The 569617-nt window shown below is 38.1% G+C and overlaps 47 protein-coding genes, 4 long non-coding RNA genes and 1 other non-coding gene across 66 annotated transcripts; 25 read left to right on the top strand and 27 right to left on the bottom strand.

The window, feature by feature from the left end:
• Window positions 1-5573: 5573 nt before the first annotated feature.
• On the bottom strand, window positions 5574-8192 carry LOC123870608 (ubiquitin domain-containing protein 1). Its single transcript, XM_045913973.1, has 4 exons — window positions 8019-8192; window positions 7648-7928; window positions 6098-6295; window positions 5574-5742 (listed from the first exon to the last, which is right to left on the bottom strand). Exons 1-4 carry the CDS (start codon window positions 8098-8100, stop codon window positions 5593-5595), a joined length of 711 nt encoding a protein of 236 aa, XP_045769929.1. The 5' UTR covers window positions 8101-8192; the 3' UTR covers window positions 5574-5592.
• Window positions 8193-8731: 539 nt separating this feature from the next.
• On the top strand, window positions 8732-9975 carry LOC123870476 (alpha-ketoglutarate-dependent dioxygenase alkB homolog 6). The gene is made up of 2 exons (XM_045913801.1): window positions 8732-8887; window positions 9129-9975. Exons 1-2 carry the CDS (start codon window positions 8843-8845, stop codon window positions 9768-9770), a joined length of 687 nt encoding a protein of 228 aa, XP_045769757.1. The 5' UTR covers window positions 8732-8842; the 3' UTR covers window positions 9771-9975.
• A 33-nt stretch (window positions 9976-10008) lies between these two features.
• Window positions 10009-18191, top strand: LOC123870475 (cytosol aminopeptidase-like). Its single transcript, XM_045913800.1, has 12 exons — window positions 10009-10584; window positions 11225-11334; window positions 11704-11839; window positions 12127-12254; window positions 12812-12986; window positions 13412-13611; window positions 14174-14279; window positions 14501-14608; window positions 15194-15299; window positions 16037-16186; window positions 16551-16624; window positions 16982-18191. Exons 1-12 carry the CDS (start codon window positions 10411-10413, stop codon window positions 17198-17200), a joined length of 1686 nt encoding a protein of 561 aa, XP_045769756.1. The 5' UTR covers window positions 10009-10410; the 3' UTR covers window positions 17201-18191.
• A 2238-nt stretch (window positions 18192-20429) lies between these two features.
• Window positions 20430-59716, bottom strand: LOC123870477 (calmodulin-like). The gene is given in 7 exon segments (XM_045913802.1): window positions 20430-21207; window positions 25774-26016; window positions 51848-52022; window positions 54229-54242; window positions 54503-54517; window positions 59381-59488; window positions 59491-59716. Coding segments are annotated over 7 exon segments (795 nt in total). The 5' UTR covers window positions 59702-59716; the 3' UTR covers window positions 20430-21178.
• A 5961-nt stretch (window positions 59717-65677) lies between these two features.
• On the top strand, window positions 65678-66589 carry LOC123870465. The gene has a single exon (XM_045913791.1). The coding sequence runs from the start codon at window positions 65840-65842 to the stop codon at window positions 66587-66589; it is 750 nt and encodes a 249-aa protein (XP_045769747.1). The 5' UTR covers window positions 65678-65839.
• Window positions 66590-96568: 29979 nt separating this feature from the next.
• On the top strand, window positions 96569-99439 carry LOC123870068 (acetylcholinesterase-like). Of its 4 annotated transcripts, none has more exons than XM_045913234.1 (4): window positions 96569-96648; window positions 96746-96922; window positions 97387-98708; window positions 99250-99439. In XM_045913234.1, exons 2-4 carry the CDS (start codon window positions 96749-96751, stop codon window positions 99419-99421), a joined length of 1668 nt encoding a protein of 555 aa, XP_045769190.1. In that variant the 5' UTR covers window positions 96569-96648; window positions 96746-96748; the 3' UTR covers window positions 99422-99439. The 4 variants fall into 4 exon arrangements, with proteins under 4 accessions (XP_045769190.1, XP_045769189.1, XP_045769192.1 ...); XM_045913236.1 differs by having other exon boundaries at window positions 96606-96922; window positions 97387-97822; window positions 98114-98708; XM_045913235.1 differs by having other exon boundaries at window positions 96606-96922; window positions 97387-97864; window positions 98114-98708.
• Window positions 99440-100893: 1454 nt separating this feature from the next.
• On the bottom strand, window positions 100894-105072 carry LOC123870067 (juvenile hormone esterase-like). The gene is made up of 4 exons (XM_045913232.1): window positions 104993-105072; window positions 103809-103986; window positions 101670-103012; window positions 100894-101095 (listed from the first exon to the last, which is right to left on the bottom strand). Exons 2-4 carry the CDS (start codon window positions 103980-103982, stop codon window positions 100924-100926), a joined length of 1689 nt encoding a protein of 562 aa, XP_045769188.1. The 5' UTR covers window positions 103983-103986; window positions 104993-105072; the 3' UTR covers window positions 100894-100923.
• Window positions 105073-124666: 19594 nt separating this feature from the next.
• LOC123870049 (tetratricopeptide repeat protein 7B) lies at window positions 124667-138652 on the top strand. 2 transcript variants are annotated; one of them, XM_045913212.1, is made up of 18 exons: window positions 124667-124935; window positions 127269-127548; window positions 129351-129465; window positions 129978-130135; window positions 130771-130876; window positions 131173-131295; window positions 131606-131803; window positions 132093-132231; window positions 132741-132862; window positions 133614-133730; window positions 134233-134382; window positions 134798-135001; window positions 135594-135726; window positions 136050-136197; window positions 136669-136750; window positions 137153-137258; window positions 137528-137735; window positions 138221-138652. In XM_045913212.1, exons 1-17 carry the CDS (start codon window positions 124809-124811, stop codon window positions 137728-137730), a joined length of 2511 nt encoding a protein of 836 aa, XP_045769168.1. In that variant the 5' UTR covers window positions 124667-124808; the 3' UTR covers window positions 137731-137735; window positions 138221-138652. The 2 variants fall into 2 exon arrangements, 1 of the variants encoding a protein (XP_045769168.1); XR_006796994.1 differs by lacking the exons at window positions 137528-137735; window positions 138221-138652 and having other exon boundaries at window positions 135610-135726; window positions 137153-137208.
• On the bottom strand, window positions 128759-143230 carry LOC123870050. The gene is made up of 3 exons (XR_006796995.1): window positions 139986-143230; window positions 134656-134658; window positions 128759-128770 (listed from the first exon to the last, which is right to left on the bottom strand). It is a non-coding gene; the product is annotated as an uncharacterized LOC123870050 (long non-coding RNA).
• A 3135-nt stretch (window positions 143231-146365) lies between these two features.
• LOC123870279 (organic cation transporter protein-like) lies at window positions 146366-180309 on the top strand. The gene is made up of 8 exons (XM_045913512.1): window positions 146366-146377; window positions 146983-147199; window positions 173376-173577; window positions 174517-174617; window positions 175096-175250; window positions 177131-177772; window positions 178136-178317; window positions 179915-180309. Exons 2-8 carry the CDS (start codon window positions 147039-147041, stop codon window positions 180092-180094), a joined length of 1623 nt encoding a protein of 540 aa, XP_045769468.1. The 5' UTR covers window positions 146366-146377; window positions 146983-147038; the 3' UTR covers window positions 180095-180309.
• A 1276-nt stretch (window positions 180310-181585) lies between these two features.
• On the bottom strand, window positions 181586-186253 carry LOC123870280 (organic cation transporter protein-like). Its single transcript, XM_045913513.1, has 8 exons — window positions 185846-186253; window positions 184889-185081; window positions 184350-184450; window positions 184074-184237; window positions 183225-183609; window positions 182712-182950; window positions 182051-182232; window positions 181586-181723 (listed from the first exon to the last, which is right to left on the bottom strand). Exons 1-8 carry the CDS (start codon window positions 186022-186024, stop codon window positions 181586-181588), a joined length of 1581 nt encoding a protein of 526 aa, XP_045769469.1. The 5' UTR covers window positions 186025-186253.
• Window positions 186254-187201: 948 nt separating this feature from the next.
• On the top strand, window positions 187202-200725 carry LOC123870464. Its single transcript, XM_045913790.1, has 15 exons — window positions 187202-187414; window positions 188119-188353; window positions 188721-188976; window positions 189283-189608; window positions 190493-190787; window positions 191580-191761; window positions 192386-192534; window positions 193239-193293; window positions 194575-194801; window positions 195261-195495; window positions 195723-195978; window positions 196472-196800; window positions 197433-197727; window positions 198198-198379; window positions 200486-200725. Exons 1-15 carry the CDS (start codon window positions 187203-187205, stop codon window positions 200651-200653), a joined length of 3402 nt encoding a protein of 1133 aa, XP_045769746.1. The 5' UTR covers window position 187202; the 3' UTR covers window positions 200654-200725.
• A 2835-nt stretch (window positions 200726-203560) lies between these two features.
• On the top strand, window positions 203561-209192 carry LOC123870463 (organic cation transporter protein-like). The gene is made up of 7 exons (XM_045913789.1): window positions 203561-203803; window positions 204288-204522; window positions 204596-204851; window positions 205385-205713; window positions 206279-206573; window positions 207660-207841; window positions 209016-209192. The coding sequence occupies exons 1-7, from the start codon at window positions 203565-203567 to the stop codon at window positions 209190-209192; spliced, it is 1713 nt and encodes a 570-aa protein (XP_045769745.1). The 5' UTR covers window positions 203561-203564.
• An 837-nt stretch (window positions 209193-210029) lies between these two features.
• On the top strand, window positions 210030-220145 carry LOC123870266 (organic cation transporter protein-like). Its single transcript, XM_045913495.1, has 8 exons — window positions 210030-210256; window positions 211661-212013; window positions 212810-213047; window positions 216228-216483; window positions 216603-216931; window positions 218517-218811; window positions 219026-219207; window positions 219652-220145. Exons 2-8 carry the CDS (start codon window positions 211745-211747, stop codon window positions 219823-219825), a joined length of 1743 nt encoding a protein of 580 aa, XP_045769451.1. The 5' UTR covers window positions 210030-210256; window positions 211661-211744; the 3' UTR covers window positions 219826-220145.
• Window positions 220146-220927: 782 nt separating this feature from the next.
• Window positions 220928-226644, top strand: LOC123870269 (organic cation transporter protein-like). The gene is made up of 7 exons (XM_045913499.1): window positions 220928-221175; window positions 221517-221751; window positions 222723-222978; window positions 223747-224075; window positions 224763-225057; window positions 225879-226060; window positions 226448-226644. The coding sequence occupies exons 1-7, from the start codon at window positions 220943-220945 to the stop codon at window positions 226622-226624; spliced, it is 1707 nt and encodes a 568-aa protein (XP_045769455.1). The 5' UTR covers window positions 220928-220942; the 3' UTR covers window positions 226625-226644.
• Window positions 226645-227260: 616 nt separating this feature from the next.
• On the top strand, window positions 227261-230349 carry LOC123870277 (organic cation transporter protein-like). Its single transcript, XM_045913506.1, has 7 exons — window positions 227261-227506; window positions 227762-227990; window positions 228226-228481; window positions 228563-228891; window positions 229054-229348; window positions 229713-229894; window positions 230168-230349. Exons 1-7 carry the CDS (start codon window positions 227268-227270, stop codon window positions 230342-230344), a joined length of 1707 nt encoding a protein of 568 aa, XP_045769462.1. The 5' UTR covers window positions 227261-227267; the 3' UTR covers window positions 230345-230349.
• LOC123870281 lies at window positions 229609-238364 on the bottom strand. Its single transcript, XR_006797045.1, has 3 exons — window positions 238355-238364; window positions 232237-232240; window positions 229609-229672 (listed from the first exon to the last, which is right to left on the bottom strand). It is a non-coding gene; the product is annotated as an uncharacterized LOC123870281 (long non-coding RNA).
• On the top strand, window positions 232988-237244 carry LOC123870271 (organic cation transporter protein-like). The gene is made up of 7 exons (XM_045913501.1): window positions 232988-233287; window positions 234157-234385; window positions 234559-234814; window positions 234898-235226; window positions 235449-235743; window positions 236344-236525; window positions 237027-237244. Exons 1-7 carry the CDS (start codon window positions 233052-233054, stop codon window positions 237201-237203), a joined length of 1704 nt encoding a protein of 567 aa, XP_045769457.1. The 5' UTR covers window positions 232988-233051; the 3' UTR covers window positions 237204-237244.
• Window positions 238365-239408: 1044 nt separating the features above from the next.
• On the top strand, window positions 239409-243509 carry LOC123870462 (solute carrier family 22 member 7-like). The gene is made up of 7 exons (XM_045913787.1): window positions 239409-239620; window positions 239891-240119; window positions 240559-240814; window positions 240891-241219; window positions 241376-241670; window positions 242359-242540; window positions 243294-243509. The coding sequence occupies exons 1-7, from the start codon at window positions 239409-239411 to the stop codon at window positions 243468-243470; spliced, it is 1680 nt and encodes a 559-aa protein (XP_045769743.1). The 3' UTR covers window positions 243471-243509.
• A 1068-nt stretch (window positions 243510-244577) lies between these two features.
• LOC123870265 (organic cation transporter protein-like) lies at window positions 244578-250228 on the top strand. 2 transcript variants are annotated; one of them, XM_045913494.1, is made up of 7 exons: window positions 244578-245061; window positions 245980-246208; window positions 246981-247236; window positions 247318-247646; window positions 247792-248086; window positions 248645-248826; window positions 249382-250228. In XM_045913494.1, exons 1-7 carry the CDS (start codon window positions 244781-244783, stop codon window positions 249556-249558), a joined length of 1749 nt encoding a protein of 582 aa, XP_045769450.1. In that variant the 5' UTR covers window positions 244578-244780; the 3' UTR covers window positions 249559-250228. The 2 variants fall into 2 exon arrangements, with proteins under 2 accessions (XP_045769450.1, XP_045769449.1); XM_045913493.1 differs by having other exon boundaries at window positions 247318-247649; window positions 249382-250227.
• A 1117-nt stretch (window positions 250229-251345) lies between these two features.
• On the top strand, window positions 251346-256146 carry LOC123870267 (solute carrier family 22 member 7-like). Its single transcript, XM_045913496.1, has 7 exons — window positions 251346-251873; window positions 252300-252528; window positions 253159-253414; window positions 253494-253822; window positions 253959-254253; window positions 254843-255024; window positions 255966-256146. Exons 1-7 carry the CDS (start codon window positions 251593-251595, stop codon window positions 256128-256130), a joined length of 1737 nt encoding a protein of 578 aa, XP_045769452.1. The 5' UTR covers window positions 251346-251592; the 3' UTR covers window positions 256131-256146.
• Window positions 256147-259102: 2956 nt separating this feature from the next.
• LOC123870275 (organic cation transporter protein-like) lies at window positions 259103-287217 on the top strand. The gene is made up of 7 exons (XM_045913505.1): window positions 259103-260144; window positions 268431-268665; window positions 268748-269003; window positions 269084-269406; window positions 269605-269899; window positions 285583-285764; window positions 286328-287217. Exons 1-7 carry the CDS (start codon window positions 259933-259935, stop codon window positions 286499-286501), a joined length of 1677 nt encoding a protein of 558 aa, XP_045769461.1. The 5' UTR covers window positions 259103-259932; the 3' UTR covers window positions 286502-287217.
• A 363-nt stretch (window positions 287218-287580) lies between these two features.
• On the top strand, window positions 287581-291845 carry LOC123870268 (organic cation transporter protein-like). The gene is made up of 7 exons (XM_045913497.1): window positions 287581-287917; window positions 288636-288870; window positions 288962-289217; window positions 289299-289627; window positions 289798-290092; window positions 290445-290626; window positions 290699-291845. Exons 1-7 carry the CDS (start codon window positions 287685-287687, stop codon window positions 290891-290893), a joined length of 1725 nt encoding a protein of 574 aa, XP_045769453.1. The 5' UTR covers window positions 287581-287684; the 3' UTR covers window positions 290894-291845.
• Window positions 291846-292992: 1147 nt separating this feature from the next.
• LOC123870270 (organic cation transporter protein-like) lies at window positions 292993-297097 on the top strand. Its single transcript, XM_045913500.1, has 7 exons — window positions 292993-293347; window positions 293761-293995; window positions 294194-294449; window positions 294524-294849; window positions 294923-295217; window positions 295630-295811; window positions 296660-297097. Exons 1-7 carry the CDS (start codon window positions 293112-293114, stop codon window positions 296831-296833), a joined length of 1704 nt encoding a protein of 567 aa, XP_045769456.1. The 5' UTR covers window positions 292993-293111; the 3' UTR covers window positions 296834-297097.
• A 1219-nt stretch (window positions 297098-298316) lies between these two features.
• On the top strand, window positions 298317-308342 carry LOC123870274 (solute carrier family 22 member 7-like). Its single transcript, XM_045913504.1, has 9 exons — window positions 298317-298485; window positions 298558-298755; window positions 299182-299416; window positions 299790-300045; window positions 300130-300455; window positions 300527-300806; window positions 301029-301213; window positions 302486-302658; window positions 308331-308342. Exons 1-8 carry the CDS (start codon window positions 298454-298456, stop codon window positions 302651-302653), a joined length of 1680 nt encoding a protein of 559 aa, XP_045769460.1. The 5' UTR covers window positions 298317-298453; the 3' UTR covers window positions 302654-302658; window positions 308331-308342.
• Window positions 308343-308559: 217 nt separating this feature from the next.
• On the top strand, window positions 308560-315185 carry LOC123870272 (solute carrier family 22 member 3-like). Its single transcript, XM_045913502.1, has 8 exons — window positions 308560-308975; window positions 310455-310753; window positions 311694-311928; window positions 312170-312425; window positions 312499-312824; window positions 312898-313192; window positions 314292-314473; window positions 314971-315185. The coding sequence occupies exons 2-8, from the start codon at window positions 310518-310520 to the stop codon at window positions 315136-315138; spliced, it is 1698 nt and encodes a 565-aa protein (XP_045769458.1). The 5' UTR covers window positions 308560-308975; window positions 310455-310517; the 3' UTR covers window positions 315139-315185.
• A 493-nt stretch (window positions 315186-315678) lies between these two features.
• On the top strand, window positions 315679-329401 carry LOC123870273 (organic cation transporter protein-like). The gene is made up of 7 exons (XM_045913503.1): window positions 315679-316152; window positions 316565-316799; window positions 317549-317804; window positions 318188-318516; window positions 319187-319481; window positions 319910-320091; window positions 328989-329401. The coding sequence occupies exons 1-7, from the start codon at window positions 315935-315937 to the stop codon at window positions 329157-329159; spliced, it is 1686 nt and encodes a 561-aa protein (XP_045769459.1). The 5' UTR covers window positions 315679-315934; the 3' UTR covers window positions 329160-329401.
• LOC123870278 (organic cation transporter protein-like) lies at window positions 328793-370091 on the bottom strand. Of its 4 annotated transcripts, none has more exons than XM_045913507.1 (12): window positions 369715-370091; window positions 353345-353408; window positions 352432-352613; window positions 350963-351176; window positions 348486-348586; window positions 347994-348142; window positions 347221-347375; window positions 346674-346847; window positions 346063-346372; window positions 345403-345584; window positions 344739-344921; window positions 328793-328803 (listed from the first exon to the last, which is right to left on the bottom strand). In XM_045913507.1, the coding sequence occupies exons 2-11, from the start codon at window positions 353351-353353 to the stop codon at window positions 344745-344747; spliced, it is 1653 nt and encodes a 550-aa protein (XP_045769463.1). In that variant the 5' UTR covers window positions 353354-353408; window positions 369715-370091; the 3' UTR covers window positions 328793-328803; window positions 344739-344744. The 4 variants fall into 4 exon arrangements, with proteins under 4 accessions (XP_045769463.1, XP_045769464.1, XP_045769467.1 ...); XM_045913508.1 differs by lacking the exon at window positions 328793-328803 and having other exon boundaries at window positions 344543-344921; window positions 369715-369907; window positions 370005-370084; XM_045913511.1 differs by lacking the exon at window positions 328793-328803 and having other exon boundaries at window positions 344543-344921; window positions 353332-353408.
• Window positions 329917-342726, top strand: LOC123870461. Its single transcript, XM_045913786.1, has 14 exons — window positions 329917-330662; window positions 331450-331684; window positions 332393-332648; window positions 333003-333331; window positions 333931-334225; window positions 335553-335734; window positions 336271-336433; window positions 337082-337373; window positions 338163-338397; window positions 338782-339037; window positions 339393-339718; window positions 340119-340413; window positions 341031-341212; window positions 341605-342726. Exons 1-14 carry the CDS (start codon window positions 330427-330429, stop codon window positions 341770-341772), a joined length of 3450 nt encoding a protein of 1149 aa, XP_045769742.1. The 5' UTR covers window positions 329917-330426; the 3' UTR covers window positions 341773-342726.
• Window positions 370092-371679: 1588 nt separating the features above from the next.
• Window positions 371680-376234, bottom strand: LOC123870460 (organic cation transporter protein-like). Its single transcript, XM_045913785.1, has 6 exons — window positions 376023-376234; window positions 374546-374774; window positions 373956-374211; window positions 372925-373566; window positions 372342-372523; window positions 371680-372171 (listed from the first exon to the last, which is right to left on the bottom strand). Exons 1-6 carry the CDS (start codon window positions 376232-376234, stop codon window positions 372007-372009), a joined length of 1686 nt encoding a protein of 561 aa, XP_045769741.1. The 3' UTR covers window positions 371680-372006.
• Window positions 376235-378751: 2517 nt separating this feature from the next.
• On the bottom strand, window positions 378752-384947 carry LOC123870459 (organic cation transporter protein-like). Its single transcript, XM_045913784.1, has 7 exons — window positions 384918-384947; window positions 383801-384012; window positions 382449-382674; window positions 381517-381772; window positions 379893-380534; window positions 379506-379687; window positions 378752-378954 (listed from the first exon to the last, which is right to left on the bottom strand). Exons 1-7 carry the CDS (start codon window positions 384945-384947, stop codon window positions 378790-378792), a joined length of 1713 nt encoding a protein of 570 aa, XP_045769740.1. The 3' UTR covers window positions 378752-378789.
• A 2659-nt stretch (window positions 384948-387606) lies between these two features.
• Window positions 387607-389292, bottom strand: LOC123870283. The gene is made up of 2 exons (XR_006797046.1): window positions 389251-389292; window positions 387607-387792 (listed from the first exon to the last, which is right to left on the bottom strand). It is a non-coding gene; the product is annotated as an uncharacterized LOC123870283 (long non-coding RNA).
• A 991-nt stretch (window positions 389293-390283) lies between these two features.
• LOC123870264 lies at window positions 390284-391969 on the top strand. Its single transcript, XR_006797044.1, has 2 exons — window positions 390284-390325; window positions 391784-391969. It is a non-coding gene; the product is annotated as an uncharacterized LOC123870264 (long non-coding RNA).
• A 3522-nt stretch (window positions 391970-395491) lies between these two features.
• Window positions 395492-398788, bottom strand: LOC123870458 (organic cation transporter protein-like). Its single transcript, XM_045913783.1, has 6 exons — window positions 398589-398788; window positions 397972-398194; window positions 397178-397433; window positions 396201-396842; window positions 395816-395997; window positions 395492-395641 (listed from the first exon to the last, which is right to left on the bottom strand). The coding sequence occupies exons 1-6, from the start codon at window positions 398786-398788 to the stop codon at window positions 395492-395494; spliced, it is 1653 nt and encodes a 550-aa protein (XP_045769739.1).
• A 713-nt stretch (window positions 398789-399501) lies between these two features.
• On the bottom strand, window positions 399502-404122 carry LOC123870262 (organic cation transporter protein-like). Its single transcript, XM_045913490.1, has 6 exons — window positions 403180-404122; window positions 402565-402790; window positions 401901-402156; window positions 400934-401575; window positions 400275-400456; window positions 399502-399685 (listed from the first exon to the last, which is right to left on the bottom strand). The coding sequence occupies exons 1-6, from the start codon at window positions 403386-403388 to the stop codon at window positions 399530-399532; spliced, it is 1671 nt and encodes a 556-aa protein (XP_045769446.1). The 5' UTR covers window positions 403389-404122; the 3' UTR covers window positions 399502-399529.
• A 666-nt stretch (window positions 404123-404788) lies between these two features.
• Window positions 404789-408973, bottom strand: LOC123870260 (organic cation transporter protein-like). Of its 3 annotated transcripts, none has more exons than XM_045913488.1 (6): window positions 408529-408973; window positions 407671-407896; window positions 406967-407222; window positions 406033-406674; window positions 405717-405898; window positions 404789-404999 (listed from the first exon to the last, which is right to left on the bottom strand). In XM_045913488.1, the coding sequence occupies exons 1-6, from the start codon at window positions 408573-408575 to the stop codon at window positions 404844-404846; spliced, it is 1509 nt and encodes a 502-aa protein (XP_045769444.1). In that variant the 5' UTR covers window positions 408576-408973; the 3' UTR covers window positions 404789-404843. The 3 variants fall into 3 exon arrangements, with proteins under 3 accessions (XP_045769444.1, XP_045769442.1, XP_045769443.1); XM_045913486.1 differs by having other exon boundaries at window positions 408383-408782; XM_045913487.1 differs by lacking the exon at window positions 404789-404999 and adding an exon at window positions 405015-405403 and having other exon boundaries at window positions 408383-408973.
• A 1137-nt stretch (window positions 408974-410110) lies between these two features.
• Window positions 410111-419774, bottom strand: LOC123870261 (organic cation transporter protein-like). Its single transcript, XM_045913489.1, has 6 exons — window positions 419449-419774; window positions 418227-418452; window positions 417635-417890; window positions 411776-412417; window positions 411113-411294; window positions 410111-410405 (listed from the first exon to the last, which is right to left on the bottom strand). Exons 1-6 carry the CDS (start codon window positions 419655-419657, stop codon window positions 410250-410252), a joined length of 1671 nt encoding a protein of 556 aa, XP_045769445.1. The 5' UTR covers window positions 419658-419774; the 3' UTR covers window positions 410111-410249.
• Window positions 419775-420726: 952 nt separating this feature from the next.
• Window positions 420727-430394, bottom strand: LOC123870263 (organic cation transporter protein-like). Its single transcript, XM_045913492.1, has 6 exons — window positions 429951-430394; window positions 428538-428763; window positions 424254-424509; window positions 422636-423277; window positions 421967-422148; window positions 420727-421049 (listed from the first exon to the last, which is right to left on the bottom strand). Exons 1-6 carry the CDS (start codon window positions 430154-430156, stop codon window positions 420894-420896), a joined length of 1668 nt encoding a protein of 555 aa, XP_045769448.1. The 5' UTR covers window positions 430157-430394; the 3' UTR covers window positions 420727-420893.
• Window positions 430395-431924: 1530 nt separating this feature from the next.
• On the bottom strand, window positions 431925-438568 carry LOC123870008 (organic cation transporter protein-like). Its single transcript, XM_045913162.1, has 6 exons — window positions 438325-438568; window positions 437693-437927; window positions 437149-437401; window positions 436434-437075; window positions 432921-433102; window positions 431925-432235 (listed from the first exon to the last, which is right to left on the bottom strand). The coding sequence occupies exons 1-6, from the start codon at window positions 438528-438530 to the stop codon at window positions 432077-432079; spliced, it is 1677 nt and encodes a 558-aa protein (XP_045769118.1). The 5' UTR covers window positions 438531-438568; the 3' UTR covers window positions 431925-432076.
• Window positions 438569-439031: 463 nt separating this feature from the next.
• On the bottom strand, window positions 439032-443485 carry LOC123870056 (organic cation transporter protein-like). Its single transcript, XM_045913220.1, has 6 exons — window positions 443010-443485; window positions 441976-442204; window positions 441071-441326; window positions 440227-440850; window positions 439962-440143; window positions 439032-439222 (listed from the first exon to the last, which is right to left on the bottom strand). The coding sequence occupies exons 1-6, from the start codon at window positions 443210-443212 to the stop codon at window positions 439067-439069; spliced, it is 1650 nt and encodes a 549-aa protein (XP_045769176.1). The 5' UTR covers window positions 443213-443485; the 3' UTR covers window positions 439032-439066.
• Window positions 443486-444095: 610 nt separating this feature from the next.
• Window positions 444096-451570, bottom strand: LOC123870054 (solute carrier family 22 member 3-like). Of its 2 annotated transcripts, none has more exons than XM_045913216.1 (6): window positions 451440-451570; window positions 446556-446735; window positions 445837-446092; window positions 445091-445720; window positions 444810-444991; window positions 444096-444419 (listed from the first exon to the last, which is right to left on the bottom strand). In XM_045913216.1, exons 2-6 carry the CDS (start codon window positions 446706-446708, stop codon window positions 444246-444248), a joined length of 1395 nt encoding a protein of 464 aa, XP_045769172.1. In that variant the 5' UTR covers window positions 446709-446735; window positions 451440-451570; the 3' UTR covers window positions 444096-444245. The 2 variants fall into 2 exon arrangements, with proteins under 2 accessions (XP_045769172.1, XP_045769171.1); XM_045913215.1 differs by lacking the exon at window positions 451440-451570 and adding an exon at window positions 447157-447410 and having other exon boundaries at window positions 446556-446787.
• Window positions 448749-452503, bottom strand: LOC123870055 (organic cation transporter protein-like). Its single transcript, XM_045913219.1, has 6 exons — window positions 452180-452503; window positions 451444-451672; window positions 450908-451163; window positions 450100-450723; window positions 449792-449973; window positions 448749-449195 (listed from the first exon to the last, which is right to left on the bottom strand). The coding sequence occupies exons 1-6, from the start codon at window positions 452377-452379 to the stop codon at window positions 449025-449027; spliced, it is 1662 nt and encodes a 553-aa protein (XP_045769175.1). The 5' UTR covers window positions 452380-452503; the 3' UTR covers window positions 448749-449024.
• Window positions 452504-455651: 3148 nt separating this feature from the next.
• Window positions 455652-463617, bottom strand: LOC123870457 (organic cation transporter protein-like). Its single transcript, XM_045913782.1, has 6 exons — window positions 463418-463617; window positions 459118-459346; window positions 457736-457991; window positions 456926-457549; window positions 456605-456786; window positions 455652-455925 (listed from the first exon to the last, which is right to left on the bottom strand). Exons 1-6 carry the CDS (start codon window positions 463615-463617, stop codon window positions 455770-455772), a joined length of 1647 nt encoding a protein of 548 aa, XP_045769738.1. The 3' UTR covers window positions 455652-455769.
• Window positions 463618-464854: 1237 nt separating this feature from the next.
• Window positions 464855-468727, bottom strand: LOC123870060 (organic cation transporter protein-like). Its single transcript, XM_045913224.1, has 6 exons — window positions 468426-468727; window positions 467492-467720; window positions 466904-467159; window positions 466116-466739; window positions 465819-466000; window positions 464855-465052 (listed from the first exon to the last, which is right to left on the bottom strand). The coding sequence occupies exons 1-6, from the start codon at window positions 468623-468625 to the stop codon at window positions 464897-464899; spliced, it is 1647 nt and encodes a 548-aa protein (XP_045769180.1). The 5' UTR covers window positions 468626-468727; the 3' UTR covers window positions 464855-464896.
• A 3015-nt stretch (window positions 468728-471742) lies between these two features.
• On the bottom strand, window positions 471743-476152 carry LOC123870059 (organic cation transporter protein-like). Its single transcript, XM_045913223.1, has 6 exons — window positions 475953-476152; window positions 474658-474886; window positions 474051-474306; window positions 473264-473887; window positions 472661-472842; window positions 471743-471898 (listed from the first exon to the last, which is right to left on the bottom strand). The coding sequence occupies exons 1-6, from the start codon at window positions 476150-476152 to the stop codon at window positions 471743-471745; spliced, it is 1647 nt and encodes a 548-aa protein (XP_045769179.1).
• Window positions 476153-487139: 10987 nt separating this feature from the next.
• LOC123870058 (solute carrier family 22 member 21-like) lies at window positions 487140-491541 on the bottom strand. Its single transcript, XM_045913222.1, has 6 exons — window positions 491311-491541; window positions 490034-490262; window positions 489427-489682; window positions 488640-489263; window positions 488105-488286; window positions 487140-487341 (listed from the first exon to the last, which is right to left on the bottom strand). The coding sequence occupies exons 1-6, from the start codon at window positions 491508-491510 to the stop codon at window positions 487186-487188; spliced, it is 1647 nt and encodes a 548-aa protein (XP_045769178.1). The 5' UTR covers window positions 491511-491541; the 3' UTR covers window positions 487140-487185.
• Window positions 491542-496495: 4954 nt separating this feature from the next.
• On the bottom strand, window positions 496496-500810 carry LOC123870057 (organic cation transporter protein-like). The gene is made up of 6 exons (XM_045913221.1): window positions 500611-500810; window positions 499349-499577; window positions 498742-498997; window positions 497955-498578; window positions 497424-497605; window positions 496496-496660 (listed from the first exon to the last, which is right to left on the bottom strand). Exons 1-6 carry the CDS (start codon window positions 500808-500810, stop codon window positions 496505-496507), a joined length of 1647 nt encoding a protein of 548 aa, XP_045769177.1. The 3' UTR covers window positions 496496-496504.
• Window positions 500811-502864: 2054 nt separating this feature from the next.
• Window positions 502865-506075, bottom strand: LOC123870456. Its single transcript, XM_045913781.1, has 3 exons — window positions 506003-506075; window positions 505439-505665; window positions 502865-502977 (listed from the first exon to the last, which is right to left on the bottom strand). Exons 1-3 carry the CDS (start codon window positions 506044-506046, stop codon window positions 502865-502867), a joined length of 384 nt encoding a protein of 127 aa, XP_045769737.1. The 5' UTR covers window positions 506047-506075.
• Window positions 506076-508337: 2262 nt separating this feature from the next.
• Window positions 508338-548362, bottom strand: LOC123870017. Of its 2 annotated transcripts, none has more exons than XM_045913170.1 (15): window positions 547850-548362; window positions 547141-547269; window positions 546214-546333; window positions 545704-545830; window positions 525897-526023; window positions 514003-514071; window positions 513826-513909; window positions 513572-513699; window positions 513281-513361; window positions 512828-513203; window positions 512309-512522; window positions 510401-510467; window positions 509923-509978; window positions 509512-509676; window positions 508338-508961 (listed from the first exon to the last, which is right to left on the bottom strand). In XM_045913170.1, the coding sequence occupies exons 1-15, from the start codon at window positions 547916-547918 to the stop codon at window positions 508779-508781; spliced, it is 1995 nt and encodes a 664-aa protein (XP_045769126.1). In that variant the 5' UTR covers window positions 547919-548362; the 3' UTR covers window positions 508338-508778. The 2 variants fall into 2 exon arrangements, with proteins under 2 accessions (XP_045769126.1, XP_045769127.1); XM_045913171.1 differs by having other exon boundaries at window positions 508339-508961; window positions 513581-513699.
• On the top strand, window positions 526734-526804 carry Trnag-gcc. Its single transcript has one exon. It is a non-coding gene; the product is annotated as a tRNA-Gly (tRNA).
• LOC123870020 (collagen alpha-2(I) chain-like) lies at window positions 528542-544823 on the top strand. Its single transcript, XM_045913176.1, has 8 exons — window positions 528542-528742; window positions 532401-532548; window positions 537215-537311; window positions 537490-537557; window positions 542034-542124; window positions 542896-542956; window positions 543234-544127; window positions 544645-544823. Exons 1-8 carry the CDS (start codon window positions 528733-528735, stop codon window positions 544746-544748), a joined length of 1473 nt encoding a protein of 490 aa, XP_045769132.1. The 5' UTR covers window positions 528542-528732; the 3' UTR covers window positions 544749-544823.
• Window positions 548363-549062: 700 nt separating the features above from the next.
• LOC123870018 (organic cation transporter protein-like) lies at window positions 549063-560650 on the bottom strand. 3 transcript variants are annotated; one of them, XM_045913173.1, is made up of 8 exons: window positions 560618-560650; window positions 560072-560361; window positions 555490-555700; window positions 552547-552647; window positions 551959-552113; window positions 550964-551596; window positions 550238-550419; window positions 549063-549692 (listed from the first exon to the last, which is right to left on the bottom strand). In XM_045913173.1, the coding sequence occupies exons 2-8, from the start codon at window positions 560254-560256 to the stop codon at window positions 549483-549485; spliced, it is 1677 nt and encodes a 558-aa protein (XP_045769129.1). In that variant the 5' UTR covers window positions 560257-560361; window positions 560618-560650; the 3' UTR covers window positions 549063-549482. The 3 variants fall into 3 exon arrangements, with proteins under 3 accessions (XP_045769129.1, XP_045769128.1, XP_045769130.1); XM_045913172.1 differs by having other exon boundaries at window positions 560072-560644; XM_045913174.1 differs by lacking the exons at window positions 555490-555700; window positions 560072-560361; window positions 560618-560650 and adding an exon at window positions 554838-555242.
• Between the last annotated feature and the right edge of the window lie 8967 nt (window positions 560651-569617).

Here is a 569617-nt window from a genome sequence, read left to right as displayed (position 1 = left end):
TTTTTTTCTATTCATCGAGTAGACCTTGGGATCCTGATCATCTCTTGCCAAGAAACCTCACTTCCATCTTTTATACCCTCCGAGCTGGACACCAGCGAAATTTGTATGGCGGCCATCTTTTCTTCGCCATTTTGAATTTTTTTTCAGCTTTTTGGCAATTGGATGACGTCATGAATGACATTTGCTCGAGCACCCCCCACCTATCTTCAATACCTTAAGCGGACCCTTCACCCGTCTCCGATATCCTCAATCATCAGCTTTCTCCATAATTTTGGCTTACTAAGTTTTTGTTTTCTATATAACACCATCAGTGAAAAAAAAATTTTTCATACAAAATTTTACAGGAGTTTCTTAGTTGAAAATCTCGAAAATCTCCCCAAAACTGGCAACACCGGTTGCACATCTCCATACTGCCAGCCGAGATACACAATCGATTCATACATACTGACTTTCCAAAATGTTGCCAACTGCCTCAAAAACGTGATCAAAATTTCGAAAAATTAAAAAAAATACAAAATGGCCGCCAACTCGTTTCACAGAAAGATTTTACACGGTTTCATAATTTTCCTATTAACTACAGGATATACCGCGCCCGATGACGTTTCAATCTTTCCTCTCGCTCGCACCCACGCGAAAGGGGATACCGTGAAAAAGACCGTGTCGAAAATCACTTTTACTTTGATAAATTCCAGTGTTGCCAGTCTCCGGTGACAAAAATACCCAAATGTCATTTGTTCGAGCAAAACACGTAATCACTCATACTCGGATTTTGCTAAAAGTGCGTATTTCGATTTTTTACAATTTCCCGAAAATCTTGAAATTTCCCTAAAAATGGGGTAATTTTTTCCCACCAATCTATACCTCGAGCCTATACGTACAACCGCTTCATAGAAGCCGAACCGCTCCGATGTTGCCAACTTTGAGATATTTAACTTTTAAAATTGCGTTTTTTCGTACCTCGAACAAAACGGCCGCCATGACAGCCGCCATCTTGAATTTTTAAAAACCACTCCCGTTCTGTGAAAATACAGGATAATCGTGGGAGAAACCAAGAAAAATAATTATCCTCGATTACCCCGTTTCGGATCTGTGGCGCCGCGGTTCGGGGTCGAAAAATGAAAATTTTGAAAACGCTACGGCTCGGCCGCCATCTTGTTTTTCCAATTTTTTCGACATTTCCCATTAATCGTTTACTACTTTCTTTAAAGATTGTAAAATTCGACGAAATCGGTTGGAAAACAACGGAGCTGCAAAAATCACGTCGGCCGCCATCTTGTTTTTCCGAAATGTCATAATTTTTCCCCAGTAGACTCCCCCATCCGAACACAACTCCCCTACATCACTATATCATTTTCCTTCTCTTTCTAGGAGAACAATTATGTCAATGAGTCAGTCAGTCAGTGGTAATCGAGCTATATATAGTATAATATATTTATGGTAAATTGAATAGTTGAGTGTGTCGATGTTTTTGGGTATGCTGAGGTTTTGTATAGTGAATGGGGTTGTATAACTAGGCTTTTTAGTTTCAATATATTAGCATTATTGTTTCAATTATATCTTATTACAGAAACTATTTATTATAATGGAATTACGGATGAATTTATTAATTATATATATGTCGGATCTAAGTTAATAACATAAATGATTATTATAAAAAAAAAACAATAAGCAAAAATATATATTATATTTTTTCTCTTTGTGATAAAAATAAAAGCATTTAAGGCTCCTACAAGTTGTAATACAAGGAACTTGCGCTGATGCAAAGATAACAAAAAATATAGTTTATCTATGGTAACTAACTATAATTTAAAATTATTTTAAATACACAATATATATAGATATATATAAATTAAGCCTCAAGTTTTCTGTAAACACAAAGATTTTCCATACTAGCCAGTTGGTTACTTATGATAATTATTATTATTATTATGTAATATTGTTACGTTAAACTTGCCTAAATAATATTTTTTATATTAGTATTAAATTAACCTAAAATTTACAATATTGTTTACGAAAAGGAAAATGGCCGTCAATAATGTATTTATTTTTATTATTAAATTACTTTTATGATCATCAATTTTTGAAAGGTCAAAAAAGTAGCTAATGTAAATTTAAAGAAAAATATAAAGTCCGAACTCAATTTATATGATCATTAATGATAATTATTATTATAATATTCTCGCATAGACTGCCTTTCTTACTGATTTTCGAGACATGCATTCAAAAAGAGATAAGTAGGGTATTTTTATAAAAATAATAATTTCATTAAACATTTTATATAATTTAAAAATTACAACGAAATCTCGAATTTTGCTTAAATTTTAAACACACTGGGTAACAAGTAAAATACTCTTCTACAAAGCATGAAGAAACAGTCTCTCTTAAACATAACACAGTATGCAAAATTCCGGTAGAAATTGCCGTAATTTGTTCCTGATATATTTTGTAAGATACTAAGGCTGAGATCTATAGAACGCACTTTCACTTTGCTGTGACTTAAGACACTGTTAAAACGAGACGGCGTTATACGGCTGGCATAAGTATGTCTCGTTTTAACTGAAACTTAAGTCTAAGCAAAGTCAAAGTGCGCTCTATAGATTTCAACTTTAGTTTGCTCACACATCAAAAGTGGCATTTCAATGGAAACTATAATTTATACTCTATCCGCGGAAAGAAGTTAGTATAACGCTTTTTCTGTTACGTAATCCCATACAAATGATAGAGACAAAAGATCTCAGTGGCCGTTAAGCATTTTGAGTCACCAACCAATCACAAACATGTTTTCAAAAATATTCGAAATTCAATTAGAAAACAATCATTTTGATTGGTTGGTGCCTCAAAATGGTTAGCGCCCACTGAGATTTTTGCCTCTATCATTTGTATGGAATTACGTAAAAAAGAGCGCTATACTAACTTATTCCCGCAGGTAGAGTATAGTACAGATAACAGAACTTCTGTTACCGATATTTTGCATATATTTGGGAGAGTGGGAACATAAAATTATCAAGTCATAAATATGGCAGTGAAACAAACAATATCGAACACAACTATCAGATTAAAGAGTTAAGTTTTTCACATTTGCTTGTGAAAGTCATCTGCCATTTGCCTACCTTTTTAATGGTTGAAAACACCATAACACATTAATTCAGAACTTACAAGTGTACAGCCAGACAAATGCAAATACACCAAAGTAGACTGAGAGACCTTGCTTTGCACAGTTAATTATACATGCACATATAAAATGGGGCATGTATACAAGAATTTAATAATTATAATACCTACATATAACAACTTTATATTATACAAAGAAAATTACATACACTACTATGTGACCCAAACTATAAGAATTTATTAGTTGACTAATTCGTAAATAACTTCTATTTTGAACATTTGAATGTATTTTTGTTTAAACTTTCATATCACCTTTTGCACCGTTTTAGATGAGAATTCAAGTTGAAAATCGATTTTATGTATAGATAAGTAATTTTCTTTTCTCAAATATAAAATAAAGAAATTTAGGTACCTACCTGTTAAAAAGTGATGCAAAAAGGAATAAATATAATTTTGAAACTTATATCGAAGCCAAAATCAAAGAGAAGCATATATATAATAAACTTTATACTATACACCCACGGAAAGAAGTTACTAGAGCGCTCTTTCTGTTACGTAATTCCATACAAATGATAGAGCCGAAAAAGTCAGTGGGCGTCAACCATTTTGAGCCACCAACCAATCACAAACGAAACTATGTTTTCTAATTGAATTTCGAACATTTAAAAAAAAAAAACATTTTTGTGATTGGTTAGTGAATCAAAATGATTAACGCGTGTGCTCCTAGAGTGCACGGGCGTAGCAGAACAACGAGAGCGCCATTTGAAATCCGCAACCTCACTCCATGAAGCCCTCGGCAACCTGGGCGGTCTACTCGGCTTCTGGAGCGAGCTTGGATGGCTGGAGTGAAGACTTCGACGGGGAGGGGCAACGCACGCACAACAGACGGAAACGTTTAACTTTTTGAATTTTACATTATGTATCACACTATCACACTTCACACTAATATTATAAAGGCGAAAGTTTGTATGTGTGTGTATGTTTGTTACTCCTTCACGCATAATCTACTGGATGGATTTGGCTGAAATTTGGAATGGAGATAGATAATATCCTGGATTAGCACATAGGTTACTTTTTATCCCGGAAAATCGAAGAGATCCCACGGGGTTTCGAAAAACCTGAATCCACGCGGGCGAAGTCGCGGGCATCGGCTAGTATAACATATTATGTGGGTGATAAGTGATATTACTACAGTGGACCCCAGGTAATCTGACAAAAGTTTAGCGAACTATCAAATCTATCGGATTATAGAGTACTGCCTAAGACCCCCTATGGTCGGATTTTTTTTACAAAAGATTACCTTGAAATCCGACAAATTACAAATCCAATGATAAGATTCTATATGTTACACACTGAAGAACAAATCATGTATGTCAAATTTAGTAAATTAACACAAAAGTGTGCACAAGTTGTAATCTGTTCAATCATACATTATCTACATTAGCGAAGCTTGTCAATAAAATATTCAATAATTATTCATGTATGTAATGTAATAGACATGTCGGATTACAGGGGGTGCCGGAATATCAGGGGTCCACCACTGTATTGTGCTTTTTGTAAAATATGTAGCTGTGGTTGTGGCTGTCTAGACACATCCTAAACGAAACAATATAAAAGAGAATAATTATGACTAAAATTTAACTTATATTAGCGGTTACTGGAGCAGTCCGTTCGGTACAGTCTAGTATGATACAGTTTAGAATATGTGTGAAGCCAGACTCGCGCGCATCGCTTCGGCCGGCGCTGGTACTCCTTCTGTGATGGGTTTCTCCTGGAAAATATTGGTTATGAATGAATGAATGAATGAATTGAGATCCCTTGACTGCAATTTCGCCTGGTGGCAAGTGATGATGGCAGGATAGGCAGTCTAAAATGGAAGCGGACTAACCTGGAATGGGTATTTCAGTTATGGTATAGATATAAAAAATTAGCTGATGCCCACAGCAAAAAGAAAATATTCTAATTTGGTAGACAAATAAAATCATTGGGAATGCAGTCAATCAAGGATAAGAAATACGCTGTCAACAACGCACGACCACGGCATTCGTATTGAATCTTACTCAAGACGATGAAGACGATGATAGCACTAAGCACCTAACTTGTTTCTTTCTTTTTAGTTTATTTTACTTGTACCAAGTCGGGTTCAAGTTGTCTCATTTTTCCGTAGTCGGGTTATAGTTTTTTCAACTTTTTTTTTTGATAGTTATTTTTCCTCGTTAGCTCATAATAGAATTCTTCGCTCCTTTGGGATTCAAACTAGGCAATCGTAAACAAACTTTGCTATCTTGTTCAACAAAGATTTATTGTTACCACTGGTATTTTTTCATTAGTGACCAGAAAAATTGTATGGGTAACAAGTGATTTGTTTGTTGTGCCTTTTGAGGGATTCTAAACCCTCACTTCGCTAAGGATTCTAACTTAGAATCACTCGCTACACCAGTGAGAGTACAGCATAGGTCTACCTGTCAGTCTGTGATGCGACTAGCTGGGCGGCCGAGGCTCGGCGTCCGCCACGATGACCTGCACGACATATCCAGGAGTGATGCGAGCCTCCTCTACCACCAGTTTGTCGCCCAGCAGCTTGCCGCCGTAGAACCAGCGCTGCCGCCACGGCGATATGTTCTCCTGCGCCTGACCACACAACACTAGCAGTTACTACAAGTTTATACAATAACAGCAGCCTTTTGAAAAAGGACCCCAGGCAGTTATGTGAGTTTACGGCAATTAAATATCACTGGCTTTCACAGTAAAGGAAAACATTGTGAGGAAACCTGCCTGTCTGAGAGCTTACCTGATGTTCTCAAAAAGGTGTGCTAATCTGCACTTGGCCAGCATGGTAGACTATGGCCAAGACCCTTCTCATACTGACAGGAGACCCGTGCTCTGTAGTGAGCCGGCGATGGTTGATCATGATGATGATGACAAATAGATGAAATTGCAACAGATGCTACAGCATAAGTAGCATACCACGTCTCACTGTACTCACGTGCAACTTGGCCTTGCAGTGTGCGATGGTATGCCTCGCACACACGGGCAGATCCAGGTCAGGGCCTCCGGTGGACAGCCGCAGGCGCAGCGCCAGCGCCGCGCCTCCGTCCACGGGCTCCGAGCACTCCGCCGGCGAGTCGCGCCCGCTGGCTTCCTTCACCATGTTTATCGGGGCTGATAAACAGTATATTGGTACCTAAAACAAATACAAAACAAATAATTGTACATAAGTAAGAAAAAATTCTCATTTGAGATACAATAATTATCTTAATATACAGTAATTTACATTTAGACACTAAAACAAATAATACATTTTTCATCTTGCAAGCTCCAATAATCCTTTGTTGTGTGCAAGTCACTGCGCCTTGAACTGACTGAGCAAAAATCAAAGCTCAGTAGTTATGAGTTTCATTATCACATGAAGGTTTTATAAATACTGTAATATATCATGTTTATCCATGACATTATTAGTATAATATAAATATGGTATTAAAATATATTTATCTAGAAATAATAGAAAATCACAATTCACAAATAACTTTTTCCACTTAGCATTCAATGAAAGCAATAAATAGGTATACATTACTTAATAAATTATACCAATATTAAAATAAGTTTTTAGGTAAGTAAATAAGTGTTCAATTAAAACTGAATCATTGAAAGAACCAGTTACAGTGAAAGGAGTTAAAATGGAGGTCATAATATAAGCACAAGCTCATTAATGATAATTTTCATTGTATTGAACGGACAGTTAATTTAAAAATACCTGACCCAAGTGGTGATGTCCTAGTGGTTAAAAAGTTGGCCTCCTAGTCAGGTGTTACAATACAATAATCTTTATTGCAAATTTGGGTTAGTTTACAGATCTTAAAACTATTATTGTTAGGTGCTGCCAAATTCTACCTTTCCGTATGCAATAATACAATAACTTAGTCATGAATACAATCTTGTCATACCATTATAAATATATAATATCCTAATTATTATTACAATTCATTCAAGTTCGATTCCGGGCATGCATCTCTAACTTTTCAGAGTTTTAAGCAAATATTTAATATCATTTGTTTTAATAGTAAAAGAAAACACTGTTAGGAATGAATGTTAGGAAACCTGCATGCCTGAGAGTTCTCCATAATGTTCTCAAAGGTGTGTGATGTCTCCCAATCTGTACTTATACAGTGTGATAGTCTATGCCCTTCTCATTCTGAGGGGAGATCCATGCTGAGTAGTGATCGGGCGATGGGTTGATTATGATAATAGTGATGATCTGCTCATCACTATTATCATAATTTTACTTAATAATACTCTGTTGCTGAATTTCTGCATATGTTTCTTTATCTATGTTATGTTTCTTTATCGCTGTCTATGTTATGTAAAGACCTACCTACATACAAAATATCAAGTTTCTTTTGAACAGTAGCAGTAAGCAGCTTTTATGCCTCTATGATCGGCATGCCACTGGTTGTATCTACTCCTAACTTTTAAACTTCTTAATTGTTGGAAGTTGGAAAGGAAATATTCCCCATATCATATTCATAAAAAAAATACCTGGTATCTGGTCCCCCATTCATCATAGCACTCAGTGAGGTATCCATTAGGCACTGACACACTGGCTCCATCCAGAATCGCCTGCGCGAGCTGAAAGTCCGTAGCCTCGGCCGCCACCGCCGCCGCCCGCAGCGCGTCCCAGATCTCCTTCCGACCTTCGAACGCGGGAGCCGTGTCCCAAAACTCATCGCGTTTACTCCGCAACTGACCCTCGGTCAAAGGCACGTCGGATTTCCACCGTATTGTCTCGTGGCACAGCGATTGGTTCTTCCGTAGACCGCCTAAAACAAGGGCCGATATTTATGTAAGTTTAAGGCGAATCTCCACGGCGACAGAAAGGCCGAAATGGTCAAAATGATCGAATGACCTACCCGAATTAGGCCGTGACACAGTACCCGATGAATCCTCGATGGGCCCGCTTCTACTCCTAGTTATTCCGATGCAGCCACCCATATTATTCACATTCTACATTCACCCATCTATACGATATTTACAAAAATATATTTTTTAACAAATAACATTTTTATCGCCTGTCCACTCCTGTCAAAAAGATAGCTGTACATGTTTTGTTATTGCAAATTGATAGAAATGTATAGCTAGCCAAACGTCATTGTTAGAATTTTAGTAAAATATTTTTCTTACTCGTAGAATAATTGTACAGTAGCTGAAATTCATTTTTTTTAAAGATTTTAACTATATAATAACAATTCTAAATCATGCGTGAAGTAATAGAGCCTCAATAATAATTTTAGATAAACCTTTTGTCACTTTTAATGATTAAACAAAACGCTTTTTATTAGTTGATAGTGTGTATTTGTCTTATTGTAGGTTCAATGTTGTACCTAGTTATTTTTAGCATATTATCACCAAAATATTTTCTACTCAATACCTACGTATCCATCTCTCTACTCACGAAATGTTTCCAACAATCCAGGAATTGCTTTATTAGATACTTAATTAATAATTACAAATTTTTGAATAGCTAGCTGATAGTGCATAATTACTCTTATATCTAAAAAGGTTGGCATAGTGCATTTTTTGCAAATAGTTAGCAACACTATTTGGATGTCAAATTGTCAATTTATGTCAATTGTCAAAACAAAAAATATATTTTGTATTTTTATTTTAAATATCAAAATTTCAACAAATCGAACTGAATAATTAACGTATTTTTATAGGTAATAGGCATTTCAAGATGTTAAATGATTCTTTTATTATTGAAAATTACAGAGTTACTCATGTAAGTGTGTGTGTTACTTTAAGTTTAAAGGTTATGATTAACCCAAAAACCAATAAAGTGCCTTTTAGTAGTGCTTCTTAGATAAGGGATTGATTGAAGACCAATCTTTAATCTAAGAATGCTATAAATTGGGTAAAAAGTGCTATGTAATTTGGATATTACAATCTATTTACCTATGATTACTTAGATATATTAATCTATGTAAAATTTTACCTAAGGTAAATATATGTTTTCGTTGTAGGCTGAGCCGACAGCATACTATGTCTCGGAATTCATATCACAAGAAGACGAAAAGTACATCTTATCAAACATCTATGCTTCACCAAAACCAAAATGGACGCAACTATCCAACAGAAGATTACAGAATTGGGGTGGAATCCCTCACAATAAAGGCATGATAGCTGAGGAAATACCTCAGTGGCTGCAAAAATACCTAAACAGTATACATTCCTTGAATCTTATGTCTGGAAATAAGCCTAACCATGTTCTAGTGAATGAATACTTACCCGGGCAAGGAATCTTACCGCATTTAGATGGATCTTTATTCTACCCAACCATAACTACTATATCTGTTGCTTCACACACAGTTCTTAAGTTTCTAGAACCTATATCTACTGAAAATGCTGTGTTGAACCCTGTTTTCTCATTCTTATTGGAACCAAGAAGTCTATTAGTTCTAAAAGATAAACTATTTGATTATTATTTACATAGTATTGAAGAGACAAAAGAGGATATTCTAGATGATTCTATAGTCAACTTAAACATGTGTTCTAATAAATATGTTAAGGGTGTAACAGTGCCTCGGGAAACAAGGGTTTCTTTAACAATAAGGCATGTGCCTAAAACTACAAGTTTTAAGATTAATATTGGCAATAAAAGATGATGAATTGTAACATTGATTGTGACAAATACCATAAATGATATGTGGACCTAAGGGTTCAAATCCTGATCAAGGATTTTTAAAATTTCTTTTTTTTATTTGGGGTCACTAAATTGAAAAATCTCTAACAGAGAAAATTAGCCAAAGATTACATGCAAATGATAGAAGCCTACTTGAAATGACAGCAGGCGTAAAAAAAAAGCTAAAACTACTCTACCTACATATGTACTCAATGCTACTCTCTCTCTAGATTTCTTTGATTTTCGGGAATAAAAAGGAGACTTGCTCCTTGCTTAGTCCCTACTCCCTTTCCCTTTCACTGCCCATTCAGTCAACTAGATGTTTAGTAAAAAGCTAACAGACAGACACACTTTCATATTTATAATTAGTATAGTTTAATTTTTAATTAACTATTGTACAAAATACTGAGAATATTTAATAAATACTGTGAAAAAATGTACAACAATATTTTTATAGGTAGGTAACTTTTTGTAAATATATTTATGCACTTATGTATAAACTTTATGTACAATGAAATTCTACATTCAAAATGTTTTTTTAATAAAACAAATCTAGTAGGCATAGTTTTTTTATTACAAACCACATTTTTACATCCTTTTTTGAATTTAATATTATTTTTATAATGTTTTTTAGTAAATTATTTCCATGTGTGAATACATTTCCTAGCAGAATAAATTCTGGTAGAATCCTCTTAAGAGTGAGGAACTGCAGCGGCGATCCTGGGAGTGATGGTAAAACAACTGGACAGGAGGAAAAATTGAATGAGGGACAGGCAACTGGTGGAGAAGGGAATAAGGTACTTAATTTTATTATTTAATATTGTATTGTACCAAAGTTCCATATTAATAAATGTATATTTGTATGTGAACAGTGTACTGAAATTAAGACAAAGTAAAAGTACATACCTAGTTATATTAAAAATACAATTCTAATGACAACCTTTTTGCGCAGTGGTAAGTACTGTCTTATAAGTAGAAGGTCCTGGGGATTTGTTTCGTTGGAGATTGGGCTATGACTTATCATTTTTCATTTTACCTTTAGGCATAATTTACATAATCCACCTATTGGGTAAATTATTTTTAGGGTTTTGCACTTTAAAAGGAAAAACGGAACCCTATATAGGATCACTTTATTGTCTGTCATGTTTGTCAAGGAAACCTATAGGGTACTTTCCATTGACCTAGAATCATGAAATTTGGTAAGTAGGTAGGTCTTATAGGACAAGAAAAAGAATAAATACGAAAACAGTGAATTAGGGTAAATTAAAATGTGTTCACGAAAAAATTAATTTACTAAATCACATATAGAGGACGCTGTTGCCATTAACTTACAGTGTTGTGTAAAAATGTTAAAATATTTTGCACAATGGTTTATGGTGCGGAACCCTTCGTATGTGAGTCCAACTCACACTTGACCTATTTTTGAAATTATTTCAGAGTGGTCTCGTTCTCGGCGTGTACGAGTCTGGAGATAAATTCGAGCTGACCGCCGCTGCTGAAGAAGTCAACCAGAAGAGTGGCGGCAAGCTATGCAGATATTTGAATGAGTATGTCTTTGGGATTCTCCTAATTGTGAAGTATGTGGTAATGATGATGTGTTACACCTGCTATTGGCAAGTGTTCACAATCACAAAGTGAGAGAAACACCAACGTGTGAACTTTTAGAAATATTAGTATTTTCAACTGTTATTCTAAGCAAAACTTTGGTAATCTCGGCAAAGAAATATAGTTATGAATACTATACCTAGTTTGATTTTAATCAAAGAAATAGTTGATGGGGCTGGCATAGGTTACCTATACACCTCCCTCACCATTATCCGTCAATGTCGTCAAAATTGGTTAAATGATTGGTCTTTGAAAATTTAGCAGACAGACGATACTTACACCTTTGAAATATAAGTATGGATTGTGTTCAGGATATCGTGTCAGTTAAGGCTGGGCAAGGCGTTCGTGGTGACGGATGTGGTGCCGGAGTTTGGCCCGGTAGCGCTGTCGTCGCTGGGCAAGAAGGATCCCGGGTACAACACCCTGGAACACCTGGACGAGACCCGGGTAAGATGCTGCTTGATTCTTATAGGACAATAGAATGGATTTTTATTCAAATAAACTTTACAAGTGCTTTTGAATCGTCAAAATAATTTACCACTGGTTCGGAATGCCGTTCCTACCGAAAACAACTAGCAAGAAACACGGCGGTTGCTCTTTTCAATTTACAATAATATTCCATACTATACAAGCAACAGTAGGTACATTACAGAAACGTACATTACAGTAAAGTATTAGGGAAACAGTCCATATACTCAGGTTGAAGATGGTTTAGCGTATTGAGTGTATTCCAGGAGAACGTGCGTGTGATGGTGGGCGCGGGGGTGCAGGCGCTGTCGGAGCGCGGCTGTGAGCGCATCGCGGTGGAGGGCGCGGCCGCCGCGGACGCCGCCGCCGAGGCCGCTCACCTGGCGGCCTGGAGGTTAGCACCATGATCACAATCCACGACAGTCCTAACAAACTAGAAACCGTAATAAGCTTGCGACTCCTACGATCCGCCTCGGAAAATTCCAAAAGTCATTTGTGGGAATCGGTATAACCTTCTAGAACAAACTTCTGGTTTGAGACATTTATTGTTCTATAAAGGAATTTCCATTTAAATGAACTTACAGGCTATGTTATAAAAAGTAGTACGTACAAAATTACATCTTAGAACGCACAATAAATACAAGCTTAGTAATTTATATACTTAGGTTAAGTAGGTGTATGTCTTATATAAATCTACTTTATATAAACTTCCGCAATCTATTGATAATTAAGTTTTCTATCTACCTATTAGGTAGGCACCTACTTAGATTTATATGAAATTTGGTACAGAGGTAGCTTGCGTCCCGGAATTTTTAGATGGGCAAATTTTTATCCCGGAAAATCAAATAGTTCCCACGGGATTTTTAAAAAACCTGAATCCACGCGGACATCATCCAGTTTATAATATTACGATATTAGAATTTGGATTTATTAAATTGTTGTATGTGTCAGGTTTGAAGAGTTCAAGTCCTTCACCCCCCGGAGCCCAACGCCTCAGCTGTCGCTGTACGGCGGCGAGGGACAGGAGTCGTGGGACTCGGGTGCGGTGCTCGGGCGCGCACAGAACTGGGCGCGATTCCTCTCCGACATGCCCGCTAATAAGATGACGCCGGTGGACCTTGCGCAGGTGACTCAGCTATTGAACTAAATTAGTACCTATTTTTTTATCAAGTTAGCCCTTGACTGCAATCTCACCTGGTGGTCAGTGATGACGCAGTCTAAAATGGAAGCGGGCTACCTGGAACCTGAAAGGGGTATGGCAGTTTTCATTAAACCCATACCCCTTTCGTTTCTACACGCTATCGTACCGGAACTCTAAATCGCTCGGCGGCACGGCTTTGCCGGTAGGGTGGTAACTAGCCACGGCCGTACCCTCCCAACAGACAAAATCAGAAATTTAGAAATTATAAAATTCCAAACCCCGGTCGAAAATCGAACCCGGGACCTCCCACTAATAAGACAACAGTGCTTACCACTGCCCCAGGGAGGCCGCTAAGTGCTATAAACTTGCCGTCATGTAATCAATATTTTTCATTTAATATCAATTTCTAGGCGGCTTTAGACGTGCTCTGTCCCTTGGGCGTCCGTGTGACAGCGTACGAGCAGAGCTGGATCGAGGCGCAGCGCATGGAGGCGTTCCTAGCGGTCGCGCGAGGCTCGTGCGAGCCGCCCGTGTTCCTGCAGTGCGAGTACACCCCCGCGGGGGACACGCCGCCTGTCCTCATCGCCGCTAAAGGAATCACTTTTGACAGGTAACGGCTTTTGACAAGTATCCAATTACTTTTGACAGGTTTTGCCAAACAAAACGCAGCAACCCCAGGGCGGCCCAGGGTTATTTGATCATAATATCATATCGGTAAATCAATAGTGCGATGCAACGGTGCATAGCGCCATCTACTTACTTAGGATTTCGGAATCATGCACAATACATAAATACAATACATACATGCACAATACGAAAACAAAGCATATTTCGTGTGCTCAGGAGCTATTCTATCACGTCCTCCCTTCAACTTTTTGCCAACGTACCGCAAGACGTCGGGCGTGTAATATGTAAACCCTTTTTCGTCGACATTCAAATCGCTTTGCGTCATCATTCCTTATACGCATGGCTATGGTTTGGAATACTGTTCAGAGATCAGTGTTTCTTACCAATTATAATCCGAATATCTTTAAGACAAAAGTAAATAGGCAACTTCTAGGCAAACGTGCCCCATCTTAGGCCACATCATCACTTCCCCTCAAGCGTGTGCCTATTAGTGAATAAAAAGACTAGCAGAGAAAGTTACAGGAGTAACTTGGATGTTGTTGTAGCGGCGGGATGTGCCTGAAGAAGCCGGAGCTGATGCAGGAGATGCGCGGCAGCATGGCGGGCGCCGCCGTCACACTCGCCGCGCTCCGAGCCTTGGCTGAACTGAAGGTTATCTAATCCATGATATCCATAATTAATATTTTAAATGCGAAAGTTTGTCTGTCCATCTGTCTGCTAGCTTTTCACAGCGCAACAGTTTAATCGATTTTGATGTAATTTGGTTCAGAGTTAGCTTACATCTCAGGGACGGATGTCAGACGGAGTTCCCACGGGATTCTTTCCTATTTATAATATTAATACGAAATTGTATATGAATAATATGGTTACAGGTGCCAATAAACGTGTGTGCAGTAATCCCTTTGTGTGAGAACATGGTGAGCGGGCAGTGCATGAAGGTGGGAGATGTGGTGCGCGCGCTCAATGGCCTCTCACTACATGTTAGTTTGTACTGCATTTTGTTTCTGAGTAGGTTCATCATCATCAACCGATAAGGATTTCCACACATTGCGCAATACACGTACGTGTATGGGATTACGTAATAGTGGTATAGTATTGTAGGAGAGAAGAGCGTAATAGCAACAGAATACAACCGAAAACAGTTTCGGGAGATTCCCCGTTTCATTTGATATACGTGCACACGGTTTAATTGATTTCAGGGTTGCAATTTTTTTGACGTGACAACGTCTTATAATTCGATAGAGCCGGCTGCACGCACGAAAAAACATGACTCATGCGGCGTTACCTCGCTCTGAGGCGTTCCATGTAAGGCTTGAAGTGCAAGCGAGAGCTCGGAACGAGCGACAAAGAAGCACAATCGGCCTTTGTTGTCACGATCAACTATCGTCAGTAAACCGACTTTACAGACAACCAATTTTTTTTTATTCACTATATTTTCCATTTTATCTAACAGGGCCCTGTATGGTTACGGGGCTTTGGAATACTGCCCAAAAAGCCTATATAATATAGTTATAGTTATATCCATGAGTATAGTTACTTATATGCAAATATTCTATAAATTTCAGATCGAGGACACGGATATGGAAGGTCGCTTGGCGCTGGCCGACGCCCTGGTGTACGGACAGGTTCTGTACAAGCCCTCGCTGGTGATCGACGTCGCTACACTCACACGTGAGTGACACAGCAGCTCGATTACGGTAGATTGACAGCTACAATGTCACGACCGCAATTACCTCTGATTGGTTGACGCTCGCTCACTATTGGCTACAATGCATTGTTGCAACAAGAATACCATTAATTCAGCCAAATACCTACTTACAACAAATGCGATTGTAATAATGATTGATGCAGGTTTGCAATCGAGCAGCTGGCTGAGGGTCTGAAGGACAATGAGAATCGAATACGGCCTGTTATTTGAATAAAGCTTTACTGGTTTAACTAAAGTATTGATGTTCTATTTCACGATGACCACTCAGCTTAGTAGTAGTGAGTGTAAACTGCTTTGCGGTCGACACTGAGCGCCACGCACACTATAACAATGTGTATGTGCACTCTGATATATAAACGGTCATGAAATAGAACATCTATACCTAATTAATGGAGTACCCACTCCTGGCACAAGCTTTACGCTTAATTTGAGGGGAAAGGGGATTATTAGACATCATTAGCGTGCCTAATATTCTTTGTTAAAAAAAAATTATAATAGAATAAGATTCGGAAGGTCTAAAAATATCGAACTACGTGGTGGCCAGCAACTTTTCCCGCGTGGGTTTTAGTTTATTAAATATCTCGTGGGAACTAAGTTATCTCTGCACCAAAAAGATGATGTCCGGCTTCTTCGTCTATAATATCAGTATAGTATTTTGGGTATTTTAATGTCTTTCTTCGTCTGCATCTGTTGTCGCCAGGCGGCGTGTTGCTGGCGACGGGCGGCGGCGCGTTCGGCTGCTTCTCCAACTCCGAGAGCGCGTGGCGCGCGATGCGCGACGCGGGCGCGCTCACCGGCGACCGGCCGTGGCGCTTCCCGCTGTGGGACTACTACCAGAAGCAGATCGACAGTTAGTGTTCTCTCGGAGATCCGTAGGAGAATCTAGTAACTGACATAGCTCAAGGTGGGCAGCGCACATAGTTCGAAAAACCGATAGTCTTTGGGGTCCCGAGGCGCTAGAATGGCGACCTCGCATCGGAAAGAGCAGCATTAGAAGGCCCCAAAGGATTCAAAAGCACTTGTAAAAGTTTACTTGAGTAAAAACATATTCTATTCTATTCTTGAGTTCTATAGGGCTCATGTAACTCCATTTACGGATAGTTACAAAACGAAAGTCGTACAATAAATACATTAGGTACAATTTACCTACATACAATAAATATATGCTATTAGTGTAAACTTAGTGATACACCGATGAGTTTGTCCAATTTCAGATGACCCTGCAGTGGATCTGAGAAACAAAGGTTCGGGAACTGCTACGCCGTGCATCGGAGCTGCTTTTCTCAAGGTATAGTTTGACGAGCCAACAAAACGATGTATAAGTAATTTCACGTCTGATCGAAACGCATTACTATTTTTTTGTTCATTTAATTCAAACCTTTTTGGCCCACTAAATACATGTACATGAACATATTTCAAGCTAAACGACTTAAATCTGTGCCAAAATTGAATCCAAAGTTCATGATTTCTATCAATGAGTGCAAACTTGATTTCATTTCGAAGTAAAACGGTACAATTATATTACTTTCAGAAGCTTTCATTCGGTTTTGGCTCCTAATGTAAAATTTCATTTTGTGCAATTACGTTTTGTTTGCCAACTTTACCTATTAACATTCCTCTATATTTTATTTTGTTACCGTTACAGAACTTCATATGCGGCGAGTGGCTGCACATAGACATGACGGGCGTGGGTCGCGTCACGCTTGCCTCCAGCTCTCCCCACACCTACCTGCGCCCGCGCCGCATGTCGGGCCGACCGACACGCACTCTCACTGCCTTCCTTACGGCCGCTGCACACGCAAAGACCGGCCAAGATGATATGGCCACCATGGCGAGTCTGTGCCCCACACCAGCTAATGTGTAACCTTCAAAACAAGACCTAACCGTGGATGCCCCCACCTACATCAGTTTTCTAATCTACTTATAGTTTTGTATTATTGAAACAAAGTTATTCTTCAATCCTCAAGGATAATACATATAATATATCTTGTAAATTATGAGTGAATAGACATTTAGGCAAGCACGTAGGCCGTACCCTAAACCAGGTTCAATTCAAGTATAAAAAACGCAGTCTAACTGTTTAGCTGTCTACACACTGTCTATATCTGATAGTTTAGCTGATTTGTCAGCAAATATATTTATGCATTATGCATGCGTTTCACACTCCTAAACTATTCGCACGCCAGTTATTTCACGGCAAAATTTTCTCTTCCCGAAAAAACATTCATTACAATTCTATTGTCTATGGAACGACTTTGCTCGTGACGAACTTCATATGCGGCGAATGACCACAGACAGACATGACGCGCGTGGGTCGCGTCACACTTGCCCCCGGGTCCCCACACACAACTCTACTCCGCTACTCCACTGTAAAGGTGTACGTTGGATTTTAGACATTATTTTTCACCTGTACCCTCTATCACGTCCTAGCGTAATTAGTACGTCGCTTACGCATTTTGCAAAAAGGTGTTTGCAGCTTATCTAAATTTATTATCACACTACTTACTTCTTGCCTAAACTTTAAAAGCAACGCATTATCAATATTGATATTGGGATTTATGAATGCGTGCTAATGATATTGTTATCAGCTGTTATCGTTTATTTGCCAGATAGTACTTACCTATTAGTTGTTATCTAATCTAGGTAAAATTGGTGCTACAATGGACGTGCCACATCCGCATTTCTTTGGCGAATTTTAGTCGATACTGAAAAATTTGTTGCGTGCAAACTATACGGAACGAATCTCTAGAGGTCAAACCTATTAGTGCGCCAAACTTGGTAGGTACAAACATTGTTTGAAATTGTGCTAGTCAATTGTCTCGTACCTACTATTTAAATAAATATATTTTCTTCAATCTATTCTTTATTTTCTCAACCTTATTTAAGATCAGAAACATACTTTTAACACTCGAGGAGAGACGACAAAAACGCGGGGCACAAACCCTGTGCGTGATAGCGCGTGTCCCCCTGCCTCATACCCTGATTGCCATCTCATCCTGTCGCGTACAATAGGTATAGATTGGTTCTCACTAAACACGTCATCAAACTTAAATTGCCTTACCATTTGCTAATCTGAGTCTGCTCAGGCCGTAAGCTAGGGCAGACCAACTATCTGCAGAGGACAAAAATGGATCACTAAGAACAGCACATCGCATATGAATAGTAGTGAAAAACCGAAGTAAAGCACAAGGGAGTTTTGTCCTCTGCGGACACGTCTCTTGTCCGCGCATGTCCTTAGCCTTAGGGCTGTTTTTCAATTCTAAACACTTCAGTTCCTCAGTTAAAACGTATTTGGCGATTGAAAAATAGTCAAAATAGCAAGTTTGCTTTATCAGAAGTTGTCGAAAATGGTAAAGCAATTATTTTTCGTCATAATTGTTTGAACATAGACCTCTCTTTTTTACGTAATCCCATACAAATGACGGAGCCGAAAAACTCAGTGGGCTTTAACCATGTTTTCATAACATCAACTTGAAAATGTTTGAAATTCAATTCGAAAATAGTTTCGTTTGTGATTGGTATTGTAACTCAAAATGGTTAACGCCCACCGAGTGTTTTGGCTCGTCATTTGCATGGGATTACGTAGATATTATATGCCATAATATGTTCTTTCCCTGGATAGAGTATAATATTATATGCTTATTTATTACTATGCAGGTTTCGTGCGTAAAAAAAAGGATGTTTAATATCTTGCTACCTGCTGGATATTCCCTGATGAGTTTAAATGTCGCACTTTATTTTCGGGCTTGAAGAAAGTCAGACAGGACTGTATGTTTTCAATAACAAAACGAGAATTTATTATTCAACTTAAAATATTATAAGAAAACTAATTATTATTTTAATTACATTAAATTTCTTGCTATGCAAAGCTCAAGTTTACCCCTTTAACGGTCTCTGTTAAAAGGGGTGCGGCGACAATCATTGCCTTAAGGGTGAGGCCAAACGAGCGTAATTTTGTGAGTTGTCAGTCGCGTAATTTCTGCTGCATTCGGTTTCATACAAAAGTCCAGTTCGTGCCACACGGCGACGCAAAATGAGTTGAACTTTTGTACTAAAATGAATGCAGCAGAAATTACGTAACCGAAATTACGCGACTTACAACTCAAAAAATTACGTCCGTTTGGCCTCACCCTAACAGGTAAAGTTAGTAAAGATTTCAGATAGGTAAATGTTTCTGCTGAATTCACAATAGATCAGAACTGCAAAACGACTTTGAGAACACCTCAAATGTTATATAATTTATTATAGCAATGGTTTTTTGATGTTTGTTGGTTTAGTAACAAAATACAAAAACCTTTCCAATTCAAATTGAAGGTATCCTGAAATATTGTGTATGTGCATTGAAAATCTGTTCAGTCCAGTTAATCATTGTATTGTTATTCTAAGATGAAGACATTGCAGTTTATATAGCCCCATAACCAATTTATGGATAACGTATGCCCACAATTTCATCCACATGACCTACATAACTACTAAACCCCTTCATATTTGCCATACATTGTTTTTACTTTTAGCATTCACAACAGTTAGGGAACTTTTAACAAAACGTCGTCGAGAGGCTTCTACGTCACTGGCAGGCGTCAAATGTTAGTACATTTTGACGCAGGTAGCCCTATTTTTCTTTGATTTTACTTCACCATAGCCTAATATTTGACATACCGTCGATTCAGGATCAAATCGAGAGTTCTCTCACTCTGGCCTGTTTCACAACCGCCAGATAAACGTATAAATTTGACATTTTGATAGATCCCCAATACAAAAACTGTCATAACGTCAAATTTATTCATAAGATAAAGTTTATAGGACAGTTGTGAAACAGACCCTAGGAATTTGTAGCACAAAGTTAGGTATATTGCTTGGCGGTACGGTTTCAGTTGTTAGACATAACAATGAAACAATGTGCTTTAAATAATGAGGCACAAGTAATGAGTTGGAATTAATTTAATTTACAGATACAACTTAATTTATAATAAATTATTATCAAACATACAAATACAAGCACAATAGTTGACGAAAGAATCCTACGGTAATGCTACCATGCCGTGCTGCGACCGAGTCGACACGACAGGAGGGGGGGAAATGAAACACCGATGCTTATTGACCTAAAAATGAAGAAACATTTATTTTCAGTATGTCTTTTGTATAATTTAATAAAAGAATGAATCAAACGTGAAATAACAGAGCGGAGCAGTTCACCGTCAATAGAAATATAATATTATATTTATCAAGTCATTTACAGATACAATTAATTAATTAATGCAGTACCAATTAATCTAATTTATTCGTTTACTGAGTCAGTTAGATTGAAACATTCAATAAGTAATGTACAGCGGCTACGGCTGCGGTATGTTGTTTTTAGGATTTTTAAATTTTTAATCTTCACGTACTTTATAAATAAGTATCTCATACTTGAAAAAAATTTACATTAAAATGTATCGGAAAGATTCTAGATGTGCAGGCCGCAGACCGCACACACGCACGCAGTCGGCCGGCGCGGGCCGGGCCGGGCCGGGGCCGGGTCGAGGCCGGGCCGGGGCCGGGCGCACGCACACACACACACCGACCGATATCACACAACGCGACGCACACCTATTCGTTTCGCCTTTGTACCGCTACACTTGAAGTTTTCTTCCTTACATAGTAAAATTAACGGAATACTTTAAAGTCTAAATAGGGAGGGAGCGCGCGCGCGCCTCCGATATACCTTAACTGAAACGATGACAATAGTAATTTATCGCAAACACTAGAGAAATGCAGGTCCAATACGATGGTAATATTGTGTGTCATGAAACAAAATGTATATTAAAATTCTCTGCTTTATACACACACACTAGCCGGCGGCTCACTTCGACGTCATCATGGTGACGAATTCTGCAAGCAAACAAAGGCACAGCGTTACTCGGCGATCAACACACGACACGAGACAAGGATAAAACACAGAACAGGAACCGACAGAGAGAGATGCAACTATTGAAACGAACGCGTTAGATAAAAATACCACTATAATATAGTTTTATTGTGAAACGAAACAAAATCCGCACCGGGCACGCGCCGCGCACGCGTCGCGCTCGGGGCGTGCCCGGCGCGTGCGCCGTGGAGCATAATAAATAAACCACAAGAAACGGGCGTACCTGTCATGCCACTACAAAGGGATTATGAAATACCACCCTCTGGATATATCGTCAATCAAACGTCATAGGACGGCGACAGTAATGTAACAGTATAAGTGTTGTGTGCGGCTCGGTTCGGTTCGCTCATGTTTGCTGCTCGTTTTACGGAAGGCGTCAAGTGAAAGCTACGGTGCAAAGCGCGGAAGCGGGGACGATCTATCGGCGGTGGGGATCGCCAGGTGGTATTTCTAAAAGAAAGATTCTATACAGATATTAGACACATGCACCAGAGGCCGCCCGACGTCCCTAGCACCGAACTTAACCGTGGCGATTCTTTGTCACTGCGTATAATTGGTTTCAGGTAAAAAGAGCTCTGGAAGGCAGAGAAGGGATTGTCTGCGCATAGGAAGTTGACTAGCAAAGCAATCAGCGTCTTCAGAGACCTCCAATGTCACGTCTCACTTCGAGTCACCAAATAGATCAATCACCCACTGCGCAAGTTCAAGAGCTTTTTTTTTCATGCCTGTACCAGGAGTTTAGCCAGCAACAAGGTAGTGCCGATCGCATAGCCACAAGTTTTTTTTATTGCGAGATAGGCTTGCGCTGGACGACAATCATGCTTAATGAAAAGCAATGATGCCTAGAAGTTCGGTGCTGGAAGCGGTATCGGCCGGAGAGTTAGAGAGGCACAACAGAGTGAGGTCCCAGAGGGCGGACGAGGGAGCTACCGTGTCAGAGGGAACAACGTTAAGAACGAGCAGCAAACCACAGCAGGTACCTAGACGACAGTTTCGCGGTCGGCGTCGGTACCGGTTAGTATCGCTAGCGGCTGCCGTCGCCGCGCGCGAATATCATTTGCGCGAGCGCGTGGAAGTCTGCAAGAAGAAACGCTCGCTTGCTCACACTGCCCACACGTTCCACGGCGCCTCGCACACTCGCGGGAGGAAAGTGACAAGTCACTGACGTATAGATGCCCTATTTCACGATGACCGCTCAGCCTACGTTGTAGTACTAAGTTAACGTATTTGTGTGCGTAATGTAAGCCGCGTCGCGATCGAAACCGAGCACCACGCACACTAACAATGTGTGTAATGTGTGCACTCAGACAGACAGCCAAACGGTCTTCGTGAAATACACTACGTGCCAGTACTGAAGACCATTTGTAAACACCCTATATAGAGTATTTGTCTGTGTCATTCAACCGTTATAAAACAATCACGTTAATTTTACTGACCAGAAACAAGAGTTACTTTTGCAAGTCCATGATACACAAGGATTAAATTAATAATGATAATCCGATTAACTACTATTATTATTAATAGTAACATTAGCTTCTTATTCCTTGAGTTTTATTTTAATTCCCAAGCATCAGAGTTGCATTAATAGAACTCTGATAAATCTAACAAAATCAATTTGTTATTTAAGTACTGCTCATGAAATTGATGACTTCGCTTATAAAGTTAAAAAGTTTAGCAAAGTTAAGCAGCTTATTTTAAATGAATAACGCTAAAAAGCAGGTTTTATGATATTATTATTTATGATTATCAGTATTCTCATATATAATTTATGAGAATAATTAATCGCCGAAGAGTAGCGTTCCACCCGGTATAACAATATGTATTTACCAAATGCACCCAGTCAAATACTCTTTCTCATGAACTTCATAATATCGCTTTCCTCCCGTTTTTTTGTTGGGGACTCGTTTTTTTATCTTTATTTTGTGTGAAGGAACCATCACAATTCATTCGTGTGTTGCATTAGACTATACAAAGGATTTCAGTTGCCCGAGGTCCACATTACAGGATACTTCACATACATGCATTGTCACTAGATATCCCAACCACCTTAGATTGTTTTCGTGAGAATGTTTTTCTTGTATTACATTATTGCCTTGATCCATCAATGACAATTGATTGAAATATAACCAATAGAATATCACTAATATATAAAAGAAATAGCAGCGAAGCCAGTACTCTACCTTGGGCTACTCCAAATTGTAATTTTTTGTGTAATAGACATAGTTGTCACTTTTCGAGGGTGGTATTCTATAACATAGACATATCTAAATACCTATTTGCATTGGATAGGGATCTTTGAATCGGCTCACAATTTGTTATTTTAACTGCTTCAACATTTACTTAGAATAACCTCAGTCAATGCATTATTGAAAGAATCATTTAAAAGAAAATTAAAGCCTGAAAATCATTACATAATTTTTCAATTCTAAGAGCTAGCCAATTAGAAATGTTTAGCCACGTAAACTGCGGTGTCTTAGGACTGTTCTATTTTGGTTAAGCTTTTTCAAAGATTTCATTTGAATGGTAGCTTCTTGTTCTTCTTGTGTTGAAAGTTCTGTTGACATAGTTAAACATTTCTAAACATTTTTTTATGGTTAGTGATTTCACTAGCAGTAAAAACGATAATTTTAATAAAGTTAATAATAATAAAGCGGACCCAGTTTAATTAGAACAAAAAGAACTTGCAAGTCTCATTCTCTGAATATTTTGGATGTAAACAAAAGTAGCGGTCGCCCACGATTGTTGGTTCCGTGTAACTAGGTATAGTGGGTTGCGTTTGGCACACTACCAACACTACCGACACTACCAATAGTGGTTTTCATACTTATACTGTACAGGACAAATGGTTACAATCATTGAACTCTGAACTACCAATGTTTGTAAATATTTTTCTTATCAACTCTTGATAACATTGTATTTCAAAGCTAAGATTAAAATAACAGTAGAAAAACAGATTTGTTATAATCATTTGTTTGAATTTTCTGTAAACTGTATATTTTTGTACTTTCTTTAATGAAGTTCCAACTCAAGGATTTTAAATTCAGGTACCACAAATCTTTCAAGATTAAAAATTTATAAGAATATTAGTATTTGTTAAACAGAAAATTTAATGAACGAATCACTTCAAATACAAATTATTATCATTAATTAGTAATATTATGTACTATTCTAATGACATTGCACTAAAATTCTAAAAATATCTTGTCTCTTTTAAATGCATACTAATTAGGTTGTAATCAAAGCAAACTAAACAGTATTTATTGAGACTGATTAAGATATGTCGGCTGCCGTTCTTTTCACAACATTCAGAGCAAAAAACACTGTGGTTAATGGTCCTGTTTTCATTCAGTTAAAGTTACAGTTAAACATTAAAGCACTAATCTCATTTATTAGTGATAGTGTAGCGATTAGCGACGTTGTAGTGTGTACACAAAATAAATCAAGTGTACGTAAACACGCCGTTTATTTTGCAACTAGTTGTTATAAACAGTAAACAGCTTTGGACGACGAAAAATCCTATGTGAGTCATAATTAAAATGAGCCCATCGAGTATGTTACCATATTTGGTACAGTGACATAATCCATGACTAAACTAAAACCTAATAACTAAATTAACAGTACGTCAACGGTCCAGGTCTGTTGTCATGTGGAATGGAGAAACCGTCGCCTGTCTGATGACGGCTCATACCTTATAAGTCCAGGGACTAATCTAGCGAAATAATTTCACTCGAATGTGTTATATATGGCAAAGTTAGGAAAGCGCCAGATCCGCGCAGTCAAAATGCTGAATAAAGTTTCCGCTAGATTTGTGCCTGACCTAAGACGTAACGTTGAAACAGGCCACGTCTATATAAATGTAGTTGCTCAGCGCGCTACGTTGGGGTCTCTCTGAAGTGCGAATCCGCTACCAGAAAATCTAAAGAACCAAAGTACTTACTAGAAAATTGAACGGCATCAGCAGTGGGAAAGGATAAGCCTATCGTTGAACACCGTTAGCCGCTGAGGTAGACATATTATAGAGTTGAAATCGCATACCAGTTTGCACAGTATGGACAACGATGCAGGCAAATGAGGCAAGCTGATAATATAATTGGATTTATTCCCTCGCCCTCATTCATGTATTCGTCATTATTGCGCTTTGTGATCCCGATGTGACGCAGCTGCGTGTCGTCGTCAGTCACAAACCCAAAGCTTTGGACTATGTTACTCTTGCCATCCGAATTCACGGCCCACCCCAGAATCGGCAACTTGAACATTAATTAGACGATTACAAACCTTATCATTCATTGTACGTAGAAATACATCCAGCTGGGTCAGCTCAATTCCCCGGGGTTTCAGTTCACGCAAGGCTGTGGTGTAGACAATGGGGAAATGTTTGTCGTACTCACCCTCGTAATTAACCTGGCCGTCGCCGTCGACCTCGCAAATCTACATAAGAACCTCAATTCACAATTCGTTGTACGCAGGCCATTGATACATCCTCCATCACGCAAGGCTATAGACAATGGACACGTGTGTGTCGTACTCACCCTCGTAATTGACCTGGCCGTCGCCGTCGATGTCGGCCTCGCGGATCATCTCGTCGACCTCCTCGTCGGTGAGCTTCTCCCCCAGGTTGGTCATGACGTGGCGCAGCTCGGCCGCGGATATGAACCCGTTGCCGTCCTTGTCGAACACGCGGAACGCTTCGCGGATTTCCTCCTCGCTGTCCGTGTCCTTCATTTTGCGCGCCATCATCGTGAGGAACTCGGGGAAGTCTATCGTGCCGTTGCCTGGAATCGGAAACGGGGCATTGCTTTACTTACGAATCGACAAAAATAAAGTGAGTTTTTAAAACTAGTTTTAGGGCTCTGGTTGTTAGCCCTTTTGAGTCTCGTGAGTCTTTTGTCTTCACCAATTTTAGGCAATGTCATGTTAGACTTTGCGCTATGCGGCCGTTACACGCGACATTTGAAAGGCGAAACTTGCGCACTGCTTTGTATAGCACTGTATGGAGAGCATTTGAGTTAAAGCGACGCAACATGCTTCACTTTGGATAGCTACAATGGCGCGAGGCGCAACATGCAGTTTCGCGTGTCGCCGGCGCGGGTCCCGTAAGTCAGAGGCTTAAGGTAGATTTAGACATAGACAATAGACTTTATAGACAATAGACTTTAGTAGTCTTGATGCGGAAATTAGTTCCAAATAACAAAAACCATTAGGTTCAGGTAACTTTTCAAAGAAACTAGTAATAGTCCAGACATCCAGATAGATTTTTCGATTACCTTTCCTATTGGACAGAGGTAAAAACAAATAAAAATTTTATCTAAAGAAATCGGTACAAAAACAAACACTGTAGGATAATCTGTGAAAGGTTAAAACGGAAGAGATTCCCAGGTGCTGCATGTATTATTATTTCCGAGATTAATGAGCCCGATCAAAAGAAGCGCCAAATGTTTACACAAGCGCCGAAGCTATTTCGATATAAGCTCGTGCGCACACATACATGACTTAATCTGTCGACTATTAACACACGTATTGTTTGTAGTTCTTAAGTGTAGTTAAGTTAGTAGTAAACTGGTGTGTGTACAACTGATAAAAGTGTCGGTAACCTCATCGCATGTCATCCTAAGAACATTTTTTTAAAATCATATAACTTGTACCTAAAGGCTGGTTGGCCAAACCGCATAAAATTCATTATATCTACAGACTATCACACTGCTCCGGTGCAAGATGACGATCATCAACATCTTTACAAGTTCAAGAACAAGAATTTTTTTACAAGTTCATTCCCACAATCAGCTAATTGTAGGTGTTTTAAGCAAATTCTTTCCTCAGTTCAGTCCTCATATCTCCCAGGGATATCACACTATGAGGCTTATTTTTTTAATACATCTAGACTTCGGTCCTAACCTCAGTTTACCGGAAAGTTTCGGGCATTATCTAACACCTTGTATAAGACATCTTATGCATAATTCGTTGCAAAATTCGCAAAGTATACAGCTTGTTTACAGCGCTGTCCCTCACATTAGTGAATTAGTGTGGAACGTCAGAACAAAGGATTATGTAGATTTACGGATAAATGTAAAACGAAGGCGTGTTAATACGAATTGGTTGTAAATGTTACTCTAATTGTTTATAATGTGGCGTATAAGAATATCTGTAGGTCTGTAGGTACTCTAATTTGGACTGTAGTTTGTGGTAATCTAGACATCAGGAGAGGAAAATAAGTTAATTACTCAGTCTTATATAAAAACAAGCCCAAAAGGCCAACCCACATAAATATCAGCGTAGTATTAATCATTTTTGACGGCCATGACATCTTCCATTAATTAAAAATTAGAAAATCTTTATCCGTGAAACTCCGTACAGTACATAGGAATCCTGACCCCTAAACTAGGAAATCCCGTATCAAGGGTCAGGCCTCCTCAAACATTGATAATAATTCATAAAATAGTAGGGAATTCTATACGATAATCATGCACTTGGTTCCCAGACGACTCAGACTCAATCATTTCAAACGATTTTGACTCGAGATTAATATCAGATGTTAGTAATTATAAAATCGAGACCGAGACGGATTAACGTGCTCTCCGAGACAATGAGGAAAAAGAAAGAGTCGATCACACATTGCTCAACTTTGCACCATCACAATCGGTTGATATATGCTGTTACAAACAGTGTGACCTGTTTGTAACAGCATATATCAACCGATTGAAATGATGACGACCGAATCGACGATGAACGACCTGCATCCAAAACCTACCCACAAAAAAACCGCGCTTGTACTTCAGTCTTCTAAATACGCCTAGACAGACATATGGTAATGAGAAGGTATGCTGTGCAGTAAACATTTAAGGGAAGAGCAAGATGGTGTTTATATCGCGTCAGACATCCAGATGTGTCCTAGAAGCCAGAGGACGGAGCGCGAACGCGGCCTGCATTCCCGCACGCTCTACACGGAGTATAAATATATCTGCGGAAAGGTTACCCCGGAATTAGCAGCTCCAAACTTAACCCGCACTTATTTTTGCAACGGCGGAACGTTCACCCTCATTGTTAATGATTGACGAGACGATGTGTCTGGACATTTCGGCGCATGCGGTTACCACTGGGTCAGTTTGGAAAGTGATATTTTCTAAAGCGCAGTGGGGCTGCTATGCGTCTTGCCAACGTACGACCGCGTAATTTATGAGTATGACATGTTGCTATGCTTTGAATTTCTTTTAGGGGTAAAGTCCGGAACAAAGTAATGCTCCAAAGAAAAACTTAGTTCTAAAGCTAGCATGTTGAAGTAAGATGTTAGTACAACGACCGATGGATGTTAGAAACTTAGGTTGAAATCCATAGAGCGCACTTTGACTTTACTAAGAGTTAAAACGAGAAAGATGAATAAGCTCAGACAAACAGTCTCGTATAAAATAGTCTTAAGTATGAGTAAAATCAAAGCATGCTATATAATCGGCCTCAGAAAGGCCGAATACAGATAGATTTTTCCTTAATAGCGCTTATCGTAAGGTCTCTATGTCCAACAGTAGATGCAAAGATGATTAATAGATTTGAAAAATCCTTCAAAACAATACAACTTGACTGACAAATTGATCTGTAACTGTATTGTCACAATACACCTATAAGTGTCAAAAAAACGCTGAAGAATTTCTCAGCACCACGATTAGTCACAAATTCAATCAAAAGGAATGATGAGTTATTATTATGCGTTATATCACTTATAATAGTCAAATTGGTGACTTCCTTTGGGATTGCGAGTCGCAATGAATTATGGCCGCCACATCAGCCTAACAACTGATCTCGTGATTGTAAGTAGCAATTTAAGAAGTGAATGGTTTTCGGCCGGGTGGGCAGGCATTGTTCAAGGAGCAACAATAGGCTGCCTTGCCTTGCAATAGGGCACCGCCCGATTTGTTTTTGTAACTACACAATATTTGTGTATGGCTGATGGATTGAATTGGAATAAGTATTCGAACGCAACGCTTCGGCGCGGTGCGGCGGTTCCTCTGGTGCTGCAAATGTTCATGGGCGGCTATAATCACTTAGCATCGGGTGACCCGCCTGCTCGCTATTTTCCACCAAGGTGAGGTCCACTTTCCTACAATTTGCCGGTCCGGTTTTAAGCATCCGATTTACTGAGTCTATTGGCATTTGTCACTCAGGTCTGCATTAACGACGTCCAGTCAGAAAACAAACTCCTGCTTTACTAATGAGAATATAATGCCGCAAGGTATAGGGTATAGCGTATAGGTATTGTAAATGTCAGCTGTCTTGCACAGAACCGCTCGTGCGGTTTGCGGTAAAGCGGTCTACTCTAGTTTCGCTCGTGCGGCGAGCTTGAAATACGACACTACTACAGAATAAGAGAGACTGTAAATTATAATGCATTATAATACGCCTCGATAATCGATATAAGATACTTCTAGGTCCTAGGATATTTAGCAAGAGGCTATAAAATAACAAAAATGCTTGAAACTGAACTTTTTCGAATGCCTTGCAGTATAGAAGCCAAATTGTAGAATATTTTTCTAAAATTTGTTGAATCAATATAGTCGAGGAAGATTTAGCTTACGGAGTTAGTAATATAAACGTCATTGTTTTATCAAGGAGGTTATTAAAACCAATTTCGATGAAACTTTATAAACAAATTCCACTTTTCGTAAATAGCTTAGGAATAATAGCAATTGAAAGGTTATTGGTGATGATGATGTACCCATTCGTCTCATAATAAATCGGTACACTCAATTGGTAAACAACGAGTATCTTTATGTTGGCTGATTTATTTTATGGCGGGGCCAGGAGGGGAATGTACATTAAATCTTTTGTTTTCGACCTACTTAGGCTCGTATTAGACGATAGCTTCAGTCAGTCTGAATCAGTAAATTCCGTCAATCAAGAGTGATGAATTGATGGAGCAGAGAATTATCCAGATATTTGTCAATCAAACTTTTATCTAAGATACAATATTATGGCATATTGTATACATAGTTGAAGCACGATGCAAAGCTCGTAAACTCATTAAAATGGGTGAGATCATAGTCATTGCTATAAATGATCATTTCGGAATTTCTAGGTATAAAAATGTGTCACCACATTTCCAGCGTTTTCAACAATAGCAACACTAACGTTAGAAATATTTCCTTTCCGTCTGTCGTGTCTGTCAAGAAAACCTATAGGGTACTTCCCATATGAAATTTGGCGGGTAGGTAGGTCTTATAGCACAAGTGAAGCAATCCATCTGAAAACCGTGAATTTGTGGTTACATCATTTAAAAAAATTAAAATGCATTTCAATTTTCAAAGTAAGATAACTATACCAAGCGGGGAATCATATGAAAGTGCTTTACTTGTACATTCTAAAACAGATCGATTTATTTTTATGCATAAAAGTTTTTGATTTATCGTGAAAAATGTCGGAAAAAATACCCGAGTACGGAACCCTCGGTGCGCGAATCTGACTAGCACTTAGCCGGTTTTATTTTTATTTTACAAAGTAAGTTTTCTAATGAAGGTATTTAAAACTAATTGAATGAACGTAGTAGCATACCATCACTATACAAGCGTAATATACAATGTGGATACAATGCAAATTGCGAAAAATCCAAAAATAGGACAGCAATTACTCATACCGGCCGCGGCGTGCGGAACCTTGGTAGATAATAAGATTAATTTGTATGCTGATACAGTATCGCGAGCATAAGAAGAAGCCTTAGCAAGCGGCAAGGACGTATGACGTCACTACTTATGGCGTCAGCTTAGCGTCAGCCTTTGCTACCAGCTACCTAGTCCAGCGCATTCCTTTTATATTGCGTAATCCTTAGATCGCAAACACATTTAAGAAATTTTGCTTTATATAATTTTTCTTTACCGTACCCTCTCACTCTATTCCATTCTATTCCATCAGCCTGTATGCGTCCACAGCTGGATATAGGCCTTTCCAAGAACGCGCCACCAAACACGGTCATCCGCCTTCCTCATCCACACGCTCCCCGTCACCTTCTTCAGTCGGTCCAGCGGGCTGGAGGTCATTCCACTCTACGTTTACTGGTCTTCACTCCAGAACACGTCTGTCCCATCGGCCGTCGGTTCTGCGACAGACATGACCTGCCCATTGCCACTTCAGCTTTTAGCTATGTTATTCGCTTTTGTTTTTCTGCGAATTTCCTCGTTCCACATTTTATCCCCGAGATATTTTTATATCATTCTTTATTTATTACCGGGGATACCTTTTTTCTATTAGCCATATAGGTTTTCGTGGGATAATATTGTGATTTCCTGATCCTTCATCTAACCACAATATGCAGATTCCTCTTGTACACAAATGAGTAAAGCAGCACAAGACATGTTGCCAATGCGTTACCGACTAAGGAATTTGTTTATCCGCGCCTTGAATAGTTCCACATTGTTTGTGGAAGCTGGTTTCTCAATTTGTAAGAACGTGGCAGAAAATATCTGGCGTAACGGGTTGGGGAAGAGTTCCAGATGAAACCGCTGAAAATACCGACTTTTTTCTAAAAATATGAAAATCGAAACTCCGGTTATGTTCACGATAGCTCCGGTTGTACAAATAGACCTGTTATCTTTCGAAGCGCCGGAGTTACACCAAAACCGGAATTCCGGAGCTCAAGTCCTAGTTTCAGCCATTCAGGCGATGGCATATTTTCGAATCATGCCTATGGTTTCTACTTCATCTTTTCATATACACTTTTTTCTACATAATGTCCAAATAGACAAAGTTAATGGTTATCGAGCCCCATCCCTTGCAAGGTGATGCGAATGTGACAAGGTACATTTGACGTCAGTACCTAGTACCTAGGGCCTACATACCTTTTGTTACTGACTACCGCATAATCAATAGTAGGCTCACGAGACCTAGACAGTCTTACGCACTAGTGAATACAATTACTGTGATTATTAATACTAGTTAAACTAGTAATTAAATGACGAAATCCATTACAAAGTTTCTTAGTCATCGAGGAAGTATAAATAGGTCTGTACTCTGTGGCATTGAGGAAAATGTCTTATTCGACTAAATTGTTCTAGTAGTTTGGGTTTAAATATCGCGGCTACTAAGGTTGTCACTTCTCATGTTAAAGTTTGAACATGACTCACAAACTATACCTCCATTTTTAGGATTACGTACCTCTAAAGGAAAAAAAGGAACCCTTATTGGATCATTTTGTTGTCTGTCTGTTCGTCGTGTCTGTCAAGAAAACCTACACGTACTAGCGTACTTCCCGTTGACCTAGAATCATGAAATTTGGCAGGTAGGTCTTATAGCACAAGTAAAGGAAAAATCTGAAAACCATGAATTTGTGGTTACATCAGAAAAAAATATTTAAATGTGTTCGCAAGAAAATTAACTACGGGAATCAAACCTAGAATCTTCGAAAATCAGAGCGCTCAGCACTGTAAAATCGTCAAAGATAAAAACAAATCATAAAATGGTCTATTGCGCACTGTTCAAACTTTAATAACACGGGCTGTCTCCTATGATACACCAATAGATATCGATCTCCTCCATAATAAATTATTCTAAATATGGTAGCACAATAATAAATTGCTAAAAAATTTGAGCCAAAACGAATCGAAAAGGCATCATATGATCAAACCTCGATTACGGAACTCGCGTTTAATGCAATGCAAGTATCATCTTGCTGTGCCAATAAGACGCATCAGCCAATAGAATATGGGAAAGCGACTGTCGCATAGATCGCATGAGTTTTGTAATGCAGATGCAGACCGGTGTGCCGGCGACGTACCGTGATGCTAATGAATATTAATTGTCAGTTGTAATGAAACAATAGAAATGGCGAGAGGCACGCGGAAGTTGCCAATTATCACGCGGATGGCATACGTATAGCTATCGATACTGACTTTACGACTATAATATAATAATAATAATTGTTGGAATGCCAAGAGCAATAGGTATTGCAGGTAAACATCGTATTTTATCTCTCAAAAAAAAAAAAGAGAAAAAGACAAACGTAGATGCTACTCGTCTTGTGAAACTCTTCGATAGGTGCAGTAATGTGAAAAAACGAAAGTCGCTTTTATTGTAGACATACAACATACAATTTAAACTAAAATGGCAGGTCTAAATGTATTGCTATCCCTTTCATAATGCTCCATAAACAAAAGGATAGCACTACATTTAGATGTCGATTTCAATGTAAAGATTATCTACAACATAATTTGCTTGCAAAGGCACTAAAAATGTTACCCAACTCAAACCAACCCCCCTCGCGTGAATCCAAATCAACTCGAACCTACATCGTGAAACAGAATAAGGACGGGAACAATAAAACGTCACAGGAAACAATAAAAGATTAGGGACACATTTCAACGCTTATATACAAAAGACGGTGCAAAAAGAAAATGAGAGGTACAAACAATCCTCCAAACACAATCAAAGGGAGATAGATCATATAGCAAAGTCTCCAGTCTCCACCAAATGAAAAGACATGTCCAATTTACTTTGGAACATTTACTCCGGAAGGTTAAGCGTAAATGCCCAAAACATTTTGTAAAGTGTCGGTGAATTAGCGATACTATCATTGCAATTTTGTCAGTCTGCCAGCGTTTGTGGAAGGCAGCTCCGTGTAATATTTAGGGTAAAAGTAGTCGTTCGGGCGTCGGGCGATGCTCCTAACGGCGCGGGAGTCGACGCGACAGGCGTTGCTGGCTCGGCGCCAAGAGAATATGCAGATTCATTTGCAATCCCCGTCGGCTCCAGACGCCCGCCGTACTGGAGGAGCGTTGTCAACACGTTCCGGATACGGGTCTGCTGATGCAAAACAATGACATTTCTCTACACTGAATTTAGAGTAGACGTATTTGCATCTTTAGCCGTGCTGATGCAGAGCAATGGCACTTTCTTTAAACCGAAAACTTCAATCAATCAACCTGTTTACGTTCATTGCTGTACATAGACCTTTCCCAGAGGGCGCCACCACACACGACCCTCCGCCTTCCTCATCCACCCACTTCCTACTTACTGACTGTTTCCAAACTGAAAACTTATTTTAGTCATATCTTATTTCTATTAAGATTCAGCTCTTTTTTAATAATCGAGAATCCGGTTACCTCCAGCTCATTTTTTCGCAGTCGTTCACCAATCTGCAGTCAAGTCATAATTTATTATGGATTCACTCGTATCTTCACGTAAACAGATGATATTTAAGTACGTAATTCAAATTAATCAACACCTTAATTTGCAGTGTGCACGAGCAAATAAATAGCTGTGAAGTAATTTTAATGTTGATTACATTCGAGTGCGCCGCACTGGATTTAGACCCTGACTAATGAAACAGTAGCAGATATAAATGAGAGCAGTTGTACTATCTTCGTCCGTGAATCAGAATCGCAAAGGGCACCCGGTGACCAGCCTGAGGACGACTCACGACAATGGGTCAGCTATTCGAGCTGCGTATGAGAGTAATGTCGCCTAAGCATCTTCAGATGTAACGACAAATCTGCTGACCAACATATTTCGCGGCCTGCTGGATCGACTTGCAAATGTCGCGTCGTGTAAACCTAAATACACGACGTGGCAGCAATAAGGCTGAAATATGTAGAGCGTACTTACACTTTACTCAGACTTAAGACGAGGCAGGCTTATATCTCTGCATAAATCTGTTTCGTTTAAGGTCCAGTATCCACCTAAGCGGAGCGAAGCTCGAAGGGGATATATGTGTACAGTCAACCCAATCAGATATTTAAAAGATGACGTGACAACTTTCCCGTCATTTATTAAGAATCTGATCGGTCGACTAAACACTTCTCTTCTCCTCCGCTTCGGTGGATACTGGATACCGTCTCAGCAAAGTCAAAGTACGCTCTATAGATCTCACCCTTTAGTCTAATTCCTATTGCTTAGCGTTTCTGTACGTGGATTTTGGCCTTTCCACAAACATAAAAAAAACATTTATTTCCATAAACATATTTGCTTACTATTCCAAGCCATACTATTTTATTATTCAAACAAATAAAAGCATCTGACACGGTAATTTCTTAGATAATGCTAGGATATGTGAGCACATAAAGCCAAAGTTCAACCACTAATAATGATGGGATATTCAGTTATTTTCTTTCATTACAAGATAGGCTTGCAATTGACGACAATCATGCTTACCAGAAGCAATGATGAGGTCTACAAGATGCCTATATTAACTCTTGCCTTGAAGATATTTAGGTTATACGTGGTCAATTTGCAAACCAACCGGACTACATAACTTGAAGTTTGAAATCGGCACGTGTATAAAATACTATCAGCGGAGACTGACGAGTCGGCCGATTGCCTGGCACTAGTCCAACGGGTGAGGATTTTCCTCCGCATCAGTTTCCATCCGTATTCAATATTTTGTCCGCGTGTATGGTAAACACGTGATTTATGCGCTTCGCGGTTTATGTGCTGTGACACGGCGCCCGTTGCCAATGGATTGTGCAGGCCGATCCGATAGCGAATCCAAACACGCAAAACTGTTTTATTGAAAGCCATAACTTCATAATATGCCTATTACGTTTTTCATCATACGAGTAAGGACGATTCCATCCGAACCAGAGTAGCCGCCATAACTCAACGCATTGCGAAACTGAAGTGGCAGGGCACATAGTTCGAAACGACAGACGTTTGGTGTCCCAAGGTGCTAGAATGACAACCTAGTATCGGAAAGCGCAGCGTTGGAAGACCTACTAGGTAAACAGACGACATCAAACGAGTCGCAGAGAACCGCTGAATTCAGCTAGTGCAAGACTGTGGATGCCTTTCAAGAGGCCTATGTCCAACGGTGGGTGTCCATCGGTTGATAATGATGATGATATACAAGTAGTAACGTGACACAATAAATCTCTGAAGTCAACGAGACAACGTCACCAAGATTTCATTGTCAATTACGCTTCATTGGTTGTGATTATTTCGCAATCAACTATGATCTTGAACGATTATGAGCTCCAATAATATGTTACTGCCCTCTTTTATTGCATCATCTTTGACTGACAAGACTTTACCACAGTTCACGACAGTTAGGGAAGTTGTGAAAAAACTTCGAGGCTTCGACGGCACACTTTCTCTCTATAGTCGTTATTCCTCATTACTGAGGGTCGTGAGCCCTTTCCATTAATCCTATTATGGTAGGAGTTCTATTGGGATAATACTTGGTTGGTACCGCATACAACTCGACTAAGAGACGCTTAGGTTAATTAACAGTTATTATCAGATGTTAGTGGTTTAACGTGCTTTTCGAGGCATGGAGGGCACGAAAAGGCCAAATTCGGACCTCTAAAGTTGGTCACCTATTCAGTTACCGACTTGGGTCAACGTTCGTTAACAATGACAATCGATTGATATGCGTTGTTCAAATATTACCTACATTTGACGCTATAGGTAGCCTATAAAACGAGTCTTTTTTTTAACCCCCGACCCAAAAAGAGGGGTATAAGTTTGACGTGTGTATCTGTCTGTGGCATCGTTGCTCCTAAACTAATGAACCGATTTTAATTTAGTTTTTATGTTTGATCGAGAGAGTTCTTAGGTCCCTATAATCCAAGAAAATCGGTTCAGCCGTTAGAAAGTTATCAGCTCTTTTCTAGTTACTGTAACCTTCACTTGTCGGGGTGCTATAAATTTTTAATTTACACTTGTTTTTGATTTCGCTTCACCCTTAACGTAATATATGACAATAGTCGATTCAGGAACAAACACCGAGTTTTCTCCACTCTAGTTCACTCTGCTCAGGCCCGCAGGAAGTCTAGCAAGGTTTGACAACTACAATTTGACAATCACAATGGCAATCACGTCCGACTACTAGGATAGTTCATAGTGAACTAGAGTGAGGGAACTTTCGGTTTGATCCTGAATCGACGATATGTCGAATATTAGGTAGGCTACCTAGCGTCAAATGTAGAAGCATTTGACGCCTGCCAGTGACATCGAAGCCTCGGCGCTTTGTTGCAAGTTTCATAACTGCCATGAACTGTGGTAGGAACGGAAATTCGACCAATAATAATAGATTAATCGCAAAGTGGTAACCACAAGTCCAGTGCTATGGCCACAGATGAATCAATAAGGTCGCCATTACGTTGCCGCTCGAGGTTGAATGGGGTCAATCGAGTCGAGAGCCGCGGACGGGCGTGAGGTAGCACAACGGTTAATTGGTCGCTCGCCTACAATCCACGCCGCGCTGTCCTCGGATGACAAAACGCGGTAAACCAAAATTTGTGATATTGAGAAAAACACGGTTGAATTTTGTCATCAATACTACTATCACACTAATATTATAAATGAGAAAGTTTATGTGTGTTTGTTACTCTTTCACGCAAAAACTACTCGACGGATTTGGCTGTTTGGAATGGAGATAGATTATACCCTGGATTATCACATAGGGCTACTTTTTATCTCGGAAAATAAAAAGTTCCCACGGGATTTTACAAAAACCTATATCCACGCGAAGCCGCGAGCATCATCTATTGTTAAATATCACCTCAATGGTGAGGTGGAATCAAAGAAAAATAAGACTACTTTAGGGCTACCTCCGACAGATGTACTAACATATTTTGACGCCTTCCAGTGACGTCGAAGCCTCGACGTTTGGCTAGACGTTCCCTGACGTTGACTAAACGAGGTAACCTGAGTTACGGCGTTTTGTCTTCCGAGGGCATCGCTGCTCCGCGCTAATAGATTACCTGCGTCCACATTAATATTGGCTCATTAAAACCTTGTTCTACATCATGCTTAATGACAGCATTTATCATGAAGCTACTTTGTCCCACAAATAGAAGACCTTGCCCATTACCATTTCTCGATTCTTGTTATTTAGGTTGTTTCAGAGTTTATTTATGAGCCGCTAACTGTTTTTCACGACTTTGTGGTTTCTGAATTTCTGTTCTCGATGGCACTACGATGTTTTACATAAACATAAAACATAGCCTGTATCAATCTCCAAAATGAAAGATCATTTATCGGAATTTACATTACGAAATTAGTTTCACCACATTAATTTCACTATCAATTGCAAGTGTAAACTAATTCGTAGTGAAACTAAATTCGTGCCACTAATTCAGGTAAGATCTCAATCAAGGTATCAGAATTTGAAAAAAAATTGAAAATTCGTATCCAACGAATGCTATCCGATGAAACGTTATCCACTATCATCGATTTGCCCCTAGTTAGTGTACTAAAAAGATTTGAGCGCTCAATACGGCCGGAAGTCAGCTGTCGCCGGGGATGGGGGTCGTAGGGGCGAGGGGGCGCATCGGGGCGCGGATCAATACCCGATGTGGGGCAGGGGTAATGTGAGGCAGGGGTAATGTGGAGCAGGGGTAATTGGACGACCAGCTTCGCGCTCGAGCCGGCGCTACGTGGAATCTTTCACACATTTCATAATCCGAGTACCCAAGCAGATTTTCTGGGTCACAAGTCACAACTCGGTTTACTTAGGACGCTATTTGAAATGAGGTTGATGAATTCAATTTAGAGTTAAAATCAAGCCAGCTGTGAAAATTTAGTTCCTCCGATTAAATTGAGCTTAACCAGTTCTTGTACCTCTTGGTTATTTCTGTCTCCGGCCACCACACTTGCGGGTTCCTGGATAATCTTTTCTTTTAGCCACTAAGAACTTATTCTTCCGTAGAACAAGATTGACCCGTAATGTCGAAAGACAGGTAGGTAGAGTATGCGACAGGTTTAAATGGCAATAGGGGTATGAGGCGGGGGAAGCTCCGCACACCAGCACATCACCTGCGCTATTCCGCACCGGGTCAGCGCGGGGGCTGTACGGGTGTCCCCATCCCGATTGCCATCTCCACCTGTCGCGTAGGTACTATTGGACATTATGTAAAAACCCTAATGACTATATTATGTTCAACTCCGAAATATCGTCCGTGCCCGGGATCAAACCCCCGACTCCCCGAATAGGAGGCCGACGTCTTAACCGCTGGGCTATCAACATTTTTAGGGTTCCGTATCTCAAAAGAAAAAGGAACCCTTATAGGATTACTTCGTTATTTGTCTGTCCGTCTGGCCTTTTATCGTGTTTGTCAAGAAACTTATAGGGTACTTCCCGTTGGCCTAGAATCATGAAATTTGGCAGGTAGGTAGGTCTTGTAGCACAAGTAAAGGAAAAAATCCGTAAACCGTGAATTTGTTAGTTATTAAAAAATTGTTTTTTTGTACGATGGTACGGAACCCTTCGTGTGCGAGTACAATTCGCACTTGGCCGGCTTTTATGTTAGACTACCATACCTCAGTTACTCAAAAGCAAAACAAAAACGTAATTCCCATGACAACGCTCGCGAGTTTATTTTCATCCAAGAACCCTGAACTTAGTCCGCAATCGGTGGGGAAGCTGTGAAACTCGTCTGTGTTGCGAGATGCGTGGGCTTAGCGCCATCTCCTCGGGCCAACCTGCAGCGACCGTTTCATTGACCCCACCGCCTTTGAAGAATATATTTTACGAGCTTTTGATAGCTATTTTATACGTTATGAAATTTGTGATTGATATATTGCGAGCATAGGAATACCAATACAAATAACATTTCTTTCTATTCGATCCAATTATATTCGCAAAGACACCATAAAATCAGGCAATAACAAAGTTGGATGCGTGGAAGCAATGCGCGTGGTTCTGCATCCAGCTGCATCCAATAATTGTATTTATAAAATATTAACACCTGGACCTTCTGCTCAATACAATCTGCTCTCTAACAAACATTTGACATTTTTAATGAGCTTATGGAGCCCGCGCATGCCATATCTTCGTTATTTTATAAAAACTGAAAGTTTACCTGCGTCCCCAACACATTGTGTTACATCTAGGCAAGCATGTCCCACCTTAATCCACATCATCACTTTACATCAGGTGTGATTGTGGTCAAGCGTGTGTCTATACTCTATAGTGAATTTAAAAAGTCGGTCAAGTGCGAGTTAGACTCGCATACGAAGGGTTTCCGTACCCACTGTACAAGAAATAAAATTCTTATTATTTGTTGTTATAGCGACAATTGAAATACACATTCTGTGAAAATTTCAACTATCTAGGTACTTATTACGGTTCACGAGATGCAGCCAGCTGACAGACAGACCGACGGACGGACGGAGTCTTAGTAATAGGGTCCCTTTGGCACCCTTCGGGTATGGAACCCTAAAAACTATCAAATATCCAGCGGACTATTAAGCTGTGCTTTGATATGTCAGTCAATTATTATCAGTTGAGTCTTCCAATGAGGGCGATAGTGACTGTATCAAAGATTCGCAATAGTCGAGAGATCGCTGAACCCAGGCCGCTGTGCCATTAGAGATCCCCGCGGATTGGCCAAGCGGCGGCCATAACACTCGAGTGGCCAGGAAGTGCAGTGGTCCGCTTAATTGCGCATAAATTCCCTCATATAACGTATTTTATGGCACCTAAAACGTTATGGCTTTCACCAGAATAGTTTCGTGTTATTGCCTTTTATACTGGAACACAAACAACTACAGTGTCAGAAGTCATTACAATTTCCTATATTCAAATGGGCTCGCAAGTTCCTTTGATCAATAGTAGCTGTATGTCTACCGAATGTAAGGCTGAGATCTATTATAGAGCGCACTTTACTTAGACTTAAGTCACTGCTAAAAGTAGACAGCGTTATACCGCCGGCACAAATCTGTCTCGTTTCAACTGAAACTTAAGTCTAAGCAAAGTCAAAGTGCGCTCTATATATTTCAACCTAAGAAATGGTTGTGGTTAGGCTTACCAAGAAAACAGTCAGCAGTCGCCCTTTTCAGAAATAAAAAAGCGGTTGAATTTCTGTTCACTATCTTCGGGATGCATCATCAACATCATCATCAACCCAATGCCGTCTCACTACTGAGCACGGGTTTCCTCTCAGAATGAGATGGATTTGGTATTTGCCCACCACGCGGGCCAAGTGCGGAACTTCACACACTTTTGAGAACAATAAGTAGAACTCTCAGGCATGCGGGTTTCCTCACGATATTTTCCTTCACCGACAAAGCAAGTGATATTTAATTGCTTAAAACGCACATAGCTCCGAAAAGTTAGAGGTGCGTGCCCGTGAATGAGTGATAGAACCCACGCCCTCCAAACGGCAGACCGACGTTTTAACTACTAGGCCATCACCACCGGATGCTTGCATTCAGTGAATAGCATTCTAAGCAAGGAAAATTTAACTTTCGAGTGCTCCAGAGGTGCATGTCCGAGAGGTTACTAATTTATCTATTTTACACGATTCCTAACGCGTCAATTGTTATAGCACGTCACGTGTTAACCAGGGGCTATAAATACAGCGGTTTTAACCCGAACGTCCAAAATAAGCCAATTGTTTACAGGTCTCTCGTTTTAATGGTGATGTCAAAATTCGGGCAATGATAAAGTTAGAAACACATTATTAAGACACACTACCTCACGCTACGCGCGTTCAGATAAATCAAACAGTTTTTCATTGAAAACGTTCAATGGATTTAAAATAAATATTAAATTGAACTCTGTGGCTATCATTCAATATTGATCACTGAGTTGCAGTCTAAGATGGAAGCGGTCTAAACTGGAAGGAGTATGACAGTTTGTATTAAACCCATATCCCCTAATCTGTTTCTACGTGGCAGTTTAATTTGACCAATTGATCCATTCAGATTACGTTACGCGTGGCGGGTTATAAGTGTAAATCCGGCATAATGGTGATGTCACAAGTCTAAAGCTACGATAAGCAGTCGTTCACTTGTCGGACAGAGACCGACGACGCCCGCGCTGCTCTTGCTATTTGCGGAACAGAACAATGCTACTAAATGGAAATGCTCCTTGGCTTTTGCATTTATCGCTAGCTGACCAGGAACCTAATAGCCTAGTGGTTAAGACATCGGCTTTCAATGCTGGAGGTCGGAGGTTTGATTCCGGGCACGCATTTCTAACTTTCAGTATAATGTGCGTTTTAAGTAATTTAATATCACTTGCTTTAACGGTGAAGAAAAACCGCGAGGAAACCTACATACCTGACAGCTCTCCAGAATGTTCTCAAAAGACGTGAAAAGTTAAGTCTGCCAATCCGTACTGGGCCAGCGTGGCAGACTATGACCTAAAACCTTCTCATTCTGAGAGGAGATCCCGTGGTCAGCAGTGACCTAATTACCAAATCTCATGATTCTAGACAGGAAGTATCCTACAGGTTTTTATTCCTTTGACGGGTATTGAGTCTTGACAAACAGATAGACAATAAAGTGATCCTATAAGGGTTCCTTTTCCTCTCTGGAGATACGGAACCCTAAAAAGTGCTCTGTTGCCATGCAACACTCCACAGCGCTGCGGCTATCGTGGCAGGATAAGCTGTTTACAGGAAAATGGCCGTCTGTTTATCGGACCACTCTTTCCTGCTGTTGGCGACAAATTCATTTGCAGCGGTGACGCCGCCGGATGTCACTCAGTGCCTATTGTACTCCTCAAACGGTGTTAAAGGCGTTTACAGACTAGTGGGTGTAAACGGCGCGTTTAATATACTTTTGGGAGACGGCAGTGAAGCGAATGGTATTACGATGGGTGCCTTCTGCTTTGAATATCCTGTGGTCCTGCTCCAAAAATTCTATCCTAAAATCAAGGGAAGTCCGTTTGAAGGCTTCGGCTTCGGAAACAAGGAGGCAAATCGCTTCGTATGTGTCCTTGGAATTTCAACTATGTACGGTGCTAGAGTTGTGTCCGTTGATTGAAACTATTAGGCACGACAAAGAGATTAATTAGGGCTTATCTTAGAGCGGTTCGTGAAAATATGGATATAAAGAACTCGGACCGAATTCGGATATTGCTTACGCACTTATCCGATTTCTGATCCAAATCCAAGCTATTTAGCATCAGCATTCGTGAGGTCAAATTTTTTCGTATAAAATGTAGTCTAAGTCACCCGAACTATAGTTACGAATCAATTGACACCTCATTCATCAAAATTGGCTCAGTTGTTTGGGCGCTACAATGGAACAAACATGAATATAAACCTACATACATAGACTGCTAAAATCATAACCCTTCCTTTTGGCTTTGCCATAAAAAGTCTGTCGGGTAAAAAGCAACTATACCAACCTGCATTTACTAATATGACGAGCGCTTTATTGCGGTTCTGCAATGAACCGTTATGAGTTGACAGTTAGGTATTTAACTAATACGGCCGGAATACACAATTTTGTAGGTGACTTCCACCAGTTATACGTAGTTCTAGTTGGCTTTGTTAGACGGTCTCATTTAGATAATACGAGGTAAAACACATTAACGAGTTCAAAAATATATGAAAACAACATAATAATATTTAAATAAGTTAATTACTTATGTTTTAAGTTTTAGCATGGGAAAATGCCTCGTTAGAGGCCCTAGGTACCGTAGTATCTTGTAAGTTGTAACGGACTGCAATACATATTTAGATGTAAAAAAACCGGTCAAGTGCGAGTCGGACCCGCAAACGATGGGTTCCGTACCATCATACAAGAAATAAAACTTATTTTCGTATTTTGAAATTTTTATTATTTGTAATACGGCAATAGAAATACACATTCTGTGCAAAATTTCAACTATCTACCTATTACGGTTCACGAGATACAGGCCTCTGTCAAGACAAAAAAAAGGCTTAGTAATAAATAGGGTCTCGTTGGCACCTTTCAAATCCTGCACAATTTTTTTTAAATATTTGCACTATTAGGTACCTATTTTTGTAAACTATCGTTTAAGTAGGTACGTACTATTTAGAGAGAATTAAAGACTCCCACGCAACGGCTTAAAGTTGTTCGATTGTACATAAAAGCCGTAAGATGACGTACCTATGTATAAAGTATATGGCACCATGGCACTGAGATTGCCAATCTATAACATTTTAGCAGCATGCTGTAGCTATAATAACAATTTATGCTAAAATCGTGCAGTAACATAACGCGTTGAAAATGTTCCAATCGTGAACTTGGTTTTCCTCGTTGATAAGGAAATGATAATGAAACATTGAAACGGAATGATGATAATGAAACATTTCGTATTCGTTAATCATTACCAGTTTTTAGCTACCTTAATTAGCATTCAATCTTTTTATATAAACCTTTTTATACGAATTATCTAAATAAGATTTTAGATAGTATGTATGTGGACAGAACAGCAACAAAAATGGCTTATTTTATAGATTTCTTACACATATTTAATAAAAATTACAGTAAAAAAATATGTTTATGTTTTAGTATCTACTAGCGGACTATATGGTTGCGCAACCAAACGGACACCAGGCGAGGTACTCTCCGTAGAACTGTTATACTTTTGTTGGTTTTGCGATTGGTTGCGCCGCCACTGGTGTCCTAGTAAGATAGTGCCCTATTTTCGGAATTATAGTCCATCAACAAAAACCATACTTTGCGTATAACATAAACAGGTTACAGGATCACACAGATGGTGCCTAGATGCCATTGTTTGTTTATGTGCGACGCAGTACGCTTGCATGGCGTGAGACCGCCAATCACCATAACAATTGACGTCGTATGTCGGTTGTGTAACGCGATACTCATTAACATCGCATGGCGGTTAGCCCGATGTTGATACCTGTCCGTCATCATTCACTTTGCGGTATTGATGTCCTTTACGTCACAACGGTTAGTTAGGTGATTTTAAGGACCTGTATGAAGCAGCAATAAGCGCTGTGGGTTTATTAGTGGATTTGCTTCCAGATGAGTCGAATCATCATCATGATTTTCTCCCTTAGGGATTGAGTTTTCAAAAATCCTTTCTTAGCGGGTCTACGTCATAATAGCCTATCTGCCTGCCTTTCAAAGTTTCAACCCGATCCGTACAAAAGTTTGAGCTATGCGTTGATATATCAGTCAGTTAGTCAGCTTTTCCTTTTATATGTATAGATTAGTTTTTGAGTTTGTCTTCCTAGGGTTCCTGTATCCATCAAAATGGATATTATATCGAAATATCATGTCGAAACATGTGAAGGGCTTGCGACAAAATTGTCGGCAGTGTGCGCATGATAATAAAGTATGAATTCCTGTTTGACGCCACGGTGATAACATGTAATGTCAAGGTCGTCTGCGGCGCTCGCACCCGCTCACACTCACATTGTAAACAAACCAAACTGACTGAAACGCCTATAAATCAGTCAAGGGAGTTTTAATTTGTAATGGTAACATTATGGTAAGTGAGGGCTCCTATTCATTATATGAACTTATAAACATCACTTGACTAATAACCAACAACATGCTTTATACCGCTGGCATAAATCTGTCTCGTTTTAACTGAAACTTAAGTGTAAGTCTAAGCAAAGTCAAAGTACGCTCTATGGATTTCAACCAAAAGGACCGAGCATTCCAAACTAAAATTTTTGATGTCCAGAACACGATTTTTGTTTGAAATAACTCCTTTATAGGTAATAATTTAATTCAAAATTTTGGAACAACTTCTGCCACTATTCTTCTATATGGTTTACGTGAAAATACTTTGCCGTCTAGCCGGGCGTCTTTGGGCATCGCATAAACAAATTATAATTTGGCACATACTTCTTTCATAGTGCAACGATTAAATCGATGTAGGACAGTATGAAACGCGGCGCCTGGGTGCTAATAATACACGTAACGACATATTGGCAGCTAAATTATGTGGAAATTACTACGTTGTTCAGCGACTGGCGTGGCGATATCGCGCGTAGTACAAGGGATTGTGGGAGACCACTCTATCCACGGAGAGAAGTTAGTATAGCGCTCTCTGTAATCCCATGACAATGACAAAAATCTCAGTGGGCGATGGCGTTAACCATTTTGAGCCACTAACCATTTACACACAAAATTGAATTTCGAATGTTTTTAGAGAACAAGTTCGTGATTGGTTTTTGACTCAAAATGGTTAACGCCAACTGAAATTTTAGTCTCCATTGTACTTGTGTTTAGTTAAAAATCTTAGCGTTAAGCAATAAGGTCTGTATTCCGTTGGTGTAGATTCGGTTTTTTGTTGGTGTTAGGTTGTGCTTTTCTGCAAGTTTTACCCATGCGACTTATGAAGATACTGTAAGCTTTTATAAGTACCTGCGGGCTCGATTGCGGAAAGCTGCATCAATCATTATTATAATCGCAATGGTTGTGATTGGCTGAATTTATAGTATTCTTTTTGCAACAATACATTGTAGCCAATAGTAAGCGAGCATCAACCAATCAGAGATGATTGCGATCGTGACGTTGTGGCTGTCATTCTATCGCATTCGAGCCGCTGATCAAAAAACACCAGTTCTCAGACTATCGCGGGTAGTATGAAAAATATTTACAATAGAGATAAAATATGATGTAAACCGCAGCCTACGTTATTGTAGAATGTAGACAATACATCAGAACGCCCACGTAAAGTCGCGCGTGGATGCTACATAAATTCTTGTACGGGATGGTACGATGGTACGGGGATACAGGTTGAATTGAAGATTGTTGCTAGTTTTATCAACAGATTTTAAATCATTCTTGTTTAGTACAGAAGTTTTGATTTATGGTTCATAAAATGAATGTAAAGTTTGATACAGTCTGCAAAATGCAGGCAATAGAATAGAATAATTTTTCTAAATATAGAAAAGGAAAAGGCAACTGACTGATTTTTCTATCAACTAAACTCAAACCACTGGGCAGATTGGGCTGGGAATATAGATAGCTATTATGACGTATACATAACGCTAAGAGAAAAGATTTTTGAAAATCAACCCCTAAGGGGCTACATAAGCTAGTGTTCATAATATAAACTTTTATAAGTACTTTCGAATCGTCAAAATAAAGCGTATAAAAAGCAAAGATTTCCCTTGGTGATTTTTGGGGAAAATCTAAATCCACGCGGACGAAGTAGCAAACCTCATATTATAGTTATTAGTAGTTAAAATTTCATGTCGAAAAGCGATAGTATTTGCTGTGGTACATTACAGCACAGCCGATAATGCTCGATGCTGATAGCCGCCATTGATCGATCGACTGTATGTAGCCTGCAGGCACTATTATGTGTGTGCGATAACATTACTGATAATACTTCAGCTTATATGCCTGTGTGTATTGTGTGGATATGGATTGCTTTACAGCCCATTGAATATTTACTAGTTTTTGAGGGGTTGCCTTATCATGCGATCAGTCGGTGGACTATGAGCAGATTGGTTGGAGGAAGTTGGCGTTCATTAGGAGAAAACTTCCCCAGCGGGAAAACTCCATAAGTCTCAGCTATATGTCTAGTATATGCTTTCTCTTTAGACGACGGATTGCCTGTGGCATTGTCAGCTGCACTGCCAGGCGATTTGGGTGGTTAGTAAGCCTTGTTTTGTAGTTGCAACTATAAGTTAGAATTTCTTCCTTTACTGTGTTAATGTTTAAGTGCTCATGAATTTCCGATATTTGTATGAACCATGGCGCGTTGGACAGTTGTTTCAAAATATAATTTTGAGCTCTTTGTATAATTTGAATATTGGAGTTGCATGCTGATCCCCAAAGTTGTATGCCATATGACCATATTGGCTTTATTATTGCTTTGTATATCAGTAACTTGTTGTCTAGAGAGAGTCTGGAGTTCCTTGAGAGCATCCAGTACAGTCCTCTATATCTATGATAGATCTCATCCCTCTTTATTTGGACATGTTTCTTCCAGGTTAGCCTTCTATCTAAGTGCATTCCCAGGTACCTAACGTTGTCGCTTTGTGGTAGCTGATTGTTACGCAGCGAGACCGGAGGACAGTTTCCTCGACGAAGAGTAAATGTTATATGGACTGATTTTGAAGCGCTCGTTTTTATCCTCCATTTTGACAGCCATTTGTCGATCTCATTTAGTCCACGTTGCAGAATAGCTGAAGCTTCTTCAGGAGATTTACTGCGAGCAAGAACAGCTGTATCATCCGCAAATGTAGCCACAGTGACATCGTCAATTTGAGGTAGGTCACTTGTATAGATTGTGTAAAGCACAGGACCTAGCACTGAGCCTTGTGGCACGCCAGCTGTGATTGGGTGAAACGGTGAAGTGTATTCACCTTCTTTGACTTGAAATATTCTATCAGTCAGGTAGGATTTCAATAGACCGAAGAATGTATGAGGTAGTAGCGATTTAATTTTGAAAAGTAGTCCCGTATGCCACACTTTATCAAATGCTTGCTGCACATCGAGGAAAGCAGAAGAGCAGTATTCTTTGTGTTCCAGTGCATCTCTTATTGTTCTGCATACCCTATGTACTTGCTCAACAGTTCCATGATGCTGCCGGAAGCCAAATTGATGGTCTGGGATGATACATCTTGAGCAGAGTTCTTTCATAAGCCTTTGCAACACAACTTTTTCACAAATTTTTGATATCACCGGTAATAAACTGATTGGTCTGTATGAGGTTATTTCTTGAACGGGTTTACCAGGCTTTGCTATCATTATAATTTGCGAGACCTTCCACAGAGCTGGGAAGTAACCAACACGAATGATGCCATTAAATAAAATGGTGAGGAACATAATACCTTTTCGCGGTAGTTCCGATAGGACTCTTTTATCAATTAGGTCAAAACCAGGCGCTTTCTTGCCATCCATACGTTTTATTATGTTAATAATCTCCTTTGGGTTGGTTGGCGTGATGGGCAGATCCAACTGGAAAGGCTGACCAAGGACGTCTTCTATATCTGTCTCGTCACTGTCTGGATCAGTTTCATTTGGTGTGAATATTTGGGCCAAGTGGTTTCCAAAAGCATCAGCTTTTTGTTGCTGGCTTCTGGCCCATGTGTTGCCCTCCAATCTAAGTGGTGGCTTGGGGTCTGTAGGCTTATTTAAGTTTTTACACGCACGATAAAGGGAGTAATTAGTAACACTTGTTGCTGTCAACGATTCCAGATATGATTCTGTTAGAGTATCCTTTGATTTAGCTATGGCGTCTTTAAGGTCCTTAATTGCTTTGTTGAGTACTGTTTTGTCTTCTGGGTGTCTACTAATGTGCCATACTCTTCGTAGTCTTCTTTTTTCCATTATTTGAAGTTTAATTTCGGATGGAACTGATTTATGTCTCGGTGAAGAATTGGATATTTCTGGTGTACACTTCCAACAAGCTGACTGAACAGTAGTCATAAACTTAGTAGTAGCATTATCAATGTCTTCCTCAGATTTAAGCGCTATTTGTAGTTGAAGCTCATCATTTACTATACCACGAAACGCCTCCCAGTCAATTCTTTTGTTATAAAGTTGTAGCCTTTTCATACTGTTTGTTACTTGGGCACTCATGGTCAGTATCACTGGGATATGATTTGAGGAACCATCTAAGGTTGAACTGATTGTGAAGAAGAGTTGAGACAATCCCTTATAAATGAAGAAGTCTAGAACATCAGGCAGTCTATTTGGGTCTGTAGGCCAGTGCGTGGGTTCTGGTGTTGCAATAGTAGTAAGGACGTTTTTATCCACACTCTTCTTTAGTTCCCTTCCTCGAGTGGTTATTAGCCTGGAGCCCCAATGGAGATGCTTGGAATTCCAGTCACCACCAACAACAAAGCGGTTACCAAGGCTACCAAAGAACTTTGAAAATTGTTCCTCAGATATCCTGTGTTTTGGTGGACAGTAAACAGCTGAGATATTAAAAGGGCCATTTTTGTCCGAAATAGATACTGAAGTTGCTTGGATTTGTTCAGTGCTGTATTGGGGTAGTTCATAGTGCTCTATTGTTGCTTTTATGATGACTGCAGTTCCTCCATGTGCAGTTCCATCTGGGTGATTAGTGTGATAGATATTATACCCTTTTATCTTTATCAGACTTTTACTAACAAAATGAGTTTCTGATATGAGGAAAATATCAAGTTTGTGCATATGAAGTAGTATTTCTACTTCATCTTTGTTGGGAGATAATCCATTAATGTTCCAAGTACCTATTTTTAAACCTATTTTGGTGCCTTGGAAATTAACGTTGTTATGAGTTGAAGCAAGGTACTCATTTGTTGTAGGAGAAAATCAATTTTTTCAGATTGCTTGATAAACATGTGTTCTAATGTTTTATATGCATTTGATTCTGTATCTGACTCTTGTGGCTTTGAGTTGGTAGCTTCAGCATATGTTTTCTTTTCTTTTGGGTTTCGATTGGCTGGTGGTCTGCTATTGACGGAATTTAAATTAATTGGATGAGATATTTTATCACTGTCTTTGAATGTTTGGTGGTCTTGCCCTTGTTTTTTAGGGTATTGTTTTTTGGTTTTCCTGTTGAGGATTTCTTTGTACACCTCACACCCTTTGTAGTTAGCTGGATGAGGACCCAGGCATAGAGCGCACATGGCTGGTGTATTGCGATCAGTTTTCGTGCATGTTGAGGTTTTGTGAGCTCCTGCACATTTAACACAGCGGTAAGGTTTCATGCAGTAGTTTTTTGTATGTCCATACTGTTGGCATCTTTGACACTGAACTACTGTTTTTCGTTTTCTCGGATCTTCTATGATTACCGTCTGGTGGTATATGACCTTTAACTCTTTAACTTTTTTATTATTAGGGCCAGGTAGAAGATTTGCAAAGAAAGTAGTGGTAGGTTTCTTTTCAGAGCCAAACTTCGCATTTATTATTTCTCCTGTCACTGTATTACCTGTTTCCTCAATGGCTTCCTTAATAGCATGAAAAGGAGTTGTATAATGCAAGTTTCTAATAACTATTCGGTAATTTCTATTATCCTTTCTATTAAAGGTGTGTCCAATCAAACCATTTTCTCGTATTACAGATATTAACATCTTATATATATCAACATCAAAGGTCAAAATTTTTAATTGATTTCTGTTGATAACTTTGTAGTTAAACTGTGATTTCTCTGCAACAGATTCTAGGAGTTCAGTTAGTTTATTGAGGTCTTCAACACCATATAAGATAATAGGTGGAGGTTTGCTGGGCTTCTTTGCCTTTGGTTCATTTGACTGTTCTTCTGTTTGGTCAACCACTAGTCCACTAAAGCTGTTGCTTGTTTCAATTCTGTCTGGTGAAGGTGAGCTTTCCATTTTTTTTCTTTTTGGGTTTCTAATCAGGGGCACTCTTTGCCAGTCAGGAGGCTGTGCAGATGTATCTTTGCATGGTTCTGCATCATTACAGGGGATCTGTTGGGGAGCTTTGGTAGATGGCTCCTCACTACTAGAGCAGGGTAGACTGCTCATAGACATGCTCCTTGCTCTCGATATAAACAAGCTAGGATGGAATGCTTGCTGCACTAGTCTTTTATTTTGAATTGATTGAATATTTAACCAGAGAAACTATTGTAACTGTTAAGTTAAAAACATAGTAAATAAGCAACTGTTGAAGACTCATAGGTACTAGTCGGGCTCAGAGTTTCGCTAAACTATTGCATCAAAACATATAGCACTTATGACCTTTTTCTATAAACACGCAACACACATGTAACGCATCACGCGAATATGATCATTAAGGTGCTAAACGACTTACGGCCTTTGACTGTACATGACTGTGCAGTTACTGACTCCAATAGAAGATTTGGCAAGATCGAGGGTAGGTTTGCCCAACCATAGGATAATCCGGGGAGCGTAACCACATATGCCATATCGCTGGCCATACATCGTCAAATTTACTGAACGCAGTTTCAAGTATGCTGCAAGCTTGACAGTTAACTTGCTCATGTATGGCCAAAGATCAGCTAAGTAAAAGATAAAGGTGGCGACTCACCGTCCGCGTCGACCTCGTTGATCATGTCTTGCAGTTCTGCTTCCGTGGGGTTCTGTCCTAGCGAGCGCATGACGGTGCCCAGCTCTTTGGTGGTGATGGTGCCATCGCCGTCTTTGTCGAACAGTGAGAACGCCTCTTTGAACTCCGCGATCTGTTCCTCTGTTAGCTGATCCGCCTGGAACACAACACAAACATAACCATTAAACACTGAGCTATCTGCATCATCGTGATCAACCCATTGCCGGCCCACTACTCAATACGGGTCTCTTCTCAAAGTGAGAAGGGTTAGGCCATAGTCTGCCACGCTGGCCCAATGCGGATAGGCAGACTTCACACACCTTTGAGTGCACAGAGAACTCTCAGGCATGCAGGTTTCCTCACAATGTTTTCCTTCAGCGTTAAAGCAAGTGATACTTAATTGCTCAAAACGCAAATAACTAAAAAGTCAGAGGTGCGTGCCCGGGGAAAAAAAAAGCTTTGCAACAGTGCAAACGAGGAATTAGGAGTGGAGACGTAAAGTTAAGCATGCCACCAACACTCAACTGACTTCCACGACTGAGAAAGTCGAAAGTGAGTTTGTTGTTTTGTCCTTCAATCACGCCGGAACGGAGCAACGAATCGACGTGAATTTTGCATGGGTGTAGTTAAAGACCGAGAGTGACATAGGCATACTTTTTATCCCGGAAATTCAAGGAGTTCCCATGAGATTTTTAAAAACCTCAAACCACGCGGACGAAGTCGCGAACATCAGGCTTCAGCTGGAGGTACGGAATAACGAGATTTTATATTTTCTTTTTTATTTAGATTTTAGAAGCTGGCGGATTGTCGCTTAGTACTAAATAAATATTTCTTCACTTTCAAATCCTCATATATACAACTTTGTACGTCACTGGGTTACTATCACATCGGGGCACCTTCCTAACCTCCGCTATCGTTCGCATCTTTATCGGGAGCTTACTTCTGTTATCTATATAAATCTCTATACTACTGCTACTTATCGCGATTTTTTCGAACCATGAGTTTCGCTGCGATATTTTAGTAAATACCTACGAGATTATTAGCTGGATAATATTTATCCAACGATAATATAAGTCGGCTCGATCGCATTTTCCGGAATCAACCAGTAGGTGAAGATATGGGAGGACAAACATTTTTATTATACGTTATAGGTTTTTAAAAATTCCAGGGGAACTCTTTGATTTTTCGAAAAAAAAAAAAACTAGCCTGTGTCTAGCACTTCTTTAATTTACCCAAGCAAAAAATCACTGCCATCCGTAACTCTGTTGCTGCGTTATTGAAGAGCAAGCCAACAAACAAACGCCGTCTTTTGTTCCTAGGTCTACCTACTGGTGGATTCCACTCTTTTAACTGACTGCGCCAAATACTAATATGTCTTATAAATGCAAAAGTAGTATGTCTGTCTGCTAGCTTTTCACGGCCCAACAGTTTATCCGATTATGATTTTGGTACAGAGTTAGCTTACATCACGAGGGCGGACATAAACTTATTTTTTATCCCGAAAAATCAAAGAGTTTCCACGTGATTCTTAAATACCTATCCGTTAAACCTATTTATATGGATGTAAAAGTAGCTTGCATCCCGAAAATCGGCATAAGCTACTTTTATCATGGAAAATGAAAGAGTTTCCACGGGATTTTTAAAAACCTAAATCCATGTGGACGAAATCTAATTTTTAAAATATTTAAACATAGGAAAGATTAACATACCGCAGAAACCACCATTTTCCTTGATAACTACCTAAATAAAAATGTAATAGAACAATCTAAGACTGCGTCCTGGCAATTAATGAGAGATTCAGATATGTTTGGCTGATAAGGAGTGATAAGATACTGGCAAAGATTACAATGTAATTACTGTTTGGTTTTCCACGTCACACTGCGGACCCTCTAAAGATAACCAGAGATATCAAATACTGCAGCGCTGTATTATCAATACATAGATAGGTATTATCAATTTATATGATCTAATTATCTTTAATTATGTGTAACAATTACTATCCAATATGTGTGTCAGACTTGCAGAAAAACTTATTTTTTCTTACCCTAGCATATGGGGTATCATTGTCTAGAGTTCATTGTGATATTACGAATATATACCTTTTATTCTTTTTATCGTAAAAAAAAAAAAAAAAAGAAATGGGGAGCCTAAGAAAGAAAGAAGAAAGAAAAGAAGAAAGAAGTTGTCAGTTTTTTTATCTGAAAAACTGACAACTTGGCAGGTAGGTAGGTCTTATAGCACAAGTAAAGGAATAAATCTGAAAACCGTGAATTTGTGTTTCCGTCAAAGGAAAAAAATATAAAAATGTGTTTCAATTTTCAAAGTAAGATAACCATACCAAGTGGAGTATCATATAAAAGGACTTTACTTGTACATTCTAAAACAGATTTTTATTTATTTTTATGCATAAAAGTTATTGATTTATCGAGCAAAATGTCAGAAAAAATATCAAAGTACGAACCCTTTGACTGAGTCTGACTCGCACTTGGCCGGTTTTTTAAGGTATATAGGAAAGTACCTAACAGCTATTATGTGCTTTAAGATGTGTTTAGTCACTAACTAGTTATTACTAAGCACTAACGATAACGTTTACGATTATGACGCAATTCATACTACAAAGTAAAAGTAGCTATCTACTATTCAACTTTGACACTATTTCTTAGTAGTTGAGGTGCATGCCCAGGATAGAACCTCTGACCTGCGCTATAAGATGTCTTAAGCACTAAGCTATAACAGTTAGCTATATATATTTTTAAAGAATAGAATACATTTTATTCAAGTAAACTTTTACAAGTGCTTATAAATCATTGAAATAATTTACCACTGGTTCGGAATGCCCTGGGGTATTAAAGGTAAAACTTCCTAACTGATTATCTAAAGAATGCAAGGCCATTTTTCAATAGGCTGCTTGATAAATAAGAGGTTACAGCAATCAGGATATGAATATGGGCCTGTATAGTAAGCACTTCAGAATATCTAGTACTTTAATTGACTCATTTTCAAGTGTTTAACTATACAAATGGGTTTTTTGCTATGAGGAAGTTTTAATAGTTAAGTAGTAGTAAACAGTATTAGCACCACATTTTTTTTAATATAGAAATACAATGCGTGCAAATGAGCAGGCAGGTCACCTGTTGTTAGATGATTACCGCCGCCCATGAACATTTGCAGCACCAGAGGAACCACCAATGTGTTGCCGGCTTTTCAAGAATTTGGCGAATCTTCTAACCTTTCAGGAAATATAATATTGAAATGGAGACTAACTAACTATTCAAGAGAAACTATAGTGTTTAAGTGTGTGTACAAATAATAGAATATTCCCACTTTCAGTAATGTGCAAGTCATAGAAGCATAAAAAACTGCCTACTCAAATTGAAATAGCTTAATGCAAAATTCTTGTTGATCTCCAGTAAATAGGAAGACCTAACTAATACCTACCCTATACACACCACACTCACTTGTCCAGTCTATTCCCTCATTCACATAGACAGTGACACACGGACAAGACAGAAACTCAATCACATATACCAATCAGAGAGAGAGAAATAAGGCATAGGATAAACAGCTTTAAATGGTCTAGATGGCACAAATCAATTGAATGAGCTACTAGACTAACAAGAAATGTTTTTTTTTTGAAAAATATGCTTTACGTTTAGATCAAAATCACATAGCTAAGATTATCTTAAACTAGCACACATGCTAAAGAACGGGTTTCTACATGTACCTTTTAAAAGCAAACAAAATGAAAATCATAAAAAACAGATTTTGCATGCAGGAAAGAAATATACCTATTTCATGGTTCAAACATTGCACTTTTGTTGCATCTACACACAAGTACAAGTGTTACAGTTAGGTGGTCCTGTTAAACATACCTACTTAATATTCTTTAAAATATTAAACCTTAAGGCATGGAAAATGTCATGTACTTTGCAAGAAATAAATATTCTAATCCTAAATTTCCTAATTCTGATTCTGATTTCAAGATCTGTTTGGCTGTACACATCTCCACTCCGCTTAGGTGGATAATAGGCCCTACTATGCTTGACATGGAAAGCCAGCTGAAAATAATTGTTTATATTGAATGCTGGTTTATTTTGTAGTTACTCCACTACAAAATAAACCAGAATTAGTTGTTCAGATTTATACAAACTGACAAAGATTCAATTAAGTACATAATTTAAATAGTTTTTTTTTGGTAAATGGAAATAATTGACACTTTATTTAAAGTAGTTAATTTATACAATGTATTGCACTTTTTGAAAATATTTTGTTATTTTCCTTATTAGTTATGTATATTTACTATATTTACTTAATTAGTCCATATCAATATGGTTCTAAAATAGCTAATGATTATTCTAGAACTAACATAAAATTTTAAGTTTAGATACCTATTTGAATTTTGCTTTTTATTATTAAAGGGTCATCTATTTTAAGTACTTAAAATACTTACAGTAAATTAAAAGCTCTAGAATAATTTTAAAACTACTTGATGCCACCTGTGACAAGTCTGTGCTAATTTAGGTTTCTAATAATCCTGTGGGAACACTTCAGTTAATCTAGGAGTCTAACTCTACAGGTCTAACTATATTATCTATGCAAAACACTTGGTTTGTTGCATATTAGTTGCTTTGTTGTGGCATGATAGAGGGACAAACAAATGCATAATTCTTTAGTCAAATATTGCAACAGGTAAGTTTAGGTACTTATATAATAATCATTGTAATGAACTTTAAGTCTGAGATTCATGGAATGCACTTTGGCTTGCTCAGACTTAAGCCACTGTTAAAACGAGACAGTGTTATACCACTGGCATACTACATCTGTCTCATTTTAACTGAAACTTAAGTCTAAGCAAAGTCAAAGTGCGCTCTATTGATTTTGACCTAAAATTGCTAAACACTTACCCCAATAGCGCACTAGCAGCCTAGCCGCTAGTGCGCTATTGGGCTTAGGCTTCTTTAGTGTTACTAGTTATTTAGCTTTGTTCCAAATGTCTTAGCGACAGCTGTTTGAATACCCTTAATATTGAATTAATATTATATTTACAGTGGCTACTTCTGTTGTACACAATCTCTAAATTGCAGGTAAAAATCTTGTGCCATCCTTTTCTGCAGAGAGCATTAAGACAGGGATAGAAATGCATAGTTTTGTTTAGAGATTTGGCCACAATGATCGCAATGCAATATGCACACATTTTGTACTTAATATAAGAACTACTAAAGGTTCAGAATAATTTTTTTTATCATAAGCGCCAATGCTTGAATGAGGTAATGCAAACTATGATAACTTTTTATTGTAATTTGAATGCACTAATGCACATCTTAATAAGCACATCTTATAATAATATGAAAACTACTTTCTAAATTATAAATAACTGTGAAGTACGAGATACATTTCACAATTCAGAAGCACTTGTAACAGTTTATTTGCAAGCAGACAACTATTCTATTCTACAAAATTACAATAACCTAAAGTAGGAGTTTTCCAGTTATTGCTGTTTGAAAAACTTTGCCAAACTGCTTTGCATGACTTTATAGCAGTCACAAAATACTGATCTGTCAAGTGTTATCAATATTCCTACCATTTTGTAACATTGCTACTGAATCTGAGTGGAATTAAATTTTATAGTACTAACATCTTTTTCATACCAAGGTAATAAGGAAAAGGCAGACAATCCTAATTTAATTAAGAACTGTCAAACCTTGTGAGCCTATTGTAATAATATTATATGTTTTTTAGACTGGCAACGTGACATAATCAAATTACCAACCGGAAATAAACCGGAACTAAATAATTAATGGATTAAAATACTTAATAAATAAACATTTTATCAGTTTATATTGATACAACTGAAAATCACAAATAATCATGATTTAATTTATGATAATTTTTGGTATAATTGTTTTTTTGTATGAATTCTGTCCACGCCAAGCCAATATTGGACAGTTCCCTTTGTAGACTACTATTTAGTCTTTAAATTTAAAATTCATATTCTGTACCTTTTTTAGCATAATTAAAGAGAAATTTAGAGAAACACATTACTCAATTACTCCACATACATCTACACCATTATTAAGTACATTACTCAATTACTCTACTCAATTTTCTCTCTGAAATTATGCTTAATCACTTTAATAAGTATTTAGCAAATTCAAGCTACATTGAAAAGGATTTACTTAAAGGATATTTAAAAAAAACACTAGATACTGTCTCCATCACAGCAATTTTTTAGGACAAGCCACATATAATAGAATAAAAGAGAAATTGTGTATTGGATTTGGTTTGGACGGGATAAAAAATGTTGCAGCTGTCACAGAAGCATAGAATGTTGGCTCAATAACAATAAAATGTTCAACATTGTATAATCAGAGTAAGGACAATAAAAACATCAATTTATTACTGGTTTCATGCTGATAGTTATTTTCCACTAGCACTGACACCTTTTTGCCATAATCTAGTTAGAATTAGTGCAGTTTGATGTTCAAATCAGGAGTAGGATGATAAATTCATGCTATACTTACCATTGTTTACATGTAGTGTAAAGATTATTTTATATTTCGCTTAGTTTTTATCTCACTAACATTGCGAAGTGTCTAATGGAAAGCTGTAGAAGACGGTATATAAATACACCGTAGTACCGGCTCGGAATGCCGGAACGATACCGGCTTTTCACGACAGACATTCTAAACCGACCTAGCTCCCGACACTCCCATGGCTTTTCCTTTTCGAATCTAGGCGAAGAAAGCTAACGGAACCCGTTTAATGAATTGCGTATGAAAATTATAAGCTCGCGATGCGATGAGTCAACCCAACGGGCGTTTGACAGGTGCGCCCGGCCGATCGATCGCCGTCCACCGCCTCGCTGAGCCTCGGGCACCCTCTCCGCCCCATCAAAACACTGAACCCACTCGCGACGCACAGTATAGCTCCCGAGGACTCCTCCGACAGTTGGTTGCATCCGCGGCGACGTCATTCGGCGGTACACCTAGCGAACTATGGCGACGGATGTTTCTCGACACCTCGCAACCGCCGCTCCCCGACACCGGCCTCTCTACGCGGCGCGCCACTCGCTTCCAAATTCCACAACGACTTCGACGGCGGTGACGATCCGCATTGCGGTAAAAAACGGCCATCACAATAATAATGGAGGCCGTCATCACTATAAACACCGATGCACCACAACCCAAAAATATAACCGGGATACGGCTCGCAACGATCCCCCGAATGCACTTGTGGCTTCATTTCGACGAAAAAACACTCACCATTGTAGATTAACTTGGATTATCTGGAGCTACACTAAAAAATCACAGACTACGCCGCAAAAGCGACCACTCGGACCGACGGTTGAAACGATACTGCCGCCCTCTCTCGCGCGAGCGGTCGCGCCGGGAAACTAGCGACCGCGATTCGCTCCGTGCGCCGCGCGAATCGTTCGGAATCGTTCAATCGAATCGTCGCACTATCATGACCGACTCGATTCTCACTCGGTCGCGTCTCGGTCTCGATTCAATGCACGTTTCGAACGTCCAAGTCCATTTCTCGGGACGCACGGCACGGGATTAGATTTGATCCGCAAAGGATAGTCGGTTTTATATCGGGCGGGTGCGGCGGCGTGGAGCGGCGGGCGGCGCGCGCCGATTGGCCACCGCGCACCTGCAATGCGTCACTGCGGCCCGCGGGGCGCTCGGGTGACGGGGTCCCGGCTCGGGCGCGCGAGTCGAGCGCCGCGGCGACACCCGGCCGGCGCGCCGCTCGCCGCTGCCAGCGCCCGCTGCCCCAGTTCGCCGCCGCAGCGCCGCCGCGCGCCGCCCACTGCGCAGGCCTGGCGACGCTCATGCTGACACGACAATGCGTCTAATGTAAACTACGCAGTAGAGAGTAAACTCCCGGAGATAATAACTTTACTTTGCTAGATTCGAGTACCTACCTACCATCGCTACTCCGCTCGTATGGGTGCCAGTATAGTACCTACAGGATACTATAGTGCCGCTACCTTCGAGCGTAGTATTCGACTTAAGATTGTTGCGTAAAGGGCATTGAAACCTTAGCAAAGTCAAAACTCAATCTTTATCTTCACCAGTCAATTAATTTTATTAGTAGGTCCAAGGTCTTATTATCAATACCTGTAAGTATAGGTCTTTACTTTGATTAATTTGATTCAACGACACGCGTTTAAGTTTAAAAAAATATTAGACAGTTCCTGTTAAGACTTCATGTAAAAGTAGCCTTCAAGATATTATAAATCAATAGCTAGTATATTATTTTAAATGCATAATTTAGACTGGCGCCCAACTTGGGGCTCCAGTGTAATTATTGGGCTTTAGCCTAGGTTGAAAATAAAATGAGTCTTTAAGATACGATAAACAACTGACGCGTGCGTGCTCATTTTCCCGCGATTTTACGCAAGTCTCTTTTGTTTTTAAATTTACAGATTAAAGTGAATTTTTATTCTATTCAACTCGTATCATTTCATTTCGTTATCATTCAAAACCAGCCTAAAGCCACAATGTGCTATTTGATCGTTAATCTAAACTCTTGTAAAAAATATAGAACCATGATACATCTTTCGATGGAAAAAATTTAGAAAACTGTTCCCACTATCTATTTTTTTATTTTAAATCTTTTCTTAACTTTTTATTGTTATTTTTCTGTTATCTATTTTCGCATTTTACAATTAACGCATCTATTACCTACCTAGTTTATTTTTAAAACGATATTTTGACTTTTTGCCTCCATCGCAGTCTAGTGTCCTCATTGCTATAGTGTCATCTATGTAAGTAATATGGATTACTTATAGATCTAGAACAACAAAGAATGAAATAATAGGCGTAATACGTTTGTATGGAGAAGCGCGTAAGAAGCGTACACGTCTTAAGAATAAGCCGTACAACTTTATGGGAAACGACCCGTGCACGGTGCACCCACCGGCTTGTCCCACCAGCTGTGGGTGCAAGGGGAATTCGTATTTACCCATACACCCACTGCGTTATGGTTGGAATTACATTTGAGAATATGTCGATACATCGTATCGATAAATACAAAATGGATACTGTATAATTTTATTTTAGTATTTATTTATAAAATAAATCGATAATAGGAATCGATATTGATTACTCGATATAAATGTTATCTGTGATTCAACTGTCATTATCGAGCAATAATTGTCAAAAAATGCTCAAAGCCAAAACTAGATGGCGTTGTAAACGTTTATAGAAAGTATAGACTATGATGGACGAAACATAGACGACTAAAATTATTTTAGAATGGCGGGATATTTAAATGTAGACAAATAACTACAAACTTGACATTGGCTAATCTTTGTGAAGCCAGACGAGAGAGGAAAAAAAATATTTAAATGTAAACAAACAAGGTCTAAACTAAAAAACTGAAAAATTATGAGAGGCGGTGAACCATACATACAAAACCAATGGTAAGTAGTTAACAAGTCAACCAATGCAACTACCTATTTGGCATTAAATTATTAGGACGTAACTACAAAAAAAAAAAAAGTATAAAAATCCTAGGTCCCTAACTTAATATTAAACTTGTTGTGGGCCAGGGATATGACGAACTCGTAATTTTACCGAAATTCTAAACGTAAGTACTACCAACTGTACGCAACTTTGGAAAATAACGAAAAGAACCAACCAATGTTATAATAATTTTCATATAATAACGGTATTGTTAGGGTTTCGTACTATAGGAAAAAGGAACTCTTATAGGATCACTTTTTGTTTGTCTGTCTGTCTGTCTGTCCGACTATCCGTCTATCCGTCGTGTCTGTCATGAAAACCTATAGGGTACTTTCCGTTGACTTAGAATCATGCCAGGTAGGACTTAGGAGGTAGGTAGGTTTTATAGCACAAGTAAAGGAAAATATCTGAAAACTGGATTTGTGGTTATGTAACCACAATAAAAAAAAATGTGTCTATGAAAAAATAATTAGTATTTTCAAAGTGAGATAAATATACCAAGTGAGGTATGAATCATAATATGAAAGAGCTTTATCTATACACTCTAGAACAAATTTTTATTTATTTTCATACATAATAGTTTTTGATTTATCGTGCAATACCCGAGTACGGAATCCTCAGTGCGCGAGTCTGACTCGCAATTGACCGTTTTTTTAACCGACTTCCAAAAAAGGAGGAGGTTCTCAATTCGTCGGGATCTTTTTTTATTTTTTTTTATTTTTTATGTATGTTCCCCGAGTACTCAAAGACCCCTGGACCGATTTGGAATTTTTTTTTTTGTTTGAAAGGGTATACTGTGCAGGTGGTCCCATATAAATTTGGTGAAGATCTGATGAATATCTTCGGAGATGGAGAACAGAACTCCTCAATGGATAGGAGCAAATTGCTCGCGATCAGTGTAATAGCTTAGTAAACAGTAGGGTTTTAACTGGGCACAGCATATTATAGTACAGTGGGGCCACTAAAAATTGTGAAATAAAAAAATTTCAAAAGAAAATTAAAACCGACTTCAAAAACGACAAACACTAAAAAGTAAAAAATAACTTTTGTTTAGCTACACGTGTAATGCACCTAGGTATGAAGTCGGGCGAGCTTCACTCTTGGATTTCTAATTTTGTTTTAATAATATGCTCGCTCGACTTCATACCTAGGTGCATTACACGTGTAGCTAAACAAAAGTTATTTTTTACTTTTTAGTGTTTGTCGTTTTTGAAGTCGGTTTTATTTTTTTTTTGTTTTAATATTTTGATAACACATCCATAAGACTAGCCCTTGAAGAATGACGGAGTTTTATATGGAGGTAGGTACTATAGATAATACACAAATATTATAATAATACGTTAAATAAATAATAGCTACTTAATTAGTCGTCTCCGCTTGAGAGGTCCATTGAAGTAGAAATGGAGAGATCTCTTAGTTTTACAAATGAGGCAATATCCAATACGAGTCCCTCATTGCTATTCAGAGCTGCCGCTAATAAGTTAACTCTGCGACTAATTTGCCTTTGTGTTTAGTTCATTATCACTTCAAATTTCACACAAAAAATAAAATGTATTTCTACGAAGTTAAGTAATTACAGGTTTTTAGGCTAACAGTATAATAAAACAAAAGAATCGTTATGTTAGAATGTTCGGACAGATTAATAAAATAACGAATTCATTTTATTCAGGACCTTTTCAGGGTCTGGATGAAAAAACAGATCCATCTATTGGACCAGTCTGTTTGTTTGTCTGTATGTCCAAATTGCTCCAAATCTACAGGACTGATAAGTTTATTTTTTATTGAAAGTGAATTCAACCCTTGAGACTGAGTTGAATTAAAAACATACCCCTTTGGTTTCTACACTGCATATCGTAGGAACACTAAATCGCTTGGCGGTGCGGTTTTGACGGTAGGGTGGTAACTAACCATAGCCGAAGCCATCCACCAGACCAACAAGTTGTTTGATACCTACACCTTATATGAATAGGGTATGTGACCCAAACACGGAAGTGTAACGGGGACATTTTTTGGGGACAAATAATAATTAATAGACGTGACTGCAAGCGATGGGCAGCTTGCGCCGCCCACGCAGCCTCCAATCATCTCTCGAGGGTTCTGCAGGTTTTCGTCGCTGGCAAGTGGCACCGTCACAGTAGCACGCATGCAGCATTACTAATGGTGTCCTGTCCCAAGAATGATGGCGTTGTTTTAAAAACCGTTTCTACACTGAAGGCAACATCCATGTATTGTCACGATTGAAAATTATTGTGTCATAAATATTTATATAACCAATGTAGTTGTAACATGTCGCCGGAAATTACCGCCGGACGTGATTGTAGCGACGCGTCATTTCCTCAAAGCTACGAGCTACTGGCTCCACGCTACGCCGTAGCGCGCTACGGGCGGTGGGTCGACTTGCAAAGGGAATAACAAATTGATTGGAGGCTACGGTTAGACAATGAATCACACTAATATTATAAAGGCGAAAGTTTTGTGTGTATGTGTGTATGTTTGTTACTCTTTCACGTAACAACTATTGGGTAGATTTGGCTGTAGATTATATCCTGGATTAACACAAAAGGCTACTTTTTATCCCAGAAAATCAACGAGTTCCCACGGGATTTTTAAACAATCTATATCCACGCGAACGAAGTCACGGGCATCAGCTAGTAAAAATAATAAGGAAAGACTGAACTTTTTAATTTTTATTACATAAAGCACTACATATTTCCATCATATCACATTTCCACCACACGCCACGGTCTTACACCGCCCGAATCCAGTGTTTCCCTTCCCTATCGTATCTTCAAGACAATAGTGAATCGGCATTTTCTAGTCAAGCGCGCTCCAATTTAGACCTCATTATTGCTTTCCTTGTTGTCAAACAAATCTACTCTGCAATTAAATAATCTTTGTTTTAACCACTTGGCGAAAACGGCTTTTTAGAGTATCAGGGGTCTATTAAATTGCTGTAGTGTTTATGGTCTTGGCAGCCAGTCGGCCAAGCGCAGTCATTTGGCAACAGATCTGACTGGCCACTCTGCATGCAGAGTGATTTCAAAATGCGACCGCCCACTGCCTGCTATCCTACTTAATTTTATAAATGTAATTTATTAAATATCATATAGTTGGCGCTTTAGTAATAGAACACATTTTTAATTATTTTTTGTGTGATGTAACCATAAAATCACGGTTTTCGAATTTTTTCCTTTACCTGTGCTATAAGATCTACTTACCTGCCTTTAATGATTCTAAGGTCAACGGAAAGAACCCTATAGGTTTTCTTGAAAGCCACACGGATATAGACAGGCAAACAACAAAGTGATCCTATAAGGATTCCGTTTTTCCTTTTGAGGTACAGAACCCTAAAAAAGATTATATTAAATCAATTAATATCAGTAGAACATCTTTTGAAATCAGTGCGGATTAAACGCCTTACGCCCGATATTCGTTATACCTCCGAACGTCGGGACTCGGGAGTAAAGTAAATGTCGTCGGTAAGGCTTTGCGGATCAAATTGCGGACTCGGATTCAGACAGGTTACGAAGGTAAGCCTAATGCAGGCTTGTTACTGGTTAGCTTTATACCGTTAAGGTGAACTTCACCGTGGAAAATCTCTACTAGGGATGTTTTTGATTTATGATTTACGATCTTACCTAATAGATTAGACGTGATTTAAACTGAGGTTAAATCGTGTGTTGTGTGGAATAAACGAGCTCCAACTTTTAACCCAAGGTCAAAACCGGTTAAAGGATGTCAAAAAATAATGCGCAGTAAGTAACTCATCCCTACTTCACACATTACTTGTAGGGATGAGTTTCATCAAATTAAATTGCATGTACAGATTTCCGCCAGTGTTACAGAGTAAAAGTAACTATCATATTATTGGACTACACAAATTCCAAACCCTATTTCACCCCTTAGGGAATTTCTAAAAATTCCTTAGATTTAGATTTTTATAGATCCCGTGGGAACTGTTTGAATTTTCGGGATAAAAAGTAGCCTATGTCCGTCCCCGGGATATAAGCTAACCCTGTACCAAATTTCGTCAGAATCGGTTAAACTGTAAAAGGAAAAGGTAGCAGACAGACAGATAGACAGACACACTTTCGCATTTATAATATTACTAGCTGATGCCCGCGACTTCGTTCGCGTGGATGTAGGTTTTTTAAAATTCCCGTGGGAACTCTTTGATTTTCCGGGATAAAATATAGCCTATACGGATTCGGAAGAATCCCTCTAAGTAATGGTAAAAGAAATTTTGAAATCGGTCCAGTAGTTTTTGAGCCTATTCAATACAAACATACAAAAATACAAAAATACAAAGGTTTCCTCTTTATAATATTAGATAGAAAGAGAGTTACATTTACAACAAAAAAATATACATACGAATAAAGAGATTAAGGACGCAATAATAAAAAGACACAATGAAGCATGGCGAAGTAAACAGTTACATGGCCAATTTCCTAAGAAAGTACTAGATCAGGCTAATGTATACAAGGAACTTTCATTTAAATGGATGAAAAGGCAACAGATATCTCCAAGCATTGAGGCCTCAATATTTGCCATACAGGATCAAGCCGTCATGACGCGACAACATCAACGCGACATACTAAAAGAACCAGTAGATGGAAAATGTCGCCTATGTGCAACCAAAGATGAAACCACGCAGCACATTATTTCAGGGTGTGAAAAATTGGCAGGGACCTATTATGTCAAAAGGCATAATAACCTTGTACAATACGTCTACTGGTGTCTGGCCAAAAAACACAACTTTGAAGTCTCCAACCTGTGGTGGAAAGAAATTCTCACCCAACCGCAAGTTATAGAAAACGCAACCGCAAAAATCTTATGGGAAATGCCAGTTCAAACTGATGTCACCGTAACTCATAACAGACCCGATTTAATTTACATAGATAAGAATAAAAACCGAACATTTTTAATAGATATAACAGTTCCATCAGATTATAATATAGGGCCTAAAGAAATAGAGAAGTTAAGTAAGTACCATCTCTTAAAAACCGAAGTCAGTCGTTTGTGGGATACACAAGCGACAGTAATTCCAATTGTAATAGGTGCGACGGGTGTAGTAGCTAGAAGCATTAAAAAATATATAGATACATTAGATACCAACATCGACATAAGTATTCTTCAAAAACAAGCAGCAATACACACTTCAATTATGATATCCAAAGTGCTAGGAGATACTGTTTTTGTTCACCACACACAGCCGGAACAACATACGCTACGTGATAATATCGCAAATTAAGAATATGTATGTGTATGTATGTATGTGAATGAGTATATAAATAGTAAAAAAAAAAAAAAAAAAAAGTTGTAGTAGTAGCGTAGGTTTTATAATTTAAACATGGGGACATAAGTACCTTTTTTCCTGCGTGTGGCGGGACGGGGTATTTATTTGAACCGACCAAGATAGTCGAGAGAAGAAAACATGTATAGATAAGTATAAATTTAATAGCAAACTTTCCAAATCGCGATAGTAACTAGGTACACGCTCGTGACACCTCGCACCTCCGCTACAAGCCGCCTCAAGTATGCCAAGGTCGTCCTATACATAAGGTATAAATTATAATACATTATCTCACTGCATCTGCATAAAACGCGATTATTCGCCCGAGCGAGCGCGCCACTCACAAGGCCGAAACTGGAATGCTCTTTGTTACATTTGACTTTATTTAGGCCTTTAAATTTCGTTCTCTTAGTGAGTTGTATGTGGAAGGATCTGGGAACCCACCGCAATATTATCCCAAGAGAACTTCTGCCATCGTGTGATTAATGGAAGGAGTCAAGACCCTCAGTAATGAAGGAATACGACTATAAAGAAGGCCTTTAGGGTAAATGAAAAGATCGTGAGGAAATCTGCATGCCTAAGAGTTCTCCATAATGTTCTCAAAGGTGTGTGAAGTCTGCCGATCCGCACTTGGCCAGAGTGGTAGACTATGGCCAAATCCCTTCTCACTCTGAGAGGAGTCAGTAGTACTCTGTACTGAAGTGTGTACTCTGTAGTGAACTGGTGATGGGTTGACCATGATGAGGTTTTTAGGGTAAAAAAGAACCGTAACAGCTTAGTGGTTAACGTCCGCCTTCTATACGGGAGGTCGGGGGTTGAGATCCCGGTCAATGCATGTGCGTTTTATGCAACCTGGAGTCACAGTTTACTCCATACAATCGTAGCCCCAATTTCATTTGAATATTAAGCAACCAAAGTCCATGAAATTTTACACACATATTCTAGAAACTAATATCCGTGTGCCTGTGGTGTTTTAGATTTTTCTAAAAATATGTAGTTTTAAAATTACAGGGGCTCAAAAATTTGTATGTGAATTTTTAAGACCGCGTAACTTTGAAACCGAATATTTTAACGGGAATCTGGAAAACCACAGGCATAGATATTAGTTCCCGGAACGTTTCTACAAAATTCCATTGAGTATGATTGGTTAGTATTCCAATGAGAGACGAGCGTTTGTATGGAGCGAGTGACGGAGAAACCCCTCTTATTTGGGTGCTCGGGGGCTTCAGCACTCACGAGAGGTAAAAATGGGTGTAGAAAACCCATAAACATATGCATAAAATCGGCTCCGATCGTTATCTCTGTACATTATAACGTTTTGTATTTTTTTTATTGCTAAACTTCATTTAGTATCTAGGTACCTAGTACCTACTTATACGACAGTAATACTTAAATGTGTTTGTACATATTCCTTTTTGTGTAATGGCAAATCTAAAAATTCTTTTGGAACCATAAATTACTACGATACGGAACCCTTCGCGGGTGAGTCCGACTCGCACTTGGCCGGTATTCTTCATTACACTAATTACTTAACACCTGTAGTGAATACGGTGAGTCACGCACTATTTCCCGACTGTCACCACGAGGGGTGTGGTAAACGCCATACACGAAATACATACAGCCTATATGTCTATATGAGGTGCGCATTTGAAAATGGGACGGACACCTGTTATCAATAGGTACGTTTTGACGTTTGACAAGTTAAAATTAAAAATTTATAACACCCCCGACAAGTAAAGGTTACAGCAACAGAAAAGAACTGATAACTTTCAAACGGCTGAACCGATTTTCTTAGATTATAGCTAAGAACACTCTCGATCAAGCCACCTTTCAAATAAAAAAACTTAATTAAAATCGGTTCTTTAGTTTCGGAGCTACGATGCCACAGACAGATACACAGATACACACGTCAAACTTATAAGTAACACACCTCTTTTTGGGTCAGGGGTTATTAAAAAGTCACTGATTTGACTAGTAGGTGCTGGTAGTCATCATCCCTATTACGTAGCGCCGGTAAAATAATAATTAAATGACTCTTAAACTCTTTGTTAGGACTATGAAATATTATGTCGAAAGTTTCCAACCACCGAGCAATATAATTTATGCAAATTCGCTCATACGACGGGCATAAACTAAGTAACAATTGATTAAAGTGTACAACACCGTTGCTCTACGTCACCGGTATATAAGCCGGGCTACTACTTGATTATGTACACAAGGCTTAACAACGACATTAAATTTTGTACGTAGCTTACCAAGTGAGTATTATTTCCAGTCTTCCTCGCTATTAATAGGGGCTAGATACTTTATTTTTCAACGTTTTGCGGCCGAACTGCTATAATCACGACTAGCTAATGCCCGCGACTTCATCCACGTGGACTACACAAACAAATCCCTATTTTACCCCTTTAGGGTTTGAATTTTCAAAAATACTTTCTTAGCGAATGTCTACGTCATAATAGCTAACTGCATGCCTTTACGCCCGATCCGTCTAATAGTTTGAGCTGTGCGTCGATAGATATCAGTCAGTCAGTCAGTCTGCTTTTCTGACTTTGTCTGTTTCAGCGGATTATAGCAAATTAAGTTTTTGCTTCCTTGTAAATATAAAAGAGTGGTAATTTTTGGCGGCGTCTTTTTCTCAGTGAACCAAGCCAGTGCATTCAGTCCTAATCTTCATTACTTTATCATTACCTAGATGAGATAATCAAGCTCAAAGCATGAAAGAAAAACAAAAAGAAAATCCAAGTCAAAGTGAAGGTTGCCCGCCGCCTATCACTAATGTTGACTCACACAGTGACTGTAACGAAACGAAAGCTTTTTGTTCCGTTCGCTTCATATTTGATACTGTCTAAAGTCTACACTCTACACGTGTAAATATTCTGATCGAGTTGCAGCGTTTTTTCTTTAAAATCTTTGGTATGATTTAAAAGTAGATATTTTTTATTCAATTATACTATTACAAGAATGAGTAATTTTGAATCGTCAAATGCATCTACCACTGGTTCGGAATGTTTTCCTACCGAGAAGAACTAGCAAGACACTTAAGTTTTCAACCGACTTTAAAGGAGGAGGTTCTCAATTCGATTGTATTCTAAGTAAAAGTAACTATTTATTACTTTTTACTTTATTTTATTTATATTACTTTTTACTTTTTTATTTATTACATTTTATTATCAGATTAAAAACAGGCGTATTTTACGAACTTTGATGCTGTTTTCAAACTAAAAAACTACAAAAATAAGAAAACAGAGAATGTCAAAGTAAAAAGTCTTTTAATCAGTATGTAGAATCGCGCCCTGCATTGTGACGGCGACGGAACGAGAGCTTTTGTTGTGTTTCATACACGTGTAGAGGTGACTGAGTTGCAACTGTATTTTCGAGCACTGCAGTGAAAATTAAATGCTTTAAAACGTATACTTAAAATACACTTTTTTAATAAGAACCCGCTGCAGTATTTATGCCTTTTTCTGTAGTGCTCCACATTATTTTTCTGAAGGCTGTTCTATAAGTAAAAAGGTCTGGTTTTTTGTGCCTGTATCAACTCAGATGAGGGCTCAGCTTATTTTGCGATAAAGACTTACTAAAAAATCATTTATTGTTCTTTCAAAAGCGCATGATTGACATGAATGCGGACACCATGATCATGTATTAATAGTTACTATAAAACCCCGTATCTAATGGCACAATTTTATATCGTTGGATGCTTAAGATAACTTTTGAACTCTTGAAATTATTAAAAGACATCTTTCAGTCTCATTAAAATACATATAATGTCGCTGTATGCGCCAGAGTTACACCTTAGGTAAGGTTCTCAGAGTTTACTCTTCAAGTTTGAACTTTATTCTACCTATTTTACTTTATTGAACGAGTAAAACTAATTAGGTACAAGTACTTGTTTTTAATATCTTATATATCTTTAATGATAAGTAAGTAGATACGACTCTATATATTTCAAACACTTAGGCATTATTTTCTTCACTACACCTAACAATAAAAGCATCTAGAAATGTTTTTTTTTTAAATTTACATAAAAGTTAGCATAAAATTAACATATTTTCTAGCCTAATTGCGTGTTTGTTAATGACGCACGGGTATTGCTACATGACTCACCCACCACATTTATGTAGGTAATACTTACTCAAACCATGATAGCCTAGTGGTTAACACGTCCGTCTCTTGTTAGGGGTTCGGGGGTTCGATCCCGGGCACGCACTTCTAACTTTGCGGGGGTACGTTTTAACAAATATTTGATTTTACAGTGAAGCAAATCATCTTGAGGAAACTTGCATGTCCTTCACAATGTTCTCAATCGTCAAATCCTACGAATATCGATATTGTTACAAAAAGCCTACTTTTCAGGAGGAACGTTTTGTATTTTATTTTAATAAATACGTTTAATCAACATTTAATCTTCTTACAAAATAGTCAAACTTGTATATACAAGTATAAAATTCAAACTACTTATACTTAAGTATAATCAAAGAAACAACAAAAAGAGAAAGAAGGAACATAAAAATTACATTCGCCCGAAAACGTTCCAACTTTTATATTGCTATTCAGTTAAAAGTTCCTCAAACAGCAGTTCCATATTCATCTGGCCGAGATTCGAGTCTCGGCGGTCGGAGCTAATTTCCATACATTAGCCGAAGTCGGAGCGCGGGACGAACGCCGAACTTTTAAGAGTCGGCTAAAATTAACCGAAACGCCTTTGCTATGGAGTTAGCCGAAAAGCTTTTGATTCTGTTAACTTGCGGTGTATGGCATAAGCCTACGCGGTTACAGATAAGTAAGTCATTTAGGTAATATTTTGTCTAAGCAATTCTTTAGAAATAGGTAATTATTTTGACGATTCAGAAGCACAGTTTGAGAATTACCGGTGTGAAATGTGAAATGTAAAATCTCGTTCGCACCACCCAAAAATAAGGTTTCTCCGTAGGTTTGGGTACGTTGGCGTAACTTATAAAAGTGACTAGCTGATGTCCGCGATATCACGTCGTCCGCGTAGATTTAGCTTTTCAAAAAATCCCGTGGGAACTCTTTGATATTTCAGGGCTAAAAGTACACTATGTCACTCCCCAGGTCTTTAACTATATTATACCCATGTGAAAAAATCCTGGCTTAAGTACTTTCGCCGGTGGTTCGAAATGTACTTATACTGCGGTGGCTTGGGGCACGGGTGAACAAAATCCAGATAGCCTTAATGATTGACAACCTCCGGTAGGAGATGGAGAAAGTAACGTCAATCCGTTGCAGCGTTGCGACGTAATTAAAGGACAAACCAATAAACCAAAAAACAAACACATTTACGCATTTATAAAATGGATAGTGATATAGTACTGTATACTTTAATCGCAGTAGTTCATCCTTTAAGCCATTCCAAATGAAACAGCTTTGGAAGCTCCGTCCCTCGGAGGAATATTAAATTTGACGCCGATGCGCGACGCCGGGCGACGCTGGCGCGACTACTAATGCCGGCATGGCGACCGACTTACATCCAGTACTCCACTCACATACAAATATCTAAACCAAGATTCGGGTAAGTAAATACGTTGTTAGTCATATCAGAGCCGTGATAGCCCAGTGGTTAAAACGTCCGCCGCTATTCGGGAGTCGGGGTTCGAACCTCAAACTATTCGGAATTATGCTCGTATTTTTTTCAATTAAATATCACATGTTTTAACAGTGAAGGAAAACGTGAGAAAACAATTCAGGTTCCCGCGGAAGTTTGAAAAACCTAAATTCACATAGATGAGATGAGATGATGAGATGACTACAGTCTATATGTACTTAGTTTCTTTAATGTAATTTCCTTGAAATTAGGTTTATATTTTGGGAAAAGAAGAGAGAATGGAAACAAATAATCCACGCGGACGGAGTCGTGGGCATCAACTAGTTTCATCATAAAGGGCGTCTTTTATTACTCTAATACATTGCATCTAAAAAGTAAACACAAAGGAATATAACATAAAGAGAGCTCGCTAAAAGACGGACGCAACAAAAAGTGATGTAACTGAATTAAAAGTTAATTACCCAGAAGCAACAGAAAAATAAGGAATATGGCTGGTATTCTACAGATGTCGGAGGACGCATGCGCGGAAAGAGACGGGGGTGCACTAATAAAATAAGGAAATAAACCTCCCTGCGATGAATACAGTGGGACTTTACACAAACATAGAGCTATTGGAAGTGAGTTTGTTAAGGGCTTCTTCTCGGATCAGGGAGCGTATCGAACCTTCGTAGTAGGCGTTAGGTTTAACTTGTGGATACAGAGAGAACGTGTAAGATGGCAGGTAATGCCTTGTTGAAGAATGAAACGCGAAAATAGGTTTTCGCGTGGGAACTATTCGATTTTCTGGTATAAAATGGCTATGTCAATTACACTGACGCAAGCTATCTCGGTACCAGATTTCATACAAATCGGTTAAGCGGATGGGTTTTTAGGAATCCCGTGGGAACTCTTTGATTTTTCGGGATAAAAAGTAGCCTATATCCGTCCCCGGGATATAAGCTAACCCTGTACCATATTTCGTCAGAATCGGTTAAACTGTTGGGCCGTGAAAAGGTAGCAGACAGACAGACAGACACACTTTTGCATTTATAATAATTAGTATTAACTAGAAGATGCCCGCGGCTTCGCCCGCGTGGATTTCGGTTTTTTAAAATCCCGTAGGAACTCTTTGATTTTCCGGGATAAAAAGTAGCTTATGTGCTAATCCAGGATATTATCTATCTCCATTCCAAATTTCAGCCAAATCCATTCAGTAGTTATTGCGTGAAAGAGTAACAAACATACACACACACACACACATACAAACTTTCGCCTTTATAATATTAGTGTGATAGCATGGATATGGATTATATTGTACTACCATGCGGTTTTGTGGCATGTCGGAAAAGGTCCAACACTATACTTTTTTTATAGATAAGACTAGCGGCGTGAGTATTCTTACTATCACACTAATATTATAAAGGAGAAAGTTTGTATGTGTGTGTGTGTGTGTGTATGTTTGTTACTTTTTCACGCAAAAACTACTGGACGGATTGGGCTGAAATTTAGAATGGAGATAGGTTAAACCCTGGATTAGCACATAGGCTACTTTTATCCCGGAAAATCAAAGAGTTCCCACGGGAATTTTAAAAACCTACATCCACGCGAACGAAGTCGCGGGCATCAGCTAGTTCTTACTAAAGATAAGTAAATGTGTACTAATATATATCTTCAGGAGTCAATTTGCAAGTTAAATATGCGAATAACTTCCTAAGACTACAGTACGAGACTATTATTGTATTCTGAGACGGAGTAACAACGATATTTTATTGAAAACCTACCTAGCTTCAAAAGCGAAACCTATTCATAAAATATCGGTCGCTATTTGTTAATAGTACTTTATTTTGCATTCCCTCGCTCTAGGTACCACAAGAGCGACGTCGAGCGAGATTTTATATTCATCCAATTTGCATATTTCAAACTTGTTGTAGCTACTAGCTGGTAGTTTTATTGGACTTTCAGTCACTCAGGTACACCATTTGAATAACGGGGACAACGTTTTAAATAAACGCGGCCAAAACTGCAAGCGCAAGGCTTGTTTGAGATTTCAACAGAAAAATCACTATCCATATCACTATTCATAATATTATAGGTAATAATATAGATTTATATGCGAAAGTGTGTTTGTTAGTTGGTTTATTGGTTTGTCAGTTTGTGGGTTTGTTTTAGTTTGTCCCTTAGTTTTAAGTTAACGTAGTTAATTATGACCACTACATAATTGTTTGACAATCAGAAAGTGTACAATAGTACCCAATTTGAATAAATGACTTTGACTTCAATCACGTCGCAACGGAGCAACGGATCGACGTGAATTTTTACATGGGTAGTTATAGTTAAAATCCTGGAAAGTGACGTAGGCTTCTTTTTATCCCGGAAAATCAAAGAGTTCCCACTAGATTTTTAGAAACCTAAATCCACGCGGACGAAGTCTTGGGCATCAGCTAGTGCAGCATATATCGATGGTGCCCACGGCAACCACCAACCACGTGGATTTAAATCGAATCGCGTCGCAATCTCGTTCTCTTGAGGACATGTTAAGGACATAATCTCTTGTATGCATAAGGATCTGGGGACCCACCGCATTATTATCTCGCGAAAAATCCTAGTAGTATGTGGTTAATGGAAACGGGTCACGACTTTCAGCAATGAGGACTATAAACAAAAATGATACGATTGAATTTCTCACATTAATTAACATTGTACCTACCTATTCCAATTTCCAACGAATAAGGTATACTAGGTTTGTAGCAAGAGTTAGTGTGATAATGTTAGGCTTCACAATATTGTAGATAGGCTGGATATCGATATTCTTAATACCACAACAAACCGGTCAAGTAAGAGTCAGACACACACGCAAAGGGTTCTGTACCATCGTACAATAGAAATGGTAGAATCGTAGAAAGTATACTGAATAAATATTTTTATTGTTCCAATAGCTGTACTACACAATAAATTAATGACGGATAGCACCATCTTGATGAGATTTAGTAAACTAATTATTTTATCCTGAACCCAAATTTTTTTTTTGTGATGCATCCACAAATTCTTGGTTAATTCAGATTTTTTCCTTTGCGTTGCTACTTGCCAAACAAGACTATGTTAGCTGGAAGTAGTTTTGATTCCCCCGAATTGACAGACATGACAGATAGACAACGAAGTGATCCTATGAGGGTTCCTGTTTTCCTTTTCAGGTACGGAACCCAAAAAAATAATGAAAAAGCACCAAAAATATGAATGTAATTGGAGCGACGAGTAATAACTGAAAGCGCTTAGCCGCCAGGGGGGGTAGGGGTAGTAATTGGTATAATGTTGTCTGTAATTCCCAGGCGGCACTTAGGCATATTAAACGTCAACCGACATGACCGACAGTCACACATTTCATTTTGTATGTAAATACTAGATGATGCCCGCGACTTTGTCCGCGTGGATTTAGGCTCTTTAAAAATCACGTAGGAACTCTTTGATTTTCCGGCATAAAAAGTTGTCTGTATAAGTTTATGGGTAGCAAGCTACCTCTGATACGAAATTTCATACAAATCAGTTGGCATGGCTCTTTAAGAATCCCGTGAGAACTCTTTGATTTTCCAGGATAAAAAGTAGCCTATGTCATACCCTGGAATGTAAGCTGACTCCGTACCAAACATCAAAATCGGTTAAACTGTTGAGCCGTGAAAAGCTATTAGACAGACAGACAGACACACTTACGCATTTATAATAATATTAGTATGGATTATGTGATATAGGCACAATTCACGACAGTTATGAAGCTTGTAACGAGCTCGAGGCTTCACCTTGGTTGCTTTAACGGTGAAGGAAAATATCGTGAAGAAACCTACATTTGCATTCCTGAGAGTTTTCCATAATGTTTTCTAAGGTGAGAAATCTGCCAATCTGCCAGCGCGTGACAGACTGTGGCCTAAAGCTCATTTTGAAGGAGACCCATGCTTAGTAGTGGACGATAATAGGTCGGTGATGATGACTGGACCATCTTGAAACGAAATTCGTGTGGGAACTTAATCAATCTACAAATAGTAGAACAAATTAATCCTATTTAATATTATAATCGCGATATAATATGTACGGATGGATTGATGTTTGTTACTCTTTCACGCAAAAACTACTGGACGGATTTGGCTGAAATTTTAAATAGAGATAAGTTGTAACCTGGATTAACACATTAGGCTACTTTTTATCCCGGAAAATCAATGAATTCCCACGGGATTTTTAAAAACCTATTTCCACGGGAACGAAGTCGCGGGCACCAGCAAGTAAATCATAGAGGCATATTTACTTGATTCGTAAATACTTTTCAAAAGACCTTTTTGATTCTATTCTATACCTACAATATATTTCCAAAGCCACACATCTGTTAGAGACCGATAAAAATATGGAGCTAAATTGTTTGAATACCCTTTGGTGCTGAAATCCCTTCTGGTGCCTTTATTGAATTGAGGAGGGTCTACGTATAAACGAGTCACGTTTGGGGAATTCTGTTAAATCACACCAAATGCCATTTTCTGTTGAAAGAAATCGGTAATGAATAGTTATAAAGCTGTACACGATAATTTATTAAAATTGACTAGGTACTTTTATGGTGTAGACTGTAGGTGATTGTATAAATTCAAAATATTTCAAAATTCAAAATATTTTTATACAATTAGACTTTTACAAGTTCTTTTAAATCGTCAAAAGCATCTACCACTGGTTTGGAATGCCTTTCCTACCGAGAAGAACCAGCAAGAAACTCGGCGGTTGCTCTTTTAAAAGATTTGATGTACAATACTATGCCATGTATAAAAGCAATTGAAGTCCCGCGCATTGCTGGAGCGAATTGTAGGTCAAATCCACGCTCTTCTACCATTTACATAATCTTCGATATGCTTTTCTCAGGAGCATATTATTATAGTCTTATACGAGGGCAGGTCCGAATTTGTATCTGGTCTGGTCTGGTCTGGTTTGTATTTGTATCTGTCAGCTGTGGCTAGTTACCGCCCTACCGGCAAAGTCATCCGACACGATACCGCGTTGAAACCAATCAAGGGTTGTGCAGTGGGTTGTGAGCAGGGTGATCCTCTTGGTCCCGCAATGTTCAATATACGAGTAGCAATAATAAAACATTAATTTTGGAAGCGCCATTTATTAGAGTGTTCTGTGTATATAACAGTCTGTCTTGTGTTTTAATTCACAGAAGGAGTTATTATGCTAGAAGCAGACAGACTATACTTTATGTAATCGGTTGTTTTATAGTAGGTTTATCAAGTATGAACTCGATTTTCCCTAATAAAAAAGAAACGTGGAAAATCGTTTAAATTATTTGTAAAGGAAAACAAAAATAAAATCGTCAGTTGCTTGGCCTCCATTAATTCTTACATAGGATTTGAAGAATTAAAAAAAGTTAACACATAAATGCGTAATAGTTGTAGAGTATAGTAGAAATATATCTTTTGACTTGAGGAGTCCTTATATATTGAAGACGAGCTCGACGGAGAACACTGGTTTAAATAGAATGGGACTGGTGTTGGCTCTGGTTCAATCAGCCCATGCCAAACGTTCTCGCCAATTGTCAGTCCTCCGTCTCATGGACTAGCTCTTTTGTATCCTTTGATTTACATTTATTGAGGATGTCAAGGATAATAACAGCCTAAGGCTGAAGCAAACAGTACGCGACATGTATCAAACACTTCTAGGAGTTATACAATAGAAAATGAGTAAAATAGACTTTGAGTTTAAGCAAAGCAATGTAAAGGGAGTTTATTACAGTTATGTGTTTACTATATGGACTCGTTCTCATGAAAGCGAGCGTAACACGACACAGCGAGTGCGGGGAATGTTATTCGACCGCTAGTATCAGAGGCAAACTGAACTAGAGTGAGGAAGCTCTCGTTTTGATCCTGAATCGACATCCGCCTCGGCAGATAGCACGGTTATACACATGCGTTAGGTGTGTGTGTGTGGTGTGTTAATAGAAAAAGGTCAGAAGTGCGACAGGTTTTTGATGGAATAGTTTCGCAGAACTGCTACTCGAATTATGAGGCCGACCGTACATGTGACAGTGCTATGCAGTGAGCTACATGTATGTGAAAAGGCCCTAAGATACCCGTCACCCTTCCCACACCGCGCAGCTACCCAGGAACTGTCTCAATTAAACAGTAGTTGTTAAGTTGTGTGTCTTATTAAAACAATTACAGCCAGACCAAAGACAAACATCCGAGAAAGCGGAGCGCATTGCGGACTGGTTGGCAGGTGGCACTTGGCAGTTGGCAGGGTGGCTGGCAGTTGGCACGCTCGCCACTCGACCGCGCCAAAATGTTCGCACTAATTGCCAACCCTCACAGCATCTAGACTTTCAATAGAGATTAATTTTGTTCAGACAATTTAGAGCCTGAACTGACAAAGCAAGACTGATGCAACAGCACAGAACCTTTAACCACAGAAAGTCATTGACCACAGATTACCTATTTAATAATTTCTTTTATTTCTTTTTAGGGCTCCTTACCCTAAAGGTACTAACGGGACCCTATTACTAAGACTAATAATAACAATTTCAAAATGACCGCCTTGTAAATTAAAAACACCGGTCAAGCGCGAGTTGGAGTCACACACGAAGGGGTCCGTATCATCATTAAAAAAAATGTTTTTGTTATGTAAGCACAAACTCCCGGCCGCCTGCCAAATTTCATGATTCTAGGTCAACGGGTAGTACATGGGTAGTACCCAATAGGTTTCTTGACAAACATGAAAGAAAGACCAACAAAGTGACCCTATAAGGATTCCTTTTTTTCCGTTTGAGGTACCGAACCCTTAAAAACTAGTAAGTATTTGCTCATAACTCGGCACGTGTGATATTGTAGTATATTCGATACGAAATTCGCAAACCCGTAACACTACACCTTACCCTACCCTACTTATCTCTTACGTAATAATATGAAGGGACCAACAACAAAAGAGAATAGTAAGAGAGCTCGTAACCCGAGAGGATCGATAAGGATCAACGGTCGGGTAAGCCAAGAGCCATTGACCGCGTTCAACACATTCACAACTCTATGTTGTTGCAAATAGGGTACATTTTCGTTGGCTTAGAGCAGAAGGTTCTCGATTAATACGGACATTAAGTCGTTGTGGATTGAATGAGTGGCTGTGGACCGATGTCGTCATCAATTAGGTACGGAACATCTTTTGCTGTAGAAAGCTATCGAGTTTAACTCGTCGAACGTTTGCATACTCTATTTTAATTAGGTGCTTTAACTTTGTATTTTTACCCGACTGTACGAGAAGGAGGATAATGTCTTTTGAGATTATATCCAAAAAAATGTGTTTACATCGCTAGTAGTGTAAACGGCGCGGCGGCGGTTAGATTGCGGTAGAATAACAGCTACAACGTCACGATCGCAATCATCTCTGATTGGTTGATGCTCGCTTACTATTGGCTACAATGTATTGTTGCAACCAGAATACCATAAATTCAGCTAACTCTGTGCTATCAAGACATTGCTACCTGTCTTTCATGATTCAAGACATTGCTACCAACCCTAAAAGTATCTAAAATCCGTCTTTAAGATGCAAATTATCTTTGTGTAGTCGTTTATATATTGTTAAGTATAAATTAATGTAATTAGTTTTAAGGCTCATTGTTGGTATAATAAAAAATAAAGTGTTCTTTGTTTCTTTCTTTATATAACAGTGTAGTGTAGTAGTTTGGTAAATTATAAGTAGTTGTTGTCACAAAAGCCTATAATATCGTCACGTGCGGCTGCACGTGTAAACCGGCTAATGGAAACGTGAGAGCACCGCAGAAATTCAGAATACACACAGAACACACAGAATAGTGGCAAAGTGCCTTGAAATTAAAGGCAAAAAATAAATAATTATTAAATCTATCACTCATAATAATCGATAGAAGTTCTGTGTCTTCTGACTGATGCAGACAGAACCCATGCTACAGAGGTGACGCTTTACCAAGCTCAATAAAAATGTAGAGCGCTTACGTTGTAGTTAGTACGCTACGCGGTTGCTACGAGAGCTACGAGATTTAATTACGTATTCATTATATTTCGTAGAGCCATAATTATAAAATATACTGAAAATCATAGACAAAATTATTATTCTTGTATGTTATTTTTGTAACTAGGTTTTACCTTTGGCTGACTGATTTTAATCAAGGTTGAATTCTAAAACCGACAGACAAATGGGTCAAACTTGAAAAACCTTTGTCGTTTGGCAGTTAAAAACATTTTTCTTTTATTTTTTACTAAAAAAACCGCTAAACAAGACGTCGGCCTCCCATTCGGAAGTACGGAGGTTCACTCCTCGCACTTTTCAGAGTTATGTGGTGTTTTAAGGAATTAAATATCGCTTGCTTCAACGGTGAGGGAAGACATCGTGGGAAAACCTGTATGCCTGAGAGTTCTCCATAATGTTCTCAAACGTGTGTGGCCGATTCACAGTCGCACTGGACCAGCATGGCGGACTATGGTCTAAGCCCTTAATATTCTGAGAGGAGATCCGTGCTTAGTAGTGGGCTGGTAATAGGCTTATCATGATCATGATGATTACTTGAATTGTGGTTCTTTTTGGTTTATAACATTAAATAAATACTTAGTAGATAGGTTGTTAAAATACTCGTTAGAAAAGACTCCTACTTTTATAGTGAAACTTGTTAAAAGGATTTCATCTAAAAATCCACCCCCGTTATAAAACTTGCTTCATTTCAGCTGATGTATATTTAAATAGTAATTTATTTTCATGTGCTAAGTAATTGGCTAGACTACGTTATATTTTTATAGGTTACATATTTGCTTCGCTAAATTAACAATGGTTCGTAGGGTTCCATAACCAACGGCTAACGGAGCCCTATTATTGTCACTCTGCTGTCTGTCTGTCTGTCCGAATGTTACGGGTCACTAGGTCGTAGATGAAATGAGTAACAAACCCGAAATTTTGATATTTGGTGACCCAAAATCCTAGCCTAAAAGCCTAGTGGCTAACTCGTCAGCCACCTATTTGGAAGGTTATGATGATATTATAGATTTATTTTATTCAGTTACAAGTTACACACTTGACTGCATATTCATCTGGTAGTAAGTGACGATGCAGCCTAAGATAGAAGAGGGCTAACCTGGAGGGGTATGGCCATTTTTATTAAACCCATACTCCTTTGGTTTCTACACGGCATCGTACCGGAACGCTAAATCGCTTGGCGGCACGGCTTTGCCGGTACGATGGTAACTAGCCACGGCCGAAGCCTGCCACCAAATGCGCCAGATGATGTTAAATATGGATAAGTAATATTCTTTTTTTTTAATATGGCTTAAAATATAAGTGGTGAAAGGTCGCCAGTACGGCAGTACATCTGCATGTGAGTCAGGCGGGAAGCCTGCCAAATGCCCACATTTACTACTTCTCACCGCGTCGCTTCTATGCTACGAATAACAATATTCTGTCTATTCTATACTAGGCACATCTATAAAATGACTGACTGAAATATCAAGGCTTGGTCTAGAAACTAAGAATTTGAGCTATTTCAACACAGACTTCAACAAGTGTAAATTAAAAATTTATAACACCCCCGACAAGTGAAGGTTACAGTAACTAGAAAAGAGCTGATATAACTTTCAAACGGCTGAACCGATTTTCTTGGATTATAGCTAAGAACACTCTCGATCACGCCCACCTTCCGAACAAAAAAAAAATTAAAAGCGGTTCATTAGTTTAGGAGCTACGATGCCACAGACAGATACACAGATACACACGTCAAACTTATAACACCCTTCTTTTTGGGTCGGGGGTTAAAAAAGGAGGAGATTCTCATTTAGTCGAGATCTTTTTATTTTTATTTTTTATGTATGTTGTTTGGATTTTTTTCATCAATATACAATCATATTTTTCAAATTCAAATTCAAATATCTTTATTGCAAATTTGGGTTACTTTGTAACAGATCTTAATACTAGTTACTGTTAGGTTCTACCAAATTCTACCTTACGGCGTGCAATTTTTCAACCTTTTGCACGATAAATGCCAAACTACATATTATGCATACAAATAAACGAAAATCTGTTTTTAACCCCCGACCCAAAAAGAGGGGTGTTATAAGTTTGACGTGTGTATCTGTGTATCTGTGTATCTGTGTATCTGTGTATCTGTGTATCTGTGTATCTGTGTATCTGTGTATCTGTGTATCTGTCTGTGGCCTCGTAGCGCCTAAACGAATGGACCGATTTTAATTTAGTTTTTTTTGTTTGAAAGGTGGCTTGATCGAGAGTGTTCTTAGCTATAATCCAAAAAAATTGGTTCAGCCGTTTGGAAGTTATCAGCTCTTTTCTGGTTTTCTTATTACTTTTATCCCAGGACCACCAGAGGTTACGTATTTTCTGACACAGGAAATATGTACGATTGAGTAGTGTTAGTAAGTACTAAGAAAGCATGCCTAGCCTACGTGCTAGCTTGCTTAGACGGCCAATTTTCAGGTATCTGATAATCAAGGTACATAAAACCATTACTTACCTCACGTAAATTGTCCAAACTGATTTTTACGTATATTTTAGGCAATATCCTTAAAAATATGTCGCCAATACTCCCAGACACTTCCCGCGTCGGCCGTATTGCTTTGCAGACGCTTTAAAGCTCCCAGAATAAGTAATTACTTAACTGCACGTAAATTCTGATGCTCCATTTTTATATATGTCCACCAGACAACTATTTTAAAACCTTTTACAAGAAGACAGACCGATCCAGAGGGCCAATCATCCCCTAAATTCAATTTTAATGCCTCTGTGGGTTTGAGCGCGAGGGCATCATTATCTACGCGCATGAGACTGAGTAAGACATGTATTAGGATATATTGACTTCTCTCTCACTCTCTTATAGTTTACTTATGTCAATTAATTATTAATATTAAAAAAAACAGCTAAAAATTAAAAAAATTGGAGAACTCACGTGAGGTAAGTAATGTTTTTATGTACTTTGATTACCTGATACCTGAAAATTGGCCGTCTAAGCAAGCTAGCAGGTCTGTAGGCATGCGTTCTTAGTATATACTAACACTACTCAATCGTCCACATTTCGTTCGTCAGAAAATACGTGACGGCTGGTGGCCCTGGGATCTTTCACTATTGTAACAGAGGTTCATAATATTATGTCAATTGGCAAATGTCAAGCTGTCAAGATGGACGTTGCTTAGGTACATAATTATTTATTTGAAAATAATGTTTTGGAAAACTCCGATACTTTGGATCGTAGGCGCGGAGTTTCTAATTTATAAAATATTATAATCACAGTTAAACGAGAAAACATCAATTCAATTATAATATCCAACAGTCAACCAAAGGCCACGAACAATCAACCCAAACCCAAACCATAGTCAAACTATTTTTAGGGTTCAGTAGGTATCTGTAGAAAAAAAAAAGATGTAGCCTCGACTGTTTTAGTAATATCGTAATATCGTATAGTAATATCGTAGGAGGCGATGACCCTCCGCGCGGCTGAGGTTCCCGCATCATAGTCGCTTTGTCGCGCAGGTTTGGATGATGCATTAGGCGCACCTTCTTTATATTATATCTGCTTGAACTCAGCTTATTTATTTTGACAAAATACGTTAAAAATTCATCATCATCAGGATCAACCCATCGCCGGCTTACTACTGAGCACAAGTCTCCTCTCAGAATGAGAAGCTACCAAACTGGCCAATCACGTATTGGCACACCTCATGCACCTTTGAAGGAGCATTATGGCCAACTCTTAAGCATGCAGGTTTCCTGACGATGTTTTCCTTCACCACTTCGTTGTCTGTCTGTGTGTCATCTTTCAAGAGAATCAAAACTTATAAATTGGGTACTTCCCGTTTACGTAGAATCATGAAAGGCAGGTAGCAATATGTTATAGGCCAAGCACTCTACTCCTCTGGCCCAAGTAAACAGAAAAATCCGACAACTGAATTGTCATTACATAAAAAAAAACTTGTACGGAACTCTTCATGTGTGAGGCAGACTCGCACTTGACCGGTTTTTGAAAGTTATGTCAAATAAAAATTTTACATGCAATAACAAACAAAATGAAATACAAGCCACTTTATTTCTTATTTCATCGGGTGAAAGTCGATTTCAATTTAATCGTAGGTATATCTTGAAAAGCGAACTATTATACGACTACGTAAAATGGGTACATTTTTAAAGCAACGACATGTTAGAAACAGATATTTCGTTTTGGTCATGTTAAACTATGTGAGTCATTCAGATAATTCTTGAGATAGTGATGTTCGGTCAAAAATATTTCATGGAACGTATAATTAACATAACATTGATGTTACTTTTGAAGAGATATTAGCTGCCTTATTGGATTTATATTATTATAGAAATTGGGTTTTAGAATGGCACAAATAAACGGTAATTTATGAATAAAAGTTTAAAAAGCGTGAAATAAAAATTAAATTAAAAATTTAAAAAACCCCCGACACATAAACCTCTAAAAAGTAAAAAAATAATAGGTAAGTATGTATGGGCCCTTTAAGAATAGTATAAATAGTAAAGTTTTTATCCAAGCGTTCGTTGCGTCGGGGGACCGCTAAAGTTAACAAAAACTATTCTTTCTACAACAGATGACTTTCATAGTTTACGATAGGTAGCGGTCCCTTGGCGCAACGAGCGCTTGGATAAAAACTTTACTATTTATACTATTCTTAAAGGGCCCATACATACTTACCTATTATTTTTTTACTTTTTAGAGGTTTATGTGTCGGGGGTTTTTTAAATTTTTAATTTAATTTTTATAAAAAGTTTAAAGCCCTTTCATATGATACCCCACTTGGTATAGTGTTATCTTACTTTGAATATTGAAAATACTGTTTCTTCATGAACACATTTTTTTTGTGCTGTAACCACAAATTCACTGTTTTAGGATGTTTCCTTTACTTGTGCTATAAAATCTACCTATCTGAAAAATTTTATGATTCTAGGTCAAATGGGACCCTGTAGGTTTTCTTGACAGACAGACAGGCAGAAAACAAAGTGATCTTATAAGTTTTCCATTTTTATGGAAACGGAAGGAGGTACGGAACTCTAAAAATCAATATGGCGGATGTAAAGCGGCATTTTTAAATGTGAAAAGTCTTTATAGTTCGTTTTTTCGCAGGGCAGTTTTTAATTACGACTTTTTGAGGTTAATATTCAAATGAAAACCAAACTTTTTTTTTGTTTGTATAAAAAGCGCTGGGAAGAGAGCGGGTTACTCCCTTAATGTCATTTTAGGCTCGTTTACCGAAGGACAAAGATCGTTCATGTAATTCCCACTAAAGCAAAGGCTGTGTTGTAAAGTCCCTCAGTTCGATAAGGACATCACTCCCGCAGTCCGCATTGTTATTCATCGCGACCTCTTTCGTGGCGTGCCAGAGCCGTGCCGCATCTACCGGCTCTATCCAACCCCCTGAAAACCACATAAGCATGAAAGGGATAGAGTTTGGGATGCGTGGAATTCGTGCCATGCGCTCGTAGTAGAATCCTTTTCAGCATCTCATTCATACAGTTTCAGATCGTTATAAGTGTGAAAGGGATGTCGTTATAGCGCAACAGTTGTCGTATACGGAGCTATCGATCGTAGGACCACGTGAGGCGCTACTGCCTTTACACTGTGAAAATATTTGTAACTATTTTCATTTTCCGCCTAACCATTGCTCTTTTTCTTTTACATATCTTTTCAAAAGCTCGTATGAAGTGATCAATGTAGTGCGCTTATAGGAAGTCCTGTGAAGGTTAGGAAGGTTAAGCCTGTTGCAATAATTGCTCTCTTCCGATAAAATGGTGAAATAAAATAGAAATGAATTGCTGACAGAATACTACGACGCAGTATCTACGAGTTAGATAAGAGGTATTCAAAGTTTAACAGGACTCTCTCCGTCACTTACTCCATACAATCGTAGTTCCCATTTCATTTGAATATTAAGCAACCAAAGTCCATGAAATTTTGCAGACATAGTCTAGAAACTAATATCTGTGTCTGTGATGTTTTAGATTTTTCTAATAATATGTAGTTTTAAAATTACAGGGGCTCAAAGATTTGTATTTTTCTTTAAAAAAAGGCCCAACTTTGTGCTCGTTTTTCTAGACAATGGAGCAATTTAATGAAATTTGGAAAAACCACAGACCTAGAAAATTTAATGAATATTATGTAGTAAAAAAATTATCGTTATATATTTTATATTGTTATAATTGTGTGGGAACTACGAAAACCAGAAATTACACCCAGAAATCTTGAAAATTTCGTGCTGTCTCGATTTGTGCAAGCGGGGTGGTGAAGTGCGGGGGACGACACGTGAAACTGACAGAAACTGACAGTCTAAACACACGGGCCACATTTAGACTGCACCCAACTCCAAACTTGTCGATAGGTCTAACTAAATACACTGGTACATTTCAACTTGCGTTAGACGTATGCGTTACCTACTCAGACGTTGCCTGTAGATAAAAATATGTCTCATGTTTGCTGGCAATAGCGCATGCATCAAACCCTGCAAGTTGCAACTCTCTTGCAACCTATTCCTCACGCAATACGCACAGCTTTAATATTATAATTTTTGACAATGTATACTATATGTAATGCCATATCACAGGTCACTCTCTGATTTATTGCTAACAATTTACTTCCAAATGCAAAGAAATCTAAGTGTGTTGAATTCACACTGCCCAATACCAGGACCTTAAATGACATAAGTTCATTGATAAATAATCATATGTTGAAAATAAAGGAGAACCCCGTGTTTCTCGGTATAATGTTAGATGCAAAGCTTCTATGGAACACCCACATATCAACACTAGATGGTAAACTCAGCTCTGCTGCTTACACTGTTAGAAAAATTCGACAGGTACTGACGTGGAAACTGCAAAAATTGTATATTTTGCCTATTTTCACTGTATTATGTCTTACGGACTCTTGCTATGAGATAAAGCGGTAGATATTGAAAAAAAAATGTATTACAGAAAAGGACAGGACGTGCAATTTATAATTTAAAACCGCGCGCTGCCATACAATAAAAATATAAGGAAATAAGTACCTTATCTATTATCTTATAGTAGCTTTTAAATATATTTACAACTAGCTAATGCCCACAGCTTCGCTCGCGTGGATTTAGGTTTTTAAAAATCCCGATCCTTTCATTTCCCAGAACAAAAGTTGCCTCTCCGTAATAGCCCGTCCCCGGGATGCAACTTGTTTCTGTATCACGTAAGAATATTTAAACGGATGATCCTTTTCAAATCCCGAGGGATCACCAGGATTTAGGAATGCAATTTCTTACAGCATCCTATACCTTCAATATCAATTAATAATCGACACTTTTTAAATCCCATTAGCTTTAGTAGTCAGGTCCCCTGCAACATCAGGATTGAGGAGTTGGAATCCAAATTTTTTATTGAACAATGTCGCAAACTTTCTTTATCGATTAAAAAAACTACCCAAAATTACGCAGTTTGGTTACCTGCCAAATTTCATGGTTTTGAGTCAACGGGTACCCCTAGAGGTTTTCTTGACACACACGACAGACAGACAGATAGACAACAAAGTGATCCTATAAGAGTTCCGTTTTTCATTTTGAGGTACGAAACCCTAGAAAACGTAGGAACGGCATTCCGAACCAGTGGTAAATTTGTCTGACCATCCAAAAACACTTTGAAGTTTACCTAAAAGTTTACAGGAATAAAAATTTATCATTGTATTCCATTCCATTTCATTCTATTCCATTCTGTTCAAAGATAAATAGATAATAAAAATATTTGTCACCGAAACAATAATTTACGATACATCAACCAATATCAATTTTACTGATGACAATCTGACTATTACCAAAGTGAACGACTACTATAATATCTATTATATACGACTAACATAATATGTATTATAAATTGTGTGCCGTTTGCATTCTCACTAGGTTCTCATTAAGTTTGTTTTATTTGGTTAAACTTTCTGGCATTTATATTGTACTGACGTTTAATTGGCAAACAGTCTGTTTATTGGCTCAAACTCAAAAATTCAGCCAATCACAACAAAGAAAATATTGTAATAATGATTGATGCAGCTTTCTTTAATTGAAAACAAAATATTTGACATTAACTTGAATGTGACAGTGTTTTCCGAATAGGGTTGCCAGAGGCCCCGTATTTTACTGGTTACCCCGTATTTCGGGATACAGAAACCTGGCTGGCGAAATCAAACACTGACGTTATGTCCAGTAGAAAGAATATTTTCCTTTTGCGGCAATGCGTAGCCGAAACCCACTCGATATTGATCATGGTCGTAGCCAAGGCAGCGGGGCTTGGTTTGAGGATGTAAGCCTTTTTTTATACAAGTTAGCCCGTGACTTTAATCTTTTCTAGTGGTAAGTGATGATGCAGTCTAATTTCTTGGCCGTTAGGGCCATACTAACCATATAACTAGCCATGACCGAAGCCTCCCACCAGACCAGAAATGTTGAAATGGCGACTGCGCCTGGGAAGCCGTCAAAAACCTAAGCCTAAAATAATACTTACACTATTTCTTGCATTTGCTTACCAATTTTTTTTGGAAATATATCAAACATTTCGCGCTCACTTCACTCGCGCTTTGAATTTGTATTACTTGGTGTAAACTCCGCAATTTCGTTTGCATGAATTTAGATTTTAAAAAATTCCGTGGGGGATTTTCCGGGCTAAAAAGCCGCCTAAAAAAAAATGTCTGGGATGCAAGTTACCTCTGAATAGTAAGTACCAAAATTTTGGTAAAGAAGATGGGCCGTGAAAGGGTAGATAGGCAAATAGATATACTGTCGTATTCGTAATATTAGTATGGATAGGAAGCTTTAAAAATATAATCTTGCTATGGCTAAACTCGTTTCCCTTTCACTTTAATTTTTTCTGTATTGAACCAAAAACACTTACGCTCACTGCGCTCGCGCTTTTTTATTGTTGTATTTTATCTCACTGACAAATTGAAAGGCGAAATTCCACTAACCAGGTAATTAGCCCATAAAGTTGAGCGAATGTTTTTTTCCTCATGACAGGATTCAGTTCCGGCCCTGATAAAACCTCTCCCGCAATCGATTCCTGGCTACGGCCATAGTATTGATACTGTGAAGGTGGAATTACAAATTAAATGTAATTTTAAGTTAAAATGAAAAGATTGTATGCATGAAATGTATAACATTTTGCTTTACAAAACTTAAGAGTTTTTAAAAGCTATTTAAATAAATAAATCTTTTATTTAAAACCACATTGCAAACACAGTTCACCAATCAAGACACGGCAACATACGGAGAAAAAATACAAAACTTACAAATAAACTAAAATATCTAAATAGGCTTTCCATGCATTTCAGAGAGAACCACCGCCTATTTCTTTAAATACTTCAAATTTTCAAATTTCTTCAAATCTAAACCCCGTATTTTTGATGGTGGTAGCCTGTAAATCAAAAAGAGGCAGGTGGCAACCCTACTACTTCCTAGACAGAATTTAAAAATTGTTTTCATTACTCGGTATGCCTACTGCCATAGTGTGACAGAAAGTGTGACGGTAGTTGTGACCTCTGATTGGCCGACTCTCTTTCACTATTTGCTAAAATTGATGATTGCAACAACAATTTTTTCTTTTTTGTAATCGAAAACAGAACACGGACGTCAAACAGGTTGACTAATTGCAATCATTTCTGACCGGCTAACATTGTTCCGCTAGTGGCTCAAACTCACTGTCGCAGCAAGAACATGGTAAATTCAGCCAATCACAGCAATTTGAAATTTGGTTATCACAAATGTACCGATCTAGGAACCGAGAATGCACGAACCAGGGCAGATAGAGATAAGAACAATAATATCATACGTAGGAAATCGACGGGGGATCGTTGACAACGATAGCCTTAATGGAGCCTCATTTAATCCTGACGGGTTTTATTCACTTTTTTATTTCTATTTCCGCATAAACAGGTCTGCGAACATAAATATATGTTTTTCGTTTATGTATCGTATCCTGAATCATAAGTCATGATTACGATATTATAAGATAGATAAAAAAATAAGTATAAGTAGGTAGGTAATAGGTACCTAATTATTAAAATTGTTGGTAGATACTCTTTGGAAAGGTAACAGCTAAATTGAGAGTTGAGACCAACATTGGTCACCCATCCACATACCGAGTTCAGTTGAAGTTGTTTATCCAGCACAAGCGCATAGACGTCCGCCTCCTATACGGATGGTCAGAGGTTCGATCCCGGGCACGCACCTCTAACTTTTCGGAGTTACGTTTCATGCAATTAAATATCACTTGCTTTAACGGTGAAGGAAAACGTCGTGAGGAAATTGAGAGTTCTCCATAATATTCTCAAAGGTGTGTCTGCCAATCCGTACCCGGCAAGCGTGGCCTAAATCATTTTCATTCTGAGAGGAGACATGTGCTCAGTAGTGGGCCGGTGAGCATGATGAACCAGCGCTGCAATTAACTCATCAGTCGCTGTCGCTAGCGCAACTAGGTCGCGCCGCCCTCAAAGCAAAATTCATCAACTGTGTATTACGTAATTCACTGAAACGTAAACGTAATTCGCCCTTTCCGTTCCATCAACAAATTAAACAATTTATTCGCAATGAAAGATATAACCGTTTGAAATTGCGCCAAGGGCGAACCTGCCTAAATTAGTCCTTTGTGACTTTAAGGGCGTGTCACACACAACGCGCGCCGGTGACGTTCAAACGAGGTTCATATACACATACGAGTAGGTTCTAATACTTGCTGATGACCAAGTGAGAAACCTAGCTAATTGAAATGAAGTCAAGCTAAGTCCAAATAATCTATGCTCAGATGTGAAGCTGCAGAGTGCCTCATTTCTGAGGGTCGTAACTCTTTTCCATTGGTAACAATATAATGGTTGGAATTTCCTTACATGTTATTATTATTCGATATATGCTGCATGCTGTATTTCTTACCGATCATATAACCATAATATAACGGTAGGGATTTCCTTGGGATTTCAGCCAAATCCTTCAACAGTTTTTGCGCCAAAGTGTACCAAACACACACACACACACACACACACAAACTTTCGCCTGTATAATATTGCTGTGAAGTATTTTTTTTGGGATTTCAGCCAAATCCAGCCAGTAGTTTTCCGTGAAAGAGTAACAAACAGACACAAACTTTCGCCTTATTAGTGTGAAGTGACATCTTGCAGTGAAGTTGGCTTTTGTATTGTTTCGAATTGACTATGCTACGTAGGCCCTACTGGCTGCTACAGCGTCACTGAATGGGTTGGCGATCGCGAAGCTCCGCCTAGGGATAAGGCTCGAAGAAATAATTGGAGAGGTCGGGGGCGCAACGTCCTCCTAAGGGCGGCTCCTGTGAGGTTCAGACCACGGCTTCCGTCGCGCGCGTGGTGTGTATCCGGCTTTACCCGCAGCGGAGGCGCGGCGTCACGCAACCGAACACGCCATCTACGGGAAAATTATGGAACTTGTGCCTTTTTCCTTTGTTACGACGTGCCGAAAGAAATACTGCTTATTACGGCTGTAACTTTTGTTCGCTGCTAGATGCTTGCTTTTGAAATATTGCTTATGGCGGGGTGGTATACATTCTGTACTTGAATTTTTTAGCAGCACGAAATACGGTCGGAAGAATTTACAACACGGTCGGAAAATTTACGAAATTGGGCTACATAACAACAGGAAGCAAAGCTTTTGATGTCATAAACGTCTATTTTATATACATTATATTACATCGTCCTCCTCACCTATGGTGCTGAAACGTGGACACTGACAAATGGCCTTGTCCACAAATTCAAAGTTGCTCAGCGAGCTATGGAGAGGGCTATGTTAGGAGTTTCCCTGAGGGATAAGATCCGAAATGAGGAGATCCGCAGGAGAACCAAGCCCAAACTATTAGCAAGCTGAAGTGGCAGTGGGCAGGCCATGCCTGTCGTAGAGGCGATGGCCGTTGGAGCCGGAAAGTCCTTGAGTGGAGACCGCGTTTAAGCAAACGTAGTGTGGGACGCCCTCCAGCACGATGGACCGACGATATAAAGCGGCTGGCGGGAAGTGGATGGATGAGGAAGGCTGAGGATCGGGTGTGGTGGCGCTCTTTAGGGAAGGCCTATGTCAAACAGTGGACGTCCACAGGCTGATGATGATGATGATGATATTACATCGGGGTATATTTAATATGCTATACCAGCGACCCGCCCCGAATTCGCACGGGCAATACAGATACTATACAACTAAACTATAAGTGGCCAAACTAATCCATTAAGTAGCTGCCAGCTCGTGGGTCCCCGGTAGACTAGATAACCTTTTTTTAAATTCCTTCAAAAAGGTCCCCTGAGAGAGCCCCTGGGCCCCTAGGAGTATAAAATCATTATTTTTACCCAAAATCACATAATGAATAAAATCCCTGTAAATATGTATGCACTTTTGCATTTACCTTGCCTGTTTGTACCTATTATTGTAAAAGTGAATAAACATTATGTGTTGGGTGCTTTCGAAGTTTCACGGCCGAGTTTCGCCGCAGTGAAACTACCAACTTTTAAGAGGGCTCTCTCCGTCACTCGTTTCATACAAACGTAGTTCCAATTTCATTTGAATATTAAGCAACCAAAGTCCATGAAATTTTGCAGACATATTCTAGAAACTAATATCTATGTCTGTGGTTTTCCAGATTTCTGTTAAAATATTCGGTTTCAAAGTTACGCGGTCTTAAAAATTTTCAGACAAATCTTTGAGCCCCTGTAATTTTAAAACTACATATTTTTAGAAAAATCTAAAACACCACAGACACAGATATTAGTTTCTAGAAAATGTCAGCAAAATTTCATGGACTTTGGTTGGTTAATATTCAAATGAAATTGGAACTACGATTGTATGAAACGAGTGACGGAGAGAGCCCTGTTAAGCTCTTATAATGTCTTTAGAATTTTATTACAATAAGTTTAAAATTCAGCTCTTAAGCGCAGCGCAGCGCTTGACCTGCTAGCCTGCTGCGAATGCTTTTAATAACGAAGTTTAACTCTTGAATAGGTATTACTATACCTACGTCTTAAGTTTTATATAATTTGTGTTGGTTTTGTGTAGTGGCAGTATTTATGACGACTGCGACTGCTTGGCAAAAAAGTGTACATCAACACACATATACACACAATCAGTAATTTGGCAGGCTGGCAGGTCTTATAGTACAAGTAGGTAAAACTGTGAATTGGTTATAACATAAAAAAAAAAATTTAAAAGTTATCATGAACAAATAATTAGTATTTTCAATTTTTAAAGCAAGATAACTATACCAAGAAGGGTATCATATGAAAGGACTTTACCTGTACATTCTAAAACAGATTTTCTTTTATTTTTATGCATAATAATAGTTTTTGATATCGTGCAAAATGTCAGAAAATATATTAGGTAGGTACTGAAAGATTGTAACGTATAACTTTCGATTTGACCTCCAAGGCAAATAAAGTCTCGTTTTATTACTTACTAGCTGACGCCCGCGACTTCGTCCGCGTGGATTTAGGTTTTTCGAAATCCCGTGGGAACTCTTTAATTTTCCGGGATAAAAAGTAGCCTATGTGCTAATCCAGGATATTATCAACTGTAAGGTTATTTTTAAAAAGTTGATTTGAGTTGTCAAAAATAATATAAAATTATTAATTTACCTAATGCAGGTAGTTTGATAAAATCGATATTTGGCTCATTCGATGTCATACCTACAATCTGTTGCTAGGCGGCCAACAAGATTGAACTTGAAATAAATACGGGTGTTTCGAAGGTTTTAGTTCAGTCTCCTTCTGAGATTCGGAGCGATATCGCATATTTTCGGTATTTGGGTTGTGAACTGATAATTAGATGTTGTGATAGCAATCACGCTCTAATTAAATTATTTATTTTGGCATTAGTTTGTTTAGATTAAAACTCTCGGATAACCTTACACATTAAACTTGTGTTTTTTTTGTGTTGGTTTTGGAGAGGACATTCAAATAATTCGATAAAAATATTTAAATAATACCTGCTTTTCTGAGTGACGCCAATAATTCAGAAGTGGGATGTGTCTCACGTTGCCTTAATTTCGCTTTGGTATCTTTTTGTAAACAACCCACATTTGATTAAATTTTTTTATTGAGTTTGATTTGGTGATTAAAATTTCTAGTTTTTTTTTAAGAATTTAGTCTTTTGTGTAGTGGAAAGTAATTTGCAATAAGTGGTTCAGATTTCGTATACATCGAATGAGAAGTTAGTCGTTTGGATTTATTGTTGATTTGATATTAAAACTGAGAGTTCGGCAGTTCAAGGATAGGTTTTAATGATTTGACGGAGGGCAGGATAGCCCATGATTTGGATTTGACTTAGGGCAAGGAAGCCCGCGACTGACATGACAAGATTATTTAGAAACACGAGGGCGTGTTAAATTCAGGACGGCCGAACTGTAAGGTTATTTTTAAAAAGTTGATTTGAGTTGTCAAAAATAATATAAAATTATTAATTTACCTAATGCAGGTAGTTTGATAAAATCGATATTTGGCTCATTCGATGTCATACCTACAATCTGTTGCTAGGCGGCCAACAAGATTGAACTTGAAATAAATACGGGTGTTTCGAAGGTTTTAGTTCAGTCTCCTTCTGAGATTCGGAGCGATATCGCATATTTTCGGTATTTGGGTTGTGAACTGATAATTAGATGTTGTGATAGCAATCACGCTCTAATTAAATTATTTATTTTGGCATTAGTTTGTTTAGATTAAAACTCTCGGATAACCTTACACATTAAACTTGTGTTTTTTTTGTGTTGGTTTTGGAGAGGACATTCAAATAATTCGATAAAAATATTTAAATAATACCTGCTTTTCTGAGTGACGCCAATACTATCTACATTCTGAATTTCAGCCAAATCCGTCCAGTGGTTTTTGCGTGAAGGAGTAACAAACATACATACACACACACGCACACACACACACACATACAAACTTTCGCCTTTATAATATTAGTGTGACACAAACAACGGCATGTACAATCATGTGGCAGATATGCCATTGATATACCAGACATTATTATACGTACTTAGAGGAAAACAAGTCGTAGAGTTTTGTTCAAATCCTATACATGGTCAGTGACCATGTATAGGATTGTGAAAAATTTTATGTGACCATTGGTCACATAAAATTTTTTTTTAAGCACTATGTGCTGAAGCCGTGCCTATGATTTCAGTGCCTTGGGTTGATGGCGGATTCGATGTAGCTACATTATTGGCCAACTAGCTGATGCCCGCGACTTAGTTCGCGTGGATATAGGTTTTTAAAAATCCCTTGGGAACTCTTTGATTTTCTGGGATAAAAAGTATATTAATCCAGGGTATAATCTAATCTTACACACATAAACTTTCGTCTTTATAATACTACTAGTGTGACAATGTAATACTTTGGGGTTCAGATGACAATTTTTATCTGCTATCTTGGCAGACACTTCCGTGTGCCATGATTGTAGGGTTACCTTCGACGTTGATGTAAATCTCGACCATGACAGGTTTTCATGCGGACAAAATCTATTTTTGTACTGTAGCAACAAAATAGACCAAGTTCTAATGTTGACTTATTATGTTGCATGTTACAGCTACCATACAATTTTACTTTGAGATTCGGTTTGATATTTGAATGTAATATGCTAAAGTAACTGGCATAGTAACTGTCCTACCTGTGATGATGTATGGCTCTGATACGTGGACACGGATGAGGAAGGCGGAGGATTGTTTGTGATAGCGCGCTCTTGTGATGGCCTATGTTCAGCATTGTACGCAAACAGGCTGATTGATTGAACTGACACAGCCCAGAGGATCAGAAAGCTGAAGTGGCAGTAGGCTGGTCGCAGACCATTGCAACGTTGTGCAACACGTAACTGAGGCAGAAGCGTTCTGTAGGTGAGCACTATGACTTAAGTCTGGCATTGCCAGCCCTGCAATTTTATCAAGATTGAGGCGCTCTAAACGAGATGAAGATTCAAGATTGCTGTTGATAAGATTTCATCTTATCACAAAAATAGTATTGATAACAGATCGCTGGAATGACCATTAATTGCGTAGGACTTATCAATCATTTGTAACTTTTGAGACAACATACAAAACAAAGGTGTATACCAATTTACAGCTTATTATCTTTAATTCCGAGGAGAAACCCCGAATATGATTGGGCTATTATTCTTCCAAGATTTAAGCTAGTTTTCTTCACTCTGGTTGTTATCATCGTTGTGAACCAATGCATGTCCACAGCTGTACAAAAGTCTCTTGTAAAGGTTCGCACACTCAATGACCCTATGCTCTGTCTATTGGATGCCGCAGGTCCATACTATAAGACCTTGGGACCCCAACGATTAATTTAAAAAAGTTGGTCACTCTACTAAATGCCTATATTTAGTACCTACACAGTTTTATCAATTCAATGCAGACGTTAGACTGATAGTTACATAAGATAAAACTGTAAAAAGACGCAATGTTGTTTTGAAAAGTAAACTTTTTATGATTTTTTGAATATTCAAATTCCAAAAACTTATTTATCTTAGAACTCGGTAATTCGGTTAAACTTATCTAATCCTTGGTTAAAGACAATGGATTTCTTAAACTGGATATATCCTCTGGTCTGGAGGCTATTCTCTGTGCATGTGCAAGTAAATGAAGGTGTCTTGGAAGGAGACGTGGACTTGAATCCCTATGGAAGTCCCTTCTTCAGCTTTAAGGGCATACCTTATGCGGAACCTCCTGTTGGTGATCTGAGATTCAAGGTAATTAACTAGCTATCTGAGAATCCGATCCGCACTTGTCTAGCGTGGTCTAGAGTGTTTAGCGTGGACTAAAAAGTATTGCATTTTCGTACGACTCCAGAATGTATTATGGAGTCGTACGAAAATGCAATACTTTTACAAGCTAACTCTGTCCCGATCTTAGTGATTGATTTGTTAAAAGATAACAGAAAGACAAATACACTTTTGTAGTTATGATATTATGGATACATAAAATGAATTAAAGAAATTTGGCTTTATTCGTGAATGAAAAATTGAAGTGATAGTTACCAGGTTACCTACTAAAAACGAAAAACTTTTTTTGATGATGGCTTGACATTTGATTATGATGATGATATCATTAGTTTAATGAAGAAGTAAGACAAAATTCAATGAGAATCTACAGCAATGTAAAGAATTGTTATTAAAAGTAAGACGTTAAGTAATTATATCATTGTTTGCTTTAGGCACCTCAGCCAAAAACACCGTGGGAAGGAGTTCGCAGTGCCAAAGAACACGCCTCGAAATGTTATCAGTACCACCTTATGCCCAACGAATCTGCTTCATCAATCGGCAGTGAAGATTGCCTGTACCTCAACGTTTACACTCCTAACTTAGTTCCTATCAACCCTTTACCTGTCATGGTGTGGATTCACGGAGGAGGATTCATGATTGGCGGTGGCGATAATGACGGTCCTCAATTCCTTTTAAGAAAAGATGTCATTCTAGTTACCATAAACTATAGACTGGAGATCTTAGGTTTCCTCTCCCTCGACACAGAAGACATCCCTGGAAACGCTGGTATGAAGGACCAAGTGGCTGCTCTAAGATGGGTCAAAGAAAACATAAGAAAGTTCGGTGGTGATCCTGATAACATTACCATTTTTGGTGAAAGTGCTGGAGGTGCAAGCGTTTCCTTCCATCTGGTCTCGCCGATGACTAAAGGTCTTTTCAAAAGAGCTATCATGCAGAGTGGGACAGTAACTGCATGGTTCCCGCACACATTTAGAGCAAAAGACAAGGCGATACTACTTGCGAGAGAATTAGGATGTTATTCCAATGACGACAAAGAAATCTACGAATTTTTTAAAGCTCAGCCTGTTGAAAACCTTATTGGAAAGGAAATAAGAGTATTTTACGCCGCATGGGCTAAAGAAACTCCTAATTACTTAAACTTATTTGCTATTGTATCAGAAAGACAGTTTGGTGACAATGAAAGATTTTACTACGGAGACTCTTTTGATCTGGTACGTGACGGCATACACGAGGATGTAGAAATTATGAATGGTTGTACAGCTGATGAAGGGAGTCTATATTTTGCAGCTGGAGTGGATTTCAACAGACTCTTCGATCAAGCTAATAAATTCTTGGAATTTTTCGTTCCACATCTCTTCGCCATTAACACTCCTTTAGTTACACAGATGGAAATTGGGCGAAGGTTTAAGGAGTTTTACTTGAAAAATAATACAGCGTCTAAGGATAACGTCGATGATTTGTTAAGGTATTTCAGTATGGAGATATTTATGTATGGAGCGATATCAATGCAGAAAATGGTTGCAAAGAGGGATGAGAACAAGAATTATTTGTACAAGTTTACATGTAAATCTGAATTGAACCAGTTCTTGACGATGACGGGATTGGACGATATGTTCAGCTACAGGCCTCTGACCGCACATGGCGATGACGTCGGCTATCTGTTCCCGCTAACTCCAACAGTCGACATGAGCTCGGACGCTTTCAAAATGATCGATCAAGTAACCACACTTTGGACGAATTTCGCTAAATATGGGTAAGCAAATTACGAACTTTTAAGATCCAAATATCCAGTCTTTTTCCTATCATAGGCGCAGATCATTGACGTAGGAGGGACGCAGATAAATAAATAAATTATAAAGCCAGCATAGCTTAGAAATCTAGCAACGCATTTGCAGACTCGCCTGCTCGTTTGCTTTGTTTATAATAAAAACCCGCCTAGTGCGAGTCAGACTCGGACCGAGGGTTCCGTACTCGGGTATTTTATTATTATATATTGCTCAATAAATCAAAAACTGTTATGCAAAAAAAAAATGAAAATCTGTTTTAAAATTTACAGGCAAAGCCCTTCATATCATACCCCACTTGGTATAGTTTTTTTTATTTTGAAAATTGTAACATTTGTGTAATTTTTTTTGTGATTCTAGGTCAACAGTAAGTACCCTATAGGTTTTCTTAAGAGACATGACGGACGGACGGACAGACAGACAGAAAACAAAACCCTATGAGGGTTCCATTTTTCCAATTTCGTGTGCGAGTCCGACCCACAGTTTATTTTTCATTTTTTATTTTTTCAGTGATCCTACTCCTGATGACAGTTTGGGCACAAAATGGCTTCCGTTTACTTTGGAAAATGAGGAGTATTTGGACATAGGAGAAGTTCTCGAATCAAAAACGTTCCCAGATAAAGAAGAGGTGGATTTCTGGGAAAGCATGTTTGAAGAATTTTTACCTCATTACGTGCCTTAATTAAAACTAATATTTTATTTTGCAATTCATAAATATAGAAACTTTAATTATTACGTAACCTACTTTTTTACTTAATTTAGGAAGCTTTTATAATGCTAATATTGTGATACACGGGTATGGTAGGTTCACGAAAATTTACAATTACAAATTGGAGGTCCAGGGTTCGATACTCGGTTGGGTTAATAAGTTCTTAATACGGTATAACTCAGCAATCAGATTTTCATTTCTTTTCAAAGGCGTGTGAAGTCTGCCAATTCACACTAGTGTAGCGGATTGGGCCTCTAAACCCTTTTATTTCTGAGAGGCGACCTGTGCTCAGTAGTGAGTCGGTGACGAGTTGATCATGATGATAATTGTAGATGACTGTATATCGTATCGCTTCCGTGTTACGTGCTGGTGAAAGCGAGTCGACTCAAAGGAATATTTGATGAGAAGGCTCGATCACGTCTTCTTATGAATACCTATTGCCAGAATTTAATATTTATCCCGACGCCTGCGTCAACATGTCGTTACTCTTACGTGTTTCTCTCGTTTATTGCGTAAACGTGGATACATACTTTACAGTTTACATCACCAGAGCTGGTTTTGATATTATGTAGCTTTAGCGTTCCGGTACGATGCCGTGTAGAAACCAAAGGGGTACTGGTTTAGTAACAACTGCCATACCCCTTCCAGGTTAGCCCACTTCCACCTTAGACTGCATCATCATATATCAGGTGAGATTGCAGTCAATGGCTAACTTGTATCTGAATAAAAGTAAAAAATCTCATCTTTAAGGATTACACACAACAATACGAACAAACAACAACACAACAAGCAATAACAAACAAACACACGCAAAAACAAACAACAACACACAACAAACGACAAAGGAGTGAATTGAGGAATTTAAATTCTTCAAGTCACTCCTTTGTTTGTCGATCTCTCTATAATTGTGATCTTGCGCTGCCTGAATCCAGCGGCTTCCTATATAACACTCGTTTGCTGTCGTCTGTTCATCTAGTGGAGGGTCTTCCGACGCTGCGCTTTCCGATGCGAGGTCACCATTGGGACCCCTGGGTGTTTGGGACCCCAACGTCTATCGGTTTTCGAAATATGTGCCCTACCATTGCCGCTTCAGCTTCGCAACCTCGGTCAGCTATATCGGCTACTCTGGTTCTCCTACGGACCTCCTCACTTCTGATTTGACCACGTAGAGAAATTCCAGGTAGTTCTAGCTGGGTTCAGAGTAACCAAGAGACCTACGGCAACAGTGGACGTCTATCGGTTAATAATGATGATGTATAAATGGGAGGTCCAGGGTTCGATTTTTAGCTGGATCAGATTGAGAATTTATCAGTTCAGGGTCTGGTCTGGCTGTCGTGTTTAACCGTTCGATGCTGCACGGAATATGTTTTTAATAAACTAGCTTCCATGTCAGCGTGCATCTTCACCAATCAAGTCCCAATATGAAAATGAAAAAATTACGATTAAAAGTAAGATTTTATTTACAAATTCCATTTTTATGGCACTAGTTTAGGCAAATGTTCTTTGAAGTTGTCCTCCCAAAACTCCACATCTTCCTGTTCAGGAAACGTCCCTGGTACCAAGTCCTCGCCAATGACCAAATAATCCTGGTTTTCTATTGTATAAGGAAGCCACTTGGTACCCAAACTGTCATCTGGAGTAGGATTACTGGAAGAAACAAAAAAGCAAGTAAATTTTAATTGTCATCGAGTTCCAACCTATGTTCACAGACTTCTAGCTCACTGACAAGATTTGTTTCGAACAGACAAACAAACAAATAGACCGACAAGAAAGCGAGTTAATAAAAAACTTGTTAAAGTAGATAACTGACTTTTCGAAAATTTTACCCCACTGTAATTTATTGAAAAAGTAGCATATTATTGTAAATTGTACATTTGAAAAGAGCAACCGCCGAGTTTCTTGCTGGTTCTTCTCGGTAGGAACAGCATTCCGAACCAGTGGTAGATTATTTTGACGATTCAAAAGCACTTGTAAAAGTTTAATTGAATAAAAAAATTTGAATTTGAATTTGAATTTGAGTAACTAGTTTATTTCAGGATAAGAAACGACAAACTAACCAACAACAGACCGCGTTCCAGCACTTTGAGCAAGGTCTATTTGTAATAAAAATAGGACATATTTTTAATGCTAAATATAGAAGACCTGGAAAAAATATAGATCGTGAACAAAACAAACTTTAGTTATTTATTATTGATTAAAAAAAAACTGTACTTTTGCTCACCCGTATTTAGCAAAGTTGGTCCATAGCGTAGTTACTTGGTTAATCATTTTAAACGTGTTCGAATTCATATCGATTTCCGGACCGAATGCAGGTAGTAGCGGGAAGAGGTACCGAAGGTCACCACCGTGTGCCACTACTGGTCTATGTGCAAACAACGAGTCTATGGCCGTCTGACGAGCAAACTGATTCAGTTCTGACTTGCACGTGAACTTGTACAAGTAATTATTTGACTCTTGAGTCGTTTTGGCGACAATTTTTTGTAGGGCCATTATTCCGTACACGAAAACTTCCATATTGAAATATTTCATCATTTCATCCACCGTCTCCTTTGATGCAGTTTTGTCTCCTAAATAGAATTCTCTGAACCTTTCACCGATTTCCATTTGAGTAACTAAAGTTGTATTAGTTGTATAGGGTTCAGGAACGAAGAATTCTTTGAAGTTATTGGCTTGTTCGAAAACTTCTTCAGCGTCGCGGTCGGCGCGTAAAAAATACAGCGTCCCTTCATCTTCTGTGTAACCATTCATTACCTGTACGCCTTCGTGAATGCCGTTACGTAGAACATCATACGGATGCCCGGAGAAGAATCTTTCATTTTCACCAAATCGTCTTTCCGAAACGATACCGAAGTGTACATTTACACACGCTTTTGCTGATTGGACATAAGTAACTTTGATCTTTGTAGAAACTAAAGATTCTACAGGTTGGGCAAGAAGACAGTCGTAAATTTCTTTGTCATCTTTGGAACTACACCCTAATTTTCTTGCAAGAACCAATGCTCTGTCTCGTGCTCTGAACGTTATTGGCCACCAACACGTTAGAGCACCGCTTTGTGCTATAGCTCTTTTGAATAAACCCTTGCTCATCGGTGAAACAAGATGAAATGAAACGCTAGCACCTCCAGCACTTTCCCCAAAAATTGTAATGTTATCAGGGTCTCCGCCAAATTTTTGTATGTTTTCTTTAACCCATCTCAGAGCAGCCACCTGGTCCTTCATACCAGCGTTTCCAGGAATATCTTCGGTGTCGAGGGAGAGGAAAGCTAAGACCTCGAGTCTATAGTTCAAGGTGACTAGGATAACTTCTTTTCTCATGAAGTATTCAGGACTTTGCTCGTCATCATTCCCACTGCCACTGTGGAACCCTCCTCCATGAATCCAAACCATGACAGGTAACAGGAACTTTATTGGGACAATGTTGGGCGCATAAACGTTGAGATACAAGCAGTCCTCACTTCCTATTGGGGTTTGAGTTTCCTTGGCGTATAGTTGTGGTTGATAACATTTTGGAGCGTGCTCTTTGGCGTTGCGAACTCCTGCCCATGGCGATTTGGGGATAGGCGCCTGAAACAAATTATTATCGAAATGATATTTACTTAATTTTCTTATGATTTGAAAATTACTGAAAATGTTACAATAAAACTTCCTTGCCTAGCCTAATCTGATTATTACTGTACCTACAAGTATAATGTCATGGCCGCGTGGAATGGTGCCACAAACACTGACTAGGTATAATACAAGAATTTTCGCTCTGAACAGCCAGGCAGATTATCCAATTTGCGCAAATAAAAAATTACAATTAGGTATTTTTATTTGTATTTACCCACTCATTACTCCTTACGCAGAAATTCTTCTTGCATTCTTGTCGAGCATATTGTACGGCAGAATATTTTCGACAAGAATTCACATTATTTAGTACCTATCTTTGTTTGAATTTGAACATATGAAATAGATATTTTTGTAATATATTAAGTCAAGCCAATTTTCATCAAAAATAGCTGTCTGGAATTGTGGGACTCATATAGGCAAAATACTCGCTGCACAGCCAGTGAGTTGCCACGCTCAGCATCTTCTAGAATCCAGGCAACTTTACATTAATAGTTTTTATTGTATTTTATTTTATTTAGATAAAAGTTAATCCTTGTCTGCCATCTTACTTGGTGGTAAGTGATGATGCAGTCTAAGAAGAAAGCTGACTAACCTGGATGACAGTTTTTTATTAAACTCATACCCATTTGGTTTCTACATGATATCGTACCGGAACACTAAATCGCTTGGCCGCACGAGTTTACCGGTAGGGTGGTAAATAGCCACGGCCGAAGCCTCCTATCAGACAAGTTTCTAAGCAAGAATACATTACCTTAAACCGTAGATCTCCGACCGGTGGTTCCGCATATGGGATGCCCTTGAAGCTGTAATAGGGACTCCCGTAACGATTCCACACCACATCTCCCTCCAAGACTCCCTCTTTGACTATCACTTGAATTGGGATCAGTTTAGACACCAGGAAGAACGTCCAGTCGAAGATATTCATCGTCCTTAACAATCTAACAAATAAATAATGAATATTATGTAATTTAAAAAAAGCGGAGATTGCCTAGTGGTTAGAACGTCCGGCTCCTAATCGGAAGTCGGGGGTTCGATCCCGGGCACGCACCTCTAACTTTTCAGTTATGTGCGTTTTAAGCAATTAAATATCACTTGCTTTAACGGTCAAGGAAAACATCGCGAGGAAACCTGCATGCCTGAGAGTTCTCCATGTACTTAAAGGCGTTAAAGCTGTGTGAAGTCTGCCAATCCGCATTGGCCTAGCGTGGCAGACTATGGCCTAAAACCCTTCTCACTCTGAGAAGAGACCCGTGCTCAGTAGTGGGCCGGCAATGGGTTCATTATGATGATGATGACAATGATTAATTTGAGAATGGTGTAGGTCACAGTCCACCACGTCTGGCGAAGTGCATATTGGCAGAATTCACACACCTTTGAGAACATTATGGAGAACTCTAAGGCATGCAGGTCTTCTCACGATGTTTTCCTTCGCCGTTAAATCGTCCTTCCCATTCTAAGAGAACACCCATGCTCAGTAGTGGGCCGGCGATGAGTTGATCATGATGATGAATATGATGATGTTTGATACTAAGAAGTCAACCTAAAATCTAGGAACTGAAATACGTAGACATTACCAAGTAGATAAGTAAGTACGTGCGCTTTCTTTGTTTCTGGGAATTTAATTCTTTGTATTTTGGGAAAATAAAACCAGGTTAATTAATGTAGACAAGCATAATCTGAAGGCAAATATATAAAGTTTTATATGAAACCAATATGAAAAAATTGTCACATAACCATAATTTTTGTTAATAACCATTTAATTTTAAGTCTTAAAAAAATTACGCCGATGATTGTTGTCAGCCCTAGCTCAGATTTCGGTCTATTTGGGCTGCAAACACCAGTCTCATTTTTTACCGAGTGCTTTGGTCTGCATAGTTTGATGTGAAATGTTCACTTTTCATTAAGTCTCTAATTAAATAAATAAATAAAACTTACTAAAACTTATTATCACTAATACAAACACGCAAGTGATTGCACTTCCTTTAGTCCTGATAAGTTCATTATCAGGACTATCATCACTATCATTTGTATCTCTTGTATTATCAGCAGCATCGATATTAACGGAATTACAGTAGATAAACCGTAATCTTCGTCTCAAAGACTAACAAGTTACAACCCGTGTTTTGTCTGCTTTCTGAAAGATATTTTTATTTTCCACACAGGTTTCCTTCACCTTTAAAGTAAGCGATATTTGATTGCTTAAAACGTATAGGTAGGATTAAAAAGTTAAAGTTAAAAGTTAGAGGTGTGTGCAAGAGATCGAACCCCCGATCTTCGATTCATCTGGTTTTAACGGAATCATACATCAATTGTACGTTTCTTGAGCGAGAAAATGTGTCGGCGGCGAGACGGCGCGGTATACGTTTGTATGGAGCGTGTGACGGAGAGCGTCACCCGCTCCATACAAACGTAGTTTGGTATTACGTTTTTTAATTAGGTATATTTAAACCCAGAACCAATCAAACTCGATGTCATTTTTACATAGATATAAGTGCCTGGAACGTACCAACAAAATATTGACTTTGATTGGTTAATAATAATTCATTACGAACAACATTATAAAATTAGTGGTACGAAATTAGTTTCACAGAAATTAATTTCATTATATCTCTATGTACTATATTATAGGTAGGTACAGCTCGGGCTCGCGGGCGCGTTAAGGGTCAAAAGCCTCCCTCAGAGTTGAGAGCCTCTAGATAGCTAGCTGCTCGTGAACATTTTAGACCGTCTCCATTCTCCACTGATAGCCTCTTATCGAGGATTATATAATGGGCTGTAGAAAATACCTACTTATTTCATTGTTTAAATATTTATTCGTCGTTGTCGACCCACAAACGTTCATTACTGGACGTAGCTCTTTAATTTGTGGACTTCCACACGCCTCGGTGGCGCTAGTGAGTCGTAACATGGTCAACATATCTAAGGCGCGCTTCTCAAGTAGACTTTTTATTATTTTCGTGAGACTAGTTAACAGGGCTCTCTCCGTCACTCGCATCATACAATCGTAGTTCCAATTTCATTTGAATATCAAGCAACCAAAGTCCATGAAATTTTGCAGACATAATATTCTATAATGACGGAGAGACCCCTCTTAAGCCTGCGATTTCGTCCTTGTGGACTACTTGAATTTCAAACCTCTATTTTATGCCTTTATAGGGGTAGAATTTTCAGAAATCCTTTCTTAGCGGATGTTTACGTCATAATAGCTATCTGCATGCCAAACTCTATTTTTTTTTCTAGTCTGGGTCTGGTAGGAAGCTTCGGCTGTGGCTAGTTACCATCCTACCGGCAAAACCGTGCTGCCAATCGATTTAGCGCTACTATGCCGTGTAGAGGTCAAAGGGGTATGGGTTTAATAAAAACTGTCATACCTCTTCCAAGTTGGCCTACTTGCATCTTAGACATCACTTACCAGCAGGTGGGATTGCAGTCAAGGGCTAACTTGTTCTGAATAAAAAATTAGTCCTGTATTTACTAATTACTGTACTTACTACTGTACTGTACTACTGTATTGTATGTGGAATAATCACATGAAAATTACGGTAACTAATATAGTTTTCAGGCTGACGGACGGTCACGTATAAAATAATAAAGCTTTATATTATCATCAGAGTAATATTTCGCGCGTCCCTCGTAACTGCCGCCAACGCCATTACCTCGCTAACTGCCATTACGAGACCTAACTTCACAACTACCCTACCTAACTTTGTATAGCTATCCGTAAAGTTAGTGGCAAAAAATTTAAATACATTTTTTATAGATTTCTTTAAAGTGAACTTTTTACTTTATTTTTATAAAAGAATATTGGCCATGTTTTATCATGACTAATATTCCCCTTTTCCCCTCCAACTAAGCGAAAAGATTGTACTAGGAGTAGCTGTAGGTACGTCAATATGGTGCAACGGTTGGGTTTGAACCACCGACCTTTCGGATTTCAGTCCGCTTCTTTACACGATGAGCCATTGAGGCTTTTTTAGACACTCCCTGTATCTCCCAAACTACCTACTCATATATATACTGATGAAATCGTTTGCTATGCATGAATTTTACCCCCATAATTATCGTAAAACTGTGATATATGATAATACATAATAATAGTACAGCTACCACAGGTAGTAGGTACGGTTAATTATGTTTAAAAGTTGAAACAAGCGTGGGGGCTGTTATCAAAAACGCTTGAGACCCCTAACGCATATTAAATAAGCGTGAGTTTAGCCACCCTAATAAGTATATCTAAGTATACCAGCTAGGTTTAAGTATATCAGCAAAATTAAAAATGAGTTTAAAAGTATAGTAGGAACAACATCATGCGAAATTGGGTCTGGCTTGCTTCTTTGCTTCATATGCTGTTTTTTTGTTTTTGTGGAATATTATGGACTCTCGCAGTTACTTGCTTCTATCACGCTACCTTGTTAAAATTATTAAAATTGAGCGGCAGTATTTAAAACTAGGTTAGGTTTTCATTAATTAAATATTATGAAGCAAGACTCCACACGAGCGAAAAAATATCAGATAAAATTAATCATCAATATTATGGAAGTTGTAATAAACGTGGATTGTTTTATTAACTTTGTTCTTTGGGTGAGCAAAGTTTAATAATTTCATCTTCCGCACGAATACATTTAACCTACTTACTGCTTCGGGCTTTTATTATACAGGCGAAGAAACTTTGTAATTAAGCTTACTATGGATGCACTAGATTCTACTAGAACATTGAGTTCTTAGTTTCAGTCGTTATTAAATCCTATATATATTATGTCATGTTATCTTTGGTGTTACGGACACAGACTGAACTACAGACAGGACTTGGCAAACCCTTGCCAACTCAACTCTTCCCTGACGGTTTTTTAGAGTCTACTGACTAGCGCTCAGCTAGGGTTACCACCTGCCACTTCTTGATTACGGGTAACTAACATCAAAAATACGGGGTTTAGATTTTTTTACGAGAGACAGTGGTTTACATAGCTTTTAAAAGTTTGTCTTTTTGTGAAATTAATGTATAAAACTTTGCATGTTAAAATTATATTTAACTTGTGATTCTGCTTTCATAGTATCAATATTGAGTAGGTTTCGGTTGAAATAAAAAAATTAAATGAAAAAATGCGGGAGCTTTATTTATCCCGTAGGTATTTTATTTTCGCAATTACGGGTTTCTGTATTATCGTACCCTGAAATACGAGGTGACCCGTAAAATACGGGGCATTTGGCAATCGTACGTACTGTAGCATTGGCTAGACATTGCATTGGTCTCTTGCGAACACAGAACACGTATTTTGTGAAAAATAGGGGTGTAACACAATGGTGTAACAATATCCTCTAAAACCTGGAATCTAGGCGTTGAAGTCCAAATAGTCCGTAACAACATTTAAGACGTGGGAGAGCATCGCAAAAGACTGAAAAATCCCCCCGCGCCCCCCGCGCCCGCTGTCCGCCACGGATGTCGTAAAGTTGACGTTATTTTATGACTCTCTTTCCTTTACTTAGCTGGAGAAATTATAGAGATGGCCATATTTAATCCTAATTTGGAATATCGATATTTTTTTAAAACTATATTTTGTACACTCTATTGTTTCTTTCTCTTACTCTGTTATTTTTTGTACACTCATTTGTCCATCGGGGCAATGAAAAACTTATAGTACCTACCTAGATATTATGAGTTTGTTAGTGACTGGCCGAAGCCGAAGCCGATTAATCAGCTATCGCCACAATCTTTGTCCGAAACCAAATGTTTAATAACCCTAAGAAATTAATTTTAAGATTGACGAAAAGTAAATAAAATTTAAAGGTTTTTATGTTAGCTGACAGTTCAATTCAGGCGCTTGCTGGAAACCTTTCTTCAGCCCATTTTGATTGAAGCCGAAGTTATGAACAAAGGTAGGTTTTTGGCTGAAAGTGGCCGAAACCGAAGACTAAGACACTAGAATTTATAGATAGGTACCTACTGGTGTATGACTGCACTGTGGGTTTTAATAACGGTAAAAAAATATAATTATATCGATAAGACAAAAAGTAACATCTCTAGTCCGTCAGAGCGTCTGTACTCTGTACCTACTAATAACAGCGGAATTTCTTTCTCGGTCGCCATTTAATTTCAACTTGGACCGTTTAATAAATAATATTATCTCACTCCATTTTATAACATCGCGGCGACTCTGAAAATATAAATGAAGCATTAGCTTAAAATGTACTTTGCCCGTCCTTCTTTTCATCATCATCTCGACCCGTTGCCGACCCACTACTGAGCACGGGTTCCCTATCAGAAGGAGAAGGGTGTTGGCCACAGTCCACCACGCTGGCCAAGTACGGATAAGCGGACTTGATAATGTTTTACCCACACTCAAAAATTTCTAAATATTTTTGGATTGTGGCCTAATGGTCAAGTCATCGGGCGCGATTTTCAGAAGATGCAGATTCGAATCCTGCCGGTCTATCAATTTTTGATATGTATTTAAAAATTACTTGACAACATTATGGACAAACTCTCAGGCATGAAGGTTTCCTTACGATGTTTTTTTCATCCGCACTGTTAAAGCAAGAAAGTTAGAGAGGCCTCACTAATATGGAGGCACGTTACACCACACTGGTATCCTAGTGTGATAGTGCCCTTAGATTGATTGGTAATAATGAAGCCTGCACCGGCTAATAAGGCGGCTATTTGATTACCATTCCCCGGCTATTACCGGCTACAGAGTTTATACTGATGAACCCTGCGAGGTGTGGCGAGCGCGGTAATTGATGCAGGCACGCTATGTGTGTCTCTCAAGCTGGTTTATTGTTAGCTATTCTGGGTTAAAATATGAAAAACCGAATTTCTTAATTTTCAATTACTACGCGAAGCTGTACATTTTATAGGTTGGTCGACAAACTCATTTACTTGTAAAGGCTATTTAGCTGTGATAATATTCCTTTACGATCGAAGTCAAAAGGAAACGAAGGAAAACTGTCACAGCCAAGTAGGACCAGTTATTATTAATCCTAATAATTTATTGTTGATAACAATAATAATTATGACACCGTACATACATCCTAAAAGTCGACCTTAACTTATAAAATGTACTGAGTTATTTATATAAATTTCATTGAAAATTATTTGAATTAAATGTTTTTAATTTGTGTATTGTGACGAGCAACTACGGAAAACGGTGTTTCCGTTATCTACGTATACTTACGAGTATGACTGGTTTTTTAAAAGTATCTCGCTAAGATGCTACTACAGTTTTAAGAACATCGTAAAATTACGGTGTTACATTGAAGATAGATACCTACAGCAAAACCCAAGCTGCGCGGTCGTGCCTGCTCGTTGTTCGCTGCAGTCCTCTGAATAGCAAGTGACAACGACCTTTGTTTCAACTCCGCGCTGCGGAATCCGCGCCGCCAATGAATACTCCGCCTCACAATGCCATACGAAGATACATAGCTTCTAAGAAATGTAGATAATAATTCCCACAAGTTTCCCCATTTTCTGTCTCTTTCTCTGCATCGTGTTTCTCATTATTGAAGATCATAACCCCATTCCATTATTCATAATGTAATGGTAGGAATTTCCTTGGAATAATAGAATTCCAAGACCCTTCAGCATACGACTCGAAGAGATTCTTACTCCAGCTTATGCCATACCTACCACTAGTGCTAGTTTCATCTGTGGCACAGGCTGTGAAATTGTGCAGTGCACACGGGCGTAGAGTCTAAGAGTAATGGCGTCGCTCTCATTAAATTAAATATTTTTAAATTAACGACAATCTTGTGTTTTTTATTTTTGTAAGCCCTTCTTTCCCAAAAAAATACTATTTACTCATCTACGGGTCCACGGGGAACGTACCGCAAGCGAAGTAAGCGGACTATTGCTTCCCAACATCATTTATGATTGCACCATTTGTTCCCGAATTTTCGATCACTGATGAAAATATAATTGTAAGTACCTATTGAATTTTGCCTAGCCGCCTACTAGAGGGTGCCAGGATATTGATTGCACCCGGACGCTACCCTGTACCCAGAATTAATTCATTGTATAAGCGCCAGAGTATCTTTGATTTCGTATATCAATAGAGACTTTACTTGGATTTGCAAGTCAAATGCACCGCGCTGGTGCACGAGCCAATTGGTGTCGAATGGGACGTCGGAATTTTATAAATTTATTGGTGTTCACTTGCAGCCCCGCGCGGGCTCCATCGAACCAACTGTGGGTCTCCACGGCGATCGCAATGTCTTTGTTTTATTATATCTATGAATTGTGTTTATATTCGGTTCTTTTGCGTTTTAGCTACTGATTTTAACATTACATTACAATCGTTTTGTTTGTTTTGCGATTAGTACCCGAATATATAGAGTATAAGAACCAGAGGGCCGCACGCAGTAAAAATATGACAGCTGGCATCAAATGTCTTTCCCAGGACATCCAAATCCAATCAAAGGAATGAAGAATTCAAACCACACATCCAAAAACCCACAACACGCACCAGCCTGCCAGGCAAAACGTCAACGTTTGTTTTCGCCAGCCAGCTCCGGTTGGATTAAAAAAAATACGGGAGCTTTATTTTCCCCGTATTTTATTTTTGAGGTTACGGGTTTCTCGGGTATCATAGCCTGAAAACGGGGTAGCCCGTACGGGGCTTAAGGCAGTTCTAGCTCTATCGCTAATTGGGAAGGAGAGTATAGAGAAGAAACTCGGCAGCACAGTAAAATATAGAGCAATCTGCACCGATAGTTCGTGTCCCGCTTCAGCGTCACCTGCACAAAGGAATATTAAGGCGTTGCTCAAAAGCATTATAAATAATTTGTTTGAGGGTGTGCACTGTTGAGTCGCAGGCTAGCTATCATACAGTTGGATTAAGATATTGAATATTCAACTTTTTTATATTTTTCAATGTCTTTCCAAACTTGAAAATTTAATATTGACACGTGAGTCGTGATTATAGTACGCGACAGGTCGAGATGGCAATCGGGGTGGTCACGCCCCGCATGCCCATACAGCCCCCGATAGCATGGATGACGTGCGGGTGTGCGAAGCATCCCCCTGTCTCATACCCCGATTGCCATTTCGACCTGACGCGTAGTAGGTATGCTGTACAATGTACATACAATATGTTGCTGTATATATAATCGAAATGTTATGGAACATAATATTATAAACAGCTCCCGGTTTTTAATACCTTTGCATTTATTATACCTTTTTTTATTTCACCAAAGAAAGAGTAAGTGGGTACATAATTATTATCATTTTGTTGTAGTCAATAATTGAGCAATCTCTGAAAAATTAAACGATCAGTTCAAACATTTCAACCCCTGTAGACCAGAAAAAAAATCATGTTAATCATGTTACCAATGGGTCAAGCGCAACAAATAACATAAAACTGCACCTTTTATTCCGCTACTGTATGATAGCTAAACGTGGACGCAGTGGTGCATCGGGCCAAGGCCGCCGCGTCCCGGCCGGCCCCGGCGCGCCCGGTCAATACCCCCCCCGCCGCCCTCCCCTGCACCTGCACCGCCGCTCCTGCACACCGCACACCTGCCCATAGGGTTGACACTTGCCATAGCTACCTGAATGTTAAAGCTTACCAGATCATGTCCGCGACTTCGTCCGCGTGGAATGTGGTTTAACTTTTTTTATATTCTCGTATGAATTCTTTGAGTTTTCGGGATAAAAAGTAGGAATGCAGGATGCAAGTTACCTCTGTATAAACGATTCTGATTATGATTACCAACTAGCTGATGCCCGCGACTTTTTCCGCGTGAATTTAATTTTATAAAAGTCTTGTGGGAACTCTTTAATTTTTCGTGATAAAAGTTAATATTATGTCACTCTCCAGGTCTTTAACTATACCCACGCAAAAATCTCGTCGATTCGCAGCTCGGTTGCGACGTGTTTGAAGGACAAACCAACAAATGAATTTACTTTTGCATTTAGGTATAATATTAGTATGAAGTAGAGACCATCCGTTGTACTGTCACTTGGTAGCGCCACCACTAATGTATTATTGTCGTAGTATTAGTGTCGCGTAGATACAGAAAAGAGCACGTTTTGTTTTTTTAACCCCTGACCCAAAAAGAGGGGTGTTATAAGTTTGACGTGTGTATCTGTCTGTGGCATCGTAGCTCCTAAACTAATGAACCGATTTTTTTTTTTGTTTGAAAGGTGGCTTGATCGAGAGTGTTCTTAGCTATAATCCAAGAAAATCGGTTCAGCCGCTTGAAAGTTATCAGCTCTTTTCTAGTTACTGTAACCTTCACTTGTCGGGGGTGTTATAAATTTTTAATTTACACTTGTTAATAATAAAGCAACGGGCAAGTGGGTGAAAAATACTTAGTTTGAGTTGCCAACCCTGCACTGGCTGCAGAGAACTAGTCACTACGGGCTAAGTGAATGGACGCTTAAGGCTTTGTTCTTAGAGAGCGCTTCAAGTTGCAACGTTTTTCTCTTCTCGTGTACCGTGTGCGCGTCACAAACGGTTCTTGAGGACGACTGCACACTGCACATGCAAATGTGGAGATACAGTTGTTCTAAATCCATCCATACTAATATTATAAATGCGAAAGTGTGTCTATCTGTCTGTCTGTCTATCTATCTGTCTGTCTGTCTGTCTGCTACCTTTTCACGGCCCGACAGTGTAAACGATTCTGACGAAATTTGGTACAGGGTCAGCTTATATCCCGGGGATGGACATAGGCTACTTTTTATCCCGGAAAATCAGAGTTCCCGCGGGATTCCTAAAGACCCATCCGCTTAACCGATCAGTACCGAGGTAGCTTACGTCCCTGTAATTGACAATGGCAACTTTTTATCCCGGAAAATCAAACAGTTCCCACGGGATATTTAAGAAAATTTAATTCACGAGGACGAAGTCGCGGGCATCCTCTAGTTACTTTATATGACAGCGCTCGAGAGATGTTTGTTGGGTTGTTAGCATTTTTTTAATCTATGAGAATTTTCCTGTAGAATGGAGAAAAGATTTCCTAAACCATAAGTTTGAAAGTAGCGGTAGAAAAGATGAGGGGTAAATTAATATAAGCTGGCATAGTATGGGCATATGATGCGGAGGGAAGAAAGTCATATCACTAGAAGAATATTAAATATGCATGTGGAAGGAAAAAAGAGGAGAGGAAGACTAAAGAAAAAGGATGGATGGATTTCGTGAAAGAGGATACTTATGCGTATAAAAAAGGTGGATGATACGTTGACGATAACAGAAGGGAGTGGAAGAAGACATGTTGTGCCTATCTCTTCTGCAATGCATGTCTTCTGCCACTCACTTCCTACATTCGTCAATGCATTATCTAGCCTTATTACCCCACTTTCATAGAATCACATGTCCCGATTGCCATCTCAACCTGTCGTGTACTATAGGTATTGCAGCGACGCGGACCTCGTCCTGCGATCAATAAATATTACATGCGCTCTCTGAAACTCTGCTCTCACCGCATGCTTACTCATAAAATGCAGCAGCTTACAATAATTATTATTTTCATAACTAACTGACGCCCGCGTGGATATACCTAGCTTTTTAGAATTCCCGTGGGAATTCTTTGATTTTCCGGAATCAAAAGTTGCATGCCATAGTTATCTGTGTAAAAATCAGTTAGTCAAAAAAATTAAAAACACGACTACTTTTTCACGCTTTCACATTTGAAAATGGCGCCATACAGCCTTCATATATTTTTTTTTCAAAAAAATTATAGCCCGTCTCACTTGGGGTAATGTAAGGATTCTAACGATACCTATACCATACATCCAAATATGTTCAGACATTTAGAAGTTATGGTTGAATAAAGAAACTCACATACCTACATACTCGTACATACATACATGAACCCGAAAACGTTACGTGGTTACCCTACACCTCTTTTATGGGCAGTCGTGTAAAAATATCGTAAGTATGGGTAAAACATCAATGTTGATCAAATAAGGGACGTGTGGCCTAGTTGTGACAACCCATATCAATCGATTGTGATTGTTAAGCAACGTTGACCCAAGTCGGTAACTGGATGGGTGACCAACTTCAGAGATCTGAATTTGTAATTTTCGCTTCCTCTGTGCTTCGGAGAGCACGTTAAACTGTCGGACTAGGTTATTATCACTAATATTTGATAATAACTGCTAACCTAAGAGTCGAAATTTCGTTCTCAGCCGCGATGTAGTGGAAGGATCTGGGAACCCACCTTATTTATTATCCCAAGAGAAATCCTATACCATTATAGGATTAATGGAAAGCGGTCATGACCCTCAGTAATGAGGAATACGACAATAGAGAGAGAGACAACATCAATATTCACAGAGGCGGTCTTACCCATTGCGAGGCTCCGGGCAGCAGGTCTTGCGAGGCCCTAGTTTGTCCTTCGTGAAAAGTATGTGATGCGAAAGTAGGTCTGGTTGTTTAGTTTAGGTATTTTTCATGTTTAAAGAGAAATGCTAAAGTTATACAAATAAATAGAGTTTTAAAATATTTTACATTGAAAGATTTCAAGAGAAGAAATTAACAAATACAGAGATAATAAATTTTAAAATTGATATAAGCGGCTTTTCCTCCGACTAAAATCTTTAATTAAAGCACAATAATCTAACGAATGATAAGACCAAAGGGTAAAGATCCACGTAGATTTCCTTATACCTGCTTTCTTTTGATAGCTCGTTTCCTTTTTGAACTACCTGACTCAATTTTTCTACCGGCATCACGATCACGCGAACTCATTTCGTAAATCTTACTTTGAAAATTAAAACATATTTTAATTTTTTTTTAAATGATGTGACCACAAATTCGCGGTTTTCAGATTTATTCCTGTACTTGTGCTAGCACCTGCCAAATTTCATGATTCTATGTCAAAGGGAAATAGCCTATAGGTTTCTCGACAGACACGACGGACAGATAGACAGACAACGAAGTGATCCTATAAGGGTTCCGTTTTCCCTTTTGAGGTACGGAACCCTAAAAATTAGGGATTCTTCGAGATACGGGATCAAACTTTTTATCGATTTTACTCCATAACTCCGTCAAATTTAAACCGATTTTTACATTTCTATTTTTACAAAGGTGTACTGTGAGGTTGGTACTTGATACCATGTAAGTTTGGTGAAGATCTGATGAACAGTTTCGGTAACAGAGGCTGGAACTCCTCAACGGATATCAGCAAAACGATCGCGATCAGTATAATAAGCTTAGTAGAAAGTAGACTCTTAGTCATAACTAGTTGACCCGCCCCGGCTTCGCACGGGGAGCCTACCTGTTCCATAATATAACACAAGTATACAACATTCATACCCATATTTTGTCTATGGAATAGATAGGCTCCCAGTGCGAAGCCGGGGCCGGTCAAATAGGGTTCAGTAAAATTGAAAGATCTGGTACCGAGCGCAATTTTTTTGTTTAATACAGATAAATAAGAGAAATATAAACGAGCTCAGCCGTAACAAAATTTTATGTTTCAAAGCACCTCATTCTACTTTTCTCAAGGTTTTTTATCCCGGAAAAACAAAGAGTTCCCAGGGGGATTTTCAAAAACTTAAATCCATGTGGTTTAAGTTCGGGTATCAACTTATACAATACAAGCGCGAGCGAAGCGAGCGCGAAATTTTTGATATATTTACGAAAAAAACCATATTAATATTAGCCAAAGTCCTTTTCAGGGCCCATTTTCTTAGCTAAAATTTGGTATTATTCAGAGATAGCTTGCGCACATCTGTGCGCAAGATGCGTTATCCCCAAAAAATCAGAGTTCCCACGGCGTTTTTAAAACCCGAATCGATGGGAACGAAGTTTCGAGGTTCAATTAATACAACATAAAAGCGCGAGCGAAGCGAGCGCAAAATTTTCGATATATTTACATAAGAGATTGGTAAATTCGAGCCTTCAAGTCCAAAATGTTGAATTCCAAAAATGCAAATGTTGAATTCTTATAATGTTGAATTTGTTGTGTGAATGTGTTGTGTGAATGTTGAAGTATTTGATTTATCGTGCAAAATGTCAGAAAAAATACCCGAGTACGGAACCCTCGGTGCGCGCGTCCGACTTGCACTTGCCCGGTTTTTTTTAACCGACTTCCAAAAAAGGAGGAGGTTCTCAATTCGTCGGAATTTTTTTTTTTGTTTTTATGTATGTTCCCTGATTACTCAAAGACCCCTGGACCAATTTGGAAATTTTTTTTTTGTTTGAAAGGGTATACTGTGTAGGTGGTCTCATATAAATTTGGTGAAGATTTGATGAATATCTTTGGAGATGGAGAACAGAACTCCTCAATGGATAGGAGCAAATTGCTCGCGATCAGTGTAATAGCTTAGTAAACATTAGGGTTTTAACTGGGCATAGCATATTATAGTACAGGGGGGCCACTAAAAACTGTGAAATAAAAAAATTTCAAAAGAAAAATAAAACCGACTTCAAAAACCACAAACACTAAAAAGTAAAAAATTACTTTTGTTTAGCTACACGTGTAATGTACCTAGGTATGAAGTCGGGCGAGCTTTTTCTTGTATTTCTAATTTTGTTTTAATATGCTCGCTCGACTTCATACCTAGGTACATTACACGTGTAGCTAAACAAAAGTTATTTTTTACTTTTAAGTGTTTGTGGTTTTTGAAGTCGGTTTTATTTTTTTTTTGAATTTTTTTTTGTGAATTACGTTTAAGCATATGCGAATCCAACATTTTGGGATCTAACATTTATTAGCAACTCCGAAATTCAATATTTTGCAAATTCAACATTTTAGGAATTCGACATTTTGAGCCTGTAGGCATTCGAGAACTACCTAGTCTATTTTACACTTTCTTTGTCTGGGAGTTTGAACCCCCAAAACCTTACCAGTAGGTAACAATTTTGTAACTCATACTACAAGCAAAATAATTCTAAGGTGACAGGAACTGACGAACGAAATAAAACACGGGGATTCCCCGAGCGATGAATTTTTTTTTTCTCTCTCGTCTGGCTTTTACAATGATTAGCCAATGTCAAGTTTGTTGTTATTTGTAACAAGTTAGCTAAACTATACAAGTATGGACCCCGTCTGTGCCGCCGCGCGCCGACATACGCACGGCACCCCCTTAGAGCGCTTTTCAGTCAGTTTTCACAACACGCGCGCCAGCAAACGCCACCACAGACGAAGTCCATCGAGCGATGAATTAGTTAACTAACTTTATTTTAATTTACCGTTATGTTTTAATCTTAATAAGTAATTAAAGATCAGAATCTAAAGTTTTAAATAAAAAATATAGTTAAAAAATGTATATTTTTTATATTTTGCTTGGGTTGTCGCGCGAGGCCCCTGTAAGAGCGAGGCCCCGGGCGATTGCCCCGTTCGCCACCCCCTAAGACCGCCACTGAATATTCACCTTCAAAATAATGCAGACACCTAGGTGATACCGATCAATGAAGCTGGCAAAGTGCATGAATCGACGCATATGCGACATGCGTGCCTCGACGGATGAATGACGCACTCGGTCAATGTCGGGTCGCGCCTCCTGCAGCCTCCCTGCGCCTCCCTGCACCTCCCTGAGCCTCCCTACACCTCTCCAGGCCCTCCCGGCGCCCGTCAAATTGGTTTACCGCCCTTTCAATTTGCCACCTGCAAATTGGTATGATCGACGTTTTAAATACGGAAATTTTTGAATAAATACATTATTTTTTGATGAACATTTTTCATTGAATTCTTTTTGTGTTTACACAATTTTATTTAATGTTACGTGATTAAAGTTGCGGTGGGAGCCTAGTGGGAAATCAGCCTTCTATTGGAGGGTTGCGGGTTGGTCGCGGGCACGCACCTCTTACTTTTTTGGAGCTATTATGTGTGTTTAAGCAATTAAATAGGTATCACTTGCTTTGACGGTGAAGGAAAATATCCTGAGGAAACCCGCATGCCTGAGCCGTAATGTTCTCAAATGTGTATACGTGTCAGACGGCCTTCCTGGTCTTATTATTGGGAGGTCCCGGGTTCGATTCCCGACAGGGGTTTGTAATTTTATAATTCCTACTAGTCTGGTTTGGTGGGAGGCTGCGGCCGTTTCTAGTTACCAACCTACCGGTAAAGCCGTGCCGCCAAGCGATTTAGCGTTCCGGTACGATGCCGTGTAGAAACCAAATGAATATGGGTTTAGTGAAAATTTCCATACCCCTTCTAGGTTAGCCCGCTTCCATATTAGACTGCATCATCACCTACCACCAGGTGAGTTGCAGTCAAGGGCTAACTCATTCTGATTAAAATAAAAAGTCTGCTAATCTGCACTGGGCTAGAGTGGCAGACTAGGGTTAAAACTCTTCTCATTCTGAGACGTAGTGGGCCGGTTTTTTAATTCTTCTTCTTCTTCTGTAGTACTGGCGGCTGTGCAGGGTTCTTCCATACCCTGTGTCACATTGACCGTTACCGATCTATTATTATGATCGCCTTCGTCTCAACTCCCGGTCAGTACTCATTACCACCAGGAATAGCAGAATTTTCTTTATCTGATGTTTTATTCTTAACTAATTGATGCCCGCGACTTCATTCGCGTGGATTTAGTTTTAAAAATCCCGTAGGCACTTTTTGCTTTTCCGAGACAAAAAACAAAAAATAGCCTATGCCACTTTCCAGGTCTTTAACTATAACCATGCAAAAATCACGCTGATCGGTTGCTCCGTTGCGGCGTGATTGGAGGACAAACCAACAAACAAAGATTTACAACTTTTGCGTTTATAATAATATGGGCTTTGATTATCGTAATTTTTCTCAACGTTCAGAAACTTAACTAACTTTCATGACTAAATCCTTCCATTTATTTCAGCGATTAGGAAATGACAATGGACAGCCTTTCGCCCTACTCTGCATAACAAATGCGGCGGTATTGTCTGTAAGTCACAGTTGATCGCCACAATACGCTCGCAGCCTGTCATAAAGCCGAACTAACCCAGGAGACTGTATGAATATTATATTACCATGCCCCTAACTAAGCTTCTTGTGTGGCAGTTAGACGGAGAATTTATTAAATTCTATCAGTAATATCTACAACTAGCTGTTGCTCAAGACTTCATTCGTCATGGATATAGGTTTTTAAAATCCCGCAATAACTCTTTGATTTTCCGGGATAACAAGTAGATTCCACTGCCAAATTCGTCCAGTTATCTGTAATTGGCCAATGTGATGGACTGTGGCTTAAGTTCTTCTCGTTCAAGAAGGGACGCAGGCTAGTGGATGGCCTGACAATGACAACTGGTAATAGGTAGGGCATCCCACCAGATAAAATTCACTGTTAGGAAAGAATAAGACCAATGAAAAGATGGGTGTATTGAGTAAAAATATACTTACGTTTTTACGGCACTGGGCCAGCGTGGTAGACTACGACCGAAGCCCATCTCATTCTGATGTCCCGGCACATTAACGGTCAAACACGCTGTTCAACGGCGTTTCACGTTATACATAGATATAGTCACGATCAACGTACAACGGCATTCAAAATGCCGTTTGGCGTTAGGTGATTTTAATCCCGATTCAATTGGCATTAGACGTGGCCACTTTCAGTTTAATGCGTTGACTTTATCGTGATAATTATGGCGTTGTAATAAAACTTAAAGCTAGCCTTATCTAATTACTATACAAATCATGCCCGCGTGGAATGGTGCCAAGAATACTGGCTGCATTTCCGCGTTGGACAGCCAGGCTGATCCGTTGCGCAAAAAATGAGCCAGCCCTTCTGTATTTGGCGTTGTTGGGCATTGACGTAGCCGCAACATGAGAGGAGACCTGTGCTCAGTAGGAAGCTGGCAATAGGTTGCTAATGATGAAACTGTTAGGTAACTACTAAATCTAATGTGACAATGGAGAGCTACGCCTTCCAAGAAAGAAGCTACGACTTCGTAGCTTCTATTTACAGAAATATATGCGATGGAAATAAACATTGTTCTAGGTTACATTGTAGAAGTATTTTGTATAATGCAATGCGCACTCGGGTGGCATTGCACAATAATCTCATTACACACTGGAGGGGCACGTAAGAGTACCGCAGTCCGCACTCAGCTCGCACTTTGCCGCATTTATGCAGATCTCCTACCTCTCGCATCGACGACAACCCGTACAGGTATATTATAACAAGTGTAAATTAAAAATTTATAACACCCCCGACAAGTGAAGGTTACAGTAACTAGAAAAGAGCTGATAACTTTCAAACGGCTGAACCGATTATCTTGGATTATAGCTAAGAACACTCTCGATCAAGCCACCTTTCAAACAAAAAAAACTAAATTAAAATCGGTTCATTAGTTTAGGCGCTACGGTGCCACAGACAGATACACAGATACACAGATACACAGACACACAGATACACAGATACACACGTCAAACTTATAACACCCCTCTTTTTGGGTCGGGGGTTAAAAAGGCTGATTGCCTGTTTGACTGTCTGGTGTAGGCTGGTCTGTTTTTTATTTTTTTTAAGGTTCCGTACCTCAAAAGGAACCCTTAAAGGATCACTTTGTTGTCTGTCAAGTTCCCGTTGACTTAAAATCATTAAATTTGGCTGGTAGGTGGGTCTTATAGTACAAGTAAAGGAAAAAATCCGAAAACTGTGAATTATTTGTGGTTACATCATACAAAAAAAATCATGATTAGTATTTTCAATTTTCAAAGAAAGATGACTATTTACTAATTATTTAGCATGTCGGTCATACCAAAGGACAGATTTTTATTTATTTTTATGCATGTTTTTGATTTATCGTGCGAAATGCTGAAAAATATGACTGTAGTATGGAACCCTCGGTGCGCGAGTCTGACTCGCACTTGGCCGGTTTATTTAAGTACTGTACATACGACTTGTACAAACTTTTAAAAAATTAAAAGCGAAAAACTCTTGCCTAATACGTTTAGTTATCTAAGTAACTAGACTATTACGTAAAGAGTCTCCATCAGTAAATTGCAGAACGCTTAGCGTCACCAGACGTTGCGGAATCAACTCGAAGGTTTTATTCCCTTTGTGTGTTCCCCGCTGGTTTATTTGCTCCGGCTTCCGCTGGAAAATAAAGTTATGTAGTTTCAATTTGCGTCGATTGGACGGGGGGATCAATAAGTGTCCTATTTTTTTCTAGAACGTTTCTTTTAAATATATTCTTGCTTATCTAGAAGAGGTTTTTATTTTTTTATTCAGATACCTACAATGTTCAATTCAATGCAATTTTACTTATTTGCTGATATAAGTATAAATATTACATCTAAAGGATATAACACTTATAACAAGTTAGCCTTTGACTGCAATCTCATCTGGTAGTAAGTGATGATGCAGTCTAAGATGTCCGCGGGCTATGCTGAAAGGACACAGCTACACGCAAAAACTAATAACCACTCAAAAAATATAGATAGAATATACATAGATATAGATAGAAAAATTTATTGCGCACAAAACATGAAGTAACCAAGACAAAACGAAGAACCGAAAAACTAAAAACAATTGTATTGCAACGGCGGCCTTATTGCTCAGAGCAATTCCACCAAATACTTATATTTTCTTTGTGTCTCTGAAAGAAGCCACGAAATTCCATATCACATAATATTTCCATATTCAGAATATAATATTCATTTTTATTGTCCCCGCTAAAAGTTAAGCACACCATTGCCACTCGAGAATTTCTTTATTCCACGTCTTTGTGAGAAAAACTGAGAAAACTGAAGATTCGGTTATAAGTACCCACCTATAGCATTCAAACTTGGTAGGTACCTACTAATGGATTCTCTTTTCTTTGCTTTGCAAGGGAATGTACTACTTACTTGAGTTTTGAGGGTGGACAATTAAATATAACAAAAGAGGCTTGTTGCCGTTTGTTGAATATGAATATTGTTCGATGCCTCAAAATTGCTTGACATAACCAACCCATCGCTGTTCCTACTAGGTACTAGGTACCTACCGAACCCTGTAGCTCGATTCCGTAAAACCTGCATCAGTCATTACTACAATCACAATTGCTGTGTATGGCTCAATTTGTGCTATTCTAATTGCAACAATGCATTGTAGCCAATAATGAGCGAGCGTCAGTCAATCAGCGGTGATTGCGATCGTGATATTGTAGCTGTCATTCTACCGCAATTGAACTGCTAGTCTCATCCCAAAATGGTAAGGACTTAGGCCATATATACCACGCTGGCCCAGTGCGGAGTGACAGACTTTATACACCTTACAGAACATTATGGAGAACTCTCAGGCGTGCAGTTTTCCTCACGAGGTTTCAAAGTGCTATTTAATTGCAATGCACGTAGCTCCGAATAATTAGAGGAGCGTGCCCGGGATCGAACCCATGACCTCCCGAATAGAAGACAGATGTCTTAAAACCATTGGGGTATTAGACTCGAGTGGTGAAAAGTCCAAAGAGTGCTAAGCATGAAACTGAAATGTTAGTAGTTAGGTATCTAACTTATAAGTTGTTGTTTCATCACTTTTGAGTTGCGTCCTGTGTTTTGGGCCTTAGGTTTTAAACATTAAAATAGGTATTTAGTTTTCAAAGCTAAAATTATAGAGGGTAGAGATTTAAATGGATGGTAGGGTCGTTATTATCGTTATCACAGATGGTTATGTTCTTGGAGCGTCTCGGAAAGGTCACGTCGAGCTGGCGGTGTCAGGCGGCGACGGCGCGGCGTGTCACCATCCGTGCTACCACCACGCCACCACCGCGCTACCATCAGGAAGTTAATGGTTGGATTTATAGCTTGAGGTTGTTATTAGGTTGCCCTTGGAGGTTACTGCGAATCCGAGTGCCGTAATTGTTGCGTAAATCACGCATTCTATTTGAAGAGCCTGACGCTACGTAGATACTTTTACCGTTACCTACGTAGGTATAGTACGCGACAGGTCGAGATGGCAATCGGGGATGGGGATGCCCCGCACACCCTCCGCGCTAACCCGAGGTTACGTGCGAGCACGGGAGACGTGCGGGGGGTCCCCACCGCCTCATATCCCGATTGACCTGTCGCAAACGATAGAAAGGTTGTAGTTTTTCAATGGATGCTCTATAATATTATTAAATTACTACAGACTTAATTCAGATTTCAGATTAGCAAGTTCCTATTTTATTCTAGACTAGCTAATGCCCGTGACTTCTTCCGCGTGGACTACACAAATTTCAAACCTCTATTTTACTCCCTTAGGTGATGAATTTTCAAAAATTCTTTTTAGCGGATGTCTACGTCATAATAGCTATCTGCATGCCAAATTTCAGCCCGATCCATCCAGTAGTTTGGGCTGTGTGTGCGTTGATAGATCAGTCACTCAGTCAGTCAGTATTTTCTTTTAGTTACCTACCTATATGTTTTATATCTTTTTTGGTAGGTAACAAGATTCTGCTATTCATTTAATTTTATTTAGTCTCCTCTCCAACAAAACTTCCCAAACTCCAAAGTAGGTAATAAAAAAATTCGAACCAAACGTACTTTTATTTACGTTTTATAACAATTTTATCATGATTTCAAACATACAACGCCATCTAGTAACGGTATTCCTAATATAAGAAAATCTGATTTTCAATTTAATTTCACAGAATTATAGATATTTTTTTCAAATACATTAATAAGCTAATTTCTATCTTAAATTGAATAATTAATTTGAATTGAATTATTAACTAAAGAAAAAAAATTGAGATTTTTCTTTCTCCTGCATAAAACGGAACGTGGCAATACACCCTGAAAATGTCATCCCAAATGTCAAATTTGGCCTTCAATTTCTGGGGATTCTCGCAATTATTGTGAAGATTTAGCAATGTCCGAGTGAAGTGAAACAGGCGAAATCGATGCTGTGACCGCGTAGCGTGTTCGTCTTAACATGACGTCCAGGAGCAAGAATGCGGTGCGAAGCTACGAGACCGATATCGAGAAGAGTCGGGAGGAGTCCAACTGGAAGAAGGCAGTCGACTTGGCTTTGCAGCTCAAGGCCAGGTCTCCACAACATGGTCAGTATAGACACTGTATTAAGTCATTTAGCAGCCCTATAAATGTCACTTAAGTACATATCTCTAACATTTAATTGACCACAACAACACTTTTGTACAGAAACTATAAGTTATATCATCGGAAAATTGTGATTCTTGATGCCTTTACAAGTTACCGATGTTATTACGTTAATGTACTCGTTTATAATTAGTTTTTTAATTTAGTTTCATATTTTTCCTGTTATTGTTTTTAATTTTCATGTAGTCACTCATCACTCATGATACTCCTACTCAAACTTCTTATCATTGTAAAACAAACACAAAAAAAGTGGTTCAAATGACTAAGATAACATTCATGAATTAAAAACTGATCAAGTCCGAGTCGGACTCACACATGAAGGGTTCTGTACTATTTTACAATTTATAATCTAACACTTTTATGAATTAAATTTTTCGTAAACACATTTGTTTTTTTTGTGATGTTACTGCAAACTCTGTAATTAAAGTAGAGGCTCGATTAACCGTAGTAATTGTAAAAAAAATCGTAAAGCATTCGGATACTTAATCGAAAATCTTGATAGTTGAATATGTGAAGAAAAGCGATTTTAGTACATAATTATTATTAACACATTATGTTAGGTCTTTATTCAAAATAACAAATGCAAATCAACAAAAAAAATTTTCAAAAGAAAAATAAAACCGACTTCAAAAACCAAAAACACTAAAAAGTAGAAAATAATTTTTGTTTAGCTACACATGTAATGTACCTAGGTATGAAGTCGAGCGAGCATATTAAAACAAAATTAGAAATCCAAGAGTGAAGCTCGCCCGATTTCATACCTAGGTACATTACATGTGTAGCTAAACAAAAATTATTTTCTACTTTTTAGTGTTTTTGGTTTTTGAAGTCGGTTTTTTTTTTCTTTTGAAAATTTTTTATTTCACAATTTTTAGTGGCCCCACTGTACTATAATATGCTATGCCCAGTTAAAACCCTACTGTTTACTAAGCTATTACACTGATCACGAGCAATTTGCTCCTATCCATTGAGGAGTTCTGTTCTCCATCTCCCAAGATATTCATCAGATCTTCACCAAATTTATATGGGACCACCTGCACAGTATACCCTTTCAAACAAAAAAAAAATTTCCAAATCGGTCCAGGGGTCTTTGAGTAATCGGGGAACATACATAAAAAATAAAAAAATAAAAAAAAAAGATCCCGACAAATTGAGAACCTCCTCCTTTTTTGGAAGTCGGTTAAAAATCAATGTTTACTAAAAGAATAAAGGTATTGTATGTATCTCCTTAGGTACATACATATTTTCTTCAATTTTATTATAATATTGCAATCTTAATTTCAAATCATCTTCAATTTAGTTTAAAATATTTGGTAATCATTTGGCGCAAACAATTGGTTGGTTGGCAATCCAGATAATTGTGAATCTGTATGACTGAGGTCCGATACTAGAGTTTCTACTGTTACTTATAAAGCTAATAAGTATATGAGTTTTAGGGTTCTGTACCTATAAAAGAAGAACGGAAGCCTTATAGGATCACTTTGTTGTCTGTTTGTCTGTCTGTCAGTCTATCCATCTGTTGTGTCTGTCAAGATAACCTATTCATACTTCCTGTTTACCTAGAAGTATGAAATGTGGTAGGTGGGTAGGTCTTATAGCACAAGTAAAGGAAAAATCCGTAAAACCATGAATTTGTGGTTACATTACAAAAAAAAAAATTAAAATGTGTTCATGAACAAAATACATTAATTAGTAATTTCAATGATAATGAAATGAATATGCAGTGGGCTCCCAGATCCTTAGATCCTACCATATACGACTTCACTAAAAGATAATTTCAACTCTTTGGTTTAAGATGTTAGCAATGCCTTTATATTATGTACCCTGAGATTTTTCTTCTTCTCCCAAATATGAGAATTTAGCCCTCCTAAATTGGTCACCCATCTAGAAACTGAAATGGATCATCATTTCTTAACTTATTTCCTTTTTTAAGGACCTGTCATCCCGTCTTGTGGAGTCCACGGGTGACCGGAAATCTGGCAGTTACCTTGGTCAGCATATTAGTCTGGCCATTCAACGAGGTAACGCAGCCAGCGTTCTGGGCACCCTGCCTTGTTACAGTGATTTGGATGATATTTTTGTTTTATAATTTTTATATTTAAGTATTTTTAACATTTGTGAAAATCTGTATTATTACTTTCTGAATAAATTTCTTAACCAGTGTCGATATACCAAAATAAAAGTGTATATACACCCTTTCGCAACTAAGCCACATATTCCTCAACTCATCTTTGCATTGAATCATCTATTTACACAAAATCCAACAATTTTTCAGAAAGTCTCGCACATTTCCTCATTGGAGAAGGCAAGTTGGAAGCATACCTTGATGAATGGCCTCCGCTCAAGGAAAACATCGAGAGAGCCCAGAGAGAGCTCTCAGAAGCTCGTGGCTACCTGACACTAGCCACCGACGAGGCAGGGAAGAAGGCCGGAGTAGCATTGGACGCACATCTGTTACTTGGAAAGCTGAACTTTGCGTGTGGAGCATATGATGATGCGTTGAAGCATTATAAGTTGGCGGAGCTTAATACTTTGACAGAGAAGGAGTTGCCAGTGTATGTATTATTTTTTTAAGTGCTGTTGTTAACATAAATAATAAATTAGGAAATATGTACCCAATGTAATGTAAAAAAAAAAATGTATTTAACGTTGCTATCGGAATAATTTATTAGCAGTATCAATGGAATCTAATCAACAAAAATGTTTATCAATTTTATACAATGGCATGATTAGCATGAGTGTTCTGTTCTACATTTTTATTGCATACTTAAGCAACATGATGTCAGAAAGTCAAGGCTATTTTACAGTTCTAAACAATTAACCATTAAAAATGATGACTTATAAAAAAATTGCTAAAAATCCCTACATACTAATATACATCCTAACTATTATGATGGAATTATTGCAGACTCACTACTGGACACAGGTCTATCAGAATGAGAAGGGTTTAGGCCACAGTCCGCCACACAATTTCATCAAAATAGTTTAAACAGATAGGCAGTGAAAACCTAGCAGACAGACAGGCACACTGACTTTTGCATTTATAATATTAATTACTACAATCTAGATAATTCCCGTGGCTTGGACTGTGTCGATTTAGGTTTTTAAATAACCTGTGGGAAGTTGGGAACTCTTGGGAAGTTCATCTCCAGGATGCAAAGCCATCTCTGTATCTTTGAAATGGTATCATGAAAGATGAGATAGACAGACAGACACACTTTTGTATCACACTTCACACTTCATCACACTTATATTATAAAGGCGAAAGTTTGTGTGTATGTGTGTGTGTATGTTTGTTACTCCTTCACGCAAAAACTACTGGATGGATTTGGCTGAAATTTGGAATGGAGATAGATAATATCCTGGATAAGAACATAGGCTAGGTTTTCGAAAAACCTAAATCCACGCGGGCGAAGTCGCGGACATCAGCTAGTTAATAATATTAGTGTTAGTAGATAACTATCTTGGCATAATAATAACCAGTAAGTATTGTGTAGCTAGATGATAAGTAGATAAACTGGTTGTCTGACTGCAAAAAGCTGACTCATGCACTTCATTTCCCATGCAAGCTCTAATAATAACCCCAGCATGACATCAGATGTTTGCTGCCGTGATTCATGTAGCCATAATTTTATGGCTTGTCGATGGTTTATTATCTATACTAGCTGACACCCGCGACTTCGTCCGCGTGGATTTAGGTTTATCGAAATCCCGTGGGAACCCTTTGATTTTCCAGGATAAAAAGTAGCCTATGTGCTAATCCAGGATATTATCTATCTCCATTCCAAATTTCAGCCAAATCTGTCCAGTAATTTTTGTGTGAAGGAGTAACAAACATACACACACACACACACACACACACACACACACACATACACACACACATACACACAAACTAGTGTGATTAGTTAATGCCTACCAAATTCTTTGATTATCCTGGAAAGCCTAAAAGTAGTCTTTGTATGTTCTTGCAAGAAATTTTTTCAGCTCAACTGCTGAACCAATTTTGTCGAAAGGCATAGATCTAGCTTTGGAACACATAACGAAATCAATGAGTCCCCATGGGATTTTTAAAAACCTAAATCCATGCACAATCCACAGGATTCTTAAAAAATAAATCCTTATGGCTAAATTTGCGGGCATAATCTGTTTGGTACAGAGACAGCTTGCTTTCAGACTAGGCTAGGCTCCTTTCCATCCAATATTATTTAAATTAAAGAGTTTAGAGAGTTATTGGGCTAGCGTGGCAGACTATGGCCCAAACCCTTCTCATTTTGAGAGGAGACCCGTACTCAGTAGTGGGCTGGCAATGAGTTGATCATGCTGATGATGATGAAGATTCATCTATTGTTTGCAGTCGGAGTTTGCGTATAGTGGCGGAGTCGTATGCAATCAAGGGGCTATGCTTGGAGCTGACGACACTCCCTGGCTCCACCAGCCGCTACAAGCAGGCGGAACGCGAACAGGAAATGGTGAGAGAAAACAAATACTACGATATGTTCATTTTTCCTCCTTTTAGCCAGTGGAGATGTTTCCATTTTTAATAATATGATGATAATTATTATTAATTGGCGTCGATTCTGATGTTTTTCTTTTTAATATTGCTGAAAAAGGATGGAAAATGAATTTTAGATTGAAAGACTTTAATGCACTCTACAAAAAATAATAGGCTCACGACTAGCACCTGAATTCACAAGGTTTGACAGTTCTCAAGTCAACTCAAGCCAAATCTCTCCTTTTGTCATTAGGTACATTGATAAGAAAAGGATGCAAATACTCTAAAAGTATCATTCAAATATCTTCTCTATCTCTAACCCTATAGGATCATGAAAGGTAAGTAGCAATGTCTTATAGCACAAGTAAAGGGGCAAATCCAAAAACAGTGAAAAATTTAAAAGTTATATCATGTACGATGGTACAGAACCCTTCGTATACAAGTTCTACTCGCACTTGAACGATTTTTTTAAGGTTTTATTTCTTGCAGATCCGCAGTTTCGAAATATCGTCAGAGCTGAGTTTGCTGTACTTACAAAAAGCGGGCGCTTCAGCCCCAACGGGCGCTGGAGCGACCTTAGAGACTGCCTTACAGCGCGCTCCGTTGTTGCATATAAGAGCGGGGAGATTGCAGGCTGCTATTGACAGGTATAAATATTACTGACTAATATTATAAAGGAGAAAGTTTGTATGTGTGTGTGTGTGTGTGTGTGTGTGTGTATGTTTGTTACTCCTTCACGCAAAAACTACTGGACGGATTTGGCTGAAATTTGGAATGGAGATAGATAATATCCTGGATTAGCACATAGGCTACTTTTTATCCCGGAAAATCAAAGAGTTCTCACGGGATTTCGAAAAACCTAAATCCACGCGGGCAAAGTCGCGGGCATCGGCTAGTTACTGATATAATGCATACCATAGTAGGTAGATAGGTTACAGAAGGATTTCAAGGAGTGGGGTACTGCGGTAGTGGAGCGGTGTGGGAGAAGTTGACGAATCACTGAGCTCTCGCATGACGTCATCACACCGTTCCCACACTGCTCTACTACCGTAGAAACCTATCAATTACAATCTGGGTATCTTTTAAACAATAACATCTTCTAGGTAGATGCCCCATCCACATCACACATCATCACTTTCCATCAGGTGTGATTGTGGTCAAGCCCTTGCCTTTACTGAATAAAATAAAACCTACTCAGTCATGCATTATGCCTATGCCTATCACGGATTTCACTGTTTTATAAGATGAGATGAAAGGTCCAATAACTCATAACTGTCGCCAGGTACCGTGAAATGTTGACTGCAGTGGAGTCCGTGTCCACGCAGTCCCTGCGGCTCACTCTCGCGAGACAACTCGCTGAAGTGCTGATGAGGGGAGTCACGGGACAGGTATGCCATGTTTTCTCTATTCCCTCACTCTTAAGCTGAGATCTATAGAGCGCACTTTGAATCTCCTCACACTTAAGACACTATTAAAACGGGACAGCGTTATACCGCTGGCATAGATCTGTCTCGTTTTAACTGAAGCTTAAGTGTAAGCAAAGTCAAAGTGCGCTTCATTGATCTCAACTTAGTTTCATACCTCTGCTGGTTCTTGCATATGGTCTGTTGACGTAGACTTCGATAGGTAACTATTGAATGGGGGAATACATATTTTATTTATTAAGTATGCAATGCATTTGCAGGTATATAAGGCGCCACAAAAAGTGGCATTGCCGCCTCAGCTGCAAGGCACGCTGAGCAGGCGGAGGGAAGACCACGTGGCCGAGGGACCGTGGAAACCCAAGAAGTACGCCGGCATCAACCAGGTTAGCTCGTGTATTTGCAGGTATACAAGGCGCCACAAAGTGTTGTTAAAAATTGCACAATATATTGCAAATAAAATATTGACTGGCGCCGAAGGGGTTAACGAACGTTCTGTAAATAGGCCACTCGAAATCAATGACGCGTCGTAGGTGGGGTATTGACCCGAGTTTTGCACGCTATACAATGCGGTTTTAAAACTACAAGATAAGACAAATAGTTATTGGCATTGGATTGTATTAAGGTAGTATAAGTTAAGTTTTCGCTAGCGTTCTGGTTACACCCTGTATATTTAACTGGATGTTTTGTCCCCAGTTCGTTCCACGCAACGAGTACGAGGAAGTGGTATTGCTGTTGTTGGTGGGCGAAGCGATGGCCGTCCGCGACGCCGTGCTCTCCCAGAGCGCGGAGTTCGAGGCGGCGAGGGTTCACTCGCTGCAGAACGCCATGGCGGTCATAGACTTGCTGGCGCTGGCTAGCGTGCGGTGGGGGCAGCTGGCGTTAGTGTTAGAGGTAAGCGAACATAGACACATAGCTCCAGGGTACAGACATCTGCAGACTGTGCCAGAAGTCTGTCGAGACTCCGATGTACATAGTCTGCTTTTGCCCCTCTAATGCATAAACGTAGCATCCACCTAGGGAAACACATTGTATACCCAAAGGATTCTACTTCCATTCCAGTCAGAAAAGTTCTACACACATACATGACACAGGTATCTAGTGTGGACCATCGGACAGGGAAAAATCGCATAAGTTGTATTTGGTTTATAAATATTTTTACATTTTTCATTTCCTATTACAGTCGCTAGAGCGCGCGATGAAGTTCTCATTCGGGTGCGGCCACATCTGGAGACAGCGGGCGTTGGCCACCGCGGCGGCGGCGAGGTGCCCCGCCGCCGCCACCGCCCTGCTGCCCGCCGCGCCTGCGCCGCTGCACCCAGGTAATGTTATACAGCGTGTAGTTAACTACGAAGACAGACGATAGTAGTGATAATTACTGCTAGAACACCACAAAAACGCAAAAAAATAAAAATATCCCGCATTTTTAAAGTTCGCAATGTATTGCAATTAAAACGTCTAGCTGAATAAAGGTCAACGAATGTTGCTTAGATAAGCGTCGCGTCGTAGACGGGGCATTAACCCCGAGTTTTGCACGGCATAAATAACAGGTTTGAAAAACACTAAATCACTAAAACTGCAAGTATTTTACTCTGTGTATTGTCTGGCGTCTGGCAGGAGGTTGCCACGACATTAGGTGTGGCAATGCATGACCTGATTTTTAATAGGTATACTATTTCGACGAAAATATAAAAACAATAGACTTTATACTTTGAAGTAAGATTTTGTACAGCTTTATTACCTGTGATCTCCATGCCACCATGATCCAAACTTCGTAGTCGCTGATCCTTCCTCCTTGTGCTGGGTTACAAGATGTGTAATGTGTACGCAGGCACGAACGCGTGGAACGCGAGTGTGCGCGCGCTGTGCGTGTCGCGCCGCAGCGCGCCGCTGCTGAAGGACGATGCGGCGATGCGGCTGCTTGCTGCGAACACCTGCTTCCGCGCCGGATGGGTGAGAACCACACCTTTCTATATAATCCATACAATATTATAAATGCGGAAGTGTGTCTGTCTGTCTGCTAGCTTTTCACGGCCCAACATTTAAACCGATTTTGACAAAATTTTATACAGCGTTAGCCTACATACCGGGGAAGAGCATAGGCTACTTTTTATCCCGAAAAATCAAAGAGTTCCCACGGGATTCTTAAAGGCCCATCCGTTAAACCGATTTATGGGAAATTTGGTACAGAAGTATTTTGCGTCCTGGAAATTGACATAGGTAACTTTTTATCCCGTAAAATCAAATAGTTCCCACAGGATCAAAACCCAAATCCACGCGGACAAAGTCGCGGGCATCATCTAGTTTCAAAATATACGGAACGAAATGTCCACGTGGAAGGAAAAAAGAGGAGATGTAGACCAAAGAAGATGGATGAATTGCGTGAAAGAGGATATGCGTGTAAAAGGGGTGAATACAGTTCACAGATGACAGAAGTGAGTAGAAGAAAGACATATTGTGTCGACCCCACATACCGTGGTATAATCACAGGATATAAGCCATGCTAATCATGACTGATATTCTCTTTTTCCTTCAACTAAGCGTAGCTTGTGCTAGGAGTAGATACGACAATAGTGCAACGGGTGGAGTTTGAGCCCTTTTGGAATTCAGTCCACTCCTCAACCGTTGAGCAAATGCTAAGCTATAATATATTATAGCCTTATTTGTTCACATTATAATGTGTAATCTGTGAACATTCCGGTAGATAGAGGAAGGCATAGAGCTGGCGGACGAGGCGCTGTCGATAGAGGAGGAGGCGAGCGGCGCGCTGCTGGCGCGCTGCTACCTCTACTGCGGCATCGGACATCAGATGAAGGCTCAGGTCAGTTCAACAATGAGGAACTTTCACACGTGTATCCCTACTTCTTGCGTCGGTCCTGTTGGACTTGACGAGCAGCCAGTGGAAGTTGAGCTGAGATTTTGCACAGGTTATTTAGATAAAATAAAGCACTTATAAGTTTCACATTTTATTATTTATATAATTATAAAGATTACATTATAGGCAACGAACGAGTTTTCCTTAGTTTACTTAAAAGGTAAACCAGTAGTTTTTCACTGAAATTCGTTAGGCACTATGAGCGGCTGACACGACCTTGATACCGTGAACTGACAATAGATTCATCATACAAGTGAAAACCTAACTCCAGAAGCCTAAAGCGCCGGCCAAATCGCTTCGCCTGACGCGTTTCTTGCGGAAGGTTTCTTTTAAGCAAATTAAGGAAAAACAGACAATAGTAAGGATTTCTTCTACAATTTGAAGGCCGCAATGCTTACGCCAGAGAGGTGGTCAAGAATGTAACTAAAAATGAATGTTTTGGTATCAGAAAACAAATTCTCGTATCGAGAAGGAGTCGGAGAACGAGACCAGCTTGCGGATGATGCTGAAGTCGGTGGAGCTGGACGACAACGATCACTTGGCGTTCTACCATCTAGCGCTGCAGTACATGCACATAGGCATGCTCAACGAGGCTATGGTGACTGATCTGTTCTATATGATTTTTTTAAATAAAAAATAGCTAACAAACGAGCAGGCGGATCACCTGATGTTAAGTGATTATCGCCTCCCATGAACATTTGCAGGACCAGAGGTACCGCCGATGCGTTGCCGGCCTTTCAGGAATTTGTTGGTGCGCCCCTTGAATAACCCCAAGTTGTAATCATATGTGCAACAATTTTTAACTGACTAACGCCCACTTTCTCACACATTTAATATTTGGTTAATCAGCTAACTAATTACCACAATTAACAATCTGTTAACACTTCTCGGGTTGCTCAAACGCAAATTGTTTGATTCACTAGTCTATTGTTGAATGTTGATTTATTTTTTCTCCTGAGGTACGGTTTCCTTTTGAGGTACGGAACCCTAATAGCCCATCTTTATGCGCACAGGACGCGACTCGGGCGTGCTTGTCCGCGCGGCCGGAATGCGGCGGCGGCTTGCGGCTCGCGACCGCGCTGTGGGCGTCGGCGTGCGCGGGCGTGCGCGGCTCGCGCGCGCTGGCGTCCGCGCGCCTCGCGCACCACCACTACCCCGCCGCGGAGTGGCCGCTGTTCAGCCTCGCCTCGCTGCAGCTCGTGTGGGAGAGCGGAGAGGTGAGTTACCACTTTAACAACAGCGGATCTGAATATTCTTGGATTCTTATTCAAAACTAGATAGCGATAGTAGAAACTTGAATGGTTATCATTCATACCTTTTGAACTTTCAAAACATATGAATGATAATGAATAGTCCTCATACATTACGCACACGTTTACTTTAGCCACGCGCACTCGTGAAAGAATTATATTTTCAAGAAATAATTTAATATCCATATTAATATTATAAATACGAAAGTCTCTCCATGGAGAGAAGTTAATATAGAGCTCTCTCAGTTACTAATCCCACACAAATGACAAAAATGACAAAGTCTGTGGGCGTTAACCAGTCTGAGCGACCAATTAATTACAAATAAAACTATGTTTTCCGTACTTTTGCACGAAACAAGTTGGACTGAAAATGTTAAACGTCCATTGTGTTTTTTGTCTTTGACATTATATGTATGTATGTATGGGATTACGTAACAGAGAGAACTCTATATTAACTTCTCTCCGTGGACAGAGTATAATGATGATAATATCGGAAGGCTTAGGGCGCGAGCACACTGTGACGGTGGTGTCGCGTGTCTGACGGCGGTGTGTATTTTAGGCCGCTCTCGCCACAGGCAAGGAGCTGCTGCAGCGCCTGCACGGCGACGACGAGACCGAGCCCGCGCCCTACGCCGAGCTCGACGCCAAGTCCGACTCGCTGCACGACGACACACACAGCAATCGCGACGCCGGTATGTATGCACCTTTATACGGAACACTCGCCCGCCCTTAACAGAAATATCTTAGTAATCCCTTAATAATTTGAAAGAGGGAAGAAAGAAAAAGTGTTTATTTGGTACCACAGAAAGTACAGATACAATAATAGTAGCAATTGCTCGAAATAAGATGCGTGTTGTGTGGTACCAAAATGGACTCTACACTTTGCTGCTTTTGTAGAGGAATTTAATGACTAGTTCAAATGTCTCATTCAGAGAGTGCTCAGTAGCTTGCCAACGATGGGTTGATGATGATGACATCATCTTTCGTCGGCTTATCTTAAATAGTGTTTCCGCAGCCTCAATACGTGCGGAGTCCGCGGGCGCGTACCGCATGGAGCGTGCGCTATCAGAGGGTGCATCGTCCATGTCGGCGAGGAAACCCAAGTCCCCGCTCGCTGAGCAGAAAGCGCATGCGTGGTTATTGTTAGCGGATTTATGTTTAAGGTCAGTGGGAACTACACCATTATTTTAAATCACCTCTAATCATCTAATTGTTCCACTGATAACGATTACATTCTTTTATGTATACATTACATTTTTATCTTCACCATTTTTTCAGTTTAAATCCTTTGTTTAATCTTTTGTGTGATTCATGCAATTTTTTGATTTTATCGTATGTACATATTTTATAGTCCACTTCTGTATTGTATCATAATATCTAACTAAAACAACTTGTTCCGTTAGTCATGAAATAAATACTAAAAAGCTACTTACACTCTTAGTATTGTAGTATTACTATCAACATGATAAATATATACCTAGTGGTATAAATTTTATTTGTTTACCTTATTTAACAGAATTAAAACAACAGTGATAGAAGAGAATTTTAATTTCCAAATGTTACGTACCGAATATTCACTATAGTTTCAAGTAAAGTTTTAGACTTTGTATCTCACACTTTCAAAACGTTAATAGGTTAGACCGAGTGGGCGCCGCGGCCGGCTGCGTGTCGGAGGCGGCCGCGCTGACGCCCTTCAGCCATCTCGTACTGTACACGGTTAGTATAACAACTGTGGGGTCGCACAGGGTGCTCCGTTAGGTCCACTGTAATTAAATTGATATGTTTGGTTTTGATGATAAAATGCATACAAATATTGAATAATGATGTTAAATAACGCGAATATTATGTAAAATATTCAATAATCTTAAACTAGCTGTCATCAATTATTGATCAAACGAGCAGATGTACAGTTCAGAAAAAATAAATCGCGTTAATTCTATTTTTTAAATCTTCATGAGTTTTGTATATTTTTCGACAAAAATCTACCAGTTAATTTGAATTTTTTGCTAGGATATGGAATGCCCTTCGGCATTAGTTTTTCCGTCCACCTTTAATATAGATAATTAATTTAATATTGATTCAAGTCAAGTGTTAAAAGGCATTAAGTGTTGATTGCAGAGAGGCTTGGTGCACGCGGCCAGCGCGGAGTGGGACGAGGCGCGGCAGTGCTTCCAGAACGCGCTCGCGATACACCCCACGCACCTGGACAGCTTAGTGCAGTTAGGTACGTACCACTTTCGCCATTTGTATGGGATAACGTAACAAAGAGAATCTTTGAAAAGAACAACCGCCGAATTTCTTGCTGATTCTTCGCGGGAGGAAAGGCATTCCGAAGCAGTGGTAGATACTCTTGACGATTCATAAGCACTTTTAAAAGTCTAATTGAATAAAAATATTTTGAATTTGAACTTAGAGAGTCTTATACTGACTTGTCTCGGTGGATAGAGATATGGGTAGACCTCCACACACTAACTTCGTACATTATAATGGCAGGTGCCACATACTACTCCCTGGGTTGGCTGCGACTCGCAGAGCGTACATTGCGAGAAGCGGGCTCCTTACAGCCGACGCGTGCGGACACGTGGCGGCGCCTAGCTTTAGTGCTGGCGGCGCTGGGCGAGCCTGCCGCCGCGGCCGACGCCGCCGCCGCGGCGCTGGCGCTACACCCTATCTCTGCCGACCCGCTGCCGCTTTGACGCCTGTGAGTATCTCTTTAACAGCCATATCCATACTTCCATACTTAATATTGCGAAAGTTGTCTGTTTGTATGCTACGTTTTCACGGCGCAACCGCTGAACCCATTTTAATGTTTGGTACAGAGTTAGCTTATATCCCGGGGACATAGGCTACTCTTTATTCCGGAAAATTAAAGAGTACCTACAGGTTCTTAAGGGTTTATCTGTTTAACTGACTTATATAAAATTTGGTACAGAAGTAGCTTGCGCCCCGGAAAATGATTTCGGCATTTTTTATCCCAGTAAAGCAAAGAGTTCCCACGGGATTTTTAAAAAACCTAAATCCACGCGAACGGAATCGCGGGCATCATCTATTGCGAATTTTGGAAGCTTTTTATTTGAAAAATATACCTGAATAAATCAATCCTTCTCACTTCTTATACTTGGCTTGACTTTGAAGAAGGTTTTTTTCGCTTCAAAAGATATTCCTACAGAAGATTTGTTGTTTCAGCGATGTCCACAGCTGCGAATAGCACGAGTGAGTCGACTGCCAACCTTCCGCCCGCGCGGACTAACGAACAAGTACACGAAATATACTACACATACACTATTTACATTAAGGGATACATTCATTAAAGGGGGACTCTAGTCCCAAGGAGTTTGAAGAAACTATTGCCGTCGCGCTGCGCCTGATCGGCTGTCGTAAAGTGCGAAAAGGACAACTGCAGCTCAGCCCGATTTTGTCTACAAAAACCTTAACCAAAAGATGTTTCGTATTCCGCTGTTCCATTGTTTATTTTAGATAGCAATAGATAGCAATTTCTTTAGTTCTTCTAATTTAAATTTAATTCTAGTGCTGTAGAAAATGAGCTACAGATCTAAAATAAGAAACATCAGTCATAAAATATATATAACACCTAACTGTAAACAAAAAATGTTTCTGCAAATAAAAATCTTGTATCTATCTTGTATCTTGTATAAAAGACAATATTTAAAATCTTCCTACAGGTTTCGAGGTATTCAAATATTTGGTGTAATCTTGAATATTAAGTCTAAAAATTGCAATTGGTACTTAATAGTTCTATAAAATTGAATGAATGATTTTAGACTTATTTCGTGGTTTAACGGTATAGATTATAATGTATGTAACGGGTGTACCACGGTAAGTAGTATGTTCAGGCGTCGATATTTCGACCCGGTTGTACGGTGGATATTGTAAATTGTTTTTAAAATATGTCTTCCCATTAATGATATTTGGGCATAATCAATTTTTCCTTAACTGACTTAAAAGGTAAACTACAGTAGCCAGCAAAAAATATTGTACATCAACCTTTAGAAAGGGGTTTCGGCTTCGCAGAGCGTTGTCTCTGTCACTCATACCTATGTGACGTTTTGTCGGTCTCAACGACAGAGACAATGCTACCTTAGGGCTACTTAGCGTCAAATGTACTAACATGTGACGCCTGCCAGTGACGTCGACGTTTTGTTAGAAGTTCCTTAACTGTCGTGAACTGTGACAATCCTACACTATGTCCGTGTGTGACAAGCTTAAATCCGAAAATCATTAATTTTAAATAACGCGAGTGGAGGGTACCTAAAAAAAGTAAAACATGTAATAATACGGAACCCTCTATAGTTTCGAATTCTACTCGTATTTGATGGTCTTGTTTTACTTAAGACGAATGTTTTGTACGGCTAATCTCGGGATATAAGATCGAATAGTGTGGAAGCGCCCTTATTATCATATACAGGCTGTAATCAAAACGCTAGCAAAAACTTAGGGTTATTACTATACTACCTAAACACAATTCAATGCCAATAACCATTTGTTTTATCTTGTAGTTTTAGTGATTAGTATTTTTCAAACCCGCATTGTATAGCGTGCAAAAATCGGATCTATGCCACGCCTACGACGCGGCATTGACTCCGAGTGGCCTATTTACGTAACGTTAGTTGACCTCTAGCGTCGTTTTTGTGTGATATCTTATCATCACCTGTCTTCGTTTTTGCTAGCGTTCTGCTTACACCTTGTATAATAATAATTACTCAACTTCAATAAAAAGATAGTGAGATGTTTGTTAACTAGTCTACTAAATAGTTTGGTTACCGTCTCTTTTAAACAGGTACGAAATACTTATACCCACAGAATAAATAGATACAGATAAATACACATTCGGTTTTGTATCTGAAGTTTTATAATATCTTTGCTTGTACAATATAAATATAAAAGACCTATGGCAACCTTGTGAAAACTAACGAAATAAATAAATAGCTACCATGAGGTTAATTTGTAGCTGTGGATGTTAGTCCAACATCGTCATTTCTTAGAATTTTTAGACCTTTTAGATGTCTTTAATCTTGTAGTAAATTTTCACTTCTATGGGTCCAAAGTAGATTGTGTTGGGTACAGGGATTAGGGATGATTCACACTACGCCGTGCTGGATGGGTATTGTCAATAGTTTTGGACGGACGGACGTGGGTATATCTATGGGATTTTTGTGTCTATGGCACAATATAGGGAAGGTATTGGGGGTTTTGTGAGAGTCGCGTTGACACGTTGACTAGTCGCATTTTAATATTAATAGTTTTGCCCTTAGCCCGCAATTACAGCTGTAAGTTTTACTAACGTTAGTAGCTTACATAATTAACTCACGACACATTTAAACACTCGTTTACCTTAGTAAATTTGTTAAAAATTAATTACGTAAGGTACTTACGGGAGTAAAACTTTCAGGTGTAATGGCGGACTTACAATTTTATTAGTTAAAAAAGCCCTATTGTTGTATTGTTTATTTTAAGTATGGGCCGGATTTTAACTATTCTTTGGATTAATTTTCATGTTTCTATTAGTTTTAGTAGTTAACTTAGGTTCTTGTAATAGTTTTATCGAAATATTGTGGAATGGCAAATAGGTTTGATAGAAGCATTCTGTCGGTACAGTTTATTTTTAAAAAGGTGCAAATTAAGGAATATTTTTTAATGTTCGAATGCAATATTATACTTACATTCCTATTTTTATATAAAATAACAACTTATTATTTAAATTAAGTTATAATATTTCGAGGAGAAATAAGTTGTAAAGTTTTGTAAGATTTTTAGATGCTTGGTGAGTGTTCCTTGTGTCCCTTGCATACGTTGGCCCATCATTTCGGAGAACGTATTCGGCTAAAAAGTGTGTAGCACTTGCTGCTATTCTAACTAAAAAGTTGTTAGCTGCAAAAAATGTTTTTAAGAGTTATCGCCAAAAAATTGGATTTGGTCCTCATACGTTGGCCAACTCTCGACGAATACGATGGGCCAACGTGAACTGGAGGCTTCTCAGTAGGAAATGTATATTTGTCATTTAGGCGATTTACACTTTAATGTTTTCGGTATAAGATTAGTTTTCCAATGCAATCTTTAAGCACTTTCGTATATTTTTTTTCTGTCAGATTTTTAAGTGGAGCTACGTTTCTTGTCACGAATACATAGCATAGGCACCTACTTTATCTGTTTAAATGTTAAGGTTCAAAATATGTATATAATATGAAACAAGTCTGCGTATATCTTACGAATGGAAAAATATTACCTACTATTGATAATATTTAATTGTTAATCCCGCTTATCAACGAAAGTAAATAATTATTTCAGATAGCGACTCGACTTATGCAATGGTATCGGTTTATTCGTCATGTAAAGTGAGATAATAATTATTATTAGGTATTAATTTAGGCATGGTTTCATTTTCGCCGTTTATGAGCCGACCCGGCCCCTTAGTAATTTGCAAGTATATGTTATACTTGCAAATTACTATGTAAATGCAAAATTGCTTGTCTGTCTGTTACCTTTAGGTTTGGTTTATCTAAATTTGATGATATTATTAATATTTATCCCGAAAAATCAAGGAGTCCTCACAAACGCATAAATCCACGCAGACATCGTCTTGTTTTTAATACATTGACAAGGCACGGTATATCATGAATTGTAATTCATGCTATACCATGCCCTGTAAAAGTTTATAATTATTTAGTAATGATGACATTCATCGTGTGTTTCCATCGTTTCAATAATATTTGTTGTTACATAGCCATATTGATCTGCCAATTTACTCAATGCAAATATAAATCGGATTAAATTATCGATCTTAATTTCCACGTTTCATCACTAACTAAAATGTATTGATAATTAATGTGAACCTACAAATAAAACCGGGCATTTTGCCCGATACCTACTTGAGAACTTTGTTGTAGCTATAGCTGCCAGCAGAAAATATTGCACATCGATCTTTAGACAGAGATTTCTGCTTCGTAGAGCGTCGTCTCTATCACTCATACCTGTGTGACGTTTGGTCTGTCTCAACGACAGAGACAATGCTGTATGAAACCGTTATCTCTTTCTATGTATGCAAAGTGAATTCCACTAGAACTGAGACGGCTTTAACCACTATGCGAACTTTGCCACTAAGGCTCCATTAGATGCTCATTAGTCCAATGCGTTTGGCAAGTGTCGGCCAATGTTTGAACATTGTCTGTTACTTGTTAGTAATTGATGAAAGTCTGGCAAAGTCAGAAAGCGCTGCCTCACTCGGTAAAAATATCACCCCAAGTTCGTTGTACGGCTTCGCCGAATTAATTCGCCAAGTGCGTTGGGCCAATGTGTTCAAGGCCTTTAACATAGGCATATACAAACTTACGTATAAAAATGTTATACCTAGTAAAGATTTCACTCGTTGATACCCTGAGGCTTAGGATGAGTTTGCACGTCGCTTTGCACTATATCTTCAAAGAAAATTGGACTCAAACTCCCTTGTTTTAAGGGTTGAGTTCGTCCATACATTTATAACCAGCGCTCGCCCTAAACCTCCTTTTTGGAAATTGGTTGTAGCTACTGAATAAACGACTCTAAAACAATGGTACTGATTCTGATCGCAACTGATTTTAGAGTATTCACATCTTTTTCTTACCAATGTAATTAGAAAAGGACAGACAAACAAAATTTAATTTAAAACTGTCAAACCTCGTGTCTTTAGGTGTCAGTCTTGATATGAGCATTGTACGTTTTGTAGAATAGCACTAAAATTTAGAGTCTTTAATTTAAAATTCATTTTCCGTCCTTTTATAGCAATAATCAAAAGAAAAAGATACAGTAACTCTAAATTTAGTTTGAGAAAAATATCGGAATCGACGCCAATGTTTAGGTCCAGGTACATCTTGACACTTTGTGTTTCGATATTCGAAACCAAAACCAACAACGTTGTCGACATACGCAAACTCGTTATAAGACTAGGTGAATATACCATATATTTGTGCTCTAATTATAACCTTTTATATACCTTGTATAGAGATGCAAGTACACTATATATAAAATAGCTATTGTATATAAATAATTCAAAGTATAGAAATCTATATAATATAAATTTTTAAACCTGTTGTTCCCTGTGTACACTCTATGTAGATGTTTTCGCATTCGATGTTGACTGTACTGTACATAATATATAAAGTTTGAACATATGATGTAAAAGTGTAATAATTATTATGTTACATAAAATGTTTGTTTGATTTTAACATCCCTTGAATTAATTGTAACGCCAAAGGCTTAGGCTTTGCCACCAGGGTGGTAGGTGCCACCAGGGTGGTAGGTGATTAGCCACGACTCAATTCTTTAGGTAGGCTGAAGCTAATTAGACGAGTACCCCATCCGAAATCGAATTTAGGTTCTCCCACTTATACGACCACAACGCTTATCATTGCGCCACAAATCACTTCGAAAATCAAAACAAAATCGGGCAGGTGCGAGTTATATTCGACACGAAGGGTTTCGTACCATCGTACAAAAGATAACACTTTCATTTTCATGGCGGCGGCAAGATAATTAAATACAAATTTTGTGATGATTTCAACTCTACCGATTACGGTTCACGAGATACAGTCCACTGACAGACAGACGGACAGCGTAGAGCTAGTAAAAGGGTTCCGTTGACACCCTTCGTGTACGGAAACCTAACAAACTAGGTATCGGTAGAAAACGTACCTAAGTAGTTACCTAGATAACAGATTTCGAAATTTTTCAAGAGCAAGTGTTCTTTTACGAAAGAATATTCAATTGGCATCTCGATAACGCTATCCAGATGCCCTCGTGCTGAATTTCAATTCAAGTAGGTACCTAGGTACATATTAGAGCGCATAAGTGATAGTCCATTAGATAAAAAATAAATAGCAAAGATTTCGACGGTCTAGGTTCGATTCCCAGCTGCATGACTAAAGAAAAAAAATCATTGTAGAGAGAGAGAGAGAGAGCCAGCGAGCTTCGTTATTTTATAAAAATAAAACCGACTTCAAAAACGACAAACACTAAAAAGTAAAAAATAACTTTTGTTTAGCTACACGTGTAATGCACCTAGGTATGAAGTCGAGCGAGCATATTAAAACAAAATTAGAAATCCAAGAGTGAAGCTCGCCCGACTTCATACCTAGGTGCATTACACGTGTAGCTAAACAAAAGTTATTTTTTACTTTTTAGTGTTTGTCGTTTTTGAAGTCGGTTTTATTTTTCTTTTGAAAATTTTTTATTTCACAATTTTTAGTGGCCCTACTGTCCTATAATATGCTGTGCCCAGTTAAAACCCTACTGTTTACTAAGCTATTACACGGATCGCGAGCAATTTGCTCCTATCCGTTGAGGAGTTCTGTTCTCCATCTCCGAAGATATTCATCAGATCTTCATCAAATTTATATGGGACCACCTGCACAGTATACCCTTTCAAACAAAAAAAAAATTTTCCAAATCGGTTCAGGGATCTTTGAGTAATCGGGGAACATACATAAAAAATAAAAAAAAAAAATAAAAAAAAAAAGATCCCGACGAATTGAGAACCTCCTCCTTTTTTGGAAGTCGGTTAAAAACTGAAAGTTTATCTGCGTATTGTACCTAACACAGGGAAGAACGATCAGCGACTATGACGTTTGGATCATGTTGGCTTAGCAAGATAACAGGTAACAAAGGTATAGTCATAGGTATAGTATTGCAGACACTTAAGTGTTGTGGCAACTCTTTGCCAGAAATCTTTAAACATCTGGCAATGCATGACGTGATTTCTAAATATAGGCGTAAATGACGTCACGACAAGTCCAAAATGGCGGACGTGAAGAAAAACTGCAAGGATAATAACCAAGTAATATTTCAAAATACTTTCTGTTGGAGAGTTATGTTTTTGAAGTAGGTAAAGAATTTTATGTAGGTCGTATCTAGGTGGTGCTTTTAGTTGTTTCCTTAGGTATGGTTTACGCCATAATTTAGGTACGCTATAAAATATTTTCTATGAAGGACCTATTTTGCCGTAAGGCTAAAAAATATTATATCTAAGTATAAAGTCTTTTTGATAAAGAAGTAGGAAGTTGACAAATAGTGACAATTATATTAAGTTGATAAGACAGCCAGTATTATATAATTCCTTGCAGTAGGCCAAAAAATATGTAAAATAGTTAAAGAATTAAAGACTTAGATATTTTATCAGATAAATCTTATGAAAACACGACAAGGTTATGTTTTCGAACAAACATCTCCTTTTAAGTGAACTCTACATACAAACGTAAATTCAGCACTTTGGTCTCACCCACGGATAAAATAAGTAACGAGATCACGAGAAGAAAGTAAGAATATCAGCATCATAGCAGAGCTCCATGCATACCTAGCAGATAAAAAGAGTGCCAGAATAATTATTTCACAATAAACATTGTGAAACTACCTACCCAAGCCAGAAAATATCAATAACTTTTAGTGAGAGCCTTATCTGCGGGACATTTGAGCTAACTGAAAGTGCTACTAGCCAAAAGCCAGAATATTATAGCTAAGTACCTACTTTATTTAGTGAATTCAGTGAATCTACGCTTGGTGATAAATAATATTGATATTTTCGTGAACTGACTTGAGGTGTCAGCCGAAAGCCAGAATACTGATAACTATTAGTGAAACTTTGGTAAAACTCTCCAATAGTTCGTATCTACGCGTTATGAGTGATGCCAACATACAGAGACATAAACCTGGACAGGATCCTAGTGGAGATCAACCAGTACGGCCGCTACCAGATGCAGAACTACCTCCTCATCCTGGTTGTGATCATTTTCAGTGCGGTCAACAACAGCCAGTACATATTCTGCGCTGCAGACGTTAAGGCAAGGTAAGGGTTATATGCCTAAGGCGCCATCTCCATGGGCGAGAGTATTGGGGCGATAATCTCGCAATGCCCCCAAATTCAATAGAACTCATATTATGGGTCAATCTCCACAGGGCGACAGTATAACGTCACGGACTCGTCGCGTCTTTCATTGAGTCTCGCGACGGTACCGTTGAATTGAGTTGACTGGCGCAGTGGTGAGCGCTCTGGTCTTTTAATGGGAGATCCCGCGTTCGATTCCAGGCAGGGGCAATTTGGGAATTTATGTTTTCTAAATTAGGTATCTCTGGTTTAGTCTGGTGGGGAGGCTTCGGCCGTGGCTATTTACCAATCTACTGGCAAACGAGGCGCAGGGTGTGGCGTGTTGCGTCCTACAAGATACTTATGTCTACGTTACCCAATGAGAAAATCTAAAAAAAACAACACTAAACGAAATGTTATTAGATACCTATACGTCCATTTAATTAAGATATTCATAAAAAAATGAGTAGGGATACTCAATATCTCGTAAGTTTGTTTGCTAATCTTCGATCTGTCATTCTTTTATCGTCAAATTGCAATCGACACAAATACCTAGCGATTATTTCGCGCCTACGGTAATCCATCCTTGAGTTGAGCGCATTGCCCGTCGAGTCTTCCATCGGCATGATAATAATGACAACAGGTTGCCGCAAGTCGTCGCGGTCGAAGGTGTGCGAAACAGTGCAAAAATGTGCTAAAATAAAATTCGTAACTTAAAACAATTCGGGACCAAAAAAAAAACTACAACATAAAGTTAGGTTGCTTAAACAAAAGTTTACCTATATAAAAACTGGATTTACTAACATCTAGGTATTAAATATAGTTTTTAGGCTTTAATTTTAAATTTAAGTTAGAAAGATTGTTGCTATGAAAAAGACATACAGACAAAATTTAATAACGTAAAAAAGGTTTGTTAAAAAAATATGTCGTTCAGTTATTTTTAAATATTTACAAAAAAAATGGAAACCTGTACGAATTAACCTAACACGATAAGGTAAACCTTGTGCATAATAAACAGAAAATTGTTAAATACTTAAGTAATTTAATTAAAACCTGTCGTGAAAAATGAGGATCATCAAAACGAACTAACATACATTAGTGAATATATAAAATAGTGGTGTTTTTAACAAAATTTGAGTGTGATTTTTTGAAAAAATGAGTAAAGAGAAGATAATAGACTTGGATGAGATCCTGCTAGAGCTGGGCCAGTTCGGGAGGCACCAGCTGAAGAACTACTGTCTGATTCTGATACCGATTATGTTCAGCGCGGTTTACAACAGTCAGTACATATTTGCAGCTGGCAATGTGCCTTATAGGTGAGAATTTTCATGAAAACTTCCTACACTCTATCCGCGGAAAGAGTATAGCGCTCTCTCTTTTACGTGATCCCATACAAATGACAGAGACAAAAATCTCGACTGGCTTGACTGGCACCAACTTATGTTTTTAAAAAACCGTCCAAGTGCGAGTCAGACTCGCGCACCGAGGGTTCCGTACTCGGGTATTTTTTAGACATTTTGCACGATAAATCAAAAACTATTTTGCGTAAAAATAAACAAAGATCTGTTTTAGAATGTACAGATAGAGCCCTTTCATATGATATAGTTAGTATAGTTGTCTTACTTTGAAAATTTAAACACATTTTAATGATGTAACTAAAAATTCACGGTTATCGGATTTATTCCTTTACTTGTGCTATTAGAGCTACCTACCTGCCAAATTTCATGATTCTAGGTCAAAGGGAAGTACCCTATAGGTTTTCTTGACAAACACGATGGACGGACGGACGGACGGACAGACAGACAGACTACAAAGTGATCCTATAAGGGTTCCGTTTTTCCTTTTGAGGTACGGAACCCTAAAAACGATAGGACGTAGAACGTAGATAGGTATGATTTAAGTCATAACAATGCAAATGTCAATTATTTATTTATTAACTATGTAGGTGGATAACTGGTGGATTCTTATGGCGGATTAACTTCCTTACATTGTTGAAGTTAGTAATTATATAAATCATTTGTATGTAAATTTTATTGTATGAAGAGATAATTAGGTATAGAGATTGTTGAGAATATGGTGGAAATAATTTTAGGTACTTATTCTTTAAAATATTCTTTAAGTAATTTTTCAGCATTTAGCATAGATGGTATGAATTGTTACCATGACGAAAGAAAATTAAATGCTATATTATCTAGTGTTACAGTAGGTGATAGCCTATCAGGCAGAGGTGTGCTATGCTACGTTGCTATGTATGCGTTTGATATCCGCCAATCATATTCATTGGTGCACATAGCTTAGCACTGGTGGAAACGGATTCAACTAAGATATGTTTTTTATATGGAAGGAGGCGTGCTATGGATGCGTGCTATGGATGCGTGCTATGGATGCGTGCTATGGATGCGTGCTATGGATGCGTGCTATGGATGCCTGCTATAGACCGTCGCGAGTGTTGTAGCTATGTGGTGTAGCAGGCACGGCAGGACGCGTGAGCAACTCTTTCCTCACCGCGTCGGCGTCGCTCTCACTTCCCTACTATCGATACATCGCATAGCTCGAGCTGCGCATCTTTCTCGCGCAGCTACTTTGCGGCGGCGCATCTTCATAGCGCATCCTCCTCGCACAGCTACATAGCTTAATATTGGTGGAAACTGTCACATATTTTCGTAGCTTAGATTTCACATCTTCGTAGCATAGCTGCAAAGCACATCTCTAGTGGAAAGGCACCCTAACGCAGGAGCTGCCAAACAAAATTATGTAACTACTTTACTAGCTGATGCCCACGACTTCGTTCCCGTGGATATAGGTTTTTGAAAACCCCGTGGGAACTAATTTATTTCCGGGGATAAAAATTAGACTATGTTAATCCAAGGTATAATCTATCTCCATTCCAAACGGCCAAATCCGTCCAGTAGTGTTTGCGTGAAAGAGTAACAAACATCCATACATACAAACTTTCGAGTTTATTTTGTGCAAATTACTTACTCGTGCCTACACAGTTTGATAGTCAGCTCCTCAAATTGTATCTAAGTAATGAGTTGATAACAGCTTTGCCCATACCTAAGCCGAAAAGCTTTTACACAAGTACCCACCTACCTGATAAATACATAATTAAGTATGGGGGATGTGGGAGTTCAATAGATACCGAACTTCATTATTAAAATTTGATATCTGCACTTGAGCATTCGGTATCCCTTTACTACTTATATCTTTCTTCTATCCGGCCTGTCGTCCTCAATTACCTCTTCGTATTTTGAGCTACATCTGCTTTTAAATTGTCAAATTAATCTACTTACCTTTGCCTAGTTGGGTTGGGAATGTACTTTCCATCGAGAAGAACCAGTATATGGCATGTGAGTGATGTAAGTACCTATAGCACATGAGTAGCCTCTAGTACGCGATAGGTTGAGATGGCAGTCGGGGTATGAGAGGGTGTGTGTGTGTGTGCGTCCCCACCCCGATTTCCATGTCGCGAACTAATATAACTAATAACTAATTAACAATATAATGTAACTAATTAATAACATAACTATTTGCTACGCCGCCGCGCATTGCTGGGACGAGACAAGTCAATGTGTGCCCAGCCTAACTTATCGCGGATATTTTGCACATGCCGACTCTCATGCTATCGCCCCATCGTTCATCATTCTAAATGAAATATTTTTACCACATCTAACACTAGGATTATTTTGGTAAAAAGATAATGGCTAATTATTTTTTAGGGATAACAAGATAGGTGGGTACCTACCTACTTGAAAAGACGACTTATCAATCGTTATATTGTAACGGTTATCGAATGATGTTTTATTAACCCCCGACCCAAAAAGAGGGGTGTTATAAGTTTGACCTGTGTATCTGTGTATCTGTCTGTGGCATCGTAGCTCCTTGAACCGATTTTAATATAAGAAAATCCAAGAAAATCGGTTCAGCCGTTTGAAAGTTATCAGCTCTTTTCTAGTTACTGTAACCTTCACTTGTCGGGGGTATTATAAATTTTTAATTTACACTTTTTTACTTATAACATTATTACTGTTAAGTTTATTGATCTTAGGCTTTTTGAAGTGGTTTTGAATAGTTTGTGATTTACCGATCGATGTGTTACCTAAAACAGATAGGTATCTACCATCTACGTACCTATTATTGTATTTTGAATTTTGATGCAACAGCTAATTAGGCAATTAGGTAGGTACGAGGTAGGGAGTTTATTGAATACTTAAGTAACAATTTTAAAACTTTAAAATTGAAATAAAATTATAAGAAAATCTAAACTGCTTGTGTAATTACATTATTTTCTCTGAAATCACAACTATTTATATCTCATTTAAGTAATTAGGTAAGTAATTAGACAGATTAGGTAGATAGGTATGTCCGATAAGAGAATAAGGAATTAGATTTTTACACTTCAATAATTTTTATCTAAATAGGTACCTAGACTGTACGTTAATATGGGTAGTGATTTATCTACTTGACTTAGTTCAATATATTATAAACTAGAGGATGCCCGCGGCTTCGCCCGCGTGGATTTCGGTTTTTTAAAATCCCGCAGGAACTCTTTGATTTTCCGGGATAAAAAGTATAAAATGTCCTTCCCCGGGATGTAGCCCACGTCTGTACCAAACGTCAAAATCGGTTCAGCGGTTGGGCCGTGAAAACGTAGCAGACAGACAGACAGACACACTTTCGCATTTATAATATTAATATTAGTATGGATTATAAATGCGAAAAGTGTTTCTTTGTTCGTTTGTCCTTCAACCACGTCGCAACAAAGTGACGGATCGACGTGTTTTTTTAACTCCAGACCCAAAAAATATAGGTGTTAAAAGTTTGACGTGTGTCTGTGAATCTGTCTGTGGCATCGTAGCTCCTAAACTAATGAACCGATTTTAATTTAATTTTTTGTTTGTTTGAACACTTTTCAACTTTTTCGACACTTGGTCGAGAGTGTTCTCAGCTATAATCTAAGAACATCGGTTCAGCCGTTTGAAAGTTATCAGCTCTTTTCTAGTTATTGTAACCTTCACTTGTCGGGGGTGTTATAAATATTTTATTTACACTTGTTGCATGAGTACAGTTGAAGACTTTGAGACTGACAGTGTCATAAAGTCTCATAATTTCAAGTTTATAAAAAGTTTGCGTAAAGTGTAGGTTTTCTACTTAGTATGGATGAGTATAATGGAAGTAGGTAGTTGATGTTGCTTTTGTCACTTGATGGCACCTACCTAAATATGCAGTTATAATTGTGCTATTGTTATCAAAACGTGCCGACGACCCTTTATTGCATATTATTATTATCGCCAATATTACCTATAATTATCCACGCGCCTCGCTTTTATTACGATGACTGCATAAAAAGCGATATTTTAAACCAGCCGATAGTAATTTTATTATCTTTTTGGAGCATTGTAACTCGCTTCAGAAGTCAAAACGTTTGTGGGCACCAAAATTGGACGATCAGGGGTTTATTTACCTCAGGGGCAATAGGGGCTATGGCCCCGGTGCGCGGCAGGTAGCGAGGGGGAGCTAAAGTTGACCCTTGCCGACTAACGAATCTTTCATAATCATTAAGGTAATTGCTATTTGACAAATCGCAAAAATGCTGTACTTTGAAGTAAATTGTTTATTTTTCTAAAGCATTAACAGCTATTAAATACATGCAATTAAAAACTTCAGTTTGTGAAGATTATAAGGGCCTCTTTTAATTTAGTATACATTATCCCAATAAATAAAAAAAACAAGTTGAAAACATTGCTGTTCGCAACTTGTTCTGTAAAAATTTACTTTAACATCTTGATGCTTTGAAGCCAACCTCCAGAAAATGATATGTTTAGGTTTAACAATCAATTCGAACTGTTAGTTTTATACTAAATGTTTTTCATTTCTTAAATAATCTAAAACTAACCAAAAAACTTCCTGTGCTATTTATTTTCTTGCAGGCGCTCTATGGAATTCAGTGTCCACTGGACTGTCATGGCGGAAGGACTGTGCGCGTCATTTCGTCGCAAAATATTATTTAAAATGAATTTAAGCTTATTATTTTTGAATGAAAGTTGTGTTTATAATCGTTGAAAAATAAAATAGGGATTTTTTCATTTCTAAATGAAGCCTGCTTATATACTAAAATTTATTCTAAAGTCACGGTTTTACCAGGTAAATACTCGGAGGTTGTCATAGATTATGATGACAGATAGTAAGTGTTCTAAATAGGTATTATACCTATGTTTTTTAGGAGATAGCGCGCCTCGTTCCGGGTGCCGTGTTCCGAAATGGATTTCGTAGTAGTGCAAGTTTGGTGCAAGCCCCACATGCCGGAGGGGTATGCGTCAGGCATTTCCTGTGTACAAAAAAGACCTATATTTCGGATCCATTTTTCATCACTGACATCATTCACTATTCAAAGACTGGTCTTCAAGCATTGAGGAATTTTGGACGAGAGACATCTCGAAGGTTCCCGAAGGCTGCCTAACTGAGTTAGATTTGTCGGCTAGCTAGCTTTTTTTGAAATTGGACCTACTTAGCTGGATTGTGTGTTAGAGATTTCTTATGAGATATTATATGTACATAATAATATAACCATCATAAGAAAGCTCAGATTCATGCTGCGGGCAATGGGGAGAGCCTAAAGGTTGGAACGCCATTTCGGCGGCCGTGTTTCCTGCCATATATACCTTAGATACCTGCAAGCCAAGAGTGAATAGGCATCTTCTAGGTAAGCGTGCTCCAACTTGGACCTCATCATTGCTTTCTTTAAAGCATGATTGTCGTCAAGCGCAAGCGCAAAGATTCAGGCGGCGCAAACCCGTAGCATGTGGAAGACCCTATTAAAGACCTATGTTCACTGTGGACGTCTGTCGGTTGATGTTGATGATTATGTCTTTAGTGCAAGTAGTTCAGTAGTTTCAGAGTTTATCGATAACAAACAAACAAACCTTTCCTCTTCATAATATATGTACTTAGTAGCGCAAACTTGGAAAAAATCTCGTGGAAACTCTTTGATTTTCCGAGATAAATGTCATTTTACCTGGCAGCCCTAATCAATTTTATCACTGATAATAATAACTAATTCATAACCGTTAAACCTAAGAGTCAAAATCTCGTTTTTCTAGTCGAGTTCCGTAGGCTCTTTGAACTCACCGCATCCCAAGAAAACCTACCATTAGATGTAGGAATAATGGAAAGAGGTCACAACCCTCAGCAATAAAGAATACGATGCGGAGAGAGATGTCACTCTCAAGGTCTTTAAATGTATCCATGCAAAAAACCACGTCGACTGGTTGCTCCGTTGTAGCGTGATTGAATATTAAACCAACAAACACACTTTCGCATTTGAAATATGGCCAATGATTATAAGAAACAGTTTAAATCTCTCTCTGCTCTCCGAGAGACGTTAGGCAAAGTGAACACGAATTATGACACTTCTGTGTTCTTATACAAGCTTAGGTCTCTCAATTTTGTCAATTAATGTCAAATTTCTTTCTCAGATCAAAACCTAGTAAGTGGTTTAAATTCAAGAGAAGTTTAGGAACACACCTTTGAGAACACGGAAAACTTGCAGGTATGCAGGTTTCCTCACGATGTTTTCCTTCGCCGTTAAAGCAAGTGATATTAAATTGCTTAAAACGCACATAACTGAAAAGTTAGTAGAACGTGATTCCAGGATCGAACCCCCGACCTTCGATTAGGAGGCGGACGTTCTAACCACTAGGCTATGACAGTTTTTAAATTAAAGGGGTTTAAATATTTTAGTGTGAAGACTGGCCTACACATTTATTCATTACATGTGCATCATTTTCTTTTTTAGGGTTCTGTACCTCAAAATGAAAAACGGAGCTCTTAAAGGATCACTTTGTTGTCTGTCCATTTGTCCGTCCGTCCGTCAAGAAAACCTATACAGTACTTCCCGTTGATCTAGAATCACGAAATTTGTTCTCGGATTTATTCCTTTACTTGGGCTATGAGAGTTGAGACCTCTCTACCTGCCCATAATTCTAGGTTAACGGGAAATACCCTATCGGTTTCCTTGACAGACACGACAGACGGACAGACGGACAGAAAGACAGACAACAAAGTGATCCTATAAGGGTCCCGTGTTTCCTTTTGAGATATGGAACCCTAAAAACATTATGTAAGTATGCAAAGTATTTCCCTTGCAAACCATATTTAACAGTTGACATGTAGAGGTCAGAACTCCTTTTGACTTTTCCTATCTTACTTTTAAGTTTTAATGCATTATTAAGTATTTACTGTTTTGACATGGTATTTAGATAATGGGTGATATTTATTTTATTTAATCTAATTCCTTTGAAAAACTTAGTAAGGCGCATTAATCTATAAAAAACCTAGCGAGTTCATAGACTTACTATGTTTTAAAATGGTCAAAGCGACTTACTAGCTTTTAATTTTACTTTAATGTGGGTGTCCTTACAATACAACGGGACATACTATGAAAGTTAGGCTTATGACATAAAACGATTTTCGGAAAAATGACATTTACTTTGTTTTGATATGGGGCGGTCGATATAATTAGGTACTAGGGTAAAGGCTCAAGTAAATGAACAGATTGGACGTTTTTACATGTATTAAGAGCTGGAATAAAAAACCGGCTGATATACCTTTTTTAAATATTTTCTTACAAATTCTTACACTTTTTTCAATTTCAATTTCAAAACCGTGTTCCGTTCAAACCGTTCAAAAGTGCGTGTGCGTGCGTCCATGTGTGTGTGTGTGAGTGTGTGTGAGTATATACTTGTCTGTATGTTTGTACGAGTGTTTGTGAGTTTGGTATTGCGTTGTATAACCACATGAGTAGCGAACAGAGTCAAAGCTTCATATAAGCGCGCTACGATAGGTACTACACTACTACAAGCTTGAGGCGCGTGTGTGCGTGAGCACAGGCGCTACGTCGCGTACGGAGAAAAATCGGTTTATACCGGTTCGGCCTGTGCTCAAGCTCAGGGGCTGCAGTACACGTCGCGCGTCGTGTTTTCATTTAATTTAATGTTAATGATAATAATTTAAATAGTGTTTACAATCTATTTTCTTGAACTGTCATAGATTTTGTTCAAAATCAATATCTGAGGATCCCTAGGATCACAAAACAGGAAATTGTTACCAAAACTTAAAACAGTTGGCACCATTTTGTAATTCTTTGTTAATTGACCGATTTCGTTCAAAATCGATATTTAGAGCTCCCTGGGATCACAAAATAAGAAACTGTTACCAAAATTTAAAAAAGTCGACGCCATTTTGTAATTCTTTGTTAATTGACCGATTTCGTTGAAAATCGATATTTAGAGCTCCCTGGGATCACGAAATAAGAAACTGTTACCAAAATTTAAAAAAGTCGACGACATTTTGAAATTATTTGTTAATTGACCGATTTCGTTCAAAATCGATATTTAGAGCTCCCTGGGATCACAAAATAAGAAACTGTTACCAAAATTTAAAAAAGTCGACGCCATTTTGAAATTCTTTGTTAATTGACCGATTTCGTTCAAAATCGATATTTAGAGCTCCCTGGCATCACAAAAAAGGAAACTGTTACCAAAATTTAAAAAAGTCGACGCCATTTTGAAATTCTTTGTTAATTGACCGATTTCGTTCAAAATCGATATTTAGAGCTCCCTGGCATCACAAAAAAGGAAACTGTTACCAAAATTTAAAAAAGTCGACGCCATTTTGAAATTCTTTGTTAATTGACCGATTTCGTTCAAAATCGATATTTAGAGCTCCCTGGGATCACAAAAAAGGAAACTGTTACCAAAATTTAAAAAAGTCGACGCCATTTTGAAATTCTTTGTTAATTGACCGATTTCGTTCAAAATCGATATTTAGAGCTCCCTGGCATCACAAAATAAGAAACTGTTACCAAAATTTAAAAAAGTCGACGCCATTTTGAAATTCTTTGTTGATTGACCGATTTGGTTCAAAATCGATATTTAAAGCTCCCTGGGATCACAAAAAGGAAACTGTTACCAAAATTTAAAAAATATTTTTAACCGACTTCAAAAAAAGGAAGAGGTTCTGAATTCCTCGGTATCTTTTTTTTTAACGTATGTTCCCCGATTACTCAAAGACGCCTGGACCAATTTGGATTTTTTTTTGTTTGATAGGGTATACTTCGCAGGTGGTCCCATATAAATTTGATGAAGATCTGATGAATATCTTCCGAGATGGAGAACGGAACTCCTCAATGGATAAGAGCAAATTGCTCGCGATCTTAATATCGATGCTCGATAATATCTTAGTAAACAGTAGGGTTTTAACTGGGTATGGCATGTACAGTGGGGCCACTAAAAATTGTGAAATAAAAAAATTTCAAAAGAAAAATAAAACCGACTTCAAAAACCACAATCACTAAAATTATTTTTACTTTTTAGTGTTTGTGGTTTTTGAAGTCGGTTTAATTTTTCTTTAGATTTTTTTTAAAATATTTATTCTGGTATTCTTCTTTCTTGGATAAGGATCCCTCTTGGGTATCCCCATTTCTCTCTGTCTTTGGTACTATCAAGCTAATTTTCTCTCGCGATTTGCACAATAGCATTAGACCAACGCGTCTTCGGTCTACCTATTTTTCTTTTGCCTGCTGGACCTGGCCAAGGGGAGATTTTTCCTGTCCTTCTTTCATCTGTAAAAATCGATACAATATGACCATTTGCATTTCAGTTTTAGGGCATGTCTCAAGGTGTCTGTAGGCTTTGTCTTTTTTCTTATGTCTTCAATTCTCACTTTGAATATTTTTTCCTTAAGTTATGCTCCTTGCCATCGCCCTTTAGCAAGTCACTATTATTCTTTTTATATTCTTTGTCTGGACCCATGTTTGGCTGGCATAGGTGAGGCATGGCAGGATGCATGTATCTGTAACGGATCTTTTAAGATGTACTGGGTAAGCTCCTTTCATTCTTTCCTTTTGTGCCCAGTACTTGTTCGAACTGATGTTAATCCGTCTGTCTACTTCCTCTTCTGCACTTGTAACGCTGAATGAGACTTGTTTTTTAAGATACATTTAGGAGCATAGGTATTGTAGTTCCAATACTTAATTGTATTTATTTGCCTGTTACTATAAATATGGCGGCTGATTGAATGAGGCCGATTGTTGTAGGTACCTCTGCGAAACTGTTCAAAAATAGTAAACTGAAGTAAGTAAGTACTACTTACAAAATTATGTCGCTTTTCATTGATAAATATGGATTTCGAAAATTTGACCACATTTCCAAATTTCGCGATATATAAAGTGGCTTCCGATTCCGAATCATTTCACTGGCATACAAAATTCAACTTTTTTGTTTTATTAGGTTTTGAAACTGTTTCTTACTAATTTGACGTCGCTGATTTCAGATCTACTTTAATTTTTTACACAGCAGCTCTAGTTTTTGAGATACAGGTACCCCCATATTTTGCACTATACTCACACTTTGTATGTTCACACTTTATTAAGATCACACAAGTAATTTCCAAAATTTATCGAGGTGTTAACATCAAGAAGAACATCTGCAAGTTATTCCAATCATTTTTGTACCATTTGGTGGCGAGTACGTATTAAAGAATGTCGTGCAAGTGTGTCTAACTTTGTAAAACAAGCATACTCGGGCTACTTTGAGAACCCATTAGCAGCTAACAGCAAGGCCTGGACTCCAAATTTTTATATGTGGAAGCTGTATTTCCTCATTGCGTTTATGAGCAAATAAGAATAGACCCTACTTTTACTAAAAAAAGTATTATAATTTGGCGCGAACCATCTAAACACCATGATGATTATTATTTCTGCATTGTGAATATAACCAGAAGAAACAGCAAAAAAATTGTTCCAAGCGACTCTATTGTAACTTGCAGTCTACAATTAGAACGATTCTGACTTCTGGTGATAAATCTGTACCTCAGCCCCAACCCAGTACCTCCAATCTACTTCAAGAACTTTCAGAAGGTAGTGACGATGTAGTGACTTTTACATCTCAACTTAGACTATTCAATCAAAATGATTTGGACCACTTAATGAGAGATCTTAGATTGTCTAAAAAGCATCAGAACATGTGGCTTCTCGGCTCAAAGGAACAAATCTGATAACATGTGTTACGGTATATTGTTCTCACTACTCTCAAAACATTCAGCAGCTGATGTTGCACTTCCAGCGACTTGGGTGCAACATGGGCATTAAGTTTTTCTCTATTATACAGAAAGGGCTCTATTATACATTCTAAAACAGGTTTTATTTTTTATTATTATGTAAAATAGTTTTTGATTTATCGCGCAAAATGTAGAAAAAAATATACAATAAGTCAAAAACTGTGAAAATCTGACAATTTTTTTTGAATTCCAAGCCGAAAATATATTTAAGAATTTATTTATTAATAGGAATCGAGAGTTTATGCACTAGATAGAGTTCGTTCATTCACTGAAATTCCCAGTTCATTTACTGGCAATTTATCCTTTTGTTAAATAAAATAAGTTATAATAATTAATACCACGCATTTTATTTGATTTTTTGATATTTAAATAATTTAAGAGTGTATACCTACTGTGTACAGACACACAAAATATAAAAATTATATATAGAACGATTCTCATATACCTTAATTTTAGGTCAATGTCAGGGTAGTCCTTATTCGTTCATGTACTGGATCTTTTACCCTCCTACGTCAAAATACTAAAAGTCCGCGTAAATTTCGCAGATTGAAATGTCTGCTTGATTAATTGTCAATAGAGGGTCATGACATGTCAAAATTGCTAGTTTGAAGGTGAAATCGTCTATGTCATTCGCATTATCTTTCCTCTTAAGTATCTATCTTTTATTTTATTACTCTTTCACTAGACTTGTCTAAAGTTTAAACGTTTAAAACTCATCTGCTTGATTGATATAATAACACAAAAAGACGTAACTTCACTGACGGACACAGGAGCGCGAGCGCAGTGAGGGCAAATTTTTGTTATTTTAAGATAGAAAGCGAAAGCTAAACGAGCTCTAGTGTGTAGACATAGAGTTCATTAATTGCAAATGCACGAATCAATAATATTGGTCGTTTTACCTCTGGAGTCTAGAGTGTTACACAGACGTAGCTATCTATCTATCTTTATCTATCTATATCTAACACTCAAGGTAACGGGTAAGGGAAAAATTGGAAAAGGAAGTGTTTATTTAATGATGTCCACGTTAAGATCTGGTTTCATGGCAGGCAAGTGTCGGAAGGGCTGAGTGGGCCAAGGCGTTATCCTTCTCGTTGCGTTTCCGCTACTTTGTGTAGTAAGTGAGGTAATTGTAGAAAGATGCATGTAAATATTAGGCATAATCATATTTATTTAGAATTTATAGAATTTATTTGCATAATGTGTGTATAAAAGATAATGATATGATTACAAGGTTCGACACATTAGCCGTAGTGGCGTACAAATATTATGTTAGTTATATCTACTTACATGCGGTTCGTTAAATTAAAATATAAAAAAAAAACAAATCAGGCATTGAAATGAAAAAAATAATTAAAACGTAACTACAATGCAAAAAAAAATGTCAAAACCAAATAAGAAATTAAAAGCCAGTCATAACCATGGATCATAATACAGTGCTAAGAAAAAATATAGACTCAAGCAGATATAGAACTTTAATTTTAAAGATAGTAATGATACATTACATAAGATTTACTAGCAAAGTACTACAAATAGTATTAAAACTAAACATTATATTTATTCTTGTTTGTTTTTAATAATGACGATTTTTTTTAAAACATAGTCTACGACATGCCACAGGCCCTGAGAAAAATTATAAACTCAATGTCTCTTTTAATTTTATTTTAATTAATATTTGGTCCATTTTCCCTTATTTTTAAGTATGTCTATCAGTCTATCAGGCATACTGTCTACCAACTTCATCCAAGCAGAACTTGAAATTTCAGTCCATGATAACTCCAGTCCTTCATTTAGTTGGTGAACATTTGCGATTGGTGCCTTATTTTGGTCATAAATTTTCCTTGCTAATATGCCCCACACATTCTCGATTGGACTGAGAACAGGGCTTGCAGCCGGCCACTCCAATATCTGAATCCTGAACTCTTGAAACCATTGAATAGTAGTAGAAGCTGCATGGCGTGGTGCATTGTCTTGTTGGAAAATTAGATTGAAATCTTCAATTAAGATGATAAAAGGCAATAAGTAATCGTGAAGCAAATTCTGATAACCGGCAGCGTTCATTGTACCTTTTATATAGGCTAATTCGGTTTTCTGAAGTCGGGAGATACCAGCCCAAACAATGACAGATCCTCCTCCCCGAGCTCGTCGTGACAGATTTTTTTTTCGAATCTTAAATCGTGCCAATAATAACTGGAACCGTCGGGTCCATCAAGATTAAATTTTTTTTTGTCACTAAAAATCAAATGCTACCAAGTATCCGAATTTCTGATGTACTTTTCTACAAATGCAAGTAGAGCTGCAATATGATGTGACTTCAATACCGGTTTTTTAAAATACTTCTGATACTTGAAGTGTTCAGACAGTACTGCCCATTTCCTCACGAGGCTAGGATGGCAGTTCAAGTTAAATTGGCGCACCAGGCTTGAAGATGACATCCCCGTTTTAGAAAGTTCTTTCAACACAGTTCGTTTTACAGGAGGTGCGTATTTAGAAGGTCGCCCTGATCGCTTTTTCTTGCCATAATTTTTAATCCCCTGTTTCAAAAAGTTTTTAACTACACTTTGAGAACACAAATCGCACTTGCTATCTCCCTTTGCGTTTTCCCACAACTCCTTAAATCAATGATTCTTTGTTTTTCAATATCGCTTAATTGTTTACCACGGGGCAAAGCGAAGTGGAACAAAATGATTATAATAATAACAAAATTATACTTATGAAGATTAACTGAATCTAAATCTATGCCGAAAAAAATACAACGTTACTCCAGCACTTCCCCATAGAGACTGAGTTTATATTCAAATTCAAATTCAAATTCAAAATGTTTTTATTCAATTAGACTTTTACAAGTTCTTTCGAATCGTCAAAAGCATCTACCACTGGTTCGGAATGCCCCTCCCACCGAGAAGAACCAGCAAGAAACTCGGCGGTTGCTCTTTTCAAAGATTTGATATACAATATTATGCCATGTATAAAAGCAATTGAAGTCCTGCGCATTGCTGGAGCGAATCGAAGTTCAAATCCACGCTTTTTTATCATTTACATAATCTTCGATAGTATAATATGCTTTTCTCAAGAGCATATTTTTAATAGATTTTTTGAACCTGTGTAAAGGCAAGTCCAAAATTGACTGAGGAATTTTGTTATAGAAGATTATACCCATTCCCACAAATGACTTTTGGACCTTCCTGAGACGGAGTGTAGGAGTCGCAAGCCTGTTACGGTGTCTAGTCAGCCTGTTGTGTAGATCGCCAACCTTCTTGTAACTAAGAATATTTTGTCTTACAAAAATTATGTTGTTGTAAATATATTGAGAGGCTACGGTAAGGATACCTATTTCCTTAAATTTTTCTCGAAGTGAATCGCGTGGTTTTAAGTTATAAATTGCGCGTATTGCCCTTTTTTGTAATACAAAAATTCTCCCAATATCTGCCGCTCTACCCCATATTAAGATTCCATAAGACATAATACTATGAAAATAAGCAAAATATACTATCTTTGCGGTCTCCACGTCAGTTAATTGTCGAATCTTTCTAACCGCGTAAGCAGCAGAGCTTAGTTTGCCAGCAAGAGTTGATATATGGGTGCCCCATTGCAGCTTCGCATCTAAGGTTATCCCCAAAAATGTAGTAGTCTCTTCTATTTTCAAAATATCATTATTTATCATTAAATTAATGTTACTTGTGTTCTTGGTATTGGGCAGTGCGAATTCAATACACTTAGTTTTTTTTGCATTTAAAAGTAGATTATTTACAGTAAACCAGTGAGTTACCTGAGATATGGCACCATTTATATCGTCAAAATTGTCCTTATTTCTATCGACTTTAAAAATCAAAGACGTATCGTCAGCAAATAGTACGATATCGCAAATATTTTGGACTACATATGGTAAATCGTTTATGTATACTAAGAACATGAAAGGACCTAGAATAGAGCCTTGAGGAACACCCATTAGTGAGGCTGATCCGGATGACTTCACATCATTCACACATACTGTTTGAATACGATCACTAAGATAGGACGCAATGAGACCAAGCGCAGTGTCTTTGATTCCATAGTGGCTCAATTTAACTAAAAGAGTCTCGTGCTCAACGCAATCAAATGCCTTGGATAAATCACAGAAAATACCAATGGCATTCTGTGACCCCTCCCACGCATTGAATATATGCTTTAACAGCATTGCGGCCGCGTCTGTTGTTGATCGACCTTTAGTGAAGCCATACTGTTCAGAATGGAGTAGCTTATTTAAATTGAAATGCTGAAGCAGTTGGTTGAGCATGATTTTCTCAAATATCTTGCTCAGTGTTGGCAAAATTGAAATTGGCCTGTAATTGTTTGGATCACTTTTGCTACCCGATTTAAAAAGAGGTATCAATTTACTACATTTCATGAGATCTGGAAAAGCGCCTGTATCCACAGACTCATTAAAAATTAAGGCTAGATATGGCGCAATAATATCAATAATATTGTTAATTATTTTTACTGATATTCCCCACAGATCTCCGGTTTTTTTGCTTTGTAAAGATTTGAACACTTTAACAATGTCATATGGAGTAACGTATTCAAACCTAAACAACACACCGCATTCAGTGACATTGGCCCTGAGAAGATCATAGGCTTCTGTTGGTGAAGAGCTAAGGGAACTAGTAGTGATGACTGGAATGTTCTGGAAAAAATTCTCAAATGTATTTGCAATTTCAATATTGGAGTCAATAATACGGTTATTAATTTTTAGCTCCAATTTATTGTTATGCACTTTTTGTTTCCCAGTTTCATCCGTGATGATATCCCAAGCTGCTTTAATTTTATTATCAGAATTAATAATTTTTTGCTTTATGCAGAGTGACTTTGCTTGTATGCAAACCTTTTTGAATAATTTTGAATAATTTTTTACATATTCAACAAATGTGGGAGTGTAGTTATATTGTTTTTCTGCATACAAGTCGAACAACTTATTTCTACTTTTATAGATGCCAACAGTAGCCCAGTCACTAAATTTAAGATTTTTAAACAGTTTTTTTTCTACAATTTTAAAGGTAGAATTAAATTGAGAGTTTATGAGATCAAAAAAAGCATTATAGTGTTCATCCGGACCACCCTGAGTAAAGTCAAGTTTAGGTAAAGCAGTTAAAACCTTTAGTTTGAACTGCTTTACCTTTTTAGTGGTTACTGGCCTATACTTTATTAACTTTGTTATGTCTTGATTATCACTGGGAACAGATATCATTTGTCCACAGTGATCGGATCTTAGATTCGTCATGATCGATTTTGCGACAATCTTACAGTCACAGAAAATGTTATCTATACAAGTGGCTGAATTTGCAGTTATCCGTGTTGGTTCATTGAAAATTTTCTGTAAATTAAAGCTTTTAAATAAATTGAGTAATCTGTCAGTAAAAGAAGTGTGAAGCAAAATATCAATATTGAAGTCTCCACAAACTAATATCTTTTTTGATGACCTACATATCCGCCTCAAGGCCTCTTCCATAACGTCCTCAAACAGAACAAAGTCACCTGAGGGGGGTCGGTACACGCAGACGACAATATAGCGCTCCAGCTCAACACAGGACAGCTCAATAGTGCGTTCCAATGAAAGATTAACAATGTCTTTCCGTTCTTTATAATTGATATTGTTGCGGGTTAATATTAAAGACCCTCCGCGTATAGCTTTCTTTCTAGAGAACGCACTTGACAATTGATAATGTTTTAAATTTACTATTAATTGATAACTATTGAGCCAATGCTCAGTGAGGCATAAGATGTCAATATCAAATTTTTTAATAAATAGTTCTATCTCATGTTCCTTGCCAGATAAGCCCTGAATATTTTGGTGTACAAGATTGATTTTACATAGCTTATCTGTTGTCGCACTACTTAGTTTAAAATCTTATTACTGTTTACAGTAGTGTCCATGCAACTATTTGTATCCAAACTATTATAATAGTTTGTATCCAACGTAAAAAAACTGGAATTAGTAGTATTACTAATTAGGTCTATATTATTAGTACAACATGTACCGTTTTCAAAAGAACTCAAGCTAAAAATAGCTGTGTCTTGTATATTACAAGCTACCAAGGTAGCTATTTGTTTCTTATAACTAAGGGGCAAGTACATTGTATCCTTTGTCAGTGAAAATTTTTTTATAAAATTATTCGTGTCTATTATGTGAATATAATCCCTATGGCCAAAACTTAAATTATTAATAAGCATGTTGAGTTTATAGACATACCTATTTTGTGCTGGGGTTAAAGTGCAAGAGTAAGGAAAAGTGCACAATATGAATTTACAACCCGTATTTTCTTGTAGGTCCAATAGGTATGCAAAACTTCTTAAAATTTGTTTTTTTGTTATTTGCATGCTGTCACCTATCAACAAGACAACTGTACTATATTTATCTAAACAGCAGCCTTTTAAATTTTCAATTATATATTCATATGGTGCCCCTGGGTTACATATGTTGATCACTGTTTGATGTAATTTATTACTTATTAAATGACCAAAGTCTTTTCCCAATCCATCTGAAACAACAAATGTTTTCCGCTGAGGGCAATGTAACGAGGAACCATTGTTTTCACAGCCTTTTTGTTGTCCTATACACTGACTGTCCACTGGCATTTCGTCCGGAACCTTATTTGAGCACTCACATCTATTAATCAGAGAGTCAAGACGATCTATATTATAATTACTTAAGGCTAACAGCTCATCAGCGGCCAGTATATGCTCACCGACCTGTTTCTGTGACAGCTCGTACTGGGAAGTAACTGTTTTCAAGGAGTTTTCCAGTTTTAGAATCTCCTCATTAAGACTCCGAACGTCAGTTTCATATTGAACTCTCATCTCTTGCAGTGAGGAACAATATGTATTGAGCTTATTTAATAAATCTGAACGTTCTTTCCTAAGCCTAATGTTTTTATTACATAATTTCTGAAATTTTATTAATTTTTTCGTTTTTTTAATTAATTTACCAATTTTAATGTATTTTTTAATTTTTTTGTGACTATTTAAATGGATAGTTTCTGAATGTGGCTTATTATTAGCAGCACAAGGGCTGTCACAGGTCAGGTCAATTGTCAACACTGGTGCTGTTGAGGATGAAGCAAGCAGCTCATCATACAAGTTATTTGTTTTTTGTGTTTCATAACTTGCTATTTGTGACTGAAGGTCACAAATTAACTGTTGAGATTGGCTTAATTCATCCTCTAACATAGATATCTTTCCCAGAGCCTCTTCATAAGTTTGTATGCACTGATTGAACGACCCTACTGCCAACTGAAGTTGGTCGCGCTCCTCTGATAACAAAGTATGAGCGTTGTGCAGGTTTGCAAGTTCAGACTTTAACTGTGAGTTCCTAGCAATAATGATTCTCATCTCAGCTTCACTTTCATCTTGTTCCTTCAGTAATTGGGTATTTAATTGTTTAAGTGATTTTATTTCGTGTAAAGCATTTTTCAGTTTCTGTTGTTCTTCAAGAGCGGCAGCTTTTCTGGTGAACATAGGAGCCATCTTGTACTATATACCTGAAACACACCAATAGATATATGTAAGTGAAGGAAATGGAAAGTGTTAGGAGTCTAGCAGAGAGAGGATGAGAGACAGCGAGATAACAAAAGTGAGATAAGTTAATAGACTAGGAAGAAAAGTTAAAATTAGTTTCCTGGTATGTTGACTAGGTTTATTACCTATATCATAAAATAAACTAAACAAGTAATAAGTAGGTACTTGATGCAAACACAAATAAAGAGGCCATAGGAAAATTTAGTCAGACTTACACTATGCCTAATAACTATTTATACCTAACTCAGGTGGACTATGTCGTACTGTAATCATTATGTGTACAGTGGAATGTTAGTTTTGTCTGAGGCAGTAGGTACAGACTGTACAGATCATTCTTCAACTTCACTTCCACTGTAAGTCAAGCAAAGCGAGAACAAGTTTTGCCTAAGTGTGTGGAGGGACGTGTCTCGAGATTCTCGAGTATGTACGAATACCTATCGTGTAGGGAGTGTTGGATTACTGAATAAGTTGTATAAAATAATAACAGATACTCCCCCGGTAAAAGTCCGTTATAGGCATCGATGTATATGGATAGGCCCTTAGAAGAAAAAAAATGCGCTCACAAGTTAAAGAGAATTGGCAAAAGTCTCTTTATCACGCATCAGTCGGCCGCACACGCTTTATCGTATCGCACGTGTTTTTGACTGTCGAAAATGCCGTCATGTGCGGTCAAATCTTGCAAAAACCGTACGGAAATCCATCAAAAAAAAGATGGAATAACATTTCACTCGTAAGTATATCGTTTTCTCATTTAATTTAACGTATAAGCTGGGTATATTTTTAATTTTGCTATGATTAAATATTTGCCGCAAAAATATCGTACAATTGGAATACAGAAAGAATGGAGTCGTGTTATTTTTTTTTGAAGTAAAACTTTTTATTCGCGTATGACAGACTACTTATGATCATGAATATATTTAACTATGATTGTATGTTTGTAAGTATTTAACTATGTATGTTTGTATATGTACTAGTAGACTAGCGATGTTTCCGATATTCGCATCCTCACCCGCAATTGTGAAGGTTACGCATTGATTTGGGCATCCACATCTGCATCTACAATAATAATAATCAATGCGGATAGTCACGCGGATGCGGATGTTGCAAGTCGCGAAAACTATACATGTATGTTTGAGTGTATACATGCTTATATGTATTTTTTATGTATTTAACTATGTATGTTTATGTATGTGTTTAACTATTTAACGATGTGTGTATTTTGTATGTATACGTCGTACGTATGACGTAGTTATATTTTAGCGATTTTGCGGGCTTCCGCATCCGCAACGGCGAAGCTGCCGCATTGATAGAGGGTTCCGTACTACAGAAGTTTTTTTGGTTATGGTTTATATTATTACATATTATTTGTGAAAATTCTTTGTTAGATTCATTACATGCTCATATCTGCACTAATAATATTTTTAACGCAAAAAAAAATTGACGAAATATTGCACAAAACAGCTCCATTCCATCCTTGTTCTTTTTAATAATAGAGAGTTGACGCTCGCGTCAAATTCACTGACGAGTTCAATGACGTAATATTTATTTTTTTATAGGCTCATTTTTGTAAACGTATTTATATGGGAATGGCATATCCTTATACATCGATGGTTATAGGTTATTGAATCACGTCACACCGCTCACAAGTCCGTCTCACTGGTGCTGGTTGGCAGTAGATCGGTATTGAAATTATGATTTATCACAAAATACACTTTGATTACAGTTGTTTTACAATAATTGTAGTCTTATTTAAATGTAAATTTACTTAAAATTGTAATTAAAATTAAACAGCTGATTTTCAGACATGTCAGCTTCAGTGTTGCCACCCTATAGCCCCATATAATTCGTCACAGCTCAAACACGGCTTACGGGCAACTGTTACGCAATATTGCGTAATAAAAATACCTACAACAAAAATCATTATGAATTTATAACAAGTGTATTGTGTTTTATGGTTTTCATATTGTTTGGTAATATTTAGTTAGTTAATATTGTAGTCAAGTTCAAATATTAAGTTGAGTCTATATTTTTTCTCAGCACTGTAAATAAATAAATAAATAAATAAAATACTAGGGTATACAGATGTCAAAATCAAATGAAAAATATATCTTATTATGTCAAAATCACTTTTTATCATATTGGAAAAATTCTTCTAAGGAGTAAAAAATTTTCCCTTGCAACCATTTCTTAAGTTTTATTGAAAATTGTCTTATTGTGAGTGTTTTTATGTCAGATGGTAATTTGTTAAAAATTTTGATTGCCATGGCGTGACAGTTTTTGTTGAAGAGTGCCGTTTGTGGTAGTGTTTTAAGAGGATCATTGTCAACGATCCCCCGTCGATTTCCTACGTATGATATTATTGTTCTCATCTCTATCTGCCCTGGTTCGTGTATTCTCGGTTCCTAGATCGGTGCATTTGTGATAACCAATTCTAATTGCTGTGATTGGCTGAATTTACCATGTTCTTGCTGCGACAGTGAGTTTGAGCCACTAGCGGAACAATGTTAGCCGGTCAGAAATGATTGCAATTAGTCAACCTGTATGACGTCCGTGTTCTGTTTTTGATTACAAAAAAGAAAAAATTGTTGTTGCAATCATCAATTTTAGCAAATAGTGAAAGAGAGTCGACCAATCAGAGGTCACAACTACCGTCACACTTTCTGTGAAACTATGGCAGTAGGCTTACCGAGTAATGAAAACAATTTTTCATTCTGTAATGTCATGTGGCAAGTAGGGTTGCCACCTGCCTCTTTTTGATTTACAGGCTACCACCATCAAAAATACGGGGTTTAGATTTGAAGAAATTTAAAAATTTGAAGTATTTGAAGAAATAGGCGGTGGTTCTCTCTGAAATGCATGGAAAGCCTATTTAGATATTTCAGTTTATTTGTAAGTTTTGTATTTTTTCTCTGTATGTTGCCGTGTCTTGATTGGTGAACTGTGTTTGCAATGTGATTTTAAATAAAAGATTTATTTATTTAAATAGCTTTTAAAAACTCTAGTTTTGTAAAGCAAAATGTTATACATTTCATGCATACAATCTTTGCATTTTAACTTAAATTTACATTTAACTTGTAATTCCACCTTCACAGTATCAATACTATGGCCGTAGCCAGGAATCGATTTCGGGAGAGGTTTTATCAGGGCCGGAACTGAATCCTGTCATGAGGAAAAAAACATTCGCTCAACTTTATGGGCTAATTACCTGGTTAGTGGAATTTCGCCTTTCAATTTGACAGTGAGATAAAATACAACAATAAAAAAGCGCGAGCGCAGTGAGCGTAAGTGTTTTTGGTTCAATTACAGAAAGAATTAAAGTGAAAGGGAAACGAGTTTAGCCATAGCAAGATTTTATTTTTAAAGCTCCCTATCCATACTAATATTACAAATACGACAGTATATCTATTTGCCTATCTATTTGTTACCCTTTCACGGCCCATCTTCTTTACCAAAATTTTGGTACTTACTATTCAGAGGTAACTTGCATCCCAGACATAAACTTTTTAGCCCGGAAAATCCCCCACGGAATTTTTAAAACTCTAAATTCATGCAAACGAAATTGCGGGGCTTACACCAAGTAATACAAATTCAAAGCGCGAGTGAAGTGAGCGCGTTGGTAAGCAAATGCAAGAAATAGTGTAAGTATTATTTTAGGCTTAGGTTTTTGACGGCTTCCCAGGCGCAGTCGCCATTTCTAAATTTCTGGTCTGGTGGGAGGCTTCGGTCATGGCTAGTTATATGGTTAGTATGGCCCTAACGGCCAAGAAATTAGACTGCATCATCACTTACCACTAGAAAAGATTAAAGTCACGGGCTAACTTGTATAAAAAAAGGCTAACATCCTCAAACCAAGCCCCGCCGCCTTGGCTACGACCATGATCAATATCGAGTGGGTTTCGGCTACGCATTGCCGCAAAAGGAAAATATTCTTTCTACTGGACATAACGTCAGTGTTCGGTTTCGCCAGCCAAGTGCGAGTCAGACTCACGCACCGAGGGTTCCGATTCGGGTATTTTTTTCGACATTTTACACGAGAAATCAAAAACTGTTATGCATTAAAAAAAATATGCATAAAAATAAATAAAAATCTGTTTTAGAATGAACAGGTAAAGCCCTTTCATATGATAACCCACTTGATATATGTAGTTATCTTACTTTGAAAATTGAAAATACATACTAATATTTGTTCATGAACACATGACAGACGGATAGAAGGACAGATGGACAGACGGACAGACGGAAAGACAGACAGACTGATAGACAACGAAGTGATCCTATAAGAGTTTTTTTTGCTGTTGAGTTACGGAACCCTAAAAATATTTAGTTTTATTTGTCCCGTATTTTATTTTCATAATTACCGGTTTCTCTATCCTGACATACGGGGTAACCAGTAAAATACGGGGCCTCTGGCAACCCTATTCGGAAAACACTGTCACATTCAAGTTAATGTCAAATATTTTGTTTTCAATTACAGAAAGCTGCATCAATCATTATTACAATATTTTCTTTGTTGTGATTGGCTGAATTTTTGAGTTTCAGCCAATAAACAGACTGTTTGCCAATTAAACGTCATAACAATATAAATGCCAGAAAGTTTAACCAAATAAAACAAACTTAATGAGAACCTAGTGAGAATGCAAACGGCACACAATTTATAATACATATTATGTTAGTCGTATATAATAGATATTATAGTAGTCGTTCACTTTGGTAATAGTCAGATTGTCATCAGTAAAATTGATATTGGTCGATGTATCGTAAATTATTGTTTCGGTGACAAATATTTTTATTATCTATTTATCTTTGAACAGAATGGAATAGAATGAAATGGAATGGAATACAATGATAAATTTTTATTCCTGTAAACTTTTAGGTAAACTTCAAAGTGTTTTTGGATGGTCAGAAAAATTTACCACTGGTTCGGAATGCCGTTCCTACGTTTTCTAGGGTTTCGTACCTCAAAATGAAAAACGGAACTCTTATAGGATCACTTTGTTGTCTATCTCTCTGTCTGTCGTGTGTGTCAAGAAAACCTCTAGGGTACTTCCCGTTGACTCAAAACCATGAAATTTGGCAGGTAACCTAACTGCGTAATTTTGGGTAGTTTTTTTAATCGATAAAGAAAGTTTGCGACATTGTTCAATAAAAAATTTGGATTCCAACTCCTCAATCCTGATGTTGCAGGGGACCTGACTACTAAAGCTAATGGGATTTAAAAAGTGTCGATTATTAATTGATATTGAAGGTATCTATACCAAGTAAACACTTTGTCGTTGACCTCAACCCTGATGCTGTAAGAAATTGCATTCCTAAATCCTGGTGATCCCTCGGGATTTGAAAAGGATAATCCGTTTAAATATTCTTACGTGATACAGAAACAAGTTGCATCCCGGGGACGGGCTATTACGGAGAGGCAACTTTTGTTCTGGGAAATGAAAGGATCGGGATTTTTAAAAACCTATATCCACGCGAGCGAAGCTGCGGGCATTAGCTAGTTGTAAATATGTTTAGAAGCTACTATAAGATAATAGATAAGGTACTTATTTCCTTATATTTTTAATGTATGGCAGCGCGCGGTTTTAAATTATAAATTGCACGTCCTGTCCTTTTCTGTAATACATTTTTTTCTCAATATCTACCGCTTTATCTCATAGCAAGAGTCTGTAAGACATAATACAGTGAAAATAGTCAAAATATACAATTTTTGCAGTTTCCACGTCAGTACCTGTCGAATTTTTCTAACAGTGTAAGCAGCAGAGCTGAGTTTACCATCAAGTGTTGATATGTGGGTGTTCCATAGAAGCTTTGCATCTAACATTATACCGAGAAACACGGGGTTCTCCTTTATTTTCAACATATGATTATTTATCAATGAATTTATGTCATTTAAGGTCCTGGTATTGGGCAGTGTGAATTCAACACACTTAGATTTCTTTGCATTTGGAAGTAAATTGTTAGCAATAAATCAGAGAGTGACCTGTGATATGGCATTACATATAGTATACATTGTCAAAAATTATAATATTAAAGCTGTGCGTATTGCGTGAGGAATAGGTTGCAAGAGAGTTGCAACTTGCAGGGTTTGATGCATGCGCTATTGCCAGCAAACATGAGACATATTTTTATCTACAGGCAACGTCTGAGTAGGTAACGCATACGTCTAACGCAAGTTGAAATGTATTTAGTTAGACCTATCGACAAGTTTGGAGTCGGGTGCAGTCTAAATGTGGCCCGTGTGTTTAGACTGTCCGTTTCTGTCAGTTTCACGTGTCGTCCCCCGCACTTCACCACCCCGCTTGCACAAATCGAGACAGCACGAAATTTTCAAGATTTCTGGGTGTAATTTCTGGTTTTCGTAGTTCCCACATAATTATAACAATATAAAATATATAACGATAATTTTTTTACTACATAATATTCATTAAATTTTCTAGGTCTGTGGTTTTTCCAAATTTCATTAAATTGCTTCGTTGTCTAGAAAAACGAGCACAAAGTTGGGCCTTTTTTTAAAGAAAAATACAAATCTTTGAGCCCCTGTAATTTTAAAACTACATATTTTTAGAAAAATCTAAAACACCACAGACACAGATATTAGTTTCTAGACTATGTCTGCAAAATTTCATGGACTTTGGTTGCTTAATATTCAAATGAAATGGGAACTACGATTGTATGGAGTAAGTGACGGAGAGAGCTCTGTTAAAAACTAATTTATCTGGATTTCTCATTGAACGCATTTGCTTTGTTTCCCGCATAATATATTATGCATCTTTCTAGGGTGCTAAATTGAACCGTAAGGTAGTTTATGAAATTATCTTTTGAGCTATGTCGGCTATTCTGGTTCTGTCACGGATTTCTTCATTTCGGATGTGATCACGTAGAGAAACTCCAAGCGTAGCTCTCTCCATCGCCCTCTGAATGACTCTGAGACCTCTTATGAGGCCCGAAGTGACCATGCGATCCATTTCATCCCTGGTAACATGCACTATTCGAGTTCGAAGACTTTGGTCTTCACGCACTGAGGAGTTTTGGATGAGGATAGAAGGAGGAAGGATACGATAGGAGGATAAAGACGCCTATAAGTAGATACCTATGTTAGTAAGATAGAGCAGTGGTCGCAACGCGGGTCGTTATCTTTTGGGATTCATGAATTACGTTTATTGAAACTGGGTACAAAGGGAAGAATGACCGTTGCAATCAGATTAAGAGGTCAGATTCATTAAATGTATACCTGTGTACAGTGTATCCATAGCACTGTGGCATTATTGCATAGGTACCTACATCAGGTCAATGAATAACTGTTGTCAACCGATGAAGAAACTAAAAACCATGCAGTAGCAGTTCCATTTTTAGGGTTCCGTATCTCAAAAGGAAAAATGGAACCCACAAGTGAGACAACGAAGCGATCCTATAAGGATCACTTTGTTGTCTGTCCGTCTGTCCGTCTGTCGTGTCTGTCAAGAAAACCTATAGGGTACTTCCCGTTGACCTAGAATCATAAAATTTGGCAGGTAGGTAGGTCTTATAGCACAAGTAAAGGAAAAAATCCGGAAACCGTAAATTTGTGGTTACATCACAGAAAAAAAACTTAAATTTTCAATGTAAGATAACTATACCAAGTGGGGTATCATATTATGAAAGGGCATTCTAAAACAGACTCTTGTACATTCTAAAACAGATTTTTAAGCATAGTAGTTTTTGATTTATCGTGCAAAATGTCGAAAAAAATACCGGAGCACGGAACCCTCAATGCGCAGTCTGACTCGCACTTGGCCGGTTTTTTTACTTAAAATAAACTTTTAATTAAGTATTTACATAATTTTATTTCAGATGCAAAATCCCAGAATGCGAGTTAGACCCGCCGAAGTTCGAGACAAATGGGTGGGGAAACTGGGCCCTTCCCGACGGCAGAGGGCGCTGCGAGCGGTACGTCCCGGTTGGCACCTCCTGCGCTGCCGAATCCTTCCACCCCACTGACACAAAGCGCTGCTCCAGATGGGTCTACGAGAACCACGACACCATCGTATCCACGGTGAGTTCCCCCTTCCCCCCTTTTTGTTGAGGCCGTCTCAGGCTCCTACTGGCCCTCGAAATATTTATATGAGTTGTTTCTAAATCGGCAAGATTGGCACAGATAACCTTGTTATGACAGATTGAGCTTACAACCTAAATCGCTACGGATAGACATTAGAATTTTTTTATGGTAGGTTTCTTGTATGTTACCAAAGATTAAAAAAGCCATTAAAAGATATCATTGATTAAAAGTATGCTCCTGGCAAAAGCATATTACACAATCGAAGATTATGTAAATGATAAAAAAGCATGGATTTGACTCGCTCCAGCAATGCGCGGGTCTGCAATTGCTTGTATAGTATAGAATATTATTGTAAATTTAACAATTGAAAAGAACAACCGCCGAGTTTCTTGCTGGTTCTTCTCGGTAGGAACGGCATTCCGAACCAGTGGTAAATTATTTGACGATTCAAAAGCACTTGTAAAAGTTTATTTGAATAAAAATCTATTCTATTCTATTCTATTCTATTCTATGACGTAGGCACTCACTAAGAAAGGATTTTTTGGAAATTCCACCTCTTAGGGGCTTAAATTATATAATAAGGGTCCAGCATCAAACCCTATGCTCGGAATAGGAGGTGAAAGTCTTAGCCACCAGGCTATCACCTCTTCTTCCCCGGGACGAGCCTAATAGGCATCGCGCAAGGGGGCAACGATGTCTTCGTTTCTCAAAAGATCTTGGAGCCTCCCGATGTGCGATGAGTGAGGCCACCAAGGTGGTTTAAGACGGGAAAAATCCTAGTAATCCTACATAAGACGGTGTATTTCTCAGAATGTCAAGTATCCTACATATGTTCCCCCTTTTAATAAAAAAAACTAGTACTGTCCAGGCAATAGGCGAATGATAACAGTTTCAGCGGTGTATAAGTATAACATTTTTGGTTTCCACATGTTTCAGTTCGACTTGGCATGCGAGGAATGGAAGCGGACGTTGGTGGGCACGCTCCACAGCGCGGGCATATTCCTGGCGCTACCGCTCACTGCCTACATCTCCGACAAGTGAGTTTAAATAACTTATCAATGACTAGCGAACCGCCCTGGCTTTGCACGGGTAGCTTATTACAATTTTCGTAGGATTTCGTAGTATTTCGTAGAATCTCTATTTTTTTTTAAAATAAAATTAGATGCCTAAAAATTAGCCTACTAGATGACGCCCGCTACTTTATCCGCGTTAATATAGGTTTTTTAAAAATCCCGTGGGAACTCTTTGATTTCCAGGGATAAAAAGTTGTCTTTATCAATTTTCGGAATTCAAGCTATCACTGTACTTTTCACATAAATCGGTTAAACGGATGGGCCTGGGCCGTGGGATTCTTCTTTAATTTTCCGGGATAAAAAGTAGTCTATTTCCTTCAAGAACCCAAGAGGCCCCTACAAGAGACCTATTATATCATGTCATGATTTGTACAGCAATTAGATTAGACTAGCTTTAAGTTTTATCATGTTACTTAACAAAAACCTATATTTTTACTTCCAGTTTTGGTCGTCGAGTGGCCTTCATCCTGACGGCCGTGGCCCCGGCGGCCGTGGGTCTGGGACGCTCCTTCTCTCAGAACTACGTCACATATGTGAGCTTGGAATTCTTCGAAGCAGTCGTTGGTGCTGGCGTCTACAGCTCTGGCTTCATTCTTGGTAAGTCTTACCTATCTCGTGTCATCCTCATCATCATCACCCTATCGCTGACCCTGTACTGTCCTGATAAGAGTCTCCTCTTAGAATGAGAGGGATTTGGCTATAGTTTGCCATGTTGGCCAAGTGGGGATTGATAGACTTCACACAACTTTTAAGAACATTACAGAAAACTATTAAAAAAAACTTTATTTTTAAAAGTTATAACTATGTCGAACTCTCAGGCAATCAGTTATCCTTCACCGTTAAAGCGAGTGATATTTAAGAGCCCTAAACGCCGCCATCCGATGTCGATGGTAGGTATCATAGCGCGAGTAGGTAACAACCGGCGCGCTCCCCTATTCTTTTATAAAAGCACAGTGGGTCGCCGCGCCGATTTAATCGACTATGACAAAATTTTCAATTTTCGAGTTTATAAAAAAAAAAATTTATTTGCTTTTGTTAAATAAACCAGGGGTAAGTATATATTATAGATAATTATCTATATTAAAATTATAAAAAGGTAAAGTGTGTAAGTTTGATTGTAGAGAGTAATCTCTGGAACTACTGAACCGATTTTGAAAATTTTTTCACCAGTAGAAAATTACATTAATCCTGAGTGACATAAGCTATTATCTAATTTTTAAAAAAAATAGAGATCCTTACGAAAACTTTGATAAACTACCCGTGCGAAGCCGGGTGGATTGCTACGTATGATAAAACTATAAGATTCGTAGAAAAAAACTAGATGGTACCTCGTAAAATAAGTTTAATACCGTCTACACGTCATGGTATACTATGGCAGTTCTTATTAGGTTCGCGTGAAGGTGATAATGTTACAAAAAAACTTTATCGTAGCACGTGGTCAAACAAAGTAGACGTTCCGTCATAAATAAGATGTAATCTGCATGAAAATGCACTTCACGTAAACAAATTTAACGGTAGCACTCAACTAATACGTTTGTGAACCTATAAGAATTTTTAAAATATTTTATAACTGGTTGACGTCCGCAACTTCATCCGCGTGGAGTTCGGTTTTTCAAAATCCCGTAGGAACTATTTGATTTTAAGGGTATAATCTATACATGGCTGTAGGCAGGGGGTTTGTACTCCCAACCCCTCCACCCCCTGAAATCCCAGACAACAGGAAATTGTTATTAAAATGTATAATAAATTGTTCTGCGATTTTGTGCTCGCTTCACTCGCGCTGCAAGCTGTCTCTGAATATTTAGAATGTTAGAATATTTTTCATTAAATAATGAAAGGACTCAAGTAAAAAATAAGATACGCCAATTCTACTTCATTTTCTTACATTAGTAAAAACGATTTTTGTTTCGTGTTTATTGCAGTAGGCAAATCATATTTACGGAAACTTTACAAGGCGTTTTGGTTGATTTTTCGTGATTTTAGCAATGTGTCACATTTTTTCTTTGGATAAATATGGTATTTTCGTCAAATCCGAAAGACTCTAAAAGAAGATCACCTTTTCAACTTGCTACACTATTTTTTGTTTCTCAAAACGTTGCTGTTTAATACATTAAACAAGGATAATTCGTGAGCATGTTTAGTGTATAGGACCGTTAATCGCTCATAACTCAAAAAAGTTGAGGCCATATCGGGATCGAATTCCGACTTTCCGAATAGAAGGCCGAGCCCCTTCAGGTCCAAAATGTTGAAAGTACCTATCTTTGTATCGATTTTTTCCAAAAAAAAAATTTTTATGGATTTGCCATGAAAAAGGTAACACACAGACTGACATTTTCATATAATATTATAAGAATTTACGCAAAATCTTCCATACAGGAATGAACATAATCTAACTAATTTCATATTTAATCTTCTATTATTCGTTTAATTACACACACACACTCAAAACAAACATTAATTATAGCATTTTATTTCAGCTCTTGAAATGATGGGGCTGAACAAGCGGGTTCTGGGAGGCAACATCATTTCTTGCACCTTCGCTGTCGGTCAAGCAGTAGTCGCGCTAATAGCGTGGGCTGCACCTGAATGGAGAACCCTCACCAGAATCATCTACGTGCCTTCCTTCCTCTTTATATTCTACTACTTCTTGATAGAAGAGAGCGTCCGATGGTTGCTCAGTAAGGGAAGAAAGAAGGAAGCGGCTGCGATCATTTTTAAAGCAGCGGCGGTTAACAATAGAAAACTTTCTCCTGAAACTATCAAAATATTGACAGACGATACACCAACGACAACGGATCATGTGAAAACGTCAGCAGAACCTGAAGAGAAACAAGAAAGCCTTGCGTTACAAGTGTTAAAGTCCAAAGTGCTAATATCAAGATTGTTTATATGCTCGTTTTGGTGGATTACAGTGACGTTTATCTACTATGGCCTCTCCATAAACTCTGTGTCTCTCGCCGGGAACAGCTACGTGAACTACATCCTCACGGCGTTGATCGAGATCCCCGGTTACTGCGTCAGCGTCTTAACCCTGGACCGTTTTGGAAGGAAGAGTTCGATTATGACCGCCTTCTTCGTTTGTGGAATCTCTTTAGTTTGCTTGCCCTTCATTCCTTACTGTAAGTTTATAACTATTCATGACGAATAATAGTTATGGTAGATTTTGCAATTTTTGAGTACCTAGTTCTTTTTCCACATTAAAGCCGTATTTGAGGAAAGCTATATAAACGGAAATCGTGTCCCAATATTTTTTTAGGTTGGTGTTATTATAACTTTTATTTTTATCATTTAATTCAATTTCACTTTCATTTATCTGATTTGTTTTATTACTTAAGTGAACTTACAAGCTTTATAAACCAACTTAATTAGGTATGCAGATATAGTTTTTATCATTCATTTTAGGTAATTTCTTAGCAATCTTGTCTCATTAGTTTCTTAGATTATCATTTAGAGTAGAAAATAGTTTAGACATCACTTTACAGATCTGCTATGGCTGCAAACATGCCTGAACTTGCTGGGCAAGCTCTGCATCAGCATGGCCTTCAGCAGCATCTACATCTACACGTCGGAGCTGTACCCCACCACGCTGAGGCACAGTCTGGTCGCTGTGTGCTCGATGGCCGGTCGGATCGGACAGGTCGTCGCACCGCAAACTCCACTTTTGGTCAGTCTTCAAACATTTTACCACCGAAACTCAAAACGTTGGGCGAGTTTCCATCCTAATGTCGTCGACATTCCATCTACACGCACGAAACGTTTTGCGTCATTTCTCATACGTATCACTAAGGTTTGAAATACTCTTCTGCGATCTATTTTTCCTACCAATTACAATCGGGGTATCTTTAAAACAAGAGTGAATAGGTAAATGCGTTCCATCTTAGGCCACAGCATCACTTTCCATCAGATGTGATTGTGGTCAAGCGCTTTTGCCTATATTGAAAAAAAAATCTTTTGATCTATTCTGAATGTCGTATCGATGTATTGATATTATATTTTGCAAGCATTTTTTATTGTATTTTTTCATTCATTCATTCGAAGCGCATCCGTTGCTTTTTCACGGCTCAACCACTGAATCGATTTTAACAGACTAATTTAGTGCAGAGGTATAACATAGTATCGTAAATTACCATAATTCCTTATTCTGAACAGATCTTTGGCAATGAAAGGCATAGAGGTAGACACGTTCCGCATTTGTTTCGGAGTTTCAATTAGCATCTTTTTCAGCTTTTCCGGGCCTCTTTAACGCTTGGAGCCCTAAGTACACTCCACATGCCTTCATAATATAGGGTGCCCTTAAAGTAGGTCCTCAGGTGTGCTATGACCAACAGCGGCACTGACCATAACGCTGACGATGACGGGCAAGCTGTTCATCAGCATGGTGTTCGGCTCCATCTACATCTACACGCTGGAGCTGTTCCCCACGCCGGCGCGCCACAGCCTCATGGGTATCTGCTCGATGGTCGGTCGCGTCGGCTCCACCATCGCGCCCATGACGCCTCTGCTGGTCTGTTCTGACCCTCGTAGCTCGTAAATATTGCTGTGTAGACTAGAGACTGGTTTTTGATTTTGTTCTGCTGGTATGTTCTGAGTTCTGACTCTTCGTAGTTGGTAATAACTAATAATGCAGTGTAGAGAATAGTAATAACTAATAGTGCAGTGGAGAGAATTACACGTAATGTACACGAACGATTAGCGCGACATTGCGCTATGCATGTGTCCATACAGACTTGCCTACTAATAATTATCTGTTCCACTCGAGCCACTCGAGTATCTAATCCTATAGAAAAACATCACGTATTTAGTTGTTTTGTTAGTAGGTATCGCTGCCTAAATATGTAGAACTTTGTTGAGTTTGAAGAATCTAGTTGTTCCTTCCGGTAGCATGTATTATAGTACGCGACAGGTTGAGATAGTAATCGGGGTGGGGACGCCCCGCACTCCCGCACAGCCCCCCGCGTTAACCCGGTGCGGGATAGCGCGGGTGACGTGCGGGTGTGCGGGTTGTTCCCCCGCCTCATACCTTGATTGCCATCTCAACCTGCCAATATCATCGTTGATGCAAACTGATGTCTGCTTTAATCAAACATTTATTTATTTATTTTATTTATTTAATAATAGACTTAATTTAAAGAGAAACATTTTTCACCAGTTGTTATAGACCAAAGCACTAAATAAAAAACAGACTGGTGTTTGGAATTTTGCAGCCCAAATAGACCATAGTCTGTGCTAGGGCATTACCACCTGACTGTCTGTTTCCCCAGATGGCGTACATGGAATCGCTGCCCTACCTGCTGTTCGGCGTGATGGCGGCCACTTCAGGGCTGCTGATGCTGCTGACTCCGGAGACGCTGCACATCCGGCTGCCGGACACCGTGCGCCAGGCCGAGCGCATCGCCGTCGCGCCGCGCTCCACGCGAACCACCGACATTATTGTGGACTAGACTATAATAATTTTAATAAGTATACCTACGTACAGCGACAAGGATCTTTTAACGCGTGGCAAATATCTAAACTACCGCCGCCATCTTGTGAAGTTTTACGCTGTCCCCTTGTAAATAAAAACGAAAACGAAAAAGTGGCGAATGGCTGACGTAGGAATATGTTCATACACTAAGCAGTTACTCGTCATATTATATCATTGATTGACATGACCTAAATAAACAATCTAAAGGACACCTCGACAATATTTTTCTGCGTTTCGCGGCGAGCTAGGCATTCCAAGACATTTATGATAATTTTATGGAACGTTCGCTGGAAAGTTCCTCATTAAAGGCCGATTCACACCAATTACGTACACGTGACACGTGCGTAGTAACGCCCGTGAATCCCTAATACACCGGGTTACGCATACGTCCACGCTTTACGCAAGCGGTGTGCCATGTTTCATACAGTTCCATACATGGAACAACTTTAACGCAATGGTACGCGCTACGTCTACACTTACGCAACGCTTACGCAGCCTGTATGAACAAGCTATTAAACGAGACATATTTATGTAAAAATGACATAAGTCAATCTCTCTCGTTTTAACTGTTATTAAAGTCTGAGCAAGTCAAAGTACTTGCTTAGTGCTTACGCTCTAATATAAATTGGGCGCGAGCGTTCTTACAAAATAAAACAATTTTGTACACAGTTATACCTAGTCGTTTTTAACTTACCTAAGTTAATTTTAGTTAATTTATAAAATAAGTAAGTAGTTAGTATAATATAGTCATTTACCTATACTATGTATTACTTAGTTAATTTCCTTTTTAACATTTAATAGTTTTTAATACTAAGCAACAAAAAAGGAACGATAACACGAACAATATTTCAAAGTAAATTATTTTAAGTAAACGCATTTCCTGTATTAATTGAATAACCTCACGCCGAAGGGAGTTGATTCCACAGTTTGCATGTGCGTGGAAAAAAAGGAATATTATAAATGAATGCGTATATATTGTCTTCTCTCCTTTTTTATCCTAGGATTCTTTTCCGCACTTAGACGTAGCTCTCCGCTGTATACGTGAGACGCTAGTGCGGCTCACCCTCGGATCAATCCAGTCAACTGAACTTATTCCAAATCCTAGCGGACTTAAGGGAGTATTGCTGGCGAGCCAATGTAAAAATTCTCGTTGGGCAGAATATACACCGCTACGATTATAGGCAGTATGTATTCCAGTGTCTCGTTACTCTTGAAGTATGTTTTGCATAGAGGGCAGTCGGTGGAACAGAATGGAGAAATGAACAGTGTCCTGTTATCGTGTCTGTTCTAAATTTCCATCGATTTATTTGTAGAAAGTAGTTTCTTAGGAAGGTTTTGGATGGGGCTGGGTACAGCCTCCTTCTATCTACAATCTGTAGTACTTGCGTATTGTATCATCGGCCCGCTCCCGCTCCGCATCCCGCTGTCGTCGTGGCCGCAGCCTAACGCTTGTGCTATCGCTTAAGCCTTAAGCCATAGCCGTGGCCTCAGCGACGGTGTCCGGCAGCCTCCTCCGCAGCGTCTCCGGCGTGGCCAGCGTCAGCGCCGCAGCGGACAGCGACGCGCAGCCGAACAGGGCTGTTGGCAGCGCGCGCCACCATTCACTCTGAAAGGAAATACTACCTATCATATTATCATCAACCACATCAGCTCACTACTCAATCCTCTCAGAATTAAAAGGGTTTGGCCATAGTTCACCATGGCGGCCATTGGCAGACTTTATTCAGCTTTGAAAACATTATGGAGAACTCTCACGTGGTGTTTAGAAGGAGTATGGAAGTTTTATAGAACCCCTCGGATCTGGTCTGGTGGAAGACTTCGGCCGTAGTTAGTATCACCCTATCAGCAAAGACGTTGAAGAAAACTTAGGAATTAAATAGCATTACCTATCAAATAAGAAATTGATTTAATTTATAGACTAGTGTTTACTTACCAATAGCGGAGTAAGTGGAGCCAAAACTGTGCCCACTCGCGCAAGCATAGAGCAAGTACCGACTAAAGAGCCTCTTGCTGATGTAGGGACTAACTCTGACGTGTACACATATACTGCGTTGAAACATGCTGATATAGACGTCTTCCCAATCAAAAATACTGCTATTGAAGTGGTTTTGTAATCTGGAACAAGTACAGGACTTACTTATAGTAGACAAACTATTACAGTCTGAATTGAAAAGCAAACTAAACTAAAAATGATCCTGCTAATATTTGCTGATGCAACTCATGGCATGAATTATAGCTGTATGCCCAGAAAATAAAACTTGTCTTTCAGAATAGGTAACACTTCTAATTTACCTTTGTTGTCCGTAGTACTTACTGCCTGCTGATCTTACTTCCAGTAGCAATAGGTATGGGTAATTTGATTACCTTTGTTACTACTGCAATAGCAGTAGTAGGTAAAATGGGAAATAAAAAAAATCGAACTATTTAAATAATTAATACTATGATAAAATACGTATTATAAAACTTTTGGACTCTTGTGTGTAAGAGTAGCAAACCTGGATACAAAAAGTGCTATAACGCTGATGATAATAATAATGAGTTACCAAATTCTTTAGCAACCTAAGAAAGAGAAAGAAATTTAATCACTTCAGTACCTTGAGGTATAAATCCGCTAGAGACACAGCAAATGCCACAGAACACGAAGCCACCCAACAAAGTCTTCTTCCTCCCGATCCTGTCTAAAGTTATCACAGCAATGATATCGCCCGGTATCGTGGCGAGGGACGAGAGGGCAAAGTTGGTGAACTTGTTCCCCGGCAGACCCACCGAGTTGAACATTAATCCATAGTACACGAAGGCTGCGGTGAACCACCACCACGAACAGACGATCACTCTGTTAAATTTAATACATTTACATAAAAAACAACGGGAGAGTAGTCTCAACCGCGATCTCTCTAGTCGAATCCCTATGAAATAGGACTCTGGATGAGTTCGAAATAGTCAGGCTTACATCGACTAAATACGAGAGTATAGCTGGTATATTCTTTACTTAAAATGGAAATAACTTACTATAGTTTAAACATTAAAACAGTAGAGAAGCCCACAAACTAATGGCCTCAAACACAATATACCAACGACTTCTATCTACATTTATTAATTGTAATTACCTTTTGAGTAACGCAGGTGACGAAAACAGCAGTTTTACATTAAACTTTTCCTTAGCAATATTCTGACTCATTGCTCCTTTCAATTCTTTTGTAATTTCATCGACCACTTTGTCTGATACTGCAAAGTGATTCCAGCTGGCAATTTTCTGTAGAACCATCAGAGCTTCTCCACTTTTTCCGTTGGTAAGCAACCAGCGCATGCTTTCTTCTAGAATGTAAGGGTATAGGAGGAAAATTGGAGCAGGAGAGGCGACAAGAAGAAGAAAATGTCGCCAGTAAGGAATATTCCAGACGATAAAGGTAAGGATGAGTTCGCCAACTGCTACCGAAATGCCTACGGCTGCAGATCCAATGGTTCTTTTGTCGCTCCCAATAAGCTCCACAACTAGAATTTAGGAAATGTTTTTAGAGACCATTTTTACATGACCATCTTGGCATTTTAACAAAATTTTTGTGACGAGATTTTTTTGTGTTACTTATACTATTTGATGCCCTCGAATTAATCTGAGTGGATTTAGGGACTTTTCCGGGATAAAAAGTATCGTGACTCCAAGATACAAGCCAGTATCTCTTTCCCAGGTTTCGTCAAGATCGGTTCTGTGGTTGAGTTAAGAAAAGGTAACAGACAGACACACAGTATGTATAATTATACTAGCTTATGCCCGTGACTTCATCCACCTTGATTAAATTTTTTATAAGTCCCATGGAAACTTTTTGATTTTATGTGTTATTAAAAAGTACCTACTCTCTAGTTAAATATCCGTTTCAGAGAAACAGGCAGACTTTCGGATTTTTAATATTTATATGGATTAGGACATTTGAAATGATTTGAAGAGGTTGAAAACTTACTCAGAACAAAGCATGTAGTGTAAGTGCCAGTTACTAATACAGCTTCGAAAAACTCAATTAGTATGTAAGTTAAATAGGCATCCTGGCCAGTTCCTGCTAATATCTTCAATGCTCCTATTCCAAGGCATAATCCACTTATAGCTATAGCTTTTCGCCGACCCCATCTGTAGATAATTTTTAATGATGATACAAAAAACTTAGCACAAATACGCTTAAAATAATATAATCGTTGAATCAATAAGAGTGAGAAGATAAAAATATAAGATTGTAGTTTACCTGTCTGAAATGTATCCCATTAGAGGCATTGAAATCAAAACTCCGAGGTTGTGCACTGTACCCACCAATGTGCGCTTCCATTCATGACATGCCAGATCAAACTGAAAGATAGAACTCAAATAAAATGTGAAAATGAAAAATCTGTGCTGCATAGTTCTAAGCTTCTGAATATTTTTTACCGGCAACGCATTCGCGGTTCTTCTGGTGCTGCAAATGTCGAAGGACCGCGATAAAATAGAAAAGGACTGTGCAGGAAGCCAGGATCCACAAACGTATTTTTTTTTAATAAGAAATAGCAAGCAAACGAGCAGGCGGGTCACCTGATGATAAGTGATTACCGATGCTGATGGGTTGCCGGCCTTTCAGGAATTTGTTGGTCCACCCTTTGATTAACTCCATGTTGTAATCTAAGGAGGAAAGGAGCTGTTACTGCACTGAGCTGTAAGTGCACCAGGCATGCAGGTGGTGGTATTGGATGGATGTTGATCAATATCGTTATTTGTCCGCGAGTTATGGTTAGCAAAGGTTGAAAGTTGTACCTCGTTAACAATAGAATCTCTCGTATCATAGAGCCATTGATCACATTCCTCTACATGATCCAACTCCTCAGGGTTACAGGTCGCGTTGTGTGCGTAGACCGGGCGGCTGCAGTGAACATTAGTAACGTTGGACGGCCACCAGATAGGTAATGCTGATGACGCATTATTTACTTCACATTGTGGTACTGCACATCTGAAAACGTTACCAGGGGTTATCACTTTTGATAAGATTTTCAAGCCACTTTTATGTGGGTATACCTAAGGAGAATATTGCGCCTATTTCATGCTTTAGCAACTTGTTAATATAACTAACTAGTAGAATTCAAGGATTCCAGTTGAACAAAAACAGCTGTTTTGGGGGTTAGTAAATACTAGATAGGTATTTGATACTTGTATTTCACTGGATCGCGCCTCTCTTTTTTTGATTTATGGATCAATTATAGTAAAACAATAGATAATACTTACATGCGATAGTATTTATAGCTGATACTATAAAAAAAATAAGCTAATGCATCAAATAGTTTTGTAATAATCGCCAAAACAACGACTTTATCATAAGACAGAAAATAAATAGGACAGAAAGTAAACGTACGCACTTCACCATCACCATCATTATTATCATCGTCACCTCAATCACTAAGTATGGATCTCCTCTCGGAATGAGAAGGGCTAGGGTTATATACCTCACCACGCTTACCAAGTGCAGATTAGAAGAATTTGAGAATATTATGGAGAACTCGGGTTGTTCCGTTGAGTCCACTGAATAGGTAAGTGGAGTCACACTTAGGCATGCAAGTTTCCTCACGATGGTTTGCTCCACCTTTAAAGCGATTTAGTTGCTTAAAACGCACATAACTCCGAAAAAAGTGCTTTCCAGGACTGAACCCTGAGCCGGAAGTTTTAATGCTCTTAATCTTGTTAGAGCTTTTCAAAATTTCGTACCTTTTAGGCACCTACCTGTAATCGATAGCAGCTGCAGCAAATACAAAATTGGTATTGCTCAGTGCAGTGCAAACGACTGGGATGGCCGCCAGAACACACTGCCAGATCTGATACCTCCCGAACCCGCTCACCAGCTCCGCTAGATCTTCCTCGATCGATACCTTCACAACGTCTTCGACTTTTTTCATCTCCATTATTATCAAGATCAAATCAAATTTTCAAGTCTAACAATTTATCATAAACTTCATCTTAATTCTAAAAAAGAGATCACTGTAGTGATAAGGTCACCCTGTAACTGTAGGTACCCTGTACCTGTTAACTGTAGATAGGTATATCCTGTATTTTTATTCTTTAGCAATAAAGACGTTTACTCAAATAAATAAATAAATTCTAACGGGTAAGTACGTACACCTTTGGTCAGAAGAAAAATACTAGCTCGCGATTCTAATATCATGCAAGGGTAATTTTATGTTCCAATCTAATAGCATAAGTGTAGCCATAGAATAGCTTGGCATAATGGTTTAACAAGCTGTGATTTGTAACCTATTCAAATCTCCACATTACTGGGCATACCATACCATTAGTTCAGTAAACACTAAACATGTATTAAAGATGATTTAGTTACCTAATCTTTTGATTTAAAACTGGTGATCTGTCAAATACGTACATCTCCTGGGCGTTAGCCATATCACTAAGGGAGGGATAACTAACGGCTTATGCCCTTGTGCTGTGACATATCTACCTGAATATGAATTCAATAATTTCAGTAATTATAATATTATTATCATCATTGAATCTTAACATGATAAGTGAGATTGAAATCTACTATGTAAGAACGAGCAGCACTTAGAATATACAAGGACTTAAAAATAATCTTTTGGATTATCCATGTTTTATTGAGATTTGATAATACTAACCATTTACAATAACAATACATCAATTTAATAACATTTCATGGGCATAAATAATAATAACACAATGTATAGATATAATTCCTGGCATGCGTTGCAGTGCCGCTTTGTATGAACGAATCACGCACCACCGACTTTACGTTGACGATACTATGTAAAAACTTCCCGCATGACCCTACAACAACTGTACAAAGTTTCATCGTAATCAGTTGAATTATGTATGAATGCACAAACAAACAAGCAAAGATGCATTCATTTTTATTAATTTGTTATTTATACAAGTGGGCTTCTTGATAAAGTTATCAAATTTTTATTTTGGGTAATAGTGGGCTTAATAAATTATTTTATTATTGAAAAAAATCATTCGATTAGTAATCGTATAATACAACGCCGGTCTAAGGAATATAATAGTTGAAATAAAATTTGAATATCAAATGTCTAAAGATGAAAAAAACAATCCTATGGGAACACAACCTGAGGGCAAAGGAGATGGGATTAATGGCAGAAAAGGAAGTGTTTTCCAAAAGCCGTTGGACCTTGACGAAGTGTTGACCTCGGAACTGGGCCAGTTCGGTTGGTACCAGCAACGAAACATCCTTCTGGTCGCTTTACCTATTATATTGTCGACGTTTATCAATGAGTTCATATTCTCTGCTGCCGCTATACCACACAGGTAAAGAAAAATTTACAAACTAAGCCAGAACTTAGATACTAAAATTTCTCAATGCTTGAAGACCAGTCTTCGAACAGTGTGTCTTCGTAGGAGAACCAGAGTAACCGACGTAGCTTAAAGGGTTGGCGAAGTGGCAATGGAATAGTTCGAAAAACTGATAGACGTTGGGATGCCAAAGTGCTAGAAAGGTGACCTCGCACTAGAAAGCGCAGTGTAGGAAGACCAAGTTACAGGGAACCACTGGTTTCTGGCAGCGCAAGACCGTGGTGTGTAGAGGTCTCTACAAGAATAGAATAGAATAGAATAGAATTGATTTTTATTCAAATAGACTTTTACAAGTGTTTTTGAATCGTCAAATAATTTACCACTGGTTCGGAATGCCGGAATTAGGAATAAGAATAATTTATTGCATCAACTGTGTACATGTTTAGGTTTTATAAGTTTATTAGTTCCAACAGTTTGCCACTTTGTGGCGTGCAACTTTACGAAAATAAGAGTATAAGGTGCTATAAGTTCTTAACACATTTAGGTAGGTAGCTACTAATTTTTATAAAATTATCATAGACCTAATAATAGTATTTTGACCAGTGATCTATATTATGTCGTCACTGGCAACACGCACTATTTGAAGACTTTAGTACTGAAGAAATTTGGATGAGGACTCGAAGCAACTAACGTATCTATTTTATTTTTATCATTATTAGATGTCGTATCACTGAATGCGGCGAGGATGGTAAATCTCACGTCTACGGTCCTGAATGGATATTGAATGCCGTGCCAGAGTCTGGCTCAGGGTTTGCGAGTTGTGAGAGATACGCGTCTAGCAACCCTGGCATCAATGGTACCTTAGATTATTGCCCGGACAATTTATTCGATAAGTCTTCGACTACTGGTTGCGAGAGATTTGTTTACGCTCGGGACAATACTGTTGTATATGATGTAAGTTACACATTTACACAATATCTAAATAGCTTACCATCCTCCTTTTTGATAGACAAAACTTTGATCAAAATCATTTTCAAGATACCACTGCTTGACCGAAATTTATGTAATTTCATATCTCTATACATAACATTGAATCTTGTCCTGACATTTACGGATCTATCAACGCAAAGCCTAAACCACTGGGGTTCGTATAGTTTTTCATAGTACAAGATAAGCTCCAGCTTTACTTGAATTGCCGAAACTTATCTACTTTAATGGTTTGGTAGATTTAAATCTACATCCAAAATATCAAGTTTCTGAGCTTTCGTCTGTACGTTGATATTATGTTTTTCCTTTTATATTATGTACCAATTTATTTTAGTTTGATCTGGGATGTCAAGAATGGTTGAGAGCCATTGCTGGCACGATGAGCAGCGTGGGAACTCTGCTGGTGCTGCCCATCACCGGCTACATCTCCGACCGCTTCGGCCGAAGGTTCGCGCTCATCATCAGCGTCTTCAACCTGGGGCTGTTCGGCCTCATCCGAGCCTTCTCCGTCAGTTACCCTATGTACTTGGTGCTTCATCTTCTACAGACCACATTTGGATCTGGTGCTTACAGTTCGTCGTATATTTTGGGTAATATTTATTTCATTGAAAATGTAACAATTACTTACAACAATGATACATGAAGCAAAAAACTAACCCTATCTATTAAAACTAAAAACTTTAAAAATATAATATAATAACTAAATATATTATTAAAAGGAGTACTAAAATATATTATTAAAAGAAGTGTTTGGGTAAAATATATTTTCTACTATATGCACAATATTCAGTCGATCAATAAGTCTAAACAAACTAAATATATTTATACAGAACGACATCAAGATAAAACTATGGTATAATACTAACATTTATACATAATAATTTGTTATATTGCAGCTGCCGAACTGGTCGGTCCCAAATACCGCGTCATAACAAGTGCTTCCGCAGCATCAATGTTCGCCACGGGACAGGTCATCCTCGGCGGAGTGGCCTGGCTGATCCCCAACTGGCGCTACATGATCATCGCACTCCACGTCCCTTGCTTCCTCATCATCGCATACTACTGGCTGCTTTCCGAAAGCGTTAGGTGGCTGCTGTCGAAGAAACGGTACACGGAAGCGGAAAAGATATTGGAAACCGTAGCGAAGGCAAACAAAACGTATATCAGTGAAAAGTCAATGCAAGCACTTATGAATCCTTCAGAAAGCGCTGTCGTCTCTGGTGTAAGTGAATCTTTCGAGGTTTTAAAGTTGTTTTCATATTCCTTGAGATAAAATGATCATCATCAAGATCAAGCCATCGTAGGCCCATTAATCACGGGATTGTTCTCAGAATGGGAACGGTTTGGGCCATAATCTGCCACGTGGCTGAGTATGGATTAGCAGACTTTGTTCACCTGTGAGAACATTATGGAGAATTCTCAGGCATGCAGGTTTCCTCACGACGTTTTCCTTCACCGTTAAAACGAGTGATATAATTAATAGCTTAAAGCGCACATATCTCTGACAAGTTACAAGTGTGTACCTACCCGGAATCGAACCTAAGAACCCTAGTCAATGGAATAAGGGAATTTTAAATATAAGCTTAGACTTAAGATTTTTTCGCTACGCTCAATGGATATAAGTCATATTATTTAACATTGGTCAAAAACATAGAATTCAATATTGAGCATTTATAACCCTCGTGGGCCAAGCTGCGAGCAAAAGTTAGAGCCGCTAGTTGTCCGCTAAAATTTTATATAAGAAATGTTTGTATGTCCGTCTGTCTGTTCATTTCTATGCATTTGCGGATCGTTCTACCGTTTAAGTTGAAACTTTTTGCATTATAATGTTGTTGTTGGGACTTGCGTGAAGGGTTCTAAAATGTTAGCACCAACTTACAACAGGTGGCGTACGAGTCGCATTGCAAGGCATGCCGAGCATTAGCTAGCAATTTCTGAAACTAGGTATTTCCACACAAATGGACATATAAATATTTTATTACACAAATAAAGATACAATATACTTACCCTTGAAAAGTACGTGACCATCAATTCAATTACCTAATGTGTGTACTTAACTTTTTTTTAATTTCAACTTTTATACATTTTCTGATGTCCAATTTTTAGGAAGAGAATCCTGGATTAGTGCGCACCATATTGCGTTCTCCAGTTCTACGCAGAAGAGTTTGCACGACGCCAATATGGTGGATCACCATGACCTTCGTCTACTACGGCCTCTCCATTAACTCTACTGGTCTCTCCGACACCATGCATCTGAACTATATCTTGACATGCGCCATAGAAATCCCTGGTTACGTCACTGCAGTTCTGGTCCTGAACAGAATTGGTAGAAAGGCTACTTTGTCTTCGGGCTATTTCCTCAGCGCGGCTTGCAACATCGCTTACATCTTTGTTCCTAACCGTAAGTACAGTTTCTACCATTTTAAGAGTAAAGTAACAGAGTAGATTTTTATCACACTATATATAATATTATAAAGGCGAAAGTTGGTGTGTGTGTGTGTATGTGTGTGTCTATGTTTGTTACTACTTGACGCAAAAACTACTAGACGGATTTGGCTGAAATTTGAAATAAAGATAGGTAATATCCTGGATTAGCACATAGGCTACTTTTTATCCCGGAAAATCAAAGAGTTCCCACGGCATTTCGAAAAACCTAAATCCACGCGGGCGAAGTCGCGGGCATCGGCTAGTCCATAATAATATAGACTTGGCCTTGACTGCCATCACACGAATTAAGTAGTAGGTGAGGATGCAGCCTAAGGTGACGCGCGTCTAACCAAAAATTAAAATGTGTTCATGAACAAATAATTTAGTATTTTCAAATTCCAAAGGAAGAATACTATTATACCAATTGGATTATCATATGAATTATGAAAGGGCTTTACCTGTACATCCTATAACAGGATATATACTTTATTAGTTTTCGATTTATCTTGAAAAATGACGAAAAAATACCACTATAGTACGGAACCCTCGGTGCGCGAGTCTGACTCGCACTTGGCCGGGGTTTTTCAAAGGGTGATTATATAACATTAACACTAACGGGAAGAACGAAAGCTGGAAGAGCATTCCATAATATTCTGGCAGTGCATATTAGAAACATCCCAACACCTATTATTATCGATCGATGGTTTCAATCGTTCTCTTGTATAGTTATACTTCCCTAAGATTTTATTTTGTATTTCGTTTTCAGATATGAATGTTCCTCGACTTATCCTCTTCCTAGTGGGCAAGTTCGGTATATCGGTGGTGATGACGTCGGTGTACCTGTTCACATCGGAGCTGTATCCCACGGAGTTCCGGCACACTCTGCTGGCGTTTTCTTCTATGATTGGTCGGATTGGATCCATTACAGCTCCCCTCACTCCAGTGCTTGTAAGTCTATATCATCATCAGAATGATCAACTCATCACCATCCCAATACTGAGGCTCAGCTCGGAACTAGAAGGGGTTAAGCCCATAGTCCGCTATGCGCCAAGTGCGGATTAGCCGACTTCGCACACATTTGAGAGCATTATGGAGAACTCTCAGGCATGCAGGTTTCCTCACGATGTTTTCCTATGTGAGAGGCGGATGTCTGATTAGATATTATCAAGACTCTGTTCGTCTAAATCCTTACTTCTATACTATATCCGTGCTAATATTATAAATGCGAAAATGTGTCGGTCTGTCTGCCTGTGTACTAGCTTTTCACGGTTCAACAGTTTAACTGGTTTTGATAAAATTTGATATAGAGTTAGCTTACACCCCGGGGAAAGCCATAGGCTACTTTTTATCCCAGTAAATCAAAGAGTTCCCGCGGGATTTTTAAAAACCTAAATCCACGCGGACAAAGCCGCAAACATCTTCTAGTATAATATAAAATAGTGTGATGTACTTGTGTAACAATAATGTGTTTTTGTGGTATTTTATCAGTAGTCGTTTGCCTACGTTCTAATAACACCTGTATACAATGACCAGAAGAGGTATGAGAGTGAGAACTCTTAACTTATTTTTCAGATGGATTACTGGCACGGAATACCATCACTGATGTTCGGCTTTATGGCCGTCCTCTCCGGCGCGCTGGTGCTCACGCAGCCAGAGACCCTAGGCACTAAGCTACCCGATACGCTCGCTGAGGCCGAAGCGCTGGGCAGATCAGAGTCTAAGCTTGATCCTACTAGATAATAATAACTTAGATCTTGACAATTAGTTTTAATTTTAGTAGTTTAATTACTTGTTATTCATCATCACTTTACCCATTTACAGAGTATAAATGTTCCTTGCTTATAACTAAGAAAGGGTTTCCAAGAATGGGCTTAAGCCACAATCCACCTCGCTGGCGAACTGACACACCTTATAAATCTACTTTTGAGAACATTTATATGAAGAACTTTTAGGAATGCCGGTTTCTTTACTTTATTCACCTTCACCTTCATCGTTAAAGCAAAAAATCATGTTATAAAAGCGTACACTCGACACCCACAAAGGATTTACTCGTACAGACCTATAAGAAGAAGATATTATTACTAATCGATGATTTTTTTTAATTTAGCCAACAAAAATTCTGATTCTGTTGCATGAATGGAATAATAATCTGTGAAACTGGTTTTAAATGGCGTCAAAACAGTATAGTAAAAGGTGTGTTATATTTTTTAATAAAGCATTTTCGACACTGAATTAATAAATTTGTATTATTTTAAACTGCGTACACAAACACCTATTTTACACCCTTAGCTGAGCGTTGATAGATTCAGTCAGTCAGTCAAACAGTCACCTTTTCTTTTTATATTCCATGCGAAATAATCATCATTTAACATTTTGTGTCTCGAAGATATATAGGTAAGACTATAATTGCCTATTAAATTTATAGATTACGTCACGATAGGATTATTACTAGGACATATTTATTATTACTGATGATAAAGGTACAGCCGAGTTAACGAGAGCTGCCACTTTCAACACATTTACATATTACGTTTGCATAGCATCTATGAACAAGTGCAAATGTTATGAAAAGTCTCTTTGTCTCTTTCGCACGCGGCCAGGCTTATAGGCGTTACAGAAAAAGTTATTGTTTTGTTTTTATTTTACTATGAAATACAGAGTGATTTTTGGTTTTAAAACCAATTCGTTAATCTACCGATAGTTGCTTTTGGGGTTAGAATAAAATGTTTTCTGAAAAAATTGGATATTAAATTAAGAAGATAATCTAGTGAAACAACACTATAAGCATAGTGATGAAAGTAACATTTTTGTGACATTTTAACAAGGGATTTTAAACAATGCGTAACCGGAACGCTAGCAAAAACGAAGCCAGGTGATGATAACTTAAGGTACCAAAAAAACACGTTTAAAAAAACCCACTCGGGGTCATTGCCGCGTCGTAGGGGGGCATTGATCCGAGTTTTTTGAAAAATACTAAAGCGCCGGCCACACAGGCCGCGTAAGCGTAGATATAGCGCGTAGCATTGCGTTGTAATGTATGGAACTGTATGAGATATGTCATACCGCTTGCGTGGCGTGAAGGTTCGCGTAGACGTAATGTGTGCAGTTGACACGTGTATGAGCGCGCGTGTCAATCGGCTTTTAATCACTAAAACTACAAAATAAGGCAAATGGTTACTGGCATTGGATTGTGTTTAGGTAGTATAATAATAACCCTAAGATTTAGCTAGCGTTCTTTATGGTTACACTGATTTTACCACCGAACCGCAAGACGTCGGGCGAGTTTCCATCCTTATGTCGTTGACATTCCATCTACACGCACGAAACGTTTTGCGTCTTCATTCCTCATACGCATGGCAATCCAATCCGGGTATCTTTAAAACAAGAGTGAATAGGCACCTTCTAGGTAAAGGCGTCCCATCTTAGACCACATCATCACTTTCCATCAGGTGTGATTGTGGTTCAGCGCTTACCTATAGTGAATAAAAAAAAAAGATGTACTCGTATTATCTTTCAGTGAGATACTATCTTTATAGCGAAGAAATGATATTGGTCTCAAAATGTGGCATGCAGGCTGCAGCGCGTTGAAATCAGCGCAGGCGCAACTTCTTTAAAATAATATTAATCGTTTGAAAAAAAAAAACATGCTGTATAATAAAATGACCTGTATCTAAGTTTGCCATTACGATAACAATTAGTGGAGGAACTCATTCGATGAGAGCATGCGGTGTAGATCGTTGTGTTTTTTTCATTGAAAAAAGATAAACTTGAAAATGGCTGCAGAATCAAAAGGTGCATCGGAAAACAATGGAAATAATAGAAAAGGAAGTGTGTTCAAAAAGCCTATAGATCTGGATTATGTATTAACTAACGAGCTGGGACAGTTCGGCTGGTTCCAGCTGCGCAACATTCTCCTGGTTGCGATACCTATTGCGATGTCTGCATTTATGAGCGAGTATGTTTTTTCTGCTGCTGCCATACCACACAGGTAAAAAAATAACTTTTTTAAAATATCTTGTATGTAATCTTTATCTTCATAATCCTTACCTACACTGTCGGCTTTCTACTGAGCACGGGTCTCAGAATGGGAAGGGTTTGGCTACAGTCCGCTAAGCGCCGATTGGCAAAATTCACACACCTTTGAGAACATTATGGAGAACTCTCAGGCTTGCAAGTTTCCTCACGATGTTTTCCTTCACAGTCAAAGCAAGTCATATTAAATTGTTATAAGCGTGGCGGACTCCTATTGTATCCCCAAAAAATTGATCCCCAAAATGGGGTTGAATTCCCAAAAAATCCTTCTTGGCGGATGTCTGCTTACGTCTTAGCTATCTATCTATCTACATACCTTTCAGCCCGATCCGATATATTTAGATATTGATCCACTTTCCATCATTATTTTCTACCCTTATAGTTTAATGGGTTTGTAACTTTTATCTTATATCAGATGTCGTATCCCGGAATGTGGCGAGGAGGGGAAATTGCACAAGTTTGATCCAGATTGGATCTTGGATGCCGTGCCCGAGTCTTCTTCAGGATTTGCAAGTTGTGAGAGGTACACCCCTCGGGGTCTCGGCACCAACGGTACCCTGGACTACTGCCCGGTTACCTTGTTTGACCAGTCTACTACCACTAGGTGTGATGGTTTTGTGTACGCCAGGGACAATACTGTGGTATACGAGGTTCGTATCACAACAAAAACCAGTCACTTAGGGCCAGTCCCGTTTCAGCACCCGATTCACAGTCAGTGCCATTCCAGCTTTGCAACCAGTTGAGCTATATCGGTTACTCTGGTTATTCTCATTTATGATTTGGTTACGTAGAGAAACTCCAAGCATGACTCTTTCCATCGCCACTATTACCATAACATTTCCATAGTAAAATAAAATAGTATCTAATCAATTTTCAGTTTGACCTCGGATGTCAGGATTGGATGCGAGCATTAGTTGGTACGATGGCAAGCGTGGGCACTTTGCTGGTGCTGCCTATTACGGGGTATGTGTCCGACCGCTTCGGCCGAAGGTTCGCGCTCATCATCAGCGTCTTCAACCTGGCTCTCTTCGGCCTCATCAGAGCATTCTCTGTGAACTTCACCATGTACTTGATACTCCAGCTTCTTCAGACTACGTTTGGTGCCGGCACTTTCAGTTCATCGTACATTTTTGGTAAGCATGTTTGAAATTTTACTCTGTAATGCAATTCGTCTTTATTTGTATACTTAGTTATTTAGCGATCCGCTCCCGCTTTGCACGGGTGCAATGTGAATACTAATGTGGTGTCAGTGTGGTTATTCTGTAAGTATTTCTAAAGAAATACAGCATTTTCGATGAAAACTCTCAGTCGGCTCGATTTCTTAATATAAGATGTACTAACTATATAAATGTTTTGTATACCTAATAGATTCACAGATTCTAGTATTTTAACAATTTATTGTGTAAAATTAGATTCTGCAGTATTTTCTTCTCAAGAAGAGCCCGATTGAAATTGAGGACGGGCCTTGCAATATTATGAAACTGGACTCGAACTTCTTGTCTTACTGTTATCACTAGCAAGAGTTAAAGTTTTGACTTCCTCCTAGATAATGTAGTTTTTCATTATGTAACTAGGGATCTGCTTCACCCTAATGGTTTGGGATTAACAAATAACTTAACATTTCAGCTACCGAACTTGTCGGTCCCAAATACCGGGTGATAACAAGTGCCACAGCGTCCTCCATGTTTGCGGTAGGACAAGTGATCCTCGGCGGAGTAGCCTGGCTGATCCCAGAATGGCGCTATATGATCATGGCACTGCATATCCCTTGCTTCCTGATAATCATCTACTATTGGATCCTCTCTGAAAGTGTGAGATGGCTACTATCGAAAAAACGTTACTCAGAAGCCCAAAAAGTTTTGGAAACAGTTGCGACAGTAAATAAAACGTATATCAGTGAAAAATCTCTGCATGCACTCATGAGCCCTTCTGAACCCGAAGAAGTCGTGCCAAACGTAAGTTAATTAAAACAAACGACTGTCAAGTGTGTGAAAAAACGAACGAAAAAGTAAAAATCTTTACATCTGAGAATGGCATACCTATTGATTTTCAAAAAAAAAAACATTGTATAAAATCATTCAAGATGATGCAGATGTAAGGATTCTAGGGATATTCCATTCAGCCAAATGTTTTAAGACATGAATTAGAAGTTATAGTGGAATAAAGAATCTTACATACATTAAAACACCCTGAAAAAATTACACTGTTTATTAGGCAGTCGTGTAAATAGTAGTATTAATTCATTTGCTATATGAGACGAGCTGATAATAAATACTTAGACGTTTAAAAATATTTGACTTCATTTCTAAATTTGCAACTATAACGTGTAAGTTAAGTCGTAGATTACCGATCACCGATAAATTTTTATGCACTGCAATAAAAAGTTTATCAGGAATTTTAATAATACGTAATATTTATTTAAATTTATTGCTTTTATAGCACATGTCGTAATATTATAAATCTATCTATCTTTGTTATACACATGACCTTGATCACCTTTTTGATTGCCTTTCAAATTGTATTATCTGTGTCAATTATCTACATTCTACCAGACCTACTTTAAAGAAAATTTTATGTCAATTTTCAGGCAAAGAAACCTGGACTGATTCGCACTATATTAAAGTCTCCAGTTTTGCTCAGAAGAGTATGTACCACTCCGATTTGGTGGATCACTTCAACTTTCGTCTACTACGGACTGTCAATCAACTCTACCGGTCTTTCGGACACCGTGCATTTGAATTACATTTTGACATGCGCCATCGAAATCCCCGGTTACTTCACTGCGGTTCTTATCTTGGATAGAATTGGTAGAAAGGCCACGCTGTCTATTGGATATTTTCTCAGTGCGGCGTGTAATATTGTTTTCATCTTTATTCCTAACGGTAAGTTCATATGAAATTAATGGTCAGTATTATCACAACCTACTCTCTATTTCCTAAGGTCATTTAAATTGACTTTCCCTAGAAACCGGAATCCCTAGATAGCGTATAGATAGAGTATAGCAATACTCGACATTGCATCCACACAATGGAAACAAAATATTTATTTTCTGAGTTTGTTGTGGGCCCTTTTCAGATCTGGGCGCGTTCGAAACCCTCATTGCTTTAGTTTTAAGTTTACCTAAGAAATTACCGTGACTGATTGATAAACTGCATACAACCTGAATAATTGGACCTGATGATTCGAAATATGGAGGAAACATTTCCTTGAGTACCCTTGGGGTAACAAAAGTGCTTATTATTAGAATATTAATAAGCATTGAGTATGAAATATGGATTAATAAAATTGTATCAATGTAATATTTGGAATCATACTTTTCTTTGCGTTAAAAATTGAAATATTTACTTTTCAGAAATGACTATTGCTCGCCTAATAATCTTCTTGTTGGGCAAGTTCGGTATATCGGTGGTGATGACGTCAGTGTACCTGTTCACATCGGAGCTGTATCCCACGGAGTTCCGGCACACTCTGCTGGCGTTCTCTTCTATGATTGGTCGGATTGGATCCATTACAGCTCCCCTTACTCCAGTACTTGTAAGTTTGTTGGGTATTTACCTTCTTCATCCCAGGATACGCATTCACCACAAAAAAACTTGGTACATAGGCTGCACTAAAAGTTTCGGGAATGGAATATTTCCACTGTCCCTGTCATATTAAAATCTTTTTAATTGAAAACTCCTTGGTTTTAAAAATCGAATACCATTTATTTATTTAAAAAAAGATTCTCGGTCTTTTCACAATGTCTTGTCAAACTTGTTTAGTCGTTGAGAAAATGGAATTGACTCGAGAAAATTCTAGAGCGATGATTTATTATGACTTTCGAAGTGGTTTAACACAAAAATAGTGTGTTGACCGGATGATTTCTGCATTTGGTGATGAAGCCCCATCCAAAACCACAATTTATCGCTGGTTTGCTGAATTTCAACGTGGACGTGTCAAGCTCAGTGATGATCCCCGTCAAGGTCGTCCAAAAACTGCAGTCACCCAAGAAAACGTTGATGCTGTGCGTAAGCTGATTGAGGAAGATCGACATGTGACATACCGCGAAATTCAGGCAACTTTAGACATTGGCATGAGTCAAATACAAATATTCTTGCATGAACAATTAGGTGTAAAAAAGTTGTTTTCCCGATGGATACCGCATTTGCTCTGTGAAGAGCAAAAAGCGGCTCGCGTTACTTGGTGCGTCAGAACTCTCGAAAGATTCCACGCAGGATCCTCAAATGCTGTGTACAACATCGTATCAGGTGACGAATCCTGGATATACGCGTACGAACCCGAAACAAAAAACCAGTCACGAGTTTGGGTGTTCGAAAATGAGTTAAAGCCAACAAAAATTGTTCGTTCACGAAGTGTTGCAAAAAAATGGTGGCCACGTTTGTCTCCAAAACCGACCATGTTGCGACTATTCCTCTTGAGGGACAAAGAACGGTTAATGCAGAAAGGTATGCTAGCATTTGTTTGCCATAGGTTGTTTCTGAACTCCGTAAAGAGAACTGCAACCGCCGCATCATCCTCCATCACGACAATGCGAGTTCTCACACCGCGCACAGAACAAAAGAGTTTTTAGAGCAAGAAAACATAGAATTATTAGACCATCCGCCGTACAGCCCCGACCTAAGCCCTAATGATTTCTGTACTATCCCTAAAATAAAGAATACATTGCGTGGTTAGAGATTTTCATCACCTGAAGAAGCTGTGGACGCCTACAAAACGGCCATTTTGAAGACCCCAACTTCCGAATGGAATGGTTGCTTCAATATTGGTTCCATCGTATGGAAAAATGTGTCAAATTTCGCGGAGAATACTTCGAAAAGCAATAAATACATTTTTAAATAGTAATGTTGTGTCACTTCCTTGATTCCCGAAATTTTCAGTGCCGCCCTCGTATCCTGAACAAGCTACTTAACTTAGAATAAAAACCCAGCTACTTAAGTACCTATACTTACCTACTTCGGTACTTCGCGTCAGAATTTTATTGTTCTGACGCGAAAATAATTCACATAATTCAGGCTCAAATTCGGTCTGGCATGGAGTAGGTACCTACTTACTGCTTTCTCCTTTGGGGTTGCTCTACCTAGCACCAACTTGATGCATCAGACTTATAGCTCGCTGCGCCTGAAGAATAATTGACGATGAATCACTTACGCAGACGAAAATGCTCAGCTAAGAATCGTCTTAGATAGATTTCAAAACTTTGACAACGTTTTTGAGGTTAGGTTTGACCCGTGCAGAGTAGTAGGCCAGAGATGGGTTGAGATGATGAACATTGATTAAAGTGTATTCACTGGACGATACGTGAGAGAAGGCATTCCGAACCAGTGGTAGCCCTTGACGATTTAAGAGTACTTGTAAAAGTCTAATTGTATAAAAATATTTTAATTTGAATTTGAATTTAGACGACTTTTGTATTCTAGTGAATTTACAGCTTTATTTTACGCTCGGCCTCAGAATTCGAGTAGCAATTCCGCAAAACTATTGCATCAATACACCTGTCTGTCACACTTATGACATTTTTCTAAGAAGACACCACACACACCTAACGCCGCACACTCTAGCCTAATCTAACGTAGTACCACGCGAATATGATCATAAAGGTGCTAAACGATTTACGGCCTTTGACTGTACCTGATTTTTCAGATGGATTACTGGCACGGCTTCCCGTCGATGCTGTTCGGAGGTATGGGCATCCTGTCGGGGCTGCTTGTGCTCACCCAGCCGGAGACCTTCGGCACCATGATGCCCGACACCCTTGCCGAAGCCGAAGCGCTGGGGAGACCAGAGTCTAAACTAAACTTGAAAAGTTGATTGAACTAAACTATTGATCTCTTTGTTAGTTTTAAGCTTAATCTTAATGTATTTTATCTTACTTATTATAATATTATAAATGTTAAAATTTGTCTGTTTTACTCCTTCATGCCTCAATGGTCGAACCAATTTAGCTGAAATTCGGAATCGAGATAGCTTATACTCTAAACCTCTAAATTAACCTAAAGGTTACATTTCGATTGGGCAAATCAAAGAGAATTTAAGAGTTTAAATATCACAAGTGCTTGAACGGTGACTTCGTGAAATAACCTGCATGCCATGTCCGAGAGTCAAAGGTGTGGAAGTCTGCCAATCCGCACTGGGCCAGCGTGGCAGACTGTGGCCTAAACCCTCCATTCTTAGTCATTAATGATCCGTGTTAGTAGTTGGCCGATAGAGGGTTCATTATGATCATGATTATGATATACATATATTAATTTAATCTTGCGTTACAACATAAATAACTGATTTATGTTCGGTGTAGCAAAAACCCAATCGGGTTTATCCGTATACCGACATTCATCGTCCAGACCCCCGACTAACCAGTTACAAGTCCTATATGCATAATGCATATTATAATGTACCTAGGTATGCATAACAAATAGCAGTCGGTAAGGTTGGGCAAGTGCTAAAAATAATTCTGTTTGCAAACGAGAAGCAGAAAAAACGATTGAATTGAGCTGCACTTAAAATATAAAAAAATCGAGAAAAAACTTTGACAGAGGTATTCAAAATCTTTCAGGTTCTGTGTGATGCGCGTACAGACAGACAGCCAGATAAAAATTAAAGGAAATACTGTTTTGGGGTTGCTGTCGTTATGTCGTTGTAGTTATTACCCGATAGACTGCTGTTGCTGTCGTGCTACTGTACTGCTTGCTGGACATGGGTGTCTTGCAGGGTCTCTTCCACACGCCACGGTCTTGCGCTGCACGAATCCAGTGGCTCCCTGCGTCGCATTTAATGTCGTCCGTCCACCTAATTACAATAAATACAGTACATAGTAGGGAAGCAGTAATTATTATACCTAATACATATTATCGATTGAAACCAAAATATTGTACAGAAGTGTTCAGTTACATACAGTTTTAAAAGTATATAGATATAGATAAAACAATAAAAACAAACGGCACAAATTGCTCGTACCTTAGATATGTATTTCAGCGACGCCTTATTGTAGTTTGTATGCTAATTTAAAAGGTGTTGTAGTACTATCATCTGTATTTAATAGTCGAAAGTGGCACAATGTAAGTGATACTAATAAATAGATACTGTTAGAAATCTTGAGGAGGTGTTGCACTGAAAACTTATTAGTTTTTTTTTTTTTATAAAAATTAGCGACCAAATGAGCAGGTTACCTGATGTTAAATAATTCGGGCTTCTAATCAGTGATTCAGGCTTCGATCCCGACCTTGCCGGACCTACTCACTTTCCTGAGCTAGGTATGTGCGATTTAAGCAACTAAACTCTAGATGCCGTTGATCGTCGAGCTAGGAGACTCATAGGCGAAGACTCTCCTTTGCGCAAAACTTTAAAGTCTCGATCACCACCGTAAGGCTTATTGGTATTTTATGGAATATAATTATGTCGAAGAGTGTGCGCAGGAATTTTTCCATCTTGTCGCCCCTACACCATTCTACCGCCGAACTGCAAGACCTCGGGCGAGTTTCCATCTTTTTGTCATCGACATTCCATCTACACACACGTAACGTTTTGCCCCATCATTCCTCATCCGCATGGCTTTAGATTTGGAATACTCTTCTGCGATCTTGTTTCCTACCAATTACAATCTATAGGCATAGAAAGGTAAACGCGAGACATCTAAGGTCACATCATCACTTTCCATCAGGTGTGATTGTGGTCAGGAGTAAAAAAACCCCACTTACTTTAACGGTGAAGGAAAAAAACCGTCCAAGTGCGAGTCAGACTCGCGCACTGAGGGTTTCGTACTCGGGAATTTTTCAACATTTTGCACGACAAATCAAAAACTATCCATACTATTGGCGTCACTCAGAAAAGCAGGTATTATTTAAATATTTTTATCGAATTATCAATATTATAAATGCGAAAGTGTGTCTGTCTGTCTGTCTGTCTGCTACGTTTTTACGGGATTACATCCCAGGGACGGACATAGGCTACTTTTTATCCCGAAAGATCAAAGAGTTCCTACGGGATTTAAAAAAATCGAAATCCACGCAGGCGAAGCCACGCGAAGCCGCGGGCATCCCCTAGTTATGCATAAAAATAAATAAAAATCTGTTTTAGAATGTACATGCCCTTTCATATGATACCCCACTTGGTATAGTTATCTTACTTTGAAAATTGAAACATATTTTAATTTTTTTTAATGATGTGACCACAAATTCGCGGTTTTCAGATTTATTCCTGTACTTGTGCTATAAGACCTACCTACCTGCCAAATTTCAAGATTCTAAGTCAACGGAAAGTAGCCTATAGGTTTCTTGACAGACACGACGGACGGACGGACGAACAGACAGACAGACAACAAAGTGATCCTATAAGGGTTCCATTTTTCATTTTGAGGTACGGAACCCTAAAAATCGTGAAGAAACCGGATGCCTGAGAGTTCTCAATAATATTCTCAAAGGTGTGTGAAGTTCAGAGATAAAACAGAGGCAATGTGTCAGCCATGGGTTGACAACTGACATGATTGTAATTTTGATCCCCTGGTAAGTAGAAGAAGATAAAAATGCATGAAGAACAACGGATAAAGTTTAGTCTTGGATACGTCTTATCAACGTCGATATGAATCTTGATAAGCTGATAAGTTAAACTTTTCTAGTGGTTGAAAAAAGATGCAGAATCTTAATACTAAACCAAATGTGCCATTGATAAGGTTCGCGAAATGCGTTAACGCATCTTAACGTAAAGATTAAGTAAATGTTTTTTCAAAATGTCTGAAGATCAGAGAAACACTGAAGAAGTAATGTCTTCAGAAAGAAAAACCAGTGAAGAGCAAGGAGTTAAGCGAAATGTGTATCAGAAAGTATTGGATCTTGATGACGTCTTGACTGATGAGCTGGGGCAGTTCGGTTGGTTCCAGATACGGAATATACTCTTAGTTGCTTACCCCATTATAATTTGTGGTCTTATGACTGAGTACATATTCTCTGCGGCGGCTACACCACACAGGTAGATCTTTATTTTATCAGGGTTCCGTAAAAGGTAAAACGGAACCCTTATAGGGTCACTTTGTTGTCTGTCTGTCTGTCCGTCTGTCCATCTGTTGTGTCAGAAAAGAAAACCTATAGGGTACATCCCGTTGACCTAGAATCATGAAAGGCAGGTAGGTAGGTTTTATAGCACAGGTACCGAAAACCGTGAATTTGTGGTTACACCGCAAAAAAAAATTAAAATGTAATATATAAAAATAATTTGTATTTTCAATTTTCAAAGGAATATAACTACCTATACCAAAAGGGGTATCATATTATGAAAAGGCTTTACCTGTACATTCTAAAACAGATTTCAATTTATTTTTAACCAACTTCAAAAAAGGAGGACTCAGTTTGTGGGAATCTTTTTTTTATTGCATTACACATACTTTTAACAACAATACATTTCATTTAATTACTAAAACTTTGTTTAACTGTTCGTTACATGGCGGAAAATCTAGATGTCGCATCCCAGAATGCGGTGAAGACGGAAAATCGCACTTATTCGACCCAACGTGGATCACAAACGCAGTTCCAGAAACTGGTTCAGGGCTGGCCAGCTGCGAGAGATACGCTCCTCGGGACCTGGGAACTAATGGCACCTTGGAGTTCTGTCCCTCTGAACTGTTCGATCAATCCAAGACTATTGAATGTGACGGTTTTGTTTACGTCCGAGACAACACAGTTGTGTATGAAGTTAGTATCTGATGCCACTTTTATACTATCTAGGAAAGTGTTAAATGTATAAATACGATTATTTTTGCCTTAGTTCGACCTCGGATGTCAAGAATGGTTGCGAGTCCTGGCAGGCACATTGTACAGCATAGGAACTTTGCTAGTGCTACCGATAACAGGGTACATCTCGGACCGCTACGGGCGAAGGATAGCCCTGATCATCAACATCTTCAATCTGGGCCTGTTCGGTCTCATCCGAGCCTTCTCCGTCAACTATCCGATGTACTTGGCTCTACAAATCTTGCAGACGACATTTGGCGCCGGTGCTTATAGCTCAGCGTATATTTTTGGTTAGTAAAGTTGATACAAGTAGGTAATTATAATATTAAGTTTTCTGTGATTACTATAAGCTAAAGAGCACTATGTTACAAACCAATTACATTAATATAAAAAAATCAATATTTAACAGATATAGTTTAAAAAATGAAAGAAAGAAGAAAGAAAAAAATGCACTCGTTCGATGATAGTGTCAACACAAACAAAAACAAAGACAATACAGACAAATTATGTATATTATCTACATGACGATTCGTTGTTAAATTTTACAGTCAGGCCAATTTTAACTGTATACAAAAATGCGTCAGCTTATTTGCCACCAAAATAATATCAAGTGAAGATTTTTGATTCTGAACTCCACAGCACAGGCCTATATTATCGTACACTCAAAGCCTCCATGAGTCCTGGGACAAAATCTGGGTCTTCCAATGAGGTATATTTTTGTCGCTTATGGGAGTTAATTATTTAGATCTCTTTTCTGATGCTGTTTCTCTTGTGATATCATGTTTTTTTTTTGTAATTTTATACAAATTGTTCCTTGTTGTAGCTGCTGAGCTGGTTGGACCAAAGTATCGCGTTTTCACAAGTGCTACTTCGTCTTCAATATTCTCCATAGGCCAGGTTTTACTTGGCAGCATAGCATGGTTGATCCCAGAATGGCGCTACATGATCATAGCCCTTCATGTCCCTTGCTTCGTGATCATTGGGTACTACTGGGTTCTCTCTGAAAGCGTAAGATGGCTGCTTTCGAAACAGAAGTATCCAGAGGCTAAGAAAATATTGGAAACTGTTGCAAGGGTGAACAGAACACACATCAGTGAGAAGTCTATGGAAGCACTTATGAACCCACCCCAACCTACAGTTCCTGTACCTAATGTGAGAGTGTTTTCAGTATAATTTCTTAATTTTGCCTTCTGCTTCTTTTCGAACTGATCATTTGGTAAATATAGTCTGAATGTTTATTTCTTATCCCATCAAAGCTGGTGTACCATGTGGTTTTTCATATTATATCATGTATATGCTTTAAGTTTTATTGACGCTGGGATTTAAGGAATTTCAGCGGTTAAACTATCGAGAGTGATATTTATTATAATCATGTGTTTGTCATGTTAGTACATATACATTTATCTGATCGCTGGCTCACTACTGAACACCGGTCTCTGCTTAGCAAGAGAAGGGTTTGCCATAGTTCAGCACACTGGTCAAATTTGAATTGACAGACCTCACATGCACATTGCTCCCAAAACAACATGGAGAACTCTCAGGCATGCACTTTCTTCACGATTCCTTCAACGTCAAAGCAAGTGATTAGTAAACCGGAATAGAAAATGAATACTTTTATATTCTTTACTTAACACTTGTGTTCGCGTTAAATAGAATAGATTAGAATAGAATAAATATTTATTGATCGTAAAAAATATGAATATATATTCGTTTTTAGGCTCAGAGACCTGGATTAATCCGCACGATAATAAGCTCTCCAGTTTTACTTAGAAGAGTATGTACGACACCGATCTGGTGGATAACCATGACTCTGGTCTTCTATGGACTCTCCATCAACTCCACTAGCCTCTCTGACACCATGCATTTGAACTACATCTTGACATGTGCCATCGAAATTCCCGGTTACTTCACAGCTGTCTTGCTCTTGGACAGAATCGGCAGAAAAATCACCTTGTGTTCTGGGTTCTTCTTCAGCTCCGCGTGCAACATCGCTTTTGTCTTTATCCCTATGAGTGAGTGCGGAATTAATCATTTTAATTATTTAGTTATAAAATTAAAATCTAATCTTTTTAAAGTTGTTTACAATTCTTTTATGCGCTTTTTATCAATCTGGGTAATATCCATACTTAATATTGTAAATGCGAAAGTGTGTCTATCTGTCTGTCTGCTACTTTTTCATGGCCCAACCGTTTAATCGATTCTGACGCAATTTGATACAGGGTTAGCTTATATCTCGGGGACAGACATAGGCTACTTTTTATCCCGGAAAATCAAAGAGTTTCCACGAGATCTTTAAAAACCTAAATCCACGCGGACAAAGTCGCGGGCATCTTCTAGATAATAATATGCATTGTAATATGTATAGAATCAATAATAATAATCAAACTATCTTTAATCTGCCGATGAGTTACCTAGCAACGTAGACTATACAATTTTTGACGAATAACAACTTATCGGGTATCGAACAATCCCTTGATCTATTTAGGTAGTACACATAGATTGATAATAAGATATAGAAAAAAAAAAAACATTTGATGTCGGCCGTAAGATTGCCTTTAAGATCGTAAGATTATAGGCACGTACTTACAGGATGTTTTCTTAGCAGCGGTGAATGCGGCCTACGTTTTTTGGCGTATGTTTGTTTTGGTTATGTTTGCGGTTCATGTTCTCATTTACAGTCTTGAGAGGTGAAGGCCGCGCGCTGTCTCTAACATAATAATATTAAAAGTACCGTATCTTTTCCACTTAACAAAATTCCACTATCAATTTTGGACTGCCTTCATACAACTTCAAAAAATCTATTAAAAAGGTGCTCTTGAAAAATGCATATTATACAATTGAAGACTATGTAAATGATAAAATAGCATGGATTTAACTTGTTGCTCGCTCTAGCAATGCGCGGGACTTCAATTACTTTTATACATGGCATAATATTATATATCAAATCTTTGAAAAGAGCAACCGCTGAGTTTCTTGCTGTTTCTTCTTGGTAGGAAAGGCATTCCAATTTCCGAGCCAGTAGATGCATTTGACGATTCAAAAGTACTTGAAAAAGTGTAATAATTTTTTTCGTAATAGATTTAAGGCTTCGTTTTCAGACTTTGCAGTTCTGAGGCTGGTGGTATACCTGCTGGGCAAGTTCGGCATCTCGACGGTGGTGACGTCACTATACCTGTTCACATCGGAGCTCTACCCCACTGAGTACCGACACACTTTACTCGCCTTCTCCTCCATGATTGGTCGCATAGGGTCCATTACTGCACCATTAACACCAGCACTTGTGAGTACGCCAATCAACAATTTGTATGGTTCAATCAATCAATCAATCAATCAATCAATCACAATCAGCCTCTTTGCGTCTGATGCTGGATGTTGCACTCGACATTAAAGTAAAATGAAAGAGACAGAGCGATTACGCACTCATCCGATCCGAGTCTGTGAAAATACGAATACAAAAAACTCGGACTATTATTGTAAATTGGCATATTATTGTAAATTGTACATTTGAAAAGAGCAACCGCCGAGTTTCTTGCTGGTTCTTCTCGGTAGGAACAGCATTCCGAACCAGTGGTAGATTATTTTGACGATTCAAAAGCACTTGTAAAAGTTTAATTGAATAAAAATAATTTGAATTTGAATTTGAATTTGACTGAACTCGGGTATTGCTTACGCACTAATCCCGATCTCTGATACAAATACAAGTTATTCAGTGCACATATTTGACATAATATTATTATGTACTTCATACGTCCGATTTGAATCCGAGGCACATCCGAGATAATTTTATTGTCATTTGTCACGGATGACGGAGAAATATAATGTTTAAGGTCCGGATCGGATGAGTGCGTAATCGCTCTGAGCGTAGCAACTTTTTATAAATAAATAATGCAATTCAAAGTCAAAGTCAAATCATTTATTCCAATTGGTACTAGTACACTTTCAGATAGTCAAACAATGATGAAGTGGTGATAATTTAATTACGTGAACTGAGACTAAAGCTTCGAGGGTTCCATTTCAATCCATATCCATACTTCCTCCAAATTATTATTATTATTATTATAAATGCGAAAGTGTGTCTGTCTGTCTGCTAGTTTTTCACGGCTCATCCATTCAATCAATTTGGAGTTACAAAGATAGCTTGCATCCCAAGGAAGGACATAGACTACTTTTGATCCTGGAAGTTACCACGGTATTTTTAAAAACCGAAATCCGCCGAAGCCGCGGGCATAAATATTTATCGGCAACACTGCTTGGCCAATACCCTCGACTTCTATGCAGACGTTTCACGTGCTATTGAAACGTGCTAGTAAGTGATGATGCAGCCTAAGATGGAGCTTGTCTAGAAACCTATTACGGTTCAGGAGGTACAGCCCGCTGACATACAGACGGACGGATAGCGGAGGCTTACAGCAGTAGAGGGGATTCCGGTTTAAGTTCTAAATGAATATTTTCAGATGAGCTATTGGCACGGCATCCCCTCGTTGATGTTCGGCTGCCTGGGCATCGTCTCCGGCCTGCTGGCTCTCACGCAGCCCGAGACCCTGGCCACCAAGATGCCCGACACCCTGGCGGAAGCTGAGGCGATCGGAAAACCAGAATCAAAGATAAAACAGACTAGTTCATCTAGCTGAAATCGCATCTCTTCGATTGATTACAGCGTTTATCTGTCACACATAAAGTTTTAATAAAATTAGTTATAAAATTAGTTAATGGTGCTTTTACTCGAATTTGTCATGTATTATATTTTAAATATCTAGATATAATATTATTGTTATATCATCCGAACCTTTTATCTCAATGGTATTTTACTGCCTTCTAATATAACTTTTTTGGAGGTATTATGTGGTTGTAACAGAGCATACCAAACAAGATTTTGGAGGTCCAATTTGATCTTTCCGTGCGTCGGAGAGCACGGCCGACGCGACAGTTGGTTAATTTAGCACTATAACATGTGATAATATTATATTGTTTAAATAATTCTGATAATAACTGTAAAAACCTGAGTCAAATCTTGTTCTCTTATTCCATTTGTATGCAGAGGGATCTGGGAGCTCACCGTATTGCTATTCCAAGAAAACTCCTACCATAATGTGATCAATAGAATGGGGTCACAACTCTTAATAGTGAGAAATACAACGCAGAGAGTGAGGAAATTTCTGTTTGTTACATTTTTTGTCTGTTTATTGGTTTGGTGCTCTTCATCCAAATAAATCCGAAACATTGACAGTTCAAAATATAGTTACGTACCTTCTTTATCACCTGGACACTGAGTTGCTCTGGCTACACCCCGCCCGGATAAGGGGGCCATGTCTCGAGGCCCGTACCCTATAAGGGTTCCGTTTTTCCGTTTGAGGTATGGTACCCTAAAAAAGGAGGTTTATAAGCAGCTCATAATCGAACCTGTTGATTGGGGTAAAAGATTTGGCAGGTGTATCTAAACTCAGTGCAATTCAGTACGGAGAGCGTAACCGTAAGCACGTACTTATTCTACGGGCCTCCAAAATCATTTATTCTGTACTTCTTTTTGCGCTTATTTCACTTTAACAGTGCCGTAACATCTAAGTATTACGTTAGTTAATAAAAGCAAGTGTACAAATTGTGAAAGTTTTAAACAGTTCTGAAGTGAGATTTGCAAATAATTAATTTGTTGAGTCTTAACAGATTTCAGCACAAGTGTACAAGTTAAGTAAGTAAAGTCAGTGACTAAGTGAAGGCATCAAACTTGACTTGACCTTAAGGCTACCTGAGCAAGGCACAGAGTGCGGTGGCTTGCCGCTTGAGGCACGGCTATTGTGTTTTTACCAACTGAGCTTTTTTACTTTGAGGAGCTGGGGAACAAAACTGAATCAAATGTCTGATGGAAATCTTTTAGGTATTCTTTAATCCGGACATTTTTGGCCCACTAAAAAAAATCTTAACAAACTAAGCAACCGGTCAAACTGTGCTAAAATTGTCTAAACTTTCTGATATCGATCACAACGGTACCTACAATAATAAAATTATTACAGTAAAGGTTTCAAAAGCTTTCATTTAGTTTTTCGCTCCTCCCGTAAAATTTTATTTCGTGCAATTAGGTACCTACCTACTCCGTTTTGATCGCCAACTCCTGTATTGAATTAGTAGACGTCATATCGTATCGGTTGATATGTAGGAGAAGAGAACTCGTAGGTAAATAGTGGAATTCCCCAGTTCACAAAGTCAAAGCTCGCTAGATAGCAAATTGCCGAATTCAATCACGATTGAATTTGAACGGTATTGACGGTGTGAATGTAAAGTTTGAATTAATGTACCTAGCCTCCTGTTTGTTTGGATTATTAGGGTTCCTTACCCAAAGGGTAAAAACGGAGCTCTATTAATGTCACTCTGCTGTCTGTCTGTCTGTCTGTCAGTCCGCGTGTCACAGGTCTCTAGCTAAGTAGACTATATGAGTTACAAACCTGAACTTTTGATATTGGTGTAGAACGTTGACCCAAACCCAAATATTGACTTAAAAATCAACAAAATTATTTTTCAGAGATGAAAAAGGAGCCGAAAAAAATAATTTTCGGCTAATTTCTTACCCCAACATGTGGGATATCATTGTTTAGAGCTCATTAAGTAGAGTACGAACATATTTCTTTTTATCTTAAAAAATAAAGAAATGGGGGGCCGTCAAAGTTGTCAGTTTATGGCCATTTTTGTGACGGGGGCTATCTCAAAAACTAAATATTTCGAATATTTCGGTACATTATACTGTATTTAAACAACAAATACTACAAACAATGATTTATAAAATAGTTTGTAAGCTGTGATCAAAATAAACGATCATTTTTCGGATTTTTCTTTCACGGTTTATCGCGATGTTCTAGCTCGGAAAAGAAGTATTTCATACTCCTAAAATATTAATTGTGTACGTTCATAATTATGTACGGATTCTAAAAGAGCGAGGCCCGACTCGCACTTGGCCGGTATTTTTCAAACAAAAAATGTTCACGCTCGTTACACGCCTATTATCATTTTCGCTGACAAATTATTTCGCACAAAATACGTATTTATTGTTAAATTTACACAAGTAAATTAACACTGATAAGTGTATTTCTACGCTTGTCTTTAAAATAAGGTGATCTCCATGCATAGTAGGCTTAATATGAGTACGAGAAGAGTTCGCAACTTGTGAGGACGTGTGATAAATATAATTAGCAAAATGTTTGAAGACAAGAAAATTAGTGATGAAGAAAAAAGAAATATAGGGTTTGATTTGAAAACAATAACAGCAAGTGAAGTGAATGCGATTGGAGCTGAGGACGGAGGAAGTGTGTATCAGAAACCTTTTGGCCTCGACGATGTGTTGGCCACTGAACTGGGTCAGTTCGGATGGTTCCAAATGAGGAACATGCTCCTGGCAGCCTTGCCTATTATACTCTGTGGTATGATGAACGAGTACATATTCTCAGCGGCTGCCATACCACACAGGTAATTTAACTGAAATTATTGTAAGAAATAAAAATAGGAAGAGAAAGATCTTTTCAAAATTTCAAAACTCTAAGTATACTTATACAAGGCGTTAGATAATGTCCACGACATCCCGCCAAGCGAAGGTTAAGACTGATGTGTATCAGGGGGCACGGCAGTGCCCCCGCCAAGACGAGCCATACCTATTTACCAAAAATTAATGAGCTCCGTAGTGTGATGCCCGTGGGAATGTCTATGAGACTTAAATAATTTGCTTACAACTACATTTATATTATTGTAAGAATAAAACAGAACAGTTGATCGCAAAAATGAACAAGTAAAAAAATTCTGTGAACTCGAACGTTCGTCAAGTAGCAGAGACAATAAAAAAATGTAAGGCACCTAATTACATACCTCATTAATTGTAGGATTTTTATGGTGATATTATTTATCAAACAGCCTGTATAAATTCCTAAGTTAGTAAGTACCGAGAAGAATCAGCAAGAAACTGGACGGTTGCTCTTCTCAATTATTCAATTTACAATAATATTATGCCATTACCTATTGTACCTATAGGTACTTGTAATTGTAGACTTATATCAAACCAAACACTTGAAGTATAACAATGTTTTGCCGGTAAACAATAAAAATTTAATTATTCCAACAATATAGTATTCCCAATATTTTTCATTACTTTGTGTATTTTTATTTCACATCGTTTACGATAGTTTTAGATACGGAATCAAATGCGGAGATTTTACTTTAGCTGGTATTTTGTCGCTATTTATATAATTATGTAAAAAATCTTATATTTTAGGTGTCGCATCCCAGAATGCGGTGAAAATGAGTATAGATTGCAAAAATTTGCTCCTGAATGGATCAAAAACTCGATTCCCGAATCTGATACAGGGGTCCAAAGCTGTGAACGGTATGCTCCCATAAATGTCGAAGCTAATAGGACATTGGAGTTCTGCCCGGCTATTCTGTTCAATAAGTCCAAAACTATACCTTGCGATAGTTTTGTTTACGCCACGGATAATACAGTCGTATATGAAGTTAGTATCCACTATCCACTAATTCATTAATTTATTCGATTAGAATTAATTTTACCCGATTGTGGCAAAGCCCAAAACGAGGGTTACCCATATTATGTTTGATATTATATGTATTCGTATGTCCGCTCGTAACTACTCAACGGCTCAATCGATTTTGATAATTAATTATTAGATACATAATTAAAATGTATATTAGATAAAGGGTACATATAGTCTTGAAAATCAAAATGGCAAATTTTATGCGATAATTGCGACGAAAAAAAGGTGCAGTGCAAACCGCAGTCAAGATTTTTTAGATTTTTTAGAAATTAAAATGACTTGTTTTTATTTTGTTGGCTTGCATAATCATGCTTAAACAAGCAATGACAAGCAAGCAAGCAAGTTCTAGTTGGAGTGAGCTTGCCTAGAAGATGCCTAAGTATTCGCTCTTGCTTAGTTTAAGATCAACGCAACGTCATGTTTATAATTATTTACATTCTCTTTAGTAGGTACAATAATTAAAAAAGATTGTACATATAGGTACCTATGCACAATCTTGCCACGTGGCGTCCCTAGCACATTATTTTAAAGCATGTCATCTTCTCCAGCCGAATCGAGGGTCCTTGAATTATAGGCCAGTCAATTTAGCCTCTGAAGCCGAACTTAGTCGTGGCACTTTCATTTTTTAATATGTTGTTTGGGTCGATAGTCCAAGATTTTATGCAAAGTTTCCACCCTCAGGGATGTACGGTAAGGGGTGAAAGAGGGTGAAAACTGTTTTTTTGTTTATAACTTTGTGTAAATGGTATGTATTATTGGCTTCACTCAGAAAAGCAGGTATTATTTAAATATTTTTATCGAATTATTGGAATGTCCTCTCCAAAACCAACACAAAAAAACACAAGTTTAATGTGCAAGGTTATCCGAGAGTTTTAATCTAAACAAACTAATGCCAAAATAAATAATTTAATTAGAGCGTGATTGCTATCACAACATCTAATTATCCAGTTCACAACCCAAATACCGAAAATATGCGATATCGCTCCGAATCTCAGAAGGAGACTGAACTAAAACCTTCGAAACACCCGTATTTATGCAAGTTCAATCTTGTTGGCCTCCTAGTAACAGATTGTATGACATCGAATGAGCCAAATATCGATTTTATCAAACTACCTGCATTAGGTAAATTAATAATTTTATATTATTTTTGACAACTCAAATCAATATTTTAAAAATAACCTTACAGTTCGGCCGTCCTGAATTTAACACGTCCTCGTGTTTCTAATCAATCTTGTCATGTCAGTCGCGGGCTTCCCTGCCCTAAGTCAAATCCAAATCATGGGCTACCCTGCCCTCCGTCAAATCATTAAAACCTATCCATGAACTGCCGAACTATCAGTTTTAATATCAAATCAATAATAAATCCAAACGACTAACCTCTCATTCGATGTACACGAAATCTGAATTACTTACTGCAAATTACTTTCCACTTCACAAAAGACTAAATTCTTAAAAAAAAAACTAAAAATTTTAATCACCAAATCAAACTCAATAAAAATTTTAATCAAATGTGGGTTGTTTACAAAAAGATACCACATCGAAATTAAGACAACGTGAGACACGTCCCGCTTCTGAATTATTGGCTTCACTCAGAAAAGCAGGTATTATTTAAATATTTTTATCGAATTATTGGAATGTCCTCTCCAAAACCAACACAAAAAAACACAAGTTTAATGTGCAAGGTTATCCGAGAGTTTTAATCTAAACAAACTAATGCCAAAATAAATAATTTAATTAGAGCGTGATTGCTATCACAACATCTAATTATCCAGTTCACAACCCAAATACCGAAAATATGCGATATCGCTCCGAATCTCAGAAGGAGACTGAACTAAAACCTTCGAAACACCCGTATTTATGCAAGTTCAATCTTGTTGGCCTCCTAGTAACAGATTGTATGACATCGAATGAGCCAAATATCGATTTTATCAAACTACCTGCATTAGATAAATTAATAATTTTATATTATTTTTGACAACTCAAATCAATTTTTAAAAATAACCTTACAGTATTGTGAGATGGTATGATAAATAATTCCTAACATTGTATTAAATTTTCCACCATGTTTGTTTATTGTAAAATAGTTTATTTAAAAATACGAGCGTTTTTATGAATATAGTGGTAAAAAAATTCCGAATGGGTGGAAAAGTTAATAAAATGTTGTTTATAACAAGAGAAATGACATATTTAAGTTTCCACCGTTTTTGTTATATCTTTGTTTAAATAAATAAAAATTTTAACTCCATCGAAATCGGTTCAATCATGAAAAGTTGCCTAACAGCAGCACGCTGTCGCATTATGATAATTATTTTAGAATGGACGAGAGCAAAGCAATGCGATTCAGTTTGGCGACCAAGTAATAAATACAAGGTAGTCTTACGCAAAATACATAGATATCGTTGCTTTAAATGCTTAGATGCATATCAAGTTATATTATTCATCATACCTATTCGAAAAGCGAAAATTAGCATTAGGGGATAGCGGGAATCAAATTTTTTTTTTCTCACGGAAGTTTGAGGTTTTTTTCTCCTGATTTGGTCCACATTCGTATGTTTTTGTTTTTTCCTCAGAGGTAGTGATGAAAATAATATGTGTTACTCGGGGCCAAAATATTTTCTTCTTGGGTGGTGTGTATTGAATTCCTCGTAGCGCTCGGGATTCTACTGTATAGTAGAATCATTCATCAATCAAATAATTCAAAATAACGCTCTCGAGGAACAAAAATATTATATTACTTTGGTCCCTTGGAACACTAATTTATATCCATACTAATATTATAAATGCCAAATTATGTCTGTCTGTCTGCTAGCTTTTCACGACCTAACAGTTTAACCTATTTTGATGTTTGGTACAAAATTAGGCTAATCAATCAGAGTTCCCACGGCCGATTTATATGATTTGGTACTGTGATAGCTTGAATCCCGGAAATTGGTATAGGTAACTTTCAAAGAGTCCCACCGTGTTTTTAAAAACCCAAATCCACGCGGACGAAGTCGCGGGTATCGTCTAGTAACTAATATTTTTGCAAAAATGGGTCAGATTTCTGCAGCAGATATCTGCGATTTGCATGTTTACAATATTAGCTGTTAATAACCCTATTTGCTTGAACTTTATTGAGACATAATGATTACTTTTATCTAGTTCGACCTCGGATGCCAAGAATGGTTGCGAGCTCTAGCTGGTACTCTGAACAGTTTGGGGACCTTGTTCGTGTTGCCCATCACTGGGTATATCTCGGATCGCTTCGGCCGCAGGACAGCTCTGATCATCAGTGTCTTCAATATGGGCTTGTTTGGTGCCATCCGAGCCTTCTCCGTCAGTTACCCCATGTATTTGGCTCTACAATTTCTGCAAAGTACCTTTGGGGCCGGGGCGTATAGTTCAGCGTATATCTTTGGTAATTATTTCCTAAAGAATCTAAATGCTAGACTATATTATTTGTACTTATATATTCTATATTATTATATTCTTGATTTAAATTGATCTATCTTGACTCAAAATTATTTGTTGTTTCAGTCGCAGAACTTGTTGGCCCAAAGTATCGAGTACTCGCAAGTGCTGCTTCAATTTCCCTATTTGCAATAGGAGAAGTACTTCTGGGAAGTGTAGCATGGGTGATCACCCCATGGCGTGCAATGATTATGGCCATTCATATCCCATGCTTCATAATAGTCGTATACTACTGGTTGCTAACGGAAAGCGTGAGGTGGTTGCTTTCGAAAAAGAAATTCCCGGAAGCCAAAGTAATATTGGAAACTGTAGCGAAAGTAAACAAAACATATATCAGTGAAAAGTCTCTGAAGGTACTCATGAGTTCTACACAAGATTTGGCTTCAACACCTAATGTGAGCACATTATTATTTGATCTATATTATAAAGGTTTTTTAAGAATAAGAATAAGAATAAGAAGTGTTTATTTGCTAGAATATGGTATAATATACGAGTACATTGGTCTTAAATATTATGTGGAATCTTATATTCTGCCAAGCATGGCGTGCAAAATTTATTGAATTTATTTAATGTAACAAACATGTCAAATTATTATTAATTATTGCATTCACTATTTAAAATTTGTCATTCAAAAATTCATCAACATCATAATAACCTTTATTTAATACAAATTTAAATAAATAACTTCTAAAAGAAGTAAGGCTCATTGTATAATTGTGTGACGGTAGATGGTTATGGATACGTATTGCCGCACAGTACACATTCTTTGTATATAAAGCCAATCGTTGTGCTGGTATACAAATTTTATTTTTATGTCTACTGCTCGGTTTTATTTCTGTCTTTACTTTAAAGTATTGGGGCTATTTACGGACAAATATGCAAATTTCATAATTATATAAACATGGGAGAGGCAATATTTTAAGTTTTTTGAATAGAGGCTTACAACTGTCAGTAAAATCAGCATTACAAATAGACCTAATACAAAGTTTTTGCGCCTTAAAAGCTTCTAGTGCATTGGTGGAATTTCCCCAAAGTATTATTCCATAATATGTCAACAAAGACGAGGCATATCCATGGTAGGCCAACAGTGATGCCTCAACTGAAACTATTTGTCGAATACGACCCAAAGCATAGACATACTTATGTAATTTTGTGAATAATGTGCCTTCCAATTACAATACTTATCTATAGTAATTCCCAAAAAAACAATGTCATCTACTTCTTCAATTCTCACATCATTTTTAACATCAAGGTTTTGTGGTTTAGTTTTATATGTTTGAAATTGCATTATATTAGTCTTAGATATATTTAGGTTTACAGTTTATATATTTTCTTTTATAAAGTCTTGCACTGAAGGAACTTTCCAAATGTAAATCCAAGCCTGACTTTAAGTGCATTACAAGTTACAACACCTACAATTACTCCTGCATAAAACATAATATTAGAATGCAGGTGGTAGAATCATCTATATTTATTTTCAGAGAACAAGGTATTCAATGATTCGTCTAGTAATATAAATGAGCAACGTAATGATCTGCTTGAAATTAGTACCAGTCTAGATTTTTCTTATCTATCTAGGCCCTTCACCCGTGTAATTACAGGTCAAGTTATATCTCGGGTTATTACTTACTATTGTTGAGTTATTTGTATATCACGAAAGAAAGTGAACAATATAGATAAAATATAAAAGAACAGTAATAAAACAATTAGAAAAAGGCAATCTTATAGTTTTTCGTAATGAAATGTTTATATTGCTTAAAGCTGAGTTATTTGAAACAAATTCAAAATTTAAGAGGAGATGAACCTAATTTAATCACAAGCATTATATGGAGTGTCGAGATTAAAATTGTTTAGTCTCTATTTTGATTTGTTTCGAACAACTGCTTAGAACACACATAGCTCCGAAAAGTTTAGAGAGTGACAGGCCGACTTTTGACCACTATCCCCGCTATCACTGGATTAATAACCATTTATTTTTAGGCTAACGGTCCTGGATTGGTGCGCACTATAATACGTTCTCCAGTTCTACTCAGAAGGGTGTGCACAACTCCAGTTTGGTGGATCACTACAACCTTTGTCTTCTACGGACTTTCCATCAACTCTACGGGTCTCTCTGACACCAAACATCTAAACTTCATCTTGACTGCCCTCATCGAGATCCCTGGTTACTTCATTGCGGCGTTAGTTCTCGACAAATTTGGAAGAAGAGCTACTGTCTCTATGGGTTTCTTTTTTAGTGCCGCTTGCAATATTGTTTTTGTTTTTGTGCCTAAGGGTGAGTACTGTCTGATGATTTCTTGAAGGCAAAATAGAATAGGAACAAAGTTAAGATTATAATTATTTGTCTTTATTACAATTAAATTTTAGACCAATATAGATAAGAATTTGTCTTTTTTACACGCAACATTTCAAAACTTTGGATTGTTTAGTTGGTTTATTCTTATAAGTGTTTACATAATGTAAAAACGATGTTTTTTTGATAATTCTAGACCATACGATTCCAAGGCTGATCACATACCTGTTGGGGAAACTGGGCATCTCCGTGGTAGCACTGTCCCTGTACCTGTACACGTCGGAGCTGTACCCCACAGAGTTCCGACACACGCTGCTCGGCTTTTCTTCCATGATCGGTCGCATTGGAGCTATCACGGCACCTTTGACGCCAGTACTTGTAAGTGATCACATACCTGCTGGGGAAACTGGGCATCTCCGCGGTAGCGCTGTCCCTGTACCTGTGCACGTCAGAGCTATATCCCACAGAGTTCAGATAGCCGCTGCTCGGCTTCTCTTAGTATAGGACAGAAAAGCACCATATACAAATAAACTTTTACAAACTGCTTTCGAATACCTACTATGAATCTACTACTGATTCGTTTAATGCCCTGAGAAGACTGCCTTACAAAGTCCTTGATAGACCTTCAATTGTAAAAAAAACATTCTGGTTCATTGATATTGACATTTTTGTATGGAACTGATAAATAATTTTTTTTCATGATTACCTAAGTCCCATAGTAAAAGTTATTTAAAACAATAAGTACAGCAGTGACCCTCCTTCTGACAATGAATAAAAATCCGTCAATAGCTTTGAAGATAAATCTTGCCGTATCATTTTCAGATGACCTACTACCATGGTATTCCATCATTGCTGTTCGGAGGTATGGGCGTGATCGCCGGTCTGCTGGTGCTCACGCAGCCGGAGACGCTGGGCTGCAACATGCCCGACACCTTGACTGAGGCGGAAGCCATCGGAAAACCACAAGCTGAGATTACAAGTTTACCTAAATACTAGTTATCAAATCTTTCATTGAACTTTATTAAGATTGAACATTTTGTTCGTCGGATTGCGATCTGACCTGATCTGAGTGATGATTAAAGAGTCGAAGAAATGTTCTGAATATTTTACAAAAAAGCTGATATTTATTTCAAATAGTAAATATGTTGTTATATCGACTTGCATGAGAACTTACTATGATGCGACAGCGCTCGTGTGTATTTTGGTTTATTAAAGATCCCGTGGGATCTCTTTGATTTTCTGCGATGAAAATAGCGAAAATGTCCATTTGTAGGATACAAATTATCAAACACAAACAACACCACCGACAATCTCAAGTGCCAAATTTCATACAAATCGGTTAAACTGATGGGCTATGAAAAGGTAACAGACGGACAGACAGACATACTGTCGCATTTATAATATTAAAGTATGGACTTGTAATGTCAATAATATTAAATAAGATAGAATATATAAATAAGAAATTATTATGTTAATAATGATAAAGCAATAATTAATAAAAATTATACCTATACTAAATAAATATAATATTATGTTTGTTTTTTCTGAAGACTACTAATTAGGCAAAACAGCAGGTAAAAACTAGTAGGTAGATGATATTGCTTTAAATGCACATGATATATTTTATTATTCTCGTAAAATCTACTAAATAATGCTACGGCTACATTAAGGTTAACGTCAATGCCCAACAACGCCATAATTATCGCGATAATCAACGCGTTAAACTGAGTGGCGGTGACTTGAACGGTTAACGTCTAATGCCTATTGAATTGGGGTTAAAATCGTCTAGCACCAAATGGCATTGTGAATGCCGCTGTACGTTGATCGTGGAGCTACATCTAACGTTTAACGGGAAACGCCGTTAAACTTCGCGTTATTGGTCGTTAATGTGGCCGGGACATTAAGAGAATAAGAAAACCTTAGTAAGTATTTTATTATTTTACGTTATCAGTGAAAAAATTGCAGTAACAGATAAGTTTTATACTTCAAGTGAAGATAAAGTAGATGATGAGATTCTATACACAATACAGTATTTGCCAAGAGCTCATGAAACTTGATAACGCTTCTGTCAATAAAGATACATATAAACAAAATAAAATAAACACAAATCAAAATGAATGAAAATGGTCAGAAACATCGATCAGAAATCGAACAGGAATCGAATGTAGATGTAGACAGGAAAGCGAACGTGTCTCAAGAATCTATAGACCTTGACTACGTACTGATGAACGAGCTAGGTCAGTTTGGCGTGTTCCAGCTGAGGAACTTTATCCTTATTGCTATAGTCCTCATAATCTCTGGAACAGTGAACGAATATATATTCTCAGCAGCAGCCACCCCACACAGGTAAGAAAACTATGTATGAAGTCCGTTTACTAAGTTATGTTAAGGTTTCCGTACCTAAGAAGGAAAAATGGAACCGTTATAGGTCACTTTGTTGTCTGTCTCTCTGTCTGTCTATATAGGGTACTTCTCGCTCACTTAGAATCATGAATATTGGCAGGTAGGTAGGTCTTATAGCACATGTAAAGGAAAAGATCCGAAAAACGTAAAGTGTTTACATCACAAAAAAAATTAAAATGTTTTCACAAGCAAATGATTAAAATTTTCAATTTTGAAAGTAAGGTAAAAGATCTGTGCTCAGTAGTGGGCCAGCGTTGGATTTATGATGATAATGTTACCGGTAGATGTCGCATCCCAGAGTGCAGTGAAGATGGAAAGTTGCATAAATTTGATCCGGAATGGATCAAAAATGCAGTTCCAGAGACCAGATCAGGGTTCGCCAGCTGTGAACGATTCGCGCCTGCTGATCTTGGACTTAATGGCACCTTGGACTACTGCCCTCAGGATCAGTTCGACCTGTCCAGGACGATTCCTTGCGAAGGTTTTGTGTATGCTAAAGATAACACAGTTGTGTATGAAGTTAGTAGATGTATTTTATTTTTTAACCCTCGATACAAAAAGAGGGGTGTTATAAGCTTGACGTGTGTATATGTGTATCTGTGTATCTATCTGTGACATCGTAGCTCCTAAACGAATGAACCGATTTTATTATAATTTAGTTTTTTTTGTTTGAAAGGTGGCTTGATCGAGATTGTTCTTAGCTATAATCGAAGAAAATTGGTTCAGCCGTTTGAAAGTTATCAGCTCTTTTCTAGTTTTCTTATAGAGGTTTGTAACGCGAATTGGGCCGTTCGCGCCGCTACTCTCGCTTTCTGACAGGTTGTCTATGGCTCTCTGCGGTGCTCGGAACATTATTCTTTTGTGCGTGTCTCTTCATTTTATTAATATTACAATATATTGCTACAATTACTTTCCTCGTTTTAATGATAGTGAACCAGTCTTAAAAATACAAGTTAACAATCAACTGACAGGCTTGGCTTATCAGGTTTTTGTGTCGGGGGTTTTTTAAATTTTGAGTTGTTTTATCTTGTTATCTATTAGGTGGCTCTACCTATCGGCTATTTTATTGATTATTATTAATGGATTATTACTAGATGACACTCGTAGCTTTGCCCGCGTGAATTTAGGTTTTTAAAAATCCCGTAGGAACTTTTGATTTTCCAGGATAAAAAGTAGCCTATGTGTAAATACCTGTTAGGAGGTAGGTACCAGAAGTAACGAGTAACGTAACAATACGGTTATAACGAGTAGACAGGTACTAATTGTTATAGTAACGAATACATACGGGTACGCTTTTTTTTTCATTACTTTTACACCTCTACGTGATTGCAGTCAACGGTTAACTTGTATCTGAATTAAATAAAAAAAAACGTATTGTACTAAAAACTATTGCTTAGTTTCTTGCTGATTCTTCTCGGTAGGAAAGTAAAAGAAAGTACTTGTAAAAGTTAATTAAATAAAAATTTTTTGAATTTTGAATTGTTATCTAGTTCGACCTTGGATGCAACGAATGGCTAAGGGCGCTTGCTGGAACGTTGTTTAACATAGGGATGTTCCTGACGCTCCCTCTCACTGGCTATGTCTCGGACCGCTACGGCCGGAAGACAGCCCTGGCCATCAATGTCTTCAACCTGGGCCTGTTCGGTTTGATGAGGGCATTCTCCGTTAACTACACAATGTACCTGACTCTACAGATTGTGCAGGCCACTTTAGGAACTGGACTCTATAGTTCCGGGTATATTATTGGTAATTATTTTTTACAAATACATAAAAAACTAGATCTGCCCGCGATTTCGTCCGCGTGGATTTAGATTTTGTTAATCCCTTGGGAACTATTTAAATTTCCGGGATAAAAAATTGCTTATGTTAAATTTCCGGGACGCAAGCTATGTCTGTAGGTACCCGTAATCGTTTAAACATATAGGCTTTTAAGAATCTCATGGGACCTCTTTAATTTTCCGGGATGAAAAGTAGTATAATGTCCGTCCCCGGTATGTAAGCTAACTTTGTATCTTTCATCAAATTCGGTTAAACTCTTGAGCTGTGTAAAGCTAGCAGATAGACAGATAGACAGACACAAACACACTTTAGCATTTATAATATTATAGTATATATTAATTGCCTCTCTGTCTATCTCTGTGTCTTGTCTGAGACAAGGACAGTCAAATCTGGCCGCAATCATCTTCATTGTTGGGCTTCCGCGCACTCTGCGCATCAATGACGCGCGCCGCTTGTATTTATTAACCCCCGACCCATAAAGAAGGGTGTTATAAGTTTGACGTGTGTATATGTGTATCTGTCTGTGGCATCGTAGCTCCTAAAGTACTAAACGGATTTTAATTTAGTTTTTTTTGTTGTAAAGGTAGCTTGATAGAGAGTGTTCTTAGCTATAATCCAAGAAAATCGGTTCAGCCGTTTGAAAGTTATCAGCTCTTTTCTAATTACTGTAACCTTCACTTGTCGGGGGTGTTATAAATTTTTAATTTAGTCTTGTTTAACCTTTTGTTGTTTCAGCTACTGAGCTCGTTGGGCCGAAGTACCGTGTTATCACAGGTGTGACTTGTACTGCAATGTTTGCGTTAGGAGAGGTGGTACTGGGTGGAATCGCTTGGCTGATATCACCATGGCGCTACATGATCATGGTGATATCAATACCTTGCTTCTTCTTCGTCTCGTACTACTGGTTACTCACAGAAAGCGTCAGATGGCTGCTGTCAAAAAGAAAATACAACGAGGCTAAACAAATATTGCATACAGTTGCGAGAGTCAACAAAACTAACATTAGCGAAAAGTCTTTAGAGGCACTTCTTAATCCTCCACAATCGTCCACTAAAATAGTTAGCGTGAGTTTGATTATCTTCAATATTTTATGTACAACTAGCTGATGCCCGCGACTTTGTCCGCGTGGATTTACATTTTTCAAAATCTCGCGGGAACTCTTTGATTTTTCGGGATAAAAAGTAGCCTGTGTTAATCCAGGGTATAATCTATCTCCATTCCAAATTTCAGCCAAATCCGTCAAGTAGTTTTTGCGTGATTGAGTAACAAACATTCAAACATCCACACTTTCACATTTATAATATTAGTAGGACTAGGATTAGAATTATTAGGTTTCGTTTTAAAGATGTACCTACCAATAAGAAAATAGATTTCTTGACAGACATGACAGACGGACAGACAGACAGACAACAAAGTGATCCTTTAAGGGTTCCGTTTTTCCTTTTGAGTTACGGAACACTTAAAATGGCTTTACATCAATAATTGCTGTATCATAATATGTATGATTTTGAGTCATGTCCTGTACTTAAACAATAGTTCTAATATGAGTTAATTATCAAGTGGAAAATATATATTAATACACTTTTTCTTTGGAAAGTTTTCTTTTGAAACAGAATTTTGAGAACTACTTGGTCAAATGATTCCAAATCTGGTCAATGAAGAAAAAGGGAATATTAGTTATTTAACATGGCTAATATCCTTTATAAAAAAAAAATCTTACAGAGTATTCTACACAAAAAAATTTTTTTCAGGCTGAGGGGCTTGGATTAGTTCGTACTATATTAAACTCTCCAGTTCTATTCAGAAGAGTTTGCACAACACCAATTTGGTGGATCACCATGATCTTCATCTACTACGGGCTGAGCATCAACTCCACCAGTCTCTCGGACACCATGCATTTAAATTATATTTTGACAGCCGTTATCGGAATTCCTGCCTTCTACATATCAGTGTTCGTGTTGGGCAGAATTGGCAGAAAAGCTACTATGAGTTCCGGTTTCTTCATTTGCGCCGTTTTCAATATCAGTTTTGTCTTTATTTCAAGTGGTAAGCATACTTAATCAAGTTATGACAGTAGTTACAATAAGCTGGCAAATAAAACGATGTAATTGCTCGAAATACTGAATGAAAGCTGAAAGTAAGTGTGCCGAAATCACGAACTTTAGACTCAATTTTTTTTATTCAGCTACAAGTTAGCCCTTGACTGCAATCTCACCTAGTGTTAAGTGATAATGCAGTGGACGGGATATGGCAGTTTTTATTATACCTAACTCCTTTGGTCTCTACACGCATCTTACCGGAACGCTAAAATGCTTGGCGGCACGGCTTTGGCAGTCGGCTGATTGATGAACTTTGGACTCATATACAGTTTTAGGCAATTTTTCTTGGATATCATTTCAGCTTTATATTCAGTAGCTAGTTTTAAATGACCCGTACTAAAGAAAATACATTACCCGGGACAAATCGTTTATTTTATACTGTCACTGACAGACTTTGACAGACTGTCAGAACATGAGTTCAAGGCAAGGAGACAAGGCCATATTGAAGAGCAAGTTGTTGATAGATTATCCTGGCCTTGGCCTCTTGATTATGTCTGTGCAAGATGAGAACAATCGGAGACAATAACATGCTTGAGGTACTCCCCAAGGAGTGCTAATTGGCACCCATGTACACGTGAACAGACGTGCTATATAATATATCAACATATTGTGTGATAAAATCTATAGGTCCATCTTTCATGTGTCTACGCTATTTTATTAGTCCTTGTAACTTTGTCTACAATTGCACACATAATACCTTTTGTTTCCTCAATGACTTCATCGAATTATATTATAAATTATGATTTAAGGCCTTTATCATGTTTCTAGAATACCCTATTGCACGTCTTATGATATACCTTCTTGGAAAGTTTTTCATCGCGTCTGTTGGGGCGTCACTGTATCTGTACACTGCGGAACTGTATCCGACGGAGTACCGACATACTCTACTCGGCTTCTCGTCCATGATGGGTCGTATTGGATCTATCTTTGCACCAATGACGCCAGCTCTTGTAAGTATAATTATCATGCTTCTGATTCTAGGATAGGTATTTTTATTATTAACTAGATAGTGCCCGCGACTTCGTCCGCGTGTGCAAATCACATCGCTTACACGTTTCTGCGCCGACATTTCTGCGAGTTATTTATCTTTTAAGCAAACTAAGGAAAAACCGACTATTGGAAAAAATAGTGCCATAGATTCTTTCGTTATCTCTGCTACTTGACAAACGGTCAAACCAACCTTCGAGTTTTTTTACAAGTTCATTCACGCATTTCAGCTATTTACAGGGTTGTTACATTGAGTTTTCAACAAATTCATTGAGCCCATTTGCCACGGATATCAAGCATAAAATAAAATTTATGTTGATATTAAATGTTTTGTAATTCTATTTTTTCAGGCGATCTATTACCACGGCATCCCATCGTTGCTGTTCGGAGGTATGGGCATAATCGCCGGCCTGCTGGTGCTCACGCAGCCGGAGACGCTGGGCTGCAAGATGCCCGACACCCTGGCTGAGGCGGAAGCCATCGGAAAACCAGAGTCCAGAATAATAACAACCAGTCAATCAAGTTGATGATTTCCGTTTAACTTAATGATTTTGTGCCTATACCTTATTATTATTTTTTTAATTTTATTTATTATATTACAAATAATAGAAGAAGAGATAAAGATAATACTTTGATACCTATTTAAAACTTTTTACTCCTACATACTATAACTAAGAAGTTGAAAGTTATTTGACGATCGAAAACTTGTCTCTAAAACCATTTTACTTTTATCGGTTCACTATACGTTAAGATACACAATAACTAGGTAAAGTTTAGAGTTCTGATATTTTACGTAAAATTCCATACTTTATCTTATCAAACCCGGCAATCTCAAGTTTGTCTAGTCAATGCCACATTGACGATGTTCATACTCTAGACGTAACACATACAAAAAATTGTGTATAAACCTGCAAGTTACTGCTGCAGATACACAAAGGTGTACCAATGCAGACAAATAGCGGACGAAAATTTATATCTGTTACATCTGTTATCAGAAAAAATAAGCATAGCTGAAGATAAGTTTTATGCAACTCTTAAAGATTAAGATAACTGATGAAACAGTACTTAATATAAGATTATATTAGATACAAATTCAGTCAGAAATCACAAAATAAGTTTGAAGAAAGCTAAAACTTTCAACTATTCAAAATAAAAATAAAAAACAACAAAATGACTGAAACCCAAAAAAATCCTTTCGTGGAAGCAGGATATGGAAAAGAAGCAAATGAAGATCAAGAAAAGAAAGACAAAGTGACTCAAACACCAATAAATCTAGACAATGTATTGACTAATGAGCTGGGTCAATTTGGCTGGTTCCAGTTAAGAAACATACTTTTCCTCGCTATACTTCTCATAGTTAGTAGTTCAGCGGGTGAATATATATTCTCAGCAGCAGCTACCCCTCACAGGTAAACAGCAAAGTTATAACTATCACAATATTACAATCAATTGCATTTACATTTTAATTTATCAATTGCAAATCTAACAGTTAAAATCTGATAGATGCATTCCGATAAAACTAACAAAACTGACTTAACTGGATAACTCGAAGAAAGAAAATGTAGCACCATAGATAGGAATAACTTTGGATTTGGATACTTTATTCATTATTACAATATTAATAATATCGGTCGAACATAAAACAAAATTTTACAAAATTATAGATGTCGTATCCCAGAATGCGGTGAAGATGGAAAATTTTACGCAATGGAGCCTGAATGGATTAGAAATGCAATTCCAGAGACTAGTTCAGGCTTTGCGAGTTGCGAAAGGTATGCCCCTGTGGGAACTAACGGGAGCTTGGACTACTGCCCTGCCAACCTGTTCGATCAGTCCAACACTGTTGCTTGTGAAGGTTTTGTGTATGCCAGAAATAATACAGTTGTGTATGAAGTTAGTACCAAAGACCAATTTTTTATTAACTGATAGGTAAAAGTTCATGTGTGTTTTGTAAATGTGACAGTAATAAATTAACTATTTATGAAATTGTCACATTTCACACCTAATACCTTTTTAGGTCAACTTTAAGTTTGGCAGTTAAAAAATTTAATATTCAAAAACATTACGTTCATACTACAGTAATTACGAAATATAACGATTTTATTTGAAGTGATATGTTTTTTCATAGTTTGAAATTGGATGTAACGAGTGGTTACGAGCATTTGCAGGGACTTTATACAACACTGGGATGCTGCTCGCGTTACCTATCGCTGGGTATGTCTCAGATCGCTTCGGCCGGAAGACAGTATTGATCATCAGTGTATTCAACCTGAGTCTTTTCGGCTTCATCCGTGCGTTCTCTGTTAGCTACGCCATGTACTTGTCCCTGCAGATTGTGCAGACGACTCTTGGCTCCGGAGTATATAGTGCCGCGTTTGTTATTGGTAATTGATTAACTGAGTATGATTATGTGATTTTTGATGACTTTATTTTTATGTACACCAAGAACCATTCTATTGTTACAGCTTCTGAGCTCGTTGGGCCAAAATATCGTGTTATCACAGGCGTGACTTGCTCAGCAATGTTCGCGCTAGGCGAAGCACTGTTGGGAAGTATCGCGTGGCTCATCTCACCATGGCGATACGTGGTCATGGCAACAGCCGTCCCATGCGTACTATTTGTTTCATACTACTGGCTTATCACAGAAAGCTTAAGATGGCTATTGTCGAAAAAAAAGTACGCAGAGGCTAAAAATGTATTGCATACTATTGCGAGAGTAAATAAAACACAAATAAGTGATAAGTCTATAGAAGCACTGTTTAACCCTCCACAACCCATGATTACAACAACTAGCGTAAGTATAGTTGGTTATCAACAACATTTTATTGCAATAATTTTGAAACTTTAATGTTTTGAATATATACCAGGTTATGCTATTATTATACAGACTTTAGCTGTCATTTTTTTAATATGTTGTATTAATGATTCTGTGATATGAAATGTATTGTTGTTGTAGGCTAAGAAACTTGGATTAGTTCGCACTATAATACACTCTCCAACTTTGCTTAGAAGAGTTTGCACGACACCGTTTTGGTGGATGACAATGACGTTTGTCTACTACGGCCTGTCCATCAATTCTACCACTCTCTCCGACACCATGCATATGAATTATATCTTGACGGCTCTTATCAGCATTCCTGGTTTTTACACAGCTGCTTTCTTCTTGGATAAAATTGGTAGAAAAGCTACTGTGACCTCCGCTTACTTCATCAGCGCTGCTTGCAATATCAGTTTTGTCTTTATACCCAAAGGTAAGGATGTCGACATTCAAATATCGATGAGAACATGCTTAGTCCATAGATCTAGTTAGATACGACACGATAACTGCGGAAAAGTAAACTATAGATATTATATTTTGTATTTGTATTTTTTACTGTTTATATGGGTCCTAACCTGCAATAACGATTTTATTTTTTATTTTATTATTTTACTATTGAAATCGAACGGAATCTTGTTTTGAATTAGCAAATTGTTCCTAACAGTCCGCCTCGCTGCCAGCCGAAACTAGTGGTCAAGGCATCGGGCGCGATTCCCAGAAGATGCAGTTCGAATCTTGCCAGTCCTGCAATTTTTGACTTTCCACTTTTGAATTTTTGACTATCATTGACTTTCCAGAGTTTACCATTCTTTGCCTAATAATATATCTCCTTGGAAAGTTTTGTATCGCGTCGGTAGCGACGTCACTATATCTGTACACATTGGAACTATATCCGACTGAGTACCGACATACTCTACTCGGCTTCTCATCTATGATTGGTCGTATTGGATCTATCTTTGCACCATTAACACCAGCTCTTGTAAGTATAAGCATAAGTGTAAGTTAAAAGCAAAAAATGGCTAACATTACAAAAAAACGATGCTGTAGGAAGGATTTTTGCAAATTAAATACTATAAAAAACCGGTCAAGTGCAAGTCAGACTCGCGCACCGAGGGTTTCGTACTGTAGTCGTATTTTTTCGACAGATAAATCGAAAAACTATTTTTACATATACTTAAATAAATAAAAATGTAATGTAAGTAACTAAAAGTATGATGTAAGATCATCAAATTTCAGTTAAACATATTTTCAGATGACCTATTATCATGGGCTACCGTCGTTGCTGTTCGGAGGTATGGGCGTCGTCGCTGGTCTGCTGGTGCTCACGCAGCCGGAGACCCTGGGCTGTAACATGCCCGACACCCTGGCTGAGGCGGAAGCCATCGGGAAACCAGAATCCCGAACAATGACAACCAGTTTATCTACTTGATATCAGATCTCTTCATTAATTTTATGGCTTTATATTATTTTGAAGGTATATTACTAATAAATAATACTTAATAATACTATAATACTCCTATCTATACTAATACTAATAAATAAAATTGGCGTGTCTGTCTGTAATTTCGAAATAACTACCTCACCTACGCATAGCGGTCTCAGTGAGAAGTAATATGCTGGCTCGCAGATTCGCTCGATGTACTAATCAGGTTATAACGGTTTTAACTCAAAATTTAAAAACCCTTGACACAAAAACCTCTGTAAGAAAACTAGAAAAGAGCCGATAACTTTCAAACGGCTAAACCGATTTTCTTCGATTATAGCTGAGAACACTCTCGATCAAGCCACATTTCAAACAAAAAAACTAAATTAAAATCGGTTCATTCGTTTAGGAGCTACGATGCCACAGACAGATACACAGACCCACAGATCTGTGGGTCAGATATACGAAGAAAGTATTGAATACACTGAGAGTGCAGTACAATAATGCATTCAGAATGCTGTTGGGGCTGTCGAGGGACTGTAGTGCAGGTGAGAATGTTCTCAGAGGCCAGGACTGATATGGCTTTCATGCCATCATCCGTAAAACGATGGCGTCACTCCTACAGCGCCTTCGTAGCGGTCGCAACGGCAATATGGATGCAATTAGGGGTAGGATAGGCTGCCCAATAACTAAACATTGAGTAGCTGTGGCCGCCGGGCGACTAGAGTTGCCGCGGCAGGCTACTTTATTTACTTTGTACTAACATTACTGACATAATTATAAGGAATTATTGTTACTAGCACACTAACATTGTATATGGACTTATTTGTATGAACATACTTATGTGGGACTGAAATAAAATCTTATTTTATTTATTTTAAATTGATATTCAAGGTATATATTATATCAAGTAAAGACTTTGTCGTTGACCTCGAGGATCAAACTCCTTGACCCTGATGCTGTAAGAAATTGCATTCCTAAATCTTGGTAATCCCTCGGGATTTTAAAAGGGTCACCCGTTTGATTGTTCTTTTTACGATGTACAGAAATACCTTGCATCCCGGGGACGGGCTATTACGGATAGGCTATTTTTGGCCTGAAAAATCGAAAGTTCCCATGGGATTTTTAATAACCTAAATCCACACAGGTGAAGCATCATCTTGGCAGAAAAACTACTTTGACTTCCGCTTACTCTATTAGCGCTGCGTGTAATATTAGTTTTGTCTTTATTCCTAAAGGTAAGGCTACGGATTCTTTCGGATCGGATCTTTTTGTGCAAGAAAAAGAAACTTTTTGTCATTATAAAAATATAAATATATCTTTTGCCATGTTAATTATCATAAAGTATTTTTTACGACATCATAAATAACGTACCTAACACATGAAAACTAGATTCATCAGGATCTTTTTAAAGCAACTAAAGGATTCAAAACGGTGATTGAGGAAAATTAAGCTGAAGTATTCTATTAAAATGGTAATCTGTATTAGCATACTATAATTTACAAAATATTACAGAACCAGAACCAACTCGAATGTCAGAGATTTTCCTTATTGAATTTTTTTGGCATTCATTCTCGACCTTTGCAAGCGTAGGTGTAGGTTTGAGTTTTATATTTTTATAGAAATGGTATTATAATGTTTCAAGATTTATCAAGATACTAGCTGATGTCCGCGACTTTGTTCGCGTAGATATAGGTTTTTAAAATTCCCGTGGGAACTCATTGATTTTCCTGGATAAAAGTTTCAGCCAAATTCGTCCAGTAGTTTTTACGTGAAAGAGTAGTAAGAAACATACACACATACGGACATACACACAAACATTCGCCTTTATAATATTAGTGTGAAGTATAATATTAGTAGAAACGACGATATTTTGATCATAGTCACGATGAGTCTACTATGCTTGCTATTTACCTTCTAATTCTTTTTAACCCCCGATCTAAAAAGAGGGTTGTTATAAGTTTGACGTGTGTGTCTGTGTATCTGTTTGTGGCATCGTAGCTCCTAAATTAATGAACTTTAATTTAGTTTTTTTTTTTGAAAAGTGGCTTGATCGAGAGTGTTCTTAGCTATAAACCAAGAAAATCGGTTCAGCCGTTTGAAAGTTATCAGCTCTTTTCTTGTTATTGTAACCTTCACTTGTCAGGGGTGTTATAAATTAATTTACACTTGTCTTATTCAAAGAGTAGGTATGTCCAGTAAATATTCAATTGTTAAAAGCATTTTCATCTTGATAGAGTAGGTAGGTATACCTAGAGGGTAAGTTTGTTTGTTGGAAGTAATCTCTTGAACTAATGACCCGATTTTGAAAGTTCTTTAGTTTTATTTTGCTTTTTTTATTATTTAATTTTCAAAACAAATTAGAGATAAGTACGAAAGTTATAATAAGTTACCCGTGATCTGGCCATCGGTACTTCGCTAGCGTGCTAGACTCTGGCCAACACCCTTCTCATTTTGAGAAGATACCCATGCTCTGTAGGGAGCCGGCGGTGGGTTGATAATCATGATGATGATTAATGCAAACAAACCGCCGGTGAAAACTTATATCTGTTATCAGATAGAATAGGCATACTAAAAGATAAATTTCATGCAACGCTTAAGATTACGATATTAAATACGATTGTATTATAATGCGTATTTGCGAAGACTTCATCAAACAATTTTCATTAAAATTAAAACTTTCCTCAATAAAAAAGATAATAAATTAAACAACATGACTGAAAATCAAAGAAATAGTGACATGGAAATGCAACAGAGAAGAGAAACAAATAAAGATCAAGACGAGAAAGAAATTGTAACTAAAACTATAGATCTAGATTTTATATTGACAAATGAGTTAGGTCAATTTGGCCGGTTCCAGCTAAGGAACATCATTTTGCTTGCGCTACTCGTTGTAGTGTTCGGAACACTCGGCGAGTTCATATTCTCAGCAGCAGCTACATCGCACAGGTAATAGCAAAATGTAATATTTTTGGCAGTTTTTAGCAAAGTATACATTTATTTATTTAAATACTTTACTACTTAAAACTATGACATACAGTAAAGTACAGGAAAGATTTGTAAACAAAGGTGACCTTATCACTATAGGTAGTGATCTCTAAGGCAACCCACACGTCTTATGAACTTATGGATCTGTAAGACGGAGAGTCGCAATGCAGTAGGTAGGTATACATAAACATACACTCTAAATATGTATATTAAGTCAATAATTAATAACTTATACATATACATATGAACTAATCATGCATATACATATGATAAAATATATGATTATAGCTAAGAATACTCTCGATCAAGCTACGTTTCAAATAAAAATAAAAACTAAATTAAAATCGGTTCATTAGTTTAGGAGCTACGATGCCACAGACAGAATACACAGATACATAGATACACAGATACACACTTATAACACCCCTCTTTTTGGGTCGGGGGTTAATGACAGATAATCTAAATTTACAATGACAGATAGTGTTTCTTGAAACGATTAATTTTGAAGATTGCTAGCGATTAGGAGCGTTTTTTTTCGACTGGGAGTGCGTTCCACAGCATTTTTTTTAACAAATCTAAATAATAATAATTCGTTGATCGTTATGAAAATGAAAAAAAAATTAAAAATATCTTTATTTTACACTTAACATTGCCTTAAAAATAAACAACGATAACAACTGCGTTAGTTAGGTACAAACTGTGTTGCAGTGTTATATTAACATAATCCTCGATTTTGTGGCTTGGAACAAATTTGCATTTAGAAAACAGATTTATTTAGATTGTAAATGGAATTAAGTACCTAGTAACAATAAAAAACTTTTTATTAATAGATGTCGTATCCCAGAATGCAGTGAGAGTGAACAGTTGCATGAATTTAACCCTCAATGGATTAAAAATGCAATTCCAGAGACTAGTTCCGGCTTTGCGAGTTGCGAAAGGTATGCCCCTGTGGGAACTAACGGGAGCTTGGACTACTGCCCTGCTAACCTGTTCAATCAGTCCAACACTGTAGCTTGTGAAGGTTTCGTGTATGCCAATAATAACACAGTTGTATATGAAGTAAGTACTATTTTGCGTACTTACTCTTTTTTTGCTAACTTAGGTTTTTAGTTAGATATCTTCTAACTAAAATTAGCTACCCTATAAATGAAATATAATCTGTGTCTGTAAACCAAAGAATTTTTGCTTTGTACGCAATGGAACCTGCATAATTCGGCCTACTTTTTTTCTAGTTTGACCTTGGATGTAACGAGTGGTTGCGAGCCTTAGCGGGAACTTTGTTTAACGTAGGAATGTTGCTAGCATTACCGATCACTGGATATGTCTCAGATCGCTTCGGCCGGAAGACAGCTTTGGTGATCAGTGTCTTCAATCTGGGTTTGTTAGGTTTCATTCGTGCGTTCTCTATTAACTACACCATGTATCTGATACTGCAAATTGTACAGACGACTTTTGGGTCTGGAGTATTTAGTTCCGCGTTTATTCTTGGTAAGTCATTCACAAAGTTTGATTAAGTATATTAATTTTGGTTACTTTAGTTTAATATACTCATTTATCATTCATTGTTTCAGGTTCTGAACTCGTTGGGCCGAAGTATCGTGTTATCACAGGTGCAACTCTATCTTCAATGTTTTCATTAGGAGAGGGAGTATTGGCAGGTGTAGCTTGGCTCATCTCACCGTGGCGATACGTGATCATGGTCACAACCATCCCATGCTTCTTATTCGTGTCATATTACTGGTTTATCACAGAAAGCGTAAGATGGCTACTATCAAAAGCAAAAAACGCGGAGGCTAAACACATATTGCATACTATTGAGAGAGTAAACAAAACACAAATCAGTGATAAGTCTCTAGAAGCACTCTTTAACCCTCCACAACCCATGATTACAACAACTACTGTAAGTTTAGCTATCTAAAATTTTCTATCCAAATTGTTTTGTATGTTTCGTGGTTTCATTTTTCTTTAGTAGCTACCAGTATTTATCGAAACGTACGGCAAGGTCAGGGCAGTTCCAGCCTAAGCATGTAGTGTTATATTTACACGAATTTACAATTTACATTCACCAATATATTTCTTCGATCATTTTTAAACTGTTTCTGATACAAAATTTAATTTTTAGGCTGAAAATCTGGGATTAGTTCGCACTGTAATACGCTCTCCCATTCTGCTTAGAAGAGTTTGCACGACACCATTATGGTGGATGGCAATGACATTCGTCTTCTACGGTCTGTCCATCAACTCCACCTCTCTCTCCGACACCATGCATTTGAATTATATGTTGACATCTTTTGTCAGTATTCCTGGTTTTTACACATCTGTATTCGTCTCAAATACTATTGGCAGAAAACCTACTGTGGCATTCGGTTTCTTTATAAGCGCTGCTTGCAACATCAGTTTTGTATTTATACCCAGAGGTAAGGAAATCAATAAATCTTTTTTCAGTTACCATACAATGTTTGAAAGAAAAATACAACATGATTAGGTCAATTGTCTTTTATAAATTACCATACAGTCACAATAATGTTTTTCGATAATTTTATTGACCCACAAATAGGCAAAAATAAGATAAGATAAAGATAAATTTATTTGGCTCAGCAATAAATGTAACATACAGATATAACAAAACTTTACTTAATTAGATATAAAAACAAACATTAGTTATAATAATAATACAAGCATACAAAATAGATCTAACTAAAGCATTAGACGTGGGAGCTCTTTTTACGAAAATCGATTGGACAAGCAGAGTGCTAAAATAGAGTTCCCAATTATTATTAATGCAATACCAAAATTTTGTTACAAAACACAATTGTTACCTAATTTTCTAAGTGTCTTATGTAAACCTCTTTTTTCCCCTTATTCTAGTTTTTTGTTGATTTTATAAAAGGTCAATTTTGCTCCATTTGTTCATTAAATTGTTGGTTAACCAAATCGCAACGATTATTATTGTAGTAACGCTATCGTTCATGAAAGTGTTTCCATCTTGATGTACAATGCCTTTACCAACATTTCAGACTTTACCATCCTACGCCTTGTAGTATATCTTCTCGGAAAGTTTTTCATCGCTGCCGTTGTAAATACGCTATATATCTACACATCGGAACTATATCCAACAGAGTATCGACACACTTTGCTTGGCTTCTCTTCCATGATTGGTCGTATTGGATCTATCTTTGCACCACTCACTCCAGCACTTGTAAGTATATGGAAAAAATAGTTACCATAAGAAGTGCTGCCTTGGGTTATTTTATATTCCTGATGACATGAAGCTTATATTATAACGCATTCAGCATGAATTTGATTGGTGTTTAGATTACATACAGTTGGCATTCTTGGCAACGATCTTCGATTCTTGGAAAGAGAGATTTTTTTGCTAGGTAATTAGTTTATATTAGTATGTAGTCAAAGTCTTCGTGAAATAGTCTTAAATCTAAATGATGGAGAAAGTCTCATCCTGATAATATATTCGAGCAAGAAAATTAAAAGTCTTAAGTGAATACACAGACTAACGCAGATAACGAATGTTTGTTGTGTAGATATACTTATATATTTACATATTACAATCAAGTACTAAAATTTTTGTAATAATAAAAGCGTTTGTAATATAAAAGTAATACAAAGAAATATAACATTAGGATTTATTTATAATATGTTGGATTCTGTTAACACATATTATTTTTATATATTATACTTTCAGACAATTTACTATCACGGCCTTCCATCGTTGCTGTTCGGAGGTATGGGCGTCGTCGCTGGTCTGCTGGCGCTCACGCAGCCGGAGACCCTGGGCTGCAACATGCCCGACACCCTGGCTGAGGCGGAAGCCCTCGGGAAACCAGAATCTAGAATAATAACCACTAGTTTATCTCGTTGACATCAGATCTATTGACATCATGAAGTTTATGACTTAACGCTATGTTTTGCTGGTTGTAAATTATACCAACATTATTCCAGCGAATAAACAATTATTGTTTATTAATCATTCAGTGAAATATAATTATAATTTATAAATTTAATAAATAATTGATATTTATTCAGACGACAAGATCCATCTAACAATAAAAACTTAATGACTATGTTAGTACTTAAACACTATAGTTAGTAACAATACCTAATTACTATGTTAATACCTAGAAGGGATTTAGTCCTCTGCAAGAGTTTCCCCATCAGAGGACCATTCATCTTATCATAAATCATGCGCAGGATGCTTTTGCTGCTTCCACGGACTCTAGACAATTATAGTGAGGCAGTTTTCTTGCGCCAGACGGCATCAAAGCCATCTATCTGTCCGCGCCTTGGTAAACGTAGCCGATGCACTGCAGAACCGAGGTTGCCACAATAGAATCCTGAATGCATTATTGTATTGGACGAGCATTTTAAGCCTTTTGCGAGTACTGAATCCACAAGCTTGCTGAGTATAAGTACAGTATGCTTTGAACAGTGTGATTTTCACAGCATTTCTGTACATCGGGCAAACCTGCGGGCCACAATATTCGCTCGGACTGACAATGCACTGCGTTGCTTTCTATATCATCATCATCTCTAAGGTCCTCGGTTAACAAGTTTCCAAGGTATTTGAATTTGTGAACTCTATTGAGGGCTACTCCATTCAAATCAAATCAAAAATCAAATCAAATCAAATCAAATTAGTACATTGAGTTTCAAAGGTGGAATATAAGTTGAACACTTGGTGTTCAACTTAAAGATCATGACTTCCGTCTTCTTGACATTATATTTCAAGCCATGCATTGCAGAATATGACTCGCATACTGCAAGTATCTTGCGTAGTGTACTGATTGAAGGAGCCAGCAGCACCATGTCATCGGCATAGCTGAGGTTGTTGACGCAGACACCATCTGAGAACAGCCTACTGGCATACTGCTGAGTCCCTCAATCAACTCGTTCACGTACAGGCTGAAAAGCAATGATGAGCTCAATCCACCCTATCTAATGCCACATTCCAGCCTGTACGCGTCCGAGAACTCATTAACCCATGTGATGCGATTCTCCTGACCTAGGTACCACTATTTAAAAAGACGATCAACTTCCGGTGGTAAACCTGTCTTTTTTGATTATCATATGGCACCAAATCAAGAGTCCATGACAGGTGCAGAAAACAAGCACATACGGGAGTACGTCTGTCAATGTATAACTAAACAGTATCTATGCTTCAAACTCAGGATTGCAGTCTCTGTTGACAGTTCGGACCGAAATCCGAATTGAATGTCATGCAGCTTAACGTGTTTCTTCAAATTCTGGCTAAGCACACTGTCAAGCACTTTTGGTATGCTATGGTAATAGCTAGTGAAATCGGTCGGTAATTACACTTGTTAGACACATCCCCCGTCCTACTCTTTACAATAGGTACCACCACAGTATTCATTAGGTCCGGAGGCAGGTACGAGTGGCTTAGACACAGATTGAATAACAATGCCAAAACATGAGGCAGATGACATTCCACGTGCTTAGATGTTCGATACTGAAGCCATCGTGGCTAGGAACAATACCACGCTTTCGCTCGTATAATACCTTTTGCCAGAATTATAATACAGATATTTTAGTTCCACTAGGCTCAGTACCGAAACGGAACCGCTGCGGCCCAAGAGGCGACTTAACAGCAAAGGGATTAGCAAATAAATTGGCAAACTCTTGTGGGCTTTAAACCCTCTTAAAATTGAGTATTAATTGTATTTTGTACAGCGTAATGAATATCTACTAATTTTATATTGAATGATTTTGCAATTTTGGAAATAAGTACGTTATAACAATTTTTTCGATATTAAGTATCTTATACAGCTTATACATAATATAATGTGAACATCAGCTACAATATAGGTATAATATTGCAGAGAAACAGCGAACGAAAACTTTAATCTATTATCAGAAAAAATAAGCTTACAGATAAGTTTTATGCAACGCATGAGGTTACGATAACTAAGGTGTTAATAAGATTGTATCACAATACTATGAGCGTTCGTCAAGAGTCCATGAAACAATTATTTGTATTAAAACTAAAGCTTTACTCAACAAAGAAGAAAAGTGTAAAGAGCACGATTGGAAATAAAAAAAAAACATTACAATGGAAACACAACAGGGAAAAGAAACGAATAAAGATGAAGAGGAGAAAGAAAGCGTTACTCAAAAACCTATAGATCTAGATATCATATTGACAAATGAGTTAGGTCAATTTGGCCGGTTCCAACTAAGAAATGTCTCCTTTCTTTCTCTGTTTCTCATAGTCGGTGGAACAATGGGCGAGTTTATATTCTCAGCAGCAGCTACACCACACAGGTAATTACAAAATGTACCTAATATTTTCGCTTTTTTTAGCAAAGTATACATCTATTTTTAACAACCCTAAATAATAATAAGTTAATGACTATATTCAACATAATAATATTATATATATCCTCAACTTCATAAACCTTAGAACTTAATTAATAATTTTAAAAATAAACCCTCATAACATTACATTACTAAAACTCAATTAAAAAGCGACTTTATTTAGATTGTTAATAGAATTAATTAACTAGTTACGATAACATTTTATTTAAATTATAGATGTCATATCCCAGAATGCAGTGAGAGTGAAAAGATGGATGAATTTAACCCTGAATGGATAAAAAATGCAATTCCAGGGACAAGTTCAGGTTTGGCAAGTTGCGAAAGGTATGCTTCTGTGGGAACTAACGGGAGCTTGGACTACTGCCCTGCCAACCTGTTCGATCAGTCCAACACTGTAGCTTGTGAAGGTTTCGTGTATGCCAATAATAACACAGTTGTGTTTGAAGTAAATATTGTTTTACGTACTCCTTCTTTATTAACTTAAGCTATTGATAAATATACAGTAAAAAAGCCCGCCAAATGCGAGTCAGACTGGCGCACCGAGGGTTTCATACTCGAGTATTTTTTCCGACATTTTGCACGAATCAAAAACTGTTATGCATAAAAATAAATGAAAATCTGTACTAGAATGTACAGGCAAAGCCTTTTAATATAATATCCCCACTTGGTATAGTTATCTTACTTTGAAAATTGAAAATACTAATTATGTGTTAATATGAGAACACATTTTGAAAATAAAACAGGCATTATCAAATTCAAAATTGCAGAAACAATTAAGAAAACAAAAAAAACTGTTGTTCTATCAATGTAAACCAAACAAGTTTTAATTATTTTACATATATGCATTGGAAATCTGTGTAATGTGGTCTTATTTTTTACTCTAGTTTGATCTAGAATGTAACGAGTGGTTGCGAGCCTTTGCGGGAACTTCGTATAACATAGGGATGCTGCTAGCATTACCGATCACTGGATATGTCTCAGATCGCTTCGGCCGGAAGACAGCTTTGCTCATTAGTATCTTCAGTCTGAGTTTGTTCGGTTTCATTCGTGCGTTCTCCATTAACTACACCATGTATCTGATACTGCAGATTGTACAGATGGCTTTTGGATACGGAGCATTTACTTCTGCGTTTATTATCAGTAAGTAATGCAGTAATTTTGATTATATTTTTGATTACCTTAGATAAATATTCACATATTAAATTAATTGTTTCAGCTACTGAGCTGGTTGGGCCGAAGTATCGTGTTATTACAGGTGTGACTACAACTGCAATGTATGCGTTAGGAGAAGCAATATTGGGAAGTGTCGCTTGGTTGATCTCGCCGTGGCGATACGTTATCATGGTCACAACTATCCCATGCTTTTTCTTCGTGTCGTACTACTGGCTTATCACAGAAAGCGTAAGATGGCTACTTTCCAAAAAAAATTACACAGAGGCTAAAAATATATTGCATACTATTGCAAGAGTAAACAAAACCGAAATCAGTGAAAAGTCTCTTGAATTACTCTTTAACCCTCCACAACCCAAGACTTCATCATCTAATGTAAGTTAAGCTATCTACAACATTTGACTCAAATCACATAGTAAGTTTAATTAGCTATTCTTTGAGTGAAAGTTCATGCAATTTACCAATGCTTTTTGAATCATTTTCATTTTAGTAAAATATTTCTTTGTCATATAAATTATTTTTAATTTTTAGACTGAGACTCTGGGATTAGTTCGAACTATAATACATTCTCCAATTCTGCGTAGAAGAGTTTGCACGACGCCAATATGTTGGATATCAATGACGTTTGTCTACTATGGCCTGACTATCAACTCTACTAGTCTCTCTGACAACATGCATTTGAATTATATCTTAACGACTCTTATCAGCATTCCTGGTTTTTACACATCTGCATTCCTCTCAAATACAATTGGCAGAAAACTTACTGTGACGTTTGGTTTTTTCATAAGCGCTGCTTGCAATATCAGTTTTGTCTTTATACCCAGAGGTAAGGATATCAATAATCTATTTTATTAATATTTATTTATACAATTTCAGAAATATTGTAATATAATATAAAACGCTTAGAGAAATTTGAGCTTTATACTTTGGTTGAGCGTAGCGAAAAATTCGTAAGTCTATGCTTTGGTTGGTGGTTTTACTAAACGAAGGTTGTTGTTGCCTTGTACAGTGTGCTAGTACTATAATGCAGTGCAGTCATCTGGGCCCCACATAAAACTAAAAATCTTGTCTTATGTTGGAGCGAGTACAGAACAAATTTCTTAGGTACTTGTATATGAGGCCGTATGGGGTGTATCCATATTATCCAGTGACTTTCTTTTACGCTATACTGTGACAAGAATGCTCTTTGGTAATTTAAATGACTCTTAATTATCATCTTATACACTTTAAATCTTACTTAAGCATTCGACATGGTTCTTTTATGTCATGTCTTCAAATAGAGTAAATTCCAATTAATCTAATTTGTTATAAAAACAAATATAACGTAATTTTGCGAGGTTTTTTGTGTGCTTTTCCCTCGTTCTTAGCATTCATTATTTAATTTGAAAGGGAATTTTAATTCAATATTTCGTTTATTAAATTGTTGGTTAACTGAAGCGTTACTACTATTGTAGAAAGATATTGTTCATGGAAGTATTTTCATTCTGATTACAATGCCTTTATGAACATTCCAGACTTGGCCATCCCACGCCTTGTAGTATATCTTCTTGGTAAGTTTTTCATCGCATCCGTTGGATCTACGCTATATATCTACACATCGGAACTATACCCAACAGAGTACCGACATACTCTGCTTGGCTTCTCTTCCATGATTGGTCGTATTGGATCTATCTGTGCACCACTTACTCCAGCACTTGTAAGTATACAACAAAAATGGTTATATTCTTAAGAAGTATTGCCGCGGTTTATACTTATCCACTTCTAATGACAGAGAGCCTGTCTTACGTTTTCAGCAAAAATATTGACAGCTTGGTTAGATTAGGTAAATCCATGTATCATTATTTACTATTTTATTCATTGAATTTTTTTTCATTTGTTTTTTTTTAATGTTGTTGTTGTTGTTGTTGTTTAATGAACTGTAAAATAGCCTAACATTATTGTACAAATCACGTTCGCATTATTTTATTTAACTAGCTATACATTATCTAATTGCCAATTAGCGAAAATGGCTTATATTACAATTATTTTTTTGTAATATAAGCCATTTCCGTCCTAAAGAATGTTTTAGGACGGATTTTTGTAATTTAAATACCATTAAAAAATTAATGTAACTCTCAGCAACCATCCAGAAAAACATTATTATGATTTATTTAGTAACAAGTTTAGGCTTTTGTTTATAATATTATACGTAAACTTTTTCGTGAAATGTGTTTAAAGATGGTGAAAACCTCATTGTAATCTACTAAAAACTTTGTTTTTAGAGGATACACAGACGATCACCTAATTTGTAAATGTTTTATATGGTTAGAGATAAATTCAATATATACATTTTGCGTAATTAAATAGGTCACAAAGACTTTTGTAATATAGATGTATTAGAAGGTACATGATATATAATATAATATATAATACATAAATGATATATAACACATTTGGTAGAAACTTTCAGATGACCTACTATCACGGCCTTCCGTCGTTGCTGTTCGGAGGTATGGGCGTGATCGCCGGTCTGCTGGTGCTCACGCAGCCGGAGACCCTGGGCTGCAACATGCCCGATACTTTAGCTGAGGCAGAAGTCATCGGGAAACTAGAATCCAAAATAAAAACAACTTGTATATCTACTTGATAACAGATATCTATTTTAAGTTTGTGACTAAAAAAAATCGTTATGTTTTACTGTCTGTAATATTTTATAAATATTATTTTTTATAAGTGTTTATCAAAACAAATGTAATTAAAATAATTTTGGGTATCCGTTTTATAAAATTTTTCCTTTTATTGTAATCCTTGAAATTATATGTAGCTCTAACTCTCAAATTAAGCAGCGAATGAAATTTTTTTTTTTATTTCTTTATTCCGATATAAGTTAGCCCTTAACTGCAATCTCACCTATAATCTCAAGTGTTTGAATTTGGTTTAGAATTGATTGTATTGAGTAGTTTGAAGAGACTTTTTGCTCGTCAAGTCCTTCTCATTCTGAGAGGAGACCCGTGCTCAGTAGTGAGCTGGCGATGGGTTGATGATGATGATGATCATGCTCGTACTCCTGTTGTGACTAAAAGGACAAGAGAAAACAAACATTGCATAGACTATAATTCATCATCATCATCATCAGCCTGTGGATGTCCACTGTTGGACGGAACTCTAGCGAAATTCTAATTAGTAGATTAGTAACTTATTCGAAATAAATAAAAAAAATCTCTTTTTTGGCTTTTGCGTATGATAGATAATAATAAAGCTTCCTTCGATTAAGATTTTGAAAATTTATACAGATATCGTCCAGTCACAATTTATTATAAGTCTAGACTCTAGATACAAGTTTTTTGTTGTCTGGAAGGGATCGCTATTCAGCGATAAAACCGCATTCTTGTACCTACATTTTAAGTTATCTTTTTTGTAACCTGTCATTTGGGTTTCGTGGTGCAATAAAGTATGTATATTGTATATGCATTATATATGTATACTAACATACATAATGTTATGTACTATATAAACTGCCATATTCCGTCCACTGCATTATCACTTAACACCAGGTGAGATTGCAGTCAAGACTAACTTGTAGCTGAATAAAAAAAATTGCCCCAAAGTTCCTAATTTTGGTACAATTAGGTACTTTCAGCTTTCATTCAGTATTTCGAGCAATTACATCGTTTTATTTGCCAGCTTATTGTTACTACTGTCATAACTTGATTATATAATATACATAATGTTATGTGTGTAATTCCTGCAATGCAGACAAATAGCGGATGAAAACTTATACCTGTTATCAGAAGAAATAAGCCTAGCTACAGATAAGGTTTACGCAATCCTTGAGGTTAAGATAAGTGAGATTAATGTAACATTGTATTGAACAGATGAACATTCGTCAAGAGTTAACCAAACAATTTTGATGAAGACTAAAGCTTTCCTCCATAAAAAGAAAAGAATATAACCGACATGAGCATCGATATAGAATGTAGTAGTTCTTCATCGAATGACATGACTGAAAAGCGAACACTTAGTGATGTGGATAAGCAACATGGAAAAGAAACAAATAAAGATGAGGACGAGAAAGAAAATGTAACTCCACAACCTATAGATCTCGATTACTTATTGGCAAATGAGCTAGGTCAGTTTGGCTGGTTCCAGTTAAGGAACGTCCTCTTGCTTGCTCTATTAACTTTATTCGGTGGAACTTCGAGCGAGTATATATTTTCAGCAGCGGCTACACCACACAGGTAATCACAAAAATTTAATATGTATTTTTAGCTGATTTTAATTGTAAAGCCTCAAAATAATATAATTAATAACGCAATTATTGTGAGTCGGTTTTATTTTATTGTACAAAGAATATTATCAAAAATATATAAATGAAAAAAAATACTGCCAAACCTCGCATCGCAAATTCTAGACCATAAAAGTTGTAGTAAGATCCCTCGTAGTGCTAAGTCACAATTTCGTAATTTAGTAACCAATTAAATTTGTGACTCTAGGTATTATTATAAATATAAATTAAATACATAAAAATATGATGCCTCTGCAATCGCACAGCACAATTATCACTATCGCTGCGTAGATGTTTCTTCTTAGTTTGTTAATAAACTGATAGGTATCAGGTTAGTAGCTACATACCTACTTACTTGATATCAGCAATTATCGTGATCATCACCGTGTACCATTTTCGAAAAGAAGTTTGAAGGTCATTTGGTCAGAAGTTCCATGATATGTCATACATTTTGTAGGTAAAAGTAAATTACCAACATCAAGGAAATCTGAGCTGCAGGGTTTTTAACGAAATTTCAAGATTTTTAAAAGTTTTCTTTTCTTTATAGGTATTAAGTTTTCTTTTCTTTATAGGTAGTAATAATAATAATAATAAATAATAAATATTTTATTTACCACTCTACTAAACTTTTTATTTTATAGTTAGTGGCAAAGTCCGGAAAATTTGACTTTTTGATATTTCTTGTAAACTGTCTTAGGTATAAACTTGGAAGAGGGTAAGGTTCAGTAAGTACTTTTTATAAATGAAATTTCAAATTACCTTTACTCCTAATGACAGGGGAATTCCAGAATTTACAGGGGATCAAAAAGCTGTAAGTTGTTTCGTGATTGATCGTAATTGAATTAAAAAAAAACTTTGTTTTAAATTATAGATGTCGCATTCCAGAATGCAGTGAAGGTGAGAAGTTGCATGAATTTAACCCTCAATGGATTAATAATGCAATTCCAGAGACTAGTTCCGGCTTTGCGAGTTGCGAAAGGTATGCCCCTGTGGGAACTAACGGGAGCTTGGACTACTGCCCTGCCAACCTGTTCGATCAGTCCAACACTGTAGCTTGTGAAGGTTTCGTGTATGCCAATAATAACACCGTTGTGTATGAAGTAAGTATTATTTCGTTTCCTACTTTTTTATCAGTATTCAGTTGAAATTAATGAATAGGAAATGAAGGACTATTATTAATATTTATCAACAAATAGCACACAGTAAATAAACACATTTCGGACATCTTTTGAAACTGTAGTTATAATGAGAGATTTTGATTTTAAAAGAACAGGGCCGAGACTTGGACATCTTAAAAGGCTTTAAATAAGTTTGTCAAAAATAGTATGGAAAGATATCCATAAATAACCACAAAATTTATTGGATAAGTAACTTATCGACAGATCAATTTAAAAATAATATTAAAACCCTACTTGGATGTATCTCTTCGGAACCCAACGTAAAAAAACAGTATCCATTATGACATACAAAGTGGCCGAGATCACGAGACACATTTTAGAAACAAGTGTAAATTAAAAATTTATAACACCCCCGACAACTGAAGGTTACAGTAACTAGAAAAGCGCTGATAACTTTTAAACGGCTAAACCGATTTTCTTGGATTATAGCTAAGAACACTCTCGATCAAGTCACCTTTCAAACAAAAAAACTAAATTAAAATCGGTTCAATAGTCTAGGAGCTGCGATGCCACAGACAGATACACAGATACACACGTCAAACTTATAACCTTCCCCTAACCCTTCTTTTTGGGTCGGGGGTTAAAAAGAAATTTAACGAGTGTAAATGTAAACTAAATAAATTTTAAATTTTTTTAGTGAACACAATTGATAATTGCGCTTATCTATTGCATTTGCAGTCTTTTTTTTTTCTAGTTTGACCTTGGATGTAACGAGTGGTTGCGAGCCTTTGCGGGAACTATACAAAGTTTAGGGACTCTTCTCGCATTACCAATCACTGGATTTATCTCGGATCGCTTCGGGCGGAGAATAGCTTTGGTCATCAGTATCGTCAGTCAGGGTTTGTTCGGTTTCATTCGTGCATTCTCTGTTAGCTACACCATGTATCTGATACTACAGATAGTGCAGACAACTTTCGGGTCCGGAGCTTTTAGTTCCGCGTTTATTCTCGGTAAGTCAAGCAGCAAGTATGATTATACTATTTTTGGTTACATTAGTTTTATATTCACACATGTACCATTAATTATTTCAGCTACGGAGCTGGTGGGGCCAAAGTATCGTGTTATCACAGGTGTGACTTTGACTTCAATGTTCACATTAGGAGAGGTATTGTTGGGGGGTACCGCTTGGCTGATCCCACCGTGGCGATACGTGATCATGGTGACAACTATCCCATGCTTCTTCTTTGTCGTGTATTACTGGATTATCACAGAAAGTGTGAGATGGCTACTATCGACAAAAAAGTACACCGAGGCTAAAAAAATATTACATACTATCGCAAGAGTAAACAAAACACAAATCAGTGAAAAGTCTCTAGAAGTAATTCTTAACCCATCACAACTCACGATTACAAAATCTAATAATGTAAGTTTACTTAACTAAAACATTGCTTTGTAAGTTTAATTTTCTTCCATCACCAGCTCATAAAATATCCTATGTTGTATTTATCATTTTGATTTTTATTATAAAAAAATAATTATATGAAATATTTTTATTGATTTTATAGGCTGACAGTCTTGGATTAGTTCGCACTATAATACGTTCTCCAATTCTGCTAAGAAGAATTTGCACGACGCCATTATGGTGGATGACAATGACGTTTGTCTACTACGGCCTGTCTATCAACTCCACCTCTCTCTCCGACACCATGCATTTGAACTATATGTTGACATCTTTTGTCAGTATTCCTGGTTTTTACTCATCTGCGTTCTTCTCGAATACAATTGGCAGAAAATTTACTGTTGCAGTTGGTTTCTTTATAAGCGCTGCTTGCAATATCAGTTTTGTCTTTATACCCAGAGGTAAGGATACCGATTGTCTTTTTATTTTAATCAATGTTCAAGATATGCTTAAGATAAAATTATAAATTGTAAAAACCTGTCTTTTAAGCCATACTGTCGGAAGAATGTTTTAAGACACTTTTAGTGTCCCTTTTAGTCAGTATAAAGTAGTATCTAACAGATTTTGTATTAAAATTATTTATATAATTTTAAAATCCTGCGTCAAAAAAGTTACCAATAAATCGAGTGTCTTGTGTGAACTTTCTCTTTTCCTGTAACTTTTTGCACTTTTTTTTATCAATTTTTGATTTTGTAAATTTTGTTTATCCTCATGCGTTTTGAAATCCCATGGGAGCTCTTTGACTTTTCTGGATAAAAATTACTGTCCTATGTCCAGCTATCAGATACAAGCTATCTCTGTACCAGTTTGGCACAATCAAACGAAGACAGACAAACAGACTTACTTTTGCATTTATAGTATTAGCATGGATTGTAGCGTTATCATTATTGTAGAAGTCATATTATTCATGAAAGTATTTCCGTTTTGATGTACTTACAATGCCTCCATTAAAATTTCAGACTTTGCCATCCTACGCCTTATAGTGTATCTTCTTGGAAAGTTCTTCATCTCGTCCGTCGCGTCTACGCTATATATCTACACATCGGAACTATATCCAACAGAGTACCGACATACTTTTCTCGGCTTCTCTTCCATGATTGGTCGTATTGGATCCATCTTTGCTCCTCTTACTCCAGCACTTGTAAGTGTATAATAATAAGTTAAAAGTAAAAATAATTGAATGAAAATTTGTATTTGGATCAGTCTTTTTTAGTACATTTTTTTTTTGTGATGTAACCACAAATTCATGGTTTTCGAATTTTTTTCTTTACTTGTGTTACAAGGCTTACCTATCTGCCAAATTTCATGATTCTAAATCAACGGGACCCCTACAGGTTTTCCTGAAAAAATACGGCAACTGGACAGACGAACAGACCGAGAGCCAGATAACAAAGTGATCCAGATAAGGGTTCCGTTTTACCTTTTGAGGTACGGAACCCTAAAAATTGCCGAAAAATTAGTTACTTTGAATCAATTAACTTTTGCCTCAACGATTTTCGTGAAATGTCCTAAATAATGGTGAAAACATGATTGATATTATTTACTAAGAAATTAGAAAGTTCTAAGCGAACACACGGACAATTTTTTTAAACCATTAGCTAAAATTTTTTTAGTTATAAAAATGGTTTTCCAAAAATAGAAATATGTAGTATAAGGGACATGATATTGTGTTAATACATTTGATACAAACTTTCAGATGATCTATTATCACGGCCTGCCGTCGTTGCTGTTCGGAGGTATGGGCGTCGTCGCCGGTCTGCTGGTGCTCACGCAGCCGGAGACGCTGGGCTGCAACATGCCCGACACCCTGGCTGAGGCGGAAGCCATCGGAAAACCAGAGTCCAAAATAAAAACAACTAGATTATCTACTTGATAACGAATATCCATTTATGACTTTAAAAAAATGTTATGTTTTATTGTCTATACTCTATAACATTGTGTAAATACATTTTTTTTTATAAAATTATTCGTTAAGCCAAACAAGTGTTACAAAATGTGTTTATTATGAAGAAATAATATTGGGTATCCGTTTTATCAAACATTTTTTTCCTTTTATCCTTGAAATTATAGGAAGATGTTACTACTGCAAATGAAGCAGCGAATAAAAATTAAATGCTTGAATTTGGCTTAGAATTGAATGTATTGAGTAGTTTGAGGAGACTTTATGGTCGCCAAATCCTTCTCATCCTGAGAGTAGAGCCCGTACTCAGTAGTGAGCCGGCGATGGGTTGATGATGATGATTATTACGGAATCACTTAGACAATAATTATTCAAACAATAAAAAATAATAAAAATAAAAGTCCAATTTACTATCAAAAATAAAAATAATAATTACAATTTCATATTGCCATAGAAAGGATACCTGCCAAAGAATACCTCATTATTGCACTACAAAACCATTAATTAGTCATAATCATCAGATCGGTATATTATTTAAGAATAGGTTATCACTAAGGAATTCAGAAATATTATAATAGCATTTATTTATTTATAAGCAACTCAAGAGTTCTTCTTTTGAATTTATTAAAAGTACTGCTTTTATAGCTGTCACGAAGTTTTTTTTTTCTTCTCTCGTCTGGCTTTACAAAGATTAGCCAATGTCAAGTTTGTAGTTATTTACAAGTTAGGGAAACTATATAAGTATGGACTTCGTTTGTGCCGGCGGTCACCGACACACGCACGGCGCCTCTTAGAGCGCTTCCCAGTCAGTTCCACCACCAAAAAACACCAGTGAAACACAACCGGTCACTTTTAACAAAAAAAAAAAAAAAACACTAAAAAAGGCACCGCACGCGCGCCATCAAACGCCAACACAGACGAAGTCCGTCAGGAAGTTTAACGTACATAGTTATTGCCATGTAGTGTGCCCTCTTTCCAACAATCTGTGGGTTTTTAGGAGGCACAACTAGTTTGTTCCTTCTCTGAGCTCTCCGAGATCTCACCTCACCCAATTTATTGTAACTTTTAAACTATCTTGAATTTTTCTTGACTAGTAATAGCAATCCATATATTATAGACAGGACAAGGGACACGTGATGCTTTTTAAATTAAAGCCTACAGGTATCCAATTGTTGCAGTCCACATAATGCTCTAAGACAGGCTGTTTGTTTTATAAAAACTTTATTAGCAAATTTTTCAAATTTCAAAATTCCCCACAGGATAATACCGTACCTTAATAGCGATGAAACATATACTCTTGGTAGGCTATTAATGCTGTTTTCATATCTGAAGTTTGATGGAGCCATCTGAGGACATAAACTTATCCAATTTGCTGCAGAGATTTTCGACATGGTTTTTCCAATTACAATGTCGATTGATTATGAAATCTAGAAAGGATCTAGACTTGTTCAATAGCATATCCCTTATAATTATTTTCAAATCTGACGAAATATTATTTTGTGATAAAAATTGGATAAATTGTGTTTTCTGCCTATTTATAGAAAGGTTCTTTAGTTCCAAACATTCTATTACATTAGACAATGCTTCATTTGCTTCAAATTCAATAGTTAATTTATTTTTACTTTTAACCAGGACAGTCGTGTCATCTGCATACATTTTACATTGTTGATTAATAAAATCCGGATGGTCATTAATGTAAAGGAGAAATAATAAGGGACCCAGAACACTGCCCTGTGGTACACCAAACGGGTGTTGGACTTTATATACATATATAACATTGTGTTAATTCTTATATAGGTATAAGAATGCAGACGAATAGCGGATGAAAACTTATACCTGTTATCAGAAGAAATATGCCTGCAGATAAGGTTTATGCAATCCTTGAGGTTAAGATATCTAAGATTAATGTAACATTGTATTGATTAGATGAATATTCGTCAAGAGTTTACGAAACGATTCTGATGAAAACAGAAGCTTTCCTCAACAAAAGAAAAGGAATTAAACGACATGAGCATCTATAAAGAATGTAGTAATTCTTTATCGAAGGCTATGACTGAAAATCAAAGACTTGATGATATGGACAATAAACATGGAAAAGAAACAAAGAAAGATCAGGACGAAAAAGAAAATGTAACTCCACAATCTATAGATCTTGATTACATATTGGCAAATGAGTTAGGTCAGTTTGGCTGGTTCCAGCTAAGGAATGTCCTCTTGCTTTCTCTATTAAGTTTACTCGGCGGAACAATGGGCGAGTTTATATTCTCAACAGCAGCTACACCCCACAGGTAATTGCATAAATGAAATATATATTTTGGGCAAATTTTATTTATATGATCTTAAAATAATGCATGTATGTATATAATCTATTGCACCACAAAACATAAATAACAGGATACAAAAAATAAAACTTAAAGTATAGTTAGTTCCCTTTTCTTTATAGACACTTACTGAATCCTAAACTTTCTATCTTTAGAACAAGCATCTTAGATTTTTGTTGATCGGTGAGTCAGTAGCAAAATGCGAAAACTATGACTATTCGATATTTCTTGTAAACTGTCTTAGGTGCAAACTTGAAATTTGGGGGTTCAGTAAGTAGTTTTGTGGACTGAAATTTCAGATTACTTTTACTCATAATGAAGATAAAAATGCAGTTACTCGTTGTTTCGTGATTGATCGTGATTGAAAAAAAAAACTTTGTTTTTATATTATAGATGTCGCATTCCAGAATGCAGTGAGGGTGAAAAGTTGCATGAATTTAATCCTGAATGGATTAAAAATGCGATTCCAGAGACTAGTTCCGGCTTTGCGAGTTGCGAAAGGTATGCCCCTGTGGGAACTAATGGGAGCTTGGACTACTGCCCTGCCAACCTGTTCGATCAGTCCAACACTGTAGCTTGTGATGGTTTCATATATGCGAAAAATAATACAGTTGTGTATGAAGTAAGTAATATTATGCGTACTCCTTTTTTACCAGAATTTATCGAAATTAAAGAATTGGAAATGAAGGATTATTATTACTATTATTCATATTTATCAACAAATAGCACACAATAAATAAACACATTAAGTAAACACATTAAGAAAATAGTAACCATTATGACATACAAGATGGTAGAGATACATTTAAGAGGGCTCTCTCCGTCACTCGTTTCATACAATCGTAGTTCCAATTTCATTTGAATATTAAGCAACCAAAGTCCATGAAATTTTGCAGACATATTCCTCTTTTCCAGTTTTTTGGTATAAAATATAGCCTATTACGACGAGTCTATTGACATCTCATTCATCAAAATCGGCCCAGTAGCTTAAGCGCTACAGTGGAAACCTATAGGGGTGGCTCTTTCAAAATCAATGGGTGGAACACACAAAATCTGGATACAAACATACATACATACATAGACTGCTAAAATCATAACTCTTCCTTTTGGCTTTGCCGCAGTCGGGTAAAAAAGAGATTTAACAAGCGTAGGTACTATTAATGTAAACCAAATAAATCCTAAATTTTCTTCATGAACACAATTGATACTAGCCCGTATATTATATTGCGTATGCAGTCTCATTTTTTTCTAGTTTGACCTTGGATGTAACGAGTGGTTGCGAGCCTTTGCGGGAACTATACAAAGTATAGGGAGTCTTCTCGCATTAGCGATCACTGGATTTATCTCGGATCGCTTCGGGCGGAGGATAGCTTTGGTCATCAGTATCGTCAGTCTGGGTTTGTTCGGTTTCATTCGTGCATTCTCTGTTAGCTACACCATGTATCTGATACTACAGTTAGTGCAAGCAACTTTCGGGGCCGGAGCATTTAGTTCCGCGTTTATTCTCGGTAAGTCAAGCAGCAAGTATGATTATATTATTTTTGGTTACATTAGTTTTATATTTACATGTACCATTAATTATTTCAGGTACGGAGCTCGTTGGCCCAAAGTATCGTGTTATCACAGGTGTGACTATTACTTCAATGTTCACACTAGGAGAGGTAGTATTGGGTGGTATCGCTTGGCTGATCTCACCGTGGCGATACGTGATCATGGTCACTACTATCCCATGCTTCTTCTTTGTCTTGTATTACTGGATTATCACAGAAAGTGTGAGATGGTTACTATCGATAAAAAAGTCAACAGAGGCTAAAAAAATATTACATACTATTGCGAGAGTAAACAAAACACAAATCAGTGAAAAGTCTCTAGAAGTAATTCTTAACCCATCACAACTCACGATTACAGAATCTAATGTAAGTTTACTTAACTAAAGCATTGTATTCTAATTGCTTTGTAAGTTTAATTTTCTTCCATCACCAACTGATACAATTTATTATGCTGTTTATCGTTTTGATTATTATAAAATAATTATTTGAGATATTTTTACAGGCTAACAGTATTGGATTAGTTCGCAGTATAATACATTCTCCAATTCTGCTAAGAAGAATTTGCACGACGCCATTATGGTGGATGACAATGACGTTTGTCTACTACGGCCTGTCCATCAACTCCATCTCTCTCTCCGACACCATGCATTTGAATTATATGTTGACATCTTTTGTCAGTATTCCTGGTTTTTACTCATCTGCGTTCCTCTCGAATACAATTGGCAGAAAATTTACTGTTGCAGTTGGTTTCTTTATAAGCGCTGCTTGCAATATCAGTTTTGTCTTCATACCCAGAGGTAAGGATATCGATTGTGTTTTTATTTTCATGTTCGTTAATGTTCAAGATAAAATTATTAATAGTAAATACGTGACCTGTCTCTTACGTCATACTATCGCGAAAATGTTTCAAGACATTTTTAGTGGCTTTTGTAGACATAAAAAAGTACTATCTATCAGTTTTTAGTAAATATAGCTATTGGACAGGTGTAGTTTTAAAATATATGTTACAAGTGTAGTTTTTATAATATTCTGATCAAGTTCACGTCAAAAAAGTAGCAATAATTTTTCGAGTGTCTGTGTCAAACTTTCTTTTTACCTGTAACTTTTTTGCACTTGGTATCAATTTTCGATTTTGTTTAACCTCGTGTGAGCGTTTTAAAATCCCATGAGAGCTCTTTGACTTTGCTAGATAAAATTATTGTCCGTTGACCAGTTCCCAGATGCCAGCTATTGTCTCTATAGCAGCTAAGCAAAATCAAACGAAGACGGACAGACTTACTACAGTAATATGGATTGTAGCGTTACCACTATTGTAGAAGTCGTATTATTCATGAAAGTATTACCATTTTGAAGTACTTAGGTTCAATGCCTTCATTGAAATTCCAGGCTTTGCCATCCCACGCCTTATAGTGTATCTTCTTGGAAAGTTCTTCATCTCGTCCGTCGCGTCTACGCTATATATCTACACATCGGAACTATATCCGACAGAGTACCGACATACTTTACTTGGCTTCTCTTCCATGATTGGTCGTATTGGATCCATGTTTGCTCCTCTTACTCCAGCACTTGTAAGTATATAATATTAGGTTAAAAGTAAAAAAAAATTGAAGCAAAATTTTTCTTTAATGTACTTAAAAGGACTGCTCAAAATATAACATTCAAGTTCAAATACGACATACGAGTAATTATGCCATTAGGAAATTCAAGTGCACACTATCTCCATCAGCATTTGTTTCGTCATTATATTTTTTAAGTACTCAAATAAACAAAATTAGTCCAAATTCGACAAAATGCCGTCGGAAAGTTCCAAGGTCCGCCTCCTATCACCAATAATAGATCTGAGACGCGTACCGTAATAATTTATGTCACACACCAAACGTGTCTGCAAAGTGCTTGCAACTTAACCGGACAGTTATATATTAAGTATATTTATTTTTCATGTACCAAAATTGTAGTTACAAAGTTATGATAAATTAATCTATGTGCAAAGGAAATGCTTATATCTCTAAACAGAGATTTCTTCCAGCTTCCCCGTGCAGGTTGTGAGTAAGGTGCATAAATACGTGGAATAGGTCCCATGGTACTAGATTTATAAAATGGTTAATACAAGTGCTACACAATAATAGTTACACAATTTATATATAGTTATATTTTGAAGTTGTCGAAAAATTAGCTACTTTCAATAACTGTTGCCTAAAATGTTCTAAATAATGGTGAAAACATCATTGACATTATTTACTTAAGAAAGAGAATACAAGGAATTGTTTTAAACCATTTTGCTATGTTAATTTTTATTATCTTTATGATAGTGTTTTATCTACATTTCAAGGAAATCTCAAAATATTTTTAAATACATATCAAAACTGCAGAAGCGGCGGGATTCAAACTTACAACTTCTGGATTCACGGGCACGGTTCGCTTGCTGCCAGCGATAAAGGCTTTCAATAAGTAGAAGTATGTAGTAGAAGGTACACGATATTGTGTTAACACACTTTATACAAACTTTCAGATGATCTATTATGACGGTCTTCCATCGTTGCTGTTCGGAGGTATGGGGGTATTTGCCGGTCTGCTGGTGCTCACGCAGCCGGAGACCCTGGGCTGCAACATGCCCGACACCCTGGCTGAGGCGGAAGCCATCGGGAAACCAGAGTCCAAAATAACAGCTGGTTGATAATGGTGTAAATATTGTGATACATAAGACCATTTTAATATAACATTGAAATATTAGAGTAAAATTGTTTGTCAGTCGTTTGTTGTTTTAATGTTGTTGTACATTATACCCATGAATTCAGAATTTTCTCCTCTTTCATTTGACACCCCACGCGATACAATAGCAAAAAAATATTTTTAGAGACCCCCCACTTTTTTGATTTAACATCCGCTACGTCAATTTTTTTCATACAAAATTTAGCCTATGTCACCCGGGCCTTTACAACGAATCAATCGACGCCTCATTCATCAAAATTGGCCCACTAGTTAAGGCGCTACGGTGGAACACACAGAATCTGGATACAAACATACACACACACATACATACATACATAGACTGCTAAAATCATTACCATATCCTTTTGGCTTTGCCGTAGTCGGGTAAAAAAGAGACCTGCTTTCGACTTGGGTATTCGTTTGCACGAGAGAACAGGTTTTTTTTATTATTCAAATATTTGAACATTTTCTAGGTTACTCTGTGACCTACTATGTGACAAAAAGCTACTCTCTTTTAAGAGAAATTAGCGCCCTGCCAGCGCTCTCCTTACAAACGTAGTTTGGTTCTTATTTAAATATTGGCCAATAAAACTCATTGAAATTTTTATAATTTTTATGTTTTTATGATATATTTACTATTTTTACCTATACTTCAAGGACATTTCTAAATAATGCAAAAGTGTGCAACTGTCGCTACTATGTAGATGACATTAATCACTTTGCATAGCCGGTAGGCTGGTAACTAGCCACAGCCGATGCCTTCCACCAGACAAAATGATGACCAGACCAACTTCCCTCAGTTCTCTTGATAGTAAGAATGTAAAGTCCCCAAACCTAGGTGCCTATGGCCACAGAATATACATAATAATAGTGCTATTTCTAACACAATGGGAATGGAAACAATTGTTTCTCACTTAATGTCAAAATAATTAATTGTTCACGCACTGTTGACTCATGTAACTGGACATAAGTATTAAGTATACTATTATATTATTTCCGCTCGATAAAGGCACATTTCGACGCTTATTTCGCGAATATAAAGTCGCGAGGATGATAGCTGCTTGAAGGTCTGTGATACATTAAAAAACCAGCCAAGTGCGAGTTAGACTCGCGCACCGTGTTCCGTACTCGGGTAATTTTTCCAAAATATTGTACGATAACTATTATGCATAAAAATAAATAAAATCTGTTTAAGAATATACAGGTAAAGTCGATTCATATGATAGGTATGTCCCCCACTTGGTATAGTTATCTTACTTTGAAAATTGAAACACATTTTAATTTTCTTTTAATGATGTAACCACAAATTCACGATTTTCGGATTAATTTATTTACTTACCTGCGCTATAAGACCTACCTATCTGCCAAATTTCATGATTCTAGGCTGTGATTCTAGGTGAACGGGAAGTACCCTATAGGCTTTCTTGACAGACACGACGCACGGACGGACGGACGGACAGACAGTGATACTGTAAGGGTTCCGTTTTTCCTTTTGACGTACGGAACCCTAAAAATACCTGTTTCCGAACGCCGCTGTCGGCTTGAATATTATTCAGTAGTGGGTAGGTGAGGAAAGGTGGCAATCCACGCGGACAGTTCCGTATCACCTGTGTTTTAGGAATTAAAATTATAATCAATACTATTAAAACAAGATTTGATATTTAGAAAATTAAAACATCTAATTATTATTATGAGTGAGAAACAAAAGTGTTCCATGAAAATCAAACAAGATGGCAGCCATGTATATGCTCACACGTGATCGGTTTTAAAACGCAGCGTTTTTTGATCGACCAGTATTGGATTTTCAATCTGTGTTTTCAAGGGGGTAAGCGTGGAATTTAATTTGGCTTTTATTTTTCATTAGAAATATGTATGATATTGATGTATATCAAATCTTTGAAAAGAGCATCCGCCGAGTTTCTTGCCGGTTCTTTCCAGTGGTAAATACTTTTGGCGATTCAAAAGTACTTGTAAAATTTCAATTGAATAAAAATATTTTGAATTGAATTGAATTCTAGGTGCTAGATAATATGTATAGGTTACATCCCGGCAAGCTGAGGCTAGGATCGATGTGCAGATTTACCAAAAATACCAAAACCAAGGCTCTCTCTTTTTACCAAAAAAAAGAGACCTGTAGCGTGATTAACGTGGGACAAAGGTTGATCCTGCAAAAGTTGATCGCGCAAATGAACTCGTAAAATCTTCTGTGAACTCTACAGCCCATTCATTGTCAAGTAGCAGAGATAACACAAGAATCTATGGTACTATTACATTGGTGCCATGTAACATGTTATATTATGATTTACAAGTCCGCTTGGATTGAGGGTTTTAAAATATCCCGTGTGAAATCTTTGCTTTTCCGAGATAAAAAGTTGCTTATATCATTTCCAGGATGAGAGCTACCTTTGTAGCGATATTAATCGGTTAAACGGATGGGCCTTAAGAATCCCGTGGGAACTATTGGATTTTTCGGGATAAAAGTAGCCTAGATCCTTTCTCGGATTATAAGCTAACTCTGAACGAAATTTCATCAAAACCGATTAAACTGTTGAGCCATGAAAAGCTAACAGACAGACCGACAGACTAATACACTTTCGCATTTATAATCACACTAATATTATAAAGGAGAAAGTTTGTATGGGTGTATGTGTGTGTGTGTGTGTGTGTGTGTGTGTGTGTGTGTGTGTGTGTGTGTGTGTGTGTGTGTGTGTGTGTGTGTGTGTGTGTGTGTGTGTGTGTGTGTGAGTGTGTTTGTTACTCCTTCACGCAAAAACTACTGGACGGATTGGGTTGAAATTTAAAATGGAGATAGATTATACCCTGGATTAGCACATAGGCTACTTTTTATCCCGGAAAATCAAAGAGTTCCCACGGGAATTTTAAAAAACCTACATCCACGCGAACGAAGTCGCGGGCATCAGCTAGTATTAGATATTCGACACCTATACCTCTAGTATAGAGAGAGATAAGAAGAGTTAGGTTAAGTGGAAGGGTGAGGTCTGTGACATGAATTGAGACAATTTGATATAAGTAGGTATAGATAAGATAAAGTTGCAAAATATAGTAAATACTTACCTAAATTATCATTTTTTCTTTTTTGTTCTCGGATCTTTGATCTCGTTGTGTTGCAATATTTACATACATATTATATTTTACTATACATATACGTACGTACATTTATAAGCATATCATTTTTCTTAAGTGTTTTTATTCGTCCCGACTCATATTTTTATTCGCACCTTGCTACAGTAAATTCTTTACAGCTGAGTCATTAATTAACATATTCGTTGAATTAATTTTACCCAAGCAAAAATTATCATAAAGTCGTCAAAGACGATCGTCTGCACACATTTTGAAAAAGCCTTGAAATGTTTTGGCCATTTTAAACGCAAGAGCTCACTGTTTGTCATCAAACAACCTCCATCCTCCATTTTGGCCTCATGTTATCTCCAGGAAAAACAGATTTAAAATAAAATAAGAAGAAACACTAATGTTTTAAAAATAGGTACATGCTCCAGATGGATGAAGTCACGTAAATAAAATAGTTTCCCTTGAAAACTGCGACCTACTATATATTTTGATAAAGGCTGATAAGCCGTGTCTCGCAGACGAGACAACGAGATGACCGCTGTAATAATAATTAAGATATAATATATATTCTGTACATTTACATATGTGACGTCGTGTGAACCGTAGCGTAAAGTGCCACTCCAAAACATATTAATTATAAAACTTTAAGCAAAGTTTTGTAAGGTCACAAAAGTGATATGGAGCCAAAACTACAAAATAAAGCGAATACAGACGATGGCAAACCTGCTGAAAATGTGAGGAAGCCTCTCAGCCTTGACGATGTTTTGACCAATGAGCTGGGGCAGTTCGGCTGGTTCCAACTACGGAATATTCTTCTAGTTGCTATACCCATTTTGATGTCAGCTTTCCCTAATGAGTACGTTTTCTCGGCAGCTGCTACGCCTCACAGGTAAGGAAATAATATTATAAATAGATTTATATTTGATATAACTACAAGAAATATGTATTGAGTAAAATACTTATAACATGATGGACTACCGTGGATGATATAATTCATCCGAGTGGACTACTCTAAAAACTTATTGTTCAAGAATTATTATAGTTAAAAAATTTGTGTACATATTTTTCAACCGAGCGAAGCGAAGTAATAACTCAAGTAGACTTCGAGTCTCCTTGAGCCATTACTTGGACGCCAGTCTGTCTGTATGTCAGAGACTAATTGAAGTTTCTGAACAATAGTATGTAAATCAATAATAGCCCAAAGCTTTATAAAACTAATTTTAGATACTAAAGCATGAAATAAAAATAAAATTATGACACTTTTTCTCTGCGAAAGAGAGCTCTCCTCTCAGAGAGAGAGCTTGCTCTCTCTCTCTCTTGCAGAGAAAAAGGGAGAGCAAGCACCTGCCTTTTCTCTGCAAAACTTTTTGTCAAAACTTTAGAATTGTGATGATGGTATGAGCACCGAATTTAAAATTAACTTGCAATGTGGCATTTCGGACCGTTAACAAGAGAAAAGTGGTTTCAACTCATAAAATGCGAATTCTTAGTTAAGACTATGGCTATTTGACAAATCGCAAAAACGCTGTACTTTGAAGTAAATTGTTTATTTTTCTAAAGCATTAACAGCTATTAAATACATGCAATTAAAAACTTCAGTTTGTGAAGATTATAAGGGCCTCTTTTAATTTAGTATACATTATCCCAATAAAAAAAACAAACAAGTTGAAAACATTGCTGTTCGCAACTTGTTCTGTAAAAATTTTCTTTAACATCTTGATACTTTGAAGCCAACCTCCAGAAAATGATATGTTTAGGTTTAGCAATCAATTCGAACTGTTAGTTTTATACTAAATGTTTTTCATTTCTTAAATAATCTAAAACTAACCAAAAAACTTCCTGTGCTATTTATTTTCTTGCAGGCGCTCTATGGAATTCAGTGTCCACTGGACTGTCATGACGGGCGGACTGCGCGCGTCATTTCGTCGCAAAATATTATTTAAAATGAATTTAAGCTTATTATTTTTGAATGAAAGTTGTGTTTATAATCGTTGAAAAATAAAATAGGGATTTTTTCATTTCTAAATGAAGCCTGCTTATATACTAAAATTTATTCTAAAGTCACGGTTTTACCAGGTAAATACTCGGAGGTTGTCATAGATTATGATGACAGATAGTAAGTGTTCTAAATAGGTATTATACCTATGTTTTTTAGGAGATAGCGCGCCTCGTTCCGGGTGCCGTGTTCCGAAATGGATTTCGTAGTAGTGCAAGTTTGGTGCAAGCCCCACATGACGGAGGGGTATGCGTCAGGCATTTCCTGTGTACAAAAAAGACCTATATTTCGGATCCATTTTTCATCACTGACATCATGCACTATTCAAAGACTGGTCTTCAAGCATTGAGGAATTTTGGACGAGAGACATCTCGAAGGTTCCCGAAGGCTGCCTAACTGAGTTAGATTTGTCGGCTAGCTAGCTTTTTTTGAAATTGGACCTACTTAGCTGGATTGTGTGTTAGAGATTTCTTATGAGATATTATATGTACATAATAATATAACCATCATAAGAAAGCTCAGATTCATGCTGCGGGCAATGGGGAGAGCCTAAAGGTTGGAACGCCATTTCGGCGGCCGTGTTTCCTGCCATATATACCTTAGATACCTGCAAGCCAAGAGTGAATAGGCATCTTCTAGGTAAGCGTGCTCCAACTTGGACCTCATCATTGCTTTCTTTAAAGCATGATTGTCGTCAAGCGCAAGCGCAAAGATTCAGGCGGCGCAAACCCGTAGCATGTGGAAGACCCTATTAAAGACTTATGTTCACTGTGGACGTCTGTCGGTTGATGTTGATGATTATGTCTTTAGTGCAAGTAGTTCAGTAATTTCAGAGTTTATCGATAACAAACAAACAAACCTTTCCTCTTCATAATATGTACTTAGTAGCGCAAACTTGGAAAAAATCTCGTGGAAACTCTTTGATTTTCCGAGATAAATGTCATTTTACCTGGCAGCCCTAATCAATTTTATCACTGATAATAATAACTAATTCATAACCGTTAAACCTAAGAGTCAAAATCTCGTTTTTCTAGTCGAGTTCCGTAGGCTCTTTGAACTCACCGCATCCCAAGAAAACCTACCATTAGATGTAGGAATAATGGAAAGAGGTCACAACCCTCAGCAATAAAGAATACGATGCGGAGAGAGATGTCACTCTCAAGGTCTTTAAATGTATCCATGCAAAAAACCACGTCGACTGGTTGCTCCGTTGCAGCGTGATTGAATATTAAACCAACAAACACACTTTCGCATTTGAAATATGGCCAATGATTATAAGAAACAGTTTAAATCTCTCTCTGCTCTCCGAGAGACGTTAGGCAAAGTGAACACGAATTATGACACTTCTGTGTTCTTATACAAGCTTAGGTCTCTCAATTTTGTCAATTAATGTCAAATTTCTTTCTCAGATCAAAACCTAGTAAGTGGTTTAAATTCAAGAGAAGTTTAGGAACACACCTTTGAGAACATGGAAAACTTGCAGGTATGCAGGTTTCCTCACGATGTTTTCCTTCGCCGTTAAAGCAAGTGATATTAAATTGCTTAAAACGCACATAACTGAAAAGTTAGTAGTGCGTGATTCCAGGATCGAAGCCCCGACCTTCGATTAGGAGGCGGACGTTCTAACCACTAGGCTATGACAGTTTTTAAATTAAAGGGGTTTAAATATTTTAGTGTGAAGACTGGCCTACACATTTATTCATAACATGTGCATCATTTTCTTTTTTAGGGTTCCGTACCTCAAAATGAAAAACGGAGCTCTTAAAGGATCACTTTGTTGTCTGTCCATTTGTCCGTCCGTCCGTCAAGAAAACCTATACAGTACTTCCCGTTGATCTAGAATCACGAAATTTGTTCTCGGATTTATTCCTTTACTTGGGCTATGAGAGTTGAGACCTATCTACCTGCCCATAATTCTAGGTTAACGGGAAATACCCTATCGGTTTTCTTGACAGACACGACAGACGGACAGACGGACAGAAAGACAGACAACAAAGTGATCCTGTAAGGGTCCCGTGTTTCCTTTTGAGATATGGAACCCTAAAAACATTATGTAAGTATGCAAAGTATTTCCCTTGCAAACCATATTTAACAGTTGACATGTAGAGGTCAGAACTCCTTTTGACTTTTCCTATCTTACTTTTAAGTTTTAATGCATTATTAAGTATTTACTGTTTTGACATGGTATTTAGATAATGGGTGATATTTATTTTATTTAATCTAATTCCTTTGAAAAACTTAGTAAGGCGCATTAATCTATAAAAAACCTAGCGAGTTCATAGACTTACTATGTTTTAAAATAATCAAAGCGACTTACTAGCTTTTAATTTTACTTTAATGTGGGTGTCCTTACAATACAACGGGACATACTATGAAAGTTAGGCTTATGACATAAAACGATTTTCGGAAAAATGACATTTACTTTGTTTTGATATGGGGCGGTCGATATAATTAGGTACTAGGGTAAAGGCTCAAGTAAATGAACAGATTGGACGTTTTTACATGTATTAAGAGCTGGAATAAAAAACCGGCTGATATACCTTTTTTAAATATTTTCTTACAAATTCTTACACTTTTTTCAATTTCAATTTCAAAACCGTGTTCCGTTCAAACCGTTCAAAAGTGCGTGTGCGTGCGTCCATGTGTGTGTGTGTGAGTGTGTGTGAGTATATACTTGTCTGTATGTTTGTACGAGTGTTTGTGAGTGTGGTATTGCGTTGTATAACCACATGAGTAGCGAACAGAGTCAAAGCTTCATACAAGCGCGCTACGATAGGTACACTACTACAAGCTTGAGGCGCGTGTGTGCGTGAGCACAGGCGCTACGTCGCGTACGGAGAGAAATCGGTTTATACCGGCTCGGCCTGTGCTCAAGCTCAGGGGCTGCAGTACACGTCGCGCGTCGTGTTTTCATTTAATTTAATGTTAATGATAATAATTTAAATAGTGTTTAAAATCTATTTTCTGGAACTGTCATAGATTTTGTTCAAAATCAATATCTGAGGATCCCTAGGATCACAAAACAGGAAATTGTTACCAAAACTTAAAACAGTTGGCACCATTTTGTAATTCTTTGTTAATTGACCGATTTCGTTCAAAATCGATATTTAGAGCTCCCTGGGATCACAAAATAAGAAACTGTTACCAAAATTTAAAAAAGTCGACGCCATTTTGAAATTCTTTGTTAATTGACCGATTTCGTTCAAAATCGATATTTAGAGCTCCCTGGCATCACAAAAAAGGAAACTGTTACCAAAATTTAAAAAAGTCGACGCCATTTTGAAATTCTTTGTTAATTGACCGATTTCGTTCAAAATCGATATTTAGAGCTCCCTGGCATCACAAAAAAGGAAACTGTTACCAAAATTTAAAAAAGTCGACGCCATTTTGAAATTCTTTATTAATTGACCAATTTCGTTCAAAATCGATATTTAGAGCTCCCTGGGATCACAAAATAAGAAACTGTTACCAAAATTTAAAAAAGTCGACGCCATTTTGAAATTCTTTGTTAATTGACCGATGTCGTTCAAAATCGATATTTAGAGCTCCCTGGGATCACAAAAAAGGAAACTGTTACCAAAATTTAAAAAAGTCGACGCCATTTTGAAATTCTTTATTAATTGACCAATTTCGTTCAAAATCGATATTTAGAGCTCCCTGGGATCACAAAATAAGAAACTGTTACCAAAATTTAAAAAAGTCGACGCCATTTTGAAATTCTTTGTTAATTGACCGATTTCGTTCAAAATCGATATTTAGAGCTCCCTGGCATCACAAAAAAGGAAACTGTTACCAAAATTTAAAAAAGTCGACGCCATTTTGAAATTCTTTATTAATTGACCAATTTCGTTCAAAATCGATATTTAGAGCTCCCTGGGATCACAAAATAAGAAACTGTTACCAAAATTTAAAAAAGTCGACGCCATTTTGAAATTCTTTGTTAATTGACCGATGTCGTTCAAAATCGATATTTAGAGCTCCCTGGGATCACAAAAAAGGAAACTGTTACCAAAATTTAAAAAAGTCGACGCCATTTTGTAATTCTTTGTTAATTGACCGATTTCGTTCAAAATCGATATTTAGAGCTCCCTGGGATCACAAAATAAGAAACTGTTACCAAAATTTAAAAAATTCGACGCCATTTTGAAATTCTTTGTTAATTGACTGATTTCGTTCAAAATCGATATTTAGAGCTCCCTGGCATCACAAAACAGGAAACTGTTACCAAAATTTAAAAAAGTCGACGCCATTTTGAAATTCTTTGTTAATTGACCGATTTCGTTCAAAATCGATATTTAGAGCTCCCTGGCATCACAAAAAAGGAAACTGTTACCAAAATTTAAAAAATATTTTTAACCGACTTCAAAAAAAGGAAGAGGTTCTGAATTCCTCGGTATCTTTTTTTTTTAACGTATGTTCCCCGATTACTCAAAGACGCCTGGACCGATTTGGATTTTTTTTTTGTTTGATAGGGTATACTTCGCAGGTGGTCCCATATAAATTTGATGAAGATCTGATGAATATCTTCCGAGATGGAGAACGGAACTCCTCAATGGATAAGAGCAAATTGCTCGCGATCAGTGTACCCTAACCCTACTGTTTGTTGTAGTAGGGTTTTAACTGGGTATGGCATATTATAGTACAGTGGGGCCACTAAAAATTGTGAAATAAAAAATTTTCAAAAGAAAAATAAAACCGACTTCAAAAACCACAATCACTAAAATTATTTTTACTTTTTAGTGTTTGTGGTTTTTGAAGTCGGTTTAATTTTTCTTTAGATTTTTTTTAAAATATTTATTCTGGTATTCTTCTTTCTTGGATAAGGATCCCTCTTGGGTATCCCCATTTCTCTCTGTCTTTGGTACTATCAAGCTAATTTTCTCTCGCGATTTGCACAATAGCATTAGACCAACGCGTCTTCGGTCTACCTATTTTTCTTTTGCCTGCTGGACCTGGCCAAGGGGAGATTTTTCCTGTCCTTCTTTCATCTGTAAAAATCGATACAATATGACCATTTGCATTTCAGTTTTAGGGCATGTCTCAAGGTGTCTGTAGGCTTTGTCTTTTTTCTTATGTCTTCAATTCTCACTTTGAATATTTTTTCCTTAAGTTATGCTCCTTGCCATCGCCCTTTAGCAAGTCACTATTATTCTTTTTATATTCTTTGTCTGGACCCATGTTTGGCTGGCATAGGTGAGGCATGGCAGGATGCATGTATCTGTAACGGATCTTTTAAGATGTACTGGGTAAGCTCCTTTCATTCTTTCCTTTTGTGCCCAGTACTTGTTCGAACTGATGTTAATCCGTCTGTCTACTTCCTCTTCTGCACTTGTAACGCTGAATGAGACTTGTTTTTTAAGATACATTTAGGAGCATAGGTATTGTAGTTCCAATACTTAATTGTATTTATTTGCCTGTTACTATAAATATGGCGGCTGATTGAATGAGGCCGATTGTTGTAGGTACCTCTGCGAAACTGTTCGAAAATAGTAAACTGAAGTAAGTAAGTACTACTTACAAAATTATGTCGCTTTTCATTGATAAATATGGATTTCGAAAATTTGACCACATTTCCAAATTTCGCGATATATAAAGTGGCTTCCGATTCCGAATCATTTCACTGGCATACAAAATTCAACTTTTTTGTTTTATTAGGTTTTGAAACTGTTTCTTACTAATTTGACGTCGCTGATTTCAGATCTACTTTAATTTTTTACACAGCAGCTCTAGTTTTTGAGATACAGGTACCCCCATATTTTGCACTATACTCACACTTTGTATGTTCACACTTTATTAAGATCACACAAGTAATTTCCAAAATTTATCGAGGTGTTAACATCAAGAAGAACATCTGCAAGTTATTCCAATCATTTTTGTACCATTTGGTGGCGAGTACGTACTCGTATTAAAGAATGTCGTGCAAGTGTGTCTAACTTTGTAAAACAAGCATACTCGGGCTACTTTGAGAACCCATTAGCAGCTAACAGCAAGGCCTGGACTCCAAATTTTTATATGTGGAAGCTGTATTTCCTCATTGCGTTTATGAGCAAATAAGAATAGACCCTACTTTTACTAAAAAAAGTATTATAATTTGGCGCGAACCATCTAAACACCATGATGATTATTATTTCTGCATTGTGAATATAACCAGAAGAAACAGCAAAAAAATTGTTCCAAGCGACTCTATTGTAACTTGCAGTCTACAATTAGAACGATTCTGACTTCTGGTGATAAATCTGTACCTCAGCCCCAACCCAGTACCTCCAATCTACTTCAAGAACTTTCAGAAGGTAGTGACGATGTAGTGACTTTTACATCTCAACTTAGACTATTCAATCAAAATGATTTGGACCACTTAATGAGAGATCTTAGATTGTCTAAAAAGCATCAGAACATGTGGCTTCTCGGCTCAAAGGAACAAATCTGATAACATGTGTTACGGTATATTGTTCTCACTACTCTCAAAACATTCAGCAGCTGATGTTGCACTTCCAGCGACTTGGGTGCAACATGGGCATTAAGTTTTTCTCTATTATACAGAAAGGGCTCTATTATACATTCTAAAACAGGTTTTATTTATTATTATTATGTAAAATAGTTTTTGATTTATCGCGCAAAATGTAGAAAAAAATATACAATAAGTCAAAAACTGTGAAAATCTGACAATTTTTTTTGAATTCCAAGCCGAAAATATATTTAAGAATTTATTTATTAATAGGAATCGAGAGTTTATGCACTAGATAGAGTTCGTTCATTCACTGAAATTCCCAGTTCATTTACTGGCAATTTATCCTTTTGTTAAATAAAATAAGTTATAATAATTAATACCACGCATTTTATTTGATTTTTTGATATTTAAATAATTTAAGAGTGTATACCTACTGTGTACAGACACACAAAATATAAAAATTATATATAGAACGATTCTCATATACCTACCTTAATTTTAGGTCAATGTCAGGGTAGTCCTTATTTGTTCATTTACTGGATCGTTTACCCTCCTACGTCAAAATACTAAAAGTCCGCGTAAATTTCGCAGATTGAAATGTCTGCTTGATTAATTGTCAATAGAGGGTCATGACATGTCAAAATTGCTAGTTTGAAGGTGAAATCGTCTATGTCATTCGCATTGGTTTTCCTCTTCAAAGTGGACCACTAGTCATGTTATTGTGTTTCTAGATGTCAAATCCCAGAATGCGGTGAGGTTGGCAAGTCGCTTAAATATGACCCTGAATGGATTTTAAACGCGGTGCCGAAGACTAAATCAGGGTTTGCCAGTTGTGAGAGGTACTCCCCACAGGATGTGGAAAGTAATGGAACCTTGAGCTATTGCCCTGCCACCCTGTTTAATGCTTCCGAAACCGAGGCTTGCGAAGGATTTGTGTATGCTAAAAATAACACAGTTGTATACGAGGTTAGTAACAACATCAATAATTGGTTTTTCAATAGTCTCCACTTGTTAAAGTTAATCCTAATTATTATTATTGTCTTTTTAGTTTGATCTCGCGTGTCAAGATTGGTTACGAGCTCTTGCAGGAACTTTAAATAGTATTGGTACCCTGCTGGTATTACCTATAACTGGCTACATTTCTGATCGCTTCGGCCGAAGGTTCGCACTCATCATCAGTGTCCTCAACTTGGGCATCATTGGTCTCATCCGCGCATTCTCCGTCAACTACACAATGTACCTGATACTTCAAATTCTACAAACTACTCTTGGTGCCGGCACTTACAGTTCGGCTTACATTTTTGGTAACTATCACCTTCAATGTCTTTCGTTTATAGATTTCTTTATAATAATGTTGTTCAATGTGAGTATATATCTATTTTAGTTACGGAGCTGGTTGGCCCTAAGTACCGTGTCTTCACAAGTGCTACGTCATCTTCATTATTTGGACTTGGCCAGGTGGTTCTTGGTGGCATAGCTTGGCTAATATCACCTTGGCGGTCATTGTTAGTAGCTCTACATCTACCTTGCTTGCTGATTATATCATATTACTGGATACTCTCTGAAAGTTTACGATGGTTACTTTCGAAAAATAAGTTCTCAGAAGCTCGAGAAGTATTGCAGACTATTGCGAGGGTAAACAAAAAAAGTATCAGTGAAAAGTCTTTAAATATCCTGTTACAACCATCAGAACACACTAAATCTCAAGTAAGTGGATTTTATTAAATAAATCTATATTCGCTTAACAAACAAGTAGAACTATCACTCGTAAAAGCTTATAAGATAAGGCAATGCATTTGTTTGATTCATGCTCCTAATCCTTATGTCTACTAATCATAATTTTAATATTGATCAACAAAATAACTATCAAAGGTTTGGTTTTAAATGAGATGTTTTTGTTTTTAGCCAGCTGGTCCTGGATTAGTACGTACTATATTAAGATCTCCAGTTTTACTAAGAAGGGTATGCACCACGCCAATTTGGTGGATCACTGCCATCTTCGTCTATTACGGATTGTCCATCAACTCTACTGGTCTCTCCGACACCATGCATTTGAACTATATTCTAACATGTGCCATCGAAATCCCTGGTTTCTACACAGCAGTCCTTGTTTTGGACAGGATCGGACGCAAGGCGACCTTATCGTCATGTTACTTGATCAGTGCAGCATGCAATATTGCCTTCGTCTTTATTCCTAAAGGTACGTTTTGTAATCATAATCTGTCTGCACTGTTTAGCATGGACGTAAAAGAGACATCTCTTTCCGTCTCTTTTCCGTCCATATAAAGCAAGTTATCGCACATTAGGGTCTCTGATGATACACTGCTGGGCAAAAGCTCACTTTCGTATACCATCGTATATGGCTCTTAATTGGACTATACTTATACAATTTGAATTATTTTATATCAACACTGAGTTCTTTCTATCTCTTTGCATTATAAATTAAAACCTCCGTAAATACCTAGTTAAGACTGAAAACGATTGCTTTTTCATTACAATACAATAATTATATGGTATATGCGGCATAATTTTAATTTTAATTCCATGTAGATAAGCTATATAAATACCTACTTGACTAAGAGCTTAGTGCTATCATTCGTTTAAAACAAAGTTGCATGAATATAATACTCATAATGGAAGTTACGTGAAAGTATTATGTTAGTTTGTATTTTGTTGGGCATTTATACCTACTTACAGTAAAACTGTAACTGGAGGAAGCATTACGAAATAGGGCTATAAATATAGATATATATAAATATAGAAATATATATCTTTATCTATATATATTATGTCTGTATAGTGTATAGGTCTGTCTATTTATCTGTATGTGCACGCATTGCGTTGAAACTACTCAACAGAGAATGTAACTTGGTACAGTTATTTATAGTTAGGCATTTTTTTGGGTAAACGTTTGGGATAATTTCTATTTAGAAAACAATAGGATTATTCGGGACTAAAGGATGCCCGCGGCTTCGCCCGCTTGGATTTCAGTTTTTTTAAAATCTCGTAGGAACTTTTCAATTTTCCGGCATAAAAAGTAGCCTATGTCCCGGGATGTATCCCAAGTCTGTACAAAAATCATTAAAATCGGTTCAGTGGTTGGGCTGTGAAAACGTTGCAGACGGCAAGACAGACACACTTTCGCATTTATGATATTAGTATGGATTGAGAATGAAAATTTTGGTCGATATTACTCGACCAAATCCAGACCAATTTCATTAACAATTTTTTTTTGCACCCGTGCAAAGCTAGGGCGGGTTAACTGATACGTAATAATATTATCATCTTGTATTTAAATAAAGTGAACGATCTAGTAGACATTATACATTAAGATTGTCTGGCTTTTAATCTTCCACTTAAGATAAAACTAATCTTTAGAAAATCAACAATATAAGTAGGTAAATCCTCCTCGAATGTTTATTGAACTCGTCCATATTATGTTAAGGTGAAATCACATTAGCATCGATTCGTATTTAACTGACTGTATATTATTTTCCTTTTCGACCTTTCTACCTAAGTTAGCCTTAATCCTGATGTCCTTATTCATGATATCCTCAATCGAAGAAACCTTGTCTACATTATGAATATAAAAAGGTATTTTAATTCCTGCGGCCTCTACCCTTGCGTGTAAGTTACTCACTCGCCTTGATTTTCTTTACCTGTATTTACTTTTTACCCGACTGCGGCAAAGCCAAAAGAAAGGGTTATGATTTTAGCAATCTATGTATGTATGTGGGTGTGTATGTTTGTATCCAGATTCTGTGTGTTCCAGCGTAGCTGGTCTCCAAAGTCGGGGTCTCCAAAAATTTTTTTTTGCTATTGAGTGGGATATCAAATGAAAGAAGAAAAAATTCTGAGTTCGTAAATGTAAATGTACTACAACACTAAAATATACCAAGCGACAGAAAAACAATTTTACTATAATACTAGCTGTGCCCGCGACTTCGTTCGCGTGGAATAGTGACCGCGCTTTATATTATAGCCACGGACGCTCAGGCGCGCGTGATTCTTTAAATTGACATAACTTTTTTATTTATGAACCGATTGACATGAAATAAACACTAAATGCTAAGTGAAGCTTATTATAATATATAAGTGAAAACCGTATCTAAATCGAATAAGCCGTTTCTGAGATTAGCGTGCACAAACACACAGACAAACAGACAAACAGACAAAAAAAAATTAATTACAATTTCGGGTTCGCCATCGATATAATAACAACCCCTGCTACTTTTTTTTTTATATATTTCCATTGTACAGACACCACTTTTCTACAATTTTATTATATGTACTAGCTGTGCCCGCGACTTCGTTCGCGTGGAATAGTGACTTTTCGCGCTTTATATAGCCACGGACGCTCAGGCGCGAGGCGCCGTGATTCTTTAAATTGACATAACTTTTTTATTTATGAACCGATTGACATGAAATAAACACTAAATCCTAAGTGAAGCTTACTACAATATATTAGTGAAAACCGTATCTAAATCGAATAAGCCGTTTCTGAGATTAGCGTGCACAAACACACAGACAAACAGACAAACAGACAAACAGACAAACAGACAAAAAAAATTAATTACAATTTCGGGTTCGGCATCGATATAATAACAACCCCTGCTACTTTTTTTTTATATATTTCCATTGTACAGACACCACTTTTCTACAATTTTATTATATGTATATAGATATATAGATTTCAGCGTTTATCGATCGCAGTCGGGTTTTAGAGTTCAACTTTATCTTGTTAATTTTGCCGTATCCATTTTCCTTCCTTTTCACTGGAATTATTTTTCGCCTTCATGACATCCGCAAACATGCAGCGCGTCTTGACCGTGACGGTGTACTTACTACTTAGACAAGCTACTTGAAAACGCCGCGCCGTGGGCCTCTCTAACTGACTGTGCATCTATTGATATCTCAGTTAACGCTTAGTACAAATGGCATGCCATGCTACGCTGGCAATATTTTTTTTGATTTCACTACCTCGTGTATTTGGTTCTTATCTTTCGAAACCATAGTGCACCTCTCCACGTGATGAAATTAGAGCGAGATCGCTGTTAGCGCGGATACGATGCATGGAAGTGGGACAGCTTGCACGTTGTGATACACCCGTGACTACGACTCACCTATTCCACCTGTTCGAAACCGCGGTGGGCCTCCCGTCGGTCGTTACACGCGTGGCGTGCAAGAGGGACCCATCTACACATTCGCATTGACGTCAGGTGAGACGGATGGACTTGGCCTTGTGGAACCTTGCAAACGGTGTCCATAGTTTACCTACATCCTTTCTCATACGTTGACCTTTGTTGGCATATTGTAAAACTTTCAGGGTCAAGTGTTTAAATTGCACGCACGTGAGCAAGCTAGCGTTTTTTTTTTTTTGATTAATTTGGAGGGCCTCTATTAATAAATCCATCCATACTAATATTATTAATGCGAGTGTGTCTGTCTGCTACGTTTTTGCGGCTCAACCGCTGAACCGATTTTAATGAAAGAAACAGACTTGGGGTACATCTCGGGAAAGGACATAGGCTACTTGTTATCCCGGAAAATCAGAGAGTTCCTACAGGATTTAAAAAAACCAAAATCCACGCAAGCGAAGCCGCGGCCATCCTCTAGTATTACATATAGCGTGCTTTTCAAACGAAACAGTATGAGGAAATCCAAAATCATAGGAGATACAGGGGAATTCCTAAGGAAACTATTAAACCTCTTTTTGTAAAAACTTTGAAATATTCGGTTATGATATTTTAGTACATTGCAATTTGTATCCTCAGCTATATATTCAGTATGAAAAAATATTAAGTTTTTGACGATTTTTGCTGTTCTGATTTTTTTCTTGCGATCCGATAAAATGGAATAGGTATGAACCATACCATACATACATAAAACTGAATCGATCAGCATTAGAAAACAAATATTTATTTTTATGTTTCTTACTCACGCTTGACCAAAAAATTAACCATGCTAAAATTGTTTTAGCAAAAAAATATACGTGCTAGGTAGGTTTTGGAATTTTTCATACTGCCCCAGTTAAAAACACACTGTATATTTTTTTATGATTTATTAAATCCGTGTAATTTTAAAACTGGTTGTTTTCACGCAAATCTGGCGAACCATAAACGTGCCTAGACACAGATATTATGCCATAGACACAGATATTAGTTTCTAGAATATGTCTGCAAAATTTCATGGAATTTGGTTGCTTAATATTCAAGTGAAATTGGAACTACGATTGTATGAAACGAGTGACTGAGAGAGCCCTGTTAAGGGGCATGAGACGGGCCTGCCCGCGAAATTCAAATTTAATTTGGTTTGGTGAGAAATTAGCTGTAGTATCGACTAATTTGTGAGAATAGTCGATACTAGAGCTGATTTCTTAAACTGGACCCTTTCAAGTAAAGATTTTTATATAGACCTGTGAGGAGGATACTGCCATTGTCGCAATTAAAATACCATAAGCCTACGTTTGTCGTATTAGTTTACAAATTGCGAAAAACCAAATTAAATTTGAATTTCGCGGGCAGGCCGTCGCTGGACTAAAATTTTAGGTACACTCGGAAAAATAATTCGCTTGGCAGAGCATACTAATGCGCGCGTATGTATAACACACAAAGATACGACCCGATGCTATCCGATAATAGATACACTCACACTTACTACACTCACTCACACTTCTAGATAACCTTACCAGTCGTATAGGGTTGCAAATTTCACATTCGTCAACATAGTTCTGATGGCCGAGTGGTAATAGTGTTGAAGTTCTTAAATATGGCGTGAGTTCTAATCCTAGTGGGGGATTGCTTTTTTATTTTTGCAATTATTTATTTTGTCTTCTTTATACAGTCAAAATTATCATACTTTCAAACAATATAATTATAAGCAAGAAAAAACAAAAATAATAACACTTTTCTATTTTAGAAGTTATTTATTTGTCTTTTGTGCAGTTCATAAATTATTATAATAAGCAAGAAATAAATAAGACGCTTGTCAAAAAATTAACACATCAAGTTAACAGAAGGTATACAAAAGAGGAAAAAAAATTGACATACTTTATCTACTCCTATTACTCCTATAGTAATTTAAAACCAATATCGATGTGAAGTATGCTAAAAGTCGGCCAAGTATGAACGTAATGTTTTATTTACGTTTTGGGTTACTTTTAGGTTTGTGAGATGAATCAACATGTTAATTACTTAGTTAGAAATCAAAATCAATTATAACTTCTAACTGCAATAACAATAATATCACTCACAAATAGAATTAAATTAATTACCTATACTTTATTTAATAATGTATAAAGGTAGGCTACCCTCGTAAGCTATTACTTTTTGTAATCGACTCGTCATGTTAGTAACCATATTCCAGCAAGTATATGCTGCCCCACAGAGACTCCTAGGTTGAAGTTACCACTTTATTCAAAGTATAAGATATCGTTTACCTGTTGTTCTATTATTATGGTATTTTACGTCCATCCTTGTCCGACTCAAAAGATTTTTCATTAGTAAAAATAACAACGTAATTACATCAGTCAAAGTTTATATATTTCATTGCAAGATGAAAGTCTATGTTCCTGGTGCAAACCATTCGTAATATTTTCTTCGTAATGTATTCCGGCAGCAAGCAAATGCTTCCGCACAGTTTGTAGAACAACATTGTGCTTGGTCGGTGTCAACCAAGTTTTTAAAAAGGAATCCACGCTATGCATTGCAACGATTTCTTGGTGGTGATGTTACTCCATCTTATAAGCTGATGGTTTGAGCCCAGGTCAACAATTGTCTACATGCCCCGTGTCTCCGTAGTGACAGACCCACAAGCGCACGGTATTCATCTGTAAATGATTATATCCTGGATTAATACATATGTTACTTTTTATCCCGGAAAATTAATGAGTTCCCACGGGATTTTTAATAACCTATATACACGGGAATGAAGTCGCGGGCATCAGCTAGTATTTACTATATTGGTTACATTGTTATATTATAATGCGTCTGATTAAAAGTATTAAATGGATTAAAAACATTACGCTAACATTTAGAAAATACTAAATACACATAAGTAAAAAGCATAAACATAATTTCAATACGAGTAGGTTATATTTGTTTACTTACCGATGTCATCGATTTCGGTTATGGAAATATTCCGCTCAAATATCAATCTCTGCATTTTAAACAAAGATAAATAAATGTTCCACGGTGGTGAGAAGTTCAGTAGTTATTCAGTGTGAAAAATAACACAATACACCATAAATGAATTCACTACTAAGATCTATTAATCCGCGTGCTCAAGTTCTATTTGACAATAATTTATAAAATAGGTAGGTTAGATTTAAAAAATGGGACATCAACATACCTACACCGCATAATTTATCGTTTTGTGGGCTCGAAACATTTCAGTGATGAAGTATAACTATAATAGTCCTTAATTTTAAAGCTTAAATTCGTCCACATATCTACAGCCAGCACTGCAAGTGAAAACTGCTAATTAAAGTCGTGAATTTTAGACGTTATCTCAAGGTGGTTTAAGGCCATTTTACTCTGACATTATTGTGCTTCGACGATCGGATTCTATCAGCGTGGGTAAGCGGCAATACTACCTAGTGCCTGCTGTGGCACAATCAGCGAAATATGTAATTTGTAATTATTGCAAGTAGGTATGGTGAAAAGAGACCGACAATTCATTAAAGAGAGATAGGTGTAAAATAATAAGTAAACGAGTTATGCACACACATAATACTTCGTTGTGTTGCCTGGTTACCGATTTGTTTTGCTTTGTGTACCTACTTGCTGGCAAAAATGGCAAATGAGTTCTCAAAATGATCATACATTTTGAATTACTCTTTGATTTACTATGAAGCTGTGATAGCCTAGTGGTTAGAACATCCGACTCCTAATCGGAAGGCACACACCTCTAACTTTTCAGTTATGTGCGTTTTAAGCAATTAAATATCACTTGCTTTAACGGTGAAGGAAAACATCGTGAAACCTGCATGCCTGAGAGTTTTCCATGTTCTCTATTATAATTATAAAATTAAATTAATTTAATTTTATTAATTTAATTATAAAATTAAAGCAGCTTGGGATATCATCACGGATGAAACTGGGAAACAAAAAGTGCATAACAATAAATTGGAGCTAAAAATTAATAACCGTATTATTGACTCCAATATTGAAATTGCAAATACATTTGAGAATTTTTTCCAGAACATTCCAGTCATCACTACTAGTTCCCTTAGCTCTTCACCAACAGAAGCCTATGATCTTCTCAGGGCCTGTAGGATAAATACCTGGATTTAGGCAGGATAGGTCACCGGTGGTTTGGAGTCTTCCCTTTCTCGTATTCCGTGGATAGTTTCTTCGAAGCACTGATTCGCAGAACACTTCACTTAATTTTAAAGTTTATGTGATTTTAAGTTATTTACTTAGCGTAGCGTTTTTACAGTTTAATAGCGGGTTTTTGCGTGATTAATTTAGCGTTATATGAGTTTTTTACACAAGCGGCGCGTGGCGTTTTGTACAGCGGGCGTCACGCAGTTAGCGGGTTTCAGACTCGACGTGCGTAAACGCCGGTTCAAAGGTAACTGACAGGAGCGGGGTGAAAGAGCGGGTAATAGGATGGAATTTTATGTGTGCGTGAGTGTTTGTATGTGTGTATGTATGATAGCGTAATTAAATATATAATAATAACTTAAGTAACTAGAGGGCGCTTACAACTTCCCCCGCCTAGAGGTAATCCTCTAAACAGAACGAATTGCAAGACAGAGAGATAAAAATTATAGCGTTAAAAGCGTTTAAATAGAGTTAATAGCAGCCTATTGAGAAGGTAGAGGGCATATCCGAACTACAGGTCTGATGTAGCTTCCGGAACGCGTTCTAACTTTGACTGCTCGAATTATACTGTCTTTCCCTGGATAGAGTTCTTCTATAACTCCTAGAGGCCAGGAAAGAGGATGAACGTTGGAGTCTTTGATTACAACAACAGCTCCAAGACTCACAGGGTTGGATGGAGTATTCCACTTTTGTCTGTGTTGTAAAGAAGTCAAATATTCTTGGCTCCAGCGTTTCCAGAAAGAACAAGTAATTTTAGTTAACAATTGATAGCGGGATAAGCGGCTGTCGGGAATATCCGTTAAATCCTCGACAGGTAAATATTTTGCGGGAGTGAGATTGAGAAAATGATTGGGCGTAAGTGCGGAAAGATCTGACGGATCAGAGCTTAAAATACATAATGGTCTACTATTTAATAAGTTTTCGATTTGAATTATAATTGTATTTAATTCTTCATAAGTAAGGATTTGTGTCCCTACTACCTTGTATAAATGCGTTTTTACACAGCGAACGTTAATTTCGCTAAGACCATTAAAATGCGGGCCGTAAGGCGGGCTATGTTTAAATTGAATACGATGTTCTGCGAGGCGATTTTCAATGAAATTTTTATGAGCATTGGACTGTATGAGAGTGTAAAGTTCATCTAATTTGCGTTTAGCACCAAAAAATGTAGTAGCTCCATCGCTGTATATTAGACTTACAGGGCCTTTGCGTGCGCTTAGTCTCAAAAAAGCTGCAAGAAATAAGTCAGAACTAAGATCTGAGACTAATTCTAGGTGTACTGCCTTGGTAGTCATGCATGTAAATATGCAGACGTACGCTTTATGACTTTTAATACCTCGGCGGCGAATGTGAGTTACAAAGAAAGGTCCCATGTAGTCCACAGCGGTGTGAACGAAGGCTTTAACTTGCGCTACTCTAAAAGCGGGTAACTCTCCCATTTGTGGAAAAGTAGATTGAGGGTTAGCGCGAAAACAAATATTGCATTTGTGTACACGTTGTCGAACCAAGTTTCTGGCAGCAATGATCCAGAACTTCTGTCTGAGTAAAGCGAGTAATAACGCGGGTCCTGTATGCAAATTAGTGATATGATAATAATCAACTATTAGTTGAGTGATGCGGTCTTTAGAAGGTAAGATTATTGGATGTTTTTGACCAAAATTTAATTGCGAATTGCTTAAACGACCACCAACTCTGATGATGTCGTCTGCGAGAAATGGGTTAAGTTTTAAGATCGATTTCGAGCAAGGTTTATTATTTTTGAGAGCGTGAATATCTTGAGAAAAATGTTTATTTTGAACATAGCGAATTATATAAGTTTCTGCAAAATCTAGATCTGAAACTGTAATAGAACCGCGTGATTTTAAGCGTTTGGAGAATCTTAACATGTAAACAATGGTGCGCAATAATTTAGACCAGCTAGAAGAGCGTTCGGCTAAAATATCAATCGGATGATGAGCGTCGGAAACAGAAGTTTCAACTGCTAGAACAGTAATTTTTGCTTCTTCAAAATTTTCATTGTGAGCGTTTACTTGAAAAGGCGTTATGGGCCATCGCGATATAGGATGCGTTGTCCACTGAGGAGCGTTAAACCAAAGTTTGCGTTCTAATAATTCTTTCGGCGTGACTGGACGAGATATAATGTCCGCAGGATTTTCGCGTCCTTTTATATGATACCAATGTTCAGCAGATAACTTTGAATTAATTTCGGTAATCCTATTGGCAACGAATGTATGGTATTTATATGCGGGAGAATGCAGCCATGAAAGAGCTACTGTAGAGTCCGAAAATGCGTAAATGTTATTTATTTTGCAGCGCTTGCTAAGAGTTTCACGTATCAAATCAATTAAACTGGCTAATAGAAGAGATGCGCAAAGCTCGAGTCGAGCGAGTGATGTTTTCTTAAGCGGTGCGACTCTAGATTTTGAAGCGAGCAAATGAATAGATCCAGAAGAATGTTCATCTGAACTTACGCGTATGTAAACGGCGGCTCCATAGCATTTTTCACTAGCGTCAGAAAAACCTATGAGCGTTACATGAGATTCAGAGTTCATACCTACGTAGCGTGGAATTTTGATTTGTTCTAAATGTGGTAATTCATTACAAAATTGTTCAAACTGTTGAGCGATTGAGCTGGGTACTGGAGTATCCCAGTCGAGATTTAATTTCCAACATTCTTGGACGAGAAGTTTCATAAAAGCGGTAACAGGACCTATTAGACCGATTGGATCGAACAGGCGCGCGGTAATCGAAAGAATTAAGCGTTTTGTATAATCGCGTGGACTTTCCTTAGCGTTGATTTTAAAAGTAAAAGTATCGAGTTTAGGATGCCACTGCATTCCTACTATTTTTGTAACGTCTTGAGCATCTGAATCAAAATTAATTGCGTGCGGATTTTTATGAGAGCTAGGAACTTCATTTAGAAATTTAGTGTCATTGGAGATCCATTTGGTTAAATTGAAACCACCCGAGTTGAACATATCGACCATTTCATGATAAGTTTCTTTGGCTTTCTCAAAACCATCGATTGAGTTTATGTAATCGTCCATGTACATGTGATGAGTAGCTTCATTAGCTGCGAGCGGGTACCTGTCAATGCTGTCTTCAGCTAGCTGACGCACGACTCTCATGGCGAGATAAGGTGAACTAGATACTCCAAATGATACTACGGTGAAGTTATAAGTGTCAATAGATTGATCAGTGTCAAATCTAAAAAGAATTCTTTGAAAAGCGTGATGCGCGGGCGATAAATTTAATTGAAAATAATGTTTTTCAATATCTGCGGTTACTGCGATTGAGAATAAGCGTAAATTTATTAAGAGTTCAAATATGTTATTTTGTAAATTAGGACCTACATATAATAAATCGTTAAGCGATTTTCCGGAGGTAGTTCGACTTGAAGCGTTTAGAACGATACGAGTTTTCGAAGTCTGCTTATCAGGGCGATAAACAGCTCTGTGCGGAATATAATAACAATTTATATCGCGTGAAGGGTTGTCTACTTTCGTGAGATAACCTTTGTCTATGTATGACTGAATGGTTGCGTTATAATCTTTACGAAGAGCGGGATTAGCGTTTAACTTCTTCTCTAATTGAAGAAAGCGGAGTTTGGCGATCGAGTATGAGTCACCGAGTTTAGCGGGATCATCTTTAAAGGGTAAGTGAACAGTATATCGGCCTGTTTCATCGCGTGAGTAAGTATCTTTAAAGATGCGTTCACATGCTTCATCATCAGGGCTTATGTGAATTTTATTAGGTACATTTTCTAATGACCAAAAGCGTTCAGTAATTTCATCAAGTGACGGAGAGTCTGTGTGACATAAAAAAGTTTTAAAATCGTTTGAGCGGTGAGTCGAGTTGTGAGCTGCGCAGTCTGCTCTCCCCATCAGTATGTAGCCTAGCGTGCTTTGAACTGCGACTACAGACGAACGAGGCGAGACCACTCTGTCACACCCAAGCAAGAAGGGGAACAGTTCATTACCGATTAGGCAATCGATCGGCCCTGGAGTATGATAATCGTCGTCAGCCAATGGCAATGCGTGTAAATGAGTTAACTGGGAAACATCGATACGAGCGTTTGGTAAGTGGTCGGTAATTGTGTCTATCACCCTAGCGGTAATAGTATAAGAACAGCGTGAGTCAAAGCGAGAGTAAATTTTAAATGTGACGAATCCCAGGGATGTGCTTTCTGTTTGACCAATGCCTTTTACAACTGACGGAGCGAATTTAATTTTCAAATTTAAGCGTTGGCAACATTCTTTTGATATAAAATTAGTCATTGAACCTGTATCTAAAAATAAACGGATAGCGTATTGCGTATTGTTACTACATACATTTACTTTCGCGGTAGGTAAAAGTACAGTAGTATCTTTTGAGTAATTGCGTGAAGAGGTAGTCACCGAAAGTGCTAATTCTGTAGGATTAGTTGGCGGAGCGTGAGGTGCGGGAGGTGGTGCTGTAATCTTTGGCAAATCACTAGATTTATCATTCTGCGGTGGCATCTGTATCGGAGTGTTACTGTCGTTAGCACCATAGCGGTTCGGTGAGTAAGCGGTGGCATGTGACTGTGAGGTCCCGGGTTCATACCTAGGCTTAGAAAAAGAGCTACATAACAGACTGTGATGTGAGCTAGATGCACAATTCCCACATCGACCTTGGCTCTTACAGCGGAATTTTAAATGAAATCCTAGACAGAACTCACAAAATCTATTTTTTCTCACTATGTCTAGCTTAGTTTTAGCGTCTTGGTTTTTAAAAACCTCACACTTGTAAAGCGGATGAGCGTCTTGATTTTTACAGATTATGCACTTACGTTGAGTATTTTGAGAATTTAAATTATAATTATTGTTGTTGCTGACTGTACTCGTATAAGTCTGAGTTTGCGATTTAGGTTTATATGAATTAGGTTTTTTATTTGGAGTTTGAGTGTTAACTTGAACGGAGCGTAAAGTTTGTATTTTTAATTGTTCTTTTAGAAAGTTATTTAAATCGGAAAAAGTAGGTATTTTAATGTGTTTATGATTTTGTTCAAATAATGAGACAACATCTTTACTTAACTTTGAGAGTGCAATGTGCGTAATCATAAAGTCTGATAAATCTGGTATTTCTAGGCGTTGCAGTGCCGCTTGCGCGGAACAAAATTGATCAATAAAAGATTCGAGCGGTTGATTTTGTTTGCAATTTAAAATCGTATCTATGTATTGAGTAGCTTGCACTCTAGTATCTTGATATTTCTCTAATAATGCGTTCCATATAATAAGATAATTCTCAGAGGTGGGTGGTATACCAGAACAAACCAAAAGCGCCTTATCAGTTAAGCAACTAACTAAGTATTGGACTTTCTGTACGTCAGTGAGTCTATTGTTGTTATGTATTAAGTTCAAAAAGTTTTCGTAAAAGACAGTCCATTTTGACGGACAGCCATCAAATGTTTTTAAATTCAGTGGAGGTAATTTTTTATTTAACAAACTGTATTGGTTGTCAAACTGTGACACAGCGGATTCACTTTTAATTTCATTTAGAGTATATTGAATTTGACAGTATAATGTGTCAAATGCGCCTAGCGGGGCATAGTTCGGCGTATAAAGAGGGTCATGTTTCAAATAGGCTGAAATTAAATCGTCTATAACTATCGCGAAATCTTGACGTAATTTTTCTAAACTTTGAACGCGAGACAAGAAATTCGTTTTGTTCACAGGATCACTCACCTTCAGACTTAAATCATATATTTGTTGAATTGATAAAAACAAGAATTCTTTCTTAGCCTCTAATCTAACAATGGTTTCGTTAGATTTCGACATTCTGATATCTGATATGCGAAAATAAACGTTATTTCAAGCGAATAAGACTCAATACAGGCGAATTAATATTTCGATATAATTTTTATAATGAGTTAGTTGTAGGTAGATATAAAAAGTTTTAATCTTTAAATATTGAAAAATATACATAAATAATTATATATAATGCGTTAATATAATGTAATGCGTGGATCTAAACATAAATATGCGTAATTATACAAGATTTTTGTATATTTTTGTTAGCGGCGGTACCTATGTTCCGAACGTAATTCTATTGCAATGAATATTGAAATATACAATAAATAGCGTGTTTAGTGTTGAATTGTATATGAATACGATTGTAGGAAGAGAAATAGGATACGGTGCGATAGGACCAGAGAAATTGTAGGATAAATACCTGGATTTAGGCAGGATAGGTCACCGGTGGTTTGGAGTCTTCCCTTTCTCGTATTCCGTGGATAGTTTCTTCGAAGCACTGATTCGCAGAACACTTCACTTAATTTTAAAGTTTATGTGATTTTAAGTTATTTACTTAGCGTAGCGTTTTTACAGTTTAATAGCGGGTTTTTGCGTGATTAATTTAGCGTTATATGAGTTTTTTACACAAGCGGCGCGTGGCGTTTTGTACAGCGGGCGTCACGCAGTTAGCGGGTTTCAGACTCGACGTGCGTAAACGCCGGTTCAAAGGTAACTGACAGGAGCGGGGTGAAAGAGCGGGTAATAGGATGGAATTTTATGTGTGCGTGAGTGTTTGTATGTGTGTATGTATGATAGCGTAATTAAATATATAATAATAACTTAAGTAACTAGAGGGCGCTTACAGGGCCAATGTCACTGAATGCGGTGTGTTGTTTAGGTTTGAATACGTTACTCCATATGACATTGTTAAAGTGTTCAAATCTTTACAAAGCAAAAAAACCGGAGATCTGTGGGGAATATCAGTAAAAATAATTAACAATATTATTGATATTATTGCGCCATATCTAGCCTTAATTTTTAATGAGTCTGTGGATACAGGCGCTTTTCCAGATCTCATGAAATGTAGTAAATTGATACCTCTTTTTAAATCGGGTAGCAAAAGTGACCCAAACAATTACAGGCCAATTTCAATTTTGCCAACACTGAGCAAGATATTTGAGAAAATCATGCTCAACCAACTGCTTCAGCATTTCAATTTAAATAAGCTACTCCATTCTGAACAGTATGGCTTCACTAAAGGTCGATCAACAACCGACGCGGCCGCAATGCTGTTAAAGCATATATTCAATGCGTGGGAGGGGTCACAGAATGCCATTGGTATTTTCTGTGATTTATCCAAGGCATTTGATTGCGTTGAGCACGAGACTCTTTTAGTTAAATTGAGCCACTATGGAATCAAAGACACTGCGCTTGGTCTCATTGCGTCCTATCTTAGTGATCGTATTCAAACAGTATGTGTGAATGATGTGAAGTCATCCGGATCAGCCTCACTAATGGGTGTTCCTCAAGGCTCTATTCTAGGTCCTTTCATGTTCTTAGTATACATAAACGATTTACCATATGTAGTCCAAAATATTTGCGATATCGTACTATTTGCTGACGATACGTCTTTGATTTTTAAAGTCGATAGAAATAAGGACAATTTTGACGATATAAATGGTGCCATATCTCAGGTAACTCACTGGTTTACTGTAAATAATCTACTTTTAAATGCAAAAAAAACTAAGTGTATTGAATTCGCACTGCCCAATACCAAGAACACAAGTAACATTAATTTAATGATAAATAATGATATTTTGAAAATGGAAGAGACTACTACATTTTTGGGGATAACCTTAGATGCGAAGCTGCAATGGGGCACCCATATATCAACTCTTGCTGGCAAACTAAGCTCTGCTGCTTACGCGGTTAGAAAGATTCGACAATTAACTGACGTGGAGACCGCAAAGATAGTATATTTTGCTTATTTTCATAGTATTATGTCTTATGGAATCTTAATATGGGGTAGAGCGGCAGATATTGGGAGAATTTTTGTATTACAGAAAAGGGCAATACGCGCAATTTATAACTTAAAACCACGCGATTCACTTCGAGAAAAATTTAAGGAAATAGGTATCCTTACCGTAGCCTCTCAATATATTTACAACAACATAATTTTTGTAAGACAAAATATTCTTAGTTACAAGAGGGTTGGCGATCTACACAACAGGCTGACTAGACACCGTAACAGGCTTGCGACTCCTACGCTCCGTCTCAGGAAGGTCCAAAAGTCATTTGTGGGAATGGGTATAATCTTCTATAACAAAATTCCTCAGTCAATTTTGGACTTGCCTTTACACAGGTTCAAAAAATCTATTAAAAATATGCTCCTGAGAAAAGCATATTATACTATCGAAGATTATGTAAATGATAAAAAAGCGTGGATTTGAACTTCGATTCGCTCCAGCAATGCGCAGGACTTCAATTGCTTTTATACATGGCATAATATTGTATATCAAATCTTTGAAAAGAGCAACCGCCGAGTTTCTTGCTGGTTCTTCTCGGTAGGAAAGGCATTCCGAACCAGTGGTAGATGCTTTTGACGATTCGAAAGAACTTGTAAAAGTCTAATTGAATAAAAACATTTTGAATTTTGAATTTTTTTTTTTGAATTCTAAAGTGTGCCAATCCGCATTGGCCAGCGTGGCACAAAGGAAGTGAGCCAGGAAGAGGCCCGTGCTCAGTAGTGGGCCGGCAATGGGTTGATCATCATGATGCACTATACTGCGCTTGTCTGTCTTCAGATTTGACGGTTCCACGGCTGCTAGTATACTTGTTGGGGAAGTTCACCATTTCAACTGTGATGACATCTATGTACTTGTACACATCAGAACTGTATCCTACAGAGTTCAGGCATTCGTTACTCGCCTTCTCTTCCATGGTTGGTCGGATCGGGTCGGTAGTTGCACCCCTAACTCCAGTTCTTGTAAGTAATACAATAAATTTAAAAAATTAATTAGATAAATAAAAATATTTTTTATTCAATTCGATTTTATACTTTTTAGGGTTCCGTACCTCAAAAGGAAAAAAGAACCCTTATAGGATCACTTTGTTGTCTGTCTGTCCGTCTGTCCGTCCGTCCGTCGGTCGTGTCTGTCAAGAAACTAGGGTATAGGGTACTTCCCGTTGACTAGGTCAATCATGAAATTTGGCAGATAGATAGGTCTTATAGCACAAGTAAAGGAATAAATCCGAAAACCGTAAATTTGTGGTTATGTAGTATCATATGAAATGGCTTTACCTGTACATTCTAAAACAGATTTTTATTTATTTTTATGCATAATAGTTTTCGATTAATCGTGCAAAGTGTCGAAAAAAATACCCGAGTACGGAATCCCCGGTGCGCGAGTCAGACTCGCACTTGGCCGGTTTTTTTACCGAAAGAGCAATTTGCCGTATGCATTTGCATGTACGTGGAACAAGTCAAAAGAAAAATTAGTAATTGATTTAAAAATTTAGAGCACAAAGTGACAAATTTTATTATTTCAGATGGACTATTGGCATGGGATCCCCTCATTCATGTTCGCCGGTATGGCCATAGTATCAGCACTGTTGGTGTTCACCCAACCAGAGACGCTAGGTTTGAGACTGCCGGATACTCTAGCCGAGGCCGAAGCTATAGGAAAGCCAGTGAGGACGAATGACGAATCTGTGAAAAGCTGAAAGATAAAAAATTATAATATCGTAGTACTTAATAAATAAATTTGTGAAAACATTATTATGTTAAATAGTGAAGTAAATAAGACTGTCGTAGAAAATTAAAGTAATTTTTAAGAAACTATTATCTGTCGTTAATAAGTAAGATAATATTTATGAGTATACTCGAATCAGTAAGATTTGCAAAGTATAAGAGGATTACTCGAAAAATATGTCGTTACTAAAATCAATAATTTTCCAGATATATTAATGTATATTGAAAACATTAAAAGATTATGCAATAAATGGATTAAAAGTATTTAACTCGATAAAAAAGGATTTAGAATAAAAAGTCATTTTAAAAGCAGATCAATAAATAAATAATTTGGATCTCAATATAATGAACGTAACAATATCTTGAGAAATTCAGATTTTTCGGGTTTCATATTATTAGTTCAATTCAATTTCCGAAGGTGTGTCAACTAGGCACAGATTGTTTTGTCAGAAAAAGACACTGTTAGAACTGTTATGCAGAAAATATATACTCAAACGACAAGATGAAAACAGAGATGGGATAGATATAAAGGGTCGTGTATAACTGACGAGCAAAATATTAATACAATGTAATAAATGTAATGTGAATAGACTGCAATTATTAATCATCTATATTACAGTATTAATTTTTCTGCAAATTGTTGTTTTTTAGCTTGTAAGAATTAATAAAATGACCAGTGTTGAAACATTTTTTTCATTTTAATTCGTGCCTATTCTCACTTTTCATAATAATAAATTACGTTTTGTTCGTGTTTAAAAACTACGAGTAAGAAAAGTGTGTTATTTTAATAACATACTTTTACAAACACACAAATCTAAAACACCGATATTAGTTTCTAGAATATGTCAAGAAAATAAGCAAAATTTCATGGACTTTGGTTGCGTAATATTCAAATGAAATTAGAAATACGATTGTATGGAGTAAGTAACGGAGAGAGCCCTGTTAAACAATTATAGGTGGATACAGTCACAAAAATAACATAGTCTCGGTTAAACTGCTTCCGATTTGATAAATATTGATAAGTTCTCGGGTTAACGGTCGAGACGGAGATGGGCATTCTCATTACTAAGATTAATCGTGAATATTTATATGTATATTTAGTAGTGCGCGTAGCTGGTAGCGTATTCTTTATCGAATTGAAACACGTTAAACTAAATGTTGAAAGATCAGAAAAGTGATGTGGAAACACAATTACATAATAAAATAAATACAGACAACGGTAAGACAACAGAAGATGGAAACCCTTTGGACCTTGATGATGTTTTGACGAATGAGTTGGGGCAGTTCGGTTGGTTCCAACTGCGCAACATTCTTCTGGTTGCTATACCTATTGTGATGGCTACTTTCTCGAACGAATACGTCTTCTCAGCAGCTGATACACCTCACAGGTAATACTAAAAAGAAAAGAATGAATAAAAATATATTCATATAATATAGCGGTGTGTCAGGTAAAGCTAATAAAAATGCTTGATGTGTGTTTTCATTTTAATTTTTAACCGACTTCAAAAAAGGAGGAGGTTCTCAATTCGTCGGAATCATTTTTTTTTTAATGTATGTTCCCCGTTTACTCAAAGGCCCGATTTTGATTTTTTTTCCAAAGGGTATACTGTGCAGGTGGTCCCATATAAATTTGGTGAAGATCTGATGAATATCTTCGGAGATGGAGAACAGAACTCCTCAATGGATAAGAGCAAATTGCTCGCGATCAATGTAATAGCTTAGTAAACAGTAGGGTTTTAGCTGGGTATAGCATAATATTATAGTACAGTGGGGCCACTAAAAATTGTAAAATAAAAAAAATTCAAAAGAAAAATAAAACCGACTTCAAAAACCACAAACACTAAAAAGTAAAAAATAATTTTTGTTTAGCTATACGTGTAATGTACCTAGGTATGAAGTCGGGCGAGCTTCACACTAAACAAAAAATATTTTTTTACTTTTTAGTGTTTGTGGTTTTTGAAGTCGGTTTTATTTTTCTTTTGATAGTCATTCAAAACTTGAATGTGTGCGTCAGTAAGCTCTGAACTGGTCAGGTAAAGCTAATAAAAATGCATGATAGTAGTTGTTTTCAATTTAATTTTAGTCATTCTAAACAAATTTTTCTAGATGTCGAATCCCAGAATGCGGGGAAATTGGCAAGTCGCATGATTACTACCCTGAATGGATCATAAACACAATACCAAAGACTGATAAAGGATTTGCTGGTTGTCAGAGGTATTCTCCGCTGGATGTGCAAAGTAACGGAACCTTGAGTTATTGTCCCGCCACCCTATTTAATAACTCAAACACCATTGCTTGTGAAGGATTTGTATACTCCCATAACAATACAGTTGTATATGAAGTTAGTATCTCCATGATGATAAATATAGACAGTATAGATTTTCGACTGTTCTATTAAAAGTTCATACTTGATTAATTTTGCATTTTTTTAGTTCGATCTTGCATGTCAAGATTGGCTGCGGGCTCTCGCAGGAACTTTAAATAGTATAGGTACTCTGCTGGTATTACCTATAACTGGCTATATTTCGGATCACTTCGGTCGAAGGTTTGCCCTTGTCATAAGTGTTCTTAACCTGGGCATTTTTGGTCTCATCCGCGCGTTCTCCGTCAACTACACAATGTACCTGATACTTCAAATTTTGCAAACTACTCTTGGGGCTGGAGTTTATAGTACGGCTTACATTTTTGGTAAATATCACTAATATTATATTATATTTTACTATCGTGTTTATTTAAACTTTGCTAAATATTAGGTTTATTTATTTTTAGCTACAGAGCTAGTTGGCCAAAAGTATCGCGTCGTCACAAGTGCTACATCATCAGCACTATTCGGTCTCGGTCAGGTAATTCTTGGCAGCGTAGCCTGGCTGATACCACCTTGGCGTTCCATGCTAATGGCACTAAATATTCCTTGCTTGTTGATAATATCTTATTACTGGTTGCTCTCTGAAAGCTTACGATGGCTACTTTCGAAACACAAGTTCTCTGAAGCTAAAGATGTACTGCAGACTGTTGCAAGATTAAACAAAACAAATATCAGTGATAAATCCTTGAGCACTCTATTGAAGTCATCAGAAAATTCTGTCACTGCTCCTAAAGTAAGTTAATTTTACTATTTGATTGACTTTTTAATGATACAGTTTTTGCTAATTCGTTTTTCTATATCAATTATTACCAAATTATCAATAATTATATTTGTTATTTTTCATTGTACACTTTAGCATCTTATTTTGTTTTACTACTATTAAAAATATTTTTTGTTTTTTAGTTTGAAGGCCCTGGATTAGTGCGTACTATAATAAGATCACCAGTTTTACTGAGAAGAGTATGCACCACGCCCATTTGGTGGATCACTGCCATCTTCGTCTACTACGGACTGTCCATCAACTCTACTGGCCTCTCCGACACCATACATTTAAACTATATATTGACATGTGGTGTAGAAATACCTGGATTTTACACAGCAGTTTTGGTCCTGGATAAAATTGGTAGAAAAGCAACCATATCATCTTGCTATTTAATATGTGCTATATGCAACATTGCCTTCGTCTTTATTCCTAGTGGTATGTACTAAAAGATATTTAATAATAAGATTGTAAGATTTTTTTGTTACAGTTTAAATAAATATGCTTTAAAAAACTAAATTCCATGTACCTATCACGTGCACAAATCTTAAACGTGAGCTACTGATGATACCCATAGTATCATAAAGGTCAATACGGTTATATCGTTGTGATTAAACAAAGTTCCTTACATTTTCGATAGAAGCGTAATATAATATATCTAAAGTGTAACATGTATATCCGTATTCATTTGAAGCATCTGTAAAATTGAACGGTCTAAGCTTCTACTTACGATTAATTAGTTTTTGCAGAGTTTAATTATTGTTCATTAAATTGTCTTTGTTTATTTCAGAAATGACCGTTTTTCGACTTATAATATATTTGTTGGGAAAGTTTAGCGTTTCAACTGCGATGACATCTCTATATTTGTTTACCTCAGAATTGTATCCAACAGAATTCAGGCATACGTTACTTGCTTTTTCTTCTATGGTTGGTCGCATAGGATCCATCACGGCACCCCTTACACCAGTACTTGTAAGTATAACCTTCAAGAATTACAATAATTCTTAAAGTTGGGCAAAATATCAATATACTTGCATATTTCAGAAGGACTACTGGCACGGGACTCCATCATTCATGTTCGCTGGTATGGCCCTACTGTCAGCACTATTGGTATTTACCCAACCAGAGACGCTAGGTATGAAGCTGCCAGACACTTTAGCTGAAGCTGAAGCAATAGGAAAAATAAAATCAAAAAATGATGATGCTGTAAAAATGGAAACATTAGTTGTGAAGGAATAGAGTGAAATGACATTTTTAGACCAGTCTGACCAGCGCGTTCTACTTGTCCGTAATTTGATTTCCGTCCAGTGTGATAGCAATGGACCTAACTCAACAAAAACAAAATGAAGCGCAATCGTAAATGTACTTACTTAATTAAAGCATCGCTTTAACATCGATAATAAAAAATTACACAAATGTTTAATAATAAAGTTGGTACAGACCTTGAAAGACTAAATATTTAGAAATGACGCGTTTTAAAATGACAATATTTTAATATATTATATTAGGCTCCTATGACTAGGACAGAATGTCCTGGGCTCAAATACTTCGGGTCAAGATAAAATTGTTTTATTTTTACACTGCAACCAAACTATGACGTTAACGTTTCGACATCTTTTGAAAAGAAGATTAAAAATACCGTCAGGTTCACTCAATCTTTCTCGAACGATTATTGATTATTGATTAATAGCATGTTAACAATGCCATTATGTGATTAATGTAACGTGGTCACGACCCTCAGCAATGAGGATTACGAGGGAGAGAGAATTTAACAAGTTAAAAGGAACTAATAAAGCAATCAGCGTTGCTTTTGTTTAAATCTCTGTCTATTTTATCTTTATCATAATTTTATTATGATTATTTGCAAATCATAAGCAACTGTAGCAAGCCGAAAACCAACGTCACATTTTATTACAATTTTACTACTGATAATAAATACCTACTCCTAGTAAGTAGGTGTAAAGTTTCGAGTCGCCTTACTTTTGAAGGAAATTTTGAGTATTTAAAAAAATTAGGAAGTGTATGCGTTGATGTTAGCGGAATCCTATCACTTTTAGTTTTCTTGCCGTAGCTAAGTCTTGGCGGTAACGTTGTGGTGCTGGTTGCAAAGTATTACCGGGCAAAAATGGCATAATTAAGTTTCATCATTGGAATAAATCATTACTGGAACAAAATTTGAGCATCCCGATCCCACAGCTTCTCTGTTCAAATGCGAAGCCAGATGGTCGAGAAGATGAAGCTTAATATAGGAGTGACGAAGCTACTCTGCTGTTATAGTCCATTTAAAAAATTTGATACACTTAGGTCTCCTGCTAATGACCTAGTGTCGAATAGCGATCTTGCGTCTTTTGAGAAGAAATTTCAAGAAAGTCTTTCTGTAAATATCTGTATTATTAAGTACAAAAATGGTGGTTCTATATAGTCGTAGCGGTTTATGGTAGGTGCTAAGTACTAACAGAAAGCTTATTTTAACATAGGTCTACTGTTTATGATGACCACTTTTCAGATCTCCAGGCCCAAAATTGCATTGTCTGTCAGTCAGTCACGGTACGTACCTACGGTTCAAGTGCGAAAAATATCGAAGAAAAGCACTTGTAAAAGTTTCTTCCATTAAAAATCTATTCTAGTCTATTATCATTTTCTTTGTCAGTAACCTCTAAATAGTAAAATATATTTTTTGAAACATTATTTCTAGACTCGGTCTAAGCTTTTGACACCGTATCGATCCCAGTCTCAGTAATGTTTAAACATGTCTCATGGAATTCGAAGCAACCAGCTTTCACACTTAGAGAGTTATTTGACAGAAAGAACCGAGTTTGTCAAGGTACAATTCTTACACAAGGTATAAATATTACTAATCACACATAGCATGCCTCAGGGCAGTATTCTTCGCCTTCGCTTCGATCATTGTTCTGCTTCAAATCTTGCAAATCCTGTTTGTATCTTATTGATATTATTATGCTCTATACATTGTATAATGGACAGTCCGGAATTTTTTTATTCTAGTGAATCCTTTCTAACACCGACATAATTTATTGTTTATTGGATGAGTTTGAACCTGTATTTTGTTCGTTTCATACATACTAATTTCACTCTCTTTTCACTCAATCTGCCATACTGTACGGACGACTTCGCTGTCAATTGTTATATTAATTGTTTTGCAAAGTATCGCATTATACCTATGTGCGTGTACTATATCGTCATTTAATGTACTTCTATTAACTACGAGCCAGTTAACATAACCTGTTCATTAAGTTACAAAGTAGTTACTTTGTGTTATTTAAGTCGTCATAATTGTTGATTTAATTAACTTTATCTTATCACATCTCATAAGTATTTCTATTCAAGATAATTCACAAATCACACTCCACTGAGGGGGCTCTAGCCATTTCAATAAGCTATAATTAGTGTGTAAACTCATTCCATTAAGCTAAGAACTAAAAACCCACTAAGAATAATGCCTAAAAATCATAAAGATAGTGATGATGAAAATAATTCTACTGGACAGAATCAAGATAAAGAGAGCGCAAGCAGTGAATCTGAAAAACCAGTGAACCGTGATGATCTCTTGAGAAAAGAACTTGGTGAATTTGGCTGGTTTCAGTTGCGATACCTTTTGATCATAACAATACCAATCATGTTAAATGCCGCTAGAAACGATTTCATTCTGGCCACAGCAGCAATACCACACAGGTGCAGTATAACAATATACCTATCTATATTTTGGTTTAAATGTCATTTTGAAGAGTCATTAAAATACAATAAAATTATCTAAAAAGTGTGAACTTTTGGAAATATTGATGTTTTGAAGTGTTATTTTCAAAGAGTTTTAACTATAGCTACAATAAATACAATTTTCACCATCATCATCATCATCTTTAGCTTGTAGGCATATGGTCCAAAAGCCTTAATGTCAAAAGCCCGGCCCTTAGATTTCCTCATCCAGCCACTTCTCACTACCCTGTTTGAATCGTCAGCCCATATCGTGCTGATGGACACTCCAATACGCTTACTTCTTCACGGTCTCTACTTTTGGAGTAATTTCGACTTTCAAATACTAATATTAGTTGATGATATAATTATCAATATTAAAAACTCAATTACAGGTGTCGAATTCCAGAATGTGGTGAAAATAGCAAATTGCTTACTTACAATCCTGATTGGATCTTGAACGCTGTGCCGGAGACAAAATCAGGCTTCTCGAGCTGTAACAGATATGCTTCTATTGATTTCGGAACCAACGGTTCCTTGGACTACTGTCCTGCCAGTCTATTTGACCAGACAACCGTCGTTAGTTGCAAGGACTTTGTCTATGCAAATGATCATAGTGTAGTATACGATGTAAGTATCAAATAATATTTTTAAAACTTGACTTGTTAATCGGTACCAATTTTTGGTATCTATGGCTTTAAGGGTTTCACTTTATCCAGAGTATAATATCAATCTTAATCTGTGTCATCACTTACCGTATACCATATTACCCGTAACACTTGTAAAAGTAAAGGCATTTTTCTATCACATAGCTCTTTTATGTTTTAGTTTGATCTTGGATGCAATGAATGGCTTCGCGCTTTAGCAGGCACAGTAGGCAATATCGGCTTGTTGCTGGGATTGCCTCTAACGGGATACATCTCAGATCGTTTTGGCCGCAAGGTTGCTTTAGTGTGCAATATATTCTTAATGGGCCTTGTTGGAGTGATCAGAGCTTTTTCTACTAATTACCCCATGTACATGATATTGCAACTGATTCAGGCTATATTCGGATCAAGTATTTATCCCACAGCTTATGTTTTAGGTAATAGGTTCATTTTTAATACATTTGAATGGACCAGTTTTATTCAACTTAATAATTTAATTATTATTTTTTAGCCACAGAACTTATTGGACCAAAATATCGCTACGTCAGTATAGCATTTTCGTCAATATACGCACTGGGGCAAGTATTGATGGGCGGAGTGTTCTGGCTTATTGGTTCTTGGCGATATGCTAATCTGTCTCTGTACATTCCTTGCTTACTCATGTTTGTTTATTATTGGCTTTTGTCTGAAAGTATTCGCTGGCTCCTCGTTAAGGGAAGGTACGCTGAAGCGAGGAAGATAATAGAAACTGCAGCAAGATTAAATAAAAAATCAATCAGTGATAAATCTATGGAAGCTTTATTGAAACCTCAACAACACCCTCTTCCTCGTTCAGGGGTATGTTTTGTGTAATCCGTCTTTCAGAAACTTATTCATAATCAATTATTTTAATGAAGTTCTTTACGTTCAGATGAAGCAAGCTGGTGTTATTCGAACGGTGATACGCTCTCCTATTTTATTGATACGTGGATTTACCACTTCAGTGTGGTTTGTCGCGGGAACATTTATCTACTACGGACTATCCATCAATTCAACCGGACTGTCAGATACTATGTACCTAAACTACATGTTGACTAGTGCTATGGCGATCCCTGGATGTTTCGTTGGAGGTTTTTTACTCACTAAGGTTGGCAGAAAAGCCTCACTGTCATCGGGGTTTATCCTTTGTGGTTTATGCAACATATTGTTCGTCGTGGTACCCTCTGGTAATCAATCATTGTAATAAATTCACTAATCTTTTTTTAGTCTTAATATTTAATTATACTAGCTGGTGCCCGCGACTTCGTCCATGTAGATTCTGGTTTTTCACAATCCCGTGGGAACTCTTTCATTTCCCGAGATAAAAAGTAGCATATATGCTAATTCAGGATATTATCTATCTTCATTCCAAATTTCAGCCAAATCCGTTTAGTATTTTTGTATGAAAAAGTAATAAACATACATACACACACATACACATGAACTTTCGCCTCTATAATATTAGTGTGATCTATTCATTCACTTCTAATCTGCACTCTGAACCTGTGTTCTAAGACTAGAGTGAAGTTAGTAGTGTAGTTCATACTTTCTTTGTGAACCAAGGCGAAAAAGATTAATATTTTAATATTAATTTCGTAGACATGTTCACATTACGGCTAATAAGTTACTTACTTGGAAAGATGGCGGTGACGATAGCTATGGCTTCGCTCTACCTCTACACATCGGAGCTGTACCCCACGGAGTATCGACACACTTTTCTGGCGTTTTCGTCAACCGTGGGGCGTCTTGGCGGCATTGCTGCTCCACTGACGCCACCACTTGTAAGCTGCAATACTATATTATCAAGTTTTTAGGATTCCGTAAAGGAAAAATGGAATTCTTATAGGATCCCTTTGTTGTCTGTCCGTCCGTCCGCCCGTCTGTCTATCAGACTTATAGGCTTCTTCCCATTGAATTAGAATCATGAAAATTGGCAGGTAGGTAGGTCTTATAGCACACGCAAAGGAAAAAAGCTGAAAACCGTGAATTTGTGGTTACATTACAAAAAAAATCTTGGCCGGTTTCTCTTTTATTCATCATCCAATGTATTAGGTTTACTATAATATCTAATGGTAACAGAACAAGCTCATAGAAAATATTCATTATCTAAATTGTAGATTATGCCATCAATTTTTGTCAAGGCGTAACGGGTTTTAACTATATTATATGACTGCGAAACCATTACTCTTTATTCTTTCTTAATTCTTTATTTACATTCATGTTTACATCATAAAATATACAGTATTACAGCATGAAGCCCGTCAGGGCATCGCAAAGGATAACATTTGTAATTAATTGTATAACTTGCTGTTTTTTCATTAATTTTAATACTTTTTCTGTTTATGTTATTGTTTATTTTGTAGGTTAAGAATTTTGTTTTTCATTATGTTTTTAGATTATTATTATTAGGGACATGTACAGACAAAGGCCGTAAGTAGTTTAGCACCTTAATGATCACATTCGCGTGGCACGGTTATGCACATGCGTTAGGTGTGTGTGGCGTGTTTATAGAAAAAGCTCATAACGTATAAAAGCCCTTAAATAAATAAGGAGATAAATAACACAATATCCACCTTCATCTTTACTATTTCTTTATCGTTCGTATAAATCATTATGTCTCTATTTTCAGACACAATACTGGCACGGCCTCCCTTCAGTGATGTTTGGTGCTATGGGCTTCCTCGCTGGTGCCATGGTGCTCACACAACCTGAGACTCTAGGCGCTAAGCTCCCTGATACGTTAGCTGAGGCAGAAATGCTAGGGAAACCAAATAACAGACAGAATTCTGAAATGGAGCATTGAATCAGAGGTCTTACAAAAGCTTCAATTGGTGTCGACGCTGAATTATTTACATTTTAATTATTTTTGACACGCTGAAATGTTAACGGTTGTTGTCTTTCAGTAAAATTAAAAGTTATAGGAATTAAAAATTGGCAGATTGATAATTTTGAACATTCATAAAAAGTAAACTTTAGTGTTTGTATAAGTACTCGAATAAACTTATTGGCGAGATCTATCCGAATCCGCCTATTAATAGTTTCGTGCGAATTAAAATTTTATTTTTTAAAATATTAAAGTTATTTTATTTCAATTACTACCCATCACTACCCATATTATAAATCCGAAACTGTGTTTTCTTGTTGGTTTGTCCTTCAATCACGCTGCAACGGAGCAACGCGTTGGCCTGGAAAATGAGATAGGCTACATTTTATCTCGGAAAATCAAAGAGTTCCCACGGAATTTTCGAGAATCTACGCGGATGAAGTCCCGGGCATCAGCTAGTAGGTAAGTATATAAAATGTGATTGAAGCTAATGTTGCTTAATGCGATTCGATACGGGTTTCATTATCATTTAACTAGGAAGGCTTATGGTGTGGCTGCACTGACATTTTCAATGTGCGACTGTCTGATAGTAAAACCTAGATTTACCAAGCATAAGTTCGAAATGTTTTGTAATAATCGTTAATTTCGGTCTTTTGCTAGCAAATCTCCGCATTTACCTTAGAGACACGCAAGAGTTCAAAAAATAACTCAACCAGAATATAATCTAAGCATCCTGACTCCACGCAACCTTGTGTGCCCTAGTTACCCTAAAATGTTTATGTGTAGGCGTGAAGCCAGAAACTCGCGAAGAAAGTGCTGATAAAGCAAATTGAGGCCGAGTGCAGCAAAGATGGCAATTGAAACGAGTCGGCAACATTGAAAACGAAGGTCAAGTAGGTAAAGCTGAATGAAGTGGCGACGGAGCGCGTCTTGCGCAGCCTATTTTAAAAAACAGTCTTGAAAATTTCTTATTGTTAGTTAAGGATTGTAATACTTAAATGACATAAAATAGCGCATTATGTTATCTCATCTCAAGGAGATCTTGTATCAACAGCTGACATCTTGCACTTTGATAAAAAATTCGGTCAGCTTCAAGCTGTGCAAAAGGATAAATGGTTCCGTTCAAAATATTATTATTATCAGACCAATCTAGCAGTCTCTTAATCTCTCTAGCCATAGAAATTCTTTTCTCATTATTTTTTCAGTTTTGGTTCGCATAGCAATATCCAGTAAGGACTAGTCTTAAAGCTTATCATATTATTTAGACGTACTTACTCGCAGTTACTTGCTTGTATACTGCTGCGGCATACCTACCTATTTTATGGCTACATAACATTAATGAAACAATGTAAAATGAACATAAAAATACGAAATTCTTCTTTAATCGTGTAATTTTGATAAAAATGATATTTAAAATGCGATTTTGTTAGTCAGATTAAAACAATAAAATATAACTTGTATAATAAGTCAGTATTTTGGTTCCACAAAATTGATACTTCATTTAGGGAACTCTAAACACTTACTACTTAATAAGCTACTTCAAAATATTATTGTGCTTACTCGTTTCACTAAACTAAGAGCTGAAATACAACATTTATAATGTCTGAAAAACATAATGATGATGAAAATATTTCTGACGGACAAAATATATCTGACGGAAAAAATATATCTGATGGAAAAAATATATTTGATGGAAAAAATATATCTGACGGAAAAAATCAAGATGAAAAGATGACAAGCAGTGATTTTCAAACATTAGTGAACCGTGATGATCTCTTGAGAACAGAAATTGGTGAATTTGGCTGGTTCCAGTTGCGATATGTTCTTATCATAATTATACCAGTTATGTTTTCTGCCATTAGAAATGATTACATCCTATCCGCTGCAGCTATACCACACAGGTGACACATTATTTCCATTTGTTTCCTACCAACTACAATCCGGGTATCTTTAAAACAAGAATGAATAGGCATCTTCTAGGTAAACGCGTCACATCATCACTTTCCATCAGGTGTGATTGAATTAAAAAAAAAATTCTCAAGAATCAGGTTTGTCTCTCAACAAGTTCAAAGTTTTCATAAAAATTAAGCTTATGGAAAAATCCTATTACAATGTAAAGGATTATATATAAATGATAAGAAATTAAGATAGTGCAAAGTACCCTGGATGGGTTCGAAACTAGTCGAAGTCAAAGTCATTTATTCAAACTGTACTCTACTGTACTGTGTGTCCCAACAGTACTCTACTATTAGTTTATATTAGTACTCTACTATTAGTATATTGTCAATTCAAGTATAGCATCTTTCGAAAAACTTTTTCCATTTCAGGTGTCGAATTCCAGAATGTGGTGAGAATAGCAGGTTAGATGATTACAGTCCTGATTGGATCTTGAACGCAGTGCCGGGGACAAAGTCAGGCTTCTCGAGCTGTGACAGATATGCTCCTATTGATTCCGGAAGCAACGGTTCCTTGGACTATTGTCCTGGCAGCCTATTTGACCAGGCAAACGTCATTAGCTGCAAAGACTTTGTCTATGCAAATGATTATAGCGTAGTATACGATGTAAGTATCAAATGAATATTTTTTTAAACTTGTACTCTACTCGGTATCAATCTTGGATTTCTATAGCTTTAAAGGTTTCACTTTACCCTTTGAGCATAATCTAGTAGTCTTTACAGCTCGTTCACACAGGCCGCGTATGCGTCGCTTAAGCGTAGACATAGCGCGTAGCATTGCGTTGAAATGTATGGAACTTTATGAGACATGGCATACCGCTTGCGTGGTGTGAACGTTCGCATAGACGTAATGCGTGCAGTTATGTCAACGGATACACGCGCGTCATTTAATACATATGCACTTTTACTAATTAACCGTAATAGATAGTACTTGTGAAAATAAAGACATTTGACCATTATATAAATCTTTTTTGTTTTAGTTTGACCTTGGATGCAACGAATGGCTTCGCGCTTTAGCAGGCACAGTAGGCAATATCGGTTTATTACTAGGATTGCCCCTAACGGGATACATCTCAGATCGTTTTGGCCGCAAGGTCGCTTTAGTGTTCAATATATTTTCTTTGGGCCTTGTTGGTGTGATCCGAGCTTTTTCTGTTAATTACGCCATGTACATGATATTGGAAATGGTTCAGACTGTATTAGGATCAAGTGTGTATACTACGTCTATTGTTTTAGGTAACATCTTTTTGACCGTATTTTAATGAGCTATTCTCTTAACATTTTATTAGTTCAACATCGTAATTTTATTTTTATTTTCAGCCACAGAGCTTATTGGACCAAACTATCGCTTCGTCGGTATAACATTACTGTCAATGTATTCACTAGGGCAAGTGTTGATGGGCGGAGTGTTTTGGCTTATTGGTTCTTGGCGATACGTCATTCTGGTGCTTTGTATCCCTTGCTTATTCATGTTTGTTTATTATTGGCTTCTGTCTGAAAGTATTCGCTGGCTCCTCGTTAAGGAAAGGTACGCTGAAGCGAGGAAGATAATAGAAACTGCAGCAAGATTGAATAAAAAATCAATCAGTGATAAGTCTATGGACGCTTTATTGAGACCTCAGCAAGAGCCTCTCTCTGGTTCAGGGGTATGTTTTGCATAATTGTCAATTTGAGTGATATATTCAAAAGCTACTTTAATGAGATTCTTCATGTTCAGGTGAGAAAAGCGGGCTTAATTCGGACGGTGATACGCTCTCGCATATGTACCACTCCCTTTTGGTTTGTCGCGGGAACATTTGTCTACTACGGACTATCCATCAACTCGACCGGACTGTCAGATACTATGTATCTAAACTACATGTTGATTTGCGCTGTGGAAATACCTGGAGTTTTCATTGGAGCTTTTTTACTCACTAAGATTGGCCGAAAAACTACACTGGCGTCGGGATATTTCTTCAGTGCTTTATGCAACATACTCTTTGTCGTAATACCCAATGGTAAGCATAATAATCGTGTCGTACTCAGTATCGTATCTAATTCTAATTTCACTATTAAGATTTACCCCTTCCAGGTTAGCCCGCTTCTATCTGCATCATCACTTATCACCAAGTGAGATTGCAGTCAAGAGTTAACTTGTATCGAATAAAAAAAAAAGCTAAACAACGTGTATAGTGTTAACTTGAAATGAAGTACTTTTTTACTATCGGTATTTTTTTCAGATAGCATGTATACAGTCCGGCTAATAGCTTATTTACTTGGAAAGGTGGGAGTGACGACGGCGCAGACTTGTCTCTTCCTCTACACATCGGAGCTGTACCCCACGGAATATCGACAAACTTTTCTGGCGTTTTCGTCAACTGTGGGGCGACTTGGTGCTATTGCTGCTCCACTGACGCCACCACTTGTAAGCTGCATTAGGGCAAGCGCACATTGGAGGACGGGACGGCAGAGGAATTTTTTATTTAAATGTTGAATTTAACATTTATCCAGTCAAAATAAAGTTTATATTTCAATGTTCGGTGATTGACCTGGGCAGCGCAGTTTTCCCGGAGCACCGAGCATTGAAATATAAAAGGTGTAACCAGAGCGCTAGTACCAAGGTAGCTCGCGTCCCTGTATTTGACATAGGCAACTTTTTATCCCGGAAAATCAAACAGTTCCCAAGGGATCTTTTAAAACCTAAATCCACGCGGACGAAGTCACGGGCATCCTCTAGTTTGAAAATAAAAGTCATCACAGACCAGTTTGACATTTTTCCGTAGGGCATGGTAAATCTCAAGTTTGACTAAAATGTTAGGATTACCGTAGTTCGGCCTTTGATAAATGATAATCCATACTTCCATACTAATGTTATAAATGCGAAAGTGTGTGTCTGTCTGTCTGCTACCTTTTCACGGCCCAGCAGTTTAACTGATTCTGACGAAATTTGGTACACGGTTAGCTAATGCCCCGGGGATGGACATAGGCTATTTTTTATCCCGGAAAATCAAAGAGTTCCCACGGGATTCTCAAAAACCCATCCGCTTAAGCGATTTGTATGAAAGGTACCGAGGTAGCTTGCGTCTCTGTAATTGACATAGGCAACTTTTTATTCCAGAAAATCAAACAGTTTCTACGGGATCTTTGCAAATCTAAATCCACGCGGACGAAGTCGCGGGCATCCTCTAGTAACGTATTATTATACTCTTCCAATCTACAATAATATTTACTGTAACGGAACATTCTCTCAGAAAATATTCATTATCATAATATAATGCCGTTAGTTATTGTCAAGGGGTAACGGTTTTAGCCAGTCACCTTCTGGTGGGATTTGCAAGTGTGAATAGGAGGTGAATGTAGATCTACATTCTACACCTAATATTTCTGATCCCTGATTCCTGATCTTGATCCCTGATTCTTGATTCGTGAGTCAAGGTTTGATCTCCGGTGTCGAGGCGGTTTTGAGATTTGTGTGGTGCTGCGTGGTGGCGGGCTCCGCAAAGTAACGCCTGCCTCTGTACAACATTTGTGGAGAACTCTCAGGTATGCAGGTTTGCTCTTAATGTTTTGCTTAGCCGCACACAACTTTGATAAGTTAGAGCTTCGTACCCGGAATCGAAGCCCCGACCTTCTGAACTTAACCTCTAGGCTCTCACAACCCGATACATAATAATTAATAAGTCATTATAATTTTCAGAAACAATACTGGCACGGCCTTCCGTCAGTGATGTTTGCTGCTATGGGCTTCCTCGCTGGTGCCTCGGTGCTCACGCAACCTGAAACTCTAGGGACGAAGCTCCCTGATACGTTTGCAGAAGCAGAAATGCTAGGCAAACCAGATAACAGACAGAACTCTGAATTCTGAATGCAGTGATCTTACAAAAGTTTAAATTTTTTTGTTAACGCTTGATCTCCATCGAATTATTTTAAGAATTTTGTGCAATTTTTCGATTTACATTATATACTTAATCATAATACTAGCTTTTTATATACAGATGCACTAAACTAGAAAAATAAAACATGCTAAATAACCATTGTATAGGCTCTCTCCACGTCTCAATCCGGCTGGTCCCGGAAATAACCAGGTTATAAGTGATTTGACTACTACTATTTGACTAGGTACTATACTGTCTGTTAAATGAACACAGAAAACATCTAAACTTTAGATGTTTTCTAAAGGATGCCCCACACTGAACGTTAAGTAGGTATCTACCGGATATAAATCAGTATTTAAATAATTGGTTCACTGATGAGAAATTGTTTTAATTTTAAATTGCCTTATAATAATACCAGCTTATACCGGTAGCTTAATACTAGCTTGGTCCGCGTGGTCTACACAAATTTCAAACCCCTATTTACCCCTTAGGAGTTGAATTTTCAAAAATCCTTTCTTATCGGATGTCTATGTCATAATATATCCAAATGCCTTTCAGCCCCATCCGTCCAGTAGTTTGAGCCATAGAGTAGGATGCATAGGATTTATATTTAGATGAGCTGAGGCCCGCGGCTTAGTCTGCATAGATTTAGGAATTCTCTAAGTTTCCAGCATAAAGTTTTTTTTCTTTTTTGTATTATCATTCAAAAATTAAATAAAAATTAATTTTTACTGTAGGTCATAATGGATTTTATCGCATTGCAATTATAATATGGAAATTTTGGCAGAATTTATTAACATTGTATTGATATGATAATATTATCATTTGTAGTAGGCCCGCCTTGGCTTCGCTCGGGATATCTGATACGACACGTCTGCCACGCCGTGCCGCTCCGATAGAAACCTTCACGCAAATGTCAACACCAACTGTACAAAGTTTAAACTGAATTTGATACAATGCGCGGCCGTGAACGCATAGGTGCATAACCGACTTTCAAAAAAGGGGGAGGCTCTCAATTCTGCACGTTGTCTTTTTCCATGTAAATATAGGTAGGTACTTACTACTTAGGTACACCGATTTTCTGAGATATCTATTTGGATCGATTTGTATTTCTAGGATTCCGTACCTCAAAAGGAAAAAGGAACCCGTATAGGATCACTTTGTTGTCTGTCTGTTTGTCCAAGACTAAGCAAAGATTTTATGATTAACAAATGAAAATAAATTATTTTCCAAAAATCCTTTCTTAGCGAATGTCTTTGTCATTATAGGTAGCAGCATGCCAATTCTATGAAATTAATGAAAAATGCGCGAACCAATAGGTAGGTAACGATCGAACGAACGAACGTTATATAGTTTATTTATAGTTTCAGATAGGTACCTATAGCTTAATTTAAATACGAAGTTAATAATTGTCTTTAGTGTTCAATTTATAAGCTAGCATAAATATAATACGATAAAATGTAGCATATGCATGTATAATTTTCAATATTATAGTCCATTAATTTCAAACTACCTAGTCGAAGATATGCAAAACGCGTTTTTAGGGTTCTGTAACAAAATTATATAAGAGAAACCTGTATGCGACAGTCTGCCCATCAGTCCATCCTTATGTCACACTTTTTCATTTCAGCAACTGTTAGTAAAGAGCCAGCTTCGTCGAAGCATTAGCTCGTTGGCGGGTGGAGTCGAAAATAGCTGTTTCTCTCTAACTCTAACGCGAGAGGAGGTGAATGCATTTTGATTGAAATACAAGATTTACACAAGTAAAGACATTATTATGAAGTAAAGTGTGGCATGATGTTGTTAATTTTTCAATTTTCTAGTTTCTTATAGTTAATGTAGGTTATTTACGCACGAAGCTGTTTCAAAAGCCCTAATTTTTTTTAAAAATTACTTCATAAACTTTTAAAATAAATACAATTTATCTAGAGCATAGAAAATGGAGAGATAAATCGATCTTAAAAAGAAGAGTTTAATCAAAGAGCTATAAAGAACCATTATTATTATATTTATTTCCAAGCTACGGAAAACTCGGCAGGCGAGTCTGACTCGCACTTGGCCGGTTTTTATTATGTAATTTGTATGTAAACTCAAATTTGATATTTGGGTAGATAGGTACCTAACAACCAACTTAATTATTATAGGTATGATGTTACTAACCTTGGTTCGTAATAATTGTGAACAGTATTACCAAAGTTTTACTTACTATTAACACAAGAGTAGGACTGACCTGAAATTGAATCGTGTGGAGGTAGGTACCATCGAGCATGTAACATCACGGTATCAAGGTAACTAAATTACTAAAATTTAATGGCAAATGCAATTATCCATACTATCCATCCATACTAATATTATAAATGCGAAATATGTGTCTCTCTGTCTTTCGCAACCTTTTCACGGCCCAACAGTGTAACCGATTCTGACGAAAAGTACAGGGTTAGCTTATATTCCGGGGACGGACATAGGTTACTTTTTGTCCCGGAAAATCAAAGAGTTCCCTAAAGACCTATCCACTAAACCGATTTGTATGAAATTTGGTACCGAAATAGCTTTGCGTCCCTGTAATCGAAATAGACAACTTGTATTCCGGAAAATCAAACAGTTCCCACAGGATCTATAAAAATCTAAATCCACGCGGACGAAGTCGCGGGCATCCTCTAGTTTATAATAATAATAATAATAAATGTTTATATGTTTATTATATTAAGCTGTGATAGCCAAGTGGTTAGAACATCCGGCTGCTAATCGGAAGTCGGGGGTTTGATCCTGGACACGCACCTCTAACTTTTCGGAGCTATGTGCGTTTTAAGCAATTAAATATATCACTTGCTTTAACGGTGAAGGAAAACATCGTAAGTAAACCTGCATGCCTGTTATAGTTCTCCATGTACTCAAAGGTGTGTGCAGTCTGCCAATCCGTATTGGGCCAGCGTGGCAGACTATGGCCTAAACCCTTCTCACTCTGAGAAGAGACCCGTGCTCAGCAGTGGGCCGGCAATGGGTTGATCATATTATAATTAACCGACTTCCAAAAAAGGAGGAGGTTCTCAATTCGTCGGGATCTTTTTTTTTTTTTTTTTATTTTTTTTTTTTTTATGTATGTTCCCCGATTACTCAAAGACCCCTGGACCGATTTGGAATTTTTTTTTTGTTTGAAAGGGTATACTGTGCAGGTGGTCCCATATAAATTTGGTGAAGATCTGATGAATATCTTCGGAGATGGAGAACAGAAATCCTCAATGGATAAGAGCAAATTGCTCGCGATCAGTGTAATAGCTTAGTAAACAGTAGGGTTTTAACTGGGCATAGCATATTATAGTACAGTGGGGCCACTAAAAATTGTGAAATAAAAAATTTTCAAAAGAAAAATAAAACCGACTTCAAAAACCAAAAACACTAAAAAGTAGAAAATAATTTTTGTTTAGCTACACATGTAATGTACCTAGGTATGAAGTCGAGCGAGCATATTAAAACAAAATTAGAAATCCAAGAGTGAAGCTCGCCCGACTTCATACCTAGCTAGGTACATTACATGTGTAGCTAAACAAAAATTATTTTCTACTTTTTAGTGTTTTTGGTTTTTGAAGTCGGTTTTATTTTTCTTTTGAAAATTTTTATACACCCGCATGTCAGCGCGGGGACTGTGCGGGTGTGCGGGGCGTCCTCACCCCGATTGCCATCACGAGCTGTCGCGTACTGTACTTACAATAGCACAAACAAATACCGATACGTACTCATGGTAGATATGGCGTTAACTAAGGACATCGATTCGAGGCCATGACCATGAGTAATATGAGTCACTCTGTAATATATCACAAATAGCCCCATTTTGACGTTTCTCGTTCATGATAACTTACTTTGGATGAACGCATTAGCAAGAATCGAAAAGTTGGATACTTTTGGATGAATAAATATGAAGCCAGGTAGCCGGTATTTATAAACATGAGCGATTGGTGTAATTTGGTAATCGTAGTAGGTCATACGCTTTCCAAATTAACCCGCTTCCATCTTAGACTGCATCATCACTTACCACCATCTGAGGTAGCAGTCAAGGGCTAACTTGTAATGGAAAAAAAAAACATTTTATTTTAGTTTAAATTGAACAATACCCTTAAACATTGCAGTAGGTTGTTCTTAAAATTGATATAGGTATGTACCTACAGCGGGTTTGATAAATCATTTAAAATGACAAAATTAGCTATAATAGCACTAAATAAACAACATAAAGTTATCGTTATCTCTGCTCATTGCTACTAGACAAAAGTTCAAACGGTCCTTCGAGTGCACAGAAGTTTTTTCGATTTCATTTCCGTGATCAGCTGTTTGCAGGGTTGTCACATTTCAGTTTTGAGCAAATTCTTCAAGTTCTCAAAATATCTTCCACAGGTACCTGTGGAAGATATTTTGAGAACTTGAAGAATATTTGCCAAAAAATAAAAAGCCCCATAGAGTGATAGGTACCTATCACTCTATGGGGCTTTTTATTTTTTGGCACATATCTACACATCTCAATCCTAACCTCAACTTGCCGATGTTACGGGCCTTGTCCAACATCTTGTATTTATATTAGGTCTATAGAAAATTAAATATTTTGGAACTTAAATATTTCACTCCACGAAATGCATGTGCTTTTTGATAAGTAAATAAATTTTGTTTTTTTTTCACATAAGTACTTGTTACTTATTATAGCAACCCTAAAATAAAATAATATTAGCGCTGTTTAAAGTAATAAGCTTAAGTTATTTGTAGTCAATAGTCACTACTCATTAGTTAAGTATCTTGTTAGTTTATTTGTATGAAAAATGCCACAAAGTACAGCCCTATTATTATTAAGCATACATACCTATATCATTATATCAATAAGATAGTTAGCAGTGCTCTTGAAGTGATATGTAAAGTGTTTGTACACTTTTTGGCCGAGCATCAAGCAAACAAACTATGGGCCATCTTTGAAGATGTAGAACGAATATTTTTAGTATGATGACGTATCTTTATATTTAACCGTAGTATCTATCAGTCCGGAAATAAATATATTGTGCGTTTGCATTCAGTGGTGTAGTGCAATCTTTACTTTCAGTACCTATATATTATGTTATCTTATTTTTGTGGTACCAAATAAACAGTTTTTCTTTCTTTTTTCTTTCAATCCGTGCTTTTTGTAGGTATATTATTTATTGCAGGAAAATTTTAAAGTAGGTATGTACCTACCTAAAAAGATTAATTTTATTCGAAACCGAAAAGGAATACAACTATTATTAAATGATCACAATATAAAATATGTTTGACAGTTTGCCTCTGCAATGTTATCTACGAGTATCTCACTTTACACTAATATTATAAAGGCAAAAATGTGTGTGTGTGTGTATGTCCGTTTGTTACTCTTTTTGGCTGTGCATTTTCATAAGCTAGATTGTGCTTTGCATTAACACATAGGTTATTTTTTATTCAATAAAATACAAAGTTTCAAAATCGTTTCAATCACAGTACAAAGGGACTCCTATGAACAAAAGTAGCGTCACGATTAATTATTTTCTATTTTTTTAACGTAAACCACAGATTTTCTGAGATGTTAATCATAGTCTATGTCTGTCTACGATGTAAACATAACTATATATTTGTGGGTGGCTACTCTATTGATCTTTCGCTCTCCAAAACTAAACCAATAAGTCGAATCGGTGCAAATAACTTATTTCCCAAACTATAGAAGGTACCTATCTCTACTGACACTGGAATGTCAAACGTCGAAACCCATTACTTGGTTACATTGTATAGTCCCATTGAGCAGTAAGTACCTACATACCTACTACATGGAGGTTTGGAGGTGTGAGGGAGGTTACTGTACTCTGACGATATTTTTAACGTAGGAACTTCAGTAATGTTTTGACTCTGAAAGCGATAACACCGAAACGTAGCTTCATTTATTTTCAAGGTTATTTATTATTCACGCCGTGAATTACAATGTTATGGATTATTTCAATGTTATGGCCGGGTTTATCTGATATCGAGCGTTAGATGAGATAACAATGCGTAATTCGTGATACAGATTTGCCTCGCGTGTTAAAATACGTAACATACTACTATATCGATGAATATAACATGTACTCGTATGTTTAGCGGTTAAGTCAATTCGCGCGTCATAGTTTTATGTGTGCTAAAGTGACTAAGTGAGATTAACATGAGATTGACGAGATGTGTTTAGTTACTTTACTGTAGGTATAACTTACAAGAAGGAAGTCTTAGTGTCGTGTTGTTATTTTCTATGTAACGTTTCAACTCAGAGTGCAACGGCATATTTTGTAATGTAATATTTTTGTAAGTACCTACATTTTGACAATTTTTTAACGTTTTGGTTGTTTTTTAGGTTCCGTACCTCAAAAAGAAAAACGGAACCCTTATAAGATCACTTAGTTGTCTGTCTGTCTGTCTGTCTGTCCGTCGTGTCTGTCAAGAAACTTATAGGGTAGGTACTTCCCGCTGACCTAGAATCATGAAATTTGGTAGATAGGTGATCTTATAGCACAAGTACAGGAATAATTAATCTGAAAACCGCGAATTTGTGGTTACATCATTTAAAAAAAATTAAAACGTGTTTCAATTTTCAAAGTAAGATAACTAACTATACCAAGTGTGGTATCATATGAAAGGGCTTTACCTGTACATTCTAAAACAGATTTTTATTTATTTTTATGCATAATAGTTTTTGATTTATCGTGCAAAATGTTGGAAAAATACCCGAGTACAGAACCCTCAGTGCGCGAGTCTGACTCGCAATTGGCCGGTTTTTTTTTTACATTTAAACGGTATTTTTATGTATATCATTAGAGTTACATAAATACGTAATGTTGAGTGTGTCGAGTGACAAAAGTCATAATCATGACTCCATTTAGTTATTTCCTCCATGTAAAATTTTATAAGGTTTTATTCGCCAGCTCTTCATTTATCTTTACAAATCTCAGAAATCCAACTAACTCGGAAACATTGAAAACTATGTAGGTAGGTATCTATCTGTGTACAGTACCTACTTTGCGTTCTTGCCGTCTTCACTCAGATATCGCGTCACGGTCTGGGCCCAGGGGAGTTACCGGCAAAACAATAAAAAACCGGCCAAGTGCGAGTCAGACTCACACACTGAGGGTTCCGTACTCGGGTAATTTTCCGACATTTAGCACGATAAACCAAAAACTGTGATGCATAAAACTAAATTAAAATCTGTTTTAGACTGTACAGGTAAAGCCCTTTCACATGATACCCCCTTAGTGTCTAAGTTATTTCATTTTGAAAATTACGAAATACAGCACACTGACAGACAGACGGACGGATGGACAGCGAGGGCTTAGTAATAGGGTTCCTTTGGCAATTGGCACTTCGGTTACGGAATCCTAATAGGTAATAATGTTTCGGCAAGCAGTTTTGAAAGTCATGCTGTCGAAATCGATGGTCGAAACCTTCCTTTTTTTTACTTTAGAATTATAATAGTATAGGTATACTTAAACTGAGCATCTTGTACATCAACACCCACCCACCCACACACACACGCGCACACACACACACACGCACACACTCAGTTTTATTATTTTTGTTTTTTGCCTTTTGTAGGTATAAAAGTTTTTATTAATTTTTAACACCTACTTCGTTTTTTTGTTAAATTTTTGTATTTTTAACCGACTTCCAAAAAAGGAGGAGGTTCTTTAATGTATTATAATTATAATCATGTTACTTAAATAATTATGTGTAAGCAGGTAGTACACACATTTATTTAAATACGTGTAAATATTAAATTATTTGTTCCAGGGATGAACGAAAAAGTGTTAATAATAAATATATGTCAAATCATATCAAATATCACTATTTATAATGCCTGAAAAACATAATGATAGTGATGATGAAAATACTCCTAACGGAAAGGATCAAGTTGGAGAGAGGGCAAGCGGCGATTTTGAAAAACCAGCGAACTGCGATGATCTCGTCAGAAGAGAGCTTGGTGAATTTGGCTGGTTCCAGATGCGATCTGTCCTCATCATAATAATACCAATTATATTCTCTGGTATTAGAAACGATTACATCTTGTCCGCTGCCTCAATACCACACAGGTGCGGTATAGATAGTATTTTACAGGGCTCTCTCCGTCACTTACTCCATACAATCGTAGTCCCAATTTCATTTGAATATTAAACAACCAATGTCAATTAAATTTTGCAGACATATTCTAGAAACTAATAGCTGTGCCTATGGTGTTTTAGATTTTTCTAAAAACATGTAGTTTTAAAATTACAGGGGCTCAAAGATTTGTATGTGAATTTTTAAGACCGCGTATCTTTGAAACTGAATATTTTAACGGAAATCTGAACCACAGGTATATGTAGATATTAGTTCCCGGAACGTTTCTACAAAATTCCATTGAGTATGATTGGTTAGTATTCCAATGAGAGACGAACTAGGTTTGTATGAAGCGAGTGACGAAGAGACCACTCTTAGCGCTTCTACAGTAGGTACCATATTATAAATCAATCTTGGCTGAGTACTCAATACTTATAGGTATATTAACATTTAACAAGATACAGTTAAACAGCACAAAAACCCGACTACTACCCGCTAACTGCCTATAGACAGCGATAGATATAGTATAAAATTATATCTCTGTCGCTCGGTGTATTTTAACACTGTACTACATATATTAATATATGAACTCAGAATTTTTTCCTCTTTCATTGCATTCAAAAAAATTGCTCACCTCCAGTGTGCTATTTTGAATTTAATTTAAATAATGTTTGTATTATTATACAATATTATTTCATTCTTGTATACTTTTTTGGGTTTTTACCCTAAATAAAGAAAATTATTATTATAAATTATTATTAAAAAATATTATTATAAATTATTATTATTTGATATCCCACTCGATACAATACTAAAAAAAAATTTGGAGATCCCACTTTTTTGGACGTAACATCCATTAGGCCGATGTTTTTCGTATAAACAAATTAGTTACCTGTAAGTATACTATTTTCAAAAAACTTTTATCAATTACAGGTGTCGAATTCCAGAATGTGGCGAAAATAGCAGTTTGCTTACTTACAATCCGGATTGGATCTTGAACGCTGTGCCGGAGACAAAGTCAAGCTTCTCGAGCTGTGACCGATATGCTCCTATTGATTCCGGGACCAACGGATCCTTGGACTACTGTCCTGCCAGTCTGTTTAACCACACGAACATCGTTAGCTGCGAAGACTTTGTCTATGCAAACGATTATAGTGTAGTGTACGATGTAAGTATTGAAAAACAGTTTTAAACTGACTTGTCTATCTGTCCAAAGTCTTCTCTATTTTAAAAAATTCTCGTTTTTATGACCTATAGCTTTATGGACTTCGTGAATAATAATAATTTATTAGTCTTTAGAAATAGTTATTAGATACCATGTATTTTTACTATCTGTAATCCTTGTGAATATTATATTAAAAAAAAAATACATAATGAATATGACTATTATAATGTTTTTTTTGTTATAGTTTGACCTTGGGTGCAATGAATGGCTTCGAGCTTTAGCAGGCACAGTCGGCAATATTGGCTTGTTATTAGGATTGCCTCTAACTGGATATATTTCAGATCGTTTTGGCCGCAAAGTTGCTTTAGTAATTAACATATTTTCCTTGGGTCTTGTTGGTGTGATCCGAGCTTTTTCTGTTAATTACGCCATGTACATGGTATTGCAACTGGTTCAGACTGTATTTGGATCGAGTGTTTATTCCACGGCTCTTGTTTTAGGTAACATCTTTTTGGAAACATTTTTGTGAGCCATTTTCTTTGTTTGAAATTATAATTTTATTTTTGTTTTCAGCCACAGAGCTTGTTGGACCAAAATATCGCTTCGTCGGCGTAGCGTTACTGTCAATGTACTCCCTGGGGCAAGTGATGATGGGTGGAGTGTATTGGCTTATTGGTCCTTGGCGATACGCTACTTTGGCCCTGTGTATCCCTTGTTTATTCATGATTGTTTATTATTGGCTTTTGTCTGAAAGTATTCGCTGGCTCCTCGTTAAGGGAAGGTACGCTGAAGCAAGAAAGATAATAGAAACTGCAGCAAGATTAAATAAAAAATCGATCAGTGATAATTCCATGGAAGCTTTATTGAAACCTCAACGAGACCCTCTGCCTCGTTTACAGGTAGGTTTTATACAATTCAGTCAATATCAGTGACTTGACTATTCATAAATTCAGTGAGATTCTTTACGTTTAGGTAAAGAAAACTGGTTTGATGCGGACGGTGATACGCTCTCCCGTTTTATTGACTCGAGTATGTACGACTCCCATTTGGTGGATCGCGGGAACATTTGTCTACTACGGACTATCCATCAACTCGACCGGACTGTCAGATACTATGTATCTAAACTACATGTTGACTTGCGCTGTGGAAATACCCGGATGTTTCGCTGGAGCTTTCTTACTCACTAAGATTGGCAGAAAAGCCACACTGTCGTCGGGATTTTTCCTTAGTGCTTCATGCAGTATACTCTTCATCTTCATACCCAATGGTTAGTATTATATCAGTCATGCATCAATCATTGTATCTGTGTTGTATCTCGTTTATTTTCACTAATTAGATGATCTAGTTTTTATTTTTGAAAAAACATTTTAAACTTATTTTTCTTAATTAAAAGCATAAGCGCTATCAGAATTCAGATGTCTATTTTATTTGCATTCTGTATTTATGGACCATAAAATGAAAACATTCAAACTTGAATTTTCAATAAGAGCCTGTAAAGTGTGTTAACTCGAAATAAACTAGACTTGCAACGAATAGTATATTCGGCAGTATACCGAATACCGAATATTCGGCGAGGCCCCTAACCGAATAGCCGAATATTAGGCAAAAGTATTCGGCTGGATTTTTTTATTAAATTGGATTAAATTATGTACCTCTTTTATGTACCAATGACTACTTAATAAATGATTGTAAAAGAAATGAGAACCTTACCCTTCTAAATTTTGATTACCACAATAATTCAAATACATAGAATCCTCCATTTTTCCAATTCAGAAGATGATTATGTACTTGTGTTATGCACCAATGACTACTTAAATGATTATAACAGAAATGAAAATAATATGAATATATACGTAATCAATCGATTTTAATTTTTAATTTTACCAATTATTTCTCTATGACAAAATATATTATTTACTAGCCGATGCCCGCGACTTCGCCCGCGTGGATTTAGTTTTTTCGAAATCCCGTGGGAACTCTTTGATTTTCCGGGATAAAAAGCAGCCTATGTGCTAATCCAGGATATTATCTATCTTCATTCCAAATTTCAGCCAAATCCGCCCAGTAGTTTTTGCGTGAAGGAGTAACAAACACACACACACACACACACACACACACACATACAAACTTTCGGCTTTATAATATTAGTGTGATAGTGTGATTCGGTATTCGGCTGAATATAATAAAAGCAGCCGAATAGGCCGAATACCGAATAGTAACCGAATATTCGTTGCAAGTCTAAAATAAACTTTCTCTTTATATTTTTGAATTTAAACTGTGACTTGTGAGTCATGAGTGATAATGAGTGGAGCCGTCTTAAGTACACTTTATATTCACTTTTGTAATCGCATTTGTAATTATTTTAGGTATGTCTGTAGTTCGGCTGTTAACTTACCTACTTGGCAAGGTGGGCGTGACGATAGCACTGGCATCTGTCTACCTCTACACATCGGAGCTGTACCCTACGGAGTACCGACACACTTTTCTGGCGTTTTCATCAACTGTCGGGAGACTTGGTGCTATTGCTGCTCCATTGACACCAATACTTGTAAGCTGCATTACAGTACTCTAGCTTATATCCGCAACGTCTTCTGAATTCTGATTTATTTATGAATTCTGTGGTAACTTCTTGGTTATCACGATTAAAGTATCCTTTTGTTGGTCGATCGATGGCTCCTAGATTCATCATTGCGTTTTAAGCCTTCCTTGTAATAAAAAACTAATGAAACTGTGAAAAGGTATACCTAAGCAGATCCCCATTGCAATTTAATCCCACCTGGTATACATTCAGACTTGGGACATCCCTCAGACTTTAATATTATCTTAGTAGATATATATTTCAATACAAATATTAATTATCAAGAGTATGCCGTTAACTTTTGTCAAGGCGTAACGGATTTTAATACTATAATGTTATTTTTATATTACAATTTACTGACTAAGCGTATCAGCGACTCAATTCACCAGCTCTCTTCACTCTAGTCACTTTTTGATAATATTAAATCCTTTCATTTTATAGATCACAAATATCTCTAAATGTTTCAGGAGCATTACTGGAACGGCCTGCCGTCTGTGATGTTTGGTGCTATGGGCTTCTTCGCTGGTGCTATGGTGCTCACGCAGCCTGAAACTCTGGGAACTAAGCTGCCAGATACGTTTGCTGAAGCTGAAATGCTAGGAAAATCTGATAACAGACAGAATTCTGAAATCTGAATTAAGTGATCTTACAAAAATAATTTGGCCATTTTTGGGGTTCCGTACCTCAAAAGGAAAAACGTAACCCTTATAGGATCACTTTGTTGTCTGTCATGTCGCGGTCGTGTCGGGTCGGGTCTATCAAGAAAACTTATAGGGTACTTCCCGATGACCTACAATCATGAAATTTGGCAGTTAGGTATGTCGCATAGCACAACAAAAAAAATTCAAAACCGTGAATTTGTGGTAACATCACAAAAAATCAAAATGTGTTCATGAAAACCATGGATGTTTGAACATTACGAGTATATCAGACACACTGTCGCATTTATAGTATTAGTATATTATGCAATATATGGATATGGAGTAATATGGATTAAATATTCTCATCGTTATTTAAAAATAAATAAATGTTATTATATAGTGGGTCATAATGCATTTTTATTGCGAATACGATTTACCGGGTTTTATTATCATCATGTTGATATTAGATTATTTATCTTATTTCAAGTACCATCTTTTCTTGCTTAAGATTAGTGTTCGCAAATTCTGGGATAAACTTATCAGGTAGGATTAAGTCTAGTGGCGTCTACTCTTCCGTTCAATTTGAAATTTTTGGTCTCAACTTTACCTAACATTTGTGTGAGATACCTACTCCATAATTGACTGCTCTAATTTTTTTATTTAATAATGTCTTGATAATTTAAGACACAAATATAAGTGTAATTTTACCGAAAATTGGATAAAAACTACTTTGATGGCCTAGGCGTTTGTTTCTGTTCAAAACTCATTCTACAAGGAGTATTAAAATAAAATGCCTTTAAAGCAAAGTGGTGGTGATAAATATGATACAGATACGAATATTAAAGCCAGCTCTGTTGAAGAACCAATAAAATTGGATGATGTGTTGAGAAATGAGCTTGGAGAGTTTGGGCGGTTTCAGTTTCGATGTATGCTCTTAGTGGCATTGCCTATATTATTGGCGGCTTTAAAAAACGATTTCGTATTTTTAGCAGTAGCAACACCACACAGGTAAGGTTGAATATCCAAAATTAAATTATAAGTACTAGCTAAAACGTCCCAAGTATAACACGTGTAGTACACAGGTGGAATATGTTACTTCTAAATTGGGGTCTAAGAAGACTAACCAAAATTTCCGTGTAGTCCCGTTGGCCTTCTAATCGTGTCCCCGTTAACAGGGGCTACGGGGATTCGAATACAAGAGCTCGATTATAGTTGCATTTTTCATATGGCAGTCAAACAGTTTATCCTTTTAGGCCCGGTTGGATACCAGAGCAGAGATGTGTTTAGCACACATTACTGATAAATGACCTGAAAAATACATATATGGCTTTATCTGATTGGTCTGCTAAGAACATATTCTCTTAAGTTTCTTCACGAAATTTTTCCACTATTTTTTTACACAAAGTATAAATCTCTCTAGATGTCAAATACCAGAATGTGGTGAAAGCAGTAAACTGCACACCTACAATCCTGACTGGATTGTGAACGCAGTACCCGAGACGAGTTCAGGGCTCAAGAGCTGTAGCAGGTATGCTCCTTACGCTGCTGGAATCAACGGATCATTGGACTACTGCCCAGTTGGTCTCTTTGACCAGGGGAGTACTATTGACTGTGACGGATTTGTCTATGCCAATGATAATAGTATTGTGTATGATGTGAGTATAACAAAATATCCATACTTATTAATATCATAAATGCGAAAGTGTGTCTGTCTGTCTGTCTGCTAGCTTTTCAATGCCAAACAGATTAGCCGGTTCTTATGAAATTCGGTAGAGGGTTAACTTACATCCCGGGGAAGAACAAAGGCTACTTTTTATTCCGGAAAATCAAACAGTTGAAGTCGCGGGCATCATCTAGAATTTCATGAAGGGCAACTAGTGTCTCTTATGCTACATCTGTTAATACCATAGGTTACAGAAAGTAGATTCTACTGAGAAAAGCCGGAAAGAAACTCCGCAGTTGTTGTAACTTTACCAACTCGTATTATTTATGCAATGCAAATAGTTCAAACTGAAATCGAAAAATTAATATTCAGTACTATAGCTGGTACTCTAATGTAAATATTTTTTGCTATTATATTTCCTTAAGGCTGTCCTGCACTTTCTTGAAATCAACCATTAACTAGCGCGTGGCTGCAATCTCACCTGCTGGCAAGTGATGATGCAGCCTAAGATGGAGTGCGTTTGCCTAGAAGACGTGTATCACTCTTGACTCGAAAGTACCTACCCATAATAACCGAATCCTAATGGTTCGAATTAAAATCAATGGAATATCCTCGCGACCACAGAAATTTCAAACCCCTAATTGTTCTACCGCCTTAGGGATTGAATTTTCAAAATTTATTTTTAACTTTTAACCTTTTGTTTCTCTTATTTTATTATCTTTTGTTTCTGTTGTGTTTTAGTTTGACCTTGGCTGTCAAGAGTGGCTTCGCGCGTTGGCAGGCACAGTAAGCAGTCTTGGAGTGTTACTGGGGTTACCGCTGTCTGGGTACATCTCAGATCGATTTGGTCGAAAGATAGCTCTAGTGTTCAATATTTTTAGTTTAGCGTTCGTTGGTATGGTCAAAGCTTTTTCAGTAAATTACACTATGTTTATGATTCTGCAAATTATCCAGACAGTGCTTGGTTCAAGCGTCTATGCATCAGCATATCTTCTTGGTAAGCTTTTTTTAGTCTTTTTTATTTTGAACTAGCTAATATGTGGATTAAGGTTTTTAAAAATTCTATTAACTTATCGCTTTTCCGGGATAAAAGTAGCGTATATCACTCTCTAGGTCTTTTAATATATCCATGCAGAAATCACATAGATCCGTTGCTCCGTTACCATGTGATTGCAGGTAAACCAACAAACCAAAAACAAATACTATTTCGCATTTATAATAATATGGATTATTTTTATTTTATTACAATATATTTTTAAATTGATATTATTTAGTTGTTAATAAATCGTACTAGATTAAATTATAATCCATTGAATTAAATTAAAATATGATATTTTGGTTTTCAGCCTGCTCCAATAATCGTAATAATTTATTTTCCAGTGACAGAGTTTGTTGGACAAAAGTATCGAGTCGCTGCGAGCGCATCTGCAGCTTCTATGTACTCGATTGGCCAAGTGTTGCTTGGCGGAATATATTGGCTTATTGGTAATTGGCGTTACACTACATTGGCCATATATGTTCCAGGCTTGTTCTTGATTGTATGTTACTGGTTTTTGCCGGAAAGTATCCGTTGGCTTCTTTCAAAGAAGAAGTATGATGAGGCGAGAAAGATACTGGAAACTGTAGCAAGGGTAAATAAAAGAACAATTAGTGAAAAAACTATGAAAGCTTTGTTGAATCCTCCGCAAGCTCCTATTCGACATTTAGAGGTTTGTTACATACATACAACCTTCATCTTGGCTCACGTTTTTCTAAACTATGATTATAGAATAGAATGGAATAGATTTTTATTCCAATGAACAAGTGCTTTTGAATCATTAAGAATTTACTACTGGTTTGGAATGCTACGGAAAATTCAGTAAGAAACTCAGCGGTTGCTCTTTTTAAATTTTAAATTTACAATATTACGGTATATTGTATTAGCAATTGCTCCCCAGCATATTTCTGGAGCGAATCAAATCCACGTTGTTTTATCATTTACATAATCTTCGCTTGCTTATATAATAATTATATTTGTATAGTTTTAAAAACTTGTATAAAGGCATGTCTAAAGACAGTAGAATTCTGTCATAAAATATTAGGTACTCATTTCAACAAATTACTTCCCGAATTCTTTAAGACGAAGGGTAGGAGTTTTATAACGATTCTAGTTACCAAGTACACTTTGCGTGTAAACCGCCATTTTTTTTGTAACTGAGAATGTTGACGTACAAAAATTCTATTATGTTTTTTGTAAATATATTGAGAAGCTAGGTACCTATTTACTGTAAGAATATAATTTTAATTCCCTATTTCTCTCGCAGAGAATTAAAAGCCAATCGGTGTTATTACTTACCTGCCGCTTTTCCTTATTATACTATCAGTAATTTTATGTTTCAGGGATCGAAACCCGGTTTGATCCGGACGATACTACGCTCTCCGGTTTTACTAAGACGAGTATGTACAACACCTTTTTGGTGGATTGCCATGATTTTTGTCTTTTATGGACTATCTATCAACTCGACCGGACTTTCTGAAACCATATACTTAAACTACATGTTGGCCTGCGCTGTGGAACTCCCTGGTTTCTGCGCCGGTTTTCTATTACTGGATAGGATCGGTAGAAGAGGCACACTTTCTTCTGGATTCTTCTTTAGCTCCATATGCAACATTCTGTTTATTATAATTCCGCGTGGTAAGTTAACACGGCTATCAGTATTATGGAGCGAACAAAACGGTGTAATTGCACGAAATTAAATTATAGAGGAGGGGTAAAAAACCGAATGTAAGCGGTTGAAACCTATATTTATACCGTTTTAATCTAGGTAAGTCACGAACTTTGAACTCAGTTTATTCAATTCCTTCTAAAAATTACTTTACTCTATGTTCCCACTGTTCCCGTTAACGGGGACAAGGCTGACGGGGACAACGGGACTACACAAATTTTGCAGCACAGTTTTAGGCTGTTTAGATTTGAAATGAGTTTTTTATTTAGTGATCGGGATTCAGATTTATAGTACTTATTCAGTGTGCTCAAAAATCACGGGTCAAACTAAAAATAATTTTTATCAGTTAAGTGCAACTACACCATTTTGAAAATCTTTATTAAAATAACATTTTCAGGTATGTCCACATTTCGGTTAATAACTTACCTTCTGGGAAAGTTCGGCATAGCAATGGCGATGACTTCCGTGTACCTGTACACATCAGAGCTGTACCCTACGGAGTTTCGACACACTCTGCTCGCCTTCTCCTCAATGATTGGAAGGATTGGCTCTATCGTTGCACCACTTACACCAGTATTTGTAAGATACATGTCTATTTTTCTTTAACTAAGTATACAAATAGTGTTTTTAGTACCGTGGCTAAGTGAATTGGCCTAACTTAATATAAAAAAATTGAATCGAGAAATTATTGTTTGGAAAAATTCGCGAACTGGTAGTAGTACCCCGCCGCGTCACTCTGTCATAGAACAGCGTGGATGTCACGGGGCGCGTGGCCACTACTAATGATTCTCACAAAGAGTAGGACAACTTTGTGAGAAAACCGTGTTCCTTGCATCCCTTTCAAAATGAGAAGGGTTTAGCCATAGTCCACTACGCTGGCCAAGTGTGGATTGGTGGAGAACTTTAAGGTATGCAGGATTCCTCACGATGTTTTCCTTCACCGTTAAAACAAGTGATATTCAATTGCTTGTATAATAAAACTTCTCCCTTAAATCAATATTAATTATATTTTATATTACTTGATTTATATACAGCTTGTTTGTTACTTAAGGAATACACTTCTTCACAATTTATCTCTTTGAATGATTAACAAGAACTAACTTAAAAGTAATCAGTCGTCCGGCTTTAATATCCTATTTTCCATTCATTAAATTACTGAACTGAGAAGAGTCTGTGATTGGACTGAACTTAAACTGAATTGACCAATGGGAACCTCTTAAAATTCCATCCAATGAGATTCTTTCCAAAATTCAATGCAGTTGTAAAAACAAGTATGTGATTTGACCGAAACAACAAATTATTTACGTCAAATCACACACTCTCATTTTTCTAATCCTAACGAAATACTGAATTGACCAATGAGATCCTCTTAATATTCTATCCAATGAGATTCCTGCAATTTTATAAAAAGTATCTGATTTGACTCAAACAATAAATTATTCAGTCAAATCACACCCTCAATTTTAAAATCATACCGAAACAATGAATTGACCAATGAGATCGTCTTAAAAATCCGTCCAATGAGATTCTCTCCAAGCTACAAGTAATTGTAAAAAAGTATGTGATTTGACCAAAACAATAAATTATTTAAGCCAAATCACACACCCTCAATTTTAAAATCATAACAACATACTATTATTTGGAAAATCATGACATTCGGCCATCGGACACTGTGTCGCCCCCTGGCACACACAATCATAAGTTGTAATTTTACCTAAATCATGACATTTTATTTTCTTTACAAAACACTATTATTACATTTTCCAGACACAACATATAGAAATAATTTCAATTTAATAATAGGCTAGAAATAAAATCATCTATTACGCTTTTATCTATTAACATTACGCTTTTCTTAGAACACTATTGTAAAGATAATTACAATTTCGTAATAACATAGAGAATAAAATCATTTTATGTATATTTCACTCACACAAAATCAAATTTCTATGTAATTAAAACAACAAAACCATTGAACATAACATTTTCCTACTTATTATATTATTATAAAGATAATTACAATTTATTAATAACAAAAATCAATTAATCATCTTTGTATAAATAACACAGTAAGAAGTAACAGTAATACAATAAGAAGAAATATATGGAAAGAATTTACCTAATTTACATAAAAATTATGGATTTTTTCAAGAGCTTGCATTAATGAAAAATACAAAAAATAAAGACAAACCGGGGGGGGAAGGCCTTATACCCAAATATGGGATCCTTGTCTACATTGAATAGTGATTACCTACTCGAACAAATAATTTCACAATAATAATATATGTATGTATATTTTAGCGATAGATATAAATGTAGGTATATACTAAGTAGTTTTAACCATTTGTAAACTAACAATTTTACTAACCAACACTGTAGGTACATAACATAACATATGAACACACACACGTACAAAACAAAATTATACTTACTAACAAAACTAACATAAAATAAAGGTAAAATAGTAATAATAAAAACAAAAATAAATCAATCATCCTTGTATAAATAACACTACTCAGCGTCACTTTTACCAGCGCCGTCAGAACTACTCTCGTCGGAGCTATGTAATTCTAAAGCTTTTATATGAATCCAAGGTCGGATTCTATCAGCCGCAATGACAGTTTTATAAAGTTTGCCTTTCCTAATGAAACCGGGAATATCTGTTATTCTATAGCGGTCATTGCCTAGAACTTCAGTAACTTTGTATGGACCCACAAACTTCGACAGAAGCTTTGTACTTTTCTTATCATTATCAAAATTATTTCGAGAAATTTTCACTAAATCACCGACGTCATATTTAGTTGCGGGGATTCGACCTACATCATGTTTTTCCTTTTGTTTTACTTGGTCTTTCTTGATATTATTACTAATTTGCTCTCTAACTTGTTGTAAATCTAATTTATTATTCAAACAGTGTTCGGTATTAAGCTTATTTGATAAAACATCGCGTAATTTAATTCCAAACATAGCTTCTGTCGCAGTTTTCTGTGTTGAGGCATTTACAGTGTTGTTGATGCCCCATTGAATTTTACTCAGACACTTGTCCCAGTCGCGTTCATGGCTTGCAAAGTTTTGCGTTGACAATGAGTTCAAGATGGTTTGATTAAACCTCTCTGCTTGTCCATTAGCTCTGGGACAAGCTACTGCGTTCAATATATGCTTAATACCAAGTGTCTTACAAAAGGTCTGAAAAGCTATTGATGTAAAACTTGTGCCTCGGTCAGAAACAATTCTAGCCGGAACGTTGAAGTCATAAAATATGTTTTCTAAAACTTTAATTGTGCTTTTGGTTTTCAAATCTTTTACCGCTCTTACGAAAACATATTTTGTAAAAGCGTCTACTACCGTTAAGATGTGGGTATTACCATTTTTACTCCTAACAAAAGGCCCAAGATGATCTATATGAATCGTGTGGAATGGTATTTGTACTTTTTCTATTGGGTACAAATGACCAGACTTTTGTCTTGACGCGTTATCTTTATTATAAGCACACTCTAAGCATGCTTCAAGATACTTTTTAACAAATTTTCTTAGTCTAGGGAACCAGTATGAATGTTGTATTCTTTCTAGAGTTTTTGTATACCCGAGATGGCCAATTTCATCGTGGTTGGCCCGACATATTTGCCATCGAGCACTTCTCGGAACAACTAGACATAGCCTATCATCTACCCTCCTATACACGGCATGGTCTCGTATAACATAACTGTTACGAATGTCCTTGCTTTCTTGGTCATTTTCGGGCCTGAGAATTTTGAATATGCGGGATATTTCGGGATCTGCTAATTGTAATGATAAAATCCAATTTTCTTTGCTTATAGCATATACGCCAACAGAGGGACCATTATCTGGTTCCACAGACAATCGGGTGTTTCTGCTTAGTGCATCCACATGTGACATTTGAACACCAGGTCGATATTCAATATCAAACGTGAACTCACTCATATGCAACCACCATCTCGCTATCCGCGGAACGAGATCTCTCTTGGTTAGTGTAGTGCGTAAGGCAGCACAATCTGTGTAAATTTTGAAATGAATGCCTAGCAAATATACGCGGAATTTCTTTAAAGAACATACGACAGCTAGCGTTTCTAGTTCGTAGGAATGCAAGTGTTTTTCTTCGGGAGTAGTCTGCCGGCTGAAATAAGCGACTGGTTTTAAAACTCTAGCGTCCTTTTGCCATTGCATAAGTATACCTCCTACACCTAAAGCACTAGCGTCAGTGTGGAGTTCTGTCTCGAGCGTGGGATCGTAAAGAGCCAAGACAGGCCTACTGGCCAACCTATCCTTCAAAGTTGAAAATGCCTGGTCTTCTGTGTTGGACCATCGCCAAACGGAGTCCTTCTTTAACAAAGATGTTAATGGACGAGCAATCTCTCCATAACCCTTAATAAATTTCCTAAAATACCCAGTCAAGCCTAGAAATTGGCGGACCTCATGAGCATTTTGTGGTGCTGGGAATTCCCGAACTGCCCTAATTTTTGATTCACTCGGCTGAATGCCTCGTGGAGAAATTTCATAACCAAGATAGCTGACAGTGTTATCAAAGAATCGACATTTGCTCAGCTTTAAGGTCAAGCCATATTGTCTAAGAAGTACTAACACGTCTTCTAGTCGTTGGAACATTTCATCAATACTTTTTGCGGGAATTAAAACGTCGTCTAAATAAGCTAACGCGTATTCAAACCGCCTGTTTCCGAGTATTTTGTTTATCATTCTCTGAAACACGGCTGGTGCATTTGCTAGACCAAAAGGCATTCTTTTAAATTCGTAATGCCCATCGGGCGTAACAAAACCAGTGAGATGTTGACTTTCTTTGGCCATGGGGATTTGATAATACCCCGAAGCGAGATCAAGAGTCGTGAAGAAACTATTGCCACTGAGATTTGAAATTTGATCTTCTATAAGCGGCAACGGAAAACGATCCTTAATAGTCTTATTATTCAAAGCCCGAAAGTCTACGCACAGTCGCTGTTCCCCAGTTTTCTTTTTTACCATCAAAATCGGGCTGGCATAGTCGGACTTCGATTCCTGAATAATATCATTTTGAAGTAATTCGTCAATAGTTTCTCGAACTTGTTCTCGTTCATGATGTGACAAACGATATGGACGGTAAACAATTGGCTTATTATCAGCTAAATCAATCTTCATATCTACATCAACCGCGCAACCTATTTCAGTAAGGTTTGTAGCAAAACAATCGCGATAGTTTTGCAATAACAAGTACAATCTATCCAATTGTTCACTATCCAAGCCTGGTCCAGTTTTAATTTCGTTTTTATTAAGAGGTTCTACAGTAGATAAGTCTTTCACAATTTTATTTACATGACAGACTTTTTGCTCACTGAACGGAATGGCCCTAGCTATTAAAACGTTTGGTTTTAAGGTTATAGTATAAGGTGACAAATTAGTAATAACAACTGCTCCCTTGCCGTTAGTAATACTAAAAGCACCCTGTAAAAGACAAAACTCTTTACCTATTTCGATACTATTATAACCTTCGATGAACACGTCTCCCGTAAAGTTACAGTTTGAATGCACCGGGACAGTGCTGGTTTTTGAGACTTCCACCGTATTAGTATTGTATAGCTTCAAAATACCTATTGAATCCTCAGAAGAGGTTATATTTGGGCTTTTATAAAATGTAAGATTAGATCTGTCTTTTAACACGGTAATAAATGGCAATTCCGTAAAATTCTGTCCGATAATAAGCGATGTCTGCATGTGGACATCATCTATGACCAAAATCTCAATATCCGATTCAATTTCATCGACCCTAACAAACACATTTGTCTTGTATAAAGGTACCACTGACGATTGTCCAAAACCCTTAACTATTGGAACATTATCAAAACTCTTAACTACATTAAGATGTTCGGCATCGGTACTACGCAAGAGTGTACATTCGCTCCCGAAGTCAATATATGCTTTGAAAGACTTATCATTGATTACAACGGTTTTAAAGAATTTGGCGTTACTATCATTGTTAGAATCAATTTTTAGAATATTTTTCTCCACTGTACTCCCCACTTGACTGGACTTAGAATTCGAAGAAACACGGGGCTCTAATTTACACCCCTCAAAATCATGTCCTATACGATTGCATTTTTTGCACTTAATAATGGGCTTAGGGCACTTATAAAAAGGATGATCCTTATTTCGGCAATTGTAACAAGCAAATGAACTGACTTTAGTACTGTTAGAACTCGTGTTTGGGTTACCAGAGCTTGACCTTTGAGGTGTACGTTCATTTATCTTACTATTATGCAGTGGTTGGGATTTTTGAGATGCAAGAAAGCAAAGTAAATCTTCAGGCTCCAAACTATTTTGCGCCTGTGCCCCATTCCTAATCGAACGGTCGCTAATACCGTATATAATACAGTCAACAGCCTTTCGTCCACTAATTTCACATCTATTTAATAATCCTAGTTTATCATAAAAATATTCACGAAGACTTTCCCCACTACGTGAAGTGCGGTTTAACATTTCTTCTAAAAGACGTCCATAATTTTCTTCACTAGGGAAAGCCTTCCTGAGTTTAACTTGCCATTCATCCCAAGTGAAGACAACTGTTGGCAGTGCTTCAAACCATTTTTTAGCTAAGCCCGCTAACTTTTGCAAAGAGAAGTGTACAGTTTGATTCTCGTCCCATCCATATATAGCCGCACATTCGTTAACTTTTCGGAGCCAGCTTTCGATAGTTTGGACTTTACTTGACGGATTAAACTCCGGAATAACATTGTTAAGGTTGTTGTTATTCCAGGAGTTTTTGGAAGGATCTCTTGAAACATGCTTAACTAACTTCAGGATATCTTTAGCAGAAAGATTTTTTACACGCTTACGTATCTTCCTAGGTACAACCTCTTCGCTGGAACTAGATGGGGACGGACTTCTCCACCTAGCCTTCTTTTTGTTAGGTTTACGCGACGATCGCGCTGGCGTATCAGTTGGAGTACCGGGTTCTTCACCGGACATCATCACACCTCACTGAAATACGTATAATTTCAAATTGAAATTCAAATTCAAAAGATTTTTATTCAATTAGACTTTTACAAGTTCTTTTGAATCGTCAAAAGCATCTCCCACTAGTACCATTTAGAACATAATATAATTCACACCCCTTAAAATGCTTTCCATAAAATTTCATCAGTGTGGTATAATTGCAGTAACTTCATAGAACATATCACTTGACTTGGTTACAATTGTTAATAACAATACTAGTTGACTTTGGGCTACTAAGGTGTTCATAAAACAGTTTTATCCGACGACTAGTGACTCACTCAACAACAAGTAGCAACCATCACTACCCACTCAATAAACCAGTGAAGCCACTAGTATGCCCCCTAAACTATCATAAACCGACGACCAGTGACTCACTCAACAACCAGTAGGAAGCATACCCACTCAATAAAACAGTGAAGTCACATGGTTCGCCCCCTAACATGATCCGACGACTAGCGGCTCACTCAACAACCAGTAGGAAGCATACCCACTCAATAAACCAGTGAAACCACTAGCACGCCCTCTTAGCTAACATAATCCGACGACCAGTGACTCACTCAATAACCAGTAGGAAGCATACCCACTCAATAAAACAGTGAAGTCACATGGTTCGCCCCTAACATGATCCGACGACTAGCGGCTCACTCAACAACCAGTAGGAAGCATACCCACTCAATAAACCAGTGAAACCACTAGCACGCCCTCTTAGCTAACATAATCCGACGACCAGTGACTCACTTAATAACCAGTAGCAAACATCACTACCCACTCAATAAACCAGTGAAGTCACATGGTTCGCCCCATCATCCGGTGAACGATCATAGTTCACATATCAATCAGGCAACTTGTCATAAAAATTATTAGTAAGAATAACCTCACAATTTATGTTCACCTTGCATTGCTTGTAAGTAATTTTACATCAAAATTATCAGTAATATCAAAAATAATTAAGCAAAAATTACAAATAGAAAATATTATTTCTTTAAAAGAAGGTAGGTACCAGAAGATTACAACCATTGGTTCCCTTTAGCTCAAACATATCCTGTTCTATTGCAAGCACACGATATGTTCCGCCAGTATGTGTAACAATGCGTGCTACAGTACTGCTAGAGAGTAGCCCTAGCCACGTACACACACACACACTATTACACATAATTTAAACAATAACACATTATCAGAGAGTCGCCCTGAAGTCATGTGCAACGTCACGTAACCAACAACTCGTAACAGGGTACATTGTTTTATTCAAAGTGGGTAGAAGCAACAGAAAAATCACAATTATTGGTTACATTTAGCTCAAACATATCCCGTGCTATCGGAGGGTAGCCCCGACCAAGCACGTGATATGTCCCACCAATATATGTAACAACATGCGCTGGAGTACTACTAGAGAGTAGCCTTAGCCACGTACCCACACACGCTATTACACATATCCTAAACAACAACACATTTCAGAGAGTTGCCCTGACTTAATGTGTTGCGTCACGACTTATGTAACCAAGAAATCGTAAAAATAAAGTTGCTTAAAAGTGGGCGCTTAGCAATCGCGTTTAATTCTTTTAGTAAAATTAATTACAAGCAATTAATTCATTTGTATATTTTTGTTTTTCGATCACGTACCTTTTTTTTTTCCTGGATTCTTTGTCACTTCTGAAGTATAATAAAACTTCTCCCTTAAATCAATATTAATTATATTTTATATTACTTGATTTATATACAGCTTGTTTGTTACTTAAGGAATACACTTCTTCACAATTTATCTCTTTGAATGATTAACAAGAACTAACTTAAAAGTAATCAGTCGTCCGGCTTTAATATCCTATTTTCCATTCATTAAATTACTGAACTGAGAAGAGTCTGTGATTGGACTGAACTTAAACTGAATTGACCAATGGGAACCTCTTAAAATTCCATCCAATGAGATTCTTTCCAAAATTCAATGCAGTTGTAAAAACAAGTATGTGATTTGACCGAAACAACAAATTATTTACGTCAAATCACACACTCTCATTTTTCTAATCCTAACGAAATACTGAATTGACCAATGAGATCCTCTTAATATTCTATCCAATGAGATTCCTGCAATTTTATAAAAAGTATCTGATTTGACTCAAACAATAAATTATTCAGTCAAATCACACCCTCAATTTTAAAATCATACCGAAACAATGAATTGACCAATGAGATCGTCTTAAAAATCCGTCCAATGAGATTCTCTCCAAGCTACAAGTAATTGTAAAAAAGTATGTGATTTGACCAAAACAATAAATTATTTAAGCCAAATCACACACCCTCAATTTTAAAATCATAACAACATACTATTATTTGGAAAATCATGACACTTGTAACGCACATAACTCCGAAAAGTTAGAGGTGCGTGCCCGGGATTGAACTCCTGACCCTTGGAATAGGAGGCCGACGTTTTAACCACTAGGCTATCGCCGCTCCTTGATGTAAAACAGTCCTAAAATTTTCAGATACAATACTGGCACGGCCTCCCCTCTGCGATGTTTGGTGCTGTGGGCTTTCTTGGTGGCGTGTTAGTCCTCACTCAGCCTGAAACGCTCGGAACTAAAATGCCAGATACATTGGCTGAAGCTGAAATGCTCGGCAAGCCGAAATCCAAGCTGAAATCTGGACCCTGTTGATTGAGTTGTCGTTTATATTTCAACTTATTGTCGGCGCCGCCTACGTTCTACAAAATATATACCTACCTAAGTGACCGACTTTTGTCAAAAATATGTTATACAGATTGCAATAAAGTCGGCGAAATTATCGACTCGATATTATCGAAACATTGGCGGAGCGCCTTATTGAGTGAATACCATTTTTGGACTATATTATTTAATGGAGTTTTGAAAACATAACACATACTTTGTACATTATTGTGTATTCTTTTAGACATAAAAATATAAAATAAATAAATCAAATCTTGAATCTGTATTTTATTCAAGATTTCTTAAAAATAACAATAAACCCTACTGAGAACATTTTATTATTTTTGATATAAAATATTACTTCTCTGAGATAGATAATGAAATCAAATGATATATATATACGTGAAAATTTAATTAAATCAGTTCGATGCATTTTGAGATCATACCTATTATAGTTTTTTCAAACAGTACCTATTGGGAAGCTTTCTGTACACACTTAATTTAAATTAGAGACTCGTGTCTGAATCAAATCAAAAATAGATGCACACATTGTTTGACGACAATGCAAAGCAAGAATAATAATGATTTCTAAATTAAACCATAGTATAGCTACCTATACATTACACATACATATTATTATACATAGTAGTATAGTGTTCTGGAGTGGAGACCGCGTACCGGTAAGCGAGTGTGGGACGACCTCCAGCCCGCTGGACCGATGACCTGAAGAAGGTGGCGGGGAGCGGGTGGATGAGGAAGGCGGAGCACCGTGTTTGGTGGCGCGCTCTTGGAAAGGCCTATGTCCAGCGGTGGACGTTTACAGGCTGATGGATGGATGGATGGATGGATATAGCTACCTATTATATGGTTTAATTTATCGCCATTCTGTCGTAGATTTCACATTAAAATAGATCATTCATACCTTAAAATTAATTATAGCATATAGCAAACCAATGTATTTGATATTATAAATTAACCAATTTAATTTTTTAGATTTCATCTATTCATTTATCATTCCAAATTATTCTTTTGTCGATATCAATTATTTTAAATTCAGAGATAGGCGCTACTGGTTGCACCACCGTTAATTCTGTTGCAACCATTATAACAAAATAAATTCTTAGAAGCTAAAAGGTATGTAGTTAAACAAACTGATGATTGACCTAATTGTGTACATACAAACTCATTCGTCCAAGACTCTCGGACGAGAGCGTTGCGTACTCCGAAAATAGCTGAAGCTTTCGTACATTTTAACTAAATGCCTGAAGAACGCAATGTAATGGATTCAACAAACGCGGACGGGAAGGAAAGTGTAGTGAATAGAAGAAAACAGAGTGTGTTCGAAAAGCCTCTGGATTTGGATGATGTTTTAGTGAACGAGCTTGGGCAGCTTGGCTGGTTTCAGCTGCGAATCATTTTATTGGTTACTATACCGATTATAATGGCTGCATTTATGAGTGAATATATATTTTCTGCTGCTGCAATACCACACAGGTAATTAATAATTACTAAATAATCATCACCATCATGAGCAATCTATCACCGGCCCACTACTGAGCCCGAGTCTTCTCTCACAAAGAGAAGTCAAAATCATTTATTCAAAGTAGGTACAGTTGTACTCCTTTTGATGGTCGAAATTGTTAAATTACGATATAGTAGTTATAATTAATTACGTAACTTAAAACTAAAGCTACGAGGGTTCCACCACGCTGGCTAAGTGCGAATCAGCAGACTTCATACACCATTTAGAACATTATGGAGAATTCTCAGGCACGCAGGTTTCCTCAGGAAGCTTTCCTGCACCGTTAAAGCAAGTGATATTTTAATTGCTTTAAACGTATAGAAGATGTGCATTCGTATGCAGTCGAAATTCCACGGACATTTACGATGCGATTTGCCTCCTCGTTTCTAATTCAAACCGCTGGGATATGGAACACCCCTCTGGCATCAGGTTTCTCCTTTAATTTTTAATTTTTTTTTTTTAAAGAATATTAGTCATTTTTTAATCATGACTAACATTTCCCCTCCAACTAAGCGTAAAGCTTGTGCTAGGAGTGGGTACGACAAATAGTGCAACGGGTGGGATTTGAACCGCCGACCTTTCGGATTTCAGTCCGCTCCTATAACCGTTGAGCTATTGAGGCTATAATTTTAATGTTGTACCTTCAAGTCCAGAACAAATAGGCATCTTCTGAGCTAGGTTTCTCCATCTTAGGCTGCATCATTACTTGACAGCATGTCTGGTTGCAGCCAAGTAGCTACAAATTAAAAAAAATTATAGGTGCTGGATACCAGAATGTAATGAAACTAGTAAGGAACACAAATATGACCCTGAGTGGATACTAAACGCGGTGCCGCAAACGAGTTCTGGATTCTCCAGCTGTCAAAGGTTTGCCTTTCGGACTCTTGGTGCTTATGGTACCCTGGACAGCTGCCCAGCTGTGTTGTTCGATCAGTCCAAAATTGAAGAATGTCAAGGTTATGTTTACGAAAATAACAATTCAGTTGTTTTTGATGTGAGTACAAAATTCTGTTCTAACTGTTAAGAATTAACTTTGTTTTTAAAACATGATTTTACTATTTTTACTTTTCATGCAAAGTTTATCTCAAACAGTGTCTGTGGTGCAGTCGTTTATAACTGCAGACCTTCACTTTCAACAGCTGTTAGTTATTTGTAACTGCTTGTTAGTTTAACATAACGAACCCATCCCATAATAGCACATTCCCATCTGATTGCAACGTTATTTTTCCCTAACATTTTTAGTATACGTCGGAGTCTATAAATTATGTTGTAGAGCAATTATAGAATATTACTACGAACTACAAATACAACCATGGCTATTCGTACAAAGAATGAAAAGCTTAATTTGCTGTAATCCGCTAAAAAACTCAAATCTGTATGGTACAACATGCAACATGCGACATGCACCACCAGCCCTCCCAATGCTAAGCTAAAATCTTTTAACTGGCTGACTGGCTTTTCCTGCATGGTAAGCATGCAGGAAAAGTCAGCCGCCAAGCAAGCCACGCAACACCTAAGCAGTGGAAGGTGGGTGGTGCATGTCGCATGCTGCATGTTGTACCATACAGATTTGGCTTTTTTAGCGGATTACAGCAAATTAAGCTTTTCATTCTTTGCCTATCATGGACTTCCGCAAAGTAACGCCTGCTTCTATACCACTTGTTACGATTATCTACAGAGTAATTTCTTGTACTGTTTCCAGTTTGACCTCGGTTGCCGAGACTGGCTACGAGCTTTCGCCGGCACGCTGAACAGTATCGGCATCTTGCTAGCCATGCCCATCACGGGCTACATCTCGGATCGCTTTGGCCGCAGATTCGCACTCGTGGTCAACGTGATTAACCTCAGCCTGATTGGCCTGATTAAAGCCTTCTCCGTTAACTACACCATGTATATGATACTGCAGATTGTGCAGACCACACTAGGCGCTGGCACTTTCAGCTCTGCTTATATTTTTGGTAAGAAAATTCAAAATATTTTTATCCAATTAAAATTTAACAAGTACTTTTGAATCATCAAGTGCATCTGCCACTGGTTTGAAATGCCTTTCCTACCAAGAAGAACCAGCAAAAACTCGGTGGTTGCTCTTTTCAAAGATTTGATATATAATTGAAGTCCCGGGCATTGCTGGAGCTACAGGTAAAAAAAATCGATCTTTTTTTAAATCTAAAGGCAGGTTAAAACAGGTCTGAACTATGTTTTAAGCAAATCTGTGGAACCACTTAAAGATTATCATCTCGTTTCTCAGCCACCTATTTTAGGAGTGATTTTTGATTTTTCCATAACATTATTATTTTTGCTTAATTTCCCAGCCGCTGAACTTGTCGGTCCAAAATATCGCGTGCTAACAAGTGCCACGTTATCATCAATATTTGCAATAGGGCAAGTAATTCTTGGTGTAGTGGCGTGGCTGATCCAACCTTGGAGGTACATGCTCGTGGCCCTGCACATACCAGGGTTCATCATAATAGCATATTACGGAATATTGTCCGAGAGCATCCGATGGCTCATTTCAAAAAGAAGATTTGAGGAGGCGAAAAAGGTTTTGCAGACTGTAGCGAGAGTTAATGGGACACAAATAAGTGAGAAGTCTTTGCAAGCTCTCATGAGTTCTTCTGAATCCCCACCACCTAAATTAAATGTAAGTTAAGTTTTCATACGTTATCTACTTGCTTGCTTTAATTTTGTTGCGTTTCTTACGCGTACTTTATATTAACAGCTTAGTCCACGTATCTTGTTTTTATCGATTACAATTATGATTAAAAATCATCAGATTTGAAATAATATTTTTATGCAGTGCTTACTTAAGTATTAGCTGCTGTTCAAAATGCGTTTGCGACTTGCACGCCATTTATTGCATGTTATACTTAGTAACATTTCATACACTTTCGCGCAAGTATCGACAACCGCAATAAGTTTTATCTAAATTGAATGAACTTGAACAATACGCGTATGCATAATTGCAAAGAACGAACAATCAAATGGACAGACAAACATTTATTTTATAATCATATAATGTAAGCTTTTTCGTTTATGAAAAATTAAACGTAATTTTTGTATAAATTATTATTAAAGCTAGGCACAAAACATATTACAAATTACGGTTCTTACCACACCGCAAATAAAGATTTCTTGCAAAGTTTGTAGTATGGATTGGTAACCAATTGATCCTGCGATATTATTATATCCAAGTATACTTAATTATATTGTTTGTTACTGAGCAAAACATTATTATTGCAGGACGGAAGCCCAAGTCTGATCCGTTCAATTCTACGCTCACCAATATTATTGAGACGAGTTTGCACGACGCCGGTTTGGTGGATCACCACAATCTTTGTCTACTACGGTCTATCCATCGACTCTACCAGCCTCTCCGACACCATATACTTGAACTACATCCTGACTTGCGCTATAGAGATTCCTGGCTTCTATACAGCTGTGTTCCTTTTGGATAGATACGGAAGAAAAGCTACCATATCCTCTGGATTCTTTTTTAGTGCCGCTTGCAATATTATTTTTGTTTTCATTCCTAGTAGTGAGTATTTTTATTTATTAGTTATCCACCCATCTATCATATCCCATCGCCGGCTCGCTACTGAGTACAGGTTAATTACCTCTTAGAATGAGAAAGGCTCACTATACTGGTCAAATGAAGATTGACAGACTTAATAGAACATTATGGCGAGCTTTCAGGCATGCAGGTTTCTTCACGATATTTTTTTTCACTGTTAAAGCAATTAGTTTTTTTTTTTTCCTTACCATAAAGCTCCATTATATAATGGTAGCTTTATTCCTACTACAATCTAGCCTATGGGCTAATAAGTAATTTTATTCTAGCTTAAACTTCTACTTATGAATAATTTCTAAATCTAATTTCAGTCCAATAACTGTCCTTAGTTTATTCTAATATGCTTACAGTCCACTATGTTATTGTGACCTAGATAAAAGCAATTAGTGATATTTAATTGCTTGCAACCAACTTGCCCTACGTCCAAAATATTAAAGGTGCGTGTCCAGGATCGAACCCCAGACCCCAGAATACGAGGCCGATATCTTAACTACCAGGCTACCACCACTTATCGTTATCCATATACGGGTATTAATTAATAATTGCAATGATATTACTAAGTATAACGTTGTTGGTTTGTATTTATGATTAGTTAACAGTCGTAGACGGACTTCATTTTTCTCCCAAAGAAGTTCCACAATGATTTAAAATGCACAAAGATTTGATCAATTCCACACAAACGATGTTGTAGGGTTATGAAAAGCTGGAAAATTATGTTATTTTTTTGTTAATGTGTTCTTTATGAATATGTATGTAGAATGACAAAAAAGAAGGATCAAAGAGAAGATGGATGGATTGCGTGAAAGAGGATATAATGCGTTGACGGATGAAAGAAGCGAGTGAAAGAAGACGTGTTGTACCGACCCCACATAGCGTGGAATAAAGACAAGAAGAAGAAGAAGTAATGGTCTTCTTCAATCTTGATCAACCTTCAATAGTTGTTCACAATATTGTCCATCTTGCAATAGATAATAAACTTGTTGAGTCGACACAACTGTTTGATGCATCGTGCTCAAAGTTTCATTGAACTTATTACTTTATCAATTGATATCTAAATTGGGACTGATTTGAAGTACCTACTGTTAATAATGTTGAAACAAGTACTTTGTCCAATTCTCAATACTCGTTGCAGTAATTAAAATATACCTAAACAAAGGACGAGAGGCTCTGTGTATAGGTTTTTGATGCGCAGTTTATTTATTTACACTGTTTTAATTTATAGTCGCTGACCGTTCTTTCCTGTGTTGGGTACAATTATACGCAGAGAAACTTTCAGCTTTCAATTTTCTTCCAGATTTGTCCGTGTTTCGACTGATTGTCTTCCTGTTGGGAAAGTTCGGCATATCGATGGTGATGACATCGCTTTACCTGTACACCTCGGAACTGTATCCTACAGAGTTCCGACACAGCCTCCTCGCTTTCTCATCCATGATCGGACGAATTGGGTCTATCACTGCTCCACTTACTCCTGTACTTGTAAGTTGTATTTCTAAAACTATATTAAGTACTATTGAAGCCGTTTCTAGATAAGAAAGCCGCGCGTTTCTTGTTCGCTTAAGTGCCCTCTATAATAATTCCATTTCTCTCGTGTTCAATGCCCTCTATAAAATATTTCAGCCAATGCCCTAATGTAGCCCTTGTTATGTGAATTGAAATCATACTCTGGTCTGGCGGGTGTCTTCAGCCGTGGCTAGTTACCAACCTACCCACAAAGCTATGCCGCTAAGTGATTCAGCGTTCCGGTATGATGCCGTGTAGAAACCAAAGTGGTATGGTATGGTATGGTAGAGGGTATGGTAAAACTACACTACCCCTTCCAGGTTAGCCCGCTTCTATCTTAGGCTGCATCATCACTTACCACCAGGTGAGATTGCAGTCAAGGGCTAACTTGTATCTTTAAAAACATTAATCAGTTATATTACATTTGTCGAAAACTGGGCTATTCTTTTGGATGCTAAATTCTAAAAAATTACCAAATGCTACTCTCAGTTGAGCAAAATTATATATTTCAGATGGACTATTGGCACGGCATCCCGTCAATGATGTTCGGTGGTATGGGCATCCTCTCTGGTCTGCTGGTGCTCACGCAGCCTGAGACTCTGGGAACTAAAATGCCGGACACCTTAGCAGAGGCTGAAGCTCTAGGCAAACCTGAATCAAAGCTGCAGCATCCCAGTTGATCTCGCTTCTTGACATTATCTGTCTATTTCTCTTTTGTATAAGCACTCTCTCTATTAGTGATATTTTATTCATAGTAGTTAAAAATTATGATTAAATCAGTGATATTTTATATGGTACCTACTGAAATGTTTTGATTTCTTAATGACCGTGATGTAACTAATTAGACCCGATAAAAACAACTTTTAAACAATACATCCTGAATTATAATCTAAAAGATAACATCATAGGTTTTAGATAAATGGTGTTTTACTTACGATCTACATGATATGGTTCAAATGCTCACTTATCTTGATCTTATTACGCTAATTGATAACGGTATAATATAATATTATAATGATCTTGCTTATTTCATCTATCACACTCTAGGATGCTACAGCACAGCTATTATTTACGAGTAACAGACCTTTTGATTAAATTTAAAAAAAATATTAGTATAATTAAATTATTGTAAATTTAATAACATTCAATTACCATTACATATAATCATACTAATTAATATTATAATGACAAACACGTGAATTTTTTAAGTTAGATAATATTATTAAGGAATCAATCACTTTTTTTATCAAGCCCAAGGATCAAAGACTAAATAAAGATAATATCTACACTGATTGTCGTTTTGTGAAATTAATCTAACTTAGTAACTCATTAGTAAAAGACTAGTGGTTGAAGGCACTAGTCAAATTACGAACACGATGGAGCCTCAAAATGGTTTGAATAAAATGGAGAGTCCAACATTGGATCGAAAAGAGGATCTGAAAAATGGACGTGAGCCTGTAACTGAAAAACCAGTATCTTTAGATGATGTACTTACAAATGAACTGGGACAATTCGGGCGGTTTCAATTGAGGAACTTCCTTCTAGTGGCCGTGCCAATTATAATGTCCGCTTTTATGAGTGAATTCATTTTCTCCGCTGCAGCGATTCCTCACAGGTAAAGTTGTAGTGATCACACTATCACACTAATATTATAAAGGCGAAAGTTTGTATGTGTGTGTGTGTGTGTGTGTGTGTGTGTATGTTTGTTACTCCTTCACGCAAAAACTACTGGACGGATTTGGCTGAAATTCGGAATGGAGATAGATTATACCCTGGATTAGCACATAGGCTACTTTTTATCCCGGAAAATCAAAGAGTTCCCACGGGAATTTTAAAAAACCTACATCCACGCGAACGAAGTCGCGGGTATCAGCTAGTATTGGATAATTGATATTTCTCTGTATATAGGATTGGGATATTGGATAATTTTAAATCCTGCTCAATAAACGCTTTCACTGCCTTACAATCATAAATATTGTATTCCTCACAAAATATTTTTCTGCGACTACATCTGTGAGATACGTATCGTACACGCCAGACTTAGCTATATTAAATATTTTCACGAAATATGATTTCAAGATATCCTTAGTTAGTTTTATTATTATTTAGTTACTAGAGGATGCCCGCGGCTTCGCCCGCGTGGATTTTGGTTTTTGTTAAATCCCGTAGGAACTCTTTGATTTTCCGGGATAAAAAGTAGCCTATGTCCTTCCCCGGGATGTATCCCAGTTTTGTACCAAATTTCATTAAAATCGGTTCAGCGGTTGGCCCGTGAAAACGTAGCAGACAGACAGACAGATACACTTTCACATTTATAATATTAGTATGGATTTTCAAAAAATATTCCTCTAATAGCCCTGATGATTTTTTTTACTTAAGTGAATTTTTAATTTTGATTTTTTAGATGTCGGATACCGGAGTGTGGTGAAAGTGGCAAAAGACACGAATTTGAACCCAAATGGATCTCAAACGCGATACCTGCATCGGGGTCAGGATTCTCCAGCACCCAGAGATTCGCTCCCAGCAACATTGGCGTGAACGGCTCTTTGGACAACTGTCCTGCTGAGCTTTTTAACCCAAATGTCTTAATTAGTTGCGATGGATTTGTTTACGCTAGATTTGATTCAGTAGTTTATGATGTAAGTGTGTTTTCAATTTCTTTAATGGCTAGTAAACCATTATTTGTTTGGTACAAAATTTTTAACAGTGCATAATAAATTTTGTTTAATCTAAGGTACGCTGACGAGTTGTTAATATTGCCTCAGTTTTACAATCTGTGATATTACATATTTTATGATGTAAGACATGAATGCAAATAAAATGAAGAATAAGCACTGAGTACATTTATGTTTTTTAACTTTCGTTGGTGTTACATTCTAAGATATAATTTTCCTAAAATCCATCGATTTTTTCATAATTATAGTATGTATGTTCAATGATCAATATGGTTAGTTAGACATTGAATTGTATTACATTCCCTACATAATATATGTATTTAAATAAAGTTCATATTTTGTTTCCAGTTTGATTTGGGAGGTCAGGAATGGTTGCGAGCTTTATCAGGCACCTTGAACAGTGTCGGTACATTGTTAGTGCTACCTATAACGGGCTACATCTCAGATCGCTTCGGTCGCAGGATCGCTCTCGTCATTAGTGTGTTCAACTTGGCCACCATTGGTCTTATCAGAGCTTTCTCTGTTAACTACCCGATGTATTTGGCTCTACAAATTATTCAGACCACTTTGGGTGCAGGAACTTTCAGTTCTGCGTATATTTTTGGTATGTTTTATTTTTTCTTTATTTCAATGTCAGGGCTTGGCTACAATTATACCTATTGTAAAATACAAAGCAATGTCATGCTGACATATGCACAAGCTTGCCTAGAAGGTGCCATTTTAATGTTATACTTTGAAGATACTCAAATTGTACTTGGCAAAAAATTTCCTCCGTAATTTCAGATTTGACTTGTCGATTTTTTGGTTTACCATTTTTATGTAAATAGTTACCTTCTAGGCAAACGCCTCTCATTTTAGGCCACATCAACATTTCCCATCAAGCGTGATTTTGGTCAAGCGTGGGCTATCGTGATTCATAATAGATTCTTCTTTTTCTAATTTCGATGATTTTATTTTAGCTGCTGAGTTGGTTGGCCCTAAATATCGTGTAGTATCCAGTGCCACATCAACATCGATGTTTGCGTTGGGACAAGTCATCCTTGGCGGCGTAGCTTGGCTGATTGAACCATGGAGATACATGATCATGGCTCTCCACATCCCCTGCTTCCTCATCATCTCGTACTACTGGATCCTCAGCGAGAGTGTCAGGTGGCTACTGGCCAAACGGAAATTCGATGAAGCCAAAATAGTTTTGGAGAAAGTAGCTAAAGTTAATAGGAAACAGATAAGTGAAAAATCCATGCAAGGGCTGTTAAATCCTCCGCAAACATCTGACCAAACTAAGGTAATTTTTTAGTTTTAGTTATCAAATTTTAAACCATTAAAACTGGCCAATTTTTTTTAAATAACCAAGTGGTGATAGCCTAGTGGTTAAGACATCGGCCTTCTATTCAGGAGGTCGTGGGTTCGATCCCGGGCATGCATCTCGTAACTTTTGAAAGTTACGAGACGCGTGTCTATGCTCTAAGCCCTTCTCAATCTGTGAGGAGACTCATGGTCAGTAAACAGATAGATAGGAGACTTTATTGCACATAAAACAAGAAAAAACCAAGACTAAACAAGAAACTATATTAAACTAAAAACAATTGTCTGCAAAGGCGGCCTTATTGCTTAGAGCAATCATTCTTAAAATCTACGTTATTTCAAAGTATCTATAGGTAAAATTATTTTAAACCTACTTTCAGGAGGGAAGCCCTAGTCTCATCAAGGTTATAATCAGCTCTCCAGTCTTACTCAGACGAGTATGTACCACTCCTATCTGGTGGATAACTGCCACCTTCGTCTACTACGGCCTGTCCATCAACTCCACCAGCCTCTCCGACACAATGCATCTGAACTACATCTTGACGTGTGCGATCGAGATCCCAGGGTTCTATACGGCTGTGCTGATTTTGGACAGGATTGGAAGGAAGGCTACTTTGTGCATAGCGTTCTTCTTTAGCGCGGGTTGTAATATTGCCTTCGTTTTCATTCCAAACGGTAAGACTTCTTGATTCTTTTTATATTTTTTCATATTTTTTCGTTGTATATTGATGACTAAATGATGCCCGCGACTTTGTCCGAGTGGATTTGGTTTTTCAAGAATCCCGTGGGAACTCTTATGTTTTCCAGGATAAAAAGTAGCCTATGTCCTTCCCCGGGAGATAAGCTAGCTCTGTATGAAATTTGTTGGGCCGTGAAAAGCTAGCCGACAGACAGACAGACACACTTTTGCATTTCAGCTAGTTTTATTTCATCAAGTAAACCTAGTACCTTACTCTGTAGTACATTTCGCTTTGTGAACAAGAACTTCTTTATCTGAATGGTTAATTGATAAGTGCGCGTAGATATTTGGTCACCGTAAACAAACCTGATACTTTCGCGAATTTTTTTTTTAAACCATCAAAAACATAACATTATTAGAAAAATGTAGTAACTCTTTTTTTTACTCTATCTCTTTTTTTTTTTTTGGTTTTTTATTTGTACCATAAAGTTGTAACAATAAAGATAAAAATAAAGAAAAAGTGGTCAGGGAAGCACTTATCTCTATGAGATCTCTACCAGTGACCCCTGGCAGTGCGAGAGGTTGTAAAGGTTTATGTTATTATTCCTAACAGATCTGTACGTGTTACGGCTGGTAATCTTCCTGTTGGGTAAATTCGGTATATCGACGGTGATGACGTCAGTGTACCTGTACACGTCAGAGCTGTACCCTACGGAGTACCGCCACACCTTGCTCGCCTTCTCGTCGATGGTGGGACGCCTCGGCTCCATCACCGCACCTCTCACTCCTGTACTTGTAAGTATATACCTCCTTGATGTCCTGTCTGTCCGTCTGTCTGTCTGTTCGTGTCCATCCGTCCGTCTGTTGTGTCTGTTAAGAAAACCTATAGGGAACTTTTCATTGACCTAGAATCATGAAATTTGGCAGGTAGGTCTTATAGCACAAGTAAAGGAACAAATCTGAAAACCGTGAATTTGTGGTTACATCACAAATAAAAATTTAAATGTGTTTCAATTTTCAAAGAAAGATAACTATACCAAATGGGGTATAATATGAAAGGGCTTTAGTTTTGATTTATTGCTATGATTTGCCCTCATTGCCCTCGCTACGCGAGTGTGACTCACACTTGGCCGGTTTTTACGATATTACCTCTGTAGTTATTTTATAGGAATCATCTTATTTTACAGATGCAATACTGGCACGGCATTCCATCCATGATGTTCGGTGGCATGGGCATTCTCTCTGGTTTCCTGGTTCTGACGCAGCCTGAGACTCTGGGCACTAAGATGCCCAATACCCTGGCCGAGGCTGAAGCTTTAGGGAAACCAGAATCTAAGATTGAACGCCCAAGTTGAATTTTATGTCTCAAACTTTTGGATTTAACTAGATATAATTATGTGAGTGTTGTGCGTTACGATAAGAATAGGATTTAAAATGTAAATAAGTAGAGAATACAAAATCAATCTGAACAATATTAAAAACTAACTAATACCCAGATGTGTTGATATTTATATATATTTCTGTTTTGAGTCAATCATCATTAAATTCTTATCATCTAAATCTACAAGCTTTTTCAGAAGACGATTCAACTTTGTTCTTTGTTGTAATTTATATATTTTAGGTATTTATATTGTATAAATTTCGTAATGCAGCTGTGTTTTAACAGTTATTAGAATGACCATTGATAGACCAATAGCTAATATTTTTGTAAATCAAGACCGTAGTTATATGTAGGTATAATAAATTAACATTATATTAGATAGATGCCAAAAAAATACAGATTATTATGAAAAATAATTGAATATTAATCGATTTGTAATTAATTTAGTCATAGAATTTCCGTGATTGATACATAGGTATTAGATATTCAATCGATTGATCAAAAGTGAAGATAATCTGTATTGATCGTTTAAAACGTCACGGATTATCAACCGTTATCAGAACTAATACTATAGTTGCCACACGTTTGTATCTTTTAATTTTATCAATACATATTTTGTTCATGATCAATTTATCAATTATTATTGTTACTATACAATCAGAAAACGTACCAGGTGCACCTGGCATTTAGAATTGTGAAGCATTAATTAGTTAGTTACAAAGAAATTTAAGTTTCTAATTCCATGAGCATTCATGATTTATTGTTATATTTAGATTATACTTATGGTTATAAATGTTGAGGCATGTAACGAAAATTCCGATAGTGGTTCGATAGTTTTATTCAAACTAATATTGATAATACTTGAGTAGGTAAAAGTTAATTAAATGTTTTAGATAGACGCAATGTTTAAAATAAATGTAATTTAATACTCAACACTAATATCTAGGTAATTTATGATAAAGTTAGGTTATTAATTTATTAAATTTTTATTTGTTAGTAGATAAAATATTTTTAATTAATTCCAATGGTTTAATTTTTGGGTAATTAATTTAACTTAGTTGTCAATTTTAGGAATTCAACATTTTAAGCCTGAAGGCTGGGTGAACTTAATCCTTGCAAGGTCACTGTTCTGATAATATTATACCAAGTTACTTATCTAAGAAAAATATTATCGACCTCCTTATCTTCATCGATGGTATTAGGTAATTAAAATGCGTAAATTATAATAAATGCGTATAATTCACTACAAGCGTAACAAATTACATAATTAATTGCAGTTATATTATTATTTTCCATTATTTACATTGCTTTAGCTAAACTAACAATCTAATCAGTTTTACAAAATACTTAATTAAACTAAGTGAGAGAATTGTTAGATTTACTACTTAAGATGGCACTAATTTAATAAATAAAAAATGAGCTTGAGTTATGTTTTGTGTAAGTATAGATTAATCACCATTAACCCGTTGCCGGCTCACTACTAAGCACGGGTCTCCTCTCAGGATGAGAAGGCTTTGGCCACAGTCTACCAAGATGATCAAGTGCAGATAATATTATGTAAACTTCACACAATATTTTTGAGAACATTGTGGAGAATATTAGGGAATGTTAATGTGAAATGTGCTTTCTCACAATATTTACTTACACTGTGTGTACAAATTTTATTATTTGACAACAATAACACTTAGGGCTGGCGCATAGGTATATGGCGGAGCGCAGCGCAGAGCATGCCCGCGAAGTTTTCTAATCGCGTGACACATTACGCGAATTTGTACCAGAGAATGCGTGGGACTGCGCGCGGATGCGCGAGTATCCGCACGGATGCACAATTGATTTTAGATATTACTAGCCGATGCCCGCGACTTCGCCCGCGTGAATTTAGGTTTTTTGAAATCCCGTGGGAACTCTTTGATTTTCCGGGATAAAAAGTAGCCTATGTGCTAATCCAGGATATTATCTATCTCCATTATGAATTTCAGCCAAATCCGTCCAGTGGTTTTTGCGTGAAGGAGTAACAAACATACACACACACACACACACACACACACACACACACACACACACACACACACACACACACACACACATACAAACTTTCGCCTTTATAATATTAGTGTGATTTGAAAAATGCTCTGCGCTGCGCTCCGCTATATGTGCACCGGCCCTTAATAAGTACTTTGAAACAGGATGATCAGTAGAGAATAGTTTAATGTTGTTATTAATTACTAGCTGATACCCGCGACTTCGTTCGCGTGGATATAGGTTTTTAAAATTCCCGTGGGAACTCTTTGATTTTCCGGGATAAAAAGTAGCCTATGTGCTAATCCAGGGTATAATCTATCTCCATTCTAAATTTCAGCTAAATCCGTCCAGTAGTTTTTGCGTGAAGGAGTAACAAACATACACACACACACACAGACACACACACACACACACACATACAAACTTTCTCCTTTATAATATTATTAGTGTGATATACTTCACTATTCTTTCATCACAATTTGCTAAGAGTCTTGGTTCACTATCTCTTTTTAACTATACATGTGTTTGACTGCGATCACGCCAAAGAGGAGGTGATGATGCAGCCTAAGGTGGAGCGTGCCTGCCTAAAAGATGCATTTTAAATTTTTTTGAAGGTACTAATACTGGTGCTGACGCCTGGCGAGAACAACGAAAGTCAAGAAGTGCGTATTAGAAACTAGGAAGCGAATCGCTTCGTACGAATCCGTGGAATTTCATCTAAATATGTAGGGGTGTAGACCTTAACGATGCCACGCTGTCTGATAGTAAAAAGTCAAGGGTGAAAACTCGTTCAAATAGTTCCTTAGCACACTCTCCGAAATACATCCTGTAGGATACCGTCAGGCAGGAAACCTTGCGCTATGATCTAAACGTTGAAGCTTAAAATTGACCAGCGCTTGGTTGGCAATTTCTGGCTACACACTATCACGCAACAGCAGTGTTACGAGTATCATTGGCAGACTGCTCGTCTATGCGTTCCGCGTCCGCCATTTTTTCTGGCAGCGGGATGCGACTGGTGTCTGGCAGGCAGAGCGACAGGATGGCAACAGCGAGGGCTGCCACTGCGAACACCACGCTGGGTAATCCTGACATGTACTGCTCCTGTAAACAAAGATGTTGACACTAGGGTTCCGTATGCAAAGGGCCAAACAGTCTGCTGTCTGCTTGTCTCTCTGTCCAACTGTTCGCATGTCATATTAGGTAGAAAGCTTGAAATGCGATGTAAACGTAGACGTGATCAGTTTAGTAATTAGTTTCGTAAATGAGTTACTAACCTGAAATTTTGTTGTTTTTTTGGTATTTTACAAAACCGAATATTGAATTGGAAATTCAACTAAATTATTTTTCAAGGAGGTTCCCATACATGAAAAAGGAGGCAAAAAATTATTTTTCCTTACCCTAGCAAGATACGCGACATGCTAGGGTAAGGAAAAATAATTTTTGAATTGTTAAGAACTTATATTTTATCTTAAAAAATAAGGAAATGGGGTCCGTCAAACTTGTCAGTTTTAGATCATTTTTGTAAATTGTGGGAGGCAATGGGTAGGAGTTGGATGATGATGATGATGGAAGAGTATCTCACAAGCAGCGGCGTCTGCGGCGCCAGCACGGCGCCCAGGCGGCCGACGGTGTTGGCGATGTTGGTGAGCGAGTTGCGCGAGGTGGTGGGGAACACCTCCATGGCCACCACGTGCATGGAGAAGTTGCCGTAGCTGCTGCACATCTTGCCCGCCATGTACAGCACCACAGACGCCCACCAGATTGCTGCCAACATCGAACAAAGTCAAAGTCAAATAATTTATTTCAAATAGGTACTATTGTACACTTTTTGATTGTTAGTGTTAGTTTGTGACTTATTGGAGTTGTACATATCAGACACTGGATGCCATCAAACGATTCGCCGGGACCCGCTGGATTCACGGCGCTTCCGTGAATTCACCGCACTACCAAGTACCTGAGTTCAACTACCTACTGGGAAAGTAGTTCAACTGCCTACTGGGAAAGTAGTTCAACTACCTACTGGGAAAGTAGTTCAACTGCCTACTGGGAAAGTCTCACTAGTTCAACGGTTGAACTAATGGGAAGAAACGGCAAAACCATGGCATGTGGGATTCTCTGCAAGAGATCTATGTCCAGTAGTGGACGTCTATCGGTTGATAATGATGATAGCATCTAGTTTCAACCATACTTCACAATCACAAAAATCTTAAGAGCTTAGCCAAATAACACAAAATCTACTTACATTTAGGTACAAAAGCAGACGTCATAAAGAACACCGCACACAGACAGTACGCCACACATATTGGTGTCTTTCTCCCAAACCTGGTCAACGTCAGCGCAGTAACCACCCTGGTGGGGACGGCCACCAGCATCATGATCGAGTAGTTGAGGTACTTGTTGCCGGAGATGGTGGTGGAGTTGATGACGGAGCCGCTGAACACGAACATGCAGCAGAAGAAGCAAGCCGCTATGATGGCGATTCGGAGGACCATCTTCTTTGAGCGGAGAACTGATAAGATGTGTGGCGTTTCTTGCGTTTGTGGTTTCCCAGTCTGAAACCGTAAAAAGTTAAACATTAAATTTTAACTTTGACGAGATGCTGCTTTTGGATCCCAGTCAAATAAATATTATCGGGCTACCTTTGACAATCCAAAAGTTTTGATTGATAAGCCTAAAAGCAAAACAAAACCAACGATTTTATAACTGTATAGATGGTAGAGACTTGGATCTTTAGAAATAAAACAAAGATGACTTCCAATTTTAAAATTATTATTATTATAGAAAATCCACCTTCTGTTCTCCTGTGATGTTAATTGTAATAGAAATAGTGAGTAAAGCTAAAAATAATGTTACCTCCTCGGCTTTGTTCTGCTCTTCGGTGATCATGTCGAGCATCTGCTGCGCTTTGCTGGAGAGGGTGATGTTGTTGACCTTGGCCACCTTGTTGAGCACGCGCACCGCCTCGTGCTTCCGGTTGTTGGCCAGCAGCCAGCGCACGCCTTCGTCCACCAGGAATATGTAAAACACCTGAAAAGTATTCCAAAAACGTAATTCCAATCTGGCACACTTAACTCACCACCACCAATTAATTTTGATGATAATTCAAACATTTACAAATCTTCTTGTAGGTAAAAACGCAATCATAAGAATCATCAAAATATTTTACTGAAAATGGATTAAAAGTTCAATTACTTGCAACCTAGCAGATTCTAGAATCTTGAGAATCGAAATGATAAAAAAACGTGGCTTTGACTCGCTCCAGCAATGCGCCAGTCAGCACTTATACAATATATCACAATAATGTGGTAGGAATGGCAGTCCAAACCAGTGGTAGATTATTTTGACGATTCAAAAGCACTTGTATTGTTGTAATAAAGATTTTTCTATTTCTGTGTCATACCACAACTAGTAAGGGTGCGTAGATGGCTCGCATCATGTGCCTCCAGTAGGGGATCTTCCACGCGATGAGGCCGAAGAACGCGCCGCCCAGGCACGACAGGATGTCCGAGAGACACGAAAACGCCACTCTGCTGTTCTGACTTACTAACTCTAGAGCTGGAAAATAAATAAATAAACTAGCAGCTAAGTGGCTACATTGGCCTCCTACCGACTAAAAACCTTACGCAGTTACTCCGCTAGGGGAGGTCCACCGCAGCAGACCCACCACTGGGGCATCACAGGCAGTTGCACCTACTCCTGGCAGGTGCGACTGCCTTTACGCTTAGTTGGAGGGGAAAAGTGAATATTAGTCATGATTAACATCCGCTAGTAGCCTAGGTATTATTTTTCAAAAAAAATCTACGCGCACATCCCGTTCCACTAAGATGTTCAATGCCTATGCTCTTAAAAGTTGTAGCTTCTTTTCCATGTATGGGAGCTGCCTAAAAAATAATGTAATTGAATTCCTCATTCAATATATTTTAGTTATGGCTTATGGGTCAACATTTTAGACTAAGTAGCAAAATTTCAGGATTGTAACTCATTTCGTCTATGAGCTACAGACCCATGACACGCGGACAGACAAACAGACAGTGACATTAATAAGGTTCCGTATTTGCAACTATGTAACTTATTTTTAGGGTCCGTACCCATGGGTACGGACCTAAAAAAGCGTTGCCACACTGATTATGCTTGGATTACAGGTTAAGTACGCAGGTAAAAGTGAAAACTTACATAAAACCAACGAAGCATTGCCATAACCGAGAGCGGTTTCCAGAAACTCCAGCACCAGTAAGGTCCAGTAGTCAAACGCCACAGACTTCAGCAGTCCAGCCACGCCCACCATCAGGGGCGTGCCCACGATGATCACCTTGCGCCCATATCTAGCGCATAAACATGGGCATTCGTTTATTCAAAACAATACTCTACAGAGCAAAAGGAATTGATGATAATATATGAATAGTTAGTGACAAGTAGAGAGACAATGCTTTGAAAGAATTTACTTGTTATGCGCCTTTTAAGCAATTATGCTTCAACAGTGAAGGAAAACATAGTGAGGAAACCAGCATGCCTTAGAATTCTCCATAATGTTCTCAAAGGTGTGTGAATTCTTTGGCCAAACCCCTTCTCATTCTGAGAAGGGCTTACCTGTACTCAGTACCTAGGTTTACCTGTACTCAGTAGGGCGGCTATGGGTTAATCACGATGATGATGATAATTATCTACCTGTCTGAAATGAAGCCAGATACAATGAAGGAAAACAGCAGGCCAAGGTTGTGAACAGTCCCGATCAGAGTCCTTTTCCACGGCTGGCAGCCCAAGTCGAACTGAAAAACAACAGACGAAAATATTGTTTGATTCTGATTCTAATAAATAAGGCCACAAAACGCAGTATCTCACGGAAATGGAAATCTAAAGAGCTGAAATTTGACTTGGATTACTTTTAACACGGTTCAAAACACGGAGTATACTCCAGTTACTTAAGGTTTTTATCATGGTTTTATGTACTTATGTAGTGTTCTTAATTCCATTATATTAAGTACTTATAGTGGAATGTGTGCTCCCAAAAAAAGTATATTACACAATCGAAGATTATGTAAATGATAAAAGCAATGCGCGGGACTTCAATTACTTTTATTCATGACTAGTATAATTGTATATATCAAATCTTTGAAAGGAGCAACCGCCAAGTTTCTTGCTGGTTCTTCTTGGTAAGAAAGTCATTCCGAAACAGTAGTAGATGCATTTGACGATTCAAAATTCAAAAGTACTTGTAAAAGTTTAATTGAATAAAAATATTTTGAATTTTAGAGGTGTACGAAGTTGCCCTTACGAAGGCCGACTTTCCGAAAAGGAGTCCGACGCGACGTCAAATCACTAGGCTATCAGCTTAAAATAAGTATAAAGTATAGTGAAATTATAAATTACTAGATGACTTTGTCGGCGTGGATTTCGTTTTTAAAAATCCCGTGGGAATTTTTTGATTTTCCGGGATAAAAAGTAGCCTTATGTCCTTTCCCGGGATGCTGGCTAACTCTGTACAAATTCAGTTAAACTTTGGGCCGTGAAAAGCTAGCAGACAGACAGACACACTTTCGTATTTCGTATTATTCTAATAGTATGGATGATAATAAAATTACGTTTACGTATATTAGTGATTTAATTTAAACGGAAAATACATGATCGTGTTCGTGTCCCCACAAGCATGTGTCGTGATGCGTCGAATCGATTAGGTATTAAGGGCTGATTTACATGTAGCAAGTGAAGTCTGCACTGAAGTGAATTTGGCATCAGTTCAGAAAGTAGAGAATGTATCAAAACGTGCTATACGCGACATACACGTCGACGGTGTTGTTACAAAAACAAAAATTTAACACATTTAACCCATAGGTACAACGCATATGAGTAAGATTTTTTTTTGCAATAAGATTTCGACGATTTATCATTATCAGATGCTAGTAATGACAACTTGATTATTATTGAACGACGGCTGAGCTTTGGCTCTTCAACGGATCTCCTCATTTCTGATTTGATTATGTAGATAAATTCCAAGCATAGCTACTATCTATACTAGCTGATGCCCGCGACTTCATTCGCGTGGATGTAGGGTTTTAAAAATCCCGTGGGAACTTTTTGATTTTCCGGGATAAAAAGTAGCCTATGTGCTAATCCAGGGTATAATCTATCTCCATTCTAAATTTCAGCCCAATTCGTCCAATAGTTTTTGCGTGAAGGAGTAACAAACACACACACACACACACACACACACACACACACACACACACACACACACACACACACATACAAACTTTCTCCTTTATAATATTTCGTCCGTTTACGTCACATTTATGTTTGACTAGCTGATACCCGCGACTTCGTTCGCGTGGATGTAGGTTTTTGAATAATCCCGTGGGAACTCTTTGATTTTCCGGGATAAAAAGTAGCCTATGTGCTAATCCAGGGTATAATCTATCTCCATTCTAAATTTCAGCCCAATTCGTCTAATAGTTTTTGCGTGAAAGAGTAACAAACATACACACACACACATACAAACTTTCTCCTTTATAATATTTCGTCCGTTTACGTCACATTTATGTTTGACAATGAACCAGCAGGCAGTAGGCCTTGACAATGACCACTACGTAGCATGACAATAGTAACGATGGCCTCACGAGCTGCTGTCATTATGTCACGCGCACACGCGTGTAATGACCGCAGTGTCACGGTCGCAATCACTATGCCGGTAACCATAGGGGTCGCATTGTCCGTGGCAATTACACACAATGGTAATGTTTGTACAGTTCTGGCCCATCATCATTATCAATCGATGGGCATCCACTATCACACTTCATGCTAATATTATAAAGACGAAAGTTTGTATGTGTGTATGTTTGTTACTCTGTCTGCTGGACGGATTTGGCTGAAATTTAAAATTGAGATAGATTATACCCCTGGATTAACACACAGGCTATTTTTATCCCGGAAAATAAGAGTTCCCACGCCACCTTACCACCTTACCGGCGAATCAATGCCACCAAACGGTTAAGCGTACTCGTACGATGCCGTGTAGAAAGAAACCGATAAGAGGTATGCTATACCCCTTCCAACCCCTCCTTCCTTTCAAAGTATCTCGTTTCATCATCACTTACCACCAAGTGAGATCGCATGCAAAGGGCTAACTTGTATCGGGGTAAAAGACTTACTTCTGCCACAATACTGTTGTAATCCTCGTACACGACCCGGTCGCACGCCACTGTCCTGTTCGCACGGAACATGTCCGGCATACACGTCAGAGGCGTCGTGCCGTTGATGGCGGGGTACAGCACGGCACGCTGGCACGTCGCGTTGATGGCCGCCAGACTGCTCCATGACTCGTTGAAGCTTATCACTGGCGACTCGCATTCTGGAACCTCGCATCTGTAAACGTAAAATATTCAATCAGTCAATCGCTTTTTTAGGGTTCCATACCTCAAAAGGAAAAACGGAACCTTTATAGGATCACTTTGTTGTCATGACAGTCATAAAATATACTCAAAATTAATATAATCATAACTCAAAATTTTAAGAACCCCCGACCTTTTCGATGAAGTTCTTATAGCTAAAAGCACTCTCTTTCAAACAAAAAACTAAATTAAAATCGGTACATTGGTTTAGGAGCTACGATGCCACAGACTGATACACAAATACACACGTAAAACTTGTAACACCCCTCTTTTTGGGTCGGGGGTTAAAAATAGCAGAGCATCACTAGAATCATTTAAATTAATTTTACACGTGTGAATATATTATCGGAAGGAATCGTAAAAATGTAATTAGTAACTAAATTGCTTTAAAGATTTAGCTAAGTAATACTTTAATTAAATCTACTTAATAAAATTCCTCAGCATAGCTTAAACCGCGTAGGTAGAGCATGAAATTTTATTCAGCATGTAAAGGGTGGTTTCGGCATCAATGGTGTGAGCACTAAGCCTATTTTTTTTTTGTAAAATTCATCTTAAGCGTCGATTCACAATCGGTTCATTCCTCTCGGTAGTAAACGGCATTCCGAATCAGTGGAAAATTATTTTGACGATTCAAAAGCACTTGTAAAAGTTTATTTGAATAAAAATATATTCAATTCTATTCTATTTATTGACAGCGAATCAAAGCAAAATTCTAAGATAAAATAACACTCTAGCTATAACTCCGCCCGGCTTCACTCGGATAACCTACCGAGTACCGACATATACATAGTATATTATAATAGCCTACGTTACTTCTAGCTAAAGTAGCTTTCGAATGGTGAAAGGATTATCACAATCGGTTCAGTAGTTTTAGAGTTTATCGATTACAAAATAATTCCTCTATAAATAATGTTATAGTAGTTATACTATAGGTAGATATATTGACATCTTTAGCTGCACCGGCACGCTTGCCTCGATGTTGGAATGAAACATACGTAGAGTGTGTTTTGGGTGATTATGTGTGGTGTGGTGGGGTTGAGGTGGTTTGTGTTGATTGCTAGCTTTTCCTGCATGTTTAGTAGTGGGAGGGTTGTGTACATCTTATACTGCATGTCATACAATACAGATTTGCCTATTTTGGCTGTTTATAGTGAATTAAGCTTGTCGTTCCTTGCGTATCATGAATGTTACTTCGGTAACGCTTGGTTCTATGCAAAAAATGTCGTTACCTGAAAGGCACCTCAGCAGCAGTGAAGACGTAGTTGAAGTTGCACATGCTGAGGAAGGAGTCGCGGAAGGCCAGCAGCAGTAGCAGCAGCAGCTGGTACTTGCCGTAGCTGCCCAGCTCGCTGAGGATGCCGTCCAGGTTGAACTGCCCCTCGCGCTCCGACGCTGGCGCTGAGCCCGACATCTGAGGTAAATAGAGTGATGAGATTGTATACAGAGTGTAAGTAGGACGCTAGCAAAAACAAAGACAAGTGATAGTACTGATACAATACTACAAGCGAAAAAAAAAACCTGTATTTACTAAAAGTTCACAATGTACTGCAAATAAAACATTTGACTCACACTAGAGGTCAATGAGCGTTCCGTAAATAGGTCACTCGAAGTCAATGCCGCGTCGTAGGTGGGGCATTGACCCGAGTTTTGCACGCTATACATTGATGGTTTGAAAAATACTAAATCATTAAAACTACAAGATAAGGCAAATGATTATTGGTATTGGATTGTGTTTAGGTAGTGTAATTATAGCCCTAAGTTTTTGCTAGAGTTCTCCATGTGAATTGTATTCATTTTACCTAAGTTTTACTATAGGTACTAGCAATTATTCTTATCTGAGATTAAACAAAACAGACTTTTAAACCCCATACAATAAGTTTCAAATGATTTACTTTATAATTGTTGTGAATAATATGTCCATAATAAAAAAACGATTTAAACCATCAGTACAATTTATCTTAATAATAATATTGTTTTAAAACTAAAATTAGTGTGCAAAATAATTTACAATTAGTTTATTACAGATTAGGTAGTTTACAAACTGAAGGCATGATCGTTTTGTATAGTCGATTAGATGACGATATCTTTAAACGTTGTATTGTTTCATTTAACATAACATAATACCGGAGTTAATCAACTTACTTTATTCATTAATTTTCAACAGTAATGGATTCTGTCGTTTTGTTTTGTTTTACGACTCTCGCATCTGAAACAAAGAATATAATATTATATGTTCTTTATTATATATATCCTTACTAATATTATAAATACGAAAGTGTGTCTGACTGTCTGTCTGGTACCTTTTCACGGCCCAACAGTTTAACGGATTCTGACGTTTGGTACAGGTTTAGCTTTCATCCCGGGGACGGAATTATACCGGAAAATCAAAGAGTTTCCACGGGATTCCCAGAAACCCATCCGCTTAACCCATTTGTATGAAAGGTACCGAGGCAGCGTGCGTCTCTGTAATTGACATAGGCAAATTTTTATCCCGGAAAATCAAACAGTTCCCACGGGATCTTTATAAACCTAAATCCACGCGGATGAAGTCGCGGGCATCCTCTAGTTAAATAATATATCTGAAACAAGATGGTGATAGAATAATGAGAGCCGCGATAGCCTAGTAGTTAAGACGTCCAATTTCTATTTCGGAGGTAGGGGGCTTGATCCTGGGACTTTTCCGTTTCTTATCGTTATGTGCGTCTTGCCTCAACGGTCAAGGAAGACATCGTGAGGAAACCTAAATACCTGAGAGTTTTCCCTAATTATGTGTGTGAATTCTGCCAATCCGCACAGGGCCAGCGCAGTGAGAAGCTTTGGCCTACACCCTTCTCATTCTTAGAGGAAATCTGTGTTCAGTAGTGGACCAGCGATGCTATGATCACGGTGGTGATCAATCACAGATAATGTATGCCTTTTCAAAATATCCGACGAATTTCTTCAAAATAGGGAATGGAATTTCTCAATGTCACTCGTAATCATTGAATATTCAAAAACATTTAATTCTTTTATAGTTGAAGTAGGTTTTTAGGGTTCCGTACCTCAAAAGGAACCCTTATAGGATCACTTTGTTGTCTGTCTGTCTGTCTGTCAAGAAACCTATAGGGTACTTTTTGTTGACCTAGAATCATGAAATTTGGCAGGTTAGGTAGGTCTTATAGCACAAGTACAGGAATAAATCTGAAAACCGCGAATTTGTGGTTACATCATTTAAAAAAATTAAAACGCGTTTCAATTTTCAAAGTAAGGTAACTATACCAAGTGGGGTATCATATGAAAGGGATTTACGTATACATTCTAAAACAGATTTTTATTTATTTTTATGTATGATAGTTTTTATGTTTGATTTATCGTGCAAAATGTTGCAAAAAATACCCGAGTACGGAACCCTCAGTGCGCGAGTCTGACTCGCACTTTTATTAATCAACATTGATTAAACCATTGATTTTGAAAGAGCCATGTAGGGGTGGCTCTTTCAAAGGTTTTGTTTATTCTAGGGATTAAACAATATAACTCACGTTCTTTATACGTAGATTTGAATGTGGAACTGGCTTTTTCTTCTCTTATTTTTAGATTTTTCTGCCTAAAATGGCCGGTATATTTTTCCAGTACTTAGATCTAGAGCTAGGCTGCACTGCCAAAGCCCGTGTTTTCGGACCAAGTACCGTTATTGATCTAATCCGTCATGAGAGAACATTTACTGATGAAAGTGTTTAATCGCTTTGTCTCTTACTGATAACAGTTACCACATTGTCATTTGTGGTGAGGTAATGACCCGGCGAAAGTTATGTAACTTAAGTAACACATTAATTAGGTTATCTTCATTCATATTTTATTTGAAAAAAAAAAAATGCAGATCAGAAGTTTTCCTATTTTGTTCTTAGCAATGTGTTTTTAATCCCCGACCCAAAAAGGGGTGTTATAAGTTTGACGTGTGTATCTGTGTATTTGTCTGTGAAATCGTAGCTCCTAAACTGGTCAACCGATTTTAATTTAGTTTTTTTTTGCCTGAAAGGTGGCTTGATCGAGAGTGTTCTTAGCTATAATCAAAGAAAATCGGTTCAGCCGTTTGAAAGTTATCAGCTCTTTTCTACTTATTACTGTAACCTTCACTTATCGGGCGTGTTATAAATTTTAAATTTACACTTGTTATATCGAAAAATTTGTTATATTTAACCGCGAAAATGAAATAAAACCTATTTCACTCAGGAATAATGTAGCTTTCTACTGACGAAAGAATTTTCAAAATCGGTTTTGTAGTTCCTGAGGTTACTTCCTACAAACAATCAAACAAACTTACAACCTCTTTAAAATATTAGTATAGATAATAATCTGATCGGATGCAATACTGAAACAAGGGAGTATCCCATTGGAGTAATTACCATGAAAATGTTATTCACCTATTATTTTAACGATAAACCATAATATTATTATTGTTTCAATATCTTACAATACCTAAAAATTGAAAATATTTATTTTAATGTTTGTTATAATTAAAAATTGTATAAATTAACCGCGTCTATATTGTACTGAGGGAATTTACCAAAAATACAATGGCAAAGCTGTGACATGGTTTTATGTTACGAGTATTTACATGAAATGAGCTGACATACATACTTTTCAATTTTAAACTATTTACATTGTTTTGGTGAACAATGTATTTTTTCAGCGGTATCATTATCATCATCATCGTTTTGTCCCATTACCAGTCCACTACTGAGAACAGGTATCCTTTCAGAATGTGAACGTTGGCCAAGTTCGGATTACACGAATGAAGGAAAAAGTCCGAAAACCGGTAATTTGTGGTTACATCACAAAAAATTAAATTCTGTTCATGAACAAATAATTAGTAAGTATTTTCAATTTTTAAAGTATGATAACTATACCAAGTGGGGTATTATATGAATGGGCTTTCCCTGTACATTCTAAAAAAAAAAAAAAATATTTTTATGGATAATAGTTTTTGATTTATCGTGCAAAATGTCGAAAAAATACCCGAGCGCGGAACCCTCGGTGTGTGAGTCTGTCTCTCACCTCGCCGGTTTTTTTATTACAGTCACCGTGACATTATATCACGAGTCACATAAATGGTTAATTACAGCACAAGTGAAATAAAACATCAATGCACTAGTAATATCAATGGTAAACTAACACTCAAAAAGAGATTTCATCATTTTTTGATTTCAAACTCGATTGAAACGTAACTAGTAGCCAATACATAACGACTTATACAAGATGGCTATTGTGTGAATGAATCACATGCTATTGAATAACTTGCACCGGCAAAGCCGTGCCGCCAAGTGATAGCGTTCTGGTACGATACCGGGTAGAAACCGATCAGTATGGGTTTAATGAAACTCCCATCCAAGTTAGCCCGCTTCATCTTAGACTGCATCATCACTTACCACCAGGTGAGATCGCTGTCAACTCCGAAACGTTAGAGGTGCGTTCCCGGGGATCGAACCCCCGACCTCCGAATGGGAGGCGGACGTCCTAACCACTAGGCACAGCTTCATATAGAATTAGTAAAGGTACTTGTTAGTAATGCGTCACATTTTAATACTCTTTCGGTGTGTTGACAATACTTTTCTGTGAACCATTATTTCAGAATAATGTTGTCACAAGTGTTTGAGAATAATTTTAAGACTATGTACTTATATTGAATAGTGGTATTCAAAGTAATAATAATTACCTAGTAACTCTCTTTGACGATGTAGGTACGTACGTACCTAGGTACGTCAGTAGTTTTAATGTTTTCAAAATGCAAAGGATAAATCGCTGATTTACAAAATTAATAGAAAATAGGATTTTGAATAGGGTCACAATAATTATACCTACCATGACTATTTCATGTTGTACCTATTGACCATTTTGTAACATGTGTATTTAATCATTTATTAGATTATCACACTAATATTATAAAGGCGAAAGTTTGTGTGTATGTGTGTGTGTGTGTGTGTATTTTTGTTACTCCTTCACGCAAAAACTACTTGACGAATTCGGCTGTTTGGAATGGAAATAGATAATATCGTGGATTAGCGCGTAGGCTACTTTTTATCACGGAAAATCAAAGAGTTCCCACGGGATTTCAAAAAACCTAAATCAACGCGGGCGAAGTCGCGGGCATCGACTAGTTTTTCATATATTTTAATAAGGTAAGTCATAGTCGTTAGATAATTATGTACCTAATAGGTATAACGTAGCTGAATATTAAAAATTAATTATTAATTAAACATGTTGGTATGTATGTTTTAAATAACTGGATCCACATCAACGCCTGACGGAAATGTCCTTAGAAGACTTTTATTATTTAGCTTTAAGAGGAGTCTCTCCGTCACTTGCTTCATACAAACGTAGTTCCAATTTCATTTGAATATTAAGCAACCAAAGTAAATGAAATTTTGCAGACATATTATAGAAACTAATATTTATGTCTGTGGTTTTCCAGATTTCTGTTAAAATATTCGGTTTCAAAGTTACACGGTCTTAAAATTTTACATACAGATCATTGAGCCCCTATAATTTTAAAACTACATACTTATTATTTTTAGAAAAATCCAAAACACCACAAAATCTGCAAAATTTCATGGACTTTGGTTGCTTAATATTCAAATTAAATTGCAACTACGATTGTATGAAGCGAGTGACGGAGAGAGCCCTGTTAATTAAGATCTAAACTATTTCAAAGTTACATGCTGTTAACTAAAATAAACCTATTTTAGATGCGATTAAAATCCACGCTCTAAAGAGCGTGAGTGATAAATCTATCAAAATGAAAAAACTAATAAGCACCTTAAAATAATACGTATCATTATATTTCATGAATAAAATGTAGCGCTTGGTAGATTATATTATTCATTTATTTGAATATGTAGGTGAAGTTGTTTTAATGTTACCAGCTTTTGTCGGCGTGATATAATTCATAGCCTGTACTCTGTGCCTGTACTCTATCCACGGAGAGAAGTTACGATAGCGCTCTCTCTATTACCTACCATTCAAATGACAGAGACAAAAATCTCAGTAGGCGCTAACCATTTTGAGTCACCATCGAGTCACATAAGAAACTATGTTCTCGAATTGAATTTCGAATGTTTTTTCAAAACATATAATTATTGTGATCGGTTGGTGACTCAAAATGGTAAACGCCAACTGATATTTTCGTCTCTGTCATTTGTACTGGATTGCGTAACAGAGAGAGTTGCTAACTTCTTTTAGTGAATAGAGTATGACACTTGGAGATAATACAGCTCTATCAGTGAAAGAATTTTCATAATCGTTTTTTTTTTTAATTTATAGACTAGCGCTTGGCTGCAATCAGACATTCTGGCAAGTGATGATGCAGCCTAAGATGAAGCGCGCTTGCCTAGAAGATGCCTATTCACTGTTGACTTGAAGGTACCCATATTAAAATTGGAGCGATATGATGCCGAAAGGGCGTTCCATATCCTTCATAAGGATAATTATAGGTAGGTAGGTAGTTTATGAAGCAAAATCATACAAACAATAAAATAACTTAAAATGATAGGGTGAAACAATACAGACAGTAAACAGTGAGTAAGCAATTCTAAAGAAAGTATGATGAATGACTATTACCTAGCTAAACACAGTACTAGTAAGTAATATTGTTATTTTTAGGGTTCCGTACGCAAATGTCCGTCTGTCCGCGTGTCACAGGTCTCTAGCTCGTAGACGAATTAATGAGTTACAAACCTGAAAGGTATTTGGTGTAAAACGTTGACCCAAAACCAAAATTGAATTACAAACAATTAAATTATTTTTCAGGATTGATGGTGAAAAAGGAGCTGGACTTTTTTTTCTCACCTTAGCATGGGGGTATCATTGTGTAGAGTTCATTGGATCTAAGTACGAATAATTTTAATTTTTTTTATCAAAGTTGTCAGTTTTAGACCATTTTTTGACGGAGGCTATCTCAAAAACATGAAATAGTCTGTAACTAAGCTGTGACCAAAACAAACGAACATTTTTTGGGGTTTTCTTTCACGGTTTACAACTGCGATATTCTAGCTCGAAAAAGAAATATTTCATACACCCAAAATATGTACGAAACCCTAAAAGAGCGAGGCCTGGCTCGCACTTGACCAGTGCCATCTATTCTGTGACTGTAGTGCACGGAGCACATTACTTTATCATGAAATAATTGTAATTGTACCTAACTATCAATTTAACCATAAAAGATCTGTATACAGTGAATTGACTGTATCTCTACGGAGCAGGATACTTAGCATTATTACGTATTATCTATTTAATTTTTATTTTAACGTACCTATGTCTTCTCTTATTTTTTTGGGATTTTAGAGATAAGATAATAATGTACGAACATAACCAAAGGGAGGTAGGTAGGTCAGAGATCAGAGAGCTAAAACGAAAGACAGACTTTACAACTGTCCTGCCCTGCAAAATCTGTACTATGCTGCGCAAGGCAGCTGCGCGACAGCAGACGCTTTACCCATAGGTATATAGAGCATACTTTGACTTCGCTTAGACTTAAGTTTCGGTTAAAACGAGACAGATTTATGTCGGCGATATAACGCTATCTCATTTTAACAGTCTTAGCCCTGAGCAAAGTCAAAGTACGCTGTATAGATCTTGGCCATAGATTTGCAGTGCGATCACATGGTACGCATGCGGCCTGACTCGCGCTATCGAAATGTTTACAAAACAAGAATTGTTCGCGCCTTCGCATCGGTTTCATTTGTATAAACAACGGATATTGCATAGAAAATGAATTTCCTACAAAGAGCTATTATTGTATTTTTAACCAACATCCAAAAAAGTAACCCCAGTCAAATGCGAGTCAGAGCTGCTACCTAACACTTTTCTTTGGGATTTTTAACCACAAATTCACAGTTGTCGGATTTCCGCACAAATAAAGGAAAAAACCGAAAACCGTGTGCTACAACACAAAAAAAATTAACGATTGGTGTTTCCGCCCAAATTAGTTTACATCTAGAAGGCGCTGTCCGTTAACTCGCAAATTTTTACTAAGTATACTTATTTGAGACGTCTTGTACAATGCTGCGGAACCCTTCATATGTGAGTTCGATTCGCACTTAGGCGGTTTTTCTTATAATGTAAACCCCTAATAAGAAATGCCACTCGAACGAAATCGAGGACGGTCTGCTAGTTATTATTAAAATGCATAAAATATATCAGTTTTGTTATTTTAAAATGAATATAAGTATACGTAGTTATGTAAATTTAGTATTGTTTTATTAGTTTTATTTTATTATTATGATCAATTATATTATGTTCATTTAAATTTTTGTAACTATGTTAGGATTACCGTCCGGAATGTGTAGCGACGTCATAACTAAGTTATAATAAATCAACGTAAGTAACTTGCAATTCTGCATGTAGGTTTATTCTTTATATGACTTTGTTAGCTTTTGCCCGCAACTTTGAGCGAGTATTATAATGTTAATACACTTGGATATAAACGTCTGATTTTTGTTACTTTACAGTAGACTGTAGAGTGAGTCTTAAAAAATCTTAAAAGTGAGTTACGATGTTTTTCCTTGCAGGTGTCGATGTAGCTCTGTCTATCAGTGAAAGAATCCATACTAATATTATAAATGCGAAAGTGTGTCTGTCTGTTACCTTTTCACGGCCCAAAAGTTTAACCGATTCTAACGAAATTTGGTACAGAATTAGCTTATATCCCGGGGACGGACATAGGCTACTTTTTATCCCGGAAAATCAAAGAGTCCCCACGATTCCTATAGACCAATCCGCTTAACCGATTTGTCTGTTTGGTACCGAGATAGCTTGCGTCCATGTTTTTGACATAGACAACTTTTTATCCCGGAAAACCAAACAGTTCCCACGGGATTTCCAAAAACCTACATCCACGCGGACGAAGTCGCGGGCATCCTCTAGTTTACAATAATTGATTCCTTAGTTTCGAAGATTACTTCAATATTAGTAAGCATAGAGTACAGACTGAATGACGGACGGGTCCCATTTTCTAGGAAATCAGGGGGCACGGCAGTGCCCCCGCCAAGACGAGCCAAACGGCGGCCGGGGCGCTACGTACCTTTTTCTCGAAGTGTTTCGCCGTTTTTTCGACCCGTCATAACTTCGGTCTGGATGACGCTAGAAAGCTGAAATTTTCAGTATAAAGTGTCCTCACCAAATTTACCAAATATACCAAGTATCAAATATCTAGCTTTTATGGTTACAGATTTATTGATACCTAAAATACGCCGATTTCGTCCCTCACTGATGATCATCAAAACCTCTACTCAAAACCTCTAAGGTACTTCCCGAAGTCCTAGAAGACTGAATTTTGGTATGTAGACTAGAAATTGACTACAAACTACAGGAAAATTAAGAAATTGGAAATGCCCCCCCTCTACGCCTCTTAAGGGTGAAGCAAATCTGTAAATTCTGTCGCTAGAATGCTGATATTTTCAGGATAAGATGTCCTTGGCAGATTTATTAAACGCATTGAGTATCAATTGTCTAGCTTTTATAGTTTCAGATTTATTGACAGTCAAAACTTCTAGTCTGTAATTCTAGGGTACTTCCCGAAGTCCTAGAAGACTGAAATTTGGTGTGTACACTATAAATTGCATACAAACTACAGGAAAATTAAGAAATTCAAAATTTTCCCCCTCCACTCCCACGTATGGGGGAAGCAAATTATTTATAAAGTCTATCGCTAAGAATGCTGATATTTTCAGGATAATATGTCCTTGACAGACTTATCAAACTTACCAAGTATCAATTGTCTACCTGTTACGGTTTCAGATTTATTGCCATTCAAAACCCCTTTAGTCAAAAGTTCTAAAGTACTTCCCTAAGTCCTAGAAGACTGAAATTTGTTATGTAGGCTAGGGATTTCATTCAAACAACAGGAAAATAAACTTTTCCCAGTCTGTACATTTAAAAAATGTGTTTCCTGAAGTCCTAAAAGACTAAAATTTGATATATCTGCTTTAAAATTGAGTTGCAAGATTCCACTCAAACAAACATAGTTACATACATTGCAAGTGGAATAAAAGCTTTTAAAAAAAGAGGTAACGATAGAGAGCGGGCCATGAAAATGATGTAGGTACCTACAAAAAATAGATCCAAAAAAAAAAATCTAGGGCACCTGCCAAAAAGAAATGAAATCCCACCAAAAACATTTCATGTAAAATATTGCCAAGACTCACAAGTTCATAATGCTTTCACTGTTAAAAAGTTATGAGATCTCTAGTAGAGCCAAGCCCCTAGCTGAGCTTAGAATTTCGCTGCCCATGGGACCTATCCCAAGTCCAAAGTATATAGCTCTTAAATGCTCTTAAGTATATCACATTTATAACAATAAAGAACAAATAACTCTACTTACAAGCTCTGATTCTACAAACCCTAAATCTTGGTTAAAAAAGTACGGCTTGGCCGTTTAATGTTCGTAAAACTATTACATGACATAACATATTATATTAAGGTCATAAGGAATAGTTTGTTCGACAATTACTAATTTGTATTATACTTCATGATTGTCGCACAAGCTATTCCGGGCTTAAATATCATATCAGATAAAAGTACCACGAACATTAAACGGCCAAGCCGTCCTTTTTTAACCAAGATTTAGGGTTTGTAAAATCAGAGCTTGTAAGTAGAGTTATTTGTTCTTTATTGTTATAAATGTGATATACTTAAGAGCATTTAAGAGCTATATACTTTGGACTTGGGATAGGTCCCATGGGCAGCGAAATTCTAAGCTCAGCTAGGGGCTTGGCTCTACTAGAGATCTCATAACTTTTTAACAGTGAAAGCATTATGAACTTGTGAGTCTTGGCAATATTTTACATGAAATGTTTTTGGTGGGTTAATCTTACAGGTAGGTACAGTCAGCAACAAAGCTAGCAACAAATCCCGCCAGTACAATCGACTACATTCTAGAATATGGATGTGTGCAACTTTGTTGCTGACTGTACATGACCAAAATATACCTTAGTACTTATATTTTGATACAGTTTAATTGTATGAAGTACAAAATACATAACATTTACACAGAGTCAAAGTCACGGTTGTACGCTCATTTAACAAAAACTGCGTGTCAAAAAAATAATTTCCGTTAAGAATTTGATAAAACAATATTAATAACATTAAGTACGGCGCTCTACATAATATTAGAGAATATTAGAGATTCATTACACTAAAGTCTTATCAAACAAGAATTAAACTTTCATTACACCTTCGCAATTAATTTAGCTGCACATTTTGAAATAATTACTTTTTTCGATGTTTCGTGAATCTTTTCTATGGAATGGTATTTCAAACAACCGTCAAGTGCGTGTTGGCTTTACACACGAAGGGTTCCGTACCATACCAAGAAATACCTAAGACTTCATTTTTTTTAATCTTCATTGCCGCCATTTTGATTTATTATCTTTGTTATAGAGGCAATTGAAATACACATTCTGGGACAACTCTACTGTTATTATGGGTCACGAGATACAGTCACACAAACGGACAGACGGTGGAGGCAGTTTGCGGCCTGACTGAAGGACAAACCAACAATAAACAAACTTTCGCATACTTATTTGTAATATTATGGGTAGTGACTATTGATAGCGCTCCGGATTTTCAGAATCTGAACTCCAAAATAATCTCACATGATCTCTGTATAATTTAACTTTTGGAGGTGGGCTAACGTACTAAGTTTAAACAAGTGCTCATAACTCAGTAAGTAAACAGACTTGACAAAGGGCAGTGGGTTCAATAGGCCAACCACGATATTAAAAGTGGATCAGCGATCCTAGTTATTTGTTTGTCCAGGCAAAATTAGGTAGGTAAATAATATATAACTATTAATTGGCGATGTCTTCACACGTCTTGCGCAAACATTTTTTACATTCTCTTTATTGTTATTGAAGTCAAAACTTCTGAGTCGTTTTGGGCAACTTCAAGATCACGTCACCAACACGCTAAACAAATTATAAAATTATAAATTTTAGGGTTCCTTAGGTAGATAGAGAACCCTAAAAATTAGGAAAAAAGAAATCCCTTAAGGATCCTTCGTTGCCTGTCTGTCTATCTGTCTGTCTGTCTGTCGTGTGTCTGCTTTACAGGTGAAAAAAAACATCTTGAGGAAACCTGCTTGCCTGTGAATTCTGCCTAATTTTCTCATAGGTATGTGAAACCTTGTAATCTGTATTTAACCAGCGTGGTAGTTTATGGCCTAACGCCTTCTCTTTCTGAAAGGGTCCCGTTCTCAGTAGTGTGCTGATCCTTCAGATGATGGTGGCTGTGTTCGAAGTTCGAACTTATGCCCCTTACAATTTCTTTTGGGCTAATAAATCCTGAATTAGTACCTAGTTACATATTAGCACTAATAGTAATTAGTATAGATACGAGTAGGTGTTACCTATTGGCTATTTGATAAAAGATCACCGACCCTTCCTATTAATAGAAATTCACTCTCTCTCGTCGGTGTAAAGTTTCTATATCTCTGCCACTAAACATTGTAGTAAGTAGTTTATCTTGTAGGTATACTAGCGTTGTGCCCCAGCTTCGCGCGGTTGCTATTGCTAATACTACTAAATGCGGTTTCAGGGTGGATATTTTGTTACATTTCAAAATCTCTCGAAAATTAGGTTCTCTCTCTAAAATAATAAGACAGCGTTTTCGAAAGCTCTTGACTTGATTTCTTCTGACATTATGAACTTTTATCGTCATATTTCAACATAATATAAACCGTGCTCTTGGATCATTCTATACATAATATTATATTGGTGAAAACTGCATTTAAATCCGTTGCGTAGTTTTAAAGATCTGAGCGTACAGAGAGACAGACGGCGAGAAGTGACTTTGTTTATATCTACTATGTAGAGATATCCTATGTACCTATAATAATAATCCCTACTTGCTTGCGCACGCGCATAATATTACGACTCGTACACAACACTGCACCCCGCCAAATAACTAATAATTAATTTTATTAGGTACATATTTTATGTAATGAACATTGTGCTTATTATCTCTATTAAAATAACTTTTCTTTTATGGAATTAAACTATCATTATCATCAGATTCAAGGTCTCCTTTCAGATTGAGTTTGGCCATTAAGTCCACCACACTGGCCAAGTGCGTACTGGCATCACACTAGGTATTAATAAAACCACAAGTGTAAATTTAAAATTTATAACACCCCCGACAAGCGAAGGTTACAGTAACTAGAAAAGAGCTGATAACTTTCAAACGGCTGCACCGATTTTCTTGGATTATAGCCAAGAACACTCTCGATCAAGCCACCTTTCAAACAAAAAAAACTAAATTAAAACCGGTTCATTAGTTTAGGAGCTACGATGCCACAGACAGATACACAGATACACACATCAAAATTATAACACCCCTCTTTTTGGATCGGGGATTAATAAAATCGTTGCTTTTGGAGCGCCACATAAACATAATAAAAATGAAAAACATTGTATAATGTAGCGTCTCGACTTATCCTCATTTAAAATAACTAATGATGTAAGTACTTTTAAGTGTGCCTAATTATTTTAATGGATTAATCAATTACTATGACATTAATTGTATTATAAACAATATTGCATCCAATAGACAATAATATGATTTTTACGACTATTATATAACTGATACTATTTCAGTGATAAAGTAAAAGTTAACTAACTTCTCATTAAATCCAATTAAACACGCTGATCTAACGAGATGCCCACAAAATCATATGATTTTATCATTAACTAACTTATGCTCGCGACTGCGTCCGCGTGGACTACACGGATTGCAAACCCCTATTTTACCCCCTTAGGGTTTGAATTCTCAAAAATCCTTAACGGATGTTTAACAGGGCTCTCTCCGTCACTCGTTTCATACAATCGTAGTTCCAATTTCATTTGAATATTAAGCAACCAAAGTCCATGAAATTTTGCAGAAATATTCTAGAAACTAATATCTGTGTCTGTGGTGTTTTAGATTTTTCTAAAAATATGTAGTTTTAAAATTACAGGGGCTCAAAGATTTGTATGAAAATTTTTAAGACCGCGTAACTTTGAAACCGAATATTTTAACAGAAATCTGGAAAACCACAGACATAGATATTAGTTTCTAGAATATGTCTGCAAAATTTCATGGACTTTGGTTGCTTAATATTCAAATGAAATTGGAACTACGATTGTATGAAACGAGTGACGGAGAGAGCCCTCTTAAATCATAATAGCTATCTGCATGCCAAACAGCCCGATCCGTCCAGAAGTCTGAGAATGTGCGTTGATAGATCACTCAGTCAGTTAGTCAGTCAGTCAGTCAATCACCTGTTTCTTTTATATCTTATTTAGACTAGATGATGTCCGCGCCTTGGCTCGCGTGGATTTACTTAGGTTTTAAAGGAATCCGTGGGAACTCTTTGATTTTGTGAGACAAAATATAAGTTTGTATCCAACCAACCACTATATTTCTGTTACAAATTGATCAAAATTGGTTAATTTAAAAGTCCCAGGCAACTTTTTCCGGGACGAAATTAGCCAATGTCTTTCTCTAGCATGCGAACTATCTTTATACCTTCGTCAGTGTAAATCAGTGATACAGATGGGCCGTGAGAAGCTAGGAGACAGACAGACAAATAAACAGATACACTTTCGCATTTATAATATTAGTATGGAAGTATGCATATTGATGATGAATAATCGATGTCGTAAATACACACGTCAAAGACCATAGTCTTCTTAGTTCTTGCTCTCATATACAAATCGAGGAATAAGTAATGAGAATATGATTGTTTAATTGTATTTATAGCTTAAAGAAAGGCACGTAACATCGACACATTATTTATCACACAAAAGGTACCTAACCTCCACACTGTCATGGGTACTATGGTTAAAAGATGGAGGGGGGACGAAATCGTGAAATGTTCATTTCCTGAGCACATTATTCGGAATATTAAAATACATAAACAATAAACATATTAAAATAACTAGCTGACGCCCGCGACTTCGTCCGCGAGAATTTAGATTATTCAAAACCCCGTGGGAACTTTGATTTTCCGGGATAAAAAGTAGCCTATGTGCTAATCCAAGATATTATCTATCTCCATTCTGAGTTTCAGCCAAATCCGTCCAGTGGTTTTGCGTGAAGGAGTAACAAACATACAAACACACACACATACACACAAACTTTCGCCTTTATAATATTAGTGTGATATGCCATCTCTATTCTTCTACGAAGGGATTCGTTAAGAAACTAAAGTGACCGATAAGGCTCTCAAGGCTATCTATCACGTTTGGATACTAAATGGAATAATAGAACACGTTGGCCTACTTAAAAAATCGGCCAAGTGTGACTCGGACTCGCACACAAAAGGTTCCGTACCATCGTACAAGATATTCCTACCTTCCTTCCTTCCTTTATCTAGAACTCTGCTAGTTAATAATGGTCTGGGCCATCTATATGTGATTTAGTGCATCAAATTCGTGATATAATCACAAATTCACGGTTATTAGATTTATTCCTTTACTTGTGCTATAAAACCTACCTACCTGCCAAATTTCATGGTCAACGGGAAGTAGACGGGACAGACGGACAGACAGACAGTCAGACAGACAACAAAGTGATCCTATTAGGGTTGCGTTTTCCTTTTGAGGCACAGAACCCTAAAAATTGACGATTTTACTGTAGGTACGAGTACCTCGTCCGATCCCTTAAAATGAAAATTGTTTGTTTTCAGAGTGAAGTGAGAAAAAAAAATTCGTTATCTATACAAAACGCCGAAGCTGTGAGAGTTCAATTTCACGGTAATTTATAACTTCTACACAATCTTAATGAGTTTAATAATAACTGGCTTATTGCTAACCAGTTATAGGTGCACTTAGTTGCTAGTTTATCATTCTTAGCTCTAGTCATTCATCCAGCTCCAGACATAATTAATATAATTATTAATTATTATTTTTTCTATCAAAAATTAAAAAAAAAAATTACACGTTACAATTGTTGGCTCCACCTTATGATCCGCACTATTTGGAGTCGGCACATGTCTTTTTCTTCTCCTCACTTAATCTATCATACGTCAACGCATTTTCCACCCCTTTTACACACATATTATCCTCTTTCACTCAATCCTTCCACCTTTTCTTTGGTCTTCCTCTCCTATCTCCCTTCCACATAGTTAGAACTTATAGCTTATAGGCGCTTTTTAGGGTTCCGTACCTCAAAAGGAAAAACGGAATCCTTATAGAATCACTTTGTTGTCTGTCTGTCTGTCTGTCTGTCGTGTCTGTCAAGAAGCCTATAGGGTAATTCCCGTTGATCTAGAATCATGTTTGGTAGGTAGGTAGGTCTTATAGCACAAGTACAGGAATAAATCTGAAGATTGCGAATTTGTGGTTACATATATATGTATCATTAAAAAAATGTGTTTTGATTTTCAAAGTAAGATAACTATACCAAGTGGGGTATCATATGAAAGGGCTTTACCTGTACATTCTAAAACAGATATTTGTTTATTTTTATGTATAATAGTTTTTGATTTATCGTGCAAAATGTTGGAAAAATACCCGAGTACGGAACCCTCAGTGGGCGAGTCTGACTCGCACTTGGCCGGTTTTCCTTATCTTGAAGAAAAGGTAAACAAATAGCTTCTCGCTGAAATGAGTAAGAGACGTAGGTACTATACGCGGACCATACGACCTTGTTCCTGCGAACTGACAATGGAATCATGATACCAGTGAAAAACCTGCCAACTGCGAGGCAGACTCGCCCACCGAGGATTCCGTACACGGGTATTTTTCCGACATTTTTAACGATAAACCAAAAATTATCATGCATTAAAATAAATAAGAATCTGTTTTAGAATGTACCTACAGGTAAAACCCTTTCATAATGATGATACCTCACTTGGTATAGTTATCTTACTTTGAAAATTGAAAATTCTAATTATTTATTCACAATTCATCACACATCATACATCACACATTTTATTTTATTTTTTTGTGATGTAACCACAACATTTTTTCTTTACTTGTGCTGTAAGACCTATCTATCTATCAAATTTCATGATTCTAGGACAACGAGAAGTACGTCTACCCTATATTAGTATATAGGTTTTCTAGACAGACACGACAGACGGACAGACGAACAGACAGATAAAGGGATCCTATTAGGGTTCCGTTTTTCCTTTTGAGGTGCGCAATCCTAAAAACCAACTGCAGAAGGTCAAAGCGCCGCGCCGCCCGCCGGCCGGGCAAACTGCGATTTCTGCGATTTATATAAAATCGAAGAAATATATCTTTTAAGCAAATTAAGCAAAAAGCAACTAAGGGTCTGAAAAAATCCTGACCTTCTAATTTTCTCCTTCTAAAAGCATTAATTATTTTCAAAAGGGATAACTTTCTTTTCCTAACTTGCGTAGGAATTAATTTAATGCAGTCTTTCAATTCGGTAGGCGTTTGAAAGGAAAAAATTAGTATTTTTATAACCCTTAGACGCTAATCCTAAAACATAGGAACGCCTGAACGTTCATATTATTATTTTTATTTAATTTTTACCTTAAAAAGTATTGATTAAAAGAAGATCCCCTGCTCAAAAATCTTCTTTTGAAACTTCATCACAATTTAATAACACAACACTATTACATTAAAGTTAACAAAAAATGTGTATTAACTAATAATATGTTAATTGTTGTAGTGTTTTTAATGGCTTTAAAATTTATTTATTAAGAGTGATTAAAATATGAAATTACTGAAATTGGATTATTTGACTTAAGCAAGTAAAAACTATATTTTATGAAATAAATGAAAATATAATTTTCAAATAATTAATTTCATAATTTTTTAACTCTATTTGTAATATTTCGCGCGCATGCGTGTTGAATCGCACTGCACGGTTAGCACTGAACTAGTGATGTGCTTGCGGGAATGTGTTGCACCCCCGTGGGTGTAAACATCATAACTGTAATTGAAACAGTATTGTTATAACGAAATGTGGAGAAATATTATATGGTTCATTATAATATACCATGTATGGCGTGGTTTTTCAGCGGTTCGCAGGTGACTCACTCTACGCTAGCAATAAGGTAAACAAAGAATAATTCAGGTGGCACACTTTAGCGTCTTCATAATATGGGAATGAGTGTAATATTTTATAATAAAATCCCACACTCAATTTTAGACTTGCTTTTACAAAAGTTTAAAAATCTATTAAAAGTATGCTCCTGGAAAAAGCATACCTACTATACAATCGAAGATGTAAATGATAAAAAATTAAATGAGTTTTTCTAATTTATGGCTATAATTATTATTATTTCAACAATGTTGTAACGCGACTCGTGCAATCTTCATAATGGAGCAATATTTCACTGTTTATTATTCATTGTACTTTATAGAGAGTAAACAAAAACAATTTTATTTTTACTTGAGTTTGTTTAAAAGTTATAAAAAACCAGCCAAGAGCGAATCGAACTCGCACACGAAGGGTTCCGTGTACAAGAAACCGCATTTTTATTTTATTTCTGTGATTTAACCATAAATTCACGATTGTCGCATTTTCCCTTTACTTGCACTATAAGACATTGTTAGTTGTTATTAGTAGTTGTAAGTACTTGTGATTCTAGTCAACGGGAAGTACCCTATAGATTTTGATTCCCTTGACGGATCTTGACGGAGGTGATTCTGTAAGGGTTCCATTTTTCTATAAAGATACGGAACGTACGTACATTACACTCTTTTACTTCTAATAGCAATCATATAAATTGAGGTTCAGGATCCTTTGTTGCTGTAGAAAGAATACAAACATAATGATAAAATAAAAATTTATTTAACATATCACCTTAATATTATATTACAAAATATTTGAACGTATTAATCCTTTTTTAACCGACTTCCAAAAAAGGAGGAGGTTCTCAATTCGTCGGAATCTTTTTTTTTTTTTTTTTTTTTTTTTTATTTTTTTTATATTTTTTATGTATGTTCCACGATTACTCAAAAACCCCTGGACCGATTTGGAAAATTTTTTTTTGTTTGAAAGGGTATACTGTGCAGGTGGTCCCATATAAATTTGGTGAAGATCTGATGAATATCTTCGGAGATGGAGAACAGAACTCCTCAATGCATAGGAGCAAATTGCTCGCGATCAGTGTAATAGCTTAGTAAACAGTAGGGTTTTAACTGGGCACAGCATATTATAGTACAGTGGGGCCACTAAAAATTGTGAAATAAAAAATTTTCAAAAGAAAAATAAAACCGACTTCAAAAACGACAAACACTAAAAAGTAAAAAATAACTTTTGTTTAGCTACACGTGTAATGTACCTAGGTATGAAGTCGGGCGAGCTTCACTCTTGGATTTCTAATTTTGTTTTAATATGCTCGCTCAACTTCATACCTAGGTACATTACACGTGTAGCTAAACAAAAGTTATTTTTTACTTTTTAGTGTTTGTCGTTTTTGAAGTCGGTTTTATTTTTCTTTTGAAAATTTTTTATTAATAATTAATTACTAAGAAACTTAAAACTGATCCAAAACAAAATGTTGATAACTGTTGAAAAATACTAAAAAGTATATAGCATCAGATCAGTTTGCAGAATTATTTTACCTACATAGACTTTCTATCGATAGATAGATCGATGGAAAGTCTATCGCAGGTAAAACTGGAAAAATTAAAACACCATAATCATCAAGCCCATCGCCGGTCCACTACTGAGAACGGGTCTCCTCAAATCCATCAGAAGGTGTGTAACGAACTGACACTGTCAATCGATTGAAATAGTATGACAGCTACAATGTATAATAACTATTTTCTGAATAACACAGATCGTGAGATGAGATTTGCCCACTTAAATAATTACACACGATGCTCAGTTTTCTTCTCGCCAATCACAGTAGCCTCCTCCATGGTGTCAGGGAGCCTGGTGCCGAGGGTCTCTGGGGCTAGGAGCACTAAAGCACCAGACAGTACGGACAATCCGCAGAACAACGCCGATGGGAAATTTTCAAAAAGCGCTGCACCCTGGAAAGTATAAAAAATAATGATTTTATATAAAAATAAAACAAAGGAAAGAGAAATTCTAAATGATGAATAGATTTTTAAAGATGAAGTAAAAAATGCGGACATAAAAACGCAGAAAACAGTTATTGATATTAGTTAAAAGAAAAAAGAGAATAAGTATAGTTCCTCACAAATGCTGGAGTGAGTGGAGCAACCATGGAACCTATTCGTCCGATCATAGACGAGAAGGCGAATAGAGTGTGTCTGTATCGAGTGGGGTAGATCTCAGAGGTGTATATGTACAAGGACATCATCACGACTGCTATGCTGAGCTTGCCGGTCAGGTACACCATCAAGGACAGGGCAAACATATCTGCAAAAAAACAAGATTCAAGAAAAAAAGAACATAAAGAAAAAAAAATATCGAGCCAATCATTAATCACAGATTAATACAAATAAAAACGAATGACTAGAGTCTAGCAAACGAAAGGAGAGTTTGGAAAAGCGCGGCAAATTCACAAAATATCAGTATGGCAGTTTCAAATTGGTCAGACCTGAAATAACCTAATTTCATACTTTAAAACTTCTTTATTTTCATTTCTGTTTTATGAAATAGCTAATTTCAGGCTTGTTATACTAATTTTATGGTCATAGTGTTATTTTTGAATTTGCCGCACTTTTCCAGACTCTACTTTCGTTGGCTAGACTTAATATTGTATGAATCAATATGAAAATATCTTTAGGTTGAACTATAACGGTTGAAAGGTAACTCACTTTGAGGCAAGAAAATATATCCCAATTGACAAGCGCCACATATCCAATAGGCGCCAATAAGAACAGGCTTCCTGCCGATTCTAGCCATTAGCACTACAGCTATCCAGTATCCGGGAATTTCTGCTGCAGCCACTGCCATGTAATTAAAATATCGATCGCCAGACATATTCACTGCATTGATCGTCATGCCGTAATAAACCAGAGCGCTCGTGAACCACCACACTGGCGATATGCAACATCTTGTGAGGATCGCTTTGTTCCGAAATACTAGTACTATCAGCCAAGGTTCCTGTGCTTTCATTTCTTTCTCTGAAGCCATTCGTATTTTCTCAGCTTCTGCATTTTCTTTCAACGCCTGTAGCGAGCGATCCGACAGTTGACGATTATTTACTCGAGCCACGTTTTTGAGAAATTCTGCAGCATCTTTATAACGACCCTTACTCAAATACCATCGAACAGACTCGGACATAATCCAAAAGTACGAAATAGTTATGAATTGTGGTACAAAAAGAGCGAGAGTCAAAGTTCTCCAGTTAGGGACGACCGAAGCCATAAGTGCCATAAGGACTTGACCGATTGAGAAGGAAGTGTTGATCATCGCTCCCGCGGCGACTCGGTATTCCGGCCCAACTAGTTCCATAACTGTAACAATAAATTGTGTCATATTTGTTAATATCATCTTATAAATCATTATTTAACATGACAAATGAGGTATGTAGTACCAAATAGCTGTTAGTGCCATAGATTTTTTAGTTGTTTCTGCTACTTGATAAACGTTTAAACAAACAGTCTTTCAAGTTCACAGAAATTTTCAACGAGTTTATTTTCGCAATCATCTTTCCAGGGTTACATTAGTTCTAAACAATTTTTTTAAGCCCTCATATTATCTGCCACGGCTAGCAAGCGTCGAGGTTCATCATTTTTTTGGTACATCTAAAACATCGGTACTATCCTCAGCTTGTCGGTATGTTACGGACATTATCTAGCAAGATCTAAGGTTTTGCAAATAATTAATTAAAATAAATTCGAACCTAAAATATAGGCACAGGAGAAGACGCCAGCTCCGAATGCAGCTTCAACGATCTCAGAAATTACAAAACCGTAGTAAGTATCTGCCCAGTAACGTACGGTGCCCAGCCACGCCGTGTTGACGGCGTTCAGGCTGAGCGCGAACCGGCGACCCCAGCGGTCAGACGTGAACCCCACGATGGGGAGGGCCAAGAAGACACCGAAGGTTCGTGCCGTGCCGATGAATGCTCGATGCCATTCATCACATGCCAATCCGTACTAAAACAAAATTTGAATCAAAAGTTTGCAAAGGTTTTCGATATAAATACGATGTTAATAAAATATCTTGTTTGAATCCACAGAATTCACCCACAACTAACGAAATTTTTTTCCGTACTGAAGAACTGGAAAAAAATAATTGCTCTCTGATGTAGAGTGGAGAGTTAAAATGTCTCTACAAACCTCCATTTACTCTTAGTAAACCCAAAAAGAGGAAAAAGACAAATCTCTTTTTCTTCAAGTGTTTTTACAAGGTCATTTGAAATATTTAAAGATATCTTTCAGTTTCTGGTAGTATTAAAAAAACTAGAGCTAATTTGAAAATTCAACTCACATCATAAACAACAGTGTTTGTGTTTTCATACACATATTCAGCGCATCTGACGGCCTTTTCTCGGTTAAACCATTCTGCAGGGCACATTACATTACTTCTGATAGTCTCATTGATAGAGTCAAAGCGAAAACAATCGTCAAAGGAGCCTCCATTCGCCGGCACAGCATTTGATATCCATGCAGGAGAGAATTCGGCAGCTTCCGAACCCTCACACTCTGGGATAAGACATCTGTATAAGAAAACAAAATAATTTTAGATTTTGTTCCGTGATAAATAACTCTCACTTTTCAGGTTCACGTTGTCACGTTTCAACCTGACAGAGGTTCAAAATGTTTTCCTATATGTAAGGTAGGCACAATAATACCTACCTGAATCATCAAAATCAGCCAAAACTAAAACCACAGGTGCGAGTATGAACCGTAGTTCGTGACATACTCGTAGGTAATAAATACCGTAGTATGGACGGACATTTTATGACTGTTCTACCTCATGCATCCTCAAATCTATTGGTTCGCTTAGTCACAACGTGGTGACTACGTACTGGACAAGTTCAAACACCTTTAACTAACTGCAATAACTAATAGGTACCTACTTACTAACTGCAGCTTTTTACGCTAACTAAAAATGGGCATGATATATGATAAGATAAGACTTATCTTCTATCTTCTATGTTCTATCTTGAAGGAAGTGCGGCCTATTCACAGATATGTACTAATATAAGTACGCTGGACCAACGTTTGCCGACCTGTTTTGAAACAACGAGCTGTTGGAGTCAAACAGTGCTAGAGTGGAGACCGCGTATAAGCAAGTGTAGTGTGGGACGCCCTCTAGCACGATAGATCGACGATATAAAGGGGCTGGTGGGAAGTATTGTAGCTAGATGAAGAAAGTTGAAGGCCGAATGTGGTGGCGCTCATTAGCGAGGCCTATGTCCAATATTGGAAGTCCGCGGGTTGATAATGGTGATTACTACATAGGTTTCTTTTTCCACAGGGAAATCCACGGTCTGCGATTCCACGCCACGGTCTTGCGCCGCCGCCATCCAGCGGCTTCCTGCGGCTCACCTGATGTCGTCCATCCACCTAGCGGAAGGTCTTCCAACGCTGAGCTTCCTGATGCGAGGTCGCCATTCCAGCACCTTGGGACCCCAACGCCTATCGGGTTTTCGAACTACGTGCCCTACACATTGCCACTTTAGCTTCCCCACCCGCTGACCTATATCAGTTATGGCAGAAAATGGAGGTTATTTTGGTTAGCTATATAAATTAGTTTTGGCCATGAAAAATCATAAATTTTGCAGTGTTTGAACTTCAAACCAAGAAATAACTTGCTAAGGTTGCACTTGGTTTCCCAATCTAAATAAAACTTCGCCTTGTCCTACATTTTTTCGAAGTTTTTGTTGATTATAATATGCAAACAGCGGCCAAAGATGAAGGGCTTTAAGGTACTCAGGTATGTAAGTAGGTATTACACTTACCTGGTTGCAATCCTCGCCGTGGTGAAGATGTACTCCGTGGCAGCCCACGCCACAAATATCATGACCACGACTGTCAGAGTTAAAGTTCTGATCTGATATCTCCCGAACTGGCCTATTTCTTCAACCAAAATGTTATCTAAATTCACTTTTCTATTCGGTGATTCTTTGATTGACTCACTAACATCTAGTTTTGCAGTTTTTTCCGCTGCCATCGTACAGTCTTGTCTATAATATTATTTGAATTGTATTTAAATATTGCCTGAACGAAATTTATGGATAACATAACGTCTCAATACAATGTAATTCAGAGATAATGTTCAGTGTTTGTACTGAAAAGTGAAAACCGGTCAAGTGCGAGTCGAATTCATACACGAAGGTACCATCGTACAAAAAAAAAACATTTTTTTTAATGTAACCATATATTCACGGTTTTCAAAGTTTTCCTTCCATTACCTGCCAAATATGATTCTAAGTCAATGGAAAGTAAGTTTATCGACAGACAACAAAGTGATCCTATAAGGGTTTCTATTTTCCTTTTGAGGTACGGAATCCTAAAAATACATTTTAAACAACAATATACATAACTACTTACTTACATGCATTTTAATTTGTTCATGGACGTATAAATACCTACTCATAACGAGTTGAAAACTTCAAACGCACCTAATTTTGTCAGTGCTATTCAATACGAGTTTCATTATCGTTCAGAATATTTTGCGAGTAAGGTTTATATTATGTTGTATTGTATCTCTACAATCATAATCTATACTAACTAATGAATAAAATTGGAGTGTCTGTCTGTAATTTCGAAATAACTACCTCATATTAAGCTCATATGGTTATTTGAACGATACCAACACTGAATCACACGTTTTTAAAATTTTTGTCTGTCTGTCTGTCTGTTTGAAAAGGCTAATCTTTGGAACGGCTGAACCGATTTTGACGGGGTTTTCACAGACAAGTAGAGGATTGATCAGGTAGTAACATAGGCTACTATAGGCTATATTTTTTAACCGACTTTCAAAAAGGGAGTTGTGTTTTTCTTCCTATGTACACCGAAATCTCCGAGATTTCTGAACAGATTTGCGTAATTTTTTTTTTAATCGATAGAGGAACTTTGTGACATTGTTTCATAAAAAAATTGGATTCCAACTCTTCAATCCTGATGCTACAGGGGACCTCACCATCAATACTGATGGGATTTAGAAACTGTCGGTTATAAATTGATCGATATTGAAGGTATCTGTACCAAGTAAAGACTTTGTCGTTGACCTCGAGGACCCAACTCCTCAACCCTGATGCTATAAGGAATTGCATTTCTAGATCCTGGTGATCCGTCGGGATTTTTAAAGGATCATCCGTTTAAATGTTTTTACGTGGTACAGAAACACGTTGCATTCCGGGGACGGGCTATTACGGATAGGCTACTTTTGTCCTGGGAAATCAAAAGTTCCCACGGGATTTCAGACCCTAAATCCACGCGGGCGAAGCTGTGGGCGTCAGCTAGTATAAAATAAAATCGCTTCCCGCCGTCTGTCCCTCTGTATACGCACAGATTTTTTTGAACTGTGAAACAGATTAAATGCGTTTTCATCAGTAGATAGAGTAAAAGAAAAAACATATTTTTGTGTTAATTTGTTGAAATATGACGATAACTGTTCATGTCGGAAGCAATAGCCAAAAGAGCTGATAACTTTCAAACAGCTGAACCGATTTTCCTGGATTATGGCTAATAACACTCTCGATCAAGCCACCTTTCAAACAAAAAAAAAATTAAAATCAGTTCATTAGTTTAGGAGCTACGATGCCACAGACAGATACCCAGATACACACGTCAAACTTATAACACCCCTCTTTTTGGGTCGGGGGTTAACAAAAAAGTTTCTCTATCGGTTAATAGTTTTGTAGTATCGATAAGTGTTCTGCGTTACTTATCTGAAACTGCGAGTAGCCTTGAACACATCTCACTTGACACAATCATCAAGTCGTTCAGATCTTTTACTATAATACTTTGATTAGGTATCTCTATTGCTTTAAAATTGAATTATTTTTCTATTTACTTTTTTATGGTAGTCAAAATTACTGAACCAATTGAAACGATAACTTTTAATCAAAAATCGTAGTAATATATCATACAATCTCTTTGATCAAATTATTATGACCACCAGAAATCTCATACTAATATGAAGATCTTTAAAAAGTATGCTCCTGAAAAAATTCATACAATCGAAGATTATGTAAATGATAAAAGAGCGTGGATTTGACCTGCAGCTGGCTCCAGCAATGCGCGGGATTGCAATCACATCACACTAATTATATTATTATAAAGGAGAAAGTTTGTATGTGTGTGTGTGTGTGTTTGTTACTCCTTCACGCAAAAACTACCGGACGGATTGGGCTGAAATTTAGAATGGAGATAGATTATACCCTGGATTAGCACATAGGCTACTTTTTATCCCGGAAAATCAAAGAGTTCCCACGGGAATTTAAAAAACCTACATCCACGCGAACGAAGTCGCGGGTATCAGCTAGTCACTTATAAACATGGTAAAATATAAAGTATAATAATTATATCAAATCTTTGAAAAGAGCAACCGCTGAGTTTCTGCTGGTTTTTCTTGGTAGGGAAGGTATTCTGTGGTAGATTCGAAATTTAAAGATTCAAAAGAACTTGTAAAAGTTTACTTAAATTAAAAAAGTGCTTGGAGTGGCTGGTCAGCTATACATCTTAATAGTTTATGTAGAGACGATACTTGTCTATTCTAGTTCACACTTGAGGCTCTGTCGTCTTTGCGCCAATCACTGCAGCTTCCTCCATGGTGTCAGGGAGCCTGGTGCCGAGGGTCTCTGGGGCTAGGAACAGTAAAGCGCCTGACAGGAAGGCAAAGCCACAGAACAAAACCGATGGAAACTTTTCAAAGAGCGATGCACCCTGGAAAGAATTAAAAAATATTTATTTCTATACTAATATTAAAGAAGTAAAGTTTATCAGTTTATTTGTAGAAAGTAATCTATGGAACTAGGTGCTGAATCGATTTTGAAAATTCTTTCACCATTAGAAAGCTACATTATTAATGAGTGACCTAGGCTATATTCCTACGAAAATTTTGATAAGCTACCTTGTGCGAAGCAGGAGTGGTTTGTTAGTCTGATATAATTTACTCGTAGTTAGTAATAAAAAACATCACCAGACAGACGGTCCAGCAAAAAGAACTGCACTCAGTAGTGAGCTGGTAATAGGTTGAGATGATGATGTGTAAATTACAAAACGGACTTATTACTTCAGAAATTGATTGCAAGAGATATTTAATGCCATTTTCCCAAAAAAATTGAACTCTTTACTCTCAGCAACGAGTTTACAGAAAATGGATTTAGGATCTACAGAGCCCGACGTAAAACACATTTTCTCTCACTTGCTCGGAAATTGCTTCCTTGTTAAAAAATATTGAAGAATAGCAATTAAGAATTGAAATTGTCACTTACAAATGCTGGAGTGAGCGGAGCCGTCATAGCACCGATTCGCCCCAACATTGAAGAAAAAGCAAATAAGCTGTGTCTGTACCGAGTGGGGTAGATCTCCGACGTGTATATGTACAGGGACATCATCACGACTGCTATGCTGAGCTTGCCGGTCAGATACATCATCAGAGACAAGGCGAACATATCTACAACACACAAAACGGTAAAAAAATCTAAAGCAAATTTTTCGTTAGCATTAAAGGCATGTCATTATACAACAGGAGATCATAAAACAGGGGATCGTCTAGTTGTAAGCTGTCCACATTTATGGGGAGAAAACGTTATCGCTTTTAGTATGAAAATTTACAACTAGACGATCCTCTTAACAGATAATTGTTTGCACTAACTCACTTAGAGGCAAGAAAATGTATCCCAATTGACAAGCGCCACATATCCAATAGGCGCCAATAAGAACAGGCTTCCTGCCGATTCTAGCCATTAGCACTACAGCTATCCAGTATCCAGGTACGTCTACTACAGCCACTGCCATGTAATTGAGATATCGATTGCCAGACAGGTTGACCGCATTGACTGACATGCCGTAGTACACCAGAGCGCTCGTGAACCACCACACTGGCGATATGCAACACCTTGTGAGGATCGCTTTGTTCCGAAACACGAGGACGATCAGCCAAGGTTCCTTTGATTTTATTTCTTTCTCTGAGGCAATTCGTTTTTTATCTGCTTCTGCATTTTCTTTCAACGACTGTAATGATTTATCTGACAGTTGACGCTTGTTTACTCGAGCGACGTGTTTCAGAAGGTCTTTAGCATCTTCGTACCGACCTTTACTCAAATACCATCGCACAGACTCGGGCATCATCCAGTAGTAACAAATAGTTATCAGTTGTGGCACATAAAGGACGAGAGTTAAAGTCCTCCAGTTGGGGATGGCCCAAGCTGCAAGAGCCATAAGGACTTGGGCGAGGGAGAAGAAAGTGTTTAACGTCGCTCCCGCAGCAACTCGATACTTTGGTCCAACTAATTCCATAACTGTCAAAAAAGATGCGTCACGGTTTGAATTAGAAAAAGATTTAAAAAACATGTGTGCAGCTCACACGTGGTTGGAGAAAAAACAGAGTTTCAAGAGGAGACGAATGCAGAGTAGCTGTAGGATATATATAGTACTAGCCGATGCCCGCGACTTCGCCCGCGTGGATTTAGATTTTTCGAAATCCCGTGGGAACTCTTTGATTTTCCGGGATAAAAAGTAGCCTATGTGCTAATCCAGGATATTATCTATCTTCATTCCAAATTTCAGCCAAATCCATCCAGTAGTTTTTGCGTGAAGGAGTAACAAACATACACACACACACACACACACACACACACACACACACATACAAACTTTCGCCTTTATAATATTAGTGTGATAAGTTTATTTTTTATAATAATGTTAACCAAGTTAAAAAATATTCTACATTATAAATTACTAGATGATGCCTGCGACTTCGTCCGCGTGGATTTAGGTTTTTTAAGAATCGCGAGAACTCTTTGATTTTCCGGTTCAAAAAGCCTGTATCCATCCCCGGGATAGGAGCTAACTCGGTACCAAACGTCAAAATCGGTAAGTTGGGTCGTAAAAAGCTAGCAGACAGTCAGACAGACAGACACACTTTCGCATTCATAATATAAGTATGGATAATTTACATAATATCACATTGTACCATTGCATTGTACATACAGACTCCATGTTTTTAATTTCGACAAATGATACGACAGGCTTATGGTAACTAAATCATTAAAAAAAAGATTCCGATTTCGACGAATTGAGAAACTTAGCTCCTTTTTTTGAAGTCGCTTAATAATAGGAAACATTATAGATATTATCATGTATTCTATCTCATTCTCTCGTAGGTTAAATCCCATAGTTTTGTCTCTTTAATGTCGCTTTTTATCGATTTTCAAATCACAGCGGTTGAATAGAAGTTTTTACTTTAAAAATTCGAGAAGTAAGAAAATTGTTTGTAGTCACCTAAAATGTGGGCACAAGAGAAGGCACCAGATCCAATCGCAGCTTCGACAACCTCGGAAATGACGAAGCCGTAGTAAGTATCTGCCCAGTAGCGCAGCACCCCGACCCACGCCGTGTTGACGACGTTGAGGCTGAGCGCGAACCGCCGACCCCAGCGGTCAGACGTGAACCCCACGATGGGGAGGGCCAAGAAAGTACCAAATGTACGCGCCGTCCCGACGAAAGCTCTGCGCCATTCCTCACATGCCAAGCCGTACTTTGAACAAAAAACAAAACTCAATTTATTTGACGATTGGCTTCTACAAATATCTAATAAGCTTGTATATTCAAAGTTTGGAATATCGGCGCAAAGTTGCCTTGCCCGAGAAATTTTTGACCCGGTTCCTATGTCGCCTTTCTACTATCATACGGCAAATCATCGTCAAGGTCTGCACCCGTAGGCAGTGGAAATTCCACGGCCACGTAACGATTGGGCTCCTCTGGTGCAACTGGAACATCAGCCTTTATAGGGCTATCTTCAAGTCAAAAGTGAATAGGCATCTTTTAGGCAAGCACACTTCATCCTAAGTTGCACCATGACTTGCCAGCGAGTCTGATTGCAGTCAAGTGAGTGTAAGATAAAAAAATCGTTGTCATTCTGAGGGACTGTAATTGCGTATGCATGGCAATAGGTAATTGAAAATGGAATTTTTGAAATTAGCAATCTCCGAGTTTCTTGCTTGCTAAGACGCAAGGGCATCCTGAACCACTAGCAGTAAATCGTTGAGTGAAGCTTGTTCATTTCACGATTCAAAAGCACTAATGTAAAATTTCAACAAGAACTATCCATTTTTATTTCCATTTCGGCTTATCTTATTAAAAACCACCACGTTAGGGCTGGTGATTATTGGATATCCAAAGTAAAATTAAAATCAAAAGAAATACTTCCTCACGTCATAAACGATGGTGTGGGTATTCTCGTACACATATTCACTACAGCCCACAGTTGTTTTCCGGTTGAACCATTCCGCAGGGCATTCCTCGTTCCGTACAGTCTCATTGATAGAGTCGAAGCGAAGGCAGTTATCAAAGGAATCACCATTACTTGGCACAGCATTTAGAATCCATGCAGGAGAGAATTCTGCACTTTCCGGACCTTCGCACTCTGGGATTAGGCATCTGGAATATTATAAAGTAAAATATTGCTAATTTGTTGTCTTCTTCGTCAATAATAAACTAACGCTTGAATGGGGCAACTCGTTTTCTACCTAAATACAAGAACTGAATCATAATTTCAAAAACATAATAGTGCGTGTGCTCGGTGACGAATCGATGGACAAAATAACAATTGTCCTCCCTATGGGTCATTAAAATTGCTTTGGTAACTTTTTTAGATTGCACATGACTACCACATAAATGAGTATAATCAAATTAATAAAAAAAATTGGTTGTCTGTAAAGTCGGTTTACTGACGATAGTTGAACGTGACAACAAAGGCCGATTGTGCTTCTTTGTCGCTCATTCCGCGCTCTCGCTTGCACTTCAAGCCTTACATGGAACGCCTCAGAGCGAGGTAACGCCGCGTGAGTCATGTTTTTTCGTGCGTGCAGCCGGCTCTATCGAATTATAAGACCGCGTTGTCACGTCAAAAAGCGATCTATGTAATGTTCGTCATTATTAATTTAACAACAAAAGTAAGATAAAATTACCAAGTTTTTCAAATGTTTAATTAATCATGATTATCATCATAATCAACCCATCGCCGCCGGTTCATTAGGTATTGAGCTTGGGTCTCATCGCAAAATGAGAAGGAGTTTGGCCATACTTAACCACGCTGGCCAATTGTGGATTGGCAGATTTGACACACCTATGAGAATATTATGGATACAGGCATGAAGGTTTCCTCACGATGTTTTCCTTCACCGTTAGTACAAATGATATAATATTTTAATTGCTTAGAACGCACATTACTCTGAACAAGTGTAAATTAAAAATTTATAACACCCCCGACTAGTGAAGGTTACAGTAATAACTAGAAAAGAGCTGATAACTTTCAAACGGCTGAACCGATTTTCTTGGATTATAGCTAAGAACACTCTTGATCAACACACCTTTCAAACGAAAAAAACTAAATTAAAATCGGTTCATTAGCTACGATGCCACAGACAGATAGACAGATAAACAGATACACACGTCAAACTTATAACACCCCTCTTTGTGTGGCGGAGGTTAAAAATTAGATGTATGTGCCCGGGATCTAAGCCCCGAACACTGTTTGATAAGAGTATAATAGATGCTTGGTTACCTGGTTGTAATCCTTGCAGTAGTGAATATGTACTCCGTAGCTGCCCACCCTCCAAATATCAAAACAACGCTGATTAATAGTAACGTCCTGATCTGATACCTCCCAAACTGACCTATTTCTTCAACCAAAACGTTATCTAAATTCACTTTTTTATCTGACACTACTTCAATCGAATCTTTAACTTCATTGCGATGCCATCGTACACTTGTCTGCTACGAAATGTAAATTGGGTTTATTTATACATATTTCGATAACATTTATTATGTCCTTCCAAATTCGTAAAGAGATAACTTTAATCCGATCATAGAAAAAATTATCTTAAAACTTATAAGTATGAATATGGGTCAAGTCGGCTAGCATATCCAATAAAAACCACTTACCCATGAAATAAAAGCTTGTGCCATAAGCTTCAATGTTTATTATGGGCAGAACCTCAAAATATCCTTCCTTACCTATTATCCTACCTTATTTTGTAGTGTTGTGTATTAATTGTATTTTTTATTTTTATTTTTATTTTGTTAAGCTAAATAAACTTTTACTTATTCATTTATTTTAATACAGGTACAGAACTCAGTAAACTATCGGAATAAAGAGATATCGCCCCTGCACGTACCAAAAAACGTGCAGTTTTTACTAGAATTAGTTGTAATTAAAAGGTCCCATGGCCAGCACAAATCTAAGCTCAGCTAGGGGCTTGGCTCTATTAGAGATCTCATAACTTTTTAACAGTGAAAACATTATGAACTTGTGAGTCTTGGCTACCTTTTTACATGAAATGTTTTTGATGGGATACACAAATGTCCAGCATCCTTTCTAATGCTTTCATGTATTTTCTTTCGTGGTACAATGTCAAAGCGCCTACTTCACTTTCGCGGCAAATTCATACTTAATTGCATATTGATTTCAATTACTAAATCAAATCTTTATTATTTTGGCATATTGGTTACCGTATTGTATATATTTTCTTCGGAATAGCATAAGAAATCACGTCATGTCATGCATTGCCAACAAATTCCTGAAAGGCCGGTAACGCATCGCGGCGTTTAGAGCTCTGTATGGCTAGTATAAGATTTCACAGTTTTTAAAATACTAAACTCGAAAACGAGTTTTTTCATACATCTACAGCCAGCGACACAGGCGGAAACATTACGAACTAAAGTTGATCGAGCAAATGCGAGTATATCTTTTACTTTACCATACCAAATACCAGATTAATACGTCACCATCGAGAATGGCAGCCGTTTTCGTCGAAACCAATACCAATACCAGCAAATCCGAACCACGAGTTCATCGTTTGACACCAATTTGACACGCTAAAACTAGTAAATGACGTCATTTTCGCGTAAGTTTACGAGTCGGTGGTCGAATTGTAACTCACCAAAAAATACTCAGTGAGAGAAGCTTGAGAGCAGTGATAAATAAACAAAATGATGAAATTTTATAAGTCCCTGGGCCTTAATTTGCCCACGGGAGGCGAGGAGAATGATCAAGCAGACTGTGAAAGCTAACCGTCGTGGTTGTGTAACTAAATTTGACTCAGCGGCGTTATTTGTGATGTAGGTACATAGTGCATCCGTCAAAGAAAGGTTCTAACATAGCCCAAGCCACCAGCAAGTTGAAGTGGCAATGAACAATCCATGCCTGTCGTATTGGGCGGAGATTGGGTACAAGCACAGCGTACCTCAGGAACCTACCTAAGTGTAGTGTGGGATACCGTGTCATTGACTGGCGATATTACAGAGTAACGTTAAGTGACTGGATGAGGGCACAGGAAGCCTCAAGGCTGGGTGTGGTGAACCTCTTTGAAAAACCCTACATTTAGAAGTACCTACCTAGACGACAGACGTCCGTAGACTGAAATGATAAAAGTGCATCTCGAACGATCCATTTTGTGCAGCGATAGCCATCGGCTCGCAGAATGCATTTAATAATGCTAAATGTTAAGGTAGAATAATTGTAATGTTAGAAGATCGACCACAAAGAGTACCTACCATATCACCCTCACCATTGGGCATTGAGGCTAAGTTAAGAAAGTCTATGCACAATAGGTAGGTACGCTACCTACCTATATCTACATAATATTATTCTAAGCCTTATAGTAGGTACATAATACGTGTGGCTCCAAGTACAAGCAGGTAGGTACTTATGTGTTACTCTGTTTAAATTTCAATTCCTTAGTGATAAATTCATTAGTACCTACTTATCTCTGTATCTGAATATTTAGTTCTATTCTATTTAAATTTCTTCATTGCAGCTGTTTTCACCATCATTTACTTACCTGGAACATTTTGCCATGATTGGATTCACTTATAGAAAGTAGCTACTACCTATCATAATATCTGATAAATAAAATTAATCTATTAAAATTCCACCAGTATAGTTACCTAGGTAGGTACTTGTGCAAAGCCATAGTGAGTTGGCTTGTTGCACAGCTGGGTAGTTGTTTAGAAGTATTCACCTAGGTAGGTACCTAAACACTCAGTACATGTTCTTCAAACTTATTACCTCACAGAGGTGAAGTAGGTAGGTATACTTATACAATTGCAAACAGTACCTATAACACCTATCACTCCTTGCATTCATTGATGATGGAGCCACGCCAGCTTGCATCCACTCAGACAAGCAAGTACCTACCTACCTACCTAACATGGCATAAGTTAATGAAATGTTGTGTTAAATGAACCTCCCTATCTGCCTAATTTTATGTAGCTTATATTAAATACTAGCTGATACCCGCGACTTCGTTCGCGTGGATGTAGGTTTCTTAAAATTCCCGTGGGAACTCTTTGATCTTTCGGGATAAAAAGTAGCCTATGTGCTAATCCAGGGTATAATCTATCTCCATTCTAAATTTTAGCCCAATCCGTCCAGTAGTTTTTGCGTGAAGGAGTAACAAACACACACACACACACACACAAACTTTCTCCTTTATAATATTAGTGTGATTTTCTGAATCAATTTTTTTTTTCAGGTTGCAGATCACCAGTATTATTACCAGATTATGATGCCTGCCTCCCTGATCCCAAGTACCTACCTAACTCAATTCAAGACTAACCCGAGGTCATCAATCTTGTAGAATACCTATACATATATCAAGAACTGTTTATGATGTAGGTGCTTAAATACATCTTATGTAATTTAATTATACAGTTGTATGGTACCTACTTATTTATGCACCTATTGGTACCTAATACCTAGGTATCTAAAAGTACCTAGGTATTAATACTATTACAGGTGTAAGGTATAGATCTTTAAGTAATAGTCATTAAATCTTTATTGTTTTAATTTGTTTTATTTCATTTTAAAAATAAAAGTTCTTAGGGTTTACATAAGTAACCAATCCTGGAATTTGCCTGCCTGGATATTGCCTGAAATCTATGTTCAAAACTAAATTAAAGCGACAGGTTTAAATGCTATTCCTTTTGTAATGCTCCCTGCACTACGGAAAAGGACAGCACTAGATTTAGAACCTGTCATTCTAGTTTAAAGATTGCGTCTCACCCCAAGTCCCAACTGCTTGTGAAAGTCTCATCAAAATTGGTTCTGTCAATTCAAAGATTAGCACACCAAATTGATTACTTATAGCTTAACAATTACTACAGTAACATACAGACTTAATAACAGACAGTAAGTCATTCAAGAAGTGGTTATAAAAAAATAACAACGAAGACTGGCATGCCTGCCACAGCTCTCTAACCTAACCAATAACTCATTCAATATATCAAAATCTTTGAAATGAGCAACCGTTGAGTTTCTTGCTGGTTCTAGCTATAAAAACATTTTTTAATACTTAATAAAACAGAAGAGAAAAAAAAAACATTTTATTTAATTTTAAATATTTATATTATTACAAAATTGTACAGGAGTGTTACTGCACTGACAGCTTATGGGAGCTTATTCTGTAGTGTAGTCTTGATGCAGGAACACCACAATGCAGTCTTCTAGCAAAGTGGATTAGGCACTAATCCACAGGCTTTCAAGCTCAGGTTTCACTGAAAAAGGAATTATTGATCTTTAATTTTCTAAATTGCTAATTAGACAATTAGGTAATATTCTTCTTATTTTACTATATATCTGTTAAGATAGATAGTAGTCTTGTGTTATTTATAATATTTAATAACTACATGATGCCCTTTTAAGTTTTAAAAATCCAGTGCTAACTCTTTGGATTTCCAGGATACCTAGTCTATGTAGTCCAGTATGACACCAAATACTCCATACCAAATAAATGATAATAATGACAACTTAATTTGCACGGATTTATCCCATAGGAACTGTTTTTCTGTAATAAAACATCAGCAATGTCCATCTCCGGGATACAAGAACCTTGTACCTTTCCTCAAAATTGGTTGAACAGGTAGGCTGTAAAAAGCTAGCGGACAGACAAACAGATACACTTTATTCTGACATACAGCTTAAACTCAATGTCCTGATTCTGCATATTTGTAAGTTACTAAGCATAAACATTTAAAAATTTATAACACCCCTGACAAGTGAAGGTTACAAGTAACTAGAAAAGAGCTGATAAGTTTCAATTGGCTGAACCGATTTTCTTGGATTAAGTATAGCTAAGAACACTCAATCAAGCCCACCTTTCAAACAAAAAAAAAAAAACTAAATTAAAATCGGTTCATTAGTTTAAGAGCTACGATGCCACAGATAGATACCTCAAACTTATAACACCCCTCTTTTTGGTTCGGGGTTAAAAAAATTAAGAGATTATGTTAACTTTATCACTTAATTATTTATTAAAGTGTTATATAAGGTTGCCTTTCTATTGAACTATTATACATAGATTAAATGTTTTATTGCCACTTTAAACACAAGTCCTAGCTTTTAATTTTGTAGAACCAAACTGTATGGTATATTACAAGATTAAGTCTATGTAATGTTGTAATCTTAACACCAAAGCTGCCTAAAAAAATGTTGGAATTTTAATAGCCAAAGCTGTCTAACAAATATACTAAATAATCAGTGATGGGCTATGGCTCAATAGTTTTTGAACCCATTTTATGCTAGGTACCTAATAGACTAGTTATTTAAGTAGGTACAAAATAATAATGAAGTTATGATTTCACTATAAGCGACTAGATACTCTTGAAACCTGATCACTTGCTTGCCTTATTCAAATCAAGAGATTGGTATGTAGATAGTTATATCTCTAGTCTTTTCTAGTTACTGTAACCTTCACTTGTCGGGGGTGTTATAAATTTTTAATTTACACTTGTGATTTCACTATAGGTTAGGTCACTTCCCTTAATCAAATCAAGAGATTGGTATGTAGATAGTTATATGTACCTATTAAGTACATACCAATCTAGTTATTAAGTGCTATTATTCTAAAAAAACCTATGTAGACGTGATATCAAGAGACAGTAAACGTACATATAAAGCTGACATACGATATTATTAGGTACTCATTGCATTTTATTTAAATAGTACCTACACACCTAAATACAATATATATTATAATCACTAGTTCTTGAATAACTATTTAAATGAACTTCTGTATATTAAAATCCTTTCATTCAGTTTGCTTTTATTTATTTTCACTTTAACAGACAACAGAACGGTAACTTTTTTTAATCTGACGAAAATTTGGCTTTGGATACCAGTGTTTTAGTGATTTCAGAGTGAATATAGATGAATTACCATAGACAAACATACCATAGAGTATGCGGTGGGTGTCGCTTGACTGTCACTGTCACGCTGTTAATCATCTGTCAATAGCGTCAAAAAACGAAATAATATATGCCAAATTAGACAAAATGGCAGCGTATATCTGTCCCACTTTTTTGTGAATGTGTAAGTGAGACAAAAGTTGGACCTACGTTTCCACATGTTGGTATCGTCATGGTATCTACGTTCTGTCCAAAACTGACAGTTAGGACTAGCTCGTACTATCGATGAATACGTTAACCTTGGCAGTCAGGAGTAGTCGATACTATTAACCATGTATGCGGTGTTCAATGTTGTACTAACGGTACAGTACCGTTAGTACAACATTGAACACCGCATACATGGTTAATAGTATCGACTACTCCTGACTGCCAAGGTTAACGTATTCATCGATAGTACGAGCTAGTCCTAACTGTCAGTTTTGGACAGAACGTAGATACCATGACGATACCAACATGTGGAAACGTAGGTCCAACTTTTGTCTCACTTACACATTCACAAAAAAGTGGGACAGATATACGCTGCCATTTTGTCTAATTTGGCATATATTATTTCGTTTTTTGACGCTATTGACAGATGATTAACAGCGTGACAGTGACAGTCAAGCGACACCCACCGCATACTCTATGGTATGTTTGTCTATGGTAATTCATCTATATTCACTCTGAAATCACTAAAACACTGGTATCCAAAGCCAAATTTTCGTCAGATTAAAAAAAGTTACCGTTCTGTTGTCTGTTAAAGTGAAAATAAATAAAAGCAAACTGAATGAAAGGATTTTAATATACAGAAGTTCATTTAAATAGTTATTCAAGAACTAGTGATTATAATATATATTGTATTTAGGTGTGTAGGTACTATTTAAATAAAATGCAATGAGTACCTAATAATATCGTATGTCAGCTTTATATGTACGTTTACTGTCTCTTGATATCACGTCTACATAGGTTTTTTTAGAATAATAGCACTTAATAACTAGATTGGTATGTACTTAATAGGTACATATAACTATCTACATACCAATCTCTTGATTTGATTAAGGGAAGTGACCTAACCTATAGTGAAATCACAAGTGTAAATTAAAAATTTATAACACCCCCGACAAGTGAAGGTTACAGTAACTAGAAAAGACTAGAGATATAACTATCTACATACCAATCTCTTGATTTGAATAAGGCAAGCAAGTGATCAGGTTTCAAGAGTATCTAGTCGCTTATAGTGAAATCATAACTTCATTATTATTTTGTACCTACTTAAATAACTAGTCTATTAGGTACCTAGCATAAAATGGGTTCAAAAACTATTGAGCCATAGCCCATCACTGATTATTTAGTATATTTGTTAGACAGCTTTGGCTATTAAAATTCCAACATTTTTTTAGGCAGCTTTGGTGTTAAGATTACAACATTACATAGACTTAATCTTGTAATATACCATACAGTTTGGTTCTACAAAATTAAAAGCTAGGACTTGTGTTTAAAGTGGCAATAAAACATTTAATCTATGTATAATAGTTCAATAGAAAGGCAACCTTATATAACACTTTAATAAATAATTAAGTGATAAAGTTAACATAATCTCTTAATTTTTTTAACCCCGAACCAAAAAGAGGGGTGTTATAAGTTTGAGGTATCTATCTGTGGCATCGTAGCTCTTAAACTAATGAACCGATTTTAATTTAGTTTTTTTTTTTTTGTTTGAAAGGTGGGCTTGATTGAGTGTTCTTAGCTATACTTAATCCAAGAAAATCGGTTCAGCCAATTGAAACTTATCAGCTCTTTTCTAGTTACTTGTAACCTTCACTTGTCAGGGGTGTTATAAATTTTTAAATGTTTATGCTTAGTAACTTACAAATATGCAGAATCAGGACATTGAGTTTAAGCTGTATGTCAGAATAAAGTGTATCTGTTTGTCTGTCCGCTAGCTTTTTACAGCCTACCTGTTCAACCAATTTTGAGGAAAGGTACAAGGTTCTTGTATCCCGGAGATGGACATTGCTGATGTTTTATTACAGAAAAACAGTTCCTATGGGATAAATCCGTGCAAATTAAGTTGTCATTATTATCATTTATTTGGTATGGAGTATTTGGTGTCATACTGGACTACATAGACTAGGTATCCTGGAAATCCAAAGAGTTAGCACTGGATTTTTAAAACTTAAAAGGGCATCATGTAGTTATTAAATATTATAAATAACACAAGACTACTATCTATCTTAACAGATATATAGTAAAATAAGAAGAATATTACCTAATTGTCTAATTAGCAATTTAGAAAATTAAAGATCAATAATTCCTTTTTCAGTGAAACCTGAGCTTGAAAGCCTGTGGATTAGTGCCTAATCCACTTTGCTAGAAGACTGCATTGTGGTGTTCCTGCATCAAGACTACACTACAGAATAAGCTCCCATAAGCTGTCAGTGCAGTAACACTCCTGTACAATTTTGTAATAATATAAATATTTAAAATTAAATAAAATGTTTTTTTTTTCTCTTCTGTTTTATTAAGTATTAAAAAATGTTTTTATAGCTAGAACCAGCAAGAAACTCAACGGTTGCTCATTTCAAAGATTTTGATATATTGAATGAGTTATTGGTTAGGTTAGAGAGCTGTGGCAGGCATGCCAGTCTTCGTTGTTATTTTTTTATAACCACTTCTTGAATGACTTACTGTCTGTTATTAAGTCTGTATGTTACTGTAGTAATTGTTAAGCTATAAGTAATCAATTTGGTGTGCTAATCTTTGAATTGACAGAACCAATTTTGATGAGACTTTCACAAGCAGTTGGGACTTGGGGTGAGACGCAATCTTTAAACTAGAATGACAGGTTCTAAATCTAGTGCTGTCCTTTTCCGTAGTGCAGGGAGCATTACAAAAGGAATAGCATTTAAACCTGTCGCTTTAATTTAGTTTTGAACATAGATTTCAGGCAATATCCAGGCAGGCAAATTCCAGGATTGGTTACTTATGTAAACCCTAAGAACTTTTATTTTTAAAATGAAATAAAACAAATTAAAACAATAAAGATTTAATGACTATTACTTAAAGATCTATACCTTACACCTGTAATAGTATTAATACCTAGGTACTTTTAGATACCTAGGTATTAGGTACCAATAGGTGCATAAATAAGTAGGTACCATACAACTGTATAATTAAATTACATAAGATGTATTTAAGCACCTACATCATAAACAGTTCTTGATATATGTATAGGTATTCTACAAGATTGATGACCTCGGGTTAGTCTTGAATTGAGTTAGGTAGGTACTTGGGATCAGGGAGGCAGGCATCATAATCTGGTAATAATACTGGTGATCTGCAACCTGAAAAAAAAAATTGATTCAGAAAATCACACTAATATTATAAAGGAGAAAGTTTGTGTGTGTGTGTGTGTGTGTTTGTTACTCCTTCACGCAAAAACTACTGGACGGATTGGGCTAAAATTTAGAATGGAGATAGATTATACCCTGGATTAGCACATAGGCTACTTTTTATCCCGAAAGATCAAAGAGTTCCCACGGGAATTTTAAGAAACCTACATCCACGCGAACGAAGTCGCGGGTATCAGCTAGTATTTAATATAAGCTACATAAAATTAGGCAGATAGGGAGGTTCATTTAACACAACATTTCATTAACTTATGCCATGTTAGGTAGGTAGGTAGGTACTTGCTTGTCTGAGTGGATGCAAGCTGGCGTGGCTCCATCATCAATGAATGCAAGGAGTGATAGGTGTTATAGGTACTGTTTGCAATTGTATAAGTATACCTACCTACTTCACCTCTGTGAGGTAATAAGTTTGAAGAACATGTACTGAGTGTTTAGGTACCTACCTAGGTGAATACTTCTAAACAACTACCCAGCTGTGCAACAAGCCAACTCACTATGGCTTTGCACAAGTACCTACCTAGGTAACTATACTGGTGGAATTTTAATAGATTAATTTTATTTATCAGATATTATGATAGGTAGTAGCTACTTTCTATAAGTGAATCCAATCATGGCAAAATGTTCCAGGTAAGTAAATGATGGTGAAAACAGCTGCAATGAAGAAATTTAAATAGAATAGAACTAAATATTCAGATACAGAGATAAGTAGGTACTAATGAATTTATCACTAAGGAATTGAAATTTAAACAGAGTAACACATAAGTACCTACCTGCTTGTACTTGGAGCCACACGTATTATGTACCTACTATAAGGCTTAGAATAATATTATGTAGATATAGGTAGGTAGCGTACCTACCTATTGTGCATAGACTTTCTTAACTTAGCCTCAATGCCCAATGGTGAGGGTGATATGGTAGGTACTCTTTGTGGTCGATCTTCTAACATTACAATTATTCTACCTTAACATTTAGCATTATTAAATGCATTCTGCGAGCCGATGGCTATCGCTGCACAAAATGGATCGTTCGAGATGCACTTTTATCATTTCAGTCTACGGACGTCTGTCGTCTAGGTAGGTACTTCTAAATGTAGGGTTTTTCAAAGAGGTTCACCACACCCAGCCTTGAGGCTTCCTGTGCCCTCATCCAGTCACTTAACGTTACTCTGTAATATCGCCAGTCAATGACACGGTATCCCACACTACACTTAGGTAGGTTCCTGAGGTACGCTGTGCTTGTACCCAATCTCCGCCCAATACGACAGGCATGGATTGTTCATTGCCACTTCAACTTGCTGGTGGCTTGGGCTATGTTAGAACCTTTCTTTGACGGATGCACTATGTACCTACATCACAAATAACGCCGCTGAGTCAAATTTAGTTACACAACCACGACGGTTAGCTTTCACAGTCTGCTTGATCATTCTCCTCGCCTCCCGTGGGCAAATTAAGGCCCAGGGACTTATAAAATTTCATCATTTTGTTTATTTATCACTGCTCTCAAGCTTCTCTCACTGAGTATTTTTTGGTGAGTTACAATTCGACCACCGACTCGTAAACTTACGCGAAAATGACGTCATTTACTAGTTTTAGCGTGTCAAATTGGTGTCAAACGATGAACTCGTGGTTCGGATTTGCTGGTATTGGTATTGGTTTCGACGAAAACGGCTGCCATTCTCGATGGTGACGTATTAATCTGGTATTTGGTATGGTAAAGTAAAAGATATACTCGCATTTGCTCGATCAACTTTAGTTCGTAATGTTTCCGCCTGTGTCGCTGGCTGTAGATGTATGAAAAAACTCGTTTTCGAGTTTAGTATTTTAAAAACTGTGAAATCTTATACTAGCCATACTGGTGCTGCAAATGTTCATGGGCGGCGGTAATCATTTAACATCAGCCGACCCGTCTGCTCGTTTGTTCGCTGTTTTATTATTCAAAAAAGAAAAGAAAAAAAGCCACATAGCGTCATGGCCATAAGTAGCTGGCAATGCATTTCGAAAAATATCTACTTATAAAAAATTTGACTTTATAAGTACTTTGACGTAAGATTTGTTTACATCTTTGTTACCTGTTATCTCCCAAAGCCACCATGTTCCAAACTTCATATTCGCTGATGGTTCTTCCCTGTGTTGGGGACAATACGCAGAGAAACTTTCAGCTTTTATAAAATAACGAAGGTCTGGCTCTCGCGGGCTCTTGGCCCATAATATCTTGATAAATTCATTATTCTTATATTATGTATTTTTTTTGGATGTAGAATTAAAACACATAGTTAAAGTTACGTAAAATTATACAGAATTAGTTACGTAGAGCAAAAAGTGCAATAATCAAAGTTAAAACAGTAATAAAATACAGTTATACATATAGATAATAAATATGCATAAGAACAATATCACTATCCAGTTTTTTAACCAAGTATTGTGTACTAATATTCAAAATAATATGATTGCTATTGAATTCTTTACATCTCAACATTTTAAAAAGTAATACTGAAATCATAAAGTTTTCATTTCTACAATAAAAGGAATAATAAAAACACAGTATGCTAATTTTACGCTTAGGTACTCGCAAATATTTACAATTATATTTAAGAAAATCATCAAATTACGCAGTCAATCAGCTTAGCTATCAACACCGATCGCTGAAGCTTCTTCCATGGTATCCGGCAAGCTGGTGCCAAGAGTCTCCGGCGCGAGGAACACGGTCCCCCCAGCTATTAGCGCGAAGCCAAAGAAAAGAGCTGAAGGAAAGTGATGCCAAATTGATGCACCCTAAAAATAAGTATTAAACCAAATGAACCCAAATTCAGTGAGATTTTTGTCTCTATCATTTGTATGGGGTTGCATAACAGAGAGAGCACTATTCTTACTTCTTTCCGCGGACAGAGTATAAGATGGGGCTAGTCAGCTGGTATAATATTCACACAAAATTATCATAGCACTTACTAGCGCAGGCGTCAGTGGAGCTGCAATAGCGCCGAGCCTGCCGATCATGGAGGAGAAAGCCAGCAAACTGTGTCTGTGCTTGGTGGGGTAGATCTCCGCGGTGTATATGTACAGGGACATCATCACTATCGCTATGCTCAGCTTGCCAATCAGGTACACTGACAACGACGCTCCATACAAACCTTCAAATAAATGGGTTTATGAAAGCCAATAACGAAGAAGAGGAAACAATAATGAAACAAGCGTCAACACTAAAGATGACAGCACACATATCAACTCGAAAAGGAACACCTTATCGCCTTTCACCTCGCCGTCAACCAGGCGTCAACCTAATGTAAAAACAGATCAGTAGCTCCAAACATAATGTTTAAAAACAATCACTCACCAGCAGGAATGAAGATATAGGCCAGCTGGCAAGCAGCGCAGGTCCAATAGCCCCCAACGAGTACAGGTTTTCTGCCGATTCTGTCCAACAAGAACACAGCTATCCAGTACCCTGGGATTTCTGATGCGGCAGCGGCTGCGAAGTTTATGTACCGATTCCCGGATATGTTGACGGCATTAATGGACATGCCGTAGTAGATCAGGGCGCTTGCAACCCACCAAAAAGGCGACACGCAACATCGTCTTAGAATCACTTTATTCTGAAACACTAATGTTATCAACCAAGGCTGCTCCTGTTTGTATTCTTTTTCAAGCGCTTTCAGTCTTTTCTCTACTTCTGCGTTCTCTCTCAAAGCCTGTAGAGATTTCTCTGATAACTCACGTTTGTTTATTCGGGCGACATTTTTGAGAAAAACTTCTGCCTTTTCATATCGACCCTTGCTCATGTACCATCGCACCGATTCAGACATAATCCAGAAGTACGAAATAAATAGAAACTGTGGTACAAAAATAGCGAGGATCAAATGTTTCCAGTACGGTATAGCCCATGCCATGAGGCCTAGAAGCATTTGTCCGATTGAATAGAAGGTGTTTATAGTCGCCCCAGCAGGCACGCGGTATTTGGGGCCAACTAATTCCATCACTGAAAACAAGTTCTTCGATGATTATTCTGATGTTTATTTTTTACTGCGCAGCAATAATTCTCTCTACAATTCCTATTTTTTATTTTTTGTTACATTAGCGGATGCCCACGACGTCCTCCTCGTTGGCAGAATAACATCGTGAGGAAACCTGCATGCCGGAGAGTTCTCCATAATGTTCTCAAAGACGTATTAAGTCTGCTAATGTGTGTGTGTGCACTGTGGCCATAACCTTCTCATTCTGAGAAGAGACTCGCACTCTGTAGTGAGGCGGCAATGGTTGATCATGATGATGTTGATGTAGTTCATGTTGAGAACTTAACTAAACGAGCCTCACCTAAAATATAAGCACAAGAGAAGGCACCACCCCCAAGCGTGGTCTTGAACAATTCAACAACAAGGAATCCGTAATAGTTGTTGACCCAGTATCGCACGATGCCCAGCCAAGCTATGTTCAGGGCGTTCCAGCTGAGGGCAAAGCGGCGCCCCCAGCGGTCGGAGAGGAAGCCCGTGATAGGCAAGGCTAACAGAGCTCCTGTGGATTGAACTGATCCGATAAATGTTGGACGCCATTCATCACATGCTAATCCAAACTGAAAGCGATAATCATTTAAGCTCGATATTTCAATCGTTAAAATATGCATGTGGAAGGAAAAAAGAAGAGAGGAAGACCAAAAAAAAAAAAGTCATGTTGTGCCGACCCCACATAGCGTGGAAAAGGACAAAGAAGATTTAAATCACCGATAGATAATGAAGTACAGAGATTACCGCCATGAGGAGTGTTGACTCAGCGATTATTGTATCGATATATGTGTATCAGTAAAAGGTCTTAACTCTTATGGTGAATAGTTTCGACCTTAAGAAACTATCGCTTAACATTATGTACGTTTTAAACAATTAAACATTGCTTGCTTTAATGGTAAAGGAAAACATGATGAAAAAACCTGCGTGCCTCAGAGTTCTCCATAATGTTCTCAAAGGTGTATGATATCTGCCAATCCACACTAGACCAGCGTAGCGGACGGTGGCCTAAGACTTTCTTATTCTGAGAAAAACCCGTGCTCAGTAGTTGCTTGTGCTGGGTGTATCATGAAGATGAATTTTAGCTGAGTAACAGGTTTCAAGGCTTACGTGATAAATAACAGTATCAGAATTCTCATAAACATAATCAGAGCAGCTGACGACCTCATCGCGATCGAACCATTCCTTGGGGCAATCATTAGTCCGTGCAGTGGCATTGACAGACCTGTAGCGATGGCAGTTGTCCACAGAGCCCTCACTCGTCGGCACAGCGTTTGAAATCCAAGAAGGTGAAAATTCTACAGCTTCCCTCTCGCACTCTGGGATCAGGCATCTGTGTTATGTCAAAAATACAGTCGATATTACGGAATCGCTAAAACCTCAATAGGTGAAACTTTAAAAAAAAGTGAACTGACTTCGAAAACTTCCATATACCAGGTCTTTAACTATACCCATGCAAAAGTTCGCGTTCCGGTGCATCATATATAGATAGAGATATATAGATATAGATAGATAGACAGAGCAGACAACAAAGTGATCCTATAAGGGTTCCGTTTTTCCTTTTGAGGTACGGAACCCTAAAAATAGCGTCAAATTGGTATGTTTAATCCTGGTTATATAATATGGGATGCACGACCTATTTTGTCGCTTTCTTTTCCCACTATTAGTTTTTACTAGACTCAGGTCAACACAAAAATTACACTTTCCATGAAATAGAATAACTTTACCTGGTATTGATTCTGGCTGCAGAAAATATGAATTCCAAAGCGAACAAGGCTGTGAATATTATCAATAGAGCTGTCAACATCAAAAGCCGAAGCTGATACATTCCAAACTGACCGATATCTTCAGTTAGTATAGTATCTAAGTCGACTTTTTTCGTTAGTCCGTTTTCATGATTACTAGTTTTACTTTTTCGGAAATCCATATTTAAATTACACACTGCAAGGAAATTCAATGCCGTTATAAAATGAAATCTTTAACTTTTTTCAGTCTCCGAGTGATGCTATCAGAAAGATAGTAATTTGGGCTGTAAAGATATCATATTTTATAAACGACCTTCCATGTATTTTGTTACATAATATTATTTATCGTAGACGGTGGAGTGCAAACTCACTGCAGCAAATAAGCAATTCAATTCTAGTCTAGTACCTACACATGCTACACCCTAATTGACGATCTTACCAAGGATATTAAATCTATGGAACTAACCAAAATAATAGTTCATTGTATTATTTTAGATCGTGGTTGCGATGCCATTGCATTTTGGTTTTTGTTTTTCTCGTAATTGTTTATGTATTTGTGAATATTAGTGGCGGAAAATAATGATGGATTTAGGTAGATAAATTTTCAACTGATGCGTATGTGATATTTTTTGTATCACGTACTAGACGGGTCATTTAGATCAAATATTTTTGTGTACTGAACTCGTTTTGCTAATAACTTGATGGCCAGAGTGTCATATTTATTTAAATAGTTTCATAGAAGTTAGAACAGTATCTATATTACATTGAGTATACATACATATATTATATAACAAAATATCTCTCTCGTCTCTTACTTGTCTGACTGTCTCTTGAATAAATTAAACACATGCAAACATATTTCAGTTTTTATTCAATAAATTTGGTTCACTAAGTTTAATGAGTTAAAGTCCAGTTATCACAATTCACTTGTTGTCCCTGACGCCGATCAAGGCCGCCTCCTCCATGGTGTCCGGCAGCTTGGTGCCCAGCGTCTCCGGCGCGAGCAGTACCAGCGCGCCGGCCGTCAGCGCGAACCCGCAGAACAGCGCTGAAGGAAAGTCATGCCAAATTGACGCCCCCTGGAAATCACACGAAGCATTTTTAGTAGATACATTACATAGATTTAGTATAACATCAGATTATTTATCAGAAAAACGCCAGACGACATCAAACGAGTCGCAGGATGCTGTTGAATTCAGGCAACGCAAGAAACATATGTCCAGCATGACATCCTAATTCACTATTTCTTCCGTTAACGTTGGGATATTGTCTGTGGGAGCGTCCCCTTTACAAGCAATTGCAGGTGACGATGTTGGAAGGGATCGTACGAAGTGGGACAAGTCTTTTACACGGAACTCGCCTCGTGGGCGGAGAGCTACAACCAGCTACGCTGCCAAGCTGGAACCAATTCGATTCAGCAACGGTGATCTCAGCTGTGCTAATGCCATCAAGCCGCCAAGGGATAAAAGTGATCTGAGGGATAAGGAGGAGAAATAAAAATTATAAGGAGTCTAGAAGGCGCTACGGGAATGCCGAGAGTAAGTACCGAACGGGTGCCATCCCGCTATCTGGCTCATATAACCGAAAGATGAGAGCCATTAGAAGTAGTGGGTATGTTATCTACTAGGTTACAATCCACTAACAATCTACTAGGTCATCATAACTTACAAGCGCGGGTGTTAACGGAGCCACAATAGAGCCGATCCTGCCCAGCATGGAGGCAAAAGCCACCAAGCTGTGCCGGTGCTTGGTCGGGAACATCTCTGCGGTGTAGATGTACAGCGACATCATCACTATCGCGATGCTGAACTTGCCGGTCAAATACACTGATAAGGAAGCAACGTACATATCTGCAAAATTGAAGATTATTTTGATTGACATAAGTTAAAAAAAATACTAGTAGGACATAGAGTAAGTAGGTGGTAACTTATACTTCTTATGATAGCAGGTTTTACTAAAAAGAACCAGCAAAAAATAAAATGTCATGCTTCAACACCTACCCAATATTATGTAGTTCACATTGTATACACCCCAAAAAATTTTTTTTTAATTGCTAAAGCTATAGATAACAATATTATTATTTTGAATAAAAAGATCATAAAGTTTAAGAAATCACATTTTAAAAGATCAGACTTATTTTAATTCAGTTCAAAATTAGACTAATTTTAATACAGTTCAAGATTAGGAGATTAGATAGTATTGAGTTTCACCTTGAAGTTATATTATGTAATTATTGCAATAAAAGCTTTATTGTTCAGTCCAAATAATATAAATTCATACTACAATGGTAATAAAAAGATATTAAAATTAATATCGTATTTACTTACACTTAGGTATTAATATGTAAACCAGTTGGCAGACCGCACAGGTCCAAAAAGCGCCAATGAGAACAGGCTTTCTGCCAATCCTATCCATTAGCAGCACAGCCACCCAATAACCTGGTATATCTGATGCAGCTACCAGCATCAAGTTTAAGTATCGGTTCCCGGACATGTTCACTGAGTTAATTGCCATGCTGTTGTAGATCAAGTTGAAGCTTATCCACCATATCGGTGCAATGCAGCAGCGTTTTAAAATCTCTTTATTTTGAAATACTGCTACGATCAGCCAAGGTTCCTTCTTTTTATATTCTTCTTCGCGGGCTTTTAGTTTTTCTTCTGTATTCACAGTTTCTTTTAATTCTTGCTGAAATTTCTCAGTTAATTCTCTTATATTTACTCGGGCTACCTTTTTAAGGAAATTTTCAACCTCTTTATACCTTCCCTTGGTCATGTTCCAGCGTAGAGATTCCGAAATGAGCCAATAGTATGAAAGGAATAGAAAATGAGGGACGTAAAGTATGAGGATCAGATTCCTCCAATAAGGAACACCCCACGCAATGAGGCTTAGTAGGAAATGTCCTGAAGAAAGGCAAGTACTTAAAGCTGCACCTGCTGCTACCCGGTGCTTTGGACCAACTAATTCCATTACTGAAAAAAAAGGTTTTTTTTGTACTGTGATCTCATCTCGTGGTAAATGACGATGTAGTCTAAGATGGAAGTGGCTAACTTGGAAGAAATATGGTACTTTACTCAAACCCATACCCTTATTCTACGTAGCATACCGGAATACTGTATGGCTCAGCAGCACGTGTTGGCCAAAATTTGACAAACGCATACATATACTTAGCATTCACTAGAGTCCAAACTGCTGCGCCTCTCCAGCGCCTCTCATCTATAAGACGACATACCACCACTGTGACAAGGATCGCCAAAATTATCAATCAGTCAAATCAGTTGTTAAAGGTTTACTGACCTAATATATGCGTGCAAGAGAAAATTCCACCACTAAACATGGATTTGAATAGCTCAGCAATCAGAAACGCGTAGTAGTTGCTGCACAGGTAGCGCACGCAGCCCAGCCAGGCGGTGTTGGCGACGTTGATGACGAGCGCGAGCCGGCGGCCCCAGTGGTCGGAGATGTAGCCCGTGATGGGTAAGGCGAGGAGTCCGCCGAAAGTGTGCACTGAACCGATAAGTGATCGGCGCCATTCGTCACATGCTAACCCAAACTAGAAAAGAGGAATGCATATTACAAGTTAATTTTTTTAATTGGATGGGATAGGAAGATGCCCTTCAAGGGAAAATTATATTTTTTTTCTTAAATCATAAAATCTGACCAAACCATATTGAGATACTTTTACTTATCTTTTCACATAATGTGTGAAACACAATATATTATTTTACAAGTAAAGCCTATTATAAGAATACAATGCCAAAAACCTGACGATGGAGATGAAAGGTAGGCACTGGAACTCCCTAAGGACATAATATAATAGGATAACACGTATATTTTGGACTTATCGCCATCTATGAGCCTTTTGGGGTACACGCACTGGAAAGTTTCTCATAGACAAATGCATTTGGCATATACATATATTGTCATTTCCCTCGTAAAAGAATCTGTTGGAATCACTTACATCGTAAACAATGGTATTAACATTCTCGTACAAGTATTCAGAACATTCAATCGTAATGTTTCTGATGAACCACTCAGCTGGGCACGAGTCATTCCTCGTAGTGGTACCATTGGGCTTGAAGCGGCGGCAGCTGTCGAAAGAGCCGTCGATCTCCGGCACAGCGTTCAATATCCACGGCGGGGAAAATGTCGTAACTGCCGAGGTCTCGCACTCCGGAATTAAACATCTAAAGGTCAAAAAGCCCTACAGCTACTAACTTTATAATTATTGCAAGAAAATCTCTTGACCTTTGTTATTATTTTTATCTCTCTGATGATACCAAATAAACACTTGAATTAGATTATAATGCATATGAAAATAAAATAAAAACATCGCTGTTTTTGTTGAATGAAAGATATAAGAACTGGTCAAAATGAACGTAAATCCAACAAGATTACAACGTATCTCAAATTCTATTAATACTAGAACTTTATCTCACACTACGATAGCAAAAACAAAGTCACTAGAGATCAGAAATAGAAAGTTAAAGCAAGTGATATTTAATTTCTTAAAGTTCGCTTATGTCTATTTTCTTGCTATGATATTCGCTAAATACTTAAACTCTTATCAAGTTACCTGGTATTGATTCTCCCTGTAGTAAGCACATATTCGATAACCGAGAATGCGGTGAAGACACTCAACACTCCCGCCAACATTACCATCCGCAGCTGATACCGCCCGAACTGACCGATCGCCTCGAACAGTATTGTGTCTAGACTCACTTTGGGTTTAGGCACCACTGGTTCAACAAAAAGTCTATCAGTTTCATTCTTCTGTAACTCCATAACTTCAAATTAGGTAACTATTTTATTTTCTTGAATCACATAACATATTTAAAACGTCTGCTCCGGTGAAAACTTGTAACTATTGAGAGATGTTCTTGAATTGTTTTTTAAATAAGTAAATTACCATGCGATAGCAGTTTATATAACATTATTGCACTTGTAATTTCTACCAATAACATTATCTATGTTATTGTTTATCTTTGTTTCTAATCAAATGCGATCGTTTCAAAAAATGTGGTTGTTGGCACATCACTCGCTATGGCAGTATGATTTTATTGAAGAGTAAAATGTAGCGCGCGTATGAGCATGTATGCCATAACGAGCGTAAACACTCAGAAATAATAATTAAACTGTATATTCTACAGTCTAATTATTGTACCTATTTAATTTTGTAAATAACGTGCCATTAATATCGAAATATTGAAATGATAAATAAGTATCCACTTGTCACTACAACCTACACTTACTAATAATATTAATATCTTAATTCACTAATAATACTAACAACTAAACTTACTTATAATACTTATAACTTGCAAATAATAATACTAACAACTTAACTTACTACTAACATATAATAATATCAATCATATATTTAGCATCATATTTGAGAGTTACATTACTTGACCTAAACATTGCACTTACACAAAACAAAATCATCCTGTACCAAAGTTATAAATCACACACGAAGTAGTGTTAGTAAGATATCATATTACATGAAGTAGTGTGAGTGAGCGTCGACTGGTTTTACCACGTCTTACGCTATTCGCACCATACTACCTACCAACTTTTTTTTTTTATCTACCTACAAATATTTAGAATTCTTATTGATAACCCATATTTAGCCTAATGTTCTTAGTTTATAAGTTTAGTAGTAAGTACTAGTAGAAATTGTTATACTAGATTAAATTATTGTTACGTGCACTACACATTGTCGACGACAGGTGTGCGGAAAAACTGATAAAGTTTATGTTTACACCTGTTTTGTAAAATTTGTAAAAATTTGTCCTTAAATAAATAAATTATTATTATTATTATTATAAAAATAACGATAGTCTGAAACCGCTCTAACGTCATGCGCTGTAGCATATGCAGACTGTTTGTACTTTCTGCATAAAAATTGAAAATTTACAAAAACCTTTGGAGGCAGACGATTTTAACCTTAAAGATATTAAACAAAAATTGCGGATGTAACAGCTCCCTACGTTTTAATTTGCAATTGACTTTTGTTACAGTTCTATTTCTTTATTGATATTATTCGAATATTAAGCTGTCTAAGCCGTTAAATAAAATAAATAATATATTTATTATTAATTTTAATAAAAAAATGTATTTTATTGGTCTCCTTGTTAAAATGCAGACGAGTTATCTTTTCTTCTACAAATACATGAAAACCATTCTCAGTTTTCATTCACTTTTTTAGGTTAGTTTGGTTAAAATCTTAGTTATCACAGATCACTTGTTATCCCTGACGCCGATCAAGGCCGCTTCCTCCATGGTGTCCGGCAGCTTGGTGCCCAGCGTCTCCGGCGTGAGCAGCACCAGCGCGCCGGCCGTCAGCGCGAACCCGCAGAACAGCGCCGAAGGGAAGTGATGCCAAATTGATGCCCCCTGGAATTTGCATGAAGCATTTTTAGTAAGTAGATACCTTAGATAGATTTAGTATAGCATCAGATCATTTGCCTCTGTTATGACCATGGCGTGTGGAATTGACTACAAGCCTTGTGTCCAGCAGTGGGTGTCTATTGATTGACGACAACATCCTAATTTGCTATTTATGCCGTGACAACATCCTAATTTGCTATTTCTTATAATGTCTCCTTTACAAGGACTTGCAGGCGACGATGTTAGACGGAATCGAACGCGAGGAAGTATGACGTCTCTTGGACTCGGCTACGGGAATTCTCAATTCACGCGTCATTGGCACAAGAGGCGAAGCAACTCGGAGCGTCCAGGTGCCAGGCTGGAACCACAGAGTAGCAGCAGCGGGACTCAGCTCTGCTAGTACCATCTAGCTGCCAAGGGATAAGAGTGAGCATAAGAAACAAAGAGGAGAGATACAATTATTTGGGGAAAGGAGTGAGAATGCCAAGAGTAAGTACCGAACGGGCGCCATCCCGCTTTTGGCCCATATAACGGAGAGATGGGGGCCATGGGAAGTGGAGGGTAGTCGTTTATGTTATCTATTAGGATGCCTGTTTAGTGAATAAGATAAGAATAAGAATAAGAGGTGTTTATTAGCTAGAATATATACTATATAGAATTGTTATAAGGATAAGAAAGTCAACGGTGTACAATTTAAACCTGCGTATATTCATTATAACTTACAAGTGCGGGTGTTAATGGAGCCACAATAGCGCCAATCCTGCCCAGCATGGAGGCAAAAGCCATCAAGCTGTGCCTGTGCTTGGTCGGGAACATCTCTGCGGTGAAGATGTACAGTGACATCAACACTATCGCGATACTGAACTTGCTGATCAGATACACTGATAAGGAAGCGACGTACATAGCTGCAATATTGAAGATTATTTTGATTGGCGTAAGTTATATAATGTATCTACCGTAAAATTAAAAAAAATAGTAGTCGGACATAGGTATGTTACTCAGAGTTCTTATAATAACATATAATATCACATTTACTTACACTTAGGTAGTATTATGTAGACCAGTTGGCAGGCAGCGCAGGTCCAGAAAGCGCCAATGATAACAGGCTTTCTGCCGATCCTATCCATTAGCAGCACAGCCACCCAATAACCTGGTATATCTGATGCAGCTACCATCATCAAGTTTAAGTATCGGTTCCCGGACATGTTCACTGAGTTAATTGCCAAGCTGCTGTAGATCAAGGCGACGGTTATCCAGCATAGCGGTACAATGCAACAGCGTTTTAAAATCTCTTTATTTTGAAATACTGCTACGATCAGCCAAGGCTCCTTCTTTTTGTGTTCTTCTTCGCGTACTTTTAGTATTTCTTCTGTATTCACAGTTTCTTTTAATTCTTGCTGAAATTTCTCAGTTAATTCCCTTTTATTAACTTGGGCTACCTTTTTAAGGAAACTTTCAACCTCTCTATACCTTCCCTTTGTCATGTTCCAGCGTACAGATTCCGAAATGAACCAATAATATGAAAGAAATAGAAATAAAGGGGCATAAAGTATGAGTATCAGATTCCTCCAATAAGGAACATTCCACGCGATGAGGCCTACTAAGAAATGTCCCGAAGAAAGGCAAGTACTTAAAGCTGCGCCTGCCGCCACCCGGTGCTTAGGACCGACTAATTCCATTACTGAAAAAAAGTTTTCCTTTTTTTGTTATTCCATACCATAATAAGTCAGCTCTAGACCGCGATCTAATTTCGTGGTAAATAACGATGCAGTCTAAGATGGAACTAAGCTAACTTGGAAGAAATATGGTACTTTACTCAAACGCATGCCCTTATTCGACCTGGCATACCAGAATACTATACGGCTCAGCAGCCAGCAGGAGTGAGTGGAAGAAGAAGACATGTGCCAACCCCACGTAGCGTGAGATAAGGACAAAAAGAAGAAAATAGTTGACAGTTGGAAAGGTTTACTGACCCAAGATATGCGTGCAAGAGAAGATTCCACCACTAAACATGGATTTAAGCAGCTCAGCGACCAGAAACGTGTAGTAGCTGCTGCACCAGTAGCGCACGCAGCCCATCCAGGCGGTGTTGACGACGTTAAAGAGAAGCGCGAGGCGGCGGCCCCAGTTGTCGGAGATGTAGCCCGTGATGGGTAAGGCGAGGAGATTGCCACAAGTGTGTACTGAACCAATGAGTGATCGGCGCCATTCGTCGCATGCTAAACCAAACTAGGAAACAAAAATACCTATTATAAGAAAAATAAAAAAAAATAATGATATGGGATAGTAGGATGCCCTTCAAAGGAATGTTGTAAATTTTTTCTTAACAAGTTAAATTATTATGTAATTTTTTAAAGAATAAACTCTGATCCACATTAAGATACTTCCACTTAACTTTTTACATAATCTACTGGTAACGCCGTATTATAAGTATTATAACACACGTCGTATTAACACGCCGCATTATAACACAATGACAAGAACCTGCTGATGGAGATAGCAGGTGAGCACTGGAGTTCCCTAATGGCATATGATAAGATAGCACGCATTTGGACTTATCACCATCTATGAAGCTTTTGAGGTACATGCTCTGGCAAGTTCTTCATAGACAGATGCATTTGTCATATACATAAATTGTAATTTCCCTAAAGTAAAAGAATCTGTTGAAATCACTTACACTGTAAACAATGGTATTATGATTTTCGTACAAGTATTCAGTACAGTCGATCGTTACGTTTCTGATGAACCGCTCAGCTGGGCAGGAGTCATTCCTCATAGTGATGCTCTCGGGCTTGAAGCGGTGGCAGCTGTCGAAAGAGCCGTCGATCTTCGGTACAGCGTTCAAAATCCATGGCGGGGAAAATTTCGCACCTTCCAAGGTTTCGCACTCCGGAATTAAACATCTGAAGATAAAAAGCCCGATAGTTATTAGTGTTATTACAATAATAATTAATTATTGCAAGAATATCTCTCGTCCTTTGTTATTATTTTTATCATGATGATGATAAGCAAGCATTGAATTAGATTATAATACATATGAAAATAAAGAAATCATATCGCGCTATTTGTGTTGAATAAAAGATGTAAGAATGGGTCAAGATGGACGTAAATCTACCAAGATTAAAATGTATATCTGTATAGTATTAATACTAGAACTTCATCTCATACCACGATAGCAAAAACAAAGTTGCCAGAGATCAAAAATAATTCACTGTTTTAGCAAGTGATATTTAATTGCTCAATACCACAGTCAATACGCACATTGCTCTGGAAAGTAAAAGGTGCATGCCCAAGATCGAGCCTCGGACCCTTCTGCTTATGAATGTTTTCGCGCTATTGTCACTAAAAACTTTATTTTTTAATTCTTAAAGAAACTCGTATCAAAGTACCTGGTTTTGATTCTCCCTGTAGTAAGCATATATTCGACAGCCGAGAACGCGGTGAAGACACTCAGCATTCCCATCAACATTACCATCCGCAGCTGATACCTTCCGAACTGACCGATCGCCTCGAAAAGAATTGTATTTAGACTCACTTTGGGTTTAGGCACCATTGGTTCAACAAAAAGTCTATCAGTTTCATTCTTCTGTAACTCCATAACTTTAAATTTACTATTTTCTTTTCTCAAATCACGTAACTTAAAACGTCTGCTACGGCGAAAACTTGTGACTATTGAGTAATGTTCGTGAATAGTTTTTAAGTAAGTAAATTACCACGCGGTTGCAGTTTATATAACGTTTTTGCACTCGTAAATACTACCAATAGCACTATCTACGTTACTCGTAGATTAAAGATAATCTTGTTTCTAATCATTGCGCATCGTTTCAAACAATGTTGTAGCAGCAGTAACATCATATAAAAGTTATTGTAGTTCGTTGTAACTTTGATCGATGTTTTAATAATAGGGTATTTTTTTTAAATTAAGTTTTATTAAAAAAAACTACTTACTAGATCTCGTTCAAACCAATTTTCGGTGGAAGTTTGCATCATATATTTTTTTCAGTTTTATCATTCTCTTATTTTCGAAGTTAAAGGAGGGGACACAAATTTTACCACTTTGGAAGTGTCTCTCGCGCAAACTATTCAGTTTAGAAAAAAATTATATAAGAAACCTCAATATCATTTTTTAAGACCTATCCATTAAATACCCCACACGTATAGGTTTGATGAAAAAAAAATTGAGTTTCAGTTCTAAGTATGGAGAACCCCCAAAATTTAGTGTTTTTTCTTTATATTTTTGTGCGAAAATCTTAATACGGTTCACAGAATACATCTAGGTGCTTATCAAGTTTCAACAGTATAGTTCTTATAGTTTCGGAAAAAAGTTGCTGTGACATATGGACGGACAGACAGACATGACGAATCCATAAGGGTTCCGTTTTTACCCGACTACGGCAAAGCCGAAAGGAAGGGTTATGATTTGAGCAGTCTATGTATGTATGTACAAGTAAAATAAACTAAAAAGAAAGAAACAAGATAGGTGCTTAGTGCTATCATCGTCTTATGAAAATATTCTAATTTGGTAGACAAATAAAATCATTGGGAATGCAGTCAATCAAGGATATGAAATACGCTGTCGACAACACACGACCACGGCATTTGTATTGATTCTTACTCAAGAAGATGACAGCACTAAGCACCTATCTTGTTTCTTTCTTTTTAGTTTATTTTACTTGTACCAAGTCGGGTTCAAGTTGTCTCATTTTTTCGTAGTCGGGTTATAGTTTTTTCAACTTTTTTTTTTGCTATTTGGCTATGGAACACTAAAAAGTCACAATTTTGCAACACTTAAAACCTATGACCCAATTTTTACCCGATTACGGTAAAAGGAAGGGTTATGTAACAGTTTATGTATGTATGTTTGTATCCAGATTCTGTGTGGTTTTAATATGTACTTGTTTTATTTTATTTTTACTATAACTTAAATATATCAGACAATATTGGCAAATATATAAATAATCAACTACACTATCCACAGCTTAGCAATAGAACTAGGGCTACATAATATGAACAAACTACTTAACCCAATATAAATAAAGGACTTAAGCTGTACAGTATTTATTGATAATATTCAAATAGATAAGTATTAAAGTGTGTTTAAACCGTTAAAAAATTAATTAATCCAAAAATATATTTTATTGGTCTCTTGGTTATAATACGGACGAGTTATCTTTTCTTCAACAAATACATGAAAACTTTTCTCAGTTTTCATTCACTCTTTTAGGTTAGCTTGGTTTAAGTTCTAGTTATCACAGATCACTTGTTGTCCCTGACGCCGATCGAGGCCGCCTCCTCCATGGTGTCTGGCAGCTTGGTGCCCAGCGTCTCCGGAGCAAGCAGCACCAGCGCGCCGGCCGTCAGCGCGAACCCGCAGAACAGCGCTGAAGGGAAGTCATGCCAAATTGATGCACCCTGGAATTAGCATGAAGCATTTTTAGTAGATAGGTAAGATTTAGTGTATCAACAGATCATTTGCCTCGATTATATTTTATGATAGGTAATCAGAAAAACGTCAGACGATATCAAACGAGTCAGATTCAGGCAGCGCAAGAACGTGGCGAGTGGAAGTGACTACAAAAATCCAGCAGTAGGTGTCCATCGATTGACGACGATATTCTTATTTGTTATTGCTGCCGTTAGTGTTGGGATATAATCTGTGGGAGTAGTGTCATCTTTACAAAGGCTTGCAGGTGACGATGTTGGACTAGATCATACAAGGGAAAGCAGAACCAGTCTTCTGCATGGACTCATCTCCGGATACGCGAATTCACGCATCATTGGCAGCTCGGAGCGTACAGGTGCCAGGCTGAAACTACAAAGCAGCAGCAGCGGGGATCTCAGCTGAGCTAGTGAGTGCCATTTAGCGGCCGAGGGAGGAGAGTGAATATAACAGACAAGGAGGAGAGATAAAATTATTCGTAGGGAGTCAAGAAGGCACCACGTTAACAATAACAGCAGTACTGAACGGGCGCCTTGCTGCGATTTGGCCCATATTATTACCGGAGATGGGGGGCCATAGTAGGTGAAGGGTTGTCATTTGTTCTGCTACTAGGTCGCCTGTTCAGTGCAGGGTTATTTCTTATCGTTAACTAATAGTGCATATTTTGATTATAACTTACAAGTGCGGGTGTTAACGGAGCTACAATGGCGCCGATCCTGCCCAGCATGGAGGCGAAAGCCACCAAGCTGTGCCTGTGCTTGGTCGGGAAGATCTCTGCAGTATAGATGTATAGCGACATCATCACTATCGCGATACTGAACTTGCCGGTCAGATACACTGATAAGGAAGCGGCGTACATATCTGCAACATTGAAGATTATTTTGACTGATGTACAGTGTATAAATAATAAAATTTAAAAAAAATAGTATCAGGACGTATGTATTAAATTATAGCTCTTATGATAGTAGATTCTACTGAGAAAAGCCTGCAAAAAATATAATATCATGATTCAACATCAACCCAATATTATGTAGTTACATATTTTTGTACACAATCGAGAATTGAGTATGTAAGAGGAAACATTTTTTCACATTACTCAAGCTATAGACGTTATTGTTTTACATACTCACATATCACATAATTTAATTAATCACATTTAAAAAGCTCAGACTGACTTTAATTCAGTTCAAAATCAAGAGATTAGATAGTATTGAGTTCAACCTTGACGATGAACTAGAAAAGGTAGATTAATGTGAGTTGTATTGTGCGATAAAAGATTAGTTGTTCAGTATTGTATATATAAATATATATATATTAAATAATTAATATCATATTTACTTACACTTAGGTAGGAATATGTAGACCAGTTGGCAGGCTGCGCAGGTCCAAAAAGCGCCAATGAGAACAGGCTTTCTGCCAATCCTATCCATTAGCAGCACAGCCACCCAATAACCTGGTATATCTGATGCAGCTACCAGCATCAAGTTTAAGTATCGGTTCCCGGACATGTTGACGGAGTTGATAGCCATGCCGAAGTAGATCAAGGTGACAGCTATCCACCATATCGGTGCAATGCAGCAGCGTTTTAAAATCTCTTTATTTTGGAATACTGCTACGATCAACCAAGGTTCCTTCTTTTTGTATTCTTCTTCGCGTGCTTTTAGTTTTTCTTCTGTATTTACAGTTTCTTTTAATTCTTGCTGAAATTTCTCAGTTAATTCCCTTTTATTTACTCGGGCTACCTTTTTGAGGAAACTTTCAACCTCTTTATACCTTCCCTTGGTCATATTCCAGCGCACAGATTCTGACATGAGCCAATAGTATGAAACGAATAGCAATTGAGGGACGTAAAGTATGAGGATTAGATTCTTCCAATTAGGAACACCCCACGCGATGACTCCTAATAAGAAATGTCCCGAAGAAAGGCAAGTACTTAAAGCTGCACCTGCTGCCACCCGGTGTTTAGGACCGACTAATTCCATTACTGAAAAAAAAAAAAACCTTTTTTGTTATTCCATACAACATAATAAGTTAACTCTTGAACTATGAATTCTCATCTCGCGGTAAATGACGATTTTGATGATTTAAAATCAGAAACTTTTTGAAGCGAGGAAATAATTTTTAATATTTTCTAATCCATTTGTATGATATCTATACATGAAGTCCAGTAAAACGTTACCTTCTCTTTGAGAGGTTGTAGAGGAGGCCAAATCCTATTGTCTAAGACAATTACTGATTCACATTAGCTTAGAGTATTGTTCAGGCCTACCTATCTATGATTATTTGTAATGTATATCTATGACAGTGTCGCGAAAGCATCTACATACTAATATATCAGTAACACTAATGCATTTGACCTAATTAGAAAACCAGTCGCAAATAAAGCATGGAAGAAGACACCCGCATTTTATTGAAATCTAGTTGTAGTGAGCAGATATCAAATGACCTCTTAACGCCCATGGGCATAAAGGGCTCGTTTTTGAGTTAAGAAACAAATATGTATATTTGTTTCTTTTAAAATTAATTTTAAAAAAGTAAGGCATATTGTCAACTTTTTAATTAGTTTCTAAGTAGCAGACATCACAATTAATAATTGTGAATACTAAAATAAAAATAATCCTTATAGGTTCTCAAGGCCGGGCTCTGAAACTGTACCAGAGTCATAATTTCTATTTAGTTACTTTGCCAAAAATCGATGTTTTTTTGAAAATTTCAGAGTTAAGAAATTTCTCCCTTGTGCCATTATTTTATCGTTTTTTTAGCTAATTTTCAACTTATTTTAGAGTTTTGTATGTTATTAGATAGCTGAGAATGTGTAGAGATAATCTGCAGGCCAAAAATTTATGTACCTTTTTAAAAAAAATAGCATTTTTGGCAAAGTAACCAAATAGAAATTATGAAACAGTTTCAACCTATGAGGATTATTATTATTTTAGTACACACAATTATTATAAATACGAGAAATACAAGGGTGCAAATAGAAACCTGCACATGGTATTTATCGACCTTGAAAAGGCATATAGAGTTCCTCGCGAAGTTTTGTGGTGGGCTATGAAAGTGAAGAGATTGCCTGAGAAGTATGTGAGGCTTGTGAAAGCGATGTATAGACGAGCGAGTACAAGGGTCCAATCAGAAGCTGGCGTTACGGACAAGTTCAATGTGGAAGTAGGCTTGCATCAGGGATCGGATCGGATAAGAAACTTAGTAAAAAGTTGGCACTATCTCTTACTTTTTTTTAATAAATTTTTAAAGAAACAAATACGTATTTTTCTGAAAACCATCAATAACTCAAACACGGGCCCTTTTTGCCCATAGGTGTTTCGAGGTCATTTGATAGCATTTAACCCCTCTACAACCTCTCAAAGAGAAGGGAACGTTTTACTGGACATCTTGTATAAATATCATACATATGGATTAAAAAGTAGCCGTGCGGTTTCGGTAGCCGTGCGGTTCCGGCTTAAGAATGTGACCGCTCCATGTCTTCCCGTGGATGTCGTAAAAGGCGACTAAGGGATAAACCGAATGGTGGCGGTTCGACATCCCACCAAACAAAAGCATCCCCAAGGAGGGTTAGCGTCAGGCAGGCGGCCGGCTGTTAAACTTCATGCCAAAACACCTTACAACATGTCATGTCAAGTATTAAAGGAATGTGCGATACTGCTAGGGCGTACCCCCGAGGCGACGCGCAGGAGCAGCACCCGGCGCCTGTGGGAAATGGACAAGGGTTGTTGCATCAGGGACGGGTGCGACGTAAGAAGCGAGTCCGAGAAGTAAGAATGAGAATGAGTAGTTGGAATGTAGGAACGATGAATGGAAGAGGAAGAGAGTTAGCAGATGTATTAGAAAGGAGAAGAATAAATGTTGCATGTTTGCAAGAAACGAGGTGGAAGGGTACGAAAGCGAGGGAAATTGGGGCTGGGTATAAATTTTTCTATAGTGGAAGTGATGGTAGGAAAAATGGTGTAGGAGTGGTGCTAGACAAAGAGTTGAAAAAATGTGTGACGGATGTACAAAGAGTAAACGACCGAATTATAGTTGTCAAGCTAGTTATACAAAGCGTAGTTGCAAACATAATGAGTGTGTATGCGCCGCAGGTAGGATGTGATGATGATATGAAAGAGAAGTTTTGGAAGGATTTTGATGCTGTTATGATGGGTGTCCCCAAAAGCGAAGAAATATATATAGGAGGTGATTTTAACAGTCACGTAGGAAAATCGAATGAAAGTTTTGAAAGAGTGCATGGGAGCTGGGGTTTTGGGACTCGTAACCGGGAGGGAGAAACATTACTGCAATCGGCATCTGCCTTTGACATGGCCATAGTAAATACATTTTTTGAGAAACGAGACCAGCATTTAATTACCTATCAAAGTGGCAAACACAGATCACAAATAGATTATTTCCTAATTAGTAGGAAAAATATTAACGCAGTAAAAGACTGTAAAGTCATACCGGGTGAACCATTGGCATCCCAACACAGACTTTTGCTAGTGGAAATAAACGTAAAGTTTAAAACCGCTAAGCCCAAGCCTAAAACCCTCCCTAAAATAAAATGGTACATGATAGAAAAAGAGGAATGTGCGAAAGAGTTTCAGAGACAAGTGGTAGATAAAATGATCGAGATGGATGGTGATTTTCAAAAGAAATCAGTGAATGAGTGCTGGAATGAAATGGCTTCATGTATGAGGAGAGTTGCAAGGGATGTTTTTGGTGAGACGAAAAATAAAAGACAGATAGATAAAGACACGTGGTGGTGGAGTGAGGACGTACAAAAAGTTCTGAAAGAAAAAAAGGATGCCTTTAAAAAGTGGAAAGGTGTGAGTGATAGTGACGTGATTGTGAAGCAGAATAAAAAGGAACTATATATGGAGTGTAAAAAGAAAGCTAAAAGAGCTGTCGCTATCGCAAGGGGAAAGACACAAGAAAAATTGTATAGGTCTCTTGAAAGCCCCCAAGGCCAAAAAGGCCTAAGAGCAAGAAAAAAGAATGAAAGGGATATTTCCCACATTAAATGCATAAAAGATAACGAAAAGAAAGTTTTAACGAATGACGATGACATAAAAGACCGTTGGAGAGAATATTTCAGGAAGTTAATGAACGAAGAGAATGAGTGGAGTGGAGAGCTAGCTAATGTACCAACTAACTTGGGTGTGGTAAAACAGGTGAGTATAGATGAAGTAAGAATGGCAGTATTAAGTATGAAAAATGGGAGAGCGACAGGGCCAGATAGTATACCAGCTGAGGTATGGAAGTGTCTAAAAGGAGATGGATGGAGCTGGCTGGCTTTGTTCTTCAATAAGATGTTACACGAGGAGGAGATCCCAGAAGAGTGGTGCAACAGTTTGCTGGTGCCCATTTACAAAAACAAGGGTGATGTACAAGACTGTAACAGCTACCGAGGAATAAAGCTCATGTCACATAGTATGAAGATTTGGGAAAAAGTGATAGAAAGAAGAATGAGAGAGGAGACTGAGGTTACCCAAAACCAGTTCGGGTTTATGCCAGGTCGAGGTACCACAGATGCAATATTCGCACTCCGTCAACTCTGCGAGAAATACAAGAATGCACATAGAAACCTGCACATGGTATTTATCGACCTTGAAAAGGCATATGACAGAGTTCCTCGCGAAGTTTTGTGGTGGGCTATGAAAGTGAAGAGATTGCCTGAGAAGTATGTGAGGCTTGTGAAAGCGATGTATAGACGAGCGAGTACAAGGGTCAGAACAGAAGCTGGCGTTACGGACAAGTTCAATGTGGAAGTAGGCTTGCATCAGGGATCGGCTTTAAGTCCTTATTTGTTTGTCCTGGTAATGGATGCTCTGACGTCAAACATACAGGAACAAGCGCCCTGGTGCATGCTGTTTGCCGACGACATTGTGCTTGTCGGAGAAGATGCGGCCGACGTCCAGAGCAGACTGCGTAGATGGCAAGAGAAATTGGAGAGTGTTGGCCTGAGGATCAGCCGAACGAAGACAGAACATCTGTTCTGTGACTTCGGTGGCCCCTCCAGTTTCTCTGATATCTGTTTGGATGGCGTAACTCTACCTGTCTGCTCCAATTTCCGGTACCTCGGTTCGCTCTTCCAAAGTGACGGTAGCATTGATCGAGACGTGAACAATAGAATGAATGCGGGATGGATGAAATGGCGACAGGTCTCAAGTGTTATATGCGACCCGAAAATGCCCCTTAAACTTAAGGGGAAAATTTACAAAACTGTCGTTAGACCTGTCACATTGTATGGTTCAGAATGTTGGGCGGTAAAAGGAAAGGATGAAAGACGATTACATGCGACCGAAATGCGAATGTTGAGATGGATGTGTGGTGTGACAAGAATGGACATGATAAGGAATGAATATATAAGGGGAAGTTTAAAAGTAGCACCAGTGGTAGACAAATTGAGGAGTAATAGGCTGGCATGGTATGGGCATGTAATGCGGAGGGAAGAGAGTCATATCACTAGAAGAATGTTAAATATGCATGTGGATGGAGAAAAGAGAAGAGGACGACCAAAGAAAAGGTGGATGGATTGCGTGAAAGAGGATATGCGTATAAAAGGGGTAGATGATAAGTTGATGGACGACAGAAGAGAGTGGAAGAGGAAGACATGTTGTGCCGACCCCACGTAGCATGGGATAAGGGCTGGAAGAAGAAGAAGATGGATTAAAAAGTATTAAAAATTATTTCCCCACTTCAAAAGGTTTCTGATTTTAAATAATAATATACTATATAAAAAAACTAAAATTTAAAAATGAATAATCAAAATCGGAGCTGTTTCTGAGGACTTCCAATGAAAAGGCTTCGTTTACTCCATTGGCAAATTGCAATTCGACTTCGCATTGCCTTTTTTACGTTTATAGTTATACTTTGTCAAAAGCCTTCATGCAAGTCCCAACAACGACAGCGAAAGTTTCAATTCAATTGGATAAACAGACATACAGAGAGATAGATAGACAGTCAAGAGCATGTCGTCTTATAATTATATACAATGCAATATAAATATACATGTGGAAGGAAAAAAAAAGAAACGGAAGACCAAAGAAAACGTAGATGGAATGCGTTAAAAAGAATAATGTGCATGAAAAAGGGGTGGATAATACGTTGACGGATGACAGGAGTGAGTGGAAGAAGAAGACATGTGTCAACCCCATATAGCGTGGGATAAGGACAAAAAGAAGAAAATAGATAGTTGGAAAGATTTGCTGACCTAAGATATGCGTGCAAGAGAAGATTCCACCACTAAACATGGATTTGAACAGCTCAGTGACCAGAAATCCGTAGTAGCCACTGCACCAGTAGCGCACGCAGCCCAGCCAGGCGGTGTTGACGACGTTGATGACGAGCGCGAACCGGCGGCCCCAGTGGTCGGAGATGTAGCCCGTGATGGGTAAGGCGAGGAGATTGCCGAAAGTGTGCACTGAACCGATGAGTGATCGGCGCCATTCGTCGCACGCTAAACCAAACTAAGAAACAATAATGCATATTATAAGTCAAAAGTTAAAAATAACTTTTTCAAATTAAATTTTTAGGACAGTTGTGGGCATGATAACAGCACACTGATTCGTTAGATAAACAGTATCTCCGACAGCCCTCTAAGCAGAGTATGCATAGAGTGTAACGAGACACCGGAACACGTAGGTACTGCTCCAATACAGCGGTGTATCTGTCCAAAAGAAGCCTATATTAGCTCCCCAGCAAGCCCTCGCCGACCTCAACAAAATTTCCTCATAGACGGACGCATTTGGCATGATATATTATAATTTCTCAGAAGTAGTTTAAGAATCGTTGGAATTACTTACATCGTAAACAATGGTATTATTATTCTCGTACAAATATTCAGAACAGTCAATCGTAACGTTTGTGATGAACCACTCAGCTGGGCAGGAGTCGTTCCTCATAGTGGTACCAGCGGGCTTGAAGCGGTGGCAGCTGTCGAATGTGCCGTCGATTTCTGGCACAGCGTTCAAGATCCACGGCGGGGAAAATGTGGCCGCTTCCGAGGTCTCGCACTCCGGAATTAAGCATCTGAAGAGTAAAGCCCACAGTTTCGAAAGTTATAGCTATCACAAAAATATTAAATTAACAGCTCTTGACCTTGGTTTTTACATTTGTCTCTCTAGTGATAAAAAAAATTGTTGAATTAGATTACAATGCAGATGGAAATAAAAAGTCATATTGTCAGTCAGTCAGTATTGCTTAGAATGGATAAAAAAGAAAAATAAAACCGACTTCAAAAACCACAAACACTAAAAAGTAAAAAATAATTTTTGTTTAGCTACACGTGTAATTTACCTAGGTATGAAGTCGAGATAAAACAAATTTAGAAATCCAAAACTGAAGTTCAGCCGACTTCATACCTAGGTACATTACACGTGTAGCTAAACAAAAATTATTTTTTACTTTTTAGTGTTTGTGGTTTTTGAAGTCGGTTTTATTTTTCTTTTGAAATTTTTTTATTTCACAATTTTTAGTGGCCCTACTGTACATAATATGCTATGCCCAATTAAAACCCTACTGTTTACTGAGCTATTACACTGATCGCGAGCAATTTGCTCTTATGCATTGAGGAGTTATATTCTCCATCTCCGAAGATATTCATCAGATCTTCACCTTTATATGGGACTACCTGCACAGTATACCCTTTCAAACAAAACAAAAATCCAAACCGGTCCAGGGGTCCAACAAAAAAATCCGACGAATTGAGAACCTCCTGTTTTTTTTGAAGTCGGTTAAAAATGGAAGTAAATCTAACAGGATTGAAATGCATCTCAAATGAAAGCGTATGTAGGTTATTTGATACTGCGGCAGCAAAAACCAAAATCGTCGGAAAACAGAGGCGGCAAGTGATATTTAATTGCTTAAAAGCACATAGCTCTGGAGTTATGATATAGGAGACAGGAGATCGACCTTAACCACTAGACTATCGCCGTTTGGTAATATTACTTAATAATATTTACACACTATCATGTTCATTAAATACATTATTCTTAAATTGAAAAGAAAATCATCATACTAAATCACCTGGTGTTGATTCTCCCTGTAGTAAGCACATATTCTATAGCAGAGAACGAGATGAAGACACTCAACACTCCCGCCAACATTACCATCCGCAGCTGATACCGCCCGAACTGGCCGATCGCCTCGAACAGGATTGTGTCTAGACTCACTTTGGGTTTAGGCACTACTGGTTCAACAAAAAGTCTATCAGTTTCATTCTTCTGTAACTCCATAACTCTATAAATTAACTATTTAATTTCCTTGATTAACATAAATTAAAACGTTTGATGCAGTGTACCTAAAGTTCTGACTGATAAGTAATGAACGTGAATTGTTTGTAATACCTCGCGATAGCAATTTTTATAATTTTTGCACTTGCAAAGACTGCCTACCAAACATTATCTATGTCTACGTAATAATATTATAATCTTTGTTTCTTATCATTGCGTTCGCGTCTCATTTCAAACAATATTTTTGGATTCGTACAGCAGTATGATTTTATTGAAGCACAAGATATTATTGTAAATTCAAGATTTGAATAGAGCAACTGCCGAATTAGTTGGTGGTTCTTCTCGGCATTGCATTCCAAACCAATATTCTAGTCTATTAGATTCTTTTGAAGATTCAAAAGCACTTGTAAAAGTCCATTTTAATGAATAAAAAATCTTTATTCTATTCTGTTCATACATGAATTCCGCAAACATATTAATCGGTTAGTAGTTTTTAATGTTATGTGCGCAGAAAATAAACAAACTCCGGCAATGTTACAATCAATAAACCAATTTTTAGGGTTCCGTACATCTGAAATGTGAATCAGTGGCAGAGCTGTAATTGTGGTTTAGGGTCTTATACAATCTTGAGTCAGGGTATTCGGCGCCAAGTACAGTGTAATGAGTTTACGTGAAAAGTGTATAGGAACCTCTAAAACTAGTCAGATTTTTGGTGTAAAAGATTATAAACAAGAATTGCAGATCTAAAAGCTCCCTACGCTTTTTTATTATAGGCATGTGAATTTTCGTTACAGTTATTTTTCTTTATAGATATTACTTGAATATAATATATGCCCAAACTGTTAAAACACAACAAATTACTCGGAAATAGATTATATTTGTGTTACAAGGAGCAAAGTGATATTTTGTTGCTCAAGAGCATTATTTTGAATTCAGAGCGAAGCGAAGGATTCTCAAGTAGATTCCTGAGCGCAGCTAGGAATTCAATATATACCGCCTGAGAGCAAAATATTTTGGCCCCGAGTGACACACATTACTACCTGTGAGGAAAACAAAACACATATTATGATATACAAACTGGAACAATCAGAAAAGAATGTATTTAATTGGCCTCTTATTTAAAATAAGGATAAGTGCATTTATATTTTTTACGAATACATAAGACAATGAACACTTTTTAATTTTTTATTCACTCCTTAGTTAGGTGGTTAGATTAGTTAAAATCCTAGTTATCACAGATCACTTGTTGTCCCTGACGCCGATCGAGGCCGCCTCCTGCATGGTGTCCGGCAGCTTGGTGCCCAGCGTCTCCGGCGCGAGCAGCACCAGCGCGCCGGCCGCCAGCGCGAACCCGCAGAACAGTGCTGAAGGGAAGTCATGCCAAATTGACGCCCCCTGGAATAGAATAGCATAGTTTTTATAATAACAAGACATGAAAGAACCTTGAATAGAGCCTTGAGGAACACCCATTAGTGAGGCTGATCCAGATGAGCAATTCACATCGTTCACATATCTATACTAATATTATAAATGTGAAAGTGTGTCTGTCCGTCTGTCTGTCTGCTACCTTTTACGGCCCAACAGTTTAACCGATTCTGATGAAAGGCACAGGGTCAGCTCATAACCCGGGGACAGACATAGGCTCAATTTAACCGATTCTGACGAAAGGTACAGGGTCAGTTTATACGGACATAGGCTATTTTTTATCCCGGAAAATCAAAACGTTCTCACGGGATTCTTAAAGACCCATCCGCTTAACCGATTTGTATGAAATTTGGTACAGACGTAGCTTGCGTCTCTGTAATTGACATAGGCAACTTTTTATCCCGGAAAATCAAACAGTTCCTACGGGATCTTTAAAAGCCTCAATCAACGCGTACGAAGTCACCGGCATCCTCTAGTACTGTTTAAATACGATCACTGAGATATGACGCAATGAGACTAACCGCAGTGTCTTTTATGCCACAGTGGCTCAATTTAACTAAAAGAGTCTCGTGCTCAACGCAATCGAATGCCTTAGGTAAATCACAAAAACTACCAACGGCATTCTATGAGCTTCCCCACGTATTGAATATTATACTTTAACAGTATCAAATTAACAAAAAGTAACCTGCATGCCTGAGGGATCCTCATAATGTTTTCAAAGCTGTATGAAGACTGTGGACGAGCCTTCCCTAGTAGGTTATCTGAAAGAGCTAGCTTCCGGCTGCCTATAACATCGCTAAGACCACCCATTCTTCTTGTCGTGTGTATGTTTCTTGTCGTTAATCATGGTGTACAATTATAATCTGTGTATTTTCATCATAACTTACAAGCGCGGGTGTTAACGGAGCCACAATGGAGCCGATCCTGCCCAGCATGGAGGCGAAAGCCATCAAGCTGTGCCTGTGCTTGGTCGGGAACATCTCTGCGGTGTAGATGTACAGCGACATCATCACTATCGCGATGCTGAACTTGCTGATTAGAAATACTGATAAAGCAGCAGCGTGCATATCTGCAACATTGACAATAATTATTGTTTTTATTTATTGTTCGAAGGGTAAACCAACAAATTTCACGTTTGCAATTCTAATAAAGTTCTGATATTGATAGGATGTAGGTAGGTATGGCTAGTCGGCCTCTGGCTCCAATACTCTACCAAAAGTTTAGAAAGCAAGTTCTACTTCCGCTATTATCTATCCAACAATACATGTACCTACCTAGTATTTCAAATTATCCACAATGCAAAATCGAATTTCTTTGTAAAAAAAAACGATTGGCTCAAGCTTCTTATCTTAGTTGACGTAACATGTATTATTAACAAAATTTAAGAAACCATATAATTAAAAAGTTACCATTCTAATTAGATTGGATGGTAATTAGTTTGACTTGAAGATAAAATAGAAATTATTTTATGTAGTTAAATAGAAACTTATTATTCAATTGAATGATACATAGGATGGTTTTAAAAACATATTAAAATTAATATCGTATTTACTTACGCTTAGGTAGGAATATGTAGAGCAGTTGGCAAACCGCACAGGTCCAAAAAGCGCCAATGATAACAGGCTTTCTGCCAATTCTATCCAACAGCAGCACGGCCACCCAATAACCTGGTATTTCTAATACAGATACCAATATCCAGTTTAAGTATTGGCTCCCAGACATGTTGACTGAGCTAACGGACAAGCCGTAGTAGATCAAGGTGAAGCTTATCCACCATATCGGTGTAATGCAGCAGCGTTTTAAGATCTCCATATTTTGAAATACTTCTGCGATCAGCCAAGGCTCCTTCTTTTTGTATTCTTCTTCGCGTGCTTTTAGTTTTTCTTCTGTATCCACAGTTTCTTTTAATTCTTGCAGAAATCTTTCAGTTAGTACCCTTTTATTTACTCGGGCTACTTTTTTAAGGAAATGTTCAACCTCTTTATACCTTCCCTTTGTTATGTTCCAGCGTACAGATTCCGACATGAGCCAGTAGCATGAAATTAATAGAAAAAGAGGGGCGTAAAGTACTAGGTTCAGATTCCTCCAATTGGGAACACCCCATGCGATGACGCCTAGTAGGGAATGTCCACAAGCAAGAAAAGTACATACAACTGCACCAGCTACTGCGCGATGCTTGGGACCGACTAATTCCATTACTGAAAAGAGTATTCCTTTTTTATCATTCGATGAAGTTAGCTCTTGATTACGATCTCACCCAGCGGTCAGTGAGGAGGCATTGTAAGTTGAAGGATATAGCATTTTGCCCTTCATCGATGTCTACATAACACATCTACTGGAAAACTTTACTTATCGTAGCTATATTATAGACTTGACAGCTAATAGAAATAGAAACAAATAGATAAGCAAACAACAAGACTAAAATTAGAAAAAAAGCAATTTTTTTAATTACGTTTTAAAACGGACGAAAAAGTAAAAAATAATAATTTATGGTTAGCTATTGAGCTATGAGAATACCTATGAGATTTTAAACGGTAACATGGGGCGCATATAATAATATATGTATATATTGCAGGGATAGAACTGATGAAAGATGCGCGAATGCTTAGATAACGAGCGAACGAACACATAAACACTAATTTTTTTTTTCATTTAAGATATAGGTATAATTTAAATACGAAATGAATTGTGTTCATTTTTAAATAAAATGTCATCAAAAAGTAGCATGCATAATTTTCAACACTCAATTAGTCGAAGATGCCAAACGTGTCTTTAGCGTTCCGTACCAAAAGGTAAAAAGGAACCCATGTGGTGCGACTATGTCTGTCCGTCTGTCACACTTGTTGACATACACTAATTTTTATTTACTAGAAAAGGAGCGATAGCCTAGTGGTTTAGACATTCGCCTCCAATTCGGGAGTTTTGGTTCGATCTCGGCACTCACCTCTAACTTTTTGGAGCTATGTGTGTTCTGATCAATTAAATATCACTGGCTTTAACGGAGAAGGAATACATCGAGAGGAAACCTTTACACCTGAGAGTTCTCCATATTGCCCTCAAAGTGTGAAATCTACCAATCCGCAATGGGAGCTGTATGGCTGGCTATGGCCTAAATTCTGAGAGGAGACGGAGGGTTGATTGTGATGATGAGAAGATGTGGAAAGGCTTGCTGACCTAAGACATATGCGCAAGAGAAAACTCCGGCACCCAGCGTGGATTTAAACAGCTCAGCGACCAGAAACCCGTAGTAGTCGCTGCACCAGTAGCGCACGCAGCCCAGCCAGGCGGTGTTGGCGACGTTGATGACGAGCGTGAGCCGGCGGCCCCAGTTGTCGGAGATGTAGCCCGTGAGGGGTAAGGCGAGGAGTCCGCCGAAAGTGTGAACCGCTCCCAAGAACGATCGGCGCCACTCGTCGCATGCTAAACCATACTAAATAACAATAAATACTAAAAAAATTAGAAAACCAACTTCAATACAAACATTAAAAACTTATCAGGTGGGTGTTAGGCCTGGGGACTTGATCAAATCCCGGCTTTGTCGTTTCTCTACGTCACCATTGACATACAGACGGGCGGACAGACAGACATGGCGTAACTGTAAGGGCACCTTGTTTACTATAAATTAATTTGTTACACAATCTAATATATATTCAACAGTTAATATAGTTGTAAAGTAATATTATCCTCGTATTTTTTGTGACTAAGTAGGTATCTCATAATATGCACCGTGCAGAACCCTCTCCACGCAAATTCAAATCGCACTTGTCCGGTTTTTTTCTTATAAACTATGTAACAATTTAAGAACCAGTTTTTTTTTCGTGGTTGTATATTTATATCATTGCTTGTATTATCTGGTAAGTAGGTATGAGAAAAAAATTACGTGTACATAAGTAGGTTAATGAGTTTTCAAAATTAAAATCGAATTTTCTCGAAAGTGTGTTTTTAACCGACTTCAAAAAAAGGAGGAGGTTCTCAATTCGTCGGAATCTTTTTTTTTTTTTAGTGACTTCATTCTTTTCGCTTGTGGTCCTCAATCCTCATATTATGAGATCCTGGAGATTCTCAATATTATGCTATGCACTGAAGTTAACCACCAAAAGGGTTTGAAGGGTTTGAAAGGGGTACCAACGAGTAGGTATCTATCTTGAAAAAATTTTCTTCACGTTACCATAAAGGTATCTTAACACATCATTATGAGTTTTTTAGTGCACGATAGGCTTGCGCTTGATGACAAGCAAAGACTACAATATTATGACAATGATGCTATCTACCCTCACTTTGAAGGTATTTATGATGTGTTTAATGCACGATAGGCTTGCGCTTGATGACAATCAAAGACTACAATATTATGACAATGATGCTATCTACCCTCACTTTGAAGGTATGTATGATGTGTTTAATGCACGATAGGCTTGCGCTTGATGACAATCAAAGACTACAATATTATGACAATCATGCTATCTACCCTCACTTTGAAGGTATTTATGATGTGTTTAATGCACGATAGGCTTGCGCTTGATGACAATCAAAGACTACAATATTATGACAATGATGCTATCTACCCTCACTTTGAAGGTATTTATGATGTGTTTAATGCACGATAGGCTTGCGCTTGATGACAATCAAAGACTACAATATTATGACAATCATGCTATCTACCCTCACTTTGAAGGTATTTATGATGTGTTTAATGCACGATAGGCTTGCGCTTGATGACAATCAAAGACTACAATATTATGACAATGATGCTATCTACCCTCACTTTGAAGGTATTTATGATGTGTTTAATGCACGATAGGCTTGCGCTTGATGACAATCAAAGACTACAATATTATGACAATGATGCTATCTACCCTCACTTTGAAGGTATTTATGATGTGTTTAATGCACGATAGGCTTGCGCTTGATGACAATCAAAGACTACAATATTATGACAATGATGCTATCTACCCTCACTTTGAAGGTATTTATGATGTGTTTAATGCACGATAGGCTTGCGCTTGATGACAATCAAAGACTACAATATTATGACAATCATGCTATCTACCCTCACTTTGAAGGTATTTATGATGTGTTTAATGCACGATAGGCTTGCGCTTGATGACAAGCAAAGACTACAATATTATGACAATGATGCTATCTACCCTCACTTTGAAGGTATTTATGATGTGTTTAATGCACGATAGGCTTGCGCTTGATGACAATCAAAGACTACAATATTATGACAATGATGCTATCTACCCTCACTTTGAAGGTATGTATGATGTGTTTAATGCACGATAGGCTTGCGCTTGATGACAATCAAAGACTACAATATTATGACAATCATGCTATCTACCCTCACTTTGAAGGTATTTATGATGTGTTTAATGCACGATAGGCTTGCGCTTGATGACAATCAAAGACTACAATATTATGACAATGATGCTATCTACCCTCACTTTGAAGGTATTTATGATGTGTTTAATGCACGATAGGCTTGCGCTTGATGACAATCAAAGACTACAATATTATGACAATCATGCTATCTACCCTCACTTTGAAGGTATTTATGATGTGTTTAATGCACGATAGGCTTGCGCTTGATGACAATCAAAGACTACAATATTATGACAATGATGCTATCTACCCTCACTTTGAAGGTATTTATGATGTGTTTAATGCACGATAGGCTTGCGCTTGATGACAATCAAAGACTACAATATTATGACAATCATGCTATCTACCCTCACTTTGAAGGTATTTATGATGTGTTTAATGCACGATAGGCTTGCGCTTGATGACAATCAAAGACTACAATATTATGACAATCATGCTATCTACCCTCACTTTGAAGGTATTTATGATGTGTTTAATGCACGATAGGCTTGCGCTTGATGACAATCAAAGACTACAATATTATGACAATCATGCTATCTACCCTCACTTTGAAGGTATTTATGATGTGTTTAATGCACGATAGGCTTGCGCTTGATGACAATCAAAGACTACAATATTATGACAATGATGCTATCTACCCTCACTTTGAAGGTATTTATGATGTGTTTAATGCACGATAGGCTTGCGCTTGATGACAATCAAAGACTACAATATTATGACAATCATGCTATCTGCCCTCACTTTGAAGGTATTTATGATGTGTTTAATGCACGATAGGCTTGCGCTTGATGACAATCAAAGACTACAATATTATGACAATGATGCTATCTACCCTCACTTTGAAGGTATTTATGATGTGTTTAATGCACGATAGGCTTGCGCTTGATGACAATCAAAGACTACAATATTATGACAATCATGCTATCTACCCTCACTTTGAAGGTATTTATGATGTGTTTAATGCACGATAGGCTTGCGCTTGATGACAATCAAAGACTACAATATTATGACAATCATGCTATCTACCCTCACTTTGAAGGTATTTATGATGTGTTTAATGCACGATAGGCTTGCGCTTGATGACAATCAAAGACTACAATATTATGACAATCATGCTATCTACCCTCACTTTGAAGGTATTTATGATGTGTTTAATGCACGATAGGCTTGCGCTTGATGACAATCAAAGACTACAATATTATGACAATCATGCTATCTACCCTCACTTTGAAGGTATGTATGATGTGTTTAATGCACGATAGGCTTGCGCTTGATGACAATCAAAGACTACAATATTATGACAATCATGCTATCTACCCTCACTTTGAAGGTATTTATGATGTGTTTAATGCACGATAGGCTTGCGCTTGATGACAATCAAAGACTACAATATTATGACAATGATGCTATCTACCCTCACTTTGAAGGTATGTATGATGTGTTTAATGCACGATAGGCTTGCGCTTGATGACAATCAAAGACTACAATATTATGACAATCATGCTATCTACCCTCACTTTTGAAGGTATATGATGTATATGACGCCGGAAGGGCATTTCACCTAAAGTGGTTGATCGCGTAGTAAACGTTACAATTTACTATTCAAATAGAAAGTATTTTAAACAGTAAAACATCCTACTAATAACTAATATTTAAAAGATTGGTTGTCTGTAAAGTCGGTTTACTGACGATAGTTGAACGTGACAACAAAGGCCGATTGTGCTTCTTTGTTGCTCGTTCCGCGCTCTCGCTTGCACTTCAAGCCTTACATGGAACGCCTCAGAGCGAGGTAACGCCGCATGAGTCATGTTTTTTCGTGCGTGCAGCCGGCTCTATCGACGTATAAGACGTTGTCACGTCAAAAAATTTAAAGTTTGTAAGTATGGATGGATGTATGTTTGTTACTCTTCCACGCAAAAACTACTGGACGGATTTGGCTGAAATTTGGACATGAGATAGATTATACCCTGGATTAACATAGATACTTTTTATGCCGCAAAATCAATGAACTCCCACGGGATTCCTTAACCACGATGCGTAATATTTTTAGCATTGTTAGAAATCGTTGGAAGTACTCACATCATAAACAATGGTATTAACATTCTCGTACAAGTATTCAGAACATTCAATCGTAACGTTTCTGATGAACCACTCAGCTGGGCAGGAGTCGTTCCTCGTAGTGGTACCAGCGGGCTTGAAGCGGCGGCAGCTGTCGACGGAGCCGTCGATCTCCGGCACAGCGTTCAAGATCCACGGCGGGGAAAATATTGCACCTTCCGAGGTTTCGCACTCCGGAATTAAACATCTGAAGACGAAAGAGTTAGTTACAATGTTTGCTGCATACCTACCTACTCATATTATGTCTCTGCTCTGAAGAGTTGTTTGACCTCATACCACCCTCCTTTTTCTACAACCGCACCGCACGCCGCCGTAAGCAATTTCACCCTCACCACTTGGGTGCCTGGTGCACTTCGACCGCCCGTTGTGCCAGATCTATTTTTCACGCACATGCAGACTGTGGAATCAACTCCCTTCGGCAGTGTTCCCACTAGATTACAACGTGGGGTTATTCAAGGGGGGATCAACAAATTCCTGAAAGGCCGGCAACGCATTCCTCAATGTTCATGGGCAGTGGTAATCACTTAACACTAGCAAAAACTGAGCGCTATCAATCCTATACCAACAATCATTTACCTTGTACTTGTAGTTTTAGTAAATTAGTACTTTTCATCCCCGCAATGTAAAGCGTGCAAAACTCGGGGTCAATACCCCACCTACTACGATGAGGCATTGACCCCGCAGCACCTGACTATGCAACGTTCGTTGATCTCTAGGGCCAGTTTTTTGTAACTTTTAAAAATACATCTTTAGGTTTTTTTTTGTATCGTATCTTTTTGTGGTTATTAGTCTCATATATTTATTTATCAGTAGTCATCAGTACCATCACCTGTCTTCCTTTTTGCTAGTTTTTAAGGTTTCGTACCTCAAAAGCAAAAACGGAACCCTTATAGGATCACTTTGTTGTCTGTCTGTCTGTCCGTCCGTCGTGTCTGTCAAGAAACCTATAGGGTACTTCCCGTTGATCTAGAATCATGAAATTTGGCAGGTAGGTAGGTCTTATAGTACAAGTACAGGAATGAATCTGAAAACCGCGAATTTGTGGTTACATCATTAAAAAAAAATTAAACGTGTTTCAATTTTCAAAGTAAAATAACTATAACAAGTGGGGAGTCGTATGAAAGGGCTTTACCTGTACATTCTAAAACCGATTTTTATTTATTTTTATGGATAGTCGTTTTAATTTATCGTGCAAAATGCTGGAAAAAATACCCGAGTACGGGACCCTCAGTGCGCGATTCGAATTATTTCTAGCTACAACGAATTAAACTTTTCGTCATCTTCAAATTCCTAGCGCAAGCTTTACGCTTAGTTAGAGGGGCAAAGGTAAATATTACTCATGATTAACTAAGCTATTCTTTTTAAAAAAATTACCTGGTGTTGATTCTTCCTGTAGTAAATACATATTCTAAAGCAGAGAATGCGGCGAAGACACTCAGCACCCCCGTCAACATTACCATCCGCAGCTGATAACGCCCGAACTGGCCGATCGCCTCGAACAGGATTGTTTCTAGACTCACTTTAGCTTTAGGCACTGCTTCCTCAATAAGTCTATCTATTTCATTCTTCTGTAACTCCATATTTTTTATCGATTCACAAAAGTAACTTCAAAACGTCTGGTACACTTAAAAGTCGTGACTAATAAGTAATGTTCGTGAGTTGTTGTAGACACCACGCCACCATGCGATAGCAGTTTACATTTTTAGCGCTTGCAAAGGTTAACGTTTTAATTATCGTGTTCAATTAATGTTTTGGGTATTAAGACACACTTTATCACAAACGCAACATATAACTTGCCATTCAAATTAGGTATGAGCATTAAAGACACAAATGACAAGATAGAATAGTAGAGCGACTGCCACTACCGTCCGATCGTAGACCGGTCCCCGTCGGCCGCACTATTTCCACGTCTGCTGACCTTTGCCATCACCACATGAATAAAGATCCCCAACACCTTTAACCGGAGCCCAGTCCATCACCACATGAAGTCATCAACTAGTTGTAAAGCAAAAACTTCTTTGGATACGTTAGGCGATTTTGGGATGGCTAAAAACTTCAAGGCCACTTCATCATCAATCATCATCTAGGTCACCTTGGCTCAACTGAGTACGGGTCTCCTTTCAGAATGAGAAGGGTTTAGGCCATAGTCCACTATGCATGTCCATGTGGATTGACAGGCTTCACAACCTTTGAGAACATTGTGGAAAACACTCAGGTATGCAGGTTTTCTCACTGTTAAAGCAATTGGGTATAGCGAATAAAGGTGCCCACGCACTTGAACTGCCGCACGGCAGTGACGTATGCGCGTCGCGGCTGGAGAGAATATCGTGCGGGGCGCTGACGCGACGCGCAGTTCAGCTGCAGTTCAGTTCGAGTGCGTGGGCACCTTTAAGCTTCCAGTTCCTTGTTTATAATATAATGCAATGTTAAACACGTATGTACATTATTGTATCTACCTACTTTAAAATTTCTAATATTTATACTTATTTAAATTCAACAAAACAAACACAATTATTTAAGATTTCTTTATAGCTTTGCATATTCTTTGTTGATTTTATTTAAAATTTGTTTTAAAAAAACCTAAAAACCGTTAGCAAATATTTTTATTGTTGGCAGTATATTTTTACAGGCGTGTAAACTTTTCAACTTTTGTTTCAAGAGAACAACTTTTCCACAAAAGTCTTCTCAATTATTGAAATGCATAGCATGTTTTGTTATAATAATTTTATTTTATTGAAAAGGCACACAAAACATTACTATTAAATTAATTAGGCATGTGTTTGGCTATAAGCTAAGTTTGAATAACAGACTAGGTACTTTTTAAATACAACTTTAATACTAAATTAATTTCTTATTTTAAAATTACATTCTTAGTAAATATTATTATCTTACAATAAAATACATATTTCAAGAGATCACAAATTAAAATCGGTTTAACGCGGTTTAGTTACATACTAGGTAGGTATAATTAAATCAAGTAAATACATGAAATAGATACCTAATAATGTAATTAATAACATAGTAATTATCTCATTCGGCACTGTCCGGAGGCAGACTTCCCACAGCTTTGAGGACATTATGGAGAACTCTCAGGCATGTAGGTTTCCTCAAATGATATTAAATTGCTGAAAAATCACGTAACTCCGAAATGTAATATGGATATAGGCTACTTTTTATCAGAGTTTTTGAAGTAAACTGAATCCACGTGGACGAAGTCGTTGGCATCAGCTAATTACACTAATATTATAAAGGCGAAAGTTTGTATGTTTGTGTGTGTGTGTGTGTGTGTGTGTATGTTTGTTACTCCTTCACGCAAAAACTACTGAACGGATTTGGCTGAAATTTAGAATGGAGATAGATAATATCCTGGATTAGCACATAGGCTACTTTTTATCCCGGAAAATCAAAGAGTTCCCACGGGATTCCGAAAAACCTAAATCCACGTGGACGAAGTCGCGGGCATCGGTTAGTTACGTATAATGTACAAGAAAATAATAGTGTCAAGGCTCAGTTTTTTTCAAGCCCAGGTTAGAAGCCTCTTCCATGGTGTCGGGCAGCGTGGTGCCGAGGGTCTCCGGCGTGAAGAGGACCAGCAGGCCCGAGACGAACGCGAAGCCCGCGAACATTGCGAACGGGAGGTCGTCCCATACCGCGGCACCCTGAAATTGAGTAATTCACTATGTCAATTAAGTAATACCTCTTAGACCAACGCTTGGCTGCAATCAGACCTCATCATGAACCATCACTTACCAGCAGGTGCGATTGCAGTCAAGGGCTAACTTGTATCTGAATGAAAATAAAAAACTAGATGATGCCCGCCACTTCGCCCGCGAGGATTTAGGTTTTATAAAAAACCCGTAGGAACTCTTTGATTTTCCGGAATAAAAAGTTATCTATGCCAGTTTCCGGGATGCAAGCTACCTCAGTACCAAACATATAAATCGGTTAAACGAATGGGCCTTTAAGAATCCCGTGGGAACTCTTTGATTTTCCGGAAAAAAAGTAGCCTATGTCCGTCCCTGGGATGTACCAAATTTCATTTAAATCGGTTCAGCAGTTAAGCTGTGAAAACGTAGCAGACAGACAGATAGACACACTTTCGCATTCATAATATTACTGTGGATTATTATTTTATAGTTTTAATTTAGATGTAAGTTTATTTTTTAAAAACTCTTATGTTCATGTCAATTCCAAAACAAAAATTAACCAAAAATTAACTGCAAACGGGGCTTTTAAAGGAACTGATTAATAAGAACAAAGTAGTAGCTGGTTCCACAATTGCCAAGTAAGCCAGGCACTCAGGTGGTGTAGATGCATGGTGTGAGGTGCAACAAGGGGACTTACAAAAGCCGGCGTCAGAGGAGCGATGATGGAGCCGATCCTGCCGACCATGGAGGAGAAGGCGAACAGGCTGTGGCGGTACCTGGTGGGGTACAGCTCCGACGTGTACACGTAGATGGATGTCATCACCATGGCGATGCTGAACTTCGCCACTAGGTACAGAGCCAGCGAGGCTGCGTACTGATCTGAAACACCAAAATTATATGACTACGGGGGACGTGTTGCTTACTTACCACTGGTAAAACGTAGCTTGATGTTGAGGTCCTAAGGTGTTGGAGTAGCGGTCTCTATATTCACTAATTTCTGAAAATCTGATCCCACCAAAAACATTTCATGTAAAAATGTAGCCAAGACTCACAAGTTCATAATGTTTTCACTGTTAAAAAGTTATGAGATCTCTAGTAGAGCCAAGCCCCTAGCTAAGCTTAGATTTGTGCTGGCCATGGGACCTATCCCAAGTCCAAAGTAATATAGCTCTTAAATGTTCTTGACTGTATCAAATTTATAACAATAAATAACAAATCACTCTACTTACAAGCTCTGATTCTACAAACCCTACATCTTGGTAAAAAAAGGACGGCTTGGCCGTTTAATGTTCGTAAAACTATTACATGACAATAGTTTGTTCGACAATTACTAATTTGTATTGTACTTCGTGATGGTCAGAAGCAATTCCGGGCTCATTTCAGATAAAAAATCCACGAATTGTAAACGGCCAAGCCGTACTTTTTTTACCAAGATATAGGGTTTGTAGAATCAGAGCTTGTAAGTAGAGTGATTTGTTATTTATTGTTATAAATTTGATACAGTCAAGAACATTTAAGAGCTATATTACTTTGGACTTGGGATAGGTCCCATGGCCAGCACAAATCTAAGCTTAGCTAGGGGCTTGGCTCTACTAGAGATCTCATAACTTTTTAACAGTGAAAACATTATGAACTTGTGAGTCTTGGCTACATTTTTACATGAAATGTTTTTGGTGGGATTTCATTTCTTTTTGGCAGGTGCCCTAGATTTTTTTGGATCTATTTTTTGTAGGTACATCATTTTCATGGCCCACTCCCTAATAAATCTGCCAAGGACATCTTATCCTGAAAATATCAGCATTCTAGCGACAGAATTTACAGATTTGCTTTTCTCATAAGAGGCGTAGAGGGGGAAAATTTCCAAAGTCTTAATTTTCCTGTTGTTTGTATGCAATTTATAGTCTACATACCAAATTTCAGTCTTCTAGGACTTCGGGAAGTGCCCTAGAATTACAGACTAGAAGTTTGACTGTCAATAAATCTGAAACTATAAAAGCTAGACAATTGATACTCAGTGCGTTTAATAAATCTGCCAAGGACATCTTATCCTGAAAATATCAGCATTCTAGCGACAGAATTTACAGATTTGCTTTTCTCATAAGAGGCGTAGAGGGGGGAAATTTCCAAAGTCTTAATTTTCCTGTAGTTTGTATACAATTTCTAGTCTACATATCAAATTTCAGTCTTCTAGGACTTCGGGAGGTGCCCTAGAATTACAGACTAGAAGTTTGACTGTCAATAAATCTGAAACTATAAAAGCTAGACAATTGATACTCAGTGCGTTTAATAAGTCTGCCAAGGACATCTTATCCTGAAAATATCAGCATTCTAGCGACAGAATTTACAGATTTGCTTTTCTCATAAGAGGCGTAGAGGGGGGGGCATTTCCAAAATCTTAATTTTCCTGTAGTTTGTATACAATTTCTAGTCTACATATCAAATTTCAGTCTTCTAGGACTTCGGGAAGTGCCCTAGAATTACAGACTAGAAGTTTGATTGTCAATAAATCTGAAACTATAAAAGCTAGACAATTGATACTCAATGCGTTTAATAAGTCTGCCAAGGACATCTTATCCTGAAAATATCAGCATTCTAGCGACAGAATTTACAGATTTGCTTTTCTCATAAGAGGCGTAGAGGGGGGGCATTTCCAAAATCTTAATTTTCCTGTAGTTTGTATGCAATTTCTAGTCTACATACCAAATTTCAGTCTTCTAGGACTTCGGGAAGTACCTTAGAGGTTTTGAGTAGAGGTTTTGATGATCATCAGTGAGGGACGAAATCGGCGTATTTTAGGTATCAATAAATCTGTAACCCTAAAAGCTAGATATTTGATATTTGGTATATTTGATAAATTTGCTAAGGACACCGTATACTAAAAATTTCAGCTTTCTAGCGTCATCCAGACCGAAGTTATGACGGGTCGAAAATACGGCGAAACACTTCGAGAAAAAGGTACGTAGCGCCCCGGCCGCCGCGTTTGGCTCGTCTTGGCGGGGGCACTGCCGTGCCCCCTGATTTTTTTAAGTGAAAACTTCTTGATCAATTTTATAGCCAGCAAAGTTAATTTTATTGTTTGGAATAAAAGCTGGATTTAAGGAAGCTCAGAGTGACACAGTGGGCAATGGAGAGAGCTGGAAGCTGAAATGGCAATGAGCATAGCACGTAGCTCCAAAAAGCGATACACGTTGGCATCTCATGATTTTGCAGAAATCATAATCGTAACGATGATCATTGTTTGCAAGTTTGTCACCGAGAGTGCCGCGCTACTATGTTGACAGGCAAACAACTATTCATATTATCAACTAAAGATAAAAGACAATAGGAAAACCATATTTATATCGCAATAGGTAATTGCAGTGACATTGCGATAGCTTACACGTGATGCCCAAACATTGTAGATTTATATCGCAACAATCCCGAGATTAAGAGATAATTAATTATTATCTATAATTCAATGTAGACAAGTTGAATCTAACAACTGAAATAACAATAAATAGTGCGACTAGAATGCCTGAAGATGGTTCTGTACCGTTTTAATCGAATTATTTGGGTTCTTTTCTAAAAACTTGTATTTTGCGGCCGCCTGCTTATAATAACAAAAACACAACAAAATAAGTTTGACTCGTTATAATTTCTCTAATCATAGTCAGAGACGCTAAAACAAAGCTTTATTCCGTACAATAATTCTAGTATTTAGTTCGCGATAGACAGGTTTTTTTTTTCAATTTTTCTATTACGAGTTACGGAACCCTAATAATTCACATTAGAGGCATAAGACTTCTATCGACTTGCCATTTGCTAAGTACAGGTATTTATGGCCGCCAAAAGAACGATTATGAAGCGGTACTTGATAAAGATAATAATTAATTACTTAATTATCAATAATATCGACGTCACTATCAGTTTGTGTAATTAAGGAGGTAAATATTTATGAAAATCGATACCCCGGAATTACCGAAGTAGTTTTTGAGACAAGGAAGCTCCTTACTTCCTATTTTGTTTGTTTTCATCTTGTGCAGTTAATTTGTTGCAGTGCCCACGACTTTACCGCTCATGTAAACATGTGCAGCACCACGGGACAGCCAATGTGTTGCCAGTTTTTTAGAATTTAGCAAGAACACCGCCGATGGGGAGTGGTTCCACAATTTGTATCGTAGTTGTAATCTTATAGAGATCTTATTTGGATAAAACAGAGTGGCAAGCTTACCATTAGGTATGAAGATGTATCCAATCTGGCATATACAGCAAACCCAGAAGGCGCAAATTAGCACGGGTTTCCGTCCGATCCTCGCCATCAGCACCACAGCAGCCCAGTAACCAGGGATCTCCACGGCGGACACTGCCACGTAGTTCAAGTAGCGGTTCCCAGACATGTTGACCGCGTTGATCGACATGCCGTAGTAGATGAACGTAGTTGTGATCCACCACACCGGAGACACCACGCACCGCACCAAGATCCTCTTATGTCTGAACACTAGGACCACCAGCCACGGCTCATTCACACTCCGAACTCTTTCATCAGCCTTCTTCCTCTCTTCTTCTAGAGCGTGCTCCCTCAATAACTCCAAAGATTTATCTGAGAGCTCTTTTTTATTTATCTTGGCTGCTGTTTTGAGAACTTTTGCAGCGTCTTCAAATCTATTCTTACTCATATACCATCTGACCGATTCAGCCATGAGGAAGAAGTATGAGAAAGTGAGAAGCTGTGGGATGTAAAGGGTGAGCGTCAGGTTTCGCCAGTCTGGAACGCCCCACGCTATAAAGCCCAGCAAAACTAATCCGATGGAAAACGATGTATTCAAGGACGCTCCTGCGGCCACTCGGTATTTAGGACCCATCAACTCCATCACTAAGGACAATAATAAATTTACTAATATCGGCACTGAGAATAGAAAAAAAAATTGTTATGAAAGTTTACATACATATGATATAGGCACAAGAAAAGCCACCGGAGAAGGTAGATTCCATAACTTCAGAAATGAGGAAGCCGATGTAGGTATTCGACCAGTAGCGCACGATGCCCATCCAAGCCGTTGTGAAGGCGTTGATGCTGAGAGCGGTCCGGCGACCCCACCGATCCGAGATGTAGCCTGTGATGGGGAGCGCCACCAACGTGCCGAACGTTCGTATCGAACCAATCAATGTCCGACGCCATTCATCGCAAGCTAGACCGAACTGAAAAAGATGTTAGATAGAAGTAGATGTCACTTTACGGCAATCTTCATGTAGCTTAGGTTGCGGGAGGGAGATGGAAACATAACATTGTATACTGCACGTTGTACCATACAGATTTATCTGCTTTTGTTCCTTGTGAATAATAAAAAGATTTTTAAAACTGGAACATTACTTAAAACTCTGAGAAACTTAAAACAACATACGGTTTGAATCTTCACTTGCTTTTATATCAGACAAAATCTCAACTTACAATGAGTACGAGATCAAATTAAAAATTAGTCTTAGACTTACAGTATGGACGACAGTATCAGTATTCTCATAGAGATGCACCTCACAGTCTTTGATACTGTCTGGGTTGAACCACTCAGCAGGACAGCTATCGTCGCTGCTGAAGGCGGCAATAGAACTAATGTTTCTATATCGCCTGCATTGGTCGAAGGAGTTTCCAGCTGGTGGAACAGCGTTTAGAACCCATGGTGCTCTAAATTCAAAAGACTCTTCGGTCTCACATTCTGGAATTAGGCATCTAAAAACAAAACCAATAAAACCATGTTAATATGGCTGTCTTTAATCGATATCATACAATCCATACTAATATTATAAATTCGAAAATGTGTCTGTCTGTCTGTCTGTTGCTTTTGTACGTCACCGTCCGTTTGATGAGATATAGCTTGCATCCTGCAGATGGACAACGCAAATACTTGACTTTATTATTTCGAATCCCACACAGACAAAATCAAAAGTAACATCTAATATTACTAGCTGATCTGCCCCGGCTTCACTTGGATTGAATCCCTCAATAAAATTCTATATTATCAAGAAAACCTACATGCATAGTAGAGTTTCTAGACCAAATGGTGAGCTGAACTATGATGTCATTCAATCAATTTCGTCTTTTGTATCATATATAGGTAGATTGATACCTGGTAGGAATACGTGCTGTCGTAAAATTAAACTCAGCAGCAGCCCACGCAGCGAATATGGCCATAGACACGGCCAAACCCAGGATACGAAATTGGAAGCAACCTATTTGACCAATTTCTTTTACTAGAATCGTATCTAGATCCATAGCCTTCTTAGGTTCTTCTTCGATGTTAACACCACGTTCCTCCTTTTCTGCTGACGCCATGGCTGCAGGTGGACCGTCTTGTATGGTCAACTTCGGCACTCTGACCCATTGCAACCATATTATACTGTGCAGTGTTGTTATCTATAATATTTTATTAATCGTATTAATAGTATTAATCGGAGATAAATGTAATATCAAAAACATCAAAACATTTAATCAATATTTGTGTATTTTAATTCCTATCAAGGTACCGATTAAGTTAAATACTTGATAAAGTCTAATACTTGAGTACTAAGATATTATGCATTTATTTTTAAGTGAATTTTTGATTAAGGTAGGAGGTAAGAGCATTTTGTATAGTTCTCATGTTAAAGAATGTAGTCTTAATCATATGAAAAGAAAAATCATTAACGCCCAGACATAACCCTTCTAAACTCTAAACTAGGTTTATAAATTTGCCTTAGTCCAAGAAGAATTTTTAACCATATCACTATTTTATAAAGGAACGTTCAAGTATGTAGGTAAATGAAAGACAAACTTTTAAACAAATATTAATTTAATTTAATCTTATGTATGTGAGGTACGAGGTATAGAGATCATTTTCGTTTAGGCAAGCCCAGTTGCTCAGCGTCCTCCATGGTGTCGGGCAGCTTCGTGCCCAGGGTCTCCGGAGTCAGGAAGATGAGGAGCCCAGACAACAGCGCAAACGAGCCGAACAGCACGGATGGGAAACTCTCCCAAACTGTTAAAGCCTACAAACAAAATTATCAATATCAATAAGATTAATAATAATTATTATTGAGTTATGATCTTTAAAAGCATATAACAAACAAAATTTTACATAATCAAGCGGTTCTAGAAGTGGAAGCTAAATTTTTTTTTTTTGAATTAGCTAACACTTTTCCAGTAGGTACTGATTGGCTTATGCTTAGTCTAAACTAAACTTTTGTTGTGGGCTTTTCTCAGATCTGGGCTCAATAATTCATAATATTTTACATTTTTAGTTGATACAATCGTTTATTTATTTATAATAATTATATTTATTTATAGTAATTAACTATCAAAAAGTGTACAGTGTTACCTATTTTGAATAAATGATTTGATTTGACTTGGTTTAACATGTTTTAGCCAAAATTGAAAAACAATATTATCTAAATGACAAAAAAGCTTGGATTTGACTCCAGCAATACACGGCGCTGCAATTGCTTTTATACAGTATGGCATATTATTGTAAATTGAATATGTACTTGAAAAGAGCAACCGCTGAGTTTCTTGCTGGTTCTTCTCGGTAGGACGGCATTCCGAACTAGTGGTAGATTATTTTGACGACTCAAAAGCACTTGTAAAAGTTTAATTGAATAAAAAACATTTTGAATTTGAATTTGAATAAGTAATCATGATTACAACGTTACTACAAAAGAGTAGGGAGGTAGTTCACTTTGGTGCACGTGAGATTAAAAAATATTGATATTTCAATATGAATAAACTTACTAGTGCAGGTGTAAGAGGTGCAGTGATGGATCCAAGTCGGCCCACCATGGAGGAGAAGGCGAACAGGCTGTGGCGGTACTTGGTGGGGTACAGCTCTGCCGTGTACACGTACACGGAAGTCATGACTATGGCGATAGCGTATTTGCCAAGGAGGTAGAATGTTAAGGACAACCCGTAGAAGCCTGTAATGGTAAACATAATGTATTTATTAATATAGAAATCAGATTACTGCTGCAAAAAAATATACATCACATCAAGTACATACCACTCGGTATAAAGGCAAAGGCGAATTGGCAACCTGCACACAACCAATATCCACCTATCAACACCGGCTTTCTTCCAATTCTATCCAGAAGCAAGATGGCAGTCCAATATCCAGGAATTTCTACCAGAGCTACATAAACATAGTTCAGATATCTATTCCCTGATAGATTCACAGCATTAATGGACATTCCATAATACACCAGTGTATTTGTGATCCACCAGATTGGAGAAACAATACATCGCAATAATATAGGGCGAGATCTTATAACTAGAATCGGCAGCCAAGGTTCTTTAGGGTTTTCTTTTAATTTTTCAGCTTCTGCGGTAGCACGCAGCGCTTCCAAGGACTTGTCGGACAGTATTCTATTGTTCATTTTTGCTACTTTTTTCAGAATAACTTCCGACTCTTCGTATCGACCTTTGCTCATAAGCCAGCGGACCGATTCAGACATGATCCAGAAATAAGTTATGATAAGCAACTGTGGGGCGTAGAGGATCTGAGTTAGAGAACGCCACTCGGGCACGCCCCAGGCGATCAGCCCGAGGAAAACTTGCCCCAATGCGAACATTGTCGACATAGTGGTTCCAACGATCACTCGGTATTTTGGACCGACCAATTCAGTAACTGAAATGAAAAATATTCAAAAATAAAATATAGTTTTAGCACATTTAATCACGCACAAATATCTCATTAAATAATAATTAATAATTTAATAGATCAATATAGCAAAGGAAATCCTAGAAAAGAAAATATAGGTAATAGAGAAAGGAACGGAGATGGTAAAATTTGCACCTTAAGAAAATTAAAAAGCAATCTTATGATATGTATTTAATGGTGACGTTACCTAAAATGTAACATGACGAATAGGCCCCGGCACCAATAGTGGACTCAATGACCTCAGTGATAAGAAACCAGTCGTAGGAGTTTACGAAGGACCTGACGAGCCCCAGCCAGCCGGTGTTGACGGCGTTGATGATGAGGGCGACGCGGCGGCCCCAGCGGTCCGAGATGTAGCCTGTGATGGGGAGAACCAGCAATGTACCAATCGTTCTGATCGATCCTATTTGAGATCGCTTCCATTCGTCACATGCCAACCCAAACTGAAAAGGACAGGTTTTGAAGAGTTATGGGAATTTTTTCAAATCTATAATTAATAACAACAAAAATAAGGATTTTTAATAGTTTATTGGATGATTATTGTATTGAGGAGACGATACTGCAAAGCTTTTTTCCCTAGATATCAAAGTACTTTTACTTTTATCTCTATTTATATCTTCATTTGTAGACTGTACTAAATATTATGATATTCAGGCAGTGGTATTATGGGCTGACATTTGGCTAAATTATTCAGACGTAAAATATGTTTAAATTCCAAACGAGCTGATAATAATCGCGATCTCTAACCAAATCATAAAGCGATTATAATATCTACATATTTTATCTATGACATGGGCACCTGTAATAAAAACAAACATATTTTATGGTTGATAAATCTTTTTTTATTGAAATTTCTGAAGTGGCGGAAGTTCTACTTTACATGTCAAATTATGTTGCAAATATTAATATTATTTTTAAATGTGATTGCAACTCCCAAGAAATAATGCTTTATTTGATTAGATTTCTCATTTTCCAATGCTTCATGAATTCTAGGAGAATTAATATAGCACTGATTGCTTGATTGTGACTTAACTTTATAATTCATCAAACAATTATAAAGGATGCAAATTTGAATTTAATAAAATTACTTACGTCATACACGATGCTCAGCGTGTTCTGGTACACGTACTCGTCGCAAGGCTCAGTCTGTGTGGAGTCGAACCACTCCTTAGCACACTGTCCCGCGCCGCCGCTCGCCGCGGAGCTGTTCCGATATCGCGCGCAGTTGTCGAAGCTGCTGGTGCTGCTCCCTGGGATGGCGTTGAGCACCCATTCTGGAGCATACTCAGGGTTGTCAACGTCACATTGTGGTATTAGGCATCTGGAATTTTAAAATTCGGGATTGGTTTCATAACTATGTTCAATATTTTGCTATGGATTATGATTTTTATCCAATTTTATTTGTATTTCATGAGAACTTTGTTCAGCGCCTAGGAACACGAGGTTAACGAACTACAGACAATCATGTATCATTTACAGAACTGTTTTTTTTTTTTCAAAATATTGTCTGAGATGTGGTTTGGTTTAATTCATTTGGTTTATGTATCTTAATAATTGGTTAGGTCGAAAATGTCAAATAAAATATAATTTTAATTTCATATATTTATTCCCATATTAATTATGCATTATAGCTACTTTTTATTATTGATACAAATATTTTGAAGATGAATAATTTAAAATAATAAATTGGACTTGATTGTGATGTACAAATATTAAATTAAATTCTCTGTCTAAAACTCTGCCTACTAAATAAATGATTAAAACAACCGTACGTTTGTCAAATAACACAATGATATCGAGGATAATAAATTCGTAATGCTTGATTGAAATTAGATAATTAATTAAAGTAAATACTTATTAGAGTTCTTTCAACAAACTCTTAGTCAAATATACAATTGCGATATGATAAAAACTGAACATCCCTCATAATACCTTGTATCAGCGCTTTAAATATTAAGCTAGTCACTAATGATTATAATAAATAATTTCTTATCTATGGTAATATTGACTATGGATTTAAATGGTATTAACACAGTAATTAATAATACAAATAAATATAAAGTAAAACTATCATATGATACCTAAGGATATAAAATTTAAATAGTCAATATACCTACTAAATTTACCTGGTAGGTATCCTGGCAGTGGTGAAAATATATTCGCCAGCAGCAAACGCGGAGAAAATAACCGGGAACGACGCTAACAGGATGGTAACGATCTGGTACTTCCCTAACTGGCCCACCTCGTTCTTCAGGATGTCATCTAAGTCAAACCCTTTCTGAGGCTCCCTACAATTTTCCCTCACCTCTATTTTCTCATCGCGAGACATTTTTTTTTAGTTTCCCTTTCTGTTGAACCTATTGATCACTTTTAGTTACAACTACAAACTGACTTTGTTCTGCGCCGATATTGGATGCCCAAGATAATGTAATTTTATTAGTACCAATTTAAATGTCGCAAATGAGATAATCGACGATAAAATCATTGATTATTTTAATATTTAGGACACGTGTGTATCTTATCAATATATTAATCGCATCCCAAACTAACAAGAGTACTCCCACACAATCTGAAAGCAATTAGTAAGAATTAAGTAGGTATATTGATTGTTCTAAATCACACCACACTTCAACAACAAAGGGAAAAATTATGCCACCACAAACATTTTTTTAAATCATAAAGTACTGACAATAGAACGTACTGTACTAAAATTACAATGTAGCCGACAAGTAGAGTAAAGCTAATTAGTAATATTGTATTAACCTAAACTTATACTCGCGTGAGTAGCTTACGTGAGTAACTTACGACTTGACTAATGTACATTAATTACATTTACATTAGTAAAGCTGTCAAATAATTACTTAAGCTACGTCCCAGGTTTGATTTTCAGCAGGGAAAATTTCGGTATTCATTATTTCTAAAATGGCTCTAATCTGGTGGAACCTTAGAATAAAAACCCAGGGTGGAACTCTTCGTCCGTGGCTAGTTACCACCTTACCTGCCGTCAAGCTGTTTACCTTTTGGGTAAGATACCGCATACAAGCCCTTTAATCGCCATGAAAATGACCATTTATATTCCAACTTCATTTTTAAAAATTGATCCTTATAATCCAAAGATCAGGTTAGCTGTCAAACGCGGAAATGCAGCCAGTATTCTTGGCACCATGTCACGCGGACATAACGTGTGGACAAAAAAATACAAGTCTTTTTTACTAGATTATAATTAAAAAGTTCAAACATACAAAAACTTAAATAGAGATATTTTACGCGATTTGTATAGTAATGATAAATTAAAGTGATTTGCGCCCGTGATTGTTTTTGGAAGCTCATAACAAAAAGAGTTCTGATGAAACAAAAAAAAATTAACAAAGGTCGCTAAGATCATTTTTTGTTCGCAAGCTGGACTGCTCAGCTTCCTCCATGGTGTCGGGCAGCTTGATGCCCAGCGTTTCCGGCGTCAGCAAGAGCAGCAGCCCCGACAGCAGCGCGAACGAACCGAACAGCACAGATGGGAAGTGTTCCCAAACTGTTAATGCCTAAAAATACAAAAATCCTTCTCAAGTAGGCTTTATCGGACACTTGTGGCATCAATTAACATCATTAAGTAAATGTTAATTTTAGTAAAACCTCGATATAGAATCTGCAAAGCCGATAGTAAAAACAGTAGTTTACAAGTAACTGACAGCTAGATGCAGAGCAGATTTCTTCCTCACTTTATTGTCATTTAGAAATTAATTATTATCTGAACGCTAAAGTGGAGACTGCTTACTAGTAAGTATAGCTTTATACATTCACCAGCGTGATGGATAAAGGAGGTAGAAAGAAACGGCCGAATGAAGGAGGCTAAGGATAGGATACAGTGGAGCTCACTAGGGTTGATGTATATTCAACTGTAGACATCCAAAGGCTAGAATGATGAAAGTTACCAGTGCAGGCGTAAGAGGAGAAACGATGGCTCCGATGCGGCCTAACATCGACGTGAAGGCGAACAGGCTGTGGCGGTACTTCGTGGGGTACAGCTCCGTAGTGTACACGTACACGGAGGTTATCACGGTCGATATTGCATATTTACTAACCAAGTAAAGTGTAAGCGATAAGCCGTTGTATCCTGCAAAGATTAACACAGTATTCTTCTCGTATTTTGATTATTCGCAGAATGATCACTAAGCCAGTAAATTGTAGCAAAATAGAAGTTCTGCTTACTTACCACTTGGTATAAAAACAAATGCAAACTGACAACCTGCACATAACCAGAATCCCCCGATCAGCACAGGCTTTCTGCCGATTCGATCCAACAGCAAGATGGCGGTCCAGTAACCAGGGATTTCCACCAGAGACACATAAATATAGTTCAGATATTTATTTCCTGACAGATTCAGTGCATTAATAATTATTCCTTGAAACGCCAATGTAGTACCGATCCACACTATTGGACTAACGACACAGCGCAATAGCATAATGGGAGATCTTATGACTTGAATCGCCAACCAAGATTCCTTGGGCTTTTCTTTTACTCGTAACTTCTCAGCTTCTGCGGTGGCACGGAGTGCTTGCAGGGATTTATCTGACAGTGATCTTTTATTCATTTTTGCTACTCTTTTGAGAATGGTTTCAGACTCTTCGTATCGACCTTTGCTCATGAGCCAGCGGACAGATTCAGATATAAGCCAGAAGTACGTCACAACAAGTAACAGTGGGGCGAAGAGAACTCGCGTCATAGGACGCCAGGCGGGCACGCCCCAGGCAACCAGTCCTAGGACAACTTGCCCCAACGCATATATTGTTGACATAGTGGCTCCTGCAATCACTCGACGTTTGGGACCCACCAGTTCAGTAACTGAAAAAAATGTTATTTATTAAAATCTTGTTAATGTAACAATAGTTCAGAAACATAGACTGTAAATTTTTTATACAAAATAATTTTGTAAGGGATGATGATATTTGCAAAATCACCTAAAATATAACACGAAACGTAGGTCCCAGCGCCGACAGATGTCCCGAGGACCTCAGTGATTAGAAACCACTCGTAGGAGTGGACGAAGGACCTGGCGAGCCCCAACCAAGCGGTGTTGAAGGCGTTGATGATGAGGGCCACGCGACGGCCCCAGCGGTCCGAGATGTAGCCAGTAATTGGCTGTACCAACATTGTTCCTATCGTTCGGATCGAGCCTATCTGCGATCGCTTCCATTCGTTGCACGCCAACCTAAACTGGAAAGCCAGAAGTCTTTTAAATTTACAAAAAAAGCTTTTATATGTCATTATAGATCCTTTGACTTATGTCGGGTTAAAGAATTGACACTGATATTTTCTAAGGACGGTAAAAGAAAACACCTTCAAGAAACTTGCATGCCCGAAAGTCCTCCATAATATTCTCAAAGATGTGTGAAGTCTACCAATCTGCAGTCGACCAGCGTGGGCTGATGGCTGAAGATAATGATGATGCTGGCATATATTCAATTGGTCTTATCTCTGTTCCCTGACAATTTTAGTTCTTTTTGTAATACAATAAAATAAAAAACTAGTAATAAGTTTTATATGGGAAATAATTCAATTCTGTAGGATTTTCGCCCATTTGGACCATTATTCTTGGTGCAATTTGTTTTAAATTTCACTGATTGATGTCCTATTTTCACAATGAACTGATAGCCTCAATTTGAAGGCATAAACTTACGTCATACACGATGCTCAGCGTGTTCTGGTACACGTGCTCGTCGCAAGGCTCAGTCTGTGTGGAGTCGAACCACTCCTTAGCGCACTGTCCCGCGCCGCCGCCGCTCGCCGCGGAGCTGTTCCGATATCGCGCGCAGTTGTCGAAGCTGCTCATGCTGGTCCCTGGGATGGCGTTAAGTACCCATTCTGGCGCATACTCAGGATTTTCCCCATCGCATTGTGGTATAAAGCATCTGTAACCATAGTTTACTTCATTTTTCTTTTTTTCCTTATGACTTCATCATCATTATTTTCCGAATTATTTTCGGCATTCCGAACCAGTGGTAGATTATTTTGACGATTCAAAACCATTTGTAAAAGTTTATATGAATAAAAATGAATTCTATTCTATTATCAACATCACTAGCGTTGAACCACTACTGAGGACAAGTCTCCTCTCGAGGATGCGGATTGTCAAACTTCTCACTTCAGAGTATTTTGGAGAACTCTCAGGTATGCAGATTTCCTCGCGATGTTTTCTGGGCCAGCGTATGAGAAGAGATCTGTGCTCAGTATCGTGCCAGCGAGGTGATTACGATGATGATGTATTAGACAAAACTTACCTGGTAGATATTCTCGCAGTGGTAAAAATATATTCACCAGAAGCAATCGCTTGAAAAATGACCGGGAACGCCGCCAGCAGGATAGTTACCAGCTGATACTTGCCCAGCTGCCCCAGCTCCTCCGTCAGCACGTCGTCCAGATCTAACTTCTTCTTTGCCACCTTTTTATCACCAACTTCGATTTTCTCATCGGTAGACATTTCTTTCACTTTGACTTAATCGTGATTTGATAAGTGACTTTCTTGGCCCGAGATATTAATTAGACTAGAGCCGATCTAAGTATTGCAATTAAATATTATTATAGAGATTCACTACCTGACCCGCCCCGACTTTGCTCGGGTAAAATTTTCGTTTTAAGTCGGGGCTGTTAGAGCAACGCTTTGTTTTTCTTTGTATGTGTTTTTTCTGTATTTATTTTGTGGTGTATAATAAAAGTATATTTATTCATTCATTCAACATTGTCCCAAGTGTGTAAATGGGTGATTGAGTAGTTCTATTAATCATCATCGCCAATATCACCCGGTAGACATCCACTGGACATAAGGCATCGTCTACCTAAATGTTCATAAACTATACTATATAGATTATAACCTAAGCCATTCATAGATAATCCACCTCTCTATTGGTTGAAGTACCGTAGTTACTGGGATTAGCCCGTACAAGCACGAACTCAGCGCGGTTGGTGAATTTAATACATAGTGATGTACAGACATTGCTAGTTACAGTATTATTATAAGTATAGATTTATGCAATATAACGGATAGTTAGATGTATCTTATCTGATTATATCTAGTATCCTGCAACACTGTAGCACTCTCAGACACTTCCGTTTTCTGGAGATTAAGTCTGCTGAATGATTGTGCTGATTCACATAGGTCCTTTAAGCAAAATAAAATAGCATTAATTATGGTATCACAAATATTTATTGCTGGTACTTTATTAAAATGTAGGCATAGGATGTGATAGCATAAAGCTTGGCGCTTTTTTTTTTTTTGTTGACGCTGGGGAATGCATTTACGCATCCCCCCCGGAAGCTAGCCAGCCAGGCGTGAGGCAGCCAGCCAGCTGAGGGAGGGTATGTGGGACTCGCCGGCCGAGAGGCGACCGGAATACCCACTAAACCCCAGCGGCGCTACTGCGCGTCGCCTGGCGGCTGGGTCACGGGAACGGCCGAAGCAAACAACCGCGACCCAGCCAGCGACGTCTGCCGAGGCAGACACTCCACCGGGGACCTGCTCGGTCCCCAACACCGCACCTCCGGGACGCACCAACGAAGTGCGTCCCCCGACCTTGGGACGCGCACGTCGCCCGCGTCCCATCCGCCGCTTCGTCCACTGTGCCCTCTGCTAGTCAGAGGGACATGCGGAGAAACCTCTCCCCCTGCCAGGTCATTAGCCATAGCCAACAATATCTCCGAAGAGAAATTATTAGCCATGTTACCGGGGCGCACCGGCCCGAACACTGCTCTTCCCCTCGGACGCATCCAAAAGGGACCTACAGCATCCAGGCACACTGGGAGGTTACCTGGCTGGCGCCCCGGATACCTGGCTGGCGCCCCAGTATGGTAGCAATATAATAGCTTGGCGCTATTATATTGCTACCATACCATAATCCTATGCCAAAAACCAATTTCCTTATACCTACTTATAGTTTTAGTGATTTAATATTTTTACCCACCTTAGATTAAGGACTATTATGTTTGCTATCACTGCTACCATGACTAGAATATATCACCCCGTATGCCAACTTCAATGATAGATATTAAGATGTTTTGTATAATACTGATAAAATCATGTAAATGACCACCCCTTATACTGTTTGTGACGTCATCGAAAAGGCTTGATCGTTAAAAATAATCAAGAAATTATCTATGATTGCAGAGATTTATTTCGTGTTCGTAAGCTGGACTGCTCAGCTTCCTCCATGGTGTCGGGCAGCTTGATGCCCAGCGTCTCCGGCGTCAGCAAGAGCAGCAGCCCCGACAGCAGCGCGAACGAACCGAACAGCACAGATGGGAAATGCTCCCAAACTGTCAATGCCTGAAAATACAACATTTCTGCTAAAGAAGGCTTCATCGGACACTTTTAAAGCGTCAAGTCTATCTGAACGGCAATTCAGAATAAATAGAGTAGAACATATTTTTATTCAAGTAAACTTTTGCAAGTGCTTAATAAATAATTAACCACTGGTTGGGAATGTCTTTCCTAGCGAGTGCTAGCTAATGCGAATACTACTGAAAATAAGCCAACAAGAAAAACTACATTTATTACTGTCATCGAGTGGAAAGATAATACAGAGCAGAGTGCTTCTATTTCAATTTCATACAGTTTAAATTAATTAAATACTACAAATTTTCTACTTCATAGCGTGCTAATAATATGATGTGTTCTCAAATACTTTCGCAGACTTCCGCATAAAATTCCATGAGATGTAGGTGAAGGAAAACATCTCGAGGAAATCTGCACACCTGAGAATGTTCAATGATGTTCTCGAAAGTTTTAGTCTGCCAATCCGCACTTGGCCAGCGTGTCGGACTATGGCCAAGACCTTCGGATTCTGAGAGGGATTATTAATGATGATTGCAAACACAATGGAGGCACGTCACTCTTAATGTTTGATAGGGATAAAATTATACCATGGCAGGTGTGAGAGGTGACACGATGGCCCCGAGGCGCCCCACCGTCGCCGTGAAGGCCAACAGGCTGTGGCGGTACTTGGTGGGGTACAGCTCTGCCGTGTACACGTACAAGCTGGTCATCACGGTCGATATGGCGTATTTACCGACCAAGTAAAGCATAAGCGATAAGCCTTTGTAACCTGCAAAAGTAAACACAACATTTTTCTGGTATTTTAACTGTAAAGATATAGTTCCAAAACTATTAAACACGACTCTTTCTCTTAAAAGAAATCACCGGGCCAGTAAAGTGCAGTAGTTTTACGTACCACTTGGCATCAAAGCATATCCAATTTGACACCCTGCACATAACCAAAATCCACCGATCAGCACAGGCTTTCTGCCGATTCGATCCAACAGCAAGATGGCGGTCCAGTAACCAGGAATTCCTACCAGAGCCACATAAATATAGTTGAGATATCTATTTCCTGACAGATTCACAGAGTTGATTATTATTCCATGGAACACCAGTCCAGTCGTGATCCACACTATTGGAATAATGACACAGCGCAATAGCATAATGGGAGATTTTATGACTTGAGTCACCAACCAAGGTTCGCTAGGCTTTTCTTTTAACTTCTCAACTTCTGCAGGAGCACGGAGCACTTGCAAAAATTTATCTGACAGAGGTCTTTTATTCATTTTTGCTACTCTTTTGAGAATGGCTTCAGACTCTTCGTATCGACCTTTGCTCATGAGCCAGCGGACCGATTCTGATATAAGCCAGAAGTACGTTACAATGAGCAAGTGTGGAGCGTAGATAATTTGTGTCAGAGGACGCCAGGCGGGCACGCCCCACGCGACCAGACCAAGGACAATTTGCCCCAAAGTAGATATTGTGGACATAGTGGCTCCTGCAATCACTCGACGTTGAGGACCAGCCAATTCAGTGACTGAAAAATAGTATTTCATTATAGTTCTAAAGTATTTAGTCATTTTTATTAGATCTATCTATTTGAGTACATAAGTTCAAAGCTTGATTGTAGTTTGAAGTTATTGAAATACATGAGAAATAAATTTTCCAGAACGAAATTTTAAAAGTACGTTTCAGACAGAATCTAGTATTAATAAAATTACCTAAAATATAACATGACATGAAGGCCGCACCACCGACAGCTTCTTCGAGGATCTCAGTGACGAGAAACCAATTATAGGAGTGGATGAAGGACCTGACGAGCCCCAAGCAGCCGGTGTTGAAGGTGTTGAGGATGAGGGCCACGCGACGGCCCCAGCGGTCCGAGATGTAGCCGGTGATTGGCTGTACCAACATGGTTCCTATCGTTCGGAGTGAACCTATTTGCGATCGTTTCCATTCCTCACACGCCAGCTCAAACTAGAAATCCAGAACAGACATTGAAAGAACTTTGTTCAAAATGGACGTAAGTTCAACAAAGGTAAATACACTGAGGCCTGAAAACTTTTGTACCACCTGTTGTAAGGTGTATTTGCAATGAATAAATTATGGTTATGATTAAATTTATCATCCTTAACTATAAGTTATAGTATTTACTATAACAAAAATACTACTGATCATTGCCTTTGTTTGGTTTGGTTGCATTTTATTTTAATATCCTTGTAATAAACCATAAACTTAGTCTTAGCCATAAACTTACGTCATACACAATGGTCAGCGTGTTCTGGTACACGTACTCCTCGCAAGGCTCAGTCTGTGTGGAGTCGAACCACTCCTTAGCGCACTGTCCCGCGCCGCCGCTCTCCGCGGAGCTGTTCCGATATCGCGCGCAGTTGTCGAAGCTGTCCATGCTGCTCCCTGGGATGGCATTGAGCAACCATTCTGGAGCAAATTCTGGCTTATCACCGTCGCATTGCGGTATTAGGCATCTGGAATTATTAATAAATCTGTAGCTACAATTTACTTTCGTTTTTCTCTTTATCGCTAAAAAGTCAACCATTTGGACGAAAGTGTATAGTTTCAGTATACCTTTATAGTACCTTGTCTATTGGCGCGGCTCATAGGGAGGAGTGCTCATACTAACTACGCTGGGCAGGTGAGTTGGTCAACACAGGGCTGTAGGATTCTTCGTACCAGTCCCGTTGCTGCTGCTGCCCGTTTCCGCTCTGTGTTATCTACAGCCTGGCAATTTTGAATGGTTCTTTGGTCTTTGCTATTCTTTGGTTGTCATATCCTTGTTTGTAATTTGCCGGGGGCTCCACGTTCAGGTGAGGTTGACAATCGCTAAGCAACAATTGTTAAGCATGCCACAGCCATGCCACAGCACTGCAGTAACTACCACGACCGCTCTTCCAAGAGTGTGATGACAAAGAAGAAGAATTAGACGTAGGAATATTGGGCAAAAATTATTATTTATCAGTAGGTACAATAAATACCTCGTAGGGATCCTCGCGGTGGTAAAGATATACTCATTATTAGCCATCGCTGCGAAGACTGTCGGAAACGCCGCCAGCAGGATGGTCAGCAGCTGATACTTGCCCAGCTGCCCCAGCTCCTGCGTCAGCACGTCGTCCAGATCTAACTTCTTCTTTACCTCCTTTTTATTACCAGTTTCTATTTTCTCGTCGAGAGGCATTTCTTTTAAATTATTGTGCACTTGTATTTGACTGTATTGTATTTGATAACTGACTATCGTCGCTCAAGATTATTTTACAGCTAGATGATTGCCACGACTTAGGCCCGGTTTCCACTTAAGCGGAGCGGAGTTTGTTCAAAATTTAAAAAATGTATATTTTATGTAGAACAACTAGTGTCTCTTATGCTACGCCTGTGACTCTACCACCGGTTCAGAGTGCAGATTCTACTGAGAAGAGAAAAAACGCAGCATGTGCTCTTTTCAAATCGCAAAATATGTTTTTTTGATTAACTATAGGTAAGCGCTTGACCACAATCACACCTGATGGAAAGTGATGATGTGGTCTAAGATGGGACGCGTTTACCTAGAAGGTGTCTATTGTTTGCCCTATGTAACAAAATCACTGTTATCATTTTATAAATATCTGCAAAGCAACTGTAAGAATACCGGTCTCTTTCAAATAGTCATAAAGGGATTCACATGTTTATAGATTCGCTCACTTTAATGTTCATTTTTAATTCATTGAAGGTTTGCTACGAAAAATTATTTTATCACTCAGTGAATCAGCTTCAAATGAGCGCGATGGCTATCATTCAATAGTGTTAGACATTGAGTTAGCGAACCAGTGCGCTAGTGGACCGAACGATCTCCTCACCGCTGCGCTTAAGTGGAACCGGGCCTTAAGCAACTAAGCGTAGATTTAGATTTATAAGCACTCGGTTGGAATTTTTCAGAATCCTGCCTTAGTATGCGTCTACGTTAGAGAGATATTATTAGTTACATGCCTAAGATTCTAGATCCAGCGGCTTAGGCTATGCGTGCGAATGTTTTAGTGATGCGACACATGTGCGTCAATAGGGATGATGATCATAGTCAAAGCAGCTACTTTTTAACCGACTTCCAAAAAAGGAGGAGGTTCTCAATTCGTCGGGATCTTTTTTTTTTTTTTTTTTATTTTTTTTTATGTATGTTCCCCGATTACTCAAAGACCCCTGGACCGATTGGGAAAATTTTTTTTTTTTTGTTGAAAGGGTATACTGTGCAGGTGATCCCATATAAATTTGGTGAAGATCTGATGAATATCTTCGGAGATGGAGAACAGAACTCCTCAATGGATAGGAGCAAATTGCTCGCGATCAGTGTAATAGCTTAGTAAACGGTAGGGTTTTAACTGGGCACAGCATATTATAGTACAGTAGGGCCACTAAAAATTGTGAAATAAAAAAATTTCAAAAGAAAAATAAAACCGACTTCAAAAACGACAAACACTAAAAAGTAAAAAATAACTTTTGTTTAGCTACACGTGTAATGCACCTAGGTATGAAGTCGGGCGAGCTTCACTCTTGGATTTCTAATTTTGTTTTAATATGCTCGCTCGACTTCATACCTAGGTGCATTACACGTGTAGCTAAACAAAAGTTATTTTTTACTTTTTAGTGTTTGTCGTTTTTGAAGTCGGTTTTATTTTTCTTTTGAAATTTTTTTATTATCAAACATCAAAACACTTGCTCGGGACGAAACGGGAGCTCGTATGAAACGATATGATGTAACGTTATAAGCATTTAACGTATTTATCGTACTTTTTTAGTTAAATGTATAGTTTAAAATGGTTAATAAACTTAAAATTAACAGCGTTGTGGATTTTACGAATTTTGGATTTGGAAGACCCTCTATTTAATATAGTTCCTAAGAAATAGTTTATTTAAGTAAAGCGTCCCAATTACGACGCTGAAAGGTCGGCTGAGTGTTCTTCGCAATGCTTCTGACATAATTATCTACTGAGTTTACTTCTACGACTGAAAATTCAGCCGCAGGTATATCGCAACACTTAGGTATATATTACTATGGACTAAAAAGATAGCGCCAATTCAAATATGCACTTGAGATAAATGATTATACTTATTTCAATTTGTTTTAACGGCATTATGGCCTAGTGCTGAACACGTCGGCATTCTGTTCCGGAGATCGGCAGCTCGATTGCGGTACAATGACAGCTACAATGTCACGATCGCAATCACCTCTGATTGGTTGACGCTCGCTCGCTATTGGATACAATGCATTGTTGCAACAAGAATAGCATTTTAGCCAATAACAACAATTGCGATTGTAATAATGATTGATGTAGGTTTTACGGAATCGAGCTACTGATTAAATATCTTTTGCTAAGCAATCCTTTAAAGCAAAGAAGGGACCCTAGGTACAGTTTTTTGGGTTAAAAAAGATATGCGATGTTGACCCAGATAATAATATGAATTTGCCGAATCGCGTCCAAATTTATTCAGCAGTTTTAGCGTGATGCGCGGACAGACAGACAGACAGACAAAAATTTGAAAAATATTGTTTTGGGCATTAGCGCTGCGCTGCGCGACTGAACGCAACGTGACAGCGCCTTGCTCCATACCCTTAATTCTATACTTAATATTATTATATAATTGCAAAGTGTGACTATTGCAACTGTCTATCTGTCTATCTATCTGTCTTCTAACTTTTCACTTTAACCAATTTTGATGTGGTACAGAGTTAGCTTATATCCTTGGGACGGACATAGGCTACTTTTTGTTCCGAAAAATAAAAGACTTCCCACGGGATTCTTAAAGGCTCGTCCGTTTATCTGATTTATATGAAATGTGGTTGGCGTTCCGGACATTGACATGAGCAACTTTTTATCCCGGAAAGCAGAGTTCCCACAAGATTTAGAAAAAAATCTTAATCTATGCAGACGATGTCGCACGTATCATCTAGCAGTAAGTAAATAAATAAACAAGATAGATAGATGAAATCTTTATTGCACACAAAGAATTACAAATATAAAATTTTCTTAATTACAACAAAATTGTTGGTCTATATATTAATAGGCAAACTAGAAGTTGTAACACTATTATAAACTAGCAGTTGCTACGCTCCGCTTCAGGAAAGTCCAAAAGCCGGTTGTGGGAATTAGTATAAAACGTTTTGAAATTCCACAATTTATGTTGGACTTGCCTTCATACAAGTTTAATGAATGTATTAAAAAATATATACCGTCGAATTGAGAATATTCTCCTTTTTTTTGAAGTCTGTTAAAAATTATGGCCCTGAAAAAAGTATAACAATCGAAGGTTATGTAAATGATAAAAGAGCATGGATTTGACTCGCTCTAGCAATGCGCGGGATTTCAATTACTTTTATACATGGCATAATATTATATATCAAATCTTTGAAAAGAGCCACCGCTGAGTTTCTTGCTGATTCTTCTGGGAAGGAAAGATATTCCAAACCAGTGGTAGATATATTTGACGATACAATTTTGACGGAGTTATGGAGTTACACTGGCAAAAAACATACGCATTGAATTGAGAATCTCCTCCTTTTTGAAGTGGGTTAAAAAAATCATAAGTGTGATGGCAGAGATCACTTTCGTGTTCGCAAGCTGGACTGCTCAGCTTCCTCCATAGTGTCCGGCAGCTTGATGCCCAGCGTCTCCGGCGTCAGCAAGAGCAGCAGCCCCGACAGCAGCGCGAACGAACCGAACAGCACAGATGGGAAGTGCTCCCAAATTGTTAATGCCTGGAAATACAACATTTCTGCTCAAGTACATCAGATTCTTTTGAAGCATCTAGTCTTATTTCAAAAGTGAATTAATGCTATGTGCTCTCAAATTCTCCCTCATGCAACTTGACTAAGACGAGGTCCGGAATGTTATCAGATGCCAGTGATATCAACAGAGGGCTGCGTAGGTAAAGGCCAAAACAATTCAGGCCGCCGAAGTTGATCGATCAGTCTGTTATGTGCATCGACCAAAGGGCATATTATCTTATTACCATGGCGTGGTATCTTGAGCTAGTAAACGAGAAACAGCAGATTATCTGTCGTAAAATGGACATCGAAGAATTAACACTGCGTTTGCTATACGTTTACGTAAAAGAAAGATTAAAAAAAGACCTTCCAATCAAAGATGACCATACCACAATGAGAGCAATCCCCTCACATCAACAGTGTGTAACGCATGAGCAGTGTGTGTGGTATCCAGAAACCGGTGGTCGAGTCAGTGAGATGCGAAACAGCGCTATAATACTAGTGGTTGCGCATCTATGCGGACATCAGGTAAGATACCCTCCCTAAAGCTGTATACATTTAATTGGTGGCGCAATTTGTTGAGCCGCCACTGAAGTCCTAGGGAGATAGTGCTCGTTGATATACGCAAATGGCAAGTACCACTCTAAATATTTGATGGGTATAAAGTTACCATCGCAGGCGTAAGAGGGGTCACGATAGGCCCGAGGCGGCTCACGGTCGACGTGAACGCGAACAGGCTGTGGCGGTACTTGGTGGGGTAAAGCTCTGCCGCGTACACAAACGCGGAGGTCGCCACGGTCGATATGGCGTATTTACCGACCAAGTAAAATGCTAGCGACAAGCCGTTGTATCCTGCAAGAGTAAAGAAGATTAAAAAGAAAGAGATTGTTCTCGTATTTTGATTTCCGTAAAGATAAAGTCCCAAAACTATAACCTGACTTAGTCTCATAAAAATATCACAAAGCCAGTAAATTGTAATAGTTTTACGTACCACTTGGTATCAAAGCAAATGCAAACTGACACCCCGCACATAACCAATATCCCCCGATCAGCACAGGCTTTCTGCCGATTCGATCCAACAACAAGATGGCGGTCCAGTAACCAGGGATTTCTACCAGAGCCACATAGATATAGTTTAGATATCTATTTCCTGACAGATTCACAGAGTTGATGTTTAATCCACCATACACCAGTCCAGTCGTGATCCACAATATTGGCATAACAACACAGCGCAATAGCATAGTGGGAGATCTTATGACTTGAATAACCAACCAGGGTTCGTTAAGCTTTTCTTTCAACTTTTGAGCTTCTGTGGAGTTACGGAGCGCTTGCAAGGATTTATCTGACAGAGATTTTTTATTTGTTTTTGCTATTCTTTTGAGAATGGCTTCAGATTCTTCGTATCGACCTTTGCTCATAAGCCAGCGGACTGATTCAGTCATAATCCAGAAGTAAGTTACGATAAGCAAGTGTGGAGCGTAGATAACTCGTGTCATAGGACGCCAGGCGGGTACACCCCACGCGACCAGTCCAAGGACAACTTGTCCAAACGCAAGTATTGTGGACATAGTGGCTCCTGCGATCACTCGATGTTGAGGACCAGCCAATTCAGTGACTGAAAAAATTGCATTTGATTATAATTCTGTAGTAGTTAGTAGTAGTAGTTCCTATTAGGTAGTAGTACAAAGATTCACAAACTACTTTTTGATAAGTCAATGCTTACAGACATAGCTGCTTGAAGTTATTGAAACGCATAATAAAGAAGTTCAACTGAAGAAGTAGAAGGTATAAGTAAAATTACCTAAAATATAGCACGACATGAAGGCCGCACCACCGACAGCTGCTTCGAGGATCTCAGTGACAAGGAACCACTCGTAGGAGTGGACGAAGGACCTGACGAGCCCCAAGCAGCCGGCGTTGAAGGTGTTGAGGATGAGGGCCACGCGACGGCCCCAGCGGTCCGAGATGTAACCGGTGATTGGCTGTACCAACATTGCTCCTACTATTCGAAGTGAGCCTATCTGCGATCGCTTCCATTCCTCACACGCCAACGCAAACTAGAAATTTAGAACAGACATTGTAAGAATGAAAGATGTGAGAATGTCTCTTTTCTGTCTGTCTGTCTGTTTGGCCGTCTGTCCGCATGTCACAAGTCTCTAACTCGTAGACAAAAAAAGTTACAAACCTTAAATTTTGATGTATGGTGTCGACCGTTGACCGAAAAGCAAATATTGAGTTAGGAATTCAATTAATTTATTTTTGGGTATCCTTTATTATTTTGATTATGATAGTTTTCTATATGGAATGAAGTAAAACATATACCTATAGTACGCGACAGGTCGAAATGGCAATCGGGGTATGATAGCGCGGCGGCTGTGCGGGTGTGCGAGGCGTCCCCACCCCGGTTGCCATCTCAACCTGTCGCGCACTATAATTATACTACAAGCATTATACTTGTATAAAATTATTTTCTAAGACGTACCTATGTTGTTACACTAGCGAATTAGGAATAATCCTGTAAGTCTAGATGTAAGTATTAAAAATAAAAAACCGGCCAAGTGCGAGTCAGACTCGCGCACCGAGGGTTCCGTACTCGGATATTTTTTCCGACATTTTGTACAATAAATAAAAAACTATTAAAATAAAAATATGTTTTAGAATATACAGGTAAAGCCCTATTATATGATACCCCACTTGGTATATTAATTTTACTTTGAAAGTTGAAAATACTATATTATTGTTCATAAACACATTTTAATTTTGTCAACGGGAAGTACCCTATAGGTTTTATTGACAGACATGACAGACGGACAGACAGACATAATCCTATAGAGGTTCCATTTCTTCTTTTGAGGTACGGAATCCTAAAAATAAAAGTGAACAAATAAACAAACTTTATTTTCAAGATCCTGATTGTTTAATCGTTGCCTTGGTTTGGTCTATGAATGAATAGAAATACTTTTACTGTACACCACAAAATTAGTACAAAAAAAACACATACAAAGCACAACAAAATAATACAGGTAGGTAGGTACAACTTGGCCGCCTTATCGCTACTTAGCGATCTCTTCGAGGCAACCGAAATGGTGCAAAGGAAATAGCTATAAATCATCTATCTATCATTTTATGATAATATCCTTGTAATAAACTACTGAGAGCCTCAATTTGAAGCCACAAACTTACATCATACACAATGGTCAGCGTGTTCTGGTACACGTACTCGTCGCAAGGCTCAGTCTGTGTGGAGTCGAACCACTCCTTAGCACACTGTCCCGCGCCGCCGCTCGCCGCGGAGCTGTTCCGATATCGCGCGCAGTTGTCGAAGCTGTCCATGCTGCTCCCTGGGATGGCGTTGAGCACCCATTCCGGAGCATACTCAGGGTTGTCGCCGTCGCATTGCGGTATAAGACATCTGGAATTGGGTATTTTCCTACTTTTGAATTTGATAAATGTTATTAATTTATTCAATAACGTTTTACAATTGATTTAATACAATGTCAATTCTTAAAAACTACCAACTAATGTCAAAACCTAAAAACGAATACTTGATAATTATAAATTAACATTAATAATAGGGGTTAAAGTATGAAATTGCCGTTTGAATGTAATAGGTACCTACTTCGAATTGACATAGAACCTTCATGGTTTGAGATTTTTGAGTGAAACTTTTTTCATACGGTACCTATGTAGTTCTTCTTTTAAAAAATGTGCAACATTCGATTACCAACTTTCAGTTGTTTTTTTTATTTAGCTTAGACAATAAAGATGGATACTTGGAAAATTCGTGTGATTTTTGAATACGAGTTCCGACGCGGAACTAACGCGGGCACAAACAGCTCGCAATATTAGTGTTGCGTTTGTAGAGGACTGCTAATGAACGCACTGTGCGATTTTGGTTTAAAGGCTTTCGTGATGGAAACTTCGATTTGAAGAACGAACCACGTGGAAGACCGCCCACACAGGTGAATAACAATGATTTGAAAGAGATGGTGGAAGCCGATCCGAGCCAAACTACCCAAGAATTAGCGGCATGGTTTAACGTTACCTTACCAACAATATTGACTCATTTGCGTCAAATCAATAAAATAAAAAAATATGAAAAATGGTGCCTCATGATTTGACTGATCTGCAGAAAGAAACGCGTGTTGAAACTTGTGTTGCCTTGTTGAATCGATGCAGAAATTAGGAATATTGGATCGAATTGTGACATGTGATGAAAAATGGATTCTTTACGATAATCGTAAGCGGAAAATGCAATGGCTGACCCCAGGTCAAACGCTGCAACAGTGCCCTAAAGCAAAGCTTACCAATAAAAAGGTAATGGTAACTGTTTGGTGGTCTCAGCGTGGTGTTACTCACTATAGCTTTCTCCGATCTGGTCAAGCAATAACGGCAGATGTCTACTGCGCCGAACTCCAACAATGATAGCGAAACTAGCAGTGAAACAGCCCCGACTTATGAATCGATCCATATAATTATAATCGATCCATAATATTGCTCCATAATAACGCGAGACCTCATACAGCACGAGAAACCGTTTTAACTCTACAGGAACTGCAATTAGAAACCATTCATCACCCTCCGTATTCGCCAGACCTTGCTCCAACGGACTACCATTTTTTTCGTGATTTGGACAATTTTCTGCGTGATAAAAAGTTTTCGTCTCAGGAGGCAGTGCAAAATGCTTTCACACAGTTTGTCGAATCTAGATCACCAGAGTTCTATCGCAAAGGCATAAATGAGCTTCCTATTAGATGGCAGCAATGTATAGATAATAATGGTAATTATTTTGATTAATTAAATATGTTAAATTTAAAAAAAGAAAACTAATTTTTATTTTTCAGTACAAATCGGCAATTTCATACTTTAACCCCTAATACTTATCCACGTCAAAAAGTCCGCCCCTGGTTACCCCTGGACCAGGCGGCGCGGGTGTCGAGTAGGATAATTCAAACTTCGCGAAAAATACAAAGGGGTTTTGTGGGCTGTATGATTAGGCTTGGGTGAACTGCTCGAAAGGGGACTTGGCAAGAGGAAGGAATCGGCGTACCTGGATGTCCAGCTATTTTATAGCGCGGTGTCCCGGCTGGTACTGATGATTCGATTTCGTCCACCTCTGGTCTCCTTCCTTGGCACTAATTACGATGCACGAACAATTCACATTTATAATTAAGGTTTAGCGTAAAGTTCACGTCAGTAATGATCACAAACGAATATTTTAATATTGCGGTTTCTCGAAGCGGTTGCACGACAGACTTCCTAGTTTCTTTCAAATCGCCATGTTTTATCGACTCGTGCGCGGGAGCGCGGGGGTGTCGCTCCATGCCATTCATCGTAATTTTGGACGGCTGCTGCCATCTCTTGGAAATTTGCGGTATCGCCGATATAGGATGGGTTTATGTCAAGGTTTATGTAAAGGAAAAAAAAGGGTTTTGGTTCGAGCAGTTTTATTTTAAAATATGGATTTGCGCGCGACCACCCATCAAGCTGGCAGCATTGCCCCTATGAATGGCGATGGACAACCTTTGGACCAGGTAGGACCCAGAGCTCAGGTCGCAACCTCTTTCTCGTAGACGACGGCCAATGTCGCGCACAAAGCCCCGCGCCTCCTCACCCCAGCAGCCCATCGTCTCCACCGCCAGAGGGACGAAAAGGTATTTACCCACGAGTGGGGCGGGGCGTATTTGACCTTTTTACGCGCGGCAGCGGGAATAAATATTATTACTTTATTATAATCTAGGCTAAAAATAATGACGTACGCTGAAAAAAAAAATTAAAATCCAACAAAGATTTACAAAGTTACAGGCATTTTAATTTTGGAGTGAGAGGGTCTTCTGTTCCTTTCTCGCAAAACGAAAATTTGTATGAAACCGGATGAAGCTACTATGGCATTAGCACAGTGTGACGTCAAAATGCTGTATCGCTATCTCTGTCTAATAAGAAATATTTAAATGCTTGTAACTTTTTGTTATTGATCGATTTAATGAGTTTTTTCAGTTTACGTCATTATTTTTATCCTTGTTTGTAATAAAGTAATAAAAAATTGGAGTAAAATAACCTATTGTTAATAAATATTCTGTACCTAAGTCTAGTTTGTTCACTTTCCTTTTATTTCTTAACTAGCTGTGCCCGCGACTTCGTTCGCGTGGAATAGTGACTTTTCGCGCTTTATATAGCCACGGACGCTCAGGCGCGAGGCGCCGTGATTCTTTAAATTGACATAACTTTTTTATTTATGGACCGATTGACATGAAATAAACACTAAATGCTAAGTGAAGCTTACTACAATATATTAGTGAAAACCGTATCTAAATCGAATAAGCCGTTTCTGATATTAGCGTGCACAAACACACAGACAAACAGACAAAAAAATAATTAATTACAATTTCGGGTTCGGCATCGATATAACAACAACCCCTGCTACTTTTTTTTTATATATTTCCATTGTACAGACACCACTTTTCTACAATTTTATTATATGTATAGACTAGCTGTGCCCGCGACTTCGTTCGCGTGGAATAGCTCTCAGCGCGCTTTATATAGCCACGGACGCTCAGGCGCGAGGCGTGTAGTACGTACTCTGTACGATAAAAATGTTCGCCGTGATTCTTTAAATTGACATAACTTTTTTATTTATGAACCGATTGACATGAAATAAACACTAAATGTTAAGTGAAGCTTACTACAATATATTAGTGAAAACCGTATCTAAATCGAATAAGCCGTTTCTGATATTAGCGTGCACAAACACACAGACAAACAGACAAACAGACAAACAGACAAAAAAAATTAATTACAATTTCGGGTTCGGCATCGATATAACAACAACCCCTGCTACTTTTTTTTATATATTTCCATTGTACAGACACCACTTTTCTACAATTTTATTATATGTACTAGCTGTGCCCGCGACTTCGTTCGCGTGGAATAGTGACTTTTCGCGCTTTATATAGCCACGGACGCTCAGGCGCGAGGCGCCGTGATTCTTTAAATTGACATAAATTTTTTATTTATGAACCGATTGACATGAAATAAACACTAAGTCCTAAGTGAAGCTTACTACAATATATTAGTGAAAACCGTATCTAAATCGAATAAGCCGTTTCTGAGATTAGCGTGCACAAACACACAGACAAACAGACAAACAGACAAAAAATAAATTAATTACAATTTCGGGTTCGGCATCGATATAATAACAACCCCTGCTATTTTTTTTAAATATATTTCCATTGTACAGACACCACTTTTCTACAATTTTATTATATGTATAGATATAGATATAGAATAGATGACTCCAACTATAATCACACTTTTTTGTGAACGAAGGTATGATAAGGCATGATAAGGCAGGAAAGTGGCCACAGGAACTCAAACATATTTTTAAGGCAGGTTAATTAATTACTCGTTGGATTGCTCTGGAAGACTTTGCTTTCTAAGCACTGAGGAATTTTTTTTTTTTCGAATAGTCTGCGTAAGTAAATACCTCGTAGGGATCCGCGCGGTGCTAAAAATATATTCATTAGTAGCCATCGACGCGAAAATAACCGGAAACGACACCATCAGGATGGTCATGATCTGATACTTCCCCAGCTGCCCCAGCTCCTCCGTCAGCACGTCGTCCAGATCTAGCTTCTTCTTTATGACTTTGTAATAACCCATTTCTATTTTCTTATCCAGAGACATTTCTTTTACTTTATTGTGTACTTGTGTTCTATTTGATAAGTGACTGTCGTTGCTCAAGATTATTTTACAACTCGCGACTCTAGATTTCTAAGTATCCGGTTGGGATTCCTCAAGATCTTAATGTGCATTTACATTTTGGCAGCATATGCAAAATTTCAAGTTTTTTCTACCGGTTTAGGCTGTGGGTACGATACTGGTTTATTTGTTTTATAGAATAAAAAAAAAAATAAGAGGGGTCTCTCCGTCACTCGCTCCATACAAACGTAGTTCCAATTTCATTTGAATACTAAGCAACCAAAGTCCATGTTTTGTAGACATATCCTAGAAACTAATATCTATGCCTGATAATGCATAAATTTTACCCCTTATCACATCATTCAAATAGGTATGCGTGATCTTTCCGGCTAAAAATCATTGGTCGGCCGAATTTTTTCTTGTTGAACATAATATTTCACACAAAATTCTATATAAGATTGATCAAAATCCGTGATGACGGAAAAAAAATATGGAAATTTAATAATAAATAATTTAATTAAAATATTTCCGGCCAATCAAACCCACGCCGACCAAGCAAATCTTGTTCGTCTAAACGTTAACTTTTATTTTTTATTAAAAATGTTAGAATCCGTGATCACGGAGCTTTCAGGATTGGTGGCTCCTGGACTATTAAAAGTTTGGCATATATCGGCACAATATTTAAATGGCATATCAGTACAATATTTAAATGTAGAATATTTGCTAGAATTTGCCATCAGAAGTTTTTCGTTTTTCCTTTTTTTTCAATAAAATTATTGTAGGTAAAGAAGCTTTCAGAAAAAAAGTGTTGGAAACTCTTTACTTTCTAAAGATTTTATTAACAATTTAAGTTCTCTTATTTATTTATTTTTCTCATTTTACCCTATTTTTAAAAAATGTTCACAAAAATTAAATAACAGAAATAACAAAAAATAAAATAACAGAAACGACAAACAATAAAATAACAGAAACAACAGAAAAATAAAGTAATGGTAGAAAATAACATTAAATAAAAATATGGTAAAATGGATCCCACTAGCAGCGGGGTGCATTAGACCCAAGCCACCAGTGGTTAGGGTTCCAGAGTGAGGAACCTCCTCACAATGCGTGCCGTCTCAAGAACCACTATTATTATATTATTATCATAAGATATTATTAATAATATATAATACATTGACCGCCAGCAATTCACTCTTAAATCTAATCGAGAACCTACTCCTTTTTTGAAGTCGGTTAAAAATAATCATAACTGTGATGGGAGAGATCACTTTTGTGTTCGCAAGCTCAACTGCTCAGCTTCCTTCATGGTGTCAGGCAGCTTGATGCCCAGGGTCTCAGGCAACAGGAAGATCAGCAGCCCCGACAGCAGCGCGAAAGAACCGAACAGCACAGATGGGAAGTGCTCCCAAATTGTTAATGCCTGGAAATACAAAACTACTTCTCAAGCAGGCTTCTTCAGACACGTTGGTAAATTATTTTGACTATTTAAAAGCACTTGTAACAGTTTACCTGCATAAAAATACATTCTATTCTATTTTTTTGAAGCATATTAAAGTGTTTCTTTTATTTACAGAATAGGAATGTGCTTGATGATAATTAATCACACCAAGGAAAGAATGAGGTCTAAGTTAGAGTACGCTTGTCTAGAAGGTGCCTATTAAGTCTTGCTTTATAACTTAAATACCTTACTTAAGTTATAGAAGTTATAAGTACGTGGCAGAAAGGGTGCCGAAAGGGTATTCCGAATCTGAGCGGTTCGTATACGTTGAGGAAAAAGGTTTCGCATCTAAAGATTGGATGTTGCATAAATTCTATAAAAATCAGAATGAAAATATTACAGAAACCAGAAAAATCGTTGATATTACTCTCGTGTAAGGGAAAATTAAATATGCGTCTTACTGCTGCTTCTTCCATTCAAATTAACTATCATTTTCAAATTAAGTCATGCTATCAAGTGCTCCCAAATTCCCCCGCATACAACTTGGCTAAAAAGAGTTTCGATTTAGATTCTTATCAAATGTAAGTGATAATAACCGACGACTTGGCATCCTCCTGAGGCATGGAGGAAACGTAAAGGCAAAAAACATTGGGACATCTAAAGTTACCACTCAGTACTGCATCTCTGGTAACATCTGAGTGGTAAAAAAAATAGACAGTACCGTTTATTTTGATAGGTGTAAATTTACCATCGCAGGCGTAAGAGGTGAAACGACGGCCCCGAGACGGCCCACCGTTGACGTGAAGGCGAACAGGCTGTGGCGGTACTTGGTGGGGTACAGCTCCGTAGAGTACACATATAAGGAAGTCACCACGGTCGATATGGCGTATTTACCGACCAAGTAAAGTGTAAGCGATAAGCTGTTGTACCCTGCAAAGGTAAATACAGCATGTATTTTGATTATAAAATAAAGTTCCAAAACTAAAACCCGACTACTTCTCTTATAAAGATCTCCGGATCAGTCAATTTTAGTAGTTTCACTTACCACTTGGTATAAAAACAAATGCAAACTGACAACCTGCACATAACCAGAATCCCCCGATCAGCACAGGCTTTCTGCCAATTCGATCCAACAACAAGATGGCGGTCCAGTAACCAGGGATTTCCACCAGAGCCACATAAATGTAGCTAAGATAACTATTTCCTGACATATTCACGGAGTTGATGATTAACCCATGATACACCAGTATAGTCGTGATCCACAATATTGGAAGAACAACACAGCGCAATAGCATAGTGGGAGATCTTATGACTTGAATCGCCAGCCAAGGTTCATTGGGCTTTCCTTTTAACTTCTGAGCTTCTGCGGTGGCACGGAGCGCTTGCAAGGATTTATCAGACAGAGATTTTTTATTTATTTTCGCTACTCTTTTGAGAATGGCTTCAGATTCTTCGTATCGACCTTTGCTCATGAGCCAGCGGACCGATTCTGATATAATCCAAAAGTACGCTAAAATAAGCAAGTGTGGAACGTAGATAACTTGTGTCAAAGGACGCCAGGCGGGCACGCCCCACGCGATCAGTCCAAGGGCAACTTGTCCTAACGCATATATTGTTGACATAGTGGCTCCTGCGATCACCCGACGCTGAGGACCAGCCAATTCAGTGACTGAAAAAATAGTACTTCATTATAATTCTGTAGAATTTAGTTTTATTAGATATGGTTGAAAATCGATTATAGGTTTGGAGTTATTAAAACGTTTGAAAAGTGAGTGTCAAAGAATGCAATTTTAGTAGCAGGTTTCACGCTGAATCTGGTATTAATAAAAATACCTAAAATATAACACGACATAAAGGCCGCACCACCGACAGCTGCCTCGATGATCTCAGTGACAAGGAACCACTCGTAGGAGTGGACGAAGGACCTGACGAGCCCCAAGCAGCCGGCGTTGAAGGTATTGAGGATGAGGGCCACGCGACGGCCCCAGCGGTCCGAGATGTAGCCGCTGACTGGCTGCATCAACATTGATCCTATCGTACGATACGAGCCTATCTGCGTTCGCTTCCATTCCTCACACGCGAAACCAAACTGGAAATCCAGAATAGACATTGAAAGAATGATGGACAAAGAAGGCGTAAAATGCAGCAGAAATGAATTAATGTATCTCAAATACAAGCTTATTACAAGTAATTCAAAGCATCGTCAAGGTCTACACCCGTATGTAGGTGAAGTTTTTTAAGCTGTGACTATATTGTAACACAAGCGAATTAGGAATTATCCTGTAAATAAAAATAAACAAATAAATAAACTTTTCTTTCAAGTCATTATATTACTGATCGTTGCCTTTGTTTGGTTTATCATTTTATAAAATATCCATGTAATAAACTACGGATAGCTTTAATTTGAAGGCAAAAACTTACATCATACACAATGCTCAGCGTGTTCTGGTACACGTACTCGTCGCAAGGCTCAGTCTGTGTGGAGTCGAACCACTCCCTAGCACACTGTCCCGCGCCGCCGCTCGCCGCGGAGCTGTTCCGATATCGCGCGCAGTTGTCGAAGCTGCTGGTGCTGCTCCCTGGGATGGCGTTGAGCACCCATTCCGGAGCATACTCAGGATTGTCACCGTCGCATTGTGGTATTAGGCATCTGGAATTGTTAATAAATAATTTGTACCTAGCTATTGTTGTTCATTTTCCTTTTATTTCTTAATGACTTCAGTCAACTGTAATCAAACTTTTTTGTGAACGAAGGTGATGAGACAGAAAAGTGTCCACAGGGGCTCAACCCATATTTCAAAGGCAGGTTCATGTAATAAATGACTCGTTAGATTGCTCTGGAGCAGTAGTTGACACTTGATAGGCAAATAGAGATCCAGACCTACCTACCTGCTAAATTTCATGATTCTAGGTCAATGGAAAGTATCAATGGAAAGTATAGATTATCCTGACAGATACGACAGACGGACTGACAGATAAAGGAGACTGACAACGAAGTGATCCTATAAGGGTTTCTTTTTCCTTTTGAGGTTCGGAGCCTCTACAAATTATTATTAACAACTAGGTAGATGATGCCCGCGACTTTGTCCGCATAAGTTTTGGTTTCTTAGAATTCCCGTGGGAACTCTTTGTTTTTCCGGGATAAAAAGTAGCCTTTGTAAGGCCCCGGGTTGCAAACTATCTTTGTCTGTATTAAAATCGATTAAAATGAATGGGCTGTAAAAATCTAGCGGACAGAAAAATGCACCTGTTTTATATTTTTTTTTCTTATGACTTTACGGCTCTGCGTTCTAACCCTTTTGACTTTTGAGCCTTTTAATATGTCGTATGAGCCTTGTAATGGGTCGGTAAATACCTCGTAGGGATCCTTGCGGTGGTAAAAATATATTCACCAGTAGCCATCGCAGAGAAAACTGCTGGAAACGCCGCCAGCAGGATAGTCACGACCTGATACTTGCCCAGCTGCCCCAGCTCCTCCGTCAGCACGTCGTCCAGATCTAACTGCTTCTTTGCCTTCTTTTTATCACCAACTTCTATATTCTCGTCGAGAGGCATTTCTTTAACTTCACTGTGTAGTGTGTACTTGTTGTCTGACTGTATTGTATTGGATAAGTGACTGTCGTGGCTCAAGATTATTTTACAACTATCTAGCAACTCCGCATGATTTAGATTTTTAAGTATCCCGCTGGGCTTCCTCAAAGTATTATCTTACTGTGTCTGCAATGTGACAGCAGCTATGTGCGTGTTTATTAATTCACTGGTTTAGGCTGTGGGTACGCTATTGGTTTATTTGTTTTATAAGATAAAAAGATAGCGGCATTTCACAAAGTGCAAATTATGCCTACTTACAATAAAACTGTAACTACGCGATTCCTGTATATTGAATATTTTATTTTATTTTGATAATAGCAATCAAAGAGCAAGCTTTATAGTCGATATGGAGCCCAATATATGTATTATGTTATATAATTTTTAAATTTTTGGCTGTTTGTCTGCACGCATCATACTGAAAGTTCTGACCAGGTTAGAACTTCCTTATAGCTAATACTCTGGATTAACACATTAGGATAGTTTTGCAACGTAGCGGGCGCTCAGGGGGGGTCCTGCCTCGCCTCGCTACGCACATGAGGAGCAGGGTTCGAACCTACCTCCTGTCAATTGTCCCTAACAGGATTTAGGATAGGCAAATTAAACACGGATTGCACACACTAATGCTATTAGGCGTTTATTTTCCCGGAAAATAATAGAGTTTGGGATATGGAATCAATTTTGTTTTGTTAGATAGTTGGTTGTAGCTTATCTGATTATACTTATAGTTATCTAGTATCTATACAAAACTGAATTATTCAGCAATTTGTGTCGGCAATATAGAGCAATATGGAATATATACAGAGCAATTATTAGAAACAATCTCGCTGAAACAATTGCCGCATTTAATTGAAAATGCTGCAGATTGCTCCAGATTGATCCATACGTGTTGCCCAGCAATAGAACCTTAGACTAACAAAAATGCAACTAGCGTCAGTTGTTAGGGCTCAATACTAGAAAATTATTCGTATATACCTATATACAGGGTGTCCAAAAAGTCGTGGATCAAACGCAATAGGGAGATAGAAGAGGTCATTTCCAACAAAAAAAATTCTCTACAGCGTGGCCATATTTACATTGCCCTAAAAGTTATGAATATTTTTGGGTTTTTTAACAAAATACCAAATTCTCCTACAATTAGACTAATTAAAAAAAAGTGTGATAAAAACATTAAAACAAACGATGTTGTGTCTTGTAAGTCTATGGTTGTGTCATTACTAGATAATGTATCAGCACTACAAACCTTCTCTTCTATTGAGGCTCTGGGTACCAAATTACAATAACAATTAATTTTTTCCAAAACTTTTAAAGCGTTACCAAAAATTAAATGTCACTTTAAAAGCGCACTGTGAAAAAAATGTACTACGGAAAAGTGACCCTGTACCAAAAAACTTGCTGATTTAATGCCAATTCAAATGAGGTATAACACATTACTCTTTCGTTCGTTTCGTAATTCTGGTATTATAATCATTTTTTCATATCAAGGTGCAAATTTCAGTAGATTAGTTTAATTCAAAATAATTTTTAAGATTATCATGCTGCTAGTTAAACTGCTAGTTTTTTGTACGTTGGAATGCTAGAAACATCACTGTGCTTGTCACACTTAAAATTTGTGAAAAGAACAGAAACTCTTCACTACCACCACGTGCCAGAACTACACCAGAACTACCCAGAACGTCCGTCTTGCAAGTAATTCATCTTTTCTAGGAAACAAAAGGATAAAGAAACTATGCCTCTCTTTCACACTAATCATTCTTCCTTATTCCAACAATGCTTAACAGGGCTCTCTCCGTCACTCGTTTCCACTCGTTTCATACAATCGTAGTTCCAATTTCATTTGAATATTAAGCAACCAAAGTCCATGAAATTTTGCAGACATATTCTAGAAACTAATATTTGTGTCTGTGGTGTTTTAGATTTTTCTAAAAATATGTAGTTTTAAAATTACAGGGGCTCAAAGATTTGTATGAAATTTTTAAGACCGCGTAACTTTGAAACCGAATATTTTAACAGAAATCTGGAAAACCACAGCCATAGATATTAGTTTCTAGAATATGTCTGCAAAATTTCATGGACTTTGGTTGTTTAATATTCAAATGAAATCGGAACTACGATTGTATGAAACGAGTGGAAACGAGTGACGGAGAGAGCCCTCTTAATGTAAGGGAGGCATAGTTTCTGGGTAGGCATAGGCGTTAGGAGCTCTTGACGTCATTGGCAGGCGTCAAGGCGATTACATTTGACGCAGACATCGATGTATATGGATGGGCCCTTCGAAGATAAAAAACGCGCTCAAAAAGTCAATAGAATTTGCAAAAGTCTATTGACTTTGTCAATGACGATGACGTAAGATCCAAGCGTATTTTTGCGGACGGAATTGTATGGGAAAGGCTAATCCATATGCGTATATACATCGATGGACGCAGATAGCCTTATGGTAGCCCTGTTTTACTGATTTCACTTCACCATAGCCTAATATTTGACAGATTGTCGATTCAGGATCAAACCGAGAATCTAGTTCACTGGCAAAATTAAAAACAATATTAATGTGTCACAAATTTACACTATTTAAAAAAATTGGCATATCGGCACAATATTTAACCGTACCTACAAGTATTTGAATACAGAATATTCACTAGAATTTGCCATTAGAAGTTTTTTTTTCTTTTAACCAATAAAATTATCTTAACAATAATTTATAATTTATTATATTAATACTATTAATAGGTAGGTAGGTATATGAGCTTTAAAATTTTTGATTATTAATAATATAATCAAAAATTTTAAAGCTCATTCATAAGATCACACGCATCAAATTATAAGATAACACTTCTTAAATAAAACTTAAATACAATTCACTTTTATCCATTGAGAAGTTCCGTTCACCATCTCCGAAGGCATTCATCAAATCTTCATCTTGAAATGGGACCAGGCCTATGATACTGCTTTCAAATACAAACAAGAGTTATTCAAATCGTTTAGTTATCACGGAGTTATCGTACTCGATAACTCCGTGATAACTAATCAATTTGATACTTCAAAAAAGCCCCTTTTTACAAATAATCATAGCTGTGATGGGAGAGATCACTTTCGTGTTCGCAAGCTGGACTGCTCAGCTTCCTCCATGGTGTCGGGCAGCTTGATGCCCAGCGTCTCCGGCGTCAGCAAGAGCAGCAGCCCCGACAGCAGCGCGAACGAACCGAACAGCACAGATGGGAAGTGCTCCCAAACTGTCAATGCCTGAAAATACAGAGTTCTTCAGAGTAGGCTTCATCAGACACTTTGGTAAATTATTTTGACTATTCAAAAGCACTTTTAATAGTTTATTTAAATAAAAATAAATTCTGTTCTATTCCTTAGAAGCATTCAAAAGTCTTTTTTTAATTACAGAATCGGCCTGTGCCTGATAATCACGCCAAAAAAAGGATGAGGTCTAAGTTGGAGTACGCTTCGATAGCCTAGAAGATGCTTATCTCCTAGACTTGTACCTAATCCATAGGTACGTGGTTGAACATTGAAGACGTCATAGGTACGTGGCAGCAAACACGGCCGCCCGGAGGCATTCCGTACCTTAGCGGTTCGTATCATAAACATTGATTAAAAACGATTAGCGTCAGTAGATGGATGTTACAAAAATTCTATCTAAATCAGAATGAAAATATTACTGAAACAAGAAAAATTGATGATATTATCTCGTGTAATGGAAAATAAAATATGCATCTAACTGTTACTTCTTCCATTCAAATTAATTATCATTTTCAAATTAAGTAATGCTATCAAGTGCTCCCAAATTCTACCGCATACAACTTGGCTAAAAAGAGTTTCGATTTAGATTCTTATCAAATGTAAGTGATGATAACCGACGACTTGGCGTCCTCCCGAGGCATGGAGGAAACGTAAAGGCCATTGGGACATCCAAAGTTACCACTCAGTACTGCATCTCTGGTAACATCTGAGTGGTAAAGCAAATAGGCAGTACCGTTTATTCTGATGGGTATTTACCATCGCAGGCGTAAGAGGTGAAACGATAGTCCCGACACGGCCCACCGTCGACGTGAAGGCGAATAGGCTGTGGCGGTACTTGGTGGGGTACAGCTCCGTAGTATACACGTACACGGAGGTCACCACGGTCGATATGGCGTATTTACCGACCAAGTAAAGTGTAAGCGACAAGCCGTTGTATCCTGCAAAGGTATTTGATTGTCAAAATAAAGTTTATTTATTTATTTATTTATTTATGTACCGCCCACAGAGTTACACATTTAGATTAAATACATGTTGTTCCTTAAATTCTAGGGCTCTTATGCAACTCCACTTACGGGCAGTCACAGCATACATTAACATAAACATAAGTCGTACAGTAAAATATAAAATATAATATAATAGCTAACCTAAGGACTATGAAAAAATACCTAAGTTATAAATTTTAAAAGAATATATAATAAGATGGAAATTAAATTAAGGAAAAGTTAAGTTAAACTAAGCTAAATTATCTAAATCATCTAAAATACAATATACTTACGGCTAGGGAAGTTCCAAAACTATAACCCGACTATTTCTCATAAAAATAACATCGAGTTGGTAAATTGTAGTAGTTTTACTTACCACTTGGTATAAAAGCAAATGCAAACTGACACCCCGCACATAACAAATATCCCCCGATCAGCACAGGCTTTCTGCCGATTCGATCCAACAGCAAGATGGCGGTCCAAAAACCAGGGATTTCCACCAGAGCCACATAAATATAGTTTTGATATCTATTTCCTGACATATTCACGGAGTTGATGTTTAATCCACCGTACACCAGTATAGTCGTGATCCACAATATTGGCATAACAATACAGCGCAATAGCATAATGGGAGATCTTATGACTTGAATCACCAACCAAGGTTCTTTAGGCTTTTCTTTTAACTTCTGAGCTTCTGCGGTGGCACGGAGCGCTTGCAAGGAGTTATCTGACAGAGGTCTTTTATTCATTTTCGCTACTCTTTTGAGAATGGCTTCAGACTCTTCGTATCGACCTTTGCTCATGAGCCAGCGGACCGATTCTGATATAATCCAAAAGTACGCTAAAATAAGCAAGTGTGGAACGTAGATAACTTGTGTCAAAGGACGCCAGGCGGGCACGCCCCACGCGATCAGTCCAAGGGCAACTTGTCCCAACGCATATATTGTTGACATAGTGGCTCCTGCGATCACCCGACGCTGAGGACCAGCCAATTCAGTGACTGAAAAAATAGGACTTCACTATAATTCTGTAGTGTGTAGTTTTATAAGATAAGTTTGAAGATTGATTATAAGTTTAGAGTTATTAAAACTCATGAAAAATGAGTTTCAGAGAAAGCAATTTAAAAAATACGTTTCACACGGATCTGGTATTAATAAAATTACCTAAAATATAGCACGACATGAAGGCCGCACCACCGACAGCTGCTTCGATGATCTCAGTGACAAGGAACCACTCGTAGGAGTGGACGAAGGACCTGATGAGCCCCAAGCAACCAGCGTTGAAGGTGTTGAGGATGAGGGCCACGCGACGGCCCCAGCGGTCTGAGACGTAGCCGGTTATTGGCTGTACCAACATTACTCCTATCGTTCGAAGCGAGCCTATCTGCGATCGTTTCCATTCCTCACACGCCAACCCAAACTGAAAATCCAGAATAGACATTGAAAGAATAAAAGTTTAAATGGGCATAAATGCAAGAGAAATGGAATGCATCTCAAATACAAGCTTATTGGAACTAAACCTTCAACGCATCATCAAAGTTTACACCCGTACGTAGTCGAAATTCCACGGACAAGTAAAAATCATTCTGATTCAGTGCGAACCGCTAGGATATGGAATATCCTTCCAGCATCAGTTTTCACCTCCATTTTAATATAGGTACCTTTTAGTCAAGACTGAAGGCATCTTGTTGACAAGAGCGTATCATTTTGAGTTATTGTAATGTCGTTGTAATAAATTACTGAAAGCTTCAATTTCAAGTCACAAACTTACATCATACACAATGGTCAGCGTGTTCTGGTACACGTACTCGTCGCAAGGCTCAGTCTGTGTGGAGTCGAACCACTCCTTAGCACACTGTCCCGCGCCGCCGCTCGCCGCGGAGCTGTTCCGATATCGCGCGCAGTTGTCGAAGCTGTCCATGCTGCTCCCTGGGATGGCGTTGAGCACCCATTCCGGAGCATACTCAGGGTTGTCGCCGTCGCATTGCGGTATAAGACATCTGGAATTGTTAATAAATGTTCTGTACCTCTAAGTTTAGTATGTTCATATTACCCCGAATCCGATTAGGTGGATGGATGACATCAGGGGAGACGCAGGGAGCCCCCTAGATCCAGGCTGCGTAAGACCGGGGCGTCTATCGGTTGATGGTGATGATCACTTCAGCCCATCAACACTCCGGTACTAAGCAGTGATTTACTTTTAATATGAAAAGGGCTCGCGTCACAGCGAGTCACATTCGCGAGGGTTCCGTACTTGGGTATTTTTTCCGTCACCTTTCACGATAAAACAAAAACTGTTATGCTTAAAAATAAATAAAAATCTGTTTTAGAATGTACAAGTAAAACCCTTTCATATGATACCCCACTTGGTATAGTTGTCGCACGGACGGACGGACAGACAGACAGACAGGCCGAGGGTTCCGCTCGGTGCGCAAATCTTACTCGCACTTGGCTTTTTTGTGATAATCAGCTTCAATTTTTTTCCTTCAGTGTGCTATATGACCTACTTACCTGCGAAACTTCGTTATTCTAGTCTAGGTGAACAGGAAGTACCCAATAAGTTTTCCTGACAGACACGACTGAAGGAAAGACAGACAGACAGACAAACAGGTAGAAGGACAACCAAGTGATCTAAGAAGGTTTCCTTTTCAACCAACTTCAAAAAGTAGGAAGTTCTCAATTCATCGGAATTGGTCGGAATCATTGGTTGGAATCTTTTTATTTTTTATAAATGTTCCCCGATTACTCGAAGACGCCTGGACCGTATATTTTCCAAGTGATCAGTGGTCCCATATAAACTTCGTGAAGATCTGATGAATATCTTCGGACATGGAAAACAGAACTCCTCAATAATTAAGAGTAAATTGGAAATCATTGTAATAGCTTAATAAACAATAGGTTTTAACTAGGCATAGCATATTTTATTACAGTGGTTCCACTAAAAATTGTAAAATAAAAAAAATGAATGGGCCGTAAAAATGTGGCAGACAGAATTGTAAATTTGTAATTTTTTTTCACATGGCTGACTTTTTGAGCCTTGTAATATTAGTATGGGTGGGTAAATACCTCGTAGGGATCCTCCCGGTGGTAAAAAAATATTCGTTAGTAGCCATCGCTGCGACAACTACCGGAAACGCCGCCAGCAGGATGGTCAGCAGCTGATACTTGCCCAGCTGCCCCAGCTCCTGCGTCAGCACGTCGTCCAGATCTAACTTCTTCTTTTCCTCGCTGTTATTATCAATTTCTAATTTCTCGTCGAGTGGCATTTCTTTAACTTCACTGTGTAGTGTGTACTTGTTGTCTGACTGTATTGTATTGGATAAATGACTGTCGTTGCTCAAGATTATTTTACAACTATCTAGCAATTCCGCATGGATTTAGATTTTTAGGGTTCCGTTCCCAAAGGGTAAAGCTGGAGCCTTATTAATGTCACTCTACTGTCTGTCAGTCAGTCCGTATGTCTGTCTGAAACATGTCACAAGTCTCTAGCTCGTAAATGAGTTACAAACCTGAAATTTTGTACTTGATGTAGAATGTTGGCCCAAAACAAAATATTTAATTAAAAATTCAATAAATTATTTTTGTCGGGGGCTCTCCCATACACGAAAAAGTAGCCCAAAAATATTTTTTCTTACCCTAGCACGTGGGGTATCATTGTTTAGAGCTGATTTAGTAAAGTGCGAATATATTAAAAAAAAATTGGGGGGCCGTCAAAGTTGTCAGTTTGACCATTTTTGTGAGGCGGGTTATCCTAAAAACTAAACTAGTCAGGAATATGAAATTTCGGAATATATGTATGTACTGTATTGAAACAACAAATACTGTATTGAAAACAACGATTTACAAAATAGTTTGTAAGCTTTGACAAAAACAAATGAACATTTTTGGGGTTTTTCTTCCACGGTTTATTGCAATGTTCTAGCTCGGAAAATAAATAATATTTCATACACCCAAAATGTGATGTTCATAATTATGTACGGAACCCTAGAAGAGCGAGGCCCGACTCGCAATTGACCGGTTTTTTTACTAAGTATCCCGTATGGCTTCCTTAAGGTGTTATCTTTATTAGTGTGCATCTGCATTATGTCAGCAGCTACATGAAATATTTCAAGTTTGCCGTTTTAGGCTGTGGGTACGATATCGTTTTTTTGTTAGATAAAAAGATAGCGGCATTTCAGAAAGTGCAATCTTTATGCCTACTTTAAATAATAAAATTGTAAGTGCACGATTCCTGTAGGCACATTAAATATTTTATTTTATTTTAATAATACTAATTAAGGAGCAAGCTTCGTAGTCGATATGGAGCTCAAAATATATAAATTATTTTTAAATCTGTAGCTGTTTGTCTGCACTGAAAATAGTGAACAGGTTTGAACTTCCTGAATACCTAATAGGTACTCCGGATTAACATATTAGGATAGTTTTTATACCGGAAAACAATCGAGTTAGTTGCGGATAAAATATTTTTTGACTCTACAACTCCGTCTTTGAACCGATTTTCAACAACCGTTTTTTTACAAAGGTTAAAATAACAAAGAACTGATCTTTCCAGTTCTTTTTTTTATAAAGCTTGGTTCAGGTTGGTCCCATGTTAATGGATGATGGATGTGGATGGATTTGATGGATAGTTTAATACATAGGTATATTTGTATTTCAAAGATTTGATTTTGGTAAAACAATTGATACCTTTTCTCAGTGGAATTTCAATACTGGTTTCATTATCATGAGGGTTTGTATTGAATATTCTATAATATAATAATATACTTTACTTATGGAATACAATGGGCTCCCCGCGCGAAGCCGGGCGGATAAACTATACAAGATATTATTATATTATCATCATATTATTATGATCATAAAGTTTATGTATGTGTATGTTGTACATGTACATGTGCACATGTATATGTTGTAGCTTATCTGACTATACTTAGTTATCTAGTATCTATGCAAAACTGTATAACTTCATTTGGAATTAAACAAAGGTGGATTTAAATACATGTGTAACCAGAACGCTAGCAAAAACTTTGCGTTGTTAGTATACTACCTTAGCACAATCCAATGCCAATAATCATTTGCCTTATCTTGTAGTTTTAGGATTTAGTATTTTTTCAAACCCGCATTGTATAGCGTGGTATTAGCCTTCGATGTCATTGGCAGGCGTCAAATGATAGTACATTTGTGATTTGACGCAGGTAGCCTTATAATGGTAGCCCTATTTTACTATGATTTCATGTTACCATAGCCTATTAGTGTTTGACAGACTGATGGTTGATTCCGTAATAATTACTTTTATGGTATTCTTGTTGCAACAATATATTGCAGCCAATAGCGAGCGAGCGTCAACCAATCAGAGGTGATTGCGATCGTGACGTTGTAGCTGTCATTCCACCGCAATCGAGCTGATGATCAAACCGAGAGCTCCTTCTGTTTTTTGTGATCTTATAGATTTCTTCTTAGTTTACTCTGGCAAAATTAAAAACAATATTAAGATTTCACAAATATTTAATACACACTATTTTAAAGTTTGGCATATTTAACAGTAAGTATTAAGTCGAATAGAATAGAATCTTAATAATAAAACATTGTAGGGTATATGAGCTTGAAGACAAATATTGTTGTAAACTTTTTATTCACTAACTTTTAACACTTCTTAAATTACTAAATACTTAAATAAATAATATGTAATTTACAATAATAACATTATACTAAACACCCATATTTATACAAGCTCTTAGCTTGCTCTTAGCTTGCCCTATTTGGCACATTGATATCTTACCTACAGCTACATCCCGGAGACGGACATAGGTTACTTTTGATCCCAGAAAATCAAAGAGTTTCCATTAAATTTTTACAAAAACCTGAATCGACGCCGACGAAGTCACCGATACCATCAAGCTGTGGGAATTTAGTTATATAGTTTAGCAAATCGTGAGGTAACTATTAATAATGACTGGTTATTGAAAAATATGAAAATGAAAAATATCAGGGGGCACGGCAGTGCCCCCGCCAAGACGAGCCAAACGCGGCGGCCGGGGCGCTACGTACCTTTTTCTCGAAGTGTTTCGCCGTATTTTCGACCCGTCATAATTCGGTCTGGATGACGCTAGAAAGCTGAAATTTTCAGTATAAGGTGTCCTCAGCAAATTTACCAAATATACCAAGTATCAAATATCTAGCTTTTATGGTTACAGATTTATTGATACCTAAAATACGCCGTTTTCGTCCCTCACTGATGATCATCACAATTCAAAGTCTGTAATTCTAGGGTACTTCCCGAAGTCCTAGAAGGCTGAAATTTGGTATGTAGACTAGAAATTGCATACAAACTACAGGAAAATTAAGACTTTGGAAATTCCCCCCCTCTACGCCTCTTATGAGAAAAGCAAATCTGTAAATTCTGTCGCTAGAATGCTGATATTTTCAGGATAAGATGTCCTTGGCAGATTTATTAAACGCACTGAGTATCAATTGTCTAGCTTTTATAGTTTCAGATTTATTGACAGTCAAACTTCTAGTCTGTAATTCTGGGGCACTTCCCGAAGTCCTAGAAGACTGAAATTTGGTATATAGACTAGAAATTGCATACAAACTACAGGAAAATTAAGACTTTGGAAATTCTTCCCCTCTACGCCTCTTATGAGAAAAGCAAATCTGTAAATTCTGTCGCTAGAATGCTGATATTTTCAGGATAAGATGTCCTTGGCAGATTTATTAAACGCACTGAGTATCAATTGTCTAGCTTTTATAGTTTCAGATTTATTGACAGTCAAACTTCTAGTCTGTAATTCTGGGGCACTTCCCGAAGTCCTAGAAGACTGAAATTTGGTATATAGACTAGAAATTGCATACAAACTACAGGAAAATTAAGACTTTGGAAATTCCCCCCCTCTACGCCTCTTATGAGAAAAGCAAATCTGTAAATTCTGTCGCTAGAATGCTGATATTTTCAGGATAAGATGTCCTTGGCAGACTTATTAAACGCACTGAGTATCAATTGTCTAGCTATTATAGTTTCAGATTTATTGACAGTCAAACTTCTAGTCTGTAATTCTAGGGCACTTCCCGAAGTCCTAGAAGACTGAAATTTAGTATGTAGACTAGAAATTGCATACAAACTACAGGAAAATTAAGACTTTGGAAATTCCCCCCCTCTACGCCTCTTATGAGAAAAGCAAATCTGTAAATTCTGTCGCTAGAATGCTGATATTTTCAGGATAAGATGTCCTTGGCAGATTTATTAAACGCACTGAGTATCAATTGTCTAGCTTTTATAGTTTCAGATTTATTGACAGTCAAACTTCTAGTCTGTAATTCTGGGGCACTTCCCGAAGTCCTAGAAGACTGAAATTTGGTATATAGACTAGAAATTGCATACAAATTACAGGAAAATTAAGACTTTGGAAATTCTTCCCCTCTACGCCTCTTATGAGAAAAGCAAATCTGTAAATTCTGTCGCTAGAATGCTGATATTTTCAGGATAAGATGTCCTTGGCAGACTTATTAAACTCACTGAGTATCAATTGTCTAGCTTTTATAGTTTCAGATTTATTGACAGTCAAACTTCTAGTCTGTAATTCTAGGGCACTTCCCGAAGTCCTAGAAGACTGAAATTTGGTATGTAGACTATAAATTGCATACAAACTACAGGAAAATTAAGAAATTGGAAATTTCACCCCTCTACGCCTCTGTGTGGGGGAAGCAAATCTGTAAATTCTATCGCTAGAATGCTGATATTTTCAAGATAAGATGTCCTTGGCAGATTCATTAAACACACTGAGTATCAATTGTCTAGCTTTTATAGTTTCAGATTTATCGACATTCAAAACCTCTTGTCACAAATTCTAGGGTACTTTCTGAAGTTCTAGAAGACTGAAATTTGGCATTAAGTAGGAATTTCAACAATTGTGAACAACAGATAAATTAAGAAATCGGGTCCTCCTTCATCCCCTCGTATATGAGATGCATATCTGTAAAATCTGTTGCTCGAATTCTAAAGTTTTCAGGATAAGATGTCCGTGGCAGATTTATCAAACGTACCAAGTATCTGTGTTTCCTGAAGTCCTAAAAGACTGAAATTTGGTATATCTGCTTCAAAATTGAGTTGCAAGATTCCACCCGAACAAACATATTTACATACGAGTACATTGCAAGTTGAATAAAAGCTTTTAAAAAAAGAGGTAACGATAGAGAGTGGGCCATGAAAATGATGTACCTACAAAAAATAGATCCAAAAAAATCTAGGGCACCTGCCAAAAAGAAATGAAATCCCACCAAAAACATTTCATGTAAAAAGGTAGCTAAGACTCACAAGTTCATAATGTTTTAAAAAGTTAAAAAACTCACTGTTAAAAAGTTATGAGATCTCTAGTAGAGCCAAGCCCCTAGCTGAGCTTAGATTTGTGCTGGCCATCCCAAGTCCAAAGCTAACATAGCTCTTAAATGTTCTTGACTGTATCAAATTTATAACAATAAATAATAAATCACTCTACTTACAAGCTCTGATTCTACAAACCCTATATCTTGGTAAAAAAAGTACGGCTTGGCCGTATAATGTTCGTAAAACTATTACATGACATAACATATTTTAAGGCCTTAAGGAATAGTTTGTTCGACAATTACTAATTTGTATTGTACATACTTCGTGATGGTCACAGATTTTCAACAACCGTTTTTTTACAAAGGTTAAAATAACAAAGAACTGATCTTTCCAGTTCTTTTTTTTATAAAGCTTGGTTCAGGTTGGTCCCATGTTAATGGATGATGGATGTGGATGGATTTGATGGATAGTTTAATACATAGGTATATTTGTATTTCAAAGATTTGATTTTGGTAAAACAATTGATACCTTTTCTCAGTGGAATTTCAATACTGGTTTCATTATCATGAGGGTTTGTATTGAATATTCTATAATATAATAATATACTTTACTTATGGAATACAATGGGCTCCCCGCGCGAAGCCGGGCGGATAAACTATACAAGATATTATTATATTATCATCATATTATTATGATCATAAAGTTTATGTATGTGTATGTTGTACATGTACATGTGCACATGTATATGTTGTAGCTTATCTGACTATACTTAGTTATCTAGTATCTATGCAAAATTGTATAACTTCATTTGGAATTAAACAAAGGTGGATTTAAATACATGTGTAACCAGAACGCTAGCAAAAACTTTGCGTTGTTAGTAAACTACCTTAGCACAATCCAATGCCAATAATCATTTGCCTTATCTTTTAGTTTTAGGATTTAGTATTTTTTCAAACCCGCATTGTATAGCGTGGTATTAGCCTTCGATGTCATTGGCAGGCGTCAAATGATAGTACATTTGTGATTTGACGCAGGTAGCCTTATAATGGTAGCCCTATTTTACTATGATTTCATGTTACCATAGCCTATTAGTGTTTGACAGACTGATGGTTGATTCCGTAATAATTACTTTTATGGTATTCTTGTTGCAACAATATATTGCAGCCAATAGCGAGCGAGCGTCAACCAATCAGAGGTGATTGCGATCGTGACGTTGTAGCTGTCATTCCACCGCAATCGAGCTGATGATCAAACCGAGAGCTCCTTCTGTTTTTTGTGATCTTATAGATTTCTTCTTAGTTTACTCTGGCAAAATTAAAAACAATATTAAGATTTCACAAATATTTAATACACACTATTTTAAAGTTTGGCATATTTAACAGTAAGTATTAAGTCGAATAGAATAGAATCTTAATAATAAAACATTGTAGGGTATATGAGCTTGAAGACAAATATTGTTGTAAACTTTTTATTCACTAACTTTTAACACTTCTTAAATTACTAAATACTTAAATAAATAATATGTAATTTACAATAATAACATTATACTAAACACCCATATTTATACAAGCTCTTAGCTTGCTCTTAGCTTGCCCTATTTGGCACATTGATATCTTACCTACAGCTACATCCCGGAGACGGACATAGGTTACTTTTGATCCCAGAAAATCAAAGAGTTTCCATTAAATTTTTACAAAAACCTGAATCGACGCCGACGAAGTCACCGATACCATCAAGCTGTGGGAATTTAGTTATATAGTTTAGCAAATCGTGAGGTAACTATTAATAATGACTGGTTATTGAAAAATATGAAAATGAAAAATATCAGGGGGCACGGCAGTGCCCCCGCCAAGACGAGCCAAACGCGGCGGCCGGGGCGCTACGTACCTTTTTCTCGAAGTGTTTCGCCGTATTTTCGACCCGTCATAATTCGGTCTGGATGACGCTAGAAAGCTGAAATTTTCAGTATAAGGTGTCCTCAGCAAATTTACCAAATATACCAAGTATCAAATATCTAGCTTTTATGGTTACAGATTTATTGATACCTAAAATACGCCGTTTTCGTCCCTCACTGATGATCATCACAATTCAAAGTCTGTAATTCTAGGGTACTTCCCGAAGTCCTAGAAGGCTGAAATTTGGTATGTAGACTAGAAATTGCATACAAACTACAGGAAAATTAAGACTTTGGAAATTCCCCCCCTCTACGCCTCTTATGAGAAAAGCAAATCTGTAAATTCTGTCGCTAGAATGCTGATATTTTCAGGATAAGATGTCCTTGGCAGACTTATTAAACGCACTGAGTATCAATTGTCTAGCTATTATAGTTTCAGATTTATTGACAGTCAAACTTCTAGTCTGTAATTCTAGGGCACTTCCCGAAGTCCTAGAAGACTGAAATTTAGTATGTAGACTAGAAATTGCATACAAACTACAGGAAAATTAAGACTTTGGAAATTCCCCCCCTCTACGCCTCTTATGAGAAAAGCAAATCTGTAAATTCTGTCGCTAGAATGCTGATATTTTCAGGATAAGATGTCCTTGGCAGATTTATTAAACGCACTGAGTATCAATTGTCTAGCTTTTATAGTTTCAGATTTATTGACAGTCAAACTTCTAGTCTGTAATTCTAGGGCACTTCCCGAAGTCCTAGAAGACTGAAATTTGGTATGTAGACTATAAATTGCATACAAACTACAGGAAAATTAAGAAATTGGAAATTTCACCCCTCTACGCCTCTGTGTGGGGGAAGCAAATCTGTAAATTCTATCGCTAGAATGCTGATATTTTCAAGATAAGATGTCCTTGGCAGATTCATTAAACACACTGAGTATCAATTGTCTAGCTTTTATAGTTTCAGATTTATCGACATTCAAAACCTCTTGTCACAAATTCTAGGGTACTTTCTGAAGTTCTAGAAGACTGAAATTTGGCATTAAGTAGGAATTTCAACAATTGTGAACAACAGATAAATTAAGAAATCGGGTCCTCCTTCATCCCCTCGTATATGAGATGCATATCTGTAAAATCTGTTGCTCGAATTCTAAAGTTTTCAGGATAAGATGTCCGTGGCAGATTTATCAAACGTACCAAGTATCTGTGTTTCCTGAAGTCCTAAAAGACTGAAATTTGGTATATCTGCTTCAAAATTGAGTTGCAAGATTCCACCCGAACAAACATATTTACATACGAGTACATTGCAAGTTGAATAAAAGCTTTTAAAAAAAGAGGTAACGATAGAGAGTGGGCCATGAAAATGATGTACCTACAAAAAATAGATCCAAAAAAATCTAGGGCACCTGCCAAAAAGAAATGAAATCCCACCAAAAACATTTCATGTAAAAAGGTAGCCAAGACTCACAAGTTCATAATGTTTTAAAAAGTTAAAAAACTCACTGTTAAAAAGTTATGAGATCTCTAGTAGAGCCAAGCCCCTAGCTGAGCTTAGATTTGTGCTGGCCATCCCAAGTCCAAAGTAATATAGCTCTTAAATGTTCTTGACTGTATCAAATTTATAACAATAAATAATAAATCACTCTACTTACAAGCTCTGATTCTACAAACCCTATATCTTGGTAAAAAAAGTACGGCTTGGCCGTTTACAGTTCGTGGATTTTTTATCTGAAATGACATCTAAGCCCGGAATTGCTTCTGTGACCATCACGAAGTATGTACAATACAAATTAGTAATTGTCGAACAAACTATTCCTTAAGGCCTTAAAATATGTTATGTCATGTAATAGTTTTACGAACATTATACGGCCAAGCCGTCCTTTTTTTACCAAGATATAGGGTTTGTAGAATCAGAGCTTGTAAGTAGAGTGATTTATTATTTATTGTTATAAATTTGATACAGTCAAGAACATTTAAGAGCTATATTACTTTGGACTTGGGATAGGTCCCATGGCCAGCACAAATCTAAGCTCAGCTAGGGGCTTGGCTCTACTAGAGATCTCATAACTTTTTAACAGTGAAAACATTATGAACTTGTGAGTCTTGGCTACCTTTTTACATGAAATGTTTTTGGTGGGTCTTTATTTACACTTAACATTGCCTTAAAAATAAACAACGATAACAACTGCGTTAGTTAGGTACAAACTGTGTTGCAGTTATTAACGCCCACCTCCAGATTAACAAAATTAGGTACTAAAGACAAGAAAAATATAATCCCTTGGGAATTCTTCGATTTTCCGGGATAAAAAGTAGCCTATGCGCTAATCCAGGATATTATCTATCTCCATTTCAGCCAAAGACTTTCAGACGTCCAGTGGTTTTTGCGTGAAAGAGTAACAAAAACACACACACACACACACACACACACACACACACACACACACACACACACACACACACACACACGCACACACACGCACACACACACACACACACACACACACACACACACACCAAATAGCTCTGTACATAGTAGTATTTGTCTCTAGTGGGTGATCCCTGCTGCCGCCACCACATTGGTTGCGCAACCAAGCGGACACCAGGTAAGGTGTCCATAGAGCTGTATACATTTTAATTGGTAGTGCGACTAGTTGTGCCGCCACGTCCCAGTGTATGTCTGCTACCAAACAAGAAAAGATGTCCTAGAGAGACTGTGATTTGGTCAACTCAAATAGAAAGTACCGCTCTCGATATTTTGAAATCATAAAGTTACCATTGCAGGCGTTAGAGGTGAAACGACGGCCCCGAGGCAGCCCACCGTAGACGTGAAGGCCAACAGGCTGTGGCGGTACTTGGTGAGGTACAGCTCAGCTGCCGTGTACCTACACGGAGGACACCACGGTCGATATGGCGTACTTACCGACCAAGTAAAGTGTAAGCGACAAGCCGTTGTATCGTAGTTTGATTGTCAAAATAAAGTTCCAAAACTAAAACCCGTCTACTTCTCTTATAAAGATCTCCGGATCAGTAAATTTTAGTAGTTTCACTTACCACTTGGTATAAAAGCAAATGCAAACTGACACCCTGCACATAATCAATATCCCCCGATCAGCACAGGCTTTCTGCCGATTCGATCCAACAACAAGATGGCGGTCCAGTAACCAGGAATTTCCACCAGAGCCACATAAATGTAGCTAAGATATCTATTTCCTGACATATTCACGGAGTTGATGATTAACCCATGATACACCAGTATAGTCGTGATCCACAATATTGGAAGAACAACACAGCGCAATAGCATAGTGGGAGATCTTATGACTTGAATCGCCAGCCAAGGTTCATTGGGCTTTCCTTTTAACTTCTGAGCTTCTGCGGTGGCACGGAGCGCTTGTATCCTATGGTATGGTGTATCCTATGGTGAAGTATCACAGGCTTGAGAAAGCCTCGCGAACAGTGTTTGGCATGGGTCCCGAGGTATATAATCGGATCCCCCACGTCATAAGAAATGCGCAAAACATTAACATTTTTAAACGAAAAATGATAAGCTGGCTTGTTGAGGAGTCTTTCTATAGTTATAATGAATTCTTACTTAGAAAGATTGAAGACAAAATTGATTATTAATATTTATTATTGTATTTTATTCTATTTTATAAGAAAAAATATTGTGACATTTTATCATAAAAATAATTTGAACTATTGGATTGACGTATAATGTATATTATCAAGAATAAATAAATGACTATGACTATGACTATGACTAGGTAGGTAGGTACATGAGCTTTAAAATTTTTGATTATTAATATTATAATCAAAAATTTTAAAGTTCATTCATAAGATCACACGCATCAAATTATAAGATAACACTTCTTAAATAAAACTTAAATACAATTCACTTTTATCCGTTAAGAAGTTCCGTTCACCATCTCCGAAGGCATTCATCAAATCTTCATCTTGAAATGGGACCAGGCCTATGATACTCCTTTCAAATACAAACAAGAGTTATTCAAATCGTTTAGTTATCACGGAGTTATCGAGTATCAAAAAAGCCCCTTTTTTGATTACAAATAATCATAGCTGTGATGGGTGAGATCACTTTCGTGTTCGCAAGCTGGACTGCTCGGCTTCCTCCATGGTGTCGGGCATCTTGATGCCCAGCGTCTCCGGCGTCAGCAAGAGCAGCAGCCCCGACAGCAGCGCGAACGAACCGAACAGCACAGATGGGAAGTGCTCCCAAACTGTCAATGCCTGAAAATACAGAGTTCTTCAGAGTAGGCTTCATCAGACACTTTGGTAAATTATTTTGACTATTCAAAAGCACTTGTAATAGTTTATTTGAATAAAAATACATTCTGTTCTATTCCTTAGAAGCATTCAAAAGTCTTTTTTTAATTACAGAATCGGCCTGTGCCTGATAATCACGCCAAAAAAAGGATGAGGTCTAAGTTGGAGTACGCTTCGATAGTCTAGAAGATGCTTATCTCCTAGACTTGTACCTAATCCATAGGTACGTGGTTGAACATTGAAGACGTCATAGGTACGTGGCAGCAAACACGGCCGCCCGGAGGCATTCCGTGCCTTAGCGGTTCGTATCATAAACATTGATTAAAAACGATTAGCGTCAGTAGATGGATGGTACAAAAATTCTATCCAAATCAGAATGAAAATATTACTGAAACAAGAAAAATCGATGATATTACTCTCGTGTAATGGAAAATAAAATATGCATCTAACTGTTGCTTCTTCCATTCAAATTAATTATCATTTTCAAATTAAGTAATGCTATCAAGTGCTCCCAAATTCTCCCGCATACAACTTGGCTAAAAAGAGTTTCGATTTAGATTCTTATCGAATGTAAGTGATGATAACCGACGACTTGGCGTCCTCCCGAGGCATGGAGGAAACGTAAAGGCCATTGGGACATCCAAAGTTACCACTCAGTACTGCATCTCTGGTAACATCTGAGTGGTAAAGCAAATAGGCAGTACCGTTTATTCTGATGGGTATTTACCATCGCAGGCGTAAGAGGTGAAACGATAGACCCGACACGGCCCACCGTCGACGTGAAGGCGAATAGCCTTTGGCGGTACTTGGTGGGGTACAGCTCCGTAGTATACACGTACACGGAGGTCACCACGGTCGATATGGCGTATTTACCGACCAAGTAAAGTGTGAGCGACAAGCCGTTGTATCCTGCAAAGGTAAACACAGCATTGCTCTCGTATTTTGACTGTCAAAATAAAGTTCCAAAACTATAACCCGACTATCACACTAATATTATAAAAGCGAAAGTTTGTATATGTGTGTGTGTGTGTGTGTATGTTTGTTACTCCTTCACGCAAAAACTACAAGACGGATTTGGCTGAAATTTGGAATGAAGATAGATAATATCCTGGATTAGCACATAAGCTACTTTTTATCCCGGAAAATCAAAGAGTTTCCACGGGATTTCGAAAAAACTTAATTCACGCGGGCGAAGTCGCGGGCATCGGCTAGTTTCTCATAAAAATAACATCGAGTTGGTAAATTGCAGTAGTTTTACTTACCACTTGGTATAAAAGCAAATGCAAACTGACACCCCGCACATAACAAATATCCCCCGATCAGCACAGGCTTTCTGCCGATTCGATCCAACAGCAAGATGGCGGTCCAGTAACCAGGGATTTCCACCAGAGCCACATAAATATAGCTAAGATATCTATTTTCTGACATATTCACGGAGTTGATGTTTAATCCACCATACACCAGTCCAGTCGTGATCCACAATATTGGCGTAACAACACAGCGCAATAGCATAATGGGAGATCTTATGACTTGAATCACCAACCAAGGTTCTTTAGGCTTTTCTTTTAACTTCTGAGCTTCTGCGGTGGCACGGAGCGCTTGCAAGGAGTTATCTGACAGAGGTCTTTTATTCATCTTTGCTACTCTTTTGAGAATGGCTTCAGATTCTTCGTATCGACCTTTGCTCATGAGCCAGCGGACCGATTCTGATATAATCCAAAAGTACGCTAAAATAAGCAAGTGTGGAACGTAGATAACTTGTGTCAAAGGACGCCAGGCGGGCACGCCCCACGCGATCAGTCCAAGGGCAACTTGTCCCAACGCATATATTGTTGACATAGTGGCTCCTGCGATCACCCGACGCTGAGGACCAGCCAATTCAGTGACTGAAAAAATAGGACTTCACTATAATTCTGAAGTGTGTAGTTTTATAAGATAAGTTTGAAGATTGATTATAAGTTTAGAGTTATTAAAACTCATGAAAAATAAGTTTCAGAGAAAGCAATTTAAAAAGTACGTTTCACACGGATCTGGTATTAATAAAAATACCTAAAATATAACATGACATGAAGGCCGCACCACCGACAGCTGCCTCGAGGATCTCAGTGACAAGGAACCACTCGTAGGAGTGGACGAAGGACCTGATGAGCCCCAAGCAACCAGCGTTGAAGGTGTTGAGGATGAGGGCCACGCGACGGCCCCAGCGGTCTGAGACGTAGCCGGTTATTGGCTGTACCAACATTATTCCTATCGTTCGAAACGAGCCTATCTGCGATCGTTTCCATTCCTCACACGCCAACCCAAACTGAAAATCCAGAATAGACATTGAAAGAATAAAAGTTTAAATGGGCATAAATGCAACAGAAATGGAATGCATCTCAAATACAAGCTTATTGGAACTAAACCTTCAACGCATCATCAAAGTTTACACCCGTACGTAGTCGAAATTCCACGGACAAGTAAAAATCATTATGATTCAGTGCGAACCGCTAGGATATGGAATATCCTTCCAGCATCAGTTTTCACCTCCATTTTAATATAGGTACCTTTTAGTCAAGACTGAAGGCATCTTGTTGACAAGAGCGTATCATTTTGAGTTATTGTAATGTCGTTGTAATAAATTACTGAAAGCTTCAATTTCAAGTCACAAACTTACATCATACACAATGGTCAGCGTGTTCTGGTACACGTACTCGTCGCAAGGCTCAGTCTGTGTGGAGTCGAACCACTCCTTAGCACACTGTCCCGCGCCGCCGCTCGCCGCGGAGCTGTTCCGATATCGCGCGCAGTTGTCGAAGCTGTCCATGCTGCTCCCTGGGATGGCGTTGAGCACCCATTCCGGAGCATACTCAGGGTTGTCGCCGTCGCATTGCGGTATAAGACATCTGGAATTGTTAATAAATGTTCTGTACCTCTAACTTTAGTATGTTCATAATACCCCGAATCGATTAGGTGGATGGATGACATCAGGCGAGACGCAGGGAGCCCCCTAGATCCAGGCTGCGTAAGACCGGGGCGTCTATCGGTTGATGGTGATGATCACTTCAGCCCATCAACACTCCGGTACTAAGCAGCGATTTACTTTTAATATGAAAAGGGCTCGCGTCACAGCGAGTCACATTCGCGAGGGTTCCGTACTCGGGAATTTTTTCTGTCACCTTTCACGATAAAACAAAAACTGTTATGCTTAAAAAAAAAAATCTGTTTTAGAATGTACAAGTAAAAAAACCCTTTCATATGCTATACCCCACTTGGTATAGTTGTCGCACGGACGGACGGACAGACAGACAGACAGGCCGAGGGTTCCGCTCGGTGCGCAAATCTTACTCGCACTTGGCTTTTTTGTGATAATCGGTTTCAATTATTTTTCCTTCAGTGTGCTATATGACCTACATACCTGCAAAACTTCGTAATTCTAGTCTAGGTGAACAAGAAGTACCCTATAAGTTTTCCTGACAGACACGACTGACGCGACGGAAAGACAGACAGATAGACAGGTAGAAGGACAACCAAGTGATCTTAGAAGGGTTCCTTTTCAACCGACTTCAGAAAGGAGGAAGTTCTCAATTCATCGGAATTGGTCGGAATCATTGCTTGGAATCTTTTTATTTTTTATGTATGTTCCCCGATTACTCGAAGATGCCTGGACCGTATATTTTCCAGGTGATCAGTGGTCCCATACGTGAAGATCTGATGAATATCTTCGGACATGGAAAACAGAACTCCTCAATAATTAAGAGTAAATTGGAAATCATTGTAATAGCTTAGTAAATAGTAGGTTTTAAGGTGGTAGGTGTAATAAAAAAAATGAATGGGCCGTAAAAATGTCCGGCAGACAGAATTGTAAATTTGTATTTTTTTTTTACATGGCTGACCTTTTGAGCCTTAATATAATTATATATGTACGTAATATTAGTATGGGTGGGTAAATACCTCGTAGGGATCCTCCCGGTGGTAAAAAAATATTCGTTAGTAGCCATCGCTGCGACAACTACCGGAAACGCCGCCAGCAGGATGGTCAGCAGCTGATACTTGCCCAGCTGCCCCAGCTCCTGCGTCAGCACGTCGTCCAGATCTAGCTTCTTCTTTACCCCGTTGTTGTTATCAATTTCTAATTTCTCGTCGAGAGGCATTTCTTTAACTTCACTGTGTAGTGTGTACTTGTTGTCTGACTGTATTGTATTGGATAAATGACTGTCGTTGCTCAAGATTATTTTATAACTATCTAGCAATTTCGCATGGATTTAGATTTTTAGGGTTCCGTTCCCAAAGGGTAAAGCTGGAGCCTTATTAATGTCACTCTACTGTCTGTCAGTCAGTCCGTATGTCTGTCTGAAACATGTCACAAGTCTCTAGCTCGTAAATGAGTTACGAACCTGAAATTTTGGTACTTGATGTAGAACGTTGGCCCAAAACAAAATATTTAATTAAAAATTCAATAAATTATTTTTGACGGGGGCTCTTCCATACACGAAAAAGTAGCCCAAAATTTTTTTTCTTACCCTAGCACGTGGGGTATCATTGTTCAGAGCTGATTTAGTAAAGTGCGAATATATTTTAAAAAAAATTGGGGGGCCGTCAAAGTTGTTAGTTTAGACCATTTTTATGACGGGGGCTATCTTAAAAACTAAACTAGTCAGGAATATGAAATTTCGGAATATATGTACTGTATTGAAACAACAAATACTGTATTGAAAACAACGATTTACAAAATAGTTTGTAAGCTTTGACAAAAACAAATGAACATTTTTTGAGGTTTTTCTTCCACGGTTTATTGCAATGTTCTAGCTCGGAAAATAAATAATATTTCATACACCCAAAATGTGATGTTCATAATTATGTACGGAACCCTAAAAGAGCGAGGCCCGACTCGCACTTGACCGGTGTTTTTATTAAATATCCCGTTTGGCTTCCTTAAGGTATTATCTTTATTAGTGTGCATCTGCATTATGTTAGCAGCTACATGAAATATTTCAAGTTTACCGTTTTAGGCTATGGGTACGATATTGTTTTGTTAGATAAAAAGATAGCGGCATTTCAGAAAGTGCAATCTTTATGCCTACTTGAAATAATAAAATTGTAAGTGCACGATTCCTGTAGGCACATTAAATATTTTATTTTATTTTAATAATAGCAATTAAGGAGCAAGCTTTGTAGTCGATATGGAGCTCAAAATATATAAATTATTTTTAAATCTGTAGCTGTTTGTCTGCACTGAAAATACTGAACAGGTTTGAACTTCCTTAATGCCTAATAGGTACTCCGGATTAACGTATTAGGATAGTTTTTATCCCGGAAAACAATCGAGTTAGTTGCGGATAAAATATTTTTTGACTCTACAACTCCGCGTCTTTGAACCGATTTTCAACAACCGTTTTTTTTACAAAGGTTAAAATGACAAAGAACTGATCTTTCCAGTTCTTTTTTTTATAAAGCTTGGTTCAGGTTGGTCCCATGTTAATGGATGATGGATGTGGATGGATTTGATGGATAGTTTAATACATAGGTATATTTGTATTTCAAAGATTTGATTTTGGTAAAACAATTGATACCTTTTCTCAGTGGAATTTCAATACTGGTTTCATTATCATGAGGGTTTGTATTGAATATTCTATAATATAATAATATACTTTACTTATGGAATACAATGGGCTCCCCGCGTGAAGCCGGGCGGATAAACTATACAAGATATTATTATATTATCATCATATTATTATGATCATAAAGTTTATGTATGTGTATGTTGTACATGTACATGTGCACATGTATATGTTGTAGCTTATCTGACTATACTTAGCTATCTAGTATCTATGCAAAACTGTATAACTTCATTTGGAATTAAACAAAGGTGGATTTAAATACAGGTGTAACCAGAACGCTAGCAAAAACTTTGCGTTGTTAGTATACTACCTTAGCACGATCCAATGCCAATAACCATTTGCCTTATCTTGTAGTTTTAGGATTTAGTATTTTTTCAAACCCGCATTGTATAGCGTTGCCTTTGTTTGGTTTATCATTTTATAAAATATCCATGTAATAAACTACGGATAGCTTTAATTTGAAGGCAAAAACTTACATTATACACGATGCTCAGCGTGTTCTGGTACACGTGCTCGTCGCAAGGCTCAGTCTGTGTGGAGTCGAACCACTCCTTAGCACACTGTCCCGCGCCGCCGCTCGCCGCGGAGCTGTTCCGATATCGCGCGCAGTTGTCGAAGCTGCTGGTGCTGCTCCCTGGGATGGCATTGAGCACCCATTCCGGAGCATACTCAGGATTGTCATCGTCGCATTGTGGTATTAGGCATCTGGAATTGTTAATAAATAATTAATTAAGATAATGAGACAGAAAAGTGTCCACAGGGGCTCAACCCATATTTCAAAGGCAGGTTCATTTAATAAATGACTCGTTAGATTGCTCTGGAGCAGTAGTTGACACTTGATTGGCGAATAGAGATCTAGACCTACCTACCTGCTAAATTTCATGATTCTAGGTCAATGGAAAGTATCAATGGAAAGTATAGATTATCCTGACAGATACGACAGATGGACTGACAGATAGAGGAGACTGATAACGAAGTGATCCTATAAAGGTTTCTTTTTCCTTTTGAGGTACGGAGCCCCTACAAATTATTATTAACAACTAGGTAGATGATGCCCGCGACTTTGTCCGCATAAGTTTCGGTTTCTTAGAATTCCTGTGGGATCTCTTTGTTTTTCCGGGATAAAAAGTAGCCTGTGTAAGACCCCGGGTTGCAAACTATCTTTGTTTACACAATTATAAATAAAAAAGTTGCTAATAAGCCTACCAAAGACTTATATGAAATTTCAACCAACTTACTAGTATCAATAGGTTACAGCATAAGCCAAGAGAGCTTGAGAAAGCCTCGCGAACAGTGTTTGGCATGGGTCCCGAGTAGTGGTGTCAAAAAATAATTTATCTATAATACATATTCAATATAAAAAAATATTCAGGATATTAGATTTTCAATAAACCCCATATTTAATACAAAATATAGTAATTTTTAAAGCAATACATTTTCTATATAGAATTGCTTTTAAATTTCACGAGGCGTTTGCCAAAGATAGACCGTCTACCGATCAACGTCACACGATATCAATATGGTTGCGAATATCATACTCATTCGCGATAAAATGCGTGATAATCGCTACGCGTTAGTTTTTTATTCGTTTGGAATATTGCCCCTCGGTAGTTTTACTTATCAAATAGATTCTTTCGATTTTGCTATTCAATCAGGACAGTAGATTTATTTATTTGTGAACTTGGTTGTGGGTAATACTGAATGTAAATAATATCATATTTCGTTATCGGAGTTGATATTATCACAGATTAGGTTAGTTACTTCATATATTTCGCGCGTTTGTTATTATAGGTTAGGTACGTAAATTGTATTGGTCTTTTTGGAAATGTGTGTGTTTGTGTGGTCTCATGATGGAACCGGGCGGGCATAGTGATTATATCCAGGGTCTCATGATGGAACTGGGAGGTAGCCATAGGAACCGAGTGTCTGTTATAGCTCCGGCGTGCTTGGAGCTTGGGTTGTTGGATTTTTGTATTAGTTTTAGCCGTGATGAAGGCTAAAATAAAAGCTCGTTATTAAAACGATTTTTAAATAGGTAACTGGGTAAACTTATCTACTTTTTGTACCTTCTTGACATTTCTTTATCATTCCAATTGTTTTTAATTTTACATAAATAGGTAGGTAGATATAGATAGGTACCTAGGTATTTAGAGTAAAATTATTACCATATACTATACGTCTTTCGGGATTTCTTTATTGTCATGCTTTTTAGGGTTCCGTATCTGAATCTGAAGGGTGCTAACAAGGAATACAGAATCTTTTATTTATTTTTGTGAAGCTTGTAGGTACTTATTGAAGTAAAGATTTACAAGTGCCTTTGAAATTTGTATACTAGAACTAGTACCAACGTACTAGTATAGTGTTAGGTACCTACTATTTTTATTACTTGAGTGTTATTGAAATGGAGACCCGTGCTCAGTAGTGCGCCGGCGATGAGTTCTCACTTCTTTTTGATGATTCTTATAAAAAAATTAATGAAAAGAAATAATTTAAGTATAAAAATACAAAATAAAAAAATAAAAATTATTTGTTTTTTTAAAGTGATATAATATATTTCTATAGAACCTCCTCCGACACCTCCCAGACGTCGCTTTTAAGGTGGTAATCTGTATAATGGTTCGCTAGGGGTGTAAGCAACAGAAAAACAGGTGCAAGCGATTCTTGACGTTATTGACGGTAACGAGAAAGTTGTTATTTTGTCATATTCTTGCTCAGTATCATTCATAGACTGCTAATATGTGGTTTTCTGAAATATGTCAATAAGGTTGAAAATCGTTTGCGTGCAAGTTTCTGCTTGCGGCTTTTTTTTTGATAGTTAATATATTTTAACGTAAAAAATATTCAATATTTTTCTGTAACAAACATTAATATTATGATATAGGAATCTAACCATATTTGACACCTCCAGTCCCGAGGTATATAATCGGATCCCCCACGTCATAAGAAATGCGCAAAACATTAACACTTTTAAACAAAAAATGAAAAGCTGGCTTGTCGAGGAGTCTTGCTATAGTTATAATGAATTCTTACTTAGAAAGATTGAAGACAAAATTGATTATTAATATTTATTGTTGTATTTTGTTCTATTTTATAAGAAAAAATATTGTGACATTTTATCATAAAAATAATTTGAACTATTGGATTGACGTATAATGTATATTATCAAGAATAAATGACTATGACAATGACTATGACTAGGTAGGTAGGTACATGAGCTTTAAAATTTTTGATTATTAATATTATAATCAAAAATTTTAAAGCTCATTCATAAGATCACACGCATCAAATTATAAGATAACACTTCTTAAATAAAACTTAAATACAATTCACTTTTATCCGTTGAGAAGTTCCGTTCACCATCTCCGAAGGCATTCATCAAATCTTCATCTTGAAATGGGACCAGGCCTATGATACTCCTTTCAAATACAAACAAGAGTTATTCAAATCGTTTAGTTATCACGGAGTAATCGAGTATCAAAAAAAACCCCTTTTTTGATTACAAATAATCATAGCTGTGATGGGTGAGATCACTTTCGTGTTCGCAAGCTGGACTGCTCAGCTTCCTCCATGGTGTCGGGCAGCTTGATGCCCAGCGTCTCCGGCGTCAGCAAGAGCAGCAGCCCCGACAGCAGCGCGAACGAACCGAACAGCACAGATGGGAAGTGCTCCCAAACTGTCAATGCCTGAAAATACAGAGTTCTTCAGAGTAGGCTTCATCAGACACTTTGGTAAATTATTTTGACTATTCAAAAGCACTTGTAATAGTTTATTTGAATAAAAATACATTCTGTTCTATTCCTTAGAAGCATTCAAAAGTCTTTTTTTAATTACAGAATCGGCCTGTGCCTGATAATCACGCCAAAAAAAGGATGAGGTCTAAGTTGGAGTACGCTTCGATAGTCTAGAAGATGCTTATCTCCTAGACTTGTACCTAATCCATAGGTACGTGGTTGAACATTGAAGACGTCATAGGTACGTGGCAGCAAACACGGCCGCCCGGAGGCATTCCGTGCCTTAGCGGTTCGTATCATAAACATTGATTAAAAACGATTAGCGTCAGTAGATGGATGGTACAAAAATTCTATCCAAATCAGAATGAAAATATTACTGAAACAAGAAAAATCGATGATATTACTCTCGTGTAATGGAAAATAAAATATGCATCTAACTGTTGCTTCTTCCATTCAAATTAATTATCATTTTCAAATTAAGTAATGCTATCAAGTGCTCCCAAATTCTCCCGCATACAACTTGGCTAAAAAGAGTTTCGATTTAGATTCTTATCGAATGTAAGTGATGATAACCGACGACTTGGCGTCCTCCCGAGGCATGGAGGAAACGTAAAGGCCATTGGGACATCCAAAGTTACCACTCAGTACTGCATCTCTGGTAACATCTGAGTGGTAAAGCAAATAGGCAGTACCGTTTATTCTGATGGGTATTTACCATCGCAGGCGTAAGAGGTGAAACGATAGACCCGACACGGCCCACCGTCGACGTGAAGGCGAATAGCCTTTGGCGGTACTTGGTGGGGTACAGCTCCGTAGTATACACGTACACGGAGGTCACCACGGTCGATATGGCGTATTTACCGACCAAGTAAAGTGTGAGCGACAAGCCGTTGTATCCTGCAAAGGTAAACACAGCATTGCTCTCGTATTTTGACTGTCAAAATAAAGTTCCAAAACTATAACCCGACTATCACACTAATATTATAAAAGCGAAAGTTTGTATATGTGTGTGTGTGTGTATGTTTGTTACTCCTTCACGCAAAAACTACAGGACGGATTTGGCTGAAATTTGGAATGAAGATAGATAATATTCTGGATTAGCACATAAGCTACTTTTTATCCCGGAAAATCAAAGAGTTTCCACGGGATTTCGAAAAAACTTAATTCACGCGGGCGAAGTCGCGGGCATCGGCTAGTTTCTCATAAAAATAACATCGAGTTGGTAAATTGCAGTAGTTTTACTTACCACTTGGTATAAAAGCAAATGCAAACTGACACCCCGCACATAACAAATATCCCCCGATCAGCACAGGCTTTCTGCCGATTCGATCCAACAGCAAGATGGCGGTCCAGTAACCAGGGATTTCCACCAGAGCCACATAAATATAGCTAAGATATCTATTTTCTGACATATTCACGGAGTTGATGTTTAATCCACCATACACCAGTCCAGTCGTGATCCACAATATTGGCGTAACAACACAGCGCAATAGCATAATGGGAGATCTTATGACTTGAATCACCAACCAAGGTTCTTTAGGCTTTTCTTTTAACTTCTGAGCTTCTGCGGTGGCACGGAGCGCTTGCAAAGAGTTATCTGACAGAGGTCTTTTATTCATCTTTGCTACTCTTTTGAGAATGGCTTCAGATTCTTCGTATCGACCTTTGCTCATGAGCCAGCGGACCGATTCTGATATAATCCAAAAGTACACTAAAATAAGCAAGTGTGGAACGTAGATAACTTGTGTCAAAGGACGCCAGGCGGGCACGCCCCACGCGATCAGTCCAAGGGCAACTTGTCCCAACGCATATATTGTTGACATAGTGGCTCCTGCGATCACCCGACGCTGAGGACCAGCCAATTCAGTGACTGAAAAAATAGGACTTCACTATAATTCTGAAGTGTGTAGTTTTATAAGATAAGTTTGAAGATTGATTATAAGTTTAGAGTTATTAAAACTCATGAAAAATAAGTTTCAGAGAAAGCAATTTAAAAAGTACGTTTCACACGGATCTGGTATTAATAAAAATACCTAAAATATAACATGACATGAAGGCCGCACCACCGACAGCTGCCTCGAGGATCTCAGTGACAAGGAACCACTCGTAGGAGTGGACGAAGGACCTGATGAGCCCCAAGCAACCAGCGTTGAAGGTGTTGAGGATGAGGGCCACGCGACGGCCCCAGCGGTCTGAGACGTAGCCGGTTATTGGCTGTACCAACATTATTCCTATCGTTCGAAACGAGCCTATCTGCGATCGTTTCCATTCCTCACACGCCAACCCAAACTGAAAATCCAGAATAGACATTGAAAGAATAAAAATTTAAATGGGCATAAATGCAACAGAAATGGAATGCATCTCAAATACAAGCTTATTAGAACTAAACCTTCAACGCATCATCAAAGTTTACACCCGTACATAGTCGAAATTCCACGGACAAGTAAAAATCATTATGATTCAGTGCGAACCGCTAGGATATTGAATATCCTTCCAGCATCAGTTTTCACCTCCATTTTAATATAGGTACCTTTTAGTCAAGACTGAAGGCATCTTGTTGACAAGAGCGTATCATTTTGAGTTATTGTAATGTCGTTGTAATAAATTACTGAAAGCTTCAATTTCAAGCCACAAACTTACATCATACACAATGGTCAGCGTGTTCTGGTACACGTACTCGTCGCAAGGCTCAGTCTGTGTGGAGTCGAACCACTCCCTAGCACACTGTCCCGCGCCGCCGCTCGCCGCGGAGCTGTTCCGATATCGCGCGCAGTTGTCGAAGCTGCTGGTGCTGCTCCCTGGGATGGCGTTGAGCACCCATTCCGGAGCATACTCAGGGTTTTCGCCGTCGCATTGCGGTATAAGACATCTGGAATTGTTAATAAATGTTCTGTACCTCTAACTTTAGTATGTTCATAATACCCCGAATCGATTAGGTGGATGGATGACATCAGGCGAGACGCAGGGAGCCCCCTAGATCCAGGCTGCGTAAGACCGGGGCGTCTATCGGTTGATGATGATGATCACTTCAGCCCATCAACACTCCGGTACTAAGCAGTGATCTACTTTTACTATGAAAAGGGCTCGCGTTACAGCGAGTCACATTCGCGAGGGTTCCGTACTCGGGTATTTTTTCTGTCACCTTTCACGATAAAACAAAAACTGTTATGCTTAAAAAAAAAATCTGTTTTAGAATGTACAAGTAAAAAAACCCTTTCATATGCTATACCCCACTTGGTATAGTTGTCGCACGGACGGACGGACAGACAGACAGACAGGCCGAGGGTTCCGCTCGGTGCGCAAATCTTACTCGCACTTGGCTTTTTTGTGATAATCGGTTTCAATTTTTTTTCCTTCAGTGTGCTATATGACCTACATACCTGCAAAACTTCGTAATTCTAGTCTAGGTGAACAAGAAGTACCCTATAAGTTTTCCTGACAGACACGACTGACGCGACGGAAAGACAGACAGATAGACAGGTAGAAGGACAACCAAGTGATCTTAGAAGGGTTCCTTTTCAACCGACTTCAGAAAGGAGGAAGTTCTCAATTCATCGGAATTGGTCGGAATCATTGGTTGGAATCTTTTTATTTTTTATGTATGTTCCCCGATTACTCGAAGATGCCTGGACCGTATATTTTCCAGGTGATCAGTGGTCCCATATAAACTTCGTGAAGATCTGATGAATATCTTCGGACATGGAAAACAGAACTCCTCAATAATTAAGAGTAAATTGGAAATCATTGTAATAGCTTAGTAAATAGTAGGTTTTAAGGTGGTAGGTGTAATAAAAAAAATGAATGGGCCGTAAAAATGTGGCAGACAGAATTGTAAATTTGTAATTTTTTTTCATATGGCTGACCTTTTGAGCCTTGTAATATTAGTATGGGTGGGTAAATACCTCGTAGGGATCCTCCCGGTGGTAAAAAAATATTCGTTAGTAGCCATCGCTGCGACAACTACCGGAAACGCCGCCAGCAGGATGGTCAGCAGCTGATACTTGCCCAGCTGCCCCAGCTCCTGCGTCAGCACGTCGTCCAGATCTAGCTTCTTCTTTACCCCGTTGTTATTATCAATTTCTAATTTCTCGTCGAGAGGCATTTCTTTAACTTCACTGTGTAGTGTGTACTTGTTGTCTGACTGTATTGTATTGGATAAATGACTGTCGTTGCTCAAGATTATTTTATAACTATCTAGCAATTCCGCATGGATTTAGATTTTTAGGGTTCCGTTCCCAAAGGGTAAAGCTGGAGCCTTATTAATGTCACTCTACTGTCTGTCAGTCAGTCCGTGTGTCTGTCCGAAACATGTCACAAGTCTCTGGCTCGTAAATGAGTTACGAACCTGAAATTTTGGTACTTGATGTAGAACGTTGGCCCAAAACAAAATATTTAATTAAAATTCAATAAATTATTTTTGTCGGGGGCTCTCTCTCTCATCCACGAAAAAGTAGTCCAAAAATATTTTTTCTTATCCTAGCACGTGGGGTATCATTGTTTAGAGCTGATTTAGTAAAGTGCGAATATATTTTTAAAAAAAATTGGGGGCCGTCAAAGTTGTCAGTTTAAAACCATTTTTGTGACGGGGGCTATCTTAAAAACTAAACTAGTCAGGAATATGAAATTTCGGAATATATGTATTATGTACTGTATTGAAAACAACGATTTACAAAATAGTTTGTAAGCTTTGACAAACAAATTTTTTGGGGTTTTTCTTCCCCGGTTTATTGCAATGTTCTAGCTCGGAAAAGAAATAATATTTCATACACCCAAAATGTGATGTTCATAATTATGTACGGAACCCTGAAAGAGCGAGGCCCGACTCGCACTTGACCGGTTTTTTTATTAAGTATCCCGTTTGGCTTCCTCAAGGTATTATCTTTATTATTGTGCGTCTGCATTATATGACAGCAACTACATGCAATATTTCAAGTTTACCGTTTTAGGCTATGGGTACGATATTGTTTTGTTAGATAAAAAGATAGCGGCATTTCAGAAAGTGCAATCTTTATGCCTACTTGAAATAATAAAATTTTAAGTGCACGATTCCTGTAGGCACATTAATTTTTTTTAATAATACCAATATCTGAAAATGAAATGATAAAACTAATACAATCATTACGAAATTATAACGAAAATCATTAAAACATGTATATATGAACTTGTACCAGTTTTGACACACTTAGTTAATTTATCTTTTATAAACGGCGAATTTCCCGATGCTCTCAAAATATCAGTAGTAAAACCATTACATAAAAAAGATGATAGAAAGAGCCTCAATAACTACCGTCCAATTACACTTGTGCCTATTTTCTCAAAAATCTTCGAAAAAGCAATGTATGATCGACTATCGAAATTTCTTACAAAAAGTAATATAATTAACTAACAGCAATTTGGATTTCAAAAGAACAAGTCCACGATTCCAATAACAAAATATCAGAATACATAGATTCTAAAAAACCCACATGTGTCGTATTCTTTGATATGAGTAAAGCTTTCGATTTCGTTTCGCACAGCATCCTCTTGAACAAGTTGGAGCAAAATGGAATCAGAGAACCGGCGCTTAGCTGGATAGAATCATACCTAAAAAATCGCAAGCAATGTGTGGAAATAAATTCTATTGACGATAGTGGTACTATAGTTCCTCAACGTTCTGACTTTAAACTTAACAGATTTGGTGTTCCACAAGGAAGCGTCCTTGGACCATTACTATTTTTGACCTACATTAATGACCTACCTTGTGTGACAAAAAATGATTGCTATTTATTTGCGGATGACATATCTATAGTCGTGACAGGTAATAATAATGCTGAAATTAATAAATATGAAAAAGACATCAATGATGAAATAAATGCTATCGTGAATTGGCTAAACGATAATAACCTACAAGTAAATATCAACAAGACTACCTACATGCAATTCAGTATAAGTAACAGATCGAATAACTTCAGTCTTAATATAAAATATAATGATTATCAAATTGAAGAAGCACTGCATACTAAGTTCCTAGGATAACTACTAGATAAAAATCTTAAGTGGAAGGAACATGTTGGCATGGTATGCAAAAAGATTAATCGATACGTGTACGTGCTTTATAGATTGCGTAAAACAGCCTTACCAAATACGGTTCTTGCAGCTTATCATGGATACGTTGCGTCAGTGCTCCGATACGGATTGATATTGTGGGGAAACTCTAGTGAAGCTAATAGGGCGTTTATAGCACAAAAGAGGTGTGTAAGGGCTATGACAGGAGCCTTCTACTTGGACTCCTGTCGACCATTATTTCAACAATTACACATTCTACCACTCCCGTCTATGTACATCTTTGATATTTGTGTATTTGTTAAACAACATGAATATCTGTTTAGCAAAGCACGTGATATTTATCCGAGGAACTCAAGAAATAGGGATCGACTAGTAACAACATATAGAGCCAATAATGCAGCATACCGAAAGTGTAGTCATGCCATGTGCATAAAAATATATAATAAACTACCCCCAGGCTTACGTCAGTTAACATCTTTAGCACGTTTCAAAAAAGATCTTTTTTCGTGGTTGATAAATAAGTAAATGTTTTTATTCAATAAATGACATGTTGGCACTGTAAAATTATATAGGTATAATAATAATTTTATTGTGACATAATATTAATTTTTAACATCTTTTAAATTTTGACATTGTTCTACTTGACTAATTATTGTATTAATTATTATATTTGCATGCCAGAAATGGTTGAATACACTGGACTCATTATATGCTATTTGTACCACCTTTTGTCAGTATTCAGCAAATAAAGAATTTGATTGATTGATTGATTGAAGGAGCAAGCTTTGTAGTCGATATGGAGCTCAAAATGTATAAATTATTTTTAAATCTGTAGCTGTTTGTCTGCACTGAAAATACTGAACATGTTTGAACTTCCTTAATACCTAATAGGTACTCCGGATTAACGTATTAGGATAGTTTTAATCCCGGAAAACAATCGAGTTAGTTGCGGATAAAATATTTTTTGACTCTACAACTCCGCGTCTTTGAACCGATTTTCAACAACCGTTTCTTTTACAAAGGTTAAAATGACAAAGAACTGATCTTTCCAGTTCTTTTTTTTATAAAGCTTGGTTCAGGTTGGTCCCATGTTAATGGATGATGGATGTGGATGGATTTGATGGATAGTTTAATACATAGGTATATTTGTATTTCAAAGATTTGATTTTGGTAAAACAATTGATACCTTTTCTCAGTGGAATTTCAATACTGGTTTCATTATCATGAGGGTTTGTATTGAATATTCTATAATATAATAATATACTTTACTTATGGAATACAATGGGCTCCCCGCGCGAAGCCGGGCGGATAAACTATACAAGATATTATTATATTATCATCATATTATTATGATCATAAAGTTTATGTATGTGTATGTTGTACATGTACATGTGCACATGTATATGTTGTAGCTTATCTGACTATACTTAGCTATCTAGTATCTATGCAAAACTGTATAACTTCATTTGGAATTAAACAAAGGTGGATTTAAATACAGGTGTAACCAGAACGCTAGCAAAAACTTTGCGTTGTTAGTATACTACCTTAGCACAATCCAATGCCAATAACCATTTGCCTTATCTTGTAGTTTTAGGATTTAGTATTTTTTCAAACCCGCATTGTATAGCGTGGTACTAGCCTTCGATGTCATTGGCAGGCGTCAAATGATAGTACATTTGTGATTTGACGCAGGTAGCCTTATAATGGTAGCCCTATTTTACTATGATTTCATGTTACCACAGCCTATTAGTGTTTGACAGACTGATTGTTGATTCCGTAATAATTACTTTTATGGTATTCTTGTTGCAACAATGCATTGTAGCCAATAGCGAGCGAGCGTCAACCAATCAGAGGTGATTGCGACGTGACGTTGTAGCCGTCATTCCCGCAATCGAGCTGATGATCAAACCGAGAGTTCCTTCTGTTTTTTTGTATCCTATAGATTTCTTCTTAGTTCACTCTGGCAAAATTAAATACAATATTAAGATTTCACAAAATATATTTAATACACACTATTTTAAAGTTTGGCATACTTAACAGTAAATATTTAACAGGGCTCTCTCCGTCACTCGTTTCATACAATCGTAGTTCCAATTTCATTTGAATATTAAGCAACCAAAGTCCATGAAATTTTGCAGACATATTCTAAAAACTAATATCTGTGTCTGTGGTGTTTTAGATTTTTCTAAAAATATGTAGTTTTAAAATTACAGGGGCTCAAAGATTTGTATGAAAATTTCAAGACAAGACAAGAGTCAAATTCTCCAGAGAACAGTTATGGGGCCAATCCAATAAACGTTTACATGTACACAATCATGTTAATGACTCGCCGGTTATGTTACGTTATCCAGATTCCAGAGTATACCGGGATTGCAGCTGACAAATGTGTCTTTTTTTAAAACTGACTCGTTACTAAAGTATATCTACGATTATATCATACTATCTAGATTCTAGATTATATGTAAGATTAGGGGTGATGTGTCAGTCTATCTGCGCTGAGTACTTAATGCAATTTTGATAACGATAGTTCGTTTACAGGCACCATAATTCATAACGCAGAGTCGGCTTTCATTCTGTGAGCCCAGCAGCAGACATATTTATGATCGTTGCCGAATTTGTTATAACGTCCCGGTCTACGGTGTGCTATCCTTATAATGAACCTGCAACTTGAAGGCAGAAACTTACCGTACACGATGCTCAGCGTGTTCTGGTACACGTACTCGTCGCAAGGCTCAGTCTGTGTGAAGTCAAACCACTCCTCAGCACACTGTCCCGCGCCGCCGCTCGCCGCGGAGCTGTTCCGGTATCGCGCGCAGTTGTCGAAGCTGCTCATGCTGGTCCCTGGGATGGCGTTGAGCAACCATTCTGGAGCATACTCAGGATTGTCAACGTCGCATTGTGGTATTAGGCATCTGGAATAATTTGTTAATAACCATACTTCGTTGACTTCTTCAATAAATCTAAGAAAGAAATCTAACCTTAGACCCGCTAAATTTTAGGCTGTCGTCTCATTTACCAGGTTCATCGCATTAGCAATTACAGTAAATAAGTACATTTTTATACTATTATACTTGTTGCTATTGTATATACGTGTTGCTATTGTAGTGCCTCATAAAATATGATTATTCAATCTCGAGCCATTTATTTTGATTGACTGCATCTAAAACTAATGACATGAAATGATAAAAATAAGATAAAGTTAGAGGTAGGGATAATTAGACAAAAATTAATAACACCTTAAATTAATACCTCGTAGGGACCCTGGCGGTGGTCAAAATATATTCAGCAGACATAGCTGCGAACACTACCGGGATCGCCGCCAGCAGGAGCCAGGATACTCACGAGCTGATACTTGCCCAGCTGCCCCAGCTCCTCATCAGCCGTCAGCACGTCGTCCAGATCTAACTGCTTCTTTACCTCTTTGTTACTATCAATTTCTAATTTCTCGTCGAGAGACATTTCTTTTACTTAGTGTATACTTGCTATTTGATTGTATTGTATTGGATAAGTGACTTCCGTTACTCAAGATTATTTTACAGCTAACTGCAACTTTAGCAATTCCATTTGGATTGGATTTTAACATTATGAGCAATGATGTTATAATAAAAATATCATTGATTATGAGAGAATCTAAATGCAAAGTTTCAAGTTTTTTAACCCACCGGTTTAGGCTACGGGTACGATACTGTTTTTTTTGTGATACTAAATGTAAATAAAAAGATAGCTGCACTTCAAACAGTGCAATCTTTATGTGTACTTATAACAACTGGACGATTCTTGTAGTTACATTCACCTAAGGTCCCAAAGTCTTGAACATTTTAATTTTAGGACCATGCCTCTATGACTGATAGCTGTTTTTGAGGGCGGTAGTATTGTGCTTTACGAACATCTTTTTTGCTATATCCCCTTAGGACCCAAGGTCTTGAACAACTTTCTTCTTACTGTTCATCTTTCTTTAACTGGTCTTGAATAATTTGTTTTGCACAGACCACCATGCCTTTATATACTACGATAGTGTTTGAGGGTCTTGACTCTAAATATTCTACATTCATGTGGAAAAAGTTCAATACAAAAATGTTCTGAAGAGCCTCTTGAAAGTGACGATTTTGGTGGCCATATTTTTTTTCACGGATTTACCTAATGGTTCAAGATTTGAAACATTATTTGTTTCAGCACCGTAGTGCCTCTTCGACCCTTGGGGTACTGGTACTGGTTTGGGTGTGTTTTCCACGTCCAGTTCTCTCCATGTTTTTCTTGATCTTTTATTAGATGACCTTGATCTTTATCTATGTACCTACCTATTTTGTAAACTAAATGGAAAGTTTAGGGATAGTCTCATAGAAAATGGTTCAGGAGGACAGATCAGTCCATTACCTCAATATTATATTTAATATAGACAATTGGTTGTAGCATATCAGATTATAGTTATCTAGTATCTAAACAAACGAAATTATCTCACACAGGTCGTTAACGTTTTTGGAGTTACACAAAGGAAGATTTAAATAGTCATAAATACCTAAATGGAATCGCACTTTGTATGAAATCTGAGTGTAAGTCAGACAGAAATCTAACTAAGTAGTGTCAAGTTGTTAGGACTCAATGCTACTCAACTCAATACTACAATGTTGTCCAACAGAAACTCTTGTAGGAATAAAAAGTCACAGCACGATATCTATAACAACCCAAACCTTCCATTTGTTCGATTTGTGGACGATCCCGAACTAACCAGCTCGCTTGCAAGCCAAGTTCTCTTTGCGTGTTCTATCGCCTTTATAATGGGGAGTGCTCTGAAGAGTTGTTTAACCTCACTCCAACCTCCTTTTTCTACAACCGCACCACACGCCACCGCAAGCAATGTCACCCTTACCACCTGGGTGCCTGGTGCACTTTGACTGCTCGTTGTGTCAAATCGTTGTGGAATCAACTCCCTTCTGCGGTGTTTCCATTAGATTACAACATGGGGCTATTCAAGCGGTTAGTTAACGTTTCCTCTGGTACTGCAAATGTTCATGGGTGGCGGTAATTGCTTAACATCAGGTGACTCGCCTGCTCGTTTGCTCGCTATTTGTATTAAAAAACCTCTGGAAACTGCAAGTATTTTCGCTCTCCTCTAAAGGAGATTCTGATTTCTCGTCAGATTTTGACACGATATCAACATATCTATATGTTATATTATTAGGTATGTAATCTGAAGTTACATAGCGTATCTGCGTTATCGTGACATCTAGTTTTCGATAAAACTGTGATAATATAATGTAATCGTCAATCAACTGTAAAACCAGAAAATCTTACGAGTATAATCGATACGAAATCTATACATATAATAAAATTGTAGAAAAGCGGTGTCTGTACAATGGAAATATATTAAAAAAAAGTAGCAGGGGTTGTTATTATATCGATGCCGAACCCGAAATTGTAATTAATTTTTTTTTGTCTGTCTGTTTGTCTGTGTGTTTGTGCACGCTAATATCAGAAACAGCTTATTAGATTTAGTTACCGTTTTCACTAATATATTGTAGTAAGCTTCACTTAACATTTAGTGTTTATTTCATGTCAATCGGTTCATAAATAAAAAAGTTATGTCAATTTAAAGAATCACGCTGCCCGAAAAGTCACTATTCCACGCGAACGAAGTCGCGGGCACAGCTAGTATACTACATATATACATTTACACATACTAGCTTTTTCTAGCTGGTGTGTATGATTTGCTCAACACCTATTTTACGTACATTGGTAGGGCTATTTAAAAAACTTTCTCGCAAGTAAAATAAGAGATGCACAACACAAAAACATTAATTTTTATTTTCATAAAAGATAAGATTTGTCGAAAACCGCGGTTAATGGTTAATGCTTCTACAGGTTGGTACGTTGTAGTTGGTTCGGCAATTAAAATACAGTTAAAACTAGACCAGTTTCATATGTCAAAGTTTGTTTCATTTTATCTCCGCTCTAGAGTGTAGTGGCTAGACCAAAGGGTTTAGCAAACAGAACAAAGTACGCTAGAAATAGTTTTGGTGGTAGCTCCTCAGTCTTCAGCGTTGTCCCTGGGCTTGATGATGCCGAGGCGGGTGGCCACGGCGGCCACGTTGGCGCGCACCTCCTCCTGCACCAGGTTGAACGACATTGCCAGCAGCGCGATGCCGAACAGCAGGTACAGGGAGCAGAGGGCGATGGAGTGCACTGCGTCCGCCGCTTCGCCACTTTGGCCCTGGAAATGTTGGTGTTGTTGTTTTATTTCCTCTCTATCTCCTTGTCGTATTCCTCATTTGCTGAAGTCCGTGACCTTAGGGATTCCCCTGAGATAATAATACGGTGGGATTCCATGTCCTTCCGTATACGACTCCGATCAGAAAACAACATTTTGACTCTTAGAATTAACATGCACTCTTATGCAAGTAGGAATTGAAAGGAGGATCAGACGTTCAAATTTCCATAACGCTATAACCCAAGTCACTCATCCAGTTACTACTGACTTGGATTAATGTTGCTCAACCATAAAAATCGGATGATGCACCGTCTCTTGGCACACGTCCTTCAAATAGTTTTATTGTAATTGTTTTATTGAGTAAGAAAATTTACTTTAAAAATATAGAAATTTTAGAGAGAAAGAAAAGAGTGTACATGAATGGATACAAAGACTCTAAAGGTGTGGTTGAGGTGGTAAAACAGAAGTAGCAAGACGTAGTCCTCGAGTTTGAAGAGGGACGTTTAAATTCTTCTTTTTTGTTCTTCATCGTTGTAAAACAAAAGGAAGTTACCTGAGCAGGCACAAAGTCCCCGAAGCCGATGGTGGTGAGGGTGATGAAGCAGAAGTAGGCCGCGTCCAGGTACGCCCAGCCCTCCCAGCGCTTGAAGAGGAACGTGCCCATCACGATGTATGACGCCACTAGGAACACGCACAACCATATCGGGACTGGTTTTATCTGGAAACAATAGTCTCGGATTCATAGGATCTCTTTCAAATTTAAATTCATTTATTTAGAATATCGCAAAAATAGTCAGCGATCCCCCGATACGACGACGCTTGGATCAAAAAATTACATTAAATTAAACTATATTAAGTTATTAAACTTAACCCAATGCATAATGTTATTGTTTTACATTAAAACAGGGGTGTTTTTTGTCAACTGTCAAGGGATTAAATTTATAATTTTAGTACCTATACTCACTTCTTCTTTCATAGAGCCTTGTATTGCATACATATCGGAGTGGCGGGAACCCCACGCTGGAATATTTAAATGAAGTGCATTAGTATTATATGTATGTCCAGTCCGCTGGACCGATGATATGAAGAAGGTGGCGGGGAGAGCGGGTGCATGAGGAAGGATGGATGCGTGTGGTGGTGCGCTCTTGGGGCCTGTGTTCAGCAGTGGATGCACACACGCTGATGCAATGGAATGGAAAGTATTATGTGTATATGTTATAGCTTTGTGGCTTTTCTTCATTACCACAGAGAGTTCTGGTCAAATAGAATTATAGGCAATATTTGAATAGTGCGTCGTGGCACTTTTACGATTGTCACAAGCGTTGTGAGTTGTTTTTCACTCAATGAGCGTTTTTGGTCGTGCTAAAAACGCTCATTGAGTGAAAAACGTCGTCGTCGTGTGTCGTTTGGTGGAGCTAAAAACTTAAAAAAATAGGTCTCACCTGCAGAACGACCACGTCGAATGGGCGGAGGCTCGTCGCTCCAGTCGCCCCTTTCTGGAGATGGAGTCTGCACAAAAACAAATCTTGTTGGCAACAAGTTGTAAGAACGGCTAAAAGAAACGTGGTTTGGCTCTCAAGAATTATTATTTCCTAATGTAATTTTTACGTAGTTTCCTAATATACGTATTAACGTCGTGCAAAATACTATTTGTAAGCTACCGTATAATATTCGAGCTCTTTCATAACTCTCTATTTGTTTCCAGATTTTGGCAAAGTGTAATCTCTTTCACTAAGAAAAAGTAACCTAAAAACATCGTGAAGAAACCTGCATACCTGAGAGGTCCCCATTATGTTCTCAAAGGTGTGTGAAGTCTGTCAATCCGCCCTCGGCCAATAGTGGCCTGTGGTCAAACTGATCCGGCGCTGGGTTGATGATGATGACGGTGAATGACTCACATATCGATGAGCTGGTCGCACATGAGGAGTGTCGTCCACCGTGTGCAGCCTGCGCAGCCGGCGCCGCCCTCGCTCCACGTGAGGCCAACTGATCCGGCGCTGGGTTGATGATGATGACGGTGAATGACTCACATATCGATGAGCTGGTCGCACATGAGGAGTGTCGTCCACCGTGTGCAGCCTGCGCAGCCGGCGCCGCCCTCGCTCCACGTGAGGCCAACTGATCCGGCGCTGGGTTGATGATGATGACGGTGAATGACTCACATATCGATGAGCTGGTCGCACATGAGGAGTGTCGTCCACCGTGTGCAGCCTGCGCAGCCGGCGCCGCCCTCGCTCCACGTGAGGCCAACTGATCCGGCGCTGGGTTGATGATGATGACGGTGAATGACTCACATATCGATGAGCTGGTCGCACATGAGGAGTGTCGTCCACCGTGTGCAGCCTGCGCAGCCGGCGCCGCCCTCGCTCCACGTGAGGCCAACTGATCCGGCGCTGGGTTGATGATGATGACGGTGAATGACTCACATATCGATGAGCTGGTCGCACATGAGGAGTGTCGTCCACCGTGTGCAGCCTGCGCAGCCGGCGCCGCCCTCGCTCCACGTGAGGCCAACTGATCCGGCGCTGGGTTGATGATGATGACGGTGAATGACTCACATATCGATGAGCTGGTCGCACATGAGGAGTGTCGTCCACCGTGTGCAGCCTGCGCAGCCGGCGCCGCCCTCGCTCCACGTGAGGCCAACTGATCCGGCGCTGGGTTGATGATGATGACGGTGAATGACTCACATATCGATGAGCTGGTCGCACATGAGGAGTGTCGTCCACCGTGTGCAGCCTGCGCAGCCGGCGCCGCCCTCGCTCCACGTGAGGCCAACTGATCCGGCGCTGGGTTGATGATGATGACGGTGAATGACTCACATATCGATGAGCTGGTCGCACATGAGGAGTGTCGTCCACCGTGTGCAGCCTGCGCAGCCGGCGCCGCCCTCGCTCCACGTGAGGCCAACTGATCCGGCGCTGGGTTGATGATGATGACGGTGAATGACTCACATATCGATGAGCTGGTCGCACATGAGGAGTGTCGTCCACCGTGTGCAGCCTGCGCAGCCGGCGCCGCCCTCGCTCCACGTGAGGCCAACTGATCCGGCGCTGGGTTGATGATGATGACGGTGAATGACTCACATATCGATGAGCTGGTCGCACATGAGGAGTGTCGTCCACCGTGTGCAGCCTGCGCAGCCGGCGCCGCCCTCGCTCCACGTGAGGCCAACTGATCCGGCGCTGGGTTGATGATGATGACGGTGAATGACTCACATATCGATGAGCTGGTCGCACATGAGGAGTGTCGTCCACCGTGTGCAGCCTGCGCAGCCGGCGCCGCCCTCGCTCCACGTGAGGCCAACTGATCCGGCGCTGGGTTGATGATGATGACGGTGAATGACTCACATATCGATGAGCTGGTCGCACATGAGGAGTGTCGTCCACCGTGTGCAGCCTGCGCAGCCGGCGCCGCCCTCGCTCTACGTGGCGCTCCTCGTCGCACTCGTCCCAGCACCGCTCGTTCTCGTAGATGGCACTTTTCGCGCGCCGCCCTCTCCGCCTGTCTGTTGGGTACTCTTCTGGATCCTTCTCGTAATACTCTGATCTACCACGATCGAGTCTGAAAAATGTTTGCACCTTTTTATCATAAAACTGAAAACCGTTTCCAAGTACAGCATAATATGTAAAAAAAAGAACCCACCACGTGATTATCTAAAAAAAAACTCTAAGATTATGATGTGATTATTATAAAAAGATCTGATTAAAAAGCACATCGTAGGTCCCCATTTTGCGTATATCTTGGATGGAATTCTGGTATATGTGCCTGGCATAATAGAAGATGTTCTAGCCCAGAAATGATTGATTTGTGTAGTTCTAAATATAATCATAATATTGAGCTAAATAATCATAATTGTTTATACGTACCTTCTATCATTCCCAGATCTTCTAGTTCTTGGAATATCAAACTCAAAATCTTCATCTTCGGGATCGTATCCACGATCTCTGAATCGATAATCATCTCTTTCCTTTTTTCTTCTCTCTTCTAAAGCTTTTCTCTCTCTATAATTCGCGTAGTCTACATCAAAGAGATCATGCATTTCGTACATTTCTTTATCATCTACATCTAAATGTCTAGAATCATCAAAATCTCTTTTTGGACCATATTCTGGTTTAGGTCTTGAAGGTCGAGGTAGAGATTTACTCCGTGTCTCAGGTTTAGGAGTCTTCGTTTGATAGTCTTCTAAATCTTTGAGTGCCGCTTGTAAATCTTGTAGAGGTAAAGATATTTTGGGAAATTCCTCTGAAAAGAAACCTAGCACTTTAACAAACTACAGTTCATTTTTTTAACGCTACTTTCATCGTACTCGATAGTGTTACCTTCTTCATCTTCATAATGATCACTCTCGTACTTTTCATTTCTTCTCTCAGGAGAATGGTCTTCTTCATAATCCCTCGGACCTAGCAAACGACAAGAATATATATTTACTATAATACTAAAGAATACCCAGGTGTTATTCTGATTTATTTCAGATATATACTAGCTGGCCCGCCCTAGCTTTGCTCGGAAAAATTTCTCCACTTTCTAGGCCCAGCGGTTATAGTTGTGCGTTGATATGTCGGTTACACCTTTTGTATTTAAAAGAATTACTAGATTAAAGAATTACTTACCAGCATTGCCATAGGGTCTGGCCTGCGCAGGGGGCTGGGACCTCGTGCGCGAGGGACCAGCTGACACCAGGGAAGCCGCAGCTCGACCGCGCCGCGGTCTTGTGCTGTTGTACCCACTGTCGCGATACCTGGAGTTCGAGAAACATAAACCATAGTAAAGGTGCAACAAACATTGGGGTAGAGCATTGCATTATGCGGGAAGGGCAACCCCATATCCTAGCAGCTCGACCTCAACGCAATCAGGAAACACCTACCTAAAGTCATTGTCGGAGTAGGACCGCTCGAGTGGTCGTCTTCTACGCGTCGAACCCATCGCGCTTCCCCCTCGATTCGATCTCCTGCGAAACAGAGGTTGCTTCGTTTACTGACTGCTCTTTTAACTGTTTTTCATTTATCTAACATCTTGTAGGTAAATAATTATATTAGGTTACCTCATATGTCGATGTCTTTGTTTCGGAGGTCTCGTGCACACGTAGCAACAGACGCGCCAATACAGAAACCTGCGAACATCAAAATGACAGCTTTTATGGTGTTCACCTATTCATGGAGTTTGTCCCTCATTTCGGTTCCGAAGAAACTATAGGGTAGTTATTACTTCTAAACTAAATTGGTTGTTATTGTGATGGTACGGTGTGATCGTCTATACTAGTGGTTAAGATTAGGCATTATGAAGAGATAAATAAGAAATAAACTCAGCTGAATTATAGAAACACCTAGGTATTTAAAGTCATGAGTTATTTACAAGTAATTAATTGGTACAGTACGTTGGGTGAACACGTAGACTTCTCGACCAGCTAACAGGTTTACACGGATTGAATTATAAAAAATTAATGTAAAATTTCAACTCCTCAAAATAGATATAATGAGTGGAGAGATTTGCTAATTTAGAACGTCCTGTTAGTGTGGAAAATCAGTTGATACGTGTATTTGCCTTATTTAGGCCATCGGTTTGAGACCAACCGGCATTCCTCAAGCACGGGGGGAGCCCTACACTGAAATCTCAGTCTTTTAGCATTGTTATCGGGGCACAGCACTTGGACTCTCCTATTTCGCTGCGAAGCGTTTTCAATTTGCCTAGGTACGGAAACCTAGGTTCTTTTCAATGAGCTCTGGGCTCGCCCCAAAACCATGGTATTTTTGTATATTTATATATTTGTTTGATTGATTGTCAATAAATTGGCCAATTTATTAGTTCGGAGAGTCCAGCTGTATAAAGACATGACGTGTTTGCTTTGTGCTGGAATCTCGCTGCTGGTACGTCACCAATCAACCATGTACCATATAATATCAAGCAAAGGAATTACAAAGTACAGCAAAACTAGTATTTTTATCTATTCAAAAACTCGGTGATTCACAAATTCAGCTGGCGTCGGTTTTAACAGATAATGTTACCTAAAATGCTGTTTGGGAAAGATCGGTACACCATAAAAAAAAAGGTACCTACCTGCCTCGCCATCTGTCCTCCGGAGGCAGCGTGTATTCCATTGTCTCGTTCAGGGTATTTTAGTAGGTAGATGAAATTTAGCTGTTACTCGAAAGTATCCTCGACAAGGTCCCTTTAAGGTGTCTTTAGCCTGGGATTCGAACCCAGCCAACCCTATTATCTTTAGTAGTGGAGAGCATTCTTGGTATATTAGTACTAATCGTTTTGTGATAATAAAAGTATAAGGAAAAACCATCGTGAGAATTTCACATAATGGTATAAAATACCATATGATGAAGGTAAACTTGATCGAGAGTTCTCTATGAAGTCCGCGCTCAGTAGTGAGCCGGTGAAAGCTGTTCATGTTGATGAAGACGATGTTTATACCGCGGTAGCTAGTAGTTTATAGCACACCACCTTATTTTAGCTATTGAGTAATTTTTCTACCAAATCTATAATTGTAACGACAAGTGTCATTCCATCAGACTGCATTAGACTGCTAATTCAATTTTATTCCCTATTTAATGCTGAATAAGAGCTAGTATTATAAATAGGTGCACTGCTGAAAAAAAAACCTAACCTAATTTTTACTTAATAATAGGAATTGTGATAGGTAAATAGGTCATATGAGAAAATCTTAATATTGGAGCTCAAGTTAGTTCGATACATGGTTTCTTCGTATCTTTGGCTTTGTTAATATCACAATACGATAGTCTAGCCTCCAAACAAATTGAATCTCCATTATTAAATGTCTAGGAAAATGTATCTAAATATAGCAAATAAAAGATGATAGTTATACCCAAGTGCATTTATTTCTGGTAAATAATTGTTTATTTACTCATACAGTTGAGTATTTAGAAAAAAAGAAGAGAAACTGAATTTATTATTTAGACTGGGAATTAAGTAACTTTATTACATTAATTAATTCCCGGCCGAATATTTGCTTCCTAAGCCATACTAATTATTGAAAGGGAAAAGCAAATATTCAAACAAAAAAACCCTTTCGGCTTTATATAATATTATGTACACCGTTTTATCTAAAATACACACATGCCCACATAATCAATAGAGATATTATCTATAATTCTTACTTCTATAATAAAGTAAATTTTAAGGACACACATTATGCGTAAATTATAATATATTCATTATTTATTCTAGATATATTTGAATCCTAGTTCCACAAAGAGAAATGTCCCATTTCTATAATTTTGGATGCAAATCTAATAGTTATACACAATATTGTAACACCTCCTAATATCCAAATAATAATATCATCTCTAATTTAGTTTGTAAAATAATTCTTTACTCAAGATTTTTGGAACTGATTTTCAAATAATCTAGTTTAAAATTAAATGTAAATTAGTACATCACCATATATCAGCTTCTGCTGGCCCGGATACACACTATTTTATTCTATTTATAATTTTTCTATTATTAACTATACAATTGCAATATATTTCTACACTTAATTAATATTCACTGTTAGGCTCTACTGCACGTTGAGCCAGACCTCAATCGAATGTTCCCCTCGGTCCCCCAGTGTAGACTTAAAACGTCCACACGGATATCTTTTGTTCACGCCCATGATCTGAAATGAAAAAAAACCCAGCGAAATTTCGGTTTCTGATTGGTTCACTCTTGCGCACAGAATTACCCTGGCTGATGGCTAATTGGCTGAAAATAAAATGTATTTCGAACATCCCTTAATGGGCCGTACCTTTTGCTTTCTCACGCTCTTGCCTTGCCTAGACCACTCGCATAACACGTGATTGCAATTTTGTACACTTGTAGAGATTTCTAAGTTAAAATTTACGACTTTTATCTAATTTATGACCGACCCTAACGCAATTTAGCTTTAGAGCAATTTATTTTGCCCTTTTGTTTTTTTATACTTCCTTTCCTACAATTACTCAGAATCTTAACTAATTTATTTCTTTTCGTGCGAGATTTTTGTTTTTAAGAGCAAGGCTTCAAATTTCCGACAGTCATAAAACCGTATGACGGATGGCAAGGCCATCTCACGCTCCCCCAAAATAGATTTTTAATACACGTAGCTCCTTTTGTCCCTGCAGCTGTGCTAGTCGTTTCAAAATCTATTTTTCCCCTTATCTGTATTAGAACGCTAGTATCAGACCTCCTACGCCTATCTATTATACCCTCGGGCATGACCATAGCTATTTAACTCAGGTATCTCTTTGTTTAGTGTACCCCAAACTACCTGTTTTCTGTCCCTTTTAATACTCTAGTTTTACCTATCTTTCTATTTATCTACATAGTACCTAAACAAATGAATGGCATTGTAGTTACCCTTAACTTTACCAGTATGAACGTCTATTAATGTATATACATTATTATATGGAACTGCCCCTATTATGTACGGTCCTTCATATAAGCGCATGAATTTTTTTGTCAACTTTTTATCCGCATCTGACTTCGTAAAAGTCTTAAGTTTCACTAAATCTCCGATTTCGAATTGTATTAACTTATGATTTTTGTTATAATGTAATTGTCTACTTTCGGCCGCCTTATCTATGTTTTGTCGTGCCTGCTGTCGAATCTGTTCTAACGGTTCACCCTGTAAGTCTGTCCTCACCGATGAGTCAGTGTTGAAATCAGTCGATAGCAGAGTACGTTTTCCATATATAATCTCGTTTGGCGAATATCCCGTTGTAGTATGTATTACCTGATTATAACAATCTTCTATATCCGATAATAGATCTACCCATGAACGATGCGATTTGTCGCAATACGTCCTGAATAATCTACCTAACTCTTTATTAACCCTCTCTGTCGAATTTGGCCGCGGATTTCTAACAGATGTGTGCGTTAATTCGATACCTAGTTGGCGAATACCTAACTCGAAAACTTTTGAAGTAAAGTTCGCGCCTCTGTCTGAACATAATGTCTTAATTGTGACCTGCTTATGAAACTTTTTTACACAAGTTAAAGTAGCCTTCCCACTAGCCTGGCGTAGTGGGTATAGTCTGATTAACTTACTATAAGCATCTTGCATTACGAATATGTATTTAAAACCAAATCGTCCTGCCGGTAAAGGTCCAAAAATATCGCAAAAAACTCTCTCCCCTATTTCCTTCGCTATTACAGTTTTTATCGGCCCCGTGTGCGTTTCCAAAGCATGCTTTGACTTTTGACATGCCTCGCAAGCTCTTACAACACGACCTATTATACGAGACATATTTGGGAAATAATATTGACGTTTCATCAGAGCATAAACCTTGTATCGCCCGAAATGACCTACTTCTTCATGTATGCTAACTATCAAATCCCTTAGTATGTTCTCGGGAACATATAACCTTAAGATATCCCCTTTTATGTCTCTTCTATAAAGAATCCCTTCTTTAAGCACGTAGTACTTTGATTCAGAAGTGTCTGCTGTTTGCACGCGTCTAATTATCTCACTAACAGTCTTGTCGCGACTTTGATAACTACCTATCTCTCTCCATCGCTCCCGCACTAATCGTCCTAATGATGTTTTAAATAGATTCATTTCAGGCCCCGTGGCCTTGTTAGTTAATACATCAGTGGTCCCCTTTAAGTGTCGAGACAATACGTCTGCTACAATGTTTAGTTTACCTTTCACATGTTCGACTGTGTAATTAAATCGCCCTATATAATGTACCCAACGTATCATCCTAGCGCTCAATAGTTTGCACGTCTGCAAGAAAATCAGACTTTTATGATCAGTCCTAATGACTAAATTCGCTCCTCTCAAATATGTTTCAAACTTTGACAAACTGAAAATGATGGCCCATAGTTCTTGTTCAGTAACTGTCCATTTGCGTTCTGTCTCTGTCAATGCTTTACTACAGAACCCTAATATTTGTTCTTCACCAGCTTCATTCAATTGATAGACATAACCCGAAACCCCCAAATTACTGCTATCGGTTTGTAAATAATAAGTTCCCTTAGGATCTGGGTGTACAAGAAGTATAGTGTCTATAAACAATTTCTTGACCCTTTCAAAACAATCGTTAATTTCCTCTGTCCATGACCATTTCGTATTTTGTTTTAATAGGTCACACAGTGGTTTAACCTCTTCGCTATATTTTGAAATAAATCTTCTGAAATAATTTATTAATCCCAGAAATCCTCGTAATTGTTTTATAGTCCGAGGTATAGGGAAGTCTAATATGGCTTTAACCCGTTCAGGATCCATACGTACCCCGTTAGTATTTACTATGTGTCCTAACAACTTTACCTCTACACATAAGAACCGACACTTCTCTAACCTTCCAGTTAAACCTGCGGTTTCTAATTTATCTAACACTCGATCTAAATGTTCTAAGTGTAACTTTATGTCCCCCGTAGTGAATATGACTATGTCGTCTAAATAGTTTACGCAAAACTCTCGTACTCCTACTAGGATATAATCCATTGCTCTCGAAAACCCTGCTACAGAAGTCTTTAATCCTTGAGGTAAAACATTATAAGTATACGTCTTCCCCATGAACGAGAACCCAGTATACTTCCTAGAATCTTTATGCAAAGGTATTTGAAAATAGGCATTATTCAAATCAATTAAACTGATATAATTTACTCCATGAAAGGATTGTAAAATCTCAGATGTGAGGGGAGGCGCGCCTGCGTCACCTACCATTTTCTTATTCAACTCTCGTGCGTCCAATAAGAGTCTTATTGATCCATCTCGCTTCTTAGTGAAAGTGAGAGGACTACAGTAAGGAGTCGCTTCCTGTCTGATCACGCCTAGTTTTTCTAACTCTTCTAATTCGGTTTTTACCTGTTCTCTATACGCCAAAGGTACCGGATAACTGTGTTTTACAAAAGGTGTTTCGTCTAATAGCTCAATAACGTGTTCGTACTTGTTTGTCAAACCTAAACCTTCCGTAAATACCTTACAGTGTTTGTTTAACACAGGTAGTAATAATTCCTTTTGTTCATTACTTAAGTTCGCGTCATCTAATTTTAATCCCTTAAATTTCTCATTATCTAAATTCATGTCTGATACACTTTGTTCCACTGGCCTAGAGTTTTGATTTAATATTAAATTGATCGTGGCTGCGTTCGTCTCTCCCCCTAACCTTTCGATTTTGCAGTCCGAATTCAGCCTAACACAAGACCTAACGCCCATATGTTCAATAGTCAAAGTGTGTTCACCATTACAGTTCACTATTCCTTTTACCCGCTCTAACCAATCGTATCCTAGAATCAATGACCTAGGAAGACGTCGCATAACTAGTACAGGTGCTTCAACTAAAGTACTACCTAACTGAAACTCTATTAGCACTAACCGATTTGTGCTTTCACTTCGCGATCCAAACGCGCCTTGTATTTGAATTGCTGGAATAGCGATCTCTGGCAATGTCCCATGTTCTCTTAGAATAGAGTCGTACAATTCCCTAGTTATTCCACTAATCTGACTTCCCGTATCTATGAGTGCACTCATACTTCTTCCATACAGTCTAACACATACTTCAGGTAACCTAGGTAAAGAATAATCAACACTCACATCGGTTTGTTCATCTAATTCATGATACATTGTGTACACATTCAAACCTCTCCTCATACAAGTTTCACAAGTCACGCCTAACTCATTACACTCTGTTACATTTTCAAACTGGTTTTCCAATAAGATTCCTATACTCCTAAATTCAAATTGACTACTATACTCGTTATAATCAACGCCGCCTCTTAACAACCGTTTAAGTCCCTTATCTCCGGTCCCCAAACTCTGTCCTGGCTTCCATCCACTATTAATTAAGATCCTATAGACTACACCTGTCCTTTCGTGATCTGAGGTCTTTCTGACGCCCGTGCCACACAAGACTAACTGACTTGACCTCGTTTGTGTTGGGCATTCTAGTTTTTTGATGAACCCTCCCCCACATTCTTAGACACAGTAAGATTCTCGCCCTCTTTCACGAACGTGATAGCCGGCCTAATTTGTTTAGATTCGGATACCGTAGGCCTGTTAAAGTTAACCCTAGAACCTAATCGACCACGATAGCCGCGTCCCCTCGTCGAATTTCCCCTAGCTCTCCAACTTCTTGTTGACATTGTTGCTACAATAGGTCGTCTCGATGTTGACTCATTGTATCGTCTACCTCTGTAATTATTACTAACAGTACCTCTCGTAATTTGCCTAGGTTTTTCAACAATATTTTGCTCTATGTTTCGAAGAAATTTCGCTCCGTTCATGATGCTAACTTCCTCTGTTCTAGTAAACCATAATCGCTGTATATCTATAGCATAATGTCGCATAATAGAATTGACCAAATCTCTCTCACTAAACGCAATAGTTAATGACTGCATTGATTCTGCTTGCTCAGCAAAATGTTCGGACATCGACATTCCCGAATCGCTTGAATATACCGCATTAATCAATTTATATCTTATAGATTCCTGAATTTGTTCGGTCCAATAATTTCGTCTAAAATCAATCTCGAAGTCAGCGAACGTAGTCCAGCCCTTCGAATACAAGTCCATAACCTTCCGAGCATGCCCCGAGATGCAACCTAACGCTATATCTATTTCGCGATCTAATCCATTTACCGCCCTTATATATTTCTTTAATCGTTTAAGAAAAACGATGGGGTTAGTGAATGGCTTTCCGTCGAAATTTGGTTTAGTTACTGACGGCTGTACAACATATAAATTCCGGGTCTCAGATAATGTACTTGTGCTCGCGGTTTCAAGATTTGACCCCTGCCTATCAGATTTTTCATTTTCATTAATCCCGTTCGACTCGTGTGAAGAAATGCTCGCGATTTCATTTGAACCGGTATTTGAATTTAACTGTTGTAATTTTGCTTCGAATTCGGTGATTTTTTTCAAAATCAACTCTAATGTAGCATTCCCTAAGGTCGTTGTTTGCTCGCTCGATTCTACGGTACTAACATCGCTTTGCCCCGCACCTACTTGCTTTGTTCTACGTCCTTTTCTACCTGAAGACATCCTTTTTTTTTTTTTTCAATTTGACCCTATTTCTTTTACCTACTTTGGTACTATTTTAAATTTTATTTGAATAACTTTCATAAGTCGCGAAGCCGTATTTTTAATACTAATATAATACTGATACTAATTGCAATCACATGTTTGGGTCTGCTTTGATTATATGTATTCTCAGAGTTTGAAAAAAATTAAGTCTGAGAAATAAGCAAGGAATAATAGCTCGATCTCTGTAGTATCTTCTGAAAACCTGTAAATTTTACATTTATAAGACATACAGCTTATTTCTGCTCTCCTGCTCCCCCTATACATAAATAAATGTAAATGTACAACATATAAATATAAAACAACATGCAGTGTGTCCTTAAAACTTATAATTTATAAATAGTAATGTAAGTTTATAAATTTTTCTCTCTCAAATACCCAATCACAATTTCTACGTTGTGTTATTTTTATGTTAATGTAAATCTAGTCATATCGTTATTTCGAATACGTACATAGATCCCTGGTCACTCGGCATCAAATTTCTGTGATGGTACGGTGTGATCGTCTATACTAGTGGTTAAGATTAGGCATTATGAAGAGATAAATAAGAAATAAACTCAGCTGAATTATAGAAACACCTAGGTATTTAAAGTCATGAGTTATTTACAAGTAATTAATTGGTACAGTACGTTGGGTGAACACGTAGACTTCTCGACCAGCTAACAGGTTTACACGGATTGAATTATAAAAAATTAATGTAAAATTTCAACTCCTCAAAATAGATATAATGAGTGGAGAGATTTGCTAATTTAGAACGTCCTGTTAGTGTGGAAAATCAGTTGATACGTGTATTTGCCTTATTTAGGCCATCGGTTTGAGACCAACCGGCATTCCTCAAGCACGGGGGGAGCCCTACACTGAAATCTCAGTCTTTTAGCATTGTTATCGGGGCACAGCACTTGGACTCTCCTATTTCGCTGCGAAGCGTTTTCAATTTGCCTAGGTACGGAAACCTAGGTTCTTTTCAATGAGCTCTGGGCTCGCCCCAAAACCATGGTATTTTTGTATATTTATATATTTGTTTGATTGATTGTCAATAAATTGGCCAATTTATTAGTTCGGAGAGTCCAGCTGTATAAAGACATGACGTGTTTGCTTTGTGCTGGAATCTCGCTGCTGGTACGTCACCAATCAACCATGTACCATATAATATCAAGCAAAGGAATTACAAAGTACAGCAAAACTAGTATTTTTATCTATTCAAAAACTCGGTGATTCACAAATTCAGCTGGCGTCGGTTTTAACAGATAATGTTACCTAAAATGCTGTTTGGGAAAGATCGGTACACCATAAAAAAAAAGGTACCTACCTGCCTCGCCATCTGTCCTCCGGAGGCAGCGTGTATTCCATTGTCTCGTTCAGGGTATTTTAGTAGGTAGATGAAATTTAGCTGTTACTCGAAAGTATCCTCGACAAGGTCCCTTTAAGGTGTCTTTAGCCTGGGATTCGAACCCAGCCAACCCTATTATCTTTAGTAGTGGAGAGCATTCTTGGTATATTAGTACTAATCGTTTTGTGATAATAAAAGTATAAGGAAAAACCATCGTGAGAATTTCACATAATGGTATAAAATACCATATGATGAAGGTAAACTTGATCGAGAGTTCTCTATGAAGTCCGCGCTCAGTAGTGAGCCGGTGAAAGCTGTTCATGTTGATGAAGACGATGTTTATACCGCGGTAGCTAGTAGTTTATAGCACACCACCTTATTTTAGCTATTGAGTAATTTTTCTACCAAATCTATAATTGTAACGACAAGTGTCATTCCATCAGACTGCATTAGACTGCTAATTCAATTTTATTCCCTATTTAATGCTGAATAAGAGCTAGTATTATAAATAGGTGCACTGCTGAAAAAAAAACCTAACCTAATTTTTACTTAATAATAGGAATTGTGATAGGTAAATAGGTCATATGAGAAAATCTTAATATTGGAGCTCAAGTTAGTTCGATACATGGTTTCTTCGTATCTTTGGCTTTGTTAATATCACAATACGATAGTCTAGCCTCCAAACAAATTGAATCTCCATTATTAAATGTCTAGGAAAATGTATCTAAATATAGCAAATAAAAGATGATAGTTATACCCAAGTGCATTTATTTCTGGTAAATAATTGTTTATTTACTCATACAGTTGAGTATTTAGAAAAAAAGAAGAGAAACTGAATTTATTATTTAGACTGGGAATTAAGTAACTTTATTACATTAATTAATTCCCGGCCGAATATTTGCTTCCTAAGCCATACTAATTATTGAAAGGGAAAAGCAAATATTCAAACAAAAAAACCCTTTCGGCTTTATATAATATTATGTACACCGTTTTATCTAAAATACACACATGCCCACATAATCAATAGAGATATTATCTATAATTCTTACTTCTATAATAAAGTAAATTTTAAGGACACACATTATGCGTAAATTATAATATATTCATTATTTATTCTAGATATATTTGAATCCTAGTTCCACAAAGAGAAATGTCCCATTTCTATAATTTTGGATGCAAATCTAATAGTTATACACAATATTGTAACACCTCCTAATATCCAAATAATAATATCATCTCTAATTTAGTTTGTAAAATAATTCTTTACTCAAGATTTTTGGAACTGATTTTCAAATAATCTAGTTTAAAATTAAATGTAAATTAGTACATCACCATATATCAGCTTCTGCTGGCCCGGATACACACTATTTTATTCTATTTATAATTTTTCTATTATTAACTATACAATTGCAATATATTTCTACACTTAATTAATATTCACTGTTAGGCTCTACTGCACGTTGAGCCAGACCTCAATCGAATGTTCCCCTCGGTCCCCCAGTGTAGACTTAAAACGTCCACACGGATATCTTTTGTTCACGCCCATGATCTGAAATGAAAAAAAACCCAGCGAAATTTCGGTTTCTGATTGGTTCACTCTTGCGCACAGAATTACCCTGGCTGATGGCTAATTGGCTGAAAATAAAATGTATTTCGAACATCCCTTAATGGGCCGTACCTTTTGCTTTCTCACGCTCTTGCCTTGCCTAGACCACTCGCATAACACGTGATTGCAATTTTGTACACTTGTAGAGATTTCTAAGTTAAAATTTACGACTTTTATCTAATTTATGACCGACCCTAACGCAATTTAGCTTTAGAGCAATTTATTTTGCCCTTTTGTTTTTTTATACTTCCTTTCCTACAATTACTCAGAATCTTAACTAATTTATTTCTTTTCGTGCGAGATTTTTGTTTTTAAGAGCAAGGCTTCAAATTTCCGACAGTCATAAAACCGTATGACGGATGGCAAGGCCATCTCATTATTGTCATTTTACATAAGGAATGCTTTGTTTAGAACACTACCACCTACTCTCCTTCTGGTGCAGTCAGCTAAAAAAGCACCATTTTAGACTCGTTTAACTTTTAACTGAATAGATACCACAAAAACTTTAATAGAGATAAAATAAACTAATCTAAATTGTATCTATTAATATGCATATTAGATTTATTATATTATAATAATATGCATATTAGATTTATTTTATCTCTAGTAAAGTTTTTGTGGTATCTATTAAACTTAATATGTATATTAGATTCATGTAGTAACGCCCTATGAAAGCTGATTAATTAAACGAAGACTAAATAAACGGATTTTATTATCTGCCTCACGCCCTTAGCACATCATAATACTGCGCCTTTTGATTTTGTAAAGCAATGTAGCATAAATTCAGTATTACAAGAGTCGACGACCTCGCCGGTGCAGTGGTGAGTAGTGGTACTCGCATTGTGGTCTTACTTCGAGTCTCAGCAAGGACAATTCATTACCTTTGCGTTCACGTATCTTTATCCTAGTTGTTGCTGGCTTGTGCATGAAGATTTCTGAGGTAGTATTATCAACGTAGATATTATTCTATAAAAAAATGAACAACGTTGACCTAAAAGACGACGCCATGACGTCACCGATGTTGGACAGGCAGAGCAGCATGAGCGGGATGCCCAGGATGGCGTAGAAGATGGTCACCACCTTGCCCGTCTGCGTCTTTGGCGCGATGTGCCCATAACCTGCGGCAGACAAAGAAGATCCATACTAATATTATAAATGCGAAAGTGCGTCTGTCTGTCTGTCTGCTTTTTCACGACCCAACAGTTTAACCGATTCTGACGAAATTTAGTACAGAGTTAGCTTATATCCCGGGGACGGACATAGGCTACTTTTTATCAAAGAGTTCCCACGGGATTCCTAAAGACCCATCCGCTCAACCGATTTGTATGAAATTTGGTACCGAGGTAGCTTGCGTCCATGTTATTGACATAGGCAATCCCGGAAAATCCACGCGGACGAAGTCGCGGGCATCCTCTAGTAGGTACATATTTGGTACATTGTTTTTTATTATCATCATGCTGGCCCACTATTGAGCACAGGTCTGCTTTCAGAATGAGAAAGGTTTAGGTCGTAGTCCACCACGCTGGTCACCTAGATACAAAAAATATATAATATGTCCGCGTACAATAAGTAATAATAATTTAATTATCTCAATGATATCATCGCAACTAAATGTACTTGTTAGCAAATAAAATCATTATACTTGTTAATTTAGATTTATAATATGCAACGTTAACAAAAGAATAGGGTCAAACACCAAACTACTTATGTTGAAATTAAAAGTTGTTCCCTTTCCATTTCAATAGAGCAAGACGTATGCGTAAGCGCAACTGACGTCACTGTGAGCAAAACGATAACGCGTTTCATACATTCAGTATGACTCACATCAGCATCGGTGGTTCAGTGGTAGAATGCTCGCCTGCCACGCGGGCGGCCCGGGTTCGATTCCCGGCCGATGCAAGCATACTTTTTTGGTTTTATATGTTTTTATTTTTATTATTTACTCTTTAATTACGAGGATTCAATGACGATGCAAAAGCACTTAAAGGTTTATAGGGATAAAAAAATTGTCTGTTTCTTATGTATGACCAAATTTTTACTTTATCAAACTTAATTTTTACTTTAAACTTTTTTAATATACAAATCTCAGGAAACTACGAAACTATTCAATTCAGTTTTCTTTATTGCCAATAACGGGTAAACAGTGAAGATATTACAAAAATAAAAAGGGTACAGCTAAATTCTGCCTATTAGCATGCAAAATCTAACAAGTAACATGGTTTATTAAAATTAGTCACATTATGGCTTTATAAACCTTTCAGAACCTCCGACGTGCAGACGAGGGTGAAATGGTAATTGGAAGATTATATGAAAGTCGTATGAAGGTTTTGTTGTATGAAGTTTAGGAAATGATTAGGTATTCTAATTCCGTACCATTTGCTGAAAAGGGTACCTATAGCCTTATGGTGAGACTAAGTAAAATGAGTGTTTGTGTGAACGGGAAAATTCGTTAATCTCATGGAAACGTGGACAACCTCTAATCTATTACTCTACCTACAAACTATGTACATAATATAATTTTTTGTTCGATAAAAATCGTTAATAATACGATTTCCGTCGTATTATACGAAGCGGATACCAGCGAGGTCGGCTTCTTCCAGTATCGGGAATTAATTGCCTCCATCGCACAAAAACCCAAAACTCAATGCCGATACACAAATTAGACATGACATGATATAGTTTAATCGTTAAACTACTAAATACGTGTTTACTAAGCGCTGAACTGGTTAAACTTTAAACTTTGTTTTAACCAGACTTTTTATTTCTCTCGTACATGTACTTAGCTACTCGGTCGCAGCAAAAGCTCTCGGAGAAGCTATAATTGTGTTATTTATTGGGATTCTAACTGTCCCAATAAATCATCATCATGTTCAACCCAGCGCCGGCCCACTACTGAGCACGTGACTCCTATAAGGGTTCCTTTCTTTCTTTTCTTTCTGCGGAACCCTAACAATTAGCGTATTGAAGTAATCGTGTTAGTGTGAGGGTGGTCGCCCCTGTGTGCGTGTTGGTCTGCGCAGAATTTGGGTCATTTGCAGTCCGCCGGCGAGACCTTAGGGCTTCCCCAGTCCAATTAGGTAGCTCGGTTGATGCAACGCGGCCTTCAGGCCTCACCGACACGATACCGAAATGTACCGTTCACTACACCACTATTCTTACAAGCTTATTATTATTAACTAGTTGACCCGCCCCAGCTACGCTCGAGTGGAATTTCTAAAAACAGAAATCTGAGTTAGAAAACTTATTATGAAAAATCCTGTTATAATATTATGTCAGTTTTCCTTGTACGGATTAAATAGAAAAACGAAAAAGTTAAAGTTTAAAAAAAATATTATGTAATCATCATAATAATTATTATTATTGCAAAAAGCAAAACTGTATTGATGTAAAATAAATTATAATTGTCCAGTAACAAATAGTACCTAAGATCGAAATTACCATCAAACAGAAGCGCGATTTTTTAGTTGAAAGGGTAGGGTGCAATTTCTAAAAAAAATCTACGGCAAAGAGAAAACCTGAAATAGGCCTTAAAACTGATCGCTACTAACAATTTCCTGGGACGTAAAGTTGGGATGTTCAATACACCAATGCAGCGGTCAAAGTAAGTGAAAAAGCTTGGCTAACCGTTGCAACTCGACAATACTGTTTGTAACACTAGTTGCAGGCCGAAGGCTTTCAAGTGGGCGCGGCTGCTGAAACCGCCCGCGCCGCAACACTCACTCAGTACTCAGTTACATCACTGATCCGCGCGCGTGCGCACTCGCCGCTTGAACCTGGCTCAGGTTATACTTATCCACTTGTTATGAGTTCAATAGTGTCTTGATAAAATGGTTTTTGGTATGTTTGAATTTATATTTTTTAATTAATTAATAACTTCGAATTTATTATTTTTTACTTTTACCTCGATTTTAAAGTTTATTTTTAACCCCCGACCCAAAAAGAGGGGTGTTATAAGTTTGACGTGTTTATCTGTGTATCTGTCTTTTGCATCGTAGCTCCTAAACTAATGAACCGATTTTAATTTCGTTTTTTTGTTTGAAAGGTAGCTTGAGCGAGAGTGTTCTGAGCTATAATCCAAAAAAATCTGTTCAGCCGTTTGAAAGTTATTAGCTCTTTTCTAGTTACTGTAACATTCACTTGTCGGGGGTGTTATAAACTTTTAATTTACACTTGTATGTGCAATTTTTCAAGTAATAATAGGTACTTAATTTTATAGTCGTAACTAACGATCTATTTGAAGTAGCAGCTACATAGTTTTTTTCCTAAATATCTTGAATATTAAATAGGTCAATATAAATAGATAAGCGGTTATAGCTTGGTGACGTCGGCGTGCTAGTCGGGGGTTCTGGGGTTCGACCCCGGACACCAGTCCCTAAGTTTTCGGAGTTATGTGCGTTTTAAGCAATTAAACACCGCCTGTTTTAACCGTGAATGAAAGCATCGTGAGAGAAGCTGCATGCCTGAGAGTCCTTCATAATACTCTCCAGCGCGTGGCCAGCGGCGGCGGCGGCGGCGGCGGCGGCGGCGGCGGTGTTGGACTGAGTGTTGGCAAACCCTTCTCATTCTGAAAGGAAACTCGTGCTTTGTTATTTCCATTTTGAAAAGCGTCTTCATAATAATAGAAAAAGACAAGCCATTTTAAAGATTAAAATTTGAAAAAATATTACTTAAATACAGTAAACATATTTCGCTATAAATACCTGCTTTTGAATTCAGAGATTTATTTTATTTTATGATAACTTCCGATCATAAAATATTTTTCCTTAAGCCAACTTAAAACACATCTTTCAATTCAATGGTTAAAGGAAACTGCCTTGACCTTCTTTTTGAAAAAAAAAATTATAAACAAAATCCAACCTCGACCCATAAAACCAAAGATGGGTTTTGTTTTGACAACGACAATCATATTCGTCATCAAGGCTTCTCAATACCTACTTATTAGTAAGCTAGTACTTGTACCTAGTTACTTGTTGAGAATCCGCCCGCCCACGGCTTATTTTAATTTTCCGCGTAAACTTCTAATGGTCATATTACAATGACTCGTATACAAGGCCTTGTTATTTCGTTAGAGATGCTAGAGCTGACTTGGACATCACAAGTTCGTATGAAACGCGTAAGCTTACCTACTTATTTTACTATGAAAATGCTTACAATACTTAGTAAAAAGTAAAAAATTTAAAGAATGGCTTTCGAAAAGTGCAAATCACTCGATAAAGGTGTCGGTACAGATTTTTGAAGTGGAAAAACTTGTAAGTATAGGCGCGTTGGGCGATTTTCGAGGTCAGTAAAAATTTATAGGTCGCATCACCGACACGCTAATATTAATTGTGCTCGAAATGCCGATAGATTTAAAAACTAGACTAATACTAATTGTTTAATTAAAAAATTATAATTTTTGATACTACTTTAGTTAGAAAATTTAAAAAATCACTGTTATTTTATAATTTTCACAAATATCGACAGTTTCCACTGCTTACCAATTCTTTTTCACAACTTTATAAGATTTGCTCTGAAAATAATAAAAATGATTACTTATCAATGAGAAGTAGGCGCAACAGAATTCAATGAGTACATAGATCCCCCATCGAGATAGATCCCTGTTTTCGACTAACCTTGTAGTTATAAGTAACTCTTTTTATTGAAGCCATTGAAGAACAATCTACTGGTCCCAAACCTTGGTACCTATTTCATTAAAAAATAAAAGCAGAATGTTAATTACCAGTTATCAGCACATTATAGTATGTCACAAGGGCGCCATTTCTTCGCGTGAGACATTTTGAAACACTTTGGCCTTCGACTAGGTGTACCAGTACTCAACATCGTAAACACTGGCATAATGGCCCTTTGCTATGCAACTACATGTACTCGTGTGTGGACGTCCGTGGCCTACCAAATATTTTGTGTAATTTCTCTTGATTCATCGACATTTACTTTAGTTTTAAAGTAACCTATGTACGCGACAGGCGACATGGCAATTGGGGCGTCTCTCCCGCGTCATGCCCCGTGTCGTCACGTCCGTCGTGAATAGTTACACTTGCAGAAGTGGCGCCATAAGTTCTACTACTCCTTCGGCCGGCTCACTACAGAGCACGGGACTTCTCTCAGAGTGAGAAGCGATTTGGCCAATTTACCACGCTAGCCAAATGCGGATTGGCAGACTTCAGACACCTATGAGAACATTTGGAGAACTCTTAGGCATGCAGGTTTCCTCACGATGTTTTCTTCCGTTAAAGCGACTAATATTTAATTACTTACTTAAAACGCACATAACCCCTAAAGTTAGAGGTGCGTGCCCGGGGTCAAACCCCCGACCTCCGATTAGGTGGCGGACGTCCTAACCACTAGGCCATCACGGCCTATTTCACAAATTTACCTTTCAGCAATTTCAATGCTCTCATTGAAACAGAAGAAATAATAGAAATAAAGCAAGTAACTTAGATATTTCTTGAATAGTAAATCTGGAAAAGTAACGGAAGCATTAGTCATCCACAATACAATGCGATGGTGGTGCATGTCTTGAAGTCACAAGTATAACAACTAGGTACAACTAATTACTGGATAATGTTTGTTATTACTGAGACAATGCTCTGATGTCATGCGTTGCACAACTGTAGGGAATCATATTATTATTATCACAGGTTTTGTCGCTTCACACCTACTATTTCTACTACGAGAAAGAATTCCATGGTACCTACTTACCCAAGTCCTGTATTTGTAAGTAGGTATATCTATACGATAGATATACGATACGATAGGTATACCTAATCGAATGGTAAGTAGTAGAATTCCATGAAAATTTCGAAAAAACCGGCCTTATTTTCTTCTCTGCATTACAAAGGTTGCAAAATTTTGCATAGAAGTCCCCTTTTGCACCTGCAAAACTGAAATTTTAGCTTTCTTAGGTTTATGCTGATGGGCGTTGACGAGTCAGTCGATGAGGCACGGCTTTTCTAGCAATCGATTGCGATAACTTGCTTCTCTCAGAATGAGAAAGTTTTGACTACAGTCCTCCACGCTGGCTGGCCAAGTGCGCATTTGTGAACTACACTCACTTAACTGAGAACGTTAAGTTTGGGGCGTGCAGGTTTCCTCGCGATGTTCTCCTTCACCGAAGCAAGTGATATTTAATTACTTATAACATAACGCACATGAAACCTAACTCAGAAAAGTCAGAGCTGCCCGGGATCGAGCCCCGTCCTCCCGAAGCGGAGGCGGACGTCGGTTGCAGACAAACAGCTAATCTATGTCGAAGCCAAGCTAAGCTAACCATAAATAAACTACATATTAGTCGCGTGCACATATAAGTAAACAACTAAGCGAAAGCCAATTTAGTGTTGTGAGTGGACGGGCAAAGGGGTATCAGACGGCGCGGAAGGGAGCTTATAAGCTCGCGTAGCTCCAGAACGGCATACACAAGTAAATTAGCTAAGTTTTTGGTCTGCAGCCAGCGAGGCTACCACGGCTCTAGGTTTGTTATAGCTATGTCCTTGTTCAGGCACATCTCAATGCGCGTTGCTGCTGCTGGTGCTGCAGTGCAGCAGCGGGGAGCGGTGGCGCTGGCCGGACGACGCGGAAGGCGCGGCGAGCGTGAGGATCGACGCCAAGGTGGCCTTCGTGGACGGAGACCAGGGCGGCAGCAGAAGGTTAGGAAGATATCGTCTTAAACCTCTTAAAAACTTGATTTTATGGACATCAAGATTTTTTCATAACTACTGTAAATCTTCTAGCTTCTTCTTCTTCGTAACACTCTTGGCAGAGCGGTCGTGGACATCAAAAAGAAACGTGTCAGAGGGCAGATGTTATATTGTGCCTCACGAGCGTTCGCCACTTCTCCTTGCTGGCCGACAGCCTGCTACATCTTCTAGCTACATAATAATTAATCGTGTAACTCCATAATATAAAAAAACTTGTCCTAATCCTAACTGATCCTGAATCTATCGACGCACAGCCTAAAGCACTGGGGCTAGAAACTTGAAAGACAGTAATATGTAAGTCATTTTTGGTGTAAGCATCCACTATGAAAGAATTTTTGAACAATTCAATCCCGGGAGTTATATGTATAGGGGATGAAAGTCTGTCAGTACAATATGAAAACTGGTGTTTGCGCCCCTGACGTGTTTCAGGATTTTTTTCATTATTTCGACCCTATCACCGTTTTTCAAAAATTCCTCTCGAGCGAAGTCGGGGTTTTTTTTTTTTTTTTGTTGACGCTGGGGAATGCATTTACGCATCCCCCCCGGAGGGAGGGTATGTGGGACTCGCCGGCCGAGAGGCGACCGGAATACCCACTAAACCCCAGCGGCGCTACTGCGCGTCGCCTGGCGACTGGGTCACGGGAACGGCCGAAGCAAACAACCGCGACCCAGCCAGCGACGTCTGCCAAGGCAGACCCTCCACCGGGGACCTACTCGGTCCCCATCGACGCACCTACGGGACGCACCAACGAAGTGCGTCCCCCGACCTTGGGACGCGCACGTCGCCCGCGTCCCATCCTCCGCTTCATCCACTGTGCCCTCTGCTAGTCAGAGGGACACGCGGAGAAACCTCCCCCCCTGCCAGGTCATTAGCCATAGCCAACAATATCTCCGAAGAGAAATTATTAGCCATGTTACCGGGGCGCACCGGCCCGAACACTGCTCTTCCCCTCGGACGCATCCAAAAGGGACCAGCAGCATCCAGGCACACTGGGAGGTTACCTGGCTGGGGTTAGCTAGTAATTAATTGTGACCAATTTATAGGTAGGTATAGTAGGTACTCCTTAAAATATTAATATTCATGATTAATTTATTTTTAATATTCTAGTTTTGACCTCTTTAAGGTTTTTGTTCGCTTAAATATTTATAATTGTTGTGAGGTTATATCAATTAAACACATGAATGAACCGAGCTAGCTAGTAATTTAGCACATTAGACGCAACACACACTTGCAGAAGGAAACGGAGTCAAGGCACAGTGTCTTTTTGATTACAACTCGAATTAAGCTTTATTGATAAGAAAGCTACGGAATGAATTGCTCCTAAAAAATCTGACCAACATCATCACGCTTCACGACCAATCCATCGCCGGTTCATTACTGAGCACTAGTTTCTTTTCAGAATAAAAAGTGTTAAAGGTGACACATAAAATAGTTCATGCAAATACGTCATCTCTCGCTGAAAGACTTTCATAGTTCCGCAATTACACTTCACATCACACTAATATTATAAAGGCGAAAGTTTGTGTGTGGGTGTGTGTGTATGTTTGTCACTCCTTCACGCAATAACTACTAGACGGATTTGGTTGAAATTTGGAATGGAGATAGATAATATCCTGGATTAGCACATAGGCAACTTTTTATCCCGAAAAATCAAAGAGTTCCCAAAGGATTTCGAAGAACCTAAATCCACGCGGGCGAAGTCGTGGGCATCGACTAGTATTTGATATATTGTATTACTTTATTCACAAAACCAGGTTATACCCGCGACTTCGTCCGCGTGAACTACACAATTTCAAACCCCTATTATATTTACCCTTTTAAATTTTCAAAAATCCTTTCTTATTGGATGTCTACGTCACAATAATATCTGCAATCTGCATTCCAAAAAGCCCTATCCGTTCAGTAGTTTGAGCTGTGCGTTAATAGATCAGGCAATCAGTTTTATTTTATTTTAATTTATTTTATTAATCAGTTTAGTTAGTCAGTTTTTTCTTTTATACATGTATTATAGGAACAAAGCTGAGTTCAAGTTGTCAAAAAAGACCATGTGCCTCCACTCCACCCCGCTCCACTCAGCAGGTATGCATCGAACCTTACAGTCGTCGTCTCACGCAACGTTCCGGGCGGGCAGATTTCGGCGCCTTGACCGAGTGCGGGAGTATCGCATGGTACTTATTGTCTCATTGTTACAATAGATACTGCAATTATCCCACCGCAGCTCTTCGGCCACATCTCGGCGATGGGCTCCAATAACGAGCAGCAATGAGCCTCTTGCAGCATCCGCTGATTATGCTTTGTTCTCAAGGTAGTCTCACCCGCCGTAACAATTATATTTTAGGTCTAGATTGCAGACCTATTGCAAGATCCCAGGTAAATGCTAAAATTATTACAATCTTCTATATCTATACTAATAAATAAAATTGGAGTGTCTGTCTGTAATTTCGAAATAACTACCTCATATTAAGGTCATATGGTTATTTGAACGATACCAACACTGAATCACACGTTTTTAAAATTTTTGTCTGTCTGTCTGTCTGTCTGTCTGTCTGTCTGTCTGTCTGTTTGAAAAGGCTAATCTTCGGAACGGCTGGACCGATTTTGACGGGGTTTTCACAGACAAGTAGAGAATTGGCCAGGGAGTAACATAGGCTACTTTTTTTAACCGACTTTCAAAAAGGGAGTTGTGTTTTTCTACCTATGTACACCGAAATCTCCGAGATTTCTGAACCGATTTGCGTCATTTCTTTTTTAATCGATAGAGGAACTTCGCGACATTGTTTCATAAAAAATTTGGAGTCCAACTCCTCAATCCTGATGCTGCAGGGGATCTGACAAATCCACGCGGGCGAAGCTGCGGGCATCAGCTAGTAAACGAATATAATATCAACCAATAGACGTCCACTGCTAGAAATAGGTCTCTTATAGGGATTTCCACACGCCCCGGTATTGCGCTGCCGCCATCCAGCGGCTCCCCTGCGCCTTCCGGAGCAAGTTCGCCATTCTAGCACCATGGAACCCCGAGTTTATCGGTTTTTCGAACTATTTGCGCTGCCCATTCCTCTTCAGCTTCGCACCCCGTATGTCGTCACACTGAAACTCCTCCTCATTTTAGATTTGATCACATGGAGACACCCCAAACCACTGAATCCTATCCTAATATGATTCTCATATCCTTGAGCAGGTCACAACAGTGCGCGAGCGCAATTAAGGGCGCGCTTACATTTTAACCAAAAGATGCAAGTTTTCGAGCTCCAAATTAACCATCATAGGAAAGACTTCCACATAATTGAATATATTATGTTTAAAATAAATCAATCAAAACATGTATTCAATAATGTGAAAGTTTTTCCTAAAATGGTAAATTTAGCGGTTGAAATCATAATTTTTTTGATTTTTGTGAGAGCGCGGCCATAAGCTAGTGTAAATAGCATTATAAACACGTGCTGTAAAAGTATAATGTTTACATAACACGTTGTACACTGCTTCACCGGTCGTCTACACTCCACGGACCGATTGCTAACCGCTTTACTCTTTGTAATCGATTGCTAATTTATTAGCTCAATCGATAATTGCATTTCCGCGTTCTATTATTATTGCAGCTTCTATAACTCCAGTAGCTCCAATACATTCGCCATTCAGTTAGCGAAATTCATTCGCTTACTGAATTTATCGAGAATACAAAATTGTTGCAATTTGGTAATTTGTAATATCTAAATTGTCTGTGGTCTTATCTGGTGAGAGGCTACGGCCGTGGTTAGTTACCAGCACCGACAAAACCGCGCCACCAAGTGACTTAGCGTTCCGGTGTGATGCCATGTCAAAACCGTAAGAGGTAACTGCCAAACAGCTTCCAAGTTAGCCCGCTTTCACCTTAAACTGCATAATCACTTACCACCAAATGAAATCACAGCAAGGGCTAAGTGATAATGTAATGGAATGTAGAACAAGAGTATTTGTGGCGTGTGGCAGGGCGAAACTACCCATTTTTTAGAACTCCTCATTCGACGTGCGGTGGAACTTGTATGACTCGTGGGTGAAGTCGCGGGCACAAGCTACCTACTACAAAATATAGCAGGGATTTAGGGCGATACAGTCGTAACTCACAGTTTCTTTAATCAAAATATTTTCTAGGCCAATATAGACACGTAATACTGTAGTGATATCTAGGCGGCGGTGCAGTGCGGCTTGCGCAAGTCCGATCGACTGGAACTGTTTCGGAAATCGGAATTCCCTGAATCAATGCTAGTCTACTGTACCGGCCATAGCTGGCAGGTGTATGCGAACTCTGCGTTTGGATTTCAAGGTGACAGCCAAACTGCATTTGTATTGCAGTTACCATGACCGCAATGAAACTGCCAACCGACTCTTCGCTGGGTCTACAGACACCAAAAGTTTATCCAAAAGCCTCTCCAATTTTTCCACTACTCCTTATTCTATGCCTCTTCGGGCTACGTGTCTTTAAATTTACCTAATTCGTCACGCCATCGTTGCCTCGGCCTACCACGTTGATGATTCTGGGATGTTCACAAAGAAGGTTATGCAGCCAAGTCATCTGCAATACGGCACACATTACCTGGTCATCCCATTTAGTGAAAAATCTTGGTTTTTTCTCAGAAACAACCGACAGAACATCCAATCAGACGACATCTTCCAGCAGCCGACAGACACGGAGGGCTTCTACAACCGCCCCCCCGGCGCGGGCCGCTACCCCGTGCGTGTGGAGCCGGGCAGGAGCGACGACAGAGACATCCGGATCAACGGCCGACCCGCGTACGACGATGGCGGATACAAGGGAGTGACGATCAGACGACATCTTCCAGCAGCCGACAGACACGGAGGGCTTCTACAACCGCCCCCCCGGCGCGGGCCGCTACCCCGTGCGTGTGGAGCCGGGCAGGAGCGACGACAGAGACATCCGGATCAACGGCCGACCCGCGTACGACGATGGCGGATACAAGTGAGTGACGATCAGACGACATCTTCCAGCAGCCGACAGACACGGAGGGCTTCTACAACCGCCCCCCCGGCGCGGGCCGCTACCCCGTGCGTGTGGAGCCGGGCAGGAGCGACGACAGAGACATCCGGATCAACGGCCGACCCGCGTACGACGATGGCGGATACAAGTGAGTGACGATCAGACGACATCTTCCAGCAGCCGACAGACACGGAGGGCTTCTACAACCGCCCCCCCGGCGCGGGCCGCTACCCCGTGCGTGTGGAGCCGGGCAGGAGCGACGACAGAGACATCCGGATCAACGGCCGACCCGCGTACGACGATGACGGATACAAGTAAGTGACGATCAGACGACATCTTCCAGCAGCCGACAGACACGGAGGGCTTCTACAACCGCCCCCCCGGCGCGGGCCGCTACCCCGTGCGTGTGGAGCCGGGCAGGAGCGACGACAGAGACATCCGGATCAACGGCCGACCCGCGTACGACGATGGCGGATACAAGTGAGTGACGATCAGACGACATCTTCCAGCAGCCGACAGACACGGAGGGCTTCTACAACCGCCCCCCCGGCGCAGGCCGCTACCCCGTGCGTGTGGAGCCGGGCAGGAGCGACGACAGAGACATCCGGATCAACGGCCGACCCGCGTACGACGATGACGGATACAAGTAAGTGACGATCAGACGACATCTTCCAGCAGCCGACAGACACGGAGGGCTTCTACAACCGCCCCCCCGGCGCGGGCCGCTACCCCGTGCGTGTGGAGCCGGGCAGGAGCGACGACAGAGACATCCGGATCAACGGCCGACCCGCGTACGACGATGGCGGATACAAGTGAGTGACGATCAGACGACATCTTCCAGCAGCCGACAGACACGGAGGGCTTCTACAACCGCCCCCCCGGCGCGGGCCGCTACCCCGTGCGTGTGGAGCCGGGCAGGAGCGACGACAGAGACATCCGGATCAACGGCCGACCCGCGTACGACGATGACGGATACAAGTAAGTGACGATCAGACGACATCTTCCAGCAGCCGACAGACACGGAGGGCTTCTACAACCGCCCCCCCGGCGCGGGCCGCTACCCCGTGCGTGTGGAGCCGGGCAGGAGCGACGACAGAGACATCCGGATCAACGGCCGACCCGCGTACGACGATGGCGGATACAAGTGAGTGACGATCAGACGACATCTTCCAGCAGCCGACAGACACGGAGGGCTTCTACAACCGCCCCCCCGGCGCAGGCCGCTACCCCGTGCGTGTGGAGCCGGGCAGGAGCGACGACAGAGACATCCGGATCAACGGCCGACCCGCGTACGACGATGACGGATACAAGTAAGTGACGATCAGACGACATCTTCCAGCAGCCGACAGACACGGAGGGCTTCTACAACCGCCCCCCCGGCGCGGGCCGCTACCCCGTGCGTGTGGAGCCGGGCAGGAGCGACGACAGAGACATCCGGATCAACGGCCGACCCGCGTACGACGATGGCGGATACAAGTGAGTGACGATCAGACGACATCTTCCAGCAGCCGACAGACACGGAGGGCTTCTACAACCGCCCCCCCGGCGCGGGCCGCTACCCCGTGCGTGTGGAGCCGGGCAGGAGCGACGACAGAGACATCCGGATCAACGGCCGACCCGCGTACGACGATGGCGGATACAAGTGAGTGACGATCAGACGACATCTTCCAGCAGCCGACAGACACGGAGGGCTTCTACAACCGCCCCCCCGGCGCGGGCCGCTACCCCGTGCGTGTGGAGCCGGGCAGGAGCGACGACAGAGACATCCGGATCAACGGCCGACCCGCGTACGACGATGGCGGATACAAGTGAGTGACGATCAGACGACATCTTCCAGCAGCCGACAGACACGGAGGGCTTCTACAACCGCCCCCCCGGCGCGGGCCGCTACCCCGTGCGTGTGGAGCCGGGCAGGAGCGACGACAGAGACATCCGGATCAACGGCCGACCCGCGTACGACGATGGCGGATACAAGTGAGTGACGATCAGACGACATCTTCCAGCAGCCGACAGACACGGAGGGCTTCTACAACCGCCCCCCCGGCGCGGGCCGCTACCCCGTGCGTGTGGAGCCGGGCAGGAGCGACGACAGAGACATCCGGATCAACGGCCGACCCGCGTACGACGATGGCGGATAGAAGTGAGTGACGATCAGACGACATCTTCCAGCAGCCGACAGACACGGAGGGCTTCTACAACCGCCCCCCCGGCGCGGGCCGCTACCCCGTGCGTGTGGAGCCGGGCAGGAGCGACGACAGAGACATCCGGATCAACGGCCGACCCGCGCACGACGATGGCGGATACAAGTGAGTGACGATCAGACGACATCTTCCAGCAGCCGACAGACACGGAGGGCTTCTACAACCGCCCCCCCGGCGCGGGCCGCTACCCCGTGCGTGTGGAGCCGGGCAGGAGCGACGACAGAGACATCCGGATCAACGGCCGACCCGCGTACGACGATGGCGGATACAAGTGAGTGACGATCAGACGACATCTTCCAGCAGCCGACAGACACGGAGGGCTTCTACAACCGCCCCCCCGGCGCGGGCCGCTACCCCGTGCGTGTGGAGCCGGGCAGGAGCGACGACAGAGACATCCGGATCAACGGCCGACCCGCGTACGACGATGGCGGATACAAGTGAGTGACGATCAGACGACATCTTCCAGCAGCCGACAGACACGGAGGGCTTCTACAACCGCCCCCCCGGCGCGGGCCGCTACCCCGTGCGTGTGGAGCCGGGCAGGAGCGACGACAGAGACATCCGGATCAACGGCCGACCCGCGTACGACGATGGCGGATACAAGTGAGTGACGATCAGACGACATCTTCCAGCAGCCGACAGACACGGAGGGCTTCTACAACCGCCCCCCCGGCGCGGGCCGCTACCCCGTGCGTGTGGAGCCGGGCAGGAGCGACGACAGAGACATCCGGATCAACGGCCGACCCGCGTACGACGATGGCGGATACAAGTGAGTGACGATCAGACGACATCTTCCAGCAGCCGACAGACACGGAGGGCTTCTACAACCGCCCCCCCGGCGCGGGCCGCTACCCCGTGCGTGTGGAGCCGGGCAGGAGCGACGACAGAGACATCCGGATCAACGGCCGACCCGCGTACGACGATGGCGGATACAAGTGAGTGACGATCAGACGACATCTTCCAGCAGCCGACAGACACGGAGGGCTTCTACAACCGCCCCCCCGGCGCGGGCCGCTACCCCGTGCGTGTGGAGCCGGGCAGGAGCGACGACAGAGACATCCGGATCAACGGCCGACCCGCGTACGACGATGGCGGATACAAGTGAGTGACGATCAGACGACATCTTCCAGCAGCCGACAGACACGGAGGGCTTCTACAACCGCCCCCCCGGCGCGGGCCGCTACCCCGTGCGTGTGGAGCCGGGCAGGAGCGACGACAGAGACATCCGGATCAACGGCCGACCCGCGTACGACGATGGCGGATACAAGTGAGTGACGATCAGACGACATCTTCCAGCAGCCGACAGACACGGAGGGCTTCTACAACCGCCCCCCCGGCGCGGGCCGCTACCCCGTGCGTGTGGAGCCGGGCAGGAGCGACGACAGAGACATCCGGATCAACGGCCGACCCGCGTACGACGATGGCGGATACAAGTGAGTGACGATCAGACGACATCTTCCAGCAGCCGACAGACACGGAGGGCTTCTACAACCGCCCCCCCGGCGCGGGCCGCTACCCCGTGCGTGTGGAGCCGGGCAGGAGCGACGACAGAGACATCCGGATCAACGGCCGACCCGCGTACGACGATGGCGGATACAAGTGAGTGACGATCAGACGACATCTTCCAGCAGCCGACAGACACGGAGGGCTTCTACAACCGCCCCCCCCGGCGCGGGCCGCTACCCCGTGCGTGTGGAGCCGGGCAGGAGCGACGACAGAGACATCCGGATCAACGGCCGACCCGCGTACGACGATGGCGGATACAAGTGAGTGACGATCAGACGACATCTTCCAGCAGCCGACAGACACGGAGGGCTTCTACAACCGCCCCCTCCCCCGGCGCTATCCCGAAATCCGTTCCATCCAGCAGATTCAAAACGTCGTCCTATGCGGCCATAAAGAGCTTCGGGGAGATTATGTCTCCCTGTCGCACTCCCCACTGCAACTGAATTGGCCTCGTAGTCTAGTTCTGTATACGAACTGACACGATAGCGTTTCCTACAAGCACTTCAACACTTGAATATAGAGGTAGTCGATCCTATCTCTTTAGCGATCTTACATTAGCATTTAGCATATCCGCTGCTCATATTTTTTAACAAAATTAATAAATCATTAAGCGGGAAGTGGCTGGTTGAGGAAGGCGGAGGATCGTGTGTGGTGGCGCGCTCTTAGAAAGGTATATGTCCTGCAGTGAATGCAAACAGGCTAATTGATAATAATAAATAATTAATTAATTGAGTACTGTTTTCATTTCCAGAAACGAGAAATATCAGGACGGTACGTTAGACGCGCTTCAGTACTGCAAGTGTGTCTCTACTCCCGATTGTGAACTACGAACCGACTATAAGGTGAGTTTCATATTAACTTAGAGCTAAATTGGTATTCCTCGAAATTCAATTGAAGTGACTTCTTCGCTGTAACTATGTCTATTATATTCGTAGAATACTATTTTGTAGTACAAACTAGATTTTGTTTGTTGAAATAAAAACTGCTTCAGTACTACCTATCATTGTGATTTAAAACTCGATGAAACGAAAAAGAGATATTAAAAAGAGACAAACACATACTTCTATAGGATTTAGTCTGTAAGAGAATGAGACAAAATATATAATACACTATTTCCTATTATTTCATACACTATTTACCTAAACACACGTATCATTTGTTGAAAACTTGAAGTCTATGCTGTAGTATAATAAGAGATAAGCCCTAAAGTTATCCTACTCGATAAATACTCTATATTCGTCTCATTTTTAACCCCCGACCCAAAAAGAGGGGGGTTTAAAGTTTGACGTGTGTATCTGTGTATCTGTCTGGCACCGCAGCGCCTAAACGAATTTAGTTTTTTTTTTGTTTGTAAGGTGGCTTGATCGAGAGTGGTCTTAGCTATAATTCAAGAAAATCTATTCAGCCGTTTGAAGATTATTAGAGGTTTTTGTGTCGGGGGTTTTTAAATTTTTAATTTGAAGCTATTCGAAGTTGGTTTTCTGAAGGTTTTATTTCGCGTGTTAACTGCACATTTATTATTGTTACCTGATTTCATGGATTATCATCGAAGTATTACTTTACGAACTGAATTTATTGTTGTTGATTTTATATCGGCCTCAATTCCTTTTCAGAATGCGTGTGGAGCAAATCAGTATCTCTGTTGCTACAAAGGCAAACAAAATGGACAGTCAGGTAAAATATTTCACGTTCGTGATGTTTACACGTCTACCTAGTATCTAATGTACCTGACGATGGTCTTGCATTAATCTTCTCTCTTGCATTAGTGTATAGGCAAGCGTAAATCTAAAAATATATTTCTATTTGTATAAAAGAAAACACACACAGGACATGCATAGAAAGTCTATCCAAAAAGTGGCCATATCACTAAAGTGATCTCCTCTACCAGGCATGAGACAACCATATTGTTGTGAGACGGGAAATTGCAACATCTATTTTGTTTTGTTTCCAGAATACTTCAACGAAGTGGATGGCGAGCGTCCCATGCTATTTCCGGGACAATCCAACAAAGCAGGCCCGTTTCCCCCTCCGAACTATGAAAACAATGTTGATTTCGAGTCAGGTCACGGATATGATTCCCAAGGTCAATCTGGTATACTCGTTGGACCCGGAGGTCCGACCGGAATAATCGGACCCCAGAAAAAACCAGTACTAGTTGGACCCGATGGTCCTACTGGAGTAATAGGACCTGATAGACCTGGAGTGGTATTCCCTGAAAGACCTGTTCTTGTAGGTCCTGGAGGTCCCACTGGAGTTATTGGGCCTAATAATGATAGACCTGTTCTTGTGGGCCCCGGTGGTCCAACTGGCATAAGAGGTCCTAATAATGATAGACCTATTTTAGTAGGTCCTGGAGGTCCCACTGGAGTCTTTGGCCCCGCTAATAATGATAGACCTGTTCTTGTAGGTCCAGGCGGTCCTACGGGCATTATCGGGCCAGCAAACTACGACCGTGATGATAATCTACTTGTCAGACCACTCGGATCTCATAACGATGTACGACAAAGTGAATCAGCGCAACGAGGAGTTCTGGTTGGTCCTGGTGGTCCAACGGGAATAATCGGTCCGGCTTTTAACCTACCTTATTTGTTTAGCTCTGCTTTTGGCGGATCTGGATTTAACCGACCCGTACTAGCCGGTCCGGGTGGACCTACAGGTGTAATCGGGCCGAGGCTTGTCGGTCCAGGAGGTCCTACGGGTAGAATAGGTCCGGACTTCAACCGTCAATCGCGGGGTGGTGGAGTTTTAGTAGGTCCGGGGGGACCGACCGGTATCATCGGGCCGGGCAGACCGATCCTCGTGGGTCCCGGAGGCCCGACCGGGAGAATCGGCCCAAGAAGCTTCGGTAAATAAGTTTAGTGCTGTGATGACTAATAAACTAATTTATTAAAGTAATCAGTGTCAGTGTGCTTCTGTTTACACGTCGGAGTGTTACTGTATGTTTGTTTAAGTAAATGTTTTGGTAGATCGAGAGATCCGCGCTCACGATATAAACTGCTTTGATGCCTAGACCACCTGTGTGTGAATGTGTAAATAAATGTGTTATTAGATGTATATAACAATGCTAATGTATTATCTATTGCTTGTAATATACCTACTATGTAAGTTTGAATATATTTGTATCACGAGATGAAGGATCTCATGTATTTAGTACAGATTTTTGAAAAATTGATAAACTTTTTTAAAACAATGTTACCAGTGTTACCAGTAGATAGTATGGTAGTTGGTATAATATAGCTTATTTTCACTACCCCATACTAATTTATTATATTGGGAACTTCTAGACAGTATTACCATCTCTTCAGCAGATAATGTATGATATTATACTTAATTTACATAATCATCACACCTACTGATTACAGGCTGCATGCGTCGCAAACACAATCAAACCAAAACGTCGAATGGAAAGCTATCTACTACGAAGAATAGAACTCAATGTGTTTGTTCTTCTTCTTCTCAAATGTAATTAGGTTCAAGTTAGTCTAAGTTTACCTTACCATTGTAATATTGTATTATTATGTTAATTAAAATCTGAAAATGGTATTGTTTTTCAGTTTATTAACCCCCGACCCAAAGAGAGGGGTGTTATAAGTTTGTCGTGTGTATCTGTGTATCTGTCTGTGGCAATCGTAGCTCCTAAACGAATAAACCGCTTTTAATTTAGTTTTTTTTTTGTTTGAATGGTGGCTTGATCGAGAGTGTTCTTCGCTATAATCGAAGAAAATCGGTTCAGCCGTTTGAAAGCTATCAGCTCTTTTCTAGTTTTCTTATAGAGGTTTTTGTGTCGGGGGGTTTTTAAATTTTGCGTTATACCTAATAGCGTAGATTCATACCACGATTATACCACGTTTTACTGAAATATTTTCATGATATTTGATAAGGACACGATACTTGTAACATGGTCATAGTATTAGCTCAACAGAGTTCAGCATTGTTAAAATGTTGCTATTAAAATCTTACAGGCAAATGTTTCTCCAATTTTATTTTATTTCGAAGAAACAAAGATATTTCAATGAAAACTTATGATTTCTACTCAATTTGTAGATCATTATAAACTGTGGCCCGAATAACTGAAGTGAATATAAAAAATTCTCTTGTACCGAGCCACGGTTTGGCTACGAGCCAGGTCGCGTGCGCCGGCGCCGCTTCCGTTGATAAATCGCAATGCGCCCGAATTACTCAAACCAAACATTCTTGTTGGAACTCCTGTCCAATGTCATATAATTTTTCAGTATTATCCACAAAGAGACAATAATTATGAAATATTCTTTTCTTTTTTACTGAAAGCCATAATCTCGTAATGTCATAATATCTAACCGCTGTGTACGTTCTGGATACGTGATTGTTTTCAATTTGTGGACTAGCGCCTGGCTTTGGCAGACCTGATGGCAAGTGACCATGCAGCCTTAAATGCCACTTACCGATCGTGGTGATGACGATGATGGAGTAGAACAGAGCGCCGAAGAAGGTCCACTGGATGTGCTCGGTGCTCTCGTTTCCGTCCCAGCCCCTGACCTTCATCTCCAGCAGGATCGCATTCTCAAAATCCTGCAAAAGCGTTTATCAGTTTCATAAAAATAATGAAATTAAACATCAACTTCATCCCAACCAACCCATCTCTGGCTCACTACTGAGGACGGGCCATAGAGTGAGAATAGCTTTGTCCAGCACGCTGGCCCAGTGCGGATTGGCAGGCTTCACACACCGCCGAGAATATTATGGATACAGGCGTGCAGGTTTCCTCACGATGTTTTCCTTCGACGTTAAAGCAAGTTATATTTAATTGCTTCGCACGCACATAACTCCAAAAAGTTAGAGGTGCGTACACGGCATCAAACCCCGACCTCCCGAACAGGGGTCGATCGTCTAAACCACTAGGCTGTCACGACGCATATTTAGTACTAGTTTATTATAAATTGATATGTGTTCACCTTCAGCATATCGACGACTTCAGCAGTCCAGTTGGTCTGATTGAGATAAGGCACCTTATTCGTCATGGTCCAGATGCTGTGTGTGGTGTTGCCGCGGATCTGAGATATGTTCATCTTCACCTGCAACAAACTGCACATTCACTTTCTCTCCCCCTGCGTCATTTTCTTTTTTTGAATGAAAATAGTGGGCAAGCGAACAGCCGGGATACCTAATGTTAAGTGATTACCGCTGCCCCACGAACGTTAGCAGCCCAAAATCCAAAGCCAAAAAAAACCAAATTCGGATCATCCATCTAACATTCCGTTACCAACATTAGGTCAAGTTTGTTGAACTAGCGTAGTTAACTGATATGCAAGCTGTAGCAACTATTCCATCATCGAGCAACTCGTCGCCGGCTCACTACTGAGTACTGAGACGGGTCTCCTCTCAGAATGTGGAGGGTTTGCTCTTAGTCTATTACGCCGACCAAGTGCGGATTGGCAGACTTAAAACACCTTTAACAACATTATGGGGAACTCTCAGGTATGGAGGTGTCCTCACGACGTTTTATTTCACGATTAAAGTGAGTAATATTTAGTTGCTTATAGTCACACTATATAATATTATAAGGCGAAAGTTTGTATGTGTGTGTGTGTGTGTGTGTGTGTGTGTGTGTGTGTGTGTGTATGTTTGTTACTCCTTCACGCAAAAACTACTGGACGGATATGGCTGAAATTCGGAATGGAGATAGATAATATCCTGGATTAGCACATAGGCTACTTTTTATCCCGGCAAATCAAATAGTTCCCACGGGATTTCCAAAAACCTAAATTCACGCGGGCGAAGTCGCGGGCATCGGCTAGTATTACATACTTCCTTCTTTTATTATAATTGAATCGTACATTGTAGCAATGGTGTTGTGCAAGCTAAGGCCGGTAAACAGCTACCTCTCTCTCATGCTGCGCCTCCAGCTTCTCGAAGGTGACGGCGCCCAGGATGCAGTAGGCCACCACGAGGCTGATCATCACGAAGTGCGAGAACACCACCGAGCACAGCTTCCACGTGTAGTATAGCACCTGCAGGGAATTCTAAACTTCTGTATTTCTTTTTTTATGAAAGTTTGTATGAAAGTCCGTCATTTTTTCAAGTTGTGTCTTTGATTTGTATAAAAAATGAAGAAGTACAATTTTTAGAAAATTCACGGATTTTCAAAAATTCGACACGAGCGAAGCCGAGGCGGGTCGGCCATTTATATTATAAAAATCTTTGCCGTGACCGGGCCAAAGAGTCTCTCCGATTAATTCTTCACAACCTCCTATTTCTCTTTGGCCCACTCTATTAAAAATGTATGCAAATCGTCAAGGCTGATACGATTCCAACTAGCAGTTTTGAGACAAGTATTCTTATTTCTTCAATAGATCTTTGAGAAACTTTGATCTTAGAATCTTGATTTTGGACTCTCAAGAGTTTGTGTGCGTATTGCATGCTCATAGGCTGACTTTTCCTGCATGTTTAGAAGTGGGAGGGCGGGCGGTGCATATCGCATGTTGCATATTGATATGCACTATACAGATTGATCTGGTTTAGCAGGTTAAAGCAAATTAAGCTTTTGGTCCCTCGTATAAAGTTTCAAAGAGCTTATTAACTAGTAGGTACCTTAGCGCACTTGCTGGGCGGCGGGGGAGGGTAGTCGACGCGCTCGATACGCGTCTCGCGTCGAGACATCCTGAATCTTCTTCTCTAAAACTATTCTTCTCTGCTTCTCTTCTCTAACTTCTTCAAGACAATACACCTACGTCATGTACTCATAATCACACTGTATTCTACAACCACTAAAACTGAAAACATTTTACAAACATAAATTATTCCTTCTCCAACCGCGCTCGGCTAATACTTCACTATACGTCTCCACTAGATATCACTGCCTCTGAATTGATCAATAATTCTGCTTGGATTGGCATTAATCCTGTTTTCTTTATCTTCATCTTTTATTTACTTTTGAACACATCACACAAAATGCACCTATCACTTTTTTTTCGCTATCGTTTAATCCCGAACATTATGGTAACCACTCAAATATTTGGGTTATTTAATCGAGTTGGCAGTAAATATTGGTATGAAGCAGTAACAACAGCGCGCGGCGCGCGGCGCGTGCGCCGGTCGGTGGGAACTGGGATAAATCCGTACTGGAGGTGGAATTTCGGAGGTTTATTATCTACAAGTCACAATCCAATCTTATTTATGAGAATACGGAGTTTCGCAATCATGTTTGACGCTGGATCGCACTGAATTTAACTGCTGTTTTGTGAAGCAATCCAAACATGAGCTTTGCAAAATCAATACAAACAAAGTAATCTTTTTTAGATTAATGAACTGTTTAGAGTGAATTTTAATATTGGATATTAGCAGGCGGGATTCTGACAAGGAACCCTTAACAATTTATTACAAAGTCCCTATAATAAGGGATTCTCAGAAACTTCACGCAAACTTTGTAGTCAAATATTTGTTATTTCTATTATTGAAGTATACCTACCTTTGAATTGTTACCTACAACTTTAGGAGAGAGTTTATATTATAATAGGGTTCTCTCTGTGACTTAGTCCTAACAAAACCGAACGAACTCGAAACGAACCTATGTTTTTCATACTACTCTATCCACGGAAACAAGTTAGGAAAACATAGGCTCGTATGTGATTGGTTGGCTACTCAAAATGGTTAACGCCCTCTGACTTTTTGTATTTGTCATTTGTATGGGATTTCGTAACAAAGATACTAACTTCTCTCCGTGTATAAAGTAAAGGTCATTATCAACGATACTGCAAAAACTAAATCTCAGGAGAATCATAAGAAAATAAATAAAAGAATTCAGTAATTATACAAGAAATATAATCTTTTCACACAAAACATACCTACTATCGCGAGCATTGCGGCATCTGCCTTTGTAACAATATTACCTTCAATGGCGATTTATTGTAAGTATTATCAAAATAAGATTCGTATTCCTAAGTATATACCTACTTATGTTAATACTAAAATAACATATATTTATTTTATATCACAATATTCCCAATAAAGGAATAAATAAATAATATAATAATTTCATATCATCATTGAGTTCATCGACTTACCCAAGTCAATTAAACTTTCACCACACTTTCTATTGTAACTAATAATACACAATTTTGTAAAAATTCGGTATTAAATGAAAATTATATTTTTATTCAATTTTTACACTTTCACTTACACTGGAATTTATAGTCAAGATAATATTATGTCGTTGAACTATAATTTAAAATTTAGAAGTAGCTTGCGCGTCTGGAATGACGCCACTACTGCTGTGTTGTTTGTTGTCCCGTGGCTGTGCGGCGATGCACTCCGCCTCCTTGATGGTGTCGGGCAGCCTCGTGTTGAGCGTCTCCGGCGTGGTCAGCATCAGCCCGCCCGCCACCAGCGCTGTGGCGCCAAACAGAACCGATGGAAGCCACTCGATGTAGATTGCCTGCAAAGTGAAACACTTCGTATGAGATATAGAAAAACATTTTAAAACTATTATAGGGCAGATTTTATTACGTATAGAAATGTTTCAGCTTTTTCAAGCTTTTTACTTTAAATATCATAATCACCTGACCATGGTAGGACATTATGGTATCATGGTAGAGCAAAATAATAATATGAAGACTATATTCTAGCCATTTGATGGTGAAGAGCATCGTAAGGAAACTTGCCAGCCTGAAACTTTTTCTCAACCGAAAATCAAAGTGCGAAGTCTGCCAATCCGCACTTGACCAGCGCGGTGGGCTATAACCTAAGCCATTGCATTCTGAAAGCCCCAAGCTCATTAGTAGGCTGGCTATGGGTAGATTGTACCTATCAATAGAATTTTTTTGGTTAGTCGACCCGGGATGCGAATCCGAGACTTTAAATTCAGAACCAAATAAGCTAGCCACCAACCAACAAAGACGTAATCAAGAAGATTGTACCTACATTTTATTGAAAAATTAATCATTCATTTATTCACGGCAGGTGTCAAGGACAGGTGCTCACCAGCAGCGGCATCTGCGGCGCGACGATGGAGCCCACCCGGCCGACCATGGAGCAGAAGCCGAGCAGCGAGTGGCGCGCATGCGTGGGGAACAGCTCCGACGTGTACATGTAGATGCCGCTGAAGGCCTGCGTGATGGCGACCTTGCCCACCAGGTACAGCAGCGTCGTCAGCCACGACATCGCTGCACAATTATACACACTTCATGAAAATTAACATTAACAGAGGACTGTCCTTCACTTGCTCTCGCAAGGCTGACTGGCAACAAAACTGCAACGCGACGCTAAGTGGTTCCTCTGGTGCTGCAAATATTCACAAGCGGTCAGGGCCACTTCAGACTAGGCTGATGTTTTGCTTTATCGACTGATAGGCGTCTACTGCTGGAAATAAATCTCTTGTATGAACTTCCACACGCCACGGTCTTGCGCTGCCGACATCCGGCGGCTCCCTGCGACTTGTTTGTTGTTGTCTTTGCACCTAGTGGAAGGTTTTCCAACGCTTCTACGGTTTCGGTGCGAGGTCGCCATTTAGGCAGCTCGGTAGGTACCCCAACGTCTATGGGTTTTTCGAACTAAGCCCCCTGTCTGTTGCTACTTCAGCCCCGCAACCTAGTGAGGTATGCCCCCCTGGTTCTCCTACGATCACGTAGAGAAACTCATAGCATCGTTCCTCCATCATTTATATACATGAATGTATAATATTTACATAATATAAAAATAGTAACTTACCGGTCGGTACAAACGCAATCGCCACACAAGAGAATCCACAGACAAGGTACGCTATCAATAACGTAGTCTTCCTTCCGATGCGATCCAAAACCAACGCGTTGGTCACCACTGCGATGACTTCCACGCTCACTACCAACATGTAATTAGTGTACTTGTCCCCTGCCAGGGAAACCGAGTTGATCGCTAGACCATAGAACACAAAGGTGCAGGTGATCCACCACCACGAACATATAGCTAGCCGAGTCATTATGATCGGGGAGCGCAACACTTGCACCCACAACCCTCCCTCTTCCACTGACTCCTTCTTGTCATCTATCTTGACTTTCTCCTCCACAGTAGTCAACTGTCTCATCGTCTCATCTGATAACGTCACATTGTTCATCTTGGCCGCTTTCAAAACTATTTCCAAAGCTTCCTCCCTGCGACCTTTGGACAACAGCCATCGTATACTTTCGGGGAGGAAGTATATGTAGGAGAGGAAGAGTAAGGAAGGTGGGTACGCGACGAGGATGAAGGTGCGGAAGTAGGGGAAGGCTTTGGCGAGGAGGGCGAAGCTCAGGCCGCCGATGACCAGCATGATGCCCAGGAATGCCGTCGTGAGGACTCGCTTGTCCTGGCCGAGCAGCTCGATGGCTGGAACGACAAAAATAAAAGTTGCTAAAGATGATGTTGTAATTTTCAGCAAGAAAATAAAGTTGATAAAATTATTTGATTGATCATAGCCATAGATCATTAGCTTGGATTTGAAAACGTCAGGGATCGTACCTCGGATCTCCCAATGGGAGGCCGAGCTTAGTTAGGAAAGTAGCTATTTACCTGGCAAGTCATAACCAAAAACGAGCATCAAGCTATTTCAGGTAGAGTAAGCTGTGCCTTTATGTCTGACACCACTTTTTGTTATCATGAAAACAACCTACGTAAAGAAATACCTAGCTCTATGTTAGCATTTAGAACCCTCGTGCTTGGATTGAATAAATGATTTGACTTGGACTCACTTAGAATATAAGCAGCCGGGAAGGCGCTGGCGCCGGCGACCGTCTCCAGGAACTCGACGACGACGTACATCTCGTAGGAGACGGAGAACGCTTTGAGAGAGCCGATCGCGCCCACCAGCGTGCAGCTCAGCACCAAGGCGCGCTTGCGGCCCCATCTGAGTTGTTAACCAGTAATATCAACAGAGGGCCTACCTAGTAGGCCGGGATTTTCTTTTTTCAAAACAGCAGTCTTGCATAAAACCTACGTACTAATCGATAGCTGGGATCTATTAATACAATTATCTGATAAATGCCCAGACAATCTAAAATAATGTACTTAATTGCTACGGACACTTGAAATCACATGTGGTGATTTTGTTACTTGATTTATTTCATAAAAGAAGGATGAGGGCTTCTGTGTCATATCCTCAGACCCAGCGAAATCCAAGATCGATTGTGCCTGTAGGCCAACCCGACGAACACAAACTCAGGGGACCAGTCAGAATAGGTTACGTCTGACTATAATATTAATCACAGAATCGTGGAGTAATCAATAATACTCGTAAAAGATTTGCTCGAATTTTTTAGAAAATTAAAGTACACACTGACCGATCTGAGATGTATCCGATGATAGGCAGCGACACCAGCATGCCCACGTTGTGGATGGTGCCCACCAGCGTGCGCTTCCACTCCTGGCACGCCATGTCGAACTGCAAGTACACCACAAGGTATTGGCAAACCAGACCACTGAACAAGAAGCCCGAATAAAGATTTTCAGAAAGAGAAAGAAGCGGCCGAGCACATTACTATCGTAAATAATTAACCCCCGACCCAAAAAGAGGGGTGTTGTAAGTTTGACGTGTGTATCTGTGTATCTATGTATCTGTGTATCTGTCTGTGGCATCGTAGCTCTTAAACTAATGAACCGATTTTAATTTGGTTTTTTTTGTTTGAAAGTTGGCTTGTTCGAGAGTGTCCTTAGCTATAATCCAAAAAAATCGGTTCAACCGTTTGAAAGTTATCAGCTCTTTTCTAGTTACTGTAACCTTCACTTGTCGGGGGTGTTATAAATTAATTTACACTTGTTTTCAAACATTAGTATGAATAACGACGTTGTTTTGCCTAGGTAAGTACATGAAAATATACCCGGACGTAACTCAATTCCAAGAATACACTAAAAAGTAGTTAAGTAAACGTTTTTAGCATATTGTGGTTAACTCTAAATATTTGATAGCAAGCAACTTCATACCAATTAAATTAAGTATTGCCAAATATTGAAGGTCGTATTCAGCAAATAATAGCCATAATTGGAGGTTAGGAGACATCGAATAATAAATAGGTTTTTGCAGACAATCGCAAAATCGTTACAGCCGCCTTAGCTCTTTTTCTAGACAGATAATGCCTTTCGTGTAAAACATTCCATGTAAATGAATGGACCTTCAAATATTTTTTAAAGGTTAGTCGACATCACAGGAGACCGAAGAGGTAGCTACCTCGGACAAAGAATTAGTCTAGCCATCAAAAGGGGGAACGCTGCCAGTATCTTCGGAACCTTGCCTAAAGGGACTTCTTTTAATATTTTTTTTAGTTATTATATTATATTTTTTAAGGTTTTTAGTTCTAGGTTCTTTGTTTTAATAATTTAGATTTTAGTTTTTAACATAATTGGACACTTTAATGAAAACTAAATTACCAATTTGGTAGAAAAATTAAGCATGGGATCCCTTTTAAAGTAGATCATGTTTCATTAGATCCTTTTGTCGATCGACCGACCTTCTTTCAGTTTTTACATGCTACGTGAGTCAGTAATATAAATAGTGCAAACAACAAAAAATAAAGATTCAATGAAAGCCTAATAGTAAAAATCCAACCAAGAAGAAGAAAAACCATGACCTAAAAACCGGTCAAGTGCAAGTCAGACTCCCACACGAAGGGTTCCGTATCATTATACAAGATATAACATTTTTATGTGCAACACTGCAAGTTAATGATAATAGAGCCATCTATCTATATGTGATTTAATAAATTAATTTTTTCGTCAACACATTTTAATTTTTTTTTGTGATGTAACCACAAATTCACGGATTTCGGTCTTTAGGTTACCGGAAAGTATCTTACAGGTTTTGTAGACAGACACGATAGACGGACGGACAGACAGACAGACACTGAAATCCATACTAATATTATAAATGCGGAAGTGTGTCTGTCTGTCTGCTACCTTTTCACGGCCCAACAGTTTAACCGATTCTGGCGAAATTTGGTACAGAGTTAGCTTATATTCCGGGGACGGACATAGGCTACTTCTTATCCCGGAAAATCAAAGAGTTCCCACGGGATTCCTAAATACCCATCCGCTCAACCGATTTGTATGAAAGGCACCGATGTAGCTTGCGTCCATGTTATTGACATAGACAACTTTTTATCCCGGAAAACCAAACAGTTCCCACAGGATCTTCAAAAACCTACATCCACGCGAATGAAGTCGCGGGCATCCTCTAGTAATCCTATAATGGTACCTTTTTTCCTTTTGAGGTACGAAACCCCAAAAAACAATGTTATTAACCAATAAATAAAATTAAGGAACAAATCAATAAAATTGAAAATCAACAAGTATTTTTGCTGAAAGCAATGCACAAAAATTATAAGTTACTTACTTAGTAACTTCGCGGTCAGATGAGCAGTAAGTGTAATTAAAGTAAGGTCAAGTTATTTATAATGCTTACTGTAGGAGAGTGACACGATTGTACTCTTGCAATACTGATATTATTTTATTAGTTGTTGTAAAATCTGATTTTTGTGTCGGAGCCTCGGACGACAAACGCAGAGAGGCGTCGACGCCAAAACACCGCTGTTCGCACCCACGGGCTGCCAGTGCCCCATCCAGCATCGTGTATGCCTACCTCTGCCACGATGGTATCGCTGGAAGCATAGAGCCAGTGGTCGCAGGGCCGCAGCTGCTCGGAGAAGGCCCCCGCCTCGCACGGCAGCTCGGCGTCGACGCCAAAACACCGCTGTTCGCACCCACGGGCTGCCAGTGCCCCATCCAGCATCGTGTATGCCTACCTCTGCCACGATGGTATCGCTGGAAGCATAGAGCCAGTGGTCGCAGGGCCGCAGCTGCTCGGAGAAGGCCCCCGCCTCGCACGGCAGCTCGGCGTCGACGCCAAAACACCGCTGTTCGCACCCACGGGCTGCCAGTGCCCCATCCAGCATCGTGTATGCCTACCTCTGCCACGATGGTATCGCTGGAAGCATAGAGCCAGTGGTCGCAGGGCCGCAGCTGCTCGGAGAAGGCCCCCGCCTCGCACGGCAGCTCGGCGTCGACGCCAAAACACCGCTGATCGCACCCACGGGCTGCCAGTGCCCCATCCAGCATCGTGTATGCCTACCTCTGCCACGATGGTATCGCTGGAAGCGTAGAGCCAATGGTCGCAGGGCCGCAGCTGCTCGGAGAAGGCCCCCGCCTCGCACGGCAGCTCGGCGTCGACGCCAAAACACCGCTGATCGCACCCACGGGCTGCCAGTGCCCTATCCAGCATCGTGTATGCCTACCTCTGCCACGATGGTATCGCTGGAAGCATAGAGCCAGTGGTCGCAGGGCCGCAGCTGCTCGGAGAAGGCCCCCGCCTCGCACGGCAGCTCGGCGTCGACGGGGGCCTTGCTGGAGCAGCGCCGCTCGCGCGCGCCGCCGCCCAGCGCACCTTGCAGCCACGAGGGGCTGTACACCGTGCTGTTGGCGGACTCGCATTCCGGCACCACACATCTGAAAATATCACGGTTACCATGACAACACTATATGTATTATAATTTCAGCCGAAACGGAGATAAGTAAAGAAAAATCAAATTTACGCAATCGTAAGTTTGTATAGATTTCGTCGATATTTTGAACATGTACACTCTCCGTTACACGTTATTATAATGAAGACCACAAAAATAAAATATTGTTAGTTTATTATCAGCTTCCATATACATATTATGTAAATGATTCCAAATATTGTCAGCACATCCCAGTGAGACAATATAGAAAGTAACGGTAATGTATACAAAACAAAGTGACGAATGATGTCGGTGTGAGCGATAATAATCATCAAACCTCACGTCAATAAAATCATAGAGCAAAACTTAAAAAACAAACAGACCCACAAGGAAGTGAATTACTAAAATTGTATTAATAATAATAGTTAATAGAGAGAAATGCAGAAATCGACTGTACCAGACCTAAGTCTATAAAAGGCCGTAGAGCAGATAATGCAACTCAGTAATATCCCATAGCTATACTAATTGGTACTTAAATAGTAAATCTGTCCAGCTTCAAATGCCTCCACGCTCATGCTGGACGTCTGATAGCTTCTACCGCCAGAATGTATTGTAAAAATTCAGCAGTTAAATATAAGTTTGAATATTAACTCATAGCTGGTCAACTTGTTCGGTAGATGCTCTGCCTGCTAGAGAGGTCAGATGCTACAAGCGATTTGAGCCAGAGTATATTTGGACTTACATAGAGAGCCTCATTCATCATGATCAACCCATTTCCGCCCCACTACTGAGTACGGGTCTCCTCTCAGAGTGAGAAGGGTTTAGGCCATAGTCTGCCACGCTGGCCCAATGCGGATCGGCAGACTTCGCACACTTTTGAGAACTTGGAGAACTCTTAAACATGCAGGTTTCCTCTCGATGTTTTCCTTTACCGTTAAAGCAAGTGATATTTATTGCTTAAAACGCACATAACTGGAAAGTTAGTGGTGCGTGCCCGGGATCGAACCTAACCTAACCACTAGGCTATCACGGCTTATCAGAGCCTTATTACCAAACGACAAATCAATACCAAATTCACTCTAAGTAAACTGTTAAGTAACTGTAACTGAGTTGGTTAACTAGTCTAAACTTGCTTTGACCATATTATTGATCCAGTAGTTCCAAAATGATAAAAAAGTTGTTTTTTGGTCGGCTCATTAGAGACGAAAACGTAACTAGAGCTACCAATACCTGCACCAACCAAAGATGGCAGAATCCTAATTAATAAGTCTCGAATGCAGGATTATATTTAAAGTCATCATTAGATACTTACGAAGTTTTTCAGATACTGTTCGCAAAAAACTAACAGTTTGACTGTTCGGGGCATTTCATGCAAATTAATTTAACAAAAAATTAACAAAAAACCCATAAAAGATTCGATAAGAGCTGAACAAATTTGATAATCATACAAACTGTAACAATACAATAATACTAGATTATAGTAGGAATCGGTAGGTAAAACAAAATTATAAAACCACGAAAAGTACGTACCTAAGCAATGATTTATTTATTTAATACATCAATGACACCTCAGGTCTCCAAGTATTTTTTTTTTTGTTTTCGCAAAGCATCGCTGCAAATCCAGAAATCTTAACATTCACAGGGCTGTCGTCGGGTGTTTATCCTTACAATTAAAAGACGAAACCCGGTTTTCTTGCGCCCTTGATATTAAATAGAGTTAAAAGGAAAAATAAATAAACAGCTTCCTTATCTAAGAACAAGAGAGGTAATAACTCTACGTAGTACTTGTTAATTAATGTGATCTTGTTTTTACCAGATCAAGTGAAATGAGTTGACATCCTTGTTAGAGGATCTTAAAGTGTTTCCGGTGTTCGGCCTCGACATTATCTCATTCAGCACCAGTTGACCCACATGACCTCATGACCACATCTTTAAATACTGCAGTTTCCTTCCTCACAATATCACTTCGATTAAATCAAACCTCTGAGAGATTCCATATACATTCTCACAGAATTCAGATATATTTCGTAACTCCTTTCGGTTCTGAATATAAATTCTCAAACGTTCCAAAAGTTTGATATTCACATCTTTTATTTCTTAAGAAATAATTTTTTAATAATTCTTCTTATTAAATGATAGATTCGTCATATGAATAGTTTTCAATAAAATGTTTCTATCTTTATTTATAAAATCTTATTGGGTTTCTCCTCATTACGTCTAGCATTACATATTTAGTTAATTTACTTGAAATTTTATTACGATGACTAAATTGAGAAAAATAACAGAAACATCTGGGACAAAATGTTCTCTTACGTAATCTTAATTACCAATAATAAATACTCTCTAGTGAATTACCACATAGGTACTAGAAAATGACAGATTTTTCAGAATTCACTTGAAATTGATTTCAACAGGATGCTGGTAATGTGACAGTAATTACTAGAAGTAAACATAGATATTACGATGATCATAGAATAGAACTGCTAAATTATTAACCATCTTGATGAGACTTCCGGGACACTGTAGCCATTTTTCAGTGAATTAAGTATAATGAAGAAAACTAATAATATACGTCTGTTAAAAACTAGAAATAAGACATTACCAAGTTTTGCGCGTAATTGTTGTTTATGTAATAGCGTATACCTCCATAAGATTCTATATGATAGTGGTTAGGAAACCTATTAAGTGTTATGTCGTTAAATATCGCACAAAAAAAGTTAAATTTAAAATTAAAACATATATCTAATAAAAGACTAACACTAAAATATAAAATATCAGATTTATCAAATCATCACAATTACCACAAAATGAATAAAGCTAGTTTCAATCCCAATCGGAAACACAAAACATTTTTTCTTTTATTTATTAAAAACTACAAAATCTAAAAATTGAGAAATAAATCTGAATGTTTACCAATGGATTGAAATCCTCCACACATAATATTATTTTATAGAAAAGGACTTGATCGTCTTTAATTCTATCAACCAGTAATACCTAGAAAGATATTACAGAAATAGTTGTGCGCCCAACCAAACTAGTTCAATAATTGATTTATTTGGCGCTTATTTACTTACACACTTAAGTTTGCTGTTGATAGTGATAAGGTTGAACATAACAAGAGTTCATACTAGAAGTTTTCTTATCCTTCAACGCCGATAAAGTCTATAAAGGAGAATGAGCTACGAAAGTATACCTAATGCTTAGGAATAATGTAATATTGCCACATAGTCCAGTAATTTGGTAATATGAGATGGAAAGTTTTCAGAAAATTATGCAAATTGGTGGTTTCGTAGATTTCAATGTGCTCTTTCCGAATTTTTATTTTGCCACCTCGTACCTTTGCCGCTCGCGCCGCCATCTTGGAAAAATGGCGCCCAAAAACAATTTTTCACGATAACTTATTTCCCATTCATTTTACGATAAAAGTGGCTATGTAACAATTAAACTAGAGACAATTTCCTACAATTTGTGTAGTCACCTTTTTTTGTAGACTCAATAGTTTCAGCGTACGAGCGCCACAAAGCCCACTCCAACACTCGTTTTGGCTAAATAACTCGTTTTCACACCACCATGTGCAACATGCATGCACGCGACATGTGAAAGTTGGCGTATTTAGAGATATTCATTTGAGGCGTCGCAGATCAAAAGGTGGGAATAACTGCGAGATTCAGAAAATATAATAAGTATTTAGTATACATATTATCACAGAGCAACGCTTTCATTTGTCCAAAAATATAGTCCTGTACGAAATAATTAGGTAATTATTACAATGATGATAATAATGAAGATTTAAAAGTATTGAACTGAATCAAAAGAATTTATCACAGTCTTTGACAGTTAGACTTTGATGTCGAAACCACTATGGTTGAAGTGATGTACATCTAAACTAAACAGGACGTTAGCTATTATAGCTGTAAAATTATCATATCATAGTTAGTTTGATGTACCAGTTGTTACATGCGTCGCTGATTTGATAAAATCCTTTAATAATTGCCTACACTGGGTATACTTTACGTAAAAAATCTATTTCTTTGGTATATTGCTAAAACAATTAACTTAAAACACTGGTTACTAAGATGTAACTTCATAAAATAAAAATAAAAATCATTTATTCCAAATAGGTACTATTGTAAGATCGTCTGAATGGTTAGATTTGTAACTTGATATAATGATGATAATTAATATTACGTAAATTTAAAACTAAAGCTACGAGGGTTCCAAACGCGTCCAGGTCTGAGAAGAGCTCACAACAAACCCAACCGGGTATTCTTTTTACCATCACCACTTCACAAAATCACTTAACTTATTAGAACCATCACAAAGCTAAATTAACATACAGGATTGTACAGATCAAAGACTTCTTAGTAATGAATATCACCTGTAATCAACATCAGCTGCCAGGAAGACATAATTGATGGCGTAGTGGGCCAGCACGAACGGCACCACGCCCAGCAGGCAGTAGTTCAGCACGTGGAACTTGCGGAACTGCCCCAACTCCTGCATCAGCGCGTCCGTGTCCACGTGACCCGCCTTCTCCGTCGAAGCCTTCTCCTCATTTCCCATTTTACTTATTTTCTACTTTAAAATTAACTGTAACTTTAATATCTATTGTCTATATCACCACGTATCACTTTATAACTGACAATTTAGACCAAAAACGTCTGTTTCCTACAAATACTATTTTATTTATTTAATTGTTTTGCGAAAACTCAAGGTGTTTGCATAAATTGTCAATATATAATTCGAATTTCTATAACACATACAGCTTTTTGATTATTTTATGACTCTCTTTATCACTATTTCTATTTTAGAGTATTTTTTGGGGTTTAAAGTAAAATATAACTTAATATAGATATATGTATCTAATGGTTATTTATCAAGAAGCGGTATTTGTCGTCCGTACCGCGTCGCCGATGTCACACACCGTACGTGGAATGTGCGCACGCGCCGCGCGACGCTCTCACAGTGGCGGCACGTAGCTTAGGTCTGTGTAAAGGTTACTTTAACACTTATTATGAGATTTCTTGATATTTTTCCGACTCTTTGTTTAAGAAAATAAACTCAGTTTATCATGATGTTTATAAGCTGTAATTATAAAGACAGAAGAATTTTAAAACTGCTATATTAAAAGTATTTATAATGATAAGGTACGAATAATTTGTATGAATGATCAGCGACTACCAGCGGTTCGGCGAAAATATTATAAATCATCTTTATTCTTCAACGCGTAGCGATTTAGAAAAATCCAATCTTAAGAGGAGTCTCTCCGTCACTCGCTTCATACAAACGTAGTTCCAATTTCATTTGAATATTAAGCAACCAAAGTCCATGAAATTTTGCAGACATATTCTAGAAACTAATAATTATGTCTGTGGTTTTCCAGATTTCTGTTAAAATATTCGGTTTCAAAGTTACGCGGTCTTAAAAATTTACATACAAATCTTTGAGCCCCTGTAATTTTAAAACTACATATTTTTAGAAAAATCTAAAACACCACAGACACAGATATTAGTTTCTAGAATATGCCTGCAAAATTTCATGGACTTTGGTTGCTTAATATTCAAATGAAATTGGAACTAAGATTGTATGAAGCGAGTGACGGAGAGAGCCCTGTTAAGATAGTGACAAAGTGAGAGTCAGTGCAAAAGAAGCACCAGAGCTTCAGAATGAAAGAAAGTAGACTTAAGTTGGAAACCAGAAAAATTCTTAAACGAAGAAACATAAAATACAGGAAGAAATCGATAACTTTACACAGTTGTTTGTCTCATATTCAGTACACTTTCAGTTCGGCAATGAATCAAAAAGTTTCGCCTCAGATTCAACGAGTAATACGTTTACATTAACTCGCAAAAACTTGTGCAGCAACTTATTCACGAGTATATTATATAAATACATACATATACATCTTTGAGCCCTGTAATTTTAAAACTACATATTTTTAGAAAAATCAAAACACCACAGACACAGATATTAGTTTCTAGAATATGTCTGCAAAATTTCATGGACTTTGGTTGCTTAATATTCAAATGAAATGCGAACTACGATGGTATGAAGCGAGTGATGGAGAGAGCTCTGTTAATGTGGAATGTCAAACTGGTGCAAAACTTTAGCTTTCTGGATTCTTTCTAGGTAAAGTAACATGGATTCAAAGATTTAGATACAAGTCTTTTAACTCATGTACCTAGAAATCTAAAACTAGATATTTTTACGAAAATCTGAAAAAATATCTAGTACACAGATATTAGTTTAGAACGTGTCTACGAAATTTTATGGAGTTCGAATGGTTAATATTTAAATGAGAGCTAAATTACGTTTGTATGGAGCAAGTGACGGAGAGAGCGCCGTCAATGGATAAAAACCTATTAAGCTGTTAACCTTTTTAGCGATTAAAGTAAAGGTTAACTGGCGGCTAATCAATTGAGGACACACTTTGCGGTGTTCGCGTGTGTCGCGTGTGTTGCGTGTGTCGGTGTGCAGGTGCGAGAGAAAACCAACAAACAATGAAATAAAGGAAATATTAGTTTCTAGAATATGTCTGCAAAATTTCATGGACTTTGGTTGCTTAATATTCAAATGAAATTGGAACTACGATTGTATGAAACGAGTGGAAACGAGTGACGGAGAGAGCGATTGAATCTTACGGTCATAAAATTATGATAAAATAGTAACTATTTAAATGAAGGAGTTAAAAATCATTAATTTAAATAATTACTGCTTTATCAGACAAAAAACCACAACAGCCTTTTTTTTCGAGGGGGAAATGTTCTCATGATACCCGCTCGAGTTATGTGAGATTCCTACCCACTAAAACCCCTCCTCAGCACATATTGAGAAGCTCTGGGAACTCGGACGAACATGCGCCGGCGCCGGCGCCGAGCCGCAATAGCCTAGTGGTTATTGAGACGTGCATCTCAGTATCGGGAGGTCAGCGGTTCCAATCCGAGCACGAACATCTAATTTTCGGAGTTAAGTGCGTTTTGAAACTGCATGCCTGAAAGTTTTTCATTATGTTTCCAAATGTGTGTGAAGTCTGTCAATTTGCACGACCAGCGTGGCGGACTGCGGCCTGAAGCTTCTCATTCTGAGAGCAGGAGGGACTCGTGCTTAGTAGTGGGCCGATGATGCGTTGATCGCGTTAATGATGATGATCAGACAAAAACTACTAACTACAAACCTTTATACAAGTATCTTCTTGCCATAGTTGTTTGATGTATTTGTTAAGTAACCTTTAGTTTAGTAGACGCTACACAGTTTGCCCTCGAATGATACATTAAAAAATCTTTGTAAGTAAACAAATTGTTCATGCAGAACAATCCGCTAAGTGTAGAGAACAGTCCGTATAAAGATATAAACAAGCTGCTAGAAATACAATAAAACGGAGAAGATCTACTCAACGATCGATATTTCATCGAAGAGTTGTAGTACAAAGTTTGTACAAATACGAACACAGAAAGGAAAGCACTATCAGTTTTTCTAGAAAAAACAACTGATAATATACGAATCTCTTTTTGTTACATGAGTGAGCCACCGGTTCCAGAGATTCGAGATTTTGCACGTAGGTATTCTTTATCGAAGACCTCATTAGAGGAAGAAAAAAATTGTCGCTGCACATGCAAAATTCGCTGTGTATTTTTTTTTTTGAATTTTCGTTTTTGATGTTATTTTTAACCCCCGACACAAAAAGAGGGGTGTTATAAGTTTGACGTGTGTATCTGTGTGTCTGTGTATCTGTGTATCTGTCTGTGGCATCGTAGCTCCTAAACTAATGAACCGATTTGAATTTAGTTTTTGTTGTTTGAAAGGTGGTTTGATCGAGAGTGTTCTTAGCTATAATCCAAGAAAATCGGTTCAGCCGTTTGAAAGTTATCAGCTTTTTTCTAGTTACTGTAACCTTCACTTGTCGGGGGTGTTATAAATTTTAATTATTTACACTTGTGTTCAATTATGGCGTGTGCGCACAAAAATACCCGTTCTTTAGCAAATGTGCTAGTCAAAGGGATAATCTTCTTAGCGATGTGATTTTGATCTAAAAGTATAGAAACTTTTTTCGAAAAATTTGAGTGTGATAGAGTCGCCTGAAAACTTGCGATTTTTCTACATAGCGGAATTTTCATGCGGAGCGATGAACTTCAAATAATTGTACCCCAGTGAAGGGCAAAATATATAGGGCTCTTCTGCACTGAGCAGTCAAAATACGGCAAGGAAAAGCCATCGTCACGTACAAAGGTATCTACTGGCTACACCGTGTCCCGGAAACAGGATGTTCGCTCATGTGACCAGAATCTTAAATGACATCTATTATGTGTCGCTTGAGGAAGGACCAAAAATCAGAATTAACGTTGATATAAAAATCTACGAATAGGTGTGTATCAGAGATGTAACTTGTGTAGTTCTTGCAGAGAGCATGGTGGGCATGGCAGTAATCGCACTATCATACTAATAATATTATTATAAAGGCGAAAGTTTGTGTGTGTGTGTGTGTGTCTGTTTGTAACTCTGTAACGCAATAACTACTGGATGGATTTGGCTGCACTTTGGAATAGAGATAGATTATATCTCTGGATTAACACAAAGGCTACTTTATAAACCAAAAAATCAAAGATCCCCGCAGGAAATACTTAGTGTAAATTTTCATTGCAACGTAGACACCTAATTTGACCTAGATACCAATGATATCTCTACAAAAATACAATTCCTTGTAGTATACCTACTCATAATATAAGTGAACCATAAAAATCTCAGAGGTTAGATAAAATTTATCTAATTTATTTAATAACATACAATAAAATGGCATACGACAAAATCGGAGTAGGTAAATCTCTTAACTAATAGGAAATTAATAGGAATTAACGCAGTTAAGACAAACAACCAAATTGATCTGTAGTTAAGGTTAGGATAAATAGGGAGAAGATCAAAAACGAAATCACATAGTATTTTATCTTTGCAGGTCAAGTGTTACATTAAATGGCAAGCTATTGTAATTACAAGGTTTCCCTAGGTAGGTAGGTAACCACTTTGTCAATAAGTTATCGTCATGCCTCATCACCCAATATCCAACACCTTCAATGTCTAAAGTGCCACTTGAAAACTCGGCTTCAATTCATAACTAATGAAATTTAGCACAAGAGCACACAAAATTAGAACAGTTTCTATGCGTGATGCAACATTTCTTTTTATTCGTACCAGAAATTAGTAACATTAAAAGAAAAAGATAAGAAGTGGAGATGGAAATTACTCTGTCTAGGAGATCTCTACCAGTAACCCTTGGCAGTGGGAACAGTTGTGAAGGAATGTTAGAGAAACATGAGTTCCTTTTTTTGCCACAAATATTTGTATTTCTACAAGACTCAAAACCAGAACCGAAAGAACCGCGAAAAATAAATGACTTACAATATAGATAAGTACATAATATTACATAAATACAGTTAGGTATTACACAAGTTGCGGCTGAAAAAGCGAGTGACATCGGCACGCGGCACGCGGCACGCGGCACGCGGCACGCGGCAGCAGCGGCCAATATAAGACGCACATTAGAATGGACATAACAATGAAGAAAATTGAGATATCAATAGCTCAAACAACTCGGTCTAGGACTGCTACTCAAAACCATTTTGAGTTTTAATCCGAATAGCAACAGGTAGCTAGTGTACCTACCTTAATAGGCATAGATAACTTGAAGTTATGAAATAGGTACGCATTCCACTAACTATAAGTAGGTATTACATTATTAAAAATTCTTTTGCATCACGTTTATTGCAAATCTCGTGCATCTATAGACTAGCTGCCCGCCTGGCGGTGCTCCATTCTTAGTGTGGATCTATGTTGTAGAGCAAACCATAACCTACATACAAGTAAAATCTCAAGTTTGTACACAGCTGTATGATAATATGTCAGTTAGTTTTGCGGATGCCCTCTACTTTGTTGGCATTTTACTTAAGTTTTTAAAATAATTCCGTTACAATTCTTCAAAATACTCTCTGAGTTGGGGTTAACGCTATTTAAGAAAACCTAAAATTTGAAAAAAACTCATTATTTGTAGACCCTGGTAAGTGGTAAGTAAGCTGTAAGTACGTTGATATTATGTCAGTCAATCGGTTTGCAGTCTTTTCTTTTTTCATACTATATATTAGTGCAGATACTGATTTCAATTTCAATGGAATACCCTTCATTGCCGGCATTGCAGAGCCCCGGTGGAGAATCGAATTCTTTCAATTCTTGCATCTAGTTGTAAACTGTAATAGGCATTGTGCAATGTATAATAACAAGACGCAAGTTGCTAAGAGTACCTACGTGTTGAAGTGATAATAAAGAATCCAATATAACTGAAATGGAATCGCCTTCAGCCACAGCTACCTATGTATCAACTCAATCAAAGCGTACTTTTATGACACGACTGTAAATTGCAGTAAATTAAACTGTAATTGCAGTAAGTAGTTGACAAATAAACTACATACTTCTCTATTGTATTCAAATTGTCCGAAATTGTATTGTGATTTTGGATAAAAATATTCATAAACATACCTAGAAATAGTCACGTAGAATATTCTAAAGAGCTGCCTGTCCGGGATCGAACCCCGCCCCGCCCGGAGAGTGGGCCGACGTCTTACTTCCAATATTATAAATGCGAAAGTGTGTGTGTCTGTCTGTCTGCTAGCTTTTCACAGCCCATCCGTTTAACTGATTTTGACGGAATTTGATACAGACATAGCTTCCATAGGACATGGGCTATTTTTTGCTCCGGATAATCAAAAAGTTATCACGGTATTTTAAAAATCTAAATGTACTGCATACATAGACTGCATAACATTTTGAGAACTCGCTTGCCATTTTTGTTTTGTCTCAACTGTCATGTCGAATGTAAGATTTTAGTAAGGTACCTAGGTAAGGCAAACCCAGGATAAACCGTCCTTTTTTTTTTTGAAAATGAAAAATCTTTGATAGTTGACACACAGAGCAAAAATGGCGAGTAAGTTCTTAAAATGTATGTGAAACATTATAGAAACCAAATGTAAAAAAGTAGCACAAAATTGTCCTCGTCGTAAAGTTAACATGAACGTTAATTTTGACGTTAACGCGGCCCATACGATACATAGTGGACGTATATCCACTCGAGTGGTAAAGTTATCCCTAGGTATGACATGAGTATGATAATAACTAACTATATGTGTATGTACAGGGAATTCACTCGTAGCTTCCATTTTACTTATTATTCTAACCGACTAATCTGTTTTGTAACCTCCAAACTAAATAACAAAAGTATAAGTATATACCAGATACCAATGGGTATAGTAAATACCTCTTATCTAGCACGGGGACTTCCTGGTGCAATGGTGAAAGATGTGCTCTTAATCAGTGGCAGGTCCCCGGATCGCGGGCTCGGTTCCCGGGTGCAAAGTAACTTCGCAAATAAAGCTTTAAAAATAGGAGCGCCTATTCGAGTTTCATGCTCACTTCTCTTCTTTATATTTAACTAGCTGATACCCGCGACTTCGTTCGCGTGGCTGTAGGTTTTTTAAAATTCCCGTGGGAACTCTTTGATTTTCCGGGATAAAAAGTAGCCTATGTGCTAATCCAGGGTATAATCTATTGCCATTCTAAATTTCAACCCAATCCGTCCAGTAGTTTTTGCGTGAAGGAGTAACAAACATACACACACACACATACAAACTTTCTCCTTTATAATATTAGTGTGAAATGTGATAGTGTGATTGAACGGTGTTACCTGTAGGGCACATCCGCAGCCAGGAATATGTAGGACACGTGCAGCAGGCCCACCTGCGCGGCCACCAGCGCCACCAGCACGTACACGCGCACGTGGAAGCGCCCCAGGTAGCCCAGCTCGCGCGTCACGCGCTCCAGGTCCACGTCCGCGCCGCGCGCCGCCGCCGCCGCTGAACGCTCCTTGGCCTTCCTCACACACATTTTGTGAAACATTTTTAGGCAATCGAACATCATCACGACTATAGTTTTTAAAATCCCTGATGACTTTGGTGACGTTTGGTGGGTAGGTAGGCGGTAGGGTAGGTAGGCGGTAGGGTAGGTAGGGGGTAGGGTAGGTAGGCGGTAGGGTAGGTAGGCGGTAGGGTAGGTAGGCGGTAGGGTAGGTAGGCGGTAGGGTAGGTTTGCCAAAAAGTAGTCTTAGTTAACACCAATCGAATATCATTACGACTTCAGTTTTTTCCTTAGATCCAAAATCTTTACGAATGTATATTTTCTTAGATCCAGAAATACTACGCCTTATTTAACTATCACCTTGATATAAAGGTAATAGGAACAACCAGAAATCACCAGGTATGTCCGTAATCCGAATGACAATGGCAAAGATTACTTACTATTTATTTATGAAAAAATATTAAATAAAATATTTCAGGAATCTTTTGAAATGTAAATACTTAGATAATATTATTTTGTAGCCGAATAAATAGAGGAAGTGTTTGCTCTAAATGTTGAGCAGTGTCCCGAATGAAAGCAAACAGAGCACTGAACGCGCACACTAATCAGATGATTGCCTGAACGCCAGACGTTACTGAATGCTAGGTTGAAAGCTCTAGGTCATGGCCGTCATAGAGGCGTTGATACAGAAGTGGCGAGGACGGATCATAAGGTACACATAGGCTCTTCCATACATCATGTACGGCGTCAGTTAACTGCTTTGTCGGACTCATAGCTAGCTTATTCAGCAGCGGATAATAAAGCCAAAAAAGTTATTGGGTTTTCTACAAAGAAATTCTCAGGAGCGACTCAGAGTCGGGAAGTTTGGCAATTGACATACCTACCCCACGGAAAGCAAGTTAAGCTATTTGCCGTCCGCTCATATCGAATTGCTATCCTATGGGAATAACAAGTAATCGAACTGTTTGTGTCCACTGATGGCCATAGGCCTCCGTGAGAGCATCCATCGCATACGGTCCTCCGCCTTTCTCATCCGCTGACTTTCCAAGTTACCTTCTTAAGGCCGTCAGGTCGGAGTGCGTACCACACTGCGCTTACTGATACACGGTCTCCAAACACGTCTGCCCCAGCCTCCATCGGTTCTGCGACAGACATGGCCTGCCCACTGCCACCTTAGCTTACTAATTCGTTGAGCAATGTTGGCTACTTTGGTCCTCCTACGGATTTCCTCGTTACGGATATTGTCCCTCAGAGAGAGACTTAACATAGCCCGCTGTCCGATGGGAATATAAGAGTGAGAAACACACCTGTTAGCGCACACACCCGTGTAATATAATACCTCCTGCGTAGGAGGGCAGCCTCTGTTGAAACTGACTGGTGGCCAGGAGACCATCATGGAGAGACATCATTGTGTCCGCCATGTCTCCACCAGCGACCACGGTTGCGTAACCGCGTCACACCTCAGTGACCATTGCCACAATAGGCGTAACTCAATCATTGCACGACTTTGAACCATTCATGTTGGGGAATCTACTTTGAACAATGTGATTTGTTCAATATCATTTGTAAAATATTGTCGTAGCGTTGTTAAAGCAACAATAGCCGCTGCAGCCTGTCGCAAGGCTGAACGTGCTTGACATGACTTTTTGTTTTTATACACTGCTAGGTACTAACTGATGCTATTACAGTTACAAAATATAAAATTCTAAAAATAAATAATTGATTTTCCTTATTATTGCTATTTTTAAACAATCAGTCAATAAAATTAGGTACTGTACCGTACTCATTAGTTTTATAACTATGCAAAATAATATAAACAATCTCAGCTTTCTTACGAAGTTCATACACTCAGTTCAGTCAGTCAGCGGGCGATGGAAACAGCTATTTACTCGGAGTTTCTCTACGTGATCAGATCAGAAAGGAGAAGATCCATAGAAGATACCAGAGTAGGTAATCACAGAGCTCGATAAGTTGCGGAGTGGCAATGAACGGGCACGACACGCTGGCCACCAAACTGCGGGAATGGTAACCT

The sequence above is a fragment of the Maniola jurtina genome, chromosome 12 (assembly GCF_905333055.1).
Source record: "Maniola jurtina chromosome 12, ilManJurt1.1, whole genome shotgun sequence".
Classification (NCBI taxonomy): domain Eukaryota; kingdom Metazoa; phylum Arthropoda; class Insecta; order Lepidoptera; family Nymphalidae; genus Maniola; species Maniola jurtina.
This window is presented reverse-complemented; position numbering and strand designations above follow the sequence as displayed.

Bases quoted from the DNA above. Each gene is read 5' to 3' on its own strand.
- LOC123870608 (XM_045913973.1), bottom strand. From the start codon at position 8,100: ATGGGTGGCTGCATCGGAATAACTAGGAGTAGAAGCGGGCCCATCGAG. The intron at 6,296-7,647 runs GTATTTTTTTTA...TATTTGTTTTAG, and splicing joins AATGGGGGACCAGATACCAG to GTACCAATATACTGTTTATC. The intron at 5,743-6,097 runs GTGAGTACAGTG...TTGTGTGGTCAG, and splicing joins ACTGCAAGGCCAAGTTGCAC to GCGCAGGAGAACATATCGCC.
- LOC123870476 (XM_045913801.1), top strand. From the start codon at position 8,843: ATGTTAAATGATTCTTTTATTATTGAAAATTACAGAGTTACTCAT. The intron at 8,888-9,128 runs GTAAGTGTGTGT...TTTTCGTTGTAG, and splicing joins AAAATTACAGAGTTACTCAT to GCTGAGCCGACAGCATACTA.
- LOC123870475 (XM_045913800.1), top strand. From the start codon at position 10,411: ATGTTTTTTAGTAAATTATTTCCATGTGTGAATACATTTCCTAGCAGA. The intron at 12,255-12,811 runs GTTAGCACCATG...TGTATGTGTCAG, and splicing joins GCTCACCTGGCGGCCTGGAG to GTTTGAAGAGTTCAAGTCCT. The intron at 16,625-16,981 runs GTATAGTTTGAC...TTACCGTTACAG, and splicing joins TCGGAGCTGCTTTTCTCAAG to AACTTCATATGCGGCGAGTG.
- LOC123870465 (XM_045913791.1), top strand. From the start codon at position 65,840: ATGAAAAGGCAACAGATATCTCCAAGCATTGAGGCCTCAATATTTGCC.
- LOC123870068 (XM_045913234.1), top strand. From the start codon at position 96,749: ATGGATTTCTTAAACTGGATATATCCTCTGGTCTGGAGGCTATTCTCT. The intron at 96,923-97,386 runs GTAATTAACTAG...TGTTTGCTTTAG, and splicing joins TTGGTGATCTGAGATTCAAG to GCACCTCAGCCAAAAACACC. The intron at 98,709-99,249 runs GTAAGCAAATTA...TTATTTTTTCAG, and splicing joins ACGAATTTCGCTAAATATGG to TGATCCTACTCCTGATGACA.
- LOC123870067 (XM_045913232.1), bottom strand. From the start codon at position 103,982: ATGAATATCTTCGACTGGACGTTCTTCCTGGTGTCTAAACTGATCCCA. The intron at 103,013-103,808 runs GTAATGTATTCT...AATTTGTTTCAG, and splicing joins TCGGAGATCTACGGTTTAAG to GCGCCTATCCCCAAATCGCC. The intron at 101,096-101,669 runs GTGAGCAAAAGT...TGTTTCTTCCAG, and splicing joins ACCAACTTTGCTAAATACGG to TAATCCTACTCCAGATGACA.
- LOC123870049 (XM_045913212.1), top strand. From the start codon at position 124,809: ATGACGTCCAGGAGCAAGAATGCGGTGCGAAGCTACGAGACCGATATC. The intron at 131,296-131,605 runs GTTAGCTCGTGT...TTTTGTCCCCAG, and splicing joins AGTACGCCGGCATCAACCAG to TTCGTTCCACGCAACGAGTA. The intron at 136,198-136,668 runs GTCAGTGGGAAC...AAACGTTAATAG, and splicing joins TTAGCGGATTTATGTTTAAG to GTTAGACCGAGTGGGCGCCG.
- LOC123870279 (XM_045913512.1), top strand. From the start codon at position 147,039: ATGAGTAAAGAGAAGATAATAGACTTGGATGAGATCCTGCTAGAGCTG. The intron at 173,578-174,516 runs GTGAGTTCCCCC...CACATGTTTCAG, and splicing joins ACGACACCATCGTATCCACG to TTCGACTTGGCATGCGAGGA. The intron at 178,318-179,914 runs GTCAGTCTTCAA...CTGTTTCCCCAG, and splicing joins CACCGCAAACTCCACTTTTG to ATGGCGTACATGGAATCGCT.
- LOC123870280 (XM_045913513.1), bottom strand. From the start codon at position 186,024: ATGGAGATGAAAAAAGTCGAAGACGTTGTGAAGGTATCGATCGAGGAA. The intron at 184,238-184,349 runs GTAAACTACAAT...AATTATCTACAG, and splicing joins ATGGGATACATTTCAGACAG to ATGGGGTCGGCGAAAAGCTA. The intron at 183,610-184,073 runs GTAAGTTTTCAA...CCTAAATTCTAG, and splicing joins CACTACATGCTTTGTTCTGA to TTGTGGAGCTTATTGGGAGC.
- LOC123870464 (XM_045913790.1), top strand. From the start codon at position 187,203: ATGGGAACACAACCTGAGGGCAAAGGAGATGGGATTAATGGCAGAAAA. The intron at 192,535-193,238 runs GCTTGATCCTAC...TTAAATTTATAG, and splicing joins CTGGGCAGATCAGAGTCTAA to ATTACGTCACGATAGGATTA. The intron at 194,802-195,260 runs GTAAAAAAATAA...ATCTTATATCAG, and splicing joins GCTGCTGCCATACCACACAG to ATGTCGTATCCCGGAATGTG.
- LOC123870463 (XM_045913789.1), top strand. From the start codon at position 203,565: ATGTCTGAAGATCAGAGAAACACTGAAGAAGTAATGTCTTCAGAAAGA. The intron at 204,852-205,384 runs GTTAGTAAAGTT...TCCTTGTTGTAG, and splicing joins TAGCTCAGCGTATATTTTTG to CTGCTGAGCTGGTTGGACCA. The intron at 207,842-209,015 runs GTGAGTACGCCA...GAATATTTTCAG, and splicing joins CACCATTAACACCAGCACTT to ATGAGCTATTGGCACGGCAT.
- LOC123870266 (XM_045913495.1), top strand. From the start codon at position 211,745: ATGTTTGAAGACAAGAAAATTAGTGATGAAGAAAAAAGAAATATAGGG. The intron at 216,484-216,602 runs GTAATTATTTCC...TTGTTGTTTCAG, and splicing joins TAGTTCAGCGTATATCTTTG to TCGCAGAACTTGTTGGCCCA. The intron at 219,208-219,651 runs GTAAGTGATCAC...TATCATTTTCAG, and splicing joins CACCTTTGACGCCAGTACTT to ATGACCTACTACCATGGTAT.
- LOC123870269 (XM_045913499.1), top strand. From the start codon at position 220,943: ATGAATGAAAATGGTCAGAAACATCGATCAGAAATCGAACAGGAATCG. The intron at 221,176-221,516 runs GTAAGAAAACTA...TGTTACCGGTAG, and splicing joins GCAGCAGCCACCCCACACAG to ATGTCGCATCCCAGAGTGCA. The intron at 222,979-223,746 runs GTAATTATTTTT...TTGTTGTTTCAG, and splicing joins TAGTTCCGGGTATATTATTG to CTACTGAGCTCGTTGGGCCG.
- LOC123870277 (XM_045913506.1), top strand. From the start codon at position 227,268: ATGACTGAAACCCAAAAAAATCCTTTCGTGGAAGCAGGATATGGAAAA. The intron at 228,482-228,562 runs GTAATTGATTAA...CTATTGTTACAG, and splicing joins TAGTGCCGCGTTTGTTATTG to CTTCTGAGCTCGTTGGGCCA. The intron at 228,892-229,053 runs GTAAGTATAGTT...TTGTTGTTGTAG, and splicing joins CCATGATTACAACAACTAGC to GCTAAGAAACTTGGATTAGT.
- LOC123870271 (XM_045913501.1), top strand. From the start codon at position 233,052: ATGACTGAAAATCAAAGAAATAGTGACATGGAAATGCAACAGAGAAGA. The intron at 235,227-235,448 runs GTAAGTTTAGCT...TTTAATTTTTAG, and splicing joins CCATGATTACAACAACTACT to GCTGAAAATCTGGGATTAGT. The intron at 236,526-237,026 runs GTAAGTATATGG...TTATACTTTCAG, and splicing joins CACCACTCACTCCAGCACTT to ACAATTTACTATCACGGCCT.
- LOC123870462 (XM_045913787.1), top strand. From the start codon at position 239,409: ATGGAAACACAACAGGGAAAAGAAACGAATAAAGATGAAGAGGAGAAA. The intron at 240,120-240,558 runs GTAAATATTGTT...TTTTTACTCTAG, and splicing joins ATAACACAGTTGTGTTTGAA to TTTGATCTAGAATGTAACGA. The intron at 242,541-243,293 runs GTAAGTATACAA...AGAAACTTTCAG, and splicing joins CACCACTTACTCCAGCACTT to ATGACCTACTATCACGGCCT.
- LOC123870265 (XM_045913493.1), top strand. From the start codon at position 244,781: ATGAGCATCGATATAGAATGTAGTAGTTCTTCATCGAATGACATGACT. The intron at 247,237-247,317 runs GTAAGTCAAGCA...TAATTATTTCAG, and splicing joins TAGTTCCGCGTTTATTCTCG to CTACGGAGCTGGTGGGGCCA. The intron at 247,650-247,791 runs GTAAGTTTACTT...TTGATTTTATAG, and splicing joins CGATTACAAAATCTAATAAT to GCTGACAGTCTTGGATTAGT.
- LOC123870267 (XM_045913496.1), top strand. From the start codon at position 251,593: ATGAGCATCTATAAAGAATGTAGTAATTCTTTATCGAAGGCTATGACT. The intron at 252,529-253,158 runs GTAAGTAATATT...ATTTTTTTCTAG, and splicing joins ATAATACAGTTGTGTATGAA to TTTGACCTTGGATGTAACGA. The intron at 254,254-254,842 runs GTAAGGATATCG...TTGAAATTCCAG, and splicing joins TTTTGTCTTCATACCCAGAG to GCTTTGCCATCCCACGCCTT.
- LOC123870275 (XM_045913505.1), top strand. From the start codon at position 259,933: ATGGAGCCAAAACTACAAAATAAAGCGAATACAGACGATGGCAAACCT. The intron at 269,900-285,582 runs GTACGTTTTGTA...GTCTGTCTTCAG, and splicing joins CTTCGTCTTTATTCCTAAAG to ATTTGACGGTTCCACGGCTG. The intron at 285,765-286,327 runs GTAAGTAATACA...TTATTATTTCAG, and splicing joins CACCCCTAACTCCAGTTCTT to ATGGACTATTGGCATGGGAT.
- LOC123870268 (XM_045913497.1), top strand. From the start codon at position 287,685: ATGTTGAAAGATCAGAAAAGTGATGTGGAAACACAATTACATAATAAA. The intron at 289,628-289,797 runs GTAAGTTAATTT...TTTGTTTTTTAG, and splicing joins ATTCTGTCACTGCTCCTAAA to TTTGAAGGCCCTGGATTAGT. The intron at 290,627-290,698 runs GTAAGTATAACC...TGCATATTTCAG, and splicing joins CACCCCTTACACCAGTACTT to AAGGACTACTGGCACGGGAC.
- LOC123870270 (XM_045913500.1), top strand. From the start codon at position 293,112: ATGCCTAAAAATCATAAAGATAGTGATGATGAAAATAATTCTACTGGA. The intron at 294,450-294,523 runs GTAATAGGTTCA...ATTATTTTTTAG, and splicing joins TCCCACAGCTTATGTTTTAG to CCACAGAACTTATTGGACCA. The intron at 295,812-296,659 runs GTAAGCTGCAAT...CTCTATTTTCAG, and splicing joins CTCCACTGACGCCACCACTT to ACACAATACTGGCACGGCCT.
- LOC123870274 (XM_045913504.1), top strand. From the start codon at position 298,454: ATGTCTGAAAAACATAATGATGATGAAAATAT. The intron at 298,486-298,557 runs TTCTGACGGACA...TGGAAAAAATAT, and splicing joins CATAATGATGATGAAAATAT to ATCTGACGGAAAAAATCAAG. The intron at 298,756-299,181 runs GTGACACATTAT...TTTCCATTTCAG, and splicing joins GCTGCAGCTATACCACACAG to GTGTCGAATTCCAGAATGTG.
- LOC123870272 (XM_045913502.1), top strand. From the start codon at position 310,518: ATGCCTGAAAAACATAATGATAGTGATGATGAAAATACTCCTAACGGA. The intron at 313,193-314,291 runs GTTAGTATTATA...TAATTATTTTAG, and splicing joins CTTCATCTTCATACCCAATG to GTATGTCTGTAGTTCGGCTG. The intron at 314,474-314,970 runs GTAAGCTGCATT...TAAATGTTTCAG, and splicing joins CTCCATTGACACCAATACTT to GAGCATTACTGGAACGGCCT.
- LOC123870273 (XM_045913503.1), top strand. From the start codon at position 315,935: ATGCCTTTAAAGCAAAGTGGTGGTGATAAATATGATACAGATACGAAT. The intron at 318,517-319,186 runs GTTTGTTACATA...TTTATGTTTCAG, and splicing joins CTCCTATTCGACATTTAGAG to GGATCGAAACCCGGTTTGAT. The intron at 320,092-328,988 runs GTAAGATACATG...TAAAATTTTCAG, and splicing joins CACCACTTACACCAGTATTT to ATACAATACTGGCACGGCCT.
- LOC123870461 (XM_045913786.1), top strand. From the start codon at position 330,427: ATGCCTGAAGAACGCAATGTAATGGATTCAACAAACGCGGACGGGAAG. The intron at 332,649-333,002 runs GTAAGAAAATTC...TTAATTTCCCAG, and splicing joins CAGCTCTGCTTATATTTTTG to CCGCTGAACTTGTCGGTCCA. The intron at 335,735-336,270 runs GTAAGTTGTATT...TATATATTTCAG, and splicing joins CTCCACTTACTCCTGTACTT to ATGGACTATTGGCACGGCAT.
- LOC123870278 (XM_045913507.1), bottom strand. The intron at 347,376-347,993 runs GTAAGTTTTCAC...TTTATTTTCCAG, and splicing joins CAATGCTTCGTTGGTTTTAT to CTCTAGAGTTAGTAAGTCAG. The intron at 346,848-347,220 runs GTATGACACAGA...AATACTTTTCAG, and splicing joins ACGCACCCTTACTAGTTGTG to GTGTTTTACATATTCCTGGT.
- LOC123870460 (XM_045913785.1), bottom strand. From the start codon at position 376,234: ATGGCAGCGGAAAAAACTGCAAAACTAGATGTTAGTGAGTCAATCAAA. The intron at 373,567-373,955 runs GTTCGAATTTAT...TTATTGTTACAG, and splicing joins CTCCTGTGCCTATATTTTAG to TTATGGAACTAGTTGGGCCG. The intron at 372,524-372,924 runs GTGAGTTACCTT...GTTTTTTTGCAG, and splicing joins ATATATTTTCTTGCCTCAAA to ATATGTTTGCCCTGTCCTTG.
- LOC123870459 (XM_045913784.1), bottom strand. From the start codon at position 384,947: ATGTTTCCGCCTGTGTCGCTGGCTGTAGAT. The intron at 381,773-382,448 runs GTGAGGAAGTAT...TTTTGTTCAAAG, and splicing joins CCCACACCATCGTTTATGAC to TACGGCTTGGCATGTGAGGA. The intron at 378,955-379,505 runs GTAAGTGACAAT...AATTCTTTCCAG, and splicing joins CTCCGCTCACTCCAGCATTT to GGTGCATCGCTCTTTGAAAA.
- LOC123870458 (XM_045913783.1), bottom strand. From the start codon at position 398,788: ATGGATTTCCGAAAAAGTAAAACTAGTAATCATGAAAACGGACTAACG. The intron at 396,843-397,177 runs GTGAGGCTCGTT...ACTTGTTTTCAG, and splicing joins CTCTTGTGCTTATATTTTAG to TGATGGAATTAGTTGGCCCC. The intron at 395,998-396,200 runs GTGAGTGATTGT...ATTTATTTGAAG, and splicing joins CTATATCTTCATTCCTGCTG to GTTTGTATGGAGCGTCGTTG.
- LOC123870262 (XM_045913490.1), bottom strand. From the start codon at position 403,388: ATGGAGTTACAGAAGAATGAAACTGATAGACTTTTTGTTGAACCAGTG. The intron at 402,791-403,179 runs GTAACTTGATAA...TTTGACCTTTAG, and splicing joins ACAGGGAGAATCAATACCAG to ATGTTTAATTCCGGAGTGCG. The intron at 399,686-400,274 runs GTAAGTTATGAT...TGTGATTTCCAG, and splicing joins CTCCGTTAACACCCGCGCTT to GGGGCGTCAATTTGGCATGA.
- LOC123870260 (XM_045913486.1), bottom strand. From the start codon at position 408,591: ATGGAGTTACAGAAGAATGAAACTGATAGACTTTTTGTTGAACCAATG. The intron at 406,675-406,966 runs GTCAGTAAACCT...ACTTTTTTTCAG, and splicing joins CTCTTGCACGCATATCTTGG to TAATGGAATTAGTCGGTCCT. The intron at 405,899-406,032 runs GTAAGTAAATGT...TCAATATTGCAG, and splicing joins CTACATAATACTACCTAAGT to CTATGTACGTCGCTTCCTTA.
- LOC123870261 (XM_045913489.1), bottom strand. From the start codon at position 419,657: ATGGAGTTACAGAAGAATGAAACTGATAGACTTTTTGTTGAACCAGTA. The intron at 418,453-419,448 runs GTGATTTAGTAT...TTTACTCTTCAG, and splicing joins ACAGGGAGAATCAACACCAG to ATGCTTAATTCCGGAGTGCG. The intron at 410,406-411,112 runs GTAAGTTATAAT...TGCTAATTCCAG, and splicing joins CTCCGTTAACACCCGCACTT to GGTGCATCAATTTGGCATGA.
- LOC123870263 (XM_045913492.1), bottom strand. From the start codon at position 430,156: ATGGAGTTACAGAAGAATGAAATAGATAGACTTATTGAGGAAGCAGTG. The intron at 428,764-429,950 runs GTAATTTTTTTA...TTTCGTCTTCAG, and splicing joins ACAGGAAGAATCAACACCAG to ATGTTTAATTCCGGAGTGCG. The intron at 424,510-428,537 runs GTGAGTACTTCC...ATTGTTATTTAG, and splicing joins TTAATACCATTGTTTATGAT to TATGGTTTAGCATGCGACGA.
- LOC123870008 (XM_045913162.1), bottom strand. From the start codon at position 438,530: ATGGCGTCAGCAGAAAAGGAGGAACGTGGTGTTAACATCGAAGAAGAA. The intron at 437,076-437,148 runs GTATGTAAACTT...TATTGTCCTTAG, and splicing joins TTCTTGTGCCTATATCATAT to TGATGGAGTTGATGGGTCCT. The intron at 432,236-432,920 runs GTAAGTCCCCTT...ACTCAATTTCAG, and splicing joins CTCCTCTGACGCCGGCTTTT to GGTGCCGCGGTATGGGACGA.
- LOC123870056 (XM_045913220.1), bottom strand. From the start codon at position 443,212: ATGTCTCGCGATGAGAAAATAGAGGTGAGGGAAAATTGTAGGGAGCCT. The intron at 441,327-441,975 runs GTAAGTAATTTT...TGTCCTTTTCAG, and splicing joins CGCTGAGCATCGTGTATGAC to TTTGGGTTGGCATGTGACGA. The intron at 439,223-439,961 runs GTAAGTTTATTC...TTTTGTTTGTAG, and splicing joins CACCTCTTACACCTGCACTA to GCTTTAACAGTTTGGGAGAG.
- LOC123870054 (XM_045913215.1), bottom strand. From the start codon at position 447,356: ATGTCTACCGATGAGAAAATCGAAGTTGGTGATAAAAAGGTGGCAAAG. The intron at 446,093-446,555 runs GTAAGTTTATGC...CTGGCTTTCCAG, and splicing joins CGCTGAGCATCGTGTATGAC to TTTAGGTTGGCGTGCAACGA. The intron at 444,992-445,090 runs GTAAGTAAGCAG...TAATCTTTGCAG, and splicing joins ATTTGTTTTTATACCAAGTG to GATACAACGGCTTATCGCTT.
- LOC123870055 (XM_045913219.1), bottom strand. From the start codon at position 452,379: ATGCCTCTCGACGAGAAAATAGAAACTGGTAATAAAAAGGAGGTAAAG. The intron at 451,673-452,179 runs GTATTTATTGTA...TAATAATTCCAG, and splicing joins ACCGCGAGGATCCCTACGAG to ATGCCTAATACCGCAATGCG. The intron at 451,164-451,443 runs GTAAGTTTATGG...CTGGATTTCTAG, and splicing joins CGCTGACCATTGTGTATGAC to TTTGAGCTGGCGTGTGAGGA.
- LOC123870457 (XM_045913782.1), bottom strand. From the start codon at position 463,617: ATGTCTCTGGATAAGAAAATAGAAATGGGTTATTACAAAGTCATAAAG. The intron at 457,550-457,735 runs GTAATTTTACTT...CAATTTTTTCAG, and splicing joins CATGTCGTGCTATATTTTAG to TCACTGAATTGGCTGGTCCT. The intron at 455,926-456,604 runs GTAACTTTATAC...TTGTATTTCCAG, and splicing joins CCCCTCTTACGCCTGCGATG to GCATTAACAATTTGGGAGCA.
- LOC123870060 (XM_045913224.1), bottom strand. From the start codon at position 468,625: ATGCCTCTCGACGAGAATATAGAAGTTGGTGATAAAAAGAAGGCAAAG. The intron at 467,160-467,491 runs GTAAGTTTTTGC...CTGGATTTCCAG, and splicing joins CGCTGAGCATTGTGTATGAT to TTTGGTTTCGCGTGTGAGGA. The intron at 465,053-465,818 runs GTAAATTTACAC...TTGTATTTCCAG, and splicing joins CACCTCTTACGCCTGCGATG to GCATTAACAATTTGGGAGCA.
- LOC123870059 (XM_045913223.1), bottom strand. From the start codon at position 476,152: ATGCCACTCGACGAGAAATTAGAAATTGATAATAACAGCGAGGAAAAG. The intron at 472,843-473,263 runs GTAAGTAAAACT...ATACCTTTGCAG, and splicing joins ATTTGCTTTTATACCAAGTG to GATACAACGGCTTGTCGCTT. The intron at 471,899-472,660 runs GTAAATACCCAT...CTGTATTTTCAG, and splicing joins CACCTCTTACGCCTGCGATG to GCATTGACAGTTTGGGAGCA.
- LOC123870058 (XM_045913222.1), bottom strand. From the start codon at position 491,510: ATGCCTCTCGACGAGAAATTAGAAATTGATAACAACAACGGGGTAAAG. The intron at 489,683-490,033 runs GTAAGTTTGTGA...CTGGATTTTCAG, and splicing joins CGCTGACCATTGTGTATGAT to TTTGGGTTGGCGTGTGAGGA. The intron at 487,342-488,104 runs GTAAATACCCAT...CTGTATTTTCAG, and splicing joins CACCTCTTACGCCTGCGATG to GCATTGACAGTTTGGGAGCA.
- LOC123870057 (XM_045913221.1), bottom strand. From the start codon at position 500,810: ATGCCTCTCGACGAGAAATTAGAAATTGATAATAACAACGGGGTAAAG. The intron at 499,578-500,610 runs GTATTTACCCAC...TAACAATTCCAG, and splicing joins ACCGGGAGGATCCCTACGAG to ATGTCTTATACCGCAATGCG. The intron at 498,998-499,348 runs GTAAGTTTGTGG...CTGGATTTTCAG, and splicing joins CGCTGACCATTGTGTATGAT to TTTGGGTTGGCGTGTGAGGA.
- LOC123870456 (XM_045913781.1), bottom strand. From the start codon at position 506,046: ATGTCTGCTGAATATATTTTGACCACCGCCAGGGTCCCTACGAG. The intron at 505,666-506,002 runs GTATTAATTTAA...AAATTATTCCAG, and splicing joins ACCGCCAGGGTCCCTACGAG to ATGCCTAATACCACAATGCG. The intron at 502,978-505,438 runs GTAAGTTTCTGC...AATGGTCGACAG, and splicing joins CACGCTGAGCATCGTGTACG to GAGTCCAAGTAGAAGGCTCC.
- LOC123870020 (XM_045913176.1), top strand. The intron at 532,549-537,214 runs GTTAGGAAGATA...GTTTTTTCTCAG, and splicing joins GACCAGGGCGGCAGCAGAAG to AAACAACCGACAGAACATCC. The intron at 542,125-542,895 runs GTGAGTTTCATA...ATTCCTTTTCAG, and splicing joins AACTACGAACCGACTATAAG to AATGCGTGTGGAGCAAATCA.
- LOC123870017 (XM_045913170.1), bottom strand. From the start codon at position 547,918: ATGTCTCGACGCGAGACGCGTATCGAGCGCGTCGACTACCCTCCCCCG. The intron at 545,831-546,213 runs GTGAACACATAT...ACGCTTTTGCAG, and splicing joins AAGTCGTCGATATGCTGAAG to GATTTTGAGAATGCGATCCT. The intron at 512,523-512,827 runs GTACGTATAAAC...AACATTTTTCAG, and splicing joins AGATCTGGGAATGATAGAAG to ACTCGATCGTGGTAGATCAG.
- LOC123870018 (XM_045913173.1), bottom strand. From the start codon at position 560,256: ATGGGAAATGAGGAGAAGGCTTCGACGGAGAAGGCGGGTCACGTGGAC. The intron at 551,597-551,958 runs GTGAGTCCAAGT...TTGTCGTTCCAG, and splicing joins CCCGGCTGCTTATATTCTAA to CCATCGAGCTGCTCGGCCAG. The intron at 549,693-550,237 runs GTGAGCACCTGT...TTCACTTTGCAG, and splicing joins CGCCGCAGATGCCGCTGCTG to GCAATCTACATCGAGTGGCT.